A 493,979-nucleotide genomic window follows, 5' to 3' on the forward strand; every position below is an offset into this window, starting at 1 on the left:
GAAGAATGTGGAGAGTCGCCATTTTTTCATGGAGTGGTTGTAGAGCATGCCACACAACACAATCTCCAGGTCCAGGGGGAGAATGCTCACCAATGGCCTGTAGGGCATGAGTGCTGACAGTGCGGCAATCCTGTAAGATGGTCAGTAGGATTGAGCGTTGTATGCTCTCGAGTTTTCTTTGGTTGGCTGCCATTGCGGCTTTTCTGAACCATACCGGAGCGGCTTAGGTTATGGCGGGTAGAAATACTGTCTTGTAGAAAAGACTGAGGGTTCCCCAATCCCTCCGGGCGACTCTAGCAACCATTGCCGAGTAGCCTTTTATTTTTCACTGGATATAGATGAGGTATGGCTTGAAGGCTAGATTTCCATAGAGGATAAGTCCCAGGTGTTTGAGTTGCGTGGCAGATTTGATTGTGGTATTATGGACCTTGATTTGCGGTGGTTGGTTTGGGTGCAGATGACCTCTCAGCAAGATATAGCAGGTTTTTTGTTGGTGATATTTGGGTGTTGTTTTGGGCAGCCCACTCTTGTATGGTCGTGAGGGCCCAGTTTCCCAATGCCTCCAGCTGTGCTGTGGAGTCCGCGGCCAACAATAAGACAAGATCGGCGGCGTAGGCCTGGGAGGTTACGCATCCAAGATCCTGGTGGAGGAAGTCATCCATCACCACGTTCCGGAGCAGTGGGCCCAGTACAGATTCCTGTGGACAGCCTCTATGTACCTGGCACGTCGTTTGAGAGAAAGGTGCTCGAACTGTGATTTTTCTGTTTGAGAGATATTGCCTTGTACAGGTTTATGGACAGGTTTGCCTTTCTGAGCCTGCCTAGGCTGCTCGGCCACCATAAGGTATCGAACGCCCCAGCAAAGTCGATGGAGATGAGTAAAAGATATTTTTGGTTGCAGGTGTTTGCAGTAATGATGATGTTGTTCAAGGCGTCAGTGGTGGAATTGCCTCCGCTGAAGCCGAATTGATTGTTTGAAGCGAGATTGGCAATGTTGTAGTGGTTCTAAATTCTTTGTCGCAGAAGGTATTCCATTGTTTTGCTTAAAACAGATAATTAGGCGTATGCTGGCTGTTGTATTGTTCTCCAGTCAGTTGGGAACCATCCCAGGCGGGGGCAGTGGTTGATTAGGTTTAGGAGGAGTTCCGGGGCATATTCGATGGTTATTTTTATGATTTCCAGCTCCAAAAGGTCCAGGCCTGGTGTCTTCTTGTTTCTAATTTTCTGGGCTGCGTGGTTGAGGTCTAGTTGTGTGAAAGGTTCTTCAGTTCGATCCGACCAGTATTGTTCGTTGTCCTCACAGAGCTGGATCTGTTCATGTGTGGAAGGCAGTTGTGTGGGTTTGAAGACAGTATTTGGTATATTGTTTATGGACTCTTGCCATGTTGTCGTTGGTTGGTTCTGTGGTGTCTTGGTTGTGGGGATGACCTCACCCCTGGGGAGTTTGTTTGTAGTGATCCGGTAGACCCCCGGGGTTCATTGTTTCCCACAGTGGTGACAAGGTTCTCCCATGACTTTTTCTTCCTCTCCCTGATCGTTGAGGTGTATTGATTCCTTGTTTCTCTGTAGGACTATTTCAGGGCTTCAATCTCAGCTGCCAGCCAGGATCGGGGTGTTATGTAAAGTGTAAAGTGTATTTAGGGTGAAACGGCACCAGCGGTTTCCCCCATCTTCGCGTAGTTTACTTTGTGTGGTGATACAGCTCGACGTAAAGGCCAGAGATTTAAAAGTGTACGGATCATGAAATATGTGGTGTCGTGTACCGTTGTTCTTCTGGCCGTTTAGCCGCCAGGCCCGTGCTGAGGCTCGACGTTGCTCCACTCTCGCCCCGTGGAGGCAGACCAAGTACCTAGTAGTTTGCATTTACTCTGGAAGGTCCTGCCACCTATTTTCCTGAGATTTCAGTGGCGAGGACCTAAAAAAAATAAAATAAATAAAAATAAAAATTTAAAAAAAATAATTAAAAAAATACAGTAATAATAATTTTTGTGCGTTGTATGTTGATCATATACGTTTCCCGGTTTGAAAGGGTTGCATTTGAGAATTTAATGGCCGAGTAGCGGGCGAAATAATTTAGAGAAGCTAGAATTTTGGTGTAGGTCTTGTGCTGGCGTACAGATAGAGAGGGGAGGTTTGTTTGTTTGTTTGTTTGTTGTTGGGTTTTATTGGCGCATTAGCAACTAAGGCTATAATGCGCCAAAACCTGGTCATTAAAAATAAATTTTGTTTCAGTGTTCTAACGAATTAGGTCACTAAGTCAAAGTATAAAAAACAAGTATAAACGGCAAAAGACAAATATCAGTAAACAAGTAACATTAACAAAGATTTTTTTAAATATGAGTAAAATGGTTTACTGATTTCAAAAAGCTAAAAATAGCAGACACATGGTCATTGTGAGATAAAATCTGACTGAGTGTATACGGCTCAGTCAGATGGTTAAAAGCGGTAAAACGGATATTACTAAAATCTGGACAGTCAACTAAAATGTGTCGGATTGTTAAAATTGTGCCACAGGACTCACACATAGGAGGGTCATCAGACCTCAGAGAGGGGAGGAGACTGAAGGCTGGGGGGGGATAGCTCGGAAGGACTGGGGTCAATAGAGTAGACGACCCCAGCATGTGTCAGTGGGGCATGCTCATGCCCCACTAGAGAGAAAGATGTGGGGTGGCAACAAGAGGGCTGTTGCCTCCCCCTCTGCCAGGGGAGGGAGGAAAGTGTGCCCGGCACAGGTCGCTGTATGCCCTGGCAGCTGCATGTCTGCCTGAGTCAGGTCCTTGGTTGGGTCCGAGTTTGTCCAATCTAGGTGTAGGTTCCTGTCTGTGGTTGTTACTTGACAGCAGGACAGGTTCCTTAGTCAGGTCTGTAGTTGTGGGTATTTAGTCCAGTCCGTGGTTACTTATGTCTGTTTGGAGTCATGGTCATTAGTTGTTGGATCCTGGGTCCTTTTGTTCGATCCGAATTTGTCGAGTCCGGGTGTAGAATCCTGTTCCTAGTTGTCATTTAGTACCAGGACAGGTCCATTAGTCAGCTCTGTCGTTGCCAGTGTTTGGTTCCAGTCCGTGGTTACTTAAGTTTGTTTGGGGGGAAGTTTTTAGTTGCTGGTGTTTTTCCTGTCCATGGTTTAAGGTTACTACTCAAATTGTCCGTTCCTATGATTGAGTTAACAGGTTCCTTATATGGTTGTTTGCAAAGTCATATATTGTGGGCCAGGGAATCGCTATTGTGGCTGGGGGGCTGGAAGATTATGCCTTCTGTCAAAAAGATCTTGTGCAAAATTTTCCAGTGCTTTGCAGCTGCGCCTCCGTAGCCAGGTGGGCAGGAGCAGCAGTGCATAGCACACGCTTCTTGATTAGACTGGGGTTCGAGCCCGTGACCACCAAATATGGAGGATGCGGAAAGGTCAGGGAATGACCACCGCATATCCTCTGAGCAATATGGCCTTAGTTGCTAATGCTCCTAAAAAAAACAATAACAATAACAAGCTTTGTGGCTGTCCTCCTGCTGTAAGCGTTCCTCTTGATTCTCTGGTATATAATGTAATTCCATAATTAGTCGGCATCGGAGGTCTTCATAAAGCTTGCAGTGGTGCATTAAATGCTCCCACGTTTCCTCTAAGCCACAATGACAGTGGGGAGTGTTGCTCAGTCCAAAGGTCATCTGTTTGAATGTGATGGCGCCATGGCCAGTTAGGAGGTACGTGGCCAACAATCCTGGGGAGAGCCAGCGTGGGTATTTCGGGTATATGGGAGGAATTTTCTCGTTATTTGCCCTTTTGTTGAATTTTACCAGGATGTTTTCCAGGTTTGCTGGAGATGTACAGTTAGCCTTCTCTATTTTCGGGTCGCCGGCTACATTTAGTGTGAAATTTAGGCAGATATCCGGTGTGCCTCTGGAAAGGCTATAGAGGAGTCTACTGCGTATCACTTCCAGGTCCAAGGGGAAGGCACCGGTGAGCACCTGGAGCGCGTGTGTACTCCCTATGTTGCAAGCTCGTGAGATAGTCAGAAAGATGTACCTCTGTATGGTTTCTAGTTTTCTTTTATTAGTTGCAGTGGTTGCTTTCTTGTACCAGACCCCTGAGGCATAGAGGATGACTGGCAGGAAGACAGTTTTGTGAAAAAGAGCAAGGGTTTTCTTCTTTATGTCCCAGTCCTTGCGGTGATTCTTGCAAATGGTGACGAGTAATTTCTGATTTTGTTTCTGAGATAGTTAAGATGGAGGGGTGAATGATAGGTTTCTATCAAGGACAACCCCGAGAAATTTCATTTCTGTGGTCAGCTTGACGGTGGTTCCTTGTACTTTCTATTTCGGGGGTCTCCTGGTGTCCAGGGTTCCCCAAAGTAGGATCGAGCTTGTCTTAGTGGATGATATCTTCAGGTTATTTTTGTCAGCCCATTGTTGTAGGGTGGCGAGCGCCTGGTTTGCTGTGTTTGCCAGCTGTGCCTTGGAGTTTTCTATCAGCGTCAGGACAAGGTCGTCCGCATATGCATGGGAGGCTACATTTCCGAGGTTGAGGAATCCATCCAGGACCATGTTCCAGAACAGTGGGCCCAGTTCGGAGCCCTGTAGGCATCCTCTAGAGATACGTCTGGTTATTGTACAGTAAGGAGCAGTGACTTTTACTGATCTGTCGCACAGGTAACTGCTGATGCAATTGTATCAGCAGTTACCTGTGCGACAGATTACTTGGGAGTTTGGGTTCACGGAGCCTGCTGAGGACGCTTGGCCACCAGAGGGTGTCAAACGCCCCGGCAAAGTCAACCGCGATGACAAGAAAGTATTTGCGGTCTGTTTCTATCGCAGCGTTGATGATGCTGCGTAGGGCATCCGTGGTGGAGTATCTTTTTAGAAATCCAAATTGTTTGGGTGACTCTAGTCCTGCGTTTGTGTAGTGCTTCTGTATCTTGTTTCGCAGGAGATGTTCAAGAAGCTTGCTGAGAACTGTCAGGAGCGCAATCGGGCGATAGGACTCTGGGAGGTTCGTGGGATTCTTCAAGATTAGCCGGAACTTGCCACCCTCCAACCGCGCAGGAAGTAGCCTTCTTTTAGACATTTGTTGTATTGTTTCAATATTTATTCCGGGATGGTGTCCACTGCTTTCTTGATGATCTCTGGCTCTAGGAGATCTTCCACTTGGGACTTTTTGTTTCTCAGCTTGGCCGCCTCGATCTGTAGCTCAATCTTGGTGAAAGGTTCTTCAATTTTCTTGGTTGTGTATGGGCTGTTCTGTTGGTAGAGCAGTATTTGTTTTGGCATGGTGGGATCAATGTGCTCCGGAACATAGCATCCAAAATATTGTTGACTGTTTCGTGCCACGTCTTTGTGAACTCCCCTTGCGGTTTCCTCGTTGCTGGGGCTACCTCCCCTCTGGGGAGCCTGTTTGTAGTCACCTGGAAATTGCAAACATGCGGACACCATGTGGGATGCTATGTATTTTTTTTTAATTTATTTACATAAATACATAAACACTCTCTATTTACAATCATTCGAACCTGTGTAAGAAACTCCAGCAGAAAATGGAGCTTCTCTTACAAAATTGTAAAACACAATAAAACTCAAGACTCAAAAGTAGAAGAAATGCATGTATGCGCACTCAATGACATTTATGTATTCCTGTATGTATGTGGCCTGTTTGTAGCGGCTCCAGGACCTGGGTCCATTTCCACAAATCAAATTGTCTCTATCTTGACTACAGAATCTGTGTAATCAGGGCCTGAAATGTGATTAGCCAACACCTGAGCAACTGCTGCCTGATGCCCGTCCATGGCACTGGACCCGGACGTAATCTACTATCTGCTTTTCAGTAGTGCGCTAAATCTCGCATCCACTGGAGGTAGTGCAATACTAGTGTGGATGCCAGCAATCCCGTACTCAGGATGCCCAGTCCAGAGTACCAGCAGGAAAAAAAAAATATATATAATAAATAAAATAAAATGATAATAAAAAAATAAAAATAAAATATAGAAATTAATAATAATAAATAAATATAAAAAAAAAAAAAAAAACACCAGTGGTTGACATCTCTGAACAACCTCAGAGAACAAAAGAATTCATGTCCAGGATGACTGGTAGGTGACATAAGGAACAGCTCAGCAAGAGCTTGTTGAATTATCCAGTGTGGTGAAGCAACTGCATTCTTCTGCTGAAGATGTCGTTGCTGAAGATTTGAAGGGCTTGAAAGTTAGTCTCATTTTCAATTGTCTTTAAGATTGACTTCTGAGATGTTCTGAACCTTATTTTTAAGTGTTGTTCTTTATTCTTCGTAGTTGGGGCAGGACAATAGGATGTGGTTCCAGGATTCCTCTTCGCCACAGGAGCAATGAGGATTTGTCGTCAGTCCGAATTGGAACAGTTTCGCTTTAAGAACGCCATGTCCTGTTAGGGTGTAGGATGTGCTAATGGACGAGTAGAACCAATTACAATGTGGCTTATTCATGGCAAAGGTGACATCCGGGATAAAAAGTCTGGTGACCTCTCCAGTGGGACTTTCATCTCATCTAACCTGCAAAAGGGAGAGGAGTTTATTTGGTAGGTTTTTTTTTTTTTTTTCCTGTTTGATATTTGTAGCAGGATTGCGGTCTAAAGAGTGAGGTTGGTAGGCCTTTTTTGTGTTTGTAGATGAAACCTCTATAAGCTATATATAGGTCCAGGGGAAGGGCCCCAGATAGAACTTGCAGTGCAAGTTCTATCTGGTAAAAGGAGTTTGGCCCGGATTTTACTGTTAGTGACCCTAAGGAACCAGACCCCCAGCAGCATAAGAGGCAGTTGGCAAGAACACAACTTTATAGTAGAGAGATAGGGTTATTTTGATTGATTCCCCAGTCCGAATGGGAGATCCTGATAACTGCTGCAGTGAAGGCTTTGGTTTTGTTTGCTAAACTGTTCACATGTGGTTGGAAACTGCGCCTGTTGTCCAATATTATGCCAAGGTGTTTGGTTTGTGCCACATATGGAATTTGCTTCCCGTGAATAAGCACTTTAGGGAGTCTGCGGTAAGCAAACCTGGTTTTGAAGATCATTAGCTTTGTTTTTGTGTTTGATATTTTTAATTTATTTGGGAGGGTCCAGTTTACCAGGTCATCCAGGACAATCTTTGCTTGGTCCTCAAGGGGTCTTCTGGATCTTCCTGCAATGCAAATAACCAAGTCGTCTGCATAGGGGAAATTGACGCAGTTGTCAAAGCTTCTGGTGAGCCACTGGTCAAGTACGGAGTTCCAAAGGAGTGGTACTAGCACTGGCCCCTGTGGGCAACCTCTATTTATTAATTTTGAATATGACAGGTGTTGGGCAGTGATCTGAATTGATCTGTTACTGAAGTAGCTAATGCAATCTGCTAATGTATTAGCAGGGGAAATGCAGTAGGAAGGCAACTTGGACTTTCGTGAGCATGTTTATAGATAGTAGGAAACTTTAAAAACTTCGAAAGCTGCATCGAAATTTAGAATATGAGTTATTAAATTGATTTAAATTATCGGCAGTTATTAGACCGTAATCACTGTTACTCAAATTTTTCCTATTCATAATCAATGTGTATTTTTTTTTAAAATATAAGTTTATAGGTATTTGTCCATCCGCTCAGGCTCGTCCTAGGCACTGCGATTACCTATTGTTCCACATATTCCACACTTCACCCTTCCTCCCAGCCTAATAGCATTTATTAGACTGAGATGCCTTACACCCTCGCTTATATACAAATCGCATTCTTCTAGTATGAAATTTCACTGCTTGCATGAGTATCTCGTGAAGTAAATTTGGTGCTGCCATCTATTAACACAAAATGAAACGCGTCTTTAAAATTTAAGATCGGAGTAGTATTCTTGTTCAGTGTTTCTTCTTTCCTGCTGTGAGGAGTGAGAAAGGAACAGAGCCAGGTTTAGGAACAGGCGACTACCAAGGGTGACATTTGTTTTTGTTTTTTTCGTAATTATTTCATGTTTTGATTTTTTTGTTATTTTCTTAAATATTTCATATTTACGAAAATAAAAAATATTATATTTACGAAATTTCATATATTTACGAAAAAATTTCATATTTACGAAATCATGCTTTCGTAAATATTTCATATTTACGAAATTGAAATTTGAAAGAGATAGCAGGAATAATAGAAGCCAGTTCAGAAGAACAGTGCCCATGGAAGTATCTGTAGAAAAGATATGCAGCAGAAACAGTACGTCTATGAGACAGCGAGTGGAGAGAATCTGTTAGAGACGAGTCATTAATTAACCGAACTGCCCTCTTCTGAATGGAATCTAGAAACCTGAGAGAGGTTTTGGAGGCACCGCTCCAGATGTGGGAAAAATATTCCATGGTAGGGCAGATTTGCGATTTGTACAGAGTGAACAGCTGTTTGGAAGAAAAGTAACGCCGAGAACGAAAGAGAAAACCAAGTTTTTTAGATGCAGAGGAAGAAATATTTGTAATCTGTTTTGGCCAAGAGAGAGAGAGATTAGAAGTCAGAGTAATCCCCAAAAGAGATATCATCTTGCTTAGAAATCAGAGTGTCACCAAAGTTAAGCAGAGGAGCAGAAAAATTCTTTTACAAGACTGAGTTTTAGAAGGATTGAAATCAACTAAGTTGTCTTTGCCCCACTGGAGAATGAGCAGGGCAAGTTTCTCAAAATGGAAAGTGGAATGCAATGTGCTATCATAGGCAAAACTATGGATAGGATTTCCAGTCAATGGAAGAAGGTCATTAATATACAAGAGGTAAAGAGCGGGGGAAAGAACTGAACCTTGGGGGACACCAGCATTAGTGGAGAAGTTAGAAGACAGAGAGCCATCTACCATCACCCTCAGTGAGAGATCAGAGAGAAAACTGCATAACCAATTACAAAAAACAGTTGGCAAACCATAAGATGGAAGCTTGTTTAGAAGACCTGTATGTCAAACACGATCGAAAGCCTTTGAGATGTCAAGAGCAACTGCTTGTGTTTCACCGAACTTTTCCATCGAATTTGTCCATAAATGGGCAACATAAACTAGAATATCACCAGGGGAACGACACCGACGGTATCCATACTGGCGATCGTTGATCAGACAGAAGGTTTCTAGGTAGTTGTAAGAGTTGGCGGTTAATTGATTCCTCCATTACTTTAGAAAGAGTAGAAGTAATTGCAATGGGACGATAATTGGATGGGAGGGATTTGTCACCCTTTTTAGGAACTGGCTGGATATGAGGAAATTTCCAAGCAGAAGGAAAAACACCTTTGGAATAAGAAAGTGAAAAAAAGGTGGCAAAGAACAGGAGTAAGTTCAGGAGCACAGGTTTTGAGCACAAGTGGAAAAATATCATCAGGACCTGGAGCTTTCTTAGCATCAAGATTCGTCATAATCCTTCAGACATCCTTTTGACGGAAGATCACAAGAGGCATTGAATGGAGTGTGTTGGGAATGGTGGGAGGTGTTTTAGCAAGATCATTAATCCATGAGTTGGAAGAAAAATGGGATGCTAGCAGCTTTATCTTTGGCTGAAGCGACAACAGAACCATCTGGTTTTGACAGAGGTGGAAGGAGAGATGGGCAAAAGTTGCGATGATTAGCTTTGGTAAAAGAGACCAGAATGCTCGGCTACCATTAGGGCAAGAAGCAGGTTTTCTGCTCGTAGCCTATTCAAAATCTAGTCTGGACTGATTAATGACTGCTTTAAAATTGTTGCGAGCTTTGGTGTAGGCAGAAAATAAAACTGAAGAACTGGAAACAAGCCAATTACGATATGCAACATTCTTCTCTTGAACAGCCTCAGCTGTTTTATCAAAACCAAGGTTTAGATAAAGGACGGAATTTTAAAGTGGAGTGTGGGATAAAGGATTCCATTCCAACAAGAATAATTCACTGACACGATCAGAGCAAACGTTGACATCAGAAGTTTTGAAACGGTAATCCGACCAAGGAAAAGAAGAAAAGAAATCTCACAGGTCATCCCATTTTACATTCTTGTAATGCCAAACAATATGAGGTTGGGAATAGCCATGAGATAAAGGCTCCACTGGAGAAGAGACAATCACCAAGTTGTGATCTGAGGTGCCTAAACGACTATTCGCTTCGACCGTGTACTTAGAAGGGTTATTTGTGAGAAAAAGATCAAGCGTATTCGCTGTATGGTTAGGATTGCCCGGTATTCTTCTAGGTAAATGAAGAAGCCGTGCAAGTTCAATTAGTAATTGCAAAAGCCTCAGCATCTCGACCAGCCGGGTTGGTGTGACTGAAAAACGGAAGTCAGCTGCAGTTGTGAACATTAAAATCACCAAGAAAATTACCTCACTGTTAGGAAAGTTGTACTGGAGAAAGTTAAATTGCAGAGAGAGGAGATCAAAGAGCTCCGAGTGATTAGCGGAGTTGGGAGAACGGTAGAGACAACAGATGACTTTAAAAAAATTAGGTAGAGAGATTTTAAGTCAGAGAAGATCGAAAAGAGGAGATTCCAAATTACCAATCTCTGACAGGGAATATCGGAACGGACATATGCACAAGTACCACCTTTGAGGCGAAAGGAATCGTACAGCGAATAATTTGGGCAAGTGAAATGAGCAGTGAATCAACCGATAACTGGGATTCTGTCAGAAAACGTACATGGGGTTTGGCAGACTGCAAGTGGAAATGGACATCGTTGAGATTAGAATTGAGACCACGTATATTTGTAAAATGAAATAGGAAGTGTTTGGGCGGTTTAGATCTTTTCGCAGATAAGCTTACTCTATTAGATTGACAACTCATGGTGTATTCAATAGTAAGAAAAAGTGGGGGGACATACTGTATGAAGTAATGAAATTTTTAGATATGGCGTACACATGGTAGGAATGTAACCCAGATCCTTCATATAACGTGGCCTCGGCAATGCTCCCCCGCACACGCACTATTCGGACCTCCTCCAGTCACTATCTGGCAGAGCAGAGGTAGCAAGATTATACATTAGCTGATCCCAAAGCCTCCTACAGAGTTACTAATAGGTTCGGTCTGGTGTACTAACTAGTGGCCGGCCTGCGAACACCGTTTTAGAGCTGTACCCTCAAAATATAAGGAAGATTGGATCTCACCATGATGTTCATCATAATCTCAAGTCATCAGTCATACTGTATGATGGAAGAGATGGGGAAGGGTTAACCGGAACTTAGCTCTGGAGACTAAACATGGGTTCCACCACTCAAGCCTCCAATAAGCAAAGTGGTGGTATTGCACCGGTTGATGAGTCATCTACCACCTGGTATTGCCTGGTAACACAGAGGGGCAGCATTCCTTCATGTGGTGTTGGCGCCACATCTCGACCCCTGCTTATGTTGGTTCACACCTGGGTGGTCACGCACAGTGTGCTTGTGCATGGAGGTTATACCCAGGATTACTAACAGTCCCATCATCATGAAGGTGCAAGCAGAGGATTTGGCTGTCACAGACCGTCCGGACTTCATCGAACCTTGGGTCCACTTGACTTGAATATCACCCGAATATCAGTTCCATCAGCGTTTTAGACTCCCAGGTACCAAGTACAGCTGTCTGGCATATCTGAGAGAATATCCGTGACAGCCTCAAGGACCAAACGTGTTTTTCGTTATGTGCCATTTTGTTTATGTTATTGTTTTAAAATATCATAAATATTTACACTGGGGAAGAAAAGGGGCGCATCCCACATATCTTGCTTCCCTAAATGTTTTCTTTAGAATCAATCGTTGGTATCATAGTCATTTATTGAAAGAACATTTTAAGGGTATTTAGAAAGCATGTCAGATTACAACTGATAAAACTCTTTTCATCAGTTGTTATTCTGCACTGTGAAGTTGTCGTTGTCTGTATTTCAAGCAAAGGCAGGCAAGGCCAAGAAGCGCAGTGCATTATGTTCATAATTTCCTATAGAGTGTATTTGTCAGTCGGTTTGCTTGTGTGTGTTGGACAAAAACCATACAACCTTTGCTCCGGACAGACTAACTAGACCACGTTGCGAAAAAAGCCAACAGCTATCGAGACAGGATTTGAACCTGGCCTTTTCTACTCAATGTGCATGAACGGCATGAGGGCATGTAGTAAATAGGTTTTAGGCGCCAAAACACTGAGGCTATGAGACATCCTTATGTTTTCTGTAATTGGGGATTCTTCCTACAGTTTGCTATTTGCTGGACGAAACACTCCAGTTTCCGGGAGAAAAAACTTGCATCTATTCACATGTGAAAAAGATTTTTCAGGTGGTGATGTCTGTATAATACTATCGGGAGTCAAATGATTTTATGATAGCCGAAAGAAAGCTGCAAGGGAAATTGTTGAGCTGAAAATGAAAAAAAAAAAAAGCACCCGAGGCTGCTGGAATCTATACAATTATATTTAAAAAAAAGCAGCAAAAGAGTTAATTAAACCTTTAGTTATATTATTGAGAGTCCTTCAGGATAAGTCCGTAGAGATTGGAGTTTTGCAAATGTCTCTCTTATTCGAAAGGGTTGCTCGAAGGGTGACGTGGGTAACAGACATCTAAATTTGATAAGTTTTGGCTTCTGTACCAAGATAAAATAATGAAGTCGCTTATTAATGAAGTAATGCAGGATCATCTTGATAGGAATGGAACTATAAAGGAATCAAAGGATATAGAAAGATAATAAAAAAGACAAGGAAACAAAAGTAAGGAAATACAAAGGAACTGGATACCAAAAATAATTTTGATATCATATACTTGGATTTCAGAAAAGATTTTAATACTGTTGCACATAGAAGGCTGCTGTACAAATTGGAGTAGTGTGGCATTAAAGTTGCTGCTATGGATAAAAGGATGATTGAACGGGAGAAGACAGAGAGTGGTAATCAACGGACACTGCTCATCGTATACTAATGTTATTAGTGTAGTCGCCCAGGGTTCTGTGTGGGACTATTGTTGTTTTCTGTATTTATGAATGATATTGATGAAGGTGTAACAAGCTTAATGTCGAAGTTTGCAAATCATACAAAGATTGTCAGGGTTGTTAATGACAGTAATGACGGTATGCGGCTGCAATAGGATCTAGAAAAATTGGGCAGATTGGCTGAGAGGTGGCAACTGAAATTTAACATTGAAAAATGCAAAGTACTGCATATGGGTTGCAGTAACGTACCAATATATATATATATATATACACACACTGTGCTGCCACTTTATTAGGTACACCCCTGCTGTGCACACAAATGGTTTGTCTCACAACGTTGCAAGTCACATGACCATAGCTTTGGATATATATGCAGCAGAACAAGCTTTCTAGTATCAGTTAAGCGTAAAAACCATAGCAAGAATGGGGAAAAGGACTGATTTAACGGACTTCGAACGGGGCATGGTAGTAGGTGCAAGACGTGCTGGACAAAGCATCTCTGAAACGGCAGTTCTCCAGACCTTTTCAAGCACCACAGTTTCAAGGATGTATCGAGAATGGTGCAAAGAACAGAAAACAACCTCTCAACGGCACTCCTGTGGAAGAAAATCGCTTGTTGATCAGAGAGGTCAGAGGAGGATAGCTAAAATTGTGAAGCAAACAGACGGGCCACAATGTCGCACATCACGTCAGAATACAACCTTGGTGCGCAGAATAAAATATCGCAACGGACCACTAGTCGCACTTTTTCGTGAATGGGCCACAACAGCCGACGGCCACATCCCGTACCTTTGTTATCAATGAAGAACAAGGGAGTACGCCTCCTGTGGGCACAGAAACACCAGCACTGGACTATCAAGGATTGGAAAACAGTTGCTTGGCCTGACGAGTCGAAGTTCCTGGTGCATCATGTTGATGGAAGGCTCAGAATTTGGCGAAAACAACATGAATCCATGGACCCGTCATGTCTGACGACTACTGTGCAAGGTGGTGGAGGCAGTGTTATGGTGTGGGATATGTTTTCTTGGCACATGTTGGGTCCATTGACACCCATAGATTCACCTCTGAATGCCACATTGCACCTAAACATTGTTGCTGACCAAGTGCATCCGTTCATGTTTTTCCTCAGTCAGATGGTTACTTCCAGCAGATGCGCCGGTGCACAAAGCCCGAATAACTATGCAATGGTTCCAGGAACATGACAATGACTTTTGTTTTCTGCAGTGGCACGCTCAGTCCGCGGATCTCAATCCTGTTGAACATCGTTGGAATGAGCTGGAAAGGGCTGTTCGCTGCAGGCCTACACCTCCGTCGAATCTCAAGGAACTGCGTGACACACTCATGTCTGCATGGTACTTTATTCCTGCACAACGTTTTCAGCATCTTGTTCAATCCATACCTAGACGAATTCAGGCTGTTTTGAAGGCTAAAGTAGGCTCAACAGGCTATTATGTAAGTTAACTTAATAAAGTGGCAGCATAGTGTGTGTATATATATAATTATATTTAAATAATGTTAGAAAAAGAAGTTACATAATAAAAATAAAAAGGAGGGTACAGCACACATCAGGGGCAGCAAAAAGCATATTCCTCTACATGATGCTTGAAATATAGTCATATAAATTAGAATAAGGTTTAAAATAAAAAATAAAATAATACCAGCAGTACGGCAAGACAAGAGCGAAAAAACAAAATTAAACCTCAATTCAAATCAAACAGGGAGGGAAGAGTAAAAATATTGCAGCAGAAACTCTAAATTAATTTAGAAAATCTAAATATACGAATAATAATTCTTTGAAATTTAAAAGCCAATTAAATAGAAATTTAGCGGTGCCCCCCTCTGATGGGCACCAGGTCCAAATTTATGTGAAATATCACCAAGCAGAGATTTAAACCACTACAATAAAACAAAACAAAACAAAAATAGACTGACCATTATGCCCCATCTCAACAGAGGACCACAAGGCCAATAATGGGCAGGGAATCGCTGCATTTCGAACGCTAAACAAATCGCCGCAAAGGAGAAACGATCGTAAAATAAGTCCGCCACACCGATCCCCAGATCGAACCGCCAATGCAGGGAATTGAACAGCGGTGGTCCTGATGCAGCGAATTTAGGTTTAATTTTGTTTTTTCGCTCTTGTCTTGCCGTACTGCTGGCATTATTTTATTTTTTATTTTAAACCTTATTCTAATTTATATGATTATATATTGTAGCACAATAAGCTCTATCTTTATGGTTGTGAAGCTGTCACGTTTATTTATGTTTCGTATTGTTGAATGAATGAAAAAATATTTTGTTTTCTTATAAAATAATTAATTGTGATTTATATTTAAAATTCATAAAAAATTAATGATCGATAATTACTCTAGTTATTTGTAATCCCCCCCCACTTCCTCACAGTATAGCCGTAAACACTCGTATGAGGCCGCTACAAGTTTTCCCCTGTAAAAATTATTGACCCAGTCCGCCTGTGGAGGCAATTATCCCTTCTTATAAACTATAAAGGAATGGTCAGGCTACACCTTGAGTACTGCATACAGGTCTGGAGGCCTCATTTTAAGGATGTAGAGCTGCTGGAAGGATGACAGAAAAAGGCAACGAGATTGTTGAGGGGGAACAAAGGGGAGCACTTCATTTTAGGAAGGATATAGAGTTGCTAGAACGAGTACAGAGAAGGGCAACAAGATTGGTGAGCCATGGAACAAAGGGGTGCTCTTACCAAGAAAGGCTTAAATACTGCAAATTGCATCGTCTGGAGACTAGGCACCTGCGAGTTGATCTGATTGAGATGTTTAAGGTTTTGAATAGATTGACCATGCTCAAAACTGCTGGGATTCTTCCTTTTGTTCAGATTACGCACTTGAAGGGACATAAATTCAAATTGTGCAAAGACAGTTGTAGAATAGATGTGCGGAAATTTGCTTTTAGCCAGCAAGTGGTTGATTGCTGGAATTTCCATCTGTTGTTGTTGAAGAGGATAGCTTGAATAAATTCAAGGAAGAACTGGACAAACTTTTGGAGCGAATGGAGCAGTGAATGGGAAGTGTTTTTTTTTGTTTTGTTTTTTTTTATAGCTAATGCTGTATAAAGCTTTCTTGCATCATATGCTACTGCGAATGCTAAATCACAGCATGTTTTGGCAAAGGAAAGCCATGCTGGCCTGACCAATTTGATTAGCTACTATAAGGAACTGGATGCAAAGTATAATTTGGAAGTCATATAACTTAGATGTCAGTAAAGCTTTTTATACTGTTTTCCACATGAACGATTGTTATATAAATGCTAGCAATGTGACATTAGGGGTAAATTATTTCTATAAAGAGAAGACTTAAGTGGTGGGAGACCGAGTAATTATAGGTTGCCCCCTGCATTTCATGGACTGTTGTTTTGTTATGCTTGGGATACTAAGCATCCGGAGATAGATCCATTACCAACTCTTCGGGGGTGTATCGCGCCTAGTCGGGGCGATTCGTCACCATCTGCCACTCGTTTGGAATGGTCTGGGTTCGCCCATTTGACGACTGTGAGAAAATCTGTGACGTCTGCATTCGAGACTGTGGTTAGATGCTCTCGGGTGGAGGATTTTCCCATGAACTTTTTAGCATTAGTGAGTACTGGCATACGATGCAAGAAAGTAAGATTATACAGCATCTTAACAAAAAGAGCACTTCCCATTTCACTTATCCATTGCCTCCAATAGTTTGTCTAGTGTTTCCTTGAATTTATTTAAGCTATCAACTTCCACAACAGATGGAAGTTTTTCCAGCAATCAACCACTCACTAGCTAAAGGCAAAAGGCAAACTTCCGTACATCTATTCTGTAACCTTACTTCCTCAATTTGAATTTATGTCCCCTCATGTATGAAGTCTGAACAAGAGGAAGAATTCCCATCAGGAGTGAGCTTGCTCAATCCATTCAAAGCCTTAAACACGTCAATCATACCAACTCACAGGTGCCTAGTCTCCAAACGCTGCAATTTTCAGAACTGAAGCCTTTCTTGATAAGAGCACCGCTTTTCTACCCTCACCAGTCTTGTTGCCCTTTTCTGTATTTGTTCCAGCAGCTCTACATCCTTCCTAAAATGAGACCTCCAGATTCAAGATGTGGCCTGACCATTACCTGCTCATTATTCAATGGGTGACTGCACAGTTACCCCCAGGTCTTTTTCATTTTCCACTACCCCGAGTGGAGTACCACACAGATACTTTGCATTTGTCAATGTTAAACTTCAGTTGCCATTTCTCAGCCCATCTGCCTAACTTTTCTAGATCCCTTTGCAGTAGCATACCGTCATTAACCATACTGCCAAACTTTGTATAATCTGGAAACTTGGACAATACACCTGATATGCCTCTTCGGTATCATTGATAAATATAGAAACTAACAATGAGCCCAACACTGGACCCTGGGGGACTCCTCTAATAACATTAGTACACGAAGAGCAGTGTCCATTGATTACTATTCTCTGTCTTCTCCCACTCAACCATCCCTTTATCCATAGAAGCAACTTACCCTTAATGCCACACTGCTCCAATTTGTACAGCAGTCGTTTATGTGCAACAGTATCAAAAGCTTTTCTGAAATCCAAGTATATGATATAAAAATTATTTTTTGTATCCAGTTCCTTTGTAATAAAATTGGTCAGCCAAGATTTCTCCTTAACAAAGCCATGCTGTGTCTGAAGTATAACTGCAATCTTATCTAGATGATTCTGCATTACTTTTGTAACCATTGACTTCATTATTTTCCCTTGAACAGAAGTTAAACTAACAGGCCTGTAATTTCTCCTGTCACCTTTTGATTCCCCTTTGTGAATTGGGAATCATTCAGGGGAACTCCCCCTGAATCCAAAGATACTCTCATAATTATGGCTAAGGGTTTGCTTACGTTTTTTGCTGCCTCCTTTAGTATAATTGGATTGATCCCATCCGCCCTAGGAGCCTTTGTTATGTTTAACTTCAATAATTTCTCTTCCACTTTCCTCTCAGTTATTACAAAATATGTAGCTCCCTGTTCAAGTGTGATAAACTTCTGGCCTCCACTTCTCTAAAGAATTCCTCATGTGTGAATATAGATGTAAAATACTCATTCAGTTTGTCAGCAGCTTGAGCAGGAACAGTCGAACCATCGATATCACGTGGACTCATTGGATTCAACTCTTTCCTTGTAATATTTACATAAGTAAAGAAGGCTTTGTTGTTTTTCTTTGTATCTTTTGCCCAAGATTTATCTCATACATTTCGATGGCGTTCTCTTCGCTATTAGACAGAATCGACGCAACATAGAAATTGTAGTTTATACTTGTTTTTCTGAGTGAAAAGTCAAAAACTAAATTTGGAATTTATATGAAAATTTGTGATTCAACACAGTTATATGAAAGGGAGTCACTAAAATTGATATCTGTTATTTAATTCTATATAACGGCGATAATAACACGTTGCATTTATGCAGATTTAAATAACTGAGCTCGCGTAGTAAATTTTTTTTATACTTTATATATTATAAATCTTTTTGTAATTTGCATGCATCTGTGTAAAAAATTGAATGTTTATATGTAATGTGTTGTAATAAATGCATTAAAGCAGCAAACGTTTTATTAATATAAATATGTAGATTATTCGAACAAGTTAGTGCATATCATTTGTTATTTCGTAGTAAATCACTGAAGTAGATGAAAGGGTGTCGTTTTTGTTATATCTCATATTGTGAATGCCCTCGCAAAGATTTGCCCTGATATTGTACTACCTGGAATAAGCAATGCTTCCCTAGTGGAAAGACTAATGTTACTTATTCTCGGCGGATACTACCACCTAGCCGGCACCGTTTGTAAATGGGTATGAGATAGTGTGGGAACCAGAGTTTCTTCACTATTTATTTATTCATCTATATACTTGCTATACCCCATACTTTGGAAAACAATTTTTGTAGTTGTGTATTATTTTTGATTTTAGAACAACTGGTTCCTCACCCTTTCAAAGCTCACAAGCTACCTGACTGCTTTATTTATTCTTTCTGTCACATAAGGTTCTGGGCACTAAGGATATATTTATTCTCCTTGTACAGGTTTGGACTTAGTGCAAGTTTTTTTTTTTTTTTTGAGGGCAGTGTATATTTCTCTTAGAATAATGAAGCACTTATTTAAATTTCTAAACGTAACAAAGGTTTATTTCCATATCAAAATTTACACAGTATTATCTCATTTAATCTTAAGAAATATTATCTCCACCTACTTTTTGAAATCGTGCAACCCCGATATTGTGAATGCCTTCCCACGATTTGCCCTGATATTGCACTACCTCAAATAAGCAACGCTTCCTCCGTGGAGATGTTACTTATTCTCGACGTATACCACCCACAGACGGCACCATTTCGTGGCTTTTTGGCCTTTCATCGGTGGGTGGTAGGTATCTCTAAAATCGTTTTAAGTCTTTACCGTAGCACATCATCTCGTATTTCTCACATTGTCAAACTATACTTCATAACTGCGTTGTCACTTATTGTAATACCAGATACCTAGCTCCTCCCCCCACCGACGAGAGGCCGACAAGCTTCGAAACGGCGCCGTCTGGTGGTTCCTGATGTTTCCCTTAGTTACCGAGAATGGGTTAAAACAGTCTTCCTTACTGGGGAAGCGTTGTCTATTCGAGGAATTTATGAGTGAACTAATTGAGTGAGTGTGAATTTGAGGAATAACTGTCCCTTTTTTCTTTCGACGACATTTCTTCTTCTCCTACTATCACTTTCCTCTACCGTTTTGCTTTTCTGGGTCTATTTATTAGACAAGAGTGTTTCTCATATACCCATTTACAAAATGTGCTGTCTAGAGGAGGTTGATGTTGCCGAGAATAGACCCAGAAAAGCAAAACGGTAGAGGAAAGTGATAGTAGGAGGAGAAGAAGAAATGTCGTCGAAATAAAAAAAGGGGCAGTTACTCCTCAAACTCAAACTCACTCAATTAGTTCACTCATAAATTCCTCGAATAGACAACGCTTCCCCAGTAAGGAAGACAGACTGTTTTAACCCATTCGTTCAGGACAGCACCTGAACGAAAATTCAATTATTATTTTTAGGCCACCCGAATAATTAAATTCATCTGCTGTGCTATGTCTTATGTATGTTAATTGCATGTGTTCTGTGGTCGATTTGTCTGTTTTGCTGGAAGAAAATCCCCACTTTCTGTGGGTGGGCCTTGCTATCTACGCCTGAGACCGACTAATTCAGCCACGGAGTGAAAAAAGCCCATTAAAATTCCTCGTGTCATCGACGGGATTCGAAACCGGGCCTTTTCTACCCGGTGTGGGGAGGACGGTGACGATACTAGTGTGCGAGTGACTTATCGAAAAAGCCTGGAAACGGTGCCGTCTGGGTGGTGGTATCCGCCGAGAATAAGTAACACTAGTCTTCTGCACTGGGATTCACTTCGGTGATTTACTACGAACTAACATGATGCTATGCGTGCACTAACTTGTTCGATTAGTGAATTTCCCGTTGTCTGAGGCTTTCAGCCCTAAAACCTTTTTTAAGTCTTTATGTAGAGAATTGTAATGATTACGAGAAATTAAAATAAATTGTATAAATTAAATTTAAAAAAATGATCATTTGTTAAGTTTTAACATTAATATCCCAATCAGTTAACTCGCATGCCTAAGCGTTCGCCCTCGTGGGTAGCACAGGTGATAGAATTGCTGTCCTCCGCACACCGGGTGGAAAAGATCGGAAATCAAGTCCTGTCGATGATGTGAAGAATTTTTATGGGACTTTTCACAACGTGGCTGAGTTAGTTGGCCTCAGGCGAGGGTAGCATAGTTTTTTTCTCCCGGAAACTGGGGTTCTTCGTCCAGCAAACACAAAATCGATCACGGAACACACGCTCATGACAGGTTGCTCTCAATTTAGGCCTGCCGTGCTTTTACACTGCTAAAAGTAGATGTCGCTTTCGTTTGGTCGTTAATTTTATGATATAATTTTATTTTGAAATTTCAGTTATCAGGTAGCTGTATCAAATATATGATTAATTGATGCATTAGTATTTTAATAGTTTCGTGGTTTATAATATTGTAAATACTTCTTTTATTGATTTTTCTGTTTATTGAAATCGTTTATAAAGTTTATTGAATTTGTTGTGTTTTCATAAATGGTAGCGGTTCGCCTCCCAGGCAGGTATGGGTGTCCATTGATCACGAATAGACGAAACACTGCGTTACCATTAATATTCTGAATCTGCATGTCTATAAATAACCTTTATTTACAGGAAAACTAATGTGTGCTGAAACCCTCAGCCTTTATGACAGCAGCGTGGAAGAACACTTTCCACCAGTTTTTATGAATATTCTCCATTACTTTCCACCATTTGGCCTTCAAAGCGGTGACCAGTTCAGTTCAATTTTTTGGGTGGTGTTTTCTCACTCTTGACGATCCAATTCATTCCAGAGGCCCTCTACAGAATTGAGATATGATATGGGCTGGCCAGTCCACCATTTCGGCCCTCATATTCTCAAGCCAGTCACAAAGTCTCAAGTTAGTTACAAAGAGTTACCATCACAACACATGGCATGGAGCGTTGTCCTCTTGATACAGGTATGGGAGTCTGCGCGGTAGCACAGTGGCACCGCCCTCCCTACACCGGGTAGAAAAGGTCCGGGTTCGAATCCCGTCGATGACGCCAAGAACTTTAATGGGCTTTTTACACTCTGTGGCTGAGTTAGTTAGTCGGTTTCAGGCGTAGATAGCAAAGTTTTTTTCCGCAGAAACTGGGTTTTTTTTTCGTCCGGCAAAACATGCAAATCGACTAGAGGACACACGCAATTTACATACACAAATACAAGTTTATGTAAGAAATTACGAGTAACCTTAATATAATAATTTGAATAATTTGATACAGGTATGGGCCTCTCCCTTAACGTGCTGCCACGACGTAGGTAACTCATTATTGTCCATTACGTCTAACTAGATCTCATCATTAATAGTGTTGTCCAAAACAATCAATGGTTCCTTGCCAAACCCAGCAGCCCCAGACCATCCCGCTGCATCCGCCAAACTTTATTGCCGATGTACCTGTTGTTTGTTGTTTGTTATTTAGTTTTTAGGAGCATTAGCAACTAAGGCTATATTGCTCCGGGAATATGCGGTGGTCATTCCCTGACCTTTCCGCATCCTCCGTATTTGGTGGTGACGGGCTCGAACCACGGTCTAATCAAGAAGCGTGTGCTACGCATTACTGCTCCTTCCCACCTGGCTACGGAGGCGCCTCCGATGTACCTGCCAGACTATATAGTCGTACTTGGGTGTACCTGCCAGACTATATAGTCTGGCAGGTACACCCAAGTACGACCATCAGATTGGTAGAACATGTGCCCTGATTCGTCACTCCAAAGCACAGCTTTCAGTTGGTCTACAGTCCAAGAACGGCGGGCCTTACAGCAAGCCAGATGGCGTCTGGGATTAGCCAGGGTGATTAGTGGCTTGTGGACGGCTGCACTATCGTGATAACCCATATCATGCAGCATCTTGCACGCTATCTGGTGCCGATACGTGTCCTAGTCGTCTCACTAAGGGTCTGCGTGTACTGTATAAACGTGGACTGCATTCCAAGCGGACGATTCTTTGTAGGGCTCTCCTGTTATGTTCAGGCTCAGGATGTTTTCCGGAATGTTTTGTGATGGTTTTAGCACCAGTCCGCTTCCATTTGCAAATCACATCACCAGTCGTCGACCTTAGGGAACTTCAGTGGTGTTAAAATGTTACATATAGACCGATTGCTTATGTGGCACCTTGTTATCATTCTGCGCTGGAAGTCTGTTAACTCCATCCATCACGAAATGGGCAGTGTATCTCTCCCTGGTGTTGGTAGAGCTAAGTGGCAAATAAAGGAATTTTGTAAGGTTAAATAAAACAATATTTTTCGTTACATTTTTTTTTTCAGTTACAGTTTAATTGTATTGCTAATGATTAATAAGGTTATAGTAGAAGATTTATATGCGTGTGGGTTTTAACCCAGATAGCATTGTAAATAGTCAGCGATCAAAAATGCGGAACTGAAACCGAAATTTTGATATGATTGATGCGTATTTTTAAATTTGAACATTCAAATTTAAAAATACGCATCAACCATATCAATTTTAAATTTGAGCTATTTTAAAAAATAACGAACACCAAAATGCATTATATTAAATATTATGTACGAGTGACAGAGGATAACGGAATTAACTTTTTAATATGCGGGTCTGTATTGAGGCATTAAATAATTCATAGCTTAATATTTGCGTTTGAACAGATGAATCAGCGAGAGAAAAGCATGCTGCGGATTTCATGGAGTAACAGTCCAGCTATTTGGATGAAACGACACAAGCGAGAACATCACGGAATTATGAAGAGTGAATTTGTTGTTTAGAAGTTAGTCACAAAGAGTTACCAGACTCGAATTCTGCGGAAATTTTCGTCAGCCTTCCTTTATTGCAGCTGCCAGATATTTCACATATGAGTTACTTTATCCTTTTCATTTATAATTGGGAGATTTTTGGGCAACAACCCATAAGCGTTTTATTATCCCTTTTCTATTTAGAGTGAAATTGGAGGAATGTCGTTCGCAATTTTATCAGTGCAGGAGACCTTGAAGTTAATACCTCTCTGTCATGCGGAGAGATATTACTTTTTAACACCAAAAATTCCTAGACGAATTAAAGTCTTCACTCGATCTGACTTCACATTTCGTTTTATTTATCCTCAGAGCGTCACCCGTTCCTTTATCGCCGGATACCGCACCTATGGAATTTTCTTTAACTGTAATTTCTTCTTTTGATACTTATCGACAAGAAGTGCAATATACTCCCCATATTTCTTTGTTTACAGCGCGACGCGATGCAGCGCAAGGCACCGCACATTTTCAGCGGGGCGTTCAGGTTCACGTTAACAACGGACCAGTTATTTCTGTTTTGGAATTCGTCCATAATTCGAATATTCCCAGTCGTTCTTGCCGCTGGTAACGAACGCTGCCTTACAGTTCCAATAACGTCACTGGAGAATGCAGTCTCCGTCGATAATGTGAACACTGGAATCTCAATTTTTCCGCCAAGAAATGCCCCCAACAAACGCCAAGAATGCCGAAACGCATACCTCGCGTTCCATGCATTCTTGCTGCGCATCCCGAGGTTGAGCTGCTAGAGGAGATGGAATGAACGGTAGGGAAGATGAGAAGCGAAAGAAAATGTTTCTGAGTGACGGAGTTGCCGAGAACATCCCAGTCATACACTTCACTTATTAGATTTTAGTTCAAGAGTTTTTCTGCTCCCTGGTCTATTTTGTATAAGCGAAAATCCTGATGTGATGAGAGTGAGAAGGCAGCTTTGAAATATGACGGTTTTAAAGGATTATAAGTAGCCTCGTCATATAACGAATGGAAGAGACTGGATTATAATGAAAATTTCAGCTATCGAATCCACTTCCTGTGTAAAGAATCTCAATTTATTGTCACGTGATTTCTTGTTAATAGACTACCCTCTTGAGAACAGCTGTAGAACTATATTGCTAATATAACTACGAGTGTCACCTCGTAGTTATATCAGCAAAAATTTTAAAAATTTTTGTCGACTAACTGAAACTTATCGAAAGTAATGAATCTATTACTTACTATTATCAATTGTATGCTGTTCTTGAGAAAGCTGTTAATAGGTTCTGTTCTTGAGTGTGCTGTGAGAGTTTCAGATATTAACTAAGTGGTCGCCACATCAAAAAAAAAAAAAAAGCATTTCTATAACTCCATAAATTACAATACATTACAAAACGCTATTTTTACTGAGATACCTTTTTTTATATTTCATATTTTATTTTTAAATTAACCTGCTATTTTAGATATCAGCCTACAATTAGCCTACAACATTCAACCTCGATAACAAGAATAAATGAATGAACCACAACAGAGTTATAGCTCTACAGTTTTGCGAATGGCATGAAGATTACACATTGTGCCCTTCTCTGCCCATTTAATTCAGCAACGCATTTCTTCAGCATTTATTGACCAAATTATTCGTTCTATGTTTGAAACCGCCGCTACGTTAATTAGCATTCAAATTCAAATGTCATTTAATCTACATACGTAAAAAAAAGTTGAGAAATCTAAAAAAATAGGCCTACTTAATGTGTATTAACTGTTTTTAAAATGGATTATAGTGGCGGACTTTTATAAATTTCTGATCCTTAGATGAAACATTCTTTCACAGTTCCTACAGAGTGAGTTCAAGGACAAAAATTTCGAAGGACTCCCGAAACATTGATTTACGGGTCCCTATCAAATTGCCAGATTTTTGAGTCGTATCTTGTTACGGGCATGAAAGTAAGTTTACTTTATAGATTTCGGGGTGCTGAACACGGAAACAGTGCTTAAATTGGCAGATTGGCTTTTTTTTTTTTTTTTTCGAAAAAAATTGTTTTTTACATTTATACAAGGTATTTTTTATTTATATGGCAGTAAGATATAGCTACGAACATACCTGTATCAAACACGGGACCTTTTCGCCTTTTGCTAGTATTCAGCTTCAGGAGCATCCTTTTTCACCATCCAACAATAATCGGCTAACATGGCGGCACTCCATTTGCTTTTGTACCTTTGTTCCGTTGCTGCGATATCTTGATGGAAGCGCCGACTATGTTCGTCACTGACGGCACCACAGTTTGGCGAGAAGAAATCCAGGTGGGAGAGCAAGAAATGCATCTTCAGTGACATGTTGCACCCACAGTTTTTCGTAAGAAGTAAAGTTTTTTCGTGTCTAACGGCACCAGGGATTTCCCCCCACCTCCGCGTAGTATACATTGTTACATGGACCAGAACACTGTTTAGGCCAGAGATTAAAAAGTGTATGGATATTATATATGTGTAGTGTTGTGTATCGTTGTTCTTCTGGCCATTTAGCTGTTGGGCCCTAATTGGGTCCCACCGTTGCCCACACTTTGTCCCGTGGAGGCAGACCAGGTACCCAGTAGTTTGAAGTTTTACTCTGGCAGGTCCTGCCACCTAATTTCCTGAGATTTCAGTGGCTAGGACCTAAAAGAAAGGGAAGGAAAGGGGGTAGACGTTAGAATGTAATTAGGCCGAAAAAGGTCTACATGTGCAATTTGAATTTGGATTTTTTAGATTTTAATAATTTTAATTTGGATTTTTTAGATTTTACATTGTGTGGTACATCCGCTAGCGATTCGTAAGAAGTAAAGTGTATTGTCTAACGGCACTAGGAGTTTCCCCCATCTCCGCGTTGCTTTCATTTTTGCCGTACCAGTTCGTTGGGAAGGCCAGAGGTTTAAAAGGGTGTGAATTTTGTATATGTGTAGTGTTATGTATCGTTGTTCATCTGGCCGTTTAGCCGCTGGACCCCTGCTAAGGCCCAACGTTGCCCACACTTGCCCCCGTGGAGGCAGACCAGGTATCCCGCAGTTTGAAGTTTTACTCTGGCAGGCCCTGTCACCTAGTTTCCTGAGATTTCACTGCCTACGGCCTATGTAAAGAAAAAAAAAAAATCCAACACGCGGCGATTTTCGGGGTAAGACGCTGAAAGAGATGTTTAGAGGCCAAAAGGGTATGCGTGACTTGATTTGAACGATTAAAATTTTGATTTTAATCAAAATTTTAATCGTCATAGTGGGGGAAGTCAGAAATGTGGAGTCAATAGGCAAGACGATCCCAGAGAAGGTCAGTGGGAAATGTGCGTGGGGGGGTGAGCGAGGGAGAGAGTAAACAGAAGAGCCTCTCTCCCCCACCCAGGAAGAGGAGTGAAAGTACCATGCTAGTGAGCACAGGTGTAGGATCGTCTTATGGCATCGGCAGCAAAGCTGCAAATAGTGACAGTAGATGAAGTGTTCAAGCCGTGAAGGTTCGTCATTCCTGGAACAGTCCTGTCCCGTCCAATTGTTAGCGTATCCATTTGTGTCCAGGCGATGCACGCGCGGGTATCCGCACGCGCGTCTGTCATATTTTCGCGTCTCTATCAGGTAAACCATTGTCCTAAGTGTCCATGAGGTTCCTCCTTATTGAGGTTTCTTATATACAGCAGTTGCGCCGAAGGGAAAGCAGCTCCTGCACGAGTTTCTCCTTATTGTGGTTCCCCGTGAACAGCAATTTGTGTTCTGCGCCGGGTAAACAACTTCTGCGCCTTGTATTCTTCGCATGAATTTAGTAGGTGCGACTCAAGATGTCTTAGAAAGTACGTGGTTGCTGTCATAAATCTGCAGCGTAGGTCTTCATAGTTGATGCATTCATACATTATAGTTGATCATTCATACATCCTCTCCAGGTGCAACGTGGCTCCTCTAAGATTCCGAAAGATGTCAAGTTAGCTTTAAACGCTCCGTGGCCTGTCAGCAAATAGGTTGTGAAGAGGCCGAGTTGAAACCAGGGTTGGGGCTTGAGGTACACTCTGTTTATGGTGGGCAGAAATTTCTTTGTAATTTCGCCTGTAGTTGTGGTGGTCCATCGGTCCTGCCATACCTGCTGTAAGTGCCTTTGTAGTCTGATATTTTTCTTTTTAATTCGCAGCTGTTTTTACTGTAAAACCAAGGAAGATGCAGGGTTGTCCTTTTGCAATGCTGTGAGTGATACCGCAGCAAACAGCCTCTTAGTCCAGGGGGTGATTTGATTTGGTAGTTGTTGGCGCATCGGCTTCTGTGGCCACATTGCACCTCCCAAGGTTTTTTGCAGTACTTTGATCCAAGCCCGAGGCGGGAATCGAACCCGCGACCTTTGGGTTGCCGGGGAGGTACTTTACCCACTCGGCTAGCCCGGTCGGCTAGTCCAGGGGGAGGGGCCCCTATTAATGCGTGTAGAAAGGGAGTGCTGCTGGTACAGCAGGCACGGGTGATGGTTAGCAGTATTGTCCGAAAGCCATGTAAAAAATCGATAACCGCCGTAAATCCATAACTGCCATTCTACGTGCCAGAGGTTTTCTGGCACGTAGGCCCGCCGTAGTCATGCCAGGACGCTCAGCCACCAAATGGTGTCGAACGCCCAGCAAAATCGATAGATATGACAAGAAAGTACTTGCTGCCGCATGAGGTTGCGGAGTTTAGTAGATTTCTTAGGGCTTCCACAGTAGATGATTGTAAGCCAAATTGGGTTGTCATGTCAAGTCCAGCTGTTTGGTAGTGTTGGCTGATTATTGTGTAAAGCAGTCTCTCAAACAGTTTACTTATAACTGGTAGCAGGCGATCGGTCGATACGGTTTCGGCGAGTCGATAGATTTCGATAGAGTGTAATAGATTTCGGCGAAAAATCCTTGGCAGGATTTTTCAAGACGAGTTTTACATTCGCTTGCTTCCATTGTGTTGGGAAGGTACCAGAGTCAAGGCAGGGGTTATACAGATTGAGTAGTAATTCCGGTGGTGTTTCCGTTACCTTTTTAATAATTTCCGGCTCTAGTAAGTCCGGGCCAGGACATTTATTATTTCGTATGAGGGTTCAAGCCTGGCGGAGTTCCTCCAGAGTAAATGGCGGTTCACGTCTGTCCGTAGTATAATCATTGTGTCAGTGCAGATTTTCAGTTGTTCTTCTAAGGTCGGGATGGCTGGTTCCGGGAAGATAGTGTCCAGTTTATTGATTAGTGCCATGTGGTAGTCGGGGTGCCCTGCGGCGTTTTTGTTGTCATGATGACTTCCCCTCTGGGGAGCTTGTTGGTTGCTATCTTGTACACCGCTCCCCAGGGTTCAGTATTTCCGATTGTGCCGACAAAAGTGTCCCAGGCCTTGCGCTTGCTTTTGCTTATGAGATTCGCTTACCTGTTTCTTATGTCTTTATAACTTTCCCTCAGGACTGCGATCTCTGCGGCCGACCATGAGCGTTTCGCTTTCTGAAACTGTTTTCTTTTTCTAATCACCTCCCGCCTTAGGTTTTGGTTATCCGGGTTCCAGCAAGGAACCGCACCCAGCGTTGGAGTTTTTCGTTTCATTGCCGCTTCGCTAATGCTGGTTAAAATCTTGGTGACTCTCACTTGGGTGTCGTTCGGGTCAAAAAAAAAAAAAAAAAAAAACTAACTCAGCCACGGAGTTAAAAAAGCCCATTAAAGTTCTTCACGTCGTCGAAGGGATTCAAACACGGGCTATTTCCCAGCCGGTGTTGGGAGGACGGTGACGATACGACTGTGCTACACGCGCAGACATGTCGTTCGAGTTAGATTGCGGGTTCATACTGGCGAGGTACTGAGCCACAGCAGGTGCAAGCAGCTCCCCGAAGAGATCCCAGTTGGCTTTTCGAACCGCGAAGCGATTTAGCATCTGCTTGGGTACTGGTGTCCTCTCTAGTGATCGTCGTATTTGATAGGTTATCACTCTGTGGTCGAACGTCGTCCAAGAGTACTGGACCCTCCAGTCCGTGACGTATTTGACAATGTTTCCAGTGGCCACTGTGACGTCAATTATGGCCTCCCACAGAGTGTTACAACATGTAGGAAGGTGGTGGGGTTGGTTTAGAATGGTGAATTTGTTACTGATTCTAAACCAACCCCACCACCTTCCTGCATTTTTGTAACACTCTGTGGTAAGATGTAATGAGATCTTCCACAAGCTGCCTGTAGTTGCCAGCTTTAACATTTCCTAGAAAATCAGTCAAAACATTTCGAAAGGTTTTCCACGCTGATTTCTCGTTATCATTAAGGTTTTGAAAAGTTGCCTTATTTGTAGACTGATGAAAACGCCTGCCTTAATATTCTCGGTACTAAGTCTTGGGAATTTGTCTTGCAGGTATATGAATGCAGGACCATTCACTTCCAGACCAGTCACAAAATTTTTCACGAGCCCTAGTTTGATGTGGAGTGGTGGACGCAAAATTTTATTTAGATCTACCAGAGGTTCAAATACTACATTCTTCATTCCAGGTGTTAATGATTTTCGTTGAGGCCAACTTCTCTTCTCTTACATCAACGCCAGGTGGGCAGGAGCAGCAGTGCGTAGCACACGCTTCTAGATTAGACCGGGGTTCGAGCCCGTGCCCACCAAATACGGAGGATGCGGAAAGGTCAGGGAATGACCACCGCATATCCCCGGAGCAATATGGCCTTAGCTGCTAATGCTCCTAAAAACCAAATAACAACAACAACAACTTACATCAACTGCTCTTCTCATATCTTTGGCACGACTGTCCCACTCGCAGAGAAAGCAACAATACTTAGTGTAACCCTTTTGTAGTTCTAATAAAATGGCGATTACCTTTAACTCACCACATATCTGCTACTCATGCTTCTGATAGTGTACAGCTAAGAGGACGTTCTCCATGTTTGCCTATGTTTCTTTTTTTGTGGACGGTATTGAAATATGCTGCCTTCAATACACAAGAGTTATTGAAGGCAGCATATTTCCATGGTGTAATAACACAGCCTTAAGGCTAACCTTAGAAACGTCTATAAATAGTCGCCATTCTTTGGGAACTTGCGTCATGTTCATTGCTACCATTACACCATCAACATCTTTACAAACAGTGAGTTTACTTTCTGTTTGATAGAATTTATCATAGGCTTTATTTCGAGTATGAAGTGTTGTCACTTTCACAGAATGATCTAGAAGATTCCACTGTTATAGCCTCGAGGCCAAAAGCTCTGCCTTATTCTTTGGCAGTTCGAGACCCCTGATGAGGTCATTAAGCTCACTTTCTGTGATCTTATGTGATTCAGAAGGATAAAGGTTTGGACAAAATGGTGGATCCCTTAACATAGACGGCTGCTGTACTTCTTCTTGTATATCAAGTTGATGTTTATCAGTCTTCATCTTCATCAGAGTGCACAGAAAAACGGTTGGGTGGTTCAGGAATAGGTATTATTTCACCGTGAGGCACGGGACGAATTGCAGATTATATATTTGGGTACGTCACTGTCCACGTTTTCTTCATTGTCATACGTTTTCTAATAGGAGGCATCATACAGAAGTAACGATACAAAGGTTGGCAGGGTTGTTAAGGACACTACTGACGCTATGCTACTGCAACAGGATCTGGAAAGGTTGAGCAGATGGGCTGAGAGGTGGCAAATGAAGTTTAACATTGACAAATGTAAAGTACTACATATGGGAAACAGCAACCCCAGAGCAACGTATGAACTCTGTGGTACTACACTGACAGTGGTAGAGAATGAAAAGGACCTGGGGGTAATTGTGCAGGCAGATATGAAGTTCTCTGAGCAGTGCAGACGGGCTGCAAGAGTAGCTCACGGTGTCTTGTCAATGATATACAGGAATTTTTCTAGCAGGGATAAGGAGGTGATTATTCCCTTGTATAAGGCAATGGTCGGGCCACACCTTGAGTACTGTATACAAATCTGGAGGCCTCATTTCAAGAAGGATGTAGAGCTGCTGGAACGAGTACAGAGAAGGGCAAAAAGATTAGTGAATGGAACAAAGGGTTGCTCTTACGAAGAAAGGCTTTTGCAAATTTCAGTGTCTGGAGACTAGGCACCGGCGAGGTGATCTGATAGAGGTGTATAAAGCATTGAATGGTTTGAGCATGCTCATTGCTGATGGGATTCTTCCTCTTGCTCAGAATAATCACCTGAGAGGGCATAAATTCAAATTGAGGAAAGACAGATGTAGGATAGATGTGCGGAAATTTGCCTTTAGCCTGCGGGTCGTTGGTTGGTGGAACAGACTTTCATCCCTTGTTGTGGAAATTGATAGCCTAAATAAATTTAAGGCTCAGCTGGACAGGTATTTCGAACGAACGGAGGGGTGAAGTGGAAGTTTTTTTTTTTTTTTTTTTCCTTTTTGGCTGATGTTGCATTAGCTTGCTTTCTTGCATCATAAAAAAAAGAAAAAAATCATATGCCTCTACTAATGCTAATGCTAACAGTCTGTGACATGTTTGTTGGCTCCCTCCATATCATGGGCACTACGAAACGATTCAGCCATGCGTTGAGTTTTGTTAAATAGGTAGTGCAGCATATGTGTGGAGCCCAGTTCTTGTCCTGGTCGCTTATTTTACACCTAAAATACAAGACTATTCACACAATTACGGTGCATATTAATCTTATACAACACAATTTTTTTTTTAAGAAATACTGAGCAAAAAGTAGGAATCTCACAGAGTAGAACCGTTAACTGAGAACAAATCACCGAGTGTCTAGCCGTATTCAAGGATTACTGCAACAGAGACATTTTTGAGGCGACAATAACTTATCACGTGATGCAGAGCGAGGCGACAGTTGCTGATCACGTGATAAGAGCGTTTGGTACTGAAACTGCAGTGTTTCCATGCGTTTTGCCGAGAGCCGTAGTTGATAATGTAGAGAAACTTGCTCATATGAGACCCCAACTATAATTCGAAACAAGAGCAAATCGACAAATTTTAATGTGATTTTCGTGTTTAGCAGCATGAAATTAGTCAAGATTGGGTATTTTTGTTTTTGTAACATTTTACGTGTTGACCAGTGTTATTTGTTCATGTACTGTATAAGTTCTGCAATAGGTCCTTCGTTTCCGGTACTATGATTTTCTAATTTAATTTATATCAAATTAGTACTTTAATTTTCCCCAACAAATCGATTATGGTATCAATTGCGCACCCAAAGTTGTAAATACAATCACATATTTATTTATTTATTCAGTTGGAGATCATAATCTCACCCCTGAATAGCAAGGTACTAGCGGAGTTTACATTAGTTACAAATTAGTAATTAAAATAATATTTATAAGACTCAAGAGATAAATAATTCCTGTGTAACAACAATAAACTTGGATATTTATGAAGTTATGGGAATAAATAAAATAAGAATAAATGTATAGCAACAAGAGTAAATTAAATCAAATTATTTATATAAAAATGAACAGTAATGGATCAATGCGATTAGTAGGAAAAACGCTGACATGTAGACATGTATAGTATCTTATGTAGGTCGGCCCCGAACTTCAGTTAAACTCCGCCTTGGTACACTGTGATGGATACAGAACTGTGTAAATTGTGAGAAATGTGTGTAGTGTTATGGTCGTGCAGTGTATGTGTTGTTTAGTTGTTTCTGGCCATTTTGTCACCAGGAAGGCAATCACTTGGAAAGCCTGCCCAGTGTCCGTCTACACTGCAGGAAGGTAGGCCACAACTGCACATGTGCCGTGGCTAACCTCGACAGTCACGCACTGAATGTCCAAAGCGAGTTTGGAACCATTCAAAGAACCCCTTGCCAGAAAGTCGGCATCAATGCGCGCACACGCAACACTCTCTCTCTCTCTCTCTCGCTCTCACGCAAGAGACCACAGCAGAAGAGAAGACGAAAAAATAAGGAAGAGGAAAAAAATAGCATGATGGGAAAAAAAAGGTATAATAATCAATGCGTTCTGCACGATGCAGGCAACTACACTGTGCTACCACTTCATTAGATTACCTAGTAGCCTGTTGAGCCTCCTTTAGCCTTCAAAATAGCCTGAATTCGTCTAGGCATAGATTAAACAAGATGCTGAAATGATGTGAGGAATGGAGTACCATGCAGACATGAGTGTGTCACGCAGTTCCTTGAGATTCGACGGAGGCGTAGGCCTGCAGTGAACAGCCCTTTTCAGCTCATCCCAAAGATGTTCAATAGGATTGAGATCCGAGGACTGAGCGGACCTCTGCAAAGAAAAGTCATTGTCATGTTCCTGGAACCATTCCATAGTGATTCGGGCTTTGTGCACCGGCGCATTATCCTGCTGGAAGTAACCATCTGACTGAGGGTAAACTTTCAACATGGACGGATGCACTTGGTCAGCAACAATGTTTAGGTACGATGTGGCATTCAGACGTGAATCTATGGGTATCAATGGACCCAACGTGTGCCAAGAAAACTTCCCCATACCATAACACTGCCCTCACCACCTTGCACAGTAGTCGTCAGATATGACGGGTCCATGGATTCATGTTGTTTTCGCCAAATTCTGAGCCTTCCATCAACAAGCTGCACCAGGAACTTCGACTCGTCAGACCAAGCAACTGTTTTCCAATCCTCGATAGTCCAGTGCTGGTGTTGCTGTGCCCACAGGAGGCGTGCTCTCATTCTCTTCATTGATAACGAAGGTACGTGATGTGGCCGTCGGCTGTTGTAGCCCATTCGCGACAAAGTGCGACTAGTGGTCCGTTGCGAAATTTTGTTCTGCACACCAAGGTTGTATTCTGACGTGATGTGCGACATTGTGGCCCGTATTTTTGCTTGCAGAATTCTCATCCTCCTCTGACTTCTCTGATCAACAAGCTATTTTCTTCCAGAGGAGTGCCGTCGAGAGGATGTTTTCTGTTAGTTGCACCATTCTCGATACACCCTTGAAACTGCAGTGCGTGTAAAGTTTAGGAGAACTTCCGTTTCAGAGGTGCTTTGTCCAGGACGTCTTGCACCTACTACCATGCCATCTTCGAAGTCCGTTAGATCACGCCTTTTCCCCATTCTTGCTACGGTTTGTACGCTTAACGGATACTAGATAGGTTGTTCTGCTGCATTTACATCCACAACTGTGGTCATGTGACTTGCAACTTATGGAACAAACCATTTGTGTGCCCAGTAGGGGTACCTATTAAAGAGGCAGCACAGTGTATATCATAATTGGTTTATAAGGCCGATATCCTGATAGTAGAGAAGCCGGTTAGCTGGGGCCGTCTGTTAAAGACTTCTTTTGCAAATTCTTGATTTCAAAAGTTTCCTTATCGTGTTCATTAAATCGTGTTCATTTCCGTGAGAAAAATGGCGAGATGAAGTTGAGATTTGTTGCCGAAGGTCTTGGTATATTGGGCAAGAATAAATTACGTATTGGCAGTCTTCGATGCCATCCCGTAAGCAAGAATCTGTAGAGGTGAGATATTAAACTGTAGGAGCTTCGCATTCAATGATCTATCCTGTTATTAAGTATGATGTGCAGAGACTGTGGAAGAGCCATTTCTGTACAAAGTTGGAACAGGTAAATGAAATGTCCGTGTATAAACGACTTCGTAACAATGCCTTTAGGAGACAAAGACCACCTGGATTGGCAACAGTTGGTTGATGGGAAGATTCCAGCATTTCTATTTTTCTTCCTTTGGGTCAGCAGTTGGGTCAACAGTACTGTAATATTTAGGAAGGTAATTATTATTTATTTCTCCCTGATTGGGTGTTCCACTTCATGACAGGTATTGCTACCAAGTACACAGGGTGGTTGTTGTTATGCCTAGTGTTACTGTTGGTCGAGGAATTCTCTGACTATTCTACAGGTTTCAGGATTGGGACTTTCTGGAGTTTCTTGTCGGTGTTCGCTGGGAGACCTATTGCTGCTATGTAGTCTTTGTCACCATACCTGTGTTCGACTCGATGATCGGGATGGTCGTAACTTGTTGCATATGCCGCATCCCTTTGATTTCCTGTCTTAGGTTCGTGTACTTCCTGATTTTTCCCCCATGGGTTTTCTGCAGGTTGCCATTGTTGGGTACCCTTTTTTTTGTATGTATTCATGTCAAGGGTCGCATCCAGACTAATGTCCATCTCCACCTGTATATTCTGTATCCAATGGGCCTGCAGTGTTTGTTTTTTACAACACATCACACATACACACGTATGTGTGATGTGTTGTAAAAAACAAACAAAAAAAAAAAACAGGCCTCTTCACCATCAGGGAGCAGGCACTATCTGAGTGCTTGATACCTGGTGCCCATCCCTAGGACATGAAGCCGGGCCTATTGCTCTGTCAGTGCAATTTGCACTAAAAATCCTGCACCCACCAGAAGTAGTGCAATACCGGTGGGTGCCAGCAATCCCACTTGCAGACTGCCCAAACCTAGAAGCCAGCAAAAAAAAAAAAAAATAAATAAAATAAATAAATAAAATAAAATAAATAAATTTAAAACAAAATAATTAATAATAAATAAATAAATAAATTTAAAAAATAATAAATAAATAAAATAAAAATAAAATAAAATAAAATAAAATAAAAACTAATATCTATACTGTATCTATTAAGACAGCCAACTGTTTTCGTTTTTGAAAGGCTAATCTACAATATTCTTGAATACTTAATTAATATTCCTTGGATTGAACATATAAATATTCAAAACCTCTTATCAAAATTAGAAAATTGATTCCTTAATATATATCTGTATTTTTCATATAGCCGGCACTCATATAGAACATGCTCGCAACTCTCTACCATTTTACATCCACAATATGGTTGGGATTCTAAATCAAACTGATATAACTTTTGTCTTAGAGAACCATGACCAGTTAATATAAAAGAGGTCTCAATATTAGAATAAAACCACTTAGTCAATTTGTTTTCATAATTAAAATTAACTAATGGAATGAACAAACGAATCACAGCACCAGTATCACTATTATTCCATCTTTGCTGCCAAATATCAATTAACCATAGGGGCTCACATCTGGTGAGTATGGGCTTGGCACACCCAGGGTCCTGAGCGCTGGATATCATCTCTCTCTCTCTCTCTCTCTCTCAGGGTAACTCGGAAAATGTTTTGGCTGGTGCAGCATAAGCCTCAGGCTTCCTTCCACTATGTGGCTAGTAATAATAATAATAATAATAATAATATAATACAATACAATACAAATTTATTTATCATTTGAATTTGTTTACAGTACAAGAACTCGTTAAGAAAAGTAAATTTCTTGACAACAAGTTGCAATTCATCAGTTAAATCAGTTTAAGTCATTACACATAGTACATTCCACTCTGTAAACAGAGGTAGTGATTAATCCGCATTGAAAATCTATTCTACTGTATCATTGAGTATCAAAAATTTTCTTACTAGGAATTTTAATTTGGAGATTGAATAACCTCTCCTGAGCCTGAAATCAACGCTTGCCAACAAGTTATTTAATATGTTCATTGTGTGCCTATCTCCAACTCTACTTAGTACCCTAGGGTGAGGCAAAACAACTGCTTTTGGATTCCTTAAGTTGTGCGAAACATTCCTTTGAAGATTCAACTCTTCATAAATAGTGTTAAGATTTTTCAAGAATAAATTTAACTTCAGTTTTTGAATTGGATATAGTATTTTGTATTTTAACAAAAATTGCCTTCTCTTATTCAGATCATTCCAAGGGTTTGTCCCCATTAACAGTTTCAGAATCCTGTTTAGTAAATTGTTTATAACCCTTATTTCAGTTATATTTGCTGTTGCCCATACATTTACTAAATAATTGAGTTGGGAATCCACTAATGCATAATATAAGGTGACTTTTGTTCTTTGATTTCATTTATTTTTAATATAATAAAAGAAGTACACATAAAATCTCATTTTTTTGTACAAATTTGTTATTTGCATTGCCCAACTTAGATTATAGTCTATCCATAACCCAAGGTAAAAGTGATTTGAAACTTCTTCAATTGTTAGACAATTGCAATTCTGGAAGTTCTGTTCATGTAGGCATTCATGTTTACGTAATTTAATAGAGGGATGAATGTCCAGGGTTTGGTGAAGGGGTCTAATTACCAAGAATTTGGTTTTTTCAAAACTGAGTGCTAATTTATTGTTATGCAACCAATTTTGTAAATGTATTACATCCTGCTGTAAATCTAATGCCATTTTTGGTTCTTTCCAATTGTATATAAGATTAAATGATCTGCATAAACATAAATTTTTAAAAAGGAGTTCTTAATTACTTCGAATATGTCATTTATATAGATGTTGAACTTGATTGGCCCTGCATGGGTGCCCTGTGGTACTCCTCTCTTTATATTGCATGATTTTCCCTTTGTATTCTCTACTTCAACTGTGATTTTTCTTTTGGTTAAATAAGATGTTAAGAGTTGATTGACTGTTCCCTTTATACCATATTTCAGTAATTTCTGTTTCAAGATTGAGATATAAATTAAGTCATATGCTTTGATCAAATCTATAAATAAGATCATTATGAAGTTATTGTCGTTCAAATGTAAGTTAAAAGAGTCTACTAAACTCTCTGATAATGTCTGTGTGCTCTTACCCTTCTGATATGAGAATAGAGAGTTATTTAACAGTCCATATTGATGTAGATATTTACTTATATGGGTAAATATATAATTTTCTATTATCTTATTTATAACTGACTGTATTGTTAATTACAAAATTACAAAATAATTACAAAAGTCATCAGGTGGTCCCTTTTTATATATAGGGATTATTTTAAAAGAAAGTAAGTTTGTAGGATAGTCTCCTGACGCCATCATCCGTGCTATAAGCTCCACCAGGAGATCTGTTCTGTATTTCTCTTTACTTCGGTTACTGTAATACAGTCAAGTCAGTAAGATTTCTTGTAGTAGTAGTAGTAGTGGTGGCATGTGATGCAAGTAAGCAAGTGTATGAGCTTATGCAGCATCAGCCAAAAAAAAAAAAAAAAAAAAAAAAAAAATAGTCACACCATTCCCTCCAAATGCCTGTCCAGTTCCTCCTTAAATTTATTCAACCTATCAACTTCCACAACGACACATGGAAGTTTGTTCCAGCAATTAACCACCCGCTGGCTAAAGGCAAATTTCCGCACATCTATTCTACATCTGTCCTTTCTTAATTTGAATTTATGCCCCCTTAGGTTAGTAATCTGAACAAGTGGAAGGATCCCATCAGAATTCAGCGTGCTCAACCCATTCAAGGCCTTATACACCTCAATCAGATCACCGTGCAGCGGCCTAGTCTCCAGCCACTGCATTTGCAGGACCTAAGCCTCTCTTGGTAAGAGGATCCCTTCATTCTCCTCACCAATCTTGTTGCCCTTCTCTGTACACGCTCAAGCAAATCTATATCCTTCCTAAAATGAGGCCTCCAGACCTGTACGCAGTACTCAAGGCATGGCCTGACCATTGCCTTATACAGAGGGACAATCACCTCCTTTTCCATGCTAGCAAAATTCCTATATATCATTGACAAAACCCGATGACCTGCCCTGGCAGCCTGTCTGCATTGCTCAGAAAACTTCATATCTGACTGCACAATTACTCCCAGGTCTTTTTAATTTTCTACCACCTTAAGTGTAGTACCACACAGTTGGTACGTTTCTCTGGGGTTACTTCTACCCATATGCAATACTTTTCATTTGTCAAGGTTAAACTTTAGTTGCCACTTCTTAGCCCATCTGCCCAAATTATCTAGCTCCTGTTGCAGTAGCACACTGCCATTGCTGTCATTAACAACCCTACCAACCTTTGTAACATCTGCAAACTTCGACATTAAGCCTGATATACCTTCATCAATATCATTGATAAATATACAAAACAACAGTGGACCCAACACCGAATCCTGTGGGATTCCACTAATAACATTAGTCCACGAAGAGCAGCACCCATTGATTACCACCCTCTGTCTTCTCCCACTTAACCATCCTTTTATCCATTTTAGCAAGTTACCCTTAATACCATTCTGCTCCAATTTGTACAATAGTCTTCCATGCGCAACATATTGATATCATATATTTGGATTTCCTGAAATCCAAATATATGATATCAAAATTATTTTTTGCATCCAGTTCCTTTGTAACCACATCATAATATCCTATCAAATTTGTCAGACAAGACTTTCCCTTAACAAACCCATGCTGTGTCTGAATTATTGCTGCAGTCTTGTCTAGATGATTCTGCAATGCAGCTTTAACCAGTGACTCCATTATTTTACCCGGAACAGAAGTTAAACTAACTGGTCTGTAATTACTCGTGTCACCCTTTGATCCCCCTTGGTGAATTGGGGATACATTTGCACATCTCCAGTCCATGGGAACCTCCCCTGAGTCCAAGGTTGCTCTCATAATTATGAAGGGTTTGCTTAGTTGCTTTGCCACCTCCTTTAATATAACTGAACAGATCCCATCCACTCCAGGTGCTTTTCTTATGTTGGGGTGGATGGGATCTAACTGTTCTTTAATTGTTCCAATGATCTTGAGAATCTCCGTGTACTGTGGAGCAAAGATTACACAGGAGTTCACTACCTGAGGAAGATTATCTTTTTGAGCAAGGGAGTCTTGGCAATAGTGTATATTGTATCTGTTAAGTTCTAATACAGCTTTGGCTAATCTGTTTGCAGCCTCATATTGTTTATTTGTACCAGATACCTGTTCTAATAGTGTTTTGATTTGATTTCCCGTTGACTTTTTCTTCCTTGTACTTAGCAGGTTATTTATAATGCTCCATTTATCCTTTTGAGTTATCTGTTTATCCATAAAAAGTCGATTGTAGTAAGTGTTTTTTTGCTTTCTAATCAAACCTGTCCATTTATTTCTAATTGTTTTATAATTGTGATAATGTTCTATCTTTGATGGACAATTTCTATACTGCCTGAAGTATTTATCTCTTTGTACCATTAATTCTTCTATTTCTCTTGTCATCCAAGGTTTCTTATGTGTAATCCTGCTACTCCTAGAATTTGTGTTGCAAGCTGAGAGATTTATTTTTCTCTCCGTATTAATCCTCGAATTGTTTATCATTTGTATTATTTTATTTGAAAAGACATTTACATTAGTTGTGTAAGATGCTTGCTCTTGTCTTAACATGTTTTCTGTGTTGTGTTTCAGCTTGCCTGTTGATAAATATTTGTTCTTTGCAACATTTGTTAATTTTTTATGTTCACGTGGGTGTTGTTTTGAGTACATATCTATTATTACTATGCATGTTCTATGATCTGAAAGTTGATTATTAGTGTGTAGGAATTTGCATACTAATAATAACAATAATAATATCATAAGAATATTTCTTTTTTTTTTTCTTAATATCTATCATTAAATCATTGGTTATGCCCAAAAACGTAATCTGTTTACTCTTTCTGTAGGTCCCCCTAAGTTACATATAAATGATAAACAAATACCCTTGGTATCCAACGTGAAGTATAATAGGAATATCTATTCTATTATACTTCACATTGGTTACGAAGGGTATTTATTTATCATTTATATGTAACTAAGGGGGGATACCATAATCTAACTTCTCTCTGAATATCATCATTACTGTCTTACTAAATGATACTGTGAGTTTATTGTTTTTAGCCCATTCAATCAAGGTATTAACTACATTATTCTTTTTTTTTTCTATTTCCATTCTAGAATTTCCTTGAACACAAATAACTAAGTCATCAGCATATGCCACTTTGTGGCATTCCAATGACTCAGTTTGAAGCCATTGATTAAGAACTAGGTTCCAGAATACTGGACCTAAAACTGACCCTTGTGGACACCCTCTATCAATATCTCTTTTGTACTCCAAATGTTGAGATCCAACCAAAATCCTTCTTCCACATAAATTTTAACAGTGTTATTTTACAAATCAGAACAATTAATCGTCCGCAGAGATTGAAGGACGCTCTCATACCACACTGTGTCGGAAACGCCTTCAAAGTCCACAAACAGAGCTAACACATATTTACTAGAAAAAAAGCCTACAATAAATTAACAAGTCATTTATAGCAACCGCCGTAGAACAGTTTTTCTTCAAACCGTACTGGTAAGGAAAAGTTGCATTAGCAGTGTTAAACAAAAACTCCAATCTTAATAACAATAATCTTTCAAATATTTTGCCCAAGTTAGCTAACAAGAGGCCTGTAAGCTCTTGGATCAGTTAATTCTTTGTTTATTAATTAATTTTAATCGAGAAATCTTTCAGAAACCTGGAAAGACTCACTCCCAATAATATTATATTATACATTTTTAGAGTAATTTCAGGGAAAAGTTCAACAGCTTTAACTATACTGCTATTTTCCACCATATCTAAACCCAGTGTTTTACTACAATTTAACTTAGAAGTTATCAATTTTAACTCAATAATATCAAATAAAACTGTGTTTGAAGGACCACAATGAACACTGTTTTCCCTCCTAACACTACTTTGCACAGTACTGTCATCTGCTGCACAATCCACCCTAAACAGTTTATCAGTAATAGCCTGAACAGCTGATGTACAATTGGGTGTTTGGGCATTGCCAGTTCTCACAGTATAAATCAAATTATTAACATTCAGTTTGTTTCTTGTTAATTTAAACAAAAGACCCCAAGGATCATTATTCCCCACAGTGAATACTAAATCTTTCCATGCTTTCATCTTATGTTTATATATTGATTTATGATAAAGATTCCTTTTCACTTTATACAACTCCTTAAACCTAACAGCTTCATTAAGACCCCATACCCTATACCTCTGATATGTTTTCCTTAAACTGAAAACTTCTTTCCTTAAGTCAGCCAACTCATTAGACCACCAAAGTACTCATCTACACACTTCCTTCTTCTTTTTGGTTGCAAATAATAATGCTAAATACAATGTCTGCACAAAATAAGCATAAAATGTCTGCACAAAATAAGCATATTCTATTGCACTTATGTTATTAAAATCATCAGCTGAATAAGAAAACCTATCACTCAAGAAACTTTTAAATCTGTCCCAATTTATTCTTTTGTAATTAAATCTGTTACATTCATTACTCCTGATCACAATATCTATTTACAAAGATAAATTGAACACAATAGCTCTATAATTACTGTTAGTGTAATCAGTGACTACATCCCACAGAAAAATTCTTCTATCCAAAAGCTGAGACACCAAGGTAATATCAATATTTGAAGAGCCATGGACATTATCAAAAGTGGTCGGCTTACCACTGACATTTAAAACAGTCAGGTTATGGCAGAAAATAAACTCTTAAAAAGCTACACCTCTACTGTGTTACTGTACCACAAAGATGATTTAGCATTACTGTCAATTGTAAAAACTACATTATTGCCAGATATAAGCTCCATGACTCTTTCCAAGTACTGGATAGATACAGCAGTACTCATTGTTGGAGGACAAATAAACCGACAATAAGTAAAAGGAAATTGTAACAGGAGAAACATGTATGCATGTAGCACATTGAGTACATAATTTTGAAATGACTGTTATATTTAAATTTTTGTTAAAGACAACTATTGCAGTCAGTGTTATGTATAACCCTAGAAGTAACAGGAAAACCTGTGACATTAAAATTTCCTCCGAAAGTACCTAAATATGGTTCCTGCAAACATAAAATATCAAAATCATTTTCAGTCACTGCCGCCCTAGCTTCATCTATAACAGATCTGCATTTTTGCCCATTCAGCTGCATAATCTTAATAATCTTCTCCTTATCTAACATATTATTCAGTTCTAACCTTCTATATATATAATTATTATTCATTACAAACCCTTAAACTGGCTAACTCTAAAGCCCTAATATATTCAGGACATTTATTGTCCCGTACAGAGTGCTCACAATCTCTTTGGCTCCTCTTAAGTTAATACACCTAGCCTCTGACTCTTCATTAGGATAGTCAACAAATATGTGTCACCTTGCGCACACTTCCACACGCTATCACCTTATCAGTACAATACACTGCTGAAGGCCCATACCCAAGGCACTTAAAACATTTACTAACTACAGTAAATCTACGAAACTTAGGAGAGCTGAAGCCCTAAAATATTCTGTCATTTTCAAAAACCCATTTATAAAGTTTGGGTGACAGCCCTATAATCCAATTAGTAACTTTTGCTTTTGTTCCTCTATTAAATCTGAAAGTGACTCCTTCCTGAATAAATCAATCTTTAAGGTTCTTTACAGTACAAATCTGCCATAATCTCATCCTTTGTAAGTTCCTCTAACACATCATACACTAATATAGTCGAACTGGAAAACTTAACCCTGTCATGTTTTATGCCTTTACCAACTTGAATTTCAGAATCAAGTATTCTGTTCCAATCAGTACTATTTTCAGTTTCTATTACGACTCCCTTATTTCTAATAATCCGAAGGTTTCTAACCTTGATACCTTTCATATCCTGCTTTAATGATTTAACAACAACCTCCTTTACATCATTACTATTAGAATATTGGGTCTTTCTTTCTGCTCTTAGAATGAGAGTATTTTTATGTCTGTCCTTAAAGTTCATCCTTTTCTGTATAGTTTCATTAACAATACCCCCCCCCCCTTATGTTTAATCCCTGCCTTATTATTTCCTATTTCTACTTCCTGATCACTATGCTTTAACCTTATCTGTATAAGATAAGAAACTGTATGCTGTTTCACCAAATTTGACATCATGAGTTATCCATGTGTTAAATCATCAAACAAATTTGCACGTAATTGCAATTCTTCTTTCTTAGCCTTTAACCGCTTGTTTTCTATTAAGAGAGCAGTCGTAACAATCTCAATATCTACCCACTTGTCCAAACAGAAATTAGATGCCGCCTTGGTAACTTTATTTGCTTCGTTAGTAGTATAATCAACAACTAATTTCTTAAGTTTCGTTATTAATTCTTATATTGCGTTAACATCCCCGTACCGGCATTGCTGCGGCATTGTTACACACAATAATATCGCTTTCGTGAACATTTGTACCTGTGCTTTTCCGACTGAAGTCACCAAAAAAAAAAAAAAAAAACCTGCCAACACTCAACCCGTCAGATGGTATATCAGATAAATCTGTAAATTTTTGTTCAGCAACTATCTGAAGATCCTCTGATTTCTTCTATTTGCACCACCTGACTATCAACAACTACCATTGAACCAGTTTCAACATTAACCACAGAGTTACTAGTTCCAGCTCCTACATTAATATCAGAACTCAACCCTGGGGTAATTCCCCCTTCATAACATTTCCCTTGAGATTTTTGCTATCACCTACTTTTTCACTTCCTTCTGCATGTATTCTAAGGAAGTCTTGACAGTAATGGGGGAAAAGAACCAATTTCATCTTCTTTCCCCCCTTCCTCTCTGTACTTTCCTATAAGTCTTATCCACACTCACAGTGTGAATGCAACAAAGAAATATTACTCATTCAGTCAGCAATCAAAACAATATCCAGTAGTAACTATAATCTTCCAATTAGTTGATCCATAGGCACAAAATTGTTGCAATTAAAGCACACACAGCACTGCAAAATGACGTCTATGCAAAACAAAATGGCGTCGATGACAGCACTTGTTGACACTCAAACACAAAACTAACTTGAACTACAGCTACTTACTGGTTAATATTTTAGAAAGTTAACACTGAAACTGAGAAAAGGTTATTATACAACTAGAAGACGTTGGCGATTCAAATAGAACCAATAATCCGAGAGTGTATATGATAATTCGAAGAGCTGCAAAAATCGTCACTGCACTCCTCAAAATCACGTGGCTCACCTAGTGTTGGGTACCGTTATGTCAATATTATTATTAGTTGGGCTTTTTTGAGGGGTCCCGTACCAGGGTGTAATGCGAGAGAAAAAAAAAAGGATGAGAATGTGGCTGTCCAGAACTGGGGAGCCCCAGTTCATGGCAGAGCGCGAGGGGGAAAAAAGTGTTTAGTGTGGCAAGAGGGCCATAACAGTGATATTATCTGCTCCGACTACTTCTTCTTCAGTGATCGGTGTCTTGGTTATTGATGTTCGCTGCCAGGTAGAGCGTTTCTCTTTTCATGAAATTATCTTTAGCAAAAGTCTAGAATGCTTCAAGGGTTTGTGGAGTTAGAAGTAGTAGTCCAAGTGTGTCTGGGGTGAGATTGGGAAACTCTCTAAATAGCCGTTCTCTGTGATCACAATACTCTGGGCATGTGAAGATTATGTGCTGCTAGTCCTCGCGTTCCTCGCAGTAACATTGATCCGTGTTAAGTAAACCAAGCTGATGAAGTTTTGCGTTTATTGATCCCTGTCCTATCACTAAAAATGACACTTCAAAGGACAGTGTAAGCCAAGAGTTTACTGCTCTGGTTGTTGTGAATTTCACATCAGGGAGGAACCTTCGCGTCACAGCTCCTGTCGTTGATGCGTCCCATCGCTCCTGCCACCTCGTGATCAACTCTGTGTAGCATCGAGTTCTTTCTTTCTTTCTTGGTGTCAGCGTCCAGGTCGATACTTATCTCTAGCAGTGGGGTAGAGATTCTCTTCTTAATTCGTTGCAAAGTCCTCGAAAAATGAGGTGCAGGTCAAGGGGCGGTGCCCCCCGCAACTACTTGTACGGCTGCGGTTGAAACAGTTCTGCAGATGCGGTGAGTGGATATCAGCATGGATCTCTGTATTGAATTTAGTTTCTCTCTGATTTTGATATTGGTCGCCCTGTGGTACCAGGCCCCGGCTGCAAAGGTAACAGCGGGGAGAAAAACTGCTTTATAATAGAGGAGTATTGTTCATCTGGACAGTCCTCAGTCATTCCGAGAAATTCTGATGATGGAAGCCGAAAAGGTTTTGATTTTTACAGACAGGTGTTGAAGATGTTGGAGGAATGAGAGCTTATGGTCGATAATGACTCTGGTTTGTGTTACCAAAGGCAGCCCGACCCCGGATTTTGACCTGGGGGGGGAGCTCCTGAGGTCAAGACGCGACTTAAAAACAATCATATTTGTTTTCAAGGGATTGATCTGGAGTTTGTTCCTCTTTGTCCAATCTGTTAGGTTATCAAGGATTCTCTGTGCGTTTGCCTCCAGCTTAGCACTGGATTGTCCAGCAACTACCAGTGTCAGATCGTCAGCAAAAGCTATAATTTTAGAATTGTCAAATGAGTTTTTCAACCAGTTCTGCAATACAATATTCCATATTGGGGGGTCTGAGTACCGATCCTTGAGGACATTCCCTGGTGACGTTTCTATTGATTGATGTTTGGATTTGACTGTGATATGCCTATCTGCGAAGATAGGGCATATCACAATCAATTAGTCTGTAATTGTCACACTGTGAATTAGTCTGTAATTGTCCAAAGGAAGTTAGGCAATCTAAGACAGGTTAAGAGAAGTCCTTGGAAAAGAATGCAAAGAAAAATAGAAAATACTTCTATGCTTATATTAACAGTAGAAGGAAGGAATTGAACCAAATTGGGCCATATGATGTCTATGGGTTATTTGTTGGTGATCCTGCTCAGGTTGCAGACAAATTGAATAGGTATTTTGCATCTACATTCATGACAAATTCTTTAGGGAAAGGGGATGCCAGAAGTTTATCAAACTGTGACTAGGAGCTAAATGACTGCGATAACTGAAAAGAACGTGGAATAGAAATTGTTGAATGGACATAAAAGCACTTTGGGGCGGATGGAATCTATCCAATTACATCAAGGGAGGCAGCAAAGGAAGTAAGCAAACCCTTAGCCATGATTATGAGAGCATGCTTCGGTTCAAGGGATGTCCCTATGTACTGGAGATATGCGAATATGTCCCCAATTCATAAAAGGGGATCAAAAGGCGACATGAGTAATTACAGACTTGTTAGCTTAACAACTGTTCCAGGGAAAATAATTCAATCACTGGTTAAAAAAAAAGGATTGTAGTACTATTTGGACAGGCATACAGTTATACTGCAATCACAGCATGAATTTGTCAAGGGGCAGACTTGTCTAACCAATCTGATAGGTTACTATGATGCAGTGACGAAGGAACTGGATGCAAAATATAATTTTGACATCATATATTTGGATTTCAGGAAGGCTCTTGATAATGTTGCACATAAAAAAACTGCTGTACAAACTGGAGGAATATGGTATTAAAGGAAAGTTATTGCTATGGATAAAGGGATGGTTAAGTGGAAGAAGATAAATAGTAGATATCATTGAGCACTGCTGTTCGTGGACTATATTAGTGGACTTCCCCAGGATTCAGTGCTGGGTCCAATGTTGTTTTCAATATTTATCAATGATTTTAACGAAGGTAGATCAGGCTTAATGTCTACGTTTGCAGTTTATGCAAAGGTTGGCAAGGTGGTTAACGACATAGGTAGCAGTAACTCCTGAGTAACTTATCAATTGTGTGGTACTACAACAGGGTGGTGGAGAATGAAAAAGACCTGTGGGTAATTATGCAGTCAGACATAAAATTCTCTGAGCAGTGCAGACATGCTACCAGGAGCTCCTGTGGGTTTGCCAATGATATACAGAAAGTTTGCTAGCAGCGATAAGGAAGTGATTATCCCTTTGTATATGGCCATGGTTAGGCTTCATCTTGAGTACTGTATACAGGTCTGGAGGCCTCACATTAGGAAGGATTTAGATCTGCTGGAACGGTACAGAGAAGGGCAACTAGATTGGTGAAGGGAACAAAAGGGTGCCCTTACCTAGAAATTCTTCATTTCTCCAAATTGCAGCGTCTGGGGACTAGGCGTCTGTTGGGAAATCTGAGGTGTTTAAAGCCTTGAATAGATTGAGTAAGCTGAATGTTAATGATATTCTTCTTTCACTTACTGAGACTACACATATGAGGAGACATAAATTCAAGTTGAAGAATGGCTTAATAAATTCAAGAGAAAACTAGACAAATTCTCGGTGTACAGATTGGTGAACTGTTTTTTTTTTTTTTTTTTTTTTCTCTGATGTTATATAAGCTTGCTTACTGGCGTCATTTGCCATTACTCAGTGTCCTCCCCAGGACCTATCGAATAGGCGCACCTAAATAAATTTAACCGACCGCCCGGCTAAAATTTAAGCGATTCTCGCGGTACCGTATGGTACTGCTCACTCGGTCAATATTAATTCGAACATACTATGCGATTGAAGTCAATGCGACAGGAGCATATCATGTTAAATTATGCAATTAATTTTTGTTCTGGATCGCTTAAGTCACATTTATAAATAACAGAAAATTTTATATTTCCAAGTATTATTATTTTGGCGCACTTTCACTTTGGCACATTACACTTTCCCACTTCATAATGCCATCCGGCTGGCAAAATTTTCTGTGGAGAACACTGCTTACTACTACTAAATTGAGACGGTCACGCGGAAACCACTGCCATCCACCTGTATTGGAACGGCAAGATTCCATCCAGTCTGCATTTGTCAGTATACCGTCTGAACGTTATTGGAAGAATTTAGTATAGTCCGTGCCGATGTGAATACTGCCGTGTTGGTGGCAGAAATTTAGGTAGTGGGTTTCTATATTAGTTATCTTTACCTAATAAAGTGAGCACTGAGTATATATTGAAGAAAATTTTAGCTGTACGCATTGTTGCTCGGTGCTTGAGCTCATAGTGGAATAAAAATAAATTGAAGTCGGTACATTATGATGTGTCTTAAGGCAAATACAAATAATTTACTGAATAAAAAAAAAGGAAGAAAAATCTTAAATTACATTCAGAAAGTGTTGCAAACATATTCGCTAAGATGAGAGCTATCCAATAAGCAGTCTTCTAGACTTGTTATTAGAACGAATAAGCCAGATATTTCGGTTATGTTGTGCTGACAGAGATATAAAATGCCGTTAGACAAATTGAAAACGAATCTTTTGATTTGTTTCAATACTATTAAAGAACTATCGAAACTTATTTTAATGAAACAATTTTATTAACTTTTTTGCATAATTTCTGTAATTTTAGTTTAGTCTTTTGGAAAAAAAAAATCATTGAAAATAAATGTTAATTTTCTTGTTCATTTGTATGTAGTCATACTGCTCAATTTGTTGACACTCTGAAGCGATAACATATAATTCTTTCTTCAATCTGAAACCCAGAAATGTTACAGTATCTCATTTTTGAATTTTTATTTGATCCTGAGAATTCTAATAAAATGCTACTTACCTTTATTTGTCCTCCCCCCTTCCCCTCTTTTCTTTGCCTCGCTCATCTGTATGCATGTCTGGTGGACCAACCCTTACTACCCGCGAATTACGAAGTAGTCGATTGCAGTTCTATCATAGGTTCATGTTCTGTGATAAATTGCAACCGATTTATTAATTGCTAAAATTAGTTGAATAACATCAGGCGCTTAGCTAATTAATTTAACTCGCCTTTCGATGCTTTTATTTTATTTTATGGTTGCTTTTGCAGTGCATACTAATGACTATTTTGTCATGTATTTCCAAAATATTATGAATTGTTCACCATAGTATTTTATAGTTTTCGTCCTTGTAAGCTTGTTTTGGATTTTTGATCATTATAGGCATATTACTGATTGGGTTCTTACAATGATATACATGTGGTTAAAACATTTGATGTTCGAGGATGTTTTTTGAAGTAGCCCTCTTGATAGTTTGTAAACTTTTCATTTCAAAATTGTTTTGGGTGTAGGATAAGTTCAAAACTTTTAAGCTCTCGGATGCAAACAAGAAAATGCTGCTCTATTCATCCTTCTATCCGTGAGAACTGGCGCCTAGAGGCGATCACTTCCAAGTTTCCATCATTTCACAGCCATGTTTAGTTGGAACTTGATATGAGATAACTAGCCCAAGTCTGTGCTTATCGGTAACCACGCGAGGCAACACAGCAAATGAACCAACTAATTGGAGGAGGGGGGGGGGGAGTTGACAACAAACTCATAACTGGTTTGTTTCGGATTAGGCGCCGAGGCAATATACTATGCTAGTAAATTGAGTGTATTCGCTCTGATAGGTTTCTTTGATTCTCGTTAAAAGAAACCAACTTTCCTGGAAGAATTAAACTGTGCAATGCTCGCCTGAGACGGACTAACTCGGCCACGGTAAAAATAGCTCATAAAAATTGCTTCCCTTTCCACGAGATTTGCAGCCTTTTCCATACGGTGCCATACAGAACAGCGATCGTAGTCATTGTTTGTATCTACGAGGATATAAACACATAAATAAACTCAGCTTATTAAATATCGCAGAAAAAAAAATCAACATTCTCTCATAATTGCCGGCTAACCTACGATAATCAAACGTTTTACAAACAAATGCACTCCATCATAAAAAAAAAAAAAAAAAAAAAAACTAGTAGCATATAACCAAACAAATAGCAAAACAATCCTCTCAAAAAAGGTAAACTAACCTTTTTTTTTTCACAAAGAAATACATCTCTGTATATTGTAAGTTTAAACCAGCCAAACCATCTACTGAAACGCTATTTTTAAAAATATTCTTTCAAATTTAATTAAACGTAATTCTTTCACAAACAAATACTGCTGAAAATAATAATACCCATACCCTTGTTATTTTCAAATAACTACGTTAGTCTCCCCTTGTTTTCCACACAAATTCCGCTTAAAACTTTCTAAATAAGAAAAGAATCAACGACAGTGACGTGGCGCATTATAACTATAGTTGTTTTTGCGCCATAAAAATCTGAATCAGCGACAATGCATCTACAGTACATATATGCAAAGCTGTCATTTATACGAAAAGCAATTTTCTTTTCGTACTCCTTTCAACCAATTCAACCAACATCTTACTTCGATTAATAAATAAATAAGTAAATAATTTTAAAAATTCAAAACACACAGCAGAGATTTAAAAATTCCAGATAAATGGTTTTATCTGGTATTTATTTAGTTTTCGTTTATTCAGTTTTATTTATTCAGTTAAAAAAACTAACAAAAAAAAAAAAAAAGAAAAGAAAACTAGAAAAAACTACCCGATAACTCTGAATTGAGTTACATCTGAGTCACGTTTTGTCGTTTGTGTATCAGGTTTTTAAGCAAGGTGTAAAGGCTATCTTGCAATGTGCAAGGATACTTATTGTTAGTCAAATGAATAAGTTTATTGGCTTTCTTGCCGAATGTTATTCTCTTTCTCCCATGCTTCATTATGCTTATTCGGCTGCACTTGTGCAGCAACCTGGCGGTTTGTTTCGTGTGTGAAGATCAGCAGCTGCTGAACTGAATCTGCTTTTCATAACCTTGGTGTTTCGGAGCACATGTGAATCAGTATTACAGGTGTCTTCATAGTGTGAACTTGCTTGTGTCAACTTGGTTTCAACATTTAGTGAAAGCTTGTGCTCTCACTGATTGCTGGGATGTACCTAGATGTTGCTGACAAGTCTGTGGCTCACTTTTCCGTTCTTTCCTCTTCTTGCTGAACTAAAGTTAGGCGGCGAAATGTCAATATGCAAGGTATGACTGTTTTTTGTATCATTTGAATGAACTCATGAATGCTCGGAAAAGTGAAACAAGCTTCATATATAAGATTTGCTGAGGAATTTTGGAAATAATTCTTGCTTAGCAGTTTTTTTTTTTTTTTTAAACCCCAAACACGAGAGGTATAAGAACCTATTACTTAGTACCGTGCGTGAGTTGAAGGCTGAGAAGACGAAAGAAGCTATTTGTTAACATTAGATTTGAACTTCTGTAGATTGTAATTTTCAGGAAATACGTATGAAGGAAGGGTGTTCTAGAAAACGGAAACTGATTGAATAAATGAAGTAAAAAAAGTTGGTTTTGTGAGTTTGAAGTTGGACAGTAAACGGATGTTGACTTGTTTCGGCGCGTGTTCGAACAGCTTTTGAAGAGAAAGTGGGAATTACAATTACGGAAGCCAATTCAGAAGTACAGTGACCATGGAAGTATCTATAGAAAAGGCATGCAGCAGAAACAGAACGTCTGAGACAGAGTGGAGAGACATCTGTAAGAGATGTCATTCATTAATTAATATAATTGCTTCTTTTGAATGGAATCTAGAAGCCCGAGAGAAACTTTGAGGGCACCGCCCCAGATGTGGGAACAGTATTCCTTGGTAGGGCGGATTTGTACAGCGCGAACAGCTGTTTAGAATAAAGGTATTGCCGAGAGCAACATCCAATTTTTTTTTTTTTTAGATTCAGAGGAAGCAATATTTGTGATGTGCTTATGCCAAGAGAGAGAGAGAGATTAGAAATTAGGGTAATCCCCAATAGAGATATATGATCTTGCCTAGAAATCGGAGTGTCATCGAAGATAAGCGTAGGAGCAGAAGAATCCTTTTAGCGAGATATAAGACAGGATTGAATTTTAGAAGGATTGAAATCAATTAAGCTGTCTTTGCCCCACGAATTTGTGTAAACTGATAAAATTCTTGGATAACATTTGCGGGAATAAGTAATGTTGTTATTAAGTTGGTGTGTGTAATTGTATCTGCTGTTGAAGAACTAAACTAGTTTTTTTTTTTTTTTTGTGTGTGTGTGGTGGTGTAAGTTAATGTATGCAATAAAGTTGGAACTGGAGAACACGTCTAGCCACGTCACAACAGAGCTGTTGTGACTGTCTATACCAATGATGTCTAACCCTTTCCCGTACAGAAACCATATTCAAAGTTAATTTAAATTTTGTTTCGCGGGCTGTACTGAGTGATTCAAGAAAAATTAAGTGTTACATTTTTCATATCGTGTTACACGTAAAAGTAAGCTTATATTTTCATGTTAAAATTTTTTATTTTCAGGCTATAGAGCGTATAAAAAAAATGCAAATTCCCAACACTTACGTGCAACAAATCTATGTCAATGATTTATTTTTCAGGTTTCATTAAAATTATAAAAACATAACTTTTTATTTTTTTTAAATACTTTACTTTTGTTTTTGTTTTTTTTTAAAATACATCTCCTTTTTAAATGCTCGCTTTTGAAAATTTACAACCTGAAAAGGATCACTGCTTTTCAATGTTAGGATGAATAAATAAATCTAATGATACACCTAAAATCGAAAATATTCGAAAACTTAACATTTAACGAGAAAAATTTGGTTGGTAATCTACAAAATTTTAAATGCTGTTTTAGTTCACTTTCTGCGCGTACCGTACGTTGGACACCACTGGTCTATACTGATGTTACTGGAAATTCGATGTTCCTAGAACTAGTTAAATAATGCGTCCACCTAGTTCTGAAATGCCACTTCTACTCCTCAGTGATATCAATCGTCCGTTTTTAGTGGATTTCACAGCTAATATTTGAACTGCGTCGCCTTGGCCCGATTTATTTTGCTTTCTAGTTCGTGCTGTCTCTTGCCCAAACATACCATGCGCGAGGGTTTGGTACCAACACTAAGTTACAAGATTTCACATCGCTACATTCCGAACAGTTTAGTCACTTGAGTGGATGCTAAGCCTTTCTTTGGCAATAAAAGCTTCTATAAAGCCAGTTAAACAAATCCCCCCCCCACTCACCCCATTTTTCGCGATAAGTATGTCCAACGATATGAAGCTGAAATTTGTGCCACTAATCTGTGTAGTGGGGGTATAAAATATTAAACAGAACAATTTGATTTTTCTAATTGATTATATTGTATTACGTTTATTGTTTATGCATTACATGCAATATTATTTATGCATATGGTTATTGAATAAAATTCAGGCTCCACCCCACTCGATCACCGTACAATTCATTTATAAAAGTTATAACCGTAGATTAAATATAATTAAAAAAAAAAAAAAAAAAAGTCTTGCGTGACTTTGTATTTTCTTGGTTACCTTACAAGTTGTTCAGAATTCCACTGAGGGTTTATCGGCCGTTCATTATTTGCATAAACCCCTCAATCAATCATATTTCTTCTGCAGTAAATATCAACCAAAAAATATCGTGTTTAGCGGAATGCAGATCAAATAGTGATTTACTTTATGACGGTCAGGCCCGACGTAGCCTAGTGGCCAGAAGTACGAGTGCAGTAACACACACTCTTTGAGTGTTCGTGGTTTCTTTGCCACTGCACTCGTCCTTGAGTATCCGTGGTTCAAGCGGCATGACTGCTAAATACGATTAACGATTGCATTCATTATTTATTGCGAACTGCTCTGACCTGGTGGTCGTGCCGAACTATCAAAAAGAGCATTTTTTTTTAAGTTTGAAATTTCATTATGGAAATCTCTTTATGGTTATTTGTTTTGAACCCTGGTCTTAAATGCCAATGTTTAGCCGCCGTAGCCTAGTGGTCAGGCGCGCGCGTGCATAAGTACACGTGCCTTGAGTGACCGGGGTTCAAGCCCGTGACTACTGAATACGCTGCTGTTTCTTGTATTCTATCTATCTTGTGAGCTCCTCTGACCGTTTGGTCGTCCCGGAGTATAAACAGAAAATTTATTTATTTATATAACAACAGTTTTGAACCCATTTTAGCCGAGGACATATGGGCGGACATATTTTCGCCATAAATTGGTTAAAAATCGAAAAAGTAGATTATCACGATACTGCTGAGCAAAGCTAAATTTACCGTGGTGCAACTGCCAGTTCGTGATGTGTCGGGGGAGGGAGGGGGGGTGACGGACCAACGCAGTTACCGTTAGTTCAGGTAATTCGCGATATTATTCTTACAGCCTCCAGAAATGTGGGCCAGCTCCTGACTGATTAAATCCGCTGTTACTCATAAATGATCAGTTAATAGCACTTAGACAAAATTGTTCTTGATGGATAATACAATAATAAGAAATAAAACTGGGAGAAAAAAACAAATAAATTGTGTAAAAAGATATTTGGGTTGCCATACAAAAACTTCTGAAAGTTTAAATGTCTTCTGCTGCTCGGCCGTGGAGGGGAAGTAGTTGTAGAAACTAACTGTAAAATCAGAGAGAGCCATTTTCACGAATACAACTAATTGTACATTTATGTTGGTTCATCCAGTTGCAAAGAAAGTACGTAACTGAATTTTTCAAATCAGTTTTTTTAAGTGTGATTCCATGAGATTAGCTCTGCTCGTTTTCTCATTATCTGATGAGATAGTTGAAGGCTCTTGATGGATAACATATCTTGATGAAGGACATAATTAAAATAGTATATTTTTATTAATTTTTTTTTTTCCAGTAGAAACATTTTGATATGAGGCTTAACGATTTTTTGTAACAGTGTTTCTGCTAGTACCGGAACGTAATGCTCTGAAAAAAAAAAAAAAAAATCCGTAATACATTCGCGGTGTATTAATTGACAATTTTCCCTTAATGGAAATAACCGTTGAAAGAAACGTCATGATTGCTCACTATGGACTGATATTGACTTACTGTAAGTCGTAGCCCGCTATATATCTCACAGATCACCATTTCAGTGAGCCTCATAACGTTTGTTTTCTTTGCCGTGCTTGTAGTAACATTATTAGAGAGAAATACAGCATATTGCAAATTTTAAAATGGCACTAAGGAAATTTCATTTTGCAACCTCTCCATCGTAACTACGGCAAGTTCACATTTGCATTATGACAACACAAACACAAAATTTCTATTATATTTTAATTGTACAGCATTTATATATTTTGTTTTGTATTTCATATACTCATAGTGGAGGGAAAGCCCCAAATTCTGTGGTCGGTGCCAGATAGAACCAAAATGTGTCGTATTCCGGACCTCGGTTGGTTTTTAAACGGCATGATAACAATTAAAAGATATGATTTGCGACATAGTCCATGTATATATACAGTCTCTGTATATATTGTTCGTAAATTGCTTTTTGTTTTGTGGTTGATGAGCCTGCTTGCTATATGAAAAGCCTGAATTTCCTGGAGAGAAAAAAAAAAACCCATGCTACCCTCACCTGAGATCAACCAACTCAGCAAGTTGAATCTAACCTGTGGGCCGCAGACCTGCACTGTCTTCAATTGTTGTGCTCCCCCTAAGTACCTAATATAGTTTAATATTGACTTTTGAAAATGTCCACTTAATAATTTCGATTTTTATTTGTTTGTTTTTAAACAAGTAAAAATTTAGTTTTTAATTAATTTTATTACTGTAATCATTTTGCGTTAATTTTATATTCGTTTTAGTTGCTGGAGAGTGTCATTAGGAAATGTTCTACGTATCCATATACAGGTAAATTTCTCTTATTCTTCTACAAATACAGTATTGGAATACAACCTAGAATGTATTGAGCATCGTAGCTCTGTTTTATACTAATCATCATATTTCGATTTTTATCTATTGTTTTCATGTTTTATGTATCTTCCTCAGAATTTAGCAATATTATTATAATCATATTAATAATAGTTGTTAGTATTATGTAATAATTGGTGGATTTTCGTATTTAATTATTAAATGTTAAAAAACCAACAGCCCTGTAAATATGAATGTAGATAACAAAACTTAAATTCTATTTCGAAAAATGTATCATTAGTGATAAGCAATTCGTCTTGTGTGACAACCCGTGACCTTCAGCTTTCGTCCCTTAGCCAAAAGAGGTTGGACGCATATGGGCTAGGATATACCGATGGTCACTTCTGAGATCTCGCACACGCAACTTACAACCGACATATTAAAGAGCTTTATTGCAACCTAAGAAAAGGAAAAGATGGTTACAGAGAACTTAGTGTTGCAACCGACTCGTCACGGCACGCAGGCCATGGGTTAACAATGCCAAGAATTTGTTAACCCCCGTAAGACATGATTGCATCAGAAAAGGACCGAAGATTGAGCAAGCTTTGAACCTGAGAAATTGGATTCTGCGAACTGCGGATGAATTTGATTTAGCATAAGTTTTAGGGTGCAGTATACAAGTATTAGATGGTAAATGAATGCAAAGAAGCAAACATTTCCTGCATCTGCCTAAAAAAGAAATCGTTAATTAGTCATACTTTCTTTATTGCCAAAAAATTATCATCTGATTAAATTTCGAACTAATTCAAACATCCCCTTTCTCAGTCGCCTTGGCAGGAAATTTATCCCAGTTATCAGCAACACGTTACCCAAAAAACCCCATGAGATCCAGTTAATTTGGAAAGGATGACACATGGGATTATCCGTATATTATGTAATGAAAAAATCTTGCACGTGAATAATTCTGTTAATTACTACAACCACTACAATTCAGAGTTTACTAAATACTTTTAATATACACTGGTTTTCAAAGAAAGTGCATCACCTAAAAAATTTCACGTTTCTAATCCTTTTTCGCGATGGTATGTTACATTAATGATTAGCATCACAAATAGAAATATAAACAAAAGATATTTAAAGATTAGTTAAGGCAAAGCTAAGTAATATTTGACAGGTGCTCTCAAAATATTCCAAAATGAGCATTTGCAATCTTTATACAACAGTTTTGGTGAACACAACAATTATGGCTGAAATGTTATCAGAAGCCCTCAGTTTGCTTCAGTTTATCATTTTAAATGGAAAACAAAATGAAACGTTCACCGGTGCAAACTAATATTTAGTTGAACTGCCTCTTGGTGACAGCAGCACACCGTAGAGGCATTCACAAGGTCAATTTTTGAAGATAAACACGAATTGTGGCTTCCTGAAGTTCACGAAGGGTCTTTGGTTTCTTTCTGGAAACAGCAGATTCCACACGATGCCAACAGTTCTCCATAGGATTCAGGTCCGGGCTGTTTCCTGGCCAGCTAAGAGTTGTAATGGACCGTTCTTACAACCATTTTTTTACCTGTAACAAATGTAAACACGCTGCTGTCGAACCTCTAATGCAGAAATGAAGCTAAAGTGCCTACTTACACTTTTCGCCCGATGACAAGGAGTAGAGTCGTCCTGAAAAATGCAGTTACTTGGCAAGTTGAAATGGTCTTTAATGGTTGGCAGCAATTTGCCTTCCGATATAGCCAGGTATCCATTGGCATTAACGGAACCTTTTATAAACTACAGGTGACCTACTCCGCGATACGAAATGCACCCCCATATCATTTGGCTGGTAGGGAATTTCACTGTAGACACCATACAGTCTGGATGGTATTCTTCACTACATCTACGGCGAATCGTTTGTCTTCCATCAGAGCCATGCAGGTTGAATTTCTTCTCATCCGAGAAAATAACTGGCTTCCACTGCTCGGGAGTCCATTTGACATGTTAACTGCTAACATCAAAGACGAGAAACGGAGAATCTGGAATGAACTTATCAGTGTGTGGCAATCACGATGGAATTCCAGTACTACTGGTCAAGTCACCAGCTCTTTTGTTCCTGCAGTTACCTTCCCTCTCAACAAGAACGTCTGCCAATGGTTTTCTCCCAGCCTAACAACATCGTATATACTTACTGGGCACGGCTCCATCAAATCCAAACTATTTCAATTTGGCTTCTTGTCTGTCACCAATCTCTGCTTGTGTGGTGTTGAGGAAACCTGAACGCACATTCTGTCTCGCTGCAGCCTGTACCACGATGACAGATCTGCACTACAAGCTGCTGTCAGCAACTTCTCTGAAGGAAATGAAGTGGCGCTGACTGAAAATTCTCAATCGTTCTCAGCTCTACAACAGTTCTGCTCTATTTTCACCAAAAGAAAGCAACTCTTCTCAAGTTTATCAACAACAACAAGGAACCAACCCAACACCTGCAATGTCTATCGATATTTCTTAAAACTGATATCGCTTGCCATATACTTTTTTTTTTTTTTTTTTTTTTTTTTTCTTTTATTTAAGCTGGTACCCCAGTTTGGGCAGCTGTGGACACAGAATTAGCTAACACCCATTGGTATAGCACTACCTCCAGTGGGTGCGGTTTTCGTTCTTCCCAGGACAGAAAAAGACTGCTGTCTTCTGGTTCCTGTACCACAATTAATACTTCTGATTAGTTGCGTGATGTGATTTGCTGTATGTACATGTTCATTAACATTGTAATTACACGATTATATGTATATATCATTATATGTATCATATATATATATATATCATTGTAATCTATGTATGTACATAGCGGATTTGCCAGTTTCTGGCTAGGGGCCGCTTGTTGTTTTGTTAATAAAGAAAAATCACTTCTGGAAATTTGACATACACCTTATACCAAATTAATCGGGACTTTTTCATTTTTTGTGTGAAGAGGGGCTTCTTAGGACGACGAGCTAAAAGTCCATTTTTGAAAGGGCGTCTTCTGACTGTTACTGCACTTGCTACCATTCCTGTATGTTCTTCCCATTCTCTTTACTGTTTTTAAGCATCAGTGCTTCAAAACGCGGTCCTGTTTTGGCGTAGAGACTTGTTTGCGTCCGGTTCCTTTTTTCCTATCAGCATAACCAGTATTCTTGAGTTTGGAAAGAAATCTACTCGCTGTCGACTGATTACAAGGCACTTTATAAGAAATATATGACGGGAAGAACATCCTTCCTCACATAAAGCAACAATAGCACTCTTTCTTCGTGGCGTCAATTGGACGTAACTCGCCATCCTGACAAGCAAGGAATGACTGCAACTCTTGCAGAGCGTGCTTATATAGCTGAAAGTAACAGCTGTGCAATATTAAGTCATCACCTACGCGTGTCAGTCTTATCTGATGCAATCAGTAAGAAATATTGCCATATACTTTAGTTTATTCGGACGACAATTACAATTTTAAGGGGTGATGCACTTTCTTTGAACACCAGTGTATTTTGAGTAAATTTGATGTAGAGGTGTCGTTTTAAGGTCCTTGCTGGATTCTATGATCAGACCAGACCAATTCTTGAGCTGATGATAGTTCCTTAACCCATGATTATCAATGGTAATTCATGAGATCTAGATTTGGTCCTTGAGGCTTGTCACAGACATTCTCTCTGGTATGACAGGCTAGGGCTTGCTACGCGGGAGTCTAAAACGCTGATGGAACTGATGTTCAGGTGACGAGATGCTTGGGTCAACTGGACCGAATTTCGAGAAGTCTTGTCGTTGTGAGACAACCAAATCCTCTATTTGCACTTCACGTCAGTGAGACTGTTAATTCTGGGTATAAACTTCGTGTCAAATCCTGAAACACGGCACCTATACTAGAAGTGGCCACCCAAGTGTAAACCAACTTAACAAGGGTTTGTAGTGGCGCGGCGTCGATATCACACAGAGGAATGTTGCCCCCTTTATAGTACTAGGGGGTAGATGACTCTCATTCACCGGTGAAATGCCACCACTTTGTGTATTGGAAGGTTGAAGTGGTGAAATCTATGTTTAGTCTCCATATTAAAGCTCTGGCTTTCCGCAGTCTCTTCCATCATGCAGTATGACTGATGTCTTTTAAGATTAAAATGGGCATCGTCTAGAGAAGCTAGAAAAAGTCGTATAGAAGGAAATCGTTCAAATAAAGTGCATATATATCTATGACTACGGAAGTGAACAAACACTTTTAGAAGTGTCGATGACCAAGCTGCAATTTAGAAACATTTACTTACTTCACTGTTATGAAACCCACTCGAAAACGCTGGTTCCATAAAGGTAGAATTCTAGTTGATGATCCATACAATTTGCCGCAAGAATACAGTGTTACAGAGCGTGGTCCCATTTCGGAAGAAAGCGCTACATTTTTAAACGAAAGGTGGGTTTTAGCACTTCGAGAGAACAAAAATTGATAGTCTCTGCTTCTGATGATATTCCAATCACGTAATATAATACCTTGCCTGGGACACTAAGTATGAAGCAATTCCAATGTCATGCTCATTTATCTTTTAAAAGAATTGAATTGTACAATTATCTTCTAAGTCAAATTCAATTAATTAGAAGAGCTACCTTGCAAACAAGGTTACGAAGTCGTTTCCCATTCTGCAGTTAAACGACTACTTCCTGAATTGAATAAGGCTGTTTAATAAGAAAAAATTAATTTTTCATGAACAATTGTACTGCTTGCTATTTCCAGCTGAGCTGCGGAATTTAAGACCAAACAAAACTGCATCACATAGTCACGAGTCAACTGCGCAGTTGACTCGTGACCATGGCGGTCGGCAAAATTTATGTCAGTTCAATTTCACCTAGGAAACAATGGACGTGACACGAGAGGAACAGTATGATGCTCTCAGATTTTGTTTCCGTCTCAAGAAAACATCAGCTGAAGCGTATGAAATGTTATGATAGGCTTATGGTGAATGTACGTTTCCATATATCACAGCTCGCAAGTGGTTTTAGAATGTTTAAAGATGGGCATGTTCAATTACAAAAATCGGCGGTCCTAGAGATCCGATCACTGCTATCATCCCAGAAACTATGAACATTGCTTCTGTAATCGGGAGGGAAGAACGTCGTATAACAGTAAGGCAACTGGCAGAGATGTTGAGAATATCAGTAGGAAGCCCGCACAGTATTCTCAGTGATCATGATATGTATTCAATACGTGTCATTCTCCATGACATGTATTTGTGCACGCTGGGTTCCAAGACTGCTCACACCTGAGCAACAGCAAATTCGCATGGAATCAGGAACTGCAACGGATGGTTACTGAAGATGGTGAGGTTCTGCATCACCAACACTAAAAAAAGCAAAAGTTGTGGCTTCTACAGGAAAGGTGTTTTTTTTTTTTTTTTTGCGTTCAAGGAATGGTTTACCAGCGTGTTGCACCACGTCATACGACCTATGGATCTTACTACGTAATATACTGCACATTTTTTCGGGATCACATTCGTCTCAAACGACCACAACTGCACGCAGGTGGTAGATGTTGCATCATGACAATGCGAGACCTCACATTGCTCATATTGTCATCGAGTACTTAGCCGGCATTAATGTCAAATGTGTTCCTCATCCGCTCTACACCCTGACTTTGCTCCCTGCGATTATTTTTTCCCCAGAGTTAGGAGCTGCAACGTAAACGTTTCCAGTACGTCAAAAGTTGTAAAGACATCGGAGGCGATTCTGAAACGAACCATGTTTTTGAATAATTGCTGAAACATTGGAGTAAGTGCATTTAATCAAATGGAGACTACTTTGAAAAGGACCATCAAATATGGATGCTTAACAAATGTATGTTGTGAAAAAACAATGATCATTCTTTATTGAACAGCCCTCGTATTAAAGGATGTAATTTACACTTTAGTCAGGCATTAAACAAAGTTGCAAACAATTGGTTTACGAGAAATAAGAGTGCGGGCTAATTCAGGTGACTAGGAGAATGGATCGGTTGTATGAAGGCCATATTAGTGCCGTTGCCAGTATTCTCATAAATCCGTCAGTTGTTGATAACGCGACTGTACGAATTCAAACTGCTTGAATTTATTGATTATTTTAAAAACACTTGGCTAAAAAGAATTTTTAAAATCAAAGTGTGAATCTACTGGGAGTGGAATAACGATGGCCCACGTACAACTAATCAAGCAGAAGACTACCATAATGGGCTGAAGAATCACTTACATACATACAGAAGTATGTAATTTTCATCTGTCACAACCAATACATATCGAGACCAGATCAGAATCCGTAATTTGAGGTTATATTTTATAATGTATATCAGCCGAAAGATCGAGATCAAATTTACGACGCAAAAATTACTTTGTCAGTGAACTCATTCTTGGAATTTTCCAAATTTTTCCGCTCAGTATATGCTCGGCAATGCATTTTAGTTTTTAATGGAGTTAATTTTATGTCTTACAACGACCGTGAAAACTCGAAGGCTAATTCAGTCTGCAGAGCTCTCGTATACCCTCCCTCGGTGGAGTTTCAAATGACTCCGTACTGATGTCTGATACACTCGTCAGGCTGGTGAAGGGTGATGGCGGGGAAAACCTTGGTTTCCTGGCACTTTATTTTATTTTGGAATTATTTTTAGCGATAGTGTCTGCTTACCGACTGAAACAGTTTACGTCACCCATTCGCGGTACTCTACTGACTAAAGCCTAGTTCAGTGGACGCTGTCCGTTATTTCCTAGGTCCGATAATTTGTAATTGTACGTGTAGTTTACGTAATGCGACAGTTTTATTTTACACTGTTGGTGTTAACCTTTGTTTCTTTATCATTGACAGTAGTGGATTAAGTATACTGTAGTTGGAACCCCTAGGCAAATTATATTTGGGGGCACCACAAAAAATAATAATAATAAAAAATAAATAAAAGTTAGGTGGCAAATAAATGAAATTTTGTACTTTTGAATTTTTTGCTTAGATTTTCGCTTAAATTAATCAAGATTTTTATGACGTTTACTGAAAACATTAATCTATTTTAGAACACTATACGAAAATGGCTTTGCTTGGGGCCCCCCCCCAAAGCCTGGGGCCCCCTAGGCACGTGCCTCATTGCCTTAATGGGTAATCCGCCACTGATAATTGATCTTAAAAAATATTCTGAAATAGAGAATGGAATGAATTGGAAGGAAAGAAGAATGATTAGTAGATTATACTGGGGACAGAAATTTTAATAGTTAAAAGTATAGAGATAAAAGATGCAAGACAGGGGTGTCGCCTGCCCGCGACTTTAATATGTGCTTAGAAGAAATCGTTAGAAGCATTTCATAAAGGAAATATGGATGAGGGAGAATTGTATGGGATCAAGATGGGGGGGGTTAGAAAAGGTTACTGAGAGTGTTAGATTTGGGATGCTATGGTACTAGTGGCAAGTTTAATTCAGGATTGCGGAAATTGGCTAAAAAAAAAATAGGCTAAAGGAAAGTTGATAGGTTTAAGATGAGAATAAATACTGAGAAGACTTCCTATGAGAGTAGGAAGAGTTAGTGGACGTAGCTTATTGTGTTCGCTTTGTACTCAGCTAAAGTGAGTTAAGATAATAACAATAACCGATGGAACAAGAATGAAGTTGTTCAGTATTGTTTATTGATGCAAGGTGGGAGTGGACAGAAAGAAAACGTGAAAAACAAGAAATATAAAATACTTTAATTTTACTGTCCACTAGTTCTTCGAGGAAGTCACTGAGGTCCTGGAACACTCCGTTACTGCACACCAGTAAATGCAGCCTTGTAGCTTATTTTTTTTTTTTTGTTTTGAGAAAAAAAAAGACAATAAAAATGAAACTGTCGTAATGGTTATGGAAACCCACGCAAACCATTAAAAACAACTAAAGAAAATGTTAAAATCAAGAATTAGAAAACAGTTAATGTTCTACTGAGAAACAATCAGATTGGTTGGAGTAGAGATGCATTACTTTCTTTCACGGAGTAACGATACCGATAAACATACGAACTATATGAAACAAAATCAGTAAATGGCCACACAACGTGTCGGAATCAAGAATAAATTGGAATGTTACGTAATCATTTTTACAGCGTATTTCGATTTGAATGAATGAGGGATAGCAATAAATAGATTGAAACGAAACAGTAATTACAGTAAATGAAATTCAGTTAAAAGCTAAAATAACTACTACTTAGTGATTGCGTTGACGTAAAGTGCGAATCCGGACACCGAGGTCCTGGAGCAACTCTGTTATTGCACACCAGTAAATGCGCCCTTGCAGCTTTTTTTTTTTTTTTTTTTTCGGTCTTGCTTGGAAAAAAAAAAAAAAAAAAAAAAAATTGCCGAATTTTAAACTGTGGAGAATAGTGTAGCCTATTTGATTATCACTACAAACGCTGTGCTATCCATCAATTTTTGTTGCGGATTCAGAAGGCCCATTTTAAAATTTAAAATCACGTCACATTTGAAAGGTAAATAGTATGGAAGAAGGAAGAATATTCAGATTGAGTTTCTTCTGAATGAAGAATATGATCCATATCTTTTGAGGAAAGTTGATGGACCACATCATTATTGTGTTTGTAGAGCAAGATAGTGGAGAAACGGATAATCTCATTCAAAAGAAACTGCATCTTTTCAATGCATACAGTATTTATTTCGTTTATATTTGTATAATCGAGCTAATGCTACAGATGCAAAGATATTATCTAACGTATTAATAACAGACCATTTAAACACCAGATACAGATATTTTTTCTTAAATAAATTGACATTCCATATTTCGCAGTTCCCAAAACTAATTTTTATTATCAGGGACTTATCCTATGAGCCCGTACAACGCTTTCACTTATATTGGAGTGAAAAAAAATTGCTCTGAGGCCCACTAAGTCATAGCTACGCTACTGTGTATGCCACTCCTTCCTACGCCCCTACAAAAAAAAAAAAAAAAAAAAAAAAAGAATACCACTGAAAATTGAAAGAAGTGAATAGTGTGTGTTTATGGGTTTATATGTATGTATGTATGTATGTATACAACATAATTTCTGCACATATGGCACTTTTGAAAATTCTGTAGTTTGGCGAGCGTCATAATTTGAAAAGAACCCCTTTGGTAATTTTCTTTAGATAATATATGTTATTGAAATTAAAAGCTCTGTTCGTTCATTACTGGTGTATTTACATAGCTCAAACTTTGTTGATATGTACCCAGACCCAAAGTCTGTTGAATATTATTATTAATATTATTGATCTAGTGTTTCCTTGGTACGTTTGTACATCTTATTTAGTATTTATAAATGCTGGACTCCTTTTGTAAGTAATATATCAATTGAAATTTTTATTTTTTCTATTAAAAACACGCACGTAAAGTATTAATGGGTCTTCCATATGAAATTGGGCTTGTTATGAATTTCTTATGTGCTTTCTCCAGTTGACCGAATAATGTAAAATCTGATGGAAAAAAGTCTGCTGTGGAATTGCTGCAATACTTGAAAGGTTTAACAAGGAAGAGAATCAAAAAGGCGCTAAGTGAGTAATTGCAGAATCTATGCGAAATGAATTTCCATTTTTTTTTTTTTTTTTTTTTCGGACTAGGTTTTTATGAATAATCACTTATTTCTCCACTGTAGAAGCAAGCAATAATGCACGTGCATTGGCTGCCTTCTCTATATATTGTATTTTTAAGAGGGAAAGAAGTTAGGAATTGTCCTTGCGACACATTTTTGAAGTAGGAGTATGGAGAAGTCAAAAGTGAGGAAACTAGTTTTAAATGATGTTTAATAAACAATATTTATTGATGAACATAATTAGTGAGAATATTAAATGAAAATTATTTTTTTGATATAAAGCAGCTGCTCTGTTCGTTCATTACTGGTGTATTTACATAGTTCAAACTTTGTTGATATGTATCCAGACCGGCACATGAAGCGCAAGTGTGAGAAAGATTTTCTAAATTTAAAGTACTTAGGTCTGCAAGTATCCTTAATTAATATCAACAAGAATTCTCATAAAGAGAATAAAATTTAAAAAATTTAATGCAGGCGGCAGGTCAAATTTATTAATAACTAAATTTGGCCATGTGTCATTTATTTCTGTATGTTTTGATCACGGAGAGATACGATGACGAATACAAAAATGAATTTTATTACTCCGTCTTCATTCGGGGCATACCACAACAGGTACTTTTCATACTGAGATATCTTTTAGCATCTTCTGTACTGGGACGTAGATAATAAGTATTTTTCTGGAGGATAACTGCACGCCTACTGCTTAATAATACAGATTTTGCTCTGTCCAGCTATCATATGATTAGGCAAAGAATGTTTCTGGTTGAGTTTAAAGTAATTTCCAACCTTTTCCGATTTTTCGGATAGATATTTTGATCTACTAGGGCTAATAAGTTTTTCTCACGACGCTCTACTATACAATATTTATGTAGTATGAATCAGAGCTGTATTACTCAATATGTTCTACGTTGGTAATAATATTAGTAAATTGATAAGAGGAGTTTACCTCAATATAGTACGTGGAACACTTCCGTATGATACCCTCCAGAAATTAAAACGGAAAAAACGAAAAAAATCGACAACTTACCGGTACATTAAAGTAAAATATAAATAATTAAAGTGAAATATAAATAATTAAATAATCAATTTAACACAATTCAAAATCAATTCAAAACAATTAAAATTCAAATTAACGCAATTAAAAGAATCTAACGAAAATATTCAAAACGATTTTTCTTCCTTATCGAGATTTTAAGGCAAGCTTAACAATATTACGTGATGTCGCCAGTGATTCAAAAATCGTTTTGAATATTTTCGTTAGATTCTTTTAATTGCGTTAATTTGAATTTTAATTGTTTTGAATTGATTTTGAATTGTGTTAAATTGATTATTTAATTATTTATATTTCACTTTAATTATTTATATTTTACTTTAATGTACCGGTAAGTTGTCGATTTTTTTCGTTTTTTCCGTTTTAATTTCTGGAGGGTATCATACGGAAGTGTTCCACGTACTATATTGAGGTAAACTCCTCTTATCAATTTACTAACAATATTTATGTGTATACGAGCTTAAATGCATATCGATCATATTACAATATTTAGCAAGTACTTTGTTCAGAAGAGATTATTCCTTGTTCATGTTCTTGTTTTTTTACTCCGACGCGACTACCAGGTCGTGTCGGAGTAAAAAAACGGTATTGTAAACTCCTCTTGCCAGAGGAGTTTACAATACCGTTTTAGTTAATCAATACAAACATTAATCGTATTTAGCAGTCACGGGCTTGAGCGTGTGCTATTGCACTCTCGCTCCTGACCAGTCGGCTACGTCACCTGGCAAAACATAAATGTGTTGCCCGTTTGCAGTCGTTAACACAAAACTGAGCAATGAGCAGGTCTTGCTCTACTATTCCTGTTTCGAAGTACGAAAAGAACTATTTACAGATGGTGATGTAGTAGTTTGTTATTTAAACGTAGTGTTAAGAGTATATTCAAATCACAGGCTTAAAAGAATGACTATTTACTACAATGTTCGTTGTGAATGAGCTAATACATATGTGCTAAGAGTAATTACACGCAAGTGGAGAAACAACATAAAAAAGACAGATTTGTAGGTACCCACGTGACATTTCATTCTTTCGAGTCTCATTTTCAGCAACGTCTTCGAACTTAACTTTTTTCTTCACAGTCTAGTACAAAGGTTCTGCAACGACAGCACTTTACGGGTTCACAGCACTATAGTTCTTCAGCTCATTCACTCCTCATCTTTCAGTCTGATGAACTTACTCCATTAAAGGATGAAACCTGTAGAAACGGCGATGTCTGTTAAAGAGGTCAACATTAGGCTGCCAGCGTTCCCCAAGCGAGCTACAGAACTTGCAGTCTGGATCGACACACTCATCCCTTATCCTATAGCGATGCGGAAAAGAAGCTCCTAAATCGGCTATTGAAGGTCTCTCCGCTAGAGAGCGTAAATATGCATCGCGAAGGACTGTTGGAGCAGGTGGAGACAACGCTAGCGGTCGTCTGTTGTCGTGGTAAGTTGTTCCTTGACATAGAGCACAGTGGCAGGACTCTGAGAATAGAGGAGCGGGCCACAAACCCCTTGCCAAGCTAGGAACGCTACTCACGGAGTTAGCACTGGGAGAGAGGAAACAATGTGAAGAGACCCAAGGGATTGCAGGAGTGCCTTGAGGGAGCCAAGAATTGCCACTGATCTGATCAAAATGCGGAGTACTTCTCGGGACTGGCATTAAAGTGGGCGTAACGTTGCTGGCACGAGGTTCTTGCCAGAATGACGCTGGTAACTGTCGCTGCCTTAGAGGGACAATAGTAGCCCTGGATCCACTGTCTCCATTATCTAGGGATGTTTGCTGTAAGCCTGGCAAAGCAACGGATGTTGGACTAGCAGTTTCCATTGCCGGCAGAAAGAACTGTTACACTGCTTATGCGATGGATTAAAAAATAAAATAGATATGCGAGGGGCGTCACATGGAAAACATCTCTAGATATAATGTTTACTATTCCGAAAATTATTACAATACAAAGTGATACCTCTTACTGTCACGTGCACGATCATCAGTAGCAAAAGTCATCAAATTCACAGCCATCGAATTTCACTGGGAATCTCATATGTAGCGCCACATAACGTTTCACCGTCCGATGAACTTGCAACTGGCATCACCAGGCTAGCCTTAAAGTTGGGAAATAAAATCAGTCAGCAGTTCCGCCGATCCACCAGACGATCGTAATTACCGAACTGTGAGCATCCCTAGCCAAACGCGATCTGATTCCCTTCAACAAACCAGAACAGTCCGCAACGTATCCTTGGCTACGTCAGCATAGCGTCGGTTTCCGGTACAGATAGTCAGAGTGCAGCCGCCGCGTAAAGGCATGTCTGCGAAATGAATTACGTTATTGAACGAGAGCGTTCCTAGAGGTAACGCTGAGGTGCGGAATGCGTATACAGCAAACCGAAAAATGCGCCAGTATTACGGCTGGAGCGCGCGGAATTTGTGGCCGTTGTTTTCCACTGCGAGCTATGAGCAGCGGCCAACACAAGAAAGGAGCAAGCGGGTGCTCCCGCTGTCTACTTTGCCTGCCTGGAATTACTGACTGGCTGTACGCGTGCCCGTTGCTGCGCTTCTAGACAATGGTGTATGCTAAACACGCCCGCTGTCCGAGACGTGATGGAATGGTGAGCAATTAGAGCGGTGACATAATCGTCCCCTTCATCGTCACACTGTCGAGTGGCATGCGAATGTGTCGCGACCTCACATTCCACGAGAGCCTCGCCAGTACAGATGCTTCGACGTTCTTTGCGAAGTCGGTCGTCCGTGATGGCTTTGCACCGATTCAAACTGAAGAGCAGGAAGAAAAAGAAAGCCTTACACCTGTGAAGTTCTTCCTCATCCCGTCAGATGCGTGCGGAATGTCGTGAAAAGAGAGGGGAGGGGGTCAGTTTACCCAGAATGAAAGAGAACGTCAGTTCACCAAAGGAATCATCTCACGCTGCTCTTATGACGCCGCAAAAAGAAGCATTAAAAATCCTTCGATGTTGGGACTCTTTCTCAGATAAAAATTCCATGCCAAAAAACTTCTTTGATTAAAAATTAAAACTAGCGGGAGCCAAAGTGATAGAATAAAAAGTCAGAAATAACAATATTAATCGCTGACCTAATGCCTTTTTTTATACCATTCCTTTCCTGTCAACCATTTATTATTCAGCAAAGACAACGAAATTAAATTAATATGAAACTTTTCACGTGACCAGTTTACCCAACTCTGAATTTTGCTTGTGGGTCGTCAACCAATGAGTTGACTTTGAAACAAGAATAGTGGTGCGAAAGAATCCAAAACGCTTCAATTTTTAGGTTCTCTCGGGCCTAAAATGAATAACTTTTTGGACTGAGTAGTAAGCAACAGCGTTAGGTTGTAACTGCTGCTTTCTGGTATAGTGAAGTAACTTTTCTAAAGAGCAATCAGTGTTTGGGACTTTAAAAGAACTTTGCATGCACCTATCTAGAAGGAAACTGTGACAGCTTCTGTTGAAGGAATGGATTCAATGAGTGAGAATAAGATGAGGCTCGAAACCTGGCCATAACTATTAAATTTCTGCTTACTTTAATTCAGTTGTGGAATAACCTTCACAACCTCAGAAACTCGCCTATTCTAACTTTAGTGTTCGATCGAAAAAAAGCGGGTCCGCCGATTGTAAAGGCCTTTACAAAACACATACTTGTTAAATAACAATATTACTACATTTTAGATTTAAGAATTTGCTTACTATGTGAGAAAGCTTATCACTCCTTGTAGATAGCCTTTTCATAAAATTAAATAAAAACAAGACAAATGCAAAAATTAACACTTAACATTATTATTGGCAAATGATGCAAGGAAATTACTTTAAACAGCATCAGCTAAAAAATAGTAAATAAAAAATAAACATTTCCGACATCACCTGCCCATCCTATCCTGTCTAGTACTTTGTTTAATTTCTCCTTAAGTTTATTCAAAACTTCCACGACACCTGACGAAGGCTTGTAATAACAAACGATCGCTCTTGACTGAAACTATTTTTCATACATCTGCCCTGCACCATCGTTCCCCAATTTAAATTTATGCTCTATTATGTGTGCTGTCTGAGAAAGAGGAAGGATGCCATCAGTATTTAGCGTATTCAATCCATTCAAAGCCTTAAACACCTAATCAGATTTCCTCACAGGTGCTTAGTTTTCAGACAATTAGCTTAACTGTAGTCCCTTTTAGAATGCAATAAGAAAGACAGTACTCTTACCAAAAAGGACTACAGTTATGTAGTCCTTTTTGGTAAGAGTACTGTCTTTCCTCTCATATCATTCACAAAACACCATGGGCTATCCGACAGCCCTCTTCACCTCTCAGAGAACGTCATATCTGACTGTACAATTAATTAAGTCTTTTTCGTTCTCCACTGCTCTGAGTGTTATCACACAGTTGGTACGTTAATCTGGATTTACTGTTACCCATATTTAGTACCTTACATTTATCAATGTTAAACTTCGATTGCCACTTCTTAGCTCATCTGCCTAATTTTTCTATATCTTGTTGCGGGAGCATACTCTGATTACTCTCGTTAACCACGTTGCCAACCTTTGTATCACCTGAAAACTTTAGACATTAAGCGTGATATGGGAAATATCACTAATAAGTATAGAACACAACAAAGGACCAGCACTGAACCTTGGGAAACTCAAATAATAACAGTATGGACATGTGTATATGTAAGGGCGACTCCTAGAACGTTTGTTCAACTCCGCCTCATATCTCTGAAGAACAGTATCACTACAATTGGGCCAGATGTGTGACGTCGGTTTCTGTATATTATGTGTGTGTTCTGTTCTGTTCTGTTCTGGCCGCTTGGCTACCCAGAAGCATCAGTCACCTGGACAAATAATAACCGTAAGTGTAAGTGTTTTCAGTGTCTAACGGCACCAGGGGTTTCCCCCCGTCTCCGCGTTGCTTTTATTGTGGGTGTACCAGTTCACTGGGAAGGCCAGAGATTTAAAAGTGTATGGATTATGGAAGTGTGGTGTTTTGTACCGTTGTTCCTCTGGCCATTTAGCCGCTGGACCTCTTCTGAGGCCCAACGTTGCCCCGCTTACGCCCCGTGGAGGCAGACCAGGTACCCGATAGTCTTTAGTTCACTCTGGCAGGTCCTGCCACCTAATTTCCTGAGATTTCAGTGGCTAGGACCTTAAAAAAAAAAAAAAAAAAAAAAAAAAATTTTTTTAACACATATAGATATATGTGTGATATCTCTCGATTGCGTAGGGTGATGTCGCTTGAATAAGGATAGACCGAAATATGGGCGTAAGTTAATTTGGATTCATTGAATTTATGTGTGTGGGGGAATTCGCTTGTGTAAAGATAGAGAGGGGGGAGAATGAAGACTGGGGGTTAAAGGAGGAAGGATAAGGCCAATAGAGTAGGAGGCCTCAATTTGGTCAGCAGGGCATGCCCATGCCCTGCCAGAAGGAAGAATGGGGGTGGCGTGGAGGGGAGGAAACAGTATGACCGTCTCCTCCCCCCTGCTGGGGTGGGATAGAAAGGGCCGGACAAGGGAGCCGGTACAGATCGCCAATATGGCGTGTGTGCAGCCTGGCTGCAGAGTGGTGGCTAAGCCAGCAGGTTCAGGACAGCATCACAACACTGGCCCCACCAGGAGGTACATCCAGGGACAAGGTCTCTACTGACTTGTTCACAGATCGGTTGAATGCCGGTGTTGGTCGTGGTCATGGTCCTTCTATTTCCATTTTGGGTGGTCATTGTTGGTATGTGGTCACTTTCACTGTTTGTTCTGTTATCTGGGCGTCGATGCAGTGTTGTCACTCCTGCATATGGTGATTGTCACATTCTAGAATAGTTCGTTGGGTAAATTACATGCGCTGTCGGTCCAGCTGACAGGGTGTTCGTGTTTGATTGCAATGTTCGTGGAAGCAAAGTCCCGTCCGATATCGTGGTACTTTGATCTTTCTGGCACAGTCGACAAAGTAATGGCACTCATGAGAGCAGAGTCCCGTCCGATGAGTTGTAGTCAGGTCCTGCATCAGGCCTGGGGAGGTTAGTAGTCCAAGAAGAGCAGCTCCCATTAATAACCACTGTCTTCTCCCACTCATCCAACCCTTTATCCAAAGCAGCAACTTTAATGCCACGCTGCTTCAATTTGTACAGCACTCTTTCATGTGGAACAGTACCAGAAGTTTTTTTGATATCTAAGTTTCGAATGCCAAACTTATTATTAGTCATTCATATTGATCAGAGAAGATCGCCCCTTAAGAAATCCATCCCGCGACTACTGTATAACAGCATTCCTGTTTATATGGTATCCTGCAGTTTTTTTTTTTTTCCCTTTGTAACTAGTGACTCCATTATTTTCACTGGAACAGAAGTCAGGCTTACAGTTCTGTAATTACTCACTTCACCCTTTGATTCCCCCCCCCCTTTCCTTTGTAAATTGTCCACCACCTTCTCAGATATCACAAAATAATTTAGTTCCTATTTGTTTTACCTCCTGGTATTCCCATCTCTGAAAAACTTCTTTGCAGGTACCTAATGAAACATTAATTTTGCTTGTCAGCAATCTGAACATGATAATCAATAGTTATGCTACTCATATCTAGTAAGGAAGTGTGGTTCATCCCTTCCTTTTCAGTGTTAACATAAGCAGTGAATTAATTTGCTGCATTCTTATCTTGCCTAACCCCCCTCCCCCTTAGTGACATGACTGTAGCCTACTTTGTACTTAGGTAGGTTTCTGTGTTCTCTCCTCATTTATAATTATCCTATGCATTTTTATTCTCTACTACTGGTTTTATCAGTTCATCTGGCATCCATTTACAGCTAAGCCTTGAACAATATCTCTTAGTATAAAAACGCTCATAGCTTCTGTGATTACTTTCCTGAATACTTCCCATTAAGATTTGTTGGTAACAATGTCATCAGTTAGTCCCAATGTAATAGTTTAAACGAAAGCAAAATACCTTCCTTTACCCGTGACAGTTCTATCGCTAAGCAGATTCCACATCAATATATTATGGTCTCTGCACCTAGTGGTTTCTTCATCTGGATATTCTTAATGCATGAGAAGTTTCTGCTGATAATCAGATTAAGAGTATTGCTTTCTCTCGTTGCCTCTCCTAACATGCTGGTGTAGAAAACAATCATCCAGAAAATCAAGAAAAATCTTGCTCTTGTGACTGGCCGATCTACAAGCAAGCAAGTTCCAGTCAATATCTGGAAAGTTAAAATTCCCTATTCTAAGACATTCTGATTTAATGGACCACTCTGTATTGTTGTTCGTTATGCTCATCACAGTCGTTTGTCCTATAACATGCTCCTGGTCTCATTTGAGTTTTCCCAATGTTTATGTCACACCAAACGGACTCAACATTGTATTCGCCCAGCATAAGAATATGCTGGATGAGTATATTCGAGCATACAGAGATGGTGGCCTAAGCTAATGATCTTGTGCTACGTATTGAAGGCAATTCACGGATGCAACTTGAAACCAGGTCACAGTAGGTTTTGTTTGAACTTAATAACTGGTGTAGATTACATAAACTAACTGTATCAGGAACCAAATCAAGTACAGTGGTCTTCAATGATCATTTTTTCGGATAGACGATTCCAGTTGTGAGAATGAACGGGTAGAGCCTAAAATTGGTAAGGCAATTAAAATATCTAGTCATTATGCTTGATGGATCATTAACTTTCAACTCACACATTCATATCTGGAAAGGTGAGGAAATTTATTGTGATGATTATTCAAATCACTAGGATTGGTTGGGGAATAAAAGGCAAAGCGCTGAACTTACTATATGAATGTGTATTTATCCCGATGGAACATATCGTGCGTCAATTTGGTTTGAGCGCTTAAGTCAAAGTATTTGCTAGGAAGCCCAGTTCCTTTCAAAGAATAATGCTCGTTAAGATGTGCATGGCATGCAGGATTAAAAAAAAGTGTCAAGTGTTCATTGTCTAACGGCCCTAGGGGTTTCTCCATCTCTCCGTTGTACACCCTGTTTGTGTAATACAGAACTCTGTGAAGGGCATGCAAGACTGTCGACTCCAGCTTTGCAGGTTGTGACTGGCAAATTGCCTGTTGATCTGCATTTGGTGTATTGTGCGTTGGCTTGCTCCGTCTGCCGTGGTATTGCAAGTTTTCTGAATATAGAGGCGGACATCTTGGCAGATCCAAAGAAGGAAAAGGCAAGAATCTGGGACGCTCTGGTAAATGTCTGGCAGGAGCGTTGGAGTGTTTATGATAAAGGACGGACTGCGCAATTTTTTTTTTTTTTTCCCAGATATAAGAAATGCAGCCTCGATAAAGTCAAATGGTTTGCACTGAATTTACAAACTATGGTCCTATTTACTGATCATGGTTCGATTAAAGCAAAATTGCACGATTTAGGAATCACTGAAAGATCTAGTTGCCATTGTGGCGAAAATAAATCATGGTAACATACGTACAATTATGAGGAGTATAGCGATCTAAGAGTTGAAGTGGTATCTCGGGTAAGTAATCTCAATCTTATGGCAGAAGGCTGCGAGACGATTCTACTTGATAAACAGGAAAACTTCCAGGCCTTTGCAACTGCTATATTTGTTAGGTGGAAGATACTTCTGCATCTGGAAGCCTTGGATTGGTAATGCGGTATGGTGTATTGCTGCATCACCTAGAGTTCTGTGCAATCGTTCTGAATGGCTTTGCTGACCCACTGCACTGAATCTGCAGAGTTCAAGCTCCTTGTACTGGCAGTTCTATCTTCGGCAGGGCCTTAGATGCCTTGACCTGGAACTTGAATTGTGTCCTATATGTATGCATATTCTTCTTTTCTAGTTATTGTTAATACTTACTTTTTTGCCTTTTTAAGATCCTCCCATCCTGCAAATGGGCAAGCGGGGGGGGGGGGGATTGGTTTGTAATTCTCTAAATTGACTAGAGGTGTTGCAAAATTTTTAGTAGGCAGGTACCGCTTTATACTATAAATGTAAAAATTTTTCCGCTTAAATGGAAATGCTTAACGGGTTTCAAGTAAACTGAAAAATTATGCTCCAGTAAAACCTACAGAACGACTATCTTCCAACAAACAACTGAGCCACAACAATACTAACTAGAACCCATAGTCTCTTGCATGCGGTGCAAGTAAAAATTGAGTTGGGAAGCCTACCCACCGTCGAAGGCGGTCCCAATGCGCAGTTCTCTCGAAATATCTGCCGTAGTTTCGGATGTCGTTTTGTAGTTTGACTGCCTAGAAATACAATCTTTTTGCTTCTCAGTGATATCTGCCATCAAGCAGTTCATGCTTGTAGTTTGTCAAGCTTTACATGTTGTGGATACTCCTTTTAGACACCCAGCACGAAGGAACTTTTTTATTTTTAAGCTGTCAATTTTTTGTAAATTTATTCTCGGAGTTGTAATTTTTTTTATTCTCTGTAGCTTGCACTCTGTACAAGAGGCGATTGTAAATATCAATCAATTGAATTAAGAAATAAATAAAAATCCACGTCGATTGGTTACGCTATCTTAGATTCTAAGTGCTTCTTAACGTACTGTGCTTTCTGTACACATTGTACTTACCATATGCAAATTCTGTATCCCTTATGTCTGATTGGCACCATGTCTCCGATGAACTTGTAGTGTCCACGCCGCCGTAGCCGAGGTCATTGCGAGGGTGCATAAGTTCACGTGCCTGGAGAGACCGGTATTCAAGCCCGTGACTGCTAAATACGGTGCTGTTTCTTGTATTTTCTCTATCTTGTGAACTTCTCTGACCGTGTGGTTGTCGCTCGGAGTATAAACAGAATTTTATTTATTTACTTCAAATTCATCAACTTCGTTTACTGTACTCCTAGTATTAGTGTACACGTGCTTCTGTTTCTACTCGCATGTATTTGCTTGACCTGTGAAGATCCCCAGCTGACATAATCCTCTATACCTTTGCTCTCCAGGCTGTTGCACATCCAATATAAGCAGTGCAAGAATCACTTACACTTCTGTTTGTAGCTGCTATTAATCTATTATTCTTTGTATCGCCCCAAGCTAGCAGTTTTTCCGACCACCTGACAATGCTTCGATAGTATCAGCAAATTATCTGTGTGTGTCTCTTCATGTGTCCAGTCCATCGCAAACGTGATGTAATCATCTTCTACCTCAGACTTTCTATTATCAAATTCATTCTTATATCAGTATTTCTTATTTTATTTCTTTTCTAGTTTTAGCTTCCATAGTCCTTAGCACCTTCATTTCCATTGCTTGGACTCTGCTAGAATCTTTTTTTATTCATCCTCCACTCAGCAGCATAGGTCAATATAGGGACCATATATGCCATATTTGTCAGCTTTTTATACTTCATTGGAATTTCAATAGCCCATAACAGGTTTATTAACATTACAGAAGAAACTCTGACTAGCAGCTGTTCTCCTAGTTATTTCCATATCTAGGCTGCCATCCTTTGTTAATAAACTCCCTAGGTACTTAAAATTATCCAACTTTTCCTTCCCCAATTCACACCTTTTACACTAGCCTCTCTCCCTCTATCCATCATCTCTTTGCTTTTTGCTCTTTGCTTTTCTGGCCACTTATCTTTAAACCATACTCACTAACTACTCTTTCCCATTGTGCTAGTTTCCATTGAACTTCTTTCTCCTTGTTTTCCCAAAGGACAACATCATCTGCAAACACCGCTGTTCACCTTTTTTTTTTTATCATCCACCGCTGCAAGGATATTTTTCATGACAATAAAAAGTAGTGGTGACAATACGCTACCCTATCGAAGTCCAGTGGACATTGAAAACCAATCTGAATCCACAAATTTTGTCCTCCACAACTTTAAATACATATTTTTAATCATCACTACCTCCTCCCTATCTATTTCTATTTTCTCCACACTTTCCCGCATTTTTTCTCTTTGCACACTATCATATGCCTTTTCAAGTTCTAAGAATAACTAGAAAAAGGCTCTCGGCAAACTCCCAGTGTCTTTCTAGCAATTCTCTTAAGGCAAATATGAAGTCAATCGTTGACCTTCCTCTTCTAAATCCATAGTTCTTCCCTCATTTTCTCTTCTATTTTATTTTTCAATCTTGTCTCAAGAATTCACTAAAAAATTTTAGCTCAGTGGCATAATAGTGTGATTCCCCTATAGTTACATTCTCTTCTGGACCCTTTCTTATAAATTGGTATAATGATCCACCTTGTCCAATCATTTGGTATTCTTTTCTCTTTCCAAACTAGGCTGATAATACCATAAGGCTATTTTAGTCCAATATTTCCTGCAGCCCTAATCACTTCCACTGGTAACTCATATACCGAGGGTTTAATGTCAGACAACGTTAACTACAAAATCATTTTGTAGTAAACGTTTTTGTAATTAACCAAGAAAAAGTCATTTGATCAACATTTTCTTGGTTTACCGGAAATGTGCTTATAGCCCAAGCTAACTTGTTAACTACTAGAGAAATACATTTTTATGACATATGTATTGCTATTTGTATAAAGTTAAACTAAAGTTGTCTCAAAACAAAAATGCAATTTTGTAATTAACGTTGTCTGACACTAGGCCCTCAATACCCCACTTGATTCTCCATTAATCTTTTTCATTGCTTCTTTTAATTCATTGAGACCAACTTTTGAGCTCTCTTTTCCTACAATGGATTCTGCTTTTCCTACACCATCTTCCTTCCCATTGGCCTTAGCATTAAGCAGGGTTGCAAAATAGTCTTGCCACTGTTTCCTGATTTTCCTTCTCATCCGTTACTAATTTTTCACCTATATCGACTAGGAACCCAGGTTCGTCATTGTTCTTTCTCTTATTCCTCAACAACCCGTATATCATCTTTCTATTTCCATTGATATCCTCCTCTAATTTATGTGTAAACACCGTCCAACTTTTTTCCATTTTATATCTCTTTGCCCTCTTCCAATTTTGTTTTCATAAATTTCCTGAATACTTCATTCTTCAGTTTCACTGCCCTTTTAACTCTGTCATTCCACCAGTGTCTCGTTCCTTCCTGATTCCTCCAGTTCTCCCACACACTTCAAACAGCTGTTTGAACCATCACCTTCTTAAAAATTTCCCATTCCTCGTTGGCACCTTCTTTCATTGTACTTGGTACTCTTTTTTTTCTTTCAATCTTCTCTTCAAACTCCTCATCTCTTGATTCTGCAGTTTCCAAATTTTTATATTTTGCCCAGTTTCTACTCTTTTTTTTTTTTTTTTTTTTTTTTTTATTTCAACTCTTATACTAAATTAGGCCACAAACAGTCTGTCGTCTCTGTCCATACTTACTGAGGATATAACTTCTACAAAGATATACTAGTCAGAAATCAGTGCATTATAGCCACAGTTGCTGATACACCAACAAACCTAACAATAACTTTTACAACTATAAACTTCCTGCTCCATATTCTATTAATAATAAAATAATCTATTACTGTTTGATATCTATCTACCATCCCAACTATATCTTGTGGCTTTGCTTATTGACAAACCAGATATTTTTATTTTTAATCCATTTCGCAAGCGCAGATCCACCAGCCTTTGGCCTTCCTTTCTTTGTCCACAACCATAATTTCCAATCTCTCTCTCTCTCTCCCCCCCCCTCCATTCTCTATGCATTTAAATCTCCCATAATTACCACACTCCTTCCTAGAATAGCCCTTTCCATCTGTTCCTCAAATTCTATCTTCTCACTGTCTTCTGCTCCTTGTTGGGGGTATAAAATTGTACTACAGTCATATTTGTTCTTTCACACCCAAAGGTGAATCTCATTTAACAAAGATACCGTTTCCATTCCTGGATTTCGAGGATTTAGTGTCAGGCAACGTTAACTACAAAATCATTTTGTAATTAACCAAGAAAAAGTCATTTGATATTTTCTTGGTTTACCGGAAATGTGCTTATAGCCCAAGCTAACGTGTAAACTACTCGAGAAATACATTTCTATGACATGATATGCATTGTTATTTGTATAAAGTTAACTAAAGTTGTCTCAAAACAAAAATGCAGTTTTGTAGTTAATGTTGTTTGACACTAAGTCCTCTATCTTCTGCAACTTTCCAATATAATGTAAATCCTTCTCTCATACTCTTATTTCCCTCTTTCTTCCACTTAGTATCACTCAAACCCAAAATGTCCAATTTCGTTTACTTTATCATATAAATTAACTCCTCCACCTTGATTGTTAAAGTATATTCGGTGTTCCAATTCGCAGTCCAGTGTCCAAGCTATGTCGTTTACTATTATTTTCATTCCGGCTTTGACTCTTCTTGTAGCACTGTCGGCTTGCTGGACCTGTCACAGCTGCTCCAGAGCCCGTTAACTAGTACATAGAATGCACTGTTGCCACCTTACAGGTGTCCATATGGCTCGGACGTGGGGTTGGATTTTGTGAGGCTATTAGTCAAAAAAATCACCTATATTATACATTAAATTTTATCAACTTGACACAGGAAATTTACACGTTTTATGTATTACGATATATTGATTAGTACAGGTATTATTATTAAATGGCCAAAACAAAATAATCACCTATAACACACACAATACATGTTATTATCAATTTGATACAAAGAGGGAATTCACACAAATATATTTTATGTATTTTTAGTTTTTTAGAAGTATTTTCCACCCAATTATTAATTACATCCTCAAAAGGTCATTCACTATTTCCCATTCAACTGAAAATATTGCGCAAGCATTTAATCTTTCTTGAAGCAATGATGAACGTAAGCACATTTTTATTAACTTTAATTTACTGAAAGAGCTCTCTCTCTCTCTCTCTGCTACTGTTACAGGGAGAAACATATTCTTAAACAACAAGTATATTAGGAAATATTTCTTCTAAATTATTTTCTATGATAAATAATTAATGTCTTTCGTTTATCTTTGTTTTGTATCATATCCTTTAAATATGTAATTTCTGAACAAATACTATGAGACGTCATTTGAATAATCTTAACCTTTTAGGCTCTCTTCCAAATCTGGTTTTGATGCTTTTTTAATTTTTGAGAAAATCAAATTTTTTTTTTTTTTTTTTTTTTTTTTTGTCACTTGCTGTAATCTATCAGAACAGTCATGTAATTGTTTTGTAGCAATGTCAATTAAGTTAAAATAAAATGTTATTTTCATTTTTTAATCTAAATCTGTTATTTCATCTTCACAATTTTCATCATAAATCTTTTCTTTTCCAACTTTTAGGAAAACCTGTATTATTTGTAATTTTCTAGCCACCTTGGCAACTAGTAATATTTCTTTAGTTTTTTTCTCTTTTCTCACGTAATTTTCTTTTTCAGCTTTTATTAACAATTACACTGGTCAAAACGTAAAACGTTACGGAAACGAAAATACCCAATCATGACTAATTTTTTGCTGCTGAGCACGAAAATCACATTAATTTGTCGATTGGCTCGTGTTTTTGAATTACAGTGTACTACAGTGTATCATATTAGCGAGTTACTCTACATTAGCAACACTGCAGTTTCAGTATTACCACGCTCTGCATCACGTGATAACTTGTCGCCTGAAATCAGTCTTCAACTCTGTTGCAGTAATCCTCGAATACGGCTAGGTACTGGGTGATTTGTTCTCACTTAACAGTTATTCTCTGTGATATTCCTACTTTTGTGCAGTAGTTGTGTCGTGTAAGATTAATTTGTTCCAAAATTGTGTGACTAGTCCGGATTACTTCTGTTACGTATGTGGAGAAGTCACGTTATCTTCAAGAAAGCGTCCCTTAACTCTAGCCACAAAAAAGCCCACTTTTACTTTAGGTGTAAAGTAGGCGACCAGGACAACAGCTAGGCTCCACACATATGCTGCACTACCTATTTATCAAAACTCAACGCACGCATGGGTGAATCAAGAGGGACGTTTTATGCCTTTCGCAGTGCCCATGATGTGGAGGGAGCCAACAAACACGTCACAGACTGTTACTTCTTTATAGTACCTCCTATTAGAAAAGGAATGACAATGAAGAAAAAGTGGACAGTGACGTACCCAAATATACCATCTGCAATTCATACCGTGCTTCAAGGTGAAGTACTACCTGTTCCTGAACCATCGATCGTTTTCTGTACACTCTGATGAAGACACTGATGAATATCAACCTGATATACACGAAGAAGTACAGCAGTCATCTATGTCAAGGGATCCACCATTTTGTCCAAACCTTTATCTTCTGAACTATATAAGATCACAGAAAGCGAGCTTAATGATCTCATCAGGGATCTCGAACTGCCGAAGAATAAGGCAGAGCTTTTGACCTCGAGGTTACAACGGTGGAATCTTCTAGATCATTCAGTGAAAGTGACATTTCGTACTGGAAATAGACTATGATAAATTCTATCAAACAGAAGGTGAATTCGCTGTTTGTAAGGGTTGATGGTCTAATGGCAGTATTGAACATGAGACACATTCCCGAAGAATGGCGACTATTTATAGATGCATCTAAGGCCTTAAGGTTGTGTTATTACACAAAAAAGAAACATACGCAAACATGGAGAACATCCTCTAAGATGTACACTATCAGCGGCTAATGGCAGATATGTGATGATTTAAAGGTAATCGCCATTTTATTAGAACTACAAAAGGGATACACTAAGTATTGTTGCTTTCTCGGCAAGTGGGATAGACATGCCAAGGATATGCACTGTGAGAAGAGGAGTTGGCTTCAACGAAAATCACTAACACCTGGAATGAAGAATTTAGCATTTGAACCTCTGGTAGATCCAAATAAAGGTTTGCTTCCACCACTCCACATCAAACTGGGGCTCATGAAAAATTGACGGGTTTGGAAGTGAATGGTCCTGCATTCACATACCTGTAAGAGAAATTCCCAAGACTTAGTGCATGATGTTTTGTGGAAGGTGCCACTAAGGTGCAGATGTGGTTTCCCGTGGAGATGGGGAGGCGGGAAACTCCTGGTGTGGCTAGACATCAATACACTTTACTTATTAGAAAAATTGGAGTGCAACAGGTCATTGAAGATGCATTTCTGGCACTTTCAACTGGATTCTTCCCGCGAAACTGGTGCCGTCAGCGACGAACATGGTAAACGCTTCCATCAAGACATCGCAGCGATGGAACAACGATACAAAAGCAAATGGAGTGCCGTCATGTTAGCTGATTATTGTTGGATGATGAAAAGGGATGCTCCCAGTGGTGTATTTGGGCCGGAACGCCGTTCCGGTACATTTTTTTTCTAAATGTCATAATAGAAAATCATTAAATTTATACACCTAATATTATGAAACATAATCAAAGGGGAGGGAGAAATATCTATTTTACCCATTGCTACCAAAAATATATATTAATAGCAAGCTTGATAATTTATTTATCCCTATTTTGTGTTACAATTGTTGGGAGATAACAGCAAGAAGGGAGGGAGAACACATAAGCCAGAGGTTTTTTAAGGGGTGTCCCCCTTTTAAAAAGATAACAATAAAAACAATCTGAAATTACACAGGTGTTATTTAACAGATACATCATAAATAAATCAGACGTGTTTCTACATTCCATTACAGAGACCTTCGAAAACCAACCACATGTGTCACTCCTCTGGAGAAATAAATGTCTCAAAAAGACTGGTTTGCTTTAACAACAAATGGCCTATCAGTAAGATAGTCTTCAAGAAGAATATCTTTAAGTAATCTTTAAAATTAATAATTTCCTTAAAAATTTAAAAACAAAAATATAAATTTCGCAACGAAACTTAAACTTGAACATTTCTTACTAAAGTACAATGTGTTAGATAAAGAGATCCAGTCAATGACATATACTGTGATGCGTGCGAAGGCTACATTTTGATTCGCCATGAACTGAACGCTAAAACTGGTTGTTCTGTGAACAGTGAGTCTGAAGTCTGAGTCTGAGGTTACTGTACAGTTGATGTGGCGTTATCATATAGTCTTCTGGAGAACGAGCGTTCCGGTACTATTTTTTTAGCATCATTAGAGACATACAATGCGAGAAAGCAAGCTTACGCAACATCAGCAAAAAAAAAAAAAACCGCCCATTTCACCCCTCCATTCATTCCAAATGTCTGTCCAGCTCGGTCTTAAATTTATTTAGGCTATCAACTTCCACAACAAAAGATGGAAGTCTGTTCCACCAATCAACTAGCCTCTGCAATACACCTCTGTATGCTCGCATTACAGAGGCATACGATGCAAGAAAGCAAGCTTATGTAGCATCAGCCAAAAAAACACCCCTTCCATTTCATCCCTCCGATCGTTCCAAATACCTGTCCAGCTCAGCCTTAAATTTATTTAGGCTATCAACTTCCATAACAAAAGATAGAAGCCTGTTACGCCAATCAACTACTGCTGGCTAAAGGCAAACTTCCACACATCTATCCTACAACTGTCTTTCCTCAATTTGAATTTATGCAATCTCAGGTGATTATTCTGAGCAAGAGGAAGAATCCTATTAACATTGAGCATGCTCAGACCATTCAAGCCTTTATACACCTCATTCAGATCACCTCCCAATTGCCTAGTCTCCAGACACTAATCTGCAAAACTTAAGCCTTTCTTCATAAGAGCAGCCCTTCGTTCCATTCACTAATCTTGTAGCCCTTCTCTGTACTCGTTCCAACAGCTCTACATCCTTCTTAAAATGAGGCCTCCAGACCTGTATACAGTACTCAGGGTGTGGCCTGACCATTGCCCTACACAAGGGGATAATCACCTCCTTATCCCCACTGGAAAAATTCCTGTATATCATTAAGAAGACTTCATATCTGCCTGCACAATTACCACCGGGTCCTTTTCGTTCTCTACCACTGTCAGTGTAATACCACAGACTTGATACTTACTCTGAGGTTACTGCTTCCCATATGTATACTGTATTTACATTTGTCAATTTTTTAAACTTCATTTGCCACTTCTCAGCCCATCTGCTCAACTTTTCTAGAACCTATTGCAGCAGCATACTGTCATTAGTGTCCTTAACAACTCTGCCAAACTTCGCGTATCGTCTGCAAACTTGGACATTAAGTCTTATATACCATCATCAATATCATTTATAAATACAGAAAATAATGGCCCAACACGAACCCTGAGGGACTCCACTAATAACATTAGTCTACGAAGAGCAGTGTCCATTGATTACCACTCTGTCTTCTCCCACTCAACCATCCTTTTATCCATAGCCGCAATTTGCTTCCAATGCCACACTGCTCCAATTTGTGCAGCAGTCTTCCATGTGCAACAGTATCAAAAGCCTTTCTGAGATCCAAATATATGATATCAAAGTTATTCCCTGCATCCAGTTCCTTTGTGCCGACATCATAGTACCCAATCAAATTGGTCAGACAAGACTTTCCCTTAACAAAACCATGCTGTGTCCGAGCTATAACTGAAGTCTTGTCTAGATGTTACAGTGCTTCTTTAACCAGTGCCTCCATTAATTTCCCTGAAACAGAAGTTAAACTAAGAGGTCTATAATTACTTGTGTCGCCCTTTGATCCTCCTTTGTGAATTGGGGTCACATTTGCAATTCTTCAGTCCATGGGTACCTCCTCGGAGTTCAAAGGAAGCTCTCATAATTATGGCTAAGGGTTTGCTTACTTCCATTGCTGCCTCCTTTAATATAACTGGATAGATCCTGTCCACCCCGGGTGCCCTTTTTATATTTATCTTCAACAATTTCTCCTCCACTTTCCTATCAGTTATTACAAAATCATCTAGCTCAGATGAGCTAGATGATTTTGTAATAAGAGTTTAACTCACCTCTGGCATTCCCCTCCCTGAATAACTCCTCGTGGGTGAATGTAGATGCAAAATACTCATTTAGTTTGTTAGCCACCTGAGCAGGATCATCAACAGTTGAACCTTTAATATCGAGTGGACCGATCTGATTCATCCCTTTCGTTCTAGAGTTTACATAGGTAAAGAACTCTTTGCTGTTTTTCTTTGCATCCTTTGCCAAAGATTTCTCATAATCTGCCTTTGCCTGCCTGATCACCTTTGTGACTTGGTTACAGACCAGATTATATCTATCATAGGCTTCCATGTCACCCATTAATTTATATGTATCCCATGCATTTTTGTTCTCTGCCACATGTCTCATTAGTTCATCTGACATCCATTTAGGCCTAAACCTTTAACAATTTTCTTAGTTGGTATGTAAAGCCTAGTAGCTTCCAAGATTAATTCTTTGAATGCCTCCCATTTTGAATTTGCTGTTGGTAACATCAATTGGTCCCACCGTATAGAATTTACAGTGTATCAGACCACCGCAGTCGCCTTTACGAAAGCAAACTCTTCCCTTTACCCTTGATGGTAGTTACCTCTTTGAGTAAATCCCACTTCAGCACATTGTGATCATGATCTGTGCCACCTAGTGGTTCCTTTATCTGCAGATTCTTAATGAATGAAGAATTACTACTGGTAATCAGATCAAGAGTGTTATTCCCTCTAGTTGCCTCCCGACCATGCTGATGTAGAAAACAATTATCCAGTAAATCCACGAAAGCCTTGCTAGTGTGTAAGTGACCAACCCACAAATTCCAGTGAATATCCAGGAAATTAAAATTCCTCGTTATAACTCTCTGATTTACTGGCCCACTCTATTTCTCTACACAATTGCTCATTATACTTATCAGAGTCATTAGGCCTATAACACACTCGCACTCTCAATTTTAATTTCCCAGTGATTATGTCACACCAAACTGACTCGACATTGCACTGCCCAGTGATGTCGACTGGCTGCACTTCCTTCGATTTTATGTGTTTCTTAACTAATAGCATAACCCCTCCTCCCTTGCTATTCTTCCTGTACACATTGCACTCCCCAAATTCCAGTTCTGCATTCCTTATATCTGTGTGACACTACGTCTGTTATGTCCCAACAATATCTGCCTTTGATGTTTTGACCAACACTTGAAATTCATCAAATTTATTTACCATACCCCTAGCATTGGTGTACACGCAAGTATACATGCACCTGTTCCTATTCTTAGCTACCCTAACACAACCCATGTGTTTACTTGTACCGCAATGACTCCCAGCAGTCTCTGAAATACCCTGCATCTTGTTTTTCAGGCTGCTGCTCAAGCTGAATATAAGCAAAAGGTGAAAAGGTCCCGTGTTTGATACAGGTTTGCTCGTAGCCACATAAATAAAAAAAAATACCTTGTATAAATATGTTTTTTTTTTTTCAAAAACAAGAGCCAATCTTTCATTTTAAGCACTTTCTGTGGTTAGCACTTCAAAACCTATAAAGTAAATTTATTTTCATGCCCGTAGCAATGACCTAAAATTTGTTGTTCACTGTTATGCACAATATAAAGGCCAATCCGAGGATCTGAACATATTTGGTTATTTTACTGACTTCACTCAATAAATCATACTATACAATAATTGAATATAATGAGGAAGGTAATTTTTGAAATCGTTTCAGCAAACTGCTGGCCTTTGAAGTAAAAGCATTATCAGTGAGTATATTTAAGTTCTTCTACGGCATCCAATAATTCTCTTAAAGGAATTTTCAGCACTCTGTCTGATAGCGTCGCACATCAGGAATAAAATGGTTAAAGAACCAGTCACAGAAAACATCCATTGAAAACCAGGCATTTTTTGAGTGAGAATGTATCACCGGTAACTGGTTCATTAAATCCTAAAGCACTAAGTTTTTTGTGTTACCAACTATCATAAGCTTAAGCCAATAGCCATCAGCATTTGCCCGAAATAAAACTGAAATTCACTCCTTATTTAGCTTATGGCCATGGGTGCTTGTTTCATGCATGTAAGCCTGGATATTTTCAGGAAGAGCATGATAAAAAATCCCAGTCTTGTCAGCATTATAAAGCTGACAAGACTGGACTCTTTAATGAGGTCATTTAGATATTTTCTGAAAGCCTCAACTTGTTCTTCATCTGCACCTAAAGATTCACCACAGGTTCTTTTATTAACAATGCCGTGGCACTTTCTAAAATGCCATCCATCACCCCCCCTGAAATTTTAGGCCCATATGTTTAGCAAGCCTTTCAGCAGGTGACTTAACTCAACACCACTTGAGCACTGCTAAACAAACCACTTGTACACTGCTTCCTCTAGGTTTATCTTTGGCCACTTTCATGTTTTTCACTACCAACTGTAGTAGTAGTAGTCTTGGAACAACCATCTACACTGTATTTTAATGCAAACATCTGAAGCTTTTTGTCTCTATAAATCTTGCACACATGTGCAGCGGTTACACCACCTTTAAGCTTCTCAATCAGTTCTAATTTTTTTGTAACACTCAAGTTAACACGTTTACGCTTTGTGTTTATTCCGCAAGGCCATAATGATATACAGATATTATGTATTTATTATAAAATATGTAAAAATCAAACTGCACCTGAAGACTGACAGTGTTGACACACACGCTAATTACTCACTTGGATGACGTAACACTGTAAGCTCAACACCAGATGCATGATAAAATAATTGACTCACTGAGACACCCTTTTAGCGTGCTCTATTCGCAAGTAAAAAAAAAAAAAAGTTTTAAATTTTTCCTTTAGGACAGAAATTTTTTGAAATCCGAAGTCCATTAAATCAGGGTCCTACTGTGTGTGTTTGTACACACACACACACACACGCGCGCGCGCGGTGTATTTAAATTGGTGTCAAATATTCTATGGGCGTATGCCCATTGACCAAACATTAAAAAAAGTTCATATACATTGGTCTAGAAATGCTTAGTTTCTGAGGTAGGAAGAATTTTATTGTTTAACAATATCCAACAATTAATAAGCAATTAAACAGGACAAAGTTTAACAGAAACAAACAAAGTAAACACAAGCCAAACCATTTTGTTACAAAAATTGTTCAAAATGGTTTCCTCCTGCTTTAATGTACTACTCTGTTGAATATACCTGGAGTGTTATGTATTTGCTCACATCCATTTTACGATACGCTCTATTAAAATGTCAACATCAGGCACAGGAGTTGTGTAAACAATGGACTTAAATGTCCCCAGAGATAAAAAATCTATTGGGTTCAAAACTGGTGATCGAGCAGGTTCAATGGATCCCCGTGATCAATACATTTTTGAGGAAAATTGCCATCCAAATGCTGACGAACTCTCCAACTAAAGTGAGCAGGGGTGCCATCGTGCATGAACCACATCTGTCAGACGATGTTCAGAGGTACATCATCCATTAAATGGTGCAATTCATTTCCAGGAAACTGAAGATAAATGTCTCCTGTCAGATGTGGAGGTAAAAAATAGGGGCCTGTCAAATGACCATGCACGATTCCAGCCCAAATGTTTAGACTGAACTTATGTTGATGTTTGTCCTGTTGCACTGCATGAGGGTTGTCATCGCTCCAGATGTGGTTGTTATCGCTCCAGATGTGGTTGTTATGATAGTGTAAGACCCCATCACATGTAAAACCAGCCCCATCAGTGAACAAGATAAATGTCAAGAAATTCAGGGCCACAGCACACTTCTGTTGAATGTGCTGGCACAATGTTCTTCGCAGCAGAAAGTCTGCCTCAATAAGTCCTTCATCCATTGAAGGTGATAGGGTTTTCATGAGGTTTTCATGGAGAATATTCCAAATAGTCATATTTTCGACTTCATAATGGATTTTCGTCCACTATGAAGAACTCTTTCCTCAAGGTCAACATTTCTTACCTCTCTTGGTTTTCCAGCGTCAAAAGATCTTCTCTCAAATGAGCCTCTCTCGCAAATGTTGGTGGATTCGTGTGAATGTTCTTGGACAAGGTAAACACATGTCTGTGGTACCTTTCTGAATAAAGTTCACATGCTCTTAAGGCATTCCCATCTGCAAGGCCATAAGCGTAGTGCATCTCTGCCATTTCACTCACCGAATACATTTTCTTTACTATTTCTTTAATCCAAAGTAATCTGCAGTATCTTCCACAACCAACTAATATTTGTAAACAACAAAGCAAATCAGCAAAACAAAACACTACTACCCATTGTAGATATCTTTTCCACTGAGCGGTGCAGTCTCTACTAGTATTGTGTTTACATTACTTGGTAGAGGTATTGAGGTGTGCAGGGAAGAAACCAAGCGTTTCTAGATCCATGTTTATATGAAATTTTTTAATATTTGGTCGATGGGAATACACCCCTAGAATAGTTGCCACCAATTTAAATACACCCTGTATGTATGTATATGTATATGTATATGTATATATATATATATATATATATACACACACACACACACAGGGTGTATTAATTTATGAAAAATTAAGGGGGTTCAAGGCATAAAAGTTTGGGAACCTGTGATTTAGAACATTGTCCTGGACAAATAGATGTTTATACATGTACATACTGGCATCATTAATTAACACACAGGTGGCAAAGCCTCTAATAGTGATAGTTTTGAGTGAAAACAATGGTGTGTTTTTGACATGTGCATAATACAGTTCACCCTACAACCATTTGTGTCCAGCAGCACATGTTGGTGAAGGCCATGCATATGAAATTCTGCAGCTTTATATATAATATAAATGATAATTCATTAAGCATTTGAGCAGAATGTAACAAGTGAAAACTTATAAGCAAAGGATTGTCTTTCTATTCAATTTCAATATTAAAGGTGGAACCTAACATTATACAGGGTGATTCTAAATTATTGTCAGGGTTTCCATGGCCTATAATTTTCAAACCAGAAACAACAAAATAAAACTGCTTACAGAACATGAAAGTGTAACTCAAAGTTTTATTACTTATAGAATCAATACTGCAGAATGCTAAACAACTTAAACATGTACGCCTTTCGTGGCAAGTAAGATGTCCAAGCGATATTCAATTTTCTTCCAAGTGTTCTCCAGCATTTGCGGTGTAACTGTTTCAATCACAGCAACAATTCTGAGCTTCAGTTCGAGGGAGTCACAGGGTTCTTGTACACAATGTCCTTCACGTATCCCCACAAGAAGAAATCAAGCGGTGTAAGATCTGATATGTAAAACGTTGCTTCATTACTAAATCTCCATCTCCGAAGGTAATTTTCATCAGCTTCAACGTTTGACAAAATGTCTTGGGCAAAATGTAAACGGCGGTCGTTCGGCTTTAAAGCCTGCACAATCTGCAGTTTGTAGGCATGGAGGTGAAAGCTGTTATGAACAACCCTCCAAACAGTCGTTTGTGGTATACCTAACTGCAAGGCACATTATAGCCTTAGTTGCTAATGCGCCAATAAAACCCAACCAACCAACCTAACTGCAAAGAAGCTCGTCTAATTGATTTTTGTGGGCTTTGAGAAAACGCTTTGTGGATTCGATCAACATCTTGTGTAGTGCTCTGTCTTCCCACTCCTTTTCGGTGCAGAACATTACCAGTCTCTTGAAATTACTTTAACCAATGTTGGATAGCATTATCTGAAGGTGGATCTTTTCCATACTAAGTTCTGTAATGACGTTGCATTGTGATAATGGACTTTGTTTTGAAAAACCAAAGTATGCACATTGCCTTCTCTTGAACAGTTGCCATTTTGAAGTAATGCCGTCAATATCTCCCAGACATCAATGCAGTAAGTACAGTGTTGCCAAATAAAACTTTTTTGAGTTACACTTTCATATTCCGTAAGCAGTTTTATTTTGTTGTTTCCGGTTTGAAAATTATAGGCCATGGAAACCAAGAATAATTTAGAATCACCCGGTATATAGTACAATTTGCAAAGCACATTTGGTTAAATACAAGGGTTTCATCTATAATAAAAATAATTTAATATCTAGAACAAATATCACAATTTAATTAGTAAAATTTAAATCAATGCTTTGTCTATGTGCAAAGTGATCCACTTGATGACTAACTATGGCAGTGTTCTTGCCAAATTCCATAACCCTACATAGCCTTCCCACAATATAAACAGAAAATTATTTACTATATTTTAGACCAGGCATGTAGAAGTGCCCCCCCCCCCAAATATTGTCAACTTTCACTTAAAGCAGTGGTTCACAAACTACCGAGATCAATGGACCCCTTCAAAATTGAAAAAAAGTTTGCGGACCTTGTGTGTGTGTGTATATATATATATGTATATATATATATATATAATTATTTTTACATAAATATATAATCATCACTTTGCTATACATAGAATTAATAATTTTACTAGTTCCAGATGGTTGTTTCACGGACCCCTGGAACTGTGTATGGACCCCAGTCTTAAAGCCTGAAAATTAAGAACCTGCAAAGAAATCTGATTGAGGCTTTGAATAGATTGATCAAACTAATTGCCAACAGCCTTCCTTTCTCTTGGTCAGCGAGCATAAATTCAAATTGAGGAAGGATGATTGCAGGAACAAACTTCTGTCTGGTGTTTGTAGAAGTGGGTAGTTTGAATAAATTAAGGAAGAACTAGATAGATTATTGGAGGGGTTCGACTGGTGATGTGAGATTGAATATTTAATACATCTCAGTAATTTCGTATGCTGCTCATGAAAACTTCTGTGAGAGGGAGAAAAGAGAAAGTATAGCATGCGTCAAAGCTTTAATATTAAGGTATAAGTAGTTTCTTTCCATTTTTAATGTTTGTGAATCTTGCCCAGCAATACAGAAAATATGGAGCAATTTGATGATGACCCTGTCCTGATGTCATTATTAGGAATTTGATAATAAGGATTTAGGCTCTTAAAAACTGATCAAAGTATAGGGGAAAACCAAATCCATTTTGATTTAAATAGGTTCACTGTTTGTTTTCCAGAGATGCTTTAAAAAGTAAGAAATTATAATATCTATCCTTTGCTGAATAAAAAAAAAAAATTTTGTTTGCTTTCACTTCAGTTTTGACTACTTTATACTTTTTTTAATGCTGGATTTTATTGGCTTGGGCTATCAATCAAATTTTGTTGCCATGACAATGCAGTCATGTCAGTAGTGGGAAAGCAACAGTGTTTTTTGTTGGAATGTCATGTTTGTGTAACACGCAGAAGACAAATCAGCTCTGACGGAGGGAATGCAGCATATCTGACTTTTGTTTAGAAATTTCATTAATAATCCTACTGGATTATTAATTTCATAAAATTAAAACTTAGGTATCCTCTTATGTCATTGGCAAAATCTGATTTTCTTTGCTGTGAAACATAAATGAAATGTATGTGCCCTAGCAGTACAGTACACTATTGAGGAAAACGCAGCTGTGGCAGGGCAATGATCAGTGGCAAAACTAGCTTACCATGTGGACCCAGTGATATGGTTGTTAAAGATCATGTAGGGTGGGAAGCAGAATTTATAGTCCTACCTCTGCTCCAACCTTAGATAAAACAGTTCTGTTCAGTAAATAAAAAGAAACATCACTTGCTAAATTAGCATACCAGCCTATAAAATTAAACAATTATTGGTAGCCTCTGATTTGATAGCCAAGTAGACGTATCAAGCTATGCTAGCAACTCTCTCTCCAGTAAAAAGACAATGAGGAAAACTAACTTATTGCTGTATAACATTAGGAATTTACAAAATTTTTATATCATTCATCTTAAATTGATTGGAAGTTAACTCCCCCCCCCCCATTACATGGAGTGAAGTAAAACATATTCACTTGTCTTTTACAAGCTTTAAGGTATTTATTTTAACCTCATGAAAACTAATAATTTAATGTAAGGAATATAGGATTATTCACATCATTAAAAAGTAAATTTCAGTACAGGTAATGATTACGTCAGAAGTGTCAGCAATACATCTAGTACAACACCAATTATTTTCAGTGTGAACTTTCATAAATGCTTTTCTTCTACTGTAACAATATACCTAGAAAGAAAAACAACATTAATAATTTAATGTAATGTTTCATTGCTATTTCATGCTACCATTACAAGGAACAAATATATGTAGCATAATAAAATATTAGTTATGAAGTTTATATTAAATAAGATTGCAACAAGAGCTAAGAAAAGCAAAAGGCAAAATTTAACAGATTCTTCTTATATTCAAATTACAGATTAGAAAGTAGATAACTTCTGCAGGAAACAAGGACATCATCATCATCAAGAGGAGTGTTTCCATTTACAATGCGTTTCCTCAGCCAAGGACATATTATAGATTAAGAGAAAAATCTGTTGTATACTCAATTCTTACCATCCACTATACTAAGTGTTGCAATCAAACACAGTGGCTGTAATAAACACCTTAAATCTTAGCAATATGAATTCCATACACAGGTACTGTTGGCTACTAAGCCACATTAAGTATAAACATAAGTCAAGTTATGCCTGTCTGGAAATAAGTTGTGATTACTATTATATAAACTTGTTGCCAATAACTGAAAAGAACATGAGTATGTGTAAAGCTCCTCATAAAATACACTATCCTACCATTGATATCTGGACACCCTTTTGCACCATGGGTCAGACAACTATAGATATGATCATAGGTAGGCAAAGAGACAGTAGCATGAAGGAAAGAGCAATCTACAGAGTTAAGATTTCCAGAGTAGAATGATAATAGGGTGTCACAAAATGACCTGGGAGAGCCCTGAAAAGAATTGTTGGCTTTGAATGAGGGTCAACATTTCTGCATCAAATACAGGCCCCCAGTGAGTTGATTAGGTCACGTTACACCAGTACAGGATTCTGCAGGATATGGGTTACCATGGTTGTGTACTGGCCACAAGCTGCTTCTATTAATGCCTGATGCTGTCTAGATTGGTATAAGGCTCACCATCAATAGACCAATAGTTCACCAGTCTGTCATGCCTGAATATGATGGTATCTGTAGACAGTTTGGACTGTATCATACTGACAATGAAGTCTGGTACAGATGGCATGAGGGTCGAGGACCATTGGTTGTTTTGGACAAAACTATTATGGCCAAGGTTTATCCAGATGTTGTGGAAGGCCCATAGCTGTATCAGCAGGACACTTCAATGTCACACTGCTTGCATTGTGACAAACTGACTTGAGAACATGTCCTGTGAAGAGAGACTGCCCAAAAAAACAGAGCTGAAGTGGTCATTAGTTTGAAAAATAATATTGGAGGATATTTACAAAAAGTTTCAGACGACTGTCATGAAGGTTTCAGCACATTATTAGTTTTTCTGTAAATATGCAGGTGTCTGGATATTAATGGCAGAGCAGTACATGAACAAATTCAACACATCTTTACATTCATCACCTTCATTAATTAAAATAATAAACTATTAAATGAAAAGTTTTACAATAAGTATTACTTTATATAGAATAACCTTTGTTACAGCAAATAGCAATTTTGTTTTAAAATTTGGCCCACTGTGACGCTGTGGTAGTTATCATCTAAAATCATTTTAAAAACATAGAACAGACTAAACTTAAAAATGTGAGCTCCTGCTCATTTCTGTTAATGAAGTCATCTATTTTCTCTCCTTATGTTCACAGGCATAGTTGAAATTTCTAACTGAATTTTCCCTACATCTTCCCCTGTGCTGCTCAAAGAAAATCCCCATTCTTCAACTTTGGTAACAAGCAAAATGAGTGTCAAAAAACAGAATTTTTCCTGACTAATGAATTGGAAAGAATTACCTTAGCAATGCCAATAGCTGTAGCACCTGCAATAGCCAAAGCATCCACTTTTTTTTTAAATAGAATCAAGCTTTTGGTATACAAAAATGCTGCATGTAATCATGTTCCCCACCTTGCCAAAATGTTTCTAGTGGAATAGGAAAGCCAGATTGCATATCTCTGCACGCAAGGACTTCGTGAAAATTTTTATGCACAAAAAAATAATTTTAATTTTGCTAAAATTGTTTCTGTAAGATTATATAAGCTAGTAATGTGGATTAGGTTTGGATACTTTAGAAGTTGCTTTTATCATACATGTACCATTGTAACAAAAATGCAGACTTTTTACCACTGGTCAATTCTTAGTCTGTCCATAACTGCAAAGAATTATCTACATTTTCAAATAAGCAATATAGCAGCTACAAGTATCTGCTGTTTCCTCCAATATTTTGATGATTTCACAAACAATATCATCAATTTTAAGATATTTCTTCCTCATGATAGACTTTATTTGGAATGTTCTGATTTATACAATATTTTTTAAAACCACCTGAAAACTGGATTACTTCACTTACCAAGGAAAGATGGATCATTTAAATAAAAATCTTTTCTCTTCTCTAAAGGCTACTGATGGCCTGGTGATCTGGAAATTTTTTTCTTGCTTATTCTGGTCACACTGTGCAATATTCATTGATTTTGACCTACCACGTTGGTTTCTTCACCCCTACAAGCAAATCTAGTCAGGGCATTCTAATATGAATCCTTCTACAATCAATGAAATTAAATGCTCTATTGACTCATTCTTGACAGTTTCCTCAAAATGTACTAAAAAAAGTATAGCAGAATTTGGAATTTTTTTTTTTTTTTTTTTGTTTAATATTAAAAAAGTGGCCAGTTTATTACACCCCCCCCCCCCACCCAAGAAAATGACTATATTCTACCAGAAAAAGTATACACACAGTTCGGTGTGGCTGGTGATAGCTTGTTGATAGGAGGAAAAAACAACGAAGATAAGCCACAATCCTGCAAATGATTGTGGCTTATTTGCCACAATCACTTGGACCCCCAGATCATCCACAATTAAGCAAATGATAGCACAGTACAATAGTGGAGACAAAGGAGTATGTCAGAAAGAATGCTGTATTGAACCCTCTCATAGGCAGCAAGACTACTTTCGTGCTGCATTTGCTTGCTCATTCATTAGAGTTTAACCAAAATCAGCATCTATGTGAAAAGGTGGAACAATTTATTCATGTCAGGGATTTGACTGTCAAAATCTGAGGCAATTGAAGGATGAATGCATGGGTCATTGTTCCTGTGGAATACTTTCAGTAGAGTCCATCTTAACAACTGGCTTCTTCCATACATTGCCAGTAATACTTTGTATGTGCAGCTTTAATATGTTAATATCTGATGTGCTATTTAATCTCAGGACAAACGGATTGTCTAAGTTCCATGTTTATGTGACTGGACTGTCACCTGATAAATTTTTTTATGAAACTACACTTCCAACTTATCACAATACATGATATCTGTATACAACTGCTGATGGCCAAACTGGTGTAGTATTTACTCAACAACCTTAAGAAATAGCCTATCCTTTTAACTTCTATGTTACCAAGGGGATGGGGGGGAGACAGCCATGTGCAATTTACAATAAATCATATGCAAAAACACAACAGACCAAATGTTTGAGGTAAAATAAGGCAAAAATATACTGAGGCATATACATGGAAGTTTTAGGCATATACATGAGTTATATACATGGCATATACATAGAAAAATATACTGAGGCATATACATTGTCACTAGAACATTAACACTTACTGTATAATGTTTATCTGATTCATAGCTTGTTTCTAAATGACTACAGGCAGGGCCGTGCAAAGGTACTTGGGGGGGTATTTGCAAAAGGGGTTAAAGACCTTGATAGTTCCCTCAATTGGGGCCCTGATGCAGTGCATCCAATGCACTCCCCATTTGGAAGGCCCTGACTACAGGTATTTTATACCAGGGTGAAGCCTTAGAACAGTAATAACTGAGGACACCATCTTCAAACATTGACACTTCAATAAGTGCCCAAAGTGAGAACCTTTCATAACACAGCAGGCCTTTCTATCAACATTGAAGATTACTACATGGAATCTTGCAACCAGTTCCTCCAAATTATGGGGTACTGAAATATATATTAGCTGCTTTGAATGTCCCAAAGAAGGAAAAGTCCAGAGAACTTAAGACCAAGAGACCTTGGTGCCCAGGAATGGGCCACACCTGTCTCCACCTTACTGAGAATATCATATCCAGCAACTGGTTGACCTCTTAGCCAAAACATGCAAGTATAATGTAATATTGAAACCAGAGGCCTTGATGGGCTATCAATGGAAACATTTCATTCAGTACTGATAAACAGACATTAAAGATGAAACAAAAGCAAGCATTTTAAATTAGAGGTCATATGAGTAGTAGCTCATACACCTCAAGTGTAAATGGAGTGTTCACTGGTGAATCGGGCACCTCCGTAGCCAGGTGGGAAGGAGCAACAGTGCGTAGCACACGCTTCTTGATTAGACCGGTGCTAGAGTCCATCATCACCAAATACGGAGGATGCAGCAGGGTCAGGCAATGACCACCGCATATCCTGGAGCAATATGGCCTTAGTTGCTAATGCTCCTAAAAACCAAAAAATAACAATAACTGGTGAATCTGCCTGTTTTCTAGAAGAGAACTCCCAAGTTTCCATAAGATAAATCATGCAACTAACATAGTCACATTCCCAAGGAGGCTATAAAAATTCCTTGCATCATTTATGGGATTTGAATCCAGGTCTTTCCTTCTCACTGTGGAAGGACTGTGATTATAACCACTGTACTAGTCTAAAGGGCAGGAAGTGATGTCATAAAAGTTGTGTGCTATAATTTGCAACGGTGTCTTAATCCAATATGTGCAGAGAAGTCTCAACATTAGGTTTTCATGTGCAACTTATTGTACCGTGCATGCGTGCACACTTATTTTAAGGATATTTTCCACCTGGACTTTCTTTGTCATATTTGGGTTAAAATTTTTGAATTTGATATTAAATTGGACGACATACTACCATTTAGATTTTACTTTACAATCTATGAATTTGTCTATTCAACTGTTCCGTTGCCCCCAAGTTTAGTCCGAACTATTATCACTGTACTCCTGAAACAAAAACACAATGGGTGTGTGAAGGCAGTTTGTGTCAAGTCTCTTCATACTATGACCATTGTTTTTTCTGTCTTCAAATAAAATAAGTTTATGCTTGTTTCAGAAGTACACTGAAAAAAAGCTGATTAAGAATTTTTTTTTTTTTTAAATCTTAGAAATCATAAAATCCAAACAGCAACGTTTAGTCCAATTTTAACATCAAATTCGAGAATTTCAGTCCAAATATGACAAATAGCCTAAAGTTAAAAATTTCTTTTTATACTCTAATGCAAGCAAATAGGGGTTAAGCAATCAAATGGGTTTACATAGTAAACCCATTTGATTGCTTAACTAACTGTTTTTTGACAGCAAGTGTATTGGCACTTCAGTTATCAATGGGCTGTGTTGTTTTTTTTTTGTGGAAGTACATGGGCATCAAAATGTGCAAATTGCATACATTACTTCAGAATCACAGCTAGCCCAATAACAATGTTGCTTGTTTCTGGCATGACCGCATAGGTCAGGAGTTTAAGACTATTCACTTTGACAAGAATATTATCATTAAACATTTTGTAGTGATGTGACTGGAACTATTTTTCAATTCAAAAGCACATACTACTACACTCCTGTGTTGACTTGTGGGCTGTCAGACTTATATATATATATATCCAAGTATAACAAAGCAAATATTAAATGTTATCATAAATATAAATATTATAATAAATATTAAGTAGTCACATAACCAATTAATGCCATCTAGGACGATTAAACATTACATCGGTCTGTATGAATATGAGTTAAGTTAATAATGGTAAGAGTTTTTTAAAGGTAAAATATGATATACTAGCTTATCAGGTAAACCATAAACCATGGCGGGTACCCAACGTGACCTGGAAAAAATCAATCTATGCCATGACATAAGCCATAAATTATAAACATATATAAAAATAAAAATACCATTAAAATGTTAGTTATGGCAATAAGATACATTGCAAGGGACTATCAACCATAATTAACGAGCTATCCGTTTCTGTAGTCATCGTCCAGCATAACTATGTCCTAATATACGTAAAATAGTATTAAGTTAGAGCCAAATGTATCAATTTTGTAGTAGTTAGAGCCAAAAGTATAAAATTTGTAGCAAGTTAGAGCCAAAAGTATAAAATTTGTAGCAAGTTAGAGCCAAATGTATAAAATTTGTAGTAAGTTAGAGCCAAATGGTAGTAATAAAATTTGTTAATTAATCCCAAATTTAGCAGTAAACTGGCAAGATGACTGTTAGCCCGACGGATAGCCAAAATTTTAAATTAAATTAAAATTAAAATTATAATTATAGAAAGCTATAATTATATAGCTCTTTCTATAATTTTAATTTAATTTAAAATTATGGCTATCCGTCGGGCTAACAGTCATCTTGCCAGTTTACTGCTAAATTTGGGATTAATTAACAAATTTTATTACTACCATTTGGCTCTAACTTACTACAAATTTTATACATTTGGCTCTAACTTGCTACAAATTTTATACTTTTGGCTCTAACTACTACAAAATACTTTTGGCTCTAACTACTACAAAATTTATACATTTGGCTCTAACTTAATACTATTTTACGTATATTAGGACATAGTTATGCTGGACGATGACTACAGAAACGGATAGCTCGTTAATTATGGTTGATACATTGTAAGGGTTAGCCCTCGAAAAAGTCCCTTGCAATGTATCTTATTGCCATAACTAACATTTTAATGGTATTTTTATTTTTATATATGTTTATAATTTATGGCTTATGTCATGGCATAGATTGATTTTTTCCAGGTCACGTTGGGTACCCGCCATGGTTTATGGTTTACCTGATAAGCTAGTATATCATATTTTACCTTTAAAAAACTCTTACCATTATTAACTTAACTCATATATATATATATATATATATGAAATAATATGGTGGGTTCAAAAAAAAACAAAAAAAAAAAAAAAAACAAAAACTTGTATTCACCCAGAAGTAGTTGCGATAGAAAAATATAATTCTGTTTGATACCTTAATCTCTATAGCAACCATATGAATTTTGCTTTTGATCTGTCAATTCACTACTTTGCTGAATAAAGTGCAAGTGTCACAATGGATAAAGTGGAATACAGATCAGTGATTCAGTTCCTCTTTCTGCAAAGAAAAACACCCAAAACAATCTATGAAGAAATCCCAGGACACCCGGCATATGCTGTAACAGAAGAGACTGTTGCAAAAACTGAGGGATTAATGTTAAAGTGCTGTATTAGTGTAAAGTCTGTGGAGAACATCATCCAGTTGCATATGAGTAAAGTGTTCACTAGATGAGTTCCCAGACTTCTGATCCCTTATCAGAAGGAAAGGGCATAATGTGCACATGAAATGTTAATGTGCCAGGAAAAGCAAGAGGAAGTCTTTTCTTTGTGGAAAACACTTCTGCTGATGAGGTAATTACCACTGTTGAGCAGTGGTTTGAAGGACAGAGGTGTTCTACAAAACTGGCCCGTGGAAGTGTATTGAGATGTGGTAAGTATATTTTGTTTGGTGACTATGTTGAAAAAGCGTAATATGGTGTTTGTTTCAACCTTCTATCAACTATTTTTGGATGAATACAAATTTTTTTTTTTTTTTTGAATCCCCTCATATAAAAAGAAAAATCATAGGAGTTTACAATTATTAATTTATACAGTAATACCCCGAAGTTACGCGATAGGTGGGTCCGACGAAAATCGCGTAAGTCGAATTCGCGTAAGTCGGGGTACAACTTTGCATATAAATACATATAAATTTTGCTTAATTGGGACCAAGGACTAACAAAAACACTAGTTTAGAAGAAAAATATTAATAAAATTGCAGTTCTTTATACATATTAATACAAAATATGTATTAAAAAAACAAATGACTTACGTAAAAAAGTTATTTCGATGTCGATGGCTTCATAAAATCTAACAAATTCGTCTGACGACACAGCGCGTTCTTTTTTTCACGCAGAATTTCTTCGTAGCAAGCTAATAATTTTTTTTATTCCTTGCTTTGTAGCTATAACGCGTTCTTCGTTGGAGTCTGTTTTCTAAAATTTTTAAGCCCTTTACAATTGAGCCCTTTTCAATTTTCAACCTGTCAAGTTTGCAATTGTCATGTGCTTTTCGCCGTTGCTTCATTTAGGCCTGTAGCACGTGCAATATTACATGGTCTTTCATTTCGCTCAAAGCGTTTCACAATTTCATATAAAAAATATGAAATCCACCAGTCCACCTCTATCGACAGAGGTGGACTGGCCATGAGCCTTACCGGGGAAACCCCGGTGGGCCAGTGTGATTTTGGCCATAAACCATAGTATGAGGCCACTATAAATTTTCCAGGGTAAGAATTTTTGACCCAGTCCGCCTCTGTTTATCGATAATTGCTTTTCTTTTTCTCTCTGAATCTGCAGTGTCTTCACCAGGACGCTTCCTTTTCACACCTTTTAATTAAGTATTTTACTCATTTTTAGGGAATAAAGCACAATTACAAAACGAGGAGGCACGCTTGATACGCATAAACAAAGCTGCGCGCATGTAGCAACTGAATAAACAACACCATAAAGGCAGAGATACACTATTAACACCTCACATTTCTAGGGGTTACTACCATAAAACAATAAAAATCCAGTTGCGTTTCTGCTAGTTAAATCTGTTATAAACTGGTAGTAAACTCGATCTAATTGCATTTGCGATTATACCGATAGCTGGAATTGTGTTGGTTTTTACGTTATTATGGTGAAATGTGTTTCCCCTTCACTGATATAAAAAACATAAAAGCAACAAAGTTGAATTTTGTTCATCTTTCGCTCTCATTCTCCGCCGTCGCACCGTATATCGATAACATATGAAAAACGACCTTGAAGATAGTGGGCGGCAGTGTTGCCAAACGAAAAAAATCAAGAACCGCGTAACTCCGAGTTCGCGTAAGTCGGGGTAGCGTAAGTCGGGGTATTACTGTATTGTTAAACTCCATCAATCAGCTGTAGTTTCCATCATGCAGTTTAGGTCCCATTTATCACACTTTCATTTCTGCAATATATGCTGCAAAACTCACTTTCACATATGACAATACACCTTCCCTCTTATGCCAAATCATCTCTTTTTATAGCTTAGCGACAGTGACCATTCTGGAATAAATCCAAATCATGGCTCTATTGTGATATTGTTACTTTAGATGATATACAATTTTTTACCATTATTAACATCAGTTATGTCTGTTTTGATATTTAAACAATTGTAACTGCTTGCCACTAACAAATTAGGAAGAAAATCCTTGGAAACATCTTGCTTAGATTTTATTATTAAAGATTATTTTCATATCTAATAACAAATGCAATGCCATAACAGTCACTCCTGACCATTAAATGCTTGCTTCTGGTAAATCTTATAAATACAATTATAGTTGGCCATGTTCTATTGATTATGTTTATTTACCCAGTTTTATGATAATCAGATAACACACATTATCAGAAATGCAGAAAAAAAATATTCAAGGAAAAATTATACCTGTATTCAAGCTTCAGCGAAGTATCACAAACGCTATTCTCCTAAGGCCTCCTTAATCCCATTTACAATCTTCTGCATTTTTTGTTCAGTATCCACAAATCCATCACCATTCTGAAATGTGTGAATAAACAGTTACACATACTTTATTGCAAATTTCAATAAATACACTCAAGGCAGTACACAGTCAGTTCCGCTATAACATGCATTTTGGCAACGTGAATTTGCTCCAATGCGACTGATATATTAGGGAACAGTGAGAGTACAAAACGATTTTCGCGTTGGCTGCAATTTTGTCTGTGAGTAACACCAGGTGAATGCAAAACCCAGCACCAAGCTGAACGTAGCCACCTGTGCAACAATAAATACAAGTTTATGAAGCTTAAAAAATGTCAAATGTGTGAGAGCTATATTTTCCATTTACTGTAGTTGTAGTGGTCAGAGACACACTATTGTCATTCGTTGTATTTACAAGATAACACATGATACTGTAGGCCAGTGGTTTTAGACCTTTTTTAATAATGGCACCCCTGATTAATTTATTTTGTGGCACCCCTACTCAATTTTCTGCCTGTTCGACCTGATTGTGTGTACACACACACACACACACACACACACACACACACACACACACACACACACACACGTTCAAAGAAAGTGCATCACCCCTTAAAATTGTAATTGTCTTCCGAATAACCTAAGTATATAGCAACATTTCTTACAGATTGCATCAGATAAGATTGACATGCATAGGTGATGATGTAATATTGCATCGGCTGTTACTTTCAGCTATATAAGCACAATCTGCAACAGTTGCAGTGATTCCTTGCTTGTATCAGGACGACGAGTTACGAGCAGTTCATGCCACAAAAAAAGTGCTATGTTGCTTTACGTGAGGATGTTCTTCTTGTCATATTGCTTAAGAAGTGTCTTGTAATCAGTCAACAGTGAGTAGATTCTTTCCAAACTCAAGAATACTAGTTCTACTGATAGGAAAAAAGGAACTGGAAGCAAATGAATCTCCATTCCAAAACAGGGCCGCGTTTTAGCATTAGCAGAGGCATATGTTGCAAGAAAGCAAGTTTATGCAGCATCAGCCAAAAAAAAAAAAAACACCTCTCCCATTTCACCCCTCCGTTTGATCCAAATAGCTGTCCAGTTCAGCCTTAAATTTATTTAGGCTATCAACTTCCACAACAAAGGATGGAAGTCTGTTTAACCAACCAACTACCCACTGGCTAAAGGCAAACTTCTGCACATCTATCTTTCCTCAATTTGAATTTATGCCCTCTCAGATGATTATTCTGGGCAAGAGAAAGAATCCCATCAGCATTGAGCATGCTCATACCATTCAAGGTTTTATAAACATCAATCAGATCCCCTCGCAGATGCCTAGTCTCCAGACACTGTAATTTGCAAACTTTAAGCCTTTCTTCATAAGAGCAACCCTTTGTTCCATTCACTAATCTTGTTGCCCTTCTCTGTACTCGTTTCAACAGCTCTACATCCTTCTTAAAATGAGGCCTCCAAACCTGTATACAGTACTAAAGGTGTGGCCTGACCATCGCCTTATACAAGGGGATAATCACCTCCTTATCCCTGCTAGAAAAATTCCTGTATATCACTGACAAGACACCATGAGCTGCTCTTGCAGACCATCTGCACTGCTCAGAAAACTTCATATCTGCCTGCACAATTACCCCCAGGTCATTTTCATTCTCTACCACTGTCAGTGTAGTACCACAGAGTTGATACATTACTCTGGTGTTACTGCTTCCTATATGTAGTACTTTACATTTGTCAATGTTAAACTTCATTTGCCACCTCTCAGCCCAATCTGCTCAACTTTTCTAGATCCTGTTGCAGCAGCATACTGTCAGTGTCCTTAACAACCCTGCTAACCTTCGTATCATCTATAAACTTGGACAGTAAGCTTGATATACCATCATCAATATGATTTATAAATACAGAAAACAACAATGAACCCTGAGGGACTCCACTAATAACATTAACCCACAATGAGCAGTGTCCATTGGTTACCACTTTCTCTCTTCTCCCACTCAACCATCCCTTTAGCAATAACAGCAATTTGCCTCCAATGCCACACTGCTCCAATTTGTTTTGAAGCGCTTATGCCTTAAAAACAGTAAAGCTTCTTCAACTGAGCTGAAAAGAGAATGGGAAGAACATACAGGAGTGGTAGCAAATGCAGTAACAGTCAGAAGATGCCTCTTCAAAAATGGACTTGTAGCCTGTCGTCCTAAGAAGAAGCCCCTCCTCACACAAAAAATGAAAAAGACCAATTAATTTGGTGTAAGGAGCATGTCAAATGGACCCCCAAGCAGTGGAAGTCAGGTATTTTCTGCGATGAGAAGAAATTGAACCTGCATGGCTCTGATGGGAGACAAACGATTCGCTGTAGAGGTGGTGAAGAATATCATCCAGACTGTATGGTGTCTACAGTGAAATTTCCTACCAGCCAAATGATATGGGGGTGCATTTTGTATCCCAAAGTAGGTCACTTACAGTTTATAAAGGGTTCCATAAATGCCAGTGGATACCTGGCTATATTGGAATGCAAATTGCTGCCAACCATTAGAGACCATTTCAACCTGCCAAGTAACTGCATCTTTCATGAAGACTCTGCTCCTTGTCATCAGACAAAAAATGTAAGTAGGCACTTCTGTAGTTACTTTAGCTTCATTTCTGCTTTATTGGTTCAACAGCAATATGTTTACATTAGTTACAGGTGAAAAAATGGTCCATTACAATTCTTAGCTGTTCAAGAAACATCCTGGACCTGAATCCTATAGAGAACTGTTGGCATTGTGTAGAATCTGCACTTGCTAGAAAGAAACCAAAGACCCTTCATGATCTTCAGGAAGCCATAATTCGTGTTTGGAACCACAAACTAACAGTTGATTATCTTCAGAAATGATCTTGTCCATGCCTCGATGGTGTGCTGCTTTCATCAGGGCCTGAGCCGGTTCAACTAAATATTAGTTTGCACCTGGTGAACTTTTCATTTTGTTTTCCATTTAAAATGATAAACTGAAGCAAATTGAAGGCTTCTCATAACATTTCAGCCATAATTGTTGTGTTTACCAAAACTGTTGTATAAAGGTTGCAAATGCTTATTTTGGAATATTTTGATAGCACCTGTCAAATATTACTTAGCGCTGCCTTAACTATTAATAAATATCTTTTGTTTATATTTCTATTTGTCATGCTAGTCATTAATTTAACATACTATTGCAAAAAAGGGTTAGAAATGTGAAATTCCTAAGTGATGCACTTTCTTTGAACACCAGTGTATATAATAATTTTATCCTTTATATACAGGTACTAAATAAACAAATTATAGATCACTACAAAATTAAATATATACCTTACACCTTTTTATAATGAAATAAATATATAAATTAAAAAAATAATAAGTTTAAGTAACTTAAACCCAAATTACGTGGCACCCCTGGAATGTTATTGTGGCACCGTGGTTGAAAACCACTGCTGTAGGCCGATTCATGTTTTTGGGAGCTCACATTTTTCTCTTTGCAGTTTTCAGTTTAGTGAGCTTTTCTGTTAGTGCAATCTAATTATAAACGGGTAGTCAACTTGATCTTATTGCTTTTCCGATAATACCGATAGCTAAACTTGTGTGGTTTTTACGTTATTATGGTGAAATGTATAAGTTATATGCACAAACTTTCAGAATCTTCCCTTCACTTCTGTTTCTTAAGCTTCCTATTTTTAATGCATGAAATTGTTACTGTGTATCTCACTTATGCAATTTGTTCATGCCATGTTCGTCATTATGAATTGCTTATCTTTTTTACTGTTACAATCCTATATATATCAGTAAACAGAAATATCAGTTACTATGCATATATAACAGTGCTATACTTACTGTTTTTATTTATTTATTAGAAATTTAAGGCGTTTAAGCCTGTGTTAGCAATTTTATTGGGTTTTATCTTTTTTTTTTTTTTTTTAGTGTTTTATGTACCACACAATTTTTTTTTAAGTACTCTGCCCCCATCCCTATTGTTTTTAATGTGTGAAATACCATAACATGGAGATTTTTAGGAACACGTGCCGTGTTATAGCAGAGCTGGCTGTAATGAGTTCAAATTCAACAAGAAATTAAAATATCAGTTGCTACATTCAACTTTCAATATATGTGATAGTAATGTATTGCAACACCAGTTATAATGGTATTACATGCTGTTATCAACCAGTGAAGTTTAATAAGCAGCCTTTTAGTGTCTAAAAACCACTGTGTAATTTAAAATATATACAAACATTTCCTTGTCATCTGCACCTAACACCTGCCTTTCTAGAGATAGAGGAAAGGGTTCTATGGTAGCTATGACAAGAAAAACTGCTGGAAGACTTGTAAAACAATAAACAGCACTGTTGTGAAAGAGCATATTGTGGGGGGGGGGGAAATGGCTGCAGTAACTGATGTCACATCTGGTGTAGGCATGGTCATGTGAGAGGGAAAGGAACCATTAACAAGGTGTAGAGTAATAAGGGTTACCTAATTGCCTAGATTTTTTATTTATTTATTTTTTTTTTTGGGAGGGGGGGGTGGCAGCATCTAAATAGGAGGACTGCAACTAGAATATATGCCACCATCACTGCTGGGTGATCTGACCCAAGAAACTATTGTGAGCTTAACATTCATCTAATCATTTTTATCTTTTTTGACATAACTTTTTTCTGTAATTTATGTGCCTAATATTGTTATTACATCGCTAAACTTTCTTTAAACTTCATTTTTACACAACAAAGAAAGAAAGCTTAAATTACACTGTATGAGATTATTTAGAATCTTAGCATTAGCAGAGGCATACGGTGCAAGAAAGCAAGCTTATGCAGCATCAGCCAAAAAAAAACTCTCCCATTTCACCCCTCCATTTATTCCAAATGCCTGTCTCTAGCTCAGCCTTAAATTTATTTAGGCTATTAGCTTCCACAACAAAAAATGGAAGCCTGTTCCACCAATCAACTACCCACTAGCTAAAGGCAAATTTCCACACCTCTATTCTACAATCATCTTTCCTCAATTTGATACTGTGCCCTCTCAGGTTCTTAGTCTGAGCAAGAGGAAGAATCCGAACAGCACTCAGCTTGCTCAACCCATTCAAGGTGTTATACAGCTCAATCAGATCACCTTGCAGGTGCCTACTTTCCAGGCACTGCAATTTGCAGAACTTAAGCCTTTCTTGGTAAGAGCACCCCTTTGTTCCCCTCACCAATCTTGTTGCCCTTCTTTGTACTCGTTCTAGCAACTCTACATCTTTCCTAAAATGAGGCCTCCAGACCTGTACACAGTACTCTAGGTGTGGCCTGACCATTGCCTTGGATAATGACCTCCCTATCCCTGCTAGCAAAATTCCTATATATCATTGACAAGCCTCCGTGACCTGCCCTGGTAGCCCATCTGCACTACTCAGCAAACTTCATATTTGACTGCACAATTACCCCCAGGTATGTTTCTCTGCAGTTATTGCTACCCATATGCAGTACTTTGCATTTGTCAATGTCAAATTCAGTTGCCACTTCTCAGCCCACTTTCCCAACTTATCCAGTTGGAGTAGCATACTGTCTTTACTGTTGTTAACAACCCTGCCAACCTTTGTATCATCTGCAGACTTGGGCATTAAACCTGATATATCTTCATCAATATCATTGATAAACATACAAAACAACAATGGGACCAACACCGAACCCCGGGGAACTCCACTAATAACATTTGTCCACAAAGTTGTTGAAGTGGGATTTATTGGCGCAAGGGCTGCTATGACCAAAATGTGCCTATAACTTAAGATTGTCCACAAAGAGCAGTGTCCATTGATTATCACTCTGTCGTCTCCCACTCAGCCATCCTTCTATCCATTGTAGCAACTCACTCTTAATGCCATACCTCTCCAATTTGTACAGCAGTCTTCCATGTGCAACAGTATCAAAAGCTTTCCTGAAATCCAAGTATAATACTGTGCTAATATACTGTCTGTGTTTGACAAAAGTTCACTTAACAAAGTTGCACATTAATGCAAAAAGTTTATACCCTTTCTCAGTTAAACTTCAAATTTTTGTTACAAAGAAAACATGCCAAGTGCCTGTGTTTCCCAACCTTCCTTACAGCCAACATCCTGAATCCTTGTGAACATGCTCTAGACTGTCAGAGAGTCAAAGAATTACAATGTTAATAAGATCAGTGTTATTGCTGATAGTGACAAATTAAAGTACTGTTGTTCTAATTATTGAAGAGGAAGAATTTTTGTTTCAGGTGCTCACCTTCTCTAACATGACCTCCTCTTCACCTGTTTTGTATTTTCAAAGATGATTCTAATATGGAATACAACCTCAACATAAGCAGACCTGTCTAGGAAGCTGAAGAAAAAGCAACAAGCTCTGTAGATCTACACTTTCTTCAAGCTGAGAGATCCATACACTCCTTACTTTGACTCAGAACCTTAGCGCCATTAACTTTGACCAGTAAATGAATCATTTTGTTTCATTTTTTTTTTTATACTGTATATTTATTTCAATTCATTATGGTTCATTTAAAATGGCTGTTTATTATAATATAGACATACATGTATACTATATATGTATGTACTGTCGCAGGTCACTACATCCCATTTTCCACCTTTAAATTAATGGAAAATTCATTTTCATTTGATGAACTTGAATCAGGGAATGAATCTTTACCAAATAATTATCTAACTCTTAAATGTAATATCTCATTAATAAAAATTAAATTTAAAAATATTAACAGTAACACATTAAAATCTTAAAATAAGTGAAATGGGGATAGGTCAATATTAATAATAATTAAAGCAAATAAGTCTAGATTAAGTTTAGTAATATTTACTATTTTAAACACTATACTTTACTGCATACATAAGCACTATGTACTTATAACAATTATGTATGTGCACAGAGCTTATAATTAAGCTGTCATACTGACTACATTGCCAGTTATAGCTTGCATCATTTTGGAATGTTGCCAATATGCCTTATTATGCTATTTTGTTAAAGTCTGTTAGAGGTTTCAGCCATGTTCTGGTAGGCTTGGTCCTTCAAATAACCCAACCTCAGTCAATATGAACCAAAAATTACATTAACTGGATTGGGCAAATGAGGTGGCAAGGAGATAGGAAATTCTGCACCTCTGAAACATGTCACTGGGCAAGCAATATGCAAGTGGTGCTCTCTATCCTGCACAAAATTGCTGTACCCAAGCAGCCTCGAGCTTGAAGGGTGGAAAGAATACACTGGGGTGAGGAATTCAAGTTATCATGCACCAGTCACACTATATGTGATAGGACTGTGGTTCAACATCCCCAAAGAATAGTACTATTATGAACATAGAGGTGAAACCACATTACTTTGTGGTTTCACCTCTGGCAGGACACTTCACACAGATGTGAGGTGTCCTACCAGTCTGAAGAATGTTCAAAATCCTATACTATCCACTTCTATCATAGCCAGGAATTGAACAGCAAAACCCAAATGTTTCCCAGTATCATGAGGTCAGTTCATGCAATATATTTAAAATATAGTTATACAACTTATAGTACCTGTATAAGTTGCATATGACCACATATGGTTGACCATGAAAGGTTCAATTGTGTAGCAACTTCAGTAATACAAATGGCTGTATTCTTGATCATCAAACAGAGATCTCATCAATGCCCTCAGACTGGTATGCTATGGCAGTAATCTTTATACATGATTACATTATACTTTTATACATTATACTTCATACAATCTTTATGCATTAATTATGAGGGATTCTGTAAGGAAGGGGAGGACAGAAGCTTACTAAACTGTAACAGGGAGCTAAATGATTTTGTAATAACGGAGAGCAAAGTGGAAGAGAAAAACTTAAAGGTACCTGGGGCAGATGGAATCTGTCCAGTTATTACTGAAGGAGGCAGTGAGGGAAATTAGCAAACCCTTAGCCATAATTATGAGAGCATCCTTAGATTCATGGGAGGTCCCCGTGGACGGCAGAGGTGCAAATGTATCCCCGATTCACAAAGGGGGGGTTCAAAGGTTCAAAGGTCTGTTAGTTTAACTTCTGTTCCATGGCAAATAATGGAGACACTGGTTAAAGAAGTGATGCAGGATCACCTACACAAGACTGCAGTAACAGTTACACACAGCATGGATTTGTTAAGGGGAAGTCTTGGCTGACCAATTTGACTGGATACTACAATGTGGTCAGCACAAAGGAACTGGATGCAAAAAAAAAAAAAAAAAAAAAAATTAATAATTTTGATATGATATACTTGGATTTCAGAAAATCTTTTGATACTGTTGCACATGGAAGACTGCTGTACAAATTGTAGTGGTATGGCATTACCACTTTTATCCCTTGCAGCAACTTGCTGCAAGGGATAAAAGGATGGTGGTTGAGTGGGAGATGGCAAAGAGTGGTAATAAATGGACACTGCTCTACATGGACTAATGTTATTAGGGGAGTCCCCCAGGATTCGGTGCTGGGCCCAGTGTTGTTTTGTGTATTTATCAATGATATCGATAACGGTATATCAGGCTTAATGTACAAATTTGCATATGACACCAAGGCTGGCAGGATTGTTAATGATAGTAGACAGTATGCTACTGCAACAGGATCTAGAAAAGTTAGGCAGATGGGCTGAGAAGTGGAAACTGAAATTTAACATTGACAAATGCAAAGTACTGCATATTCTTATAGCAGTAACCCAAGAGAAACATATCAACTGTGTGATACTCCATTCAGGGAGGTGGAGAATGAAAAACACCTGGGAGTAATTGTGTAGTCAGAAATGAAGTTCTCTGAACAGTGCAGAGGGGCTGCCAGAGCAGGTCGTGTTTTGTCAATGATATACAGGCAACTCTCAGTTTATGAACGTTATAATTCATTCAAAATTTCTTAAAGTCGCCAATAGATATTCCTTATAAAACAAAATGGCAAACGTATAGTGAACATAATTGTAAGATTTATATAAATAAACTTTTAAAAAATGTATTTATTACAATAATTATCAGAAAATTAATAAGATAATTACACTGAACTGTTTTTGGTTAATAAAACTAATCTAGCCAGTAAAAAAAAACTGTTGGTTTACATGCCACGCCACATAGAATGTTGAAGTCTGATGAAGATATTGATGAGCAAAAGTTGAATACATATGTATGTACAGTATTTATATTATGTTAGTACTAATTTTCTTTATTTCTATTTTGTAACTCTGTTTTTAATTAAAATTAAGAAGTATGACGTCTTGTTTTTTCATTCTTTTCTTATTTTACATTACATATCGTATACGATAAACCATAATGCATACATACATTATAATAAAACACTGTATAGACCATTCGATTTTTATTACATGGTTTTAATGCTTTAAAATGGCTGCTAATGTATACGATACATATCACAAAAGCTCAGGAATGCAAGATACACATAACGTCTTGGAACAGAATTCGTTCGTAAACTGATAGTTGCCCGTATAGGAATTTTGCTAGCAGAAACAAGGAGGTGATTATCTCTTTGTATGTGGCAATGGTCAGGCCAACCTTGAGTACTGCATACAGGTCTGTAGGCCTCATTTTAGGAAGGATGTAGAGTTGCTAGAAAAAGTACAGAGAAGGGCAACAAGATTGGTGAGAGGAATAAAGGAGTGCTTTTACCAAGAAAGGCTTGTTCTGCAAGTTGCAGCATCTGGAGACTAGGCACTTGCGAGGTGATCTGATTGAGGTTTATAAGGCCTTGAATGGTTTGAGCAGGTGCAATGCTGATAGGATACTTCTGCTTGCTCAGATTATGAACCCGAGGGAACATAGATTCAAATTGAGGAAAGACAGCTGTAGAATAGATGTGCAGAAGTTTGCCTTTAGCCAGCAGGTAGTTGATTGCTGGAACAGACTTCCATCTGTTGTTGTGGAAGTTGATAGTTTAAATAAATTTAAGGCTGAACTAGACACCCATTTGGAGTGACTGAATGGGTGAAATGGGAAGGTGTTTTTTTTTTTTTTTTTTTTTTTTGGCTGATGCTGCATAAGCTTGCTTTCTTGCATCATATGCCCCAACTAATGCTAATACTGCCATAGCAGAGGCACCCAATTCATTCGAGTATTCATGATGGACAGCCCTAAACTTGCTAATATTTTGGTAATAAAGCAAACTTGCTAATATTTTGGTAATTAATTCCTGTTCAGGGAAACAGGAAACATGCTTTGTAAAAAGGATAGGTGGAACAGGACAAGGGTATGTCTGCCAGGGGCAAAGGTTGATGACGTAGAGTGGATATCATCTTTTAAGGGCACAAAAGGTGATATAGTTGTACACGTTGGCACTAATGATATTAAGAGTAGGAGACCGGCAGAATTACTTAACAAGTACAGGTCACTGTTGAAAAAAAGCCGTGAATTAGGGTTGAACTTGAAAGTGTCTGCAATTCTGCCCAGGCACGATAGGAGGGAGTATATGATGAGAGCCTTGTCGATCAATTCGGCCCTGGAAAGATTGTGCAAGGCTCAAGGGGTAGAATTTTTTTTCAGCCTGGAATGTACTTGTTAACAGGAGAGACTGCTTCTACAGGGATGGGATACACTTAAATAGAAAGGGTGCAAGAATGTTTGCTGATGCTATCGAGGCAGTGTTAGGTGGGTCGGAAAACTGCTAGATTGGGGGGGGGATACAAGGACTAATAGATTAACAGTAGCCCACTGGCAGAGGTGAAAGTGATTCTTGCACTGCTGCTATTGGAATGAGCAGCAGCCTGGAAAATAAGATGCAGGATATTTCAGAGACTGCTGGGAATTATTGGGGTACAAGTAAACACAGATATAAGGAATGCAGAACTAGAATTTGGGGAGTACAATGTCTACAGAAAGGATAGACAGGATAGGAAGGGAGGAGGGGTTATGCTATTAGTTAAGAAATACATAAAATCCAAGGAAGTGAAGCCAGTAGACGTCGCTGGACAGTGCAGTGTCGAGTCAGTTTGGTGTGACATAAGCATTGGGAGATCAAAATTGAGAGTAGGAGTGTGCTATAGGCCTAATGACTCTGATGAGTATAATAAGAAACTGTACAGGGAAATAGAGTGGGCCAGTAAATTAGAGTCTTATAATGGGGGATTTTAATTTCCCAGATAAGAGAAATCTTTGGCAAGGGATGCAAAGAAAAACAGCAAAGAGTTCTTTACTTATGTAAACTCTAGAAGGAAGGGGATGAATCAGATTGGTCCACTTGATATCAATGGGTCAACTGTTGATGATCCTGCTCAGGTAGCTAACAAACTAAATGAATATTTTGCATCGACATTCACACATGAGGAGTTATTCAGCGAGGGGGAATGCCAGAGGTGTATTCAACTCTAGCAGTAAGCCAGAGAATCTTGTAATAACTGAGAGTAAAGTGGAGGAGAAATTGTTGAGGATAAACATAAAAAAGGCACCCAGGGTGGATGGGATCTATCCAGTTATATTAAAGGAGGCAGCAAAGGAAGTAAGCAAACCCCTAGCCATAATTATGAGAGCTTCTTTGGACTCAGGGGAGGTACCCATAGACTGGAGATGTGCAAATTTAACCCCAATTCACAAAGGAGGATCAAAGGCTGACACAAGTAATTATAGACCTGTGAGTTTAACTTCTGTTCCAGGAAAATTAATGGAGGCACTAGTTAAAGAAGCACTGCAGGATCATCTAGACAATCAGTTATAGCTCAGACACAGCATGGTTTTGTTAAGGGGAAGTCTTGCCTGACCAATTTGATTGGATACTATGATGCAGTCACAAAAGAACTGGATGCAGGGAATAACTTTGATATTATATACTTGGATCTTAGAAAGGCTTTTGATACTGTTGCACATGGAAGACTGTTGCACAAATTGGAGCAGTGTGGCATTGGAGGCAAATTGCTGCTATGGATCAAGGTGGTTGAGGGGGAGAAGACAGAGAGTGGTAATCAATGGACACTGCTCAACGTGGACTAATGTTATTAGTGGAGTCCCTCAGGGTTCAGTATTGGTCCATTATTGTTTTCTGTATTTATAAATGATATTGATGATGGTATATCAAGCTTAATGTCCAAGTTTGCAGACGATACGAAGGTTGGCAGGGTTGTCAAAGACACTACTGACACTATGCTGCTGCAACAGGATCTGGAAAGGTTGAGCAGATGGGCTGAGAGGTGGCAAATGAAGTTTAACATTGACAAATCTAAAGTACTACATATGGGAAACAGTAACCCCAGAGCAATGTATCAACTCTGTGGTACTACACAGACAATGGTAGAGAATGAAAGGGACCTGGGAGTAACTGTGCAGGCAGATATGAAGTTCTCTGAGCAGTGCAGACGGGCTGCAAGAGTAGCTCATGGTGTCTTATCAATGATATACAGGAATTTTTCTAGCAGGGATAAGGAGGTGATTATTCCCTTGTATAAGGCAATGGTCAGGGCTCACTTAGAGTAGTGTATACAGGCCTGGAGGCCTCATTTCAAGAAGGATGTAGAGCTGCTGGAACGAGTACAGAGAAGGGCAACAAGATTAGTGAATAGAACAAATGGGTGCTCTTACGAAGAAAGGCTTAAGTTTTGCAAATTACAGTATCTGGAGACTAGGCACCAGCGAGGTGATCTGATAGAGGTGTATAAAGCCTTGAATGGTTTGAGCATACTCAATGCTGATGGGATTCTTCCTCTTGCTCAGAATAATCACCTGAGAGGGCATAAATTTGAATTGAGGAAAGACAGATGTGTGGAAATTTGCCTTTAGCCAGCGGGTGGTTGGTTGGTGGAACAGACTTCCATCACTTGTCATGGAAGTTGATAGCCTGAATAAGTTTAAGGCTCAGCTGGACAGGTATTTCGAACGAACAGAGGGGTGAAGTGGAAGTGGTTATTTTTTATTTATTATTTTTTTTTGGCTGATGATGCATAAGCTTGCTTTCTTGCATCAAATGCCTCTACTAATGCTAACTTTCAGTTCAACTGATGAAGGTTACCATAATAACCGGATGATTTTTGTATTCTATGTATTTGACATATTCTGTTTTACTATTTAACATTAAACCTGTCCTTTAATTTATTTTACTTTTCGTTTCACTGTAATCTATTATGTGCTCCATAATAGATTATACAAAATGAATCCAGAGCACACAAGTGTCTTTACCACAATATAAAGTAATATATTTGCCATTTAATCACAATAGCTATTCCAAACTATGCCACATGTTGACTGTAGGATGACTAACAATTTATATTTAGCTTGAAGATAGGGCTGTAAAACACCAGTGATTATACATATAACTTCATTATTAATAATACTTGTATTTATAAGGAAATCAACACATTAAAGTAAGCGCACCAAGAGTGTGGTCTGTAATTGCCACTACCCTTGATTTGTCTGGAATATTGAACTGAGCTCATTGTGATTGGTTAATGTTGAGAAAATTCTATCAGAGAGAAGGCAATATTGGAACCCAGGGATACTGGGAATACTTAATAATTTATAGGGGTAAATTAAGTTTTCTTAGTAATTCCGCGGAATTATAGTAATTATCATTCATGGTTTTACTATGAAAATTCTTCTCAGTTTATAATTAGAAAGCAACATTGTGAAACATGATTTTTTTTTTTTTTCCCCCCTTCAAGTACTAATAGAACTTATTTTCAATCTTAGTTCAGTGATCTTGTGTACTTGGCTTTTGCTTGTTTGATCTTAGAGGTTTCATTATAGATATACTGTAACTATCTTATGCACAATTAAACCATAAACTCCATCCTGCTCTCTCTCTTGTCTTTTTTTCTGTTTCTAGAATTTTTCCATCTAAGGATTCCATGATGAATCCCTATAGCAAATTCGTATGAAATAGTATATAATATCACTAGGTGGTAGATATTCTCATCAACTGGTGCAATACCACCAGTTTGCTTATTTGAGGCTTTAAGTGATGAAACCATGTTTAGTTTCCAGAGAAAACTCTGGAAACCTCCCATTTGTTCCATCATGCAGTATGATTGATGTCTTTTGAGACTATGATGGGCATAACGACGAGATCCAATCTTCCTTACTTTTCAAGGGTACAGCTCTAATATGGGGTTTTCTGGCCAACCACTAGATAGTCCACCAGGCTGAATCTATTGGTAACTCTCTAGGAGGCATCCAGATCAACTAGTGTATAGTATAATCTTGCTGTGACTATTCTGTTAGATAGTGACTGGAGAGAATATTGTAGTGTGTGTATTCAGGGACATTGTTGAGGCCACGTTATTTCAAGGAACTGGGAATATTCTTGTTGTGTATATGCCATATCCAAAAATTCCATTACTTAATACATGCCTTTCCCATGTGAATTCAACACAAATAGTCAAACTAACAAAATAAACTTAACTGCAAAAAGACCCAAACCTCCCAAACACTTCCTCATTCATTTCGCAAATATAACTGGCCTCAGTTCCAATCTCAATTATGTCCATTTCCACTTAGTCTGCCTAGCCCCATTTACTTTTTCTGACAAAATCCCAATTATTGGTTGTAAGATTCCTTTCACTTTAAAGGTGGTACATGTGCAATCTGATAATATTCCCTGCCAGCAACTTAGTAATTGCATATTTTCAGTTTTTCTCTTGCTTAATCTATCCCATTCTGTTGAATTCATTGGTTGCCTCTGTCATTCTCTGAACTCCACTAATCACTTAGTACTGTCTTCTTTTCTTGGAAGCCACATTATATCATGGAGCTCGGTATATTCTTGCCATGTGTATGCCATACACAAAAATTTCACTACTTCAAACATCATGTACTTCCCACCTTTCTTACTATGGAATTCATTACGAATACTCAAAGTAATGGAAAAACCCTATCTGCAAAAAGATTCAAAACCTTCCTTGTTCATTTCACAAACGTATGTAGTCTCAGTTCCAATCTAAATTATACCTATTTCCATGTAGTCTGCCTAGCCAACTTACTTTTTCTGACAGAATCTCAATTATTGGTTGATTCAACCACTGCTCATCTCAGTTGTCCTAATTATTCATTGTAAGATTCCCTTTGCATCATACTGGTACTTGTGCATATGAGCTCTGATATTCCTTGTCAAAGATTTAGTAATTTGCAATCTCCTCTTTTTGATTTTCTCTGGCTTAAAATCTCTTTCCCTCTGTCAGATTCATCTGTTGCCTCCTCTATCATGCTCCCAATTCCGATATTCACTTATAACTCTGACTTTCTTTCTTAGAAGCTTGACTTTCTCCAGTCCAACTTTCCTAAGAGATGATTTCCAGTGAGGTAATTTTCCTTGGTAATTTTAATGTTGAATTAAAAAATTAAAACTCCAGCTGGCTTGTAATTTCTAGTCACACAGATCCAGCTAGTTGAAATACAGAGGCTTTTACAAGTATTAATTATTAATGACCCCACCAAAATTGTTCATTTACCTAAAATACCAGACAATTCCTAACCACATAGCCAAACACATCTTTTTCTCACAAACCATGGTTTGAAGTGAGTGGTTCTCTAGCCACCTCAGGTCACAACTTGGTCTCGTCTTCAATGCAGCCTTTCTCTCATGGCCATTCTCAACCTCTTGTTTTGCATTACAAGAATGCAAAATGGGATGATGTGTGAGATTTCTATTCTTTTTTTTTTCATTGGTTGGATTAATTCTTGTAGGGATGAAATTGTTTTCCAATAAATGTGCTAAGGTTGTTCAGGATGTTACATATCACAAATGGCTTGCATCCAACTCTACAGGTTCATTTTCTGATGACACCAAAGTTCGCAACAATGATAAGGTAGTTCTTAATCAGTCCAAACTAAATTTTGAATAGGCTAAGAGTAGAAAATTTGCTCCTTGTCCAAATGACCAGAATGCTCAACTGGATAGTTGAGCATTCTGGTCTCTTGTCAAAGCTATTAGCCACTACCTTTGCCTTTCTCTAATCTGTCAAAACCTAGGTGGTTCTACTGCCAACTCAGCTAAGGTAAAGCTGACCTGCTAGCATCCTACTTTTCTTCTGACTCTTGTATCTCTAATGTTGGTAAACCACCTTCTACCATTCCCAGTACAATCCATTCATTGACTCCTGTAGTCTTCCATCAAAAGGATGTCAGAATTTTGAACAGTCTTTATGCTAAGAAAGGCACCAGGTCCTGGTGGTAATTTTTCACTTTTTTCTCAAAACCAGTGTTCCTGTGCTTATTCCTGTTCTTTGTCACCTTTTTTACACTTTCTTATTCCACTTGTATTTTTCCCTTCTGCTTGAAAATTTGCTCACATCCAGCCAGTTCCTAAAAATGTGACAAATCCCTCCCATCCAGTTTATCGTCCCATTGCACTTCTAAAGTAATGGTGAAATCCATTAACTGCCAACTCCTAAACTACCTATAAACCTTCTATCTGATCAATGATCACCAGTGTAGATGCACTGGTGATGTACTGGCTTATGTCACCCATATGTTATGGGAAAGTTTGCTGAAGCTCAAGCAGTTACTCTTGATGTTACAAAGCCTTCTGATTGTGTTTGGCATACAGGTCTTCTAAATAAGCTTCCATCTTATGATCTGCCAACTGTTTTGTGTAATTGGTTATCCCATTTTCCCTCTATCATTCACTATGGGTGATGGTAGATGGCTCTGTGTTCTAACTTTTCCACCAATGCTGGTGTTCCCCAAGGTTATTTTAATCCCACTCTTTTCCTCTTGTATATTAATGACCTTCCATTGACTGTAAATCCTCTCCACAGTTTTGCTGATGGTAGCAAATTGAATTCCACCTTTCACTTTGAAAAACCTTGCCCTGCACAAAGAGCATCTTTCGAATATCCACCCAATTCCTTAAATGTTGATCTTTAGGTAATTGTCGAGTGGAGGAAAGATATAACTTAGTTAATTTCAATCCTCCTAAAACTCAGTCTTGTCATATCTCATATAAAGGATTCTTCTGCTCCTATACTCAAATTTCTAAACAAGATCAAATATCTCTATTAGGAATTACTCTAACTTCTAATCTCTCTTGGCATAAGCACATTACAAATATTGCTTCCTCTGCTTCTAAAAAATTGGGTTTTCTTTTTCACTCTCGCCCTTACTTTTCTTCTAAACAGCTACTCAACTCTGTACAAATCTGAAGTCTGCCCTACCATGGAATATTGTTCTCACATTTGGAGTGGTGCCCCATAACCTTTCTCAGGCTTCTCAACTCCTTTGAAAAGAGCATAGTTAGGTTAATTAATGACTCATCTTTTACAGTCTCTCCACTCTGTTGCCTAGACTTTGTTTCTGCTGCATATCTTTTCTATATTTCACTGGCAATGTCCTTCTGAACTGGCTTCTGTAATTCCCCCTCTCTCTTCCAAACCAGTCTGAACATGTGCCCACAACCAGTCAGCATCCTTTTACCGTCCAACTTCAAACTCTGTCAGTTTGAATTCTAAAAACTGGATCCATGTCTTTTATCTGGAAATCCTACTACGTCAAACCAATTCCAAATCCCCACGATGTCTGAATGATTACAGACCAATTTCAATTGGGTGCTTTCTTCTGAAAGTTATCCATACAAGACTAGTTTATCAATGTTTCAGCCATAGACCTGCATATCTCTACAATATCACTAGTGAGCAGTCTACTATCACTAACCTGCTCCAAACTCTTTGAAATGTAAAAGGCATTCCACAATAAAAGCTGGTTGGATGTTATCTTCCTTGACATTAAAGGCTGCATATGACAACCTCTCAGTAAATGCTCTCCTGCACATACTGCAGTTTCATTTCAGTATTACTGGAAACTTCCTTTAGGTCTTCGCTGGAACCCTAACCAATAGGGTGCTGCTAGTTTATCACAACAGTGAACACCTAACTTTTAAAGGAACTAGAGGAGTTCTGCAGGGTGGAGTTTTGTCCTCAGCACTTGAACCATTATATTGTCAGAAAATCCAAAATTTTTGGTAAATGCTGAGAACTCTTAAGCTCCTTGTTCATTCAAACACTCCTGACTCTGTACAAAATGCCAACCTGGAGGTCCAAAAAGTAATGCTTGACCTAAATAATTATCTACATTCCAATATATTATTCCCAAACAATGTAGTGGAATACTGTAATTCTCTTCAAACTAATCCCAGGAGTTTTTGTTTCAAAAGAAAATATATCAATTTATCCAACTGTAGACTTCTCGTTGGATCATTTCCAGCGACTCTGCCATTTGTAATTTAAGGGCTTGTTAGGTTGAATACTCTCTCTCTCTCAATGTCACCAGATTATATAAAAATATTGAATTGTCAATATTCGAAGAGATTTGTCTAGCAACCTGTATATGTAAATGATATATTACTTAACTGAAAACTGTTAGAGAATGAACACCCTTATAGCAAAATTGCTGTCCTGGAATGAAAATCCTCTACTGAATTAATAAATAAATAAACTACAAATTCCAGTGAATATGGAAGATGCTCAATGGACCTTGGGATTGGCAACCAAAACATTCAAGAAATGTGTGAATATATGCTCAAAACATTTCATAATAGAACAATTCATAAAAACTGTGACAGCTTAATGATTTCTAATTTAATTAATTCATTATGTTTTTGAATATGTACATGTTAATTGTTACATGTTATTATAAACCTTAACTTTTTTTTTTAATTTCAACATTAATGGGAACTGCAACCTGTATTACTGTTTTGTATTCCTATTTGTGTAGAAAATTTTAAAATAAATGTTTTAAAAAAAGTATCATTATTATTATTAAACAACTTCCAGACCTATAAAACATGCTGACTGAATTTCAACATTTAAAAAAAGGTCAGGTGACTCCCTTGTTATATATATATATATATATTTTTTTTTTTTTTAACTTTCTCAACAAAAACTTTATTTTAAAGCACAGACACCATGCCATAAATTAAAACAAAAGGAACTGCCAATCTGATTTCAAGACAGCTATAAGGAATATCCACCCCATCCAAGGCATTTTTTTGTCATTTCACATATTATAAACAGACTTTATTGATATGTTGATTACTTAAAAATCACAGCAGTCTTCACATTACACTTGAAAGGCACTGAGAGGTAGACCTTGGGGACCAAGGTTGTTTGAAATGAAGGGCTATGGCTCAAAGGAGGGAGCAAGATGCTAACCCAAGTTACTACAGATTTCATCTATAAATTTTATAACAGGGCCCAATCTTTGCATTTTTTAATAACCCAACTTCAAAAATCAACTATATACTCAGTAGCTAGTGACTGGAAGCATCAGTCAATACTAATCCTAAGTCAGATCTAAATAGACAAAAAAAAGTAAGTCTTAATTTATAACCTTTTTAGAATGTAAAAGCTTTCCATTTTCTAATTCCACTTCAAACCAACCAGTTTGGTTAGGGGTAGCATAGCAAGTCTACAAAATAAAACAATAAATCACAATAAAAAACATATATTGGTAGTAAATGTGGATTTTAAAATCATATGATTTTAAAATTTAAATATTCCTATTTACAAGCTAAAAGAAAAAAAGTATGCAATACTGAAACTAAAATAATTCCAGTTCTGAAATTACTTTTTTGCAATGTTTATCTACCAAATTTAATTTAAAAAAAAAAATACTGGATTGCACTTGCCCACTGCAACTTAACATCACACCACCTAAGTGAAGTTTAAGTTGCAATAATGCACACTTTTCTAAGACTGTATTCCTATCTAGTCAATTTACAATAAATTTTATGAAGTTTAAAACTTTTTTCTAGACATTAAAAATATCAGTCCACATATCCTTCCTAACTTGGCATTTCTCACATTCCTGCTTCATTTTATGACATTCATGAAACTCATCTCTCAGATTGTAAGCATTACAAAATAGTTGGAATCCACGATATCCGAAACAGCTGGGATTAAAGTCTATATATATATTTTTTTTTTCAAATAATTAGTTTTAAATGCAATCTATCTATGCCTGAAAGGAAGCAGGAAAAAATTAACGAGAGAATTTTACAGTAATTTGCATTTATTATTTGTACATACTGTACATTCTTATACAGTGTTGAAGTAATTACCAATGATCTGCTTCTTGAAAGACCCCCCCCCACCACAAGATTCTGTATTTTCTAATTTAGTCACTGCATGAACAATTGTTCATGTCTCAATCACATAAATATATAAACTGAATTGTATTCAGTTCATTTATAATTTGATCTATCTAGTAGCAACCTGAAAGGCATTAAATGATTAACTGGTATTAACATATACACGAGGTGCTACCCAAATGTTCCCGAAATTTGAATGTTGCACGGGAACTACGTCTAGTATGGACTTGTGATGCTAATGCTAGGTAACACTGCATGCATCCTTTGTGAATCAGTGTGCCACGTGGTGTCGGGCTGAATAGAGTCATTGAATATTTATACCCAGTTCTTTGGAGGTGTGTTTCACGTAATTTGTGATTGTCGCAATGGCTGATGTGAGAGAGCAATGTGCTTGCATCAAGTTTTGTTTAACTGTTTTAAAAATGGTTGAATGTTGGTTGATGACTACGATTGCTCTGGGCGTCCATCATTGAGCACCACCTCGAAAAATGTTGCAAAAGTTTGGGCAGCGATCCATGAAGACCGCAAGTGGACCATCCACATTTGTGGCATTGTATGACTATCATACAGCATGTGTCAGACAAGTTGAACATGAGAAGGACTGCAGCCAAGTTCATGCCACAGTTACTGAGTGAAGATCAAAAGCAGCATAGCATGGAAGTCAGCAGAGATCTTCAAGAACGGGCCAGGAGTTATCAAAATTTCCTTTCTACAGTCGTCACTAGTGACGAGAATTGGGTATATGGGATTTCCCAGAAACGAAGCAACAATCATTCCAACTGAAGAAAGCCCAACAAGTGAGGAGCAATGGGAAGTCCATCCTGATCTGTTTTTTGGACATTGATGGATTATCCATAAGGAAATCGTCCCTCCTGGCCAGACCATCAATGCAAAATTCTACTGTGATGTCCTGAGACAATTAATGGAAGCCGTTAGGAGGAAACATCCAGAGAAGTGGCGCACAAAGAACTGGGTCCATCATAACAATGTGTCGGCACACATATCTCTCGCTGTGGCGTAGTTTTTGGCATCCAACAACATGACAATCATCCCCCTATTCACCAGACTTAGCCCCCTGCAACTTCTCTCCCTCTTTCCAAAATGAAAATCCAGCTGAAGGGTCAAATATTTAACAGCATAGAGGATATCCAAACCAAATCACAGGCAGTGCTGAACACTATGGCAAAGAAGGACTTTCGCCATAGTGTTCAGCTGGGAGAAACACTGGGATCAGTGTTTACACTCTCAAGGAGACTACCTAGAAGGTGACAGTGGCAAATAAGATCCAGGTTTACTCTAATTTATTTTATAAATACATTTTGGGTAGCACCTCATATTTATTATTTTATCTATATAAATAAGATAAAAGATAAATTATCCCCTTTTCAAAAGTGATATTCTGGAACACGCACAAGTTTGATGCATCTGTGAAAAAAAAAAAAAAAAAAAAAAAAACAAGCAGGATTGCTTACATTATCCATGCCAACCCTGCAAAACTCCAACTACACTGGTGTAATGCATAAAAACTCTGCAAAAAAAAAAACAATCCTACAAATTTGCTATTACATTAATTTATGTAATGGTGAATTTGTAAACGTTTTGACTGGAAGTTTTTATGCAAAATGTCAATGTGGTTAGTATCATATATAATAACATGAAATTTACTTTTTTTTTTGCTTTGTTCATAAATCATGATTTCATTATGTTCACATGCTTTTGATCTCTGCAGTTCAATGTGTATTTATTTCAGTGAAGTTAGGGGAAAGAAACAAAAGGGAAAAAAATTGGATAATCAATTTCATGGTTTCTCCACTGGACCTTTAATAAATATAGTATTGAGCCTGTGAAATCCAAAACCTTCATGGCTGAATGCCTTACACGTACCAGTAGTCATTCATGAATACATAATAAATATATATTCTCTACACTTTAACTTGTCAGTTCTTAAGGGAACTAAGGACATACTTCGAACAAAAACAAACTGAAGACTTTGAAAGAAATGTCATGCTGGTCATAATAGGTCAAAATGTTGAGTCTGCAATTCTGCCCAAACATGATGGGAAGGACTATATGATGAAAAGCTTGTGGATTAACTTGAGGGACTCTAAGGCTTATAGAAGAAAGTTGTTCTCAGTGCCTGGCTTGCCCTAGTTGAGAGAGGGGATTTATTTTATAAGTGTGGAATTCACTTGAACAGGAGGTGCAAGGGTCTTTGCTAATTCCACAGTGCAGGCCTTAAGGGCTCACTGTTAACAGAAACGTTCCCTATTTCCTTCACAATTAGCAGTTTCCCTTCAGGGAAATTGCTAATTGCAGAAAGGAAAGTTTCCATTAAGAAAATTGAGATTAGACTCAGATTAAGGGACTCAACCAAAGTTGCACTTGCATTCACCTTGATAGAAGTTGGGATATGTTGTAATTTTATGTACATGGAATGACAATGAATTAGACAATCTCCAGCAGTTACATGCCAAAGAGAATGACAGGTAAATAACTATAAGAGATGTTATTATTATTGTTATTTGGTTTTTTTTAGGAGCATTAGCAACTAAGGCCATATTGTTCCCAGGGATATGTGGTGGTCATTCCCTGACCTTTCCACATCCTCTGTATTTGGTGGTCACAGGCTCGAACCCCGGTCTAATCAAGAAGCGTGTGCTATGCACTGCTGCTCCTGCCCACAGAGGCACCTATAAGAGATGTATTAGGGTAGCAATAATAGTAATAACACATAAGCACCTAGCAGAGCAGTTCACTTGAATGATAAGGCACCTAGAGACAATCCCAAAGTTCAAGGAATCATATCTGAAGGCTAAAGACCAAGATACAATAAACCTGGAAAAATACAGGCCAATCACCTGTCTCCCAATGATGTACACAATCCTGACCAGCTTCATAACCATGAACATATCAGACCACTTGGAGAGCCAGAATAAAATGGCCAAACAGCAGAAAGGATGCAAGGAGCAATTAACCCTAGATGCCACAGTTATAGAGCAAGCCTACAAGAAGCAGTGCAACCTGTACATAGCCTACATCGATTACTGCAACACCTTATACTCAGTGCCTCATAGCTGACTAATAGGCACGTTGAAAATCTACAAAGTCAATCCAACAGTGACAAACTTCCTAGAAGCAACCAAGGCGGAATGGAGTACCACCATCGAAGTTGAGAACATCAATACCAGACATCAGGAGAGTAATCTTTCAGGGAGATGCCCTGAGCCAACAGTGGTTCTGTCTAGCACTTAACCTACTATCCACCATGCTCAACAACAGCAAGTATGTGTTTAACCCCAGGGGCTCATATCTGGTGAGTATGGGCTTGGCACACCCAGGGTCCTGAGCTGGATAAATTTTTTTTTTGGCTGGTACAGCATAAGCCTCAGGCTTACACGCACCTAATAATAATAATAACTTCAAAGAAGGAAGGAAAAACCTGTACACCCTCTTCCACCTGATGTACATAGATGATATCAAGCTCTGTGGCAACAGAGAAGCAACTACTCCAGATCACCGAAGAATTCAGCAATGATATCAGGATGGAATTTGGTATACATAAATGCAAGACCTATGGATTACATCAGGGGAAATTAGTCAGCCAAAACTACCAGCTACAGACTGGTAAAGAGATCAAAGCCATGACAGAGGGAGAGATCTACAAATACCTGGGGATGATGCAGGCCCAGCAATTAGAGCACAAGGAAATCAAGGCCTGCCTGACCAAAAAACTCCCATCAGACTCAGAAGCCTGCTCAAAGCAAATCTAAATGGAGGAAACAGTTAAAATCATAAATGCCAATGCAGTCCCAGTGCTAACGTACTCCTTCAGGATCACACATTGGACTAACACCGACAAGACAAGAACAGTGATGACGAAGAGCTGCCAACACCACCTGAAGTCAGCCATGGATAGACTGAAAATAGCTCAGAAAGAGGGTTTGTTTGTTTGTTTAGTGGTTTTATGGTGCATTAGCATCTGAGGCTATATTGCACTAAGTCAAAAGGGTATAAAATACAATATCATAATAAATTAATGTACAATATAAAACAGTTATAGAGCATAAAATATTCTAGATAAAATTATTTAAATTAATAAGTTGTGAAAACTTAAATATATCTGACATGTCTGTTGAAATGAAAATCTGTCTGAGTGTATAAAGCTCAGAGATGAATAAAACACAAATGACGAGGTACGATCATTATTAAAATATGTACATTCAATTAAAATATGACGGACTGTTAAAATGGTGTTGCAATTCCTACACATAGGACGATCGTCTGCCCTCAGCAGATAAGTGTGTGAAGTGAATGTCCTATGCGGAGCCGAGATAGAACAACTTCCTCTTTTCAGTTACTGCATATACTGGACTGTAAATATTCAATTACAGGCTTAATCTCATATAGCTTGTTTGCAGCCTGCCCATGCCATGAGTGTTGCCACTGGGATATCAGTTTCTTTCGTATTAATTGCCTGTATAGGGGACTAACAGGTATGAGTTAAAAAGGGTCACTGATCCCTAAGATCCTAATGTGGCCCAGGGATCCAGCAGACAAACATCAACATCTGATTGAGAGGAGGCACAGTTTCTGCTGTATCTGGGACAGGACTGAATGAATATTGAACTTCAACAATGATAAAGCCTGCAATGAACTGAGATAATTGGTATATATAACACATTTTTGGTGGTGGATTGGATTGTTTCTATATGATCCAAGGCTAACTCAATGGCGTGCAGCTCTGCAGTGAATACACTGCATTCATGAGAGGTCTGCTCAGATATGGTGCTGTCTGGGAAGATACCACAGATCCCACAGACATTTCTCACTTCAAGCCATCTATATAGACTGGCAAGAAGTCAATGTTCAGATCAGTGTGCTGAAAAGAACTGCAAATAGACAGCAGAGTCTATTGACATGGAGTGCTGTCCTTTCCCCAGTTGTTAAGAGAAAAGTTGCAGTTTGGGACATGAGCATGCCAAGGTGGAAAACATTCCCCTGGAGATGGGGCAATGTTATCTAATGTTATGTCCAAATCTCTGAGTTTGGATAATTTGCCAATTATCCAAACGAATACCGTTTGGATAATTGGCAGTCTGGCAAGTGTTGTACAGATTTTCCCAACATGGCTCAAAAACGGGTGTCCACATGGGGTGATCTGGAAGGGATTTCAGTTTCAAAGCATACTGTAGAGACAACTGTTTCCTACAAAGTGAAAATAATGGCTCATTCACTTTGACATAGAGGCTCTGACATGAGATGTTCAAAATGTTGTTGGCAATATGAATCACCTGATGGTGGATGGGACCCATCCATCAGAGTATGCTGAATCTAGCAGAAGAATATACCTGTGACCCATAATCTAACTTACATCACACGAGCACACAGAGGCAGAGCAAGATGCACCAGTTACAGCCCCAAGAATTAGAAGAGATTGCATGTAGGATATTCAAGCCTCTCGTGCACTTCACATGTAGTTGACAGATGTGCTGTAAAAAGGTCGACTTTCTATCGAATACAAGCCCCCCCAAAAATCTAGTCTCAGGTACTACTGGAATAACATTTTGTCCAAGCCTCTTTATTGTTCAGGTTCAGGGTGAAAGGTTGTGCTTGCAACAGAAATGCATGCAAATGGTCTTTCGCAGACTTGAAGCCATCATTCACTGCCCATGAATTTAGGTGGCCAATGGCATGTTGCAGTTGCCTCTCAATTACTCTCGTTGTAGAATTGAGAGAATACGCTAAAGTCGTCAATGTAGAGGGCACAGTTGGAGGAAGTTGTTCTGTGATGGAATTCACTTTGATGGCAAAAAGCATAACACATAAAACTGATCCTTGAGGTGCCTCCCTTTTCTTGGCTGAAGGGCTGAGAGAGAGAGAGAGAGAGGGTAGATCCTACACAAACTTGGAAAGGTCGATGGGAAAAAATTTTTTGATAAAAGTTGGGACTTGACCTCTAAGGCCGATGCTATAAAGGTCTTTTAAAATTCTAAATCTCCAAGTTGTGTGTCATATGCTTTTTCCATATCGAAGAACATGGACACCAGGTGTTCTCGTCTTAAAAAGGCATCTCAAATGGAAGTTTCGAGCCTGATTAAATGGCCCCACTCTGAAATGACATCTCTTGACGAGTTAAGTGTTCTATGTGGTGTCACGGTTATCAGTATTCCTCCAAAAGACATTTCTTGGAGTAGCTGCTCAGAATGTCTCATTTTTTGTTTTGATTAAGAGGAATGGAGCCTCTTAACTGATTTAGGGGAACTTGCTAACTTCTCTAAATCTTTATGAATAAAAAAAAGCTACATTTTTCCAATAGGCTTTTCACTGGTGGAGTGAATGATTAAGAATCTTGGGACAGGCCCTGATGGTTCTTTCTGTTTCTTCATTGTTACTTGCAGATAGGGACCAGTTTGGAGCCCCTGAAGAAATATATTTATCAGGATTCATATTAGTTTTTTATTGTGGTTCAGTGCACGGGCTCCCCACCCACTACAGAGCCCAAAGGGATGCCCACTACCTGGCAAGCAATAAATGCACTTGGGAGTGGGATGCCAGGCACCATACCCGTACTGCCACCAGCCTGAATCCTATCCCTCAGATAATGAGAGTAGGGGCATGGCATTGACATGGTTGACCCTTGCAGGCGAACCCACTAGCCGATTGATCCTAGCCGGGCCACCAGAACCACCCATCTTGTTGAAGCAGGGGCCAAAGTGGTGTATTGAAGCTGGACCCCTCAATCACCAGGGTCTCCCTTTCCAAATTTCCATGGGTCACAGCAAACAACAAACACACCGGATTCCATTGATAGACTGGAATGTAGGCCATGGGCATTGGGATCCCAGTGATGCTAATCTGGAGGATTAGCAGCATCACTGGGAGGTCCCCTCACCATGTACAGGTGCCCATGCTGAGGGCAGGAAAGAGGGAGGAAGAGGCCTGATAGACTTTATCAAGCAACAGAAAGCAGCCATAGCTAACCTGAAGGATTACTTCCAGAAAAACACAGCATCACACTACTAGGCCACAAGGAAGACAGACAAGTGGCATAATCCACTGAATCCAAGCGAGGATTCACCCTCCCCCAGATGACACAAGCGAAGCTAGAAAGATCGGCAAAGAAGACACTCCAGGGTAGATACTACATATTAGTTTGACCTACAATGACCTCCATCAAGACCACACAGATAAAATAGCTTCCAATGCATGGCTCATGAGCGAGATGCTCCTCCCAGAGACCGAAGGATTCATGCTTGTCATGCAAGACCAGGTAATCAACACCAGAAACTATAGAGAAAATACATCGCCTGTATTTTCTATAGTTCCTGGTGTTGATTACCTGGTCTGGCATGGCAAGCACGAAATAGGAAATCGCAAGCATGATACAGAAAAAGGAATCCAGAGTGTCAGATAACACATGTTGATGATCCCACTTGGTCTCAGAAATGATCCAGCATATCACTGCAGGATGTAAGGTGATCATCCAGACAGGGTATACTCATAGACATGACCAGGTAGCCAGGATAATACATCAGAAGGTAGTGAGGAAATACCAGTTGATCAAAGAGAGTGTACAGTATTACAAGTACAAACCCCAGGCAGTACTAGAGACCCCAATCCACAAGCTGTACTGGAACCATGGACAAGACAATCCCACACAACAGACTGGACGTAACCCTTGTCGACAAGAAGGAAATGGCTACCTGATTGGTATAGCAGAGCCCAACACTGGCAACTTCCAGAAAACCTGAGGAAAAGATCAGAAAGTACATGAACCTAAGACAGGAGATCAAAGGGATGTGGCATACGCAACAAGTAACGACCATCCTGATTATTGAATCAACCACCGATATCGTGCCAAAGACCCTACATAACAGCCTAGCATCAATAGGTTTCCCAGAGAACACCTACAAAGAACACTAGAAAGTTGCAATCCTGAACACCTGTTGGACAGTCGGTGTTCCTTTACCAACAAGTAACACCAGACATAACAACCACCCTGTGCACTTGGTAGCAGTAACCGTCACGGGAAGGAACCCCCAATCAGGGAGAAATAATATAAGAGCAATAATAATAATAAAAAATAACCTGTTTGTATAATAATGTTAGTATGTTGTAAATAAAATGAGTGAATTTGAGCTCCTGGTCAGATCAGGCCAAAACTGATATTGTAGGAATAACTGAAACATGGTGCCATCCTGAGACATGGGGTGCCAATTTTTACTTTAGTGAAATTTGGCACCCCACTCTAACACCGCTGTATGAAACCCTACATTACACACACGTTGCTGGCTTAGTGTTCTTGATTCACCTCAGAGTAAATGGGTGGAAGGAGATTTCTGGCACTGGCAGAACACAAGACAATGTTTTCTTATGTATTATTTCCATTTTGATAAGTGCCATTTATCTGTAATGTAATACCACCACCACCCTAAAACTTGTTTTAACTGTTTTTCTGGGTAGCTGTGTTATTCAAATTTCTCAATAAATGTTATGGTTTACATTGACTGACTAAGACATTTAACTGCTCCCAAAACAGAATGACTAATGAAACAGCTATAAGAGTGAAAACATTTTTGTAAATAAAGTCAAACACTTTTTGAAAGGGGGACATTGATGATCATGCAAAATCAGGGCAATGCATGAAAAAGTTGTAAAAGATGAGTTTTGGGAGTAAAATATTTGCTTTAAGTTAAAAGAAAGCCAAATTTCCATTTGCAGCACTAGAAAGATGGGTCCAGCAACACAGGCATTGTCAGCTGTTCAAGGGTTGCGGTAGTGAAAGTATAGTGAGAATGATCGGAAGTGGGACACACAACCACCTAGTGTGCCAGAACATTAGGTGGTTGTGTGTCCACCACTGATTGACAGTATTAAAGAACTCCTATTATTATAACATGTACATCTAAGGTGAAGTCCCAGATGTGCAATGTTCTTTCCAATTTATAAAAGTAGTTGCTATGATGAAATAATCTGCACAATAGTCTGGACAGAAATAGAATTATCTGAGAAACACACAGCATGGACATTTGTTAAAAAGAAATCATGTATAACTAATATATAAAAAAAAAAAAAAAAAAAGAACTGGATGCAAAGAATAATTTTGATAGAGAATACTTAGATTTTAATAAGGCTTCTGATGTTGTCCTAAATGAATGCCTTTGACTTAAAAAAAAAGCTGAACTAAAACAAGTGGAATTCAGAAGTTGATGAAATCGAATTAAGTGATGCTTAAATAGATATAGATGATATTACTGCTTAAAAAAATAATCAAGTCAAAATAAGAAGAAATTAAGTTTTACATAAATGTACAAAGGATGAATATATATATATATATATATATATACAAAGGGTACTAGGAAAGTTTTGCAATACAGCTTTGTTTATTTAATTTTTTCAAAATAATTTCCTCTACATTCAATACACCTCTACATCCTCCGAAACCAATCTTTAAACCAGTTCTGCCAAGTTTCACTAGGGAATAAAGCACACTCGTTGTCCCAAGCCCGTAGAAGGTCCTCATCACTGGAAAACCGCCTCCCTTTTAGCTTCATTTTCACATGCGGGAACAGTGCAAAGTCGCAGGGAGCAAGGTCTGGACCGTAGGGAGGGTGCTCGAGAAGTTTCAGTCCTGTCGTGGTCAAATATTCGGTGCAGGCTTTGGCGCGGTGAGCTGGAGCATTATCGTGATGGAGGTACCAGGTGTCCATTCTTGACTTTGGCCGCAGGTTCTTCATAGATCCAATGACTTTAGGCAGGCATTGTTCAGTATACCACTTAGCTGTGACTGTCTTCTGCGTGTCCAAAACGACACGTTCCACAATTCCACTCGATTTGAAAAATACAGCTATCATTTTCTTCTTTACAGATCGGGATTTTCTGGCAATTACGGGTGTGTCGTCATCATCAAAGACCCAAACTTTGTTTTGAGCCTTGGTCGGCAGATCGTAATAGTACAGCCAAGTCTCGTCACCTGTCACGATGTTGTTCACATACCGAGATTGTCCCTTATCAAACTTTTTTAACATCTCCCGGCACAAAGTCACACGTCGTGTCATCTGCTCTTCAGTCAGTTGATGCAGCACCCAGAGAGAACAAAGTTTCTTCACGTGCAAATGATCTTGCAGAATCGAACGAATTGTTGGTGCATTTAGGCCCAAAGTATCCTCTATCTGTTGGTAGGTCACTCGCCTGTTTTCGTCAAGCATTTTCCTCACAGCAGTAACGTTTTCCTCCGTAACTGACGTTCATGGCCTTCCCGGCCTCTCAGAATCCTCCAGAGTGAAATTTCCCCTTTGGAATTCTCTATACCACCTGAATATCGTTGTACGATGTGGACAATCATCATCTAGTGCAAGAGTCATTTCTTCTAAGCACTGGTCTATGGTTAAACCACGCACGAAATTATACCGCAAAACTGTCCTTATCTCATTTCGTGACCACGATGCCATCGCAAGCACTTTACACTCTCACTACTAATGAATAACTGAGCCCATCAACTTGGCGCGGCGGTTACTATGCACGTATGAACATGTCTCAACATGCGTCAACAAGCAGCTTTCTGTGATTCATTGTTGCGTCATATTGCAAAACTTTCCTAGTACCCTTTGTATATATATATATATATATATTCTTCCCTCACCCATTTCACAAACAAACTTCAATTAAGACCATATATAAAAAAATTGCCTTTAGCCAAAGGCTTATACAGATGCCTGGATGGAACAAAATTTTTTTTTTTTTTTTTTTTTTTAAGGTTAATGGGCCTGCTGCATTGAATATAGAATGTAACAGTATATATTAAAATCAAAAATGTGAATAAAATATCGCAATAAAAAAAAACCTGCATTTTGTTTTATACATTCTTATTATACAAATTTAGGCTAAACAAATTATCACTTTTGCGCTACATTTTCTAATTAACATGGCTCCTCATTTGAGAAGCCATGTTAATTAGACTCTTATCTAAGGTCTCCAAGGGGAGAAGGCGTGGCTCATGCTGGAAATATTGTTCAGGAAGGAAAGGTTGTATGAAATGAATTTTATTCAATTAGTCCATTTGTTGTCTCTTTTCTTAACTGTGCAGGCAAAATAAATGTAAAATTTTTTGAAAAGTGAGATCAATATTTAAAAGTTGGACTGGTCACAGTGACAGTGTGCAATAGTTTCATCATAAAAGAATACCATAACAAATGCAAATTGTGGAGTAAAGCTTTTTAAATGCTTAGCATGTAAAATAGATGCTAACAAAACTGGCATTTGGAAAGTAACTGTGGAAAGTTCATGATTAACACATCTACACAAAAACTTGACTGTCAGAGCAGACAGCTCACAGAAGTTTCAAATATTTTTATATCTGCTACACCAGTAATAGACAATGAGAAAAATATACAATTCTGACTCAGTAGAAAAGATTGTCAAGAAAATTCAATAAAATAATTTACCATGTAAAATATTTAAGTAGTTTAATGGCATGACGCTACAAACTGATATAATTAGACTAAAACAGTCCCAATAACTAAATAAAATTGGCTAAATTCAGGATTTCTATACTGAAAGCAGTCACTGGGCCTGGAGTTTGGGTTCTACAGAATTATGTGCAAAGAGAAATTAACACAGGTTGACAACTACAGCACATGAAATCAATTTTCTTACTAAATTAAGGTAATTTTTTAATTGAAAAATTAGAGATTTAGAATTTAAAATTAAAGTTTTGAGACAGCTATTACTTCAAAAATTATATTTACAGCAAAAATTTACAACAAATGCTTCAAGCTTTAGAAAAAGTATAACTATCATACTTTAATGCAATAGTTTCAGTTTATACAGAGTTTCCACAAACACTATCATTATACATCTTGTGCAAATCTCTCCATAACAAGTTGCTTTTACTTATGCACCTCAAATAAGTAACCCTTCCCAAGTAGATAAGCATACTGTTACTTATTCTCAGATGATTGTCATCAAGTTGTCATGGTATAGTGGCATCTGGACAGAACTGCATTCTGACCTAACTTGTAGCATTTTTTTTGCATAAGCTTCTGGGATTATAGTGCGCCTTCACTTTATGTGAATTAATAATGTTGTTTATTCTCACATGAATAATAATGCTCTCTTTATCCCCCCTTATAAACTGGCAACCTACTGGTAATAACAGCACATTCATTTTAGCACTTAGTTCTAGCCCACCATCCTTATTATAAATATATTATCTTACACTCCCAAATCACCTAGCAGGTCACACTTCAGTCCCTGACGAGTCCCCAGTTCGGTCTCTGAGTGGCTGTTAATTTCTTCAGCAATTTAATTTCACTGTATTGCATCAGGTATTACACCAAGTTTTAGTTTTAGACCAATATACTTCTTGCACCTGGCACACAGAAGAAGACAATCATCGTATGAACTACAATTATAACTAGATTGGCCTTTGAATAGATGCTATAGGCTGTACACGAAATAACTCATTACTTTGTCTGAATCATGACATCCTGCAAAGAAGCATTCAAAGTGATCTTGTATAGCATTATTAAAGTAAGTTATTATTTTTTTTCTATTTGCCAATGTACTTAAGATGAAAGGTTGGAAACCATTGGGTTATATCAGCGGTTCCCAAACTGTATGCCACAGCACCCCAGGGTGCTGCTGGATATTTTAAAATTTTGAAGGAAACACAGCGATACTCGACATCTGATGGACACCACACAAACTACTAGCTCGAGGTAGTTCACAGTTTCAACGTTACTTATTAAGTTATTTGGACCTAACTACTTAATAAATTGAACTGTTAAGTATTTCTTTTGGCTTGGGGTGCTGTGAAAAAATTACTCAGTTCACGGTGTCCTTAGTGAGACACTAAGGACACCGTGAACAGAGAAGGTTTGAGAACCTCTGGGTTAAATATTTGGTGATGGCACAACAAAAATAGTGAGGGACCCCAGTTACAATTTAATATTAGAGATAATTCATTACAAACTAATATTTCATGCACACATCTCAAACACATGTATACTTACAATTTTAAGCTTTTTGGGAAACAAAGTCTCAAGTTCCTTTTCAAGCTTCTGGAACTGAAAAATAAAGTGCAAGTAAAAGAAATTCAGTTTTTAGAGTAATTTATAACTTGTAACTCATACAGAAATTTAATTACTTCATGCAGTCAGCAAATTATCAAAACTTCTGTCTGAATACACTGTGTATACAAAATATACAAAACAGGAAAAATAGGCACATACTCACTGTAGATGTATACTTCAGATGCTGCTTCCTTGATAACAGGAAACCATATATTGCATGTGCACACAGCTCCAAAACAGGAAGCAAGATATAAGTCCAGTTCAGGAGGAGAAAAGGCATTAGTGTGCAACTATTTGGTGCACTGAATTTGCAGACTATTGTTTCCTCTCAACAAAATGCAGTCAAGATGGTGGGGGGGGGGGGGAGACAGACAAAGCTACTTTAGCAACAGAACCATAAACCATTAGCAGATTAAACAGTAATCCAGTGTGTAGAAAATTATTTTCTACACACTTCAGATGTGGAATTTTGAACTATCCATGTGCTGCACTCATGACACCGATCACAGAGCCACCCAGTATGGTGAAACTAAAGACCTCTAATGACCACACACTGACACGTGAAATGATCTATGGCGTCACATTTGAATGCAAAAAATTAAGAGGCATTACTTACGTACCTGTCCTTGTATTCTCATACTTTTATAGATGGAACAATTAAGTTTCTGAAGCCAATTTGGATAATTATACACAATACATATAAATATCCACAGTACTGAAAAGGGACTAAAGTAGTTGGTGGATATTACAGATATAATACCACCACTTTGCTTATTGGAGGCTTGAAGTGGTGGAACCCATGTTTAGTCTCCAGGGCTAAGTTCTGGTCAACCCTTCCCCCATCTCTTCCATCATGCAGTACGACTGATGACTTTTGAGGTAATGATGAAAATCGTGGCAAGATCCAATCTTCCTTACATTTCAAGGGTACAGGTCTAAAACAGTGTTCGCAGGCCGGCTGCTAGTTAGTACACCGGACAGAACCTATTGGTAACTCTTTAGGAGGCTTCCAGATCAGCTAGTGTATAATCTTGCTACCTCTACTCTGTCAGAGAGTGACTAGAGGGAGTCTGAGTAGTGTATATTTAGGGGGGGAGGCATTGTCGAGGCCACATTATTAGTATTTAGTATTAGTATTAGTAACGGCCGCATGGTGCAAGAAAGCCTATGGCTTATGCTGCACCAGCCAAAAAAAAAAATAAAAAAAAAAAATAAATAAATAAATAAATAAATAAAAAAATAAATCCGAACAAAACAATGATAAAAACAAAAAAAAAAATAAAAATAAATAACTAAATAATAATAATTAATAAAATAAAAAATAATAAAAAGGAAATTAAACCTATCATCCTATGTGCTTCTCTTACCCGAAAGTACTATCCAGATGACCTTTGAATTTCCCCAAACTCTCGGCCTCTACCACCCATGAAGGCAACTTATTCCAGTAATTTATAACTCGCTGGCTAAAATAGAACTTCCTGCAATCCAATCTAAACATTTCCCCCCGTAACTTGAATTTATGTCCCCTAGTTCTAGCATCATTTATAATCTTGAAAATTTTGTCCTCATTCATTTTACTGATGCCTCTCAGAGCCTTAAACACCTCAATCAAATCTCCTCTAAGGTGTCTAGTTACCAAACTCTGCAACCCACATATTCGAAGTCTTTCTTCATAAGGACGCCCTTTTGCCGATCTCACCAGGCGAGTTACCCTTCTTTGCACCCTTTCAAGAAGCTCGATGTCTTTCTTTAGGTGCGGTCTCCATACTTGAACACAGTATTCCAAGTGTGGTCTAACATAAGCCTTATATAATGGGATTATCACGTCCCTATCTCTACTTGCAAAAGTTCGATAGATCATTGATAGGACACCATGGGCCTTCCTTGCAACCTGTTTACAATGCTCAGAGAATTTCATGTCTGACCGTATCGTAACACCCAAGTCCCTTTCCTCCAGTACTGGCTTTAGTTGAACTCCACCAAGTGAATAAGTTTTTTTGGGATTACTGTTTCCCAGGTGTAATACCTTACACTTTGTTGGATTAAAGCACAGCTGCCATTTTTCTGACCATTCCTGAAGTCTATCTAGGTCTCTCTGAAGAAGCTCAGCTTGACAGTGATCATTAACTACTCTCCCAATTTTAACATCATCTGCAAATTTAGACATCACGCCCTCTATCCCTTCATCAATGTCGTTTATGAAAATTAAAAACAACAGTGGTCCTAATACTGATCCTTGGGGAACCCCACTTCTTACATCAACCCAATCTGAGGAATAGCCATTTATCACAACCCTCTGCCTCCTGCCCTGAAGCCATCCTTCTATCCATCTAAGGATTTTCCCAGTGATTCCAACCTGTTCCAGCTTATAAAGCAACCGCTCATGTGGGACTGAGTCAAAAGCTTTGCTGAAATCTAAATAAACAATGTCGAAATTATTCCCTAAATCCAGCTCATGAGTGACCCTTTCGAAATAGCGAACCAGATTTGTTAAACATGATTTTCCCTTTACGAAACCATGCTGAGTATCCTTGAGAATTTCAATTCGATCCAAATGATCCTGAATTCCACCCTTGATCATTGCCTCCATGATTTTCCCTACTACTGAAGTCAGACTGACAGGTCGATAATTTCCAACTTCACTTTTAGAGCCACCCTTATGTATGGGAGATACATTTGCACTTTTCCAATCCAAGGGAATCTCCCCAGAGTCTAATGATGCTCGCATAATTAGCCTCAATGGTTCAATGCACTCGCTTGCCGCCTCTCTTAAGATTATAGGGTATATTCCATCAACTCCAGGAGCCTTACTGGTCTGTAGGCTCGAAAGTTTTTTCATTAAATAATCTTGGGAAATTTCAATATCATTAATTACATATTTTTTAACTTCGCTCCCACAATTTCCCTTTGCCACAAAAGGCTTTTCATTTGTAAATATCGATGCAAAATAACTGTTGAGTTCATCTGCAACGGCAGCTGGTGTATTTATTACTATCCCCTTTCCCTTACATAAAGGTCCGATCTGGTTTGTCCTGCTCTTCTTGGCATTTATATATGTGAAGAATTCTTTATCCCCCCTCTTTGCTCTGTTTGCTAGTGATTTCTCATAAACTGCCTTTGCCTGTCGAACCTTTTCTGTGGCTCTATTACACATCACCTTGTAGCTGTTATAGGCTTCAGTACTTTTTATTGTTCTGTAACCTTTCCATGCCACCTTTTTCTGCTCAAGTAATGCGGCAACTTCACTAGTCATCCAACTTGGAACCCTCCTCGTGGAGTATTTTTTTTAATGGTATATACGCATTCAAGGCATCTGTGATTAATGTTTTAAAAGCGTACCACAGTTCAATCGTATTCATTCTCTGCGCGATATCTACCCAGTTAATAGAGGCCATGTAGTACCTTAAGGCATCGTAATTTCCTTTTCTGAAATTAAAACCCATTCCTTTGCCTTTTACTTCTGCTACCTCTCTCGTCATCATCCACCGTAGAACTCCGTGATCACTTCCTGCTACTGGTTCCTCTACTGTCAGCCCTGTTATGTCATCTGATTCATGTGTGATGATGAGGATCAAGGATCTTTAACTCAGATCCTTATGTCAAGGATCTGAGTATATTCTTACCATGTGTACGCCATATCCAAAAATTTCATTACTTCATACAGCATGTCCCCCCCTCCCACTTTTTCTTACTATTGAATACACCATGAATTGTCAGATTAATAGAGTAAACTTATCTGTGAAAAGATCTAAAACTCCAAACATTTCCTAGTTCATGATTAAAGAGGCCTGTGCACTCTGGATTCATTATTATTATTTTGGATTATTACGTTACACAGAGCGAAACAGAGATAGAATAAGTAATGACAAGTTTTTCCAATTAATATTAAACTTGTCTTCAATTATTTTGTCTCCATTTCACTCTATGTAACGTAATAATCCAAAATAATAATACTTCCTAGTTCATTTCACAAATATACATGGTCTCAATTCTAATCTCAACGATGTACACTTCCACTTGCAGTCTGCCAAACCCATTTACTTTTTCTGACAGAATCTCAGTTATCAGTTGATTCAACTACTGCTCATCTCAGTTGCCCAAATTATTTGCTGTATAATTCCTTTCACCTCAAAGGTGGTACTGTGCATATGTCCATTCTGATATTCCCTGTCAGAGACTTCGTAATTTGGAATGTCCTCTTTTCGATCTTCCCTGGCTTAAAATCTCTCTACCTCATTGTGTCAAATTCATCCATTGTTTCTACCGTTCTCCCAACTCCACTAATCACTTGGAGCTCTTTGACTTCCTCTCTTTGTAACTTGACTTTCTCCAGTCCAACTTTCCTAACAGTGAGGTAATTTTCCTTGGTGATTTTAATGTTCACAACCCAGCTGGCCAAGATGCTGAGGCTTTTGCAATTACTAATGACCTTGCACAGACTGTTCATTTACCTACAAGAATACCAGACAATCCTAACCATACAGCTAACACGCTTCATCTTTTTCTCACAAACAACCCTTCTAAATACACAGTCGAAGTGAGTGGTCCTTTAGGCACCTCAGATCACAACTTGGTGATTGTCTCTTCTCAAATGCAGCCTTTATCTCATGGCTATTCCCAACCTCGTATTGTTTGGCATTACAAGAATGCAAAATGGGATGACCTGCGAGATTTCTTTTCTTCTTTTCCTTGGTCGGATTACTGTTTCAAAACTTCTGATGTCAACATTTTCTCAGATCGTGTCAGTGAAATGATTCTTGTAGGAATGGAATCCTTTATTCCACACTCCACTTTAAAATCTCGTCTTTTATCTAAACCTTGGTTTTCCAATAAATGTGCTAAGGATGTTCAAGAGAAGAATGTTGTAATTGGCTTGTTTCCAATTCTTCAGTTTCATTTTCTGCGTACTTCATACTCCAGTCCACCAAAGCTCGCAACAATTGTAAAGCAGTTATTACTCTTTCTAAAGTAATGGAGAAATAAACTTCCAACTCAAACTACCTAGAAACCTCTGTCTGATCAACGATTCCCAGTATGGATTCCGTCAGTGTCGACCCATTTATGGACAAATTCAATGGAAAAGTTAGGTGAAACACAAGAAGTTGCTCTTGACATCTCAAAGGCTTTCAATCGTGTTTGGCATAAAGGTCTTCTAAACAAGCTTCCATCTTATTTATGGTTTGCAAATTGTTTTTTTGTAATTTGTTATTCAGTTTTCTCTCTGATCGCTCACTGAGGGTGATGGCTCTCTGTCTTCTAACTTCTCCACTAATGCTGGTGTCCCCCAAGGTTCAGTTCTTTCCCCCACTCTTTTCCTCTTGTACATTAATGACCTTCTTCCATTGACTGGAAATCCTATCCATAGTTTTGCCGAAGATAGCACATTGCATTCCACTTTCCATTTTGAGAAACCTTGACCTGCTCAATCAGCTTCAACTTCTCGAATATCCGCTTCCAATTCCTTAAATGCCGATCTCCAGGTAATTCTCCAGTGGGGCAAAGACAACTTAGTTGATTTCAATCCTTCTAAAACTCAGTTTTGTCTTATATCTTGCAAAAAGGATTCTTCTGCTCCTATGCTTAACTTTGGTGACACTCCGATTTCTAGACAAAATGATATATCTCTTTTGCGGATTACCTTGACTTCTAATCTCTCTTGGCACAAGCACATTACAAATATTGCTTTTTCTGCATCTAAAAAAACTTGGTTTTCTCTTTCGTTCTCGGCGTTAGTTTTCTTCCAAACAGCTGTTCACTCTGTACAAATCGCAAATCCGCCCTAACATGGAATATTCTTCCCACATCTGGAGCTTTGCCTCCAAAACCTCTCTCAGGCTTCTAGATTCCATTCAGAAGAGAGCAGTTAGGTTAATTAATGACTAGTCTCTAACAGATTCTCTCCACTCGCTGTCTCATAGACGTACTGTTTCTGCTGCATGCCTTTTCTACAGATACTTCCATGGGCACTGTTCTTCTGAACTGGCTTCTATAATTCCCGCTCTCTCTCTTTCAAAACAGTCTAAACACATGCTGCCACCAGCCAACATCCATTTACTGTCCAACTTCAAACTCACAGAACCAACTTTTAATCTTCCTCGTTTATTCATTCAACTGCCGTTTTCTGGAACAACCTTCCTTCATATGTATTTCCTGAAAATTACAGTCTACAGAAGTTTAAGTGTAATGTTAACAAATATCTTCTTTCATCTTCTCACCCTCCAACCCAAGCACGGTACTAAGTAATATAGATTCTAATACCTCTCGTGTTTGGAGTTTTCATTAAAAAAAAAAAAAAGGAAGCATTTAAAGATAAGAACTGGCTTTTATCCAATTCTCCAGAATTGTTTTTTCTGTTTATACTAAAGTTCACAATAGTTGTGAAAAAAAAAAGTTATTAATAAAGCCATTAGTTATTAACAAATTAATTAATTATAAAAATAATTAATTTGTTATTAATAAATAAATCCATACTCTATTCCGAACAGACTTAGAATAACAAATATTCCCCTTGTCCCAATGGGAGTAGAGCCTTCGGGACACTCACCAAGCTACTGCCAACTTCTGTCCATCTATACTTCCACCTGTGTTACATTCTGATGGATTTATTGCATTCTCATCTAAAAATTAAGATGACTTATTAATACCTTACTTTAATTCTGCATTTATCTTGATAAATCTCCTCATACTATACTAAATACATTGTTTAATGCCTTCTTGATCTTCCTAACAGGAGGGTATTAGAAGAACCCCAAATATTCTTGTTACCAAAATGTCATCTCCAGGTCCTGATAACATTTCTCCACTTGTTCTCAAAACCCATGCTCTAGCACTTACTCCTGTTTTTTAAGCTGCCTTTTTAAACTTTTATGCCACTGATACTGCTCCATCAATTCCTAAAAATGGTGACAAACTGCACTCTCCAAATTATCATCCCAGTGTTACTTACCTCAACTCTGTCTACAGTAATGAAGATATCTGTTATTAGCATTAGCAAAGACACATGATGCAAGAAAGCAAGCTTATGTAGAATCAGCCAAAAAAAAACCCTTCTCATTTCACTCATCCACTCGCTCCAAATGTTTGTCTAGTTCTGCCTTGAATCCATTTAAGCTATCAACTTCTACAACAACAGATGGAAGTTTGTTCCAGCAATCAACCACCCCCCTGGCTAAAGGCAAACTTCTGCACATTTGTCCTATGACTGTCTTTCCTCAATTCAAATTTATGCCCTCTCAGGTGATTATTCTGAGCAAGAGGAAGAATCCCATCAGTATTGAGCATGCTCAAACCATTCAAGGCTTTATACACCTCAATCAGATCACCTCGCAGGTGCCTAGCCTCCAGATAATGTATGCAAAACTTAAGCCTTTCTTTTGTAAAAGCAACCCTTTGTTCCATTCACTAATCTTGTTCCCTTCTCTGTACTCATTCCAGCAGCTCTACATCCTTCTTAAAATGAGGCCTTCAGACCTTGAGTATTGTATACAGTACTCAAGGTGTGGCCTGACCATCGCCTTATACAAGGGGATAATCACCTCCTTATCCCTGCTAAAAAAATTCCTGTATATCACTGACAAGACACCATGAGCTACTCTTGCAAACCATCTGCACTGCTCAGAAAACTTCATATCTGCCTGCACAATTACCCCCAGATCCTTTTCGTTCTCTACTACTGTCAGTGTAGTACCACAGAATTCATACATTACTCTGGGGTTACTGCTTCGCATATGCAGTACTTTACATTTGTCAATTCAATTGCCACCTCTCAACCCATCTGCTCAACTTTAGTAGATCCTGTTGCAGCAGTGTATGTATCAATATTATTAATAAATACAGAAAACAACAATCGATTCAACACGGAATCCTGGGGGACTCCACTAATAACAGTAGTCCACAAAACAGCAGTGTCCATTGATTACCACTCTGTCTTCTCCCACCCAACCATCCCTTTATCCATAGCAGCAATTTGTCTCCAATACATACTGCTCCAATTTGTGCAGCAGTCTTCCATGTGCAACAGTATCAAAAACCTTTATGCTTCAATTCTATCTTGAAAACTGTCACCTGATTAATGATCAAGATAATGACCAGAATGGCGCAAGGTACAAGCTTATTCAGTATTAATCAAAAATAAATAAATAAAATAATAAAAAAATAATAATAAAAAAAAAAAAGTAGCAATGTCATTATCCCTGACTTCATTAACAATTAATTTTAAGTGTTTATCCAGTCCCTCCTTAAATTTAGGAAAAGTTTTATCCAGTCTGACTAAAGGAAATTTTCATATATTTATTTTATACCCTCTCAACTCATGCCTGCTATGTCTTACATGATGAAGCAAAAATTTGTCCTTATCATTTATGTTGCTCAATCCCTAGCAGGCCTTAAGCACCTTGATCAAGTCACTCTGCAGATGCCTGGTTTCCAAACACTAACTTATCTCTCTTCTTAAGAATACCCCTTTGTACCCTCAATCAATCTCATCACTCATCTCTATACCCAAATTCAACAAGTCTACATTTTCCAAAAAAATGTGGTCTTCAAACCTGTTTGCAATATTCAAGATGTGACCTACCACAGCTTTATATAATGGGATAATCACCTGTTTTTCAGGTGATTATCAGTGGCTGAACTCCATGAGCAATTCTCTATCAACTTGCCTACACTATTTCTATATTAAAGAACTAGTAACATTTTCCGGCATTAAACTTCAGCCTATTCAAACAATCTATCTAATTCTTCTTGAAATTGTATTCCCCGATTACTAACTAGCCTGCCCAATTTTGTATCATCATCAAATTCAGACATTAAACTTAACATAACTACATAAACATTATTAATGAATACTAAGGGGCTCTGCCCCCTGCTCACCAACCCCCACGCATACTTTTTTACATAATATGTAGAGATATGAAGGAGCAAGTCAAATCTTTCCTACGTAAAAGACAGCTGACGAAATTCACTCATTGATATCTAATCAGGAAATGACCTATGTAATTATTTACCTGTGCATTTGTAGTGTGCAGCATTCTCAAAGTCAAATAAATATCACTATGTAATTATTCACCTGCATTTACATGGATCAATTAGGAAAATAAGGTTCAAGGTATGATTACAAGGTTCTCATTGGTAAAACAGTCTGTGATTTGGAGTCAAAAGATTGTATGCTTTATCGGTGTGAAAAATATCCAGAAATAGATGAATTAAAAAGTTCATAGAGAATATTTTTAAAAACAATGAACCAGATGATATTGAATTCAAGCAATGGATACACACTGACAGAGATACACTGGACACAAAGCAATTAACAACAGAAGATTTTATTGAAGAGCTGAGTACAGAGATATTTAACTTTCCTGTCATCATTACATTGCTAAACATCAAAGCCACCATTTGATATCAACAAAGGAAAGCCTAATAAAAGGAGAATTGGTCATTTTGATGGATTTTTCAGAAAATTATTCATTTGTTGTGCAAGATGCTGTTCAAGGGTTCCACTGGGAGAATAGCCAGGCTACCTTGCATCCATTTGTCATTTATTACAAGGATGTTGAACTTTAGTATTAGCATTAGTAGAGGCTTACAATGCAAAAAAGCAAGCTTATGCTGCATCAGACAAAAAAAAAAAAAAAAAAAACCCTCTTTATTCCAAATGCCAGTCCAGCTCAGCCTTAAATTTATTTAGGCTATCAACTTCTGCAACAAAAGATGGAAGTATGTTCCATCAATCAACTACCCACAGGCTAAAGGCAAATTTCCCCACCTCTATTCTACAATCATCTTTCCTCAATTTGAAACTATGCCCCTCAGTTTCTCAGTCTGAGCAAGAGGAAGAGTCCCATCAGCATTCAGCTTGCTGAACCCATTCAAGGCCTTATACAGCTCAATCAGATCACCTCACAGGTGCCTACTCTCCAGGCACTGCAATTTGCAGAACATAAGCCTTTCTTGGTAAGAACACCCCTTTGTTCCCCTCAGCAATCTTGTTGCCCTTCTTTGTACTCATTCTAGCAACTCTACATCCTTCCTAAAATGAGGCCTCCAGACCGGTACACAATACTCTAGGTGTGGCTTGACCATTGCCTTGGATAATGGGATAATCACCTCCCTGTCGCTGCTAACAAAATTGCTATATATCATTGACAAGACTCCATGACTCCACTACAAGTTCACTGAGTAGTGCAGACAGCCTGCCCTGGCAGCCTGTCTGCACTACTCAGTGAACTGCATATTTGACTGCACAATTACTCCCAGTTCTTTTTCACTTTCCACTTCCCTGAGTGTAGTATCACATAGTTGGTACGTTTCTCTTGGGTTATTGCTACCCATATGCAGTACTTTGCATTTGTCAATGTTAAACTTCAGTTGCCACTTTTCAATCTATTTGCTCAAATTATCTAGATCCAGTTGGAGTAGCATACTTTGTTGGCAGTTAACAACCCCGCCAACCTTTGTATCATCTGCAAACTTGGACAATAAACCTGATTTACCTTCATCAATATCATTGATAAATATACAAAACAACAATGGGCCCAACGTTGAACCCTAGGGAACTCCACTAATAACATTTGTCCACAAAGAGCAGCATCCATTGATTACCACTCTGTGTCATCTCTCACTCAACCATCCCTTTATCCATTGTAGCAACTTACCCTTAATGCCATACCTCTCCAATTTGTACAGCAGTCTTCCATGTGCAACAGTATCAAAAGCTTTCCTGAAATCAAAGTATATGATATCAAAATTATTTTTGCATTCAATTCCTTTGTGACCACATCATAGTATGCAATCAAATTGGTCAGACAAGACATCCCTTTAACAAACCCATGCTGTGTCTTAACTATTACTGCAGTCTTGTATAGATGATCCTGCAATGCTTCTTTAACCAGTGACTCCATTATTTTTCCCAGAACACAAGTTAAACTAACAGGTCTATAGTTACCTGTGTCACCTTTTGAAACCCCTCTGTGAATTGGTGATACATTTGCACACCTGCAGTCCATGGGGTTCTCCTCGAAGTGCAAGGAAGCTCTCATAATTATGGCTAAGGGTTTGCTTACTTCCTTTGCTGCCTCCTTTAATATAACTGGTTAGATCCTGTCCACCCCAGGTGCCTTTTTTATGTTTAACTTAAATTTCTCCTCCACTTTGCTCTCAGTTATTACAAAATCACTTAGCTCCCTGTTAGAGTTTGATAAACTCTGGCAGTCCCCTCATTGAATAACTCCTCATGTATGAATGTAGATGCAAAATACTCATTCAGTTTATCAGCTACCTGAGCATGATCATCAATAGTCAACCCATATATATTAAGTGGTCCAATCTGATTCATCCCTTTCCTTCTAGAGTTTATAAGTAGAGAAGTTTTTGCTGTTTTTCTTTGCATCCTTTGACAAGGATTTCTTGTAATCTGCCTTCGCCTGCCTAACCTCCTTTGTGACTTGATTACTAGTTTATATCTGCCATAGGCTTCTGTGTCACCTGGTACTTTATATGCATTCCATACATTTTTCTTCTCTGCCACTCTGAACACATTAGTTCATCCGACATCTGTTTAGGCCTAAACCTTGAACGGTATTTCTTAGTTGGAATGAAAAGCGTAGTAGCCTCCAAAATTAAGTCCCTGAAGGCTTCCCATTTAGAATTCAACGTTGGTATCATCATATCAGTTGATCCCATTGTACAGAATTTAAAAACTGTCTTAGACACCTGTAGTCACCTTTATGAAAACAAAAGCCCTTCCCTTTAGAATTGATGGTTGTTTCATCTTTAAGTAATTCCCACATCGGTACATTGTGATCACTGCCACCTAATGGTTCCTTTAACCACAAATTTGTTTTACACAAATAATCACTGCAAATAACCAGATCAAGGGTATTATTCCCTGTGGTTGCCTCTCGAACATGTTGCTATAGAAAACAGTAATCCAATAAATCCACAAAAGTATTGCTGGTGTGTGAGTGACCAATCCACAAGTTCCAGTCAATATCTGGAAAGTAAAAATCCCCCATTATAAGACATTCTGATTTACTGGCCCACTTTTTCTCCGCACAAATGCTCATCATACTCATTGGATTCATTAGATTCAACTTCAGAATATAAGTTTCTGCATAATCAGTGACTGCCTTCGACATGACACAATTGCAGTGCTTGTTTCTTTAACAAACTTAATTGAATATTTGAAGAGTTTCATGACAGAAATCTGGCACATTTACTACTCCAGTGATGGTTCTGCAGTTCAATACAAGAATTTCATGAATTTTATTAACTTGTGTCATCACGAGAAGGATTTTGATATCAGTGCTGAATGGAGTTTCTTTGGCACTAGCCATGGCGTCACCATGTGATGGAATTGGTGGAACAATAAAACTATTGGCAGCACATGCAAGTCTCCAACGCCCAATTGAAAACCAAATCCTGACGACACCAAGAAATATGTTTGAATTTTGTGACAAGGGTGTGACTGCAATAAAATTCTGTTTTTTTTCTAAAGAGGAAATTGAGCAAGTAAGGCCATTTCAAGAGAAAAGATTCATAGACATCATACTATTGCTAGAACAAGAGAAAATCATCACTTCATTTCTACTGATGCAAGACAGATTCATGCTTGCAGAGTATCAAATGACACACCATTTGTAGCTCATGTAGATCAGACTAGTGAAACCGGTATTCAATATGCACCAATTGTTAATTTACAACTTGGCCAATACATTGCCTGTATTTATGACAATAACTGATGGATTGGAAATATTTGTGAAATTTCATTTGAAGAACATGATGTATTGGTAAATTTCATGCATCCTCATGGAGCAGCTTGCTCATTTCAATGACCTGCTAGACAAGATGTCTGCAGGATTCTTCAACAACAAATTATTGCCAATCTTCCAGCTCCAAAAACAACAACAATGGGACAACAACACAGCTTGCCTGAAGTAGTAATATTAACCATCAATGAAAAATTCCAGTCCATTACAAAACAGTGATTCAATATCTTCACACTCACTTGCTTATTTCAAATTGTATTGTGTTTTAAATAAATTTTGTTGCAGTTATAACTTCTTCAGGCATAGAAACCAATAGAACATCATCTTTATGCTTGGAATCTTGAATAAAGACCACTTTTCATGCTTGGGAACTTGGACTAAAAAAACCCATGCAATTTCTTTTTTTGTCATTTGCACCCCCAGTGTAAAAAATACAGATCTTTTTGTGCATTGGTAATATATCCTTTCTCCTTAAACCAAAGGGCAGAGTAATTGCCAAAAATTTCACTCTTGTAAATGCAATAGTTCTGTCCTTATTGAGATGTGAAACTTCACCATCAAATAAGTATGCAAATATTATGTGGAAAATATAAAATGTTTAAGGCATTTTTTTTAGGCCTTAAGTAGCAAGACACCATGATTCTTGTTGCTTAACACTTACTCTTTCCAATGGTGGCAAAAATGAGAGAATTGAAGGTGTCCCACATTAAGATATTTGCCCCTAAAGATAGGTCAAATTTTGAGTCTATCTTTGAAGGAAAATATCTCAGCCAGCAAACAAGTATAAGAGCTCGTATTTAGTTAGTCTGAATTCATGCAGATGTTAAATGGAATGCCCAAAGAAGAAGGTACCAAAGGTTTTTATTTCAAAGTTAATGACTTTCAAAAAAGTCTTGTTTAAATTTGTCATGACAAATTTTTGGTGCCAGTTTTAGACCACATTGTAAAAAATGAAGGTTTTGGAGCCTGGACACAAAGTTTTGCATTCTCTGTCAAAAGTTAACTAGGTATACCAAGTTTCAGAGCAATACCTCTCAATGTTGTGGAACAGTAACACTTAAAATTTGAAAATTTTTTGTGATTTGCTTCACATAACACAAGTGACCGCCACAAAAAAAGGTGCTGGTGCCTCACACATACTATATTTAGAACTGAATTTTTGCACAGCTTCTTTGGAAACCGGTTTAAACATCTCCACCAAGTTTCAACAAAATTGAAGATGGTCGAGCAGGGACCATCTTCAAAATCAGGCCACTTGACATGGAATCACCCAGTAGCTAATTAGATTAGTCAGACATGATCTCCACCTTAAAACCATGATGTGCTTCCCGTATAATTTCATTTGTGTTCAGATGTCCCGTATTATGCCCTTAACTTAGAATTCCATATTCCTTCCTACCACAGATGTTAAACTGGCAAGTCTGTAGCTGCATATATCACCTTTTGAGTCACCCTTGTGAACAGGAGGAGACATTTGCCCATCTATAGAGACTTCACCTGAATCCAAGGATGCTCTTTTTATAGCAGCTAAAGATTTACTTATCTCAGCTACTGCTTTCTTTAATATAATTCGTTAGATCCCATAAACTCTTAGTGCCTTGTTTATTCTTGATTTTAATAACTTTGCTTCTGGTCCTTATTTATCATAAAATCATTCAACTCAAGTATAAGCTAAGCCACTGGTAACCTCAACTCAAGCCTCAAAAGCCTCAGCATCCCACACAGCTGGGTCCATTAAAATCACTAAGGAAAATTAACTCACTGTTAGTTGGACTAAAAAAATAAGAGTTTCAGAGAAAGGAAGTCAAAGAGTTCCAAGTGATTAGTGGAGCTGAGAAAACAATAAAGGCAGCAGATGAATTTGACAGAATGGGTAGAGAGATGTTATGGCAGCAAAGATCAAAAAGAGGTGATTCTAAATTAGGATAACTGAGATTCTTTCAGAAAAAAGTAAGTGGGGCCTGGCAGATTGTAATTGGATAATGACTTCTCTGAGATTGGAACTGAAACCACATATGTGACTAAGTGAATTTGTGGAAAGTTTTTTTTTTGCCTCCCTTCCATATCGAATTGGGCTTAATGAAATGCTTTTTAAAAGTCATAAATAGGGTCAGTAATGAATTTTTATATTTAAAGAATAAATTCGCAAGAAGCAGTTAGAAAACTTATGAGGACTGCACATCTGAAGCTACAAAAGAAATGGACATCTTTTAAAAAAAATGGACTGCAATATTCAGGATACATTTCCTCACTTCACATCCATATTTTTCTCATCAAATCTGGGCTGTCAAAGATAGGGTTCATCAATAAGAAAAGAACTACCAGGGAAAGCGGAATTCAATATGATGATCAACAATTATTGGACATTTATCAAATAAAAAGAGGAAAAAAATGTAGAATATTTAGTATTCAATTAGTTACATTAATAACCCTTAATTGGGCATGTCAGTACTGTATTTTTATGTGGTCATTTGCACACTTGGGTAAAAAGTTATTTACTGTTAATTTTTTTGATACTACCGTTATTTTCAATCTATTGTGAAATGTTTTTTAATATAAAAAACATACTGTTAATTTTTCTTTTTTACAATACCCACCCCCTCTGCAGTGCTTTAGACATAATTTTCATCACCTCCATTATTTGGAAGTTTTGAATGTTATCTCCCTAATTACTTTGGTTGGTGATGAGTGAAATATCAATCAAAAAACACACATGCTTCCACAACTGTATGCCAGCTGCCTCTTCCATACCATGGAGCCAAATGGCATAACAATTGGAAATGATGACATAAAACCAGTGTGCCTCAATAATTGCATACAAAAGATGCTGATAATTTTATAATCTTGTTTTTAAGCAGATACAGATAATTATGAAGGATAGCCTAAGTTGATCCTGCATTTTTCCTGTCTGCACAACTAACATGAAATGTATAATAACTAATATGAAAGCACGAAAACACTTCTGGTGAAAGGTATTAGAAGTTTCAGCTGTGTGGGCTGAGTAGAAGAGTATAAAATTGTGCAAGGTCTCAAAAGCCCATAATAAGTAATCATCATCAGCCATTTTCAATCCACAGCAGGATGAAGGCATCTCCAGCAACTTTCCAGTTCTTTGTTTTGTGCAATGGCCATCCATTTACTACCCACGAACTCGTGAATTTAATCTGTCCATCTCCGCTGATGTCTTCTGGGTTTTCTTTTAGCTCCTCTTGGGTACCATTCTGTTATTTTCTTAGTCCATCTATCATCATGTCTTCAAGCTATATGTCCAGCCCAAGACCATTTCAGTTCTTTAGTTTTAATAAGAATGTCCTCTACTTGTGTTTGCTGCCTAATCCATGTGTTTCTCTTCTTATCTGTCTGATTCCTAATATAATTCGTTCCATTCTTCGCTGTGTCGTTTTCAGCTTCTCTTCCATTCTTTTGGTGAGTGCCCAAGTTTCACTTCCAGTTTGACTAAACATTGGTTCATTATTTTGTTTCAGACAAATTGGGATATTTCTCCTCAGCTCAGTATGTGACTATATTTTCAAATGCTATCCATCCGAAATTTATTCTTCTCTTGACTTCCAGCCATTTATCATTATTACAGCTAATGACTTGTCCCACATTTATTATGAAAATCTCCAATCAGCTCTTGATCTGGTCCCAAAAAAAGGATGTTTTGATACTCATAGGTGATTTTAATGCAAAAGTAAGCAAGACAGTTTCTTCTAGTCCGGAATGTGGTAGGTTTGGTCTTGGCACTAGAAATGAATGGGGTGAAAGTTTAATAATTAAACTAATAGGGGCCAACTTTAATCCAGTGTAATCACAGCAAAAACAGTTCCTGGAGTAGATTGTGGCAGTGACCATCAGATACTCCACATCATTCTCATGCTGAAGCTGAAAAAGATCATGAATAAGGTTTCCCCTAGATGACTGGATGCAGAAAATATTCCAAACGATTATATACTTGAAATGCAATTGTTTTTAAGCTCTATTAGAACTAGATGGCAATATGCTGCCTGAGGAAATGTGGGAAAATACAAAAAAAATTAAGGATTCAGTAAATAGATACATCAAAGATCAGGAACAGAGAACTGCAAAAGCCCAGGGTGTAAAAGGGAACAAAGAGTATCAGGAACTAAGCAAAATCATCAAGTGCTGTTCAAGGCAAGACAAACATGATTATATCAATCAAAAGTGTGAAGAAATCGAATACCACAACAAACAAAACAACACTAAGAAGATGTATGATGTAATTAAGTCCTTAAGACAAAAGATCTGACCTTAATGTAATTAAGGACACCAAAGGGGAAATTTTAACAGAGGAGAACCTAATTAAAGGAAGGTGGAAAGAATACTGTGAGCAGCTCTTCCGATCACTTGCTAAACACTAATGATCTGCCACCCCCTTTTCAAGGCGCCTCCATAGCCAGGTGGGAAGGAGCAGCAGTGCATAGCACACGCTTCTTGATTAGACCGGGGTTCGAGCCCGTCACCACCAAATACGGAGAATGCGGAAAGGTCAGGGAATGACCACCGCATATCCCGGAGCAATATGGCCTTAGTTGCTAATGCTCCTAAAAACCAAATAACAAACAAACAAACAAACCCCTTTTCAAGAGTGTGATCATGAACCAGTTCCACTGAAGGAAGTCGTCAAAAAAGCCAGAGAACTGACGTGTGGCAAGTCACCACTGATGAAATCTGAGTGGAAATGATTAACGCAACAGGTGCGAAGGGCGCAGAGTTTTTTCATAAAATAATTGTAAAAATTTGGGAAATGGGACGGTGGCCATCAGATTGGAAGAAATCAATTTTTATTCCCTTATCAAAAAAAGGAGATCTGAAAATTTGCTCAAATTACAGGACTCTTAGCCTAATTTCTCACATTAGCAAGATTCTTCTTAAAATCATATTAAACAGAATCGCAATAAAACTTGAAGAAGAAATGCCAGAAGGGGCAGAGGAACCAGAGATCAGATCTTAAGTCTACGACTGATTATTGAAAAATGCAAAGAATTCAATGTTCCAGTCATTTTGTGCTTAAGCATTTGATTGTGTTGTTTGTTGTTGTTTTGGTTTTTAGGAACATTAGCAATTAAGGCCATATTGCTCCGGGATATGCGGTAGTCATTCCCTGACCTTTCCGCATCCTCCGTATTTGGTGGTCACGGGCTCGAACCCAGGTCTAATCAAGAAGCATGTGCTATGCACTATTGCTCCTGTCCACCTGGCCACGGAGGTGCCATTTGATTGTGTTCAACACAAGAAATTATGGGAAACAATGATTAATATGGGTTTCCCAATCCACATAATTCAGCTGATTAAGCTACTGTACTAGGAAACAGGAAGAAACTGTGAGAACCAACATGGGAGACAGGCTTTTTCACAATAGGTAACAGTGTCACGCAGGGCTGTATTTTGTCACCTCAACTTTTTAATCTTTATGCTGTAGATATCATGTGTGAAGCTTTGGAAGATTTAGAGACTGGCATCAAAATTAGAGGACTGAAGATAAACAACCTTCATAATGCAGATGATACTGTGCTAATTTGCAATTCTAAGGGTCATCTTAAAGAAATTCTGAGCAGAGTATGTGAAGCAAGTAAGAATAAAAGGATTGTTTCTGAATGTGTGTAAAACTAAAATTATGGTGATTGGTGATAATTGCGGTTCCAGTAAAGTGAAGGTTAATGAGCAAGATATCAAAGAAGTTGATGAATTTGATTACTTAGAGTCAAGAATAAATAAAAACAGTGATTGCTCAAATGATGTAAAGAGATGACAGGCAATTGCTAAAACATTGGTCACTGATCTGACAAAATTATGGAGATATCAAGATCTGTCCCTAAAGACAAAACTGAGAATCATTGATTCGTTAATTTTTCCAGTTGCCACTTATGGATGTGAAGGATAGAATCTGAAAAGAGTTGACAGGAAGAAAATTGAGGCATTTGAAATGTGGTGTTACAGGAGAATACTGTGTATTTCTTACTTGGATCGAAGAACAAATGAGTGGGTATTGAATAAAATTGCCAGGCCTAAAATTCTTATTCATAGCATCAACAAAAGAAAACTCAAGTTTTTTGGTCATATAGTAAGAAGGGAAAACTTTCTGTTGAAGAATATAATGGAAGGAAAAATCAAGGGGAAGAGGTGCAGAGGAAGACCTGCAACTAGGTGGAAGGACGGGATCAGTGAACTTCTGGGCATGACACTTTGCGATACCGCTCGTAGAGCACATGATTGATGCAGTTGGAGGAATTTTTTGGGGGCCACAACAGCTCCTCAGGGAGCTATGTGACTGGAAGAAGACTTGTCCCAGATAAGTATACGAGTCCACCTTTTCAATTACTGCTCCTTCAATGATTATATCCATTTCTGTGGCATACTTGTTCATCATTACTTTTGTTTTAGCCATATTCATCTTTAGTCCAAAATCCTTACTAACTCTGCATAAATGAATAAGATTTTCCTCTGATTCTTTGGTCATGTCTTATGATCACAATGTCATCTGCACATTGTAAATGGTTAGGTACTCTCCATTCACATTGACCCTTTCTGCGACCAGTCCAATCTTCTGAAAGCTTCTTCAAGGGCAGCAGTAAACAACTTAGGAGATATTGTGTCTCCTTGTTGAACTCCTTTCTTAATTTTAAATTTGCTACTGTTTTTGTCTAGTCCAGTGGTTCTCAAGCTTTTATGCTTCACATCCCCTGGAAATGTATATGTAACTGGCATACCCCTTGTTTAGATAGATAAAACTATAGTTATAGTATAACAATGGGAATAAAATAAAACATATATATATATATATACACACACACACACACATTAAATTTTGTTTTCATAAATTACATATATCGATAAACACAAAAAAGTGACAAAGAATTTAACAAATCTTATGTTGTTGTTTTGGTTTTTAGGAGCATTAGGAACTAAGGCCATATTGCTCCGGGATATGCAGTGGTCATTCCCTGACCTTTCCACATCCTCCGTATTTGAACAAATCTTATAAAATTATAAACATTTTACTGGGTAATCGGTGAGATGGTTGCACTTATTTATGCTTGCACAGTTCATCAATGGTTGGGGTTATCTTGCTAAGGTAGAGTCGCAAGTCATCTTCAAAAAGTTGTTGTGAAAGGTAACAAATATTTGACTGCAATTCTTGACGAAGTCGGATATTCCTTCTCCACTCCAATCCAAAAACTCTAATCAATTGCTTTTTGGAATGAATGCTTTTTAAACTATCGTCACAAGATATCTCAATCAACTCTTCTTTATTGGACGATGGAAGCTTACATTTTTCCAAATCAAATGTGAAGGGGGTCTCAAATACATTCTTGCGTTTCATCAGGGGATGGAAAATACTGCCTTATAAGAGTTTTAAGTGTGCTTAAGTGAACGATTATTTGTTGTCTGATGTCTCCAAAGTCTGCAATCGTTTGCTCATTTTCTTTAAGAAATGAATCTAGTCGCTGAAATTGGTCACAGCTTTTCTTTTTAATTCCATTTTTCCAGAGAAAAATTTTTTTTACCATGGCCTCTGTTTTTTTTTTCTCAACATAGAATGCATCAATGTTGTCTTCTTGCAATGATAAGTTCCAAATAGTCACTTTTTCAAAAATATCAGCTAAATATGCTAACTATAGAAGCCATTCTAATCTTGTAGTCTCAAAGAAAGTCGAAACTCGTGGTTCATGAAAAAAAAAAAAAAAAAAAGGCGTACTTTATTGTGGAGTTCAAATAAACGGAAAAAGAACATTTCCTTCTAACAACAAATGTACTTCTGTGTGAAGCAGCAATCTCTTATGCAGGCTACCCATTTCTTCACACAATTGAAAAAAGTCAAGACTTCAATGGTCGGGTTTTGATGAAATTAACCATTTGTACACTTTCATCCAGAACTTTTTTTTTTTTCAAATCATCAGGGAGAAATTTGGCTATCAGCACTTCACGGTGAAGACAACAATGAGTGAACTTACATTCTGGTGCAACTTGTTTTATACAACCTGCTAGTCCTGTGATATAACCACTCATTGCTTTTGCTCCATCAACACATAGAGAAATACAATTTTTCCATTCAAGGTTTTCAACAAAAAATGAATCAATCATATTAAAAAATCCTAACCTGTAGTAGAAGTTTTGAGAGGCTTACAAAATAAAATATCTTCAAATATTGCATCCTGGAATTTTCCACACACAAAAACAAGTAATTGAGCTAGCCCAGCTACATCTGTCGACTCATCCACTTGTGTGGAAAACCACGGGCTACATTGAATAGCTTGAATGAGTTGGTCCTTAATATTACAGGCCATATCTTTAATTCTCCTGGAAACTGTGTCATTTGACAAAGAAATGGTTCTGACAAGGTTTGCCTCCTTTTGACCAAACCTACAAGAAACTATTTCTTCCACTGCTGGAAGAATGAGTGACTCACCTATTGTGTGAGCCTTTGCGGCTTTGGCAATTTGAAGGCTTACTTTGTAAGACGCTTTAAGTGCACTTTCATTTTCTTCTACACCAGAAAAATGCTTAATTACGGTTTTTCTACTACTCAAGTCTTCCAAAAGAAGTCAAAATAGCTTAAGGGCTTATTTTTTAAATGCTCATGTTTTGTTTCAAGTGTCTCCGTAAAAGAGACGGTTTCATAGAATTTTGTGACAGGACTTCAGAGCAAACAATGCACTGTTGATTTAGTTCTACTAAATTTCCTGTCCGTGTAATCCATGTAAGGCCAACAAACTCTACGGTAACTTCATCTTCACCCCGGGGCATTCTGATTCTTCGTTTTCTTCAATGCATGTTCTACCTCATCGGGTATATCGTATGTGTTGCTAATTTGTGGTCCACCTTCCCCAATGCTTGCATCAGTTCTTCGCTCCTTTTATAATTCTTTATAGTAGTCTTCTGCTATTTGAATTATGTCTTCTCTGCTATTTATAAGTACATCATCACTATTCTTCAGTTTCAGTATCATTTGTCTTTCTGTATTACTGCTCATGACTGCTGATTTAAGTCCTTTGTTTTCCCTTAATGCTTGTTCTACTTTTCTTGTGTTAAATCTTCTTATGTCCTCTCTGAGTCTCTTTCTAATGGCTTTGCATAACTCAGTATACTCAATTTTCTCCTTGTCAGTGCTTATCTTGCTCCTCATTTTTCATCTTTGGTTAATCATGACAAGTGTTTCTTGACTAATTTTTTCTTCTTTGGATTTCTTTTTACCTATAGGTTTCTTGGGCTTTATCACTTTCAGAAAAATGTTTTATTCACTGTTGATATCTTGGTCCTGAAAGGTCTTCAGAAGCTCAAACTTGTTCTTAAGTTCCAGTATATACTGCTTTTTCTCATCTTCTGTTATCTCAAAAACCTTTGTGTTATTTATTCGAGTCAGTTTTTTCCTCTCTTTTCTTTCATCTATATCAAGTGTGCATCTTACCATTCTGTGATCACTTCCAACATTTATCTTGTTCAGGACAATAACGTCGTTCATAATATATCTTCTGTTAGTGAGGACGAAGTCGATCTTTTTAGTTGTTAATCCATTCAGGTTCTTCCACATCCACTTTCTGTTCACCCTTTTCTTGAAAAAAAGTGTTCATTACTGACATTCCTCGAGATTCTGCAAATTCCACCAGTCTTTCACCAATTCCAAAATTTCATATAGTTTCCCTTTCTTCACTGTTTTGTCTCTTTTCAACCTTAGCATTGAAGCCTCCCATAATAATGGTGTAGTGAGTTTTCTGTTCATCTAGAAGTCTCTCAATTTTGGTGTACATTTCTTCAACCTCTTCATCATTGTGACTCGATGTTGGTGCATATATCATTATAACCTTGAGTTTGTACTTAGAAATCCTGAGTAGTAGTCTTGAAACCTTTGGTGATGTACTTTTGAATTCCAAAATGTTGTTTTTTATATCTTTATGGACCAGAAAGCCAACTCTACCTTTGCTCTTTTCACTGTTTCCATTGGTGTACAGCAGATTTCCACTTGATAAACTTATAAGTGATTCGTTTCTTCTTCTTGTTTCAACCAAGATGATGATATTCCAATTCACATTTTCTAATTCCTAATTTGTGTAATGATACAGATATTTTTATTTAAATCTTTGTTTTTGTGAATTTCCTTTGCCTTAAAAATGGCAGGCAATTAAAAATTTCCAAGCTCAGATTTAGATTAAACATGCTCAAATGTATTAGAATTGCTTTATTTATCTTTAAAGGAGAGAAAAAATTTCTTGTTTTGTTGTTCAGTGCTGTTCACTCTGGAATAACACTGTCAACATGGTTGAAGAAAAAATCTAGGGGCAGTAATGTAGTCAAATATGAAGTTCTCTTAGCAGTGCAGTAATCCTACTAGGGAAACACAGTCTATTAATGATGTATAGGACTTTTGCTAGTAAAGATAAAGAAGTGATTAGCCCACTATACAAATCGATGGTAAGATGCCATCTTGAATATTAGACAACAGTCCAGAAAGCTCATGTCAAGGATATAGACTTGGTTGAAAGGGTACAAAAGAGGACAAAAACAATTGTGATGGAAATGAGATATTCCTATAGAAACCTACTAATTTCTGCAAGTTGCAAATCTAGACCTAGGCATCTGAAAGGGAATCGAAATGAAATGTTTGCATCATTAAAAGGGTTCAGCCAACCCAATGATAATGTTTTCTGGCTAGGATTGGGTGACCAGATTTTAAAAAATATAGAACAGGGCACGCCTGCAGAACTAGCAATATGACACATGGAACTGCATAGTGTGCATATGAATTGCAGACATGACTTTTGTGTACAGCTATCACAGGCAACATTATGCTTTAACTTACACTGCTATGTTACAAACCTGTGTCTATTGGGAACAGACATTGATATTGGTAAACCTTATTTTAATACAATTTTCTTAGGATGATGCAAATTAGTGGACATATTGGACTAGAAAAATTTGTTTTTGTTTAAAGGATTATCAACTACTGGAATAAGTGACCACCCAACTTATAAAATTGAAAAATATATTTAGGATTAATCAGGCCAAACAATACAAGGAAGCAAACTGTTATTCTGCATCAGCAAGGGAAAAAAACGAAGGGGGGGGGATGATACTATCAAATCCTGCTTTGAACTTCACTGGAATCCCTACCTCAATTAATATAATCTTCTTGCTAGCAGCTTAGACTGCGCACCTTTATTTCACTTTCACCTGCCGGTATGAATATATCTTATTCATTCATTTTGCTTATTCCTTTTTAAGGACCTTAAACAGGCAGATCAAGTCACCCCTAAGGTGTCTAAGTCCAGGCTGTGCAGTCCTTTAAAATGCTTCTCATAGGAGCAACCCTTAGCACTCCTAATCAATCTAGTTCTTCTACCCTCTTCTTTGGACCATTCTCTAGAAGTTCTCTTTCTTTTAAGTAAAGCCTCCAGACCTATACACCATATCGTTTTAAATCATTTTGCCTGTTGCTATTCATCAAAAGCACATGTGTCTTCATAGTGCAGGGAGAGCATAGTGAGTAGAGAGGATTACATTAGGATTAATGAGGTTAGATAATTGCTTTTAAATAATTTATTTAATATAGCGTAAAGTTTATTTTGATTTTTTTTCCTGTAATAGTTTATAAATATAATTTTTTTTAAAAGTTACTTCTGTGATATTTATTAAATTTTAACAATGGTCATGACCTTGAACACTTCGTTAGATGGTATTATGACGCGTACAGAAATAGTCTATGGGTGAATCATGATTTTATCATTAGCGAAACTTGTGGCACATATTCCAAGGTTGAACTAGTGGATAATCAGAGCTTGCCTCATAGCTCACCTGGCGATTCTTTTCTTTGTCACTGTTGTTTGGAGTGTACCGATCTAAAGTTGAAATTTGGTGCATTGCTAGAAGAATCTGAGTCATTGAAAAAAACAGCTGCTTGTTTTAGAGAATAATGTAACTAGTGTCTCGTCAAGGACTCAAGTGATGCACTCCCGATTCGGGCCCAGAGCAGAATAACCAAGTGCAAACTGCTGTGGTTCAGAACTTAGTTCTATTAGGAGACTCCATTGTCAGGGAAACGGGAAATATTTTTTTGTAATAAGGATAAGCAAACTAGAACCAGGGTATGTCTGCAGGAAGCAACTATTAATGATGTCACCAACGGATTGTCAGATATTAAAGGGGGGTAAAGAGAATACTATTATTCATGTGGGGACTAATGATATTTAGTACACAGGATCTGACGTTTTGTTAGACAAGGACCATGCTGAAGAAATGCTGCAAGTTAGCTCAGAATGTCTATATGCTGAAAGCCTTGTGGATTAACTCAAGAATTAAAGGACTCTGCAGGGCTTTTGGGGTAGGTAGAAGGAATTTGTTTTGTAGACACAGGATACATTTAAACAAACATGGTGCAAGAGTTTTCTCCAGTATCATTGAGGATACTTTAAAGGTCTAGGGAAACTGCTAGTTTGGGGGGGGGGGATAATGGTAATATAGATATAAGTTTATCTGATAATATTGGTCAAAGTAACACTTGTGCATACCTCAAGAGTTCTTGTTTGTTACTGAAACAGATCATATTAGCAAGATGTTCTGAGGGCAGAAACGTTTCAAATGAGTGGGTAGCTAAAGCCAGGGAAGCAAGCTTAAATAACTTCAAGGCAGTTAACTATACAAGAACACTAAGTCTTAATTGTTTATACCAGCGGTTCTTTAACTGTGCATTGCGATGCCGTGAGGAGGTGCCATAATTTACCAGGAGTGCCACAGATGATGTAATAATTTATATAAGATTTCCATGGAAAATATTAAAAATATATAAAGAATGATTTATTTTTACTATTAGATATCTACTACTATTTGATCTGTATTATTAATGTAAATAATTACAGAAAATATTTGGGGTATTTTTGACGAAGAGAACGCATTGTGTTTCCTGACCGTATTCTTGGGATCTGGTTACTACAAGCAATTGATTTGAGTATTTTCGCACATTATTTGACCTTGCACGTGTCTGAATTGTTGTATTAACATGTTAAAAATAAGAAATTGCACAATTCTAGATGTTTTACTTCAAGGGAGACGTGGGCTCAGAAAGTTTGAGAGCTGCTGGTTTATACAGTAATGTCAGAAGTGTCGTCAATAAAATGAGCGAATTCGAATTGCTGGTTAGGACAAGTAATGCTGACATATTAGGGCTTATAGAAATGTGGTGCCACCCAGGGAATGATGAGTTTCAGTGTAGTATGTACAATGTATTTATGAAGGATAGGGCAGATAGAAGGGGTGGTGAGATCATGCTTCTTATCAAAAGCAGCCTAAGTGTGGCGAAAGCTTCCTCCGGATTCAGACGTTTTGTATGCAAATATAGAATCTGTATGGTGTGAGATAGTTGGAAGCAAAGATATGAGAGTGGAGGTGATCTACAGGCCAAATGATTGTGAAGATTATGATGAGAGCCTCTACATGCAAATAGAATGGGCAAGTAAGCGCAATTGTCTGTCTTATTATGTGCGATTTTAATTTGCCTCTAACTGACTGGAGCAAATGGGAAGGAAACTCGACATGGGGGACAAAATTTTTAAATCAACTAATGATGGTTATTTGTATCAACATGTCAGGGAAAGTACTAGGGAAAAGAATATTCTAGATCTGAGCATCACCCATGAGCCAGGTGATATAATGGGACCAGTAGCAGGAAGTGATCACAGATTTCTAAGGTGAATGATGAAGAGAGAGAGAGAGGTAGCACTAGTTAAAAGGAAATTACGACAGCTTAAGGTGCTACATGGCCTCTATTAACTGGGTACATATTTCACAGAAAGCAAATACTATTGAATTATGGTATACCTTTAAAACATTAATCTCAGAGTTGGATGAATAATAAAGTTGCCAGATTATTTTAGCACAAAAAGACGGCATCGAAAAGTTACAGAGCAATAAAAAACACTGAAGCATACAACAGCTACAAGGTGATCTGTAATAGTGCCACAGAAAAGGTTAGGCTGGCAAACGAAGATTATGAGAAATTGCTGAGAAGGACTTCTTCACATATATAAATGCAAAGATAGTATGAATCAGAGCTGTAATACTCAATATGTTCTACGTTGATAATAATATTAGTAAATTAATAAGAGGAGTTTACCTCAATATAGTACGTGGAACACTTCCGTATGATACCCTCCAGAAATTAAAACGGAAAAAACGAAAAAAATCGACAACTTACCGGTACATTAAAGTAAAATATAAATAATTAAATAATCAATTTAACACAATTCAAAATCAATTCAAAACAATTAAAATTCAAATTAACGCAATTAAAAGAATCTAACGAAAATATTCAAAACGATTTTCCTTCCTATTGAGGTAACCTCCTCTTATTAATTTACTAATAAATGCAAAGAAGAGAAGGGCAAACCAGATTGGACCTTTATGTAATGGATGTGGGATAGTATTAGATACCCCAGCTGATATTACAGATAAACTCAACAGCAGTTACTTTGCATCGATATTACACAAGAAAAACCCTTTGTCAATGAGAAATCATGGGAGTGAAGTTGAAAAATATGTAATTAATGATACTGAAATTTCACATGATTGTTAAAGGAAAAACTTTCAAGCCTATAGGCAAGTAAGGCTCCTGGGAGTGGCAAGTGAGTGCATTGAAGCATTGAGGCTAATTATGAGCACATCCCTGGACGAGGGGGGGGGGGAGGGAGAGAGAGAGAGAGAGAGAGATTGTTTGTTGTTTGGTTTTTAGGAGCATTAGCAACTAAGGCCATATTGCTCCGGGAATATGCGGTGGTTATTCCCTAACCTTTCCGCATCCTCCGTATTTGGTGGTGACGGGCTCGAACCCTGGTATAATCAAGAAGCATTTGCTATGCACTGTTGTAGAGAGAGAGAGAGAGAGAGAGAGAGAGAGAGAGAGAGAGAGAGAGAGAGAGAGAGAGAGAGAGAGAGATTCTGTCAGAATGTATCACTAATACATAAAGGCTGTTCTTAAAGTGCAGTGGGATATTACTGACTGGTGAGTCTAACTTCAGTAGTAGGGAAAATCATAGAGGCAATGAACAAAGGTGAGATTCAAGATCATTTAGAGAGAAATAGAATTCTGAAGGATACACAGCATGGTAGAGTGAAAATCATGCTTCACAAACTTGATTAGCTATTTCAGTAGGGTCACTCATGATCTGGATTTAGAGAATAATTTTGACATAGTTTATTTAGATTTCAGCAAAGCATTTGACTCAAGCCCCACATTACGATTACTTACCATAGCAATTACTTTATAAGCTGGAACAGGTTGGAATCACAGGGAAAATCCTTATAGGGATAGCAGGATGGATTCAGGGCAGGAGGCAGAGGGTTGTGATGGATGGTTATTCTCAGATCGGGGTAATGTAAGAAGTGGAATTCCCCGGGGATCAGTATTGGGACCACTGTTAATTTTGATTTTCTTAAATGACACCGATGAAAGGACAGAGGGCATCATGTCTAAATTTGCAGATGATGTAAAAATTGGTAGAGTAGTTAATGATCGCGGCCAAGCAGAGCTTCTTGAGAATGCCTAGATAGACTTCAGGGATGGTCAGAAAAATGGCAGCTATGCTTTAATCCAGCAAAGTGTAAGGCATTGCACCTGGGGAACAGTAACCCGAAAATAACTTACACACTTGGCGGAGTTGAACTGCTAGTAGAGGAAAGGGACTTGGGAGTTACAATATTGTTAGATGTGAAGTTCCACAAGCATTGCAGACAGGTCGCAAGGAAGCCCCACGGTGTCCTATCAATTAGGGCTTACAATACCGAGATACCAGGATTCCAGTCATTTTTTTGCGGTATTCAAATCCCGGTACTGATACAAAAATATCGGTTTTTCGGTACTAATTTAAAAAATAATTATCCATGATTTATTCACATAAAGGTTATAAAATCGGCAACGAACAATAAATCATTAATACAGCTGAATTTTTAAATAAGGGATTGTTATACACAGTACAAATGCAACAGAAACCTGAAAATGTCACGAACTTGTAAGACAAAATCTTACAAATATATTTCTCTTAGTAAGTATAGCATGTGTGTGTGGAAGTAAAGCACTTAAGAAATAACAAAAACATCATTACAGAAATATTTCCATTAGTGGCAGTAGGCCTGGCCTGGTAGTGCAATTAAGGAATATAGTGAAAAATGGATGGCAGGTGTGGAAAGTTTAAATTAAAACCTTCTGAACAATAGTTTAATCCCTCTCTTACACTGCTACTTGAAGATGCAATGGTGCATTTTGGGAAAGGGTGTTGGTATGGAGCAGTTCAAAGGTATTGTGAACAGGTGATCTTGAGTTAAAAGATGAAAGCGTTTCGTTGTGTGGGGGAAAATTATTCTGTTTTTCCCACCAAAGGAAGAAGAGAGAGTTTAAAGAATAACACTGTGATTGGGTCAGGTTTAAATTAGATAGGGGGAGATATGTAAATGCGTGCAAACCCCTTTGAAGTTTGCAACTTGCAATCAATTCAATAAATAAATAAATGAGAAGGAAATAAATAAGGTGCTCACACCAAAAGAGGAGTTTGTGGTTTTTGTTTGGAGGAGTTGCAGACTTCCAGTGGTAGTTCTGGGTTCAGTTTGTGTCCAGTTCTGGGAGTGTCCAGCTATATAGTGAAGGGTTCCGCCAAGCATGTTCATGTGCTAGAAGTTAATCTGAAAGTTGAATAACAAGCCAGTCAGATAGCGCCCTGGCTTCTACTACTGCTGTGGTAATTTCCTTCAGTCTTAACAGAGAATTGTTCTCGAAATCCCGAAATAAGACAGTACTAGAAGAGCTATACAGCAGAGATGCAGAGTTCAACTAAGGAGAGAGAGAGAGAGAGAGAGAGAGAGAGAGAGAGAGAGAGAGAGAGAGAGAGAGAGAGAGAGAGATCATCACACTCCATGGAAGGAACCTGCACAAGGGAATCCCACTGTGAAAGAGAAGGAAGGTTAAGTCCTCTGAATGAACTGTGTTGTTTTGGAAATGGTACTTAGATAAAGTGGGAGAGTAAGGTTGAAGTTGAAGAAATACAAGAAATAAGGAAATGTTTAGTATTGAGCTGGTTTATTGGTTGAAGTTGTAAAGAAAATTGATACGGTATTGCTAAATTAAGAGATTACATGGAATTGTTGGCATTAAGTTAGCAACTTATGGATTGCTGTTGTGAAGAGAATTGATATTGGTGATTAGGATTGAATTAGTTTAGTGTTTGAAACTGTAGAGAGTTGAGATTGTTGATTGAGAGAAATTTTATGGAAATGATAGCATGTATTAACAGATTAAATGAGAAAAATGAATAGATTAGATGTAAATGAACACCAGTTATGTATTGTAAGTAGATTTGTTTTATAAATGATTTTTGTTTTATATTTGTCTCATTGCTGTTGAGAAACTGACAGCTCACATATAATATATATATATATATATACGATATATACGTTTGTATTAATACAAATTAATATTATCGTATCAATATACTATTAATACAATATATAATATATATACTTGTGTAGGGAGGGAATATCCCTCAGCTCCTGGAAATTCTCATTTTTTTTAAACGCAGTCAGGTAGCTTGTGGGGAGCTGCTGTACGAATATCATAACAATGGTCACTGACGGCAATACTGCAGTACAGGGAAATAAAAATTAATAAATAAATAAATACCCCCCCCCACACACACAACTTAGATTTGGTTTCCTCACCAAGCATAACCATCAATCTCTTTCTTTCGTTAATACGGATATAGTGCCATAAAAAGTCAAAAAGGAAATAAGATTTTTTGAAGATGAGGGAATAAGAGGGGAGGGGATCAGCCCTTTTGCTGATCTCACCAGGCGAGTTATCCATCTTTGGACCCTTTTGGGAAGCTTGATGTCTTTTTTTAGGTGCAGTCTCCATACTTGAACACAGTATTCCAAGTGTGGTCTAATAGCCTTGTATAATGGAATTATGACGTCCTTATCTCTACTAGCAAATGTTCGATAGTAGGGCTCACAATACAGATATTTTGGTATTTTTAATTTATGAAACCAGGATACCAGTATTCCAAAAAAAAAACATTTTTCGCAATAAAATTTGATGACAATTAGGTGCAATAAACTAAGGAAAAAACAAGTAATTACTTGAATTCACATTTTAAATCAAACTTTTATTACAATAATAAATATTCTAGCAAAAATTATTAAACATACAGTTATTCTAAAAACAAAAAAATAAGCATCTTAGGCTTGGAAATCAGGCACCTTAGAGGAGACTTGATTGAGGTGTTTAAGGCTCTGTGAGGCAAAAGTAAAATTAATGAGGATGAAATTTTCACGGTTATAAATGATTCTAGAACTAGGGGCCCCAAATTCAAGTTATGGGAGAGAGAGATGTTTAGACTGGATTGCAGGAAGTTTTATTTTTTAGCCAGCGAGTTATAAATTACTGGAATAAATTACCTACATGAGTGGTAACAAGGTGACAGTTTGGGGAAATTCAAAGGTCAGTTGGATAGTTACCTACAGGAGGAGGGAAATGCATAGGTTGTCTATTTCCTTTTCTTTTAGTATTTATTAATTATTTATTTTATTATTATTTTACTCTTTTTTTTTTCTTTTTCTTTCTTTTTCTGGCTGTTGCAGCCTAAGCCTTAGGCTTCCTTGACCATTACTAACACAGTGGACCCCCTCTCTTTATGATATTAATCTATTTCAGAGACACCATCATGAAAATATCATAATGTGAACCCAACAGAACATTGTTTTTTGATAATTCATTCCAAGATCTTGGAAGTTGAAATTTTCGTTACATAACCAAGCTATTTATCTCTCTAAAAGGCAATTTTTATAAAGGAAATTGTACATATTGATTTAAAAAATTGATTAAAACTAATGTATTGATTAAAGCACAACACAAAAAAATCACTTCAACTAAAGGAAGCAAAAAAAAAAAAAAACACGTGGCCAACACGTTTTACAAATGCTGTTATTGGCTGAGAGTAAGGACCACTGTGTGGTAGAATCAGATGCTTTATAGAATCAAATTTCAAAAAAACCAATTCAGATCAAAATGCACTATACTTTCATTGTTATCATATGTTTGGTTATAAGAATCAATTTTGAACTCCTTTGTGATATTTTTCTAAAGCATATTTTTCTGGAGGTCACTACCATAAAACACTAAAAACAATTTGCAATTTCCAGTTTATTGGGCTTTTCTGTTAGTGCAATCTATTAGAAACAGGTAGTAAACTCAATTTTATTGCATTTGTGATAATACCGATAGCGCTGGAATTCTGTGGGTTTTTATGTTATTATGGTGAAATATGTTTCCTCTTCCATTAAATCTTCAAACATATAAAAAACAAATAAATTTTCAGAATCTTCTCTTCATTCCTAATTTTTAAGCTTCATAAACTTGTTACTCCATATTTCACTTGTGTGCATCACGTTAGTTGAAATTTGTGCGTGCCATTTTCTTTGTTATTGATTTCTTATCTTTTCTATTGTTTTAAATTTTACAACCCTCCCCCCCCCAAAAAGTCAGTGAACAGAAATATCAATTAGTTGATATGTAGATATTACAGTATTAATTAAGCTATGTACAATAAGCATAAATTTATTTTTATTTTGCTAACCCGTGGAAAATATTCTTCCAATTTTCACATATAATTTAATTTTGTTAATTGGTAAGGTAATAAAGTGTAAATTCGTGCTTTATATATTTATTTTTATAGCCTGTGGATAATATTGCAATTGTGATCCCAAGACTGGCGCTTACTACGTATTGTGTAGTGAACGATATTTTATTATGGAGAGTCCATCACAAAATGATTTGATCGCACAGTGAACCAATCGTAAAGCAGGGATCCACTGTACTAATACTAATCCCAAATTTGGTTTAATCATTATTTTAAAAATGAGAATTTAAGAAGGACTAAATAAAACATGAAACTAGGAAGACTATTTTTATTTTATTTTATAATCATATGTTTGATGGCAGACACAATTTAAGTATTGCTTCCTTGCATTGTTTCTACCATTTAATACTTATGCATTCAGTTAGATAAACAATACATCACTGGCAACTTTTTCCACTATGCGAGCTACTTTACAAATAAATGAGGTCTCGAGATTGACCTCTTAATTTTTCACAAGAATATCTTTATTTTAAATAAAATAGATTGGTTGTAGAATTACTGCTTTTAATTATAAAAACTTATCGCTACTTATAAAAAAATTAAAAAAATTTTAATTATAAAAAACTTAGGCAGGTAAAAGTCAGAAGTAAACTTAAAACTAACTCAGGCAATTAATTAATGAGAATTCTGGCATAGGTGTTATATATTTTTATGTCTTTTCATCAGAAGTTTTTTTTTTTTTGTAGTTGTTGGCGCATTGGCTTCTGTGGCCATAGTGCACCTCCCAAGGTTTTTGCAGTACTTTTTGATCCAAGCCCGAGGCGGGATTCAAACCCACGACCTTTGGGTTGCCAGGCAGGCACTTTACCCACCCGGCTAGCCCGGTCGGCTCATCAGAAGTGACAAAAATGTTTTATACTGATCATATGCCAGCTGCTGAAATATACAATAATTGTGACCTTGGTATCAGATTAAATAAATCTAATTTTACCAAATAAGCAAAATATATACTTGTAATTACAGTTAACAAATACTCTCTTTGCCAAGTAATGTAGGACCATCTAGACAGGAACTGCATTCCTGTCTAGATGGTCCTGCATTACTTCTTTAACCAGTGATTCTATTATTTTTCCTGGAACAGAAGTCAAGCTAACTGGTCTGTAATTACTCGTGTCACCTTTTGATCCATCCCCCCCTATGTAAATTGGAGATACATTTATAACCCATAGGAAACTCCCCTAAATCCAAAATTGCTCACATAATTATGACTAAAGGTTTCAACTCCGCCATGGACGGTCCCAAGCCCGGCTGCGAAAGGAGGAGGGTGGTCATCCTGCCGAAATGACCAGAACCGGGAAACCGGGGAAACTAGGCAAGAAACTGCATGAAATTCGGAACAAGCTCTTACAACAATGTTACCGCATCCGGTGTAGCCGATGCGCCAGCACTGGGGACCCAGGGTACTGGTGTGAAGTGGACCACTGGCCACAGAACAAGCTGTTATAACAATGTTACCGCATCCGGGGTAGCCGATGCGCCAGCACTGGGGACCCAGGGTGCTGGTGTGAAGTGGATCACTGGCCACAGCAATAAGCTTACTACGCCAAAAAGGACAATTAACATTGGCGAATGGAATGTTCGAACGGGGCACCACGTTGGACAAAAGGAAATCATTGCCCAAGAACTACTTAGGTGCAAGATATCAATCGCGGCATTATCCGAATTAAGGCTCACCGGGTCTGGAACGATGATCATCCAACCACCAGCACCTAATGAAGCGGTTATGCTATTCTATTCTGGTGGTGAGAAACGAGAAGCAGGAGTGGGCTTTATGGTCGATGCTCAGGCCACCAGTAGTGTGATCGCTTTCCAACCAATATCGGACCGCCTGGCAGTCCTTACTGTCAAGGGCACCATCAAGACCCATATTATCTCCGCCTATGCGCCAACTGAGACTAGCCTGGACCCGACCAAGAATGACTTCTACAACCAGCTCCAACATACGCTGGATTCAATTCCGCAGACAGAAGTGATCATCCTCACAGGGGACTTTAATGCCCATATTGGCGTGGACAGATCTGGTTGGGAAACAACAATGGGCAAGTTTGGCCATGGGAAGATCAATGACAACGGCTTACGTTTGTTGTCCTTTGCCGCATCTAACAACCTGATCATTGGAAACAGCCATTTCCAGCACCCTCAAAAACATCAACTTACATGGCGAAATCCATCTGGCAAGGACTCAGCAATCCTGGACTACATTTTGATCAATGCCAGATTTCGCTCATCGCTCATGGACGTTCGTGCCATGAGGGGACCTGATTGCGGATCTGATCACTACCTCATCCGGGCTAAGGTGCAGCTCAAATTACGGCATGCAAAAAGATCATCTCGGTCAGCCAAGCTGGACTGGAGGCAGCTAATGAATGCTGCCAACAAACAGGCATATCAGATCGCCCTATCCAACCGCTTCGAGATGCTGGCCGTGCCCGAGGATATAAATGAAGAAGAAAAGCAGATCTCTGATGCCATCCTGGAATGTGCCAAGCCCCTATGTCCACCTGCCCGACGTCGAACGCAACCATGGATATCAGACGAGTGCCTCGACCTCGTGGACAAACGGAAACAGGCAAAGTTGGTCGACTTTGAACGGTACCGGCAGCTAAACTGAGAAGTCCGACAAAGAATGACAGCAGAAAGAGAAGCTGGAACCAAGTGGCAGACGATCTTGAAGTGGCGGCATCCAAAAACGAGTATCGCACTCTCTACCGCACCCTCAGATGTCTGAGTGGAAAGACCAAATTGACTAGTGACAACATCAAGAATGCTGATGGGACCTTCGTGCGATCACCATCCGAACGCCTGCAACGATGGAGTGAATTCTTCAAAGCTTTGTATAATCACGACCCACCTCAGGGACCGCCAGCAACAGCACTCTCGATCGACCCCCCCTGAGGTCTCCATGGTCGATGTTGAGCCTACAGTAGAAGAAGTGAAAGCAGCCATACAATCCCTGAAGCATGGCAGGGCACCAGGAGTGGACCAAGTCACCACAGAAGCGATCAAAGCCGGGGGAGATGTACTGCTTCGCCGACTACACTCACTCCTCAAAACCATCTGGTGCACTGAACAAATTCCGTTAACATGGAGGAAAGCCATTATCGTACCGATCCACAAGAAAGGTGATAACCGGGACTGCAAGAACTACCGTGGCATCAGCCTCCTTTCCATCATCGGAAAGGTCTTTATGAAGATCATCCAGTCAAGACTGCAAAAACATCGCGAGCAAACCAGTCGAGAAGAACAGGCAGGATTTAGACCCGGGCGAGGATGCTGTGATCAAATCTTTGCCATTTGTCAGCTGATGGAGGAGAGGATCCGGTGTGGACAGCGAACCGTCATTGTTTTCATTGACTTTAAGTCTGCTTTCGACTGTGTCCACCGGCCTGCCTTATGGAAACTACTTGAGGTTGAACATGTACCTCGAAAAGTCATCACACTCCTCCAAACTGCATACAACGGTTTAACCAGCCAGGTGCGCATCCAGAACGATTTATCAGAGGAATTTACCATCCAAACTGGAGTCCGCCAAGGGGATGTAGCCTCCCCGTTGCTTTTCAACATCGTGGTCGACGCCATTATGAGGCAAGCATTCAGAAACAGACAGGGCATACAATATGACAAGGATCACTATGTGACTGACCTGATGTTTGCTGATGATAGTGCTATCCTTGCCGGTAACGACGCTGAAGCCACGGACATCCTCTACGACATTGCCCGCATTGCCCGGCCATACGGTTTGAAGATCAATGCTGGTAAGACAAAGGCCCTGACAACAGATGGGTCGCAAGCCACCATCTATCTCAAAGGCGTCCAGATCGAGCAAGTGCAGGACTTTAAATACCTTGGGTCGCTGGTCCAGGAGAAGAAAGTTGCATCCACCATGGAAATCCACAGCAGAATTGGACAGGCGGCCACTGCGTTCGCCTCGCTCAAATGGTGTCTGTGGAAGAGGACCAACATTTCCACAAAGACTAAAATCCGACTCTTCCGGACTTTGATCCTGCCCATTCTTCTTTACGGATCGGAAACATGGATTTGTCTCAAGTTAGATTTGAACAAACTTGAGGTATTCCAAATGCGATGCCTGCGGCAGATCTTGGGCATCTCTCTTCGCGACCGCATCACTAATGATACCATCCGCGCCAGATGCCAACAGCAACCAACCATTGCCGACCAAATCCAGAAGCGAAGGCTCAGATGGTTTGGCCACGTATGTAGAATGGGCACGAACAGAATACCATCCACACTCCTTTGGAGACAACGACCCACCCAATGGAGCATCCAACGGACCGCGCCTAGGAAAACGTGGGCCAAGCAAGTGGAAGATGACTTGAAGAGCCAACGTCTCGACCTTAACCAGGCCAGGACTGAAGCCATGGATCGTAAGGTATGGAAGAACATCACAGAGCAAGTCCGAAACCCTGCGGCACCTACAGCAGCATACTGGTTGCGTGGCCAACCGCCTCCCCCAGTTGCCAGCTAAGGACCAAAGAAGAAAGAAGAAGAAGAAGAAAGGTTTCAACTGGATAGTCCTATGTCATCAGTAAATAAAACTATTTATTCAATATGATTAAAGAAGCCTGTGCACTCTGGATTCATTATGAAACTAAAATTACTGTAACAAATTTTAGTTTCATTTATTCAATGTATATTTCTATTTATCACTATGATTATTTAGGGAAATTATCAATTTTGGGGATATAATTACAATGTTAAAAAGATGAATCAGAATTTGTAATACAATGGACAATTCTTTGAACAATGTGATTTTAATAAATTCAATGACAATTTGTCATTCGGCGCATTGAAATTTACAATAATAAAATGTATAATTAGTATTAGTAGTGGCAAATGATACTGGACCCTTCTCTAGAAGTTCATATGTAGACAACAGCATCAGCCAAAAAAAAAAAAAAATCCATCCCTCCAAGAATTGTCTATTTCTTCCTTGAATTTATTCAAACTATCCACTTTCACCATAGATAGAAGCTTTTCCCAGCAATCAACCAAATGTTGGCTGAAGGCAAACTTCTGCACATATATTCTGCAAGCATCTTCCTCAATTTGAATTTATTCCCCCTCATGTGCTTAGTCTGAGCAAGAGGAAGAATCTCAACAGCAGCGAGTTTGCTCAAGACATTCAAAGCCTTGAACACCTCAATCAGATCACCTCGCAGGTGCCTAGTCCAGATGCCCCTCTGTTCCCCTTGCCAACCTCACTCACTGCCCTTCTCTGTATCTATTCCAGCAGCTCTATATCCTTTGAAAAATGAGGCCTCCAGACTTGCATGCACTACTCAAGATTTTGCCTGACCATTGCCTTATACAATATGATAGTTACCTCCTTAGCTCTTCTAGAAATTCCTGTATATCATTGAAAAAAACCCATGAGCTGTCTTAGCCACCTGTCTGCACTGCTCAGAGAACTTCATATGACTGCACAATTTACCCCCAGGAAGTGGTGTGCTGGTAAATTTTTAACAACTGGCTTGCTAAAAAAACTATAAAAAAAAAACAAAAAAACAACAAGACCAAGAATGTGTGTATATATTTATTTTAAGTTTTACTGATTCACAATTTGAAATACAAAAATTTAAAACAATAATAAACTGTTCATTTTTTATTGAAATTTCCATGTAGCTAATTGTTTCTCAAAAAATGTTTTCATTGACTTTTACCATGCTCTTGTATGAGTAGCCAATGAATTGCAACTACTCTTGTATGAGTAGTTGCAATTCAACCATGATTTGACAAACGGAGTTACATCCCAATCTGCTAGCTCTTTTCCCAATAAATTTATCGTCATTAAATCCAATATGTGACCTATTGTTTAACATGGGAATGTAATTTTACCTTAAGAAGAAGCGGCCCAAAATTAAGTGGATGTTTGTTCGAAATAATATTCCTGTAATATTGCTAGTGGAGATAATCCACTATATGGGCTGCCAAGTAGGGAAGGAAGTGGGGGAAAGGAAGCACAAAGGGTGCTGAAATAAGCAGGCGCAGCTGAATTTTCTATGTCACCATATACAAGCTTATCGCTCGAATGCCACTAGCCATTTTGGATTGAAGTGCGTGCCGCTCTACAGTTTATAGCCATTGTCAGTTTAACAACCAGCTTGCAAAATTCTTGAAAATTAACAAGCAGCTCGTGCAAGCTGGCTCCAACACACCACTGCCCCCAGATCCTTTTCATTTTCCACTACCCTGAGTGTGTAGTACGTTACCCCTGGGACTACTGCTACTCATATGCAGTACCTTGCATTTGTTAAACTTCAGTTGCTATTTCTCAGCCCATCTGCCCAACTTTTCTATACCTTGTTGCAGCAACACACCTTCATTACTGTCATTAACCACCCTGCCAACCTTTGTATCATCTGCAAACATAGATATTAAGCCTGATATACCTTCATCAATGTCATTAATAAATCTATAATAATTATGATATTTTAGAATATTAAAAACTGAAAAAATACAATGGCATAGCTGTAACAATTTAAAATAAAGAAAATAATGAAGAATATAATAATGTTAAAAATGTGCTATTATAAACATTCTTAATTTTATTTTTATTTTTAATGATCAGAAAAGTTAGCAAAGGCCTACCTTGGACTTGTATCCTCATGCACCACTGGAAATAAATCAAAGTTCACTATATTAATTAAGACAAGATTAACAAAAGCTTCATTTACTATAATAATATTTAAACTTAAAATACAGGATAATTCAAAATAATTTTGAATCTTTGTAAAACATACTCCACATACTTGAATGCATAAAAACATGTCGACACTAAATAAAAGCCATGATCTTGAAGTTTCTATGGGGGGGGGGTATCAAAATGTTAGTACCCTGACCTAGATAAAATATCAGTAGGAATGCTGTTTTTAATATAAGTTGTCTACATATTCAATAACTAACGTAAAATTTCATTCCTGTAGGTGATCGCACACCAGAGATGGAGCCGGAATCTGAGGAAGGATGCTATAGTTGACAAAGTGGAGTATCGAGCAGTGATTCAAGTTCCTGCATTTGCAGGGCAAGAAATCTCAGGAAATTGAAGAAGAAATGAAAGCTGCATACGAGCAGAATTGTCCATCCCATGACACTGTAAAAAAGTGGAAAACGAGAGTTCCAATGCGATCATACAAGTGTCTTTGATGAACCAAGAGAAGGAAGGCCATCAACATCCGCAGACAGTGAGATGGTTGCAAAGGTTGAGCAGCTGGTGCTGAGTTATAGACATGTGACAATTAATTTCATCACAAATGCAGTGGGAATTAGTTATGAGTTTGCATCCACAGCATTTTACATGACCATCTGCATATGTCTAATGTCTCCGCACGATGGGTTCCAAGATTGCTGATGCCTTTGCAGAAGCAATGTCAAATGCAGTGTTCTCACCAACTGTTGGATTTGGGTAATGCGGATGTTGAAAACTTTTTTGATCAGTTGGTGGCGAATGCTGGATGTACCAGTATGATCCGGAGAATAAAAACATGTCAAAGCAGTGGGAATACACCTCCTCCCAACCTCCCAAAAAGGCAAAGACCACTCCATCTGCAGAGAAGGTGATGTTGTCATTGTTTTGGGACAGAAAAGGGATTATCCTAACAGATTACCTACCTCGTGGTTCCAGTTGCCAGAGAATACTACAGAAATATTTTGAAAAAGTTATGCGATGCTTTGAAGGCAAAAAGGCATGGAATATTAACCAAGGGTGTCCATCTTCTGTCAGACAATGCAGCAGGCTCACATGGCTGTTGCCACCACCAACTTTGTTGCCCAGTGTGGCTTAAAACTTAAAACTTAAACAACTTAAAACTACTGCAGCACCAGCCCTGTTCTCCTGACCTAGCACCGTCAGACTTCTTGTTTCAAGAAATAAAGAAATCATTGTGTGGAAGTTGCTTTGATTCATCTCAAGAAGTAATCAATGAAGCTGAATCGTGGTTTCAGGCAAAAAGTGCGGACTTCTATGATCAAGGCATTAAACAACTGATCCATAGATGGGAGAAATATGTTACTATGAGAGTACATAGAAAAGGATTAAAGTTCTTGTGAAGCTGCTAGGGCTATTATTTCTAGGTAAGGATATGAACTTTTTGATACCCCCTTGTATTAATGTGACTGTGACTAACCAAGTCATGAGGCATACATCCAATGGCAGTCAAATCCCTTCCAGTTATAGCCTAACAACTGACATGCAGTCAGATGCACATGTCAGTTGTTACATGACAAGAAACAACTCTGATTCTGTTCTTCAATTTGGGTAATTGCTGGTATTGATGGTAGATAAATCTGTTCCTTACCAAGTCACAGAAAAAAAAAAAAAAAATTCAACTGTGTGTGGGGGAGCACGGGAGGTGAGATTTTAGTGACTTCTTGCAATGAAAATGAACTACCTTGTTCCATCTGCCACTGAAAATTCATATGCAGAAAGTTGTAAGACATGAAAAAAGGAATTAGTGGAGTCTATTATTAAGCATACAGACTGATTACATGGGTTGTCTTCAATGATCAACGGTAAAGAAAGTTTTCATACATTTCTATTAACCTACATGCAATGCAACAAAAAATAATAAGTGTTCAAAGATTCAGGAACTAGGCATGGTGTTAAAATTTTGGAGAAAATGAGTTCCAAAAATGAGTCTGACATTGACATAGGTGTCTAACAAGAAATTTTTGGAAAAACTGTGGAAAAAGAACTTGAAAAGGTTTAATAATTCTAAAGAATCTGTGCTAGAGAATGTCCAAATGATTCCAGCAAGCAAAGTTAAAGGAAAATATACATATAATTGAATATTAGAAGTAAATAGAAAATTAAGAAGACAAATAAGTATTTCAAAGGAAAAAAGGATTTCTATAAATTGATTATCATTTAGGATTAAGGATACCACTACAGTCACTCAAATGTTTTAAATGTATGGCCTTAACCATGTTGCAAAATACCGCACAAATGATGTGACATGTGATCACTGTGTTAAGAAATGTTACTCTTACAAGAACTGTTCTTCCTTGGATGAGTCTGAAGCCTGTGTCATTTTCAAAAATAAGAAGCCATCCGGCACGTCTGCGGTTTACATGAAATGCCCTCTATTTGACAGAGCTCTTGAGTTCATTAACCTTTTTCTGATTATATACATATACAGAGACGAAACTAGAGGATCCTATGCCTGGGGCAAAAATAATATAAGTATGTCCCCATTATATGCAGATAGTCAATCTTTATGAATTTATAAAAATTACTATTGCAAGATCTATGATTTGCATATCTATCCATACACAGGGAATAAATTTACATAAATATTTACAGTTTAGTAAAAAAAAAGTCCATCAAAAATGTTTTCCTCCTAGTAATATTTATTCGAGCCAATGGGAGAAGAGAGCGGGGCAATTATGTCACTACAAATGCGCAGGTAAATAATTGCATAGGTTATTTCCTGATTAGATTTATATCAGTGCATTATAATGTTAGTATAATGTTATTATACAAATAATAACAAAACTATACAAATATTTACAAAAAACTAAAATATTTACAATCATATGTCTATATCAAGATGATGGGTCCCCTTCATTAGCTGACAATTAATATGCAAAAAACGTCACAATGGAACATCAAATAATACTGGGCATGGTCATGAATTACTCAGTGAAGCACGTGAACAAGGTTAGTGAAAGTTAAATGGAAGGAACACAAATGGATTACTGGGCATAATCAGACACTTGCTGTTGACAATGTTTGTTTGTTATTTGGTTTTTAGGAGCATTAGCAACTAAGGCCATATTGCTCCGGGAATATGCGGTGGTCATTCCCTTGACCTTTCCGCATCCTCCGTATTTGGTGGTGATGGGCTCGAACCCCGGTCTAATCAAGAAGTGTGTGCTATGCACTGCTGCTCCTTCCCACCTGGCTACGGAGGCGCCTGTTGACAATGTAGAGCACATATGTGGGATGCATGCCAATGTTTGTTGCATTGCAAGACAACTGCCTCCATAATGTAATGTTCACCAACCTTGCGCATGTGCTTTACTGTCTAATACATGATCACGCCCAGCATCATTTGATGTTCCATTGTAATGTTTTTTTGTATATTTATGTCAGCTGATGAAAGGACCCATCATCCTGATAATAATAATAAATGATTTAAGTATTTTAGTCCTGCTCTTTCACATGCAACAATATTCCTTGGCCATTATGTAACCCAAAGCAAAAGGCCTTTTCCTAAGTGACCTATGTAAACACAGGTAAATAATTACATAGTGATTTTTATTTGACCTTGAGATTGCCACATGGTGGGGTAGGCAATGGAAGAAGAGGGATGCGGGTCACATGGTACAAGTGGGCAGAGCAATTACATTACTACATATGCACAGGTAAAAATTACATAGGTCATTTCCTGATTAGATATCAATCAGTGCATTTTGATAGGTGCATCTTTTACATAGAAAAAATTTGACTTACTCCATCATACTTCTATATTTTACATAGAAAAGCATGTGCGGGGGTTGGAAAGTAAAGCGAGCAGGGGTGAAGCCCCCTAGTATTTATTAATAAAATAATTTAAATAATACATTGAATATAACAAAACAAAAATATCAAAGAAAACGAAACTTACAAATATTTGTTTATATCTACAGAGACTTTCTATTTAAACTACAAAGAACATACATATAACTACAAAGAAATATTAAAAAAAAAAAAAAAAAAAAATCACAGATATCAAATAGAGTTTGTTTATATATCTAGAATAAAGTCATAGAAACAAAACATTGAGAAATATAATATTGAGCACTTTTAACATTATAACAAACTAAAAATATGCAATGAAGATGTATTATTTTAATTGAATTTTTCTCGTTTTTGTGGAAGCAAAATTATCAATAATTCTAAGCATAATTTATGTTTTGTAAAATTGATTGTCAGTGGATAAAATTGATATCATCTTGTCGTTGTTCTTGTCCAGTTGTTGATCTAAGATGATTTTTAATCAATTTAAGTTTACTGAAAGACCTTGCACAAGAAGTTACTGTTACAGGCAGGGTAAGAAAAATTCATAACACTATTTCTATATTTAGATAAGATTCTATTAGACAATACTCAAGAATAAATTGGAGAAGTTGTAAAGGGGTTACAGATTTTATATCCTGCAGAATTGATAAAACATGATTTTTGAAACTTTGAATTTCTGTTGAAATTATCTGATGCATTTAAATCTTTCTTGTATTTTAATGCAAGGTCGGAAGCAGTCTTCTGCAAGTCAGATTTTTTAAATTAATACAAGTAAGTTTCAAATAGAAAATCAATATCTGAAGAAATAGTATTCAGTTTTTTAAATCTAGTGTTTAAGTCATTCACAAGAACATCCAAAACATATTTAATTTCAATATAAAATTGTTGTTCAGTAGATAAATTGAAATCGTCCGAAGATTCGTGAAGTATCATTCTTTTTTTCTTTCTTCTTCTTTCATCTGGAAAAGTAGCTGGTATATCCATTTTTTCTGCTGTGGTAGCATATCCGAAAATCTCTTGAAATTCACTTTCCCATATTTCTGGAGATTTTTTTATCAATCCACTTATCAATCCACTATTTACACAGTCAATATTATTAAGAATTTTATTCCATATAGCCAACCTGCATAAAAATGGATAGTCTATTTATAAAAGCAGAATTTCAGCAATACTGATAGGTTCTGCATTTGCAGATGTATCTTCAATATTAATTAAGACTTCATGAACCTTTGTTATTTATAAAAACAGATTTTATAGTTCGTTGTTTGAATGACCATCTCATGTCTGTACGTCCTTTGAGTGAATCTTCAAAGCATTCATTAAAATTTCCCAGCTACTAGTGGAACCAGAAAAAAATATATATATATATTCTTTGAACAACATCAAAATAACTTATCATTCCAAACATTATTGACGCTGCATGCACACCAGCTAAATTATGACTACATGCCAAACATGGTACAAAACATTGCAAATTGACTTTTTTTAATTACTGCCTGTACACCATTATATTTTCTGGCCATATTGGCCCCATTATCATATCCCTTCCACTTACTTTTTAATGTAAAGTCCATCCTTTTCTAATTTAGTAAAAAATTAATTTTGCCAATCCATTAGCATTGATTCTTTACTTTCTATAAAATCAATGAAACTCTCTTCTATTGATATTTTTCTGTCAATAATTTGCACATATCTAATTATTTAGGACATTTGTTCATGATGTGATAGATCCAGGTGTGCAATCAATTAACAAGAACTACTTAGCTTTTTTAATTTTTGAAAATACTGGCCCGAATTTTATTTCCAATTATCCATATAAATTTGTCTTGAATTTTGTGTGATAAATAATTCACAGTTCCTTTTCGATGATTTGAAATTTGTTCTGCTAGTTCTTTATTATAATAGCTTATAGGTTCAATAACATCGAGGAATATTCCAGCTTTCAGATTCCCAAATATCTCATTTGAACCTCTTAATGCAAGATTATTTTTTGCACAAAATAATAGTATCCAGAATAATTTTTAAAATTCATTTCCATTTTTCTTTCTCTGTTAAAATTGCATACATACAAAGAGCATCATCAATAAGTCCAGAATTTTTTTAGACTCTTTTCCATTGATTTCCATTTTAGAAAATGTTCACGTTGTTCTAATGAATTTTCATGATTTGGAATAAACTGGTGTAAGTGTTTCCAAGAGGAAAAGCCTTTCTTTGAATTAACCAGAGAAGGTGCATTGCCAATATTTTCATTAGTTCCAAATAAAATGCATGGAAGACATTAACAAAGATTTCATTCTTTGGAGTAAATCAGCCCATTTCTACAAATTCATCATTAGCAAGTTTTTTTTTCAAACTCTATGGAAAATCGACGTCCATCCTCTGACAAAGAATAATGAAAATCTGCATCTTTACCCTGATCCAGTCCACTTTCTATTAAAAAGCATCTTATTTTATCAGAAATATTCAATGGCCAAGTTGTGGGATTATTTAAGTTCAGCTTAATATGATTATTATTATTTTCATTTTTTACAATTTGTGGTGACCAATATTCAGTTTTCTGGTATTTTCAGAATTATGTGCCCCTGTTTCGCTACAATTTTCTCAAGCTTCAGGAATGACAATTGCAGCTAACAGGATTTTCTTTATTGTGATCATTACTTTCATAATTGGTGCAAACCATTTTTGAAAATTATTTGATAATTTTTTTGCTTCTTTGCTCCTTCCTCCCTCAACTTCTTTCAAAATTCTGCTCCACTTGGTCGTTTGGACATCTTATTCTTACCTATAATTCATAAATTTAATTTTTAAAGATTCTTTTATTTTAATTAAATTTAGAGCACAGCTAAAAACAATGTTATTTACATTGTTTATTGTAGACATGTAGACTATAATTCTAGAACAGCAGAGATTTTAAGAACACAGCTTGCATTGTGGAACGGTAATCCCTTTAACCATTAATTCATGCTTCCTAATTGCCAAAATTGCCTAAAGGACAGAGTTGGTAACAATGCGTACAAAGTTAAATCTTTCATAATCCATTCATTGTTTGGAAATTTTCTTCATTCTAAGCAAACTATTTTAAATGTAATTACCAAGAGCAATTCAAAAAATTCGTTATAAAGATGTTCATTAAACAGAGGTCTGACTGTAATTAAATCAAAAATGAAGCAATTTTAAAATATATAACTGGTCAAGTGCACCCTTAAAATGCTGTGCATGTGGCTGAGGTCCCAGCTCACCCCACCGAAGTTCTGGCTCTGTATGTGTGTATGTGTGTGTGTTTTTTCGAGGTTGTTTCAATCACATTTCAGATGTGCCCATTTACGAATGAATTGTTTTAAAACCTACAATTAGGTGTTGCCATCTACTATCTGTTTCCAAGTAATTGTAGCTATATATAATAAATAGCACAATAACAGCTATTAAAATCAATGGAGATTAGTATTAGTACAGTCATATAAGTAAAGAAATACAGGCTTTTCCTGCAATGGCCAAAAAAAAAAAAAAAAAAAGGAAAAAAGTAGATAAGAAAATACAAATTATGTACTTCCCTCACATAATTAACTATCCATCTGACCTCTGAATTTGTTAGAAGTGTCAGCCTCAACTACTTGTGAAGGCAACTTGTTCCAGTAATCAATGACTCACTGGCTAAAAGTAATCTGGTCTAAACCTCTTACCTTGTAATTTGAATTTATGGCTCCTAGTTCTGGAATTCTTTATAACAGTGGAAATTCTGCCTTGGTTATTTTACTAACCCCTCTCACAGCCTTATAAACCTTAATCAGGTCCACTCTAAGGTTGCCCTTTTGCTGATATCACAATGCAAGTTGCCTGTCTTTAGACCCTTTCAAGAAGCTCAATATCTTTTTTTTAGATGAGGTCTCCATACTTGGACACAGTATTCCAAATGCAGTCTTACAACTGCCTTTCACTGGGATTATGATCTCCCCATATCTACAGGATGTTTGATAAATCATTGATAGGACACCATGGGCTTTGCTGTTTACACTGCTCATAAAAATTCATATCTGTCCTTATTGTAACACCCAGATCTCTTTTTTCCTTTACTGTTTTTAATTCAACTCCACAAAATGTAAAATTTATTTTCAGGTTGCTATTCCTCAAGTGTAAAATCTTGCATTTTGCTGCATTAAAACATAGCTGCCACTTTTCTGACAATTCTTAAAGCCTGTTCAAGTCATCCTGAAGGAATGCTGCTTGGCACCTATCAACATTTGTCGATGTCGTTTATGAAAATCAGAAACAACAGTGGTCCAAGAACTGATCCTTGGAGGACTTCACTTCTGACATTATGCCAATCAGAAGAATATCCATAGATCAGAACCCTCTGCCCTGCAGCCACCCTTCAATCCATCTTAGAATTTTTCTAGTAACCCCCAACATGTTCTAGCTTATATAGTAATCTCTCATGAGGGACTGAGTTAAATGCTTAGCTAAAAATCAAATAAACTATGGTGAAATTGTTCCCTAAATCCAGCTCAAGAGTAACTTTGTCAAAATAGTTTACTATGTTAGTTGAACATGATTTTCCTTTAACAAAACCATGTGTTTTTCAGAATGCCATTTCTTTCTAAATGTCCTGGATTGCACTCTTAATCATTACCTCTAAGACTTCCCTACCACTTAAATCACACTAACAGATCTATAGTTACAGACTACTCTTAGAACCACCTTTACGAATTGGCAATACATTGGCAATTCTCCAATCCAAAGAATCTCTCTCTCTCTCTCTCTCTCTCTCTCTCTCTGATGACTGTGATGACTATAATAAACAGATACACAGACAAATAGAATGGAGCAGTAAATCAGAATGCCTTATAATGGGGGACTTAACTTTCCAAATATTGACTTCTAGTTGGCCACCTGTATGGTAGCAGAAACTTTCTGGATTTTTTGGATGACTGCTTTCTATATCAGCATGATGAAGAGGCAACAAGAGAAAGCAATGCACTTGATCTTTTTATTACCAGTGGCTCTTCATGCATTAAGAATCCCCAGATAAAGGAATACTAAACAAATAATCATAATATACTGATGTGGGATATACAAAGCAAAAGGCTCGAGCTAATGGGAGTGCTGTGGCTCAGTGGAGAATTGAGAGGGGCAGTTGTCCTCTGAATCACAGCCTTTTAAAATGTACTGCTTGTTTGATGTTTGTGGAGCAATCAGGAACGAGACATGATATTGCCAAGGGGTCTTTGTGTGTGCACGATGTAAGGAGTGAGAGGAAATCAGGTGACACCTCAGCATTGTTATGGGCCTATATGAGAGCTTGAAGGACAGGGTGGATGCTCTCGAAGGATCTAAATTAAGGGGCCCATCAAGCTCTCAGCTGCCCACATCAATGCCAGAGCTTGCACTTGAACATCACACAACACAGCGGCAACACCAAAGGCAGAATGTGCTGGTCCCACAGGAACTAGTAATTGTCAGTGACTCTATTGTCAGGTAAACAGGGAACATGCTTTGTAAAAAGGATAGGTGGAACAGGAGCAGGGTATGTCTGCCAGGGGCAAAGGTTGAGGGCACAAAAGGTGATAGAGTTGTACATGTTGGCACTAATGATATTAAGAATAGGAGACAGGCAGAAACATTTAACAAGTACTTAACAAGGTCACTTTTGAAAAAAAGCAGTGAATTAGGGTTGAATTTGAAAGTGTCTGCAATTCTGCCCAGACATGATAGGAGGGAGTATATGATGAGAGCCTTGTTGATCAGTTCAGCTCTGGAGTGATTATGCAAGGCTCAAGGGGTAGAATTTTTCTCAGCCTGGTCTGTGCTTGTTAACAGGAGAGACTGCTTCTATAGTACTGTCATTAACAACCCTGCTGACCTTCTTATCGTCTGCAAACTTGGACATTAAGCCTGATATACCATCATCAATATCATTAATAAATACAGAAAACAACAATGGACCCAACACTGAACCCTGGGAGCCTCCGCTAATTAGTTCACAAAGGGCAGTGTCCATTGATTACACTGTCTTCTCCCACTCAACCATCCCTTTATCCATAGCAGCAATTTGCCTCTAATGCCACACTGCTGCTCCAATTTGTGCAGCAGTCTTCCACGTGCAACAGTATCAAAAGTCTCTCTAAGATCCAAATATATGATATCAAAATTATTCTTTGCATCCAGTTCCTTTGTGATCACATCATAGTATCCAATCAAATCGGTCAGACAAGGCTTCCTCTTAACAAACCCATGCTGTGTCTGACCTATAACTGAAGTCTTGTCTAGATGATCCTGCAGTGCTTCTTTAACCAGTGCCTCCATTAATTTCCCTGGTTGTTGTTGTTATTTGGTTTTAGGAGCATTAGCAACTAAGGGAATATGCGGTGGTCATTCCCCGACCTTTTCGCATCCTCTGTATTTGGTGGTGATGGGCTCGAACCCCAGTCTAATCAAGAAGCGTGTGCTACGCACTGCTGTTCCTTCCCACCTGGCTATGGAGGCGCCTTCATTAATTTCCCTGGAACAAAAGTTAAATTAGCAGTTCTGCAATTACTTGTGTCGCCCTTTGATCTTCCTTTGTGAACTGGGGTCATATTTGCACATCTTCAGTCCATGAGTACCTCCCTGAGTCCAAGGAAACTCTCATAATTATAGCTAAGGGTTTGCTTACTTCCTTTGCTGCCTCCTTTAATATAACTGGATAGACCCCATCCACCTTTCTTATGTTTATCTTCAACAATTTCTCCTCCACTTCAACAATTTCTCCTCCAGTTATTACTGAGAGCAAAGTGGAGGAAAATTTTAATGATTTTAACAGGGAGCTTAAAATCATTAAGCTCCCTGTTAGAGTTTAATATAGATGCAAAATACTCAGTTTGTTAGCTACCCGAGCAGGATCTTCTTCCACTGACTGTAAGATTGTATTCATAATTTTGGATTCATATTTTTATTCATAATTTTCATTGTATTCATAATTCCACCTTCCAGTTTATTATCAAAACCCCTGTTTGCTCCTGTTCTGTGCCACTTTTTTTACACTTTCTTGTTCCACTGGCATTTTTCTTTCTACTTTGCTGACATCCAACTAGTCCATAAAAAGGTTGACAAATCCCTCACATTCAATTATTACCCTGCTGCACTTATCGCTACTCTTTCCAAAGTAATGGGGAAATCCATCAATGGCCAACTCTTAAAACTACCCCAGAAAACCTTCCATCTGGTCGATGATCCCCAATATAGATTTTGTCAGTTTTGATCTACTGGTGATATACTGGCTTATGTTACTCACCTTTGAAAAAATTTGATGGAATAGTTTGATGAAAATCAGGAATTTGCTCTTGACATTTCTAAGGTTTTTGATCATATCATATCCAGGTGATAGATTGCCAACTATGTTTACAATTCAGTATCATGTTTTCTCTCTGACCACACACACTGCAAGTGATGGTATCGCTGTTTTCTAATTTGTCCACTAACACTAGCATTCTTCATGATCTCATTCAAGGAAAATCATGAACAGCATTGTTTTAAAATGTGACATTTTTACATTATGATTTTGAAAAAAAATATTTTACCTTAGGATAATTAATACAAAAATAAATCATAATGTTGAGGAAATACACTGGTGTTTAAAGAAAGTGCATCGCCTAGGAATTTCAAACCCTTTTTTGCAATGGTATATTACATTAATGACTAGCATCACAAATAGAAATATCAAACAAAAGATAATTATTAATAGTTAAGTCAAAGCTAAGTAATATTTGACAGGTGCTCTCAAAATATTCCAAAATGAGCATTTGCAAGCTTCATACAACAGTTTTTGTAAACAACAATTATGGCTGAAATGTTATCAGAAGCCCTCAGTTTGCTTCAGTTTATCATTTTAAATGGAAAGCAAAATGAAAAGTTCAGGTGCAAACTAATATTTAGTTGAATCACCTCTGGCCCTGATGACAGCAGCACACCATCGAGGCATTGACAAGATCAATTTCTGAAGATATTCAACTGATAGTCTATGGTTCCAAACATGAATTATAGCTTCCTGAAGTTCACTAGGGGTTTTTGTTTTCTTTCTGGCAACTACAGATTCCACATGATGCCAACAATTCTCTAGGACTCATCTGGACTGTTTCCTGGCCGGCTAAGAGATGTAATGGATCGTTCTTGCAACCATTTTTTCACCTGTAATAAATGTAAACACATTGCTGTTGAACTTCTAATGCAGAAATAAAGCTAAAGTAACTACAGAAGTGCCTACTTACACTTTTCGCCCGATGACAAGTCATCCTGAAAGATGCAGTATGATAGGAAAGATGGTTGGCAGCAATTTTCCTTCCAATATAGGCAGGTATCTATTGGTATTTATGGAACCTTTTATAAACTGTAGAAGACTTACTCTGCAATACGAAATGCACCTCCATATCATTTGACTGGTAAGGAATTTCACTGTAAACACCATACAGTCTGGATGGTATTCTTCACCATGTCTACAGCGAATCGTTTGTCTCCCATCAGAGCCACGCATGTCGAATTTCTTCTCATCTAAGAAAATAACCGACTTCCACTGCTCGGGGGTTCATTTGACATGCTCCTTACACCAAATTAACTGGGCCTTTTTCATTTTTTGTGTAAGGAGGGGCTTCTTCTTAGGTTGACGGGTTACAAGTCCATTTTTGAAGAGGCGTCTTCTGAATGCCTTGAGTATTGCGTATAGGTCTGGAGGCCTCATTTTAGGAAGGATGTCAATTTGCTTGAGCATGTATAGAGAAGGGCAACAAGATTGGAGAGGGGAATGAAGGGACCCACTTACCAAGAGAGGCTTAAGTTCTGCAAATTGCAGTGGCTGGAGACTAGGCACCTGCGCGGTGATCTGATTGAGGTATATAAGGCCGTGAATGGGTTCAAGCATGCTGAATTCTGATGGGATCCTTCCACTTGTTCAGATTACGAACCTAAGGGGACATAATTCAAATTAAGAAAAGACAGATGTAGAACAGATGTGCGGAAATTTGCCTTTAGCCAGCGGGTGGTTAATTGCTGGAACAAACTTCCATCTGTCGTTGTGGAAGTTGATAAGTTGAATAAATTTAAGGAGGAACTAGACAGGCATTTGGAGGGAATGGTATGATTTTTTTTTTGGCTGATACTGCATAAGCCCATACACTTGCTTTCTTACATCACATGCCACTACTACTACTACTGCACTTGCTACCACTCCTGTATGTTCTTCTCATTCTCTTTTCAGCTCAGACGAAGAAGCTTTATGGTTTTTAAAGCATTAGTGCTTCAAAACTCAGTCCTCTTTTGGCGTAGAGAGTTGTTTGCATCTGGTTCCTTTTTTTCCTATCAGCAGAACTAGTATTCTTGAGTTTGGAAAGAAATCTACTCACTATCAACTGATTACAAGACACTCTATGAGCAATATAACGGGAAGAACATCCTTCCTCACGTACAGCAACAATAGCACTCTTTCTTTGTGGCATTGACTGCACGTAACTTGCTGTCCTGACCCAAGCAAGGAATGGCTGCAACCCTTGCTGAGAGTGCTTATATAGCTGAAAGTAACAACTGATGTAATATTACATCATCACCTATGTGTGTCAATCTTATCTGATGCAATCTGTAAGAAATATTGCCATATACTTACATTATTTGGACGACAATTACAATTTTAAGGGGTGATGCACTTTCTTTGAACACCAGTGTAGTAGTAAGAGTGGGGAAAAACTAACCACGTCATTAAGGGCTGCACTGGGCAATAACAAATAATTTTTGATAACTACATGGAATGTTCCACCATCTTTGAACAAATATTTGTATTATTAACAAGTTAATTTTTTAGTAAGACTTTTATTCTGTGAACAATGTTCCTTCCGGCATTCCCTGTCAGACGTACATATAGATGTCGAGTCTCAGCTTTTTATAAAACTGAATCTGCTACTGTTTTAAGAAGTCAATTTTAATTTATAACAATGCTAATGTAACTGTTCAGTTTAAAAAAAAAAAAAAAATTGGAATTATCTTATCTGTTCAACAAGTAGGATTTAATGACATTTTCAAACTGCCAGCCGTCATTTGAAAATGTCAGAGTGCGAGTGCGCATATAAAAAAAGAAAAAAAGCTATGAATTAGGGTTGAATTTGAAAGTGACTGCAATTCTGCCCAGACACGATAGGAGGGAGTATATGATGAGAGCCTTGTCGATCAATCCGGCCCTGGAAAGATTGTGCAAGGCTCAAGGGGTAGAATTTTTTTCAGCCTGGACTGTACTTGTTAACAGGAGAGACTGCTTCTACAGGGATGGGATACACTTAAATAGAAAGGGTGCAAGAATATTTGCTGATGCTATCGAGGCAGTGTTAGGTGGGTCGGAAAACTGCTAGCTTGGGGGGAGACAAAGACTAATAGATTAACAGTAGCCACTGGCAGAGGTGAAAGAGATTCTTGCACTGCTTCTACTGGAATGAGCAGAAGCCTGAAAAACAAGATGCAGGATATTTCAGAGACTGCTGGGAGTCATTGCGGTACAAGTAAACACATGGGTTGTGTTAGGGTAGCTAAGAATAAAAACAGGTGCATGTATACCTGTGTGTACACCAATGCTAGGAGTTTGGTAAATAAATTTGATGAATTTGAGGTATTGCTGAAAACATCAAAGGCAGATATTGTTGGGATTTCAGAGACGTGGTGTCACACAGATATAAGGAATGCAGAACTGGAATTTGGGGAGTACAATGTCTACAGAAAGGATAGACAGGATAGGAAGGGAGGAGCGGTCATGCTATTAATTAAGAAATACATAAAATCCAAGGAAGTGAAGCCAGTCGACATCACTGGACAATGCAGTGTGAATGTGTTTTGTGTGACATAAGCATTGGGAGATCGAAATTGAGAGTAGGAGTGTGCTATAGGCCTAATGACTCTGATGAGTATAATAAGAAACTGTACAGGGAAATAGTGGGCCAGTAAATCAGAGTCTTATAATGGCGGATTTTAATATCCCATGTTTAGTCTCTAGAGCAAAGTTTCTGGCATTTCCCTCCCCCCCATACTTGTCCTTCAACCCATGCACGGTACTAAGTACTATAGGTTTTGATACCTTTCGTGTTTGGGGTTTTCATAAAAAAAAAAAAAAAAAAATTTCCCAGATATTGACTGGAATTTGGGGGCTGTCACTCGTCACTCACACACTAGCAAGGCTTTTGTGGATTTACTGGATGATTGTTTTCTACATCAGCATGTTCGGGAGGCAACTAGAGGGAGTAATACTCTTGATTTGATTATCAGTAGTGATTCTTCATGCATTAAGAATCTGCAGATAAATGAACCATAGGTGGCAGTGATCACAGTGTGCTGAAGTGGGATTTACTCAAAGAGGTAACTACCGTGAGGGGTAAAGGGAAGGGTAATTGCTTTCGTAAAGGTGACTACGATAAAATGGGAAGCATTCAAAGAACTTATCTTGGAAGCTACTAGGCTTTACATACCAACTTAGAAATATTGTTCAAGGTTTAGGCCTAAATGGATGTCAGATGATAACAAACTAAATATTCATTTAGTTTGTTAGCTACCTGAGCAGGATCATCAACAGTTGACACAGAAGCCTATGATAGATACAAGTTGATCTGTAAGCAAGTTACAAAGGAGGTTAGGCAGGCGAAGGCAGATTACGAGAAATCTTTGGCAAGAGATGCAAAGAAAAACAGCAAAGAGTTCTTTACTTATGTAAACTCAAGAAAGAAGGGGATGAATCAGATTGGTCCACTTGATACCGATGGGTCAACTGTTGATGATCCTGCTCAGGTAGCTAACAAACTAAATGAATATTTTGCATCGACATTCACACATGAGGAGTTATTCAGCGAGGGGAATGCCAGAGGTGTATTCAACTCTGGCAGTAAGCTAGAGAATCTTGTAATAACTGAGAGTAAAGTGGAGGAGAAATTGTTGAAGATAAACACAAGAAAAGCACCTGGGATGGATGGGATCTATCCAGTTATATTAAAGGAGGCAGCAAAGGAAGTAAGCAAACCCTTAGCCATAATTATGAGAGCTTCCTTGGACTCAGGGGAGGTATCCACAGACTGTGCAAATGTGACCCCAATTCACAAAGGAGGATCAAAGGCTGACAAGTAATTATAGACCTGTGAGTTTAACTTCTGTTCCAGGAAAATTAATGGAGGCACTGGTTAAAGAAGCACTGCAGGATCATCTAGACAAGACTTCAGTTATAGCTCAGACACAGCATGGTTTTGTTAAGGGGAAGTCTTGCCTGACCAATTTGATTGGATACTATGATGCAGTCACAAAAGAACTGGATGCAGGGAATAAATTTGATATTATATACTTGGATCTTAGAAAGGCTTTTGATACTGTTGTATATGGAAGACTGCTGCACAAATTGGAGCAGTGTAGCATTGGAGGCAAATTGCTGCTATGGATAAAGGGGTGGTTGAGGGGGAGAAGACAGAGAGTGGTAATCAATGGATACTGCTCATCGTGGACTAATGTTATTAGTGGAGTCCCTCAGGGTTCAGTGTTGGGTCCATTGTTGTTTTCTGTATTTATAAATGATATTGATTATGGTATATCAAGCTTAATGTCCAAGTTTGCAGACGATACGAAGGTTGGCAGGGTTGTCAAGGACACGACTGACACTATGCAGCTGCAACAGGATCTGGAAAGGTTGAGCAGATGGACTGAGAGGTGGCAAATGAAGTTTAACATTGACAAATGTAAAGCAGCAACCTCAGAGCAACATATCAACTCTGTGGTACTACACTGACAGTGGTAGAGAATGAAAGGGACCTGGGGGTGGTTGTGCAGACAGATATGAAGTTCTCTGAGCAGTGCAGACGGACTGCAGGAGTAGCTCGTGTTGTATATTTAATGATATATAAGAATTTTTCTAGCAGGGATAAGGAGGTGATTATTTCCTTGTATAAGGCAATGGTCAGGCCACACGTAGAGTACTGTATACAGGTCTGGAGGCCTCATTTCAAGAAGGATGTAGAGCTGCTGGAACGAGTACAGAGAAGGGCAACAAGATTAGTGAATGGAACAAATTGGTGCTCTTACGAAGAAAGGCTTAAGTTTTGCAAATTACAGCGTCTGGAGACTAGGCACCAGCGAGGTGATCTGACAGAGGTGTATAAAGCATTGAATGGTTTGAGCATGCTCAATGCTGATGGGATTCTTCCTCTTGCTCAGAATAATCACCTGAGAGGGCATAAATTCAAATTGAGGAAAGACAGATGTAGGATAGACGTGCAGAAATTTGCCTTTAGCCAGCGGGTGGTTGGTTGGTGGAACAGACTTCCATCCCTTGTTGATAGCCTTAATAAGTTTAAGGCTCAGCTGGACAGGTATTTCGAATAAACAGAGGGGTGAAGTGGAAGTGGTTTTTTTTTTTTTTTTTTTGGCTGATGCTGCATAAGCTTGCTTTCTTGCATCAAATGCCTCTACTAATGCTAATAACAAAATATGGCAGAATCAGTTTCAAAAATCCTGCTTTTATCTTACTACGGACAATGTGTATATATATATATATATATATTTTATTCTATACCTCTCAGTGAAACTTAATTCCAGTTATACCACGCATAGCCAAATACATATATTTCTGATATACAGAATCCTTATCATCCTAAAAACATTTACCTAATTAAGTTATGTTGTTAGTCTAAATATAACATGGCTATGTTAACTTACTTGCTTTGTAACTGATTTTTCGCAGTAGTTATCATGGGTAATTACTTGTAAGATCCACAATAAAATTTACTATCTTGTCTAATTTACTATCATGCAAATGATAATTTAAAGGAATAGCATGATAATTAACCTGTTACCGGCAGAAAGATTACATATGCGCGCTCCCCTTTTCACAATTTAATGATTCGATTTCTAATTGCTATTATAACTTTCAGCTTCACATGACTATACAATAGTAGAGGTAATGGTTAGTATTAGTACTGTGCATGGCACTACTACTACTAGAATTGTGCATGGTGGGGTAATGCTAGAAACTTTGCTCTGGAGACTACACATGGCTTTCACCACTTTAAGCCTCCAATATGCAAAGTGGAAATATTGCACTGTTTAATGACAGTATTTTTTTTTTTTTTTTTTTTTTTGTTTTGTTAGTTGTTGGCGCATCAGCTTCTGTGGCCATAATGTACCTCCCAAGGTTTTTGAATTTTACTGTGATCTAAGCCCAAGGTGGGATTCGAACCTGCGACCTTTGGGTTGCCAGGCAGTCACTTTACCCACCTGGCTAGTCTGGTCGGCTAATGAGAGTCATCTGCTACCTAATGTTAATAGTATGTTAGTATCATATTTTTAATGTTATATTGTTAGCAGTAGTGGTACTGGTTACTATTTGTATCATGCATGGGTTGAAGGAGATGGGGGAGGAATGTCCATGTGGATGAATGGATTGATAATATTAATATTAGTTTTTAGCATTACTTTAAACAAAATTTAACCTCAGGGGCTCACATCTAGTGAGTATGGGCTTGGCACACCCAGGGTCCTGAGCTGGATATCATTATCATTCTTCTCTTTCTTGGTAATTTCCTTCTACTTCTCCCTCTCTCTTGGGGTAATTCAGAATTTTTTTTTTTTGCCTGGTGCAGCATAAGCTTCAGGCTTCCTCGCACCATAAGGCTAATAATAATAATAAATGTTACTACTAAAGTACGCCTTTACGTACACATTGTTAGTCAGCACCATATACTTATTCCACCTGTACTGCAACAATTGTTGTTGTTATTTGGAGCATTAGCAACTAAGACCATATTGCTCCGGGAATATGCGGTGGTCATTCCCTGACCTCTCCGCATCCTCCGTATTTATTACTGCAACTAAACAGTTCATCAAATGTCACATAATTTCGATATGCATTAATTTAAAACTTATACTTTATATATATATAAATTATTTATTTAATATTCTTTTAAATGTGCAGTAATCCAATCAAATACTCGCTAGTGTAGCTATATACAGTACTATTTGGCGCCGGCGTCAAACAATTAGCTACATGATATACAATCCGTACGTTCCAACCAAAGCAGGTCAGCCAATTTTTTTTTTTTTTGCATTTTACTAGTCACATTGTGCAAAGAAGCCTTTTTTGGCTGGTGAGGCTTACGCTACACCAGCCAAAAAAAAATTTCCGAGTTACCCTGAGAGGGAGAGTGTCAAGTAGAAGGAAATGACCAAGAAGGAGAAGAATGATGAAATTAAGCTCAAGTGAGTGTTCCAAATCCATACTCACCAGAAGTGAGCCCCTGGTTGTAAGCAAATAAAATAAAAATCAGTGGTTTGCTCACCAGTATGTTATATGAATTTTAAGAACCATTTCAAAGTTTGTACCGCTTCCTCCTCCTGGATTTCGCACAGTAATTCCCAACCAAACTTGAGCCTCAGACAGAAATTAAACGCTGATTTCGAGTGCAGAACACCACAGACTACTAACAGTAGCAGAAATCTTTGAAAACACTAGCGCCCTCTTAACCATTAAATGTCGCTACTGCTTTAGAACACACGTAATAAGTTAATAATGATAGTAACCGCTCCAGGAATTAATCCGCAGTAGATGGATCATTCACGGCAGCATAGACGCATCCACGTCGGATGAGGGGTTCCAAGAACATTTTCTTCGATATTATATATGATTATAATGCAACGTACTGATGCTTGCAAACTCTATCCATAATGATGCACCATTGCCTGATTGTACTTGTCGGGGAAATCAAATCTCTCAGAAATTTGTACATTTATTTGTATATTGACTTCTTTTTTTTGTTATCTAATAATATGCCGAAAATATTATTCGAATTTATTACTGAAGTGAACTCTGTCTAAACCCCAGGGGCTCACATCTGATGAGTGTGGGCTTGGCACACCCCGGGTCCTGACTGGATATCATCATTCTTCTCTTTCTTGGTGATTCCTTTCTACTTCTGATTCTCTCTCTCTCTCTCTCTCTCTCTCAGGATAACTTGTTTTTTTGGCTGGTGCAGTATAAGCCCCAGGCTTCCTTGCACCATATGGCTAATAATAATAATAATAATAATAATAATAATAATAATAAACATAGATAAATAGACAACCACGGCGGCTCACATCTGGTGAGTATGAGCTTGGCACATCCAGAGGTCCTGAGCTAGATATCATCATTCTTCTCTTCTTTGGTGATCCACTTCTCTCTCTCTCTCTCAGGATAAACTCAGAATTTTTATTATTTTTTTTTTTGGCTAGTGCAGCAAAAGCCTCAGGCTTCTTTGCACCATATGGCTAATGGTAATACACTGGTGTGCAAAACATAAGGTGCAACACTATTTATAAAGGTTACAATCAAAAAACCTGTGACAATTTGCATAACTGTGGCCGTTCAGTATACAAAGCTGGTGCACATGCAAAAATTTGAATCGTGATGAGAGGGCTCACATAAACAAATAAAAGCAGCAGTTCAGCAGTTATGTGCAAATTACTGAATGGTGAGCACGATTGTTTCGAGCGTCCGTAACAATGGTGAGCACGATTGTTACGAACGTTCGATTGGTTTCATACAGTGCTCCACACAACGAAATGGTCAGTAGACAACATCTCGATGTCTTTACTCAGGGTCGAATAATTGGGAAGCTCGAGGAAGGTAGAAGTGCCAGGAGTGTGTCTGCAGAGTTCGGTATCGCCCATAGCATCGTCTCACGTGCGTGGTCGGCCTTCAGAACGACAGGTACAGCTGTTCAAAGAACCAATGGTGGGCGTCCATGAAAAACAACGCCCGACGATGACCGCTATATACTCATACAGCCCACGAGGGACCGACACCAGACAGCGGGATCTATTGCAAACCAGATGCACAAGATGCAGCAAACAGCGGTTTACTGTGGACTGTTTGCCCGACGGCCAGCACGCTGTGTCCCTTTAACACCTGCCCATCAGAGACACCGGTTACAGTGGTTCATCGAACACAAGGACTAAGCTACTCTTTACTGATGAGAGTAGATTCAGTCTCAGCAGCGAGACTATAAGTTGGTACACGGTATCACCCCGCAAACATCACTGAAAGGGATCGATATGGCGGTCGAGGTGTTCTCGTCTGGGAAGGCGTTATCTTGGATAGACATACACAACTCCAGATACTGGAAGGCGGTACTGTAACCAGTGCACGCTACTGTACTGAGGTAATCCTTCCCCGTGTGCGTCTGTTCCGAGGTGCCATTGGTCCCGAGTTCGTGTTTATGGATGATAACGCCACACCCCATCGCACTGCAGCTGTTGATATGCTTTTGGAAAGTGAGGACATTGTTCCTATGGACTGGCCTGCCTGCCTGTTTCTCTCCGATTTAATTCCCATCGAACACATATGGGACGCTTTGGGGAGACGCCTAGTGGCACATCAACACCCACCAGAAAATCTTTGCCAGCTAAAGATGGCGCTGACAGAGGAATGGACGATGTTACCGCAAGAACTTATCAACAACATTGTTTTAAGTACGGACAGGCGGTGCAAAGCCTGCATCAACATTAGGGGTGGCCATATCTACTACTGAGGACCACCTCTTCCCTTTGTTCCATCTTTGGCAGTGATGCATCTGTAACATGGCAGCCAGTGCTATGTTGCCATTTTTGAATAAAGTCCCTCTGTACTGTTTTTTTTTTTTTTTCGTTGTTGTTTCCTTCATCATTCCTGTACCTCGCGAGGTTCCATTGTTATTATTTTCCCATATCCAGGCCACTCCTATGAGAAGCTACAGGTGAAAACCTGACTGGTCCTTAAGTTTTGCACACCAGTGTAATAATAACAATCATGGATTACATACTCCACTTAAGCAATCCCCAACTTGGACGTAAGATAAAAAATGAAATTTTTGACCTGTTGCCAACAGTGTCAATTTATTGCTTCTTTTGATGTATATGTTGATGTATTCAGTATTGTTGTCCTCCAGGACAATACAGTGGTATGCTACTTTTCTCTCGTTTGGAGAAAACTGGGTTCAAATCCCGTTGCAGATTAGAAGAATTTCTAAAGGCTTCTTCAATCGGTGTTGTAGTTAGCCGATCTCAGATAGAGGGAACAGGGTTCTCCTTTTTCGGCCAGTGATCATGCACTTGTACAGACGTAATAGACATGGTGCATTATGGCCAGAGTCGCTAATGCGCCTAAAACACAACAACAGTTTTATTGGTATACAGACGATGAACTCATAAGTGGCTCTCTTTACATTGAACTTTATGTTACGTATTGGCTATTGCACTTATTGGACAATTATTATTATGTCTAAGGTGGCACCTAGACTTCCGTCTATCTCCACCTGATAAAGTTGACTTTGTGCAGAACCTCTGCAAAATAGACCTGTATGGAAGGTCTCTTCGCCATCAGGGAGAAGCTGTCACCTGCACAGCCGCTCCCCGTTGGCGAATAGACCCTAATGGCTGCCCATATTCACTTGGTGCTGGGCCTGGTCTTCTATTTTAAGTGCCTCATGCACAAAAATCCCGCACCCACCGGAAGTAGTGCTATACCGGTGGGTGCCAGCAATCCCGCTCCCAGGCTGCCCACACCTGAGAGCCAGCAAAAAAAAAAAAAAAAAAAAAAAAAAGAAAAAGAAAAATAAATAAATAAAATACATATATATACACACATAATATAAACAAACTAAAAGTATTGGACAATTAGAACTGTTTTCGATTTAACAACTTGGCGGCGATTTAATAGCCTTGAGTGACCACTCTGACCGGAATGAACGGTGCCGCATAACTCGCCATATGAAAAGCGGAACAGTTTCGTACGACAAAGCACTGGTAATTTGCATCTGGTCGTGCAATTCAGTAATGGGACGTCAAATAGTTGTAATGGGACGTCCCATAACTGCTATTTGACTACTGCTTTCCATGCAGTTTCAAAAGGACAGATTGTGGAGCTCGTGTGCTTCCATATCGGAAAATGCACGTCTTGGGAATTGCTCACGGCCCACTGTGTTTAAGGTGTACAAAGAATGGTGCCGAATGGATCAAACCATCATCTGCCGACAGAACTGTGGAGGATTACGCAAGGTAGATGTTCGTATTAAGCGAAGGGTACAACGCATTGTGCGTCACTTAAAAACTGTTTTTAAGGTGATGGTGATTGTACGGGCTGAACAGTAGGTCACTGTGCGACACCTGATATCACCATACAGTATGGGGAATGCAAGAACAATGTCCCAAATGACGACGCACCGAACATTCAGAAGTATAGGGTTCCACAGCAGGCCACGCATTAGATGGCCTTGAAGTAACTGCGTAGTTCTTTCAGAACCTGTAACAGCACAAAAAAGCCCCAGAGTTTAGGTAATTGATTGAGCAGAAACGTTTTTCAGCAGGTAATATTTACCTGGGCCAGTTCCCCAGAAAAGTATTTTGCTACAATTACTTGTAGCAAAAGCTTCTAGAGTTTTATGTACATAAAGTTAACTTATTATGCTATTATATGAAATTAGCAATGCTAATATAATTTTATAAAAAATTATATTAGCATTGCTTATATAATTTTTTACATTCATAATTATACATAATTATATTACAATGCTAATATAATTTCATACATTCAGTTGTCCTAGACAGCTAAGGCAGTAAGTTACATCACCCAATGTATGATACTACACGAGTAACAAATTCCCAGTACAATTATAATCTAGAGTTGGTTCATTTCTGAATTGTCTTTTCAATCATGCCCCACAGCTAGCACGGCAGTTATAATTGTTGCCCCTTCAGTCTTGTGTAGAAAAGTCGAATGCGATGGTCATTTCCCACACAATTAAATATTTACCTCAAATATCAAAGATATTTGAGGTAAATATTTTCAAGAGCTGTCTGAAAGACAGAACACTGGAATTCCAATCTGGACAGAGGATTAAACAAAAAGTTTGTGTACATTGATATTCTTTGAAAAACACCTTCATATGACCATTATATGACCAGTAATGGGAATGCTGTTTATGCATATTTTTGAAATCAATGTTTAATTCTGAAATAAATGAACCAACTGGTGCATTGCAATAAATGCAATGCACCAGAAGTGGTGGAAACTGTTCTTTAGTGAAATATAGCAGTATTAACTGGCAGTGGTCATGCAGGAGCTGCCAGATTCCTCGCAAAAAAATAAAAAAAAAAGCAAAGGGGGGGCACTTTCATTGTTTCCAAGCTCAAATGATTGAAAGTTTTTCTATCTTCCTAAATACAGAAAAATAAATAAGGGGGGGGGTGATCATTTAATTCGCGGACTGGTGCAAGATTTTATGTTTACCGCCCGAACTTTCCATAACTGCCGCTAGAAGCGCTCTCCCTGAACGCTACTGAGCAGATTCTGTGTGCGCATGCCAGTACTTGTCGAGTACTAACTAGTACTAGTACTCGACAAGTCGAGTATTGTACTCGACAAGTCGAGTACTAGTACAATACTTGTCGAGTTAGTACTCGACAAGTATTGTACTGGCATGAAGAGTTTTTTTAGGCGTGTGTCACTGACGATCGTGTTGAAGCAATACTCATGTCGGACATACAGATTGAACATCGTCAGATTGAATTCATTATTGTGTCATACGGGGCTTAAACGCATCAGAAACAGTCAAAGAGATGAATAAAGAGTATGGTAATGAGTGAGCGTCTTGGTAGGACGGCCATATTCCAGTGTGAAACGGAATATGGCTTCCTACCAAGACAATGCCAGGCCGCCCCATACAATTAATATTGTGCAGGCAGTGATCACTGCCATATGTGCAGAGGTTCTGCCACACCCACTTAATCACAAAGAAATTACCCCATGTGATTTCTTCCTGTTTCCACGTCTGAAGAAAGAAAAGCGTTTCGCGGCCGACACGACGAAGTTCGCAGAGCCACGATGGAATCACTTTGCAGTTTTTCGAAAAATCGCTTGCAAGAAGCATTTAATACTTGGGTACAACGGTGACGAAAGTGTATAAAGTTCAAGGGAGAGTATTTCGAGGAGAAATCCACAGAAGATTCAGCTGATGACAATTAAGATAAGATCTTGCACCAGTCCGTGGATTAAATGATCACCTCGTATGTGAAGGTGCCAGTTAAGTACCACTCGATTTCACGTTGAATAGTTGCCTTTCCAGTTAAAGATAACCCATCATTACGCTCGCTCGTTCTATGTATTGCATTATTATGCAATAACGTGCTTACCAACCTTGGTAAGCACGTTAGGGCTTTTGATGGGTAACTGGCTGAATGCAGGCTCATGGTACCCAGATATTTTAATTATGTTGAACGATTTCTGTTCAACTAAAATATTGCCGCACCTGACAAATAATAAACAAAAAAGGATATTAAAAAAATACTTTGTTAAAAATTAAAATTATGATAAATAAAACATTAAAATACAAAATTAAAACCATGAATTATTATTATTATTATTAGCCATATGGTACAAGGAAGCCTGAGGCTTATGCTGCACCAGCCAAAAAAAAAAAAAAAAAAACAAATTCCCTGAGTTACCCTTTGAGAGAGAGAGAGAGAGAGAGAGAGAGAGAGAGAGAGAGAGAAGCAGAAAAGAATCACCAAGAAAGAGAAGAATGATGATATCCAGCTCAGGACCCTAGGTTTGCAAGTCCATACTCACCAGATGGTGAGCCCCTGGGGTTGATTGAAGACAAGGCATTACATTTATTGTATAAAGCGGTACCTGCTGAAACTTTCGCAACACCGCGTCAATTTAGAGAATTATAAACGAATCCCTCCCCCCTGCTTGCCCATTTGCAGGGTGGGAGGCCCTTAAAAACAAAAAAAAAAAAAAGAAAAAAAAAAGCAGACAAAGTATTAGGAAGGGGGGAGGTGTTATGCTATTAGTTAAGAAACACATAAAAACCAAGGAAGTGAAGCCAGTCGACATCGCTGGACAGTGCAGTGTGGAGTCAGTTTGGTGTGACATAAGCATTGGGAGATCAAAATTGAGAGTAGGAGTGTGCTATAGGCCTAATGACTCTGATGAGTATAATAAGGAACTGTACAGGGAAATACAGTGGGCCAGTAAATCAGAGTGTCTTATAATGGGAGATTTTAATTTCCCAGATATTGACTGGATTTTGGGGGCTGGTTACTCACACACTGGCAGGGCTTTTGTGGATTTATTGGATGTGATTGTTTTCTACATCAGCATGTTCGGGAGGCAACTAGAGGGAGTAATACTCTTGATTTGATTATCAGCAGTGATTCTTCATGCATTAAGAATCTGCAGATAAATGAACCACTAGGTGGCAGTGATCACAGTGTGCTGAAGTGGGATTTACTCAAAGAGGTAACTACCATTAGGGGTAAAGGGAAGGGTTATTGCTTCCGTAAAGGCGACAACGATGGACTGAGACAGTATTTAAATTCTATACAGTGGGACTAACTGATGATGTTACGAACAGCAAATTCAAAATGGGAAGCATTCAAAGAACTTATCTTGGAAGCTACTAGGCTTTACATACCAACTAAGAAATATTGTTCCAGGTTTAGGCCAAAATGGATGTCAGATGAACTAATGAGGCATATGGCAGAGAAGAAAAATGCATGGGATACATACAAATTAACACATGACACAGAAGCCTATGATAGATACAAGTTGATATGCAACCAAGTTACAAAGGAGGTTAGGCAGGCGAAGGCAGATTACGAGAAATCCTTGGCTAAGGGATGCAAAGAAAAACAGCAAAGAGTTCTTTACTTATGTAAACTCTAGAAAGAAGGGGATGAATCAGATTGGTCCACTCGATATTGATGGGTCAACTGTTGATGATCCTGCTCAGGTAGCTAACAAACTAAATGAATATTTTGCATCGACATTCACACATGAGGAGTTATTCAGCGAGGGGAATGCCAGAGGTGTATTCAACTCTAGCAGTAAGCTACAGAATCTTGAAATAACTGGGAGTAAAGTGGAGGAGAAACTGTTGAAGATAAACACAAGAAAGGCACCCGGGGTGGATGGGATCTATCCAGTTATATTAAAGGAGGCAGCAAAGGAAGTAAGCAAACCCTTAGCCATAATTATGAGAGCTTCCTTGGACTCAGGGGAGGTACCCATAGACTGGAAATGTGCAAATGTGACCCCAATTCACAAAGGAGGATCAAAGGCTGACACAAGTAATTATAGACCTGTGAGCTTAACTTCTGTTCCAGGAAAATTAATGGAGGCACTGGTTAAAGAAGCACTGCAGGATCATTTAGAGAAGACTTCAGTTATAGCTCAGACACAGCATGGTTTTGTTAAGGGGAAGTCTTGCCTGACCAACTTGATTGGATACTATGATGCAGTCACAAAAGAACTGGATGCAGGGAATAACTTTGATATTATATATTTCGATCTTAGAAAGGCTTTTGATACTGTTGCACATGGAAGACTGCTACACAAATTGGAGCAGTGTGACATTGGAGGCAAATTGCTGCTATGGATAAAGGGGTGGTTGAGGGGGAGAAGACAGAGAGTGGTAATCAATGGACACTGCTCATCGTGGACTGATGTTATTGGTGGAGTCCCTCAGGGCTCAGTGTTGGGTCCATTATTGTTTTCTGTATTTATAAATGATATTGATGATGGTATATCGGGCTTAATGTCCAAGTTTGCAGACGATACAAAGGTTGGCAGGGTTGTCAAGGACACTACTGACACTATGCTGCTGCAACACGATCTGGAAAGGTTGAGCAGATGGGCTGAGAGGTGGCAAATGAAGTTTAACAGTGACAAATGTAAAGTACTACACATGGGAAACAGCAACCCCAGAGCAACGTATCAACTCTGTGGTACAACACTGACAGTGGTAGAGAATGAAAGGGACTTGGCGGTGGTTGTGCAGGCAGATATGAAGTTCTCTGAGCAGTGCAGACGGGCTGCAAGAGTAGCTCATGGAGTATTGTCAATGATATACAGGAATTTTTCCAGCAGGGATAAGGAGGTGATTATTCCATTGTATAAGGCGATGGTCAGGCCACACCTAGGGTACTGTATACAGGTCTGGAGGCCTCATTTCAAGAAGGATGTAGAGCTGCTGGAACGAGTACAGAGAAGGGCAACAAGATTAGTGAATGGAACAAAGGGGTGCTCTTATGAAGAAAGGCTTAAGTTTTGCAAATTATAGTGTTTGGAGACTAGGCACCAGCGAGGTGATCTGATAGAGGTGTATAAAGCCTTGAAAGGTTTAAGCATGCTCAATGCTGATGGGATTCTTCCTCTAGCTCAGAAAAATCACCTGAGAGGGCATAAATTCAAATTGAGGAAAGACAGATGTAGGATAGACGTGCGGAAATTTGCCTTTAGCCAGCGGGTGGTTGGTTGGTGGAACAGACTTCCATCCCTTGTGGTGGAGGTTGATAGCCTAAATAAGTTTAAGGCTCAGCTGGACAGGTATTTTGAACGAACAGAGGGGTGAAGTGGAAGTGTGTTTTTTTTTTTTTTTTTTTTTTGGCTGATGCTGTATAAGCTTGCTTTCTTGCATCAAATGCCTCTACTAATGCTAATGCTAAGTTTATCGCCCAAATGTCGCTAGCTATTGTGGATTCAATTGTATGTTGCTCTACGGTTTATAGCCATTTTCGGTTCAACAATCGGCTCAAACGAGTCAGCTCCAGTCCATGCTTGGTGAAGGAAAGAGGACATTAGCTGTCAGGCCAGGAATTATTGTTGCAACGCATATTAGACAAATTGTTAGATCATTACCTCTGACCACATTGCAAAATAACAGCCTCCATAACAGGATGTACTTGGTCAGCATTATGATTCAGGATGAAACCCACCACAGCCACATGGAGGACCTCTAAGCATAAGAGACAGGGAGCATTTTTAGTCGTATCTACACCAATGAGCCAAAACATTATGAGCAGCAAGTCGTTCAAATCGAAGCAACTGCAGGTGAACTACGGCATGTGCGCGAGTTGGGACATGGTATAAAAAATGCCTGATAATGAGCTCCGTTAATCAATGTTACTCTTGTTCTTCAGATGGGAAAAGCAGTGGACTTAAGCGAGTTTGACAAAGTATCTGTAATGGCATGGCTGGTGGGATGCTCACGGTTAGCCGTGGTTAGTACCTACCAAAAGTGGTCTGAGGAGGAGAAACCCACAAACCACTGGTGAGGTGTTGGATGTCCACGACTCGATGGTCGAATGCTCTCCCAGATGGTACATGGCAACAGAAGGGTGACTGTGAAGCAGATCGCCAGTAATTGGAATGCTGGTGATGGGAGTACACTACACCCAGTACATCGAACCCTGCTGAAAATGTGGTTGCATAGCCACAGGCCGCTCTGAATGCCCATGCTGACCATGGTTCACTGGTGACAGCGCCTACAATGGGTATGAAAGCATTGAAACTGGACCTTGAGAGTGAAAGGTCATCTGGTCCAATGAATCATGTTTCCTGTTGCACCATATGGATGGCTGAGAATGTATGCGTCGTTTACCTGGGGAAGTGATGGCGCCTGTTTGCACTGTGGGACGAACACAAGCCGGTGGCAGTGGTCATGCTTTGGGCAATGTTCTGCTGGGATACCCTGGGTCCAGTCATCCATGTGCCAGGCATTCTGGCCTATGCCACCCACCTAAAAAACATTGCTGACCAGGTACACCCTTTCATGGCAACAGCCTTTCCTCTGGTGGTGCTGTCTTTCAGCAAGATAATGCAGCATGCCAGATTGTTCGAGACTGGGTTTGCAGAACATGAGGAAGACTTCCAGGTATTGCCCTGGCCTCCAAATTCCCCAGATATCAATCCCATTGAGCATCTGTGGTTTGTGTTGGAACGGCAACTTTGATCTGCGGCATCTCAACCACGGACCTTACAGGAGTTAAAGGATCCGCTGGTTACGTGTTGGTGCCAGATGTCGCAAGACACATTTAGAAATCTTGTAGCATCCATGTCTCACTGGGTACAAGCTGTTTTGGCTGCATAGAGGACCAACATCATATTAGGTAGGTGGTCATAATGTTTTGGCTCATCAGTGTATTATTTCAACGTTGGGTTGGGGATGATAATTGAAATGCCCCTCACATTAGTGATTCTGAGATGGCTGAGCTGGTAAAATCAGCATGATGAATAGACCCCTCATGCTCACAACCAATACGTATCAGCGCAACACCCTGGCAATACATGTAGACACACCCAGTTAGGGGAAAATGCAGGCAGTGGCAACCAATCGGTATTATCCAAATCGTTACTCTGAATACGAAAAACAGAACCGTCAAACATGTGGAATCTGTCCAAAACATGAGGGAAATGACATTTAGACAAAACAGTACTGCTTCTGACAAACTGTTCCCCTTTCCATATCGTTGCTAGTGCAATTGTGCACGATTAAATAAAGTCATTGCCATACCATACTGTATAAATGACCCGGGGCATGCATAGACTTAAAATTTGTATATTAGTTTTCTGTAAACTGAAGTTGACTTGCCTGCTGATAAAGGGTAGTGTACTACTGTTTTAAACAAGATCGAGTAACCTAAAAAGCCTCGTCTCTACTTCATGATCCACAAGTGTATGAGCCCATTCAAGACATATTACTGTGCTTAAACATTTGCAGTCAAAGGTAAACCAGTTGGTTTACTCATGGTTCACAGATAAGAAAATTGGCAAGTCATTATGGAGGCAGCTTCAAGCAATGGGTTGTCAACTTCAAGATTTTATGGCTTACCTAAAATACATAAATTGGGTGCCACTGTTCCTGTCATGGCACCCCATCATATGAATTCCCCAAATATGTTGCTGGTTTGTTATCTCAACACTTTAGCAATACAGAATATACTAATACAGTAGTAGCGTTCACCTTTCAAGCATTATCATGGATTTTAGTATTTTGGAGGATTAGGTCATGGTTTCCTTGTTCACATCCATCCTAATTCAGCTGGCCATTGATTTTGCCAGGCATCTCTTGGACAGGGACTTCACGTTGGAGGACAGGATCTCACTCTACATTGATGACATTTGTCGTTCTTAATAATTGTTTGTCTGGCTGTGCATCAGTTTTGGCGATTTTTTTTTTTTCAAACAGATTCAGGGCACACCAGTTAGTGCCAACATCACCATGGTATCTCTGGAGACCATTTTTGCAAATTTACCTCATGTTAGACTCTGGTGGAGATACACTGATATTCTTGCTTTTACATCTCAGGGATCATTGGAGCTGCTCCTCCAGTATATTAATTTTTTTTTTTTTTGCCATTTATTATGTTCACCATGGAAGTGGTGGTGACACCCTTCCATTTTTAGTCATTTCGGTTGATTGTACTGTTCTCATTTGGTAACTTCAGCTTACAGAAACCTGTGTGCAGGGGTCAATATACTAATTTTCCATTTTCAATTTGCATATGCCCCCAGACCATTTATACAGTATGGTGGTATGTTGAGAATTTTATTTAATCCCTTCATGGATTAAATATGGATTATCCTGAGATATCTGTTTTTAGTTTAAAAAGCTATTTGGAACTACATGAAATATCTCGGGATACAATACCCGAAGCAAACAATATTTCCAAATTTAGGCCTGAAATGTATTTTCTCGTTCATTTTTTGGCTAATTTTGCATTAGCTAGGTAAATCCTGAGATTTCTCAGGATTTTCTTATGCCTGGTAGCAGATGACTGGCTTTCGTTTTACTTATATTGTACAGCAATGTAAGAACACTAGCATGCATTCCTGTGCCGCCAGTAAGCAAAATATAATTTGCCATCCTTAATGCAGAATACTGAACCCACGAAAATAATTCACAAAAATAATATCAAAAAATATTTCGGCGCCCACTTGAACTGCTGCCTGTAAGCAATGCTTACCTCGCCCATCCAATTGGGGTGGCCGTGTGTTCGTTCGAGTTAGTTCGCGATTATTGCTTGTGGCAGGAGGTTATTGCTTGTGCATTCCACTTGATTTTTTAAATTTATCTATATAATGAGTAATGAACAGCTTTTCTGTTCCTTTCTTTTAGCTCAAGCGTTAATTTATTAAAAAAATCTGTATAATTTGCAACTATTTGGTATACATGAGATAACTCAGGATAGTCCAATGGGTTAATTACTCCCATGTATTTTCTACGAAAAAATTAATAAAAAACACAAACTATACAATGAATATTTGCATGATGCAATCTGTAAAATAAAAAAAAGGCTATCAGTTACAGCACATTTTCCGGAAAAAAATGTTCCGGGAAGGGATTAATCACGAACGATCACACTGTAGTGACATTGTGGAAGGCTTTTTGTCAAAATCAGGACTAATTTATCTGAATGTGATCTCCCCCCCCCCTCATGTTTTGGACATATTCGAGATGTTTGACAATGGGTTTGATTTTCATGTTAATCAGGGTAATGATTTGATTGCCATTACTTACATTTCCCACTATCTGGGGTGTCCGCATGCATTGCCAGGATATTGCAGTCATACCATATTGGTTGTGTGCAGCTCCCTGTCAGGAGACTGCAATCTGTTTTATACAAGATTAAACCAGCAATTCCACTACTGCATAATTCAAATGTTGTATATCATATTACTTTCCCAGAGTGTGGGGTGTTATATCAGTCAGACTGCAAATTAGGCAATCATATTAATAACATGAGGGGGGGGCTATTCATGCTATTGCCAGCTCAGAGCATTACTGATGTGAGTAGCATTACAACTATAATCCTGAACCCAACATTGAAATAACAGATCTGGCTAATAATTCTCACTGTCTCGTGTGCCAGCGGAGATGGGGAAAACCCCTGGCGCTGTCAGACAACTAACACACTTTACCGTCTCTCATGCTTAGAGATCCTTCATATAGGTGTGGCTGTATACCTCCTATTATGGAGGCTGTTATTTAGCAATGTGGTGATGGTATAACAATTTGCCTAATATGTGATGCAACAATAATGCTGGATCTGACAGCTAATGTCTTCTTTCCTTCTCCAAGTGTGGTCCACAGTTGGGCAGCTATACAGATGTGCAGGGCTATTTCTCTGTATTATGGTTGATTTGCTGTTGTGGGCTTCGGTAAGTTGACAAAAAGGCTCTTTGCTTCGAAAGCACTTGCCTTGTCAGCTTGAATTTATGATTTTAACTTTGTATCTAAATGTTTAAGTTTTAAATTTCTAAGTCTATTTTGTTTTAATAACCTTTTTATGTTTATCAGTTGTGGTAATATTATTTTAGTATGTTTAATCCCAATGATTGGGGCCTTTTCTCTAAGAATTTTGTTCTGTTATGTTCCCTAGTACAGTCATATTGGTAAGTAGAATTTAGGATTTTTGATGAGTAATTACCTGAGAAAAAAATTATAGGAAAACACGTGAGAACTCATGAAAGGTTGTTCCTTGCAACCCTCCTTGTAAAAATTTTTGTGGAGATTGGTTTAAGTACTGTAGTTTTTTTGTTTCTTTTTAAGTACTCAGTCTTTTGATAATAAAATATTTTGAATACACATTGGAGCCCACTGACTCCTGCAAACAGTGTACTAAGTAGAATTCTAAGTAGAAAAAAGTCCAGAAGAGTAATTTAAAGATATCACGCTCTTTATTTTCTGCACTGAGAAATGGAAGAGTCTGACAGTTTCGTGTTTACATTTAATGATTTTAATGCTTTTTTTTTGGAAAATTATTAAAAGTTACTGTAAATTTCTTCTTGCTTAATATATAAGCAGAAATATATGCCAAGTGCCTATTAGTTTATACTGAGATTTTTTAAGCAATTTTTTCCTTTTATTTTCAGCAGAAATACATTTAAGATAAAAAGCATTTTTTAACTATTTAAGTTTTTTATTAGCCCAGTAAAAGCTTTGGTATAGTAGAAGAGACATATCATTTTGCACTTCTGAATTCTCTCACAATCTATCATATAATTTAGGATAAATTTATATCTAAAGGAGACTTGCCATCTCACATTTTGTAGTTTTCTTTCTTTTTTGAATCACTTCATTTGTTTTATATAAGGACTGACTTTATCCTCTTAAAATTTTGTAAAAATTTTTCAAGTCCTTGCCCCTACCATTTGGTTGGTTACTACTCTTGACCTGGCAAAGGGCTAATGGAACATTTACTTGTGTTTAATCTTAATTATGCATCTAAAGGGAACCAAGTAGCCTAGAGGATTGCAATGGGTTAAATATTACTTTTTTCTTTAGGTAAGATATTCACAGTACTATGCACAAGAAATTACATACAGAAGTGCCATATTTATTGGTTAATTTTATTATTTAATAAAACTGTTTTGACTTATGACCTGCTCTGCAACTGTAAGTCTCCAGGCCACGATATATACGAGATGCTACTAAAAGGGTACAAGAATGTATTAAAAATAAAGATTTAACTTGTCTAATTTTGCATCATATTCTCTCCCCTTCAAATATATATATATTTTTTATACTATTGTGAAGTAACTCCTGTGACTTTTGTTAACTCTCCAAGCCATTAAATCGCTTCCCTTTTAAGTTTCAATTTTCATATTTTCAATGTACATAAATTGTACATGATTCATGTCATGTGCAGTAGAAAGGTTTGGTACTTGTCTATTATTTCTTGGCAGTTTACAGTAGTTAATTATCTTCCCACCATGTATATTTACATATATTTATTTATATATATGAATATATTACCTTGTACATAAGATTAATTGGAATGAAGGTTGCACTGGTAAAGTGGTGACATTGTAACTACTGGCAGGAGAATAATATACAAGTACCAAATTTTTTAATTTCAGTTTAAATATGGTGTAGAAAGCAATCACTCAGCAAACTGACAAATGTTTTGCTGCTGAGTGAGCTGCCAATCTGAGTCACAATAAGACACTAATTTTCTGGGTCACTATCTGTCTGTATAGTTGTTCGTTAAACTCATCACAATCATTTCGCCTATGCTGGCCACCTGGGTTTACTCTTTGTGCTTCTTAACTAAAAGCATTAACTTTTCCCTCTCTTGTCATGTCTGTTCTTTCTATATACTCATTTTCTATATAATTACCATATTTGAAAATTTGCATCCCCAGTGTTAGTGACACAATGTTTCTGTCAACGGTAGTGACAGTACTACCGCTGCTGGATACATATTAAAAAATCAGCAGTTTTAGTCACTGATGCCCCTGCTAAAAGTGCATTAATGACTTAATCAATATTTCCAACTTGTCAAACTGTTTCCTATACTCGTAGCATTAGTGGAAAAGCAAGTAAAAGTGCCATCCCCCGCTTTTCAGGCAATTGTAAGTCAAAATGGGAGAAATGCAAGAATGAATTTCGCCTCTGCTTAAGACAGTAAAGCTATGGAAATTGATCTTTTCCCAAAACAAAGGTAGCCCCTTTCAAATGGATTGTAAACAGTGTACCAAAACCCCACGAGGAGCTTAAAAGGACCACTCAGCCAACACAATGCTCTCATCAAAAAAGAAGACAACTGCATAAGAGCTTCAACCATCATGAAGAGGACTTCAAAAAATACCAAGTGTGACAAATCTCCCCCCTACCCTCCAACATTTGGATTATGATCCAGATGACCCTGAGATGACAGTGTTTGGGAATGAAAAGAGTCTACAAGGTTCCTCCTCTCCCTGATGATAACAACCAACCTGCTTTCCATCATCTTCATTGTCATTATCACTGTAATCATCAAGGATGCAACAGCATCATCAACGAATATCACCTCATGATCAAAGGTAAATTAAAATTTATTACTAATTTAATGTTGTTTAGCTTAACTTGACTTTGTTTCATCTGTATTATTTTAGTTCAGGAAAACACATTTATGAGGGCTTCCGTGGGATCACCATTTTGGAAAGATTTTTAGGAATTGAACACTTAAAAATAGCAAAGAATTATACAGTAGATCCACAGTTGTTGGTGCTAAAGAAATATACAAGTTTCTAATAATAACTACTGCTGCTGTATTGATTGCCTCATATAAAATATAAAATATAAAATATGCATATAAAATTTAAAAATATTCATTATATTTAGCAAGAAAATTCACTGACAGAAATATAACAGTTTATTGAAACAAAATTTAAAACAATGCACTGAGAATACATAACTATAAAAACTCACACTTTAAAATTATCAATTTAAATACATTAAAAGCAAAAGGTAATACTAAAAGATGACAATTATTTTCTGAAATTCTGACATAACCTCTTTCCAATTCAGCAGCTATATTTGTGAGCAGTGTCAAGTATTGTACAAATTATTGTATTTAACTATTTAATGATATAAACAGCCAAACAATCTAAAATTTGATGAAGGAAGATTACAGATAGCCACAATAATATTAATATCTGGTTATCTTGTGCTAACTGTTAAATAAAAGCTGCTTAACCCAAGGATGACTGAAAGATGTCAAATATGATTTAACACCTCTGTAAGTAGCAAAAAAAAGTAATTTTTGTTATGAGATCACGCCTGAGCACTTTAGATTGTCTGAGAAAAAACAAAACAGAAAACACATTTTAAGTGTGGTAAGTGCGGTAATTTTGTGCATTCAAACTATTGAAGCATGAAGAAATTATTAACATAAATCAACTATAGAGATCAGACTGCTAACTTTTGTAGAAAACAATTAGCACCATGCACTGGTAAATTTCAGACCTCAGCCTAAGTGAAATTTTTTTTGTTGGAAATCTCATTTGTTTATTGTTCATTCTCACTTGAAATGTTTTGTATGCACAAAATTTTTACATGTTACTATACCCAAGTATTAAATAAATAAGTTATTAGCAAAAAGTACTAACAGGTGTTCATTTAACTTTTATCATAATCATTGTCAACTTTGGTGAAAAAATTGGCATTTGTTACTAAATTATACATAAATTAATCAGAACATTTACTGCATTAATGTTTCAAAAAATTACATTGAAAATTCCCATCATTAAAGGTAAGAAATTTTAGAGTGGTATTCAATTAATAGTCGCTACTGACCTCATAGGTCAAAAATGGAATAGGTGACAGATAAACATTAATGAATTGAGTATAGTTCAAAGTTTGAATTAAGAAATAATGCATTCTATGACAGAGTTGGTCAAAAAATATTATAAAATATCTCCAATTGTGGGCTAACTGAAGCTCTGTGGGAAGGGGGGGAAATACTGCCTCTGTATAGAGGCAGTATTTTCTCCCTTCCTAGAGAGTGTTAATTTTTAAACTCTGAAATCTGATAGTAAATTTGTAATGTACTCCTGCAACATTAGTGAAATAAAAATTCTAATCAGTTTATATACAACGTAGTGGAGCTAACTTTCTTTATATACTGAAATAAAATTAGATTGTAACTGATCCAATTTGAATTTTTATGGTACAAAACCTTTTTATCTGAGGGCCAAGAAACTGAATTTCCATTAAACGATTTAAAAACACAGAATGCCTAAAAATATTTTCATGAATTATAAGTATACTACAGAATGAATGTTTACTTATAAATAAATAATGAAAAATATATTACATCATGAGAAGAGACTTATCAAAATAACTTGTGATTGGTTTTGAGACTTGACTAGGCAGCTTTTGAGTTTGGTCCTGAAAAAAAAAAAAATAAAATAAAATAAATAAAAAATAAAAATAAATTAAATTAAATTTAAGTAAAAAAATAAAAAGCAACAGCAACTATTACAAAAATCACAATAACAATAATACCAATATAATAAAGTAATTTGGGAATTTTATTTATTATAGATAGTACTTTTGATAAAATAACATACCATGTTCATCTTAGTATCTTTTTTGTGCACAATCTGTCTTCAGTTGTGCATAAACCCATTATATTAATGGTTAAAAGTAACGTTCAGTCACTGAGTAAATTTTTAGCTTTACCACCATGAATTTTAAAGTTGACAAATAAATACTTTGGTGGAGGGCCTCCACCTTACCCTTTGACAGTGAAGGTAGGCTACATAGAAAAAGAAAATGGTTGTTTTGATCACTTCAGAAAGGGGCACAATGTAACATCTCCAGATCAATAAGAAATCTGCCATCATCTTTTATCTGCCCACTGTTATCAGAAATTTCCTGTTTTTTCTGTACAACCTCCTACAACATTTTAAAAATATTAAGTTATTTAAAAGTATATGATGCATATATAGGATTATGGCTTTAAACTCAAACTCATTTAAGAGTTTGAGTTTAAAGCAATGAATGAACAGAAAAAAAAAAGTACAGAAATCTGAGAAGTCATTGTGACCTCATTTCAGACTTTCTGCTTATCCATTCCATTTTTAATACAGTAGATCATTCATTGCTTAATTGATGACTAAGACGTGACTTGCTAGAGATGGAGTCAAGTGATAGAGATTATTCATAAAACATTTCTGGTACACCTGGTTACAGGTACATTCATATTTTTATGTACTTCATTGTAAATATAAAAATACTTGCATACATACATTTTTGAATTACTATAAATTTTTTTCCCACAAGCATTTGTGAAAGGGCTGTGCAAACTCAAGCAACTTGCTAACTCAACATGAGTTATTTATGCAGCCATAATGAGCAAGGTCAGTGCATTAACAAAGCTGGGTTGCTCAGATTACAGCCATTCACAAATTATGTAATCAATGGTTTGCATATACACTACTTAAAATCAGAAAACATTTTTATGAATTAAAAAGACTCATCTCACTTTCCTCTGAGCAAATTTGTGGTAAACTCAAAAAGTTTTTTTTTTTTGATATTTCCAAAGTTCTATGCAAGAAGAGTGTATATAGGGTGTCTCAAAAATATTGGTACAAACGTTTAGGGGAGGTAGGTAACATCTAAAGGAATGTGAATCGCATAGGAACCCATAACCGGAAACGTCACGGGAAAGTAGTAGCAGAGGCACAAGAAGCAGAAATGACACAAGACAGTAATTAGTGGCAAACATTTATTTGACATAATATTAACAATGGGGTACGAGATGGATGCATTTCATGATGTTATAACAGATGCTCGAAGGTTCCACCACGAGATGCAATGCATGCGTGACACTGATGCAGCATGGATTGGCGGACACGGTCGAATACACCTGGAGTTTCTTTGACAGTAGCAGCAGTGCAGACGAGTCTCGCCACGAGATCCATTTCCATCTCCACAGGCGATTCATACACGATAGATTTGAGGGCCCCCCACAGAAAGAAATCAAGGCTCGATAAATCAGGTGAGCGTGGAGGCCAGGCAACGGGTTCACCACGGCCAATCCATCGATGCCCAAAACGCCTGTTCAAATGGTCACGAACACATCTTCCACAATGGGTAGGTGCTCCGTCATGTTGAAACCAAATGTTCCATCTCACATTTGCTGGAACATCGTCAAGTAACCCTGGCAGAACTTGTTCAAGAAAGATCCAATATTTAGTGGAGTTCATGTGGGATGGTAACAGATATGGGCCGACTAAGCAGTCACCGACCATACCTGCCCACACATTTATAGCAAAGCGATGTTGTGCCACATGGGGGCACACACACCGTGTGGGCCCTCTGCTAATTCATACACTAGATGCATGTTTGCCAGCTCACAGTTTGTATATCGATGCATGCTCTTCGTGCGGCGACTACTGCTTGAATGAGTAAACCAGAAATTTTCCCTCTTGCGAACTGATGAACAGTGCCATGTACCGAATTACGGTGTCATTTCCGGTTATGGGTTCCTATGCGATTCACATTCCTTTAGATGTTTCCTACCTCCCCTAAACGTTTGTACCAATATTTTTGAGACACCCTGTATATCGGTGTGAATGAAGCATAAGCTGCAGTGGCTATAGTGAATCTATAGTGCAGATAAATTCTTGGGAATGCATTAGAAAATAACTAAGTGTAACCACTTCATTTTCATTATATTTCTAAGGTCATATTGCTCCAATTTGTTTCAGCAAACAGAAAAATTCTTAATGTTTGCCTCATCGGCAATAATATGCTGTAATGTCGTACATTCTTGGATAGAATGAAGAACTGAAGTTCTGTCCTGTTGATAATGGGGATAAGTCAATCTGAATGTTTGACTATAAGATGAGCACAAAAGTGTGGACACTGAGGAGGATTATCACCTGTGAGTAGATGGTGGTGAGTCAGATAAGTATGTAGTATTCTTGTCTGTGCAAGTACCACTTCTTCTCATCACACTATCTGAATGCTAGAGTGCAAAAGTTTTGGGCACCCCTGTTTCAACAGATAAAAGTTTATTATTGGTTTGGATGTGCTCTTTCCACCGGGCATGCTGCATGTATAAGATTATAAAACAGAGGTTCAAGTTAATGGATTTTTAGCAGTTCATTTCTCTTTATCCCTGAATGTGCTGGGATCCAAAACTAGGTCACTTAACTGATGACATTCTTTAATTTGAAACAGCAGTCTATTTGTCAGTGTAAACTTTATATTTTAAAGATGGGTAAAGATTCAGATTTTTTAAAGCTAATTTTATTGCATGTAGTTCAGCTGAAAAGCTGCTGTACTCAGATGGAAGGGAAGCTGAAATGATAGCATTTTATGCTATCATTTCAGCAGAGGGAAACACTGTCACTACTCCAATGGTTGAATGTGATTTGGAAACAATATATATTGGCAAGAAATCAACAGTTCTGAAATATGGCTTGCATGGAGTTGCTTCACATTTAGTGTTGGTAAGAATATTCTTTCCCTAATGACAAAAATATATCACAGGTCTGTTTGTTATTTGGTTTTTAGGAGCATTAGCAACTAAGGCCACATTGCTCTGGAGATATGCGGTGGTCATTCCCTGACCTTTCCGCATCCTCCGTATTTGGTCGGCACAGGCTCGAACCCCAGTCTAATCAAGGAGCGTGTGCTACGCACTGCTGCTCCCGCCCACCTGGCTACGGAGGCGCCATATCACAGGTCAGTTGAGAAGGGGGAGCGAAAAGTGGGCAAGAGTAATTCATTGTCTGTTCAGAATAGGAACATTTCAACGCTGTGTTAGTTCAAGAAGGCATGAGCCTACTGGTCATATTTTACTATTTCTATAGAGATTTTGTAATGGCAGATTGAAGAGGTATGGTTGAATAGGATAAGGACAGCAACTTTGTATTTTGGTTGAATACTTTAGTAATATTTTTCTGTGGAGATACAGAGGGGCTTGTCAGCTTTGATATATATACTGCAAGTCGGAGATGTCCTGAAAGCACCAAGTGCAACCCACAATGCATTGTGCTGTATAGGATTGAGCCAGCATAGTACACTCCTTTGAGCAGAATCGTAGATTGGTGCACCATAATCCAAATGGGATCTAATCAATGCTCTATATAAGTGCAGGAAGGAGGTACAATCTGCTTCCCACGACAGAACAGATAAAACTCTTAGTATATTCAGCTTTTTGAGACAGGTTGTATGTACAACTTTAATGTGCTCAAAGAGATTAAACTTACCATTAAGGACTAATCCTAAAAAATCAATGTTGGTAGCAATCAGGATGGTAGAGTTTCACATCTGCAGTTCGGGTCTATATGCAATTTACATTGTCTGAAAAAGTGGATCGCAAGTTTTCTGTTGTGAAAGATAATTGAGCACTGCCCACTTTTGTACTTTATTCGGGGATACCTGCAGTTGCAGTTCAATAGATCTCAGGCCTGAGAATGACAAGAAATAGGGAGAAGATCATTGGCATAAAGGCAACCTCAACAGTATTTGGGTGTTCTTTTGTAATGGAATCAATTCTAAGAGCAAAAAGAGTTGCACTCGGTACAGACTCTTGAGATACTCCTTCTTCCTGCAAGAATGTTGTAGAAAGAGAGTTTTGATATTGAACTTGAAAAAAAAAAATGACTGGAGGAAATTCTTGATGAATATAGGCAGGTTTACTCATAGACCAGAGAATGAAGGTCACTGAAAATACCTCTATATCTATGGGAATTGTAACAAGGTGTTCGTTTTACACAAAGGAACTGTTAATTTCAGACTCAATCTTGATCATGAGATCTAAAAAAGGGTCTGTTTTGGTGAAAGCTATGCTGATTATCACTCATTAGATATTACGTTTCAATGATCCAAATGCATCCTCTGCGGATAATTTTTCAAGGAATTAAATGAGACAACTGGAGAGGAAGGTTGGTCTGTAACTATAACTACTAGTGGGGCCATTTCCAGGCTACAAAAAAGACAGAACTGTGGCATGATGCCAAGAAGTGGGATACATTATTTCCAGAAAGATTCAATTATAAAAGACCAAAAGCAGTTGTAAATTTTTGTCATCAAGGTGTTGTAACATGACATAATACGTTCCATCTGGCTTGTCGACATTCAGAATATTGAAGAGGCTGGTTATATGGAAGGTATAGAGAGATTCGAAAATTAATGGATTACTGTTCAGTGGCGATTTTAATTTTCTGGAATTCTGGATAGTAAATTGATGCCAGCAAGACTTGGGAAAAAGTTTTTTCTAAGGCATCTGTTATATCCAGAGGAGCAAGAGTTCTTGCTCCATAAGGAAAGAATTGGGGAAGGGATGGTTGGAAACTTGCCAGAAAGCTGTAGAATTTTCCTCCTTAATCTAGAGTCAGTATTTCTATTAACAGTTGCAAACTGAGTCCAGGACTTTTCCTTGGTTTGTCTTTGAATGAAACAACTTTTGTCCTAAGCTTCTTGTAGTTAATAAGATTAACTGTGGTTGGGGTTCGATGAAATAAATTCTGTGCTTTAGTCTTCACTTTTGTGTAGACTAAAGGTGCTGTAATATGATGGAACTAAGCATTTAGCTACAGATAAGAGGTGCAATGTGATATAATCTGTAACTTCATCTATAGGCTCTAGTCATATAATTTTCACATCCAGGGTGATGGCTGACTGAAATTTGACACAATTGGCTTGAGAGAATTTCTAATTCCTGTAGGGTTGGGCTAATAGTGGTTGTGTAATACACAGATTACAAATAATTAGAAAATGTTCACTGCCCATGGGATCATCCATAATGGACCATTTTGTGACTGGAAGTACTGGGGAGCAAATTGAGAGATCAATTGCAAAAGTTTGTCCAGTTGGCAGGTGCATGCAAGTGTGCATACATGCCAGTAGAATGGAACAGTTTTGCTTATCTTGAAAGGTTTCAATCAGTCAGCCACATCTATAGGAATCACCATAAACCTGAAATATCACAGATATCAAGGTGCTGTAACATGACATAATACGTTCCATCTGGCTTGTAGACATTCAGAATATTGAAGAGGCTAGTTATATGGAAGGTACATAGAGGTTTGAAAGCTAATGGATTACATTGGAATCCACTGGATTATGATGGATCAATTGTTCAATTGGGCACCAATGCTTCCCCTGCTCCCACAGCTCCAATGATCTGGGAGATGCTCAGTTGCATCACCTTGATTTATGTGCACAATTTCGCTTTTATTACAAGTAGGTTTGCAAATATGAGTACACCTGAACCTTTTTTCCACCAGTATACAATCAATTCAGATCATCATCATCAAATCTCAATAACTGCTAAACAAGCATTTGACACAACAGATTATGAAGTACAGTAAACCCCCGCTATTCGCGGTATCTGTATTCGGGGTTTCGCGTATTCGCGGTCGCTGATTTAATATAAAATGAAACCTACAAAAATGTGAATTTTAAACCGCCGTGAACATTTTCCGCCATAAAAAACATGGGTGTGGCTAAAATTATCTTTCTCGGTCAAAACAGTGCTCAGTGGGTGGGGGAGAGGGGTGACAAAATTGCAAGCGTGGATGTTTCTCGCTAATCCTTGTTCAGTATGTGTTATGCGCTTGTCATGGAAGGTTTCGTCGTTTGCTTTTAATTTATATGCTTATAAATTGATATGCTTACAAAAGTGATAAATCTACCGTTTTGCAGTGTAAACAGACTTTTTCGAGCGTGTTAACGGAAGAAAGTGACTTTATTGTGGACAAGTTCTTTCTAACCCGTACAAAAATATGGCTACGAATAACAAGGGAAATGTGAAAATATCAAAGAAGGTGATGACATTAGCGAATAAAATTGAGTTATTAGACAAAATTTCTAATGGTTAAAGTGGCAAAACATAAAATCAATGAGTCAACGGTACGATCCATCAAAAAATCGGAAGTAAAAATCCGCCGTAGTGTTCCGTGAAAATGTGCTAATTGCTTCAAAAATTTGCTCTATAACTCGTGATGTTAAATTAGAAAAAATGGAAAAAGCTTTAAATCTGTGGATAGAAGACCGAACTCAAAATAAAATTACGTTAAGTTCACTCATCATTCGTGAAAAGGCAAAACTCCTTTATCAACACTTTAGTGAAACCGGTGACATAGCACTGGCAGGATAAGTTTTTTTAGCTAGCAAAGGTGCTGGTTTGAAAGATTTGTTTGAAATTTCTAATAAACATTACATTTAATATTAAATTGTTTCTTATTTTCATTTCGATGCCATATGCTTGCATTTCACTACGTACTGTCTATGTACATAGTCATATTATGAAGGTACATATAATACATACATACATAGACAAAATTTTAGACTAGTTTTTCTTATATATTTCATACTTTGGAACGGAACCCCTTTATTACTATGGGAGCCATAACTCAGTATTCGCGTTTTCGGTATTAGTGGCATTTCTCAGGAACGTAACCCCCGCGAATAGCGGGGGTTTACTGTATCTCCAATCCATCAGGCTCAAAAGCAATGGTAACAAGATAGCACAAATATATTTGCAAACAAGAAACAAAACAATGACCAAGTATATCTTAATGGATCAGTGACTGCCAAAGATCCCAAGAATCTAACATTCTCATAACATTTTAAAGATCAAAAATAAAATGTATGCTACATTTGGGAATACAAGGACAATAGGCAAGTGTCAAAACTTTAATGTCATCACCAATTATATTCACCATGCTGTATGCAATGTAGATTCATGTAATGTTTTAGCCTTGTCATAATTACAGTCAAAGCCCTATATAACACTCCCACAAAGGGGAATGAGAAAAATGGTTATTATATCGATCGATCATAAAATCAGAAAAAAAAAAAACAAGTAAAAGCTTGAACAGTTAATGTAATTCTACTAATACAATATAGTAAAACCTTATTTATAGATGTACTACAGCAGTAACTGGGGTCCACGAAACTGACCATCTGCAACTAGTCAAATTATTCGTTCTATGTATAGCAAACTGATGATAAATAAAGTTATTAATATATATTTATGTAAAAATAAGAATAAAGTTGAGTTGTTTTAAACATAAAACTTTGAATTTTCTTTTCAGAAAGCCCAGTGTTCACACACACACACACACACACACACACACACACACACACACACACACACACACACACACACACACACACACACACACACACACACACACACACAGAGAGAGAGAGAGAGAGAGAGAGAGAGAGAGAGAGAGAGAGAGAGAGAGAGAGAGAGAGAGAGAGAGAGAGAGAGAGAGATCGAGAGATCAGTTGGCACACCCAGGGTCCTGAGCTGGATATCATCATTCTTCTCTTTCTTGGTGATTCCCTTCTATTTCTCTCTCTTTCGTGGGTAACTCAGAAATTTTTTTTTTTCTTTGGCTGGTGCAGCAAAAGCCTCAGGCTTCCTTGCACTGTATATATATATATATATATATATATATATATATACAATAGACTCTCGATTTCCCAGTTAATCCAAAAATACAGAAGTCCCCAACATATGTAGGAATACTTTCCAGGACTTCTTACTTCATCGAGTTTTACGTAACTCAGGAATGACTAGTAACATATTGCTACTATATTATTATTATTATTATTGACAAATCTGAATTCAGCATGATACTTGTTAATGTTTGCCCATTTTCATACATTCTTATTAGTTATATAGAATCGGTGTAAATACACCATAGTTAACCCATATATTTAAACTATGTATGTAGTGTAGAGGGCATCGTTTTAATTGTATCTCATAATGTGGTTGCCTTCACAACGAGATAGCTACTATTGCATTACTTCAAATAAATAACGCTTCTCTAGTAGACGACTACTGTTATTTACGATGCCCTCTACGCTACATACGTAGTAAATATATGGATTAACTATGGTGTATTTACACCGATACTATATAGTTAATTATCAAAACCCACAAGGATTATGCCCTGTGCATTTAATTTTCCAAATTCTTATTAGTTTAATTTTCTGATCCAAATCGATCACTTTCCTTTCCTTTTTTTTTTTGGATAGATTTACTAGTACCACTGTTACTTTTAGTAGGCACCATGATAACGGTCAAAATGAAATTTTGTGTAAAAAACTACACAGAGTTAAGGCGAAAACTCACTATTAACACCCCGTGCGAGCTCAGATTTTACTAAAGCACATTTCTGGAGGTCACTGCCATAAAAAAATAAAAACAATTTGCGCTTTTCGGGTTATTGCGCTTTTCTATTCGTGCATCTAATTATAAACAGGTAGTAAACTCGATCTTATTGCATTTGTGAAAATACCGATAGCTAGAATCCTGTGGGTTTTTACATTATTATGGTGAAATGTGTCCCCTTCACTGAAATCTTTAGCCATATAAAAAAAAAACCATAAATAAATTGTAAAAATCTTATCTTCTCTTCTTTCCTATTTTTTTGCTTGTTACTCCCATCTCACTTCTGAAATTTGTGTGTGCCGTGATTGTTGTTATCGATTGCTTATTATTATTTTTTTGTTGTTTTAAATTTTACAATCCTAAAAAAAAAATTGAGAGAAAAAAAAATTTACGTAAATCCGTAGTTGGGTAAGTGGGGGACTTACTGTATTGAAAAATGTTCAGCAACCTACATAAAAAATATGGCGATAGATAAAAAATTTACCATGTACTACTCACGTGTCCAATACAATGCTTCCCTTTATTTTTTGCGATGTCGATTTTAAATCTAATAGCTTCCCTTTATTTTTTAATGTTGAGTATGGTTTTGTCACTAACATTATAATGGTTCACTAGAGATGTAACGGATGCACCACGTTTTCAAACTTTTGAATAATTTCAAGTTTTTATTTAACTGAAAATGTAACTCTTTTGCATTTACCCATCATTTTCGCGATTTCTAAACAAAAAATATATACATATATTTACTATAAAAAAAATTTCAACATCCCTGACATAAAAATGAAGCAAAATTTGTCTTTTTGCAGAGTGACTGAACACAACAATCGACGCGACGCACTAAAACGAACTAAACATTTGGTCTTTTTTTTTTTTTTTTTTGAGCGGTGGGTGTGAAGACAGCACAAGGGATTTCAAAATAATAGGCACATTACTATTCCACTACCTTAAACGTCAAAAAGTGACGACTTATAACGCCACTTTTTGTTGCTTATTTACGACTTGCAAAACATCTGTTTATACCTATTCTAGTTATTACTTGAATTTTATGATTTTTGGTTGATTTTTTTTTTTTTTTTTTTTTAATTTGGAGTTTTGAAGTGTCCCGGTTAATCGAGAGTCTGCTGTATATACATATATATATATATATATTTTTTTTTGGCTGATGCTGCATAAGCTTGCTTTCTTGAATATATTAGCCTATATGCTAATGCTAATATGCATAAATATATAGAGGGATCCGTAAACTTTTTTTTAAAGGCTCCATAGCTTTGATTAGTTTGGGAACCATTGTACAATTGTAAATTTTGCATTGACCACAGAAAGTAGTAAGGTTAAAAATAAATTGCAAATTCGACTACATAGGTTACATACCTATCAAGACATAAAAAGAGAAATGATTCATACTTTAAAATAATCTGTCTAAACACGCTGTTTTAATGGTAGAGCATGTTTTAAAAGAGAATTATGAAGGTGCACGATAGCAGTTATTTCACTTTTGCAGTAAGGCTGTGCTTGAAAAAAAAAAAAAAAAAAAAAACAATATACAAGTTCTGATGCTTGATGAGCATCTTTCACCGAAACTTCTTGTTCAACTACAGTTCCTCATTTTCATCACTACAAATTTCTGAAGATTCCATTACTTCTGCAATGAGTTCCTCTTCATTCATGCATATCCTGAAGCATTTAATGTCCGCATCCACTTCTGCGTAATCTTTGAAGCATAAGTTTTCCTGTTAGTTTAGGTGGTGATGCACATGCTCCAGTATTTATCGGACTGTTCTTCACAATTAATAGAGGAAGAAGCATGTGAAACTTCACACATTGCATCATTCAAGGCGGTAAATCCAGCATGTTTGATGCACTTGGCAATCATTTTTCATCAACTTTATCCCATGCTAAAACACACAAATACATTGCCTGCAGGATGTTGATTTCGTATTGATTTTTGCTTTGAAGACAACCCAATTTTGTTTAATACATAGCATTCTTTGGTAGCTTTTCTTAAAACACTGGATTACACCTTGATCAAGTGACTGAAGAACTGATGTCACATTTGGTGGTAGATACTCGACAGTGATTGCACGTAGGTCTTTTACTTGACAATGAGGGGGTGCAGTTATCCACACACAGCAAAATTTTTATATTCTACTCCTCGTCCTGCAATCTAAGTCTGATCCATTCTTCGTAGATTTGTGATGTCATCCATGCCTTTTGGTTTGCTCAATACATAGTCCGTAATGTCTTCAAACCTTTAAAGCATCAAGGCTTCTGGGCTTTCCCAATGATTAAAAGAGGAAGCTTCCCTATGCCAGACATGTCTGCTGCTAGGAGAATGGTAATCCGTTGTTTGGCCCTTTTTCCATCACTACATTTCTCGACTTTAAATGTGTGTTTTATAAGGTAGCAATTTAAAAAAAAGAGTCCAGTTTCAACAGCACTGAAGATGTCTTTGTTAGTTGTTTGTTATTTGGGTTTTAGGAGCATCAGCAACTAAGGCCATACTGCTCCGGGATATGCGGTGGTCATTTCCTGACCTTTCCGCATCCTCCGTATTTGGTGGTGACGGGCTCGAATCCCGGTCTAATCAAGAAGCGTGTGGTACGCCTGAAGATGTCGTTGTGGTTGTAAGTTAGTAATACATTTTTTAAACAATTTTCCTTCCATTCCTTTGTAGCGTCAATGTCCATGGCTGCACTTTCGACACATTTTTTTGAAACACATGCCACAGTAAGTCTTAAATTTCTGGAACCATCCATCTGAACTTTTAAATTCTTCAGTATCCATTCGATGCACAAACGATTCAGCCTTAGCTTTTAAAAGATTACCATCTACAGGAACGATTTTTGCATGCATCTTCATTGGCCATTCCAAAAATACCTTTTCAAGATCTGGTTACTTTGCCTTTTATGCTTGAATCCTGGCCGGGGCACCAGATTTCTCTCTAAACTTTCAATCTTTTTCTGATCTTTCAGAATGCCGAACTGTTTGGTGATGTCAGTCTTAGAATGTACACCATTATCTACAACTTGCAAAATCCTAATTTTATTAGCAATTGGAAAAGCTATCTGCTTTTCTGGAGCCGTACTAATAAATATACTCTCTAAGTAATGAAATTAACTTTTGTAATGTTCATTTCATTACCAGACTGCAAGAAAAGAGCATTGGAAATGTTAGCAAATGATTTCTCAACTCAACTGCATATCCAATTGAAGACTTCTTTAAGAACTTGTGCCTCAACCAATTTAACAGCTTTCTAAATGTGAAATAGTTTCTTGAATGGTTATGTAAGATATCCAGGAAAATTCATTCACAATCTCAAAATCAGTTTTACATACGAACCTTAATGCCAACACAATATCAATGGTTCAACTGTTGTCGATCCTGTTCAGGTTGCTAACAAGCTAAAAAAGTATTTTGCATCTACATTTACACAAAGTATTCTTTAGGTGGATACCAGAAGCTTATCCAACTATAACAGGGAGCTAAACGATTCTGTAATAACTAAGAGGAAAGTGGAAGAGAAACTATTGAAGTTAAACATAAAAAAGGCATCTGGGGTAGATGGGATTAATCCAGTTATATTAAGGGAGGCAGCTAAGGAGTTATGCAAATTGTTAGCCATAATTATGAGAGCATTTTTAAATTCAGGGGAAGTCCAGGCAGACTGGAGATATGCAAATGTATTCCCCAATCACAAATGGGGATCAAAGGGTTACACATGCAATTATAGACCTGTTAGCTTAACTTCTGTTCCAGGGAAGATAACGGAATCTCTGGTTAAAGAAGTAATGCAGGACCGCCTACACAGGAATGCAATTATATTGCAATCACAGCATGGATTTTTTAAGGGGCGGTCTTCACTAGCCAATCTGATTGGGTACTATGATGCAGTAACAAAAGAACTGGAAGCAAAAAATAATTTTGATATATACTTGGATTTCAGGTTTAAGGATTTGAATGGATTAAGCATGCTCAGTGCTGATGGGATTCTTCCTCTTGCTCAGACTATGCACATGGGGGGGGGGCATAAATTCAAATTGAAGATGGATGGTTGCAGAACAAATGTGCAGAAGTTTGCCTTTAGCCAGCAGGTGGCTGATTGCTGGAATAAGCTTCCATCTGTTGTGGAAGTGGTCAGCTTGAAAAAATTCAAGGAAGGACTAGACAAATGGATAGATGAAATGGGAAGTTTTTTTTTTTTTGGTTTGTTTGCTCTTTTGCATCACTTGCCACTATTAATATCAATGGTGACAACTCAATGCAGCAAAAAATATTTAAACTGCCCCATGCTTGTCACCCAATGGGCTGACTATCCAGATCAATGGTCCCCAACACAGGTTTCTTGCCCCCTCCCACCTCTAAATGCATATAAGAAATTGTGGGGGTGTTTAGTTGGTTACACTGATGATAGGAGGAAAAGCTACCACAAAGCCCAATCCAAAATTTTTAAACTAGCTGAGTCACAGCAAGCTCTGGGAACTAATAAGAATTTCTTGGTTAAAAAATATATTATATAAAATTTATTTCCTTAATATTATAAATACACATTATATTACAAATAAGAATTTTTATATTTCATTATCAATGATTCTTCTGAAGAAATAAGTTAAATAGAATATCAAAGAATCAATTACAGCACACTCGATTAACCGGGATTGGATTAACCAGGACACTTCAAGACTCCAAATTAAAAAAAAAAAAAAAAAATCAACCAGAAATAAAAAAAAATCAAGTAATAACTAGAATAGGTATAAACAGATATTTTGCAAGTCGTAAATAAGCGACAAGCGGTATTATAAGTCGTCATTGGGAGATTAGTGTACCTATTATCTTGCAATCCACGTAGTCTTCACACCCACAGCTCAAAAAAGAAAAAAAAGAGACCAAATGTTTAGTTTGTTTTAGTGCGTTGTGTCAATTTTGTTGTGTTCCGTTGCAGCGCAAAAGGAAATTTTGTTTCGTTATTTATGTCAGGGATGTCAGAATTTTTTGTTTAGAAATTGCAAAAATTATGGGTAAACGCAAAAGAGTTGTGTTTTCAGAAAAAACTTGAAATTATTCAAAAGTTTGAAAACAGTGCATCTGTTAAATCTCTAAGGAACCATTATAATGTTGGTGACCAAATCATAGGCAACACGTAAAAAATAAAAGGAAGCTATTAGATTTAAAATCGACATCATAAAAAAAATATAGGAAAGCTATTAGACTTAAAATCGACATTGCAAAAAATAAAGGGAAGCATCGTATTGGACATGCGAGTAGTGTGTGGTAAGTTTTTTATCTATTGGCATATTTTTTATGTAGGTTGCTGAACATTTTTCGATACAGTAAGTTCCTGACTTACGCAACTACAGATTTACGTAATTTTTTTTTTTTTTTTTTTTAGGATTGTAAAATTTAAAACAAACAAAAATAATAAATAAATAAAATAAACAATCAATAACGGCGATCACGGCACGCACAAATTGCACAAGTGAGATACGGAGTAACAAGCAAAAAACATAGGAAAGAAGAGAATATTCCTACAATTTATGGTTTTTTTTTTATATGACTGAAGATTTCAGTGAAGGGGAACACGTTTCACCATAATAACGTAAAAACCCACACAATTCCAGCTATCGGTATTATCGCAAATGCAATAAGATCGAGTTTACTACCCGTTTATAATTAGATGCACGAACAGAAAAGCCCAGTAACCCGGAAGATGCAAATTGTTTAACCCTGTGAAGTTCTTTTCAGAAAATTTCATTTTGACCGTTATCATGGTGCCGACTAAGAGAATAAGTAACAGCGGTACTAGTAAATCTACCAACAAAAGGAAAGCCATAGATTTTAATCAGAAAATTAAACTAATAAGGGTGTATGAAAATGGGCCAAACATTAACAAGTATCGTGCGGAATTCAGATTTGTCAATAATAATATAGTAGCAATATGTTATTAGTCATTCCCGAGTTACATAAAACTCGATGAAGTAAGAAGTCCTGGAATGCATCTCTTACGTAAGTCGGGGACTTTTGTATTTTTGGATTAACCGGGAAATCGATTATCCGGGATTTGTTTTTACCAACAATCCCGGAAAATCGAGAGTCTACTGTATTTGATATAATTTAACTTCTTATGCTAATCAAATCATATCAAATTAATTTATGCTAATCTGGTATTTAATCAATAAAATTAAATTATGCTAATCTAATATTCAATCAATTCAAATTCTTATGCTAATCAAAAATACTAATACAATGAATTGATACTAATAGAATATATTCTTTGATTAGCATAAGTTATACATATTTTATTTTGAAATATAAAAGATGTAAGTGACACGAACATGGCATGGTAAACAGTGCCAAATGCACCCATATGAGCATGTTGGAAACTGCAGCCTTGCTGGGGTTTTTATATATAAGTATGTCTCAGGTGTGCTGAGGTTGGTGAAATAAACAAATAACATTCAGCCTACAGCAATCATGTGGTTGGAAACAGCTCACTGATGCAAGAGACCTCCATTGGTCTCTTGCATCAGTGACAAGAGTTGGGCAGAGTAAGAGAAAGGCTATAGTTAGCCAAATAACAACCCAGTACAACAGTGGTATCGAAAGAGGCATTTCAGAACACACAACAGATCAAACCTTATCACTGATGGAGTATTGTAAACTGGTCCTACTCCTGCCAGTAAAAAATAAGAACGTACTGTTACAGTGGGCTCATGATATATTAAACACACAGTAGAGTACTGGTAAAACATTGCATGGGTGGACCAGAATATGCCAAAAAATGGAAAATTCCATGAACTAATCCTGGCAGTTGTCAATAAGGTAGGGTCGTAGTTGCAGTGTAATGATGTTGAGACTGTTTTCATGGTACATATTGGTCCCCCTTTATAGAAGTGGAGCAACATTTGGATCCCACAGGTTATATGGAAATTGTTTCTGACTGGGCACCTTGTTTCATGGGTGCAGTATATCTATTGTGGAAATGGATTCTTCCTACAGGATAATGTACCATATCACAAGGTAAGAATTATACAGAACTAGTTCCAGGACTATGAATGAATTCAGCCTACTGCCTACTGTAACAGATCTCAATTAAGCACCAATGGGACGAGGTGAAACAAGATCTTCAGATTACAGATCCACTTTATGATAACATTTTTTTAAAATTAATTAATTTATTTTTTTATTAAACTTGGCGGTCCCAGCCAGCTTTCCCAGCAATCCTGCCACCTATATAAAATACAGTACAAATAATACATAAAATACGGTCGAAGCTCAATATAATGAACCTCAAGGGAAATGAGAAAAACAGCTGTTATATTGGAAGGACGTTATATCGATTGTTCATAAAGTCAGCAACAAAACAACAAGTAAAAGCTTGAACATATAATGTAATTCTACTAATACAATATAGTATAATCTTACTTATAATATTTACTAGAGTATTAAACAAGAAAATTACATTTGTAAATTTGCATGATTGCAGAGTGCAGTAAGGTTACAAATAAATTGTAAATTCCACTACATAGGCTACATTCTATCAAGAGAATTGTTTCACACTTTAAAATAATCTGTTTCAATGGTAGAGCATGTTTTAAAAGAGAATTATGAAGGTGCATGATAGCAGCTCCGTGAATATGCAGTGGTCATTCCCTGACCTTTCCTCATCCTCTGTATTTGGTGATGACGGGCTTGAACCCCGGTCAAATCAAGAAGCGTGTGTTGCACACTGCTGCTCCTTCCCACCTGGCTATGAAGGTGCCATGATAGCAGTTATTTCACTTTTGCAGTTAGGCTACACTTGAAAAAATTTGATGTACAAGTTGTAATCCTTGATGAGCATCTTTCACTGAAACTTCTTGTTCAACCACACTCGGTTCCTAATCTTCATCACTACAAATTTCAGAAGATTCTATTATGTCTGCAATGAGTTCTTCATTCATGCATATCCTGAAGCATTCAATGTCTGCATCATCACTGCTGTGTAATCTTTGAAGCATAAGTTTTCCTGCACGTTTAGGTGAAACACTGAATGGTTCAACAAATATTTCTTCGCAATTAATAGAGGAAGAAGCATGCGAAACTTCACACATTGCATCATTCAAGGCAGTAAATCCAGCATGTTTGAAGCAGTTGGCAATGACTTTTCAATTTTATCCCATGCTGAAACACAAATACATTGCCTGCAGGATGTCGAATTGGCATTGATTTTTGCTTTTAAGACAGCACAATTTTGTTTAATACATAGCATTCTTCAGTAGTTTTTCTTAAAACACTGGATTACACCTTGATCAAGCGTTTGAAGAACTGATGTCATACGTAGGAGCGGGAGTGCAGCAGCACATGTTCTTTGAGTAGACCGGGGTTCAAGCTCCTGACTACTAAATATGGTCGATCTGCCAACCCGCACTGGACCAACGTGGCAGATTTCTCTCAACATGAATTGTTGAGGAGGCTTCCATTCTGCAGCTGGTTGATAATGGCTGCAGTTTATCATTTTTTTTTTTCTTTACCTTTTACTCGACAGTGATTGCACGTAGGTCATTTACTTGATACACAGTCCATAATGTCTTCAAACCTTTAAAGCATCAAGTCTTCTGGGCTTTCCCAGTGATTAAAAGAGGAAACTTCTCTGTGCCAGACATGTTTGCTGCTAGGAGAAGAGTAATCCACTAAGTGGTCTTTTTTTCTGCCACTACATTTCTTGCCTCTAAATGTAGTGTTTTATCTGGTAGCAATTTAAAAAGAGTCGAGTTTCATCAGCATTGAAGATGTCGATTGTGGTTGTAAGTCAGCAAAACATTTTTTAAATGCTTTTCCTTCCATTCCTTTGTAGAGCCAATGTCCATGGCTGCACTCCCAACACATTTTTTCAAAGACAGGCCATGATAAGTCTTATATTTCTGAAACCATCCATCTGAACTTTTAAATTCTTCAATATCCATTTGATACACAAATAATTCAGCCTCAGCTTTTAAAAGTTACCATCTATGGGAACATTTTTGGCATGCATTAGCCATTCCAAAGTGTCTTTTGGAATGGCTAATGTTGTTATATTGAATGTAAAAAAACATTAGGTTAATGAGAAATTGGCCAGGACCAACAACATAGGATGTTATAACATGTTGAATATAGACTATAAAATATTTAAGGGCAAAGGCCTCATGCTACGAGGTAGAATAACTAACGTAGGTTAGTGCAAAAGCATCATTTTAACGTAGCCATCTACCAAAGTAGTTAAATTAATTAATTAAATTGGCATAATTTTGGTTATCTCATATTGTGAATGCCTTCACAATACCATAGTACAATACCATGGCAACTCATTGGGAAGGCATTCACAATATGAGATATAATCCAAAACGATGCCAATTTAATTAATTAATTTAACTACTTTGGTAGATGGCTATGTTAAAATGATGCTTTTGCACTAACCAACATGTTGAATGTTAAAAAGACGGTCACTATAAAGAGCTTCAACTGTATAATGCAATAATATAATACTTCAACTGTATAATGCAATAATACAACTAGTTGGTTAAAATCCCTGGCACATGGAACCGGACCAGGGATCTGCTATCTGCATACTAATAATACCTAAAAGGTTATATAGGAGTGTTCATGTTTTGATATGTACATTCCTGATAAGTCTGCTAGTTGCATTTACGTCACTGCACTGCAAGAGGATGCTTTGAGATCAATAGTTGGTATCAAACAGAAGGAGGAAAGGACAGTTTAGCTTGAACACAACACGAGGTAGCTGTAGATCATGTGTAGTAGCAACATGAAGAAAAGAATGAGTGAACCAGTCCACATCACTATAGAATGCTCACTATGATGATTGCAGCAAGACAACATAAAGAAAACACTACACGGAATCTATGGGAAGAACTGAGTCAACATGGACTAGCATCCCTCTGGTATGCTTTCAACACCTTGTTGAATCTATGCCATGATGAATCTAGCCTCTTCTGAGAACTACTCACTACAAAGGGGTACTGAGTAGAGTCTCTCCTATAATCCCTGGGAGAATTGCACAGACACTTTCTGATCTAATTCATGGAATTTTTTAGTTTTCAGTTCATGTGCAATTAATAATGCTCTCTTTACCCCCTTAAAAATGGACAACCTGTTGGTAAATTTATAAATTTTGGCTCCAGGCAGATGTACCCTGGTTCAAGTCCAACTATCTTTATTACAAAAAATGTTTAACATTAAATTGGCATAATTTTGGCATCAAATATCAAATGTTTATCTGTTTACCTGACAACTGAGACACTCAATAAAACTGTCTTTTTGAACCAGACTAGTCTACATTTGATATTCTCTTTGAAGCCTGAATTCGGACAGTATCTTAACAAGCCACTAAATATTCAAATTTTGTGATGAGTCTTTTTTTTTTAATTTATCATAAGGGCATCCACTCGCTTCTAGAGTGGCACACTCTAGAAGCGAGTGGATGCCCTTGTGTGGTGCATTGGCCATAGTTGCCAATGCACCTAATAAATCCCTAAACCAACAACCACGCTTCTTGAATGATTCAATTTCATCTAGCAATGTATTAAATTTCAATTTTAGATTGATACACTCCTTACATCTGGCACACACAAGACAATCATCAGTTGAACTAAGACTAAGACTGCCTACTAGAATGACCTTGGTTTACAAGCTGTAGGCTGCACAAGAGATGAACTCATGGCACACACACACACATGGGAATCATCTATGGCTATTTGTCCTCTGAGTTGTAATATCCCTTGGATGAAGTATTTAAAGTGGATCTCATAGCCACCATTACCAAATGTAAAATTTTAACTTACAAAAACATTTCAGTAGTTAAATTAAAAGAAATTACAGAAGTTGAGCAGGTGACAAAAATTGAACTGAAACTTAAGAATTTAAACTTAAAGGTGAGGAAGGAAGAAGGAAATAAATTATACAGCATAAAGTATTTATGATGTTTACCACAAAAAAACAGCATATCTAATCAGAGAAAACATTAATGAAACAATTAGGGAAAATTGGCAAGAAAGCAGGTAAAAAATTATGAACGTTTTAGAAACAGAGATTGAATACACAAGATAAAAATGATTATACTTACTTTAATTTTGTGTTCTTGTTCATTATTAAGCTTTATTCTAGATTTTATAAACTTTCTTCTGGATGAAGTTAAACATGGATATCTCCGAGACGATGTTCGTAAAGATGGTAGGCCAGGCTTGAAATTTTTAGCAGAATAGTTAATTAACCATGAACTAATAGATTCTCCTTCTAATTTTTTGCATACTTTGCTGGGCAATGTTAAATTTTCGGGTTTTACCATTAAATCAGAAAGAGGCAAATTATATTTATCACAAACAGATTCTTTAATAAAAGAATGCCTTCCACTTTTTTCGAGTGCATCAAGATTTAATGTTCGCCTTATATTTTTAGAATATTGCCTATTTGCTAAATTATCTACTTTTTTTGGAGATAAAACTCTGCTTTCATCAGGGGATATAATGTTTTTTTTCAGTTCATAAATATTTTCATTTCCGTCTGGCTTTTGACATCTTTCCATTTCAGGTGAGAAACTACAAGAATGGGCAGTGGCATTGCAAAATTCTGACTTAATAAAATTAGCTTTAAGAGTTTTTGAGTCTGGTGTTATATCACCTGAAAGAACTGTTCTTGAAGGTAACAAATTCTTATTTGTTCCAGGTGAAAACCACAACGTAATAGCCGGTGAACATTTTTTAGATTTACAACATGATCTTTTTGAAGATAAACTGCTCTGCTGAGAACATATCTGTGATAATAAATAATTTCTTGTTAATGCAGGTTCTAGTGAACTTTGTGTTGCCTTTATTTCTGTACAATTCTGTTCCAGTGTCTGTCCAACTGTTGCAAGAGGAAAACTAGACACAGATGGACTCTTTATATCTGAATTCAGAAAATACAAATTTACATTAGTAACAGAAATGTGATAATTATCTGATAAATTAATTCAAATAAACCTTTGTTTAACAAATCAATTAATAATTCTTAATAGCAAGAAAAATAGTGCTAAATTTTAAATATACTAAATACTTTGTTTGAAATAAATATTTTTAAATAAAATATATGCAGTTTAAACAGTATTTTGTGAAAATGCTTGTACCAAAGTTTATATGAACTGCAAGTTGAAAAACCTGATAATTACTGATTTCCAATTACTGCCATAAAATAAAATTATGCACAAAATTAAGTTCCCTAATCTTTGTGGGATAGAGGGGAAGCTCTTGGGAAGATGGGGTTGCAAAACAAAAGTTTCAGAACCATCAAAATAATTCCCTTATTCCTATGTATCCACTGTCATGTGGATGTTATTATTATTCCTTTTGCAACAGTAATATGCAGGACATATGAAAGGGGTTAAAAAAAATATTTCTATTCAACCAGAAGTAGTTGTGATAGAAAGATGAAATTTTTTTGTTTGACCTTAATCTCTATAGAAAGCACACAAATTTTGGTTTTGATCTGACAATTCATTTTTTTTTTTAAATTTGCGGTGCTGAATGAAGTGAAGTGCCACAAAAGATTAAGTGTATTAACAGATCAGTGATTTGGTTCCTCTTTCTGCAAGGAAAACACCCAAAACAATCCACAAAGAAATGGTCGCTGTATATAGAGAAGGCTGCCCAGGTTAGTGTTGTTGCTGTTGGACATTGGTATAAACAACTCAAACGTGGAAGAACCTCAGTATATGATTAAGAAATTCCCAGAATGCTTAGCAACTGCTGTAACAAAAGTGTTGCAAAAATTGAGGCAGCAATCCTGGAAGATTATCATATTAGCATTAAAGAACTAGCTGCAGAGCTCCAAATTAGTGTATGGTCTGTGGAAAATGTCATCCATCAGTAGTTGCATATGAATAAAGTGGCTTCTACATGAAATGTTGTCGATGTACCAGGAAGAGCAAGGAGTTTTTTTTTCGCAGCTGGTCACCATGGATGAAACCTGGATCCATCACTATGATCCTGAAACTAAACAAATGTCAAAATAAAGGAAGTATGCAGAATCACCACCCCCACCAAAAAAAAAAAAAAAAAAGTGCAACCAAGTGCTGGCAAGGTGGTGCTGTCATCTTTTTTTTGGAATCAGCATGGTGTATAACATATTATTTTAAATTCAGATAGAGTTTTTGTAGGTTACTATTTAATATACATAAAACCGTTGTTTCATTCGAATCATGCAGCCACTGTTTTTGTATAGAGTCAGTGCTAGGGAATTCAAATTTTGAATAGGTTGCTCTAACATAAAAGTCAAGATAGCATAGTACTGATAATTAATTAATTAAATTTATTAATCTTATTAATTTTTATTGTTAATTTTAATATCATGTCCCAGACAAGAGCAGCAAAGCATCGGGCATAAAGGACTCGGGGGGGGGGGGGGGGGGGGGGGAATCCTTCAACGTATCACAGCCTAAAAAAATGTGCAACTTGCGAAATGTTTGCAGATCTCTCTGGAACAGGACATAAATTTGCCAAGGAGGATGTCTTTGTGTGTACTAGGTGCAGAGAGTGTCAAGAAATTAGGCACCAACTCAGCATTCTGATGGGTGCTTATGAGAGTTGGGTAGATGCAATTAAAGGAATTAAAATGGGGGACCCATCAGGCTCTCAACTGCCCAACCCAATGCCAGAGCTCACTCTTGTGCATTAGGCAACACAGCAGCAATCTCCAAGGCAGATTATGTTCATCCCACAGGAGTTAGTTATTGTCAGGGAGATGGTAATATATTGTGTAAAAAGGATAGGTGGAATAGGACTAGGGTGTGTCTGCCAGGGGCAAAAGTTGATAATGTTCTAGAACAGATATCATTTTCAAGAGCACAAAAGGTGATATTGTTCTACACGTTAGCACTAATGACATTAAGAGTTACTTAGCAACTGTAGGTCAAACGCTAAAAAAACGTCGTGAGTTAGGGTTAAATTTGAAAGTATCTGTCCAAACACAATAGAAGGGAGTATATGATATGAGCCATGTTAATCAATTCGGCCCTGGAGTGATTCTGCAAGGCTCGTGGGGTAGAATTTTTTCAGCATGGTCTGTGCTTGTTAACAGGATAGACTGCTTCTACAGGGATGGAATACACTTAAATAGAAGGGGTGCAAGAGTGTTTGCTGATGCTACTGAGGCAGCGTTTGGTGGGTCGGAAAACTGCTAGCTTAGGGGGGGGGATTCACAGACTAAAAGGTTAATAGTAGCTGCAGGCAGAGGTGAAAGTGATTCTTGCTCTGCTTCTATCAGAATGAGCAGCTGCCTGGAGGGAAGGGTGCTAGGAGTTTGAGGGACTGGTGGGAGCCACCATAAAACAAATAAATACATGGGCTGTGTTAAGGTAACTAAGAATAAGAATAGGTGCATGTATACCTGCATGTACACCACTGCTAGAAGTATAGGAAATAAATTTGATGAATTTGAAGTGCTGGTCAAGACATCAAAGGCAGATATTGTTGGGATATCAGAAACATGGTGTCACACAGATATAAGCAGTGTGGAACTGGAATTTGGAGAGTACAATATGTACAGAAATGATAGACAGGATAAGAAGGGAGGAGGGGTTATGCTGTTAATTAAGAAAAACATAAAATCTAAGGAAGTGCATCCAGTTGATATGGATGGACAGTGCAATGTTGAGGCAGTTTGGTGTAACATAAGCACTGGGAAAGAAAAAATGAGAGTAGGAGTGTGTTATAGGTCTAATGACTCTAATGAGTACAACGAACAATTGTACAGAGAAATAGAATGGGCCAGTAAATCACATTTTGTGTTATAATGGGAGAATTTAACTTTCCAAATATTAACTGGAACTTGTGGGTTGGTCACAACACACTATCAAGATTTTGTGGATTTATTGGATGATTGTTTTCTGCAGCAGCATGTTAGAGAGGCAACGAGAGAGAATAATACTGTTGATCTAGTTATCAGCAATGATTATTCATGTATAAAGAATTTGCAAATAAAGAAACCACTAGGTAGCAGCAATCACAGTGTACTGATGTGGGATTTACTTAAAGATATAATTACCATCAGAGGTAAAGGGAAGGGTTTTTGCTTCTGTAAAGGCGACTACAGTAGTCTCAGACAGTTTTTAAATTCTGTACAGTGGGATCAACTGATGTCAGAAACAGCAAATTCTAAGTGGGAAGCATTCAAAGAACTAATTGCAGTAATAATTCAGCAATAAAGACAAAATTGCAGTAATAATTCAGACAGCATAGGCCTGTTAAGAGGAAGTCTTGTCTGACAAATCTGATTGGATACTATGATGTGGTTACAAAGGAACTGGATGCAAAAAATAATTTTGATATCATATACTTGGATTTCAGGAAAGCTTTTGACACTGTGGCACATGGAACACTACTGTACAAACTGGAGCAGTATGTTATTAAGAGTAAGTTGCTACAATGGACAAAAGGGTGGTTGAGTGGGAGAAGACAAAGAGTGGTACTCAGTGGATGCTGCTCTTTGTTGTTGTTGTTGTTATTTGGTTTTTAGGAGCATTAGCAACTGAGGCCATATTGCTCCAGGATATGCGGTGGTCATTCCCTGACTTTTCTGCATCCTCCGTATTTGGTGGTGACGGGTTCGAACCCCGGTTTAATCAAGAAGCGTGTGCTACACGCACTGCTGCTCCTTCCCACCTGGCTACGGAGGCGCACTGCTGCTCTTTGTGGATTATTAGTGGAGTTCCCAAGGTTTGGTGTTGGGCCCACTGTTTTTGTATATTTATCAAGGATATTGATGAAGGTATATCAGGCTTAATGTCAAAGTTTGCAGATGATACAAAGGTTGGCAGGGTTGTTAATGACAATAATGGCAGCGTGTTGCTGCAACAGGATCTAGAAACTTTGCGCAGATGGGAGAAGTGGCAACTGAAGTTTAACCTTGACAAATGCAAAGTACTGCATATGGGTAGAAGTAACCCCAGAGAAACGTACCAACTGTGTGGTACTACACTTAAGGTTTTCCATGATATTCCATGATAAAATGAAAAAGACCTGGGAGTAATTGTGCAGTCAGATATGAAGTTTTCTGAGCAATGCAGACAGGCTGGCAGGTCATGTGGTTTTGTCAATGATATACAGGAATTTTGCTAGCAGGGAAAAGGAGGTGATTGTCCCTCTGTATAAGGCAATGGTCAGGCCACACCTTGAGTACTGCGTACAGGTCTGGAGGCCTCATTTTAGGAAGGATGTAGATTTGCTTGAGCATGTACAGAGAAGGGCAAAAAGATTGGTGAGGGGAATGAAGGGATCCACTTACCAAGCGAGGCTTAAGTTCTGCAAATTGCAGTGGCTGGAGACTAGGCACCTGCGTGGTGATATAACTGAGGTGTATAAGGCCCTGAATGGGTTGAGCACGCTGAATTCTGATGGATCCTTCCACTTGTTCAGATTACGAACCTAAGGGCGCATAAATTCAAATTAAGAAAGGACAGATGTAGAATAGATGTGCGGAAATTTGCCTTTAGCCAGGTGGTGGTTAATTGCTGGCACAAACTTCCATCTGTCGTTGTGGAAGTTGATAGGTTGAATAAATCCAAGGAGGAACTTGACAAACTTTTAGAGGGAATGGATGTGTGAAATTGTTTTTTTCTTTTTTTTTGGCTGATGCTACATAAGCTCATACACTTGCTTTCTTGCATCACATGCCTCCATTACTACTTCTACTACTAACTGTTGAGGAGGCTTCCATCCTGCAGTGGGTTGATAATGGCTGCACTTTAAAGGCCTCCGTAGCCGAGTGGGCAGGAGCGGGAGTGCAGTAGCACACGCTCTTTGAGTAGACCGGGGTTCAAGCCCCTGACTGCTGAATACGGTCGATCTGCCAACCCGCACTGGACCAGCGTGGCAGATTATGGTCCATTTCCCTCAACATGAATTGTTGAGGAGGCTTCCATCCTGCAGTGGGTTGATAATGGCTGCACTTTACCTTTTATTTTTTTACATGCTATTATCCATTTTAATTTATTCAGGCTCACATCTGGTGAGTATGGGCTTGGCACACCCAGGGTCCTGAGTTGGATATCATCATTCTTCTCTTTCTTGGTGATTCCCTTCTACTTTTGACTCTCTCTCTCTCTCTCTCTCTCTCTCTCTCTCTCTCTCTCTCTCTCTCTCTCTCTCTCTCTCTCAGGTGTTAACTCGGGAATTTTTTTTTTTTTTTTTGGCTGGTGCAGCATAAGCCTCAGGCTTCCTTGCACCATGTAGCTAATAATAATAATAAGGGTTGTACTGTGACTGTGAAGTTTTATTCCAACCTCCTCATAAAGCTACAGGTTACTGTAAAAGAAAAAAGACAGAGAAAGCTGTCAAAAGGTGTGTGTGCCTATTCCATGATAATGCTCCTGCACATTCCTTACAGGCTGCAGTGAGGTGTGCCTACGAATGTGAGTTTGAAATATTGCCACTTCCTGCTTATTCCTCCAACTTTGCACCTTGGATTTCTTCCTCTTTCCTTCCCTGAAGCCCATTATTTGTGAAAAGCACTCTGCTACTAAGTCATGGTTTGAAGGACAGGCAGAGGACTTCTACAAAAGTAGCTTACAGAAGTGTATTGAGAGGTGGCAAAAATGTGTCATTTTGTCTGGTAACTAAGTTGAAAAAGTAATGCATGGTAATTGTCTCAATCTTCTATCACAATTTCTTCTAGGTGAATACAAATTTTTTTGAAGCCCCCTCATACATAACAACATAATACATAACCTAAAATTGTAGCATAAATTGAATTTAAACCCCTCTGTGACAAAGTGAAACAACTTTGCTAAATTTTAAAATTAATATCAGTACCAAGGATATACATAGCAATAAAATCCCTGACAATTTTCAGATGTTTAAAGTAACAATGTAGTAATTACTCAAACTGTTTATTAGAGATATTATAACTAAACACATTACAGTAACTAAAACACATTACAGTTGACACAAATGGAACGAAAATGGAACAAATAATATGAAGTTATTATATACCCCAAAGAAATTAAAAAATGTCTGAGTCAAAAAATACTTCATTTTTGTACTCTGACATTTTCACATGATAAAGGTAAAAAAAAAAAAGAAAGAAAGAAAGAAAGAAAAAAAGGCCTCCATAGCCAAGTGGTCGGTACTTAACTGGCCTACTGAATTATGAAATGCATTGTTCAAAGGCTGTTTTTAGTTATAAATTTAATAAAATACTTGTTTTCTCAACTGTTTATTCTAATGACAATACTTTTGCAAGTGGGTTTCTGGCAAGTATGCACATGACCTCAAGTCAATTTTTTCAATACATTTGGAAGTTTTAAAAATTAAAAAACTATGTACATAAATGCTGTTGTTCTTTCGGTTTTTAGGAGCATTAGCAACTAAGGCCATATTGCTCCTGGAATATGTGGTGGTCATTCCCTGACCTTTCCGCATTCTCCGTATTTGGTGGTGACGGGCTCGAACCCCGGTCTAATCAAGAAGCGTGTGCTACGCACTGCTGCTCCTTCCCACCTGGCTACGGAGGCACCTATGTACATAAATGTTTTCAAAATCATGTCAAGAGGATATGCCATCCTATGCTAATTTTCAAAACTATCATAAATACAAAAGTAGCTGCTAATACTTGTAAATGCAGTTGATAGATGGCAATACCTTCTGTAGAGTATTAAAATAAAATTGCACATATACCGATATATTTTGTTGATACAGTATGGAAAGAACACACACACACACACACCCCCGACTACCAAAGTAGTATGAATACTCACACACGTACGTATGTGTGTGTGTGTGTGTATGTATTCATACTACTTTGGCAGTCCATGGTACTTCACATAAAAAAGAAGAAAAAAAATATATATATACATGAACTCCTCGACTTATGACTTAAAAAAAATTTTTTTTAATTAAAAATTAAAAATTATAAAATTACAAAAAAAGGGAGGAGGCAGGCATAACATCAGTAAGTTTTACTTCTCGAGCATTGTTGCCAGAATTGATGTCTTCAGCTGTTAAGCACGCCGCTGCGGAGATTTAGAAGGGGTCGGCCGCTCAACCTTATGAAAGAACATACTAATAGATGACTGGACAGTGGCTTTTTTCTTTTCATCGTAGATTTCTTTGTAGCAAGCAAGCATATCATTCATCCCTCTGTTAACTTTTAAGAATTGTTCGCTGTCAGGATCCATCTTTTCAAACCTCGCCATTGCCGATGCAATTTCATTGGCATGGTAAGTATTGTAAGATTTCCAAAATTCTCTTAACGTAAAATTTTTCTCATTGTCTACTGCAGACAATGCCTGAGCAAACGTTGTGCGTAAATAGTATGCTTTTAAATTTGAAATAACATCCTGATCCATAGGTTGGATGAGTGAAGTCGTGATTGGCGGTAGAAATATGACTCTCACGTTCGAATTGAAATCATCTAGATGCGTAGGATGTCCAGGAGCATTATCTAATAAAAGAAAAACCTTGAAAGGAATGTCGTTGTCTTTACAATATTTTTCAGCCTCGGGAATGAAGCAGCATTTAAACCAATCCTCAAAGAGATACTGTTATCCATGCTCTCTGGTTCGATCGGAAATACATGGGTAGGGTGGCTTTATTGATGCCCTTAATTGCACGAGGATTTCCAGAATGGTACACAAGCAGTGGTTTTAATCTGTAATCTCCCGCTGCATTAGTCCCAAGCAAGAGCGTCACCCTATCTTTTGACGCCTTGAAACCTGGCATTGTATTTTCTTCTTTGGCAATGTATATTCGATCCGGCATTTTTTTCCAATACAGAGCAGTCTCGTCAACATTAAAAATTTGCTGTGTTGAATAGCCACCTTCATCAACACATCACAAAATTTCTCTGCAGCTGCAGAATCGGCACTTGCGACTTCACCGCATACGTTAACGTTGTGGAAACCAGTGCGATGCTTGAACCTATTAAATCACCTGTTGCTTGCCATGAACTTGGGTTGGGGTTCGTCGTACTTATCCTTAATATCTTTATAAATACTTGTTGCTTTTGCTTGAATGGTCATTAGACTCAGGGGCACTAGATTCTGAATCTGATTTTCCATCCATATTATTAACAGCTGTTCCATCTTAAATATAGCACCTGAACGCTGTTGATTTTAAGCGCGTTGATCCTTTGACGTGTTCTTTTATACGTGCACTGTCCCTTAAAATAGTATTCGCTGTTGAAGCAGTGAGACCTAATTCCGTGCAACAGATGACAAACTTTGTCCTGCTCCATACTTCTTAATCATTTTCATCTTCATTTCAAAATCAATTTTGTTTCGTTTCCTGGCACTACCACCACTTGCAGCACTTTTTGTTGGTTGCTTTCCCTTCATCATTGAAATACATAAATAGGAATGAGGAGAAGTTTCTGAAAATTTGTTTTTATATGATTGAAGATTTCAGTGAAGGGGAACACATTTCACCATAATAGCATAAAAACCCACACAATTGCAGTTATTGGTATTACCGCAAATGCAATAAGATCGAGTTTACTACCCGTTTATAATTAGATGCACTAACAGAAAAGCCGAATAAACTGGAAAGTGCAAATTGTTTTTATTTTATGGTCGTGACCTCCAGAAACGTGCTTTAAATTGATTCTTATAACGGGAACATATGATAACGATGAACATATGAACGTGCAATTTCCATTATAAATATGACCTGTTAGAGAGATAAATAGCTTAGTAATATAGCGAAATTTTCAATTTCCAACGACTTGGAATGAATTACAAAAAAAAAAGTGTTATTTGGTTCAACATTATGATATTTTCACGATACCTCCATTTATTCCGGCGCTTCCATTGCCAGGCAGGCAGGCAGGAGCAGCAGTGCATAGCACAAGCTTCTTGATTAGACTGGGGTTCGAACCCATGACCACCAAATACAGAGGATGCAGAAAGGTCAGGGAATGACCACCGCATATCCCCGGAGCAATATGGCCCCTAATTGCTAATGCTCCTAAAAAAAAAACAAATAACAAAAATAACAAACCATTTATTCCTACGGGATGCAAAATACGTTTCCACGATTTTTTTTTAAGTTTGCACCGCTGGCAAAAACTTACGTAAAGTCAAATTTCCATAAGTCAAGTATTGCGTAAGTCAGGAAGTTCCTGTATATATATATATATATATACACATGCATACTTGTGTCAAAGGATTGGTCTGATTGATCTGGAAATATTCAAATCAATCAGATTAATCCTTTCACAAATATAATATGCAAAACAAAACTGCATGACTATAAATCTCATAAAAATACTTCAATAAGGATATCAAGATACATTCAATAAGAGTCCAGAAATATTAAAAGCAATTTCAATTGCATAGAGAATAAACTAAACACACCTTTTTGGTCTATAAGGTGTACTTGATTAGAATACAGGTTATCTGAATGTTCACTTAAAGCTGACTCTCCGATCTGCCAGAATAGAATACACTCATCATCAGCACATGTAACTATCTGCAAAAAATAGACTACTTTGGTTACAATGCACCAGTTCATATGGTGTGTCATGTATTATGTCTGTACTTAAGTATGTGAAATAAAATATATATATATATATATATATAAAAAAAGAACTCACATATACTATATACATATGTTGCCCTACCCTACAAAAATTTTCTAGAAAGATACTAAAAGTAATACAATAAACATTAAATAAAATTTCAGTGAAACAAGAATTACAGAATTGTCTGGCACCTGAAAATACTTTTAGATTCCAGACAATGGTAATATGGTACCCTTAATGTGGTACTTTGTAAGATTTGTTTGAATGAAACTGGTTCTAATGTAAATTCAGGGCGAATAATTATTTTCATAGGCCACACATGCATAAACAATTGCAATTATATGTGAAAAATAATGAAGGGTTAGCGCAGAAATGAATAAACATTAGTTTGGTTTTTGTCAGTAGCATTCCATACTACTGAGCACATATTGTAAATATAGCTACAGAATAAAGAAATACAAATGCAGTATTTGCTAGACGTAAACATGGAAGTACCGAAAGTTATGGCATAAAAATAAAAAAAAAAAAAAAAAGAATTCGGTATCTTTCCCACATTCCTGAATGATGTTTAATTCACCCAGCCCTCACACCAAACAATGGCACAGTATACTGGCACCTTTTCATTAGGGTTGGGGGAGGGATGCATGGTGAGTAACAATGATGTCTGTAAAAAATTGTGCAGCAATATTTTTTTTAAACAAAAAAATAAATAAATAAATAAAATAAATAAATAAAATAAATAAATAAATAAAATAAAATAAAGACTTCTCAAATCAAAAGAAACACAAGAAAAGCAAATATATATTCTCATAAGTGGTTCATTCATTCATTCAAAAAAAATTTACTCTTCATAACCCTATTTAACTTTAATGCAACCTGAAATTGCATACCTTAGATACATTAGAACTGAATTCTTGTATTAATGCCTCAGAAATAAGCATTAAAAAAACCATTAGGCTTTAAGTAAAAAAAAAAAATAATGTATTAATACACTAAAATTAATGATGTTAAACTTACTGTACTGCATTATTGAAGGGATGGGTTATTAAAATTTTATATACTATAGCAGAGGAAGTCCTCATTGTTCATCATAGCTATATTCCTAGAACTGCTATGAACAATAAAAGTGATGATCAATGTGACTGTTCAACCTCCATATGTATTCACTTGTATATGATGTACTGCACAAAAATATGTTTGGGGAGAAGTGCATAAAAAGTACAGATGTTAATAAAGTATAAAAATATTACTAAATAAAAAAACAACTGCCAACTCAACCCCCCTCCTCACTGCATATACCTTGCTCTCTCCCTCTCCCCAATATAATTCATGTCCTTGAGTTGTGAACTGTTTTTCTACTTAGTATAGCCTTCACATAATGTGAGCTATAAATAAGCAAAAGTCACCAATTTATTTCTGCAAGGGCTCAGATATTGTGGCCTCATATTTCTTTCTCTTTGTAATCGTTTTGAATATTTTTGTTAGATTCTTTTAATTGCGTTAATTTGAATTTTAATTGTTTTAAATTGATTTTGAATTGTGTTAAATTGATTATTTAATTATTTATATTTTACTTTAATGTACCGGTAAGTTGTCGATTTTTTCGTTTTTCCCGTTTTAATTTCTGGAGGGTATCATACGGAAGTGTTCTATGTACTATATTGAGGTAAACTCCTCTTATTAATTTACTAATAACAGTAAATTGTATTTAAAGTACTCAAACCATCCATGACTAGTTTAGAAAACAACTTCATTAGCTTTTACCCAATTTTTGCATTTCAAGCATATATAAGCCTGATTAAAAATTATTTCTTGAAAATATTTAAATAATTAAAAGTAAAATTACAATTGCATCGAACTTTATAAGAAATTTTGAGATATTCTCAATAAATACACAATGCAAACTGATTTAACAGCAATATGACGATGTAAGCTATCATGGACTGTGGTGTGCATGTGGCAGATAAGTGGTGACGAATTAACAAAACAATGAGGAATTACTGTACACAGCTGTCTCCTGCTACAGTGCAGTTTACCCAGCACTTGTTCACTATACTGCTGTATTTTTTGATACCCTCCTCCTCCACAGTTGTGCTCTGTTCTGCCAGAATAGTATTATTCACTCCAAGTGCCTAAGGAGGATTTGCTATTAGGAGGTGTTTGGGTGACTGAGAGGCCCATCTAAAAAAATTTTTTTAATGCTCCTCAATTGAATCTTCTAATCAGCTGTAATTCAGAGTACTTGACTTCCAAGAGGTGTTCTTTGACTTACTGGAAATGCTGTGAGGCATTTCCAGTTTATAACAAGGAGAAAATTTGAAATCTGTTTATTTCCCAGAAATTATTTTTTATGTCCATGGGTAATTTACATGTCTGTGCTAATTTTCTGTAGTTGTTTGTACTGCCACAAATTTTCTGTGTCCACGGCTGTAAAATGTAGTAATTCAATGCTATAGGTAGAAAATATCAAAGTGGTCACTGTTTCTTGTGTTATTACAAAAATATACACTTTATACATCATTCCACAGGTTCTAATTAGCTGAAGTTTTAGAAGTATTGTTTAGAACATATCTCTTTATGAACTGTCATTTTCTGACAGGGAGTTGCTTTTAGCTGCATACTGTGCTGCAGCACCACTCACCAATACTGTTTTCAGTTTAGTTTTGGTTCACATATTGTTTATGTGCATTCTGTGTCCAAGTGAATTGATTTTAGTTTACAGTATAGATAGTTTAAACTTCTCTCTCTTTATTTTAAAATGGTTAAAAAGAGATCAACTGAGTCAGCTAGTGATAACATCACTAAGGTGAAAAAGCCATCAGAAAAATTTTTCATTGGAAACTGAACATTCTAAAAAGACTGGATTCAGGGGAGTGCTAGATTTACACTACATTTAGCAGTTTTGAGAAATTTGAAATCGAGAGTATCAAAAGCTGTTATTATAAATAATTGTAAAAGAATACAAGAAGTTTACCTCAATATGATACGTAGAACACTTCCGTATGATACTCTCCAGAAATTAAAGTGAAAACAATTAAAAAATCGAAAATCGTACAATATAGTAAAAATAATTAAAATCAAATGAACACAATTAAAAATCAATTTAACGAAAAATTGCAAAATGATTTTCCTTCCTGAAACTGACAATGCTTTTCGACCACATGATGTCATGTGGTCGAAAATGCAGTTCCTGATGTCATCAGGAACTGCATTTCTATACTTGTCCATAACGGTAGAAGAAATGTGAAATAAAGCCAAAATGCACAAAGAAAAAAATTAACACATTCTTTTACAGTATGGACAAGGTAGTCCCCACACAGTTTTAATGATATGAAAATTTTTAAGGTAAAAATAAGGATAAGGCTAAAAAATATAATTAAGTGTTTTCAGAGTCAAAAATCTACATATATATCAAAACCTTTTTCCCACTCTGAAAACATTTAATTATATTTTTTAGCCTTATCCTTATTTTTACCTTAATTTTCATATCATTGACACTATGTTCGGACTACCTTGTCCATACTGTAAAAGAATGTGCTAATTTTTTTTTTTTTTTTTTTTGCATTTTGGCTTTATTTCACATTTCTTCTACTGTTATGGAAAAGTATAGAAATGCAGTTCCTGATGCATAGTCAGGTGTAGTCCTCTGATGAATTACCTGACCATGTATCAATATTTAATTCTGCTGACATCAGATTTTGCATTTTTGCCATCCCTGAAATTTATCTTGAAATTACAGCATCATAGGGTGCTTCTGTAGCCAGGTGGGCAGAAGCAGCAGTGCGTAGCACACGCTTCTTGATTAGAGTGGGGTTTGAGCCTGTGACCACCAAATACGGAGGATGCAGAAAGGTCAGGGAATGACCACAGCATATCCCCGGAGCAATATGGCCTTAGTTGCTAATGTTCCAAATAACAAACAAACAGCATCATAGCAAGATGCAAATGGTTGCAACATATTAGTAATATATAAACCACCAATTTATCTTTATTCAGTCTGAATTAGCATGTATTGAATAAATATGTGTATGTTTTCTTGATACATGTTATCCTTTTATTCTCCCAAAGTATATGAAATAGCTTGGGGACTGAGGAATAGTAATAAGACATATTGACTGACTGACTGACTGAGAGAGAGAGAGAGAGAGAGAGAGAGAGAGAGAGAGGGGGGGGGGGGCATGACTTTTATGCCCAAACTGAGAAGATTACTTTTCCACGCATCTGCTCATTCATTCTTCCAACCAGCGCATGGCAATGAATATAATACCCAGTATAGCTAATGTAATATGTACGAAAACAATAAATAATTGTTATATTGGTCTAATTTTGATGAAATTTGGGATGTCTCAAAAAATCGTTCTAAAAGAGCCAAATGTAATGCACTGCACACATTAACAACTTATCTCAAAAATCTATCCACTGTGAGTCGAATTATTACACAAAGACAGACAGAGAGACAAAGAAATAATTGCCTGATTTCTATTTGTTCCATTTTAACAAAATTTGAAATGGCTTGATACATCTTTCATGAAAATCCACCTATGGGAGTCGAGTTATTATATTTCGACAGGAAAAAGAAATAATAATTGCCAGATTTCTATTGGTCCAATTTTAATGAAATTTGAGCTGGCCTGACTAATCTTTTAAAAAGGCTCAAATATAAAATTTCATGAAAATTCATCCACTAGGAGCCAAGCTATTTCATGGACAGACAGATAGATGCATGCATGCTAACCTGCCCTAAAATAGGCAGCACATTTTAAATCAGCATTAAGAAATACACTACATCCACCATGTCACTATTCAAAATTTTTTTTCATTGTTGTTCAGTATGACTATTTTACAAAAGTTAATGAAAAATATTTAAGTTATATAAATACTTACTTTGCTTCTGTCAGAAGGATTCCAAGCAACATGTGTGACTTCAGCATTATGGCCATCTAAGCTGAAAAGAGGTGGACCAGGTTGTGAGATCTGAAAAACATCCATGAAATGATAAACTTTCCATAAATTTTACTTGAAAGAATATTTGTTTTTAACAGCAACTTCCAATTAAGAAATGCAACCATCATAGTTGCTTTTCTTAAAATCTTTCTATTTCTAAATGTAACCAACTTATCATAATGCATATGAAATGGGATGGAAAACTGAATATGCACATCACCATTACACAACCTTATTATAGCTTTAGCCAAATGATCATGTTGGCACCCCAAAAACAGAATAACCAGATCATTTCCCAAAACCACTGCCATTACTTTAATGGAAAGAGCAAACCTAAAAAATAAAAAAAATAAAAAATATATATATATATTTTTTTTTTCATTGCAGTAACCCCAGAGCAACGTATCAGCTCTGTAGTACTACACTGACAGTGGTAGAGAATGAAAAGGACCTGGGGGTAATTGTGCAGGCAGATATGAAGTTCTCTGAGCAGTGCAGACAGGCTGCAAGAGTAGCTCATGGTGTCTTGTCAATGATATACAGGAATTTTCTAGCAGGGATAAGGAGGTGATTATTCCCTTGTATAAGGCAGTGGTCAGGCCACATCTTGAGTACTGTATACAGGTCTGGAGGCCTCATTTCAAGAAGGATGTAGAGATACTGGAACAAGTACAGAGAAGGGCAACAAGATTAGTGAATGGAACAAAGGGTTGCTCTTACGAAGAAAGGCTTAAGTTTTGCAAATTACAGTGTCTGGAGACTAGGCACCGGCGAGGTGATCTGATAGAGGTGTATAAAGCCTTGAATGGTTTGAGCATGCTCAATACAGATGAGGTTCTTCCTCTTGCTCAGAATAATCACCTGAGAGGGCATAAATTCAAATTGAGGAAAGACAGATGTAGGATAGATGTGCAGAAATTTGCCTTTAGCCAGCGGGTAGTTGGTTGGTGGAAGAGAGTTCCATCCCTTGTTGTGGAAGTTGATAGCCTAAATAAATTTAAGGCTGAGCTGGACAGGTATTTCAAACGAACAGAGGGGTGAAATGGGAGTGGTTTTTTTTTTTTTTTTTTTGGCTGATGCTGCATAAGCTTGCTTTCTTGCATCATATGCTAATGCTAATGCTAATTACATCTGAAGTCAATATAAGGGTGTAGTGTTTAATTTCCAAAAGAACAAATTGTCTAAAAGTCAAGGGCTACCTGCATGCCAGTGCTGATCACTTATGTCTTGCCTTAAATTGCACATCTTTGAAAAAATACAATGGAAATTTTTGGAGAAATTCAAACAGGTGATCTTGATATTTTTAAAGCATTTGTCCATCTCTGGCATAAAATTTCTTCTACACAAGATTCCATTTTGGGGTTTGCCTTTTTTTTTTTTGCAATTTGGTAACTAGTTTTCTCTCTAGCTGCTCATTGCAGTTGATGTGGTTGATGACATCATTTAATTTCTCTACTAATGCTGTAGTTCCTTAAGAATTTTTCACTCTTTTCTTCTTGTATATTATGGTCTTTTTCCACTGAGTGGAAATTCTAATGGCAGTCTACCTTCCAGTTCAACATTACAAATTCTGCTCTGTACAAACACCTAACTTCTTGAATATCCACCACTAGTTCCTTAAATGTTGATCTCCAGATAATTCTCCTGTGGGGAGTTAACTTGAATCTTTCAAAAACCCAGGCCTCCCTTATTACTCAGAAAAAAAAAAAAAAAAAAAAAAAATTACACCTCCATGCAAATATCTGTACTGGTTATCACCCTGATTTCTAATCTTTTCTTGGCATAAGCACATCACAAATATTGCTTTCTTTGCATTAAAAAGTAATGTTTAGTCCTCTTCCAAGAGACTGGCTTTGCAAATCAAAAGTCCATCATACCATGAAATATTATTCCCACATTTGGGGTGTTGCTGACAACTTCTCTCACACACTATCCACAAGAGGAAAGTCAAGTTAATCTCTTATTTTCTCTATTTCTCTATTGCACAAATGTTCAGATTCTGCTGAAAGACAGCTATTTCCATGAGTACTTGTCTTCTGAATGAAATGTTTTATGAAATTCTAGATATACAGGGTGATTCACTACCAGTGCGACAAACTTGCAGGAGGTGTAGGGGGCACAAAGACGAACCAGAATCACATACCATTGCAGGGTCCGAAATGCTTTTGTCATGCGGTAGAGGACGTTGAACGGGAGGTCGTGTGAACAGCGATCGCGCTGGAAGTCAGCATTTGCGAACCGTTTCTGTTGAAGAAACCAAGTAGCAAAAGTCCTCCGGAGTGGATAATCTGCAGGCTCCAATGATTGGACGCATTGCAGATGGTATGGACTCATTTGGTTTGTTGACAGCCATACAGTGGATTGGGAAATACCCCATCGTTGGCCTATCGCTCGAGTACTCGTACCCGGATTGCCTTCTGCAAGACGTAGGACATTCTCCTCATTGTCTGGCGTCCTCGTCGTTCGCTCTCGTTTCATGGTACCTCTCGTGAAACAACCAGTCTCACGTAACCTTCTGTGCACACGTGTGAAAATCGTATGATGAGGAGCACACCTGTGTGGGAAACGTTCCTGGTACAAGCACAGAGCGGCGCGCCCGTTACAGTCCGCAGCTCCATATCGAGGTGCATGTTGGCCAGTTCAATGTTTGAATACTCGTCCATCCTACTGGCTTGGGAACCGGTTCGCAAATGCTGACTTCCAGCGGGATCGCTGTTCACGCGACCTCCCATTCAATGTCCTCTACCGCATGACAAAGGCATTTCAGACGCAATGCTATGTGATTCCAATTCGTCTTTGTGCCCCCTACATCTCCTGCAAGTTTGTTGCACTGGTAGTGAATCACCCTGTATAGTGTAAAAATCGTTATCGGCATCCAATTGTTTAACAACTACATCATAGTAATTTATCACATTGGTCAGGCACAACCCACCCACCTCTATGAACCCATGGGATCTAGTCAAGACATCATTCTTCTTGAGAGTCCTGAACTGACCTTAACCACTGACTCCATTATTTTTCTCTATCACTTAAGTCATAATTCACTGGTCCACAGTTACCTTTATAGCATCATGTTTAAGCATCTTTATAGCATCAAGTAAATTTCAGCACATTATTTTAACCTCCATGCACAAGCACACTGTGGGTGACTACCCAGGTGTGAACCAATTTAAGCAGGGGTCGAGGTGAGTCACCCACACCACATGGAGGAATGCCGCCCCTCTGTGTTACCAGGCAATACTAGGTGGTAGATGGCCCTCGTCATCCGGTGCAATACCACCACTGCTTATTGGAGGCTTGAAGTGGTGAAACCCATGTTTAGTTTCCAGAGCTAAGTTCTGGTCAACCCTTCCCCATCATTTCCATCATGCAGTATGACTAATGACTTTTGAGGTTATGATGAACATCATGACAAGATCCAATCTTCCTTACATTTCGAGGGTACAGATCTAAAACAGTGTTCGCAGGCTGGCCGCTAGTTAGTAAACAGGACCAGACCGAACCTATTGGTAACACTTTAGGAGGCTTCCAGATCAGCTAGTGTATAACTTGCTACCTCTACTCTGTCAGATAGTAACTAGAGGGAGTTGGAGTAGTGGTATGTGTATGGGGGGGGGGGCACTGTCGAGGCCACGTTATGTCAAGGATCTGTGTATATTCATACCATGTGTACGCCATATCCAAAAATTTCATTACTTCATACAGCATTCTCCCCGCTTTTTTTTACTATTGAAAACATCATGAACTGTCAAACTAATAGAGTAAGCTTATCTGCGAAAAGATCTAAACCTCCCAAACACTTCCTAATTCATTTCACAAATATACGTGGTCTCAATTCTAATCTCAACGATGTCCATTTCCACTTTCAGTCTGCCAAACATCATGTACTTTTTCTGACAGAACCTCAGTTATCGGTTGATTCAACTACTGCTCATCTCAGTTGCCCAAATTATTCGCTGTATGATTCCTTTCACCTCAAAGGTGGTACTTGTGCATATGTCCATTACGATATTCCCTGTCAGAGACTTGGTAATTTGCAATCTCCTCTTTTTGATCTTCTCTGGCTTAAAATCTCTTTACCTCATTGTGTCAAATTCATCTGTTGTCTCTACCGTTCTCCCAATTCCACTAATCACTTGGAGCTCTTTGACTTCCTTTCTTTGCAACTTGACTTTCTCCCGTCCAACTTTCCTTGGTGATTTTAATATTCCCAACTCCAGCTGGTTTCCGTTTTCTAGTCACACCGACCCAGCTGGTCGAGATGCTAAGGCTTTTGCAATTACTAATAACCTTGCACAGATTGTTCATTTACCTACAAGAATACCGGACAATTCTAACCATACAGCCAACATGCTTGATCTTTTTCTCACAAACAACCCTTCTAAGTACATGGTCAAAGTGATTAGTCCTTTAAGCACCTCAGATCACAACTTGGTGATTGTTTCTTCTCCAATGGAGCCTTTATCTCATGGCTATTCCCACCCTTGTATTGTTTGCCATTACAAGAATGCAAAACGGGATGACCTGCGAGATTTCTTTTCTTCTTTTCCTTGGTCGGATTACTGTTTCAAAACTTCTGATGTCAAAGTTTGTTCAGATCTTGTCAGTGAAATTATTCTTGTAGGAATGGAATCCTTTATTCCACACTCCACTTTAAAATCTCTTCCTTTATCTAAACCTTGGTTTTCCAATAAATGTGCTAAGGCTGTTCAAGAGAAGAATGTTGCATATTGTAATTGGCTTGTTTCCAATTCTTTGGTTTCATTTTCTGCCTACACCAAAGCTCGCAATGATTGTAAAGCAGTTAATAATAGTCCAAACTAGATTTTGAACAGGCTAAGAGTAGAAAACTTGCTACTTGCTCTAATGGTAGCCAAGCATTCTGGTCTCTTGCCAAAGCTATTGGCAGCAACTTTTGCCCATCTGTGCTCCCACCTCTGTCAAAACCAGATGGTTCTGTTGTCACTTCAGCCAAGGATAAAGCTGACCTGCTAGCATCCCATTTTTCTTTCAACTCATGTATTAATAATCTTGGTAAAATACCTCCCAACACGTTCCATTCAATGCCTACTGTGATCTTCCGTCAAACGGATGTCAGAAGGATTTTGACGAATCTTGATGCTCAGAAAGCTCCAAGTCCTGATGGTATTTCTCCACTTGTTCTCAAAACCTGTGTTCCTGAACTTACACCTGTTCTTTGTTGCCTTTTTTGCACTTTCTTATTCCAAAGGTGTTTTTCCTTCTGCTTGGAAATTTGCTCATATCCGGCAAGTTCCTAAAAAGGGTGACAAATCCCTCCCATCCAATTATCGTCCCATTGCAATTACTTCTACTCTTTCTAAAGTAATGGGGGAAATCAATTAATCGCCAATTCTTAAACTACCTAGAAACCTTCCATCTGATCAACAATCGCCAGTATAGATTCACTGGTGATATTCTGCCTTATGTTACCCATCTAAGGACAAATTCAATGGAAAAGTTCGGTGAAACAAGCAGTTGCTCTTTACATCTCAAAGGCTTTCAATCGTGTTTGGCATAAAGGTCTTCCAAACAAGCCTCCATCTTATGGTTTGCCAACTGTTTTTTGTAATTGGTTATCCAGTTTTCTCTCTGATCACTCAGTGAGGGTGATGGTAGATGCCTCTCTGTCTTGTAACTTTTCTACACTTTTAACCTTTTCAGGTTCTCCCAAAGTTCAGTTCTTCCCCACACTCTTTACCTCTTGTATATTAATGACCTTCTTCCACTGACTGGAAGTCTTATCCATAGTTTTGCTCTTGATAGCACATTGCATTCCACTTTCCATTTTGAGAAACCTTGCCCTGCTCAACCAGCTGCAACTTCTCGAATATCCGCTTCCAATTCCTTAAATGCCGATCGCCAGGTAATTCTCCAGTGGGGAAAAGATAACTTAGTTGATTTCAATTTCTTCTAAAACTCAGTCTTGTCTTATATCTCGCAAAAAAGATTCTTCTGCTCCTATGCTTATCTTTGGTGACACTCCGATTTCTAAACAAAATGATATATCTCTTTTGGGGATTACCCTGACTTCTTATCTCTCTTGGCACAAGCACATTATAAATATTGCTTCCTCTGCATCTAATAAACTTGGTTTTCTCTTTCGCTATCGGCGTTACTTTTCTTCCAAACAGCTGTTCATTCTGTACAAATAACAAATCTGCCTTACCATGGAATATTGTTCCCACATCTGGGGCGGTGCCCCCAAAACCTCTCTCAGGCTTCTAGATTCCATTCAGAAGAGGGCAGTTAGGTTAATTAATGACTTCTCTCTAACCGAGTCTCTGCACTTGCTGTCTCACAGAAGTACTGTTTCTGCTGAATGCCTTTTCTACAGATACTTCCATGGGCACTGTTCTTCTGAATTGGTTTCTATAATTCCCGCTATCTCTTTCAAAACAGTCCGAACACATGCTGCCACCAGCCAACATCGTTTACTGTCCAACTTCAAACTCACAGAACCAACTTTTCTTCTTCCTCGTTTATTCATTCATCTGCCGTTTTCTGGAACAACCTTCCTTCAAACGTATTTCCTGAAAATTACAGTCTACAGAAGTTCAAGTCTAATGTCAAATATCTATTTTCGTCTTATCAACCTCCAACCCAAGCACGGTACTAAGTACTATAGGTTCTAATATCTCTCGTGTTTGAGGTTTTCATAAAAAATTATTATTTGTTGATCAGGAGGGTATGGGACTTATCCAGTCCAAGGGATCGATTTTCAAGAAATTCAATGACCCGCTCATTAACACTCCCAATGATTCAATATACCAATTTTTCAGCCTTTTTAATTATAACTGAATATTCAGTTCTCTACTGTAGTCTTGCCCTCCTTTAACCTTAATAAAATTTCAAACCAATTCTTCTCTGGATCATTATAACACTTGACTTAATTTACAGTAATACATTTGCTTAACATTCCACAGAGATTCACGCTTGCTTTCAACAGAAAATATTGTTAGGTTAGGGGTATCTGTTCAATTTATTTGCATTTTTTCTTGGCTTTCTAAGGACTGCAGATTAAGAGACTTATTTGATTAACTGTCTTCTTTCTTATATCCACATATGAGAAAGATTTCTTATCCATGTTCTAAGCTTTCTTTGATAAGACTTTTCTCTTAATCAGCTTTCATCTAACTTACCATATCAGTGGTTTTTTTACATATTCTCTTGTAATACTTATACAAATCTTAATTGCATAATTGTGTGTAACTGTCCTATGCTTATTATTTTTTTCTCAATTAAACTCAACCTATTACCCATTTTGGCATCTTACATTTATAAAACTTGTTCACTGGCAAATGTTTGCAGATTAAAGAATAAATCTCTACAATATTTTCCATAACATATTTGTATCCAACAGCATGTAGCACAATGTCCAGTTAATCAAGCTGAAGAAATATTTCATTCCATCTTTGACAAAGATGTCTCTTTAGACAAAATCCATTTTATGATATTGTGGTCACCACCTATTATTGGTTTTCTCCACTGCCAAGTTTTTGATACAGTTAGGTTCCTTAGTGAGATACAGTTAGACTCTAATATCCAGATTTAGGATATCAGAGTCTCTTGTACGCTCTTGAACATGTGGGGATACACAGCAATCATCCTATTTGTTAAAAAATAATAATAATAAATAAATTATATAATATCAGTGTAAATACACCATAGTTTACCCATAAATTTAACTACATAAGTAGTGTAACAGCATCATTTGATTTTATCTCAAATTTGGCTACCTTCACAACGAGATACCAGGTATTGCACTACTTCCAATAAAAAATGCTTCTCTAGTAGAGGAGACTACTGTTATTTATTCTCAGTGGGCACCACCACCCAGATGCATTTCGGAGCTTGTTGGCTCACTCATCGGTGGGCGGACAGGTACCCTAATAATGCAGACATGCCATCACAGTTGCAAAGTTAATTCCACAATATGAGAGATGCCGCTACTCATGTAGTTAAATATGGTGTATTTACACTGATATTATATAGTTAATTTCACCCATAACATATTATGCCTTGTGCATTTAGTCTTCAAAATATTATTGTTATCTTCACCCTTTGGAATCTCTCATATTGTGGAATTAATTTCGCAACTGTGATGGCGTGTCTGCATTATCAGCGTACCTGCCAGCCCACCAATGAGTGAACCAACAAGCTCCGAAACGCGTCTGGGTGGTGGTGCCCGCTGAGAATAAACAACAGTAGTCTCCTCTACTAGAGCAGCATTATTTATTCGAAGTAGTGCAATACCTGGTATCTCGTTGCGGAGGTAGCCACAATATGAGATAAAATCAAACAATGCCGTTACACTACTTATGTAGTTACATTTATGGGTAACTATGGTGTATTTACACCAATATTATATAGTTAATTTCATCCAAAACATATTATGCCTTGTTTATTTAGTTTTCAAAATAAATAAATAAATATATAAGAAACACCCTACTGCCACATACTCCAGTCTATAAGAGGTAGGTTGAAGTTGCCCATAAATGAGACAACTGCACTTATTAGTCCACTGAAGCTGCCTAAAGAATTTATTTTTTTGTACTTCTCAGGGGGCGCCTCCGTAGCCAGGTGGGAAGGAGCAGCAGTGCGTAGCACACGCTCCTTGATTAGACCGGGGTTCAAGCCCGTCACCACCAAATACGGAGGATGCGGAAAGGTCAGGGAATGACCACCTCATATTCCCGGAGCAATATGGCCTTAGTTGCTAATGCTCCTAAAAAAAAAAAAAAACACCAAATAACTTCTCAGGATCATTTGGTCTGTAACGTACCTCTACTATCATTTTCTCTTTACTGCCTCTCATTTCACAACACATTGACTCAGCACATTCTTGCCACCCACAGGGCAGTTTTTGATCAAATGCATCATTCTTTATCCCTTCTGAACACATAATATTTGCTAAAATAAATTTTTCATCTCATGTCATTAAGTCCAACTACATTAGCAGTAGCTCACTTGATCAAAAACACAAATTCATTTCAGCTTTTGTTCGACATGAAGTTTATGTAGGTAAATTAAGTACAGACAAACTGTACAGATAAATTAAGTTTTGTACTTATTGCTTTTAACAAATAATATACAGGCAGTTCCCACTTTACGAGTTCTTTTTTTTCAAGTATCAAGAATCAACAAAATCGAAAATATGAACATTAATTGCAATAAATAAATACTAAACATTCATAAATACGGCATTTCAAACTAAGCCCGCAGCTATACAATACTACAGTACTACTGTAGTATTGTATAGCTACGTATACTACTGTGCGTGCATTTGTTTGTTCAGACAGAGTCACACATAACATAAAGCAGTTACCATGCTGACGTTACAAAGAGTGGTTGTGTTGTTCGTCATTTCTGCTCACTTGTCTTATTTGAAATTTATCTCCCTTATTAATACTGCACAGTATGCCAAAACGAAGTAAATAAAAGTTTCCTTTTCTCTTATTTCTTAATTATTATTAATTTTTTATTCTTATTTTATTTTATTTTTTTTGTTAATTTATTATTATTTTTATTTATTTATATTTTTATTGTTCATTTTATTATTATTTTTTGTTTTTGGCTGGTGCAGCATAAGCCTTGCACCATGTGGCCATTGCTAATACTATGGAGAGTGATGTTAATAAAAAGAAACAGCGAACAGAAATAACATTGGAAACAAAATATGAGATCATAAGCAAACATAATCCCATTTTTCTTCATCATTATCAACTGATGATGAAGAATAAACATTCTTTAACATTTGCATGACAAATAATTTCTTTGTTATTATAATTTGCTTGATTTTAAAGGCTGTTTTCATTTCTTTGGATAAAAAAAAATCATTGTTTAAGCATAAACTATTGTTTCATTTCTCTTTATTTAACATTACTATGGTTAAATTTGACTGTTGAGAATGTAACCCCCATTTTTAACAATACATCTGTGGGAAATAAATTCCCGGTTTACGAACGTGCTCTAGGAATGAATTAGCTCGTAAAGTCGAGAACTACTTGTAATCACTTAAAAGTGTTTTCCCTTGAATCTGTAGATTTCTGGTGGATTCTGCTTCTATTACAGTTCCCCTTTCAGTGTTTGAGATAATTAATGGTTGTACAGAAGTGCTCTCAGAGAGGGTGCAAGTGTAATTTTGTCCTGACCTCTAACCCCCCCCCAATTAGTAGTTTCTCTAAAGCCTTTATGCTGCTTCAATGGCATTAGCAGAAAAAAAAAAAAAACCTTGTGCTTCCTCACTACGCTTGACTGCATGGAGGTAAACATTCAATGGCTTTCATGTACAATATTAATAAAGCTACAAAAGGGAACAGCAATGAATGATGGCAAAATGTAATTCCACAATTCTGTGAGGGATGTAAATAATCTCATATTATAAACTTTGTATATTATGTATCTAAAATGTAACTGTAAATAGTTATATTTATGGTTACATTGTACTACTGAAAAAAGTACCCAAATAGTGTACATAACATATAGTTTTATTAATTTTTTTTTAATGAGGTTGTACGGCAAAGTTTCACTCTGTAAAACTAAATGTTTAATTTTATGGAGTGAAGTGTTGCTTCAGTCTTCTAACTGCCTATCTGTGTATATGCCATCTTCTGACCATGTATCTAGAGGAATAAGTTACTCATGAAATAAGAAAAGTAACCAAAGCAACTGCTCAGGCATCTCTGAAGCAAAATAACTTTTGGTTTTCTTCAAAGATGTCAGTAAATGATGTTTTATCTAGTTAAATTGTCATTTTCATGATATCTTATATTTTTGTGAGCATTATAAGAGAGAATTTGAAAAACAAAATATGCTACTAATTTGCAAAAACTAGTGCACACAAGCTGAGTGGGATTTTTGAAATGCATTAAAGAAGCTTCATTTTGAGATTAAAGTGGCATATAAGAATATCCATCTGCCTTTCTGTTAAATTTAATAGCAGTTTGCTGGTATGACTACATTAAAATCATATCATGGTGTAATTTGGAGCTGCTGACCCCCTCATCTAAAGCATAGTTATGTTGATTATAACTTCAGTATTCTGAAGGTATAATTGAAACACATAACAGAAATACATACCTCAAAAATATAATGAAGAGTTAAGTGAAATTTGTGTGAGTGTGTGTGTGTGTGTGTGTGAGAGAGAGAGAGAGAGAGAGACTTCTCAAAACAGTAAAAGACTGATGAGTTTCATAAATTTTTATGAAAAATTTATAACTGGCAACCATGAGTAGTAATATATAAAAAAAGTTTTGGACCTTCCAAATATATGCCTTTTCATCACTGGATCCACTTGATAAATATTGCGAATCTCCACTTATCGATATCTTTACAAAATAGGTCGATGATCGGTGGCCATAGTAAGTCTTCACTAAAAAAAAAAAAAAACAACAACACACCATTAAAAAACATTTCAAATAAGGGCTAATTCATCAATGAACTATATGAATATTGCTAACAATATAGTTGTTTTAAAAACTATAATCACAAAAAACATATTACAGAAAAGTTAGGGTAGATTATACAATATTAAGTTTAAGAAGATAAATGAAATATGATGTATTCATAAAATTTTAGCAAAGTTAATTCTAAAAGAGATTCAATAACACTGCATTCTATGAAAATTAAAGGCAAAAAATGATTGAGTTTATTGAAACAAGCTGAAAAAAAAAAAAAAAAAACCCTTTATAGAAAATGATCCAAAAACTGCTTAAGAGCCCAATTTTGATGATTCTTCAAATTCCTTGTGGATATTATTTTCAAGTCTAAGTATGAAGATGATGTTTGGTCAGCTATACACTTTAGAGAATATTAATATAATACAGAAAAATTGATTGGATTTCTCTACAGTATATTAATAAAAACAAAATTTCATATACACTGATGAAGACAGCCTTGTTATAAAAATTATTCCTTGAAGAAGAATAGTTAACATAAATGCTGTGACTGTGTTTATTGTCACTGTCCACATTTAACAAATTGAACTGCTGTTGATATTTTAATCATTAGTACTATAAAATCTGCTGCCATTGTTTTTGTATAGATACAGCAGATACTGGTAGTTCTACAAAACTTGTAGCAGTGAAATCAGTATCAGCAGAGGATTATAAATTATAGCACTACTTACTTGATTTAATAATTTAACTTGTCATGTAGATCATAATGTACAACAATATATTCGTAAAGCTTTTATAATGTGATTTCGTATAGCTAGCTAGCATGAGAGTTCAAACCACATGGGTGGCAATAGATAGTTAAATTTATTACCTATTATAATTACTTAGATTTTACAAATGTAATGTGATAACTTAATACACATAACTTGATAGGAGATACAAAATTCATATAACATAACTCAGTTGGAGATAAAACTCTATACTGAAATATATATACAGCCAGTCCTTGTATAACACGTGTTTACACTACACGAATTCGATCACACATGATTTACAAATAGGGGAACGATGTCACATATAACACAAACGTAATTCACTTATGCATGATTCGCCTTTGTGTTTACAAGAAATGGTAGTCGAGGGCAAAAATGCACCAACAGTTAAAGACTTCTGGAAGCGATTCAACGTAAAGAATGCAATTTACATAATTGTGGAGGATTGGAACGAAGTGACAAAAGAATGCTTACATGGTGTTTGGCGGCCTCTTTTACCAGATTTTATTCGTGATTTTAAAGGCTTTGATCCTGTAAACAAGCTTCCTAAATTAAAAGTACATTGTGTTGCCCTCGCAAAGCAGGTTGGCTTTGAGGAATTGGAGGAAGAAGATTTAGAAGAGTTGCTTCAGTCTCATGAAGAACTTTCAACTGAAGAACTGCAACAACTTGTTGCTGGAGGGCAGGTGGAAGATGACGAAGTTGAATGCCTGAACACCACCATAAAACAGCTTTCTACTTCAGAGTTATCTTCAATTTTAAATTCATTTGAGAAAAGTATGCAATGGCTAGAAGATAACGATTATAATGCAGAATGAAACAGAAGAGCACTTAAAAAATTCGATCTGCTTTGGAGCCATATATGCAGCTGCTTTGTGAAAGAAGGAAGATTTCGAAACAATAGAAACTAGATTCTTTTTTAGGAAAACATAAAAAAGAAAGAGACAGAAAATGAGCCATGGTCCTGTAGTTCTGATGTGACCACATTTCATCCAAAGTCCTCATTTGCATCTCCTCCAACTCCCAGTTCTGATAATGATAACAACCTGCTGCCACTTTCCCTATATTCTGCTGTTTCAACCCTTTCTCGAGTCCTTTCCCTCAAGCTGTCTTCATTTATTTTTAAGGTAAGAATCTAAATTTAAACAATTAAATTATTAATTTTACATTTTTAAACTGTGTAAGTGTTTCATTACTATTATTTATTGTGTTTGGTAATGTTTTTGTTACAAACGTGTGTCAAATCTTGGGTGGTGGGCACATAACTCTATTTTTTCCATGGCGCCCGTTGTTCATATTGCATGATTTTGCACTGCACGAAGATTTCTAGGAACACAACTATCGTGTTATACGAGGACTGACTGTATAGTGTTATAACTACATTGGGCATAAGTTTAGTGTTATATTTTTAATTGTATTGAAATTGAATCGAAATCATGCCTCAGACCACAGCAGCAAAGCAAAAGGCTCAAGCTAGAGGGAGCACTGCAGCTCAGGGGTGAACTGAGGGGGGTTGTCCTCTGAATTACAGCCCTTTGAAATGTGCTGCTTGTTTATGTTTGTAGAGCAGTCAGGAACAGGTCATGATATTGCCAAGGGGAATGTCTTTGTGTGTGCTCGATGTAAGGAGTGTGAGGGAACCTGGTGCCAACTCAGCATTGTTCTGGGCCTATACGAGCGCTTGAAGAATAGGGTAGATGCCCTCAAAGGATTTAAATTGAGGACCCATCAAGCTCTCAGCTGCCCACACAAATGCCAGCATTTGCATGTTGAACATCAGGCAACACAGTGGCAATCTGTGCTGATCCCACAGGAATTAGTTGTTGTTGGAGACTATTGTCAGGGAAATGGGGAATATATGTGCAAAAAGGATAGGTGGAACAGGACCAGGTATGTTTGCCAGGGGCAAAGATTGATGACATTGTAGAGCAGATATCATCTTTAAAGAGCACAAAAGATGATATTGTTGTACATGTTGGCACTAATGATATTAAGAGCAGGAAACTGGCGGAATTACATAACAAGTACAGGTCAATGTTGAAAAAAAGCTGTGAGTTAGGGTTGAATTTGAAAGTGTCTGCAATTCTGCCCAGACATGAGAGGAGGGAATATATGATGAGAGCCTCGTCAATCAATTCGGCCCTGGAGAGATTGTGGGGTAGAATTTTTGTCAGCCTGGTCTGCGCTTGTTAACAGGAGAGACTGTTTCTATAAAGATGGGATACACTTTAGCATTAGCATTAGTAGAGGCGTTTGATGCAAGAAAGCAAGCTTATGCAGCATCAGCCAAAAAAAAAAAAAAAAAAAAAAAAACCCACTTCCACTTCACCCCTCTGTTCGTTCAAAATACCTGTCCAGCTGAGCCTTAAACTTATTTAGGCTATCAACCTCCACCACAAGGGATGGAAGTCTGTTCCACAAACCAACCACCCGCTGGCTAACGGCAAATTTCTGCATGTCTATCCTACATCTGTCTTTCCTCAATTTGAATTTATGCCCTCTCAGGTGATTTTTCTGAGCTACAGGAAGAATCCCATCAGCATTGAGCATGCTTAAACCATTCAAGGCTTTATACACCTCTATCATATCACCTTGCTGGTGCCTAGTCTCCAGACACTGTAATTTGCAAAACTTAAGCCTTTCTTCGTAAGAGCACCCCCTTTGTTCCATTCACTAATCTTGTTGCCCTTCTCTGTACTCGTTCCAGCAGCTCTACATCCTTCTTGAAATGAGGCCTCCAGACCTGTATACAGTACTCTAGGTGTGGCCTGACCATTGCCTTATACAATGGAATAATAACCTCCTTATCCCTGCTGGAAAAATTCCTGTATATCATTGACAATACTCCATGAGCTACTCTTGCAGCCTGTCTGCACTGCTCAGAGAACTTCATATCTGCCTGCACAACCACCCCAAGTCCCTTTCATTCTCTACCACTGTCAGTGTAGTACCACAGAGTTGATACGTTGCTCTGGGGTTGCTGTTTCCCATGTGTAGTACTTTACATTTGTCAATGTTAAACTTCATTTGCCACCTCTCAGCCCATCTGTTCAACCTTTCCAGATCCTGTTGCAGCAGCATAGTGTCAGTAGTGTCCTTGACAACCCTGCCAACCTTTGTATCATCTGCAAACTTGGACATTAAGCTTGATATACCATCATCAATATCATTTATAAATACAGAAAACAATAATGGACCAATACTGAACCCTGAGGGACTCCACTAATAACATTAGTCCACGTTGAGCAGTGTCCATTGATTACCACTCTCTGTCTTCTCCCCCTCAACCACCTTGATCCATAGCAGCAATTTGCCTCCAATGCCACACTGCTCCAATTTGTGCAACAGTCTTCCATGTGCAACAGTATCAAAAGCCTTTCTAAGATCCAAGTATATAATATCAAAGTTATTCCCTGCATCCAGTTCTTTTGTGACTGCATCATAGTATCCAATCAAATTGGTCAGGCAAGACTTCCAATCAAATTGGAATGATCCTGCAGTGCTTCTTTAACCAGTGCCTCCATTAATTTTCCTGGAACAGAAGTTAAGCTCACAGGTCTATAATTACTTGTGTCAGCCTTTGATCCTCCTTTGTGAATTGGGGTCACATTTGCACATTTCCAGTCTATGGGTACCTCCCCTGAGTCCAAGGAAGCTCTCATAATTATGGCTAAGGGTTTGCTTACTTCCTTTGCTGCCTCCTTTAATATAACTGGATAGATCCCATCCACCCCGGGTGCCTTTCTTGTGATTATCTTCAACAGTTTCTCCTCCACTTTACTCCCAGTTATTTCAAGATTCTGTAGCTTACTGCTAGAGTTGAATACACCTCTGGCATTCCCCTTGCTGAATAACTCCTCATGTGTGAATATCGATGCAAAATATTCATTTAGTTTGTTAGCTACCTGAGCAGGATCATCAACAGTTGACCCATCAATATCGAGTGGACCAATCTGATTCATACCCTTCCTTCTAGAGTTTACATAAGTAAAGAACTCTTTGCTGTTTTTCTTTGCATCCCTTGCCAAGGATTTCTCGTAATCTGCCTTCACCTGCCTAACCTCCTTTGTAACTTGGTTGCATATCAACTTGTATCTATCATAGGCTTCTGTGTCATGTGTTAATTTGTAAGTATCCCATGCATTTTTCTTCTCTGCCATATGCTTCATTAGTTCATCTGACATCCATTTTGGCCTAAACCTTGAACAATATTTCTTAGTTGGTATGTAAAGCCTAGTAGCTTCCAAGATAAGTTCTTTGAATGCTTCCCATTTTGAATTTGCTGTTGGTAACATCATCAGTTGGTCCCACTGTATAGAATTTAAATACTGTCTCAGTCCATCGTAGTCACCTTTACGGAACCAATAACCCTTCCCTTTACCCCTAATGGTAGTTACCTCTTTGAGTAAATCCCACTTCAGCACACTGTGATCACTGCCACCTAGTAGTTCATTTATCTGCATATTCTTAATGCATGAAGAATCACTGCTGATAATCAAATCAAGAGTATTACTCCCTCTAGTTGCCTCCCGAACATGCTGAGGTAGAAACAATCATCCAATAAATCCACAAAAGCCCTGCTAGTGTGTGAGTAACTAGCCCCCAAATTCCAGTCAATATCTGGGAAATTAAAATCTCCCATTATAAGACTCTCTGATTTACTGGCCCACTCTATTTCCCTGTACAGTTCCTTATTATACTCATCAGAGTCATTAGGCCTATAGCACACTCCTACTCTCAATTTTGATCTCCCAATGCTTATGTCACACCAAACTGACTCAACACTGCACTGTCCAGCGATGTCGACTGGCTTCACTTCCTTGGTTTTTATGTGTTTCTTAACTAATAGCATAACCCCTCCCCCTTCCTATCCTTTCTGTAGACGTTGTACTCCCCAAATTGCAGTTCTGCATCCCTTATATCTGTGTGACACCACGTCTCTGATATCCCAACAATATCTGCCTTTGATGTTTTGAGCAATACCTCAAATTCATCAAATTTATTTACTAAACTCCTAGCATTGGTGTACACGCAAGTATACCTGCACCTGTTTCTATTCTTAGCTACCCTAACACAACCCATGTGTTTACTTGTACCGCAATGGCTCCCAGCAGTCTCTGAAATACCATGCATCTTGTTTTTCAGGCTTCTGCTCATTCTAATAGAAGCAGTGCAAGAATCTCTTTCACCTCTGCCAGTGGCTACTGTCAATCTATTGGTCTTTGTCTCCCCCCAAGCTAGCAGTTTTCCGACCCACCTAACACTGCCTCGATAGCATCAGCAAATATTCTTGCACCCTTTCTATTTAAGTGTATCCCATCCCTGTAGAAGCAATCTCTCCTGTTAACAAGTACAGTCCAGGCTGAAAAAAAATTCTACCCCTTGAGCCTTGCACAATCCCTCCAGGGCCGAATTGATCGACAAGGCTCTCATCATATACTCCCTCCTATCGTGTCTGGGCAGAATTGCTGACACTTTCAAATTCAACCCTAATTCTCGGCTTTTGTTCAACAGTGACCTGCACTTGTTAAGTAATTCTGCCGGTCTCCTACTCTTAATATTATTAGTGCCAACGTGTACAACTATATCACCTTTTGTGCCCTTAAAAGATGATATTCGCTCTAAATAGAAAGAATGCAAGAATGCACTTAAATAGAAAGAGTGCAAGAATATTTGCTGATGCTATCAAGACAGGGATAAGTGGGTCGGAAAACTGCTAGCTTGGGTGGACACAGACTAATAGATTAACAGTAGCTGCTGGCAGAGGTGAAAGTAATCCTTGCAATGCTTGTATTGGAATGAGAAGCAGCATGACAAACAAGGAGAGGGGGATTTTGGAGACTGCTGGCATCACTATGGAAAAAGTAAATACATGGGCTGCATTAGGGTAACTAAGATTAGAAACAGTTGCATGTATACTGGCGTGTACACCAATGCTAGGAGTTTGGTAAATAAATTTGATGAATTTGAGGTGTTGATCAAAACATCAAAAGCAGATATCGTTGGAATATCAGAGACTTGTCACACAGATATAAGGAATGCAGAATTCAAATGTGGAAGGATAGACAAATTTGTCTATCCTTCCTGTACATATCGTACAAGGATAGACATGATAAGAAGGGAGAAGGTTAGTTAGTTAGTTATTTTGGTTTTTTTTAGGAGCATTAGCAACTAAGGTCATATTGCTCCGTCAATATGCGGTGGTCATTCCTGACCTTTCCGCATCCTCCGTATTTGGTGGTGACGGGCTCGAACCCCGGTCTAATCAAGAAGCGTGTGATATGCACTGCTGCTCCTTCCCACCTGGCTACGGAGGCGCCTAAGGGAGAAGGGTTATGATATTAGTTAAGAAACAAATAAAATCTAAGAAAGTGCAGCCAGTTGACATGGGCGTACAGTGCAGTGTGCCATAGGCACTGGGAAAGCAAAATTGAGAGAAGGAGATTGTTATAGGCCTAATGACTCTGATGAGTATAATGAACAACTGTACAGAGAAATAGAGTGGGCCAGTAAATTAGATTGTCTCATAATGGGGAATTTTAATTTCCCAGATACTGACTGGAACTTGTGGTTTGGTCACCCACACACTAGCAAGACTTTTGTAGATTTATTGGATGACTGTTTTCTAAAGCTGCATGTTTGGGTGGCAAATAGATGGAGTAATACTCTTGATTTGATTATCAGTAGCGATTCTTCATGCATTATGAATATGCAGATAAAGGAACCACCAGGTGGCAGTGATCACAGTGTGCTCATGTGGGATTTACTCAGACGTAACTACCATCAAAGGGAAAGGGAAGGGTTTTGCTTTCGTAAAGGTGACTACAGTGGTCTGAGACAGTTTTCAAATTCTATACAGTGGGATCAACTGATGATGTTACCAACAGCAAATTCTAAATGGAAGCATTCAAAGAATTAATCTTGGATGCTACTAGGTTTTGCATACCAACTAAGAAATATTGTTCAAGGTTTTGGCCTAAATGGTTGTCGTTGTTATTTAGTTTTTAGGAGCATTAGCAACTAAGGCTATATTGCTCCGGAGATATGTGGTGGTCATTCTCTGACCTTTCCGCATCCTACGTATTTGGTGGTCACGGGCTCGAACCCTGGTCTAATCAGGAAGCGTGTGCTACGCACCGCTGCTCCTGCCCACCTGGCTATGGAGGCGCCAGGCCTAAATGGATGTTAGATGAACTAATGAGACATGTGGCAGAGAAGAAAAATGTATGGGATACATATAAATTAACAGGTGACACAAAAGTTTATGGCAGATATAAGCTGGTCTGTAATCAAGTCACAAAGGAGGTTAGGCAGGCAAAGGCAGATTATGAGAAATCTTTGTCAAAGGATGCAAAGAAAAACAACAAAGAGTTCTTTACTTATGTAAACTCTAGAAGCGGATGAATCCAATTGGTCCACTTGATACCGATGGTTCAATTGTTGATGATCCTGCTCAGGTATCTAACAAACCAAATGAGTATTCTGCATCTACATTTACACGCGAGGAGTTAGCATTAGTAAAGGCACATGACGCAAAAAAGTAAGTTTATATAGCATCAGCCAAAAAAAACAAAAACAAAACAAAACCCTTCTCACTCCATCCATCCACTCGCTCCAAATGCTTGTCTATTTTTTGCCTTGAATCTATTTAAACTATCAACTTCTACAACAACAGATGGAAGTTTGTTCCAGCAATCAACCACATCCTGGCTAAAGGCAAACTTCCGCACATCTATCCTACATCTTTCCTCAATTTGAGCCCTCTCAGGTGATTATTCTGAGCAAGAGGAAGAATCCCATCAGCATTGAGCATGCACAAACCATTCAAGGCTTTATACGCCTCAATAAGATTACCTCGCAGGTGCCTAGTCTCCAGACTGTAATTTGCAAAACTTAAGCCTTTCTTTGTAAGAGCAACCCTTTGTTCCATTCACTAACTTGTTGCCCTTCTCTGTACTTGTACCAGCAGCTCTACATCCTTCTTAAAATGAGGCCCCCAGACCTGTATAAAGTGCTCAAGGTGTGGTCTGACCATTGCCTTATAAAGGGTTTTCCAATAGTAACGCTCGATGTTTGGCAACAGCGCATGACGAAGTCGACAGTCACACAGGTGGTATCTTTGGTAGCCATATTCAGTTAGTCTCTGCATTTTATTATGGAGCGTTACACGACTGAGCAACGAGTCGAAATTGTAAAAAATTATTATCAAAACCAATGTTCTATTCGTCAAACGTTTCGTGCACTCCGTGCAGTTTATGGTGTCGACGAACGTCCTTCAGAATCCACAATTCGCCGTTTAATAAACAAATTCGAAGCAACTGGGTCTGTGGCAAATCTGAAAGTGCCTGTACGTCAGAGAAACGCAAGATCCGTTGAAAATATTGCTGCAGTCCGGGAAAGTGTGCGTGAGAATCCGCAACAGTCCATTCCACGTCGGGCTCAAGAACTTGGCCTGTCTTCGACGACAACTTGGCGAATCCTGCATAAGGACTTAGGGCTTCACCCTTATAAAGTGCAATTAACCCAACAACTAAAGCCCAACGATCATGCGCAGCAGCGTGCATTCGCTGATTGGGCGCTAGAGCAGTTGGAGGTCGATCCTGATTTTGGGCGAAAAATAATGTTTAGTGAAGAGGCTCATTTCTGGTTAAGTGGCTTTGTTAACAAGCAAAATTGCCGAATTTGGAGCGACGAAAACCCACGGGAGATTCATGTGGTCCCACTACATTCCGAAAAAGTTACGGTATGGTGTACAGTTTGGTCCGGCGGAATAATCGGTCCGTATTTTTTCGAAAACGAAGAAGAAGTGGCACTTACGGTCAACGGTGAGCGATACAGGGCTATGATAAGAGATTTTTTTTGGCCTGCAGTGGATGGAATCGATCTAACAAACATTTGGTTTCAGCAAGACGGTGCTACGTGCCATACGGCACGTGATACAGTAACACTATTGCATGAGAAATTTGAAGGTTCCGTTATATCGCGAAATGGTGACGTTAATTGGCCGCCCAGATCCTGCGACCTAACGCCACTGGATTTTTTTCTCTGGGGCTTTCTAAAATCCAAAGTCTATGCTAACAAACCACGGACGGTTGCCGCCTTAAAGGCCAACATTAGGCACGTTATTGCTGAAATTGAGCCACTTTTATGCGATAACGTCATCACCAATTGGGTATCCAGGATTAACCAAACCAAACAAAGCCGCGGCGGACATTTATCTGATATAATTTTTAAAACATAATGTTAACACATATACTTCATAATAAAAATAAAAATAGATCACTATCACTCTCACAATTTGTTTTATTGCGTTACAAAAATCGAGCGTTACTATTGGAAAGCCCTGCACAAGGGGATAATCAGAGAGGAGAATGCCAGAGCTGTATTAAACTCTGGCAGTGAGCTAAATTTAGCTCATTGCCAGAGTTTAAAAAAGCTAGTGATTTTGTAATAACTCAGAACAAAGTGGAAAAAAAATTGTTGAAAATAAACATAAGATAGGCACCTGGGCGGATGGGATCTACCCAGTTATATTAAAGGAGGCAAACCCTTAGCCATAATTATGAAAGCTTCCTTGGACTCATGGACTGGAGATATGCAAATGTGACCGCAATTCATAAAGGAGGATCAAAGGGTGACACAAGTAATTACAGACCTGTTAGTTTAACTTCTGTTCTGGAGAAATTAATGGAGGCACTAGAGGATCATCTAGACAAGACTTCAGTTATAGTTAAGACATAGAATTGGTTCTTTAAGGGGAAGTCTTGACTGACCAATTTGATTGGATACTATGATGTGTTCACAAAGGAAATGTATGAAAAGAATAATTTTGATATCATATACTTGTATTTTAGGAAGGCTTTTGATACTGTTGCACAGGGAAGACTGCTGCACAAATTGGAGCAGTGTGGCATTGGAAGAAAATTGCTGTTATGGATAAAGGGATGGTTGAGTGGGAGAAGACAGAGTGTGGTAATCAATGGACACTGCCCTTTGTGGACTAATGTTATTAGTGGAGTCCCCCAGGTTCAGCATTGAGACCATTGTTGTTTTCTGTATTTATTAATGATATTGATTATCTTAAATCAGGCTTAATGTCTAAGTTTGCAGGTTGAAGATTAGAGTTCTTAATGACACTAATGACAGTACGCTATTGCAACAGGATCTAGAAAAGTTGAGCAGATGGGCTGAGAAGTGGCAACTCAAGTTGAACATTGACAAATGTAAAGTACTGCATATGGGAAGTTGTTGTTATTTGGCTTTTAGGAGCATTAGCAACTAAGGCCATATTGCTCCGCAGATATGCGGTGGTCACGGGCTTGAACCCAGGTCTAATCAAGAAGCGTGTGCTACGCACTGCTGCTCCTGCCCACCTGGCTACAGAGGCGCCATATGGGAAGCAGTAACCCCAGAGTAACGTATCAACTGTGTGGTACTACACTGACGGTGGTAAAGAATGAAAAGGACCTGGGGGTAATTGTGCAGTCAGTTATGAAGTTTTCTGAGCAGTGCAGATGGTCTGCAAGAGTAGCTCATGGTGTGTTGTCAATGATATCCAGGAATTTTTCTAGTAGGGCTAAGGAGGTGATTATCACCTTGTATAAGGCAATGGTCAGGCCACACATTGAGTACTGTACACAGGTCTGGAGACCTCATTTTAGAAAGAATGTAGAGCTGCTGGAACAAAGGGTTGCTCTCATGAAGAAAGGTCTAAGTTCTGCAGTGTTTGGAGACTAGGTACCTGCGAGCTGATCTGATTTAAGAGTATAAGGCCTTGAACGGCCTTATACACAGTTTGAGCCAGCTCAGTGGTGATGGGATTCTTGCCCTTTGCCCAGATTAATTGCCTGAGGGGAGAAATTCAAATTGAGAAAAGACAGTTGTAGAATAGATGTGCAGAAATTTGTCTTTAGCTAGCAGGTGGTTGATTGCTAGAACTAAATTCCACCTGTCGTAGTTGACAGCCTTAAATAAATTGAAGGCAGAACTAGACATACATTTGGAGTGAATGGATGGGCGAAATTGGAAGTGTTTTTTTTGCTGTATATGATATTAACATTAGTAGAGGCATATGATGCAGGCGCCTCCGTAGCCAGGTGGGAAGGAGCAGCAGTGCGTAGCACACGCTTCTTGATTAGACCGGGGTTCGAGCCCGTCACCACCAAATACGGAGGATGCGGAAAGGTCAGGGAATGACCACCGCACCGGAGCAATATGGCCTTAGTTGCTAATGCTCCTAAAAACCAAAAAAACCAAATAACAACAGCATATGATGCAAGAAAGCATCATATGCCTCTACTAATGCTAATGTCAACCCATGAACTGGCAGACCCAAGTCGAAATCCTACCCCAGCGGGAAGCTGGATTGCAAAAGTTGCTTCATCCTCCCCAAGGGCGAGAACAAACTGACCTGCCCAAGGGCTAAGTGACAGCTGAGGATGGAACTGATGCCATCTGGTTCCATTCCTAATAACTAACACACACCAATGGATGCAAGCTGAAGCTGACCAGAAGCACTGAACATATTGCATTGAGTGTGGGGTAGGAAAAAGTCACTCATATTCAAGCCAAGCAGAAGGGTCAGTTTAAAAACAATAGTCTCCTGGAGAAAACAGTAAAGCAAATGGTGCTGTCCCCTATATGGCTACCATAAGGAAAGGGCAAAACCACCCAGGTTAACCAACTGGAAGTGCTTCCAGTGCAACTGCACTAGTGTCTTCCTATCCCAGGTGGTCGCAACAAGTGGTCAGCAATGATTCCTGACAGTTCAGGTCAACGAAGACCAGAGAACGCCCATCATCACAAAGATCCTGATAGATCCTACAATTTTGGCAAAAAATAAAGTGGATGTAAATGACCAACTACAAAAAAAAAAAAAAAAAAAAAAAAAACCCTAAATAATATGGAAAACACCAAACCAGAACTACAGAAAGAGGGAGAAGGGCAGGAGTACAACCTGGAGCAGCCAAAGTGGCAATAAATGAGGTTACAAAATCCAGAACAGAAGACGAGTGGAAGAAGGCTCTCGCAGAACTCAGGGGAATGGATCCCCCACAAAGACCCATATACCAAAGCAGAGACCAACAGAATCCTGTGGCAAGTCACAGACTACCTCAATTGAGGAATACAGTAATACCCCGAAGTTACGCAATAGGTGGGTCCGACGAAAATCGCGTAAGTCAAATTCGCGTAAGTCGGGGTACAACTTTGCATATAAATACATATAAATTTTGCTTAATTGGGACCAAGGACTAACAAAAACACTAGTTTAGAAGAAAAATATTAATAAAATTGCAGTTCTTTATACATATTAATACAAAATATGTATTAAAAAAACAAATGACTTACGTTAAAAAGTTATTTCGATGTCGATGGCTTCATAAAATCTAACAAATTCGTCTGACGACAACAGCACGTTCCTTTTTTTTTCACGCAGAATTTCTTCGTAGCAAGCTAATAATTTTTTTATTCCTTGCTTTGTAACTATAACGCGTTCTTCGTTGGAGTCTATGTTTTCTAAAATTTTTAAGCCCTTTCAATTTTGTCAAGTTTGCAATTGTCATGTGCTTTTCGCCGTTGCTTCATTTAGGCCTGTAGCACGTGCAATATCACATGGTCTTTCATTTCGCTCTAGGCGTTTCACAATTTCACATTTTTTCTCTATCGACAGAGGCGGACTGGCCATAAGCCTTACCGGGGAAACCCCGGTGGGCCAGTGTGATTTTGGCCATAAACCATAGTGTGAGGCCACTATAAATTTTCCCGGGTAAGAATTTTTGATCCAGTCCGCCTCTGTTTATCGATAATTGCTTTTCTTTTTCTCTCTGAATCTGCAGTGTCTTCACCAGGACGCTTCCTTTTCACACCTTTTAATTTTACTAATTTTTAGGGAATAAAGCACAATTACAAAACGAGGAGCACGCTTGATACGCATAAACAAAGCTGCGCGCATGTAGCAACTGAATAAACAACACCATAAAGGCAGAGATACACTATTAACACCTCAAATTTCTAGGGGTTACTACCATAAAACAATAAAAATCCAGTTGCGTTTCTGCTAGTGAAATCTGTTATAAACTGGTAGTAAACTCGATCTAATTGCATTTGCGATTATACCGATAGCTGGAATTGTGTTGGTTTTTACGTTATTTTGGTGAAATGTGTTTCCCCTTCACTGATATAAAAAACATAAAAGCAGCAAAGTTGAATTTTGTTCATCTTTCGCTCTCAATCTCCGCCGTCGCACCGGATATCGATAACATATGAAAAACGACCTTGAAGATAGTGGGCGGCAGCGTTGCCAAACGAAAAAATCAAGAACCGCGTAACTCTGAGGTCGCGTAAGTCGGGGTATTACTGTAATACCCGATTACCTCAACAACAATGAGGTAATGATGGATGCTATCTGTATAAGTGCACCACCATAGCAACTACCAGAATGAACAGAAGATAAACCAGAGACCAACAGAACAAGAAATACCTAAACAAGGAACCAGTAGCATGGGAAAGAAGGCTTCAGCAGAAGAAAGAAGAGCCAAGATAGGGTAGCTAACCTAGTACCAATGGGCAAATAGAAGAAAGGAGCTGATTAGAAAAGTGAAGAGCATTCTCAAGAAAGACAACACTCACAGGAAAAATGAGACCAAGAATCAGAGAATAGAAGAATATAATTGACACTGAGTGCTGTCTAGGATATTCTTTGGCTAGTCTCTTACTGAGTGCAAGTAGCACTCTGTAAGAGATTAAACTGATATAACCAGATCTTCAATGAAAACCAAAGAGCCTTCTTACAGGAGCAATGGAGAAGAGAAGGAGGGTAATAGACCACCTGACCAAAAGGTGATCAGGGAATTCTGGGGACATCTATGAAGAAGTGAAGTTAGACATAACACCTGGGTCTCCTGGATAGACCTAGAATGGAAGAAAATACATGATGGCAGAATGGGAGATTCGTGAAGAAGAAATACAAAAGGCAATCGGGAAGTTGCACAATTGGCAAACCCAAGGACCAGATGACATCCTCAACTATTGGGAAAAGAAATGGAACAGCACACATGCACGCATGCACAAACACCCCTACCTAGTGGAGCAGTTCACCCAAATGATATGGCATCCCTAGATGATTCCAAAGTATCTGACTCAAGGAATCATCTACCTGAAGGCTAAAGGCAAAGATACCAAAAACCCAGATCCTGAACACATGCATACTAAGAAGCTATTGGGGCACTTAGAGAGCCAGAACATCATGGCTCTCTAGTGCCCCAATAGTTTCTACCAATAGAACAACAGAAGGAATGAAAACAAATGAGAAAGGATGCAACAAGGAACAACAGTTATGGAGCAAGCCTATAAGAAGCACTGCAACCCGTACAGGGCCTACATTGACTACTGCAAAACCTTCCACTCCGTGCCCTATAGCTGGTTGTCAACTGGATATCTACAAAAACCACAGCAAAATGGAGGACCACCATCAAAGGGTCAGGAACATCACGATCAAACAGATCCCCATCATGAGAGGAATCTTCTGGGAAGATGTCCTGAGCACACTTGTGGTTCTGTCTAGTACTCAATCAACTATCCACCATGCTTAATCTGTGCAAATACTGATCTACCCTTAAAGAAGGAAGTTTGTTGTTGTTTTTTTGTTATTTAGGAGCATTAGCAACTAAGGCCATATTGCTCCGGGGATATGCAGTGGTCATTCCCTGACCTTTCCACATCCTCCGTATTTGGTGGGCACAGGCTCGAACCCCAGTCTAATCAAGAAGCGTGTGCTACGCACTGCTGCTCCTGCCCACCTGGCTGTGGAGGCACCTTAAAGAAGGAAGTACCTGTACACCTCCCTCCCACATGATGTTCATGGACACGAAGCCTATGCAATAACCAAGAAGTAACTCCAACAGCTACTTCAGATCACTGAAGAGTTCAGCCTGACATTAGGATGGAATTTAGACTAGACAAATGCAAGACTCACAGACCACATTAGAGAAATCCAGGAAGCCAAAACAATCAGCCAAAAACTGGTGAAGAGATTCAAATCATGACAGATGGAGAGACCAAGGCCTGCCTGATTGAGAAATACCATCAGACTGAGGAGCCTGCTAAAAATAAAGCTGAATAATGGGAACACGGTCAGAGCCATAAACACCTATGCAGTCCCACTATTAACTTACCCCTTTCGGGATCATGAGGACAATATCATCCAAAGGTGGCCATTGAGACATTGGCCACAGCCTGGAAAGGAGGAATGGGTTTGACAAACATCATCCAACATCAGAAAAATTACTTTCAGAAAAACACAGCGCCAGAGGAAAAAAGATAAATGGCACACCCTGCTCAACCTCAATGATGAGACCCCATCCACCAAGATGAAAGAAACGTCAGAAAAATGGGCAATGAAGGAACAATCAAGGCTACATAGATAAGGAGGATTCCAACGCATGGCTCACCAGAAGGATCCTCTTCCCCGAGGCCAAAGCATTCATGCTCCCATCCAAGACCAGGCAATCAACACCAGAAAATACCAAAATTCCATCCCCCAGGACCCCCAGAGTGACAGAAAACACAAGTTGACAATGCCATCTTGTCCCAGAAACAATGGAAACTGGGATGCAGGGTGATCACCTAGATGCAGTATGCTAACAGACATGACCAGATCGCCAAGGTAATATGTTAGAAGCTAGTGAAGAAATACAAAAAGAGACAAAATGATCTTGCACAACAGACTCAACATAGCAGTCACTGACAAGAAGGAAAACACTTCCTACCTTGACATAGTGGTGCCCAACAACAGCAACCTCCAGAAAACCTATAAGGAAAAGATCAGGAGGTATGCAGACCTTATACAGGAAGTGAAAGGGATGTGGTATGTGGAACAAGTAACAACCATCCCTAATACTGTGTCAACCACTGGTGATAGAGTACCAGAGTGCCTCCATAAGAATCTAGTAGTAATAGGCATCCCAAAAGAACACCTACAAGGAACTACAGAAAGCTGTGAACCTGAATACCTGTTGGATGGTTGGAGAGCTCCTCAACCGATAATAATAACTGGTCATAACAACCACCACATGCACCTGGTAGCAGCCTATCATAGGATGGAGAAAATCTATAAGAAAGATGATGGTGGTGACAATAATAATAACTTTTTTCAGTTTCTTCATACCATTGTCACCCATTACACCTTATCTTCCATGACATTAGCATGGAGTGGGAAGCCAAGTGAGTGCCCTCGAGCTGTATCTTGGTTTTCTTACTTGAAGTTCATCTGTTTTTATTATAATTTTTTTAAAATTTATTAATGTTTTTAAAGTAATTTCCCATTATTTTCTGTGGTCTTGTAGTTTTACAGTGAGATCCAGCTCGTACTGTAATAACATTGTATAAGGTTTCCATAAACTCAGGATCAAGGTAAACTGTTTATTTGAAAACATTTATTTTATTTTTCCCCCTCACATAGTAGATTTATGTTGCACGTGCATAATAATGTTATTAAGCTTACACGAGTGTGTAGAAATTATCCTGTTGTGTGGGCATGAAAGACAGACACAGAGAGAAATAACTAGAGTTCAATAACAATCATCCAGAAAAAAACTTTTCCAGACATGAAAACAAACCCTAAAGATTGGGTTAAAAACAATGCTTAAAATTCTGAACTGAGTTGTTTAGTGGTGAAGTGCAGGGTTAACTTCTTTTCATTCTTTGGTTTCGGCAGAATTCCAGATATATTTGGAAGTGTCTTTACTTTGTAAAGTAATTAGACAGTAATTTTTTTCACAAATTATAAATCCAGCATATTGATCTACAGCAGGAAATCTTGAAAAAATTTAACAGGTTTAACTGCCAATAAACCATTCTTATCAAAGCATACCAAAAGAAATTCAATTAGGTGCAGAGCTGCTGAACTGGATATTCTAAAAAGTATAGTTCATTATCTTTTTATGCACAGGAGTTTAACCTATACAACTCCAACTCCTTTATCATGATTTGGAAGACAACCAAGCAGAAGAGCTGAAATGTGCATATAGTTTTTAGAAAAAAAAATATATATATATATATTAATGTTAATACTGATTACCTGAAGAGAATAGTTTTCTGATGAGGCCAACTTTTATGTGAATAGAGAGAAAAATAAACAAAACACTTATTAATTGCAGGAAAATTCCCAAGTACACTGTTTGTTTGTTTGTTTGGGGATTTATTAGACACATCAGCATCTGTGGCCATAGTGCACCATATACGTGGCCAAGTACACTGAAAATAAGCAACAAGGAGAAGAAAAATTGATGGCTTAGTGTAGTGTATGGAATGAACCATAGTCATGTTAGTTCATTCCATGAATGGTTCGCGTTGCTGATTCATTTTTATTTAAAAGCACTATATAACTGGAGAGGATTATTTGAATGTGTCTGGTAATGGGTTAATGCCTCAACTTGATCGTGGGGAGACAAACCTGATGAATCAGATATGCAAATTATAACTAAATATCAACAGTTATCAAAAGATGTCTTTGAGCAACTACTAGACAAATTAGACTGGAAACAGTTAGCTAAATACCATTCTTTAAGCGAGGACTTTATTAATATACACAAAATAAAAATAAACTGGTGTGATGTTTTAAATTGTTCATTAAGCAATAAATTCATAAACAAAAATTACAAAAGATTAGTTTTATATATGCTAGCAAAATTATATATGAAATAAAATAGCTTGAAAAAAAGTTATGACTATTAAATGTCAGATTTTCTTAATAAAAAGCTACAAATCCTTCCTACTAAAAAAAATAACTGATTTAAGAACAGACTTTGAGTACAATGTAAATAAATTCAAAAAAGACACTGGCATTCATCTCATAGCAGAAGTTTATGAGGAAAGAAATTTATTTCAAGTTTATATGCCAGAAAAGTTTAGTCAAACCTTATCTGATATTGATATTAAACATTTAAATTCAAAAGATGATTTAAAATTAATTAACCATGAGTTACAAAATAATACTGAACTTGTTATATTTATTACAAAGAGAGACTTTTTAGTCATTTTTTGCTTAAACCTACATTATTTTCTTAAAAAATATAATTTCAATTTTTTGATTTTTGTAGTTTATTTTAGGAAAATGAACAATTTTAAGGAAAGACGGGGTGATTTTTTTTGTAAAAGTGTACATTATCCCAGAATCTCCATTTTCTATACTACTCAAGGTGTTAGGGATTACAAGGCCTGCTGAGGTTTCTTGTAGGACAAGTAAATACACAGCTGTGTCAAGTCATCAAAGATAGGCACTACAGATATCGGGGACATGGTACTCACACAAAAGGCATGCATAATTTGAATATAGTGAGTACATTGCATATTGAAAGGACATATAGAACAAGTAGGGGTATGCTCTTAGTAAAGAAGCACACAGGTAATGTACCCAGTTGATGTGGGTAGCCAGTGCAATGTTGAGTGTCAGTCTGGTGTGACATAAACATTGGAAAACAAAACTTAGAGTAAGAATGAGTTATAGGCTGAATGACTGTGATAAGTATAATGAACAACTATAAGACAAATAGAGTGGGACAGTAGATCTGGATATTGAATGGATGCATGAGTTGGTCACTTACATAATTGCAAGACTTTTCTGGATTTCCTAGATGATCGTTTTCTACACCAGTACATTACAGAGACATAGAGAGAAAGCAAAACTCTTAATGTGATTATCAGCAGTGACCTTTTGTGTATTAGGAAGATTCAGTTAGAGAAATCATAAGGTAGTATTCACAGTGTATTGATGTGGGATCTACTTAAAGATATTGCTACTGTCAAAGTAGTAGTAGTAGTGACATGTGATGCAAGAAAGAAAGTGTATAAGCTTATGAACCATCAGCCAAAAAAAAAATTTCACACAACCATTCCCTCTAAATGTTTGTCCAGTTCCTCCTTAAATTTATTTAACCTATCAAGTTCCACAACAACAGATGGAAGTTTGTTCCAGCAATTAACCACCCACTGGCTAAAGGCAAATTTCTGCACATCTATTCTACAGTATATCTGGATATTGATAAGTAAAGGGGAAAGGATCCTGCCTTCATAAAGGTGACTACAATGGTCTCAGGCAGTTTTAACTTCTCTTTAATGGAACCAACTGCAAATTCTAAATGGTAAGCACTGACAGGAAGTAAACATAAACACAGAAGATATAAGGCTTTTAACCAACTAAGAGGAGCAGCAGTGCATAGCACACACTTCTTGATTAGACCGGGGTTAGAGCCCGTACCCACCAAATACGGAGGATGCGGAAAGGTCAGGGAATGACTACCGCATATCCCCGGAGCAATATGGCCTTAGTTGCTAATGCTCCTAAAAACCAAATAACAAACAACATATGTCAGATGAACTGATGAGACTAGTGATAGAAAAGAAAAATACATGTAACTCATAAATTATCAGGGAAACAGACACCTACAGTAAGTATAAACTAGCCTGCTATCATGTCAAAAGGTGGAGTGGGGAGGATAGATAAGCTAAGGCAGATTACGAGATATCTCAAAATGCAAAGAAGGTAGAAAAGACTTCCTTACTTACAAAAATACTAGAAAACAATAAATCACATTAATCCCCTATATGAATGGTATAATTGTTAATGATCCTGTTCAGGTTGTTGGGAAACCAAACGGTATTTTGCATCTACATTACCCATGACATGTTCTTTAAAGAGAAGAATGCCAGAAGCTTATCAAAATCTAACAGGGCGCTAAATGGTTTTGTGATAACTGAGAGAAAAGTGCTAGAGAAATTGTTGAAGCTACCCATTATACAAGGCAATGGTCAGGCCACACCTAGAGTACTGTGTACAGGTCTGGAGGCCTCATTTTAGGAAGGATGTAGAATTGCTAGAACGAGTACAAAGAAGGGCAACAAGATTGGTGAGGGGGAACAAAGGGGTGCTCTTACCAAGAAAGGCTTAAGTTCTGCAAATTGCAGTGCCTGGAGAGTAGGCACCTGTGAGGTGATCTGATTGAGCTGTATAAGGCCTTCAATGGGTTGAGCAAGCTGAATGCTGATGGGATTCTTCCTCTTGCTCAGATTAAGAACCTGAGGGGGCACAGCTTCAAATTGAGGAAATGACAGTTGCAGAATAGATGTGCAGAAATTTGCCTTTAGCCAGCTGGTAGTTGATTGGTGGAACAGACTTCTATCTTTTGTTGTGAAAGTTGATAGCCTAAATAAATTTAAGGCTGAGCTGGACTGGCATTTGGAATGAATGGAGGGGTGAAATGGGAGGTTTTTTTTTTTTTTTTTTTCAGCTGATGCTGCATAAGCTTGTTTTCTTGGATTAAATGCTCTACTAATGATAATGAAAATACATTTTATGATGAGATGATTTTTTTAAAATCCCAAAAACTAGGATGTAAGTGTAAAATCCATGAGAACGCCCCAGGACGCTCTAAAAACTAGGACATGTCGTCAGAAACGAGGATGTCTGGCAACCTTAGTTTTAACATACTTTTGTATTTTCAGGAACATTTTCTTCACACTGCAGGCCTTGATAAAGTTTCAAAAGCTGCCAACATTTTATGTTTAGAAGTTTTAATACCTTCGTTGTCCTCATTTTCCTTCTCTTGTCATCGACGTTGCCACTAGTTCTTAAATTTTAATTTTTTTTTTTCGAAATTGTCCAAAATGTTGGAGTCATTCAGATACTGTGACCATGTAAACAGAGATAGTGAAAATTTAAAGAAAGTGTGGATGACTCACTTCTGCAGAACAACAGATGATTATTTGTCAGGGTAAAAGAAAATAATTTTCTGATAATCCCCTGTGAGAGAATTTGGGAATACCCCTTGATCTGTTTACTATTCACCAGAGCGATTTCTCAGTATGTGGGACAGGTGGCCAGATAAGTTTTACGAGTACCAAGAAGTTGTAGAATGGTAATCTCTTTAGCTCTCTTAAGGACTAATTTGTGCTTAGCAGCAGCACTAATTGCCATGAAGGCCAACTGTGTAAACAGTGCACACCCTTAAGTCTCTCCTAATCCATTCGTTATATGAAAATTTTCTTCACTCAATGGATACTATTTTAAATGTAATTATTACCAAGGGGAATTCAAAAAAATTTGCTAAGTAGAAAAATCAGCTATAAAGGAGTTCGTTAAACAGAGGTCCAATTGAGTAATTAAAATTCTAAAAATGTTTGCAAAGTTTTATACAGCAAATATCTTAACAATAGACAGTGAAATATGAAAATTTACTTAAACAGGGTTACCAGACGTCCTCGTTTTCAAGGACATATTTTTAGAGCTTTCTCATGGATTTTACACTTGCATCCTAGTTTTTTGTAATTTAAAAAATCATCAACTAAACATAAAATGAATTTTCATTAAATATTCTGTGCGTTGTGCCTTCAGTTAATACAACAGTATAAATAAAAACAATGTGCTGGTTGCATTAAGAAGACTGTATTATCCCAAAATTACATGCCTCACTTGTGCACCCCTAGAGCTGGCCCCACAACTTTCGGTAATGTAAAGGGTAATTTCCTGCATGATTTTACAGCAAGGGACTTTTCAGAATAAAACACATTGTCTTCACGCCACTTGACATTATTTCCAGATGGAATATTGAAAAGTACTTTACATCCATTTGAAGCAGAAAACATTCTACACTACCCACTACCACTAATGGATTACTTTCCATGCAATAAACTGTTCAGTGGCATAGCCAGAGTAGGGTCAGCAGGTGCATTGTACCCTTATGATACTGAAATCTGGTATTGTGGTGCATTTTTAGAAATTAATACTGTGATATACATTGTGCAACTTACTTAAGTATTTATTCAAAGTTTATGTATTATTTTTGCAGTTCATTTTGTTTCATGTTTATATTCATAATTGTATAGGTACTGCTTATATTTTATATAACATATCACATAATATATGATATGTTGTATTCATTACATATATGTAATGAATAAAAAAAAAGTACTAAATATATTAATAAAATAATCATTTATAAAATAGTTTGTTATTATTTACAGGTTTAATATAATGTTCTTCTAATACATATATATACAGATATTTAGTCACCTCTTAATTAAAACCAAAAATAACAGGCAGATTAGCATTAGGCAATCGGCACCTTTTTTTGAGAATGTCTGAAAGAAAAATGCTGGTTAGCCACTGTTTGATTTTACGAATGTTCATGCAAAGTTCCTTTGACACCAGTGTTCAAAGTTTATAACGCAGCATTAATAGAAATATTTTCTGGAAATTTTGTTAGAAGAAAAAATATACATCCAGAAAAAGTGATGCAATTGTTTCCTAAAAACAATTGCAATACAAACTTTTCTTTTATTAAATGCACATTGCAGTGTTTTTCCAGTTTCCAGTGTGGCTTCCAATAGATAAATTATCTTGATTTTGTGTTAGTAGATGCAATACACATTGAAGAAAGGAAGTATGATCTTTTTGTTTTTCAAAAACAATTTGTTGCAATTCTTTTGGTTATGTTTCTTATGCTGAGAAACAGTTGAGTGCACTTTCCCCCCCTGTATCGTGCTCATGAGTAACGGGACCTTCATGTCACTCACTGCTCCATGTCCATGCAACTTATAACTCCCTTTAGCCAGCGGCGGAGCACACACGTGGGAAATTCAAACAAATTCAGTGACACGATCTGTAATCAAGGTCAACACCTAATTGCTTTTCTCGGGAATAATTAGAAAATGCATACTTCAACACATATTTTTGAAAATGTCTCCTCACCTGGTGTACCCTTCTCCTGAGTACAGTCAGTTCAGGGCACAAACAGGGGACGTGCTTCCTCGGTTTTTCTGTGGGATTAACAGTTTTGTGTTTGTTAAAATGTTTGTCATGTTCAGTGCTTGCTCGTCCGGGCTACAGCTGTTGCTTGATCTAGACCACTTATTTTCCTGCTTTTGCAACTCAGCTGTTCTATGAAACTATGCTACTTTGCCTTTTTAAGGTTATACCTTTTGACATCCAACAGGAATTGCTGGGGTGTTTGTAGTTGCCTGTTAAGTCTGAAGGTGATGGCTCAATGATCTGATGTAGTCCAGGCTGGCTGGACACACCCTCTGTAATTTTATAAGCTATTGAATTGATGGCAAGAGTAACATCAATGTCACTCTCCACATGGTGCTACTAAAAGTTGGCAGGCTATTTGGTTGATTCAATACTTGAAATGGCGAAGTAGCTATGTAGTCTGATAGAATCTAGCCACTGTGTGTGTGTGTGACTGGCAGTTGACATCACCACACACTATGATGTTTGCAGTAGGTATTAAGTTTATAACTGCTTGTAAGTAATCTATAGTAAGGTTTATGTCTTCACCTATTTATTTTATTGGATGATTGTTTTCTGCAGCAGCATGTTCGAGAGGCAACCAGAGAGGGTAATACTCTTGATCTGGTTATCAGCAGTCATTGTTTGTGCATTAAGAATTTGCAGATAAAGGAACCACTAGGTGACAGTGATCACAGTGTACTGATGTGGGATTTACTTAAAGATATAATTACCATCAGAGGTAAAGGGAAGAATTTTTGCCAATCAAGTGGAGCTCAGTGCAGACTCGTCTGTTCCACTCTGCGACTGCAGCACTACCTCACGAAGTTGGACAGTAAAAGGACATTGACTGGTTGTGCACGTGTCTGGACTATTTTGGAAAAGCAAAAGAGAGAGAGAGAGAGAGAGAGAGAGAGCAGGAATTATAAAAGCCAATTCAAAAGAACAGTGCCCATGGAAGTATCTACAGAAAAGGCATGCAGCAGAAACAGAACGTCTATGAGAGAGAGTGGAGAGACTCTGTTAAAGATGGGTTATTAATTAACCTACCTGCCTTCTTCTGAATGGAATATAGAAGCCTGAGAGAGGTTTTGGGGACACCAGACAAGATGTGGAAACAATATACCATGGTAGGGTGGATTTGTGATTTTTATAGAGTGAACAGCAGTTTGGAAGAAAAGTTACACCGAGAGCTAGAGAGAAAACCCAGCTTTTTCAGATGCAGAAGTAGCAATATCTGTAATGTGTTTATGACAAGAGAGAAGTCAGGGTAATCCCCAATAGAGATCTTGCCTAGAAATCTGAGTGTCATCGAAGATAAGCATAGGAGCAGAATAATCCTTTTTGCAAGATAGGACTGAGTTTTAGAAGGATTGAAATCAACTAAGTTATCTTTTACCCACTGGTAAATTACTTGGATATCAGCATTTAAAGAATTGGTAGTGGATATTTGAGAAGTTGAAGCTGTTTGTGCAGGGCAAGGTTTCTCAAACTGGAAGGTGGAATGCAATGTGTTATCATCATCAGCAAACTATGGATAGGTTTCAAGTCAATGGAAGGTCATTACTATACAAGAGGAAAGGAGTGGAAGAAAGAACTAAACCTTGGGGAAAACCAGCATTAGTGGAGAAGTTAGAAGAGAGAGAGCCATTTAACATCACCCATAGTGAACAGTCAGAGAGAAAATGGGATACCCAATTACAGAAAACAGTTGGCAAACTATAAGATGGAAGCTTATTTAGAAGACCTTTATGCGAAACACGATCAAAAGCCTTTGAAATGTTAAGAGCAACTGCTTGAGTTTCAACAAACTTTTCCACTGAATTTGTCCATAGATGGGTAAGGGTGAGCATCGTTTTGCCTTCTCCCTCATAGTGATAATGGCTGAAGCTAGCAGCATGCCCATTGAAAAAATACATATGTCTAAAAACTGATATTCTTACTGATCACAAATAATACTAAATGTATTATTTATGATCAGTGTTTTGGAGGCTGCTGCACCTCCTTGAATATTCAAAAATTTAGCAAAGCAAAGAAACAAAATTTTATTTGCCTTTTGTGTGCAAAACAACAAGACAGCTCGAAAGAATCAACTGTTCTGATAAATGCAGTTGAAGACATTCAAACTACAGAGCAAATTTTATCTGAAGTAGCGGAAACCCCCTCTTGTTCCACAAGGTTGCAGACCAAAACAACTCCCTCACACTGGAAGAGACTCAATTCAAGACATTCTTGATTGTGATGCCTGCCCAGAAAATTGCGGGCATGGAATACTTATGTCCCCCACAATGCAGCATGCTGAAACATCACCTGTAGTTACAGTTACTAAAAATAAGCTTACAAAGATGCTCAGTGAGTCCATGGAACCTATCTTACAGCAGATTAGTGCTGAGATCTCTGCAAACTTCTCTGACCAACTACTTCCCATCAATAAATTCATATATGCCCAGAAAGAATAAAACAACCTGCTTAAAGAGCAAAATCTCAAAATCCTATACAGTATAAAGCAACTGGTGGAAAAGATGGATAGCCTGGAAAATCACGCCTGCAAGTATAATAAGGGCTATAGGCCCCCTTCTTCCCCTCAGTAATCCTCTGATCAACCAGGTGTGAAGATTAGCAAAGCAGTCGATTGCTCTCTGCATCGTGAGGTCAATTACATTCCTGCCACTAATAACAAAGCCAGTTGTCAGTCCGGCGGTTTAGCAAGTGCCTCTCTGATTACACAGGAAGATGTAGCGGACAATTGTCAGACCTCTGCTGCCTTTGAGGCTCCGCACTCTCATGACCCATCATCATATCCTCCCCAACCCACTTTTATTTCAATCACTGCTGAGCAATTAAAATTAACATCACCGAAAAATTAATAAATTAACATCAGGGAAGAGAAAAACAAGATAGCAGAAGTACCCCACATACTACAGGACTCCAGTTCCAACAGTATTTTGCATTCATTTTTACCAGAAACAAGTGGCAACACCTTGAATGGGTAATGATGGGTAACTACTGGTAATGATGTCTGGCAGTGTACAGCACCTTGCTTTTCTAATCACAAGGGTCTCGGTACTAACATTCGTAACACACCCAACTGAGATTTGAACAGGTTGGCCAAATATAATATTACAGCCGTTCACACATGAGAGAAGATCTTTATCTCCAGATTAAGCCCTGCAATGCAGCCCAGTAACATCAAAGACATGTGTAAAACTAAGTCTGGATTAACAGTAGAAGTTAAACAATTAAAAACGAGGCATCCTGCTTATGCCTCATTTTTTGTCACATCCCCAATGGGACAGTCCTCGCTGCTACTGAATTTTCAGGACTGGCCGACAGGGTCACTGGTTAAACCATACAGAGATAGATGGATGATAAAATCAAGATCAAATAGCCCAACTGAAACATCAAAGTAGCAACCAAATCCTCCCCCCTCTCTGAGACAGGGGATTGACAGTATGCAGTGCGTTTTCCTGAATGTTTGAAGCATTTCCAACAAGCTTGCCACGCTACAAACCTGCATGATGATGGCTGACTTTGATTACATTTGCCTTGTTGAAACGTGGTTATGCAATAAGAGACAACAAAACATTCTTGCTAATTTGCTTGGATATAAATGTGTTGGCACTAGAATAATTGAAAAATGGGGTGAAGGAAACATGATCCTTATAAAGATGAATATCAGCCTACAAAGGAACCTTTTTCGGGAAAATAAAATTGGAACTGTCTTATATGTCTGCTACTTGAACAACACCAGAGATCCTGTTAGGAGACTTCAACATGCCAATTCCAAAACACACTGCAAAAAAGAAATCTTGACTCTCTTCTTTCGCAACTTAATCTGAAACAGCGGTTATTCTAGCAACTAAAGGGAATCAACGTTTGGATGTTGTCTATTACAATAAACTTAGGATTAGATTAGCAGACAATTTGTTTCACTTTAAGTCAGACCACAATCCCACTGGCTCCAGCAACACTCAATGTTGCTGGAGCCAATCAGAGGGTCGGTGGAAATTTTAATGGCATGCACAGAACAATCTTTTCTCTAAAATACATCAAACCAAACATCATCCTGAAAGAACTTCGAGAATACAAATGGCAAGAATTAAACACTAAGCCGGAAGAGGAAGCTCTCCAGCTATTGGCCCTAAAGCCACAAAAATTGCCAATGAAGGAGCATCGAGGGTCATAATGATAATCGGGAAATCCATAAACTGGTTTAATCCACAGATAAAATATGCCTTTTGTAAAAAGCAAAGACTTTACAGGAAGTGGCTGAAGACAGGACACTCTAATGATCACATTCAGTACTAAAAAGAGTGCTCACTTCGTAAAGCTGAAAAGACAAGCACATTACGCAGCTGTATTATCAAAGCTCAAACAGGGAAAAAAGTTTGTTGGTGATAAGAGAAAAAATGGTATCATGACTGCCGAGGTCTTTAGCGAACGGTCCAAGAAGAAATTTGGACAACTTCCTGCACCCAACCAATTAGCAACCGAAGGCCACAGGAAGAGAATAACTGACCTCCTTCACCAAATCGCAGAAAAAGAAGTACCCATCTCAAACTTACTAAGAAAGACATCTCTAACAATCATCACAATTGCCAAAGAAAACGTCATGAAAGCCATAAATGAACTTCCTAATAAAGTAACTGTTGGTCCTGATAACTTCCCTCTTTTCATGGCAAAAATCAGCAACCCTTAATTTATTAATGTGCTGCACCACACCTTCAATGAAATCATTCAAAAAGGTACTCTCCCCTGTATATGGAACAGCTACATATTCAGGCCCACTCCAAAAATAAAGAAACCAAAAAATGCCAAAGACTACAAACCCATAGCCATAAGTTGCACCCTCTTGAAATTGGAGAAGACCCTTCTCTCGGCCCTCACCCTGTTGTTTTGGGCATCATCCTCTGCACCTGCACTCCGTTTTATCTCGAAGATCAACTGTCATAAATTTCCTTGAGATTCTTTTCTGGATGCAGAAAGCTCTCAACAATAAGGAACACCTCTAAATTATCTTCCTTCATATATCCACAGTTTTTGACAATAAAGCATTAGTTGAGGCATGTGATGCAAGAAAGCAAGCTTATACAGCATCAGCCAAAAAAAAAAAAAAGGAAAAAAAAAAAGCGCCTTCCCATTTTGTCCATCCGGTCACTCAAAATGTTTATCTAGTTCAGCCTTAAATTTATTTAAGCTTTCAACTTCCACAACAACAGATGGAAGTCTGTTCCAGCAATCAACTACCCACTGGCTAAAGGCAAACTGCCACACATCTATTCTACAACTGTCTTTCCTCAATTTGAATCTGAGCAAGCGGACGTATTCTGTCAGCATTGATCCTGCTCAAACCATTCAAGGCCTTACACACCTCAATCAGATCAGTTCGCAGGTGCCTAGTCTCTCTTAAGCCTCTTAAGAGAGACTAGGCAGAACTTAAGCCTCTCTTGGTAAGAGCACCCCTTTGTTCCTCTCACCAGTCTTGTTGCCCTTCTCTCTATTCATTCTAGCAACTCTACACACTTCGTAAAATGAGGCCTCAAGACCTGTACGCAGCACTCAAGGTGTGGCCTGACCATTGCCTTATACAAAGGGATAATCACCTCCTTGCTTCTGCTAGCAAAATTCCTATACAGGGTGTTTCAAAACTGATGGTTAATAATTTAAAGGTGAAAAGTACAAACTAAAATAAGCAAAAAAGTCCCAGTGAACATCAGGCCGTTTGAGATAATGAACCGTTTGAGATAATGCACATTTTCTGTTAAGATCTGCCACTGACTATGGGAGCATTAGTTAAGCAAAAAGCTGTGAATCCTTTGCTAAGGGTGGTTTTATTAAACATAAGATAATACATTTTTAATTTTTGATTTTAACACCACAGGATGTTACAAAAGGTGTTCAAAATGCTGTCCTTGCATCTGTACACAGCTTTGTAGTCTTCTCTGCAATGAGTTGTGAATCCTCTCAGGCATTCCTGGGCGATTTCTGATTTGCTGAAAGGCTCCTTCAACCCGACACTGCAATTCCTCAACTGTGTTAAGGTCAGAAGTGTACACCAAGCTTTTTACATGACATCGGATACAAAAATCCATAGGATTTAAGTGTGGTGATCTGGGAGGTCATATTACAGGCCCACTTCTACCTATCCACCATTGACCATACCTTCTAGTTAGATACTGAGTCACAACTCGAGCAAAATGTGCCGGTGCACCATCATGCATAAATCACATGTTCTGGCATTGCTGAAGTGGAACATTATCATCATCAAGGAGGTCTGGAAGAACATTCTGCAGGAACTGAAGGTACAGCACTCCTGTTAGCCTGTCTGGCAGAAAGCGTGGTCCAATTAGACAGTCTCCTAGTAGTCCTGCCCAGACATTCAATGAGAAATGTTGCCGATGTCGCGACTCGTGAATTACATTAGAATTTTTTGTTGGACCAAATGTGACAGTTATGAAAATTAAAAATACCATCACGAGTAAACCTAGCTTGTCGGTGAAAAAAATGTTGTATAAAAATTGTGAGTTCAGGACACACTGTTGTTGCATCCTGGCAGAAATTCACTCTGGGAGGGTAGTCTGTATTGCTGAGTCCTTGCACATGCTGGATATGGTAGGGGTACAGTAATTGGTGATGTAAAATTTGCCACATTAGCATTAGCATAGGCACAATATGCAAGAAAGCAAGCTTATATAGCATCAGCAAAAAAAAAAAACTTTGTTTCACCTATCCACTCGGTCCAAATGTTTGTCAAGTTCTGCCTTGAACCTATTTAAGCTATCAACCTCTACTACGATAGTTATTTGTTTTTTTTTTTTTTTTAGGAGCATTAGCAACTAAGGCCATATTGCTCCAGAATATGCGGTGGTCATTCCCTGACCTTTCCGCATCCTCCGTATTTGGTGGTGACGGGCTCGAACCCCGGTCTAATCAAGAAGCGTGTGCTACGCGCTGCTGCTCCTTCCCACCTGGCTACGGAGGTGCCCTACTACGATAGATGGAAGTTTGTTCCAGCAATCAACCACCAGCTGGCTAAAGGAAAACTTCCGCACATCTATCCTACAACTATCTTTCTTCAATTTGAATATATGCCCTATCAGGTTATTATTCTGAGCAAGAGGAATAATCCCATCAGCATTGAGCATGCTCAAACAATTCAAGGCTTTATACACTTCAATCAGATCACCTCACAGGTGCCTAGTCTCCAGACACTGTAATTTGCAAAACTTAAGCCTTTCTTCATAAGGAAAAAAAAAAAAAAAACAATATTAAAAAAAAACAAAAAAACTAATAATTAATAAAAGTAAGGGAAATTAAACCTATCATCCTATGCATTTCCCTCACCCGAAGGTACTATCCAGATGACCTTTGAATTTCCCCAAACTGTCAGCCTCTACCACCCATGTAGGCAACTTATTCCAGTAATTTATAACTCTAACTCGCTGGCTAAAATAAAACTTCCTGCAGTCCGATCTAAACATCTCCCCCGCAACTTGAATTTATGTACCCTAGTTCTAGCATAATTTATAATCTTGAAAATTTCATCCTCATTCATTTTACTGATGCCGCACAGAGCCTTAAACACCTCAATCAAATCTCCTCTAAGGTATCTAGTTTCCAAACTCTGCAACCCACATAGTCGAAGTCTTTCTTCATAAGGACGCCCTTTTGCCAATCTCACCAGGCGAGTTACCCGTCTTTGCACAGACATCGAGCATCAAGAAGCTCGATGTCCTTCTTTAGGTGCGGTCTCCATACTTGAACACAGTATTCCAAGTGTGGTCTAACAAAAGCTTTATATAATGGGATTATCACGTCCCTATCTCTACTTGCAGAAGATCATCGATAGGACACTGTGAGCCTTCCTTGCAACCTGTTTACAACGCTCAGAGAATTTCATGTCTGAATGTATCGTAAGTCCCTTTCCTCCAGTACTGGGTTTAGTTGAACTCCACCAAGTAAATTGTTTGTTGTTTTGGTTTTTAGGAGCATTAGCAACTCAGGCCATATTGCTCTGGGATATGCGGTGGTCATTCCCTGACCTTCCGCATCCTCCGTATTTGGTGGTGATGGGCTCGAACCCCGGTCTAATCAAGAAGCGTGTGCTACGCACTACTGCTCCTTCCCACCTGGCTACGGAGTCACCTCCCCAAGTGAATAAGTTATTTTGAGATTACTGTTTCCCAGGTGTAATACCTTACACTTTGTTGGATTAAAGCATAGCTGCCATTTTTTCTGACCATTCCTGAAGTCTAAATAGGTCTCTCTGAAGAAGCTCAGCTTGACAGTGATCATTAACTACTCTACCAATTTTAACATCATCTGCAAATTTAGACATCATGCCCTCTATCCCTTCATCAATGTCGTTTATGAAAATTAAAAACAACAGTGGTCCTAATACTGATCCTTGGGGAACCCCTCTTCTTACATCAACCCAATCTGAGGAATAGCCATTTATCACAACCCTCTGCCTCCTGCCCTGAAGCCATCCTGATATCCATCTAAGGATTTTCCCCAGTGATTCCAATCTGTTCCAGCTTATAAAGCAATCGCTCGTGTGGGACTGAGTCAAAAGCTTTGCTGAAATCTAAATAAACAATGTCAAAATTATTCCCTAAATCCAGCTCATGAGTGACCCTTTCAAAATAGCAAACCAGATTTGTTAAACATGATTTTCCCTTTACAAAACCATGCTGAATATCCTTGAGAATTTCAATTCTATCCAAATGATCCTGAATTCCACCTTTGATCATTGCCTCCATGATTTTCCCTACCACTGAAGTCAGTCTGACAGGTCGATAATTTCCCACTTCACTCTTAGAACCACCCTTATGTATAGGAGATACATTGGCACTTTTCCAATCCAACAGAATCTCCCCAGAGTCTAGTGATGCTCGCATAATTAACCTCAATGGTTCAATGCACTCACTTGCCGCCTCCCTTAAGATTATAGGGTATATTCCATCAACTCCAGGAGTTGATTCCAATGAAAAAACTTTGCGAAATTTCAATATCATTAATTATATATTTTTCAACTTCGCTCCCACAATTTCCCATTGTCACAAAAGGTTTTTCCTCTGTAAATATTGATGCAAAATAACTGATGAGATCATCTGCAATGGCAGCTGGTGTATTTAATACTATCCCCTTTTCCTTACATAAAGGTCCGATCTGGTTTGTTCTGCTCTTCTTAGCATTTATACATGTGAAGAATTCCTTATCCTCCCTCGTTGCTCTGTTTGCCAGCAATTTCTCTTAAACTGCCTTTGCCTGTCGAACCTTTTCTGTGGCTCTATTACAGATAATCTTGTAGCTGTTATAGGCTTCAGTACTTTTTATTGCTCTGTAACTTTTCCATGCCACCTTTTTTTGCTTAAGTAATGTGGCAACTTCACTAATCATCCAACTTGGAACCCTCCTTGTGGAGTATTTTTTTAATGGTAAATATGCATTCAAGACGTCTGAGATTAATGTTTTAAAAGCATACCACAGTTCAATTGTATTTGTTCTCTGTGCGATATCTACCCAGTTAATAGAGGCCATGTAGCACTTAAGGCATCATAATTTCCTTTTCTGAAATTATAACCCATTCCTTTGCCTTTTACTACTGCTACCTCTCTCTCTCTCTCTCTCTCTCTCTCTCTCTCTCTCTCTCTCTCTCTCTCTCTCTCATCATCCACCGTAGAACTACGTGATCACTTCCTGCTACTGGTTCCTCTACTGTCAGCCCTGTTATGTCATCTGTTCAAGGGTGATGACGAGGTCTATCCCCTTATTTTCTGTAGTACTTTCCCTGACATGTTGATACAAATAACAGTCATCTAGTTGATTTAAAAATTTTTTCCCCATGTCGAGTTTCCTTCCCATTTTCTCCAATCAATTAGAGGCAAATTGAAATCACTCATAATAAGATATTGACGTTTACTTGCCCATTCCATCTGCATTTAGAGGCTTTCGTCACATAATCCTCACAATCACCTGGTCTGTAGATTACTCCTACTCGCATTATGCCTTTGTTTCCATATAGATTCTATATTAACACGTGAAACATCTGAATCCGGGGAAAGCTATTGTCGCACACAGGCTGCTTCTGATAAGAAGCATTACTCCACCACCCCTTCTATCTACCCTATCCTTTCTAAATACATTATATAAGCCATACTGAAATTCATCATCCCCTATTTCCGGGTGGCACCATGTTTCCGTAAGCCCTATTATGTCCGCGTTACTTGTTTTAACCAGCAGTTCGAATTCGCTCATTTTATTGACAACACTTCTAACATTACTATATAAACAATTAAGACTTTTTTTTTTTTTTTTTTATGTAAACCCCAAAAACACAAGAGGTATTAGAACCTATAGTACTTGGTACCGTGCTTGGGTTGGAGGTTGAGAAGACGAAAGAAGATATTTGTTGACATTGGACTTGAACTTCTGTAGACTGTAATTTTCAGGAAATACATATGAAGGAAAGTTGTTCCAGAAAACGGCAGTTGAATGAATAAACGAGGAAGATGAAAAGTTGGTTCTGTGGGTTTGAAGTTGGACAGTAAATGGATGTTGGCGGCACGTGTTTGGACCGTTTCGAAAGAGATAGCGGGAATTATAGAAGCCAATTCAGAAGAACAGTGCCCATGGAAGTATCTGCAGAAGAGGCATGCAGCAGAAACAGTACGTCTATGAGACAGCGAGTGAAGAGACTCTGTTAGAGATGAATCATTAATTAACCTAACTGCCCTCTTCTGAATGGAATCAATAATCCTGAGAGAGGTTTTGGGGGCACCACCCCAGATGTGGGAACAATATTCCATGGCAGGGTGGATTTGCGATTTATACAGAGTGAGCAGCTGTTTGGAAGAAAAGTAAAGCTGAGAGCGAAAGAGAAAACCAAATTTTTTAGATGCGGAGGAAGCAATATTTGTAATGTGCTTGTGCCAAAGAGAGATTAGAAGTCAGGGTAATTCCCAAAAAAGATATATCATTTTTCCTAGAAAACGGAATGTCACTAAAGATAAGCATAGGAGCAGAAGAATCCTTTTTGCAAGATATAAGACAAGACTGAGTTTTAGAAGGATTGAAATCAACTAAGTTGTCTTTGCCCCCACTGGAGAATTATCTGAAGATCGGCATTTAAGGAATTGGTAGCAAGCTTTCGAGAAATTGAAGCTGATTGAGCAGGACAAGGTTTCTTAAAATGGAAAGTGGAATGCAATGTGCTATCATCGGCAAAATTATGAATAGGATTTCCAGTCAATGGAAGAAGTCATTAATATACAAGAGGAAATGAGTGCTGGAAAATACTGAACCTTGGGGGACACCGACATTAGTGCAGAAGTCAGAAGACAGAGAGCCATCTACCATCACCCTCAGTGGGCAATCGCAGAGAAAACCTGGATAACCAATTACTAAAAACAGTTGGCAAACGATAAGATGGAAGCTTGTTTAGAAGACCTTTATGCCAAACACGATCGAAAGCCTTTGAGATGTCAAGAGCAACTACTTGTGTTTCCCCGAACCTTTCCATTGAATTAGTCCATAAATGGGTAACATAAGCAAGAATATCACCAGTGGATTGACACTGACGGAATCCATACTGGCAATTGTTGATCAGACGGAAGGTTTCTAGGTAGTTTAAGAGTTGGCGGTTAATTGATTTCTCCATTACTTTAGAGAGAATAGAAGTAATTGCAATGGGACGATAATTTGTCATATCCAGCCAGTTCCTAAAAAGGATTTGTCACCCTTTTTAGGAACTGGCTGGATATGAGCAAATTTCCAAGCAGAAGGAAAAACACCTTTGGAATAATCAAGTGAAAAAAAGGCTGCAAAGAATAGGAGTAAGTTCAGGAGCACAGGTTTGAGAACAAGTGGAGAAATACCATCGGGACCTGGAGCTTTCGTAGCATCAAGATTCGTCAAAATCTTTCTGACATCCTTTTGACGGAAGACCACAGGAGGCATTGAATGGAGCGTGTTGGGAATGGCAGGAGGTGTTTTACCAATATCATTAATACATGAGATGGAAGAAAAATGGGATGCTAGCAGGTCAGCTTTATCCTTGGCTGAAGTGGCAACAGAACCATCTGGTTTGGACAGAGGTGGGAGCAGAGATGGGCAAAAGCTGCGGCCAATAGCTTTGGCAAGAGACCAGAATGCTCGGCTACCATTAGAGCAAGAAGCTAGTTTTCTACTCTTAGCCTGTTCAAACTCTAGTTTGGACTGATTAATAACTGCTTTACAATTGTTGAAAGCTTTGGTGTAGGCAGAAAATGAAACTGGAGAATTAGAAACAAGCCAATTACGATATGCAACATTCTTCTCTTGAACAGCCTTAGTATATTTATTGGAAAACCAAGGTTTAGTTAAAGGACGAGATTTTAAAGAGGAGTGTGGAATAAAGGATTCCATTCCTGCAAGAATAATTTCACTGACATGATCTGAGCAAATGTTGACATCAGAAGTTTTGAAACAGTAATCTGACCAAGGAAAAGAAGAAAAGAACTCTAGCAGGTCATCCCATTTTGCATTCTTGTAATGCCAAACAACATGAGGTTGGAATAGCCATGAGATAAAGGTTCCATTGGAGAAGAGACAATCACCAAGTTGTGATCTGAAGCGCCTAAAGGACCTCTCACTTCGACCGTGTACTTAGAAGGGTTGTTTGTGAGAAAAGGATCAAGTGTATTGGCTGTATGATTAAGATTATCTGGTATTCTTGTAGTAAAATGAACAATCTGTGCAAGGTCATTAGTAATTGCAAAAACCCTCAGCATCTCGACCAGCTGGGTCGGTGTGACTAGAAAACGGAAGCCAGCTGGAGTTGTGAACATTAAAATCACCAAGGAAAATTACCTCACTGTTAGGAAAGTTGGACTGGAGAAAGTCAAGTTGCAAAGAGAGGAAGTTTAAAGAGCTCCAAGTGATTAGTGGAGTTGGGAGAACGGTAGAGACAACCAGATGTATTTGATGCAATAAGGTAGAGAGATTTTAAGCCAGAGAAGATCAAAGAGAGGAGATTCCAAATTGCCAAGTCTCTGACAATGAATATCAGAATGGACATATGCACAAGTACCACCTTTGAGGTGAAAGGAGTCATACAGCGAATAATTTGGGCATCTGAGATGAGCAGTAGTTGAATCAACTGATAACTGAGATTCTGTCAGAAAAAGTACATGGGGTTTTTTCAGACTGCAAGTGGAAATGGACATCATTGAGATTAGAATTGAGACCACATATATTTGTGAAATGAATTAGGAAGTGCTTGGGAGGTTTAGATCTTTTCGCAGATAAGCTTTCTCTATTGGTTTGACAATTCATGGTGTATTCGTTAGTAATAAAAAGTGGGTGGGACATGCTGTATGAAGTAATGAAATTTTTGGATATGGCGTACATAGGGTAAGAATATACCCAGATCCTTGACATAACGTGGCCTCGACAATGCTCCCCGCATACACACTACTCGGACTCCCTCCAGTCACTATCTGGCAGAGTAGAGGTAACAAGATCATACACTAGCTGATCCGGAAGGCTCCTAGAGAGTTACCAATAGGTTCGGTCCTGTGTACTAACTAGTGGCCGGCCTGCAAACACCGTTTTAGAGCTGTACCCTCAAAATGTAAGGAATATTGGATCTCGCCACGATGTTCATCATAACCTCAAAAGTCATCAATCGTACTGCATGATGGAAGAGATAGGGAATGGTTGACCAGAACTTAGCTCTAGAGATTAAACATGGGTTCCACCACTTCAAGCCTCCAATAAGCAAAGTGGTGGTATTGCACTGGTTGATGAGAGTCATCTACCACCTAGTACTGCCTGGTAACATAGAGGGGCGGCGGCATTCCTCCATGTGGTGTGATGTGGGCGCTACACCTCGACCCGTGCTTACGTTGGTTCACACCTGGGCGGTCACTCACCATGTACTTGTGCATGGAGGTTATACCCAGGATTACTAACAGTCCCACCATTGTGAAGGTGCAAGCAGAGGATTTGGCTGTCACAGACCGTCCGGACTTCGTCGAAATTGGGTCCACTTGACTTGAGTGTCACCTGAATATCAGTTCCATCAGTGTTTTAGACTCCCAGGTAGCAAGTGCATCTTGTCTGGCAAATCTGAGAGAACGTCTGTGACAACCTCAAGGATCTAACTTACTGTTCTCGTATATTTAAGAACCCTAACACAACCCTTGAAGTTTTTTAGGCTCTCTTTCCTGGCATTAGCTACCTGCTCATTTGAAACGTTTCTTCCTCCAGAACATCTAGATATGTCCAGTTGGAGAAACAGATAAGAACTCTTGAGGTATGTGCAAGGGTTACTTTGACCAATATTATCAGATAAACGCATGTCAGTATTACCCATATCCCCCCCTAACTAGCAGTTTCCCTGAACCTTTATGGTATCCTCAATAATACTGGCAAAAACTTTTGCATCACCCTTGTTTAAGTGTATCCCGTCTCTACAAAACAAATTCCTTCTACCTACAAGTGTGGTCCAAGCTGATAGAAATTCCCCCCCCCCCCACAAAAGCCTTGCAGAGTCCTTCAAGTCTTGAGTTAATCCACAAGGCTTTTAACATATAATCCCTCCTATCGTGTCCGGGCAGAATTACAGACACATAGACATTGTGGCCTAGCTCGCGGCATTTCCTCAGCATGGTCCTGTATTTTTCCAACAAATCGTCAGATCGCGTACGTTTAATGTCATTATCCCCACATGAATAATAATATTCTCTTCACCCCCCTTAAAATCTGACAATCTGTTGGTGACATCATTAATAGTTGATCCCGGCAGACATACCCTGGTTCTACTCCAATTATCCTTATTACAAAAAATATTCCCTGTTTCCCTGACAATAGTCTCCCCTAATAAAACAAAGTCCTTTTGAACCAGAGTAGTTTGCACTTTGTTTTTCTGTTTTGAGGCCCGAATCGGGAGTGCATCACTTGGTAGATTGCTGGAGTCTTGAGTCCCTGACAATCTCCCAGATGCAATTCTCAAGGGTAAGCACCTGTTTTTTCAGTGACTCAAATTGTTCCATCAGTGCACCAAACTGTAATTTAAGATTGGTGCACTCCTTACATCGATCACAAAGAAAAGAATCCCCAGGTGAGCTATGATTAGTCACCAGGTTGACCTTGGAAAACATTCCACAGGTTCCGCAACGGATTAAATCATGCCTCATGCGTAAATCGCCATCGGCTATTTCTGTGTGAGTCACGATACCCTGTGATGTGTTTAAGGCAGATATCGTAATTATCATTATAAAATTAGCTAAATATCAATGAAAATTAACTTTAAAAAATGATATCTATAATATTATAAAAATCAAACTGTTACAGGAAAACCTATAACAAAATTATCCAACAATATACTAAACAAATCAAATATTTAAATCAACAGTAATCCAATCCACTAAACTGAAGAGCCCTGATGAAGCATGTCCGACACTCGAAAATTTATTATTATTAATATTTTTTATAACAACTTCATGTATCTCTTTGTTTTATAAGAAATAACAAATTATTTATGTTTAAATTTAAAAGAGAATATGGACAGCTCCAAACATTTTTATACTATAAAATATAATTAATACACTCGAAATTGGTCCATTTTGGATCTTTCAGATTTTATTGTTTCATATAACTCTGCATAATCATTTTTATTTTTTAATTCTGTGAACTAACATTTGAACTGCCTTATGCTAAAAGTAGTTACATAAACTTTGACTGATGCTAAAAGTAGTTACATAAAGGAGAACAAAAATGCAAAGAGGAAAACATTTTCTCTCTCCTTTCTTTTTTCCTTACAGTTTGGATATTTATTCTTCTATCAATTTACTAGTTATAAGTATTTAATTATTTTTCTGTTTTAATTATCTATTGTATTACTCCAATTGTCAATTGACATATCTTTAATATTTTAATTAATTATATGTATATTGAAATTCCCAACTGTAATTCACATTAATTGTTTAATGAATAGCATTGTGTAAAAAAAAAGTTTATATGTAACTATTTCTTACATGCACTTTGTGTGCCAAACACAGTGTCATTGGGTTTTCTCTGGTGTCAATATTTTGGCAGCAATTGAAGATTTTGTTTTTGCAACACTTATATGTATTAAACAAGTACATAACCAATACTGTGATAAGAGTGTGTAGTAATATATATATATATATATATATTTTTTTTTTTTTTTTATTATTTTTAAAATTTTATTTATTTATTTTTGCAGTAGCTACCATAAATTGCATCAATTTACTCCACACATGTTCTACCATGTTTGGAGATACTATATTAGTCTGAAGAAGTTGCAGCATAAAATTGTCAGGTAGCAAGCTTTACAGTGCATAATAAGCCTATTTGGAATACCTATGAGTGACCAAGACAACTTTTGGGAATTTACACTGTGGTACTTGCAGGTCAACATTAGAGAGACGTCTTTGTGGTAGTTGTAAGTGTATGCCTTTTGTTATACCTGAAATATGGAGACAGCCTACAAGCCATCACAATGACTGTTACTTTCATACAAGGGGCATTCAAAAAATAAGTTATTGTCACCATCTCTTGGCATAATTGTGCAAAAAATGTGGCACCTACACAGAATGGAGTTCATATTGTGTGCCCCCTGGTAGGCGAGTTTTGTTGGTGTAGCAGTAACAGTTGTGTAAGAGCAAGCGTTCATAATGGCACGTCAGCTAGAACGTTACTCCAAGTTCAGCACCTCCATAGCCAGGTGGGCAGGAGCAGCAGTGCATAGCACACGCTTCTTGATTAGACCGTAGTTCGAGCCTGTGACCAACAAATACGGAGGATGCGGAAAGGTCAGGGAATGACCACTGCATATCCCCAGAGCAATATGGCCTTAGTTGCTAATGCTCCTAAAAACCAAATAACAAACAAACAAACTCCAAGTTCAATGTACGCAGAACAGTATGATTTTTGTGTGCAAATGTCTGAACTGTTCTGAGATTCATCATGAAATAACGGCAGTGTATGGGGAAAATGCAATGTCGAATCCAGCAATAGTGAAGTGGTGTCAGCAGTTTGAAAGTGGTCGCACAGAATTGTCAGATGCTGATTGCAACCACAGCAGACAACTTGATGCAGGTTGATGAAATGATTTGCAATAATGATCTACAACTGACAGTCACAGAAATGGCAAAGGAGTTGGATATTTCAATAGGCAGAGTTCATTCCATCATCTGTGAACATCTTGACTATCAAAAATTGTGTGCACGATGGGTTCCTTGTTCACTGACAGACAAACACAAAGGTCAACATTTTTTGTCTTCTCTAGCCTTCCTTCAATGCTATTCTGTGGAAGGCCACGACTTCTTATGCTGCATCGTCACTGGTGATGAAATGTGGGTGCACCATTTCACCCCAGAAATGAAGAGAGCATCATTGGAATACCCAGGGGCTCACATTTTGTGAGTATGGGCTTGGCACACCCAGGGTCCTGATATCATCATTATTCTCTTCCTTGGTGATTCCCTTTTATCTCTCTCTCTCTCTCTCTCTCTCTCTCTCTCTCTCTCTCTCTCTCTCTCTCTCTCTCTCTCGGGGTAGTTCAGAAATTTTTTTTTGGCTGGTGCAGCATAAGCCTCGGGCTTCCTTGCACCATATGGCTAATAATAATAATAATAAATGGAGACACACAACATTGCATGTGCAGAAGAAATTCAAAGTTGCACCATCAGCAGGAAAGGTCGTGGCCACTGTGTTTTTCGACTGTGAAGGAGTTGTTTACACAGAATTTATGGCAAAAGGATTAATGGCACAACAATTAATGCTGCCTCATACTGCCAAACATTACGGTCTTTGCAAACAGCCATGAAAAACAAGAGGCCTGGAAAGTTAAGTAAAGGTGTTGTTCTCATTCAGGACAACGGCAGGCCACACAATGCACGCACAACATGACACTTGCTGCAAAGTTTCGGATGGGAGGTATGGCAATATCCGCCCTACAGTCCCGATCTTTTGCCTTGTGACTATCACATCTTCGGCAAGCTGAAAAAACATCTAGGGGAGACAACGATTTGCAAATGATGAGCAGGTGTAAACAGCAGTTCGACGTTGGCTGAATGACCAAGGAGTGGATTTCTATCATCAGGGAATCGAACATTTAGTCACACGTTCCAAGAAGTGTTTACACCAACTCGGTGACTATGTGGAAAAGTAGTGTAAGGTATGTGCTTTCTACTGCATAATGTTCCATACCACAATAAATGTCTCTTGGGCTACAAATGGTCAAGTGTAACTTATTTTTTTGAATTACCCTTATAATGGATATAACAAATTTTAAAAATCAAATCTGCAGATCGAAACGCTCTAGTGCATCCTAATATATCATCCTCTACTGCTCTGGTGCCACACAATCAAGACCTTCCAATTCCTAATCCACCTTCCAGAGAAGATTCTTCAAAAATGGACTTTGAGTCCCAGAAGCCCATTCACGTAAAGTATCAGATTTCCCTGAATCAACAAGAATTGGATGGCTTAGTGGGGAACTTGGATCTAAACAAATCCAAGGGAGAACTCCTTATACCTCATTTAAAAGAGTACAATCTATGAGATCCAAGCTGCAACGCTTCTACACTGAAAAATATATGCCATTTTTGCACATTTTTATACTGTTGCAGAATCCCTGTGCTATTGTTCTGATTGGTCTTTATGAAGAATTTAGTATTAGTCACAATCAAAATCTAGAAGTGGCATCTTTTCATAGACAGTTCCAGTAAGTTTCTAGTAAGCTGTGTTGCTTCAGAATGAGAATATACTCGTACATCCAATTCTTATTGCACACTCTGTTCATGTTACAAATAAGATAATGGAAATGTGAAGCATGTGTTAAGAAGATCAAGTATGACCAGTATAAACAAGATGTCTGTGGGGACTTCCAAGATGCTGGAATTCCATCTGGGTGTGCAAAGTGGTTTCACTAAGCCCCCCTGCTTTTGTTGCCTCTGGGACAGTAGAGCAGTAGATCAGCAGAAGAGAAAGAGGTGTAGCCTAAAGCATGCACACAAGGTACTAAACTATCCCTTGTTTCCAAGAAATAAAGTTTTACTTCCTCTACTCCATATCAAGTTGGGACTGGCTAAACAAGTTAAACAAAGCATTAAAGCACTGGATCCTCAAGGTAACACCTTCAAGCATATACAATCTGTGTTTCAAAAGTTGACTGATGCTAAAGTGAAAAGTGGCATATTTATTGGTCACAAGTTAAGCAGATGTTGGCTTCACAAGAATTAGAAGATAAAATGACAGATGCTGAGCAAAATGCCTGACAGTCATGTTGTCTTATAGTGAATGGCTTTCATGATGAAAATGCTTTAAATTCACATAGAGTGAATTCAAAGCACTAATTGACAAGTTGAATAAAAATTACAGAAAAACGGGATACAGGAAGTCAGTCAAGCTTGATTACTTGCACTGTCACCTGGATTTATCCAGACTGCTTTTTCTGTATGAGGTCAGTGAGGAGCATGGAGGAGAGATTCCCATCAGGACATACAAAAGCCATGATGGGTGACCACGAAGGACAAGATGTTTATGTGTACATTTTTAGGCAAATGTTGTTCAATTAATGTGCGGATGGTTTCTAATTTTTAATTTATTTTTTAGCTTGCTGTTTAATTGTAGCAAACATCAATATTCAATTCTGTACAAAAGTTAAACATGTTAATAAGTCTGATATAGTATTATTGCATATTTAATTTTATAATTTTGGAAATTTACTACAAGTGTTCTGGTTTGTTAACAAGATGTTTAAAGTTTTTACGCAGACAGCATAATTAGGGCTCACCCAATCTCTGTATAAATAATAAGATGAGCAACAGTGATCTGTACAGGGCCACGTTAACACTACAGCCAAACCGACCAAGACCCTCACCCAAAGAGGAGCCTCATTTTCAGTGTAAATATTTTCTGAAGTAGTGATAAAAATTTCTAATAATAATAATAAACCAAGAAAATGTAAAATAAAAGCATTCTTAAACTTAACTTGTTAAGTGTTTAAAATTTTATTCTTATACCTTTTTATTGTACAATAAATAAGTTACAAGTTTCTATTAAAATTGTTTTTATTATTACTTTATTTTTCAAGTCAAAAAACATAAAACATTTGACCTCTTAGTTTACATTTTTATCAAGGAATTATTATTCACAATACGAATATAAAAACCTATATAGTATTCGTATTTATATGTGTGTATTATATATATATACAGGGTGTCTGCAAATAATGTTTCCGATTTTGATATTTTTCATTCAGAACTACTTCGAGCTACACTCATGAAACACATACCAGATGAAAGATCAATTCAATAAGTTTTTTTAAATTGGTGCTCGACTGCCAATTTTACATTCTACCTGCTACACAGCGCTACATTCGCCAGAATGGCAAAATGGTGACCTGGTCAGAGAAAGGTTTCTGTGTGTTAGCATTTCATGCAACAAAATGGGACAAATGAATCGACACAATTTATGAATGTGGGGCAGTGAAAATCCACGAGTTTTTTGAACATGAAAAGGACAGTCTCAAAGTTAACATTTTTGCCGCAATGTCTCGAGAAAAGCTGAACGGGCCACTCCTCTTCATCGAACCGACAGTGACAGAGTTTGTCTCTTGGAAATGGTCAGTGAATGGTTAATGCTACAAGACGGTGCCCCTCCACACTCGGAGGCCATATGGAATGGCCTCCGAGGTTGCCTGATCTGACACCAATGGATTTCTTTTCGTGGGGTTATGTGAAGGACAATGTGTACATCCTTCCGCTACCATCGACACTGCAGGAGCTGAAGGCACGGGTCACAGAGGCCTTTGGTAAATATGATCGTGAAATGAAGCACAGCATGTGGCAGGAGATTGAATATCGCTAAATCATTTGAGCGTAAAGTTCAGTGTGCCTACACTGAACTTTACGGACACCCTGTATATATATATTAAAGGGGCCTCAGATTTAAATATGGCCAGGATCCTATTTCATCCTTAATCCGACCATGGATCTGTATGCTAATTTCTGTTAAAAAGACAATTCACCATAAACTGCATATAGTTCAAGGCAAAATATATTTGTTATTTATTTAAAGAGTTTGGTTATTTCTTTTGACATTGATACAAACTATGACATTTATGGGAGACCACATTTTAAATTTTACAAAGGAATTAAATTTGTATTCAATGGAGGTTTTGAAGTTGCAATTATAATGGAGCCTCAGGTTCGTCTTGGCATACTACATATCATACTAATAAGGTTATAGCAGCTGGATATTCAATATCCTTTCAACAAAAGCATTTTATTTCCAGGTGCCAGCAATCAGCTCAATTTTGTGCTTAATCTTTAATGTTTAATCTTTTATGTGACAATCTCAAACATTTCATGAGAAAAACATTTGGCTTTAAATAAACATACAACATATGGAAAGCAAACTTACATGGCTGTGGTGAGAAGTTCATGCAACCATAACAGTAAATAACACTATCTGTACAGTTTGCATATAAGTGTGTACGGCTATCATCCAAAATTAGACTTGTATATCCTAAAATCAAAATTATGTGAACTTAAAAGAACTTAGAAGAAATGCTTTCCACATATATAAGTAAACATGAAGTGTAAAGAGTTTTTAGAGTAAAAAAAAAAAAAAATATATGGAAAAATGAAATCATTGGTTATATTTTGAATACCAATATATATTTAAATCACAGACATCTGATGCATGGGTTAGTGCTCACAGCCACACACATACTATGATATCTTATGGTGTGTCCTTAACTTTATTTTTTTTTTCATGTTTCTGTATTAAAATTTTATATAACAATACAGGTGACCCCCGCATAACGCTGATCATTCGTTCCGGAAAAACAGAGCGCTAAGTGAATCCACGCTAAGCGAGCGCCGCTTTCCCATAAGGTAACATATGTATTTATGAGCTGCGGTCAGTGCCATAGGATATTTCCTAATGAATAATAAACAGTAATGAAAAGATGCACAAATGTTGGTCAAAATATTTAATATTCAAATATTTGCACATATAAAATATTCTGCATTGCATACGTATAATTATGTGGTAACTACTTGCGTATCAAAAGTAAATTTAAAATTCCAATTAAAATAATGAATTTAATTTAATTGATGAATTTAATCATGAAAAATGTGTGGATTTTGAGTTGAACTTTGGCCCTCTTCCAAATAAACTAAAAGGGGTATTAATTTTAATCCCCCGCAGCGTTAAAACCAACAATAAAGTCAACCGATCCTTCACCGCTTTGAAACCTGGCATGTTTTTTCTTCTTTCAATATGAAACTTCTTTTAGGCATTCGTTTCCACAAAAGTCCTGCTTCATCTATGTTAAAAACTTATTGAGAAGTATAACACATAATACCCCTCTTCAGTAATTTTAACAAAAGTTCTTTTTTGAAAGTTTCGGCTCCTTGATCTGCACTTGCGGCTTCTCCCTGGATTTTAAATCTATTCAACCAGCCCTTACCAGTTTTAAATGGTTCCACATTTTTTTTAGGCGAGTTTTCTTCAGATCATCATATTGGCTAATCTCTTTCTCTCTCTTTTTAATATTTAACTTAACTGAATTCTGCATTGGAATATTATCTTCAATAAAATTAAAGTCTTTCCATTTCAATCCTAATAGCCGGCCTAGTCCTAGTTGCTTGCAGTGGAACAGCTATCTTTCCCGCTGCAAAAATTAATTCTTTATTTTTTTTATAATTGTTCTTACAGTTAAAGTTGCAAGTCCTAAATTATGGCACACATCCGTTTGTCGTTGACCGGAATCGATTCGCTTCAAAACGTCTAATTTACTTTTCAAATTCAGTCTTTTTCTTACATTTATAGTCTTCGTACTGTGCCCAGACGTTGTTGCTTTTTCATTCCTATCAGTCATTATTAGCTCTTCTAAAATGTAACTGCGTTGGTTGAATTAATTACGATACAATGTTCAAGTAAACTTTCCGTTACGCACGATGTCTAATACTGTACTGAGTGATGACTAGACTTCGGATAAATGCATATAACGCAAATATTACAAGCAATATACTTGATCATTTTTTAAAATGTTGATCGCGGAACTAAGTTACAAGTCGCTGTACTGAAACTAAATTAGCGTGCGAGAAAATTTTACTGAGCGTGGGAAAATTTCTCAAGTCGGCGTGGGAAACGTTTTAATGCTGTTTTGCTATTCATTTTCGAGCTATCGACTCCATCAAATGAAACGATTTCGTTAATATGTCAAAATTGTAATCTGTAAAAGAGCGTTATAGTGATCTGTGACAGCGTTATAGTCAAATACGGGTTATAATATAAGAACAGCGTTATAGCGAATCAGCGTAAAGCGAACCGCGTTATAACGGGGGCCTGCTGTATATACTAAACCAACTTGTACAATACTTTGATAGGACACTGATTTGGTTAGTGTGGTCTATGATGTGTAATACCAATACATAATAATATTTAATACAGTATAGTAATGATAACAAGAATAGCAATGGCCCATAAAAAGGTTGACCTTTCTGTTTTAAATAGTAATAGTTTAGTAAATAGTATGAGTAATTAGTAGTTAAGACACTCAGATACTAGAGTACAAAGATATGGATCTTCAAACTGAACAGCAAATAGAAAATATTAAAAAACTGAAAACTCAGTTATTAGTATTAATATTAGCACAAGATTCAAGAAACTTAAACTTATGGAGGTTGCCTGATGGAGGTAGCAAAAAAAAAAAAAATAATAATAAATAAATAAATAAAAAAATAATAATAATAAAACTGCCCACCTCAACCATCCATCCCCTCCAAGAATTTGTCTAGTTCTTCCTTGAATTTATTCAAACTACTCACATTCACTATAACAGATGGAAGTGTGTTCCAACAATCAACTACCCAGTGGCTGAAGACAAACTTCCGCACATCTGTACTGCAACCATACTTCCTCAAATTGCATTTATGCCTTCTCATCTGTGTTTAGTCTTATCAAGTGGAAGAATGCCATTAACGATGAGCATACTCAATCCATTTAAGGCCTTGAACATCAAATCAGATCTCCTCACAGATGATTAGTCTCCAGATAATGCAATTTGCAGAACTGAAGCCTTTCTCGGTATGAGCACCCGTTTGTTATCTAAAAAGTCCATGTAGCTACTTGTTCCATGACGAAACATAGCAGGGGTTGAAATCCCTAACACCTTGCTTTCCAGGCTGCTGGATGTTCCAATAGTAGCAACACAAGAATCACTTTTACCTCTGCCTGTGGTACTAATTAATACATTAGTCACTGTATCCCCCTCCACAGGCTATCAGTTTTCCAACCTCTTATTACAGCCTCAACACCATCAGAAATTATTCTTGTGCTCCTTCTAAAGTGTTCCTCATTCTTGAAAAAACAGTACCTCCTGTTAACAAACACAGATCACACTGAGAAAAATTCTACCCCTGAACCTTGAACATTCTCTCCATGGCTGAAATGAATAACTTGGGAAAGAGGATATTGATGTACGGACGAAGATTTTATAGCTCCAGCAAATACTAAGTTTTTGATAAATTTTTGCTGTTTTATTGACTTAATTGTCATATTAATTTACTTTCTAGAAGTAGCTCTATAGTCCTAGTCACACTCCTTAATTTATTTTGAATTTAGACAGACATTTTGTAGGTTAATAATTATTATCTGTAGAATCTTGTACCATTTGAAACTTATTGCCATTGTTGTAATATATTAGACCAAAACAGAATAGCATAACATATATCTCAAACTTGATAGCATAAAGTATAATGTAAAACTAAATAGCATATGTAGCACTGTATTAGGAATCTGTTATATTAGTGTAGTATTGTCAATTATCAATGAAATTATTAATCTTATTAATTTCCATTGTTAATTAAATTGCATTTAAATGGAAATCATGCCCCAGACTAGAGCAGAAAAGCAATGAGCAGAAAGTAGTGGAAGTGCTGTGGCTCTGGGGAGAACCGAAGGGGATGATTCTCCAATGCATCACAGTCTAAAAAAATGTGCAAAATATGAAATGTTTATGGACTTTTTGGAACAGGACAGTGCAGAGAGCGTGAAGAAATTAGGTGCCAACTCAGTGTTTTGATGTGTGTCTATGAGACTTTGAGGTGTAGGGTAGATGCCCTCAAAAGAATCAAAATGGGGGAGCTATCAAGCTCTCAGAGGCCGAACTCAATGCCAAAGCTCTTTCTTGTGCATCAGGCAACACTTTTACAACAATCAACACAGAGTGGCAATCTACAAGTCAGAATGCACTGGTCCCACAGGTGTTGATTATTGTCAGTGACTCAATTGTCAGGGAAATGGGAAATATATTGAGCAAAAGGAATAAGTGGAATTGGACCAGAGTATGTCTGCCAGGGGCAAAAGTTGATATTGTTGTACACATTGGCACTAATGACATTAAGTGTAGACCTGTGGACTTCTTAACAAGTACAGATCGATGATGAAAAAAGTCGCGAATTACGGTTGAATTTGAAAGTGTCTGCAATTCTGACCAAACACTAGAGGACAGAGTATATGATGAGAGCCTTGTCAATCCATTCAGCCCTAGAGAGATTGTACAAGACTCGTGGGGTAGAATATTTTCAGCATGGTATGTGCTTGTTAACAGGAGAGACTGCTTCTACAGAGATGAGATACACTTAAATAGAAAGGGTACAAGAATATTTGCAGATGCTATTGAGACAGCGTTAGGTGGGTAGGAAAACTTCTAGCTTTGGGGAATACACTGTGTTAGGGTAACTAACAGTAAGAACAGGTGTATGTATACTTCCATGTACACCAATGCTAAGAGTTTAGTAAATATATTTGATGAATTTGAGGTGCTGGTCAAAACATCATAAGAAGATACTGTTGGGATATATCAGAGACGTGGTGTCACACAAATATAAGGAATGCAGAATTGGAATTTGGGGAGTATAATGTGTACAGAAAGGATAGGAAGTGGGGAGGGGTTATGCTGTTAGTTAAGAAACACACAAAATCTAAGGCAGTCCTTCCAGTTGACATGGGTGGACAGTGCAGTGTTGAGTCAGTTTGGTGTGACATAAGTAGAGGGGAAAGCAAAACTGAGAGTAGGAGTGTGTTATAGGTCTAATGACTGATGAGTACAATGAACAACTGCACAGAGAAATAGCGTGGGCAAGTAAATCAGATTGTACTATAATGAGAGATTTTAACTTCCCAGATATTGGCTGGAGCTTGTGGGTTGGTCACTCGCACACTAGCAAGGCTTTTTTTGGATTTATTGGATGATTGCTTTCAACAGCAGAAAGTTCAAGAGGCAACCAGAAGGAGTAATACTCTTGATCTCATTATCAGCAGTGATTCCTCACGCATTAAGAATCTGCGGATTCTTTGGTAGCAGTGATCACAGTGTGCTGCTGTAGGATTTACTCAAAGATGTAAGTAATATCAGGTGTAAAGGGAAGGGTTTTGTTTTCGTAAAGGTGACTACAGTGGTCTCAGACAGTTTTTAAATTCTATACAGTGGGACCAACTGATGATGTTATCAACAGCAAATGCTAAATGGGAAGCATTCAAAGAATTAATCTGGGAAGCATTCAAAGAATTAATCTGGGAAGCTAATAGACTTTTCATACCAACTAAGAAATATTGTTCAAGGTTTAGGCCTAAATGGATGTGAGACAAACTAATGAGACTCGTGGCACAGAAGAAAAATGCATGGGATGCATATAAACTATCAGGTTTCACAGAAGCCTATGGTAGCTTTAAGCTGGTTTGTAATCAAGTCAAAAAGGAGGTTAGACAGGTGAAGGCAGATTGCGAGAAATCCTTGGCAAAAGCTGCAAAGAAAAACAGCAAAGAATTTTTTACTTATGTAAGCTTTAGAAGGAAGGGGATGAATCAGATTGGTCCACTTGATATTGGTAGTTTGACTGTTTATGATCCTGCTCAGATAGCTGACAGACTGAATGAGTATTTTGTATCTACATTCACACATTAGGATATATTTGAGGAGCACAATGCCAGAAGTTTATTGAATTCTGGTAGGGAGCTAAATGATTTTATAACTGAGAGCAAAGTGTAGCAGAAATTGTTTAAAGTTAAACATAAAAAAGCGCCTATTTATCCAGTTATATTAAAGGAAGCAGCAAAGGAAGAAAACAAACCCTTAGACATAATTATAAGGGTTTCCTTGGACTCAGAGGAGGACTGGAGATGTGCAAATGTATCATCAATTCAAAGGGTGATATAAGTAATTACAGACCTGCCAGTTTAACTTCTGTTCGGGGGAAATTAATGGAGGCACTGGTTAAAGAAGCACTGCAGGATCATCTAGACAAGACTGCAGTTACAGTTCAGACACAGCATGGGTTTGTTAAGGGATAGTCTTGTCTGACAAATTTGATTGGATACTATGATGTGGTCACAAAGGAACTGGATGCAAACAATAATTTTGATATCATATACTTGGATTTTAGAAAAGCTTTTGATACTATTACACATGGAAGACTACTGTGCAAATCAGAGCAGTATGGCATTAACGGCAAATTGCTGCTATGGATAAAGGGGTGGTTGGGTGGGAGAAGACAGAAGGTAGTAATCAATGGACACTGCTCTTCGTGGACTAATGTTATTAGTAGAGTCATCCAGGGTTCAGTGTTGGGCTCATTGTTTTCTGTATTTATTAATGTATTGATGATGCTATATCAGGTTTAATGTCCAAGTTTGCAGATGATACGAAGGTTGGCAGGGTTGTTAATGACACTAATGACAGTATGCTACTGCAACAGGATCTAGAGAAATTGAGCAGATGGGCTGAGAGGCAGCAAATGAAGTTTAACATTGACAAATGTAAAGTACTGCATGTGAGTAGCAGTAATGCCAGAGTAACATATCAACTGTGACAAACTACCTCAGCGTAGTGGAGAATGAAAAAGACCTGGGGGTAATTGAGCAGTCAGATATGAACTTTTCTGAGCAGTGCAGACAGTCTGCAAGAGTAGCCAATGGTGTCTTGTCAATGATATACAGGAATTTTTCTAGCAGGGATAAGCAAGTCATTATCCCCTTGTATAAGTTAATGGTCAGGCCACAAGTTGAGTGTTTATACAGGTCTGGAGGCCTCATTTTAGGAAGAATGTAGAGCTGCTGGAAAGAATACAGAGCAGGGCAACAAGATTGGTGAGGAGAACTTCGTAAGAGGAACCGCTCTTATGAAGAAAGGCTTAAGTTGTGCAAATTGCAGCATCTAGAGACACGGCACTTGCGAAATTATCTGATTGTTTGGTTGAATGGTTTGAGCAAGCCGAATGCTGATGGGATTCTTCCTCTTGCCCAGATTAATCACCCGAGGAGACAAATTCAAAGTGAGGAAAGACAGTTGCAGAATAGATGCGCAGAAATTTGCCTTTAGCCAGCAGCGGATGGTTGATTGCTGTAACAGACTTCCATCTGTCATTGTGGAAGTTGACAGTTTAAATAAATTCAAGGCAGAACTAGATAAACATTTGGAGTAAACGGATGGATAAAATAGGAAGGTTTTTTTGTTTTTGGCTGATGCTGTATAAGCTTGCTTTTTTGCATCACGTGCCTCTAGGCAGGCTAAATGATACTAACAAGTCTCTCAACATACACTCCCTCCTATCATGTCCAGGCAGAATTACAGACATTTTCAAATTCAATCTAAACATGCATCCTTTTCCCAACATTGTTCTGTACTTATTAATAAGTCCCTAGATCTCCTACTCTTAATATCACCTTTTGTGCCCTTAAAAATATGTTCTACAATGTCATCTACTTTTGCCCCTGGAAGACATACCCTGGTCCTATTCCATCTATCCTTCTTGCACAACATAGTTTCCATTTCCCTTGACAATAGAGTCACTGACAATAACTACCTCCTGAGGGACCAGTGCCTTGGGTATTGCTGCTGTGTTGCCCGATGCACAAGTGTGATCTCTCACATTGATTTGGGCAGCTGAGAGCATGATGGACCCACCCATTTTAATTCCTTTGAGGGCATCCACTCTACTCTTCAAGCTCTCAATAATGCTTACCAGAATGCTGAGTTGGCTAATTTCTTCCCACGCTCTGCAGCAAACACAAAGATTCTCCCTCAGTTGTATTATGTTCTCTTCCAGAAAGTCCTGCAAACATAGCACAATTAGCACATTTTGCTAGGCTGTGAGTATGGCATTCCATTTATGGAAATACTCCAGTCTATGAGAGGGCTCAGGCCTCTTCAAATAAGTGACAAGTGGCAAAACCACAATACTATCATGGAGGAATTCCCATTCAGTTCTCCTCCTAGCCACAGCATTCCAGCTTTTTTGAGCCCGTTGCTTTGCTCCTCCATTCTGAGGCATGATTTCCATTTAAATTCAAGTAATTGACAATACTACACTAAGCTAATATATATCTAAATGCAATAATATGTATTGCACTATAAAATTTACATTACACTAAACCATTACATTCATAGAGCTTTAAATTAGTTATAGCCTTACTAAAAGGGGGTTTGGGAACGAGAGCAGCCTGTGCGGACGAAGCTCTTTGACGCTCTTGGAACAGAGAAGTTTTTCCTGATTTATTTTCTGATTTATTAGCTTAAATTGGCATATTAACTTATTTTCTAGAGTAGCTTTATATTCCTAGTTACGATACTTAGTTTAAAGTTTAACTTAGACAGAGATTTTGTAGGTATTACTTAGTATCGGTAACGGTATCAAATCCATGTGTTACAAATTGAATGAGAGGTTTTTTTTTTTTTTTTAAACCAAATTTAGTCGATTTATTAACTAATTGTTATATCAAATTATCTTCTATAAGTAGATCATAGACCTAGTCAGGATCCTTAGTTTATTCTAAATTGAGATAGCGAGATTTGGAAGCTAATCAATACTTACGAGTCCTAGAAGTACCGTTTGTAAATTCCCGCCATTTTTACACGATAGCATAAGCTTAGTGTAGTATAGTGCATAATATATAGTATGAATCAGAGCTGTATTACTCAATATGTTCTACGTTGGTAATAATATAGTAAATTGATAAGAGGAGTTTACCTCAATATAGTACGTGGAACACTTCCGTATGATACCCTCCAGAAATTAAAACGAAAAAATCGACAACTTACCGGTACATTAAAGTAAAATATAAATAATTAAAGTGAAATATAAATAATTAAATAATCAATTTAACACAATTCAAAATCAATTCAAAACAATTAAAATTCAAATTAACGCAATTAAAAGAATCTAACGAAAATATTCAAAACGATTTTCCTTCCTAAGGAAAATCGTTTTGAATATTTCAGTGGCGCGGTGAGCTGGAGCATTATCGTGATGGAGGTACCAGGTGTCCATTCTTGACTTTGGCCGCAGGTTCTTCATAGATCCAATGACTTTAGGCAGGCATTGTTCAGTATACCACTTAGCTGTGACTGTCTTCTGCGTGTCCAAAACGACATGTTCCACAATTCCACTCGATTTGAAAAATACAGCTATCATTTTCTTCTTTACAGATCGGGATTTTCTGACAATTACGGGTGTGTCGTCGTCATCAAAGACCCAAACTTTGTTTTGAGCCTTGGTCGGCAGATCGTAATAGTACAGCCAAGTCTCGTCACCTGTCACGATGTTGTTCACATACCGAGATTGTCCCTTATCAAACTTTTTTAACATCTCCTGGCACCAAGTCACACGTCGTGTCATCTGCTCTTCAGTCAGTTGATGCGGCACCCAGAGAGAACAAAGTTTCTTCACGTGCAAATGATCTTGCAGAATCGAACGAATTGCTGGTGCATTTAGGCCCAAAGTATCCTCTATCTGTTGGTAGGTCACTCGCCTGTTTTCGTCAAGCATTTTCCTCACAGCAGTAACGTTTTCCTCCGTAACTGACGTTCGTGGCCTTCCCGGCCTCTCAGAATCCTCCAGAGTGAAATTTCCCCTTTGGAATTCTCTATACCACCTGAATATCGTTGTACGATGTAGACAATCATCATCTAGTGCAAGAGTCATTTCTTCTAAGCACTGGTCTATGGTTAAACCACGCACGAAATTATACCGCAAAACTGTCCTTATCTCATTTCGTGACCACGATGCCATCGCAAGCACTTTACACTCTCACTACTAATGAATAACTGAGCCCATCGACTTGGCGCGGCGGCTACTATGCACGTATGAACATGTCTCAACATGCAGCAACAAGCAGCTTCCTGTGATTCATTGTTGCGTCATATTGCAAAACTTTCCTAGTACCCTTTGTATATATAACAACTTAACCGTAACAAATAATTAATACATAACTATAGTGGTACATGTGAACGGAAGTTGTATAAAGGGAACTCATAGAAAACACTCGATACCAAAAAAATAAATATAGCGTTATAACTGTTTTGGGATATAACTTAAGGATTTAATTTTGTTCTGAAATTGAAATTTTATTGAATTAAATCGGAATCATGACTCAGACCAGAGCAGCAAAGCAAAAGGCTCAAGCTGATGGGAGTGCTGTGGCTCAGGAGAGAACTGAGGGGGGCAGTTGCCCTCTGAATCACAGTCTTTTAAAATGCACTGTTGTGTGTGTGCACGATGTAAGGAGTGCAAGGAAATCAGGCGACAACTCAGCGTTGTTATGGGCCTTTATGAGAGCTTGAAGGACAGGGTGGATGCCCTCAAAGGAAATAATTTGAGGGACCCATCAAGCTCTCAGCTGCCCACATCAACGCCAGAGCTTGCACTTGGTCATCAGGCAACACAGAGGCAGCCCCCTAGGCAGAATGCGCTGGTCCCACAGGAACTAGTAGTTGTTGGTGACTCTATTGTCAGGGAAACGGGGAACATGCTTTGTAAAAAGGATAGGTGGAATAGGACCAGGGTATGTCTGCCAGGGGCAAAGGTTGATGATGTTTTGGAGCGGATATCATCTTTTAAGGGCACAAAAGGTGATATAGTTGTACACGTTGGCACAAATGATATTAAGAGTAGGAGACCGGCGGAATTACTTAGCAAGTACAGGTCACTGTTGAAAAAAAGCCGTGAATTAGGGTTGAATTTGAAAGTGTCTGCAATTCTGCCCAGACACGATAGGAGGGAGTATATGATGAGAGCCTTGTCAATCAATTCGGCCCTGGAGGGATTGTGCAAGGCTCAAGGGGTAGAATTTTTTTCAGCCTGGACTGTACTTGTTAGCAGGAGAGATTGCTTCTACAGGGATGGGATACGCTTAAATAGAAAGGGTGCAAGAATTTTTGCTGATGCTGTCGAGGCAATGTTAGGAGGGTCGGAAAACTGCTAGTTGGGGGGGGGGATACAAGGACTAATAAATTAACAGTAGCCACTGGCAGAGGTGGAAGTGATTCTTGCACTGCTTCTATTGAAATGAGCAGAAGCCTGAAAAACAAGATGCAGTATATTTCAGAGACTGCTGAGAGTCATTGCGGTACAAGTAAACACAAGGGTTGTGTTAGGGTAGCTAGGAATAGAAACAGGTGCATGTATATCTGCGTGTACACCAATGCCAGGAGTTTGGTAAATAAATTTGATGAATTTGAGGTATTGCTCAAAACATCAAAGGCAGATATTGTTGGGATATCAGAGACTTGGTGTCACACAGATATAAGGAATGCAATGTGTATAGAAAGGATAGACAGGACAGGAGGGGAGGAAGGGTTATGCTATTAGTTAAGAAACACATAAAATCCAAGGAAGTGAAGCCAGTCGACATCAATGGACAGGGCAGTATCGAGTCAGTTTGGTGTGACATAAGCATAGGGAAATCAAAATTGAGAGTAGGAGTGTGCTATAAGCCTAATGACTCTGATGAGTATAATAAGATATTGTACAGGGAAATAGAGTGGGCCAGTAAATCAGAGTCTTATAATGGGGGATTTTAATTTCCCAGATATTGACTGGAATTTGTGGGTTGGTCACTCACACACACTAGCAAGGCTTTTGTGGATTTATTGGATGATTGTTTTCTACATCAGTACGTTCGTGCGGCAACAAGAGGGAGCAATACTCTTGATCTGATTATCAGTAGTGATTCTTCATGCATTAAGAATCTGCAGATAAATGAACCACTAGGTGGCAGTGATCACAGTGTGTTGAAGTGGGATTTACTCAATGAGGTAACTACCATCAGAGGTAAAGGGAAGGGTTTTTGTTTTCGTAAAGGCGACTATGATGGTCTGAGACAGTATTTAAATTCTATACAGTGGGACCAACTGATGATGTTACCAACAGCAAACTCAAAATGGGAAGCATTCAAGGAACTAATCTTGGAAGTTACCAGGCTTTACATACCAACTAAGAAATATTGTTCAAGGTTTAGGCCTAAATGGTTGTCAGATGAACTAATGAGACATGTGGCAGAGAAGAAAAATGCATGGAATACATACAAATTAATGGGTGACATGGAAGCCTATGATAGATATAAGTTGGTCTGTAACCAAGTCACAAAGGAGATTAGGCAGGCAAAGGCAGACTACGAAAAATCCTTGGCAAAGGATGCAAAGAAAAACAGAAAAGAGTTCTTTACCTATTTAAACTCAAGAAGGAAAGGGATGAATCAGATTGGTCCACTGGATATTGATGGTTCAACAGTTGAGGATCCTGCTCAGGTGGCTAACAATCTAAACGAGTATTTTGCATCTACATTCACGCATGAGGAGTTATTCAGGAAGGAGAATGACGTCGGTAAAGTAAACATTGGCAATGAGCTAGATGATTTTGTAATAACTGAGAGGAAAGTGGAGGAGAAATTGTTGAGGATAAACATAAAAAAGGCACCTGGGGTGGATGGGATCTATCCAGTTATATTAAAGGAGGCAGCAAAGGAAGTAAGCAAACCCCTAGCCATAATTATGAGAGCTTCTTTGGACTCAGGGGAGGTACCCATAGACTGGAGATATGCAAATGTAACCCCAATTCACAAAGGAGGATCAAAGGCTGACACAAGTAATTATAGACCTGTTAGTTTAACTTCTGTTCCAGGTAAATTAATGGAAGCACTGGTTAAAGAAGCACTGCAGGATCATCTAGACAAGAATTCAGTTATAGCTCAGACGCAGCATGGTTTTGTTCAGGGCAGGTCTTGCCTGAATAATTTGATTGGATATTATGATGTAGTCACAAAAGAACTGGATGCAAGGAATAACTTTGATATTATATATTTCGATCTTAGAAAGGCTTTTGATACTGTTGCACATGGAAGACTGCTGCACAAATTGGAGCAGTGTGGCATTGGAGGCAAATTGCTGCTATGGATAAGGGGATGGTTGAGTGGCAGAAGACAGAGAGTGGTAATCAATGGACACTGCTCAACGTGGACTAATGTTATTAGTGGAGTTCCTCAGGGTTCAGTGTTGGGTCCGTTGTTGTTTTCGGTGTTTATGAATGATATTGATGATGGTATATCAAGTTTAATGTCCAAGTTTGCAGATGATACAAAGGTTGGCAGGGTTGTTAAGGACACTACTGACGCTATGCTGCTGCAACAGGATCTGGAAAGGTTGAACAGATGGGCTGAGAGGTGGCAAATGAAGTTTAACATTGACAAATGTAAAGTACTACATATGGGAAACAGTAACCACAGAGCAATGTATCAACTCTGCGGTACTACACTGACAGTGGTGGAGAATGAAAAGGACCTGGGGGTAATTGTGCAGGCAGATATGAAGTTCTCTGAGCAGTGCAGATGAGCTGCAAGAGTAGCTCATGGTGTCTTGTCAATGATATACAGGAATTTTTCTAGCAGGGATAAGGAGGTGATTATTCCCTTGTATAAGGCAATGGTTAGGCCACATCTTGAGTACTGTATACAGGTCTGGAGGCCTCATTTCAAGAAGGATGTAGAGCTGCTGGAACGGGTACAGAGAAGGGCAACAAGATTAGTGAATGGAACAAAGGGTTGCTCTTACGAAGAAATTCTTAAGTTTTGCAAATTACAGAGTGTAGAGACTAGGCACCGGTGAGGTGATCTGATAGAGGTGTATAAGGATTTGAATGGTTTGAGCATGCTCAATGCCAATTGGATTCTTCATCTTGCTCAGAATAATCAGCTCAGAGGGCATAAATTCAAATTGAGGAAGGACGGATGTCGGATAGATGTGCGGAAATTTGCCTTTGGCCAGCGGGTGGTTGGTTGGTGGAACCGACTTCCATCACTTGTTGTTGAAGTTGATAGCCTAAACAAATTTAAGGCTCAACTGGACAGGTATTTCGAACGAACGGAGGGGTGAAATGGAAGTGGTGTGTTTTTTTTTGTTTTTTTTTTGGCTGATGCTGAATAAGCTTGCTTTCTTTCATCATATGCCTCTACTAATGCTAATACTAATGCTAACCGTTTGACAGTCTATCCTCATTTATTCTTTTAACAAGGTAATTTGAAAATATTTGCTGTTATAATAATCAGACTCACTCATCATGATTGGAGCCTTGGTCAAAAAACATTAACCACTGTATACAAGGCTCCCCACTTTCAAGAGTAAACTATGCATATTACAATGGTTTTCTTTTACTTTTATTCAAAATGTGTAGAACTGTCTCGACTCCTGCCTTATAAATATTGTCTAGCTCCATGCCCCTTGACTTATTCTCAGTTTTTCAAAGATTTTGCTATTTCATTAAAAAGAATATCCTTCTTGACTATAACAGCACTCAAATTATTCAATCTAAAGATTTGAAAAGAGAAAAAAATCAGTCTTTAATATCCTTATGTCCAGGTGGCATCAACATTGCACTGACTCCCCTAAGGGTCAAGTCACTAACCTTTTATCAGTGATGTTAATTTTATTAATAAAAGTATTGAAATGGTTTTTACCAAATCTATATTCTTGTTTCCTTCTTATTGGGCATGGCTCTCTAAATGCAAAATTGGCTCCACTTAATCTTTGTTTTTTGTTGTGCGGTCAAGATTTTTGAGCACGTTCTATTTATGATGATTTTCGTCAATCCCCCACCTTTTTTTTCTCTCATCAGCATAATCTTACAAAATCAGGAATCCAGTGTTTCGTTTAAACAAGACTAATTTTATTGCCTTTCAAAATTTTGTTTCTTTCACTTTTTCGTCATCGGAAGTCATTTATGGGATGCCAGTAGTGGTTTGACTTCCAATATAGTAACAGAGTTATCCTAAATTTAAAATTTTATTTAATTTTCATTTATTTTATTTTTCTGATGCCCTGGGTTTGGCTACTTAGAGTACAAGATTTATTGCTGGTACCCAGTGGTATAGCACTACCTTCAGTGGATGTGGAATTTCACCCTTTAGGGTGGACAAATGTTTGTTTTTTTGTTTTTGTTTGTTATTTGGTTTTTAGGAGCATTAGCAACTGAGGCCATATTGCTCCGGGGATATGCGGTGGTCATTCTGACCTTTCTACATCCTCCGTATTTGGTGGGCATGGGCTCGAACCCCGGTCTAATCAAGAAGCGTGTGCTACGCACTGTTGCTCCTGCCCACCTGGCTACAGAGGTGCCGGGTGGACTACAATTTTAGTGCCTGAAGTCCAGCATTAGCATTAGTAGAGGCATTTGATGCAAGAAAGCAAGCTTATGCAGAATCAGCCAAAAAAAAAAAAAAAAACGACTTCCACTTCACCCCTCTGTTCGTTCGAAATACCTGTCCAGCTGAGCCTTAAACTTATTTAGGCTATCAACTTCCACGACAAGGGATGGAAGTCTGTTCCACCAACCAACCACCCACTGGCTAAAGGCAAATTTCCGCATGTCTATCCTACATCTGTCTTTTCTCAATTTGTGCATGCTCAATCCATTCAAGGCTTTATACACCTCTATCAGATCACCTCGCTGGTGCCTAGTCTCCAGACACTGTAATTTGCAAAACTTAAGCCTTTCTTCGTAAGAGCACCCCTTTGTTCCATTCGCTAATCTTGTTGCCCTTCTCTGTACTCGTTCCAGCAGCTCTACATCCTTCTTGAAATGAGGCCTCCAGACCTGTATACAGTACTCTAGGTGTGGCCTGACCATTGCCTTATACAAAGAAATAATCACCTCCTTATCCCTGCTAGAAAAATTCCTATATATCATTGACAATACACCATGAGCTACTCTTGCAGCCAGTCTGCACTGCTCAGAGAACTTCATATCTGCCTGCACAACCACCCCCAGGTCCCTTTCATTCTCTACCACTGTCAGTGTAGTACCACAGAGTTGATACATTGCTCTGGGGTTGCTGTTTCCCATATGTAGTACTTTACATTTGTCAATGTTAAACTTCATTTGCCATCTCTCAGTGCATCTGCTCAACCTTTTCAGATCCTGTTGCAGCAGCATAGTGTCAGTAGTGTCCTTGACAACCCTGCCAACATTCATATCATCTGCAAACTTGGACATTAAGCTTGATATATCATCATCAATATCATTTATAAATACAGAAAACAATAATGGACCCAATACTGAACCCTGAGGGACTCCACTGATAACATTAGTCCACGATGAGCAGTGTCCATTGAATACCACTCTCTGTCTTCTCTCCCTCAACCACCCCTTTATCCATAGCAGCAATTTGCCTCCAATGCCACACTGCTTCAATTTGTGCAGCAGTCTTCCATGTGCAACAGTATCAAAAGCCTTTCTAAGATCGAAATATATAATATCAAAGTTATTCCCTGCATCCACTTCTTTTGTGACTACATCATAGTATCCAATCAAATTGGTCAGGCAAGACTTCCACTTAACAAAACCATGCTGTGTCCGAGCTATAACTGAAGTCTTGTCTGGATGATCCTGCAGTGCTTCTTTAACCAGTGCCTCCATTAATTTTCCTGGAACAAAAGTTAAACTCACAGGTCTATAATTACTTGTGTCAGCTTTTGATCCTCCTTTGTGAATTGGGGTCACATTTGCACATCTCCAGTCTGTGGGTACCTCCCCTGAGTCCAAGGAAGCTCTCATAATTATGGCTAAGGGTTTGCTTACTTCCTTTGCTGCCTCCTTTAATATAACTGGATAGATCCCATCCACCCCAGGTGCCTTTCTTGTCTTTATCTTCAACAATTTCTCCTCCACTTTACTCTCAGTTATTAGAAGACTCTCTAGCTTACTGCCAGAGTTGAATACACCTCTGGCATTCCCCTCGCTGAATAACTCCTCATGTGTGAATGTCGATGCAAAATATTAATTTAGTTTGTTAGCTACCTGAGCAGGATCATCAACAGCTGACCCACTGATATCAAGTGGACCAATCTGATTCATCCCCTTCCTTCTAGAGTTTACATAAGTAAAGAACTCTTTGCTGTTTTTCTTTGCATCCCTTGCCAAAGATTTCTTGTAATCTGCCTTCGCCTGCCTAACCTCCTTTGTTACTTGGTTATAGATCAACTTGTATCTATCATAGGCTTCTGTGTCACGTGTTAATTTGTATGTATCCCATGCATTTTTCTTCTCTGCCATATGTCTCATTAGTTCATCTGACATCCATTTAGGCCTAAACTTTGAACAATATTTCTTAGTTGGTATGTAAAGCCTAGTAGCTTCCAAGATAAGTTCTTTGAATGCTTTCCATTTTGAATTTACTGTTGGTCCCACTGTGTAGAATTTAAATACTGTCTCAGTCCATCGTAGTCGCCTTTACGAAAGCAATAACCCTTCCCTTTACCCCTAATGGTAGTTACATCTTTGAGTAAATCCCACTTCAGCACACTGTGATCACTGCCACCTAGTGGTTCATTTATCTGCAGATTCTTAATGCATGAAGAATCACTACTGAAAATCAAATCAAGACTATTACTCCCTCTAGTTGCCTCCCGAACATGCTGATGTAGAAAACAATCACCCAATAAATCCACAAAAGCCTTGCTAGTGTGTGAGTGACCAGCCCCCAAATTGAAGTCAATATCTAGGAAATTAAAATCCCCCATTATAAGAATCTCTGATTTACTGGCCCACTCTATTTCCCTGTACAGTTTCTTATTATACTCATCAGAGTCATTAGGCCTACAGCACGCTCCTACTCTCAATTTTGATCTCCCAATGCTTATGTCACACAAAACTGACTCGACACTGCACTGTCCAGCAATGTCGACTGGCTTCACTTCCTTGGATTTTATGTGTTTCTTAACTAATAGCATAACTCTTCTTCCCTTCCTATCCTGTCCTTGTTTTGCACTTAGTTGCGGCCCACCTCCTCATGGCATAGATGGACATTGGATAGGCTTTTTTCCTTCCAGGTGTCTAAGGTGTTTGCCTTCCTGGTCATCAAGTAGCCAAAAACAACTAAAAAACACACACTGCACAAACATAACATCACACACATATTTCTGACCTTTTACAGAGTTCTGTATTCATCCAACCTTTGCCTCTGGAAAAAGTTGGAGATCTATCATCCCAGACATACCCTGGTCCTATTCCACCTGTCTTTCTTAAAGAATATATTTCATGTTTCCTGAGCCCGTGTTACCTCCTGTGGGACCAGTGCACTCTGCTCCATGGAGGATCTTGTTTTGTCTTGTTTTATAGGAGTGTTATCTCCAGTTGTGTGCTAGGTGGCTAAGTGCTTGAAAGATCCCTCTTTTTAATTTCTTCGGGAGTATCATCTGCGTTCCTCAAACTCTCATATAAATCCATCAGAACACTGACTTGGTGCTTAAGCTCCTTGCAACCTCTGCAATGCGAGCATACAAAGACATTGCCTTTGGCCATATTGTGCATCACTCCAGATAATTGCCACTGATGATTATCTCCTGAACCAAAGCTTTGAGCTTTATGCTTTGCTACTCTTGTTTGAGGCATGATTCTAAACTAAATTTAATTTTAAATTATTGCACAAACTAAGAGGTAAGAGTATAATGATGCACCACTATTAGCAGATTTTGTCACAAAGTACATGCTAAGCTATTTTATTTTTAAATAATGCTACTGACCTTCTAATTTCTTTTCTAATCTGGTAATCATAAAAAGTATGATAGCTCACATTATTAGAACTTCCAAGTACTTGTTTACTACAATTTAAAGTGACTAGGACTATTAAAACACTACAATTACCACTATTACTACACCATAAGTTAATAATTACAAGATACAATATTAGCACCAAAATCACTGATTCATTTATCACAGTATGAATGTTAAGTTGTAACTTATTAAATCCTTAGCTAAATTTAAAATTACATCAACAAACACGACTAGGACTAATGAAACTATTTATTAAACACAATTTAGTTAATTAAATTTAAAAAAAGTCAATTTTCCAAAACTTATCCGTTTTCAGGAGCTTTTATTTTTACAAATTTATGGGCTGTAGCCCTGAACCAGTTCAATCTTGTATGAGACATGAAGACTAGCAGCCCACACATGAGGGAGCTATTTCAATAGCTAACTTAACCTGCTCTGCCCTTGATGAGCAATACTTTGGTGAGCAGCATGGCTGACTCAATAGCTGACCATGCCTACAATTATGATGTTTGTTTTTGGCTCAAGGCCCTCCATATTTTTACATCAAGTCCAATATAAACTTAACAGAGACAAGTATACATCTCATCATAGTCTCCATTATTTTATGCAATGACAACCACTGGCACAGTATCTTTGAGGCATTAACTGCTCATTCATCTTCAGAGAACAAATGACTTCTTTTCTTTCTTTCTTTCTCTTGTTCTACCCCCCTTTCCCCATCCCTACTTTCTTTTCTAGCATGAAGTGCAATGTGACATTCCACTGTATCGCTGTCACACTGTGTCCACATAGTATGAATTTCTGTGTTTCAGGACCATTCACAAGCTAAGAAATACAGCTCCAAAATCTTCTCTTTTCTGTGTATATTTATGCAATATATTTTATCATTATACTCTTAATTTATGTGTGTTTTTACTGATTTTATTTCTATTTCTATTTACATTATATCACTATTAAAATTAGTTATATTCTACTCAGCCAGTGTTACAAGAATTCTACCCACACCAGCCTCTAAATGCACTGGAATACTAAAAAAAACCAGTCCCTAAGACAAAAATTAATTATTGAAACTGAAAATAGTCTGGTACCATGCACAAGTTAAGGGCATTAGAAAAGTGAAGAACTTGTTAACATGGACTTCAATATACATAGATTGTAGGGTGAATGAATGACAAAGGAAAATTTAGTCTAAGGTTCCCAGCATTTTTGTAACTGCAACTTATTTTGACAATTTATTACGGCTTCGTGCCCTAAGTCATTTCAAACTGAAGAAAGAGAGTTTTTCCTCTACCAGGAAAATGTTTGGAAAAGATGCCAAATGCACTAAATGAAGACTATTTACATCTCTCTCTTGTGTATGCATGTTCGTGCACACACACACACAAAATCTATCATTCTTTTTAAACTGGTTGCATTTAATATTTAAATGCCATTGCAAAATAAATTTCCATTATAACAGTCCCACTTATAGTGCCATATTGCTTTTAACACTTTTTTTCAAGTCCCATGGTCAATCCTGTGAAGTACTATGCACTTTTTAACAGCTAATAGCATTCCCATTTATATTGCTTTGTTTTAAGATCCCAAGACGGAATAAACCCAGATATAAAAACCCTCCTTCCTCTTGATTTCTGGATTTAGAAAAAGATGATAGATGACTACATTCTAAGCATTGTTAATCATGCAGTTTGTTTAATTCATATTTAACTTGAACCTTTGAAGGTAGATAGGACTGCTCTACAATGCAGTAGAGCAGCCCTATTCATTATTACATTCACAAGCTCTCATCCTCTTTTTTTTTTTTAATTTAATATTATTCATCCACTTTCCTTGCTGTAAAAGTAATTAGTGTCCTCATATTTGTGCATTGTATGTTCATGTTTATACAGTTATACTTGAGATGTTTAGTTTAATTTAATAAATTTTTTTAAAAACTTTTCATTCTTTTTACTGAAAAAATGTTGAACTGGCCAAAACAGCAAGCATAGTACATTGAGAATGCAGGTTTCAACTTGCATATAAATCACTGCAAAAAAGCTTAAAAAAAAGCAATATTTAACCAAATTATCAATGAAAGAAAACAGAAAAATAGTGTCTTGCGGGGACCAGTCTCTTTGAAAGTGCTATAACTCAAGCTTACTGTTTTCAGTTTAGCAATTCACTGGAAAGAACTCCCACGCATATGGAACACTGTAGCCTCTCCACTCCTACAATTATTGAAATAAACCCGTACTTGATGTATTCTTCTATGTGCCATCTTTTTGCTGAAGTAATTTTCCAAATAAAGGTAAGAAATAATTTACAGTATTATGCTGTACTGATAACAAAAACATGTGGATTAGCAAAACTGTGCATAGCAAACAGCAAATCAATGCTTTATTAACAAAATGATTGTGCAGCTCCGACTGATCATGATTTAACAAACAAAAAAAAAAAATCTTGACAAAAGTGTTGCGACAAGTAGCAAAAAGTCTGGTATGGTTATATTAATTGTGATTTTATAATAGGTTAGGAATCACTAGCTTGGTTACTGGTGCACATATTATAACAAGTTTAAAAGAAAGGGAAAAATCAAAGTGTAGGAGGAAACAATGCCCATAGAAATATTTTTACAAAAGGAATGTAGAAAAGATTGAATATTAGAGGGGTAAATAAGTAAAAGAGAACTATTGGATTAATCCAATAGTTCTCTTTTAAAGAGAAATTATTTTTGATTCACTACCAAGATCTGGAAACAGTATTCTATGATAAGACAAATATGAGATATTTTAGTTTGTGTTTTCAAAGTGCCACACTTTAAAAGATACTCCATATAACTGAAATCTTCTTTTAATGACTTAATTGGTATGAGGTCGATGTATATTTAGAAATAAAATTATACTGTGAGCAAAGGTGAAAGCCTAGCTTTTTGTATGCTATGTAAGCCATAGATATAATATATGTGTGCCAAGTAAAAGTTTAATTAAGGCATTCCAAGTGGAGAAATATGATCTTGTCCATAAATCTTGGTATTGTTATAGGTTAAGCACAGGAAAAAGGTCACCCCCTAAAGAAAAAGACATGATTGAGTTTCTGCCATTTAAGCTGCAGTTATTATTCAATGATCTCCACAAAATGCCTAAAATGCCAATTTTCTAGTGGTAGGAAGAAATTACTGAGGTCAGCAGAGAGAAAGTCAGTTAAAGATGAGTAGGATATACCTTGATATGGGAAGAATAAGGAAATAATCAGCAAAAGTATGGAAATTAAAGTGGAAAGGAAAAGATGAAGAAAAACAGATGTTTTATGCAAACTACAGGAGGCTAGTTCTGGATGGATTTTTCAAATTAGTGAAAAGGTAACTCAAGCTGCGATTTAATTTGCACATTATGTCCGCAAATCTTGGTAACGCGATTACAGAATTTAAAATGGAAAGAAAAAATATTACAGATTTGCAATTTGTAATATTTTTTCTCTCCACAAAAAGTTTGAGAAGAAGCACCATAAGTTTAAACAATATTATTATGCTCACAAAGATGCTTGTATTGCTAACACATTTAATAATTCTTTCAGTAATAAAAAACATAATCATTCAAATATGATTTTATTTAATTTTATGAAAGAAAAAAAGTGGTAAAGGGAGAAAAAAAAGGAATATGAGCAATATAGTGAATATTTTATAAATGCAACTAACCATGGGCTTTAGTGCTTTCACCACAATACATAAGTTGATATGCGGGAATATGAGTTTTTTTCTGCATGCTGTATGTCTTTCGTAGATCCCAAACTTTGATAATTCTGTTATATATATATATAAAAGAAAAAAAATAACACCATTTTAGATTTAAAAAAAAAAAAAAAAAGGTTTCAAATTTAATAGACGCCTTGGCAAGTCACTACGTATCTTTATATAAAAATGTTTCATTTTATCAAATATTATTGTAATGAAAATGCCAGTTAAGAACAATAAAAATTTGTACCACTATGAAAAATAACCATTATAATGAAATTTATAAAAAGAAAGTCTTTAAACAATACGAACATACATCTTTAGTTTTCAGCAATGGCAATGTTGTAATGATGTACTAACTGAGCAGTTAATTGCCTGTTTCAGATTAGTGGCTTTAGATCTGTCTGTCCTCATAAAGCCCGATTTGAGTAATTTTTAAAGAGACAGGGGTTGTTTAATCAGAGCGACACATTTAATGAAATGTGCTGGCAGATGAGGTCCCAACATTGAAAATTATGTTTATTTATAGTTTTGTGTGTGAATTATAGTATCATCTGAGTGCTGCGCTTATTATGGTTTTACAAATTTGAAAATGAAAAACCCCACATCTATAATGTTTTTCTTTTGTTGAAAATAACAAGTATAAAAACAAATTTTTCATTTAAAAAATATAAAATTATAGTTATTAAATTTAATAAAAATTAAATAATTAAATCAAAGTTTTACTTTGATTTAATCAAGGGTATATATACACACACACACCTCTATATATATATATATATATATATATCAAGGGTGTACATACATATATATATATATAACCATATCAAGAGTAGAGGTCACCTGCACAGCAAATAAGAATGAGTGACACAGATGTAAAAATTAACAGTAAAACAATCTGTTAAAATAAAGAAAAAAATGCACAGCTATACAAAAGAAAAAATTTACAAGCCAGTCTTATAAGCTACACCCATATGATATTATTTTATTAAATTGAGCTAGCAAAGCTCAATTTACATAAGCTTTGCTAATTCTTTTATTAACTATTTATTATGAGACATGAAATACTTGAAAAATATATTTGGACTGCAGAATTAGAATTAATTAAATCAATAGTTCAATTGATCTCAAGTAGTAGTAGTAGTGGCATGTGATGCAAGAAAGCAAGTGTATGAGCTTATGCAGTATCAGCCAAAAAAAAAAAAAAAAAAAAATTTCACACAACCATTCCCTCTAAATGTTTGTCTAGTTCCTCCTTAAATTTATTTAACCTATCAACTTCCACAATGACAGATGAAAGTTTGTTCCAGCAATTAACCACCCACTGGCTAAAAGCAAATTTCCGCACATCTATTCTTCATCTGTCTTTCCTTAATTTGAATTTATGCCCCCTTAGGTTCGTAATCTGAACAAGTAGAAGAATCCTATCAGAATTCAGCGTGCTCAACCCACTCAAGGCCTTATACACCTCAATTAGATCACCACGCAGGTGCCTAGTCTCCAGCCACTGCAATTTGCAGAACTTAAGCCTCTCTTGGTAAGTGGATCCCTTCATTCCTCTCACCAATCTTGTTGCCCTTCTCTGTACATGCTCAAGCAAATCTACATCTTTCCTAAAATGAGGCCTCCAGACCTGTACGCAGTACTCAAGGCATGGCCTGACCATTGCCTTATACAGAGGGACAATCACCTCCTTTTTCCTGCTAGAAAAATTCCTATATATCATTGACAAAATCCCATGACCTGTCCTGGCAGACCGTCTGCATTGCTCAGAAAACGTCATATCTGACCGCACAATTACTCCCAGGTCTTTTTCATTTTCTACCACCTTAAGTTTAGTACCACACAGTTGGTACATTTGTCTGGGGTTACTTCTACCCATATGCAGTACTTTGCATTTGTCAAGGTTAAACTTCAGTTGCCACTTCTCAGCCCATCTGCCCAAATTTTCTAGATCCTGTTGCAGTAGCACACTGCCATTACTGTCATTAACAACCCTGCCAACCTTCGTATCATCTGCAAACTTCGACAATAAGCCTGATATACCTTCATCAATATCACTGATAAATATACAAAACAACAATGAACCCAACACCGAACCCTGTGTTGTTGTTATTTGGTTTTTAGGAGCATTAGCAACTAAGACCATATTGCTCCGGGGATATGCGGTGGTCATTACCTGAACTTTCCGGATCCTCCATATTTGGTGGTCACGGGCTCGAACCCCGGTCTAATCAAGAAGAGTGTACTAAGCACTGCTGCTCCTGCCCACCTGGCTACAGAGGCGCCCACTGAACCCTGTGGGACTCCACTAATAACATTAGTCCATGAAGAGCAGCACCCATTGATTATCACCCTCTGTCTTCTCCCCTCAACCATCCTTTTATCCATTGTAGCAATTTACCCTTAATACCATTCTGCTCCAATTTGTACAGTAGTTTTCCATGTGCAACAGTGTCAAAAGCTTTCTTGAAATCAAAGTAAATGACATAAAAATTATTTTTTGCATCCAGTTCCTTTGTAACCACATCATAATAACCAATCAAATTTGTCAGACAAGACTTTCCCTTAAGAAACCCATGCTGTGTCTGAATTATTGCTGCAGTCTTGTCTAGATGATCATGCAATGCATTTTTAACCAGTGACTCCATTATTTTACCCAGAACAGAAGTTAAACTAACTGGTCTGTAATTACTCGTGTCACCTTTCGATCCCCGTTTGTGAATTGGGGATACATATGTACATCTCCAGTCCGTGGGTACCTCCCCTGAATCCAAGGATGCTCTCATAATTATGGCTAAGGGTTTGCTTACTTCCTTTGCCACCTCCTTTAATATAACTGGATAGATCCCATACAAATATACACAAATTAACCTGGTTCAAGTCATATTTAAATCCATCAGTCCATATTTGAAAATGAACACTAACGAGAATATAACAATTTGTTTACTTTAAGATATTTTTGAAGTGAAATAGACTTTAAGCCTTCTGCACAGATAATCTCAGTCAGGAAATCCATGCAATATATATATATTTTTAATGCTTATCTGTATTTACAGGTGCAATAAAATTTTATTATAGCAGGTGACAGAAATAGAGTAGAAACACACAAATGGCATTAGTAACTGGGATTGGATTCACATATTTACAGTATTAAAAGCTAAAAATTAAACATTTAAACTTTCTTGTTTTTGGTTAATTTTTTCAATTTTCCATAGGCACTGTTCTTCTGAATTGGCTTCTATAATTCCTGCTTTCTCTTCCAAACCACTCCAAACACAAGCAGCAACCAATCAGCATCTTTTTATTCTCCAACTTCAAACTCACAGAACCAAGTTTTTTATTTCTTCAACTTCCATTTTATGGAACAGCCTCTCCCTTCCCTGAAAACTACAATCAACAGAAATTCAAGTCTAATGTCTTTCATCTGTACATCTCCAGTACGTGGGTACATATGTACCCACGTACTGGAGTACATATGTACCGGCAGAATCTAGACCGGCAGAATTACTTAACAAGTACAGGTCACTGTTGAACAAAAGCCGAGAATTAGGGTTGAATTTGAAAGTGTCTGCAATTCTGCCCAGACACGATAGGAGGGAGTATATGATGAGAGACTTGTCGATCAATTCGGCCCTGGAAAGATTGTGCAAGGCTCAAGGGGTAGAATTTTTTTCAGCCTGGACTGTACTTGTTAACAGGAGAGATTGCTTCTACAGGGATGGGATACACTTAAATAGAAAGGGTGCAAGAATATTTGCTGATGCTATCGAGGCAGTGTTAGGTGGGTCGGAAAACTGCTAGCTTGGGGGGAGACAAAGACCAATAGATTGACAGTAGCCACTGGCAGAGGTGAAAGAGATTCTTGCACTGCTTCTATTAGAATGAGCAGAAGCCTGAAAAACAAGATGCATGGTATTTCAGAGACTGCTGGGAGCCATTGCGGTACAAGTAAACACATGGGTTGTGTTAGGGTAGCTAAGAATAGAAACAGGTGCAGGTATACTTGCGTGTACACCAATGCTAGGAGTTTAGTAAATAAATTTGATGAATTTGAGGTATTGCTCAAAACATCAAAGGCAGATATTGTTGGGATATCAGAGACGTGGTGTCACACAGATATAAGGGATGCAGAACTGCAATTTGGGGAGTACAACGTCTACAGAAAGGATAGACAGGATAGGAAGGGGGGAGGGGTTATGCTATTAGTTAAGAAACACATAAAAACCAAGGAAGTGAAGCCAGTCGACATCGCTGGACAGTGCAGTGTTGAGTCAGTTTGGTGTGACATAAGCATTGGGAGATCAAAATTGAGAGTAGGAGTGTGCTATAGGCCTAATCACTCTGATGAGTATAATAAGGAACTGTAAAGGGAAATAGAGTGGGCCAGTAAATCAGAGAGTCTTATAATGGGAGATTTTAATTTCCCAGATATTGACTGGAATTTGGGGGCTGGTTACTCACACACTAGCAGGGCTTTTGTGGATTTATTGGATGATTGTTTTCTCCATCAGCATGTTCGGGAGGCAACTAGAGGGAGTAATACTCTTGATTTGATTATCGGGAGGCAAATTGCTGCTATGGATAAAGGGGTGGTTGAGGGGGAGAAGACAGAGAGTGGTAATCAATGGACACTGCTCATCGTGGACTAACGTTATTAGTGGAGTCCCTCAGGGCTCAGTGTTGGGTCCATTATTGTTTTCTGTATTTATAAATGATATTGATGATGGTATATCAAGCTTAATGTTCAAGTTTGCAGATGATACAAAGGTTGGCAGGGTTGTCAAGGACACTACTGACACTATGCTGCTGCAACAGGATCTGGAAAGGTTGAGCAGATGGGCTGAGAGGTGGCAAATGAAGTTTAACATTGACAAATGTAAAGTACTACACATGGGAAACAGCAACCCCAGAGCAACGTATCAACTCTGTGGTACTACACTGACAGTGGTAGAGAATGAAAGGGACTTGGGGGTGGTTGTGCAGGCAGATATGAAGTTCTCTGAGCAGTGCAGACGGGCTGCAAGAGTAGCTCATGGAGTATTGTCAATGATATACAGGAATTTTTCCAGCAGGGATAAGGAGGTGATTATTCCATTGTATAAGGCAATGGTCAGGCCACACCTAGAGTACTGTATACAGGTCTGGAGGCCTCATTTCAAGAAGGATGTAGAGCTGCTGGAACGAGTACAGAGAAGGGCAACAAGATTAGTGAATGGAACAAAGGGGTGCTCTTACGAAGAAAGGCTTAAGTTTTGCAAATTACAGTGTCTGGAGACTAGGCACCAGCGAGGTGATCTGATAGAGGTGTATAAAGCCTTGAATGGTTTAAGCATGCTCAATGCTGATGGGATTCTTCCTCTAGCTCAGAAAAATCACCTGAGAGGGCATAAATTCAAATTGAGGAAAGACAGATGTAGGATAGACGTGCGGAAATTTGCCTTTAGCCAGCGGGTGGTAGGTTGGTGGAACAGACTGCCATCCCTTGTGGTGGAGGTTGATAGCCTAAATAAGTTTAAGGCTCAGCTGGACAGATATTTTGAACGAACAGAGGGGTGAAGTGGAAGTGGGTTTTTTTTTTTTTTTTTTTGGCTGATGCTGTATAAGCTTGCTTTCTTGCATCAAATGCCTCTACTAATGCTAATGCTAATCTTCTGAACCCTCAACTCATGCACAGTACTAAGTACTATAGGTTCTAATACCTCTCATGATTGGGGTTTTCATTAAAAAAATAATAAAAAAATAATTACAATACACTGCTTAATACAAATAACCAGTTTAATTATACATAACATGTATATCAAAAGGTAATGGAAAATGAGATAAAAAACCTACCCATCAGCAGCACCCGATGATAGCAGGTAATTTTCATCACGGAAAACAACTGATGTAACACTATTCAATGAACTCTAAAAACAAAAAAACATTTAAATTATTTTTTTTTTTGATATATGTTAAAAATTGAAATATCACAGTTTCACACTGAGTTGATGTATATTGCCTACCAAAATATGAAGTTGTATCTAACAGCACAAAAATCCATCATTAATGGTAATGACAGTGATAATACTATTTGGCATGGATTCAAATAGGTTGGTATAAGTGTCCTAGAGATGTTATTCCATGCCTGCTTGAAATGACGTTTAGATGTCTGATTTGTTAAGGCTTATCTCAGATGCATCATTCTATTTGATCCAATAGATTCTTTATGGAATTTGTGTCAACAAATGAATATGGACAAAAACTAGTGAGTGAACTAACTATCCACAAAAATATGAAATTGCCAAAATTAAATGTTCTTAACAAAGAAAATTATCGGTGAAGACAGGATATTAGAGCTGGAAAAGGAATTAGAAAATGTGAATTGGAATATCATCGGTTTGGCTGAAACAAGAAGAAGAAATGAATCACTTATAAGTTTATCAAGTGGAAATCTGCTGTACACCAATGGAAACAGTGAAAGGAGTGAAGGTGGAATTGGGTTTCTGGTCCATAAAGATTTTAAAAACAACATTTTGGAATTCAAAAGTACATCACCAAGAGTGTCAAGACTAATATTAAAGATTTCTAAGAGATACAAGCTAAAGATTATAATGATTTATGCACCAACATCGAGCCATGATGATGAAGAGGTTGAAGAAATGTACACTGAAATTGAGAGTCTTCTAGATGAGCAGAAAACCCACTACACTATTATTATGGGAGACTTCAATGCTAAGGTTGGAAAAAGACAAAACAGCACAGAAAGGAGAACTATAGGAAATTTTGGAATTGGTGAAAGAAATGAAAGAGGTGAAAGACTTGTGGAATTTGCAGAATCTCAAGGACTGTCAGTAATGAACACTTTTTTCAAGAAAAGGGTGAACAGAAAGTGGACATGGAAGAGTCCAAACGGATTAACTACTAATGAAATCGACTTCATCCTCACTAATAGAAGATATATTGTGAATGATGTCACCGTCCTAAATAAGGTAAATATTGGAAGTGATCACAGAATGGTAAGATGTACACTTGATATAGATGTAGGAAAGGAAAGGAAAAAACTGACTCGAGTAAATAATACAAAGGTCTTTGAGATAACAGAAGAGGAGAAAAAGCAGTATGTACTGGAACTTAAGAACAAGTATGAGCTTCTGCAGACTGCTGAGGACCAAGATATCAACGAGGAATATTACAACTTTTTGAAAGTGATAAAGCCCAAGAAACCTATAGGGAAAAAGAAATCCAAAGAAGAAAAAATTAGTCAAGAAACACTTGTCATGATGAACCGAAGACGACAAATGAAAAGCAAGAAAAACACTGACAGGGACAAAATTGAGTATACTGAGTCATGCAAAGCCATTAGAAAGAGACTCAGAGAGGCCATAAGAAGATTTAACACAAGAAAAGTAGAACAAGCATTAAGGGAAAACAAAGGATTTAAATCAGCAGCCATGAGCAGTAATACAGAAAGACAAATGATACTGAAACTGAAGAATAGCGATGGTGTACTTATAAACAGCAGAGAAGGCATAATTCAAATAGCAGAAGACTACTATAGAGAATTATACAAGGAGCAGGGGAATGATGCCAGCAGTGGGGAAGATGGATTGCAAAGTAGCAACACATACGACATACCCAATATTCTTCCTGATGAGGTAGAACATGCATTGAAGAAAATGAAGAATCAGAAAGCCCCGGGGGAAGATGAAGTTACTGTAGAGTTGTTAAAATTGGGAGGAAGAGACATAACACAAAAACTGGCAAGGCTCTTCACAAAGTGCATTAGAAAATGTGTGACGCCTAAGCAGTGGAATAATGCAATCATAGTTTTGCTGCATAAGAAAGGAGATAAATCAGAAATTGGAAATTATAGACCAATTAGCTTGTTATCCCACATCTACAAGTTGTTCACAAGGGTCATTACTAACAGATTAGAAAGAATACTGGATGAGAATCAACCGAAAGAGCAAGCTGGCTTTAGGACAGGATTCTCAACTATGGATCACCTTCATGTAATATCACAGCTAATGGAGAAAGCAAATGAATATAAAACACCATTATGCCTGGCATTTGTGGATTATGAAAAGGCATTTGACTCCATACAGCATAAGGCAATGTTTCGGGCACTGGAAAGACAAGGCATTGATACCCCATATATTATGATTTTGAAGAAAATATATGAGAGTGCTACCTCCTTTATTAGACTAGACAAAGACAGTTGGAAATTTAAAATTGAGAAAGGAGTTCGACAAGGAGACACAATATCTCCTAAGCTGTTTACTGCTGCCCTTGAGGAAGCTTTCAGAAGATTAGACTGGTCGCAGAAAGGAGTCAATGTGAACGGAGAGTACCTAAACCATTTGCGATTTGCAGATGACATTGTGGTCATAAGCCATGATCCCAAAGAATTAGAGGACAATCTTAATCAGTTATGCACAGCTAGTAAGGATTTTGGACTAAAGATAAATATGGCTAAAACAAAAGTAATGATGAACAAGTATGCCACAGAAAGAGACATAATGATTGAAGGAGCAGTAATTGAAAAGGTGGAGTCATATACTTATCTGGGACAAGTTATTAGCTGTAATAATGATAAATGGCTGGAAGTCAAGAGAAGAATAAATTTTGGATGGATAGTATTCAGGAAATATAGTCACATACTGAAGAGCAATATCCCAGTTTGTCTGAAACGTAAAATAATGGACCAATGTATACTCCCCACCATGACTTATGCAAGTGAAACTTGGGCACTCACCAAAAGAATGGAAGAGAAGCTGAGAACCACACAGCGAAGAATGGAACGAATCATATTGGGAATAAGACTGTTAGATAAGAAGAGAAACACATGGATTAGGCAACAAACTCAAGTAAAGGACATTCTTATCAAAACTAAAGAACTAAAATGGTCTTGGGCAGGACACATAGCTCGAAGACATGATGACAGATGGACTAAGAAAATAACAGAATGGTATCCAAGAGGAGCTAGAAGAAAACCTGGAAGACAAAGGCGGAGATGGATAGATGAAATTCATGAGTTTGTGGGTAGTAAATGGATGTCCAGTGCTCAAAACAGAAGCAACTGGAAAGTTGCTGGAGAGGCCTTCATCCTGCAGTGGATTGAAAATGGCTGATGATGATGATGATGATGAACAAAGAAAATTATATAATTTTTTTACTAAAAGTTAATTAACTGAAATGTAGCCATTTGAAAAGGTCAATGCAGCTATTTTCAAATTATTGAAAATGGCTACACTGACCTCTTCAGGCAAGAAGACACGGCAATCTTGCTATCCACAAAAAAAAAAAAAATAATAATAATAAAATAAATAAATAAATAAAAAAATAATAATAAATAAATAAAAGGGAATATAAATTAGGGGGGAAGTGGAAGAGCAAAAAAATAAATAAATGATAAGGACAGAACACAAAAATGAAGATATGTGGTAGGAAAATAAGTATAAAATTTTTGAAATATTAAGTTAAGGGCAAATAAAATAAAATGAATATGCCAATAATACAAATTTAGACTGACACCCACTCATTAACGCAGAGGCCAAAACAATGTGAAATAGCACAAAAGAAAACAGACTTAAGACGAACCCCAAATAAAACAAATAAAGGAACAAATAAAAGCAACTTAATATTTCAAAATTTCTATATACATTTTCCTAACACGTATCTTCATTTCCCTCTTCTGTCCTTGTCATTTATTTGTTTTTTCACTCTTCCACTTTCCCCAATTTATATTCCTTTATAGTTTACACAATGCGTTGTTAGTTTTTGCTTTATTCTTCCATTTAAATTTGTGATTATCTGTTTTTTATTCCCTTTTCTAAGTATAATTCTTATTTCTTTTCTATGTTTAATTTGTATTATTACAGGTTACACAACATGTTGTTGGATATGCATTACGTTTGTGATATTCTATTTTCTGTTCTTTTTTTTTTTTTCGCATGTGTGTATTGTATGTTAGTTGCTTTACGCTACACAAACTGCCTTCTATAATTGGTTTATATTTCTGGGTATAAACTTAATTTCTTCATTCTGGTTTTAGCAATGAGTGCTTTATTCTTTTCTGTTTCTCTGTTGCTGCATTAGGGCCTCTGTGATGTCATTTATTTTATTGCACAGGCAGGTTAACGTTTGAGTTGCTGCCAGTTGCCATAATTTGCATTGCATTTGAAATGCAGTAATATTCACAGCCATTGTGTCCATGAATGAAGATACATGGTAGGAAAATATGCATAAAAATTTTGAAATATTAAGTTAAGGGCAAATAAAGCCAAATTAATATGCCAATAATGAAAATTTAGACCAGCATCCACTTGTTAAAGCCCAGCCCCTGATCAGAATGGATATAACAGTTGTTTTTATTTGTTCCTTGGGGTTTGTCTTAAGGCTATTTTCTTTAGTGATAGGTTTGTTATGTTTCTTTTGTGATATTTCACATTGCTATGGCTGGGCATTAACAAGTGGGCGGCAGTCTAAATTTGCATTATTGGTGTATTAATTTGGCTTTATTTGCCCTTAACTTAATATTTGAAAATTTTCATACATATTTTCCTACCACATATCTTCATTTTCCTCTTCTGCTCTATCATTTATTTGTTTTATCGCTCTTCAGCCTTCCACCCCCCAATTCATATTCCTTTATGGTTTAAACAATGTGTTGTTGGATTTTGCTTTATGCTGCCACTTACATTTGTGATTATCTGTTTTTTTATTCCCTTTTCTAGGCATAATTCTTATTTCTTTTCTGTTTAATTTTTATATTATATGAGGTATATAGATGTTTTTTTTATTAATATTTGTATATGGTATTAGCAGAGGCATATGATGCAAAAAAGAAGGCTTATATAGCATCAGCCAAAAAAAAAAAAACTTCCCATTTCACCCATTCATTACGGACTAGTGCCATTGCTGTGGCAATATATACACTATAACCATAATGTAGCATATAATATCATTTGTTAACAAGTATGTATTAGTATATGGTGAAGAATAGTGAAAAGAAAGACATGACATACCTAGATAAATTGAAAAGGTCAATGCATCCATTTTCAAGAAAAATTTTCAACGTACAGAGAAAGAAATAATTTTCTCAACTAAGCATCCTCCATAGATTTTTTTTAAGTATGTCTTTCTTTTCACTACTCTTTGCCATATACTAGTAGATACATACTGACAAATAATATCACACACATGCACTAACATTAAGGACCAAATTCTATATAATGAGTGAAATTAAAGCTGAAAACAAAACTCTATGGAAACTTAAAAAAGGTGCCGGTGGCTGTGCATTTTTTGCACAAAGTGCCAAAAAAAAAAATTTTATGGCTATATTTATCTAATTAAATAATATATTTTCCACATCGAAAGAAGACCATACTGGTGGAACAACACTGAACTTCATGCTAGCATAGTTTTAACAGATATTTAAATTTTTTTATATTTTTGGTTGCTAGGATAATATAATGAACCCATTAGAGGTTTAAATACAGGGAGAGATATATAAGCATACTTCGGAGGACTGAGGAAAAATCACAGTTGAAAATATCTAAGTCTCATCAAAAATAAGGAGAGCAAAACTCAATATTACAAAATGTATTACAAAATCCACTTTTATCCAGTGAGAAATTGATTATGTTTCCTCTATGGTTAATACAAAGCTTGGTGCACTTGGCCTGTTATGTCCCAGCATCAGCATGTGTACAACCACACAACACTGACATATTCTAATAAGTCAGTGTTGTCAGTGCTATCTTTTGGGGAGATATAGAGCTAGATGGCTGCATATCCAGTGTAGTTTTGGGTATATAAATATGTACACATATTTATGTACTAAAAACCAAGAATATGAAAATCCACATGAGCAGTACCCCTTTGTACTGCTCGTGGTACCCTCAGGGATACACATACCCCTGGTTGAGAACCATGGACCTGGTGGAATCTCTCCTCATGCTCTTCACTAACAATGACCAGATTTGGTCTGAAAAAAAATCCAGGTAACAGTGCAAGTAATAAGCTTGCTTGACATTCTGCACCCTAATTTTTATTTAACTTGTCAACTAGTTTGTTGTTATTTCTGCTGTTAACATTAAGAAAGCCATTCACCACAAAACAATGACTGCTGAGCTTTTAGCTTAGCATCAATTATTTTGACATCCAGTTCTTGTGAAGCCAACATCTGCTTAACTTGTGTCAATAAATATGCCATCTTTCAGTTTTGCACCAGACAATTTTTGGAAACAAAGATAGTACATGCATGACGATGTCACTTTAACCAGTCGCAATTTGATATGGAGTGATGGAAATAAGATTTTCTTTCTTAGAATAAAGGGATTATTTAGTACGTTGTGTGCATCAGGTTGCAACTCAATTCTGGCAGACCATTCTCTTCTCCTGTGGCTAATCAACTTTCCTACTGTCCAGAGGCAGCAAAGCAAAACGAAAGAACTTGGTGAAACCATCTTATGAATCTAGAAGGAATTCCAGCATCTTGAAGCTATCACAGACAATCTCATTTATAATGGCCATTCTTGATCTTTTTTAATATCCTTCACATTTCCACTGTCTTCTTTGTAACATGAACAGTGTACAACAGGAAGCAATAGGTTTATATTCCTATTGTTAGTATAAACCAGAGCTATGATGCTCAATATGTTCTATGTTGATTTCAATATTTGTAAAAGAATAAGAGAAGTTTACCTCAATATAATACGTAGAACACTTCCACATGACACTCTCCAGAAATTAAAATGAATAAAACATTAACGCAAAATGATTACAGTAAAAAAATAAATTGAACACAATTAAAAATTAATTTAAAAAGTTTAATTTAAATTAAAAAAAAAAGATTTTCCTTCCTTTTTTGGTAACTTTGAGCTGAGTATCTTAGTGTTAATCTAATGTAAAAATGAAGATTGATGCAATAAAGCATCATACGTTTAAGAGTGTAAATATTCTATATAATATTGATGTAAATACACCATAGAAAACTCTTAAACAAAAAAAAACTACGTTTGTAGTTTGAAGGGGCATCATTTTATATGTATCTCATATTGTGCTCTTCCTTCAAACGAAATGTAATTTTGCACCAAGCTGTTCAAAAAATTTCCCATAATTGTGTGCATTGATAGGTTATGCCTGGAAAGGAAGGAAGTGAATGAAATAGTCAACAGGAGTTTAAAATATGAATCTATCAGATTCATATTTTAAACCAGAGCTATGATTGATGCTCAATACGTTCTACGTTGATTTCAATATTTGTAAAAGAAGTTTACCTCAATATGATACATAGAACACGTCTATATGATACTCTCCAGAAATTAAATGAAAACATTAACACAAAATGACTGCAGTAAAAAAATAAATTGAACACAATTAAAAAATAATTAAAAATTAATTTAAAAAAGTTTAATGTAAATTTTAAAATTAATTTTTAATTATTTTTTAATTGTGTTCACAATTGATTTTTTAATTGTTTTCAATTTATTTTTTTACTACAATCATTTTGCGTTAATGTTTTTGTTTTAATTTCTGGAGAGTATCATACGGAAGCGTTTTACGTATCATATTGAGGTAAACTTCTCTTATGCTTTTTACAAATATTCCCATTGTGAATCAACACCGCTTTCAAACTTTTATTTGAACTGTCTATGAAAGTTTCCACTCCTCCAGATTTTGATTGTGACTAATATCAATTTCTTCATAAAGACAAAACAAAAAAACATTTGTCTTCATAAAGACAAATCAAAACAAAAAAGCACAGGGATTCTGCAACAGTGTAAAATTTAAGTTTTATGTCTTTTTCTATATATGGAAGACTTGCAGCTTAGATCTAATAGATTCCACTTTTTCTTTTTTAAATGGGATGTCAGGAGTTCTACACAGGATTGGTTAGATCCAATCTCTCACTAAGTCATTCTTGTTGATTAGAAAAATGTGGTGGCACTTTACTTGAACAGACTTCTCAGTTGAAATCTTAATTAACCTGTTTGTTAGATTCATCCAATTCTGAAGACTTTTCTCTGGAAGGTGGATTGGAAACTGAAAAATTTTCGTTGTGTGGCACCAGATCACTAGATCTTTTCATTCACAGACTTTTAAAACTTTGATATATATATCCTCCATACAAAGGTAACAGTCATCATGACCGTTTGTAGGCTCTCTCTGTCCCCACATTTGAGGTATAGCAAAATGCATACAAGTTGACTACCACAAAAACCATCCCTTTAACATTTATCTGGAACTATTACAGCAGAAATGAGAAACCTATAGCTAGTCTTGATCACCCGTAGGAAAGATAGGCTTCTCATGCACTCAAAACTTGGTGCCACTAACAATAATATGCTTCATCTGCTTCAAACCTCTATACTATTCATAAAAAGGAGAATGAGTCTGGAGATAACTTACACCCTCATTTGACAGCCATAGAAAACTACAAAAAAAAAAAAAAAAATAATAAGTTTTGCAAATTACAGTGTCTGGAAACTAGGCACCAGCGGGGTGATCTGATAGAGGTGTACAAAGCCTTGAATGGTTTGAGCATGCTCAATGCTGATGGGATTCTTCCTCTAGCTCAGAAAAATCACCTGAGAGGGCATAAATTCAAATTGAGGAAAGACAGATGTAGGATAGATGTGCGGAAATTTGCCTTTAGCCAGCGGGTGGTTGGTGGGTGGAACAGACTTCCATCCCTTGTCGTGGAAGTTGATAGCCTAAATAAGTTTAAGGCTCAGCTGGACAGGTATTTCGAACGAACAGAGGGGTGAAGTGGAAGTGGTTATTTTTATTTATTTATGTTACTTTTTTTTTTTTTTTTTTTTTGGCTGATGCTGCATAAGCTTGCTTTCTTGCATCAAATGCCTCTACTAATGCTAATGCTAATGCTAATAATAATAATAAATAAATAAATGAAAACATACAAATACTGCAGGTTCTTATAGGCACTTATGCAATATTTATACATTTCACAAAAACATTAAACTTTCGGTGTTGCCAAAATATTGACAATAGAGAAAAATCAATGACACTGTTGTGTTTGGCACACAAACTACATGTAAGAAACATGTTAAATATAGTTTAATTAATTATATTTAATTAAAAATTTATTTTTTTTTACATTTTACAAGCAACATTTTTTTTGTTAGAGAGTAATGTATAGTCTCATGTGGGGCAGATCTTTCACAGCATTCATCCACATCCCTTCTGAAAAGGACACATCTGTTCTGAAATAGAATAAGCAACAATTAGTTTGCTTGAGAGCAGGTGATATCTCCTCTGCTGACCTATTCAATTTGCCACTAACTGATTGGAGCAAATGGGAAGAAACCTCACCATGGGGACAAAATTTTGAAATCAACTAGATGGTTGTTATTTGTGTCTGCATTTCAGGGTAAGCACTAGGGGCAAGAATATTCTAGAACTGATCATCTCCCATGAACCAAGTGACGTTACAGAGCTGACAGTACAGGAATCTTAGCAGGGGTGATCATGGAGTTCTAAGCTGGATAATGAGGAGATAGGTAGAGTTGTTAAAGGCAGAGGAATAGGTTTTCATTTCAGGAAAAGAGCTACTTAAGTGCTAATCAGTCTCTATCAACCAGGAATATAGCTCACAGAGTGTGAATATATTACAATTATGGTATACCTCTAGAATTATAATCAGAGAAGCCTTTAATGCATATACAAAACCATCAAGAAAATACAGCATGAGGAGGATGAAAAATGAATTAGTCAGTTTCATAGAGGAGAAAAAGATGGCATTGAAAAGTTACAGAGCAATAAAAAGTACTGAAACTTATAACAGCTGTAAATTGATCTGTAACAGTACCATAGGTTAGAGACTGGCAAATGCAGATTAAAAGAAATCACTGGCCAAGAGAAAGCAAAGAGTAAGATTTCCCCATATAAACAAATCAGATCGGACTTTTGTGTAATGGGTATGAAAAAATCTTGGATAACCCAGCTGATGTATATGAACTCAACAGGTACTTTCAACAATTTTTACAGAAGAAAAACCCTTTGTGGTAAGGAGAAACTGTGCGAGCAAAGCTGGACAACATGAAATTAGCAATTTCCAAATTACAGGTGATTGTTTATTAGAAAAGTTTATTATTTGGGCCTAAAGGCAAGTAAGGCTCTTGGAGTATATGGTATATAGTTTGCAATTTTGAGGGAGGTAGCAAGAGAGTGCAATGAACTATTAAGGTTAATAATGGAGATATCACTAGACCCAGAAGAGTTTTTATTGGATAGGAGAAGTGCCAATATATTAACAATACATTGGTAGTTCTAAGAGTGAAGTGGGTAACTATTTACTAGTCAGTCTGGATTTAGTGGTAGGGAAAATTATGATGCAATGATCAAGACTGCAATAGAACAGAGGTGGCCAACTTAATTTGTGATGCGATCTACTTTTTTTCTTCAAAATGTGCCATGATCTACCATCTCAAGAATTTCATTGCACATGGTTAAAAAAAAGTTAATCAACACATATTGAAAAATGTTGTTTATAAATTTTAAAATTAAATACAATTCAGAATTCTTATTTTAAATTCATACATATTTAAAATTTTAATTTATGCAAAATTTGTGTCTTCATGTCATCTGCCAAGCTTTCAAAATCGGGGATATAATGTGATAAGGGCAACTGTAAAGAATCTTCTTTATGCAAGTGGGTAAAAATAGAACAATTCTTGGTCTTTGTTTGATTCAAATAGAAAAAGGTGGATTCACATAAGTATGCAGAACCAAAAAAGGAATTTAAAAGTTCACTCATTTTTTTTACATTTGGGTACTTTTCTTGGCAAACATATTTCCAAAAGTCTTTTTTCTGATGAGCTGGCTTTTAGGAAGATATTATTTTGCAACGTAATAATTTCATTTTCAAGTAATATTTTCTCCATGTGAAAAATATCAGCGATTTTTTCTGTAATTTGTTTCATATCTAAGTTGACATTAAATGGATAAGAAATACAGTACAGTCAGTCCTCGTATAACGCGTGTTTACACTACACAAATTCGATCATACACGATTTATAAATAGGGGACCGATATCTTATATAACACGAACCGAATTCGCTTATGCACGATTCGCCTTTATGTTTACAAGAAATGGCAGTCGAACGCAGAATCACCCCAACCAAAAGCAACACAATAGGAATGAAGAGAAGATTCTGAAAATGTATTTATGTTTTTTATATCAGTGAAGGGGAAACACATTTCACCATAATAACGAAAAAACCAACACAATTCCAGCTATCAGTATAATCGCAAATGCAATTAGATCGAGTTTACTACCAGTTTATAACAGATTCCACTAGCAGAAACGCAACTGGAAATTGTTTTTATTGTTTTATGGTAGTAACCCCTAGAAATGTGAGGTGTTAATAGTGTATCTCTGCCTTTACGGTGTTGTTTATTCAGTTGCCACACACGCGCAGCTTTATTTATGTGTATCAAGCGTGCCTCCTCGTTTTGTAATTGTGCTTTATTCCCTAAAGATGAGTAAAATACTTAAAAGGTGTGAAAAGGAAGTGTCCTGGTGAAGACTGCCGATTCAGAGAGAAAAAGAAAAGCAATATCGATAAACAGAGGCGGACTGGATCAAAAATTCTTACCCGGGAAAATTTGCAGTGGTCTCATGTTTATGGCCAAAATCCCTCTTGCCCCACTGGGGTTTACCCGGTAAGGCTTATGGCCAGTCCGCCTTTGTCGATAGAGAAAAAATATGAAATTGTGAAATGCTTTGAGCAAAATGAAAGACCGTGTGATATTGCACGTGCTACAGGCCTAAATGAGGCAACGTCAAGAATTACAAAGAATGCAGAGAAAATGAAAACAACTTTCATAGCAGGAACAGCTCAAAGTGTAATTAAAATCCATTAGATTAAGACACAAAGAATTGGAAGAGATGGAACGGCTATCATCTGTTTGGATAGAAAATCAAACAAAAAACAAGTTTGCTTACGATAGAAGCAAAAGCATTAGCAATATTTTATTACGTAATAGTCATAATAAAATAAGCAAGTATTTTATTACGATTATTTATTGTGTTTGGTAATGTTTTGGCTACAAATGTGTGTTCAATCTTGGGTGGCCGGCACCTAACCCTATTTTTCCCATAGGGCTATACGAGGACTGACTGTATATTAAACAATGTCTTCAATTGTTTTAAAATCATCCACAACTTTGCATTTCCTCTCATCACTCCTTCAGAACCGTACAATCATACTCCATAATTCTGACAAAAGCTATACTAAGCAAATATCTACAGGAGAACCACAAGGGGAAGTTCTCTCCAGCCTCCTCTTTATGGCATTATCTCCCCTTTTATAATCCAGAGACCAGATATATTTTATGCTGACAATTTAAAAATACTGACCACCATCCAAACAAATGCAGACCCCAATATGATCACAGAGGAAATTAACAGTGTGCTCCTTGCAATAGTGGCTACCTTAAACAATTTGGCCTTAATATCAACCCAACAAAGTCTGAGTGCATTCTCTACTCCTTGAAGAAAGAGCCCACAACCATCTCGCCAAAGATTAATGCAGTATCCATACTTCTTGTTTCATATCATTTAGATTTAGGGTGGCTTTTGACACAAAGCTGGCATTTAACCATCACATCGAAAAACTCATCAGGCGAGCCGGCACACCTGAAATGGAGAGCAAAGCAGCACCATCATTACATCTCAGACAAGGTTATTGCAACAAAATATGTCAGACCATCATATACACCCCCCCCCCCACTACTTTATGCAGTATAAATCTGGGCTTCGGCAGCACCCACGAACATAAAACCCATCTGGACAGTAGAGTACTGGCTCATCGAGTGGGTAACCTACAAACACAGGATACCACTCCAAGCCCATACGACTGAAATGGCCCTGGGAATTTCCAGGCTACCCTCTCTCACTGAACAAAGGAGACTGATAATCACAATAAAGATACTGACTGGTCTCATCTCTTTCATTCTGAGATCTCTGTGGCTGGAGGATTCCACCTGCCTAGCTCCGAGCCACCCCAACAATATGCCCTCTTCACTCGCGCCTCCACTTATCAGATCACTTCCTACCCTACCAGATGCTCAGAAGAATCCATGGCATCGATGGCGACTTAGAGAAATTTGCTGTTAACCGACACTATAAGGAAAGGATTCTGGATCCCATACATTCCATGCCCTCCAATCACTCAGCATAAACAGAGGATGTCCTTGAAGTAATCTAGCGACATGCAAATTCACCCCAGGTTCCCTGCAGTAAGGAACAGTCAACGACTGTCCCGACAGGCTGCAAAATGAAAAGCCTTCTCTTCATCGCATCCAAGCCAACATGCCCTGCACTCGCCACTTTGATGCTTCGATTAATTACTCAGCATACTGGGAAAGGAGCCAGCGGTGTGTGCTTCAATTGCCTCTGTTCATGCTGTTTTCTCCCACGAGCTGTGAAGACGAAAATCAGGACTTTTAAGAGTCATTTTGTTAATTTAGTCTAAATGTTATGTTACACCAGTATTTATTTAATGTAATTTCATTTAATGTAATTTTTATATCATCTTAATATTTTTATGTAACCTAATGCCATTATGGAAGTCATTGTATCATCTTATGTCACTTGATGTTATTTCATTTAATTTGTTTTATGCCCTATATCACTTAATGTCAATTTATTTATTTCTGTAGTATATCTGCTTTTTATCATCTCTATAAGTGTTAACCCCTGGCCTTTTGGCGGTGAAGGGACATTGAAACACTATCCAATCATGTAACTGTCAACAATTGAAGGTGGTGCAATAGACTCTCTCTCTCTCATTTTCAGAAACATATTTTTCGCTATTAAATTCAAAAACAGGATATTTTTGCAAATGATCTTGCATATTTGCAAAATGATCTAATTTTTCTTTGAGAAATAGCCATTGCCAAAAATTGATATTTATATGCAGAAATACTATTAATCATGGAAAAAACATGGAAAAAATAAAAATGTGTAACTCTTGCATTTTGAAAAGTCTCCTTTGAAGAGATTGTCCTCTGATGGCATTTGCAATTTTGAAAGCTATGTCCATAAACACCTTTAGTATTTAATCTTTTGCTGGCTAACACTTGTTGGTGGGTGATACAGTGGTAACTCAAAAAATCTGAGAATTCATCATCCTTTTGGCACAATGCGATGAATCCGTTAAGATGCAGCATTGCTTTAGCTCCATCTGTTGTTACTGATACAAGCTTAAATAGTGGTAATTTAATTTTTTCAATAAAATTTTTGAATGCGTTAAATGTATCAAGGCCTGTAGTTCCTTCTTTTAACAAAACCATACCCAGCAGTTCTTCTCTTGTGGCAGAATCATCGAACACCATACGAATAAAAATGAGAAATTGAGCTGTATCACTGAAGTCTGTAGATTCATCTAGTTGTAAAGAAAAGGACATACAATTAGCACAATATGAGCATGCAATTGTTCGCTCATATTTTTACTAATTTTTTTCGATGCGTCACATCACAATATTTTGAGATAATTGCAGATCTTGAAGAGCACTTTTAAGCCACAGAAGCATTGCAAATCAAACATTTTTCTTTTATCATTACAAAAAAGTATTCTAGTTCCCACTCTTGATGAAAATTATGTGTTTTACTCTTTTTCGTAGTATTCATTTTAAATCAAAGAGTATTAAATTAATGTGTAAGTACTGCCCAGTTATTAATATTAAGTAAGCTGAATAAGAATTTGACACATACACTATGCTCTCCACAATGGAACTGCGTGAATTTTCACTAGACAAGCCTAGCAGCTGCACGGCAACAAGAGTAGTCACATGGTTCAACGGATTTGTAAAAAGCGTATGCAGTGGGGCGCATAATAATAATATTTAGATTTTGACTAATCTATTTTTTATATATTTTTAAAATTCATCATGATCAACCAAAATGAAAGCAGCAATCGAGTGGTAGATCAAGGTTGACTTGTTGGCCTGCAATAGAAGATCATTTATATAAAAATGGAATTCTGAAGGAAACATAGCATGATTTTGTATAGGGAAAGTCATGTTTAACTAACCTGATTAATTATGTTGACAGTTACTCATGAATTGGATGTAGGAATTAATTTAAACGTTGTTTACAAATTTCAGAAAATAATTTGACTCAGTCCCACGTGAGAGGTTACTTACAAGTTGGAATCACATGGGATGGCTGAAGGGCAAGAAGCAGAGGGTTGTGATTAATGATTATTCTTCATATTGGACTAAAATAAGAAGTTGATTCTCCAAAGGAACACATCTTTTTGATTTTCTAAAATTATACCTACAAAGGGATAGAAGGTGTGATGTCGAAATTTGCAGATCACGTTACGATTAGTAGAGCAGGTAATGATTAGTCATCCCAAAGCACATCAGGATGACTAGGATGAACTTAGGGATGTTCAGAAAAAGTGGCAGCTATGCTTCAATACTGCAAAATGCAAGGTCTTACATGTGTAATGCTGCAAAATGAATGTGTAAGACCTTGCATTTAACCCCAAAACAACTTATACTGGTAGGGTTGAACTAAAGACAGCAGAAGAAGAAGGGATTTGGGAGTTACAACATGGTCAGATATGAAGCTCTCCGAGAAATGTAAACAAAAAGGCCCGCAGTGCCCTATTGATGATTTGTTGAACATTTGCCTGTAGTCACATGGTTCAATGGACCATGTAACTACAGGCAAAGATAGAAAGATTAAGATAGGGAGTCATAATCCCATTGTATTAGTCAATAGTAATACAGAAATAGTCATGTATGGAGATCACATCTAAAAAAAAAAAAAACATTCAGCTCCTTGAAAGGATCCAAAGATAGGCAATTTGCCTGGCAAAATAAGCAAAAGAGTGTTCATACAAGGAAAGACTTCAAATATGTGGGCTACAGACCTTGGAAACTAGGCATCTAGTTTCCAAGGTCTGTAGATGAGATTTGACTGAGGTGTACTAGCAACCTTAGAGGAGATGACTGAGGTGTATTAAGCACCTTAGAGGAGACTTGATTGAGATGTACAAGGCTCTGAGAAGAGAGAGTAAAATTGAACGACGACGACAATTTTCAGTATTACAAATGATTCCAGACCTAGGAGGGGCCATAAATTCATATTCAACGAGAAGAGGTTCAGACCAGATTGCAGGAAGTTTTCTTTTAGTCAGCAAGTTATTAATTATTGGAATAAGTCACCTCCATGGATGACTTATTTTATTTCATTATTTATTTATTAATTTTTTTTCCCTCCTTTGGCTGGTGAAGCAAAGCTAAGTGCTTCCTTGTACCATACAGCTAATACTAATACATGATGCAAGATAAGATAATATTCTTAAAGATCATACTCTGAACAACTCTTAAATAAATTAACACAACGTTTGATATAAGTAGTTAAGATTGCTTTTCACATGCTTGATTTAGCGCTATACTCTTTAAAATCTGAAAAAAATTTTCAATTATTTATACTTAGATAAAAAAAACTTACGCCAAGTTCAGAAAAGTGTCTCTTTTTTTTCTGTTTGGGAGTACAAGACTTTTCTGCTGTATGAGAATTGTGAATTACAATTTCAGCTGTCTGCCTCATATCTTAAAAAAAAAAAAAAAAACAAGTGAATTAGCTGACTATAAACACACACACAGTTTTCAGAAAATGTCTTAGAAATAGATACACATTTACATTGACTTTTACTCTCTCAGAGAGTATTATCTTTCCTGAATGTAATACAAAATACTTTTAAAATGAACTCCAATCCAATAATCCAGACCATAATTATCTGTTCAAGTGAACAGTAATATGAAGCAGCCTAAGTGTGGCATTACAATACATAATAACAGCAACACAAAAAGGAGATTTCATATCCTTTGGAGTTTTCAACATGAATTTTAACTAGTTACCTCTGTTATTACCATTCTACTCAAAGGAACAAAAAGTAAAGGTATAAGCTACACTATGCACAAAATTTTACACAGTACATAATTGTTAATTCTGTTATGTTAAAAATAAAGAGCAATGAAGTTTTTGGATTCATTGGATTTCTATGAATTTAATACCACCCTACAGTTCATATAATTGAATTGATGTAATGTAATCTGAAAGTGCCTTCCAACTTATATTTTTCAGGTGAACATTATCTGTTCATCTTCTTATTACTAAAATTAAATTATATTTCTCTCTAAATTATATTTCTTCATTTTGTGATATATACAGTGTGGTTGTAATTCAGTAATACTTAACATTAGAAAGGCATGAGGAGGGGGAAAAAAATTAATTACGTATAAATGTTAAGATAAAAAGAACACAGCTAAATAGAGGTCAACAACATGACTATCAAAAAAATCTAGATTTATAAAAATGAATACCACTCTGAATAACAATATGCTATTAGAGTTGTAATTGAAATAAAAATTAAATAGTAAGCAAAATTCTTCATTTACTGGTTTAAGTAATAATTGCAAAGGAGGTCCAATTAAGTATTACTGAATTACAACTATCAACAAGCCAGAAAAATGACAATGTTTTGAACTTGCTTTGGCAAAGTCTCTCTTTTTTTCCCTGTTTTAGCATACATAACTTCTCTACTGTATGAGAATTGTGAATTACGATTTCAGCTGTCTCACCTAACACACACATGCACGCACTCACACCTGAACTAGAGAGTTTCAGGAACCCCACTACCCTGCAGCTCCTGCAATACTTTCACATCAGAAATATGGAACACTATCCTCCATGATCAGAAATACAAATTATCCAGTTTACTGAAACTTAAAGGAAGAGAATACTCCACACTCAGTAATATCACCTATGCTGAATTAATCTATTACTTAATGAAAACATTTCAGATCCAATTATGGTTGTGTAAACATTAATGAGACTTATGCACAATAAATTTTGATTCATTCATACACTTCGGCAATGGGAAATTGTTTTCTACATATTTTCCTCACTTTTCAGGTAAGAAAAGATTTATTTTTTAATTTATTCAATGGCATGCAACACATTGTTCATATAGATACATAGTGATGAATTTATATTATAGTGATTTAATTTATAATCATCTCTTAAGAGTTAGTTAAATGTAGATGATATTCCAGTTAAACTGTAAATCTACATTTTCTTTATCTTCTCACAGACTTGATAAAAAATAAATTACATTTGAAATTCCATTAGAGCAACTTAATTTACTCATGTTATGCCTTTATGTTTGAAGTCTGATAAAATTTGACTTTTCGATTCTTACATACTCATATAAACTTCTGCATCCGTTACTGCTGGCTGCTTTGCACATTTTGGTGCAAAGCAGTAGTGTATAAGGCCTTGAATGGTTTCAGCAGGCTCAATGCAGATGGAATTCTTCCGTTTTTCTTTTTCTTTTTATGAAAACCCCAAACACAAGAGGTATTAGAACCTATAGTTCTTAGTACCGTGCTTGGGTTGGGGGTTGAGAAGACAAGAGAAGATATTTGTTGACATTAGACTTTAACTTCTGTAGACTGTAATTTTCAGGAAAGACATCTGAAGGAAGGTTGTTCCAGAAAATGGCAGTTAAATGAATAAACAAGGAAGATGAAAAGCTGGTTCTGTGAGTTTGAAGTTAGCCAGTAAATGGATGTTGGCGGCACATGTTCGAACTGTTTTGAAAGAGAGAGAGCGGGAACTATAGAAACCAATTCAGAAGAACAGTGCCCATGGAAGTATCTGTAGAAAAGTCATGCAGCAGAAACAGTACGTCTATGAGACAGTGAGTGGAGAGACTCAGTTAGAGATGAGTCATTAATTAACCTAACTTACCCCTTCTGAATGGAATCTAAAAGCCTGAGAGAGGTTTTGGGGCTGTTTGTTTGTTGTTTGTCATTTGGTTTTTAGAAGCATTAGCAACTAAGGCCATACTGCTCCGGGGATATGCAGTGGTCATTTCCTGACATTTCCGCATCCTCCTTATTTGGTGGTCACGGGCTCGAACCCCGGTCTAATCAAGAAGCATGTGCTACGCACTATTGCTCCTGCCCACCTGGCTATGGAGGTGCCAGGTTTTAGGGGCACCATCCCAGATGTGTGAATAATATTCCATGGTAGGGAGGATTTGCAATATGTACAGAGTGAACAGCTATTTGGAAGAAAATAATGCCGAGAGCGAAAGAGAGAACAAAGTTTTTTAAATGCAGAGGAAGCAATATTTGTAATGTGCTTGTGCCAAGAGAGATTAGAAGTCAGAGTAATCCCCAAAAGAGATACATCAACTTGGCTAGAAATTGAGGTGTCACCAAAGATAAGCATAGGAGCAGAAGAATCCTTCTTGCAAGATATAAGACAAGACTGAGTTTTAGAAGGACTAAGTTGTCTTTGCCTCAATGAAGAATTACCTGGAGATCAGCATTTAAGGAATTGGTAACAGATATTCGAGAAGTTGAAGCTGATTGAGCAGGGCAACGTTTCTCAAAATGGAAAGTGGAATGCAATGTGCTATCATTGGCAAAACTATAGATAGGATTTCCAGTCAATGGAAGAAGGTCATTAATATACAAGAGGAAAAGAGTGGGAGAAGGAACTGAACCTTGGGGGACACTAGCATTAGTGGAGAAGTTAGAAGACAGAGAGCCATCTACCATCACCCTCAGTTTTTTTTTTTTTTTGATAGTTGTTGGCGCATCAGCTTCTGTGGTCATAATGCACCTCCCAAGGTTTTTTTGCAGTACTTTGATCCAACCCCAAGGCGGAATTCGAACCCACGACCTTTGGGTTGCCAGGCAGGCAGGCACTTTACCCACCCGGCTAGCCCGGTCGGCATCACCCTCAGTGAGTGAACAGAGAGAAAACTGGATAACCAATTACAAAAAACAGTTGGCAAACCATAAGATGGAAGCTTAATGGAAGCTTAGAAGACCTTAATGCCAAACACGATCGAAAGCCTTTGAGATGTCAAGAGCAACTGCTTGTGTTTCACCGAACTTTTCCATTGAATTTGACCATAAATGGGTAACTTAAGCTAGAATATCACCAGTGGATTGACACTGAAAGAATCCATACTGGCGATCATTGATCAGATGGTAGGTTTCTAGGTAGTTTAAGAGTTGGCAGTTATTTGATTTCTCCATTACTTTAGAAAGAGTAGAAGTAATTGCAATGGGACGATAATTGGATGGGAGGGATTTGTCACCCTTTTTCGGAACTGGTGGGATATAAGCAAATTTCCAAGCAGAAGAAAACACATTTTTGGAATAAGAAAGTGAAAAAAGGCGGTAAAAACAGGAGTAAGTTCAGGAGCACAGGTTTTGAGAACAAGTGGAGAAATACCATCAAGACCTGGAGCTCTCTTATCATCAAGATTCGTCATAATCCTTTTGACAGACAACCACAGGAGGCATTGAATGGAGTGTGTTGGGAATGGTGGGAGGTGTTTTACCAAGATCATTAATACATGAGTTGGAAGAAAAATGGGATGCTAGCAGGTCAGCTTTATCCTTGGCCGAAGTGACAACAGAACCATCTGGTTTGGACAGAGGTGGGAGCAGAGATGGGCAAAAGCTGCGGCCAATAGCTTTGGCAAGAGACCAGAATGCTTGGCTACCATTAGGGCAAGAAGCAAGTTTTCTATTCTTAGCCTGTTGAAAATCTAGTTTGAACTGATTAATAACTGCTTTACAATTGTTGTGAGCTTTGGTGTAGGCAGAAAATGAAATTGAAGAATTGGAAACAAGCCAATTATGGTATGCATCATTCTTCTCCTGAACGGCCTTTGCACATTTATTGGAAAACCAAGGTTTTGGTAAATGAGAGATTTTAAAGTGGAGTGTGGGATAAAGGATCCCATTCCTGCAAGAATAATTTCACTGACACGATCTGAGCAAACGTTGACACCAGAAGTTTTGAAACAGTAGTCCGACGATGGGAAAGAAGAAAATAAATCTCACAGGTCATCCCATTTTGCATTCTTGTAATGCCAAACGACACGAGGTTCGGAATAGCCATGAGATAAAGGCTCCAATGGAGAAGAGACAATCACCAAGTTCGGATCCGAGGTGCCTAAAGGACCACTCACTTCGACCGTGTACTTAGACGCGTTGTTTGTGAGAAAAAGATCAAGCGTGTTGGCTGTATATAATTAGGATTGTCTGGTATTCTTGTAGGTAAATGAACAATCTGTGCAAGGTCATTAGTAATTGCAAAAGCCTCAGCATCTCGACCAGCTGGGCGGGTGTGACTAGAAAACGGAAGCCTGCAGGAGTTGTGAACATTTAAATCACGAAGGAAAATTACCTCACTGTCAGGAAAGTTGGACTGGAGAAAGTCAAGTTGCAAAGAGAGGAAGTCAAAGAGCTCCAAGTGATTAGTGGAGTTGGGAGAACGGTAGAGACAACAGATGAATTTGACTCAATCAGGTAGAGAGATTTTAAGCCAGAAAAGATTGAAAAGAGGAGATTCCAAATTACCAAATCTCTGACATAGAATATCGGAACAGACATATACACAAGTACCACCTTTGAGGCGAAAGGAATCATACAACGAATAACTTGGGCAACTGAGATGAGCAGTAGTTGAATTAACCAATAAGTGAGATTCTGTCAAAAAAAGTACATGGGGTTTGGCAGACTTGTGGAAATGGACATTGTTGAGATTAGTACTGAGACCATGTATATTTGTGAAATTAACTAGGAAGAGTTTGGGAGGTTTAGATCTTTTTTTGCAGATAAGCTTTCTCTGTTAGTTTGACAATTCATGGTATATTCAATAGCAAGGAAAAGTGAGGGGGACATGCTCTATGAAGTAATGAAATTTTTGGATATGGCGTACACATGGTAAGAATATACACAGATCCTTGACATAATGTGGCCTTGATTGCTCAGAACCTGAGCAATCAAGGCCTGAGCAATTTAGAACCTGAGGGGATATAGATTCAAACTGAAGAAAGACAGTTGTAGAATAAATATGAGGAAGTTTGCCTTTAGCCAGCAGGTAGTTGATCGCTGGAACAGACTTCCATCTGTTGTTGTGGAAATTGATAGCTTAAATGAATTTAAGGTTGAACTAGACAAAAATTTGGAGTGACCGGATAGGTGAAATGGGAAGGATTTTTTTTGGTTGATGGCTTGCTCTCTTGCATCATATGCCTTAACTAATGCTAATAGCATATAGAATTTGAGTATACCAGGGTTGAAGCCCCTGACTTCTAAATACAGTCAATCTGCAACCTGCACTGGACAAGTATGGCAGATTATGTTCCATTTCCCTCAACATGACTTGTTGAAGAAGCCTCCATTCTGCAGTGAATTGACAATATAGATGCAGATTTATTTATATATGTGTGTGTGTGCGTGTGTGTGTGCGTGTGTGTGTGTGCGCGCGTGTGTGTGTGTGTGTGTGTGTGCACCTATTGTCTTCACCATTAACTGGGCCTTTTTGAAAGATTTGTCGAGCCATTTCAAATTTCATTAAAATAATTTAAATAGAAATCTGGCAATTATTATTATTATTTATTTTTTAAAAAAAATTGAATGTAAAAAATAAATTCATAGATTAAATGCAATTGTATTGTTAGCTTACATAACAGTATACTTCGCATATACTGTTATGTAAGACTCATGAACATGGTGTCACTTGTGACGAGATACATATACAGAGAGAGAGAAAAAAAGGGGCATATGGCAGGAGACAAATAAACGTTATGCAGTTGTAAAATACAGGATCATCGAAAAAGGTTTCCGTGATTTCCCTTTTAATTATCTTCAGAAACATTTGATTGATTGCTGTGATTGTAACTCACTAAGTTTTATTTGACACCTCAACAATGACCTTGGCTGTGCCATGAGTGTACACAGAATGACTCCTACGCAACACTGCCTGTCAGTGCACGTAGGAGTCATTCTGCACACACTCATGGTGCAGCCAAGGTCATTGTTGAGGTGTCCAATAAAACTGAGTGAATTACCACGCTGTTTGCTGCTACGATCACAGCAATTGATCAAATCTTTCCAAAAATAATTAAAAGGGAAATCTCAGACACCTTTTTTGATGACCCTGTATTTGAAATTAACATATTCCAGTTGAAAAAAATAATAATATTTTCCTATTAATTTTGCTTATGTATGTAACAAATATACGTTGTCTGGGCCTAGAGGTCATCATCATCATCATCAGCCATTTTCAATCCAATGCAGGATGAAGGCCTCTCTAGCAACTTTACAATTCCTTCTGTTTTGTGCAATGGCCATCCATTTACTACCCACAAACTCATGAATTTCATCTGTCCATCTCCATTGTCTTCCAGGTTTTCTCTTAGCTCCTCTTGGGTACCATTGTGTTATTTTCTTAGTCCATCTGTCATCATGTCTTCGAGCTATGTGTTCTGCCCAAGACCATTTTAGTTCTTTAGTTTTGATAAGAATGTCCTTTACTTGAGTTTGCTGCCTAATCCCACAAACTCATGAATTTCATCTGTCCATCTCCGTTGTCTTCCAGGTTTTCTCTTAGCTCCTCTTGGGTACCATTGTGTTATTTTCTTAGTCCATCTGTCATCATGTCTTCGAGCTATGTGTTCTGCCCAAGACCATTTTAGTTCTTTAGTTTTGATAAGAATGTCCTTTACTTGAGTTTGCTGCCTAATCCATGTGTTTCTCTTCTTATCTAACAGTCTGATTCCCAATATAATTCGTTCCATTCTTCGCTGTGTAGTTCTCAGATTCTCTTCCATTCTTTTGGTGAGTGTCCAAGCCAGGTTTTACTTCCATAAGTCGTGGTGGGGAGTATACATTGGTTCATTATTTTACGTTTCAGACAAATTGGGATATTGCTCCTCAGTACGTGACTATATTTCCTGAATGCAATCCATCCACAATTTATTCTTCTCTTGACTTCCATCCATTTATCATTATTACAGCTAATGACTTGTCCCAGATAAGTATATGACTCCCCTTTTCAATTACTGTTCCTTCAATCATTATATCCCTTTCTGTGGCATACTTGTTCATCATTATTTTTGTTTTAGCCATATTCATCTTTAGTCTAAAATCCTTACTAACTGTGCATAACTGATTAAGATTTTCCTCTAATTCTTTGGGATTGTGGCTTATGACCACAATATCATCTGCAAATCGTAAATGGTTTAGGTACTCTCCATTCACATTGACTCCTTTCTGTGACCAGTCTAATCTTCTGAAAGCTTCCTCAAGGGCAGCAGTAAACAACTTCCGAGATATTGTGTCTCCTTGTCAAACTACTTTCTCAATTTTAAATTTATTACTGTCTTTGTCTAGTCTAATAAAGGAGGTAGGCATATATTTTCTTCAAAATCATAATATATGGGGTATCTATGCCTTGTCTTTCCAGTGCCCGAAACATTGCCTTATGCTGTATGGAGTTAAATGTCTTTTATATTCATTTGCCTTCATTAGCTGTGACTTACATGAAGGTGATTCATAGTTGAGAATCCTGTCCTAAAGCCAGCTTGCTCTTTCGGTTGATTCTCATCAAGTATTCTTTCTAATCTTTTAGTAATGACCCTTGTGAACAACTTGTAGATGTGGGATAACAAGCTAATTGGTCTATAATTTCCAATTTCTGATTTATCTCCTTTCTTATGCAGCAAAACTATGATTGCATTATTCCACTGCTTAGGCGTCACACCTTTTCTAATGTATTTTGTGAAGAGTCTTGCCAGTTTTTGTGTCATGTCTCTTCCTCCCAATTTTAACAACTCTAGAGTAACTTCATCTTCCCCCGGAGCTTTCTGATCCATCATTTTCTTCAATGCATGTTCTAACTCATCAGGAAGGATATCGGGTATGTTGTAGGTGTTACTAATTTGCGATCCATCTTCCCCACTGCTGGCATAATTCCCTCGCTCCTTGTACAACTCTTTATAGTAGTCCTGCTATTTGAATTATGCCTTCTTTGCTATTCATAAATACACCATCACTATTCTTCAGTTTCGGTATCATTTGTCTTTCTGTATTGCTGCTCATGACTGCTGATTTAAATCCTTTGTTTTCCCTTAATGCTTGTTCTACTTTTCTTGTGTTAAATTTTCTTATGTCCTCTCTTAGTCTCTTTCTAATGGCTTTGCATAACTCAGTATACTCAATTTTCTCCGTCAGTGTTTTTCTTGCTCTTCATTTGTTGTCTTTGGTTCATCATGACAAGTGTTTCATGACTGATTTTTTCTTCTTTGGATTTCTTTTTACCTATAGGTTTCTTGGGCTTCATCACTTTCAGAAAGTTGTAATATTCCTTATCGATATCTTGGTCCTGAACAGTCTGCAGAAGCTCAAACTTGTTCTTAAGTTCCAGTACATACTGCTTTTTCTCCTCTTCTGTTATCTCAAAGACCTTTGTATTATTTACTCGAGTCAGTTTTTTCCTTTCTTTTCTTACATCTATATCAAGTGTGCATCCTACCATTCTGTGATCACTTCCAACATTTACCTTGTTCAAGACAGTAACATCATTCACAATCGACTTCATGAGGATGAAGTCGATTTCATTAGTTGTTAATCCATTTGGGCCCTTCCATGTCCACTTTCTGTTCACCCTTTTCTTGAAAAAAGTGTTCATTACTGACATTCCTCTAGATTCTGCAAATTCCACAAGTCTTTCACCTCTTTCATTTCTTTCACCAATTCCAAAATTTCCTATAGTTCCCCTTTCTGCACTGTTTTGTCTCTTTCCAACCTTAGCATTGAGCCTAGAGGTATCAGAAAATAACGGCCTATAATAGGAGAGCCACTCATACTTTCTCAAATGAAAGCGCAGTTGATAGGAAATCTCTCCAAGATGTTTTGTCACACTGTCAAGGTCACTAGTGCAGGCGCATTACCAGTAGTCGCACCCGTGCAAAAACGGCTGTTGCCTCAGTCAAGATGTGGATGCCACAGCAGAAGGTTAGCTGAATTTCAATCAGTTACACAATCTGAATTTCAGTTACACGTGTTCGGCAGTGTGCACGAAGAGAATGGAGTGTGGATCCTCCCCACATCCAAATCCATTCTTCAATGGTTATTTTTTATTGTTATTTGGTTTTTTTTTTTTAGGAGCATTAGCAACTAAGGCCATATTGCTCCGGGATATGCGGTGGTCATTCCCTGACCTTTCCGCATCCTCCGTATTTGGTGGTGACGGGCTCGAACCCCGGTCTAATCAAGAAGCGTGTGCTGTGCACTGCTGCTCCTTCCCACCTGTCTATGGAGGCACCTTCTTCAATGGGATAAGACTCTAAAAGAGATGGGCAGTTTGGTTTCACAAACTGGGGAAACACCCGAAAAAGAGCGTGACCGATGAGACTGTGGATCGGGTGCATGAGTCATCCTTGAGGAGCCCACATAAGTCAATTAGACTGGCTAGTAATGAACTGCAGGTTCCTCGTTCAACAGTTCACGACATTGTTCACAAACATCTCCATTTGCATGCATACAAATTCAACTTCTTCAACACCTTAAGCCAGAAGATCACCGCTTAAGAGCTGATTTTGCTGCTGAGATGATCAGCCGTATCAATGACAATCCCAATTATCTTGATCTGTTGTTATTTGGTGATGAATCAACCTTTCACATTTGCGGGTTAACTAAAGCAATTGTGTTAGTTAACTAAAGTTAACTAACACAATTGCTGCATTTGGGGTATGGAGAATCCTCACCAAGTGATCGAAAATGAAAGGGCACACCAAAAGTCGGTGTCTGGTTAGGAATGCAAAAAATGGCATCATTGGTTAAATTTTTTTCATAGAGCCCACAGTGACAGGCCACACTTACCTTGACATGCTATAGATCTTTGCTGTTCCACAGATTCTCCCCCCCCCCTTGGTGTCAGGTTTCAGCAAGATGGTGCTCCATCACGCTTCCATCGAGATGTTACCACGTTTTTGAACAACACTTTTCCTGGACGTTGGATCGGAAGAGGAGGCTCAACTGCCTGGCTGTCTAGATCTCCGGATATGACTCAATTGGACTTTTGCATGGGGCTTTAGACAGTTTTGGACGATTTGAAACAGTGTATCATCGAAGCAGTTGCTCTAATAACGCCTCAGATGCTGGAAAACACTTGGCAAGAGCTCGAGTATTGTTTTGACATCTGTCGAGCTACAAAAGGGGCCCACATTGAACTTTACTAACGTTCATAAAAACGTGGTGAGTTATACTGTATAACAACAAAAAAATTATTTTTAAACATCTTATAGATGCTGAGATATATGTGTGTATTTTTGGATACCTCTAGCCCGGACACCCTCTATTACAAATATGAGATAGTAATATTAAATCATTCATGTCCTATTTTGCCTAAGGTTCTTGTGACATTCACTATATGAAAATTCTACATGGCAAAATACAAAAATAATTGCTATATGTTACTCCATGTGCCCCTCTTTCATCACAATCATTTTTGATTTTCTTATGAACAGTCTTCTTTGCACTTCCTACTTGATCAAGATTATCTTTCTTTATTCAACCAATACATAGTCTACAATTAAGAGGACTGAGCCTTTGTTTCTGGATCATAGAAACTTGGCTGAAATGCAATGCAATTCCAAATTTTAGTTTAAATTGATTGACATATCACAGAAGAAACAGCAATTTTGCAAACAGTTTAAATGCCCCATCCTCCTGATAAGATCCCAAACTAATAACTGAGCCACTGGTTTTTGAAGGTGATGGACAAGCAGTCCACTTTAATTCTTCAAACAGGCCTCTGAGGTTGGGTATATTCATACTGTAGTATTTTAGTGTTTTGCACCAACCTTACGTAGAAATAAAAGCACAAAGGAAACTAGACTTTTAATAACTGTGTTTATAATAAATTATAATAACCTGTATTTACAATAAATTTAACTTTACGATAAACTATACATATAAAATATTAAAATCTGCTACATTATGAACAATAAAATGCATTAAAATATACTAAGTTAAAAGCGATAAAAAACCATAGCTTTCAAAGACTCCAGCCTTCTTCTTCAGCGGTATTTTCTTATTCTGCAGTACATCTTTAAATATCAGCAGGTTCATGGTACTCATCACGTGTTTCATTCTCACGTGTTCCGTTCTCTTGCGTTGTGGAACCGGAAGTGGCTCGAGCGGGAGTCATACGGAACCGTTCATCCCTTCTGAGGATAGTGGCCTCAAAGAGGGGATGAATCCGCGTACCTCTATCTCTATTAATGTTGATTGTAGAACAGATCCGCAAACTCTCGAGCCACTTACGGTCCCAGAACTTATGCGCCCGATCGGTGATGATAGCATCGTCCGGGGAGATCTGGTGCTGCTTCTCCCAAAAATGCTCGGCCACGGCGGACTTGCCATACTCCGCATTTCTTATTGCCTTAGTGTGTTCCCCCAGACGATCTTTGAGACGGCGTTTTGTTTCCCCTACATAACACTCCCCACAATCCGGGCATCTAATGCTATATACGACCCCACTTGTGTTCTCTTTTTGAATGGGGTCCTTAACCTGAGACACGATTGTGTGCAGCCTCCGCCCCGGAAGCTGCACACAACGTGTCTGGTACTTTCTTAGTATTCTAGCTATATGATCAGTCAGACCCGGATAATAGGGAATGTATGCAGTGGATGTTGGTGTAAAAGACTCGCCTCTCCTCTGGTTTCCTTTAACATATTTTTCTATAATCCTCTGGGGGTAGCCACATTTTGCAAGATCCGTCGTGACACGTTCATACTCTAACCTCCTATCATCGGAGGTACTGCAATGTGATTTTGCTCTATCAACTAATGTTCTTATTACACTGTTCCTATGATGGTTGGTCTGAGCTGAGCTGTAGTGCGAATACTGCCCTTTACACATGGATTTCCTATATACCTTAGTCTTTAGCTGTCGGTCTTCCCTACAGACCAACACATCTAGGAACGGCAAAACTCCTCCTTCTTCTGCCTCTGATGTAAATTGTATGAATGGGGAGAAGCCATTTAAGATGTTCAACACCTGATCTTCACTCCCCTTCCGAATAATTGAAAACGTATCATCTACGTACCTTTTCCAGGGGCGCATAGGGAGAACACTAACATTAAATATTCTGGCCTCGAGCTCCTCCATAGCTAAATTAGCTATAATTGCGCTAATGGGGGAGCCCATGGCTGTACCATTAACCTGCTTATACATAGTATTGTCAAACACCATAGTGGTGCTTGAGAGGCATAACTCTATTCCTTCCCCAATATCCTCTAGCTTTAGCTGTGTTCTAGTATTTAGGGTGGTGTCCCTCCGTAATGCCATGAGTGCACACCACACCCCATGGTCAATCGGAATACATGTAAATAGCGATTTCACGTCGAAAGATATCATGATTTCATTCTCTTCTATGCGTTGGCTTCTAATAAAATGCACAAAGTCTTTACTATCTTTAATACTATATTCGGAAAGTCCCACTAGTGGAGATAATAATTTGGCTAAGAAACCAGAAAGCGCATAGGTTGGACTGCCTATAAATGAGACAATGGGTCTAAGTGGCACATCTGTTTTATGAATTTTGGGCAAGCCATAAAACCTTGGCATTTGGCTACCTGTAGCATGCAGCATCCAATATTGTTCCTTAGAAATTTTGTTAGACTTAAGCCAACCCTGTACCATTCTGTTCACTTGTCGTTCCAAACTAAGAAGTGGACTTTTCTGAATAACTTTATAGGTTGTCTGATCTTCCAACAAATCTAACGCTTTATTTCTATATGCTTCCTTATCAAGAACCACAGTCGCTCTGCCTTTGTCCGCGGGTAGGACTACAATGCTATCATCTTGTTTAAGGCTTCTTAGCGCTAATTTTTGCTTCACATTAAGATTGGAGGGGGCATTTTTAGCTTGACTGAGGATAGCTGCTACTTTTACTCGAATTTCATTAGCTGTAACTTCAGGAAATTTGTTTATAGCCCTTTCCACGCCCATTGCTATTTCCGCAACGGGTAATCTGGGCGGCACCATGGCAAATTTCGGTCCTAAATTTAGAACTTCCAACTGCTCTTTAGTTAGTTGTTTATTACTCATATTCACCACAAAATCCTTAGTAGTGCTATCACTATTGCCCCTAAGCTTAGTTTGTTCTCTAAGCCTGTCAAACTTCCCCATTTGTCTCCGTCTATAACTGTCCGAAATTTGTTTTGCTTTAGTTGTCACCACACTAATCACTCCTGCAAAGTGCATCGGGGTCAACTTGTCACTTATCTTATCAAAGCACTGTCTTTTGCCTCTCCTAATGTGGTATAAATTGTTATGCAATTTTTCGATCCATATATTAAGGATCTTCTTTTGATACCACTTGGTAATATTAAATAATCTTGCAAAATGTGGCTACCCCCAGAGGATTATAGAAAAATATGTTAAAGGAAACCAGAGGAGAGGCGAGTCTTTTACACCAACATCCACTGCATACATTCCCTATTATCCGGGTCTGACTGATCATATAGCTAGAATACTAAGAAAGTACCAGACACGTTGTGTGCAGCTTCCGGGGCGGAGGCTGCACACAATCGTGTCTCAGGTTAAGGACCCCATTCAAAAAGAGAACACAAGTGGGGTCGTATATAGCATTAGATGCCCGGATTGTGGGGAGTGTTATGTAGGGGAAACAAAACGCCGTCTCAAAGATCGTCTGGGGGAACACACTAAGGCAAAAAGAAATGCGGAGTATGGCAAGTCCGCCGTGGCCGAGCATTTTTGGGAGAAGCAGCACCAGATCTCCCCGGACGATGCTATCATCACCGATCGGGCGCATAAGTTCTGGGACCGTAAGTGGCTCGAGAGTTTGCGGATCTGTTCTACAATCAACATTAATAGAGATAGAGGTACGCGGATTCATCCCCTCTTTGAGGCCACTATCCTCAGAAGGGATGAACGGTTCCGTATGACTCCCGCTCGAACCACTTCCGGTTCCACAACGCAAGAGAACGGAACACGTGAGAATGAAACACGTGATGAGTACCATGAACCTGCTGATATTTAAAGATGTACTGCAGAATAAGAAAATACCGCTGAAGAAGAAGGCTGGAGTCTTTGAAAGCTATGGTTTTTTATCGCTTTTAACTTAGTATATTTTAATGCATTTTATTGTTCATAATGTAGCAGATTTTAATATTTTATATGTATAGTTTATCGTAAAGTTAAATTTATTGTAAATACAGGTTATTATAATTTATTATAAACACAGTTATTAAAAGTCTAGTTTCCTTTGTGCTTTTATTTCTACGTAAGGTTGGTGCAAAACACTAAAATACTACAGTAGTCCAATTTAAACTTTGGGAAACACTTAAAAGTTTCAAATACCGTGCATCATCTTTTCTAAAATCACTAAATCGCTCATTTTAAAATTCAACAAAATCCATAAAACAATTTCTATTCAGTGTGTGCTACTTCAGACTGCAAATAAAATACTGATTCATGAATTACTATGCCTAGATGAGTCAATAAACATGCATGTCCTAAAATACTGAGAGGCAGTTGTTGTTATTTTTGGCGCAAAGGCTGCTCAGGCCATACTGCGCCGATCAGCGAGGTGGACGATACTCATGATGACTGTTTTGCAAACAGTCAGAACTGATCATATAAGTTTATCCGTTTGATAAATGAGAAAAATTCTGTGAGGTTGGCATCGTTACCTATGATATGACAGAGGTTCAAAGATTCTTTAAGATTAGGAAGAAAACTGAATGAGAGTTGCCGGGCATGCGAGTATAAGGTGCATTCAACAAGAATGTGCTTCATTGTGAGTAGAGAATTGCAGTGTGTACACTGAGGAGGATCATTGCCTGTGAGGAGAAATTAGGTGGGTAATGTGACTGTGACCAATTCTTGCTCTGGCTAGGATTACTTCTTCCTTTCTGTTTTCCCGGAAGCTAGAGGCCCATAATTGTGGATCTGGTTTTATTTTAAAGAGCTTATTATCTGGTTTATTTTGCCATATAAGTGTCCATTGTTCCTTACATATTCTTTGTATATTAGATTTGTAGTCAGCATATGGAACGAGAGCACATGATGAATCTGAATTAGAAGGATGTTTGGCAGCATAATCTGCACATTCATTTCCAGATATCCCAGTGTGGCCTGGGATCCAGCAAAAGATAACTACAAGCTGGCGTTCCTGAGTATGTATCAACATATCTCTTATAACCCTGCAATTTCAAGACACAAACTCATTCTGTGAAATTTTTAATCACATCTTGCATACATATGAGGGTGGTTCAATAAAGCAACGCCCTCACCTACTTCCACATATCGCAGAATCATGATATTTTGTGTGTAGCAGCATACATATCTCTGTACTAAAGGTGTAAAATTTCAGCCCTGTGGCTTAATTTGTTTTTCTCTTACAGAGCTGAATGTGTGACGAAGTAGCATCATGGACAAAGTTGACGCCAGAGCTGTAATCCGATATCTGTTCTTGAAGGGGAAATCTCCTAAAGAAATCCACGATAAGATGACTGCTGTATATAAGGATGAAGCCCCATCCTATGGCATCGTGAAGCACTAGCATAGACAGTTTAGGTGTGGTCGGACATCGGTAGAATCTGAGCCCATTCCAGGTCATCCCCCATTCAGCCATTGATGACAGCATGATCAGAAAAGTGGAGTCGTTAATGGACTGCTGAAACAGTCCATGACCAACTCCATTTATGGAAATTGAGTGCAAGATGGATTCCCCAATTATTGACTGTTTCCAGAAGGCTGATCGACAACAGAAATCACAAGAGTTGTTAACCCTGTGCCAAAAAAATGAGGAAGACTTTTTCTCTCGTCTAATCATTCGAAATGAAAGTTGGATACACCATTTCGACCCTGAAAGTAAAAAGCAGTCCATGGAATGGTGGCATCATGGTCCCCCCCCAAGAAGGCAAGGGTCCAAGCTTCAGCAGGAAAGGTCTTGCTGAGTGTTTTGGAATGAGAAAGGCATAATAATGACTGATTACCTGCCAAAAGGTAAAACAATTACAGGTACCTATTATGCAAACTTACAAAATTACGGGAAAAAATCAAAACATGTAGGCGTGGCACACTGTCCAAAGGTGTGAGAATGCTTCAAGACAATGCCCCAGTTCACACTTCTGAAATTGCAACAACACAAGCGGCCACTTGTGGATATGAAATACTGCCCCATCCAGCCTACTCACCCGATCTTGCACCATCGGACTTCATGTTTCCTTCCCTTAAATCATTTCTCTGGGGGACAAACTTCCCTAACAACGAGACACTCGTTTCTGTAACAGAATTATGGTTCAAAGACCAACCTCACCAGTTCTACAAAAACGGTATCCATAGTCTCATCCATTGATGGGAAAAATGTAAATCTGCACAGTGGCTATGTAGAGAAGGACTAAAACCTCTGCCAAGAATCAACAGGCTAGCACAAATCATTTCTTTGAGGGACAAACTTCCCTGACAACGAGACACTCATTTCTGTAACAGAATTATGGTTCAAAGACCAACCTCACCAGTTCTACAAAAACGGTATCCACAGTCTCATCCATCGATGGGAAAAATGTAAATCTGCACGGTGGCTATGAAGAGGAAGACTAAAACCTCTGCCAAGAATCAACAGGCTAGCACCTCTGCAGCTAGGTCAGGGCAATTCTTTATTAAACCACCCTCGTGTATATATATATATTGTGTTCTTGCTGAAGACTATAAAAGTTTACCGTAATAAGTTAAAGATATAAGTTTAATTATATAAGAAACATACATACATATATATATATATATATATATATATATATATATACAGCACAATTCATAAGTATGTAATCAACGTGCCAATGGGAAAAAAAAAAAAAATATATATATATATATATAAACTTTAATTTTTTTTTTTTTTATATTTCTACTTGTTTTCCCACAACTGCACAGAAAATTTAAAAAAATAATAATAAAAATAAATGTTGCCACTCAACATGAGAACCATTAGCACCAATGCGTCTTTCAAACTAGAATGTGGTGCTTAATACAGCTGGACACATTTCTTTGGGAATTTTGTTGACAACAGTGGAAAGTCTGTCCTTTAAATAATTAATATCACAAGGTTTTGTTGTATATATATATATACACCCTATCCTGAACCATTACCCCAGAGACAAAAATCACATGGGGTAAGGTCAGGTGACTCTGCGAACCAATTCACAGGTGCAGCATGGTGCCAAAAATGGTGTCCAGGTAGGCACATACGGTGTGGGCAGAATGTGGGGGGGAGGGGTACCATCCTGTTGAAAGTATCCATGTCCTAAAATACTGAGAGGCAGTTGTTGTTATTTTTGGCGCAAAGGCTGCTCAGGCCATACTGCGCCGATCAGCGAGGTGGACGATACTCATGATGACTGTTTTGCAAACAGTCAGAACTGATCATATAAGTTTATCCGTTTGATAAATGAGAAAAATTCTGTGAGGTTGGCATCGTTACCTATGATATGACAGAGGTTCAAAGATTCTTTAAGATTAGGAAGAAAACTGAATGAGAGTTGCCGGGCATGCGAGTATAAGGTGCATTCAACAAGAATGTGCTTCATTGTGAGTAGAGAATTGCAGTGTGTACACTGAGGAGGATCATTGCCTGTGAGGAGAAATTAGGTGGGTAATGTGACTGTGACCAATTCTTGCTCTGGCTAGGATTACTTCTTCCTTTCTGTTTTCCCGGAAGCTAGAGGCCCATAATTGTGGATCTGGTTTTATTTTAAAGAGCTTATTATCTGGTTTATTTTGCCATATAAGTGTCCATTGTTCCTTACATATTCTTTGTATATTAGATTTGTAGTCAGCATATGGAACGAGAGCACATGATGAATCTGAATTAGAAGGATGTTTGGCAGCATAATCTGCACATTCATTTCCAGATATCCCAGTGTGGCCTGGGATCCAGCAAAAGATAACTACAAGCTGGCGTTCCTGAGTATGTATCAACATATCTCTTATAGTTTTTATTAAAGGATTCTTTGGTGAGGAGGTGTTTTGTACGATTATAAGTGCACTCTGCGAGTCCGTATATACTATACTCTTTTTGATGAACAGATGGAGAATATTTTGTAGGGCAAGCTTGATGGCGAATAACTCAGCTGTATAACTGCTGCATTCGGTGGGAAGTGATAGAGAGATGGTGTTAAAAGGGAAAACTGCTGCAGCACCTACTGCACTATCAGACTTTGATCCATCGGTATATATTTTTGTAAAAAGAGGATAATTCTCTGTGTGAGCAGTATGGAGTTGTTGTATATTGATATTTTCCAGGGAATGCTTCCCCCAGTTTAGGAAGTAATTGTCGCAGGATGGTATGGTATAGTATAGGCCCATGGGGGCGACTGAACAGGTTGGATCTTGGAGGACTTTTTCGAGATGGACACTCCAAGTTTCTGATAGTGCTTGTATTCTGATACCAGTAGGCTGAACTGCACTGGGTTTATTTCTATAAAAAATTTTAAACTGTGGGTCACTAAATATAGGCCAAATTGGATGGGTAGGCATGCTTTGAATTTTAGCTGCATAATTCAGAAGTAACACCTTTCTTTGAGACAGAGTGGAACTTCATGGGCTTCAATATAAAGGCTTTGTACTGGCGATGTCCTAAAAGCTCCTGTAGCAATCCTGAGGGCAGAATGTTGAATAGGTGCAAGGCATGTAAGTACGCTTTCCCTGGCAGAGTCATAAACTGGGGCACCATAATCAATTATGGTGCCCCCGTTTATGACTAGACCTAATTAGACCCAGTTTAGACCTAATTAGAGTTCTATACAATTGAAGCAGGGTATAGCGATCTGCACCCCCCATGTTGTCGAAGAAAAAACTCTGAGTATATTCATTTTTTTTCTGGCAAGTAGTCCGCAGATATTTGATATGTTCTAAGAAATTAAGCTTACTATCAAAAATGAGGCCCAGGAGACAAATACTTTTCATGACACATAGCACAGTAGTAGTAGTAGTAGTGGCATGTGGTGCAAGAAAGCAAGTATATGAGCTTATGCAGCATCAGCCAAAAAAAAAAAATCACACCATTCCCTCCAAATGCCTGTCCAGTTCCTCCTTAAATTTATTCGGCCTATCAACTTCCACAACGACAGATGGAAGTTTGTTCCAGCAATTAACCACCCGCTGGCTGGGGGCAAATTTCCGCACATCTATTCTACATCTGTCCTTTCTTAATTTGAATTTATGCCCCCTTAGGTTCGTAATCTGAACAAGTGGAAGGATCCCATCAGAATTCAGCGTGCTCAACCCATTCAAGGCCTTATATACCTCAATCAGATCACCGCGCGGGTGCCTAGTCTCCAGCCACTACAATTTGCAGAACTTAAGCCTCTCTTGGTAAGAGGATCCCTTCATTCCCCTCACCAATCTTGTTGCCCTTCTCTGTACACGCTCAAGTAAATCTACATCCTTCCTGAGATGAGGCCTCCAGACCTGTAGGCAGTGCTCAGGGCGTGGCCTGGCCATTGCCTTCTACAGAGGGACAGTCACCTCCTTCTCCCTGCTAGCAAAATTCCTATATATCATTGACAAAACCCCATGACCTGCCCTGGCAGCCTGTCTGCATTGCTCAGAAGACTTCATGTCTGGCTGCACAATTACTCCCGGGTCTTTTTCATTTTCTACCACCTTAAGCGTAGTACCACACGGTTGGTATGTTTCTCTGGGGTTGCTTCTACCCATATGCAGTGCTTTGCATTTGTCAAGGTTAAACTTCAGTTGCCACTTCTTAGCCCATCTGCCCAAATTATCTAGATCCTGTTGCAGTCTAGATCCGGTTGTTAATGCCATTACTGTCATTAACAACCCTGCCAGCCTTTGTATCGTCTGCAAACTTCGACATTGAGCCTGATATACCTTCATCAATATCATTGATAAATATACAAAACAACAGTGGACCTAACACCGAACTCTGTGGGACACCACTAATGGCATTGGTCCACGAGGAGCAGCACCCATTGATTGCCACCCTCTGTCTTCTCCCACTTAACCATCCTTTTATCCATTGTAGCAACTTACCCTTAATGCCATTCTGCTCCAATTTGTACAATAGTCTTCCATGCGCAACAGTGTCAAAGGCTTTCCTGAAATCCAAATATGTGATATCAAAATTATTTTTTGCATCCATATATATATATATATGTATATATGGATGCAGTATATATATATATATATATATGTATATATGGATGCAGTATATATATATATATATATGTATAGTGGAGGATATACGGCGTATACCCTCCACTACAGCCCTGGTTATTGTTGTGATAGTGGTTTAGGAGCATTAGTGATCAAGGCCTTGTTGCTCTGTATACAGGGTGTTTCAGTTAAATGTTTCAGAACTTCTAAGAGGGGTAGGATACATCCTGACAACTCGAAATCATATAGCAATGTGGGGTCGGAAATGCTTTCCTGAAGCGGTGTTGTACACAGAAGCACCATAAAGAAAAGAGACCGTAAGTGAGAAATCGTTTTAATAATACATGAAAAGAAGCAAAAGGTACATGGATTAAAGTAAGTGTTCGAAGTTTCTTCCACGGGCTACAATGCACGCCTCACATCTCCGACGCATGGACATCCGAACATTCTGGAATACTCCAGGCGACTTTCGAATTTCTTCGGCAGCTACTGCGATTCTTGCAACCAGCTCCTCAGCATTGTCAACAGGGGTGTCATAAACTAGCGATTTCATATGACCCCAGAAATAAAAATCAAGACATGATAGGTCGGGTGACCGAGCAGGCCAACGCACGGGACCACCACGTCCGATCCACTGTTGACCAAATGTGACATCCAGGTAGTTACGAACATCTCCGCTATAATGGGCAGGGGCTCCATCGTGTTGGAACCACATTGTCTGTTGCGTCGATGCAGAAATCTGTTCATCTCTCAAAAGTTGTGGCAATACTTGCTGCAGAAAGATCAAGTAGATAGGTTCGGTTAGACAACACGGTAACAGGTAAGGTCCGATGAGGTGATCTCCCATAATACCGGCCCATACATTGACCGAAAATCGAATCTGTGTTGCACGATGTCGTATTGCATGCGGGTTCTCGACCACCCAGATATGGTCGTTATGCGTGTTGAAAATTCCTTCCCTTGTGAAGGAATTTTCACGGTCATATGAAATCGCTAGTTTATGACACCCCTGTTGACAATGCTGAGGAGCTGGTTGCAAGAATCGCAGTAGCTGCCGAAGAAATTCGAAAGTCGCCTGGAGTATTCCAGAATGTTCGGATGTCCATGCGTCGGAGATGTGAGGCGTGCATTGTAGCCCGTGGAAGAAACTTCGAACACTTACTTTAATCCATGTACCTTTTGCTTCTTTTCATGTATTATTAAAACGATTTCTCACTTACGGTCTCTTTTCTTTATGGTGCTTCTGTGTACAACACCGCTTCAGGAAAGCATTTCCGACCCCACATTGCTATATGATTTCGAGTTGTCAGGATGTACCCTACCCCTCTTAGAAGTTCTGAAACGTTTAACTGAAACACCCTGTATACTGTGTTCTGCGGTCGATTTTCTGTTGCTGGACGAAAAACCCGAGTTTCCAGGAGAAAAAACCATGCGCCCACCGCCTGAGGCCGACTAACTCAACTATGTTGCAAAAAGGCCCATAAGAATTCCTCATGTTATTGACGGGACTCGAACTCAGATCTTTTCCACCCGGTGTGGGGATGAGGCTGGCAATCCTACCAACTTAGGTCGTGTTTTTGGTAAACTACCCATGAGTGCTTCTGGGGAAGGATTTGCTGGCTTTAGTTCTAGAGGCGAGATTTTATTATTATTATTTTTTATAGTATATGAGGTGTGGCAATAAAGTTCTCGGATTGTTTGTAGTTGTAGTAGCGTTTAGGAGCCTCAGTGATTAAGGCCATATTTCTCCGTGTATATTGTCTCTAAATTGTGTTCTGAGGTGGATTTTCTGTCTGCTGGAAGAAAAACCCATTTCAGGGAGAAAAAAACCATGCTACCCTCGCCTGAAACCGACTAACTCAGCCACATTGTGAAAAAAAGTCCATAAAAATTCCTCCCATCATTGACGAGACTCGAGCTCAGGTCTTTTCCATGCCGTGTGAGGAAGACGGCAATCTTACCAACTGTGTGACCAACATAGGTCTCGGACTGGCTCTGTTGCAGTCACGTTCCAAGAGTTTGAAAGTAAAGGAAGTGGCATGTTGTAGTTCAAACTTCCTCCAACAGAGATGGTCCAGTGTGGTATAGAGATTGTCCAGTAGATAGACAGGTTGCAGTAACGACCACTTTCGTTAGTAGCATTAATGTTCCATGTCATAATTTAGCATTAGCAAAGGCACATAATGCAAGAAAGCAAGCTCATGTAGCTTGCTTTATTGCTTATATTTCTTGCTTATATAGATTTTGCAACGGAACAACGAATGAATATCAAATTTTGCTTTAAGCTGGGAAAAACTGCAACAGAAACGTTTAAAATATTAAAAACTATTTATGACGTGTAAATAGTGTGTGTAAATAGTATAAGCAATTCAAAGACGGACGTGTGGATGTTCGCGATGCCCCAAGAAGTGGGTGGATTTCAACCTCTTGAAAAGAGGGCAGAGTTTTAAAAGGTCAGGATATTGTGGCAGGAGATCGTCATTTGACCATCATAATGATGGCTGATGAGTTGGCTATGAATAAAGATGCGATTCTTCAAATTCTACAGGAAGGCTTAGGGAAAATAAGGGAAGGTCTGTGCAAGATATATGCCGCACAGCCCGACGAAACATTATGCGACATCATCATGCGAAATGTCATGCAGACTTCAAGACAATCCTAATTTCCTCGGCGGTATTGCCACTGGAGATGAGTGTTGGGTGTCTTTCACTACGAACCAGAGACGAAGCGTCAAAGCATGCAGTAAACTTCAAAGTCCACCAAAATTTCATCCAGACTTGTCATGACAACCCTAATTTCCTCAACTGTATTGCTGCTGGAGATGAGGGTTGGGTGTCTTTCAGTACGAGCCACAGAGTCAGAACATGCAGCGGACTTCAAAAAGTTTCGTTTACAAAAGTCTAGGATCAAGACAATGTGATCGTGTTTTTCGTCACAGTGCGATTCACAATTTGTACTTGAAAGGGAGAGAGCCAATGCTGCATTCTAATCACCGCTGCTTCAAAGACTACCATGTTCTCGTGGGTAGCACAGTTGGTATAATAATAGTCAAAGATTTCTGAAGCGCATTTCCCAGGTGAGACAGCAATTTCGAGAGTTAGGCAGCTGGTCCTTGTTCAAAGACAATGCTGCTGGCCATTCAGCACTTGCGAAAACATTTCTGAGAAACATGGCGTTGTATGGATCAACTACTTACTCTATGCTCCCGATCAAGCACTAGTGGATTTCTTCCTCTTTCACAAGATGAAACCTGCACTCAAAGAAACGAGATTTCAGGATACTGAGGACATTAAGAAAAACATAACCGTAGAACTGAACATCATCTCTTGCCCTAATACCTGTGGGTGTAGGAATTAGTCCATATAGTTGTGTCCCCCCCCCCTCCTCATAGCTTGAACTGCTACTGGAAAGCAGCTTTCTTGGTAGCAAAGTGGCCATTAAAAACTAAAAAACACAACACACACTATACAAACCCAGGGGCTCACATCTGGTGAGTATGGGCTTGGCAAACCCCGGGGTCCTGAGCTGGATATCATCATTCTTCTCTTTCTTGGTGATTCCTTGCTGCTTTTCTCTCTCTCTCTCTCTCTCTCTCTCTCTCTCTCTCAGAGTAACTCGGGAATTTGTTTTTGGCTGGTGCAGCATAAGCCTCAGGCTTCCTTGCACCATATGGCTAATAATAATAATAATAATGACTAATATAGGATGATTCGTTAAGTGAAGCTCTGGTTCAGGATGCATCTTTCGTTTGTTACAAAAATGAATGACACTGGATTTCTGATGTGATAGTCTGTATCCATTCTGTTTCATCCATAATTCAATATTAAGAGAGATTTGTAGTTGCCTTTCGATGAAGTTCATATTCTGTGAACTGCAGGAAACAGTCAGGTCATCGGCATAGAGATATGTGTTTACAGGGACGAGTATGCATTTGGTTATATTATTTATTCTTATTGCAAATAAGGTAGAACTCAGAACTGATCCTTGTGGGACTCCTTCCTCTTGTATATAGATTTGCGAGAGGACTTGCCGATACCGGACTTGAAAAGTTCTATGCTGAAGGAAGTTTTGTATGAAATATGGTAAGTGGCCTCTGAGTTCAAGGGAATGTAGATCTTTCAAGATGCCAAAATGCCAAGTGGTGTCAAAGGCCTTCTCTATGTCAAGGCATACCATAACGAGATGCTCGTTTCGGATAAACGCATTCCTGATGTTTGTTTCAGCTTTGACCATGAGATCCAGGGATGATCGATTTTTCCTGAATCCAAATTGGCTATCAGATATTAAATTTTTGGAGTCAAGATACCAGGTCAGTCGGCGGTGTATCATTTTTTCCAGGGTTTTACCCAAGCAGCTGGTAAGAGAAATAGGTCTATAGTGGTGAGGGACAGAGTGATCTTTCCCTGGTTTGGGAATTGCCAGTACATAGGAGTGATGCCAGCATGTGGGGAATGAATGTTCAGTGAAAATACGATTGTAGAAAGTTAACAGCAAGAATAATGCTTTGTTATCTAAGTGTTTAAGCATTATATAATACACTCCGTCTGGACCAGCAGCACTGTTCTTTGAGGTATATATAACTTCTTGAAGTTCAATCATAGTAAAGGGCCGATTATATGATAGACACGATCTGGTTTTGAAGTTCAATCGAGATTTTTCAGCTGAAGCTTTAATCTTCTGAAATGACTGGTCGTATGCGGTCGATGCAGACAGCTGTGCGAATACAGAGCCTAAAGCATTTGCAATTTCTGCAGGAGTACACAGCTCCTGTCCATTCCAGTTGAGAATTAGGGAGGATGGAGGAGGAAATTTGCCATTTAATTGTTTTATTTTTCTCCATATTATTCTAGAATCTGTATTTTTATTAACTGAATTTGCAAATCGGATCCAGGAGTCTCTTTTTGCTTTCTTCCTGATATGGCGAGCCTTGGCTCTGAGTTTTTTATAATTTATAAGATTACTGGTAGTAGGATGTTTGCGGAATATATTCCAGGCTCGGTTTTTTTTTCTTTTTTGGCACTCCTACAGTCCTCATTCCACCAATAATTTATGGATCTACGGGAGCTTGACTGTGACTGTGGAATGGCAATAGACGCAGCTGCTAGGATTTGTTTAGTGATATGGCTGGTGACTATGTCAATTGGACAGGATTCAATGATCTGATTATCAAAGGATACATGATAAGAATATTTTGCCCAATCAGCCTTGGAAAATTTCCATTTCATGCAGTTTTCTGAAGTCACAGAGTGTGAAGTTTGAATTTTACAGATTAGTGGATAGTGGTCACTGTTCAGTGGATCATCCAGAGCTGTCCACTCAATACAAGGAAAAAGGATTAGAGAGCATATAAATAGATCTATTGAGGACACAGTTCCTGTTTGGAGATGGATGTAAGTTGGTGAACCAGTATTTAGGATGGATAAATTCTGCCTGTCAATGAGCATTTCAATAAGTTGTCCCCGTCCATCTGAATTGGGAGAGCCCCACAATGGATGGTGTCCATTGAAGTCGCCCAATAAACAGAAAGGGGTTGGCAACTGCAGTATTAGATCTTCAAGTTCATGAATAGTGCAAGGCTGAGTGGGCGGTAGATAGATAGAAACAAGTGTTATAGTGACTCCAATTGCTATTCGCGCAGCAACCGCTTCAATAGAGGTTTGCAAAGGAATACGTCTGCAAGGGACTCTTGAATTTATGAGAATAGCAACCCCACCGTGAGCTTTATTTGTAACTGGTCTATCTTCTCTGAAAAGAGAATAATTTTTGATAGAGAGAGAAACCTTAGGAGTTAAATATGTCTCCTGTAAACAGATGCCAACTGGATTATGATGTTTAATTATTTCCTGGATGTCATCAATATTGCTACGCAAGCCTCTGCAATTCCACTGGACTACGTTATTCATTGTTTAGATTTAGATGAAGGAGCTGAGTCTGTCTGTTTTTTAAAAGTCTGTTTACCACAGTCAATTTTAATTTTATTTCTTTTTGAGAAAACTGGTCTCTTGTCTATTTCATCTTTCGGATGGATCTCCAGAATGGTTTCTATTTCTTCCTGACTGGGGATTTCATTGGTATCCATAAGGACGGAGTCAACTGGCTGTTTGCTAACGGGATCTGGTTTCTCTGTTTGAACGGATATTACAGGGGCTGCATGGACAGCAGGTGGTATGGTGATTGGCGTGTTGTTAGCCCTGCTTGATATATGTTGCTTTGATGATTGTGGTGCAGAAGAGAGCAAGGATCGAGCCCATTCAGCAATAGAGATGTTTGGTGGAATTGATGTGTCAGTTTGGATGGATACTGAATGAAATTTTTTAGAGGCTTCGGCATATGTACGTCTAGGCATCTGTATTTGCAGTTGCTTTCGTGCTTCTGGGAACGAGACTTTCTTTTCTATTTTATATTTCTGGATTTTTTTCTCTTATTTCCACTGTTCACAATTTTTGGAGAAGGCTGGATGGTTGCCTTTACAGTTGGGACAAAGAGAAGACTGGGCATTACAATCGGTTTGGGTATGCTCTTTCGATCCACAGTTTGGGCATACTGGGTCACCTCGACAGACTGTTTGTGAGTGTCCAAATTTCTGACACTTATAACATCTTATTGGGTTTGGAATATATGGCCGTATGCGACAATGCAAATACCCTGCTTTCACTGACGTAGGTAGGTTTAGTGAGCTGAATGTTAGTATGATGCTCCGAGTTGGAATTAGCTCGCCATCTTTTTTCATCATGATTCTTTTGGCCTGTGTGACTTTCTGTTCCTGCAATTCCTGAACAATTTCCTCCTCTGAAACATTCATTAGGTCCCATTCTGAAATTATGCCTTTGGATGTGTTTAGTGTGGCATGTGGGGACACCTTGACTTGATTTCCACCAAATGAGTTGAGTCTAAGTAGAGACTCAGAGTGTATAGAGCTTGTGGTTTCTACAAGCAGGTTGCCAGATTTTAGTCGCCTCACCATTTTCGGGGAACCAGCTACGTTCTCAAGACATTTTTGAATGAGAAATGGCGATAGATTGCCTAAGGGCTGGTTTGTCAGTGAATGGAGAATCAGAAAACTCGGATGTTCAATTCGAGGAGTATCCGTTTTCAGTCTCTTTGGGTTGGTAGAGTCAATATCAGGTTGATGCAAATCCGTATTATTCAGATTTGCAGTCTTAATCCATGTTTTGCTCCTTTTGGCCCTGGGGGTTTGCTTTACCTCCCAGATTTCCGGCCCCGCCACGGGGAGGCAGAAGCAGTGCCACTAGGTGACCAAGCGGCTGAGTTATTTGGTTAGTACTGTTAGAAATAGAAACAGAAAGGTGGCTTCCCTTTCTGGGCCTTTGCCTACTTCTTGTAGTGCGAAAGTGCTGCAGTAATTTAAAATAAAGAAAACGGTAGTTGGAACGAAATATAATTTGTTCAAAGGCTCTTTGGATATAACGCTTTTTGGAACACACAAAAATCACTTGGTCACGGAACGCTTGGCACCCGGGGCCCTGAGAGGCAGTTCATCAAGATATATTCTTGCAACGTGTTGAGGTAATTATCAGCATTGACCATTTATTCCTGGAGGAAGTAAGGTAAATCACTTTCTAGCAAGTAACAGTGCAACAAACATTCACCTTACATGTGCCACCTTACATTCACATACATATAATGAGGGTTTTCTGAACCCTTGACACTATTTTGTTGGTTCACTTCCCCACAGACATGGAATATTGCCTCATCTGAGAAGTCAATGATATGGACAATGTTAGCATCAATGTTCTGCACTTCAAGGAAGATTTCATGGCACCTTACAATACAGCTACACTACATTACATTACATATTTACTTTGTTTTTTGACAGAGAATGAAGAATTTGTATATGATATGGCTGCAATCATAATTCCCAAGTTTAAATTCTCCCTGCTGCCATTTATGGCAAATATATTTCTAGAGGTTTCTGCAATGATTTAGAAAGCAATATTAAGATTGCACTGTGGCCTTATGAGAGATAAGTACACTTCCATTCATGTGGCCACTTTCGGCCATTCCTCTAACCAAGTCTGTCAGCTATTTGTTTTTCCTGAATCAAAGCAACAATCTGGAATGTTCTGATCGGTGATAGCTGTCTTCAGAGAACCATCAGCAACAGCACTAGTGGACACAAACTTTTCACTGATTCTATGAATAGCATGCTGGTTTGGAGAAGCTTCTCAAAGTAAGATACAAACATCCTCTGTCTGCACTTGTGTGTGGAGTAAAAGTACACTTCCATCGACGTAGCCACTTTCCAAGATTCCTCTAACATAAGTCTATTAGTCATTTTTTTCTTCCAACTCAAAGCAACAAACTGAAACAAAAAACTCTCACAAGAGTAACATGTAGTAGTAGTAGAGGCATGTGATGCAAAAAAAAAAAACAAAACCCATTTCAGAGATTCATTGCCTCTAAACTTTTGTCCGGTTCCTCCTTGAATTTATTTAAGTTATCAACTTCCATAAAGACAGATGGAAGTTTGTTCCAGCAATCAAATACCCACTGACTAAAGGCAAATTTCCAACATCTATTTTACAACTGTCTTTCCTCAATTTCAATTTATGCATCCTCAGGTTCGTAATCTGAGCAAGAAGAAGGATCCCAAAAGAATCGAGCCTGCTCAACCCATTCAAGACCTTATACACCTCAATCAGATCACCTTGCAAATGCCTACTCTCCAGCCACTGCAATCTGCAGAACTTAAGCCTTTCTTGGTAAGAGGACCCCTTCGTTTCATTCACCAATCTTGTAGCCTTTCTCAGTACTCATTCAAGCAACTCTACATCCTTCCTAAAATGAGGCCTCCAGACCAGTGCACAGTACTCAAGGCATGGCCTGACCATTGCCTTATACAAAGGGATAATCATCTCCTTTTCCCTACTAGCAACGTTCCTGTATGTCACTGACACCCCATGAACTGCACTTGCAGCATGTTTGCACTGCTCAGAAAACTTCATATCTGACTGCACAATTACTCGCTGGTGTTTTTCATTTTCTACCACCTTAAGTGTAGTACCACACAGTTGGTACGTTTCTCTGGAGTTACTTCTACCTATGTGCAGTACTTTGCATTTGTCAAGGTTAAACTTCAGTTGCCACTTCTCAGCCCATCTGCCCAACTTTTCTAGATCCTGTTGCAGTAGCACACACTGCCATTACTGTCATTAACAAAACTGCCAACCTTAGTATCATCTGCAAACTTGGATATTAAGCCGGATATACCTTCATCAATATCATTGACAAATATTCAAAACAACAGCGGGCACAACACCAAACCCTTGGGGACTCCACTAGTAACATTAGTCCATGAAGAGCAGCGTCCACTGATTACCACTCTCTGTCTTCTCCCACTCAACCACCCTTTTATCCATTGTAGCAACTTGCCCTTAATACCATACTGCTCCAATTTGTACAGTAGTCTTCCATGCACGACAGTATTAAAAGCTTTCCTGAAATCCAAGTATATGATATCAAAATTATTTTTCGCATCCAGTTCCTTTGTAACCACATCATAGCATGCAATCAAATTTGTCAGACAAGATTTTCCCTTAATAAACCCATGCTGAGTCTGAATTATTACTGCAGTCTTGTCTAGATGATCCTGCAATGCTTCTTTAAACAGTGACTCCATTATTTCCCCAAGAACAGAAGTTAAACTAACAATTCTGTAATTACTCGTGTCACCCTTTGATCTCCCTTTGTGAATTGGTTATAAATTTGGACTTCCCGTGAGTCAAATGATACTTACTTCCTTTGCCACCTCCTTTAATATAACTGGACAGGTCACATCCACCCCAGGTGCCTTTCTTATGTTTAACTTCAACAATTTCTCCTCTACTTTGTTCTTAGTTATTACAAAATCATTAAGCTCCCTGTTAGAGTTTAATAAGCTTCTGTCCTCCACTTCCCTACAGAATTCTTCATGCGTGAATGTAGATGCAAAATACTCATTCAGTTTGGCAGCTATGTGAGCAGGATTGTCAACAGTCGAACCAATGATATCAAGTGGACCAATCTGATTCATGCCCTTCCTTCTAGAGTTTATATAATTAAAGAAGTACTTGCTATTTTTCTTAGCATCCTTTGCCAATGATTTCTCATAATCTGCCTTTGCTTGCCTAATCTCTTTTGTGACTTGATTACAGACTAGCTTATACCTACCACAGGCTTCTGTGTCGCCTGATAATTTATATGCATCCCACATTTTTCTTCTGTGCCACGAGTCTCATTAGTTGATGTGACATCCATTTAGGCTGAAAACTTGATTGATTAAGTATTTCTTAATCAGTATGGAAAGCCTAGTAGCTTCCACAATTAATTTCTTGACTACTTCCCATTTAGAATTTTCTGTTGGTAACATCATCAGTTGGTCCCACTGTATAAAATTTAAAAAACTGTCTGAGACTAATGTAACATACATAAGAATAATCCATATTATAGCAAAACCACAGCGATGTTATTATCATTACGTCATTATACTTTATTTTCCAGCTTAACATGTTATAATTGGATTTCTTAATATGCACAGCCACTCCCCAGCTTACGTAATACTCTTACTTATGGAAATTCGACTTTACGAAAGTTTCTGTCGGCTAGTGCAAGCTTAAAAATATTGTGGAAACATATTTTGTATCCCACAGGAATAAATGGAAGTATCGTGAAAATATCGCAATGTGAACCCAATAACACATTGTATTTTTTTTTTTTTTTTTTGGTAATTCGTTCCAAGACCTGTGAAGTTGAAATTTTCACTATGTAACTAAGCTATTTATCTCTCTAAAAGGTCATATTTATAATGGAAATTGCACTGCACTTTTATTGTTATATGTTCCATTATAAGAATCAATTTTTAACGCCTTTTCTGATATTTTTCTAAACACATTTCTGGAGGTCACTATCATAAAACAATTTGCACTTTCCGGTTTATTGGGCTTTTCTGTTAATGGAATCAGTTTCTATTATAAACAGGTAGTAAACTATCTTATTACATTTGTGATAATACCAGTAAATGGAATTCCGTGAGTTTTCACATTATGATATTATGGTGAAATGAGTTCCCCTTCACTGAAATCTTCAATGAAAAAATAAATTTTCAGAATTTTCTCTTCATTCCTATTTACTTATTTAATGCAATGGCGAAGGAAAGGGACCAATGGAAAGTGCAAGTGCTGGCAGTGCTAGGAAATGAAACAAAACTGATTTAGAAATGAAGATGAAAATGATTAAAAAGTAAGAAGCAGGAATTTGTCATCTATTGCACGGAATTAGGTCTCGCTGCTTCAACAGTGTATTTTAAGGGACAGTGAGCGGACTGGTTAAAGAAGATTACTATACCTGTGTGCAAAACTTAAGGACCAACATTATTTCTAAAGGTTACAACCACAAAATCTTTACTTAAGGTACTCTTTACTAATGAGAGTAGATTCAGTCTCAGCAGCGATTCTGGATGTCAGCTAATCTGGCGAGAGGTTGGCACATGGTATCATCCCGCAAACATCACTGAAAGGGATTGATATGGTGGTCAAGGTGTTCTCGTCTGGGTGTACACAACTCGAGATACTGGAAGGTGGTACTGTAACCGGTGCACGCTACTGTACTGAGGTAATCCTTCCCCATGTGCATCTGTTCCAAGTTGCCATTGTCCCCGAGTTTGTTATTATGAATGATAACACCACACCCCATCGCACTGCAGCTGTTGATATGCTTTTGGAAAGTGAGGGCATTGTTCGTACGGATTGGCCTGCCCGTTCCACCAATCTAAATCCCATCGAACACATACGGGATGCTCTGGGGAAGACGCCTAGCGGCACAATCACACCCACCAGAAAATGTTCACCAGCTGAAAATGGCGCTGACAGAAGAATAGATGATGTTACCACAAGAACTTATCAACAACATTGTTCTAAGTATGGACTGGCGGTACAAAGCCTGCATCTATATTAGGGGAGGCCATATCTTCTACTGAGAACCACCGCTTCCCTTTGTTCCATCTTTGGCTGTTGTTGTTATTTGATTTTTAGGAGCATTAGCAACTAAGGCCATATTGCTCCGGGGATATGCGGTGGTTATTTCCTGACCTTTCCGCATCTTCCATATTTGGTGGTCATGGGCTCGAACCCCGGTCTAATGAAGAAGGGGGTGCTACGCACTGCTGCTCCTGCCCACCTGGCTATGGAGGTGCCTCCCCATCTTTGGCAGTGATGCTTCTGTATCATGGCAGCCAGTGCTATATTAACCTCAGGGGCTCACATTTGGTGAGTATGGGCTTGGCACACCCAGGGTCTTCAGCTGGATATCATCATTCTTCTCTTTTTTGGTGATTCCCTTCTACTTCTCTCTCTCTCTCTCAGGGTAATTCAGAACTTTTTTTTTTTTTTTTTTGCCTGGTGCAGTATTAGCCTCAGGCTTCCTTGCACCATAAGGCTAATAATAATAATAATAATGCCATTTTTGAATACAGCCCCTCTGTACCGTTTTTTTTTTTTTTCGTTGTTGTGTCGGTGTTGTTTCCTTCATCATTTCTGTACCTTACAAAGTTCCTTTGGTATGCTTTTCCCATATCCAGGCTATAGGTGAAAACCTGACTGGTCCTTAAATTTTGCACACCAGTGTATTTTAAGGGCCAGTGTGCGTATAAAAGAACATTTTGAAGGATCAACACATTTAAGATCAATAATGATCACAAAACAGCGTTCAGGTGCTAATATTGAAGATGGAAAAGCTATTAATAATATGTATGGAAAATCAGAAGCAAGTGCCCCTGAGTGCAATGACCATTCAAGCAAAAGCAAGAAGTATTTAGGAAGATATTAAAGATAAGTACAGCGAATCCCAAGCCAAGTTCGTGGCAAGCAATGGGTGGTTAAATAAGTTCAAGCCTTGCACTGGTTTTCAAAACAATAAAGTATGCGGTGAAGTCGCCAGTGTCAATTCTGCAGCTACAGAATTGACACTGGCGACTTTTGTGATGTGCTGGAAAATTTTGTGATGTGCTGGAAAAAACTCTTTAAATCTCCACAGCCCTCAACTTCGGCAACGGCATGCTTATCAGCTGGAGAGTTAATTCTGGCAATGATGCTTGAAAGGTAATACTTGCTGACATTATGCCTATCTCCTCTCTCTTTTTGTAATTTTATAATTTCGAAATTTTTGTAATTTTGTACACTTTTGCAATTTTTCCTGCGCATGAGATAAAAAAATTGAATAAATAATTCTATTTACATGTTCATTGAACATTTTTTTGCTTCAGTTAAATTTCCCTCAATCAAATTTGTGAGTGCTGCATAAGCATTTAGGGAAAATCTGACTTACGTAGAGTTCCGCTGAACGAAATGCAAGTTGGGGATATATTTAAATCGACCAAATCAGGAATAGCAGAATTTTAACATCATCAGTTGATCCCACTGTATACAATTCAAAAATTGCCTCAGTTTACAAAAACCCTTTCCTTTACCCTTGATGGTAGTTACATCTTTAATTAAATCCCACAAGTACACTGTGATCACTGTTACGTAGTGGTTTGTTTATCTGCAAATTCGTAATGCATGAATAATCATGGCTGATAATCAGATCAAGAGTATTACTCCCTCTGACTGCCCCTCAAACAGGTTGCTGTAGAAAACAATACTCCAATAAATCCACAAAAGTCTTGCTAGTGTGCAAATGACCAATCCACAAGTTCCAGTCAATATCTAGAAAGTTAAAATCCCCCATTACAAGACATTCTGATTTACTGCCCACTATTTCTCTGCACAATTGTTCACTGTACTCATCAAAGTGATTAAGCTTATAACACTCCTACTCTCATTTCCCTTTCCCAGTGATTATGTCACACCAAACTGATTTCACATTGCACTGTCCACCAATGTCAATTCAATGCACTTCCTTAGATTTTGTGTGTTTCTTAACTAACAGCATAACCCCTCCTCCCTTCCTACCCTGTCTGTACACATTGTACAGTCAGTCCTCGTATAACACGACAGTTGTGTTCCTAGAAGCCCTTGTGCAATGCAAACAACAGGCCCTATGGGAAAAATAGGGTTAGGCAGTGGTGAGTTGCGAATATTTTAACAATAGGCTTGCTGTTGTTGTTGTTTGTTATTTGGTTTTTAGGAGCATTAGCAACTAAGGCCATATTGCTCCGGGAATATGTGGTGGTCATTCCCTCACCTTTCCGCATCCTCCATATTTGGTGGTGACGGGCTCGAACCCTGATCTAATCAAGAAGCGTGTGCTACGCACTTAACCCCAAATTCCACCTGGCTACGGAGGCGCAATGGGCTTGCAGTTTTGCTTTTTGATGACTACAGCGGATGACATCACTTCTGCAACGTCATCCGCTGTATGCTTTCGCCAGAGGCACTTCCGATGTTCACACTACTAGTCTGCGCGGAGCACTCACTAGTAGTGTGATTAGAGAGAGAGAGAGAGAGAGAGAGACGCATTTTTCGTGACCGGTATGATATTTCGAGTCAGCCTGGTCATCATGCCTTCCCTTTACGATAATACCTGGATATGATAGTCTCGCAAGTTCTAAGTTTTTAGAATTTTTGAGTAATATGACATCACAATCATACTTCACGAAGTAAGTATGATTGCAACAATACAAGTATTTGTCAACAATTTATTTTTTCGTCTCGCATTTTCGTAACATTCCATTGTTAGTTTCCCCAAACAGCTGCGTATGTCGTTTCAACTACAAGATCGGTATTTCAATTGACGCTATTTTCTAGATATTGATATGTTGCAACCTTGTCTTCCAGAAATTATGAAAATGATCAATGAAATATTTACAATACAAAAGCTCTTTTATTTCGTAATCAATATACAAATCAAAATACCTAAAAGAAACGTGAAGGATTCGCATAAAACCATCTACCACTTTTTTATTGGTCTCTCTCTTTTTTTTTAACAACTAGGGAAATATAATAGATACATTTTTTTTCATGATAAAATTTTAATACTGCTAATAAAAAATAACACGAAATATTTCCCATATCACAAATAACAGAAACTATCACAAAACAATCTACAATATAAAAACAAATATTAACATAAAAAACACTCTTCTAGAAAAGGTACACAAAAATCACAGATTATATGAAAAAAATTATTATACAAATATTCAAGAAAAATTTATTCTGAAAATTTCCATATGCAATTTAATTCTTTATATTTGTTGTCCATCTTCTGCTTTGCTCAATAGCTAAGCGATGATTTGACGTAACGATCCGGATCAAATTGAAGCAATGGCTTTCCATTTAAATGTATATGGTCTTCATAATCTGCAACGTGTTCAATTGTCACAATATTATTCATTTACGCTGAAATCTTGCTCAGCTTCAGCACTGCTAATCACAATGGTTTCAAAGATATTTCTGGCTTTCTTAATTGAAGAGGGAAGTTCACTCGATTTTAAAGATAAACTGTCTTCGACAAAATCTCTAAAATCATTAAATTTTTATTTCATATTTTATCAGAAAACTTAAATTTCTTATTTGTTTTTCACCGTCTTGCCACGGAGGCGAAAGTTCTTTCATATTCCATGATTCCAGGTAGCATACGTTTAAAATTTCTTCCAATTCCTCATCGTTAAAAAACAAATATTAACATAAAAAACACTCTTCTAGAAAAGGTACACAAAAATCACAGATTATATGAAAAAAATTATTATACAAATATTCAAGAAAAATTTATTCTGAAAATTTCCATATGCAATTTAATTCTTTATATTTGTTGTCCATCTTCTGCTTTGCTCAATAGCTAAGCGATGATTTGACGTAACGATCCGGATCAAATTGAAGCAATGGCTTTCCATTTAAATGTATATGGTCTTCATAATCTGCAACGTGTTCAATTGTCACAATATTATTCATTTACGCTGAAATCTCGCTCAGCTTCAGCACTGCTAATCACAATGGTTTCAAAGATATTTCTGGCTTTCTTAATTGAAGAGGGAAGTTCACTCGATTTTAAAGATAAACTGTCTTCGACAAAATCTCTAAAATCATTAAATTTTTATTTCATATTTTATCAGAAAACTTAAATTTCTTATTTGTTTTTCACCGTCTTGCCACGGAGGCGAAAGTTCTTTCATATTCCATGATTCCAGGTAGCATACGTTTAAAATTTCTTCCAATTCCTCATCGTCAATAGTATCATTATTTTCTTTATATAATTTAATATTACTTTGTTGCATTAATAACTTATCCTTAATAACCTGTCACAAGGTAATTTTTTAAATGTGTTCTTACTTTCGTGCGTAGCATACGCTTCTTGATTAGACTGGGGTTCGAGCCTGTGACCACCAAATACGGAGGATGCAGAAAGGTCAGGGATTGATCACCGTATATATTCCCAGAGCAATATGGCCTTAGTTGCTAATGCTCCTAAAAACAAAATAACAACAATAACAACAATAACTCCAAATGTTTGTCTGGTTCAGCCTTAAATTTATTTAAGCTATCAACTTCCAGAACAACAGATGGAAGTCTGTTCCAGCAATCAAATACTCGCTGACTAAATGCAAACTTCCGCACATCTATTCTACAAATGTCTTTCCTCAATTTGAATCTATGCTTTCTCGGGTTCTTAATTTGAGTAAGCGGAAGTGTACCATTAGCATTGAGCCTGCTTAAACCATTCAAGGCCTTATACGGCTCAATCAAGATCACCTCACAGATGCCTAGTCTCCAGATGCTGCAACTTGTAGAACTTAAGCCTCTCTTGGTAAGAGCACCCCTTTGTTCCTCTCAAAAATTTTGTTGCCCTTCTCTGTACTCGTTCTAGCAACTCTACATCCTTCCTAAAATGAGGCCTCCAGACCTGTGCACAGTACCCAAGATTTCAAATTGTAAGAGCAATGAAGCCCAATTTTTCCTACTTTAAGTGCTTTTGTTTAAATATAAGATCGATATAATATTTTATTGTAGGAAATCTTGACTCGACGCTCACATCAAACTGATCCAGTTAATGTAATATAAAATCTTTAAAAACGCAAACATATCCCTATTAAAGGATTGTTAAATTATGTGATATTATATAAAACCAAACTTGTCTTCTCACATAGTCTGCTAACTGCTATGAAGGAAGAGCCAAGCACAGCCGATGCACATCAAAGTACCCCAAACTAAACCAATCAGCAATGATAGACCAGAAAGAGAAGACAATTGTCAAACTGTATTAAAACTATATTAAATTAAAACCGTATTAAAATATTATTAGACTGAACTTCTTAATACATGACCAGGTGTTTTGGTTATAAACCGTGCTCACAAGAAGTAATGAGTTAAAACAATATCCACTCTCTTATACTTTAAAATAGGCACATCGCAATGAGATTATTACCGAACTAACAAGTTCGGTAAAGCAAGAACTAACAATGTACTGACCTTGTTTGGACAAGTAAAGTTGCATAAAACGGGTTATCCGATTAGACCGATTATTTCCTACAAAAATTCGGCTTTTGCGTCTTATTTATATTAAATCATAAAACCGTTAAGTCTTACATTAAAATTTAGCATAAAAAATTCCGATTCTCTTTTTAATACATTAAAAGATAAAAAGTTAGATAACGATGATAGGTTGTTTTCTCACTGTATAATGTAGATGTTAAATATTCGCTCGACACATTATGGGATTTGATCAACGGTAATGCCATAGTGTTATATAAAACACAGTTACCTATAGCCAAAATATTTAATTTAATCAGATTTCTTATAGAGGCTAATTACATTGATTTTCAATCGGATATTTATAAACAAATTGTTGGCCTTAGTAACTGAAATTTATCTCAATACTATTGAACAATTACACTTAAATCCGTATATTTCCAGGTTAACATTTTATGGTAGGTATTTAGATGATATCCTTGTTATTTCACATGAAAACAACGTAAATAATATTATGAGTTTTTTTTATTATATTCTCTTTATTTTTTTTTTATTATTATATTTTTATTTTATTATATGTAGATGCAAAATACTCATTCAGTTTGTCAGCTACATGAGCAGGTTCATTAACAATCGAACCTTTTTTATGTTTAACTTCAACAATTTCTCCTCCACTTTGCTCTCAGTTATTACAAAATCACTTAGCTCCCTCTTAGAGTTTGATAAACTTCTGGCATTCCCCTCTTTGAATAACTTCTCATGTGTGAATATAGATGCAAAATATTCATTCAGTTTGTCAGCTACCTGAGCAGGTTCATCAACAATCGAACTGTCGATATCAAGTGGACCAACCTGATTCATCCCCTTCCTTCTAGAGTTTACATAAGTAAAGAAGTCTTTGTTGTTTTTCTTTGCATCCTTTGTCAAGGATTTCTCGTAATCAGCCTCCGCTTCCCTACCACCTTTGTGACTTGATTACAGACTAGCTTATACAGGGTGATTCACTACCAGTGCGACAAACTTGCAGGAGGTGTAGGGGGCACAAAGACGAATCAGAATCACATAGCATTGCAGGGTCCGAAATGCCTTCGTCATGCGGTAGAAGACATTGAACGGGAGGTCGCGTGAACAGCGATCCAGCTGGAAGTCAGCATTTGCAAACCGTTTCAGTTGAAGAAACCAAGTAGCAAAAGCCCTCCAGAGTGGATAATCCGCAGGCTCCAATGACTGGACGTGTTGCAGATGGTATGAACTCATTTGGTTTATTGACAGCCATATAGTGGATTGGGAAATACCCAATCTTTGGCCTATCGCTCGAGTACTCATACTCGTACTCGGATTGCCTTCTGCAAGACGTAGGACATTCTCCTCATTGTCTGGCGTCCTCGTCGTTCGCTCTCGATTCATGGTACCTCTCTTGAAACAACCAGTCTCACGTAACCTTCTGTGCACACGTGCGAAAATCGTATGATGAGGAGCACGCCTGTGCGGGAAACGTTCCTGGTACAAGCGCAGAGCGGCGCACCCGTTACAGTCCGCAGCTCCATACGCGAGGTGCATGTCAGCCAGTTCAACGTTTGAATACTCGTCTATCCTACTGCCTCAGGAACCGGTTCGCAAATGCTGACTTAGAGCGGGATCGCTGTTCACGGGACCTCCCTCGTTCAACGTCCTCTACCGCATGACGAAGGCATTTCGGACCCTGCAATGCTATGTGATTCCGATTCATCTTTGTGCCCCCTACACCTCTTGCAAGTTTGTCGCACTGGTAGTGAATCACCCTGTATCTGTCATAGGCATCTGTGTCACTCAATTACAGCAGGTCCCATTTTTTAACGCAGTTCGCTTTACGCTGATTCGCTATAACACTGTTCTTATATTATAACCCGTATCAGACTATAACGCTGTCACAGATCACTATAATGCTCTTTTACAGATTGCATTTTTGGCATATTTAATGAAATTGTTTCATTTGATGGAGTCGATAGCTTGAAAATGAATAGCAAAACAGCATTAAAATGTTTCCCACGCCGACTTGAAAAATTTTCCCACGCTCAGTGAAATTTTCTCACACGTTAATTTAATTGCAGTACAGTGACTTGTTATGTAGTTCTGAGATCAACATTTTAAAAAATGATCAAGTATATTGCTTGTAATATTTGCATTATATGCATTTATCCGAAGTCTAGTCATCACTCAGTACAGTATTAGACATTGTGCATAATGGACAGTTTACTTGAACATTGTATCGTAATTATTGCAACCAACGCAGTTACATTTTCGAAGAGTTAATAATGGCTGATAAGAATGAAAAAGCAACAACATCTGGGCGCAGTAAGAAGACTATAAATGTAAGAAAAAGACTGAATTTGAAAATTAAATTAGACGTTTTGAAGTGAATCGATTCCCATCAACGACAAGCAGATGTGTGCCATAATTTAGGACTTGCAAGTTTAACTGTAAGAACAATTATAAAAAAAAATAAAGAATTAATTTTAGCAGCAGGAAAGATAGCTGTTCCACTGCAAACAACTAGGGCTAGGCTGGCTATTAGGATTGAAATGGAAAGACTTTAACTAATTTTATTGAAGATAATATCCAATGCAGAATTCAGTTAAGTTAAATATTATAAAAAAAAAAAAAAACAGAGAGAGAGAGAGAGAAAGATTAGCCAATATGATGATCTGAAGAAAACTCACCTAAAAAAAGAAAAGAAAAAAAAAAAAAAAAAAATGTGGAACCATTTAAAACTAGTAAGGGCTGATTGAAGAGATTTAAAATCCAGGGAGAAGCCACAAGTGCATATCAAGGAGCCGAAACTTTCAAAAAAGAACTTATTAAAATTATTTAAGAGGGGTATTGTGTTATAGTTCTCAACACGTTTTTAACATAGATGAAGCAGGATTTTTGTGGAAACAAATGCCTAAAAGAAGTTTCATATTGAAAGAAGAAAAAAAACATGCCAAGTTTCAAAGCGGCGAAGGATCGGTTGACTTTATTGTTGGGTGGTAATGCTGCGGGGAATTTAAAATTAATACCCTTTTTAGTTTATTTGGAAGAGGGCCAGAATTCAACCCAAAATCGACACATTTTTCATGATTAAATTCATCAATTAAATTAAATCAATTAAAATCAATTTAGATCAATTAAATTGATGATTTTAATTGGAATTTTAAGTTTAATTTTGATAGGTAAGTAGTTACCACATAATTATATATGTATGTAATGCAGAATATTTTATATGTAAAAATATTTGAATATTAAATATTTTGACCGGCATTTGTGCATCTTTTCACTACCGTTTATTATTGATTAGGAAATATCCTATGGCACCGACCGCAACTCACAAATACATACGTTACCTTATGGGAATGCGGTGCTCGCTTAGCGCGGATTCACTTAGATCTCTGTTTTTAAGGAACAAATTATCAGCGTTACGCGGGGGTCACCTGTATATGCATCCCACACATTTTTCTTTCCTGCCATGAGCCTCATTAGTTCATCTGACATCCATTTAAGTTTAAATCTTGAACAGGTATTTCTTAGTTGGTATGAAAAGCCTTGTAGCTTCCAAGATTAATTACTTGAAGGCTTCCCATTTAGAATTCGCTGTTTTAAATATCATCAGTTGATCCCACTATACACAATTTAAAAACTGTCTGAGATCACTGTACTCACATTTACGAAAACAAAAACTCTTTGCTTCACCCTTGATGTTAGTTACATCTTTAAGTAAATCCAAAATCAGTTCACTGTGATCACTGTCACCTAGTAGTTCCTTTATCTGCAAATTCCTAATGCATGAATAATCACGGCTGATAATCAGATCAAGAGTATTACTCCCTCTGATTGCCTCTCAAACATGTTGCTGTAGAAAACAATCCTCCAATAAATCCACAAAAGTCTTGCTAGCGTGCGAGTGACCAATCCAGAAGTTCCAGTCAATATCTGGAAAGTTAAAATCCCCCATTACAAGACATTCTGATTAACTGGCCCACTCTATTTCTGTGCACAATTGTTCACTGTACTCATCAAAGTCATTAAGCCTATAACACCCCTACTCTCATTTCCCTTTCCCAGTGATTATGTCACACCAAACTGACTCAACATTGCACTGTCCACCAATGTCAATTCGATGCATTTCCTTAGATTTTGTGCGTTTCTTAACCAACAGCATAGCCCCTGCTCCCTTCCTACCCTTTCTGTACACATTGTACTCCCCAAATTCCAATTCTGCACTGCTTATATGTGTGACACCACATCTCTGATTTCTCAACAATAACTGCCTTTGATGTCTTGATCAGCACTTCAAATTAATCAAATTTATTTACTCAATTAATCAAATTTTTATATACATGCACCTGTTCTTACTCTGTTTCCTTACACAGCTCATGTATTTACTAATTCCATGATGACTCCCAGCAGCCCTTGAAATCCCCAGCAACCTGCTCTCCAGGCTACTGCTCCTTACAATAGAAGCAGTGCAAGAATCGCTTTTGCTTCTGTCTGCAGCTGCTGTTAATCTTTTAGTCTGTGAATCCCCCCAAGCCAGCAGTTTTCCAACCTACCTAACACTGTCTCAATAGCATCCGCAAATATTCTTGCACCCTTTCTATTTAAGTGTATCCCATCCCTGTAGAAGCAGTCTCTCCTGTTAGCAAGCACAGACCACGCTGAAAAAAATTCTACCCTACGAGCCTTGCATAATCGCTCCAGGGCCAAATTGATTGACAAGGCTCTCCTCATATACTCCCTCCTATCGTGTCTGGGCAGAATTGCAGATACTTTCAAATTTAACCCTAACTCACAACTTTTGTTCAACATTGACCTGTGCTTGCTAAGTAAATCTGCAGATCTCTTACTCTTAACTCGTTATATTGCTAACTTACCTTATGTCAAGTCAGAGATGGGAAAAATACGGAAGCTACAGTTAGATGGAACTGTATGCTTGGACTCAAAGGCATCTGTGAAGGGGCCATGGACCCACCTCTTGCACAAGTCCTTCGATGGTCGAGGCTTAAAGGAATCAGCAAAGGTCCGCTCTCAGCACCGGTGGATGGGTGATGGAAGCAAATTGGTGTCCAGCCATGCATATATAAACCTCGTAAGAACGAGGCTAAACGCTCTCCCTATCCTCTCAAGGACATCTAGGGGATGCAGTACAAAGAGGGTATGCAGAGCTGGATGCAATGTTATCAAGTTGCTCATCCACATATCACAACAGTGCACAAGAACTGATGGCTTGAGAGTGCGATGTCATGATGCTGTTGTAGATATTGTAATGAACAGGATCTGACAGAAGGACTGGCAGGTTCATAAAGAACCACATTTTAATACTATAGAAGGGATACATAAGCCAGACCGTCTGTTTGCAACAGGCGGGTCATGTTCCTTCCTGACGCACAAATTGTAGGTACAGGTGATGATCTGGAGGTATTGCAGAGACAAAATAAAAATTATTATAATGATAATATTAGTTTGAAAAATGCAATAGCCTTGGAATATAACAATATTCAACATGTAGGGTCATCTATTACCATCTCCTATAGGGGAGTTTGGTGCCGCACTTCTGCAGACCAACTCTGCCTTATGGGAATCACTGCGGCAGACTTAAAAATCTTGGTGATTCAAGCCTTGCAGGGGATGCTCAGCTGCTGTGGGCTCATCAGCGAATGACCACAAGGTGGTATAGAAATACGTAAAAACTTGTTTGAGGTACCCAACATACAGTATGGAATGTTGGCTTAACCTTTGCTTAAACAAATAAAGGGAAATGTGTAAATAAAAAAAAATAAATAAATCATTAGTGCCAATGTGTACAACAATATCACCTTTTGTGCCCTTAAAATATATCTTCTTTACAGCATTATCAACTTTTGCCCCCTAGCAGACATACCTTGGTTCTGTTCCACCTATCCTTTTTGCATAATATATTCCCCGTCTCCCTGACAATAGTCACTAACAATAACTAGTTCCTGTGGGACAGGTGCATTCTGTTTTGGAGATTGCCACTGTGTTACCTGATGCATAGGAGTGAGCTTTGGCATTGAGTTAGGCAGCTAAGAGCTTGATGGGCCCTCTTATTAGTTTCCTTGAGGGCATCTACCCTACACCTCAAACTCTCATAGATACCCATCAGAACGCTGAGTTGGTGCTTAATTTCCTCAGTCTCTGCACCTAGCACACACGCACACACACACATCCTCCTTGGCTAGATCATGTCCTGTTCTAGAGAGGTCCGCAAACATTTCACATTTCATGCATTTTTTTAGACTGTGTTGCATTGGAGAATCGCCCTCTTCGGTTCTCCCCCGAGCCACAGCACACTGGCTAATCTGTGAGCATTGCTTTGCTGCTCTAGTCTGGGACATGATTCCGTTTAAGTACAATTTAATTTACAATGAAATTTAATAAGATTAATAAATTTTACTGATTAATTGATAATATATATATATATCAATGTATATAGTACCCTTCTATACTAAGCTAGCAGTGCTATGTATTAGTTTGGTATAGTAGATTTCTAATACAGTGCTACGTGTTTTGCTATCTAGTTTTACGTTAAACCTTATGCTATCTAGTTCAGGATATACGTTGAATTGTATAAAAATGGCAGAAAGTTACGAATGATAAATCTACGGACACTAAGTACAGTGGATTCCAGTTATTTGGGCCACCGGTTAATCGGGACAGCCATTTATTTGGGGCAAATCATAAAAAACAGAAACCAATCGAGAAAACAACTAGGGTTTACTTCGCTTAATTGGGACAGCATGCCGTTTAATCGGGGCAGGAGACCACAGTACTGGAGATTACCCTACGATTGTCTCCGACAGTACCACGTGGTTCGGTCGAAATTCTGGAGGTCACAACCATAAAACAATAAAAACAATTAGCAGCCACCTGTTTATTGGGCTTTTCTGTTAGTGAAATCTATCATAAACGGACAGTAAACTCGATCTTATTGAATTTGCGATAATACCGACAGCTGGAATTCTGTGGGTTATTATGATAAAATGTGTTTACCCTTCCATGAAATCTTCAATCATATAAAAAAATTAATTTTCAGATCTTCTCTTCATTCCTATTTTTAAAGCTTTGTAAGTCGTTACTCCGTTCTCACTTGCGCATATTGTGTTATTTACAATTTGTGTGTGCCATGTTCTTTGTTACTGATTGCTTATCTTTTTACTGTTTTAAATTTTAAACCCCCCCCACAAATGTCAGTGAACAGAAATGTCAACTAGTTCGTATGTACATATTACAGTACGTATTAATTATTCCGATTATCACATATATTCTTCCGATTTTCACGTATCATTTAATTTTTTTTAATTGGTAAGGTAATAAAGGGTAAATTTGTGCTTAATATATCTTTGCTTTTATAGCCTGTGGATAATATTCCTCCTATTTTCGCTAATTAGAATTGCTGTTTAATAGAATTAAAATTCAATTCACAAATGTGATCACAATGACCAGCACTTACTGCACATCGCATAGTGAACGGTACTTTACTATGTTGAGTTTGTTGTAACGTGATTTGATTGTACAGTGAACCAACTGTAAAGGGGGGGGGGTACACTGTATTTTTAACTATTTACGTGAAACTTACGTGAAAGAATGTACAGTAAACCCCCGCTATTCGCGGTTTCACGTATTCGCGGTCACTGATTTAATAAATATGAAACCTAAAAAAATGTGAATTTTAAAGTGCCGTGAACATTTTCCGCCATAAAAAAATATGGGCGTGGCTAAAATTATCTTTCCCGGTCAAAACAGTGCTCAGTGGGTGGGGGAGAGGAGTGACAAAATCGGCGTCAATGTTTCTCGCTAATCAGTATGTGTTATGCACTTGTCATGGAAGGTTTCATTGTTTGCTTCTAATTTATATGCTTATAAATTGAATAAATTTATCAATTTATAAATTGATATGCTTACAAAAGTGATAAATCTACCATTTTGCAGTGTAAAACAGACTTTTTCGAGTGTGTTAACGGAAGGAAGTGACTTTATTGTGGACAAGTTCTTTCTAACCCGTACAAAAATATGGCTACGAATAACAAGGGAAATGTGAAAATATCAAAGAAGGTGATGACATTAGCGAATAAAATTGAGTTATTAGACAAAATTTCTAATGGTTAAAGTGGCAAAACATAAAATCAATGAGTCAACGGTACGATCCATCAAAAAATCGGAAGTAAAAATCCGCCGTAGTGTTCCGTGAAAACGTGCTAATTGCTTCAAAAATTTGCTCTATAACTCGTGATGTTAAATTAGAAAAAATGGAAAAAGCTTTAAATCTGTGGATAGAAGACCGAACTCAAAATAAAATTACGTTAAGTTCACTCATCATTCGTGAAAAGGCAAAACTCCTTTATCAACACTTTAGCGAAACTAGTGATAGCACTGGCGGGATAAGTTTTTTTAGCTAGCAAAGGCGTAGGTTTGAAAGATTTGTTTGAAATTTCTAATAAATATTACATTTAATATTAAATTGTTTCTTATTTTCATTTCGATGCCATATGCTTGCATTTCACTACGTACTGTCTAAGTACATAGTCATATTATGAAGGTACATACATAGACAAGATTTTAGACTAGTTTTTCTTATATATTTCATACTTTGGAACGGAACCCCTTTATTACTATGGGAGCCATAACCCAGTATTCGCGCATTTCTCAGGAACGTAACCCCCGCGAATATCGGAGGTTTATTGTATATATATTCTTTTTTTTTTTTTCTTTTTTTTTTTTGTCTTAATTGTTTGGACTTCTTTTTATGTGTAAGTATATTTCTATTTCCACATCATGACTGACAATTTGCTAGCCTCTAGCTAAGGTCTACAGAATTTACTAAATAAAATAATAACATTTTCACAAACTTTCACTTTAAACTCACCTGTGGTCTGACTTCTACTATCCCAAATCATGATATTGCCATCTCTTGAACCAGTGGCAAAAACATCTATATAAAACAAAAGACTAATGCTCTGTAACAACATACTAAAAGCCAAAAGCAATCAAAATAATTTTTAAAAAATTAAAGAAATCACTTAAAGAAAAAGTGCAAGGTTAAAGGTAGGTTACTCATTTCAAATTAGCATTCTCTCATATCTACGAATAATTTTCTCATTATTCACTTATTGATAACTAATGAGAGAATGATAGTTTGCATCATAAATCAAAGGGGGGGGGGTCCTCCCCAATGCACAATTATATCTTTAAAGATGATGTAATAATGCCATATGTGTATGTACATAGGAGGCTTTGGTTACGTAACCGAGCCATTCCTTGTTCTTGTTTACCTCCTGCAAATTGGTTTCTCGGTACAATGCCACAATATGGAAGAGTATTTGCTATAAGAAACTGATAATCACGAAAGTTACTTTTTTGAGAACTTGAAAACTAAACTTGAATTTGGAATTTTTTCATTTATAATGCTGCTGTCAGTTTCAAAGTGTATCAGAAACTCGGGGCCATATTGTACGTGTGTACAGTATATCCCCTTTAACTTGACATTGTGTTATTCAAAATGCAAAGTCTCTACTGTTTTGCAATAGCATTAGGGTTATATATACACTGGTGTTCAAAGAAAGTGCATCACCTAAGAATTTCACATTTCTAAACCTTTTTTTGCGATGGTATGTTACATTAATGACTAGCATCACAAATAGAAATATAAACAAAAGATATTTATTAATAGTTAAGGCAAAGTAATATTACTAAGTAATATTTGACAGGTGCTCTCAAAATATTCCAAATTGAGCATTTCCAACCTTTATATAACAGTTTTGGTAAACATGATAATTATGGCTGAAATGTTATCAGAAGCCCTCAATTTCCTTCAGTTTATCATTTTAAAGGGATAACAAAATGAAAAGAATATATATATATATATACACACACACATACACTCTTTTTTTTTTTTTTTTTTTTGTCTTAATGTTTGGGCTTCTTTTTATGTGTAGGTATATTTCTATTTCAACATCATGACTGACAATTTGCTAGCCTAAGATCTACAGAATTTTCAACTAAATATTAGGTGCAAACTAATATTTAGTTGAACTGCCTCTGGCTCTGATGAAAGCAGCAGCACACCGTCGAGGCATTGACAGGATCAATTTCTGAAGATAATCAACTGATAGTTCGTGGTTCCAAACAAGAATTATGGCTTCCTGAAGTTCACAAAGGGTCTTTGGTTTCTTTTTGGCAACTGCAGATTCCACACGATGCCAACAGTTCTCTATAGGATTCAGGTCCGGGCTGTTTTCTGGCCAGCTAAGAGTTGTAATGGACTGTTCTTCCAACCATTTTTTCACATGTAACATATGTAAACACATTACTATCAAACCTCTAATGCAGAAATGAAGCAAAAGTAACTAAAGAAAGCAAGTGTATGTATGAGCTCATGCAGCATCAGCCAAAAAAAAAAAAAAAAAAAAATTTTCACACAACCATTCCCTCTAAATGTTTGTCCAGTTTCTACTTAAATTTATTTAACCTATCAACTTCCACAATGACAGATGGAAGTTTGTTCCAGCAATTAACCACCCACTGGCTACTGTCAATTTTCCACACATCCATTCTACATCTATCTTTCCTTAATTTGAATTTATGCCTCCTTAGGTTCGTAATCTGAACAAGTAAAAGAATCCCATCAGAATTCAGCATGCTGAACCCATTCAAGGCCTTATACACCTCAATCAGATGACCGAGCAGGTGTCTAGTCTCCAATCTGCAATTTGCAGAACTTAAGCCTCTCTTGGTAAGAGGATCCCTTCATTCCCCTCACCAATCTTGTTGCCCTTCTCTGTACATGCTCAAGCAAATCTACATCCTTCCTAAAATGAGGCCTCCAGACCTGTACGCAGTACTCAAGGCATGGCCTGACCATTGCATTATACAGAGGGACAACAACCTCATTTTCCCTGCTAGCAAAATTCCTATATATCATTGCCAAAACTCCATGACCTGTCCTGGCAGCCTGTCTGCATTGCTCAGAAAACGTCATATCTGACTGCACAATTACTCGCAGGTCTTTTTCATTTTCTACCACCTTAAGTGTAGTATCACACAGTTGGTACGTTTCTCTGGGGTTACTTCTACCCATGTGCAGTACTTTGCATTTGTCAAGGTTAAACTTCAGTTGCCACTTCTCAGCCCATCTGCCCAAATTTTCTAGATTCTGTTGCAGTAGCACACTGCCATTACTGTCATTAACAACCCTGCCAACCTTTGTATCATCTGCAAACTTTGACACTAAGCTTGATATACCTTCGTCAATATCATTTATATATATATATATATATATAAACAAAACAACAGTGGACCCAACACCAAACCCTGTGGGACTCCATTAATAACATTAGTCCATGAAGAGTAGCACCCACTGATTACCACCCTCTGCCTTCTCCCACTCAACCATCCTTTTATCTATTGTAGCAATTTACCCTTAATACCATTCTGCTCCGATTTGTACAGTAGTCTTCCATGTGCAACAGTGTCAAAAGAAGCTTTCCTGAAATCAAAGTAAATGATATCAAAATTATTTTTTGCATCCAGTTCCTTTGTAACCACATCATAATAATCAATCAAATTTGTCAGACAAGACTTTCCCTTAACAAACCCGTGCTGTGTCTGAATTATTGCTGCAGTCTTGTCTAGATGATCCTGCAATGCATCTTTAACCAGTGACGCCATTATTTTACCCGAAACAGAAATTAAACTACCTGGGCTGTAATTACTCGTGTCACCCTTTGATCCCCCTTTGTGAATTGGGGATATATTTGCATATCTCCAGTCCATGGGGACCTCCCCTGAATCCAAGGATGCTCTCATAATTATGGCTAAGGGTTTGCTTACTTCCTTTGCCACCTCCTTTAACATAACTGGATAGATCCCATCCACCCCAGGTTGCTTTCTTATGTTTAACTTCAACAATTTCTCCTCCACTTTGTTCTCAGTTATTACAATATCATTAAGCACCCTGCTACAATTTGATAACCTTCTGGCATTTTCATACCTTAATAACTCCTTATGTGTGAATGTAGTTGCAAAATACACATTCAGTTTGTTTGCTATCTGAGCAGGATCATCAACAGTCAAACCATTGATATCAAGTGGACCAATCAGATTCATCCCCTTCCTTTTAGAGTTAAAGAAATCCTTGCTGTTTTTCTTAGCATCCTTTGCCAAAGATTTCTCGTAATCTGCCTTCGCCTGCCTAACCTTTGTGACATGATTACAGACTAGCTTATATCTGCCATAGGCTTCTGTGTCGCCTGATAATTCATATGCATCCCACGCATTTTTATTCTCTGCCTCAAGTCTCATTAGTTCATTTGACAACCATTTAGGCCTAAATCTTGAACAATATTTCTTAATAGGTATGAAACTTTTAGTAGCTTCCACAATTAAATTAATTCCTTGAATGCTTCCCACTTAGAATTTGCTGTTGGTAACATCATCAGTTGATCCCACTGTACAGAATTTAAAAACTCACCTTTACGGAAGCAAAAACCCTTTTCTTTACCCTTGATAGTAATTATATCTTTAAGTAAATCCCACATCAGTATACTGTGATCACTGCTACCCAGTGGTTCCTTTATCTGCAAATTCTTAATACATGAATAATCACTACTGATAACCAGATCAAGAGTATTGCCCTCTCTGTTTGCCTCTTGAACATGCTGCTGATGCAATAATACGTGATCACCTACGCATGTCAATCTTATCTGATGTAACCTGTAAGAAATATTACAACATATTTAAGTTATTCGGACGACAATTGCAATTTTAAGGAGTGATGCACTTTCTTTGAACACCAGTGTATATATGTTCTACGATAGATTATTTGAAATACATAAAAGTCAAAGTCTGAATTGGGTCCTGCAACTCATGAATGGTTTGTACAATTTGAAAAAAAGAATGTCAAAACCAACTACAGGCAACATCATAACAAAGTGGATTGAGATATAAAGAAAATTTTCCAGTATATTGTATATAGTATCATTATACAGTAAGTGGCAAATTTTAATTTTGCAATTCTATTCATAATTTCCAACAATTGCAGTGGAACTGCACAGAATTTGTGTAATTGTAAATCATATTACAGGTGCATCTGTAATCCATTTTGTTTACACTGTAGTCAGAAAAAAATACACTGATTGTTAACAACAAAAAACACGACTTCCCAATCCAGATGCATCTTCAAATGTCACTGCATGTACGTGCTCAATTTGGGAGGGAGAGAGAGAGAGAGAGAGAGAGAGAGAGAGAGAGAGAGAGAGAGAGAGAGGACAGACAATTTGAGTGGTCGAGATCTGCTAATTTTCGTAAATTCGGACAAATGCTAATAATTTATTGTAATTTTTCCTTGTAGAGGATCTGTGATCTCATTATGGATTTAAAATAAACTTTGTGGATTTTTTTGAAAAGGGTAGTATAGGCTATTTTTGGAAATTTTAAAGGAATATTAGATTTTAGGAATATTATATATTTTATTTTAAGGCAGGAGAATGCACTTACCTGGGGTTTTCTTCCAGAACGGCTGCATCCGGGTGAGGTGCAATTCAGAAGGTATGAAGAAGATGCAGCCGTTCCTGAAGAAAACCCCAAGTAAGAGCATACTCCTGCCTTAAAATAAAATATATAATATTCCTAAAATTTGCAAAAATAGCCTATACTACATAGGGTTTTGTTTTTGTTGCCATTATAGCTATTCAGCTTTATGTGTATGACACTGCAGATTAAAAAAAAGTGCTGTTGTTTATTATGTATAACTATACATACCTTTAAGGGGGGGAAAGAGAGATTATCCAAAATATCTCCATATTTTGAGATATTATTTGCTGTTTATTAGTCATAATCCATGCAAAAATGGGTGATCTCTCTCTCTCTCTCTCTCTCTCTCTCTCTCTCTCTCTCTATTAATGTTTCATATACATCGTATCACAAAATTTTTTAATGTGTTATGTACGGGTCCACCAAAAATATACACAAATGTTTTGAACATCTATTTTTAATGTATTATGCTAACAATAGCAAGTTCGGTGTCATTATGGGAGCTTATTATTCAAGCAAAAAAATATTTAGTATATAATCCCTGTGCAAAATACTGATGAAATCATAACAGGCAAATCATCTTGCTCTGTTTATGTCAGGTAGGGACTGTTGCATCTGCATTTTGTAAGGAAACAGTTTTAACTAAGAAATAAATTCAGTTCGTCCAGTAAAAGCAGTAGCTAAGTATATTTAATGACAGTAGCTTTTGAGATAACGAATCTTTTCATCGGCTGAGAAGTACATATATACATGAATATATAAATATAAATATAACATAAAAATGTTAGGAATGGAATGAGCAGTGCGAACTCAAGTTGAGTGAAAGAGCCCTTACGTAGATGCAGGAATGCTGAACCACTTACTATGTATAATTAGACAATTGTTGTTGGTACAGGGTGCGTATATGGGCTGACTGCCAGTGTTTGTCATGTTATACCACTACAGCCTCCAAAATTGGGTGTAGTCGTGCACCTCTATTGTGGTTTAAAATGTTGCGACAACTAGATATGTATAGTGACTGTAACCACAGATGGTTATAGTAGTGATGATTGATAAAGGTGTATGACTACACCCAAATTTGGAATCTGCAGTGTTACAACATGAAAAATGCTGGCAGTCAGCCCATATACGCACCCTGTACCAACAACAATCACCTAATTCTATGTAGTAAATGATTCAGCATTCGTGCATCTACATATGCACTCTTTTCACTCAACATGAGCAGCATTGCTCATTCCATTCCTAACGTTTTTATGTTATATTTATATTTATATATTCATGTATGTATGTACTTTTCAGCCAATGAAGAGATTCGTTATCTCGAAAGCTACTGTCATAAATATAACTGTAGCTAAGTATATAAATATAATTAGCTACTGATTTTACTGGATGAACTGAATTTATTTCTTAGTTATAGAACCTGATGCCACAAGCCTCTTCTATTTTAAACAGTTTTAAGTTGTCAAAAAAATGGTTAGTTCAACGAGGCTTAAATATATGATTGTTTGAAACCCAGCTCTTGTAAAAACTGTTTCAGCAATTTTGTTGGGATACAAATAATTACTTCTGTACACATACAATATATTCAGGTATTCTCACAGTTTGTTTCATGCCACAATACACTTCCAATAATCTAGACCATTAAAAATCCTCCTGTTTCCCTCAAAATTGTTGATCTTTCTGGATCTCCTTTGCAATAAAATTATACTTTAAATCATGCCACACTGTTACAAAACTGCTAGGTTAATAAAACGTATCTACATAAAAAACACACTACTCAGTAGCATACTCCATCTTGCTTACAGAATTTTCCCAACTAGTGCGCATCATTAGTCGGTAAAAAAAAAGCAAAGAAAAAAAAAAAAAAGCCAACAACTCATGTCTTATGTGTTGACACCAAACTCACCAATTCTAACTCAATGCATAAAAAAATAGTGGCATTCAAAAACTATTGTCTTTTTTTAGTGAACTGTACATTCTGTATGTTAAGGATTATTATTTTTGTTAATACTATTTATTAATAACCGAGTGCACAAAAATAGTTCTATTCTAAACAAGAATAGTTAAAATTCATGATCAATATAAACGATGCAACAAAAAGTAAAAAATGAAAACAGGACAAAAATATAGTGTATAAGCAGAATCTGAATGGGCTATCCTATAGACACTAGGCTGTTTGTGAAAAAAAGCTGTTATGGCTGGCATTTGAAAAGGTGGCACATGGCAAACCAATTTGTTTTTTTATTTCTTAAAATAGTTTTTGTTTTTTTAACATTAACTGCCATAAGACCCACCATCTGTTACTAAAATTTCAGTATTTTTGGAATCAGTGGATCAATTTCCTTTAGAATTTGTAACTTTTTGGAGATACAAATTATTATTTTTTTTTAATTGGTCAGTTTAATGAAGAGAAAATTTTTAAATTTACAAAAATCCTTACATTCCTAACTAAATACGCATATTATTTATTGTATGACAATAAATTTTTATTATCATACAATAATAATATCAGTATCATCACATGTAAATTTTTACACTGAAAAAATTTTAAAACAACAATACTCTTAGTGCTTGAAGTTTCAGTCAAAGTGCTTGAAGAAACATTTGTCCACCTGTTACTGCTTTTGGTCTGTACTTATTACATAAGCCCATTTCACTTATTTCTACATTTCACTTGCTGTTTTGTCAGTTTACATTCTGATACCTGGCTTACAGCTCTTGCCAGCAATTGTATCCTTATGGATATGCAAGTGTGAACTGAGGACCTTAAATATTATCTCAGACTGTAATTATGTTGATTTTGTTCACAGGTAAACATTATTACTGTTTATTTCACACCATGCAACTTCACAAACTCATATCAACTGGAGAAATAAATGTAATCAGACAGTACATAACAAACATTAAGAAAATGAGGTATTTATCTCATGCCCAGAAGTGACATTTTTTCCAAGGGGACCCATGATCCTTGAAGCACATCTCAAAAAAAAAAAAAAAAAAAAAACCAGAATCTGAGTTTTCCATTTTTATCATATGGTGGTTAAGTACATAGATTAGAAACTATAATAAAAAAAAAAATGTTATTGGTCCCACAAATTTTTTCTTTAAGACTGAGTAAATGTGTTTAAATTCTGCTAGCAGTACAGTAGTGCTTTATACTAAATTGTAGTTAATAAATAGTTTGAATTGCCATAGTCACATAGGTTAGCTCTTATTTTTGTATTTAGAAAGCTACAGCTTAATATCTGGATTGCCTTTGTTATCAATATTTTGGCAGGAACTTAATATCATAACTTGAGACTAGTAAATTACAGTTTAGCAAACTGTAGTAGTCAATTGCAGCATTTTAAAGTGAAATAAACAAATAGTTTTGAATTCATAATAAATATTTTGTAATTTTAATTATAAGAAATTATGGATCCTTCTAGAAAAGTGAGTCACACCATTCCAAATAATGTCATAACTGATGGCATAATTACCAGCAGCAATTTTCCTGTGAATTGCAGCCTTTTTGGCTGCACTCACTGTCGTACGTATGCCAAGCTTTCATTAGCTGATGGACAGACATTTCTTTATGCAAGAAGCCAGAAGTGTGACAAATTAAATTCATAACTCAAAATATTGTTTAGAGTTTGAAATGCAGTGATTCCCTGACTATTATTGGCCTCGTGGTCCTCCGTCGAGATGGGGCATAATGGTCAGTCTATTTCATTTTATTAATTATTATTTTCAGTTCATTTGGGTCACATACGGGGGGGTGTCAATAAATTTCTTTTCAATTGGTTTGTATTTTCTAAATTATTTTAGGAACGTTGCTTCAAGAGTACCCTCTTCTTCTTTATCCCCCTATTTTACTTTTATTTTTTGTTATTTTATTGGTTAAGTTCATTTTCACTCAACTGGTTTGCCATGCTACTGGCATATATTTTAGTTTAGTTTATTATACGCAACATGTAGTGGTTTATGCTTTTCTGCTGCCACTGATGTTAGCTTTTCTACTATTTTTTCTTATTTATTTTTTATTACCTTTTACTTTTTACCTCTCTCTTTAATTTTTGGATTATATATATATATATATATATATATATCAAATTTATTTGATTAAAAATTAATAACTATTGGTGGTTGCAAAAACAAACCTGCAACCTCATTACCAGCATCCAATGATATGAGGTACTACCAAACAAAAAATGATGAGTTTCATATAATAAAAAAATTTTATTGTGTATTTTAAATACCGATAAAGATCAATGCATACCTGAATTTTCATGTTGAACGTCTACCGATCGTACACTACCAGTGTGCCCTTTAAAAGTGGCTATTTTATGCTTTTTCGATACATCCCATAAAATACATAACTGATCACCTGATGCAGTCAATAAATGGGGTTTACTGTGCACCCAGCATATATCATATATTGCATTTTTATGTGCAGTCCATCCTGCAGAAAACAACAGCTATTAACTCAAAAGAAAAACACAAGTTTTCATAACAGAAGTATTTAATATAACATCAGCTCTATATAGATCTGAAATGGTTTATTGGTTCCCCTTAACAAAATTACAACATATACAAAAATAAACAATGCCTAATTATTTTAAAAATAAATAACACCTAATTTTGTTAAAGCCTATGAATTTGGTTACCATAAGACACTGAACAAGATACTAAAAAAGAGGCCTTGATTGTCAGGAAACATATATAAAACTGTGACTGCTACCTAAACAGACAAATAGTAAAATAAAGCAATAAAACTGTAAATAAATGAGATATGATATCAGTTAAAAATTTATAAAATATAGAGGTTAAAAGTGATAAAATACCCCCAAGAAGTTCTCAAAGTATAGTGCTTCTTTATCTTATTCTGTTTATTGAGTTTCATTGCTTTCTTAATTTGTGTTTGTTAATTACTTTATTTTTATATTATTTGTCTGTTCAGTCAGCAGTTGCATGAAATTTCATACATATTACTGAATAGATGACAAATAAAAAATGTCTTTGGACAGAAAAATAAAAATTCATTACTATAGGGCAATTCAAAACACAAATAATTCTGTGAATAGTTTCTGCAAAATAAATTTATTAGGTATTGTTTAGTGATGAGGACATGTTTTATGTTAATGGTCATATCAGCAAACGTAACTTACAATAATGAATCTAGGAAAACAATGAACACAGACTGAAGCAGTGCATGCTCAAGGTGATCCACAAGTAAAGGCATGGACGGAGATAGAGGTAGGCAGTTAGGTGGGACTCTACTTTTTCAACAATACTATTACATTCAAAAACATGTCTGGCTATGTTACAGGAATTTCTCATACATGAGAAATGCATGTCAATATGCTTCCAGCAGATTTATCACCATTCAATTTTCTTCCTCTAGAGAAATTTTAAACCTTTTGTGTAACAAGACTACCCAAGAATTTTACTGCTGTAGTTCAGACAGGATGAGCAGAAAAATCATATCTGAATGTGCAAAGATCAGCGAAGAAGGTTCAAGCATCTATGTTCTTAGAATTGGAGAATGTTTGACTTGAAGATGTGCAACATTTGAAAATAAAATCAGCTGCAATTTAACATATGAACACAAACTTAAATGATAAATAAATATTATTCATTTTTGATTTTTTTTCAAATTAAATATTTATCATGTTATTATATATTTCACCTAGCACATCCTTTTGGGGCATCTTGTGTATTGGAAGGGCTTTTTTCCCCCTTTTTTTTTAAATTCATTTATCATATCTGCACTAGTGTAAATTTACAAGTCAATCTGCGCATAATGTGTACGAAAAAAACTCAAAATAACTGATGGGGAGAAAACTCTGCTCCCTCTGGCTAAGGGCAATTGGTGACTTTGCATTACTACGTTGCGACTTGGTAATGTGACTGCAAGCCTCTTCCTGGTGATTGAATACACTGAATATAGAAGCTGCTAAGTATTAACTAATAAGAAAAATGCTAAACACTAAGCTAATATGAAAAGAAAATTGCATTAAAAGCTAATATGAAATATGACTGTCTATTAAAACGGAAAGGTACCATAGCCTTTACTATCGTGATAAATTTAAAATATATCATCCTCTCTAAAGGACTGTCAGATGATGACACATTGCCAACCTACCACTCATTTGGAAAGGTCTTGGGCTGAGGAATTTCTGAAGTAAGAGGAATTAGCTAATTTCAAGTGGAGGGGATTGTTTCCTACTCCTTGTGATTTTAGGGTGAGGAAGACTCATTTTTCCTCCTTTTTTTGCATTTTTATAGGTGTTTTCAGTCTGCACAGCATGCTTGTTATTTGTTTGTTTGTTTTTTTGGTTTTTAGGAGCATTAGCAACTAAGGCCATATTGCTCCATGAATATGCGGTGGTCATTCCCTGACCTTTACACATCCTCCGTATTTGGTGGTGATAGGCTCGAAGCACAGCATGCAAATCAGACTATGAACACATCCTGAAACAGTCAAATATAGACACAGGTATGGGAGGAAATGAGAAACCACTACATCAAGCCTGTATAATTTTGTTGTAATCAGGGCATTTTGTACCCAGATTGCAGATCCTCTGCATCAGCAGGTATCACACAAATCAATGTGCCTGGGTGTGGAATAGAAATTTCAAGGTAGTAGTAGTGTCTGCAACATCACAAAACCAAGCAGCCTCCACAAGAAGGGAAATAAATGGCTTGGTAGCTGGAAGGATAACCTGCATTTATAAATTGATACATCAATATTTTAATTATGTTACTAGATGTGAAACACTGTCCCTGGCCTACTGGCAAAAACTCTGCAGTCAGGGAATGCTCCAAAAATTTACATATATTTAGTTATTTATTCAGTTGAGTAATCAAATGGCTTTGTCCCTAATCAACAGTTTCAGTTGGGTTTACAGTAGTATTACAATGAAATTTAAATTACAATAAAATTAAAATAAAGGTAAATAATGGAAAATACAGTAAAGGTAAAATTACAATAAAATGATTGGTATGGACAATTGAATTTATTTATAAATTGTGTTTGTATTTTTTTTTTTTTTTTTTTTTTGGTAGTTATTGGCGCATCGGCTTCTGTGGCCATAGTGCACCTCCCAAGGTTTTTTGCAGTACTTTGATCCAAGCCTGAGGTGGGATTCGAACCCACGACCTTTGAGTTGCCAGGCAGGAGCTTTACCCACCCGGCTAGCTTGTGTTTGTAGTGTAGAATCATATTATATATATGAACAACTGAATTTATAAAGTCCTCTTGATCTAATGTTAGCCTTGTAATTCATTATTCAAACATTCATAAAAGCTGGAATTCCAAATCAATTTGATGGCTTTGAATCCAAAACATATTTATATTTCTTACTGAATTTCTTTTTTATATTTCTTGTCTTTTGCACACTTATAGAGACTGATCCCCACACCACTAACTGACACTAATGTATTAGCTGGGAACATTCCTTTTATAATAACAAGGTTTGGAGGGATGAGATGAATTGGCAAGTGACTATTCAATGGATGTCTACTGTTTATTCTGGGCACCTTGACAATATTTGATATTGAGGGCACATCGCTTTCCTATTATAAGTTCTGAGAGTGTATAGATATTTTTTACTGTTACTATATGCTTCCAGTGTTGGAGATCGAAGTTTGCAAGAAGTGTTAATCTCAAGATGGTCAGCGGGAGATCATAGATCCAGTTTAACCATCTTAAGATCCAGTATTCCACAGAATATACCTTTGCCTTATAAGCTCTCAGGTGCTGATGACTGTATTTTGCACGCATAAAGGGGAATAAGTAGAAGGCATCTCTTGATGTATTGACAGATTATGTTTTTATTAGTGATGCCTGTGATCTGATATATCTTTCACAGTGCTATATGTTTTCCTCTTTATTTGCATGAAGTGGTGATGGAATGTTAAATTCTCTTCCCACATTAACCCCAGATCATTGTGGGATGTTACCTTTTATATGCCCTGATTATTAATGGAAACTTTTATATTATTCTTTAATTTCATCTTCATTATTGTCAGCTATGCTGTTTCTTTATGTTTGGGCTAGCAGATGTCAAGTACTGTGCTAGAGCATTGTTCTGTATTGCAATAATTTTATTTAAGATGTCGATCTGCTCTGGATGATTTGATTCTATAAAGAATTTTTGATCACCTGCATAACGTGTGAATCACATAAAATTTATGTAAAATTTGATTAACAATAAACGATACAGGCATCCCCACTTTATGTGGCTTCAGTCTATGCAACTGACCCCTTTCTTCCCAGTATCCTTTTTATGTGATCTGTGATATTAGAGTAAATTTCTACCAAACACCCTGAAGCCTGCCAAGATGCATCGCACTAACAATAGATGTGCTTCTTCCTGCCAAAGCCCACAACATGCATCCCTCTGCTCTCAGTCGCACAGCCACCATGGTGTGTGGGTCTGTGCTACTTGTGCATCATGTTTACCATTTACATATATTTTTGCTATAGCTGCAACTGTTATTATGGAATCAAACTGGCCATTAATATGTTCTCCAACTCCTGCACCTCAAATGAAAAGACCTCCTTAATATTGGAAAAAAAATGTTGGAAATATTATGCCACACTAGCGCTGGTGAAGAATCCCCAGCCCTAAGGAGAACTGTCAACCTGGGCAAGTCTACTGTATGCAAAATAAAGAAGAATGCTGATAAAATTTGAAGTGTTGTGAGGTAGAAATCTACTTCTGGAAAAGATGGAGAAAATGCTCCCACTGTACACTGAAAGGACAGAATTCATGGGATACCTAGTTCCTGGGCCACACGACACTGTCACCCCTCTTGCTAGTGGACGAACCCACCGCTTCGCAGGTATATAGGTACACTGCATTCGTATAGATGGTAATTCGATGTCAGTAAGAATTAACATCGTGAGTTAACCGACTTTTAATGAGGGATGATAGTGGGTGTCCGACGCATGGGTCACACTATTGTGGAGGTGGTACAGAGTTGCACTATCCCCCATTTGACAATATCAAGAGTGTATCAGGAATAACATCTCATCGTGGACAGTTCTGTGGGAGGAGAAAGGTGGTGGATGAACTTGGCTGTTGGTCTCTCACACTGTTTCAGCCAACCAAAGAGTGACAGTGGCACAAGTTACCCCCGACTTCAACGAGGGAGGTGCCAGAAACGTCTCCACCAAAACCATCAGGTGATCATTAGCCACAACAGGTTACGGGAGCCGTCGACCCACCAGAGTCCCATTGCTAACACTTTGCTAACACAGGACTAAGCCTCAAATGGGTGAAAGAATATCAACACTGGACCTTGGAGACAGGTCCCCTGGTCCAATGACTCCTGTTTCCGGTTATTTCGAGCAGATGGGAGGGTGTGTATCTGGCAGAAACCAAATGAAGCTATGCACCCATCATGTCAACAAGGAACTGTTCAGGCAGATGGACAGTCAGTAATGGTCTGGAGCGTGTTCAACTGGCACACACTGGGACCTCTGGTACATCTAGACGCATCTCTGAATGGTCCAGGTTATGCCCATCCTTGCAGACCGTCTACATCCCTTCATAGTCATCGTGCACCCAGAGGGCAACAGACTCTTCCATCAGGACAATTCATCTCCCCAGAGAGCCATGGCGACTAGAACGTGGTTTGAAGAGCATTCTGCAGATTTTACCACTGTGGAATGGCCTCCCCATTCACTGAACATGAACCCTGTGGAGCATCTTTGGGATGCTGTGGAAAGATCAGTTCAAGCTTTGGATCCTCCACTTAGGAATGCAATGGAATTATGGACAGCGATGCAGCAAGCATGAATGGAAATACCTGTGGAATGCTTTCATGAACTAGTGGACTCAATGCATCGCTGTGTGACTGCCCTTATCCAGGCAAAAGGTAGGCCTACCTGTTATCCCAGGCAGGTATCCCATGATTTCTGTCCACTGAACGTACACATAGAGCATGAAGCAAAGAAGAAAACATGCTTGAGTAACCTAGTGCCTCAGGAATAAAGCCTCTCATGATTTATGAGCGTCTCTGTAAAGAAGAAAATACTGCAGAGCCAGAACCATTTTACAAAAGTAAAGGCTGGTTGGCAAGTTTCATCAAATGTGAAAAATTGCAAAATTTGAAGGTTACAGGCGAATCAGCCAGTGCTTGTTCACAAAGCTGCAGCTAAATTTCCTGATGAATTAAAAACACTCATTAATGAAATGGGTTACAAACCACAGCAAGTATTTAATGCTGACAAAACAGGCTTATTTTGAAAATGGATGCCATCAAGGACTTATATCACCAAGGAAGAAAAGATTGCTCCAAGATTTAAAGCGCATAAAAACAGACTGACACTCTTGCTGTGCGGTAATGCTGCAGGTGATTATAAGATGAAGCTCTTCTTGTTTACCACTCACTTAACTGCCATCCTCTTAAAGGGATGGGCAAGAATACGTTGCATCCACTGGACAGCAAATAAAAGGGATTGGGTCACTGGACAGGTCTTTGAAGATTGGTTCATTAAATGTTTTGCTGTGGAAGCTGAGCATTACTGTAATGATGCTAACCTTGCCTTGAAACTCTGTCAACAACAACATCACCACAATAGTGAGACATAAAAGGTGGGTGTGTGTTTTATGAAAACTGCAAACATGAAAGGTATCAAAACATACAGTACTTAGTACTGTGATTGGGCTGACGAAAATGGAGATGGGATGCCAGAAACTATGCAGTGGAGACTAAATATGGGTTTCACCACCTGAAGCCTCCAATATGCAAAGCGGTGGTACTCAACCAATTGATGAGAGGCGCCTACTGCCTAGTGTTAGTATTATATTATTAATAGTGATACTGGTTAGTACTAGTAGTAGTACCATGAATGGGTTGAAGGAGATAGGGTGGGGTGGAGGTTAGAATGCTGAAAACTTTGCTCTGGAAACTAAACATGGGTTTCACTAATTCAAGCCTCCAAATAAGCAAAGTGGTGGCATTGCACCATTTGATGAAAGTCATCTATCAACTAGTGTTAGTATTAGTACTAACATTAGTTGGTAGATGACTAATCTAAGTATTAGTATTATATTATAGTACTGTATTAGTACTAGTAACTTCTTTGAAAATCCAAGGTTCACCAGAAAATTTTGTTATAGAGAAAATTTTATTACAGGAAAGTTTGTTAATGGAAAGGTCTGACTATACTTTCTTTTTTGAATAATACTCTGTTTATTTTTTTTAAATATTGCATTTAACTGCCACAATATTACTTTTATTATTTTCTTAATGCACACAGCCACAGAAGTAATATCTGGAGTTTGTTCATTATTTGGTGTTATATTTGAGATGCTGAAATAAGTTTTTTTGAACATCTAAAGCTTGAAAGGCTGCAAAACCTTTCACTCCATCAGTACTAGAAAAGGAAATGAACAACTGCAACTAGCTACACTCTGATAAAATTTAAGATACCCCCCATGACTGTGACTGAATACTTTGCATCCCTTTTGTATGTGGTATTCCCCCCCTTTTACTCAAGTTTTCTCTAGGTTTCCTGAGGAATTAAAATTTGTTGTGATATTAACAAAAAAAAAAAAAAAATGATAGGTTATTGTACTGAGGGATAGGTGTTATTTTAGGACTTTGACAAGTCATCATCATCATCATCATCATCATCAGCCATTTTCAATCCACTGCAGGATGAAGGCCTCTCCAGCAACTTTCCAGTTCCTTCTGTTTTGAGCACTGGCCATCCATTTACTACCCACAAAATCATGAATTTCATCCATCCATCTCCGCCTTTGTCTTCCAGGTTTTCTTCTAGCTCCTCTTGGATACCATTCTGTTATTTTCTTAGTCCATCTGTCATCATGTCTTTGAGCTATGTGTCCTGCCCAGGACCATTTTAGTTCTTTAGTTTTGATAAGAATGTCCTTTACTTGAGTTTGTTGCCTAATCCATGTGTTTCTCTTCTTATCTAACAGTCTGATTCCCAATATGATTCATTCCATTCTTCGCTGTGTAGTTCTCAGCTTCTCTTCCATTCTTTTGGTGAGTGCCCAAGTTTCACTTCCATAAGTCATGGTGGGGAGTATACATTGGTTCATTATTTTACGTTTCAGACAAACTGGGATATTGCTCCTCAGTATGTGACTATATTTCCTGAATGCTATCCATCCAAAATTTATTCTTCTCTTGACTTCCAGCCATTTATCATTATTACAGCTAATAACTTGTCCCAGATAAGTATATGACTCCACCTTTTCAATTACTGCTCCTTCAATCATTATTTCCCTTTCCGTGGCATACTTGTTCATCATTACTTTTGTTGGCCGACCGGGCTAGCCGGGTAAGTAAAGTGCCTGCCTGGCAACCCAAAGGTCGCGGGTTCGATTCCCACCTCGGGCTGGATATCACGATGGAACCGGTTGGTTGGATATCCCGGTCACGATACACGAAGGAAGCAAGAAAAAACTGGTTCCTTCGTGTATTGATCACATCATACGAAATAAATAAATTACTTTTGTTTTAGCCATATTCATCTTTAGTCCAAAATCCTTACTAGCTGTGCATAACTGATTAAGATTTTCCTCTAATTCTTTGGGATCATGGCTTATGACCACAATGTCATCTGCAAATCATAAATGGTTTAGGTACTCTCTGTTCACATTGACTCCTTTCTGCGACCAGTCTAATCTTCTGAAAGCTTCCTCAAGGGCAGCAGTAAACAGCTACGGAGATATTGTGCCTCCTTGTCGAACTCGTTTCTCAATTTTAAATTTCCTACTGTCTTTGTCTAGTCTAATAAAGGAGGTAGCACTCTCATATATTTTCTTCAAAATCATAATATATGGGGTATCAATGCCTTGTCTTTCCAGTGCCCGAAACATTGCCTTATGCTGAATGGAGTCAAATGCCTTTTCATAATCCACAAATGCCAGGCATACTGGTGTTTTATATTCATTTGCTTTCTTCATTAGCTGTGATATTACGTGAAGGTGATCCATAGTTGAGAATCCTGTCCTAAAGCCAGCTTGCTCTTTCGGTTGATTCTCATCAAGTATTCTTTCTAATCTGTTAGTAATGACCCTTGTGAACAACTTGTAGATGTGGGATTACAAGCTAATTGGTCTATAATTTCCAATTTATCTCCTTTCTTATGCAGCAAAACTATGATTGCATTATTCCACTGCTTAGGCGTCACACCTTTTCTAATGCACTTTGTGAAGAGCCTTGCCAGTTTTTGTGTTATGTCTCTTCCTCCCAATTTTAACAACTCTACAGTAACTTCTTTTCCCCCGGGGCTTTCTGATTCTTCATTTTCTTCAATGCATGTGCTACCTCATCAGGAAGAATATTGGGTATGTTGTATGTATTGCTACTGTGCAATCCATCTTCCCCACTGCTGGCATCATTCCCCTGCTTCTTGTATAATTCTCTATAGTAGTCTTCTGCTATTTGAATTATGCCTTCTCTGCTGTTTATAAGTACACCATCGCTATTCTTCAGTTTCAGTATCATTTGTCTTTCTGTATTACTGCTCATGGCTGCTGATTTAAATCCTTTGTTTTCCCTTAATGCTTGTTCTACTTTTCTTGTGTTAAATCTTCTTATGTCCTCTCTGAGTCTCTTTCTAATGGCTTTGCATAACTCAGTATACTCAATTTTCTCCCTGTCAGTGTTTTTTTTGCTTTTCATTTGTCGTCTTCGGTTCATCATGACAAGTGTTTCTTGACTAATTTTTTCTTCTTTGAATTTCTTTTTCCCTATAGATTTCTTGGGCTTTATCACTTTCAAAAAGTTGTAATATTCCTCGTCGATATCTTGGTCCTCAGCAGTCTGCAGAAACTCAAACTTGTTCTTAAGTTCCAGTACATACTGCTTTTTCTCCTCTTCTGTTATCTCAAAGACCTTTGTATTATTTACTCGAGTCAGTTTTTTCCTTTCCTTTATCTATATCAAGTGTACATCTTACCATTCTGTGATCACTTCCAACATTTACCTTATTCAGGACGGTAACATCATTCACAATATATCTTCTGTTAGTGAGGATGAAGTCGATTTCATTAGTAGTTAATCCATTTGGACTCTTCCATGTCCACTTTCTGTTCACCCTTTTCTTGAAAAAAGTATTCATTACTGACAGTCCTTGAGATTCTGCAAATTCCACAAGTCTTTCACCTCTTTCATTTCTTTCACCAATTCCAAAATTTCCTATAGTTCCCCTTTCTGTGCTGTTTTGTCTTTTTCCAACCTCAGCATTGAAGTCTCCCATAATAATAGTGTAGTGGGTTTTCTGCTCATCTAGAAGACTCAATTTCAGTGTTTCTTCAACTTCTTTATCATCATCACGGCTCGATGTTGGTGCATAAATCATTATAATCTTTATGCTTGTACCTCTTAGAAATCTTGAGTATTAGTCTTGACACTCTTGGTGACGTACTTTTGAATTCCAAAATGTTGTTTTTAAAATCTTTATGGACCAGAAACCCAACTCCACCTTCACTGTTTCCATTGGTGTACAGCAGATTTCCACTTGATAAACTTATAAGTGATTCATTTCTTCTTCTTGTTTCAGCCAACCGATGATATTCCAATTCACATTTTCTAATTCCTTTCCCAGCTCTAATATCCTGTCTTCACCAATGAGTGATCTTACATTATAACAGGCCAAGTTCAAGTGGCTATGGCAAGTACTGTTTATTAAATACAGAATAACCTATTCATTTAAAAACACTTTAAGTTCTTTGTATTTTGTTTTCAATATGATTGATTGTTTGGCAGCACACTATTCCTACATTATAGTGTAATGTGACTATGGCTGAATTTTTTCATTTGTCTGCTTGAAATTGCTAATTATCTCCAATTTGATTAGTTATCTGTATTTAGTTTAACTGTCAAGTACAGTAAAAAAGTATTATCTGTATTTAGTTTAACTGTCAAGTACAGTAAAGTAGCAGCAGAAGTGACAAACTAACTCAAAGCCACGTTTTGAGATATACAATGATTTGCCATATGCCATTACAAAGGCTGCTTCCCACTATTATGGAGAATATTTTATGAAATTGAACCTTTATAATTTTTTGTAATATCAGTTCAGAACTTATACTGTGTATGTAAATGCACAACTTTTCTGAAAAATATTTGTGATGGAGTAAAGAATGAATTAGCTAAGCAAATAATTATAGAAAAGAATGAAGTTATGCAAGTATTCTAACAAATCAACCTATCAATGTTTGAGAATTTTTGTTTGTTAATATGCTATATTTGGGAGATTAGCAGATATATATTTATAAGATACCAGTTTATTTTAACATTGCCGCTGCATATTCATTGCTCAATGTTTTAGCCACCACCTGTATGCTTAAATACAGTCTTACATGCTCAGTGAAGTTTGTAAAATTTGCCTAAGTGTGTATGGCCTATTTAAGAGAAGAATTTCAAAATAAATTGAATTCATTCACAATAAAATTACTGAATAAGCATCATTTCAACTAAATAAAGAACAATATTAATACATGTTATCACTAATTTTATCCATAAATTTTCTAAGTGGCTTCACACTGTTTTTCCCTCTTTCAAAGTACCATTTATTCTTTGTACTCTTTTGCAATAGTCCTCGATGGCTGCAGCAGAGTATTAACAATTTCCAACCTACATTTCAATAGGCTCACCCAACACAATGATTATATCTGGAGTAGCAACAGCATTTGAAATGAATGGTAGAAGTTTCAGAATCTATTCCATGGTGTAACAGTTCAACTATCCAATTATTTATAGCAACTATTCAATTATTCATTGCTTTTACAACTTAATATCAGTTGAATAATATGCCTCTTTTATACAATAGTAAAAGAAATAAGAAACAAAAAAAAAAAAAAAAAAAGAAAAAAAGAAGGGTTGCAACAAAGCTAATTACAAAATGCTCTCCAGGTAAGTTTAGTTTTAGTTTTGGTGCCTCTGTAGCCAGGTGGGAAGGAGCAGCAGTGCGTAGCACACGCTTCTTGATTAGACCGGGGCTCGAGCCCATCACCACCAAATATGGAGGATGCGGAAAAGTCAGGGAATGACCACCACATATCCCAGGGCAATATGGCCTTAGTTGCTAATGCTCCAAATAACTAACAAATAACTAAGTTTAGTTTTCACACTATCCTCATGATGGCTGGATATACTGGGATATCATTCTTCATCATATTCCTTTAACCAGTAAGATTTGTTCTATAATAGAATGTTGACAACAGTTTATTGACAACAGTTAAGTTCTGTACTGAGTCCCGTCCCGTGAGTGCCGTGCCTTTATCAAAAGTCATGCCAATCTATAGCAAGATAAGGGCCATGGTGATCATAAAACAAAAAACTCTCAGTTCAACCTCACAGCTGCTAGACTGACCTGTAAAATAATGGGGTAGCCACAATTAAAGTATCCCAATTCAGCTACGTCTACAGCATGACCTAATGGAGAAAACACAATCCAGTCAGTACATTACCCCAAGGTATGTTTTTCAGAAGATGTAGAAGAGAATTACATGAAAAAACAAAATTAGTTACAAAATCACCACTAGGAAAAAAACTTTGCTGTGTTTGCATCATTGTTACGTAATTACCTGTTACATGATCTGTGTGGCTGTGCATACTGCAAATGAAGCACACTTTGTTAATACTTGTTTTATTTTTTGATGGTTTTGTGTAACAGCATTATCGACAACATAATATATGGAATGATAATGTCCTGCCAATATGAATATAAGCACATCAATATCACTATTTGGGAAAATACTATATTGTTTCATATAGCAATACTGGATTCATCAATTAGCAATCAGTATGTGCCAATGGGACTGCCACTGTGATCTGGAAAAACCTCAAAATAACATGGTCATCTGCAGAAAGTAGCATATCAGAGGTAATGTTTCCCATGCGATGTTATCCTTCAGGATTGCTAGGTCAGAAATGATGCCATAATATAATATTATCCTTTGAGTGCCGACCGGGCTAGCTGGGTGGGTAAAGTGCCTGCCTGGCAACCCAAAGGTCACGGGTTCGAATCCCGCCTCGGGCTTGGATCAAAGTGCTGCAAAAACCTTGGGAGGTGCATTATGGCCACAGCAGCCGATGCGCCAACAACTACCAAAAAAAAAAAAGAAAAAGAAAAAAAAAGGAAAAAAATCCTTTGAGTAGCCACAAGGTCAGGATTTCGAGGCAGGCATGCTATGGGAAATGAGCAACTAATTACCCTTTCAGTGATAAAAATGCAGAGTTGCTTTGTTTTGCATAAAAACTGTTCTTTCTGTCACTGATGTCAATACGGATACACCAGTGACCACAGATCTTTCTATGACTTCATAAACAATATCCTCAATCCACTCTCAGTTGAGGAATTTGTCCACTTCCTGGCTTGACTCCCGGATTTTCTGTTTCGTTGAACCATGCAATCACATTTTTCTGATACACCAGTGTCCACACATCTTTCCATAACTACATCAACAATATCCTAAACCCACTCTTGGTTGAGGATTTTATCCTCTTCCTGGTTTTGCTCCTAGATTTCCTGTTTCATTAAACCATGGAATCACATTTTTCTTTGGTAAGATGAGGCATTATATTTCTAACACTGCAATATCTGCACCATCTTAAGCCTACCATTGTATATTTACAAGGTCTGAAAAGTTTTAGGACTGATTTATTATTTTTTTTAAATGATACGACTAGCACCATACATTGACCAGTACTGAAACTATTCCCTATTGAGCCTGAACTGGCTCTGCTCTGTACTAAGTTTCACTGGTGTACACAAAGGCATTCTGCTGGAAATTCATATTTTTAAGTTGGTGCAGTAAAATCATGTCATTATGGATTCAAGGAGCAAGTAAAGGGTGGTGATAAAATTGTTTTAAAGCCGGAAAAAGTACAACTGAAACAGTTGCAACAGCGAATGAAGCTTATGGACATGAAGCACTATCGTGATCTAACATTTTTTGCTGGTATGGGCAGTTTTGTGAAGGGCAGGAAAATGTTCAGGACAATGTGCAGGTGGTTGCCCATCTCAGTCTCATATAGACTTTGCCATCAAAAAAAGTTCAGCAGCTGTTAATGGAAGATATAATGATGATGTGAAGTTGGTGTGCTCCAAATGATAGCACACCAACTTCACATTAGCAAGGATACTGTGTTCAATTGTTGAAGATTTAAAAAAAAACAGGAAAGTGTGCTTGCACTTTGTATTGCACGCACTGATGGCAGAACAGAAGGAGGAACGAGTTGCTGTGTGTCTAGGTTTGATTGAAATAGCAGACAGTGACCCAGGCTTTTCTAAAAAAAATCATAGCTGGTGATAAATCCTGGAATTTTGCATAAAAACCTGAAACAAAAAGACAATCGGCTGCATGGGTTGGATGGCACACTATAGCCATAGTTACCGATGCACATAATAAATCTCTAAACCAACAAAAACAACAGCAGCAGCATGGGTTGGAGAAATTTCACTGAGGCCAAAGAAACTCTGGTTCCAAAAGTCTTGAACCAAATGATGCTGGTGTTTTTTTTTTTTTTTTGATTGGCAAGGAGTTGTGCACAAAGAATTTGGGCACAACCATAAGGGCAGATAGCTAACTCTGAATTTTAGAGTGATGGACAGACTGTTGAAAAGAATTTGGCATTAGCCAGATGTGACTGAGTCAGCTGACTGGTTCATGTTTCACAATAATGCACCTTCATACAACACAAGGAATCGAGCAGTTTCTTGCACAGAAGGGCATTACAGTGCTTTATCATCCCTCTTATTCATCAGGTTTGGCACCTGCTGATTATTTTCTGTTCCCCAGAGTGAAATCCCACCTGAAAGGGCACCATTTTGATAGCACTTCAGAGATCCCAACCAGCATGATGAGAGAGTTCCACAAGATCAGTTCCACAGAGCCATCTAGAAGTTGTATGACTGTGCAAAGAGGTATAATAAATTACAAGGAATGTATGACTGAAAATTAAATGGGAATAATTTTTTTTCCCTTGAGATTCCAATTTTTTATGGATGTAGTACTAAATATTTTCAGACACACCTTGTATGTATGAGTGGAATATGCAAATCTTTCACATCACAACTTCCCTGGTGATTTTTGATATTTTATTTTTCATGTAATTATAAAATGCAATTCGCAGACCCAAAATATATGTAAAATGGAAATTAAAATGCAATTTGAGGAGAACAAGTTAAAAAAATGCATGCAAAAATAGGAAAATAAGGACTATCTGAAAGCTCCAAGCCAAATAAATAACTCCAGGTGGAAATTCCAAAGTAAAAAGATTAATTGCTGTGCTTGCTTGGACTGTATCATGCATCACTATCTGCCTCTGCAGGTGAGTACAGTAGTCTTTGCAGTATTGGTATAATAAGCTATTTAACAGAAGTATGTCATTATTCCACAAATGCTTAATACATTTAAGCTCTGAAAACTTTAGATTACTTTATTACAGCATATTTTTAATATCTTTTAATTTTGCTTTTATAGTCTAGATCTTTTTATCTGACATACAATATTGGAATTTATTTTTCTATACTTAATTCAACCATTTTTAATTTTTCTGAATTCTTGACTAGAGAGCCACCTCGGTTAACAAATCAATTACCCAGTCATTAAAGGTATATTTAATAATAAAACACTATCTGCCAAATGATTCCACTGTAATATAAAAATTTATTTTTTTTTGCAGGTAATATTGCTTGTATTGCTCATTCAGGAAGAAAAGAAAAATTCCTTATTTAACTGTGGAGTGGTGGCCCTCTGATCAACACTAGTGTTGGCACAGAAAAGAGAAAGAAAAAAAATTGATTATGTTATCTTATACCTGTGATCACAAAGTGATGAAAAACAGTAAACAAATTATTGTAAGGTAAAGGATGGATATACAGTAAAACTTCACTAATTTGGACTGCTTTCTTTTTTATGTATACATTTTATTTTATGCAGAACAGAGATTTTTCTTAAATGAAAATTAACAATATGGCTCCCAACTTCTTTGAGAAGTTTAACAATCACTGTTATTGATTAACAAGTAGTGATAAACGGTTAATCACTTTGTAAAATATGTAAAACTATTAAAGAGGGAAAATTAATGCAAATAAAAACATTTAATATTTTGCTACTGTTAGACAAAACACCACCTTCTGCTGGAATTTTATCAAGTGACAATGGCAATTTCAAGTACCTTTTCTTACCACCCAGTCCAAGGCCCTCATACAACCTATGGTTAAGTCCCAAAAGCTAACAAAAATCCTTTTTTTTTTTATAACTATCGGAAGTTTAATTTTATTAAAAATAGTAATAACTGAACAAATGCATTACAAACTGGGATACATATATGTCAGATAATGTACGTTCATTTAATTTTTTCCTCTTCATTGCTGCTAAGCACAATCAAATGAGAACGTTTTCTCTGTTGTTGAATATCTTCACCTTTTGAACTTTCTTCTGCAACATCTAGATTTAGTGTATCTTCTGCTCTCTTTAAAAAAATCAGCATTCTGGGATTGTTTGCTTTTGCTTGATAGATCTTTGTAAATTGCATGGTATGGAGCTAAACATTTTTGAAGCTCCCTTTTGAAATTTGTGTTCTTTTCAGTCAAAGGATCTGCATTCAAAAAATCAGATTGATTGCTCGGCTAAGTTTATGCCTTCCTGCTTACTTTTTAGTCTAAAACTGGAACTTCAGAATTTTCATCTGTGCTATCATTCTCTGAATTGATTCAGTTCACCTCCGATTCCATTTCCACCAAATCCGCTTTGCCTGCCTCTTTTTCTACCAGTAATTCTTGAACATCTTCAGTAGTCATATCATCAGAACCTTCCCCTACCGACTTAGCAAGTTCTACTATTGCACCGATACTGTTTTCTACTGGTTCGACCATATTTCCTGAATGAACTCACTCTGGTCACACATTTTTCCGACACGCATTTAATGCTGATGGTTTTACTTCTTTGAGTGATAAAGTCATGATTCCGGTACAGCCCACAATTAAAAAAATGTTTCCACGCCTCCATCACTTCAATAGATTTGGAACCAATTTTTTCCAAAATCCACTGTAATTATTTTCTATTGTAACGAGTTTTATAAGTAGATATAATGACTTGATCTAATGGCTGAATTAAAGAAGTTGTATTAGGTAGTATTTCAACATTTTAGAAGACTTAAAGCTTTTGGATGGCCTGGCGCATTATCCAATAGTAATAAAACTTTGAAATCTAGATTTTTCTGCTTTAAATAGTTCTCCATAGCTGGCACAAAACAATTTAGAAACCATTCTTTAAATAAATGAGCAATTACGCAAATTATGCCAAAGTTCCTTAGGCATAATTTAGGGCTGGAATTTAATTCACAACAAAGAAATTATTCCAATACAGCTCTTAAGAACAAAGTTTAATAATACATACTCAGAAAATTTTCATTTTTCTGAGTATGTATTATTAAACTTTGTTCTTTTTCTTACAAAAACCTTAAAAGGTCACGAACTGCATACTTCGAAGTCACAATTTTTTATGGTTTCAAACAAGCACAAGTTCAGTAGCACATGGGGATTTCCCAATTTTTTTTTTTTTTTTTGCATTATGACTAGTGGGTCAACAGCAGAGATTCACAAAAAAAAAAAAAAAAGAACAGAAATGTTGAAAAATTACATCCAACAGGGTTTTCTCTGCACAAAAGCTCAAAAATACTGTGTTATGTGAGTTTTTCCACAATTCTCTTACCGTTTTAGAGCTAAACCGTGTTATATTATATTATAAGTACCGTGTTGTGCAAGGATTGCCGCAATTTATCAATCATGTTAGAGCGAAACTGTGTTGTAGAAGCACTTTGTTATATGGGGGTTACTTGTACTTGTATTCTATTTGATCTGAATTCTTTGTATTCCATTTTTTTTTAATATTAAATTTTATTTTTTTTATATTTGTGTCCTAATACCATCTAAATAACTTATGTTAATGAATTTGAATAGATTTGCTTGTTTTTATGAACTAAAAATACTTATATATAATTATATTCTATAAGTCAGACTTTTTTACTAATTCTGACTATCCCTTCTCCATATTAGACCAAATTAGTTAGCTTCTACTACATATTTCTTACATGATTACATTTTAAAAGAATAAAAATGCTGACAAGAATACAGAAACAAATAAAATATAAGAACATGTGATTTTAAAATGTTCCACTCCATGGATGTGTACATAAACACACAATTTCAACGTAAAACAGACAATATCCAGCATTACCGTGGACTTATACTTGTGAGATTTAGTCCATCTTCAACAGCATAGACAATAACTAGCATTAGTGAGACTTGCATTGTCAACAAATGTAAAATCCTAAACACAGCCTCACTATAACTATACTACAGAGGTTTGCAATTCTTGCATATTATGACTACAGTGGATATGGCTGCCCTGGTTAATCGGGGCAGCTGTTTATTTGGGGCAAATCTTAAAAAACAGAAACCAATCGAGAAAATAGCCAGGGTTTACTTCTCTTAATTGGGACAGCATGCCGTTTAATTGGGGCAGGAGACTGTAGCACTGGAGATTACCCTATGATTGTCTCCGACTGAGCCACATGGTTTGGTCGAAATTCTGGAGGTCGCAACCGTAAAACAATTAGCAGTGTTTATTGGGCTTTTCTGTTAGTGAAATCTATCATAAACAGACAGTAAACTCGATCTTGCTGAATTTGCAATAATACCAACAGCTGGAATTCTGTGGGTTATTATGGTGAAATGGGTTTACACTTCCATGAAATCTTCAATCATATAAAAAAATTAATTTTCAGATCTTCTCTTTATTCCTATTTTTAAAGCTTTGTAACTCGTTACTCCGTTTTCACTTGTGCATATTGTGTTACTTGCAATTTGTGTTCTTTGTTATTGATTGCTTATCTTTTTACTGTTTTAAATTTTAATCCCCACCCACAAATGTCAGTGAACAGAACTGTCCACTAGTTCGTATGTACATATTACAGTAGGTATTAATTATTCCGATTATCACGTATATTCTTCCGATTTTCACGTATCATTTAATTTTTTAATTGGTAAGGTAATAAAGACTAAATTTGTGCTTAATATATTTTTACTTTTATAGCCTGTGGATAATATTCCTCCTATTTTCACTAATTAGAATTTCTGTTTAAGAGAATTAAAATTCAATTATGTGATCACAGTGACCGGCGCTTACTGCACAAGTGAAAACGGACAGTACTTTTACTATGTGAACGGTACTTTACTATGTTGAGTTCGTCGTAATGTGATTTGATTGTACAGTGAACCAATTGTAAAGGGGGGGATACATTGTATTTTTAACTATTTACGTGAAACTTCAGATAATTGGGGCAGCCGCTTAATCAGGCCAAAATGCACTAGTCCCGATATGTCCCAAATAACTGGAATGGACTGTATATGGCATTTGCAATATACTTTCCTGCACCTTTCACACAATTTTGTTGCTTTACAATCTAGACGATCTACACAATTCAGATCTTGATTTTTTTTTTTTTAAACAGACGGTCATCTTTATTCTGAACTAAATTTGTCAAAATATCTAAGAAGTTCTCACATGCCTAGATCGAGTGCAAAGCCAAAACCAAAAAACTTCAGGTTTTATAAAACCTGATCATTCCTTGACCATACTTTCCAGTAAGGTACTACAATTACAATAAACTGCAGAATACTTCGTATTCTTTAGTTTATTGTAATTGTAGTACTACCAACTTTACTGTACAGGTTGTACAATTGTAGTACAACCTGTACTACCAACATTAGTTGTAGTGTGGGAAAACTGCTGTCCAAACACTAAGCATATGCAGAGAAATATCTCTGTACAGAAAAACTTATCTAGAAAATAAGCGGTTATGACCTTTGCAAACAGAGAAAAGTACAGAGGATGATAGAAATATAAACTTTAGTAAACAAAAAATTCAACAGAAAATAAATAAACATAGTCAGATAATAATTTCTTCATTCCTTCCTATATATTTCAAAAATTTAAGAACCACTTCGCATTACACAGGGAATATTATTCATTAAGACTATTTTAAAAATTTTACTATGGTAAAAGTATCTGCATTAATTAAATGGGAATACAAAAGCATACATACGTGTTATAAAACGCCTTTCTGCTTTAAAGTTTGAATCCAACAAAAAAATATCACCTTCCTCACTTGCTACAGTCAAAATATGTTCCAGTCCAATTACTAAAATCATAGTGTAAAATTTCAGTATTAGTACAGTAAATGAATAACAATGGGATGATATTTAAATATCAATGACTATAAAAAAAAAAAAAAAAACTAAAAAATACTGAATAACATAAAATTAACAACTGACCTGAGCTAAACTTGCAAGCATATGGAGGTACATTTGCATTCTGAAATAGGAAAGTAATAATAAACTATTAAGCTCCCTCAGTACAGGCAAACAAACTAAAAATGATTCCAATGAACAAAACCAAAAATATAAAGTAATATACAGTTCTCATTTTCTAATTTAATCCTAAAGTAAATATACAGGGTCTGACAGACATGCAGAAATCTAAAACTCTTTCCAGTTCTTTGACCATATTGTCCACTCAGGTTTAAAATTCACGGTAAAGGTAACGGAAGACTACAAAAACTATGGCCAACTTTACTGCAATATGCTCAGTAAAATGAGCATGTGTACACTCTGTTAGCTCTCTCTCAAAGATAAATGGGGTGCATGCATGCATATTCGGCCAGTGGTGGTGTTGAACACAAGTGTTCAGATCAGCAGTATAATATTCTATAAAACAATGAAGAACAAGTTGGTATATAGTCCTGCAATGAGCATGAACCCTAACATCACATCAAAACTGCTCATTTCATTTATAAAATGTTTGAAAGTTATGTAAAATAATTAACTTTACACTTAGAAACAGTTGTCAGTGGCCAATATAACCAGCTACAGAGCTGGAAATGTTCATTTGGCCATTAAAAAACTAAAACTAAACAAAGAAAGAAAACTTCCAATAGCAAATAAATGTAGTTCATTTCAGTAATATACATTCTCAGGTCTGCAACATAAAATTACAGCATTATACCTTGTAACAGGTGGAATCCTCTACACTGTTAGTAAGCACAAATCACCATGGTAACAATTTGATTATAACGTCTACCACCAAACATGAATGAGCTCTGATAGAAATTAAAGCCACACATCAAACCTAGGAATTTTTTAACAATGGTAAACAAAAATATCAAACAAAATGGAACAAAAGTTCAAAAAGGTAAATAAACAAGGTAAAATAAACTAATGTTATCTAAATTTAAAAAAACTCTATAACACCACACACAAAAATTGCTGCTGAATGTAAAGTTGAAACTATGCATCTTCTGTGAGATTTGCTAATATTTGACATTGTTCAGTGGTTGGTATAACTAGCTACCGAATGGCAAATGTGTGTGTTTGAAAGGTCATTAAATGGCTTAACACCAAAGCAAACATGGTTCATTTCAACAATTTACACAATTCAGAGGTTAGATACATAAAATTAGCATTTTGTATCATAACAGTGAATAGGATTATGCAACAAACTGATTAGCATTAGCAGAGGCATATGATGCAAGAAAGTAAGCTTATGCAGCATCAGCCAAAAGAAAAAAACACTTCCATTTCACCTCTCCGTTCGTTAGAAATACCTGTCCACCTAAGCCTTAAATTTATTTAGGCTATCAACTTCCACAACAAGGGATGGAAGTCTGTTCCACCAACCAACTACCCGCTGGCTAAACACAAATTTCTGCACATCTATCCTACATCTGTCTTTCCTCAATCTGAATTTATGCCCTCTCAGGTGATTATTCTGAGCAAGAGGATTTATTTGTTATTTGGTTTTTTAGGAGCATTAGCAACTAAGGCCATATTGCTCCGGGAATATGCGGTGGTCATTCCCTGACCTTTTCGCATCCTCCGTATTTGGTGGTGATGGGATCGAACCCCGGTCTAATCAAGAAGCGTGTGCTACGCACTGCTGCTCCTTCCCACCTGGCTACGGAGGCGCCTCTGAGCAAGAGGAAGAATCCCATCAGCACTGAGCATGCTCAAACCATTCAAGGCTTTATACACCTCTATTAGATCACCTCACCGGTGGCTAGTCTCCAGACACTGTAATTTGCAAAACTTAAGCCTTTCTTCGTAAGAGCAACCCTTTGTTACATTCACTAATCTTGTTGCCCTTCTCTGTACTCGTTCCAGCAGCTCTACATCCTTCTTGAAATGAGACCACCAGACCTGTATACAGTACTCAAAGTGTGGCCTGACCATTGCCTTATACAAGGGAATAATCACCTCCTTATCCCTGCTAGAAACATTCCTATATATCATTGACAAGACACCATGAGCTACTCTTGAAGCCCGTCTGCACTGCTCAGAGAACTTCATATCTGCCTGCACAATAACCCCCAGGTCCTTTTCATTCTCTACCACTGTCAGTGTAGTATCACAGAGTTGATACGTTGCTCTGGGGTTGCTGTTTCCCCATATGTAGTATTTTACATTTGTCAATGTTAAACTTCATTTGCCACCTCTCGGTGCATCTGCTCAACCTTTCCAGATCCTGTTGCAGCAGCATAGCATCAGTAGTGTCCTTAACAATCCTGCCAACCTTTATATCATCTGCAAACTTGGACATTAAGCTTGATATACCATCATCAATATCATTTATAAATACAGAAAACAATAATGGATCCAACATTGACCCCTGAGGGACTCCACTGATAACATTAGTCCACGATGAGCAGTGTCCATTGATTACCACTCTGTCTTCTCTCCCTCAGCCACCCCTTTATCCATAGCAGCAATTTGCCTCCAATGCCACACTGCTCCAATTTGTGCAGCAGTCTTCCATGTGCAACAGTATCAAAAGCCTTTCTAAGATCGAAATATATAATATCAAAGTTATTCCCTGCATCCAGTTCTTTTGTGACTGCATCCAAGTATCCAATCAAATTGGTCAGGCAAGACTTTCCCTTAACAAAACCATGCTGTGTCTGAGCTATAACTGAAGTCTTGTCTAGATGATCCTGCAGTACTTCTTTAACCAGGGCCTCCGTTAATTTTCCTGGAACAGAAGTTAAACTCACAGGTCTATAATTACTTTTGTCAGCCTTTGTCCTCTTTTGTGAATTGGGGTCACATTTGCACATCTCCAGTTCATGGGTACCTCCCCTGAGTTCAAGGAAGCTCTCATAATTATGGCTAAGGGTTTGCTTACTTCCTTTGCTGCCTCCTTTAATATAACTGGATAGATTCCATCCACCCCAGGTGCCTTTCTTGTGTTTATCTTCAACGTTTTCTCCTCCACTTTACTATCAGTTATTACAAGATTATCTAGCTTACTGCCAGAGTTGAATTCACCTCTGGCATTCCCCTTGCTGAATAACTCATGAGTGAATGTCGATGCAAAATATTCATTTAGTTTGTTAGCTACCTGAGCAGGATCATCAACAGTTGAACCATCGATATCAAGTGGACCAATCTGATTCATCCCCTTCCTTCTAGAGTTTACATAAGTAAAGAACTCTTTGCTGTTTTTCTTTGCATCCTTTGCCAAAGATATCTCGTAATCTGCCTTTGCCTGCCTAACCTCCTTTGTAACTTGGTTACAGATCAGCTTATATCTATCATAGGCTTCTGTGTCCATGTTAATTTATATGTATCCCATGCGTTTTTCTTCTCTGCCATATGTCTCATTAGTTCATCTGACATCCATTTAGGCCTAAACCTTGAACAATATTTCTTAGTTGGTATGTAAAGCCTAATAGCTTCCCAGATAAGTTCTTTGAATGCTTCCCATTTTGAATTTGCTGTTGGTAACATCATCAGTTGGTCCCACTGTATAGAATTTAAATACTGTCTCAGACCATCGTAGTCGCCTTTATGAAAGCAAAAACCCTTCCCTTTACCCCTGATGGTAGTTACCGCTTTGAGTAAATCCCACTTCAGCACACTGTGATCACTGCCACCTAGTGGTTCCTTTATCTGCAGATTCTTAATGCATGAAGAATCACTACTGATAATCAGATCAAGAGTATTACTCCCTCTAGTTGCCTCCCGAACATGCTGATGTAGAAAACAATCAATCAATAAATCCACAAAAGCCTTGCTAGTGTGTGAGTGACCAACCCACAAATTCCAGTTAATATCTGGGAAATTAAAATCCCCCATTATAAGACTCTCTGATTTGCTGGCCCACTCTATTTCCCTATACAGTTCCTTATTATACTCATGAGAGTCATTAGGCCTATAGCACACTCCTACTCTCAATTTTGATCTCCCAATACTTATGTCACACCAAACTGACTCGACACTGCACTGTCCAACGATGTCCACTGGCTTCACTTCCTTGGATTTTACGTGTTTCTTAACTAATAGCATAACCCCTCCTCCATTCCTATCCGGTCTGTACACATTGTACTCCCCAAATTCCAATTCTGCATTCCTTATATCTGTGTGACACCACGTCTCTGATATCCCAACGATATCTGCCTTTGATGTTTTGAGCAATACCTCAAATTCATTTACAAAACTCCTAGCATTGGTGTACACGCAAGTATACATGCACCTGTTCCTATTCTTAGCTACCCTAACACAACCCATGTGTTTACTTGTACCGCAATGACTCCCAGCAGTCTCTGAAATATTCTGCATTCTGTTTTCCAGGCTGCTGCTCATTCCAATAGATTTCAATGAGAGAGAGAGAGAGAGAGAGAGAGAGAGAGAAAGAGAGAGAGAGAGAGAGAGAGAGAGAGAGAAGTGGGAGTAACAACAGATAAACTGACTGACTGAATGAATAAACTGACAAATGATATATACTAACTGACACGTGGGATAACAAACTACCCCAGGTTAAATGACTGACTAAAAGACACAATGATTCAGATCAATCAGTACTTAATGGGAAAGCAGTTTGCCAATACTTTTCATAATAACTTTCTTAACCTTTGCCAAATTGACAGTATCATTTAGGTCAGCAGTAGCCAGACTTTCCTGCAGCATCTAATCTAGGGACAGATCCAGAAGCTAAGGGAAATTATACAACTGATTTTTTTTCAAACATGCTGAGCTTTTTTTTCTTTCTTTTTTTTTTTTTTTCAAATACTATTAACATGAGCTGCACAGGCCACTGATGGTATGCATGCCACAAGTTGGAATTCCTGATTCAAGTTAAGTTGATTCTACTATCAAAAATTTAAAAGAAAACACAAACTCTTGGTGAATACTAAGAAAGTAAGACAAAATGTATTGAAACATGGGTGTTAGACAAAAAGCATAATTTTTGAAAATAACAATTTAATAAAACCTATGGAATAACTGATTTTACAAGCATGACATTTTTTTACGTATTTTCAGACTTTAATCTAAACCAATTTATAATTTTGGAAAGGATAGTACTGTTTATAAAAATCACTTCATATTGGAATAAGTAACAATAGATGAACAGCTGGTCCCACTTAGAGTTTATGCTACCCCACACTCATTAATGTCAGTTCCTGCATCAACAGTAGGCACTGGTCAACCTTTCTTTTTAAGTGTTCATTCCATTAAACTAGAAATCATCATGGAAAGCAAGTAGGTAAACACAATCAGCATCAGCATGTTCCGATAAACTTTTACTGTTGTTGTTGTTGTTTGGTTTTTAGGAGCATTAGCAACTAAGGCCACATTGCTCTGATGATATGCGGTAAGGTCATTCCCTGACCTTTCCGCATCCTCCGTATTTGGTGGTCACGGGCTTGAACCCCAGTCTAGTCAAGAAGCATGTGCTACACACTGCTGCTCCTGCCCACCTGGCTACGCAGGCGCCACTTTTACTGTGTGCAACCCCATTACTTATACAAGTCATTTAAGCTTCCTATTGGCTCTGGTTACTGGAAAGCCAACAACGTGCTTTCTACATGTTTGTACCGTTTAGTGTCTCTGCTTATGTTTAACTTAAGTATAGCAAACAAAGTGTCAGTACATTAGGCAAAAAAATATCTCCACACTTTGTACAAATATCATATGTTGACAAGTATGTTTATGCATTTGATTTTTGCAATAAAGATTTAACTTTTATTACTTTAAATACTTCCAGAAAGAAATACAGTAAGACCCCCATATCCACAGAGGACATGTTCCAAGACCTACCGTGGATGGCTGAAACGCAGATATAAGCGAACACCTGCTGACCCCATATATAACATGATTTTCTTGTACTGTACATACATATGCATAATAAAGTTTAATTGATAAATTAAACACAGAGTAAGACATTACCAACATTAAATATGGTAATAATAAAGTATAGTAGACTCTCAATTCACTGGGATTGGATTAACTGGGACACTTTAAGACTCCAAATTTAAAAAAAAAAAAAAAAAGTCAACAAGAAATCATGAAATTCAAATAATACCTAGAATATGTATAAACAGATATTTTGCAAGTCGTAAATAAGAAACAAGAACCGGCTTTATAAGTCATCACTGGGAGATTAGTGTACCTATTATCTTGCAACCCTGCTGTCTTCACACCTACCACTCAAGACAAAAAAAAAAAAAAAAAAAAAAAAAGAAAAGAAAAAAAAAAAAAAAGAGACCAAATGTTTAGTTTGATTCAGTGATTCGTATCGATTGTTGTGTTCCGTCTCACCGCAAAAGGACAAATTTTGTTTTGTTATTTATGTCAGGGATGTCAGAAATTTTTTTTTATAGTAACTTTTTTTCTTTTTTGTTTAGAAATCGCGAAAATGATGGGCAAATGCAAGAGTTGTGCTTTCATATTAAACAAAAACTTGAAATTATTCAAAAGTTTGAAAACGGCACATCTGTTAAATCTCTAAAGAACCATTATAACGTTGGTGACAAAACCATACACAGCATTGTAAAAAATAAAGGGAAGCTATTCAATTTAAAATTGACATCGTAAAAAATAAAGGGAGGCATCGTATTGGACACACGAGTAGTAAGTGTTAAGTTTTTCGGTTTTTTTTCCGGGGTTAACTGCAGGTAACTGAATCAGCGGATATAGGGGCACAACTGTAAATGCAAAAAAAAAAGGGTTACTGATACTTCCAAAAACCAACAGACACACCCTGAGATAAAGTACACCATTTTATAAACTTAAAATCGGCATGAAAATAATTTAAAATTGTTCACTTTTTGATGCACCCTTTATTTTCAATCTTTATTTTAAAATTGTGAAAAATTCATTTTTATATTTCCATTTTTAGAATATTTATATTAAAAATGTATCTTTTTAATTTTTTTTTAAATATAAAACCCACTCTGCCAAACATTAGGCATGTTTTTTTTTGCATGTTAAGAACCACCTGCTTTTGGGTATAATCTTAACTATTGACAAGTAAAACTTGAAAGAATCAAAAAAACCTTAAGCTGCAGTGAATGGATGCCACTGATGCTTGGACTTAAACATCCAAAGTAAGCAAGTGCTTCCATTGGGAGATGCATGGATTAAATGCATCTCCCAATGGAGGCACTTGCTTACTTTGGATGTTTAAGTCCAAGCATCAGTGGCATTGATGTCACTCGATTAACCTGAGGCACTCCCATCTGAAGGTTAATGACTCAAGCAGAATTTAGTGGAACATCAATGTTAGTGAATAAAAATGAACTCAGTGCAACATCAATGCACAAAGTTTATTTTTAGTGAAAAAGCAACCCAATAGGGTGGCTTTTTCAATGTTGTGTATTTTCATTGTGTTTTTGTTAAAAGAAGATTCAGTTACTCTTAATTTGTTGAGTAAAGTGACTGTATTGTGGTAGTCAACTCACATAATTGGCACATGTTGCACTATAGTCAACTTCGACCAGGCCACGAAATGTAAAGATTTTGCATTAACTTACAATTTACGTAAATGAAGAGAGTGAAAAAAAAATATATATATATAAATAAATAAAGCAAAAAAACTGTAAAATACAGTTTATTCCATTTCATGATGAAGTGTAATTTTTATCCGCTGCAGCACAGGACATTAATTCGTTATCATTAATTTGGAAGAAAATCTGGGAATGTCATGTAGACTGTGCAAGAGCATCCCAGCTAAAGCTGGATCTCTATCGTCTTTTTCTCCCCCAACTGGTAAAAGTTAATAGGCATTTAAATACATCTACATGTATGTCTAAATGAAAATATTGAATTCTTAAACAAAAAAAAAAAAAAAAAAACCTACCTCGCCATGCAAGATGAAAGTATCATTCTGCTGATAATACAACCTTTTCAACATAAAATCCAGGTCTAATTTGGTATAATCTGCAATAAATAAATAATAAAATTTAATAATGATATCATATAATAAAAATAAATATAAAAAATTATGAAGAAAAGATTGATTCTGATAACATGGATATACTATGAGATATGTAATTTGTAATTTTTAACAAGGATTCAAAATACCTTTTATACAACTCCAGGCATTTTCCCCTATTTTTGGACAGTTTCATAAAACTTTTTTTTTTTTTTTTGTGGTCTCTACACTAGATGTAGCATTCCACACACAATCACAACCAACAGCCATATAAAGTGTAATTATAATATTCTTTCTATCTCTTCGGGCAACTATTCCATTAATCATCGACAGGACACCCATGGCACCTCTCCTGTCCATACTGCACACAGAACTAAGTGTGCCTGGATCATAATACCAAAATTCCTTTCTTCCTCTGCCATTTATAATTTAGCCCTTCCAAGGGTATAAATTATTTTGGGGTTGTTTAAAACCTTGCATTTTGCAGCATTAAAACATAAGTTGCAACTTATCTGACAGTGCCCAAAGCCTATCCAAGTTGTCCTGATAGGGCCCTGCTTGATGCTGATCATTAACCACTCCCATAATCTAAAATATTTTGACACTATGCACTGTATCCTTTCATCATTATCATGAATGATGCAAAGTAACCATTCAGTTCGTCAGCTGGGTTATCAACAACTTTTCTGCATCATTAAGTAAGGATTCAATTCTGATTTGTAATTTTCTTATTTTTATTTACATACACATAACTCCTTGTCACTTTCCCCTACTGTCTTAACCAGTGGTTTCTCTTGGTTAGTTTTTGCCAGCCTAACTGTTTCTGGGTACTCTTATATATCAACTTATAACTATATGCTTCGGAGCTTTCCATTGCAGAGCAGTGGAAAGCTCCGAGCATCTCTGCTATATCTTCCCCCCCCATGTTCTATTAAATTAACCAGTTCTTTATTCATCCACCTCTGTATCCTCCTTGTGCTATCATTTCTTAATGGCTTCCATGACAGCAGTTTTCAGGTTATTCAATAATCCTCCTGTGTTCGCTCTCCAAATGCTCAACTGACATAGACCATATAGTGGCATAGATTGTCATAATCCCCTTTTAATCAAAACACCGTTATTTTTTTTTGGGAGCATTAGCAACTAAGGCCATATTGCTCCGGGGATATGCAGTGGTCAATCCCTGACCTTTCCACATCCTCCGTATTTGGTGGTCACGGGCTCAAACCCCGGTCTAATCAAGAAGCATGTGCTACGCACTGCTGCTCATGCCCACCTGGCTATAGATATGGAGACACCAATCGAAACACCTGCCCTTACCTTTGTCTTTGACATAATATAAAATACACAAGCACATATTTGTTCAAGTTTACTCAGATTCTGGGGAGGGAACATCTGGATCTGCCAATGCCCTATGCTCCACCCTTCTAATTCTACTACTGTTTTGATATTCCTAAGCCTTCTTGAAGGTTTTAATCCTATTCTATTAAAACAGAATTACTGTTTTGTTTTAATAAATGTTATATGTAACACTACTGTGGATTAAAAAAAATCTGACCGGAATCATCTGCTTAATTAAGAAAAAGACCTACCATTGCCAAGACCTCACTCATCAATCTTAGCACTTGATGATCACACCTCATCAAAGTTTCTGTACTATCAACTTTTGTAGTATCATGGGTTATGATCAGGTCTAAAATATTCATCTATAAGTACTTTTCGTAATGCCAATAGGATTAAGTCTTCCAGTTGATTTAAAAATTTTGTCCCCTGGTAAGTTACTCTCCTCACTGCTCCAATAAGATAAAACTGAAATGTTTTAAATCTCCCATTCTTAAGAAGACACTCGTGCTTTTATAATTAAATTATGAAATAAATAATAATGATTAAATTATTATGGAAAATTCTTTGTTTTAGAGCAGTTTATTTAGATTATAGCAATTGTAACATTTTTAAAATAAATTCTATTAGTGTGAGGTTTGGGAGCATCAGTGACTAAGGCCATATTGCTCCATGTACAGTCTGTATATTGCACGTGTTCTGAGGTCAATTTTCTCTTTGCTGGACAAAAAACCACCCTACTCCCACCTGAGACCAACTAACTCAGCCATGTTATGAAAAAGGCCCATAAAAATTCTTCCTGTCATTGATGGGACCTCAAACTCAGGTCTTTTCTACTTAGTGTGTGGAGGACGGCGATCCTACCAACTGTGCTACCCACTGAGGGCACGCTGACAAGTAGGGATACCAAACATATATATACTATTTGGTTGTTGCTTTTGTAAAAATTTTGTTTTAGTTGTCAAGTATGATATTCTTTTCTAACTTTAAATGAAAGTTGCTATAAAATGTAAAAAAGACTTTTCCAATCAGTGGCAGATCGTGTGTCATTTTGTGGGGAGGGGCAAAATAATAGAAAACTGATTACAATACAAAGCTGCTCAACTTCTATATTTGTGTTTAAGTACAATTACTATAGTGCAAAGTTTAGGAAGGAATCAGAACAGATCTTTTCTGGGGGGGGGGGGATTAATAAGGTGACTGAAAAGTAAAGTAGCATTTAGATTGAATTACACCTTCAGTTAGTCTACAAGGCTCTTACCCATGGATCTTTGCAAAAATGAGTAATGAACAAGTCTAACTGCACCCAGTGCTTCACAGTGATTGGTTGCTTATCACCCCAATTCCCATTAAAGTGAATGCCATCTTGCAAGCAAGTCAGCAGAAATACGATGTACAGGCCTGAAAATCTAACATTAATAGTAGACACTTTTCTCCTCTTGACAATGAATTATTCAAGCGTAAGATTTTGATTTTTTTTTTTTTTTAATAGATTTCCATTTTGAACTACTTAAAAAAAGATTAGGTGACTTTACGCCACCAATTCAGAGGGGATTCATGTGTAAAATGGTTTTCGCAATCTATGGCATACAAGATTATTGACACATTGGTTTGTCACTTAAATTGCTTTGTTTTAATAATATACTGTACTAGGGGGGCTGCGTCCCCTGCTTGCTTTGCTCGCCAACCCCTGTGCATGCTTTTCTAAGTAATATGTAGAGGTATGACACACCTGTCATACCTCTACATATTACTTAGAAGACACACCTGTTGAAACGCACCGATCGATATCTAACCTAATATATAAAATAAAATAGAAAGTAAGAAAAAACTATAAAAAGCAAAATTGTGTGAATGTTGAGTGAATGAAAAGTTATTATTAATTGCATGTTCTACCTTAGCCTCTTCACCTGACAGTCTGATGGCTATGCCGGCCCTCAGGGGCCTCATGGCTATCCAAGCTGACACCATGCTGTAGCTTTTCCTAGCTGGCATGGTGTGGGATGTTCACGCTGGCCATTAGGGTAACCCCCAGGCCAGTGTGGGACACAGCTGCAAAAAGCACACTCCACCAAAGTAATCTCTTTCCCTGTTCTTTAATTACTCCCACCTGGGGTGGTTGAGTCTCCTTCCTCCAATCCCCTTCCCCCACCCCGTGTGGCTCCTACCCCCTCTTGCCTGGTGGCTCATCTCACAACCCAATTTCAACTTCCACCCTCTGGACCAAGGTGAACATTCTGTACCATGGGTCCCCTTACTGTTTCCCCTTTTAAATCAGGCGAGTGCCTCAATACTCCCCTCTCTGTTCTCTACCCCTTTTATCCCACTCTCTTCCTATCTTCCCATTATCTCCTTTCCAATAAAAAAAAAATTTTTTTTTTTTGGAAACCCAGGTTACTCCAGGGTTCACCCCACCAGAGCTTTCTTCACTCCTAATGTGTCCTAGCCCACCTCTCCGTGGCAGTGATGGAAACTGGGGTTGTTAGTGGCTCTCCACAGCCACTCCCAGGATAAGTGACCAGAGGAACAACACACCCACACTAATACTTCACAAAATGCACATACACCCAGAGTAAAAATGTGGAGTTGGGGGAGACCCCAGTGCCGCCAGATACTATGTCAAACACTATGTCACTGTGATCAACATGTAATTATTTACCTGTGCATTTGTAGTGCGAGGCATTTTCAAGGTCAAATAAATATCACTATGTAATATTTACCTGTGTTCACATAGATCACTTAGCAAAAGGCCTTTTGCTTCAGGTTCCCATAATGCATGAGAAATATTGCTGCATCCAAAAGAGCGGGACTAAAATATTTACAAACTATACAAATATTTAAAATATTTACAAATGGCTAAACTATTTACCAATATATGAATATATATATATATATATATATATATATTAATATACAAAAAACGTTACAATGGAACATCAAATGTTAGACAGCAAAGCACGTGCACGAGGTTGATAAGTTATGGAGGTAGTTGTCAATAATTAATTGCATTTGTAGTGACGTATTGCCTTGCTCTCTTCTCCCATTGGCTGGAATAAATATCACTAGGAGGAAAACTTTTTTAATGTATGTATATACATTAAAACATTTTATATACATTATATATATATATATACACATTAAAAAAGTTTTCCTCCTAGAGATATTTATTCCACTGAATAGAATAAATCTCTCTCTCTCTCTATATATATATATATATATATATATATATATATATACACGCATACAGTCAGTAATGAAATCAGTTCTTTACTTGAAAAAATTTGTAAAGCAGAAATTTTTGTTGTAAAGAAATATGACTTTTTCAATGATGAAAAATATTGTAATTGAACATTCAAAATATAGTAAAAGATGCGAAATAAATCAGAAATAAGTGGGAATGAATACATTTTCTAACATTTTAAAACAATTAATTTATTAATATATACATACATATTAAGAAATGACTACTTACATAATGCACACAATATATTAGTACATTTTTAAGAATTATTTTGTAAAATAATTGGTTATTTATTTATTTATTTTTTTTTTTGTTGTACACTGGTTTTTAGTGTACATCGTTCATAAAAATGTTTGCATTTGTTTAAACATTACTCAAATATATTTTCCCGCACATTTTCTTCACACAGAAGGCCTCGCTACAAGGTTTCAAATGCTGCCAACATTTCATGTTTGGAAGGTTTAATAATGCCCTCATTTTCATCCAACTCATCATCGATATTGCCACTAGTTCTTTGAATACTCTCCAAAATACTGGAGTCACTCAGGTGTTTCAGCTACTATGACATCAATATTAACATATTGATTTATCAAGAACAATTTCTCCACTGATCACATTTCTCATTTGGAGTTCTTCCCAAGATTGCTCAATATCTTGTAGTAGTTCATCCCTCTCATTGCTGTTCATTGGCATTTTAGCAAAACTTGCTTTTGCAAAACAATTATTACTTGTTGTTTCCATCACATCTTAACTGCACACTTTTGCCTGCAACTCTATAACAGAATCTATATGGTGGTTGGTTTCTATTCTTGGTATAATTTTTTTCAGTATGTGCCTTCGGTAATACATTTTCAAATTCTTGATAATACCTTGATCCATTGGCTGCAGTTTAGACGAGGTATTCAGAAGGAATAAAACAAGCTTTACACTTGTAAGTTTCAAAATTACCAATGAAGGTGGGCAGGGCAGTTATCAACTATGAACGTGATTTTTCTGTTTTATTTTATCAACGTTCTATAGAAATTTAAAAATCCACTGTTCAAAAATTTCACTTGTCATCCATGATTTTTTGTTGTAGTCCAACTCTAACGACTTTACTCCTTTGAAACTAAAAACTGTTTCTTTCCAATAAGTAGTCTCCTTCGATTACAACTCCACTTCTGCAAGAAATAATATTTTCCAGTAAGCCATGGCACTTTTTAAATTTTTCCAGCCATCCAGAACTGGCTTGGAATGTTTTATGCCCCAGAAAAGAAGCGTACTCCATAGCCTTTTCCTTTATTAACAGCCATGATATCGGCATGTTTTGGTATGGAAACCGGCTTCATCTACATCTTCATACAGGCATAATTTCCGATGCTTCCGACTGGGTCCCATTTTCTCATACACTATTGGCAGGGATGCCAAATTTTAAAGTGATTTCTTTTTGCACTACACTCAAGGATTGAGTGTAGTGGAAAAAGTATAACTCTCAGACATTGTAAGGTATTTGTACAGCAACTAAAACAAAACTGATTTAGGGACCATTTGTAGCTACCATGTAAACAAAGACAGGTGAAATTTAGTGAAGGTGTGGATAACTCATTTCTGCAAAACAACAGATGAATTTCAGGATAAAGGAAAATTACTCTCTCCTAATTCTTTAATAGGGTGCTTACAGTATAAATCAGATTGACTAGAGCTAAAATATGCCTTAATCTTTACAAATGGCTGTGGACACTAATTGCAGTTGACCAGAGCAACTTCTCAGTACAGTAGAGGTGCCTGTATAGGTTTTACTGGCACCATCAAATTGTGGAATGTTTTAGCCCTTCACTCGTGCTCTTAATTAATCCCTTTAGCTCTTAAAAGCTAATTCTTAATCCTTTTATCTTTTAATTCTTGCTTTCTACAGAATCAGCTCTAATGCCAAAGGTGTGAACAATGTGTACCTAGGTCACTCGAAATCAGTTCGTTATATGGAAATTTTCTTCATTATACAGAAACTATTTTCACTGTAATGACCAGGGAGAAATCAAAAAAATGCGCTATATGGAAGTTCGTTAAGGAGAGGTCTGTTTTAATAAAATAGGATTAAAACTTTCAAGAAAGCTTAGGAATATCAAAACAGTAGTAGAATTAGAAGGGTGGAGCATAGGGCACTGGCAGATCCAGATGTTCCCTCCCCAAAGTCTGAGTAAACTTGAACAAATATGTGCTTGTGTATTTTATATTATTTCAAAGACAAAGGTAGGGGCAGGTGTTTCGATTAAAAGGGGATTATGACAGTCTATGCCACTACATGGTTTGTGTCAGTTGAGCATTTGGAGAGCGAACACACACAGGTCTGACTGTGTGTGTATACATACACACACACACACATATATATATATATATATATATATATATATATACACACACATACACAAACAGTATACATACAACACTTTCACTGAATTAAAAATATGACAAGCCATTTCTGATATGCTCTTTTTTGCCATCTGCAGATCTGAAATGGAATCAGAGACTAAAGCTACCATCAGTAAGAGATGGAGAAATGATGATCTCTGGCGGTTATAGCCCTGACAAGTGGCAGAGAGGTATGATAATGATGACGAACCTCTACGTTAACGAAGCGATCCTTCATGTAGTATAATACCAGTCAGAATAACGGAGGAATAAAATGAAACTCTCAACTTACTCTGCTGTTTAAAGTTCCCATAATTTCCTCTCTGAAGGTTTATCACATACTGCAAAGGCTGCATGACGCAATTTCATTAACATAAGGTAATAAAAAAAATAGAGAAACGGAGTTTATTACTTCATGACTTATGTATCGAAAACAAATGTATACAAACTACACACTTATGAACTACAAAATCACAGAGTAGTAAGATCTCTGTGTACAAAATCATACAAGTCGCCAAACGCAACAAATTTTCCCGGATTTTTCATCACGTGACTGAGCGAAAATGAGTCACCTAGCGGTATTAAATTCCAATTTAGAAGTTTTCAAAAAATTAGGATTCATATGGAACTGAAATGAAAATTAAGAATCGAGACATTAATGAAATCAAAACCAGCGTTATTTTTAAATGTGGAGAACGCATAGAACTGCATAAAGATTAGGAGAGAGAAGGATGCAACATTGTGTACCTGAATATTCGTTCTCAAAGTTTCAGTGTGCATTTCTGCTTGCAATCATTAGAAAAAGGAAATCAAATTGTGGTTTGAAAGGGAAAACACAGCAAGTAATCGCCTTCCTTCCTTACAAGGATTGACACTCTTTTTTTTACGAGTTGGATTGTAAAACTACAATGTATGTATAACTACTCAACAAAATTAACAGAACACGTACAAAAAGTGGTGTAACTCGTGCAGCTTGCGATGAAGCAGGACAAAATTTGGTATGGTGGCGTACCACAGAATAACGATGAAATGAGGGGGAACAGCAAGCAGGGTTGTTCTTAGGGTATGTGGCGCCCCTTTAAAATTTTCTTCATATGTGTATGTAAGTTGTCTGCGCGGTGACAACACAGTGGTGTCGTCACCGCGCAGACAACTTACGGTGGACGGTGAGACACGGTGAGACACGGTAAGACAACTTACGGAGGACGGTGACGACACGGTAAGACAACTTACGGAGGACGGTGACGACACAGTGGTGTCGTCACCGTCCTCCCTACATCGGGTAGAAAAGACCCGGGTTCGAATCCCGTCGATGACGTGAGGAACTATAATGGGCTTTTATCACTTCGTGGCTGAGTTAGTCGGTCTCGGGCATAGATAGCAAAGTTTTCCCCCAGAAACTGGAGTGGTGTTTTTTGTTCAGCAAAAACAGACAAATCGACCGTAGAACACACGCAATTAACAGACATAAGACACACAGCACGGCAGATGAATTTAATTATTCGGGTTGCCTAAAAATAATAGTTTTTTTGTGCATGTAAGTTTTGTCTGCGTGGGTAGCAGAGTGGTATCGTCACCGTCCTTCCCACACCGGGTTGAAAAGGCCCGGGTTGTTGGGTTCGAATCCCATCGATGGCGCAAGGAACTTTAATGGGCTTTTTTCACTCCGTGGCTAATCTAGTCGGTCTCAGGCGTAGACAGCAAGGTTTTACCCCCCAGAATCTGGGTTTTTCGTCCAGCAAAACAGACAAATCGACCATAGAATACACGCAATTTACAAACATAAGACACAGCACGGCAAATGAATTTAATTAATTGGGTGGCCTAAAATAATAGTTTTTTTTTTTTTTTTTTTTGTAAGTTTGTCTGCGCGTGTAGCACAGTGGTATCGTCACCGTACTCCCCATACCGGGAGGAAAAGGCCCGGGTTCGAATCCCGTCGCTGATGCGAGAAACTTTAATGGGCTTTTTTCACTCCGTAGCTGAGTCAGTCGGTCTCGGGCGTAGATAGCATGGCCTTTCGTCCAGTAAAAGAGAAAAATCGACCAGAGAACACGTGCAAATAACAGACATGAGACACACAGCACGGCAGAAGAATTTAATTATTCGGGTTGCCTAAAAATGAGTTTGTGTATGTGTTTCAGGTTTTCAAGTACCCCTTGAATATTGGGGCTGGGTGCCCCTTGAACATTGGGGCTGTCCCCAGGCTGAAAGGGGTGTAGTACACCCCTTTCAGCCTGGGGACAGCCCACCCCTGACAACAAGAAACTTCGGAAAGGTATATAGGATATTTACAGGGGTTATACAAGAATTGTATAACCCCTGTAAAGGGGTTATACAATTCTTGTATAACCCCTGTAAATATCCCCTTGTGTCGACTACAGAAGTCGACACAAGATGCTCATAAATATAGTCACATCACATTAGTACGCCGTACGATCACCTCCAACAGCTCAACAGGCCCGACAGCGGTGACCCATGCTCAGTATACACTGTGCTGCCACTTTATTAAATACACCTACCTAGTAGTGTGTTGAGCCTCCTTTAGCCTTAAAAACAGCCTGAATTCGTCAAGGCATGGATTGAACAAGATGCTGAAAACGTTGTGCAGGAATGGAGTACCATGCAGACATGAGTGTGTCACGCAGTTCCTTGAGATTCAACGGAGGTGTTGGCCTGCAGCGAACTCCCATTTCCAGCTCATCCCAAAGATGTTCAATAAGATTGAGATCCACTGACTTAGCGGACCACTGCAGAAAAGAAAAGTTATTGTCATGTTCCTCGAACCAATTCATAGTTATTCGGGTTTTGTGCACTGGCGCATTATCCTGCTGGAAGTAACCATCTGACTGAGGATAAACTGTCAACATGAACGGATGCACTTGGTCAGCAACAATGTTTAGGTACGATGTGGCATTCAGACATGAATCTGTGGGTATCAATGGACCCAATGTGTGTTAAGAATATGATGCACCAGAAATTTTGACTTGTCAGACCAAGCAACTGTTTTCCAATCTTGATAGACCAGTGCTGGTGTTGCTGTACCCACAGGAGGCGTGCTCTCTTGTTATTCATTGATAACAAAGGTACGTGATGTGGCCACGTACGTCCCAAGGACCAAGGACGTCCCAAACATGTTTGCTCGGATTTATGTCTGGTGACTGGCCATGGCAGTCATTGGATTCAGTTGCAAGATTACTCCACCACTTGAGCTCTATGGTGGCATTGTTGTGCATGAAAAGAAAATCTGGGCAACCACACTCCTAAAATGTCGCAAATAAGGTTCGACGATCTGTTCTCAGCACCACTGTGCAGTTCGGTACCCCTATCAAAAACGCGAAGAGAGGTACGGCCGTTGATCATTATTTCGTCTCACATGAAAACACCGCTTCCACCGTAGCTGTCCCTTTTTATGATATTGGAGGGATGGTCTCACATTCCTCGTTGCCTCCTAATGAAATAAAGTAGTAGTAGTAGTAGTAGTGGCGTGTAATGCAAGAAAGCAAGTGTATGAGCTTATGCAGCATCAGCCAAAAAAAAAAAATTTATAAAACAATTCCCTCTAAATGTTTGTCCAGTTCCTCCTTAAATTTATTTAACCTATCAACTTCCACAACGACAGATAGTAGTAGTAGTAGTAGTAGTAGTAGTAGTAGTAGCAGTGGCATGTGATGCAAGAAAGCAAGTGTATGAGCTGATGCAGCATCAGCCAAAAAAATCACGCTATTCCCTCCAAATGCCAGTCCAGTTCCTCCTTAAATTTATTTAACCTATCAACTTCCACAACGACAGATGGAAGTTTGTTCCAGCAATTAACCACCCGCTGGCCAAAGGCAAATTTCCGCACATCTGTTCTACATCTGTCTTTTCTTAATTTGAATTATGCCCCTTAGGTTCGTAATCTGAACAAGTGGAAGGACTCCATCAGAATTCAGCGTGCTCAACCCATTCAAGGCCTTATATACCTCAATCAGATCACCGCGCAGGTGCCTAGTCTCCAGCCACTGCAATTTGCAGAACTTAAGCCTCTCTTGGTAAGTGGATCCCTTCATTCCCCTCACCAATCTTGTTGCCCTTCTCTGTACATGCTCAAGCAAATCTACATCCTCCCTAAAATGAGGCCTCCAGACCTGTACGCAGTACTCAAGGAAGTTTTTTCCAGCAATTGCCCACCCGCTGGCTAAAGGCAAATTTCCGCAGCTCTATTCTACATCTAGATTCTGTTTGTAAATCGGGAGCTAAATCAGGAGTCATCAGAAAACAGAACTGGACCCCATTTGTCAGGGCCCGAAGTCACATGTTCATGGCACCAGTTTCCACCAGCTCTGCAGTAGTTTTGGGTTAATGGGATGCAAGCCGCTGGCTTCCTTGCATAGAGTCCACTTGAATTGAGCCTTCTTACACAGTCTGGTTGGAAATTTTTTTGCCTGTGGCCGCTGCAACCTCAAGATACAGTTGATGATAGGGCATCGTAGAGTTCCGTCTTGCTGTTAGAGCCAGATAGCGTTTCTTCTGGTTGACATAATCCTCGGGCGACCTCGTAAACTGCCCCTCTCTCCTGAAACCGTTTACATAGCACTGAGACGACACTACTTGACACATAGTCAACGTGCCATCTCCGCCTGCGACTGTCTGCTTCAAGTAGTCCAACAGCATGCCATCTCAAAGAATCATCTAAACAACGATGACTTACCGTCCTGAGTACTGGAGTTGTGGCTATCCCACTGAGAAAACCAAAGAAACGGAAATGAAGTGATGCGCTCGCAACCCGTTCTTTCATAGGGATAAATAATTTTCATAATGGGCGGCTTTTAACGTGGTAGATCAATTTCTATTGGATACTCGGAATTTGCATGCCAGGATGCCTATTATATCAAATATTCGCTTTCCGCGACACTGTTCAAAATAAAATATTCATGAAAAACAGATTGCTCTGCTAATTTTGTCGAGCAATTAGCAGAGCAATCTTTCATAATTATGGCGAAATGCTTGTTTACTTCCCCCGTTGTCTCTTTTAATACAACTGGACAGATCCCATCCACCCCCAGGTTTCTTTCTTATGTTTATCTTCAACAGTTTCTGCTCCGCTTTGCTCTCAATTATTGCAAAATCGTTTAGCTCAGTAGGTCTCAACGGGGGCCATATGATCCCCCCTAGCGGGCAATGCCGTATTTCTGAGGGGTCACAGGTAAAAGTCGTAAAATTTGAGGGCCTTGGAAACTGTTAAGTGGGCCACGAAAAGTTCACTTCTAAAATAAAATTATTACTGATATAAAAAAGAAATTAGTGAGACATTAAACTAAGGAACAATAATATTATTGTAATATTGTTTGTATTTTTCAAGTATACTGTATTGTGAATAAACAAAATATATGAGTAAAAATTCTATTATAAATAAAGAATGTAGTTAATAAACCCCTTTTTATTATTAATATTCCTTATATTATGATTAAATAATACATGTTATAAATAAAAATTGCAGTTGATAAGTACATATTTATTATAAATATTATTATAATTAAACAATATGAGGGGGGGCCACAGAGATGAATGAAACTCAGAAGTGGGCCATGAGCAAAAAAAGGTCGAGAACCACTGATTTAGCTCACTGCCAGAGTTTAATACACCTCTGGCTTTCCCCTCCCTGAATAACTCCTCGCGTGTAAATGTAGATTAGCATTAGCATTAGTAGTGGCATTTGATGCAAGAAAGCAAGCTTATGCAGCATCAGCCAAAAAAAAACCCACTTCCCCTTCACCCCTCTGTTCGTTCAAAATACCTGTCCAGCTGAGCCTTAAACTTATTTAGGCTATCAACCTCCACTACAAGGGATGGAAGTCTGTTCCACCAACCAACCACCCGCTGGTGGTTGGTTGGTGGAACAGACTAGATGAACAGACTAGAATAGACTAGTTGGTGGAACAGAAACAACCACCCACTAGATGCAAAATACTCATTCAGTTTGCTAGCTACATGAGAAGAACCATCAACAGTTGAACCATCGATATCAAGGGGACCAATCTGATTCATCCCCTTCCTTCTAGAATTTACATAAGTAAAGAACCTTTTGCTGTTTTTCTTTACATCGTTTGCCAAAGATATTTCGTAATCTGCTTTTCCTTGCCTAACGTCCTTTATGACTAATTACAGACCAGCTTATATCTACCATAGGCTTCTTTGTCACCTGTTAATTTATACGTATCTCGTGCATTTTTCTTCTCTGCCACATGTCTCATTAGTTCATCTGACATCCATTTCGAATTTTCTGTTGGTAGCATCATCAATTGGTCTCACTGCATAGAATTTAAAAACTGTCTCAGACCACTGTAGTCACTTTTAAGAAGGAAAAAATCCTTCCCTTTACCCCTAATGTAGTTATCTCTTTGAATAAATCCCACATCAGCACACTGTAATCACTGCCATCTAATGTTTCCTTTATCTGCAGATTCTTAATGCATGAAGAATCACTACCGATAATCAGAACAAGAGTATTACTCCTTCTAGTTGCCTCCCGAACATGCTGCTGTAGAAAAAAATCATCCAGTAAATCCACAAAAAAGCCTTGCTAGTGTGAGTGACCAGCCCGCAAGTTCCAGTCAACATCTGGAAAGTTAAAATCCATCATTATAAGACAATTTGATCCGTCTCTATACAGTTGTTCATTATACTCATCCGAGTCATTAGGCCTTTAACACACTCCTACTCTCAATTTTGCTTTGCCAGTGTTTATGTCACACCAAACTGACTCAACACTGCACTGTCCACCCATATCAACTGGCTGCACTTCTTTAGATTTTATGTGTTTCTTAACTAATAGCATATCCCTTCCTATCCTGTCTATCTTTTATTTGGGGAGTACACATTGTACTCCCCAAATTCCAATTCTGCATTCCCTATATCTGTGTGACACCACGTCTCTGATATCCTAACAATATTTGCCTTTGATGTTTTGACCAACACCTGAAATTCATCAAATTTATTTACCAAATTCCTAGCATTGGTGTACACACAAGTATATATGCACCTGCTCTTACTCTTAGCTACCCTAACACAGCCGATGTATTTATTTGTTCTGCGATGACTTCCAGCAGTCTCTGAAATCCCCCACACCATTTTTCAGGCTGCTACCCATTCCAACAGAAGCAGAGCCAGAATCACTCTCACCTCCACCAGCGGCTACTGTCAATCCATTAGTCCGTGTATCCCCCCCCCCGAAGTTAGCAGTTTTTCGACTCACCTAACATTGCCTCGATAGCATCAGCAAAATTCTACCCCATGAGCCTAGCACAATCTCTCCAGGACCGAATTGATTGATTGACAAGGCTCTCATCATATACTTCCTCCTATCGTGTAAAGTGCAAAGTATATTGATGTCATACGGCACAAGGGGTTTCCCCTATCTCCGCTTTGCTTTCATTGTAGGTGAACCAGGTCACTGGGAAGGCCAGAGATTTAAAAAATGTATGGATATTGTAAATGTGTAATGTCACGTACCATGATCGTGTCTGGGCAGAATTGCTGACATTTTCAAATTCAACCCTAACTCACTGCTTTTTTTTTTTTTTTTCAACATTGATTTGTAGTTGTTAAGTAATTCCACCCCTTCTCCTACTCTTAATATCATTAGTGCCAACATTATTAGGAAAAAGAAGAACGATGAAGGAACAGAAGCGGCATCAAGTTCAAGGGGTACGTCTGAAAATGTAATTTTTACAAACATCGTGAAAGATATTGACGTCTCAAGAGGCATTCCACAAGGAAGTGTACTGTCAGCTATCCTGTTTGCAGCAGTTTTGGAGCCTTTCCTTGCTCAGAATCCGAACTTTGTCTCTTATGCCGACGATCTGAAGTTCTACGTAAGCTCAGATCATAGTCATCAGATTCAACATATCAACGAACAAGCTTCTAGTCAGATATTAAGCTTGGAAAGTTATCTTGCCACAATTGGGCTGCATCTGAGCCCTTCCAAATCAGCGCAACTGACGATAACCAAGAAGAAAGTCAAAAATGATATCCAAATCTTTGTTAGTGGGGAACCGGTGCAAAAGGTGACCTCTCATACTGATCTTGGCCTCACCTGGGATGTTGGACTCACTTTTCAGCTTCACTTTACCAGGATGAGGCAGAAGACGTACGCTGCTCTTTGGGCAGTGCGTCAAGAACTCGTTGGTGTGCATCAGCCAGCGCTGCTTGTTCGGCACATCCTGAGGTGTATTTCGCCGATTCCTCTCTATGCTTCAGAAATTTGGTCACCTGCCCCTGCCTCATACCTTCAGAAGTATCTCAGTTTAAAGTACTGGTTGCTTAGATGGATGAACAGGGTGGTAGGCCACCCCCTAACTATCTCCAGATCTATCCTACAAGCAAATCTGGGCACCACTGCCTGGAGACATATCATCATGACAAAAAATGTCTTCACGCTCGCACGGCTTCTAACGAGGCGAATTGATGCTCCATCGGTATCCACATTAATTTCTGGCCCGAGGAGGGCAAGGGGGGAGCACCCCGACTCCTGTCTCCCTCTACGTCTTATGCTGTCAAACATTGATTCCCTGAGGAACATGTTTCCAGCCAATTCGGATCTTCAATAAATTTAGGATCCACCCTGATAGGTTCTGTGAAGACAAGCTCTACAGGACGGAAATCCTCAAGAACTGCTACCAGATTATGAAATTATAATACTCACCTGCTCCTGGATATGACAGACTTTTTTTTTTTTTTTTTTTTGTATATTACTGTATATCTTGTATATTATTGTATATTTAATCCTGTAAATGTCTCGGGTCGAGCACGCATGTACTCTTGTTTATTGTGCATGTGTTCCTCGCACCTTAGTCTGTAAATATTCACACCCTTCTGGCACAGAGCCGTCCCAGGGTGACCCAAGGTTTCTTGGGAAATAAACTGATTTAATAAATAAATAAATAAAATATTAACTCGAATCAACAAAATTTTACTTCTTTTGAGACACCTGGTAAAAAGGTCAAATTAAATTCAAGATTCTATAATAAGGAATATTTAATATTTGGTTTTATAAAATAGGTGGATTCAAATGAAAATAACAGGCCTCAGTGTATATAATCTGTAATGATATTCTTGCCAATGACAGTTTGAAACCCTCAAAACTAAAAAGACATTTGGAAAAACAGCACCCCGTACTTCTGAATAAGCCCTTAGAATATTTTCAACGAAAGAAACAAGATTTACGGTTAATCAGCACAAGTTTTCACTCGTTTTACAACTGTTAATGAGAAAGCTTTATTGTCATCGTATCTTGCTGCATATCGTGTGGCAAAAGAGAAACTGCCTCACACATTTGCTGAAAAAGTTATTCTTCCGTCCTGTATGGATGTTGTGCATACTATGTTTGATGACAAATCAGCTGAAAAATTAACAGTTGTACCTGTTAGTGACAATACAACATCAAGCAGAATTTGTTCAATTGCAGGACATTTAGAAGCAATGTTTATTACGCGACTGTAGTCGGGCATAGATTTTGCAATACAGCTGGACGAGAGCACCGATATTGCAAATTGTGCTACACTTTTAGTTTATGTCAGATATGAGTGGCAAGATGACTTTGTGGAGCACTTGCTAAGTTGTTTAAATTTGACTTCGTATACAACTGGCTCAGTATATTTGCTGCATTAGAAAAGTGTCTTGCTGGGCAGTATAAATTAAATTTAAAAAATTGCAAGGGGAGTACAAATGATGGAGCAGCAAATATGACCCTAAAACATAGTGCATAGACCCTAAAACATTATTAAAAGATTTTTAGGGGCAACTGATAGCAATGCTATTTGGAATCACTGTTTTATACATCGACAAGCTTTTGTATCGAAGTGAATTTCGATGAATCTTAAGAATATATTGAAAAGAGTAGAGTGTAGAGTGTGTTTAGTGTCAAACTGCACCGGGGATTTCCCCCATCTCCGCGTAGTATACATTGTGGGTGTGAAACAGAACACTGTCAATGCCAGAGGTTTAAAAGTGATTGGATTGTGTATATGTGTAGTGTCGTGTACCGTTGTTCCTCTGGTCATTTAGCCGCTGGGCCCCTAATAGGACCCAATATTGTCCACACTCTGCCCCGTGGAGGAAGACCAGGTACTCAGTAGTTTAGATATTATTTACTCTGGCAGGTCCTGCCACCTAGTTTCCTGAGATTTCAGTTGCTAGGACCTTAAAAAAATATAAAATTAAATAAAATTAAAAAAATAAAATTAAATAAAAAATGATTAAATAAAATAAAATAAAATAATAAAAAGGGGGGAAACGCTAGAAAGTCGTGCGAAGTTCAATTTTGCATGATTCAATTTTGATGTTTAAGGCGTACTCTCGTGTATAGATAGAGTGGGGGAGCGAGACTGAAGACTGGGGAGAAAAGACAGAAGAATGGGGACGATAGAGAAGACGACCCCAGTGGTCAGTGGGGCCTGCCCAGGCCCCACCAAAGAAAAGGAGGGGTGGCAGGGAGGGGAGGAGGGTATAAAGTAAATCGAGACAGGGAGCTCGATTTAGATCGCCAATAAGGCGCTTTGCAGCAGAGCTGCACTGTCAAGTCCAGTGGTATCTGTTTAGCCTCCACAGAGGTCTGATCAGGTAGTTTTCGTTCATGATATTCAGGTCCCGTCCATGCTGTCTTGAGTGTAGTCTTTGCAAGTGGTAGTCAAGTCCAGTGTTTGTCACGTTTTCATCACTCTTGTCCGGGAAGTGGAGTTTACTAGCCGGATCTGTTGGTCATTCGGTAGTCGTGTTTCAGTTAGTCACATTTCATGATGACTTGTAGGGGAAGTGGAGATTTCTCCAGGCTTCGTTTTGTTCTGTGGTCAGTCGCCTCCGAATTTGAATCACATCCGGGGATGTGATTCAAATTCAAATTGCAAACCAGATTAAGGTATGTCTTAATCTGGTTTGCTCTGATTTTCGTGAGGGCATCATCCTATCCTATTGTGTTCAGGTGCCTCTGTCCAGGCAACAAGTCATTGCTGCTTGGGTTTGTTGCACTGTAGTTTTCATGATAGCGGGTTTGGTGATTGCGGCAGTGTCGGCCTTCTTGTGAAGAGACTTTGGGCATATTTGGAGAATGCTGTGTAGGTGATGTCACTCTCTAGGATGTGGTGCTCTCTGTCTTTAGGGATAAGCTGTAGTTCAGTGATGAATAGACCCCGGATGTCCTCATAGAAAAGAGTAGTTAACATTGTGAATTTCATCAAAGGAAACTCACTAAATAGTAGAATATTTAAAATATTCTGTTCAGAGATTGGAGTCGAACATAGCCACTTACTGTATCACACAGAAATTCGTTGGTTGTCACGAGGTAGGGTACTTAGCAGGGTGTATGAACTCAAAAATGAGATTCATATCTTTTTAGTGGAAAGAAACAATCACTTGGCACAACTTCAAGGAAAGAATGGTAATATATTCCAAAATATTGAATATATTGAAAGGTTCCAGAAGATGTTAAGGTTATGGCAAACAAGACTTCAAAGTCATCGACCTACATATTTCCAACATTGTTACAACACACTGAGGAGAACACTGTCAACGAAGATATTTTAAGCAGATTAAAACTAGAGATATTGTCACATCTCACTTCTCTATCTCAGAGTTTTAATAATTATTTTCCGGGGGAGAAATGTGAAACAGTAAAGTAAAGCCTTTGGATAAAAAAAAAATCCATTTACTTTTCAAAGTGCTGAGTCAATAATCGAGTTGAACTTGATACCTGAAGAAGAGACTGAATTGCTGCATCTTAGTAGTTCATTTAAACTGAAGAATGACCTTAAGAAATTAAGTTTGTCATCATTTTGGATTAACGTTAAAGGAGAATTTCCACTATTAAGTAAAAATACTATTTTGCTACTATTACCTTAAAACTACTTATTTGTGTGAACTAGGATTTTCAACAATAACTCAATAAAAAACAAAAGATAGAAACAGGCTCAACACTGCACCAGATATGTGTGTAGCATTGTCTTCTTGTATTCCCAAGTGGAATCAACTACTTATGAACAATCAAGCACGTCCATCTCATTAAATAAAAACCTATATTCAAATGTATATTGTCTACTGTGCAGTGCATTTTTGTTATTTTACAATTTCTTGTTAAAATTTTTCATTTTGTTTTTATTTTTACTTTTTCCTAATGTTAATAAATTGATATTTATTCATAAAATGGATATATGCAATTAAATACTGTATGTACCATCCATAACAAATATGTAGCATTGGTCAATAACGAATAAATGAACAAAAAAATTCACACAAAGTTTATGTCTTTAATTTATCACACATGTACTGGGTCACAATAAAAAATGCAGTTCCTACAGTGGGTCGCAGTCAAAACAGTTTGGAAAATGCTGCTTTAGAGCATGAAGGGTGATCTTTTGTTGTTGGGTTTTTGACACATCAACAGCTTAGGCCATATTGCTCCGTATATATTATGTCTGTAAACTGCATGTGTTCTATGGTCGATTTGTCTCTTTTCTAGACAAAAAAACGATGCTACCCTCGCATGAAACAAACTAAGTCAGCCACGTTGTTAAAAAGGCCCATAAAAATTGTTCTCCTTATCGATGGGATTCGACCTCGGGACTTATCCACCCGGTGTGGGGAGGACAATGATTCTCCCAACTGTGCTACCTCGAGGTAGCACAGTCGGTAGAATCATTGGTAGAATAGAAAAATTTTAGAAGGCTAGTCAAAAAATGCTGAGAACAGGCTATATAAAATGTATTAATAAATAGTAGCCATAGGTTATTTTGAAAACTTAATGTCTTATAAAGTAACATGAAAAAATGTGTGTCAATATCTTATGCAGTTTATTTTAAATGTAATTTTTAATTTTGGTATGCAGAAGAAGAATCCAGCAAATCTCGTAACATTCAGTAATCTAATTTTTGACGAAAGAGGGCAGAAATACTAAATAAATCCATGAGAGAAAGCATCACCCAGTTATGATGCTTTCTCTGAATACACCTTGGACCATCCTCAACTGAGGATGGTCCAAGGTGTATTCAGCTATCTGAAACAATTGATATCGTTTAAGAAAAATTTTTAGAAAGCAGGAGAATTAAAGTACCTGAACTTGAAAAGTATATACATTTCCTAAGGAAGGATTTTAACAATAATAATACATAAAACTTTTGGGAGTATACAAAAGTGCAATTTTTGTATGACAAACATCAGAGGGTGGAGTCATCAAAAGAGAATTTAAAATTAATCTTTGCTAATCCAGACAGATTTTTATTTGAAAGTGATGAAAGTGGCTACATTTTTATGATAATGAACCCAAATTATAAAGTATGCAATGGAAGCATAAGGAATGTCCAACTCCCCACAAGTTTCGAACCCAACCATCAGCTGAAAGCAGAAACAAAAGGATTGTTGTAAATTTATTACCTTGCTTCTCCATGACAGTTCAACCGTGCACCAAGCCTGGGTTTTACAGGATAAAATTCATGAATGTGGATTCGACCAATTAAACTCCCCCCCGGCAGCCAGATCGGCTCCAAAGTGGCTATTATTTGTTCAGAAACCTCCAGTGGCTATTATTTGTTCAGAAACCTCAAGTCTCACCTTCTGAAACTCATTTCAAAGCAGCTCAGAAAGCCTGCTTTGATGCCCAACTTTAAGAATTTTTTTGAAGGATTAAACTCATTGCAAATTGAAATACAATAAGTGTGTCGAAATTTGGGGTGAATACATTCAAAAAATAAAATTTCGTACCTATGTCTTTTATACTTCGTTCTCAGAACTTTTTTTTTTTAACTACCTCCCCCCATGCTCTCTCTCTCTTTGGAAATTCGGACATCTTCTGCCTTTGTTGAGTGAGTCATATATCACAAAGAACAATACGAATAATTAATAATTCAAATATCAAAGGAGCGCTGAATGTTTTTAACGAATGAAAAGATAATAATATATTTAGTTTTATAATTGATATTTCATTGTTATATATTGTGTTTAAGGTATTTATAATGTAAAATTTATTAATTTCTGAATAAATTACTTTTTATGATACTATGCCGAAGAGGAACTGTGTCTTTTATACTCATTCAAGTTTCTTTTCATATGAATTATTCTAAATGTATTGACATTGTTTCCAAATATTACTCACTTTGCTCAGGTAGGTAGCTGCTTATGAATAAGAAAATACTTTCTTATACACAATTATTCTAAGCCTCTCTTCTGCAGGTGTCGGTACAGTGTAACAGTGATTTCCTAACCTTTCCACAGTTTTAATCAATTCTGAATGAAAGATTTACAGGCAGCTGCTGATAACTACCTTAAACATATAGGAAAGAAATCTGTAACGATTTGCTCTCAAATTTCCTTGTCTAAAACAAGCAGTGCTAAAAGTGACGCCTCGATAACCTTGGGTCACGAATAACAAGTTGAGACATTGTGTTTGAACTGCAGCGTGTTGGAGTAGGTCACGTAGAGAATTTTCGTGTTTGCTGTTTCAAATTCCCGTGACTGTTCAGCAGGTGTGTTAGTTAAAGATGGTGACCTTTCAGCAGGTTTTGTCCCTCCGATACGAAATCATTTTGATGTGGTGCCTTATGGTATCATGATGCATGGACGCAGCTTTCCTATGAGAACTAAATAAATTTCCATCACCGCTCTATAACCATCTGCGCCTTTATCCAGAATGAACTGCCATGAACAGAGCAATAGCACACAAATAGAAACAAAATGCTAAAACAAAAATATTTTTCAAATAACTGAAACAAGTCAAAGCTGACGTGAGGGAAAAAAAAAAAAAATTCAATTAAATTTCCTGTTATTAGTCATATTTATAATACCACTGATTTATGGATCCATAATTAATATAATTGTAAACTTTATAAAAACCAGAACTGAAAAATTGATAAATTTTCAGTTTGTACCTCAACTTCTAATTAGGGTTACAAAGTTTGTAATATAATGAATAAAAGGGGAGCCGTTTCAAATGCAGGTTATTGCAGTATAGGCTCACGTTTGGTGAGTATGGGCTTGGCACACCCAGTGTTCTGAGCTGGATATCATTATTCTTTTCTTTTTTGGATTCCCTTCTACTTCTGACTCTGACTCTCTCTCTCTCTCTCTCTTGACTTGGCGCATTATAGCCTTAGACGCTAATACGCCATACAATCCGAAAACAACACACACACACAGAGTAACTCAGAAATTTGTTTTTGGCTGGTGCAGCAAAAGTCTCAGGCTTCCATGCATTATATGGCTAATAAAAATAATATTTGAAACAGCTTAAAAAGAAACAGTATGAATAGTTTTAGACTTTTTAAAAATGCAAATATCAAAGGATCTGGAGAGACCACAGCATCCCCTGACGGGATGACCGTAAAAGTTAAAGCGGAGAGTACAGCCGCTCCTCGACTTACGACGGAGTTCCATTACCGCGACCACGTCGTAAGTCGGACGTAAGCCCGTTTTTTTTATGTTTTTCACGTGATTTATGGCCCGCTAGTACAAACGTAACAAAATATAAGTTATAAAATGAAATACTACAGTAAAAGTAATGTGCATTTACCTTTGATACAGATGAGTACATAGAAGTTATAAAATAAAAATATAAAATGGAATACAGTACAAGTAATGTGCATTTACATTTAATGTGGTCAGCTAAATGCACATGAGGCATTTATTTATTAATTAAACTATTTAACTTTCTAGTTTTATCAGTTTTCTATTTTATTAGTTTGATTTTCTAACCTTTCCAGTTTTAATTACTCACTTGAGTTTTATTTTTTACAAATCTCTAAAATCCATTTCTTTACAGTACACCCATTGTCTAGGAGTGTTGGTGTTGTCATCATTTGATCAGATATTTCATGTTATATGCATTAAATAAGTTGCCAGAAATGTCTTTAATAAGAATTAATACACGTAGAAGCCGTATTTTGTCTTCAAAGCGGAGAGATATTTCTTTTTTTTTTTTTTTTTTTTATGCATTATTTATGAACATCGATAGATGGATTTTCGAATGCGGATACACAGAATTAACTGTTAGAAAATTATCTAATTCGAAATTGGTGAGTTTTTCGCAATTTCAGTGCCGAGTTCCTTTAATATTACAGCACAGGTAGCTGAGGTAATCGTACGGCAGCGTCACAGCCGTGTAAAATATCTAAAATTTTTTCTGGAAAGTCCGGATTGTAAATCCGTTGTAAGTTTGGACTGCCGTAAGTCGCATACGTTGTAAGTCGAAGAGAGACTGTCTTCTGTTTAAAATACTGTAATAACCTGCGCTTAAACAGGTCCCCCTTTTATTAATTATATTTCGATATTGATCTCACGCAGCTTTTCTATAGGGGTTTAACATCCACACAACTTAACTTAGGTTGAAAACTTAATGTAATTAAGGACTCCAAGAGCGAAATTCTAACAGAGGAGAATACAAAGGAAGGTTGAAAGAATACTGTGAGCAGCGCTTCATAACATCTGCTGACACTAACAATCTGCCACCCCGTTTTCAAGAGTGTGATCATAAACCAGTTCCACTGAAGAAAGGAGTCGAAAAAGCCATCAGAGAACTGACGTTGCCACACGTCAGTTCTCTGATGGCTTTTTGATGACTTGCCACAGTCACGTACGATTGATGAAATCTCCCAGCAGAATTGATTAAAGCTAAAGGTGTAAAGGGCGCCGAGTTTTTTCATAAAATGATTGTAAAGATTTGGAAAATGGGACAGTGGCCATCAGATTGGAAGAAATCAATTTTCATTCACTTACCAAAAAAAGGAAATCTAAAAATTTGCTAAAATTACATGACTATTAGCCTAATTTCTCATGCTAGCAAAGTTATTCTTAAAATCATACTATGCAGAATTTCAAGAAAGCTCGAAGAAGAAATGCCAGAAGAGCAAGCAGGCTTCAGAAAAGGCAGAGGAACCAGAGATCAAATCTTAAGTCTACGACTGATTATTAAAAAATGAAAAGAATTTAATGTTCCAGTCGTTTTGTGTTTTATAGATTATTCAAAAGCATTTGATTGTGTTCAACATGAGAAACTATGGGAAACGATGAGTAATATAGGATTCCCAATCCACATAATTCATCTGATAAGCTACTATACCAGGAATAGGAAGGAACTGTAAGAACTAACATGAAAACACAGAATTTTTCAAAATTGGGAAAGGTGTCAGGCAGAGCTGCATTTTGTCACCTCACCTTTTCAATCTTTATGCCGATAATATCATGCGTGAAGCTTTGGAAGATGATACTATGCTAATTTGCAATTTCAAGGATCATCTTAAAGAAACTCTGAGAAGAGTATGTGAAGCAAGTAAGAAAAAAGGACTGTTTCTGAATATGAGTAAAACTAAAATTATAGTGATTGGTGATAATCTCCGTTCCAGTAAAGTAGAGGTTATTGGGAAAGATATCGAAGAAGTTGATGAATTTGATTACTTAGGAAGAAGAATAAATAAAAATGGTGACTACTCAAATGATGTAAAGAGAATAAAGGCAATTGCTAAAACGTTGGTCACTGAAGAAAATTATGGAGAGATCAAGATCTTCCCCCAAAGACGAAACTGAGAATCATTGATTCGTTAATTTTTCCAGTTACCACTTATGGATGGAATCTGAAAAGAAGTGACAGGAAGAAAATTGAGGCTTTTGAAATGTGATATTACAGGAGAATACCGCGTATTTCTTATCTTGATCAAAGAACAAATAAGTACGGATTGAATAAAATTGGCAGGCCTAAAATTCTTCTTCATAGCATCAACAGAAGAAAACCCAAATTTTTTGGACACATAGCAAAGAGGGAAAACTTTTTGTTGAAGAATATAATGGAAGGAAAAATCGAGGAGAAGAGGAACAGGAAGACCTGCATCTCGGTGGAAGGATGGGATCGGTGAACTTCTGGCCATGACAGTGCGTTGCCACTCGTAGAGCACAAGATCGATGCAGTTGGAGGAATTTGTTGGTAGCCAAAACAGCTCCTCAGGGAGATACGTGACTGGAAGAAGAAGAACCTACGTTACTTTTCCAATTTGAAGTTTTCTTCCGCTCTACTGCTTGGTTGCTCGTTTAGGTTCGATAATCCGTTTTGCAGTGTTGCTGAGCAAAGTTATTAATAGGGCTGCCTGCTGTATGATGATAGAACCAGTAAGTTCCGAAACAGGTCACCGCAGTGCCTCGAATTTTTATTGGATAACGGAATAGCCTAATGAGTGATGTTATCCGACTAAAAGTGATATTAATTACTTTGGATTGACTACGGTGGACAGCTGTAATCGTGTCTAAAAAAGCACATGCTGGAGCGTGGTCACCGTCACTGGAGACCACAGCTTCCCCTGACAGTTGAATGAAAATTTTAACGGAGAAAGTATTTAAACTACATTTCAAATGTTGCAAATTTTGCTTTTTTATTACGAAACATTAAATTGTTGTTTAAACGTCTTTTATAGCAATAGAGTGTCTTGGCCACTTGTCACTCGTTTGGAGTGGGTCGAGTTCGAATCCGTCGGAAACTGGAGGAACTTTAGAGGGTCTTTAGTCTATTATTGGCTAACTACCACCCCGGTAGTTAGCCAATAATAGAACCCAAAATGTAGTTGGGGTCTGCTCCTCAAAACTCCCATGATTTATAACGAAATGCAAATCTGCCTGTAATATACATCTCTACAGTCATAATACATGATAAAACCGTAAGAACTGACAAGCCGTCGTCTGAGCAGTCGACACAAAAAAAGTTATCAAGAAAAAGAATAGAGTTGTTTAGAATTAACTTTGAGGCATATAAGACCATGAGGTGTCAGTATATGACCTCTGTAAATTTCGTTTATTCGGAGGTCGGTTTGTCTATTTTGCTGGGTTAAAAATCGAGTTTACTTGAAGGAACCATGCAACTTTGGCGCAATACTAACTGTTACGGGATACAGTATGTATACAGGGTGATTCAGGAGGAGTACTAAATATTTTGGGAGGTTATAGTATCGATTATTCTGAGTGAAAAAGTTCATATAAACATGCATCCAAATCTCAATGGTTACAGAGATACAGCTGTTTGAATTTGGCGCGACAGCTCCCTGAATCAGATGTGACCAAGAAGCAGTTATAACCTGACGCTGTTTGGTGTTATAAATGTTGATAAGAATGGTGCACATCTTCATACATGCTCAATATGCCGATATGGTGTTTGTCTACGGTTTTTGTGGCGGAAATGCTACTGCTGCTTGTAGAGAATACCGTCGATGGTTTCCTAACAGCAGAATACCGGATTCAAGAGCATTTACTAGTGTTTACACCAAGCTGCATGAGACTGGTACAGTTCCCAGCTCTCATATTTATTCTGAACGTGCAAATGATCAAAATGTGGATGAAATAGAACACATTCTTCAGTCGGTAGAATGTAGTCCTACTATTAGCACACGAAAAATTTCTATGCTTATCGATATTCCACAGACAAGAGTATGGCGAACATTACGTGAGCACGGTTTGTATCCATTTCACATACAGCGGGTGAAACACCTTCAACCAGAAGACGATGCCCAGAGACTGGAATTTTTTCGGTGAATAAATGCTAATCGCCGATTACCGTAATTCCATTAATACTGTTCAGCGATGAAGCTACTTTCACCCGTGACGGTTTCAACAACACCCGCAACTCTCATAGATGGTCAGACGAAAATCCACATGCCACTGTAGAAACAAATTTTCAGCATCGTTTCTCTGTGGTGCGGTATCATCGACAATCAGTTGATTGGGCCTGTTGTGTTACAAAATCGTCTTACAGGACCCGTTTACCTGGAATATCTGCAAAACGAACTTCCACTACTATTTGAGGATGTTCTCTTGGCTACAAGGATTGGTATGTATTTTCAGCATGACGGAGCTCCTGTCAATTATACTCGTCTGGGTGATACAATATTTAAACCGAACTTTCCCTGAACGATGGATCGACCGCAGTGGTCCCATTCATTGGCCACCAAGGTCTCCACACCTAATTCCGTTAGATTTTTGCTTGTGGGGATGGATTTGGCTTGTGGGAAAAGCGCAGTATACAAAGAAAAGGTGAATACAAGAGACGAATTGCTCGCTCGCATTTTGGATACTGCTGCCCTCATAAAGGAACGCTAAGACGACCTCAGAAGCACTTCCTAATTCATTTCACAAATATACGTGGTCTCAATTCTAATCTCAACGATGTCCATTTCCACTTGCAGTCTGCCAAACCCCATGTACCTTTTCTGACAGAATCTCAGTTATCGGTTGATTCAACTACTGCTCATCTCAGATGCATGATTCCTTTCACCTCAAAGGTGGTACTTGTGCATATGTCCGTTCTGATATTCCCTGTCAGAGACTTGGCAATTTGGAATCTCCTCTCTTTGATCTTCTCTGGCTTAAAATCTCTCTACCTCATTGTGTCAAATTCATCTGTTGTCTCTACCGTTCTCCCAACTCCACTAATCACTTGGAGCTCTTTGACTTCCTCTCTTTGCAACTTGACTTTCTCCAGTCCAACTTTCCTAACAGTGAGGTAATTTTCCTTGGTGATTTTAATGTTCACAACTCAAGCTGGCTTTCGTTTTCTAGTCACAACGACCCAGCAAGTCGAGATGCTGAGGCTTTTGCAATTACTAACGACCTAGCACAGATTGTTCATTTACCTACAAGAATACCGGACAATCCTAACAGCCAATACGCTTGATCTTTTTCTCACAAACAACCCTTCTATGTACACGGTCGAAGTGAGAGGTCCTTTAGGCACTTCAGATCACAACTTGGTGATTGTCTCTTCTCCAATGGAGTCCCTATCTCATGGCTATTCTCAACCTCGTGTCGTTTGGCATTACAAGAATGCAAAATGGGATGACCTGCGAGACTTCTTTTCTTCTTTTCCTTGGTCGGATTACTGTTTCAAAACTTCTGATGTCAACGTTTGCTCAGATCGTGTCAATGAAATTATTCTTGCAGGAATGGAATCCTCTATCCCACACTTCACTTTAAAATCTCGTCCTTTATCTAAACCTTGGTTTTCCAATAAATGTGCTAAGGCTGTTCAAGAGAAGAATGTTGCATATCGTAATTGGCTTGTTTCTAATTCTTCAGTTTCATTTTCTGCCTACACCAAAGATCGCAACAATTGTAAAGCAGTTATTAATCAGTCCAAACTAGAGTTTGAACAGGCTAAAAGTAGAAAAGTTGCTTCTTGCTCTAATAGTAGCCGAGCATTCTGGTCTCTTGCCAAAGCTATTGGCCGCAACTTTTGCCCATCTCTGCTCCCACCTCTGTCCAAACCAGATGGTTCTGTTGTCACTTCAGCCAAGGATAAAGCTGACCTGCTAGCATCCCATTTTTCTTCCAGCTCATGTATTAAAGATCTTGGTAAAACACCTCCCACCATTCCCAACACGCTCCATTCAATGCCTCCTGTGTCTTCTGTCAAAAGGATATCAGAAGTATTTTGATGAATCTTGATGTTAAGAAAGCTCCAGGTCCTGATGGTATTTCTCCACTTGTTCTCAAAACCTGTGCTCCTGAACTTACTCCTATTATATGCCGCTTTTCAATTTTATTTTTCACTTTCTTATTCCGAAGGTGTTTTTCCTTCTGCTTGGAAATTTGCTCATATCCAGCCAGTTCCTAAAAAGGGTGACAAATCCCTCCCACCCAATTATCGTCCCATTGCAATTACTTCTACTCTTTCTAAAGTAATGGAGAAATCAATTAATGGATTCCGTCAGTGTCGATCCACTGCTGATATTCTGGCTTATGTTACCCATTTATGGACTAATTCAATGGAAAGGTTCGGTGAAACACAAGTAGTTGCTCTTGACATCTCAAAGGCTTTTGATCGTGTTTGGCATAAAGGTCTTCTAAACAAGCTTCCATCTTATGGTTTGACAACTGTTTTTAGTAATTGGTTATCCAGTTTTCTCTCTGATCGCTCACTGAGGGTGATGGTAGATGGCTCTCTGTTTTCTAACTTCTCCACTAATGTTGGTGTCCCCCAAGGTTCAGTTACTTCTCCCATTCTTTTCCTCTTGTATATTAATGACCTTCTTCTATTGACTGGAAATCCTATCTATAGTTTTGCCAATGGTAGCACATTGCATTCCACTTTCCTTGAGAAACCTTGCCCTGCTCAATCAGCTTCAACTTCTCGAAAATCTGCTACCAATTCCTTAAATGCCGATCTCCAGTAATTCTTCAGTGAGGCAAAGACAACGTAGTTGATTTCAACCCTTCTAAAACTCAGTCTTGTCTTATATCTGGCAAAAAGGATTCTTCTGCTCCTATGCTTATCTTTAGTGATTCTCCGATTTCCAGGTAAAATGATATATCTCTTTTGGGGATTACCTTGACTTCTAATCTCTCATGGCACAAGCACATTACAAATATTGCTTCCTCTGCATCTAAAAAACTTGGTTTTCTCTTTCGCTCTGGCCGTTACTTTTCTTCCAAACAGCTGCTCACTCTGTATAAATCGCAAATCCGCCCTGCCATGGAATATTGTTCACACATCTGGGGTGGTGCCCCCAAAACCTCTCTCAGGCTTCTTGATTCCATTCAGAAGAGGGCAGTTAGGTTAATTAATGATTCATCTCTAACAGAGTCTCTCCACTCGCTTTCTCATAGACGTACTGTTTCCGCTGCATGCCTCTTCTACAGATACTTCCATGGGCACTGTTCTTCTGAATTGGCTTCTATAATTCTCGCTCTCTCTTTCAAAACAATCCGAACAGGTGCAGCCAACATACATTTACTGTCCAACTTCAAACCCACAGAACCAACTTTTCATCTTTCTCATTTATTCATTCAACTGCCGTTTTCTGGAACAACCTTCCTTCATACGTATTTCCTGAAAATTACGATCTACAGAAGTTCAAGTCCAATGTCAACAAATATCTTCTTTCGTCTTCTCAACCTCCAACCCAAGCACGGTACTAAGTACTATAGGTTCTAATACCTTTCGTGTTTGGGGTTCACATAAAAAAAAAAAAAAAAAAAAGAACAACAACAACACGTCATATTACCACAAGAGTTGCAAAGTGCATTGAGGTTGGCGTTGGGATTTTCGAACAATTATTGTGAACTGTCATCAATTATTTGTGTTTTGTATCATTCAAAAAGTCAATAAATACAAACAATAAGTCATTTATTACCTCTCATAATGCCTCTCATAATGGCTTTGTGCGCGCGTTTCAAACAGCTGTATCTCCGTATCCATTGAGAATTGGACACATGTTTATATAAACTTTTTTTTGCTCAGAATAATCGATACTATAACCTCCCAAAATATTTACTATTCCTCCTGAATCAACCTGTATATATCATAGAACTAAATTTACCTAATTTCCACATGTTTTTACGTACAACTCTTATTACTGGTCTATACTAATTTTATTATTCTGCACCTCTCCAGGTTATGTCCATTTTGCTATTCATAGATATCTATTCATTATACATGTTTAATAATAATTTATATAATGAAAAGACATATATAAATAAAAAAATAAGACTTGAATGCGAGTATAGTAGTTAAGTCACTTAGTATCCATTTAGAAAGATTCAAGTCCACCTGAGAATTCTTATGGCCTTTTCACATGGTTTCAGTTGGCAGGTCTCCAGCGAAGATACAAGTCAGTACAAAGCAAGCGTATATAGCATCAGCCAAAAAAAAAAAAACAGTACACCCATCCGTACCCTCCGAGAATTTCTCTAGTTCTCCTTTGAATTTATTCAACCTATTCACTTCCACAACAAGACGCGGTAGCCTGTTCCAACAATCAACCACTCGCTGGCTGAAGGCAAACTTCCGCAAATCTATCCTGCAACCATCCTTCCTCAACTTCAATTTATGTCCCCTCATGTGTATAGTCTCAGCAAGTGGAAGAATACCATTATTCGAGATTTAATATCACAGAAATTATAAATATTATTTGTATTATTTGATAGTGTACAAAGTCACTCTAGCTGAAAATTGTTCGGGGGGGGGGGGCATTTAGAATAAACTGATTTTATAATCGTAATAATAACAACTGAGCAGTAACTATGTGCAAGAATTGGGACTCACACCTGGTGAGTATGGGCATGGCATACCCAGGGTCCTGAGCTGGAAACCATCATTCTTCTCTTTCATGGTGATTCCTTTCTATTTCTGACTCTTGTTCTCTCTCTCTCTCTCTCTCTCTCTCTCTCTCTCTCTCTCTCTCTCTAAGGGTAACTCAGAAATAAGCCTCAGGCTTATAATATTAACATATTTTTCGACCGTTTCAGTAATATTAAATATATAATATCGGTGTAGATACACCATAGTTTACTCATAAATTTGAACTACATATGTAGCGTAAAAGGCATCGTTTTAATTGTATCTCATATATTGTGGGTGCCTTCACAACGAGATAGCTGGTATTGCACTACTTCAAATAAATAACGCTTCTCTAGTAGAGAAGACTACTGTTATTTATTTTCAGTGAATACACCACCCAGACGATCGTTTCGAAGCTATTTGGCTTCATCATCAGTGAGTGGGCAGGTACCCTGGTAATGCCTTTTACACTATATATGTAGTTCAAATTTATGGGTAAACTATGGTGTAGATGGTGTATCTACACCATAGTTTACCCATAGTTAATTACCTAAACCCATAAGAAATTATGCCTTGTGCATTTCATCTTCTAATACAGTAATATTAAAGAAAGTTATGATAAGTTCACCAGCAGATGGCACTACTTTGCTTTCTTTGTAACTGGAGCCTTCCACGTGGAGCTATGCTACTTGATACCTATTTTATTTTATTATTATTAGCCATATGGTGCAAGGAAGCCTGAGGCTTATGCTGCACCAGCCAAAAAAAAAAAAAAAATCCCCTAGTTACCCTGAGAGAGAGAGAGAGAGAGAGAGAAATAAAAGGGAATCACCAAGGAAGAGAAGAGTGTTGAAGTTACGAAGCCACGTGTTGGTGTCGCGAATTCCGTTTCTTTTATCTATGTTTTGTATGAAATATGCGCATGCCCGACCAACTAGAAGAGTTTGCATATACGAGGTGTTAACGAAATGTTCCGCGATTCCAATTATGGCACGCCTTCTGCTTGCTGACCATGGTGGCTGCTAAAAAGTGCACGTGCAGTACACGTACACTTCATTTATCTATTTCGAATGCATGGTACATTTCATTGAAAATATAACACTAATTTTTCTCGAATCACCCAGTGCGGCTCGCGAAACAAATCTAACGTGGAAGGCCCCGTTCGGGAAAAGGTTGGACACCACTGTACTACATTATTGGCTCAACCGTTGTCGTTGTGTTTATAATATCCAGATTTAACAATAACTTCTACTTCTCTCTCTCTCTCACAGGGTGACTCAGAAATATTTTTTGGCTGGTGCAGCATAAGCCTCAGGCTTCCTTGCACCGTAAAAGTGTAGTCAGATCCAAGCTAGCTTGATAACCTGAGGGCTGGGGGTACATATTTTTAAGAGAACCATATCACAAATCTCAGAATAATGTTTGCCACAAGCAGAATATTTCAATATGCACAAGCAGCATATTTCAATATCATTTGAAAGAATACAGAGATAGAACTAGATTTAGACGCTATAAATAAAAAGAGCAATAATTATAATAAATGAAGTGCAACTGAGAGATTAAAAAAAAGAAACTTCACTTCTTAAAAAAACAATACGTTTCCTAGGATTTCAGCGGTCAAATGATTTTGCTGAGAGAGTTGCGTAACGAACATGTGACAGTACAGTATCATATCCAGTTTCATGATCATTAATTCCTACTTCACTGACAACGACCGTTAATTCCGACTTTACTATTTCTCTTAGCTAGCAACATTACGCTCATTGTCAGTCAAGTAGAAACTAATGATCTTGTTCGAGCGTACTGTTCCTGTCAAAAAAATGCCCCAGGGGCTCACATCTGGTGAGTATGGCCTTGGCACACCCTGGGTCCTGAGCTGGATATCATCATTCTTCTCTTTCTTGGTGATTCCTTTCTACTCTCCCCCCCCCCCCCAGGGTAACTCGGAATTTTTTTTTTTTTTTTTTTTTTGGCAGGTGCAGCATAAGCCTCAGGCTTCCTTGCACCATATGGCTAATAATAATAATAATAATAATAATAATAATAATAATAATAATAATAACTGGGTACTGCACATCACTGTGAACACACATTAGCATTAGATGAGGCATATGATGCAAGAAAACAAGCTTCTACAGCATCAGCCAAATAAAAAAAAATTAAAAAATAAATAAACCTTCCCATTTCACCCATCCGTTCTTCCAAATGGTAGTCTACTTGAACCTTAAATTAATTTACTCTATCAACTTCCACAATAACAGATGAAAGTCTGTTCCAGAAATCAACTACCGGCTGGCTAAAGGCAAACTTCCCCACCTCTATTCTACAAATATCTTTCCTCAGTTTGAATCAATGCCTCCTCAGGTTCTTAATCTGAGCAAGCGGAAGTATCCCATCAGCATTGAGCCTGCTTAAAACATTCAAAGCCTTATACACCTCAATCAGATCACCTCGCAGGTGCCTAGTCTCCAGATGCTGCAACTTTCACAATTTAAGCCTCTCTTGGTAAGAGCACCCCTTTGTTCCTCTCACAAATCTTGTTGCCCTTCTCTGTACTCGTTCTAGCAACTCTATATCCTTCCTAAAATGAAGCCTCCAGACCTGTACGCAGTACTCAAGGTATGGCCTGACCATTGCCTCATAAAAGGGGATAATCACCTCCTTGTCTCTGCTACCAAAATTCCTATGTATCATTGACAAAACTCCACGACCTGCTCTGGCAGCCTGTCTGCACTGCTCGGAGAACAACATTTCTGACTGCACAATTACCCCCAGGTCTTTTTCACTCTCCACCTCCCTGAGTGTAGTACCACACAGTTGGTACGTTTCTCTTGGGTTAGTGCTACCCATACACAGTACTTTGTATTTGTCAATGTTAAACTTTAGTTACCACTTCTCAGCTCACTGCCTAACTTTTCTAGATCCTGTTGCAGTAGCATACTGTCTTTACTGTCAATAACAACCCTTCCAACCTTTGTGTCATCTGCAAACTCTGACATTAAGCCTGATATACCTTCATCGATACCATTGATAAATATACAAAACAAAAATGTCCCCAGCACCAAACCCTGGGGGACTCCACTAATAACATTAGTCCACGTAGAGCAGTGTCTATTTATTACCACTCTCTGTCGTCTCCCGCTCGACCATCCCTTTATCCATTACAGCAATTTGCCCTTAATGCCATACTGCTCCAATTTTTAAAGCAGTCTTCCATGTGCAACAGTATCAAAAACTTTTTGATATTGTTGTAACATACTCCATTCCTTTAGCAACTAAGGCCAGCTAGTTAACATTTTCTGGTGGGTGTGGACGTGCCGCTAGGCATCTCCCCAGAGCGTCCCATATGTATTCGATGTGATTTAGATCGGCGGGAACGGGCAGGCCAATCCATACGAACAATGTCCTCACTTTCCAAAAGCATATCACAGCTGCAGTGCAATGGCGTGTTGCGTTATCATCCATAAACACGAACTCGGGGCCAATGGCACCTCGGAACAGATGCATATGGGGAAGGATTACCTCAGTACAGTAGCGTGCACCGCCTTCCAGTATCTGGAGTTGTGTACGTCCATCCAAGATAACGCCTCCCTGGACCAGAACACCTCGACCGCCATATCAATCCCTTTCAGTGATGTTTGCGCGGTGACACCGCGTGCCAGCCTCTCGCTAGATTAGCTGACGACCAGAATCGCTGATGAGACTGAATCTACTCTCATCAGTAAAGAGTACCTTAAGCAGTGGCGTATTTAAAGGGAGGGAGGGGGAGGCCCGCCACTACCGGCACTTTTCACGTGAGACAATTTTATTTTTCGACGATTCTTTTATTTACGTAAGTTTTGCTAATTGTGAGAAGAGTTTTTCTAAATTAAAATTGGTTAAGAATTACCTATGATTTACAATGACTACCTTGAGTTTAAGAAATCTTGCCATACTGTCTACAGAACAGCAACTGAGTGATGAAATAGACTTCGACAATGTTATCAACGATTTTGCTAACAGAAAAGCAAGAAAAATAACATTTTAGAATGTTGGAATTAAAGTTTTACTTCAAAAATAAACGTAGTGTTTTAATTGATTTTCCTATACGTCGTTTTGACTTTTTGTAGTATTTCTGGTGTGTATTAAGAGGGGCGGCAAACTCAGGGACCGCCTCGGGCGGCGAAAGCTCTAGCTACAGTACTGACCTTAAGTAAAGATTTTGTTGTTGTAACCTTTAGAAATAGTGTTGGTCCTTAAGTTTTGCACACCAATCTATATCTGCCATAGGCTTCTGTGTTATCTGATAATTTATATGCATCCCATACATTTTTCTTCTCTGCAACGAGCCTGATTAGTTCATTTGACATCCATTTAGACCTAAATCTTGAACAGTATTTCTTAGTTGGTATGAAAAGCCTAGTAGCTTCCAATTCGATGCACTTCCTTAGATTTTGTGTTTCTTAACTACAGCATAACCTCTCCTCCCTTCCTACCCTGTCTTTCCTTCCTGTACACATTGTTCTCCCCAACTTTCATTTCTGCAATGCTTATATTTGTGTGACACCACGTCTCTGATATCCCAACAATATCTGCCTTTGATGTCTTGATCGGCACTTCAAATTCATCAAATTTAATTACTATACTTTAAGCACTGATGTACATGCAAGTGTACCTGCACCTGTTCTTACTCTTCGTTACAACACAGCCTAACTTTGACCTAACACAGCCCATGTATTTATTTGTTCCATGATGACTCCCAGCAACTCTTGAAATTCCCAGCAACATGCTCTCCAGCTACGCTACTGCTCATTACAATAGAAGCAGGCAAGAATCGCTTTTGCCACTGCCTGTGGTTACTGTTAATCTTTTAGTCTGTGAATCCACTCAGTCTAACAGTTTTCCGACCCACCTAACACTGCCTCGATAGTATCAGCAAATATTCTTGCGTCCTTTCTATTTAAGTGTATCCAATCGCTGGAGAAGCAGTCTCTCCTGTTACCAACCACAGATCACGCTGAAAAAAAATTCTACCCCATGAGCCTTGCCCAATTTCTCCAGGCCGAATTGATTGACAAGGCTCTCAACATATACTCCCTCCTGTCGTGTCTGGGCAGAATTGCAGACACTTTCAAATTTAACCGTATCTCACGACTTTTTTTCAACATTGACCTGTACTTGTTGTTGTTATTTGGTTTTTAGGAGCATTAGCAACTAAGGCCATATTGCTCCGGGGAAATACGGTGGTCATTCCCTGACCTTTCCGCATCCTCCGTATTTGATAGTCACGGGCTCGAACCCCGATCTAATCAAGAAGCGTGTACTACGCACTGCTGCTCCTGCCCACCTGGCTACGAAGGCGCCTACCTGTCTTGTTAAGTAAATCTGCAGATCTCTTACTCTTAAGGTCATTAGTAACAAAGTGTTCAACAATATCACCTTTTGTGCCCTTAAAAATGATATCTGCTCTACAACGTCATCAACCTTTGCCCCTGGCAGACATAACCTGGTCCTGTTCCACCTATCCTTTTTGCGTAATATATTACCCGTCTCCCTGACAATAGAGTCACCGACAATAACTAGCTCCTGTGGGACCAGCCAGCGCATTTTGCCTTGGTGATTGCCGCTGTCTTGCCTGATGCACAGGAGTGAGCTCTGGCGTTGAATTGGACAGCTGAGAGCTTGATGGGACCCCCACTTTAATACCTTCGAGGGCGTCTACCCTACAGCTCAAACGCCCATCAGAATGCTGAGTTGGCACCTAATTTCTTCAGTCTTTGCACCTAGCACACACACACACGAAGACATCCTCCTTGGCTAAATCATGTCCTGTTCTAGGCAGATCTGAAATCATTTCACATTTCACACATTTTTTTAGACTGTGATGCGTTGGAGAATCGCCCCCTTCGGTTCTCCCCCGAGCAACAGTACTACAGCTACTTTGTGCCGTTGCTTTGCTGCTCTAGTCTGGGTTATGATTCCGTTTAAGTACAATTTAATTAACAATGAAATTTAATAAGATTAATAAAATTTTAATTGATGAAGTGATAATATTAAACTAAGCTAACAGATTTTTAATACAGTGCTACGTATTTCGCTATCTAGTTTTACGTTAAACTTGACGTTATCAAGTTCTCGATATACGTTACACTATTTCGAACGTATAACAATGGCGGCAAGTTACGAACGGTAAAATCTACAGACACTAAATATTAACTTTCAAAATCGCTAAGTTCAAATAAACCAAGGAGCTTGACTATGTGTATGTGTATGTTCCCTGTTTATGGCGGCCTCTGTGAGGAAATAATCCCTGTTCAATGGGCCTGACATAGTATTAACACACACTACAATACTGCAGTATGTGTTATCCATGTCAGGCCGTTTTGTCACCAAGGAGCAGCTGTCCCTGGACCTCCTGGACAGCCAATTCCCGGTGCACGTTCGACGTCATGTAAAGCCGGGCCTGTTCCAATAGTCTGTGCTATAGCACAAAGTCCCGCATCCAACGGCGGGTGTGCCATACCAGTGGATGCCAGCAAATCCCGCACTCAAGGTGCCCAATCCTGAGTACCAGCAAAAAAAAAAAAGGAGCTTGACTTGGACTATAAAGCTACTTACAGAAAATAATTTAATATAACAATTAAGTCAATAAACCGGCTAAATATAAATAAAAACTTGGCGTTCGCCGGAGCTGCAAAATCTTGTCCAACCTCTTGGATACCCTCGACCCGATATCATCGGATGACCTGAAACGATTTTGTTCCTGCATGAACCCAAGTTTCAATGGGTAATGCGTTCAACAGGACATCTGTTGAATTTACCTGGAAATACATATTGCATCAACTTTTAGGAAATACTCTCATTTCATGAAGAACTGATGCAGGACCAGTTTCAACTCGCTCACCTAAAGTAACATTACCAGGCTCGTAAAGGACTGTTAGAAGGAATTTTTCTTTGATCCTATACCAAAAATTCTACCTGATCTGCAGAATATATAATACGTGTTTTATGCAGCATACCAATAGAGAGATTGGCGTTTATTTATTCAATTGGACTCCACCCAGAAATTGTTTAGGGGTTGGGACTGGGTTGTACCTTGCACATCGATAGCTTTTACAAGCGTCATCACCTGACAGTACGATTATATAAAACAAAATATTTTTGGGAAGAGGCGTTGGTCTCCTGAAAGAAGAGTTTGCTCCAAATCCAACTCCCGTGGGTGCAGCTATGCTAGCAAATATCATTATATGTTTCAGTTCTACTTTTCGAATCCTGATAAAATAAAAGAAAGAAAAGACTAGAAACGCATTCAACTTGAAGCGTATTGTCCTTGAACAATCCTACGATAAAACATGCTGTATTCGGTCAAGGTAAATAAAGCATGTTATTTCGGACTACTTCATTCTGGACCATACTATAATATTCTTGGTATACTTCTTGCTGCGAAGGATTGTTTTGGGGAGATTCATTTCTTCAGTCAAAATATTTATTCAATTGGACTCCACTGTTAATTGGAAAAAGTTTTCCATCTGATTATTATTATTTTTTTTAAATTTTGGATTATTAATTAAACGCATATTTAAACTAATCTGCGTGTAATTTAAGATCTTGACATCCCTTTTCGCTTTCTTTTACCAGCCAATTTCTATATGTCCGTTTTTGTGTTCGCTTTGTTTATGTCATCCTTTCATTCCTTCTCTTTTTGTTTCTATTTTCATTCTCTCTCTCTCTCTCTCTCTCTCTCTCTCTCTCTCTCTCTCTCTCTCTCTCTCTCTCTCCCTCTGTCACTTCCCCTTCTCCCACGCATGCTCGCACGATGTGACGCCTGTATAAATTCTACGTGTTTATCTGTGACCGCTGCTTTAGGTCGGAAACCGAACCCGCTACATGATGTTATTTCAAATGTCCGTACGAAGGTATGCGACGTCAACTCCTCCATCCTCAGCAAATGCCGAAAATATGTTTCGTTCAATGTCATTACTAAAGTAACTAGTTTCTCTTTTTTTCTGAGCCGTTTAAGATGACTAACACGTTCATCGTATGCGGTTGATTTCTGAAGAGCAGGAGGCGTGATTATAACCCACCTACAGTCTCTTTCTTTAGTTCAATCCCTTTCTCGGGTCCCTTATTTTCCGAAATGACCTTGAGTCGACGAGGTCAGCTGGCACCACCCATTCTACAAGTATTATAAATAAGACTATTCGCCATAAAAGGTACGTGCTGTTTCAGTGTGCTACCTGGTTGCCCGAAGCTGTTCGTCACGAGCCGAGACGGCGAGATAACGCGGGGCGGATCTTCAGTCCTCCTCAGTAACCTACTCGCAATGCCTCACAGAATTTACTACGGTTTCGTGCTGAGAATATATATACTGTATATCCAATCTTATGTGAAGAAGTTGATAGAAGAAGGATTTTATTTATTGGTCCCTTACATTTCTTAAATGGTCTTTTGTGTTCTGAAAAAGTCTGTTTAGGCTATAGAAGCAGCTTACATTTGCGTAAAGCGAAAACTGGACGATAAAAAACAATTCCGAACTGCTGTCTCACATTACCAACGATCAGAAAATGAATACCACGTGGAGACACATTTTATGAGACGAAACTAGTACAAAACTGCTGAGACAATTAAATCGGTATTTACTGCTGAAGTGGAAAAAGAGATAAAAGAATATGCTGGCGAATGTTGTTCGTTTTGCTGTCGAGATCCTATCATTTTGTATTAGTTAGCGTTATCCTTACCATTTCACTTTTTTTTCTTTTTCTTTTTCTTCTTTTTTTTTTATTGGCTGACCACTCTAAGGGATGGTATTTTGCTGAATTCTATTGGCGGGCGGGTAGAGGCGGGATTGGTTTGTTGGTACCATCGATACCAACAAGCTGATCCCGTACTACTTGAACTACTGTAATTCGTAATTCCTGCACCCATAGGTGCTGGAATTACAGTACGTGAATAGTCGTGGCCCTCCTCCTCATGGAATAGGCGGGTACTGGGACGCAAACTTCTTAGTGATCAATGCTTACTAGCAGCAAAGTGGCCAGATACAAACAATACACAAACTCCACAAACATAGCGCTAAATTGATTTCTGGTCATTTTACAGAGCTGCGTGTCACCACAGCGTAGCACACAGAGTTGAACTGGCATTCAGGAAACAGCCCTATGATATTTTTATCACAAGATCATCGAGGGTAATTTTGGTTAGCTAGGTTTCCAGCTGAGCTCAGTGCTCGCTAGTTGTCTGTCAGGTGCACATTTTCACTTAGTCCCATTGCATCAAGCCAGCGTTTTAGCGATTTCTAGAAAGCAGCTCGGTCTTGGGTAGTTGGCATCTCTAAATATCCATATGGACAGTGTCTTTGCAGTTGTCCGGTCCGTAGATTTCAAGTTCGGGAAAGAAAGTCTCTTTAGGTTTTGTCTCTTCTATGTTTTAGCCATTCCTGGGGGTGGGGTCTCTTCCAGGTAGTTGTGTCTTAATAGATGGGTATCTGTGTGAGCGAGCTTCTCTCTGAATCTGGTGAGGAACGGAGAATACGGTGTTCGCGGTCGCAGTGGTTGTGGCACAGGGAAGGTCCTTCTTCTGCCAAACAGGTCATGTGCGTATTTGGTTAAAGCTTTGTAGCTGTATTCCTCTTCCAGTACAAAGTTGGATATTTCTCGTCCTCCGTTGGTCAAGATCAACAACATTCGTCTAGTTAAAGAGAACAAGGTTCTAGGAGTGGTAATTGATGCTAGTCTTAATTTTATTCCTCACTTGACAAACTTATCATCTAAAATACGTAGGTTCACTGGTGCCATTGTTAGGGTGTCCCGTGGTGTTGAATGGGAACTCTCCAGAAAAACTTTAAGGATCTATTACAATGCAGTTTTCCTCCCTCTGGTCACGTACGCTGCCGGTGCGTGGTTTCACAGGGCACGGCTCAAACACTTCAAAGCAAAACTCACTTCCTTGCAGACAACCATCTTGCAATGTTTAGTTAAGGCATACAGGACAGTCTCGACGCAAGCTACCTTTAGACTTGCAAGTTACTTCTAGAGGATTTTTATACAACCTGAAAAACCAGATTGAGACCGAATTTCTTGGAATAACCATCAACCTTCAAGATAATACTAAAAGAGAAAGAAGGAGACTGTGGAACGAGTTAGTTAACATCTGGCAGTCTCGATGCGATACGGCTCCCGTTGGTGCAACAACGAGAAAATTTATACCACAAGTTTCATTTCTCCTTGATAAATGTGTTCGATTATGTTTGTGCCTGGACATTTTCACGTCCTACCTGTTGACAGGACATGGATCGATGAACCAGTCTTTTTAGGTTAAATTTATCACAAACAGAGCTCTGTTCGTGTGGATCACCAGAGAGTTCGGGTTCACATCTTGTATCATTGCTTCCTGTATGACGATCTCAGAACTCCTTTTCATGCACTTACTACCAGAACAGGAGTCGTCTCTGCTTCAAAGCTCGGAGTCATATCTCATTCTTCAGGCTTTCGCTCAAGGCGTATTTCTTCGAAGGCGTTCAGTGTCGACAGGTCTTAACAGGAGGCAGCACAATGGCCCTGCTGATACATAGCTGGTTAGATCTCCTTTAATAATATATAAACTAAAATCCTCAAGAAGTGAAATTTTTCCTCGGCCTGCAGATAAAATTAAATCCTTTCTTTCTGTGTGTTTTTTTTTTTTTAGTAGCATCACTACTTTCTTTCTTTTATGTATTTATTTATTATTATTATAATTTTTTTAGGAGCACCGCTACTTACTTTTATTTGTTTATTTATTAAATTAATTTTTTATGAGCACCACTTCTTTCTTTCTTTTTTTTGTTTACTAATTTATTTGGGTTTTTTTAGCAGCACCTTCTTCCATTTTAATTATTTTTATTTATTTATTATTATTATTTATTTTTTAAATTTTTTATTTTTATTTATTATTGTTATTATTATTTTTATTTATTAATTATTATTATTTATTTATTAATTTTTTATTTTTATTTATTATTGTTATTATTATTTTTATTTATTTATTATTATTATTTATTTATTAAATTTTTTATTTTTATTTATTATTGTTATTATTTATTTATTAAATTTTTTATTTTTATTTATTATTGTTATTATTATTATTTATTTATTAAATTTTTTATTTTTATTTATTATTGTTATTATTTATTTATTAAATTTTTTATTTTTATTTATTATTGTTATTATTATTATTTATTTATTAAATTTTTTATTTTTATTTATTATTGTTATTATTTATTTATTAAATTTTTTATTTTTATTTATTATTGTTATTATTATTTTTTTATTTTTTTGTACCATTTTTATTATACACGTTTATTTTATTTTTTTCTGCTTCATTTTTATTCATTTCGTTTCCATATCCAGCAGGTGATCGGTTTTTTTTTGTTTTTTTTTTCTCCTCTGGAATGGCTCCCAGAGGATCATGGCCTACCTTCTGGAAACATCAGGTGGGTCAGAATCTTTCTTGAGACAGTACGTGCTTTACATGGACTGGCCACCTTCCCGTGGTGTGGACGATTACCCAGAATCATCTGTCCAGGTGACTGATGCTCCTGGGTAGCCAAGAGGCCAGAACAGAACACACATAATACACACAGACCTACGTCACACACACACACACATCTGGCCCATTTGTAGTGATACTGTTCTTCACAGAGATAAGAGGCGGAGTTGAACAAACGTTTTAGGAGACGCCCTTTACATATACACATGTCCACATGTGTCCTCTTCCAGTACACAGTCCTCCTGATTTAGTAATACATATTGGGTCTCTGTAATTAGATGGCAGCGTAGGTCGTCGTATAATTGACAGTGGTGCATCAAGTGCTGCCATGTTTCTGTTTGTCCACAGTGGCAGAGAGGTGTGTTGCTTAGTCCAAAATCTGATAGCTTCTGTCTGATGGCACCGTGGCCGGTGAGCAAATATGTGGTTAGTAGTCCTGGTGAAAGCCAGTACGGGTTTGTTGGGAATACAGAGTGTACTTTTGGCACGAATTTTCGGGTAATTAAACCCTTTGGTGAATTTTCCCAGCGTGTTTGCCAGGTTTGTTGGAGGTGCAGGGTAAGTCTCTTCTTTTCTGTTTTGGTGTCATTTGTCAGATCTATCGTAAAGTTGTGGTAGATTTGGCCTTTGGAGAGATAGTAAAGGAGTCCACATCGAGCGACTTCCAAATTCAGGGGAATGGCGCCCATGAGGACCTGGAGCGCATGGGTGCTGACTGTATTGCAGGCTCTGGATATAGTGAGCAGGATGTATCGTTGCATTGTTTCTAGCTTTCTTCTGTTAGTTGCGGTTGTTGCTTTTGGATGATTGGCAGGAAGATCGTTTTGTGGTAAGGGCGAGGGGTCTTTCTTCTCAGGCCCCAGTCCTTGCAAGTAATTCTTGTGAAGAGAGAGGAATATTTTCTAATTTTGTTCTGGACATAGTTAATGTGGGGGTGAAGGATAAGTTATTGTCTAAGATGACACCGAGATACTTTAACTCTGTTTGTTTGACTGTGTTCCCCTGAACTTTTATTTGTGGAGGCCTCCTGATGTTCAGGGTCCCTCGAAGTAGTATTGAACTTATCTTTGTTGGGGATATTGTCAGATTGTTTTGACTGGCCCATTGTACTAAGGCAGCAAGTGCCTGGTTTGCAGTGTTTTCTAATTGAGCTCTACTGTCCTCAGCGAACATCAGGACAAGGTCATCTGCATAGGCTTGTGTCGTGGCATTTCCGAGATTGAGGTTCTCAATCTCGGAAATGCCAGGAAACCGTCCAGGACCACATTCTAGAGAAGTGGGCCTAGGACGGAGCCCTGTGGGCATCCTCTATGGACTGATCTTGAGACTGAGCAGTACTGGGCTATGACAGTGATGGATCTATTTGAGAGGTAGGTGGTGATGCACTTATAAAGATTGGTTGGCAGGTTAGCCTCCCGGAGCTTGCCGAGGACGCTTGGCCACCAGAGGGTGGCCAAGTATTTTGGCCTCATTAAATAAAAAAAATATGTTTTTCGTTAACGGCATGAAAGGCTAATTCTGACGCTACTGAACGAGAAGCACGAACTGAGGCCTCGTGTTGATTAACACGAAAATTCAGAGGAAAATGCGTAGAACCTTGGTACGACGAGTTGCAATCTCCGCAAGCAATGTTGTATACTAGGTCATTTATTTGTGTTGCGAACGAGCAAAGGACTGAGCGATTTTTCAATATAGTGCGTAGTTTCCGTATTGGCCTGGCCACAATTTTAAATTCGGTATCTTAAAGAATCTGTTAAGCAGTTTGTACTACTATTTGGGATCGGAAATACAAAGATTAAACAGTAGATTCTTAAACAGGGGTTATCTCCCCTTGCTACTGTAAACCGAATTAGGGTACAAGCTAGGGATAGGATACAAAATACTAAATCAACCAACAATCGTAATATTAAAAAATACTTTATTTCTGTCCCATATGTTGAACAGTGGCACAAACAGCTATAAACCAAATTAGGGTACAAGTTAGTGATAGGATACAAAATACTACCTCAACCAATAATCGTAATATTTCTGTCCAATATGTTGAACAGTGGCACAAACAGCTTAACAGATTCTTTAAATATACCAAATTTAAAATTGGGGCCAGGCCAATACGGAAACTACACACTATACTGAAAAATCACTCAGTCCTTTCCTCGTTCGCAACAAAAATAAATGACCGGGTATACAACACATCTTGCAGAGATTACAACTCGTCGTACCAACATTCTACACGGTTCCTCTGAATTTTCGTGTTAATCAACACGCGGCCTCAGTTCGTGCTTCTCGTTAAGAAGATCAGAATTAGCCTATCATGCCGTTAACGAAAAACATACTGTACTTTTTTATTTAACGAAGCCAAAATACTTAGCGTTCAACGTAATTATACCAGACTATTAATTGCAGAAACTGTCGAAATTAAATTACACGAGAATTCTGTTAATGTTCGCCGGCCATTTCTAATCTTCGATTCATGGGCTTTTACGCACATGCGCAAAGACAAATAATCCCTATTTAAGTTTCACGCTCATTCCTATTCGGTAATTTTCGTTCCTGTGATCACGATATTCGGTCGAAAAGCGTTGGCAACTTCAGGAAGGAAAATCGTTTTGCAATTTTTCCTTAAATTTCTTTTAATTAATTTATTTAATTTTTATTTGCGTTAGGTTGATTTTTAATTGCGTTCAATTGATTTTTAATTATTTTTTATTTTTTACCGTAATGTAAGATTTTCGATTTTTTAATTGCTGGAAAGTACCGTATGGATGTGTTCTACTTATTATATTGAGGTAAACTTCTCTTATCATTTTACAAAAACTATTAATCTTGTGTAAGTACAAACTACGTAAATGTCTGAAATGTGTGTTTTCTGATGTTCATGTAGTAAATGTGAACCGAATCTGGGTCTATTATAAAACTCAATGTGCAAATAAGCACTAATCCTGCACCTGAAGTAGTGGGTGCCAGCTTCCTGCACCCAGCCCACACCTGAGTGCCAGCAAAAACACCATATCAACCAACAATGATCAAGTCTACCACTAAAAGAAAACAAAAAATAATAAAAAGTAAAAAAAAAATAAATAATAATAATAATTAAATTTAAAATAAACAAATAAAATATAAAACAAATTTTGCTCAAGTCTATCCAACTAGCCAACTAGTGGACAGGCACAGAGCAATCTCGCACCCATCTGAAGGAAAAAAAAAAAAAAAAAAACTTTTTTCAGAACGCCAGCAATCAAATAAAATATGATCCCATATTTCAGGCATTTGACATCTACAAAATTGTTGATCTTGTAACCCAAAATAATACAATTTTTGTTTCAGGGACCCATGACCAGTAATTAAAAATAATGTTTCCATATGTGGATAAAACCACTTATTAACTGTAGCATTATAATTAAAATGCCACATTAGGAATAAATAAATGCGTTAATTCCGCAGTCAGACTGTGATCCCAAAGATATTGCCACATTTCCATTAATCTATTCATAACCTTTTCCTTTTCTTTTTTAATATCTCCCACACCATTATCGTTTATCCCCAAAAAACTAATCATTTTCCCTTTTCTCAGGGAATAATAAAACGCTCTATACACAACATATAAATCCAATGGCAGTACCCCTCCGGCAATCTGCAAGGCATTAGTTGACACAGTCTTGCATGCTCTTATTATAGTCAACATCATAGTACTTTGCAAAGATAATAGCTTTTGTCTAAATTTAACATTCATTTGTACACCTGTACCATATAGAGGCTGCATATGCAGCTAGCTGAAGGAATGTCGCCTTATAATACAAACTTAATACCCTCTTCCCTAATCCCCATTCGAATTTAGTAACTCAAATAATAGCTGATGTAAATTTTCTAATCTTATTAGCAATATAGTTAAGGTATGGAAAAAAATTACAACTTATCATCAATTAATATCCCTAAATAATTTACCTGTGATTTTAAGGAATTTGTTTTGCATTAATAATCAGTTTGGAGGGGGGGGGGGGCTTCCATAATTTAGCCTGACTTTTAGCATCATCATCATGACTGTCTTACTATTTGAAATCTTAAGGTTATTAAAAGAAGCCCAATTAACCAAACCTTTGATAGTTTCACCCCTTCTCTCTTCTAACATTACCCTGCATCTACCTTCAGTACAAATAACTAGATTATCAGCATACGCACCCTAATAGCAATGCGGGAGTTTCGTTTCCAGCCACTGGTTTAACACCATATTCCAAAACACCGGCACGAGTACTGAACCTTGCGGACAGCTCCTATTAATATCCCTACCATATTTCAGATGTTGTGAATACTACACTTCAATTCTTCTCCCACCTAAATAATTATGTAAAGTTTTATACATACAATAACTGTGAACAATTTACTTTACACAGTGAGTTTTATATAAAATATTCTCATATTACACCTTGTCAAAAGCTACAAATAATGCAAGAACATACAGTATATACTAGTCGATTGCATACTATACCCACCCCCACCAAAGCATTTATGGCATCCTCAGGTTGAAAGGTCCTTTCTAAAACCGTAGAACATAAAAACTCTATTTAGATGTTACAAGTATAAACAAATATTCTAACATTAACAGTAACAGCCTCTCAAAAACTTTGCCTAAATTCGCTAATAATAATTGTGGTTCAAGAGGGCTATAACCTCTTGAAACACTGATAGGTTTACCAGATTTATGCAACAGTTTCAAGAGGGCAATCTTTCAAAACCTTGGAAGAAGGGGGTGAGGAGGGAAGAACCATTCCCCCCACCAGGGAAAGGGAGAAAAATGAAACAGATGAGAGTGCCCGGTTCGGATCACCAGAGGCGAGGAGGCAGCAGAGCTGCAGTTGTCAATGTCAATGAAACCAGCCAGACCCAGGAGAAGTACAGTCTGGTGGCATTATTGGTGGGTCAAAGTTAAGAGCGGTCCTGGGAGATGTGGTTATAGTGTGGACAAAGTAGGGAGAGTTAGGAAAAGCCAGTTATCAGGTGTGTGGAAGTACCCTTGTGTTTGGTTGGAGCTCGGATTGTTGAGGCCAATCACTAAGAGCAGGCACCAGCATCCATCCATATCATAGTCGGAAATCAGCAGGCACCATTCCTGCGAGTTGAAGCCATCATTTGGAGCATGGCTGTTTAGATTTGAGCGTTAGTTCTAAGGAGGTTAGCGTTCTAAATCTGGTGAGTAATTCCTTTTGGTCTTTTGGATTGTAGTGGATCTCCGTAATGAGGAGACATCTTATATCCTCGTAAAACGGACACTCGTACATTAGGGGTGTCCATGTTTGATTTTCACCACAGTGGCATAGCAGCGATTCAGTGATGCCAAAGGTGGACAGTTTGGCATTAAAGAAGCACTGTCCTGTCAGAAGGAAATTGGTGAAGAGACCAGGTGAGAGCCAAGTTGGCTGTCGAGGATAGACTTGTGAAATGTTCGGGATAAACTTCCGAGTTATGGCACCTTTGGTTGACACCATCCATCGAGATTGCCAGGTTTGTTGAAGGTAAAATGTGTTCAGGGTCTGATGGCACCAGCGGTTCCCCCCATCTCCGCATAGTATACATTGTTGTGTGTTACAGTACACTGTAAAGGCCAGAGATTTAAAAGTGTATGGATATTTTTAAGTGTAGTGTCATGTACCGTTGTTCATCTGGCAATTTCCATTTAGCCGTTGTACCCCCTGTTGGGACCTACCGCTACACACACTTGGTCCAGTGGAGGCAGACCAGGTACACCAGTATTTTAAGTAAGTACTCTGGCAGGTCCTGCCACCTAGTTTCCTGAGATTTCAGTGGCTAGGACCTAAAAAAAAAAAAAAAAACGAGGTAGGATTGAGCGCGGAAAGGGTTAGAGGCCGAGAGGAACACTTTATAATTTAATTTGAAAGTTTTAAATTTAGACTGTGTAAGGCTTACGCTGTGAAAGTGAATAAGTAGGGGGTAGACTGAAGGCTTGGGGGAGGAAACAGGAAGTAAGGGGTCGATAGAGGAGGTGACCCCATGTCCTACCAGGAAGAAAATGGGGGCGAGGAGGGGAGGAGACAGTGAAACAGTTTCCTCTCCCCCTGGGGGGAGTGAAAAGAAAGTACACCTAATCCTTATGGAGAAGAACGACTATATTTAAAAGTCCGTGGTAGTTCTATTTATAGGTTGGTCATTTGCAATGGTTCTCGACGGTTAGGGTTGTGGTCACTCCTGAGACAATTCCCGTCCTTGCAGTTCAGGCCATTGAGGTTGCGGCTAGCAGTCTGTCATCAAGTTTTCGGTTGCTCGGTGCTGAGGATCACTTACTCTCATGTTCCTGTCCAGGGTTGGTTGTTGTATGGTGGTGGATAGAAGAGCAGCTTTTTCACAACAGTCTATGGGTCGCTCATCGGACAAAGTCCCGTCCAGGTTAGTTCAAATGATTGAGTCTTTTCAAGGGTAGTTGAAAAGACTTTTCAAGGTTGTTTTAGTAGCAGTTTTGATGCTTCTGTGGTTGCGGATAGGTCCATCTCCTCATGAAGAGGTCATGAGCATATTGTGCAGATACTTTATAGTCGTTCTTCTCCATAAGGATTAGGTGTTCATGATTTCTTAGTGAGTATTGGAGCTGGGTCACCAGTCGGCAGCGAAGGTCATCATACAAACTACAGTTTTACATTAGGTGTTCCCATGATTCGAGTTCACCACAGAAGCAAAGGGGGTTTCACTGAGCCCAATCCCCGCTAGTTTTTCTACGATAGCACCATGCCCTGTAAGTAAATACGTGACTAGGAGCCCCGGTGAAAGCCAGCTTGGATGCTTGGGACACGTCATCTGTATGTTGGGTAGGAATTTTTTTATGATTGTCCCCTTCGTTGAGGCTTCCCGGCGTGTCTGCCATGTGTTTTGGAGATGTTCGATAAGGTGTATTTTCTCTAGTTTTGGGTCATTTGCAGAATTTGTCGTGAAATCTAGACAGTCGGTTTCCCGGCCTCTGAGGGGCAGAAGATCGGTCCTCGATGGACAATCTCGAGGGCTAGGGGGAGGGCTCCAGCCAGAACCTGGAGCGCATGGGTGCTCACAGTGTTGCAGGCTCTTGAAGTTGTTAGAAGCACGAAACGTTGGATTGGTTCAAGCTTTGCTCTATTTACAGCAGTAGTGGTCTTTCTGAACCAGACCCCAGTTGCTTTGATGATGGGTAAGAAGGCAGCCTTATATAAGAGTTCCAACGTCCTTTTACTGAGACCCCAGTCCTTGCGGGTAATCCTCGCAAATAGCGCAGATTAGCTCCTGACTTTCTTTCTCCTTATATAAGAGTTCCAACGTCCTTTTACTGAGACCCCAGTCCTTGCGGGTAATCCTCGCAAATAGCGCAGATTAGCTCCTGACTTTCTTTCGGAGGTAGACCAAGTGTGGTGTGAAAGACAGATTTTTGTTTAAGACAAAGTCGAGGTGTTTTAGTTCAGTTGCTTTATTGTTTTTCCTTGCATACGGACCTGGGAAGGTCTTCTAATGTCCAGAGTTCCCTTCAGTAGGATGGAACAAGTTTTGTTCAGGGTTATTTGTAGGTTATTTTGTTCTGCCCAGCTTTGTAATATGGAGAATGCATGGTTTGCTGAGGTCTCCAGCTGTGCTCTTGAATCTTCTGCAAGAATCAGGACCAGATCATCGGTGTAGGGTTGTGATACGACGTTACGAAGGTCCAGCGTGAGGAAGCCGTCGAGGACCACGTTCCAGAGGAGTGGATCTAGGACAGACCCTTGCAGGCAGCCTCTGTGAATTCGTCGTGAGACTGTGCAGTAAGGAGCTTGGACCATGACAGATAAGGCAAGCCTTGATAAAGTTACCGTATATAGATTTACTGGCAGGTGAGCCTCCCGGAGTCTGCCGAGGACGTTTGGCCACCACAGGGTGTCAAACGCCTCACTAGATCGAATCTACATCAGAAGTTCATCCACATAAAGTTAAAATTTCATTGACGTGACAAAGTATTTTTGTTATCTGATGTTCGATCATACATCAAACACATGCAAACCGGATGTGCCTACTTGCGGGCTTTGTGCTCGTCAAGGATATATATATATTTTTTTGTTTTTGTATGGGCGGCTCCTAGAACAGAAGTTCATCTCTGCCTCGTTGATCTGTTCAGTTTTTACAGATTCTGTCAAGGTAAGGCCCGTGTGTATCGTGTAAAAAAATAATAATAAATAAATAAATAAAATAATAATAAATAAAAAAAATATATATTTTTTTTTTTCAATCCACATAGGAATATCCAATGATGGATGAAGATAGATGAAAAGGAAGGCGAGAAAGAGAGAAAAAAAAGTTTTTCATCCCGCACGGGAGAAAATGATAGGAAAGAAAAACTGTTTGTGAGCTTATGTGTGTGTTCTGTAGCGTGACGTTGTGTTTTGGCCTTTTGGCTAGCTGGAAGCAGTGATCACCTGGACGACTTCCTCCAGATACTCATCCCTAGCAGAAGGAGGGCACGCCCTCCTCCCTGGGGAACGAGTTTCCCAGGGAGGAAAGAAAAACTTGGATAAGATGAAGAGAGGGAAGGAGTAAAGAGGAGAAGGACTATCCCGGCCCAGGGAAAACAATCCAGGATGGATTGCTAGAACAACAACGCAAACAGACAAAAAAAAAATTAATTAATTAAATAAAATAAAACAAAAATAAATAAATAAATAAAAAGCTCATCAAGGATATATATTTAATAAATATCCTCACAAGGAAGACCCACTTGTCTCCTCAAATTACAAATGCACAAACGATCACAAGCATTTCATTCGCCATACTACTTGCCCAGAATACTTACGAGCTTTACAAACTGTAAAGCTCGAATGGAACAGACAACGATTATTTCTGTCTCTGTCATCAACTTGCAATCTTGCTGTCCTTACTCACCCTACTCAAGGGTATTCTTCCACTAGCGGCTTCTGATCTCCTGCTCACCTGAAGGACCCTCTCCGCGTGGTTCCCACTATCTCTCAACACTTTTTATCCCCTTCTCTCCATCCATATATAATTTCTTGAGTCATCTCCCTCCTTTCTTGGCAAGAGGGGATAGACTCTGACAGACATCCGCTACTGACCTGGCCCAGCTCCTTCCATGGACGGATGCTGGAATGCCCCTTCCTGGTGAGGGAACCTTACAGTAATTAAGTGACCAGATGAACTACACGAATAACACAACACTACGTGCACAATACCCACACTCTCACACTTTCATCTATCCTTGGTTGATTTTGCTACTTCACAGGGACATTTTTACACGGTTTTGTGAGGGACCACTGGTACCGCTGACAGATACACACTATGTCCACTATGGAAGCAGTTTCAGGAGATAGGAACCATAACAAGAAGAGGTGGCCAAGGTTGCCCGAGGGCTAAGTCAACCAGAACAGATCGCTATCTGGCTCCATCAGCAAGACTGAACCCTACGATGTCCTGTCATCAACTGTCTCTTGGGATTGCTTCTGACACAGATGAAAACATTTACAATTGTGTTAAGATGGCTTAACACAATTGTAAATTGTGTTAAGCCATCTTAACAAAAACAGTCATGTCTGTTTAAACAGTCATGTCTTTAGGAGTCTCCAGTCTACACAAAAAATTGCATTCTTGGGTGTGTGTACGCCTGCAGAACTGTCTCAAATGTTGTGTTGTGTTGCAAGTATTGGCGGGAAGAGAGCCAATTGATTTAGTAATAGCAAAGAAGGTCTTGGAATATTCAACTAAGAACAATATTTGGGTTGAAATAATGGGAGTAAGGTCTTGTATTGACTTAAGTAGAGATCATTGTAGAGCAGATTTGAAGGTAGAAAGGAAAATATTCCTGGAAGATTATGGCAACAGAGGTGGGACGGTTCTGAGTTGGGGCGCATCACGCACAAGTTTATTTCTCGGGTTGGCACAATGTATGAGAATAGAAAATGGCCTGCTTTGGGCTTATTTGCTACGATGCTGGTAACGGGGCACAGCCTTAACAGAAGGTTGGTTGAACTTGGAGTTGAGGTTGATAATCGTTGTTTGTGTGGTGATATAGATGTAGAAAATTTGCTTAGGCGATTTATAGTGATTTTAGGTATGTAATGTATGAAAAGATTGCCACGAACTCATATAGATGTCAAGAGCTGTTTGAAGATAGGAATAAGTATGGTGCCTTCCTGGACTTCGCAAATGCCGTTTATTTGCGAAGGAAGGAAGGGCGCTAGTGTATATATGTATGTATTTTAGGAATGCTGAGCACTTATGTAAATATATTTGTGAATTTATATTGAGTTTTATATTTGATATAAAATTATAAAAAAATAAAATGTGAGAAAGCACAAAAATATATTTTGTGAGTTTATATTTTATGAATTTATATTGTGGATTTTAATACTGTATTGAGTTGCCAAGAATGCATTGTATTTGATGCCTGCAGATTGCGTTAAACACTTTTAAAGTTTGAAAAGTTAGATTTGAAAGTTAGATAGTAGAGATCCACCTCCCCAGCGCAGGTGTGGTACCGTGTCCCCCTATGCTTGACGTCGGACGGGGAGGGGGACGGCTAAGCATCGTTAGGTCCAAATTCAAAATTATAAGAGGAGAAAAGTGCGGATGAACCGTTGGCTTAGGTAGCACTGGTTCTGGTTGAAATTTTAAAACTATGATGATGTGTAAGAAGACTCAATTCACGTGGACTCTACACAAGGAAGCCAGTGATTTGTATCCCCAATCATTTAATTTTCACCCCAAACCACCGCAAAGCTCGTCGAAATTGGTGCCATGAACGTGTGACCATGACAAACACGATACAGTTCTGTTCTCTGATGAGTACCGTTTTAGTCTACAAGCAGATTCTAGACGTTATTCATCTGGGGTTAATGAGGAATGTGGTACTATCTCTCTCCAAACATCAGAGAAAGGGACAAAGGAAGCAGTGTTCTCGTGTGGTGCGAAATAATGATCAATGGCCACACCCCTGTTCATGTTTTTGACAGGGTACTTTAACTGCACAGAGGTACCGAGAACAGATCCTCAGATTATGTGCGACTTTTTAGGGGTGCAGTTGGCTCAAATTTTCATTTCATGCACGACAGTGTCACTGCACATGGAACTCATGTGGTGGAGGAATACCTTGAAACTGAAGATATCCAATGACTGCCGTGATCAGCACGATCATCAGACTTAAATCAGTTCGCTTACGTTTGGGAATGTCCTTGGGCGTCACATCGCACGCGGACAACCAACTCCTTGGTCACTTGGTAAACTAACGTCTGTGCTGGTGAAAGAATGGTGTTGCCATAGAATCTTAAAGACACACTTTGTATAGAGCATGGGTCACCGCCGTCAGGCCTGTTCAGCCGTTGGAGGGATCATACGCTGTACTAATGTCACGTGACCATATTTTAGAGTATTTTGTATCGACTTTGGAAATGTGACCTTTTTAGTAATTCTTATAGAACCCCAATAAACGCCTCTTATACCTCTCCGAAGTTTTTCGCTCTCTTCTCATTTCTTCGTTATTCTGTGGTACACCACCATACTAAATTTTGCCTTGCTTCATCGCAAGCTGTACGAGTTACACCACGTTTTATATGTGTTTTGTTAATTTTGTCGAGCAGCATATTAATCGAGAGAAACTCCTCTGACAAGTGGAAGCTTTATCGGAGAATAACGGGAAATTATTATTAATATTACAACCTTAATAACGGTTATGTCTTTGCAACCTAGCTAAAATACACTTTTCTTGTTACGAACGCTTTTCGATATTACTGTGCCTTTCCTCTCAATACACTCAATTCAATAGCAGTCATTTAATAATAATAATAATTATCAAAAACAACAACGATGACTGGAAAGTAATATCGTCTCGAATGAGAGTAATGATGTTACTTTTATACCATGTATGAAGATTCAACTAATAAAATTTCGTAACCTATACATAACCTAGCTTAAATATCCTCGTTGCAACAAGACAATTTTATTAATCGGTCGTAATGTAACGAGGTGTTCTTTTCTGAATTTCCTGCAAAATTTATCGCTATATTATATTTCATGTTCCTAATCTAAGAATCCGCGCCACACGTACTTTTAATTTTCAATATTGGAATGTTTATGGACAAAAAATATTAATAAAAAATAACAACCCTCGTGGACAGTTGGTGTACTCGTCGTCCTCTCCACACCGCGTTGAAAAGACTCGAATTCGAGTCCCGTCGATGCTTTGAGGAATTTTTTATGGGTTTTTTTCACAACGTGGCTGAGTTAACAGGTCTCAGGACATCATAGTTTTTCCTCCCGGAAACTTGGAGTTTTTCGCCCAGCAATCAGACCACAGAACACATGCAGATTACAGACATGTTATATATGGTGTAATAATGGCCTAAGCTGCTGATGCCACTAAAACCCTACAGCGACCAACCAATCTATAGAAAAATAGATTTTCAGTTGTAAAATTTTCGCAAATGTTGACAAATGAAAATCTGATCCATTTAAAAATTACGTCATACATTTAAAATGTCAAAACTAAAATTTACAGGCTATATATAATATTATTTAATTATATTAACCTGTTTAAATATTTATTTGAATACTTGTTCTCTCAGTGAGGTTCAAACGTAAAATTTTACGAAACCGAACACTCGTTAATAAATTATCTTACGTTTAAATAATCAAGTATATGTATGGCATTTGCAATGCGCGTGAAGAACCGTAACGGCATTCGGGTGAGATTAGCACCGCCTTAAGAACCCAGGGGCTCACATCTGGTAAGTATGTGCTTGGCACACCCAGGGTCCTGAGCTGGACATCATCATTCTTCTCTTTCTTGGTGATTCCTTTCTGTTTCTCTCTCTCTCTCTCTCTCTCTCTCTCTCTCTCTCTCTCTCTCTCAGGGTAACTAGGGGATTTTTTTTTTTTTTTTTTGGCCGGTGCAGCGTAAGCCTCAGGCTTCCTTGCACCATATAGTTAATAATAATAACAACATTATAAAGGTGGCGCTGGTGCGATCCGATACATTCCGAGAGTGCTCTATCACCTTTCGTTCTTTTAGTTTTCATTAATGTCTTGTTATAAATGCATTTGTTATTGCCTGTCATGTAACTTGTTAACTTTTTTAGGAATCATAAAAATAAAATAAAAATACCTTTTAAAATATAAAAATAAATATATTATTTTTTTATTTTTCAAGTTATTCGATGGTTTAGGATTTAAGTATAAAAATTCAGTATAAGATCAATACAAAAAATTCAATTTATATCAAAATATAAATTTTACAAATAAATAATGTGATTGTTTAAAAAAAAATCTTTTATTCCATCCATTTTTACTGAATTCATGTGTACAGTATTTTGTTCCATGCTGCGCAAAGAAGTAAATTTATGTAAGTTACTGGATGGTACGTGGTGCTCTGTCTCTTGCATTTAGGAAGCCCTTAAAAAATATACATACTGTATTTAAAGACTAATTAGCCATAAGTAGTTTGCCTTCAGAAACATATGTTATTTATGTGGCGTGGCAAGCGAAAAGGAAGACAATAATAAACGAATGAGTCAAGCAATAATGTGCCAGTTGTATCGGCGTGCCCTTGGCCATAGCCAACACTAAACACTTTACTAATACAGTACTAGTGGATACATAGTTATTCCAGAAGGACATTCTAGATACGTATTAAAAGCAGTACCAGTATGACTAAATATGAGTATATACACACGCTTACTGCTAATGTGCGGATATAAACTTGAGTTCTCTAACAAATAGAGGCCGAGAACATGCAAATTCAAGCGTTCGATAGTTTTTTTAAATACTCGACGATCTCGCTGACGCACCTCATTCGTGAACTAAAGCTGTGAAGGACAAGTCAGCTGTCAATTATTATAGCGAAGCATCTGAGAATGTCTTCAAAAGGATTTAAACAAGCTGCTGCTTTGAGAGTTACTGAGAAACTGGAGGCGGGACAGTCACAACGCTGTTACAGCATGTCTTTTGGTATGTCATCAGGAAGTTGTAGAATCTGTTCCAAGAAACGCAAACTGTTCGTAGATCAACAACAACGCCGAGGCCTCTGTCTCCCGTCACAATCGACAATAAATGCTCTCAGAAGTTTAACTAGCCTCAAAGTAGTTTAAGCCTCTAACGCTAGCGGCTGCTCGGATTGCAGTAGCGACAGGGACACATCGTAATTGGACTGGCACAGAACGGCACCTGAACTCACAGATGAGCCGAGAATCCGACAGACTGCAGTCGGATTCTCTTCTGGTTCTAGCGGAGAGTCTCAGCGGAATGTGCAACAGCCCTGTGTATATAGGAGCAAGGTCAGATGAGCGGAGTAGTACAAACAGGACCCTTTCCTTATGATGCACTCAGGTATAGAGATAAGACACTGCGACCCATGGTCCTTTCTTATGCTCGTGTGGTAGGCGAAGTGTTCATTCCTCACCCCTATAAGACACAGCTAGTGAACAACATGCTGGAAAATAAGATTATCGTTATTTGGATTTGGCCTCCCTGCTCTGTTGAATGAATCTCGTCGAGGACATATGGAAACCCCTAGGAAGACATATTTTAACTATGATTATGGTTCTTTTTGCTATTTTTAAACAGCTTTATTCCTGAAGGTTCTCTCTATTAGCATGAGTTGTGCAGGTTTTTTTTTTTTTTTTTTTGATGTTTACACAGAAATTTATGATTTTAATGAATTAGCTGATTCCTCATTCCGAACAGTGATTATTTAATTCTGTGGCATCAAAAAAAAAAAAAAAAATAATAATAATAATAATAAAATTAAAAAAAAAATAAACAATAATTAAATTAAAATATCTGAAAACATGATGCATCTTAATTGTCTGGAACAAATCGTTCTTCAACACATTTGTCATGAATGTGTTGAAGAACTTCAACACATTCGTCATGAATGTGTTCAACACATGTCAATTTAACATAAACTGACATTTAGCTCTGTTATGAGCAAATAGGCATTCCATCAATCCTAATACAATTACAGAGCAATTTGTGATAATTCTAGTTATCAGACTAAAATGAGTTCAATAGGCCTGTTAATGCCTAACGCTTAACAGTAAAAGGGGCAGATTTATGCTTGAAAGATGCTTAATTAATAGTCATTCAGCAGTTCAATCTACAGAATAAAACACAATGTGGTGGTCAGAATTCCATTGCTTTCTAACAAAAAGAAGGAAGCAACTTGCATTCTGTCCTGAATTCCTTCGAAAAACAATGAAAACAAGAAAAGTGGAAATGTAAATGTACAAAATAAAGAAAGCAAACAAGACAGTGATAGGAAATATTGAAGTTGATTATGATGATGATGCAGCCTGTCTTGCAGATAGGCTGCCAGACCAGGTCATGGGGTCATGCCAATGATAGACAGGAATTTTGTTGGTAGGGAGAAGGAGGTGATTATTCCTTTGTATAAGGCAATGGTCAGCCACGCCTTGAGTAATGCGTACAGGTCTGGAGACCTCATTTTAGGAAGGATGTAGAGTTCTAGAAAAGTACACTGAAGAGCAACAAGATTGGTGAGGGGAACGAAGGGCTCCTCTTACCAAGGTTTAATTTCTGAAATTGCAGCGTCTGGAGACTAGGCACCTGCGAGGTGGTCTGATTGAGGTGTATAAAATCTTGAATGCGTTGAGCAGGCTCAATGCTGATGGGATTCTTCCTCTTGCTCAGGTTACGAACTTGAGGGGGCATAAATTCAAATTGAGGAAGGATAGTTGTAGAATTGATGTTCGGAAATTTGCCTTTAGCCAGCGAGTAGTTGATTGTCGTTGTGGAAGTTGATAGCTTAAATAAATTCAAGGATCAAATTTTAGAGCGAATGGTTGTGTGAAATGGGATTTTTTTTTTTTTTTTTTGCTGATGCTGTGCACTTGGTGGACAGAAATCAGGAGATACCTACCTAGTAACTGGTAGGCCATCTTTTGCCCGGATAAGAGCAGCCACACGGCGAGGCACTTGAGTCCACTAGTTCACGAAAGTGTTCCACAGGTATTTCCATCCATGCTTGCTGCACCGCTGCGTCCATAAAACCGTCGTATTCCTGGGTGGAGGAGCGAAAGCTCGAACAGACCTTTCCACAGCATCCCAAGGATGCTCCACAGGGTTCATGTTCGGGGAACGGGGAGGCCATTTCATGATGGTAAAATCTGCCGAATGCTCTTCGAACCATTTTCTAGTCACCACGGCTCTGTGGGGAGGCACATTGTTCTGCTGGAAGAGTTCATTGCCCTGTGGGTGCACGATGACGATGAAAGGCTGCAGATGGTCTGCAAGGATGGACACGTACCTGGACCATTCAGAGATGTGTCTATACGTACCAAAAATTCCAACGTGTGCCAAATGAAAACGCTCCAGTTCATTACCGACCGTCCACTTGCATGAACAGTTCCTTGTTGACATGACGGGTGCATAGCTTCGTGCGGTTTACGCCAGATACGTACCCTCCGGTCCGCTCGAAATAACTGGAAACGAGACTCATCGGAGCAGGAGACCCATCTCAATTCCTCTACGCCCCAGTTGAGGCGTAGAGGAATGGAGTTGAGGCATAGTCCTGTGTCGTGGTGTTAGCAATGGGACTCTGGTGGGTCGGCGGCTCCCATAACCTATTGCTGCTAATGATCGCCTGATGTTTCCTGCACCTTCCTCGTTGACGTCGGCGGTGATTTGTGCCGCTGTCGCTCTCCTGGCTGAAACAATGCGAGACAGACATCAATGGCCATGTTCATTCACCTCAAAACATCAGGCTAATGATCGCCTGATGTTTCCTCGTTGAAGTCGGCGGTGATTTGTGCCGCTGTCGCTCTCCTGGCTGAAACAATGCGAGACAGACATCAATGGCCATGTTCATCCACCACCTTTCTCCGCCCACAGCGCTGTCCACGATGAGATGTTATTCCGGAAATGGCGTATTCCCGATACACTCTTGATACTGTCGAACGAGGGTAGTGCAATTTTTTTACCATCTCCGCGATAGAGTGACCCATACGTCGGGCACCCACTATCATCCCTCTTTCAAAGTCGGATAACTCACGACGTTTTCCATACTGATATCGAATTACCGTCTACGTGAACGTAGTGTAACTATATACCTGCCAAGCGGTGGGTTCGTGCACTGGCGAGAGGGGTGATAGCGTCGCGTTTCCCAGGAACCAGGTATCCCATGAATTCTGTCCTTTTAGTGTATAAGCTTGCTGTCTTGCATCACACGCCTCTACTAATGCCAATGCTAATGAAAAATAAATAGAAGTTAGCAGCAATTGCGTCATGTGTTTGGGAAACCATCATTGTTACTTTAACATAAATAAATATCATGTACATGTTATATTAAAAAGAAAACTGAATTCAGTTGTATTAAATAAAAAAAGCTTGGATTCAGTGTTTGAGATGCAAAAACTGTTAAATTTTGTGATGTTTACTTGGTAATTTCGTGATATCTCTTAAAATGTTAATTTTTCTCAACAGAGTATTCATATTTCAAAAAAAAAAAAAAAAAAAAATGCTGTCATGAACCCACAAAGTTTATATATATATATATATATATATATATATATATATATTTCCTAAGGATTTCCTAATTCATTTCACAAATATACGTGGTCTCAATTCTAATCTCAACGATGTCCATTTCCACTTGCAGTCTGCCAAACCCCATGTACTTTTTCTGACAGAATCTCAGTTATCGGTTGATTCAACTACTGCTCATCTCAGATGTCCAAATTATTCGCTGTATGATTCCTTTCGCCTCAAAGGTGGTACTTGTGCATATGTCCGTTCTGATATTCCCTGTCAGAGACTTGGCAATTTGGAATCTCCTCTCTTTGATCTTCTCTGGCTTAAAATCTCTCTACCTCATTGTGTCAAATTCATCTGTTGTCTCTACCGTTCTCCCAACTCCACTAATCACTTGGAGCTCTTTGACTTCCTCTCGTTGCAACTTGACTTTCTCCAGTCCAACTTTCCTAACAGTGAGGTAATTTTCCTTGGTGATTTTAATGTTCACAACTCCAGCTGGCTTCCGTTTTCTGGTCACACTGATCCAGCAGGTCGAGATGCTGAGGCTTTTGCAATTACTAATGACCTAGATTGTTCATTTACCTACAAGAATACCGGACAATCCGAATCATACAGCCAATACGCTTGATCTTTTTCTCACAAACAACCCTTCTAAGTACACGGTCGAAGTGAGAGGTCCTTTAGGCACTTCAGATCACAACTTGGTGATTGTCTCTTCTCCAATGGAACCTTTATCTCATGGCTATTCCCAACCTCGTGTTGTTTGGCATTACAAGAATGCAAAATGGGATGATCTGCGAGACTTCTTTTCTTCTTTTCCTTAGTCGGATTACTGTTTCAAAACTCCTGATATCAACGTTTGCTCAGATCGTGTCAGTGAAATTATTCTTGCAGGAATGGAATCCTTAATCCCACACTCCACTTTAAAATCTCGTCCTTCATCTAAACCTTGGTTTTCCAATAAATGTGCTAAGGCTGTTCAAGAGAAGAATGTTTGTTATCGTAATTGGCTTGTTTCTAATTCTTCAGTTTCATTTTCTGCCTACACCAAAGCTCGCAACAATTGTAAAGCAGTTATTAATCAGTCCAAACTTGAGTTTGAACAGGCTAAGAGTAGAAAACTTGCTTCTTGCCCTAATGGTAGCCGAGCATTCTGGTCTCTTGCCAAAGCTGTTGGCCGCAACTTTTGCCCATCTCTGCTTCCACTTCTGTCCAAACCAGATGGTTCTGTTGTCACTTCAGCCAAGGATAAAGCTGACCTGCTAGCATCCCATTTTTCTTCCAGCTCATGTATTAATGAACTTGGTAAAACACCTCCCACCATTCCCAACACGGTCCATTCAATGCCTCCTGTGGTCTTCCGTCAAAAGGATATCAGAAGGAGTTTGATGAATCTTGATGCTAAGAAAGCTCCAGGTCCTGATGGTATTTCTCCACTTGTTCTCAAAATCTG

General features: G+C 37.9%; 1 protein-coding gene and 1 long non-coding RNA gene across 2 annotated transcripts; both read right to left on the bottom strand.

The window, feature by feature from the left end:
- Positions 1–93,238: 93,238 nt before the first annotated feature.
- Positions 93,239–194,378, bottom strand: LOC150084648 (uncharacterized). Its single transcript, XR_016547070.1, has 6 exons — positions 194,245–194,378; positions 175,027–175,051; positions 135,900–135,953; positions 122,127–122,204; positions 102,807–102,917; positions 93,239–93,378 (listed from the first exon to the last, which is right to left on the bottom strand). It is a non-coding gene; the product is annotated as an uncharacterized LOC150084648 (long non-coding RNA).
- Positions 194,379–212,823: 18,445 nt separating this feature from the next.
- On the bottom strand, positions 212,824–439,843 carry l(2)dtl (WD40 domain-containing protein denticleless). The gene is made up of 15 exons (XM_090376313.1): positions 439,775–439,843; positions 432,438–432,517; positions 424,580–424,619; positions 424,351–424,446; positions 404,516–404,698; positions 395,594–395,659; positions 348,716–348,816; positions 332,071–332,144; positions 326,200–326,303; positions 304,057–304,161; positions 258,922–259,034; positions 247,583–247,672; positions 242,532–242,646; positions 232,275–233,095; positions 212,824–212,928 (listed from the first exon to the last, which is right to left on the bottom strand). The coding sequence occupies exons 1-15, from the start codon at positions 439,836–439,838 to the stop codon at positions 212,824–212,826; spliced, it is 2,157 nt and encodes a 718-aa protein (XP_090232439.1). The 5' UTR covers positions 439,839–439,843.
- Between the last annotated feature and the right edge of the window lie 54,136 nt (positions 439,844–493,979).

The sequence above is a fragment of the Mastigoproctus giganteus genome, chromosome 6 (assembly GCF_048544385.1).
Source record: "Mastigoproctus giganteus isolate SK-2022 chromosome 6, ASM4854438v1, whole genome shotgun sequence".
NCBI lineage: Eukaryota > Metazoa > Arthropoda > Arachnida > Uropygi > Thelyphonidae > Mastigoproctus > Mastigoproctus giganteus.